This window comes from Paroedura picta, chromosome 5, assembly GCF_049243985.1.
Source record: "Paroedura picta isolate Pp20150507F chromosome 5, Ppicta_v3.0, whole genome shotgun sequence".
In the NCBI taxonomy this organism is placed as follows: domain Eukaryota; kingdom Metazoa; phylum Chordata; class Lepidosauria; order Squamata; family Gekkonidae; genus Paroedura; species Paroedura picta.
Window position 1 is genome coordinate 109159682 of NC_135373.1, and position 492155 is coordinate 109651836.

Consider the following 492155-nt stretch of genomic DNA (forward strand, 5'->3'; position numbering starts at 1 on the left):
CAGTGCAGAGGAAACGGAATGCAACACAAAGACAATCTATATTCAGCGAACATCGCCAGCATCTTGGACTTGGCTCTGCTGCTGCACCTTTCTAAGTCATTCGATCTGCGGTCCTTAAAGATGAAGGATTTTGCATTATGGAGATATAAGCGTCATAATATCTACTGCTTCAAAGCAAACTGTTGTTTTTTTTGGGGGGGGGAACAGTTCCAGAGGGCATTTGAAGAGGTCCACAATCCCTGGCTTGGATCCTTCCCCCCTTCCAAAAAAGTTACTGCTCTACCTCCAGCTTAAGAAGCCTTCCTCCTGTGTAAGTGGGGCTTCTGCTGGAGCTGAGCCGAGTGGCCAGAAACACAGCCCAGCGTCCAAATCACTTATTATCCCTATCGTGGTTATCTAAAAAACACTTAATTGCCCATTTGCTATGACTGTATCTACTGCATTAGAGACATAAAATAGGTTTAACAGCCAATGGAGCTGGATCCGGCGATCGCAGATACTGCCTGCACTGTCCCCCCTGCCCACCCCCCCCAGCAGTCCCTTTAAAGTCATTGGCTTGAAAAGGGGGTCAGAGAGATTCATGGAGGAGGGGCACATCAATAGTTGCTAGCCATTGGGAGTAAAGAGAATGTCTGTGTACAGATTCAGAGGCTAGATGTGTTTGTCTGTGGTAGAACGGCTAGATTTGAGTCCAGGAACACCTTAGAGCAGGGGTAGTCAACCTGTGGTCCTCCAGATGTGCATGGACTATAATTCCCATGAGCCCCTGCCAGCGTTTTCTGGCAGGAACTCATGGGAATTGTAGTCCATGCACATCTGGAGGACCACAGGTTGACTACCCCTGCCTTAGAGGCCAACAAGATTTGGGGTGGGGTGGGGTTATGAGCTTTCAAGAGTCAAAGCTCCCTTCATCAGATACTAGGGAGAATGGAGGCCCCCGCAGGTCCTTCTATCCCAGTTTGAAAGTGTCAGGGGTGTTGCAAAGATGATTAATTAATTTGTATATTTATAAACTTTGACCATATATGGTCATGTCAACCTGTTTCCCACCCCCTCCCCACATGGCCAATGATGGGCCTGGAGAGGGTGGACCCGGGTAGGTGTGTCCACAGCTTTGCTTCCCAGCCATATTCTGCAGGCTCACACCTCTTCTGGGGTTTCTTGAAGCTTGAAGAATGTTTCAGGGGTTTCTCAACGGGGAAAAAGTAGAGTATAAGGTATAATAGAGAGTCTAAGGTATAACTGGCCTTGCATCTTGCTGTTCCATATACAGAGTCAGTCGCCCTCTGGAGCACAGTGCTAGAAGGCAACATCATCCATCTTTGGAAATTTTTAAACAGAGGCGGGATAGCCATCTGACGGAGAGGCTGATTCTGTGAAGGCAAAGGGGTGGCAGGTTACAGTAGATGAGCGATTGGGATGTGAGTGTCCTGCATAGTGCAGGGGGTTGGACTAGATGACCCATGAGGTCCCTTCCAACTCTATCATTCTGTGATCAGGGGGAGGTCTTGGCCCTTCTGCTCTGGAACTTGTGGCTGTCATTTGGGCTCAGCCACTGTGTAAAGCAGTGCTGGGCTAGATTAACCACTGATCTGAGCCAGCAGGGAGGTTCCTACACTATTACGTCCTTTTAGACCCCAAGACTTGTTTCTGAGGCCCAGAGACCCACATGAACTAATAGAGTTTGATGTACAGTCTCTCTTTTTTCAGGTCTCCCTCCCTTTATTCTTCTGAACTAGTTTCTCAGCCCCTTTGGGAGCCAGCTTGGTGTAGTGGTTATAAGCAGGGGTAGTCAACCTGTGGTCCTCCAGATGTCCATGGACTACAATACCCATGAGCCCCTGCCAGCATTTCCTTATAAGCACTGACTACTAATCTGGCAAGCTGGGTTTGATTCCCCACTCCTCCTCCTCCACATGCAGCCAGCTGGGTGATCTTGGGCACATCACAGCACTGATAAAGCTGTTCTGGCCAAGCAGTAATACCTGGGCTCTCTCAGCCTCACCTCCCTCACAGGGTGTCTGTTGTGGGGAGAGGAAACTGTAAGCCCCTTTGAGACTCCTTTGGGTAGAGAAAAGTGGCATAGAAGATCCTCTTCCTTCTCCTTCACTGCTGCCCCATCTGTCCTTCCATTAGACCACCTACTCTCTTTATGATCTAAGACAACCTTTTTCAAGTTTTTTACTGTTGAGACACTCCTGAAACATTCTTTGGACTTCCAGAACCCCTGCAAGTGGTGCAGAATATGGTTGGGAAGCATAGCAATGTACATGCCCGCCCGGGGCCCATTACCTCCCCACTCACTCCAGGCCCATCATTGGCCATTTGGGGAGGGGGGCAGGTAGACATGATCATATTATGTCATACCACCTGATAAATGTTTAGCCATTTTTTAAAAATATATATAAAATTAACTCCCACCCATTCTGGAAACCTTCCCAGGGCCATCAAGAAACCCCAGGGTTTCATGAAACCCTGCTTGAGAAAGCCTGGTTTAAGCATTCCAGCCAGTGAATGCTCAAATAGAGTTAGGTCAGTCTAGCCATTCACTGCTCAGTGCATCACAATCGCCACAAAAGTGCCTCAGATAGCTGGTGGGTTCCAGTAGGAACTTCGTAGGAGAGATACATTCCTGCAGTCTTGGGGCCACAGCTTGCCGTCCCATACAAATAACCACCCTAGTTCTTTATTGTGGTTCTCAGTTCAAGATTTAGTGGCTATATCAGACCTGTCATATCTACTGTGAAGTTCTGGCTTAAAGAATCAATAGGGAGGAGGTATGTGATGGCAGACTACCTCTGTCTCCAGTCCTTTTCTGTTAACCCAACAGAAGCGGGAGGATAAATACTGAAAGCCAGCCAGGCTCTAATCTGAAGAACCTGGTTCGATTCCCCAGGAAGCCCGCTGGGTGACCTTGGGCTGGTCACAGTTCTCTCAGAGCTCTCTCAGTCTCACTCCCTCACAGGGTGTCCGTTGTGGGCAGGGGAAGGTTAGGCAATTGTAAGTTGCTTTGAGTAGTGAAAAGCGGGGTACAAAAGTCGAGCTCTTCTTGAGGCAAATCTGTTTGAGCCAGGACTTCTGACCAGAATCCTGCAACGATGGTTGTGTTTCCCTAAGAACAGGCATCAGAAGACCATGCAAAACAAGCCAGCTTCTTGGGGTGTATTATCCAGATCCTATCACAATTTCCCCTTATTATGGTGGAAAGTGCCATCAAGGGAAAGCCAATTTATGGTGACCTCCTAGACCAGTGGTTCTCAACCTTCCTAATGCCACAACCCTTTAATACAGTTCCTCATGTTGTGGTGACCCCCAGCCATAAAATGATGCAAGTGTTCTTTCACAGAAATTAAACCAAAACTGACCAATGGCATGAAGATCCATTGTTCATGATTGTATATAAATTGTTTTTTTCCTGAGGTTTATCAGTTCAGTTCTGCCTCTTGTCCCACCATGCCAATCTCACACTTTTCTGCTGCTCCAGACAGACGAAAGCTCTATCTCACCCCCCAGCCAAACTGCTCACCCTGCCGTGACCCCCTCTGAAAGGGTCGATCGACCCCCCCAAAGGGGTCACTGTCCTAGAGCTTCCAAGTCAAGGGACATTCATAGCGGATTTGCCATTCCCTCCCTCTGTAGAAGGGCCTTCCTTAATGGTCTCCTACCCAAGCAATCACCAGGGCTGACCCTGCTTAACTTCTGAGATCAGACATGACCGGGCCAGCTTGGGCCCTCCTTGTGATCGACAGGCTTTAACACAGAGTGATCTTCTTTAAATATAAAGAACTTTATTGGAAGCACAGGCTTTCTGGCAGCCCTCGTTTGTTCACATACGTGCCTGGAAAATGTTTAGGTAGCAGTAGCTAGCATCAATAATGCAGACAGCACTTTTACTGTACACAATGCTTCACAAGGCATATCTCATTAATTCTCCTAAGAGCACCGTGAGGGGCAGGTGATTAATTTTCAGCTGGGAATCTGAGCCAGAGAGTTAGGGGTGTATCCAAGATGACTCAGACATGGCAAAGGTTTGGACGCTTTGCATATATGCAGAACATAAAGAGAAACAACACAGATCTGGCCATTTGGCGCTTGGGGTAAGGGCGGGATCCGGTCAAGGGATGTGTATTTGCATACTTCAGAGTAATCCACATCCTTATCTTTCTTGGCGTAGATGTACTTGTCGTGGTTCATTTAGGGAGGCTTTCAAATTGTCTTTTTTGGTATAAATAGATTTGGGGGAGGGGCAGGGCATCTCCCCCCCCCAATGTTGTTTTCATTCTGCCCCCTTGGAAGAAAGGAAGAATCAAGGCATCTCTCTCTCTCTCTCTCTCTCTCTCTGTGAAGGAGTGCAGTTTATCTTTAAGGAGGCTCGAGAAATAAGAAATGAGGCTCACGTTGCCCGGGTGACATCACAGGCTCCTGGCTGGGCTCTCTGTATTCTCTGGCGGTCGGCTTCAGCCAAGGCTGCGGAGTGGCGTGTTTGAAGAAGGCAAGGCTCCCAGGTGGGCAGAAGGCTCGGAGCTGCTGTATTTGGGTTGCTAAGGGCGGCCGGGTTGGGGTTTGGGGGGGAAAAAAAGAGAAAAGAACAAAAGCACACCGTCCTCCAGGCAGGGCCATGCCGTTCCTAAAGCCCCGGGACGTTCCGGATCGCCTCCGTCGGCTTCCGCTCGGTCGGCGAGATGGGTGAGTGACTCCCCTCCGCGAGCCCAAGGGGAAGGCGAGACCGACGCCAGTAAAATGCCTGAATCTCCCGTGCCGCGGTCGGTGGCGGGGCCGGGCCTCGGCGGCAGCGTTTGAGGGCTGGAAGAGCTCGGCGCCGGGGGGATCGGGCCGTGTGGCGGGGAAATGGTGCAGGAGGCCGTCAGCTATTGACAAGCGCCCCCCCCCCCGCCCCTTGCCTTGAATCGGCGCCCTTGATGCCTTCCCTCCCCGCCCCTCCCGACTCAGCATCCCCCCGACGAGCCCAGAGGAAGAAAAGCGCGTGCCTGTAAAGAGAGCCACCTTTGGGGAGCCAAATCTGCTCCTCCTGGGCGTCGGAGGAGCGCAGGGCAGGCGGCGTCCTAGCGGCCGCAGGAGCAGGAGGAGGGCGAACAAAAGATCCCGGGGGCTGGGTCTAGCGAGAGGAAGCTGGCGCTGTCCGTGGTGCTGAATCGCGCCGCGCCTCCAGCCCCCGCAGTCCCCGGGCGCCGCTCTCGCTCCAGCCGTCTGCCGCACGCAGCTCCCGGGGAAGAAGAGGCGGAAGAGCCTGCCCGCAGAGGGGCTGCCGGCCACGCTGGGCCGTCGAGGAGCCGCTCTCCCCTTCGCGCCCGGGCGTTCTCCGGCGCCAGACGTCCTTCCCTCGCCGTTGCCTGGATCCCGGGAACCCACAACACAACACGCCGCCGCCGCCGCCCGCTGGCGAGGTGGACTCTCCGAACCGCGATGGCAGCCCGTGACGGCTGAACCCCCGGAGCTCCGGAGCTGGGAAGGCGCTCGGAGGGAGCCCGGCCTTAGGAAAGGAGGCAGCCAGTTTGCCTAAGCTCGGGATCGAACCTCCGCCAAGCCGGGCGGCTCCCCCACCCCCTCTCTCCGCCCTTCGGAAACCTCCCAAGGCTGGCCCGAGATCCTCGCCAAAATAAGCGCGCTTGGTTGGAATCAAGGGAACTGGCGGCCGGGAAGCGGGAGGTGGCCAGCGGTTTTCAGGCGGCGGGGGAGGCTTGGATCTCCAGTCTTATTTGCCCCTGCAGATGTGCTCCCGAAAGGGACGATCCTGATCTGAAAAGCCACTCCTCTCGCGTCCCTGAGTGGGCCAGGCTGGAAGAGCTCAGCGGACCGATCCAGATGGCCAGACGCAAGGAGCGGATGCTTGACTCCCGCTGAGTGCTGTTTGTGGCCAATGACTGACACCTCGCCTTTGCTTGGTACCACATTGACTGAAGGGGAAGCTTGACAATTGCTGGCTGTTTTGCCTCCCTCTGGTGCACAGGAGAAGTGGATGAGCGCTCAGGATCCTTTCCTTCTGGGGCAGAAGTTTCCCCGCCTGGAGTCGGATGCATCTCCCCCGGCTCGTAGGTGATCCCTGAAGGAAGCCCCTGTGCTGTGCTCCTTGTCCGGGGGCTGGGCTCCTTGGGTACCCGGTTGGACAAGGCTTTGCCTCTGGCGGAAGATGCCCATGGTGTACCTGTGAAGCTAAGGTATGGCTGCCGGAAGGTTACTGCTCTATGCTGGTCTCTCCTTAGCGTTGTGTGCTTTAGGCATGCTGGCCGTGGCCATCTGCTCAGACCACTGGTACGAAACGGATGCCAGGAAGCACAGGGAGCGGTGCAAAAGCTTCACCACTCGAAGGAACGACCCAGGCTTCATTTACAATTCTAACAATAACCTGCCCCTCAGGGCCAGCAGGTCTAGGCTGGACCGCTGGGAAGGGAAACTTCTCTTGGCCAGAAACAGGAGGCAGCTCTTTGCCATGAGTGCCGTTGACGAATGCAACAGACAGTACAACTCGACTAACATGGGCCTCTGGAGAAAATGCCACCGTCTGGGATTTGACCCGGACCTGGAGGAGCTCATTGCTAAAGGTAGGGTCTTCTTTGGGGAGTGGAACCGCCTTGTCCAAAGTGTTTAGACCAGGGGTAGTCAAACTGCGGCCCTCCAGGACTACAGTTCCCAGGAGCCCCTGCCAGCGAATGCTGGCAGGGGATCCTGGGAATTGTAGTCCATGGACATCTGGAGGGCCGCAGTTTGACTACCCCTGGTTTAGACCAAATGCTAACCTCTGCTTTCTTACTTACCCCCTTCATTGTCTCCCCTAGATTGTCTCCTTGGTTTCACAATTGTGGATGAGGTAGTTCTTCTAGAGTTCAGGAATTAGGAGGGGGTTGGGGACGGGGCTGGGAATAGCTTGGTTAGGATGTTAGTAAAGGGCGAGGACATTCTGCGCTTCTAGGCCTTAACAGGGACAGGTTTGGAAGGTCATGGAACCTACCTCCTAATTCATGTGTTGACAATTTTTCTATGAGGTCACCCACCCATCGCATTGAGGACTCAATGCATAAACAACACGGAGAAACCACAGAGCCCAAGATTTCGAATCTCATTGTGCTTCACTGGATCTGGCTAATCTGTTTATGCTTGTCAGTAATTCTGATTCGGGAACTAGATTATTTCATGAACGGAATGAGGAACAGGCTTCTTTTAACATTGACTGGAGAACAAAACAAAGAGCAATGCCAAAGGGATGAGGGCACACACAGACACACAAAGACAGACACAGAGCTCTTACTGGTTATAGGTTATTTCCGAACAGATCCTTGAATCCTTTCAGTTGTCAAAAATCATATCACAGGGAAACAGTGAGAAAGCTCTAAACCGTTTCTTCAGATTCTGCCCCACCACTTCTACAAGGAATACGGCTCGATACATTAGCATTGTGTCATAGTACACAAAAGGGATGTGATGTCGTTACCTTTGTTAAAATGCTTATTTGAGGACAGTATATGAATCTGTGAGATGGGTGGGTGTTATCAGCAAGGAAATCTGCACCATTCCTCCCCACTATACTGTATCCAAATGCTACAACAAACAGGAACAGAATTTCCTTCAGTGGCTGTTAGAATGCATAGCAAAGATCACCTTGCACACAGAGAACAGGCTGGTCCCCTCTCTCTTTTGCAGGGCTTGTGCTTCAGAAATGTGGAAGAGCTACAATGCTTCCTTTAGCTACGTTTCCCTTATTTTTGCTCTGGCTCCTCTTCTGCTTGGATTCCAAGGGCATTTGTCTACACCAATAACTTTGCTCCCGTTGGCTTCACCCAAGGCTTCCAAAGGTTGACATTGTGACACCAGCCAACCTTAGCCAAATCCGATTGGAAGCCTGGCCGGCTCTTTGTTATGACTTCAAAGGCCACCTTGAGTTTAATGGCCTGAAGGCGTTGGGGGGGGGGGTGGAGCGGCTGTTTGGTGACTTCATGAAATGCACTGTTGGCTCCGTTCCATTTCATAATGGGCAACCGTCCATAATCAAAAACTGTCATCGCAGTTGGCACCCTGGTTGGCAAGCTCAGCGGGGAAACCAAGGATGTTTTCGGGTCAGGCTTCAGGTCGATAGCTCTGAAAAGGATTAGAATAAAATGGAGGGGGGGGGGAACGAGGCGGGGAGCAGAATTCCAAACTGGTAAACAGAAAAGGAAATTTATGGGCCAGTCTCCTTTTACTCTTGGCAACTCGAGCAATTTGTTTCTTTCCCTCGTAAAGCCTGCATATTATTTATACAATGCTTGAACTGGGCCAAGGGCTTTGCCTTTTAAGGAGTTTGCCCTTGCTCGGATCGGTATAATTTTCATTTGAACAGGTGCAGGGAGGCAGCGGTTTGGGGAATCGGGAGTGGGGGTGGGGGGGGGACGGGGTCAATAGTTTGTTGGGACTGACATGGGAAACCCAGATGCAAACCCCAGTTGGGCTAGGGGCCTCCATGGGGCTAGTCCTTGGCTCACTAGCAGGGCATAAGCATAATCTTTGTGTGCAGAAGGGCCCATGTTCAATCCCTGGCTTCTCATCTGAAGGAATTCCAGGCTGGAGAGCTGCCGTCAGGGTAGGCAGCACTGCTGAGTGAGAGGAACCAATCATCCAGTTCCTTCAAAGAGTCTTTCAGGGTGCCTATGTCAATCTGGGGGGAGTCTGTCTGTCTGTCTCTCTCTGCAATCTTCTACACAACATGAGCATCAGTGTGGTGTCCTGGTGAAGAGCAACGGCCTCTGATCTGGAGAACTGGGTTTGATTCCCCTCCTCCACATGCAGCCAGCTGGGTGACCTTGGGCCATCTACAGTTCTCTCAGAGCTCTCTCAGCCCCACCTACCTCGCAAGGTGTCTGTTATGGGGAGAGGAAAGCAAGGCGATTGTAAGCCGCTTTGAGACCCCTTCTGGTAGTGAAACGTGAGGTACACAAAAAAACCCAACCTTCTTCCTCCTCCTCCCTCTCCTCCTCCTCCTCCTGGCTCCCCGAAGGAAGGACTAAGTACACAAGAAACAAAGATTAGCAGGAAATGCAGTTGGAATTCTTGCCCCATCTGTGTTCCAGGACCTGGGCCATTTTGGATCAAGTGGATGGAAATAATTCACCATTCCAGCCAAACCACAGACAGTCCCAAGCAGGAAGGTCCAAATGTTTAAAAATCTTTGCCAACAGCTGTCTTGGATGGAAATTGCAAGTCCTGAGAAAGAACATTAAAATTCTAGTGGAGATTTCAAAATACTTGCGATTGTCAGTGTGCTTGTGGCCGGGATGAAATTCTAACTGCAGGAGAAGGGAGGACCCCTCAGACCAGGGGTAGTCAAACTGCGGCCCTCCAGATGTCCATGGACTACAATTCCCAGAAGCCCCTGCCAGCATTCGCTGGCAGAGGCTTCTGGGAATTGTGGTCCATGGATATCTGGAGGGCCGCAGTTTGACTACCCCTGCCTCAGACGATATGAAGCCCCAGCTGTCAGCCTGTCATAATCCACAGGGCAGGATGAGCACAAAATAAGAACTAGAGATATGTGCAGAGTAATAAAAAAAGATCTGTAATTTCATAGAGTCGTTCAGCAGTGGAATAGGCTGCCTAAGGAGGTGGTGAGCTCCCCCTCACTGGCAGTCTTCAAGCAAAGGTTGGATACACACTTTTCTTGGATGCTTTAGGATGCTTAGGGCTGATCCTGCGTTGAGCAGGGGGTTGGACTAGATGGCCTGTGTGGCCCCTTCCAACTCTGTGAATCTATGATTCTATTCTATAGTTTAATTTTGATTAAAATATAATAAAGATCCCGGTTTAATTTTCTAAACTAGCCTGTCCTTTTCTGCTAACCTGACGCAAGCAGGAGGATAAATCCTGTTAATCAAACACAAAAGCCAAAATAAGCCCCTGAGATATTAACAACTGGATAGATTGCTTCCATCATTAAAAATAGCTGGGGAGGCCAGACCTGTCCTGAAGGCCATGCCTCCCAGTGGGAGTGAGGGTTGGATCCCACCCATATCCTACCACCCCACTGAGCAAGGTTTATTTATTAATTCAAGTATTTATACCCCACTTTCCCTGCTGGCTCAAGAGTGATGCTCTAGTCCTAGGAGCCCTTATCTTAAGAGAGCCTTTCTTCATTTAATTTGGAGGAAGACCTCTTAGGCTGGAGAGAGGCTACAGGGAGGATGGCAGGATCCATCCCAATGTGTGGGTCATGATGATGCAGCCATATAGGATCCCCCAGTGCTTCAATACTGACATTTTGCCTTGGTATCTTGAAATAGGTGAGACAGGATCACATGAGCATGTTCCAAAGTGAAGAACAGGAAGAGAAAGAGCAAATGAGACAAGAGCCTTGCTGCTGGGATTGTAATGCTTGTTTTTTTTGGGGGGGGGGAGGGGTGGAGGAGGGGGAGGATATACACCTTGTAGTAGGCCAGTGTCTCAGATGCCTACAAGTTACCACCGAGGAGGACAAAGGGTGTGCAAGCACTCTGTGAAATGCCAGTAGTAGTTCCAAGCTGCTGTTATGAACGGTGTTTCTTTTTTGAGCTCTTTCCTTTCTTGCTTCCAAGCTTATGGTTGCTGCTGTTGGAAAAGCTGATGTTTGGAAGTGTCTTGGGAAGCTTCTTTGAGACCGGACACACACCTGCAAGAACCACTCAGCAGGGTGCTTTTTGGGGGGGAGAGAGGGAGGGTGTCTCCAGTCCTCACTTGTTTGCTTGAAGACGGTAGGCAAGCAGGTGCTCTGTATGGTTCATTGGCAAAGTGGGTATGCTATATGCGGTAGACCCCCAGGTTCAGCCGCTGGCATCTCAGCTGAAAAGATCAGTTAGTCAGTGTTGGGGAATATCTTTCTCTGCCTGAATCCCTGGACAGCCCCTGCCAGACAGAACAGAGAATACTCACCTTGATGGACCACCAGTCTGACGCAAAGTTCCAGATGCTCCTGGCCATGTCCTCCACCCCTCCCCACACATACCTCTGGCCTGCCTTTCAGAAATTATATCCGAGGATAGGAAGACAAAAAGTACTTCTTGTTTGAAGGACTACAACAGCCTTTCTCAACTTTTTCACCATTGGGAACCCCCTGAAACAAACCCCGGAAGTGGCACAATCATGCAAAATATGGTTGGGAAGCATAGCTGTGTACATGCCCACCCGGGGCCCCTCTCCTTACCATTCCTCCAAGCCCATCATTGGCTATTTTGGGAAGGGCGGGGTGGGTCGACATGACCGTATATAGTGATAATCTGTAAACAGCCCGTGGCGCCACGGGCGCCACGGACTGTATAAAGGAGTAAGGGGTAGTGGGGAGGAGTTAGGGCGGGACCGGTCCGGGATAAAAACTTGGGGGGGGGCCAATCAGGAGCCGCGAAGCGGCTCCTGATTGGCCCCTCCGAGTGTCAATCCCGCCCCAAGCAGACAATGGGGAGCCGCGCGAAGCGCGGCTCCCCATTGCCTGCTTCACTCGCTCGGAAAATGGCGGCCCGCCTGGTGAGAGCCTCGGCTGGGGGGTGGGCCAGGAAGCCTTCTCTCGGCCGGCGGAGCGGCCTCGCAGCGTTGTGGACGCTGCGAGCCCGCTCCGCCGGCCGAGAGAAGGCTCCAGAGAGCCTCGGGGGGGTGGATGGGTGGCGGGGGGGGGGGGAAGGGAAGCCTTCTGCCGCCGGCCGCAGCGGGCTCACAGCGTCGTAGACGCTGTGAGCCCGCTGCGGCCGGCGGCAGAAGGCTCCAGAGAGCCTCGGGGGGGTGGATGGGTGGGTGGGTGGGGGAAGGGAACCCTCCGATTCCCAGCCCCAGCAACTGCGAGCCGCGCGCAGCGCGGCTCGCAGTTGCTCCCGGCCTGACGAGACTCCAGCCGGCGAGAAGCTGAAGAGAAAAAAAAAACACCCCTGTAGGAGCCTTTCGCAGCTCCAAGCCGGCACGCCCACGAGAGCCAGCAGAAAAACATTAACCCTGTAGGAGCCTTTCGCAGCCCCAAGCCGAGAGCCAGCAGAGAAAAAAACCCTGTAGGAGCCTTTCGCAGCCCCAAGCCGAGAGCCAGCAGAGAAAAAAACCCTGTAGGAGCCTTTCGCAGCCCCAAGCCGAGAGCCAGCAGAGAAAAAAACCCTGTAGGAGCCTTTCGCAGCCCCAAGCCGAGAGCCAGCAGAAAAAAAACCCTGTAGGAGCCTTTCGCAGCTCCAAGCCGAGAGCCAGCAGAAAAAAAAACCCTGTAGGAGCCTTTCGCAGCCCCAAGCCGAGAGCCAGCAGAGAAAAAAACCCTGTAGGAGCCTTTCGCAGCTCCAAGCCGAGAGCCAGCAGAAAAAAAAACCCTGTAGGAGCCTTTCGCAGCCCCAAGCCGAGAGCCAGCAGAGAAAAAAACCCTGTTGGAGCCTTTCGCAGCCCCAAGCCGAGAGCCAGCAGAGAAAAAAACCCTGTAGGAGCCTTTCGCAGCCCCAAGCCGAGAGCCAGCAGAAAAAAAACCCTGTAGGAGCCTTTAGCAGCTCCAAGCCGGCACGCCCACGAGAGCCAGCAGAAAAACATTAACCCTGTAGGAGCCTTTCGCAGCCCCAAGCCGAGAGCCAGCAGAAAAACATTAACCCTGTAGGAGCCTTTCGCAGCCCCAAGCCGAGAGCCAGCAGAAAAAAAACCCTGTAGGAGCCTTTCGCAGCCCCAAGCCGGCACGCCCACGAGAGCCAGCAGAAAAACATTAACCCTGTAGGAGCCTTTCGCAGCCCCAAGCCGAGAGCCAGCAGAAAAAAAAACCCTGTAGGAGCCTTTCGCAGCCCCAAGCCGAGAGCCAGCAGAAAAAAAAACCCTGTAGGAGCCTTTCGCAGCTCCAAGCCGAGAGCCAGCAGAAAAACATTAACCCTGTAGGAGCCTTTCGCAGCCCCAGGCCGAGAGCCAGCAGAAAAAAAACCCTGTAGGAGCCTTTCGTAGCTCCAAGCCGAGAGCCAGCAGAAAAAAAACCCTGTAGGAGCCTTTCGTAGCTCCAAGCCGAGAGCCAGCAGAAAAAAAACCCTGTAGGAGCCTTTTGCAGCCCCAAGCCGAGAGCCAGCAGAAAAAAAACCGTGTAGGAGCCTTTCGTAGCTCCAAGCCGAGAGCCAGCAGAAAAAAAACCCTGTAGGAGCCTTTCGCAGCCCCAAGCCGAGAGCCAGCAGAAAAAAAACCCTGTAGGAGCCTTTTGCAGCCCCAAGCCGAGAGCCAGCAGAAAAAAAAAACCCTGTAGGAGCCTTTCGCAGCCCCAAGCCGAGAGCCAGCAGAAAAAAAAACCCTGTAGGAGCCTTTCGCAGCCCCAAGCCGAGAGCCAGCAGAAAAAAAACCCTGTAGGAGCCTTTCGCAGCCCCAAGCCGAGAGCCAGCAGAAAAAAAAACCCTGTAGGAGCCTTTCGCAGCCCCAAGCCGAGAGCCAGCAGAAAAAAAAACCCTGTAGGAGCCTTTCGCAGCCCCAAGCCGAGAGCCAGCAGAAAAAAAAATCCTGTAGGAGCCTTTCGCAGCTCCAAGCCGAGAGCCAGCAGAAAAAAAACCCTGTAGGAGCCTTTCGCAGCCCCAAGCCCACGAGAGCCAGCAGAAAAACATTAACCCTGTAGGAGCCTTTCGCAGCTCCAAGCCCAGAGCCAGCAGAAAAAAAACCCTGTAGGAGCCTTTCGCAGCCCCAAGCCGAGAGCCAGCAGAAAAAAAAACCCTGTAGGAGCCTTTCGCAGCCCCAACCCGAGAGCCAGCAGAAAAAAAAACCCTGTAGGAGCCTTTCGCAGCTCCAAGCCGAGAGCCAGCAGGAAAAAAACCCTGTAGGAGCCTTTCGCCGCTTCAAGCCGGCGCCCTGGGAGCCCCGGCAGCCGCCCACAGCACAGCTGCTGGGTGCTCCCTGCCCTCATGGCCCCAGAACACAATGGAGCCGCCGGGAAAGCCGCAGAAGAACAAAAAAATGCAGAGGAGCCGCCACAGCCCAGCGCACCACACCTGGGACTCCCGCCTCCTCTTTCAGGTAGCCTGTCCCTCGCTCTGTCCCTCGCCTGCCGCTCGCTCTGGTCCCCACCTGCTAGCGCCCATTGTCTTCTTCATACAATGGACTTTTTTACTAGTCACCCAATAAATGTTTAACAAATTAAAAAGTAATTAACTCCCACCCATTCGGGAAACCCTTCCACGGCTGTCAAGAAACCCAAGGATCTCACGAAATCCTGGTTGAGAAAGCTTGGACTAGAGGATGGCACTGGGGATCTGTACAAGTGGTGGTTTCCACAGGATCTCTTAGGGGTAGTGGTTCAACAATATGCAGCGTAGGCCCTTTAACATGTATTTTTATATATCACATGTATGTAAATATGCTCTGAGTTAGATGGCCCAGGCTGGCTCAGTTTTGCAAGATCCCAGAAGCTAAGCAGGGTCAGCCCAAGTCAGTGCTTGGATGGGAGACCACCAAGGAAGTCAAGGGGCACAGCACAGTTAGGTTTTGCCTCCATGGTTTGCCTCTTGCCTTGTAAACCCCACCGGGTCACCATAAATCAGCAAAAAATGCAATAAGGATGGAAACAGGGACTGGCTAAGCAAGCGCTGGAGTATGATCTTTCTGCGGAGATGCACAACTTACTGCGAAAAATGCGGCTGATTTAATATTGGTTTCCAACTAGGAGCCACAGAAGAAGTGGATGACTTTCTTGGGCTGAAAATTCATGGAGCAGTAGGGGAAGCGATGCTCACATCAGCTCATAGCAGCAACAGGGAAAGGTCAACTTGAACTGAATTCCAACCATGTCTGGCCATGCTGAGCTCTACAGCAGGGTTAGTCAACCTGGGGTCCTCCAGATGTCCATGGACTACAATTCCCATGAGCCCCTGCCAGTGTTTGCTGGCAGGGGCTCATGGGATTTGTAGTCCACGAACATCTGGAGGACCACAGGTTGACTACCTCTGCTCTACAGGCCTGCACTCCGACTCATCTGTGCCTTGGTCGGTTTTACGTGGAAGGTCTCACTGGAGGCCGGTGTCCATGTTTCAGACTTAAACGAAACACGATGATGTCCGATTCTGAGACTTGATTAATCGTGGTGTTGGAAATATATGTATGTTGACTATCAGCTTTGTATATGCTGTGTACTTTAACAGTTTGGATTCACTGTATACATCTCAAGTCAGAGCAAAGCGATACAAACAGTTGAGTTAGAATCATAGAATCATAGAATCATAGAGTTGGAAGAGGCCATACAGGCCATCTAGTCCAATCCCCTGCTCAACGCAGGATCAGCCCAAAGCATCCTAAAGCAAGTTCCCCCCAAAGTTGTGATACTCCATCGGGACTGAAAAAGGTCAAGCCTAGCCATTTCATAGTAACCTTATAATTATTTCTCCATAGTAACTATTAAAACAACACCCATCAGTGACATTTAATGGCTTACAATGTGGATGGAATTAGAGGGGGTGTATCTTCCTTGGTAATTTGGATGTTGATGGCTTTTAATTGTTAGCATTTGGGTATTTTAAGCTTGTTATGTGTCAATTAAGAAAAATGCAGTTACTCCTTCTGGTCCTAAGAGATAAGGCAGGCAACAGTCTAAATCAGGCTTTCTCAATCACGGTTTCCCTAATGGGTGGGAATGAATTAATTTTAAATATTTTTTTTTAAATGCGTTAAACATTTATTGGGTGATATGACCATATACAGTCATGTTGACCCCCCCCCCCGCCACCCAAAATGGCCAATGCTAGGCCTGGAGGGAATGGGAAGGGGAGGGGCCCAGGTGGGCGTGGACACAGCTCTGCTTCCCAACCACATTCTGCACAATCGCAGCACTCCTGTGGTTTCTCAAACCTTGAAGAACGTTTCAGGGGTTTCTCAACAGTAAACAAATTGAGAAAGGCTGATCTAATTAGTAGGAGACTTGTCCTGGATACTGACTTAGCACGACTTGCTGAGCATTTAGCCGCTTTCCACCAACCAGTTGTTCCTACAGTCTTACTTGGAAAGACCAAGATACTTTATGGAGCCACCCTCTGCCTTGGAAGTTTGACACTGTGAGTAGCATGTGGCATGGTGAAGACAGACCTTGTCTACCTAGTTTGGAAAACCCCAGCTTTTTTGAGCCTGCAGGCACCTGTGGAATTCTGACATGAGGTGATGGGTCACCACCAAAGAGCACAGCGAGAGGCAAAGGAGCATGCAAAGAAAACCCAAGTGCAGGGTACATGAGGAGCAATTGCGGTAGCTGCTACTGAAATGATATTTCAGTTTGCAAAGCCAATGAGATCCCAATCTATTATTATTATTATTATTATTATTATTATTATTATTATTATTATTATTATTATTATTATTATTATTATACCATCTTTCTCCCATAATGGGCTCAAGGTGACTTACAACATAGTTAAAAGTAGCTAAACAGGCTACCGACCATCTGTTGATCCCTGGTCCTAAGGAGGTTCATCTGACCTCAACCAGGGCCAGGACATTTTCCGTCCTGGCTGCCACATGGTGGAATGAGCTTCCGGAACATATCCGGGCCCTGCCGGAACTAGCATCGTTCCACAGGGCTTGCAAGATGGAGCTCTTCCATTAGGCTTTGGGTTGGGGCCAGTGAAGCCATAACATTTACTGAGCCCTCCCTAGCAAACAGAGGCCCCCAGGCCACTATCTAGCTCCAAAAAAATCAGAAGATAAATTAAGACTGTTGATGCTGTTATTCTGTTTTTGATACCAGATGCCACATTACATTTTAAACATATCTATTTGAGATTTTAAACTAATTTATTGAATTATTTAATTATTATTGATGTTGATAATATGATGTACACCGCCTTGAACTGGTTCACTGTGTAAGTAAAGGTAAAGGTATCCCCTGTGCAAGCACTGAGTCATGTCCGACCCTTGGGGTGACGCCCTCCAGCGTTTTCATGGCAGACTCAATACGGGGTGGTTTGCCAGTGCCTTCCCCAGTCATTACCGTTTTACCCCCCAGCAAGCTGGGTACTCATTTTACCGACCTCGGAAGGATGGAAGGCTGAGCCGGCTGCTGGGATCGAACTCCCAGCCTCATGGGCAGAGCTTTCAGACAACATTTCTGCTGCCTTACCACTCTGCGCCACAAGAGGCTCACGGTTCACTGTGTAGGGTGGCAGATAAATACATTTATTTAAGTTAAAATTAAGATCTAAAATTTAAGAAGAGAAGAAGAGTTGGTTCTTATATGCCGCTTTTCCCTACCCGAAGGAGGCTCAAAGCGGCTTACAATCGCCTTCCCATTCCTCTCCCCACAACAGACACCCTGTGGGGTGGGTGAGGCTGAGAGAGCGCTGATATCACTGCCCAGTCAGAACAGTTTTATCAGTGCCGTGGCGAGCCCAAGGTCACCCAGCTGGCTGCATGTGGGGGAGCGCAGAATCGAACCCGGCATGCCAGATTAGAAGTCCGCACTCCTAACCACTACACCAAACTGGCTCTCTTAGTTAAGATACTAAACAACTATTTCCCCCATCCCAGCCACCATTTATCATTACCTGCCCATTCACTAAGGCAGGTGGCCACCATCAGTGGTCCAGAAAGAAAGAGAGGGGAACCTGAGAGGGAGCAGAAGGAGGGGCCTTAATGGCTCTGGAATGGATCAGCCAAGTCCTTTTGTCTATCTATCTGTTTATATACCCCCTACCAGGGACCCTTGGGAGTTCTGAAGAGGGTCTATGGGAGCTCTGAAGTGGTCTGGGCTGTCTTCTCAGCTCCTACTCTTCAGTCACCATAGTAATAGTAAAGGTAGAGAGAGGGGGCGAAAAGAGGGCTAAAGGTATGGGTAGTGATGTCACTTCCAGGGGCATGACAGGGGGGGTGTCCAGCTGACCACGTCTGGGGTGCCTCGAAATTTGAAAAATTGTTTCAGGGGCTCTTCCATAGTCAAAAGATTGAAAAAGGCTGGTCCATACTAATTTGCCAGCCAACCAAGGGTTTAAAAATTGGGGCATGAGAAAAGAGTAAAACATTACCAGAATTAGCTTTATTGGCACACGATGATTGGGGGTGGGGGAACGACCATAACTAGATAGCTTCAGGAAATATCTAAGCCTTATATTTATTGCCATTTCTGGGGGAAGGTACTGAAAATAATGCACACCTGAACTGGCTACTGTCAGGTACTCGACTGAATACTTCTAGGAATGCTTGGTCAAACGTTGAAACCAGCATTTTCTGTGTTTTGCTGCCTGTATTTGTGGTCATTGTCATGCGTCTAGATAGACCAAAAGTTCAAACATCTCCATAACATACAACTAAACAGAACAGCTTTACCCCTGATATAATAGCTATACCCCTGTGTGTAGAGTCAAGTTGCAGACGACTTACGGTGATCTTGAGAGTTTTCAGAGCAAGTCATGCTTATAAGTAGTTTGCCATTGACTGCCTTTTTAAAGCAGCCCTTGACATTTTTGTAATTCTCCCAATCAAATACTAACCAGGGCTGTCTGTCCTTAGCTTCTGAGATCTGATGAGATGGGGCTAGCCTGGGCCTTCCAGATCAGAGCATATAAACCAGCCTTTCTCAACTTCTGTGCTGTTGGGAAACCCCTGAAACATTCTTCAGGTTCCAAGAAACCCCAGAAGTGATGCAATCATGCAGAATATGGTTGGGAAGCATAGAAGTGTACATGCTCACCTGGGGCCCCTCCCCTTCCCACCCCCTCCAGGTCCATCATTGGCCATTTTTATTGGGGGAGCAAGTCAACATGACCATGTATGGTGATATCACTCAATAAATTTTTAACAAATTTTTTAAAAAATTAAAAATTAGTTAACTCCCACTCATTCAGGAAATCCTTCCAAAGCCATCAAGAAACCCCAGGGTTTCATCTGTAGTCATTATAGTCAATTGGATAAATTTGCTGAAATCCATCCCAAACCCAGTACTGCTGGCTGTTTCCCCAAAGTGGCCTTTGCATTTTCCCTAGATCCAAATCCATGGAAAAAATGAAATAGATTAGAATATATGCTAGGTGTCAAAATGGCCTTCTTGAGTTTTCATGGATGGTTTTGATTTCAGGGCCTTACAATGGCCCTTCAATGTCAGCTGATTTGCCAGAGCCTCAGTCTTCCAAGGAGACACTTATTTGCTTAAGTACTTTTGCTTGCTTAAGTATTTTCTCTAGGAAAACCTTTCTAGGTCTTTTCCTAGGTGTAAACTGCACAGAGCTTTTATTCCAATCCCATATCGATTCAGTCCCTGCCCTCTACACAGAAAGCGATTTCTGTTTGGATTTTGGGTGATTTAAATTTTCCTTTAGGAAGGAAGGATTGATCCGGAGTGTCCCTACCTTTATTGTGCGATATCTTAGAGTGCTTTTAATGCTCAATATTTTTCAAATCCGGATTGGGAAACCAAGCTCCATGGTAGAGAACCACTGATAGGCCACACCTGGCCATGTGCCAAGCTTGCCTTAAAGGAGAAGCCCCTAATTTCTCTCAACTTCTGTCGGTCCTGGATTTTTCCTCCCTCCTCTGCCTTTTTCAATCCTCTCCACCTCCCCTCAAGAAAAGAAAGAGGCTCCCTGCCGGGCTTCTCTCCCCCCCTTCAAGACAAGAAAGAAAGAGGCTTGGCTCCCCCCCCCCTTCTGAACTACCCTAACCACGTGCAGAACACTTTCCTATTTCAATGGGGAGGGGCGGGGAAGAGGAAGATCCGAGTTCAAAGCAATCTGAATTCAACAGGATTGACAATGGAATAAAGAAAGTAAGTGCAGACTCTGCCCTAGGGAGGAGGGAAGTGAAGCCCTTGTTGAAGTAATAGCCAAATGGCCTAATTAGGGTACTTTTGCCTAGCCCCCAATTCATCACACTGAGAGAAAAACCTTTTATATACTTTTTTACTGCAGAAGAAATATAAACACAGGGGAGTTCCCAAATCTGTGCCGAGAACAATAATTCATCCATAGCTATTGGAGGTTGGGAAAGATGATGCCCTTGCAGGATGAGCCAATAGCCCGGGGTCTCTACCTCCCCACTACACCTCCTGGGAACACCCTACAGCCGATATACTGCTGACAGGTCCAAAAAGCTGCTCACATGCTTTCCCCCCAACCCCCAATCATTTACATAAACAGTAGTGACACAGTCTTCTTCCATCTCTCTAGCCTCGAGATAAGATCTTGGCTATAACATAAACTTTGGTTTTGTGAGAGAGCTTATCAAAAACTACATTCCAGAGAGGAACAGGCTGTTTCCTCTGCCTGGCAAGAACCAAAGACTTGAACCAGGACAGACCAGGGTGTAGAATTATAGCCAATCCCTAATAACTGTATGATCAATCCGAAGGTTGCAGTCCTTTTCTTTACCACCAGGCCATCAGAAGGAGGAAAACTACAAGGAAAGATTCAGGTAGTTTTCTACCCACACAAGACTGCAACAGGTACTTTACAGAGCTAATTGAACACTTAATTTCAATCCTCTTTCAATGCTCCTATTTCAATTATGACATGGCCTTGGTTTATGTATGCTGTTTCCCCCTTACATTGGATAAGCCAAGTCTGCCTCAGTGGCTGTTGTATGACATGGAATTGGAGCGAATAAGACTGACTTACAGAGAATCCTAAAGATGTACAATGTAGCCGTGTGGATATCCTTGGAGGGAGGTCCTGCTGAATTCAAGGGCATCGAATCCAAGTAATGGGATTGCACACTTCCTTACCGATAAGACCCACTGGCCCTGAAATGGATAAGCCAGACTACCCCAAATTCATCCAGTCTTGGGAGCTAAGCAGTGTCAATCCTACTTAGTACTTGGATGGGAGGCAGCCAAAGAAGCAGAGACAGGCAATAGTAAACAACCTCTGAAGGTCTCCGGCCTTGAAAAACCTACAGGTCAGCTGTGACTTGAGAGCCCTTTCCACCACCGTCACCATGACTAAGACTTGTTCTGAGTAATTAACTAGGCTTGGAGTACTAGGGATCTAGTTCCTTTTAGCTACAGATGTAATTCCACAACCTTTACCTGTGGAAGTATTTCCCCGGCTTTCTTTCAAAGGTCTCAAGGCAGGGTACATGGGAATACCCCACTGCAGCCATTCTGTGAGTAGGTTACCGCAAGGTCACTCACTGAACATGATGCGTGGAGGTTTAAATCAGGCCTCTTCAGCTCTGATCATCCTGCTGTCCACCATAGCAACACTAGTTTGAATTCCTTAATAATACAATGACATTTCAACGGATTGTCTAAAGCAGGGATAGTCAACCTGTGGTCCTCCAGATGTCCATGGACTACAATACCCATGAGCCCCCTGACAGCGTTTTCTGGCAGGAACTCATGGGAATTGTAGTCCAGGAACATCTGGAGGACCACAGGTTGACTATCCCTGGAAAAGGACAGGACAACTAGCTTTTATCTGTTTAGCATAGGATAGCATTAATAGCCATGAAATGTATCAGCTATGTTTACCTAGCTACACATTTGATGGATGGATTAAGAAGAGTTGATTTGTATACCCCACTTTTCAATGCTTGAAGGAGTCTCAAAGTATGTGAGTTGGTGAAGCTCAGAGAGCCCTGATATTATTGCTTGGTCAGAACAGCACTATCAGGGCTGTGACTAACCCAAGATTCCCCAGCTGGCTGCATGTGGAAGAGCAGGGAATCAAATCCAGCTCACCAGATTCGAAGCCGCTACTCTGAACCATTATACTATGCAGGTTTACACCCCTCTAAGTCCATTGATGTCTGCAACTCTGTTTAAGATTGTACTATTTGCTTATTTTTATTATATTATTTGCATTGTTTATAGTCCACTTTTCTCACTGGAAGGTGGCTTACACAAGTCATTCCACACACACTGGGTCATGCACTTTCCATGTGCTTTTGCAGCTGTATTTTCCTGTGCGTCACAGGAAAATCTGCTTCTGAAATGCATTATCTGACGTGTGCTCAATTAACCACCAATAGCCAACTCAACAGGGTTTGACTTGCAGAAATCTGGATGCAACCAAAGGAGGAGCATGGCAGGAGTATTAACACAGCCCATGTAATGAAAACAAAGTTTATGTAGCAGGAGCCTCTCTGCAGCATCAGATGGAATAAATAAATACAGCTGACAATTCCTAACCCTTCACCCGAGTTTCTTTCTCTGCCACATGGTTATAGTCAAGCCCCATTTCCTGTGCAAAAGGTCCTTGCGAATAATCCAGTTTTGCACGGCTTGCAAAAAGCCCGGAGTGTGGGCGTCTGCTTTATTTATTTATTCCGTTTATATTCACTTTATAGTCTACCTTGTCAAAGTAGCGGCTCTGCAGAGGTTCCTAGGTGTCCCTTGAATCATTTAATATAAGCATTTTATTTGTAGACCTCTTTAGCTTCATAGCTTGGATTGCATCAAAATTCCTTTCGACCATTCTCTAGACATGCCCTTATAGGGTTTGAGTGTCTTTTGCCTCAGATCTAAGTATCTTGGTTTGCAGATGGGCCATTTTGTTTGCTTACCCTTTACTCCTTCAATGTGGAAGTGTCTTCTTTTCAAACAAATGGGACTTCTTTCCATGTCAAGTGTAGTTCAAGCCTTTGATCAGTGATTGCAGGAATGCCAGCCTCCAGGTGGGACCCGGGGACCCCCTGAAATTGCAACTTAGCTCTAGACTACAGAGATCAGAAGAGCCTCTTGTGGCGCAGAGGGGTAAGGCAGCAGACATGCAGTCTGAAAGTTCTGCCCATGAGGCTGGGAGTTCAATCCCAGCAGTCGGCTCAAGGTTGACTCAGCCTTCCATCCTTCCGAGGTCGGTAAAATGAGTACCCAGCTTGCTGGGGGGTAAACGGTAATGACTGGGGAAGGCACTGGCAAACCACCCCGTATTGAGTCTGCCATGAAAATGCTAGAGGGCGTCACCCCAAGGGGGTGCTTGCACAGGGGATACCTTTACTTTTACAGAGATCAGTGCCTTGGGAAAAATGGATTCCTTGGAAATTGGGCTTTTTGGCATTATACTCACTGAGGTCTCTGCCCCCCCTTGGGCTCCCCCCCCCCCAATCTCCCAGAGCTTCCCAGCCTGGATCTGGCAACGCGATCAGTGCCTAACTTCCAGCCTGCAGGCTTAGAGTGTGCGATGTTCGTTCCCAACGGAGGTGTTGCCGAGGCGTGACATTTTGAAATGTAGCATTTCAAGATCGGAGAAGGTGGTTTGATCATGCTGATTTTAAACAATTAATTTGTGAAAAGAATGACAAAATGTTTACAAAACCATATTTTGTCTAGGTCTATCATTAAATTAAGAGCCTCTTGTGGCGCAGAGTGGTAAGGCAGCAGTCATGCAGTCTGAAAGCTCTGCCCATGAGGCTGGGAGTTCGATCCCAGCAGCCGGCTCAAGGTTGACTCAGCCTTCCATCCTTCCGAGGTCGGTCAAATGAGTACCCAGCTTGCTGGGGGGCAAACGGTCATGACTGGGGAAGGCACTGGCAAACCACCCCGTATTGAGTCTGCCATGAAAACACTGAAGGGCGTCACCCCAAGGGTCAGACATGACTCGGTGCTTGCACAGGGGATACCTTTACCTTTACCTTTACCTTATCATTACAAAAATCATGAATTGCAATACGAGTCTCCCATCTAAGATAGAAAGGGGGGGGGGGGAGAGAGAGAGAGACTTCGTTCTTTTTTTTTTTACTGCTGCAGGGAAAAATGGTTCTGGGGCTTGGGGATTTTTCATGTTTTTACTGGCAAATGCTATGTGTGTCGAGGACCTATTGGCAAGTTCCTGTGAGGTCACCAGCCCAAGTTCTCCCACAGCCCAAGGAATCCAAGAGAATGTTTAAAACTTTTAGCAATGTGATTTTTTAAAATAAAGGGGAAGGATGACTATACAGCTGCACAAACACACATATCCCTATTGAAAAACAAAAAGCCAGCAGCCTGCTTGACCTACGAAACACGACTAAGGTCTGATCAAGTTTTCAGTTTGCTAGTAATATTTTTGTGTGTATGGCAACCAGAGTATTCTAAGCTAGGCAGAGTCTGCACTTACTTTCTTTATTCCATTGTCAATCCTGTTGAATTCAGATCGCTTTGAACTCGGGTCTTCCTCTTCCCCCCTCCTCTTCATTGAAACAGGAAAGTCTTCTGCACGTGGTTAGGGAGGCTCAGAAGGTGAGGGGGGGGGCTCTTTTTTTTCTTCTTGAAGGGGGCGGGGGAGAAGCCAAGCAGGGAGCCTCTTTCTTTTCTTGGAGGGGTGGGGGAGAGGCTCGAAAAAGGCAGAGGAGGGAGGAAAAATCCAGGACCGACAGAATGTTGCCTTTAAGGCAAGCGTGTCACATGACCAGGTTTAGCCTATCATTCTCTACCACAGAGCTTTCTTTATTCAGGGCCATTTCGCACGGCTTCAAAGTAGCAGAATGGTTGCTATTTGGAAACGCTACTAATTTGACATAACCCACGACGTCGTAGACAATCTGCAACAATCCTGAAACCAATCAGCAAAAAGCGCTTCGTTGTGGCGCTTTCAGGGGAATCCAGAAAAGTGGATTCACCCTCCGGATAGCGATACACTCCTGCAACCAATCTGCAACAGTAGCGCTAAAGATCTGTGCGTTACCATTGTTGCTGGTTCTTCAAAGTCCCTCCCCCTGGCTCTCTCCTCCAAACTTCCGGCGAAGCGATCGCCATTTTTTTTTCTCCGAGCGAGCGGGGATAAACGCACCGGCGAGCCTCTTTCTGTTTAGAGGCTTCCCTGGCTTCAGTCCTTCACCTTTAGTCACTAAGCACAAACAACTGAAAAGCCCGTTTGCTGAAATAAAGTCCCTTTATTTTTTACAAATAAATTCAGCCGAAAATCGTGCCCGTGAGGGGGGGGGGATTTTTTTTTTTTATCACTCGAGGCAGCGTGCAAATGATCATACAATCAAACGACAGCTCACATTAGGCAGCGGGATGGGTCTCTCCGTAGCAACGAATCTACCTAGATTCATTGCTATGGGTCGTTTTTTTTTTTTTTAAAACCTTTCTTAAAGGGAAAGGGGCTGTTTGGGAGCATGCTAACGGCTGCCCATTGGCTGCTTGACGGCCAGGGGCGGGACGAGCTTGGCAATAGCGCTTCCTTTCTAGCGATTTCTGCCGAGACCGGAAGCCTGTGGGAAACGCTAAAAAACGCAACTGATTCCACTACAAAGGCAGGTATGCATAACGACGAATTCCACTATTTTAAATGGCGATTTTTCATTCCGCAAACAATTTGCAACAAAGATCCCTGTGCGAAAAGGCCCTCAGGATTTTCAGCACTCCAAGATATTGCACAATAAAGGTAGGGTCACTCCGGATCAATCCTTCTTGCTGCAGAAGTAAAATTAAAATCACCACAAATCCAAACTGAAATCGAATTCTGTGTAGAGGGCAGGGACTGAATCGATCTGGGGTTGGAATAAAAGCTCTGTGCAGTTTACACCCTAGGTTTAAGGAAGCGAGGACCTCAGAAGGGTATAGACATCAGTTTCCTCAGCACATTTCCCTCCTGGCCAACTGGAGTTGCCAACCTCCTGATGGGGGCTGGAGATCAGCCGGAATTATAATTGTTCTCCAGATTATGGAGATCAGCTCCCCTGGAGAAAGTGGCTGCTTCAGAGGGTGGATTCTGTGGCATTGTACCCTGCTGAGATTGTTTCCCTCGCCAAACCCTGCCCTTCCAAGCCTCTACCCACTAACCTTCAGAGATTTCCCAGCTTGGAGCTGGCAACCCCAAGAGGAATTTATTTGTTTTGGGGAGATCAGTTGTGATTCCAAGAAACTGCTAGGTTGGCAAAACTTAAAGAAGATCATTTGGGGATCATTTGGGCATGAAATTGGGGTCACTGTGAGTAGGCAGGTAGTTATGAGTTCCTGCATTGTGCAGGGGGTTGGACTAGATGACTCTGGAGGTCCCTTTCCAATGATTCTATAGTTTTAAGAAAAGAAAGAAAAATGAGAGAAAACAGGGAGAGGCAATAGGACTTTCAGGAAAGAGAAAGAGGAAATAGAATGAGAATCAGAATCACACAGAGCTGGGAGAGACCACCAAGGGCCATCCAGTCCAGCTCCCCACCTTCTTGGAACTTAAAATTAACACACTCATGGCAGGTCCTCTTCCAATTTCATCCTCAAAACTTCCAACGAAGAAGAACCCAGCCCCCCTCTGAAGCAGCATATTCCATCTATGAACAGCCCTTGCCGTGAGAAAATGATTTCTAATATTTAAGTAGAACCCCCTTTCCCGTAATTGGAACCCACGCCTCCTAGTCCTTGTCTCTGCAGCTGCAGTAAACAAGTTGGCCTCCTCTTCAAGATGTCTACCTTGTATGAAGCTAAATGCAGCTATCACTCTTTGCCCTCCTTTTCTCCAAGCAACACATATTAACTCTCTCAACCTTTCCTCGTAAGGTAAGGCTTCCAACCCCTTAACCATCCTCATCGGCCTTCTCTGAACACATTCCGATTTGTCAATATCCTTCTTGAACTGCAGCACCTAGAACGAGACACGATATTCCAAGTGAGGTCTAACCAATGTGGTAGCATTGTAACTTCCCTTGTTATTCTCTGCTTTTAGCAATGCAGCCTAATATCACAGCCTTCTTAGCTGCCATATTGCACTGTTGGCTCATATTCAGCATTGTCCAGCAGAACTCCCTTTCCCATGTATGACTATCAAACCAGGTATCTTCCATCTTATATTTATGCATGACATTATTATCACCCAAATGTAACACTTTACATAGTGGGGGGAGGGGGGAGTGAGATACCTCCCGCAAGTCCATGCAGGTTCGTGTTTGCATAATGTAACAGTGAATCTAGAATCTGCAGCAGACCTCAGTATTCTAGGATCAGAATCCCACAGGCCCTATGAGAAGTTGGTGGCATACAGCACGGTCCCAAGAAGAGTTATGCTCTCAACTTCAAGGGACTGACAGCATGATCCTATGTAGAGTTACTCTACTCTATGCTGGTTGAAATCAAGAGTAATAGATCTTTATAGGATTGCACTGCTTAAGACGTCTAATGAGGCCCCTGCACGGGCTCTGACTCTTTGAGCAGGAAGCATTCCTCGGATGGGCCCTTATGGCTTTTCCAGATTAGTAGAAGTAGAGTTGGTTCTTATATGCCGCTTTTCTCTACCTGAACGAGTCTCAAAGAGGCTTACAGTTGCCTTCCCTTTCCTCTCCCCACCACAGACACCCTGTGAGTTAGGTGAGGCTGAGAGAGCCCTGATATCACTGCTCGGTCAGGACAGCTTTATCAGTGCTGTGGCGAGCCCAGGCTGCATGTGAGGGAGCAGGGAATCAAACCCATCTCACCAGATTAGAAGTCCGCACTCCTTACACCAAGCAGGCTCTCCTCTCTAGACGGCACCACTTACACCTTTGCTCTTAAAACAACCAGGCTGTCTAGACTGGGAAAGAATCAAATGTCTTCAATGGCCACATGTGTTACAACCTCCAGTGGTCCTCGAGAAGTCCCCAAGAAAGGGGGAACTGAACTGGATGTCCCTTTGTGGTCTCTTCCAGCTCAGTGTGATTCTGAATAAAAACAGCTGCCCACGGAAAGCAGCATAAATTAATGAGATAATGAAGATGCACTAAACCAAATGAAGTAGGCATGTGACAATTAAAAACCTTTGCTTACGGGGGAACCTCCTAAGAAGGCCTTTTTCCTTCCCGTTTGGAAGCCTGCCACTGGAAATGTTCTGATCTGATCAAGCTTGGCTTCTGCTAGAGTCTGATTATATTTTTTGAAAAGAAGAATGGATATATCTGCATTTCTGCCCCCAGCAGAGCCATTGCATCCAGATTACAGTTTGCTTTGTGGATATATTTAGCCACAGACACTCGAGGGAAGAAAACCCCAAACCTGTCGACAGTGCATAGCTCAACCTCCAAACCAGGTCAAATCCGGGGTACCTGAGGATCCTAGACTATTAGGATCAATGGAAACGGAAGATGTCGTCACAAGAAACTTCTTTCCAAGCAACGTGAAGAGATAGAAACTCGTGATTCCTCTCCCATGAGTGCCAGTTCCAAGGACTATTTGCTCACGTGGGTCATCAAGAAGAAAATCACAGTCATGGCAGTTCTTCTTTGTGAGCGATGGCCATATAGCCAAATTAGGGTACCTTTTGCCCATCCCAAAGAATCACAAGGAGAGAAAAACCTTTTAAATATTTTTACTGCAGAGGAAATATAGAATCATAGAATCATGGAGTTGGAAGGGGCCATACAGGCCATCTAGTCCAACCCCTTGCTCAACGCAGGATCAGCCCTAAGCATCCTAAAGCATCCATGAGAAGTGTGTATCCAACCTTTGCTTGAAGACTGCCAGTGAGGGCAGTGATATAGACACAGAGTTCCCAAATCTGTGCGAAGAGCAAAAGGTTACATGGGACTTTATAACATTCCATTGGAGGCGGGGAAAGATGATGCCCTTTCAGGTCAAACCAACAATCTGGGGGTCTCCACCCCTTGCACACCCCACTGGGCCACCCTGATTATGCCAGGTCACTGGAAAAGGTCACAAAAGGCGACTTTTGTCTCTTCCCCACTCCGTGTTAATATAAACAATTGCTCTTCTTCCTCTGGCCTTGAGAACAGTTCAGTTTGATATATCAACATTGGCAATATTTCAAGTACAAGCTGCGCCTTCGGATTACAAAACAGTTACCAAAAATGTTTCTCTGTACTGAACAAAAGTTAAAGGAGTTATTTCATTCCTCACCCCATCAAGAGGAATCGAAGAAGAAGAAGAGTTGGGTCTTATAGGCTGCTTTTCTCTACCCAAAGAAGTCTCAAGGCAGCTTACAGTCGCCATCTCCCCACAACAGACACCCTGTGGGGTGGGTGAGGCTGAGAGAGCCCTGATATCACTGCTCAGTCAGAACAGCCTTATCAGTGCCGTGACGAGCCCAAGGTCACCCAGCTGGCTGCATGTGGGAGAACAGGGAATCAAACCTGGTTTGCCAGATTAGAAGTCCGTACTCCTAACCACTACACCAAGCTGGCTTCTCCTTCTTGCTCTGATAGCCCAGAATTAAGCACAACAGGGAGATGTTTGCCAGGTTTCATTGGCCCCGGTCAAGAATAAGCAGAATGAGTCAGATGCTTGGTTGGTCAATGACCCTTACCTAAAGGTTGATTGGGCCTGTGGTTCCATCCATGTGATCATTTTGGCATCGTCCCTCCTATTGGCCTTGTACATCATTTCTCCCAACTCTGCTGCCTGTTATGACTTTCTTCTCAGAGTGGTGGGTATGTGCCTGCCATTTTTGGGTCTTCTTGGGTATCCTTGCATGAGAACATATGATAAACCTTGCTGAATTGGAGCAGAGGTCCATTGAGTCTAGCATCCCATGTCCTTCAGGGGCCAATCAGGTGCTCTGGAAGGCACAGGGCACAAGCAGGCCCCAAAGCCTTATCTCTTGTGCACAAATCTAAGCTTCCAAAGTTTATCTAACCTACTTTCCAGGCTGTCTAAATTAGTGACACCCTCTTGCTGTGAGTTCTGCAAGTCTGTTAATGTGTATGAAATATAACAGCCTCAATTTATTTTTGCAGCCATGGCTATGAAGGCTACGATGTTAATGGTCCTGTATTTGATCTAGAAACTGGAGGACGTGACAGGAAGCCTTGACAAGGTCAATGGCAAGGTCAGGCTATTTTCACTACAGTCTCCAGGTAGCTTCAGTACAAGGAAGACCCTCCAAGCTGGCTGGTCAACAGCTCCCAATCCCATGGCTATGCCTTGTCTTTGCTTTCTGATTGTGTTGCTTGTCTGCCAGTTCCACTCTCTTTGTTTGCCTATTCCGTGTCTGTCTGTTTTCCTTGTCACCCCGCTAGGACACCTGAGTCCTAGCTTTTCCCTTGACATCTGTAGCTCTCGGCTGATAGAGGAGCACCGGTTACTGGAATTAGGACTGCGGTGGATAGTACTTCTGGAGAATGAGTCACCCTCCTTGTGTGAAATAGCTCCGTTTCCCCACTTCACTGCAAGCCTCTTCATTGTGAGCTGAGTGGCACATAAATGTGGGTCTTAGGCTCATGGGAAACAATTCAGAATGAGCAGGGGGACAGCCTTTGCCAGCAGAAGGAGGAAAGCAAAGGTCATGAGCAAGATGGTTGTCTGCACTGACCTAAAGAGTGTTATCAAAGATGCCACACTTCCCAAAACCCTGGTGAATAACCATAACATTCATTAAGAGGAGACCGGTGTTAAACTCCTAACTCTTGGGAGAGACAGGCCTCTGTTTGTCTCTGTCTCTCTATCTCTCTATCTCTCTATATACCTACCTACCAGCTGTCGGATTCGCTTAGATTCAGTTAGGCTTAGACTGTGGGACGGGTTGTCAGTGAACTCACAGAGCCCCAGGTGCATGAGAAGGTGAAATTAAGAATTATACTAGTTACTTTTAAAGATGGACATGAATTGCATTTTTGTCATTTGGTTCATGGTTTGTGGCTGAGCCATGAGCCCATAGGAACCATGAAGTTGGTTTGTGAACTGACTTGGCTCCTATGGTTTGTGAGCCATGTTAAACCCCTGCTTTCTGCTCCCTGTGACTTTTTATGGAGAGCAGGAACTAGAGGTTTTCCAAACAGCTAAGCAGTAGGCTGCTTGGTTTAATTGGCTTCAAGCCATTTAAACCCCTGTTTTCTGTTCCCTGCTGAAAGGAATGAAGAGAAAGCAGAGGTTTAAATAGCTCTGAGCTTTTGCACTCCCCAGCTTTGTGCTCCCCACTCCTTTTGGTGGGGAGCTGCAAGCAGGGTTTTAAATGTCTTGGGGCTATATAAACCTCTGCTTTTGCACCCCACAACTTTTTGCAGGGAGCAATCCCCCGATTTTTTGCTCCCCACCACATTTTGCTAGGAGCAGAAAGAAGGGGTTTGCCCACAAAAAATCAGCCGAGTTGTGGGAGAGCTTTCTAGTTCTGCTGCTCAGATGGCTTTTTTTTTAAAGAGCAGAGAGCAGCATTCTGTCCTTCCTGAACCTGCACAGGCCACTATGAACGTCCTTAAAGTTTGCAGTGGCTCTTATGTTAGCAAATTTCACTTCACAAACCAGAGACTGGCCAAAATTCATGACAAACTTCCATTTGTGAGCTGGCTTGTGTCGTTCCCCACTTACGTGCCATTATGTGAAATACCGTAGGGCTACTAAGAAAATGTGCTACAAGAGTGCAGGATTCCAAGACATGGCGAGGGGAATCTTCTTTGTCCTAAATCCAATTTCTGGCCCGCTTTGTGTGGGAGCTGGCCATAGTCTTGGCTCTGTCCAACTTCCTGCTCTGTGGAATCATCACCAGCTTCTCCTGGCATCACCCGTTATTTCCGGCGTCTTCCCATTTCATGTTGTTGGCTCCACCTGCCCCCTAAACCTCAGTTGTTTAAGACAAGAATGGCCCGTGATTTGGAATGTATTCCCTTATGCCATAGGTCCCCAGCCTAGTGCCTGTGGGTGACAAGGTGCACACCAATACCTTTTCTGGCTTTCACTCAGAATTCAGAGATGGGAATGGGATGGCTGGCCAACCAGCTGCCCTGCAGGCTGGACTGGGGAATCCACAATGCAGCCTTACTTCTGTGGAATGATACCCCCCCCCCCGAGCTTTGCTAGAGAGCAGTGCCAAAGAGGTCCCCACCACTTTGCAGGCTGCGTCCATCACAGCGATTCTGAGAGCCATCCAAGGCCCACTCAGAATTCGGCTTGTGTCTGTTGAATAGCAGCATCCCAGGAAAGCACACTTAGATTGGACTCTTAGCTTTCCAAGGTGTCCTTTTTGCCCCCGCTTGCAGTTTGGGCAACACGCTGCATTGGGTGACTGTGCATCTAGCTCTACGAGAAGATGGATTTAGTCAGCCCCCCGTTGGCCTGAATTCTGGCAGGAGCCCATGACAAGACATTAAACAGCTCCCTTCCCAATTGCATCAAGCAGTGATTAAGGGACAGCCGTTCCTCTCTTGGAGAAGTGCAAACTCGCAAGGGCCCGTGTCAAGCGTCTCCCTCCTGTTTCTGACAGCCTTCCCGCTGTGGGGTGACTCGGTTGACATTTGAAGGTAACGGGGTAAGGAACATGGATACATTTCCCTGTGGTTTTCGTAGGAGACACGCAGGAGCCAATGCGGGCCTGCCACTTTTTTGTTGTTGTTCTTGTTGCCAGCCCGGTTGCAGAGAGCCTGGGGAGATGATACCCTCCGGCAAGCATCTGCTTGATGTTCTTGATTGCTGGTATTCATCCTGAGTGACCTTTCCATTTGCTGATGTGTGTGTCGCTGTACGCACCGGTCCCTTTCATCCAAGGCTGCCATTTCGCAGCAGTTAACTATCTTTAGGGGAGTGATTTTCCTTGAACGCTTCATTTGCCAATTTTGTGGGGGACAGAGAGGGGAAGCAGAAGATGGAAGTCAAGTGACCACCGCAACCTATATTCTTTGGTCTTCTTTTAGGCTTAAAAGAACCAGCGTGGGGGAGTGGTTAAAGACTGGCAGACTCTAATCTGGAGAACTGAGTTTGATTCCCCAATCCTCCACAAGCAGCCAGCTGGGTGACCTTGGGCTAGTCACATTCCTGTTAGAGCTGTTCTCTCAGAGTAGTTTCTCTCAGAGCTTCTGCCCCTACCTACCTCACTGAGTGTCTGTCGTGGGGAGAGGAAAGGAAAGTCGATTGTAAGCCACTTTGAGACTCCTTCCAGTAGTATAAAAAAACAGCTCTTCTTAAAAAACAATACTGGGATCACACATAGAAATATGGCTGAAGAGACTCTTAACTCTAAGGCAGGTCCTGTTTCCCATCATCACCCAGTGCAAAAGGATTCAAAAGATTCAGCTCCAAGAAGAGTTCATAGGAGGCATCCCAAAGGCTGTCTCTCTAGAGCAGGGGTAGTCAACCTGTGGTCCTCGAGATGTCCATGGACTACATTTCCCATGAGCCCATGCCAGTGTTTGCTGGCAGGGGCTCATGGGAATTGTAGTCTATGGACATCTGGAGGACCACAGGTTGACTACCCCTGTTGTAGACAACCAACCCCAGATGCCTTGAGGTTCAGGGGCATACTGATGATGTTACTGGCACTGTCCAGGGTCTAGAGATCTCTGAGAGCTCCACTATTGACTAAATGGGTTTGCAGGATAGAAAAGGCCAAAGTAGATGAAGTACTGGGATGTCTGTGATCTGACCTTCCGAGCATTTTTAGAAGGCAAACAGCAGCCACAAGACTGCCCTGATTTGGACAGCAGCCAGGACATGGGAGAAGACACAACTGAATATTTCTTCCCTTGCATGCTTTTGTCATGCTGACCTTCCCATGCCATAGTCTGGGAAAAAATGGCATGGCCCACTCTTCTTCACCTGTGCCCACGCTTTCTCAAGCCATTAACAGCAAGAGGGTCAGTTTGGACAGGGCGAAGCAATGAAAGAGCGGCAGGGTTACCTTCCCCAGGCCCTGATTGCCCTAGCTTCTTTCTAGTTAGACCCTGCTTTGACAATATCTAGCCCCTGAACTCCTTGGCAGAATGGAAACCCCCTCCCCCACATAAATTGAATCCGTTTTTTTAAAATATTATTTTCCTATTATTAATATGGCAAAATCCTGCCATAGGATGATAGAATCATAGAGTTGGAGTGACCTCCAGGGTCATCTAGTCCAACACCCGGAAGAATGCAGGAAATTCACAACTACTTGCCCAACCCAGTGACCCCAATTTCATGGCCAGATGGTTCTGTAAAAACCAGTGAGGTTGTGCCTTGAGACAAAGTTCAGGTTGAACCCAACTCAAGCGGAACTCTAAGGTTCTTGTGTGGGAGAGGGAGGAGAGAGAGGGAGAGAGAGAGAGAGAGAGAGAGAGACTGAAATATCCTTGACTTCATAATGCAAGAAAGGAACTAGAGCAAATTCAGAAGCCCTACATATAAATATCTTGTTTAGTTAGTCTCAGGAAGGTATTACTAACAGCCTCGCTTTAAGGGTTTATTGGGGGATTTTGGTAAGATTGTGTTAGCAGAGGAATTACAGCCGTACCCGGGTAAGACTTTGTCGGTACAGGAGAAAATAATGTTGATCCAATCAGAGATATTTTACAGGATCAATATAATATTCTCCAGTATAATCCCAACCAAGGAGATTACAGCCTCAGCAACAGGAATGGCAAAGGATTACTTGACGGATCCCAGTCTCATTCCTTCTCGCTGTTTTAACTTTTCAAACGGAAGAACACCCTTCTTTCATCTGGAAAACAAGCAATGCGTGTTTTACGTTTCCGAAAATGTCTCAGGGCAAGCCGAAATCTTCAGAACAATAGTTTTAAGTGATGCTCACAACCACATGAGCTCTCCATTAGCAGTGGAGCAGGTGATGTGTAGGTTACATGACCTTGAGAGATTACTTTCCCCCACCTTAGTCACCAAGCTCCAGAAGAATGTTTTTGTGACTCAGAAGAGACCAGGGACCAGATCGATCGACAACCCACGTCCTACAGTCCGGACATAAGAGGAAAACATTGCATAGGCCTGGTTTCACCAGTGCCTCGGATCCTTGAAGATTTTGCCAGAAATGGAGGGGTGTGGGGGAAGGGAATATTTTTGGTCTTCAGAAATTCCTTCCAGGAAAAAAATTATAATTGGTGAAATTTCCCAATTGGTTACTCCCCATTTTAGGTTCTTCTTGTGGAGGAGGCTTATTGTGCTTTGCTCTGATAGTCACATAAAGATAAAGATAAAGGTAAAGGTATCCCCTGTGCAAGCACCGAGTCATGTCTGACCCTTGGGGTGACGCCCTCTAGCGTTTTCATGGCAGACTCAATACGGGGTGGTTTGCCAGTGCCTTCCCCAGTCATTACCGTTTACCCCCCAGCAAGAGCAAGCTGGGTACTCATTTGACCGACCTCGGAAGGATGGAAGGCTGAGTCAACCTTGAGCCGGCTGCTGGGATTGAACTCCCAACCTCATGGGCAAAGCTTTCAGGCGGCTGCCTTACCACTCTGCACCACAAGAGGCTCTGATAGTCACATACTCAACCGAAAAGTGTCAGATGAAAGCAGATGCATTAGTGGCATGTTACCGGGCAGGAGAGTCGGTTCTTACAGGACTGGTGTGTTGTAATGGTGGTCAGGACAGTGGGGAAGTGCCCAAAGGGTGGCACACTACATCCCTTCAACAAGCATTGCCCTCTAGTCTATGATGGTCCTTTTCCACTTTATAACACTATGTTGATTCTCGTTTGAGTTGGGCTACCGCAAGGATCCCTGACCTTTTTGAGCCTGTGAGCAACTTTGGACCCAGAGTGCTGGGCACAACTACGCTACGGCTGCAAGGGGAGGAGAAGCCAATGACAAAAGTGACTGCCCCAGGAAGTAGAGGCACACGCACAGAGAAAGCCCAAGGGGAGAGGAGAAGGGGAATTAAAAGAAATCCATCAGGAAAGCGGGATGAGAGAGAATGAAATGTTGTGGGGACAGCTGCCATGGAAGAAATGGTATTTTAATCTGCCTAACCCATAAACTCTTCAGTGGCCAATTGAGAACCCTGTTGAACACAAGCCATGTTGGGGATCCCTGGGCCAAATCCAGTGCCTAATGTAGACCATTCCTTTGCTAGCAGTTGTTGGTTCCCTTATGCAGAGTGAAAGTGATTAAAGAATGCCTTGACATTGGGATCATGAGGCAGACCAGTTGAGGTTCCCATGATTTTGGCTCTGGTTAGGTGTCAAGCCTGGAGAAAGGGATGCTGGTAAAACAATAGAAGTGTGAAGCTGGACAGGATGTGAAGTGTTAGCAAAACACTGCAGGGAACAACTGGCCACTCACCGAGGTGGCTTCGATCATGCCCGGCCGTGCATGTTATAGACTTTTGCCCTTGTTTTTCCCCGCTCCCTACCTCATTTGCTGTTTTGCACTGGCTTCCCTTCCCCAAATGAGTTTAATTAAACACCATTTTAGTTTGGAAGTGTTGGCACTCATGGATTCTTTCTCTCTTCTCTCTGGACAAAGTTGAGCGGGTACAGAAGAAAGTGACAAGGATGATCTGGGGCCTGGGGACCAAGCTCTACAAGAAAAGGCTGAGGGACTTGGGGATGTTCAGCCTGGAGAAGAGGAGGTTGAGATGGTACAGGATTGCTTTCTTCAAGTATTTGTATGGTTGTCATTGGGAGAAGGGCAGGGAGCGATTCCTGTTGGCAGCAGAGGACACGCAATAATGGCTAATTACATGTAGAATGGTACCTCTGAGATATCAGGAAAAATTTATAGTCAGAGCAGTTCAGCAGTGGAATAGGATACCTAAAGAGGTGGTGAGCTCCTCCTTACTGGCGGTCTTCAAACAGCAGCTGGACAGATACTTTACATGGATGCTTTAGGCTGGTCCTGCATTGAGCAGGGGGTTGGACTAGATAACCTGTTTGGTCCCTTCCAACACTCTGATTCCTTTTACCCGATCTGCCCCCACCACATTCACTTCAGCTTTCTATTAGTCTTTCTAAGATTTTTTTTTGTTCAGCTTCTTATTCAACTTTTTATTTTTTTTGAGTTATTTGTGAAAAATAGAAAAATAAATAAACTCCCTATGAATCATCCTTCCCTATTGATGTTCATATAGGTTAGGGGGGCCTGAAACCCTTTAACATACTTAGCTGCCTTCCATTCAGTCAAAGCATTGACCTTTCTGACCCAGGTAAAGACCATATGAGGAGACTCACCCTTTCCGCACCAACCTTCTTTTAGCTGGAAATGCATGCATTTCCCCCCCTTTTTTTGGTCCCTGGAAAATCTGTGTATCTGTATTTATGCCTCTTCCTGACCTTATGTTATGCTGGGTAGAATCCCGTGGTCAGAAAAACTGAAGGAGATGGAAGTCCAAGAAGGTTGGGAATTTCTCAAAAGTGAAATACTCAAGGCACAATCACAGACAATTCCCTTCAGAAGGAAAACTGGGAGGAACCTAAAGAAACCAGGATGGCTCCATGAACAGCTTTCAAAAGTATTGAGTAATAAAAAAGACTCATTTAGGAAACGGAAGGAGGACCTTACAACCAAAAAGGAATATAAACAAATCACCAATGCTTGTAGGGAGAGTGTTAGAAAAGCTAAAGCTCAGTGTGAACTTAGGCAAGGAATAAATGCTAAAGGCAACAAAAAAAGGGTTCTTTAGTTATATTCAAAGTAAGAAAAAGCATAGAGACATTGTAGGACCATTGCCGGAAAAGGAAAGTGACATTGTAGCAGGTGATAAAGATAGGGCTGGACTGCTCAATTCCTACTTTTCAGTCTTCTCTAGTGAGGGGAATCATGCTCAATGTGTCAAGATCATTTCACGTGACGAGGAATGGGAATAGTGGCCTAGGATCGCTGTAGGTGTAGTCCATAAACACCTAGATTCTTTAAACGAAACCAAATCCTCTGGGCCAGATGAAATGCATCCAAGGGTACTAAAAGTAGTTGCAGATGTAATTTCTGAGCCTCTCTCCATCATTTTTGATAATTCTTGGAGAACACGTGGAGGATCCAAGTAACTACTGACCCGTCAGTTTGACGTCTATAGCTGGCAAAATTTTAGAACAAATCATCAAACAGTCGGTCCTTGAGCAGCTAGGGTGGATGGCTGTAATTACTAAGAGTCAACATGGCTTTCTCAAGAACACAAGTCTTGTCTCTTTTTTTGAGGCAATTAATACATTGCTAGATCAGGGGAATGCTGTGGACATAGTTTACTCTTGATTTCAGCAAGGCTTTTGATAAGATTCCATATGAAATTCTTATTGACAAGTTGGTAAAATGCAGTATGGATCCTATTATTATCATGTGGATCGAGAACTGGTTGACAGATCACACCCAAAGGATGCTTGTAAATGGTTCGTAATCATCTTGGAGAGGACTGACAAGTGGAGTGCCTCAGGGATCTGCTCTGGGCTCTGTGTTGTTCATCATATTTATAAATGATTTGGATGAAGGAATAGAGGGTGTACTTATTAAATTTGCAGATGACACTAAACTGGGAGAGCTAGCAAACACACCAAAAAACAGAATCAGAATAAAGGATAATCTTGACAGGCTAGAAAACTGGGCTAAAATGAATTTCAGTAGTGATAAATATAAAGTTCTGCACTTAAGTAGGAAAAATCATATGCATCCCTACAGGACGGGCGAGACTTGTCTTGGTAGTAGTACGTGTGAAAAGGATCTGGGGGTCTTAGTAGACCAGACACACTGAACTTGAGTTAGCAGTGTGGCTTGGTGGCTAAAAAAGCAAATGGGATTTTGGCCTGTATTAAAAGAAGTTTAGTGTCCAGATCACATGAGGTGATGTTACCACTTTTCTCCGCTATGGTAAGACCTCATTTGGAGTACTGGGTTCAGTTTTGGGCACCACAAGTGAAGAAAGATATAGAGAAAATGGAGCATATCCAGAGGAGGGCTATGAAGATGGTGAGGGGTTTGGAGATCAGGTCGTATGAGGAAAGATTGATGGTCTACTTAGCCTGGAGAGATGATAACCATCTTCAAATACTTGAAGGGATATCATATAGAAGATAGCGGAGAGTTGTTTTTTGTTGCCCCAGAGTGTTGGACTAGAACCAGTGGTTTGAAATTAATTTAAAAGAATTTTCGGCTATACCAAAGAAGTTCCTGAGAGTTAGAGCAGTTCTTCAGTGGAACAGGCTTCCTCCGGAGCTGGTGAGTTCTCCTTCAGAAGTTTTTAAGCAGAAGCTCAATAGTCATCTGACAGAAATGCTGATTTTATGAACTTAGGCAGACTGTGAGTGGGTGGGCAGGAAGGGATGTGCCAGTGTTTGTCTCTTGTGGCCCTTCTTTGCATACCCAAGGAATTGCTAATCACCACTATGGGATGGTGGGTGAATTTCCTCCAGGCCAGGGTGGATTCTGGAGATTTTTGGGGGAGGGATCAGCTGGGCTTGAAATTGGGGTCACCATGGATGGGCAGATAGTTGTGAGTTCCTGCATTGTGCAGGGGGTTGGACTAGATGACTCTGAAGGTCCCTTCCAAATCTATGATTCTATGAGAGCAATCATGTCCCCTCTCAACCTCCTCATCTCCAGGCTGAGCATTCCCAAGTCCCTCAGCCTTTCCCCATAGGGCTTGGTCTCCAGGCCCCGGATCTTCCTTGTTACTCTCCTCTGAACTCTCTCAATTTTGTCCACATCCTTTTTGAAATGAGGCACCTCTGTCTGTCTGTCTGTCTGTCTATCTTCTGCATAATCAATCAATCAATCAATCAATCAAATATTTCTGTGGTGGAATCAGCTGCTTAAGGAAGTGGTGAGCTTCCCTCACTGGCAGTCTTCAAGCAGCGGCTGACAGATACTTATCCTGGACTCTCTAAGCTGATCCTGCATTGAGCAGGGGGTTGGACTAGATGGCCTGCATGGCCCCTTCCAACTCTCAGTCTTCATCCTTTATCTCAGGGACTCAAGGTGGGCCATACCAAGTGAGTCAGTCGAATAAACAAAATGGGACCTTAAATAACCAGAGCATCTGGAAGCACCAGAGCGCCACTGAAGCGCATAGCACAATGAGTATTCACAAGATGCTACAGATCTTTCTTGTTCCAAAACTCCCTGGGGACTCTGGCTAGGCAGATTAATGGACTGACTCAGCACATGGCAGCTTCCATCATTCTCTCTTTGCTCCGTGTTACTCTTGGTTAGTTTAGGCCGTGATTAGGGCTGAGCGTGCTGCCCCGGTATTTGTCCATACAGCCCAGAAAGGCTTGTCATTGTTGGATCTCAAGGAACAGAACCGGCTTTCTAAAGCGGGTCTCCTGCCATAGGGGACACAAAGGGAGCCATTGTCTGGATGGCAAATATCAGCATCTCATATTGAGTCAGGAGGCAAACAATAGGTCTTTCGAAGAGCTGACGCTGGTTGGCGAGAGAGATTACCATTCAGGGAGCATTCACCCTCGTCCTGGTTCCGTCCCCCGGTAAATAAGATTTGCGAGTGGGTGTATTGTTTGAGCAGAAGCAATAAGCGGGTGGGGTGGGTGAACTGCGCATCGGCACCAGGAGAAGCATTGGATCTCTCCATCCTCTATTTATGCTCTTAGCAACAATTGTCTGTCTCCAGCCTTCCAGGATGAGATGAGCAGAATGGCCCGGAAACCCCCCTCCCCCCAGTAAACATCTCTTTCCTCCCCGTTTTAAAACCAGAGTCCAGGAGCACCTTTAAGACCAACAAAGATTTATTCAAGGCGTGAGCTTTCGTGTGCTTGCACGGCTACCCTTTTGAATCTCCCCATTTTGGTCAGATGTGAGTGGAGCTCAACATTTTTTTAAAAGGAAAAAAGTAATGCTGAGGATTAATCTTTTGGGGGAATCACTAGGCAGACCGGCAGAGCCCTGGCTGCTGCTGCTGCTGCAGAACTCCCGAGGTGTTTATAGCCCCAGAACTGATGGTATCCTATCAGGTATTCTGCTGGGGAGGTAGTAGAAAATCCACATTCAAAGGACACGAAGGGTTCAGGCTTCAGACCCACCAGAGCAAAGCAAATCCGTACAAATCCATGCTGATGCACTCGACCTTTCTTGCATAAGGCCACAATTAGCTTTTGTCTTTGATTTCTCTCCCCTACTCTTGACATCCAGTTTTCAGGCTCTTTAATGTTTATTCAGCTCTTGACATTCTAGGAAGATAATTCATTTGCTGGGAGGAGGGGAAAATCTGAGGACAAATTTTCATCAAACATTTTGAGAAGGAAGCTTTGAGCGGTGAAGTCAGGGTTGTGTGATGGTTAGACCATGAAGACATGGGGTTAAATCCTCCCTGGATGCCACAGTCTACCTTGCAGGGTTGCTGGGAAGGTAAAGTGGAAGAGGGGTAAATTATGTAGACTGCCTTGAGCTGCTTGAAGTGAAAAGAGGATTTAAAAGATGGTGTATCGATAGATAACATGAAGGGGCAACACCCTTGTATTAATTCATGGTAGAGAAGCAGGGGTAGTCAACCTGTGGTCCTCCAGATGTCCATGGACTACAATTCCCATGATCCCCTGCCAGCAAACGCTGGCAGGGGCTCATGGGAATTGTAGTCCATGGACATCTGGAGGACCATAAGTTGACTACCCCTGATGTAGAGGTTAAAGTGGATTGGGGGAACCCAGGTTCAGATCTGCACTTTGCTATGGAAGCTTGCTGGGTGACCTTGGGCCATTATCATCTTCTCAGCCTAACCAAACTCACAGGCAGAGTTGCAGGCTCTGGGTTGGGAAATTCCTGGAGATACAGGGCAAGGCCAGGTTTGGAATATATACTACCAGAGAGATCACCTCCAATATGGCCATTCTCTCTGGGGAAGCTGACCCCTGTCATCTGGAGACCTGTTGTAATTTCTGGAGGTCTCCGTTGTAATTTCTGGAGACTCGGAGGTTGACTGTCCTCCTCACAGGGGTAAGGATAAAACAGAGGCGAGGAGAACCATGTAAGCCACTTGGGATCCCTAGTGGGGAGAAAAGCGGGATATAAATAAAATTAAAAAGAAGAGGAGTTGGTTTTTATACCTTGCTTTTCTCTACTTGAAGGAGTTTGAAAGCAGTTTACAATCTCTTTCCCTTCCCCTCCCTATAACAGGCTCCCTTGAGGGAGCTCTGACAGAACTGTCCTGCAAAAACAGCTCTAACATGACTGTGACTAGCCCAAGCTGGCTGCATGTGGAGGATCAGGGAATCCAACCCGGCTAGCCAGATTTTGAAGCCACCGCTTTTAACCTACCCAAAGAACTCTCCATCTTCAAATACCAGCCAATTGGTGATCCCTAGCCCCAAGGAAGTACGTCTGGCCTTAACCAGGGTCAGGGCACTTTCATCCCTGGACCCCACCTGGTAGAAAGAGCTCCCAGAACACATCTGGGCCCTGAAAATCCAGTGCAGTTCCGTAGGGCCTGTAAGACGGAGCTCTTCCACCAGGCTTTTGGTTGGGGCCAGTGAATCTGATAACATCTACTGCCCTGCCCATCAAAGCCCCCTCTGGTCATCAATGTAGTTCTAAGAGAGTTGAGCAATATAATATGTGTCTGTTTGATGTTGACACTGTTTGAACAATTTAGTTTTCACCTTATTCTGCAGTATATTTTTATTTAGTTTGTTATATTTACATGTTGTACATTGCCCTAAGCCGGTCGGTTGGGAGGGCAGTATAGAAATCATATCAAATCAATAATAATATAATATAAAAAGATAAAAACTGCAAATGGAAAGATCTCATGAAAGACCCCTCCCACTGCTCACAGACTTGTCTTAAGGATCCTTCATTTTCAAGTTTCAGGGTACTCAGGAGTCTAAGAGAAGTCTAAACATCTGGACTAACCCTAGAAGCAATGAGCTTACAGAGTTGCATGTAGGCAAAGTGAGTTTACAGACCAGTTAGCAAACTGCAGAGTGAATCCAGCAGACTGCTGACTGCTTAGAACTGTAATGAACTCTCTTCCTCTGTCTCTCTCAAGAGAAAGAGCGGAAGAGCTTGGAAACAGCTGGAGCATTTGAATGGCAAGGGCTGATGCACACAGAATGGCCACAACACAGAGGACCATTCAGAATCCATCTCCGGGGGTGGGGAGCTCCTATGCGGCAAAGGGCTTGCTTTTGGCCGTTCCCCGTGTACTTTTGGTGGAAAGAGAAGGCACAGAGGCAAAGTCTCCAGGACAGATGTTGGCAGGGTGGGGAGTAAACACGCCGGATCCGCATGGCAAGCTGCATAAGGGGAGCTGCTGCAGTGGCAGGGAAGAAAGCGAAGGAGGCCCTTCTGCTTTGTACGCATCTCCTTTTGCCACAGTTTAGAAAAAAAGTGGGTTTCATCAGATCGTGGAAGCTAAGCCAGGTCAGCTCCGATCAGTATCTGGACAAGAGACCAGAAAGGAATATTAGGATCACTACACAGAGGCAGGCAATGGCAAATGCCTTGAAACCCTAAGCCAGGGGTAGTCAAACTGCAGCCCTCCAGATGTCCATGGACTACAATTCCCAGGAGCCCCTGCCAGCAAATGCTGGCAGGGGCTCCTGGGAATTGTAGTCCATGGACATCTGGAGGGCCACAGTTTGACTACCCCTGCCCTAAGCTGTCTGAGTCTCAATAGCTAATAGTCATATTTTAAAAATCAAGCAGATGCCAGCTTGGTTAAATAATACCATAAGGGAAAGAGAGCAAGATAATGTCTTGAGGTATAAATGCTTGATGGAGCTAGGAAAGTTACAGAAAACGGCACATTAAAAAAATCAACTTAAGAAATTGAAATACTTTATTGTTGTTGTTGTTGTTAGATTTATTTCCCGCCACTCCCCGTAGGCTCGTGACGGGTAACAGTAGTCTTCAACCCATTAAAATACCCATTAAAAGACTTTAAAAACAATCCCGACATGGCAGGAAAAAAATGAACTTTTCATTTCAGGAAAGGGTAATGAATTAAGACAGGGGTAGTCAACCTGTGGTCCTCCAGATGTCCATGGACTACAATCCCCATGAGCCCCTGCCAGATCTTTGTACTTTCTTCCTCTCCTTCCTGGAACTGAAATTTGGCGGTTACCAGCTGTGTGTGTGTATATGTCTGTGTGTAATTTATATATAGGGGACCTCCCCCGCCCCTTTTAGGGTGAGACTGCGCGTTCCAATTTTGTGATGAAAAAAAAATGTTTTAAATATATCATGTCGCAGCTCACCTCCTTTTTATTATGCAGAGCCTCGATTTGGTAAGACCAACCATCTATGCCAGGGGTAATCAAACTGCAGCCCTCCAGATGTCCATGGACTACAAATCCCATGAACCCCTGCCAGCAAATGTAGTCCATGGACATCATGGGAATTGTAGTCCATGGACATCTGGAGGACCACAGGTTGACTACCCCTGCCTTAGATGGCTTTGAAAGAGAGCTGTACAAATTCATAGAGGTTACGTCTACCAGAAATGATTATCCTGGATAATTAAATGAAACCTCTCTGTGTATTTGTCATGAGCCCTGATGTAAAGAGAGCATGAGACCACAGAGCATTAGCAGGATATCACAGGAAGGCATTTGGAAGGAGTTCCAACTCCGTGAAAGCGGACATATTTTACCATTTTGCCACTCGCATTTTGAATTCAGGTTTGGGAAAGGGACATTTCCCCCTGAAGTCCAAGCCCTGTTGCTGTTGGTTCCTAGACTGCATCGGCTGTCATCATACATAACTCCTCCTGAGTTGTCAGTTATTAAAGACCATTGGATTCCATCTGCTCGGTATTGTCAAATTCCGTATAGCCTGCCTTGCATTATTAAATGTGGTTAAATACCATTGCTATGATAGCTATTAATACCCAGCGTGATATTGACAGGGTCAAATACCCTGCATGACAGCTTTTAAATGCTAATAGGCCAACTATCAGATACTGAAGTCGTGGGATGTCAAACGCAAACGAGAAATTGTCAGGGCGTAATTGGCAAATATTCAGACATGCAAAGAACATCTGGAGAGTATTTAGTATCAAAGTCTATGGAGAAGAATGTGAGAATCATTTTAGGAAATGTCAGCTATCCAAACAGGGTTTTCTCTTATGCAGGACCAATTGGATTCAGACAGCGCTTTGGGGTTCCAGGTAGGGATGTGCGATTCACCTTCAGAAACATCCGAATTGGCCGAATCACTGCTGATTCGAACGTTTCCGAAGCTGAAATGGTCAAAGTGCATTGGCGGGACTCTTTCCTTGAGGGGGTTGAATGGCTCACTGCTACCCACTCATTTGCCCCACTGCCACAGCACTGCCCCAAGAGTGGTGGTAAGGTGACTTTTGCTGGCAGGCTTTGAATATGCAGAGGGCAAAGCACCAGGCTGCTTAAAGAATAGAACAGAATTTATTCAGTAGAGAAACAACTATGTATCAATAGAGCTAGAGAGAGAGGTACAGTCTTGTCTGCACTCATTTGGTTGTCTGCACTCATTCGGTTGTCTGCAGTCATTCTTCTGTTCAACTGTTCTGGTGGGAAGCAGGGAGGAAGCATGCTTGGAAAAAAGGACACCGGAGAAGATAATGTGAAAGTCATCAGGAAGTTCCTCTTCTATCTATGCCCCCTGCTGGACACACTCTTTATTCTGCTCAGCTATGCACAGTATTCTAACGGCTGGCACAAGCATCTCCTTCTGCTGTTTTAGCAGTGTGGTGACCAGGGCAGATGCTGTGCTCCCACCATGCTGCAGCCATGCCTAGAAGCCTCTGAGGCTTGGGTAGAGGGGATCAGCTGATCAGCCCCACAGCTGACCCCCATGCTGCCAGAGACTTGGACCATCTTGGGTGCCGAGTGATCAGGTGCAGGCTGGCGATGCCACCCCATTGCTCGACATCTTATTACCTCCCCCCCCTATGCTGCCTTAGAGATTTAGGGGCCTCATCCATGACTTTTGCCTGAGCCCCCTGAATAACGAAAGCCACCTCTGAGAAAGACAACCAAGCAGACAGTTGCAGCTCAGGCAGGGTCTCCTCTAAGACCGTTTATGCACTGGAGGTTTCATGCCAGGCTGCAGGCTGTAGTTTCAGTCGTGGCAGGTTGTCCCACCTCTTTTTGCACGCACATGGGGGAGCATTTGGCCCAGCGCACATCATCCACTCCCGATTTGTGCTCCTGCATGGGAGCTGAGGCAGTGAAGTCCCCAGTGCATAAACGGTTTAAGCCATGCATGTGAGTGGCCGCTCATTGACATAGGAAGCCCAGCTCAGCAGCAGTCTGGACCCACATAGGGTCTTGCACTGCCCAGTGCCCATTTTAAGGTTGCAGCAGTTCTATTGTGCTCAGTAGGGGGAAAAACAAGGAGAGGGAACATGATTGCCAACTCTGGGTTTGAACGTTCCTGGGGATTCTAGGAGTGGGGCTCGGGGAGGAACGGGTTCAGACTCAATAGGATATAATGCAGTGGTTCTCAACCTTCCTATTGCCGCGGCCCTTTAATACAGTTCCTCATGTTGTGGTGACCCCCAACCATAAAATTATGCTAGGGTTTTGTCCCAGAAATTAAACCAAAACTTGTTCATGATTGCATATAAATTGTTTCCCCCCGGGATTTCTCAGTTCAGTTCTGCCTTTCGTCCCGCCATGCCGGTCTCGCTCTTTCCCGCTGCTCCAGACAGACAAATGCCCAATCTCCAGCCAATCTGCTTCTCCTGCTGTGACTCCTGTGATAGGAATCATTCGACCCCCAAAGGGGTCCTGACCCCCATGTTCAGAACCACAGATATAATGCTATAGAGTTTACTCTCCAAAGCCTCCATTTTCTCCAGGGGAATGGATCTCTGCTGTCTGGAGATCAGTTGAAATTCTGGGGATCTCTAGGCCCCAGCTGGAGGTTGGCGATTCTAAACCCAGACTAGTGGCAGCAGGGACTGAAGTATCCAGGGATTAGGCATGCCCCCCCCCCCACCTCTGGTTTGGCTGTCCACAGATACCCAGCAGAACTAACCCCTGACATGGGCTTCGTATTCAGGAAAATAGTTTAATGGTAACTAGGTTGGGGGCCTCCTCCCCTGATTTCTTATTATTTTATAAGCTGAAGTGTTCACTTTCTTAGGAGTTCTCTAATCTCCTGAGCAAAGTTAAGAAACACTAAATGAAGACATATCACCTGGCACATTTGTTCTAGCGTTATATGTGAACCTTTGCTCAAGTGATAAGTCTCAGCGGCAGCTGTTCACAGAGTCAGTTCCCTGAGAAGAAAACAATTAGGGTTGTCGAGTCCCCCGTGGGGGGATTGGATAGCCAGATCCAGGTTGGGAAACTCCTAGGGCATTTCTGCACATTGAAAAAAATGGACAGCAACCATATTATTGAGTAACCATGGCAGCCATGTGGACCACACCCCCAAAGAGTACAGTGGAGTTGCCATGGAGGATGCTTATCAAAGATGGACCAGAGAATGTATTAGGGGGTAGTTTTTATTGGGGTTTTTATATGTGTTGTAACCCATCATGAGGCTCTTGGGAGTGGCGGGTTATAAATATAAATATAAATATAAATATAAATATAAATATAAATATAAATATAAATATAAATATAAATATAAATATAAATATAAATATAAATATAAATATTAATAATATTAATAATATTAATAATAATATTAATAATAATATTAACATTAATATTAACATTAATATTAATAATAATATTAATATTAACAATAATATTAACAATAATATTAACAATAATATTAATATTAATATTAATAATAATAATAATAATAATAATAATATGGCAGGAAGTGTGAAAAACTCCCACCTGTGGAAACACCCACACCTTTGAGCATGTCTCTGCATCCACAGGTGATAGTGAAAGCCCCCCAGGGAGAAGCTCCCCCAGAGTGCAAGCAGAAGATTGTGATCAAAATGTGGGACTAAGTTTTAGGAGAGCTGGGTCCAACTTGACAATGGGCCACAAAGCTCACTGGTAATCCTAGGCCATCCACAATCTTTTAGCCAGGGCAAAAGGCAAGAAGAGAAAACAACAACATCTCTGAGCATCTTTGAGCAACAGTGGGATAAAAATGTAGTAGGTGTTCTATCTATTTAGAAATTTATACCCTGCTTTCCTTCCCAGTGAGAACCCAAGGCAATGTACAACACTGTTTTCTTCTCCATCTCCTCCTCCCAACAATGACTCCTAGAGGCAAATTAAGCGGAGGGAAAGTGAGTGGTCTGAAATCACCCAGCGAGTCTTCATGGTAGACAAGGATTTGAACTGGTTCTCCCAGATATGACTCCAACACTCTAGCCACCCCATCCCACCCCAGCTCTCTGTTGCGTGCAGGCTTCGTGTGGCCGATGGAGGCCCTGTGTTGGTGGGAAGTGCCACCCAGTCTCCAGCCAACATATGGCAACCCCGTAGGGCAGGGGTAGTCAACCTATGGCCCTCCAGATGTCCATGGACTACAATTCCCAGGAGCCCCTGCCAGCATTCACATTTGCTGGCAGGGGCTCATGGGAATTGTAGTCCATGGACATCTGGAGGGCCGCAATTTGACTACTCCTGCCATAGGGTTTTCAAGGGAAGTGATGTTAAACCCTTTGATACTCACCGTTTTTGGAAATGGCTTTCCCAGTAACTACAATTAAATCTGACTTCTTTTTTGGAAAAAAAAATTGCTAGTTTGTAAACCTCACCAGCCCTGGCTTGCCATTGTGTGTTTTCTTTCCCTGGGCAATTCTGACACATTCCTGAAATGAGCAATTTATGGCTGTCACTTTCCTTCCTTTCATCTCTCCAGCGTCCTTCTTTTTTGCTTTGTTGGCTCGGGTTTGGGGTGGACACCGTGTTAAAGGTCACTTGACATTTTTAGAATGGATTTTTTAAAAAGAACATAAAAGCTATTCAAAGGGGTGCCCTTTTTTTTGTTCCTGCTCATACTGTGCAGAGTGTGATTTTTTAATAAGCATCTTTTGCCTTCCTATTAAAATCAGTTGGGGTACTTTCCCCTTAAGCTCGTATTATTTATATTTAAAAAATTCTACTCAGTGTATTCAGGTTGGTTTGTTTTTTTTTAATCGACTCAATGTATTCTGTCAAATCCTGGTAGGCACACATTTCCCCCATCTCCTTCTGTAAAACAGAATATAAACTTTGTCTTCAAATGAAGTTGGGTTCACTGCAGATCATCACATCGCTTGAGAAATTGGGATTATCAGCCCTAGACAGGGAAAGCCTAGGGAAGGGGGGGTCAGGAGTGGATGGGACCTCAGCAGGATGTAATGCCATAGAACAGGGATGGCCAACCTAGGTGGCTGTCCAGATGTCCATGGACTACAACTACCATGAGCCCCTGCCAGAAGTCCATGGACATCTGGACAGCCACCTAGGTTGGCCATCCCTGCCATAGAGTCTACCCTACAAAGCAGCCATTTTCTCCAGGAAAACTATAGTTCAGAAACCAGTTGTAATTCCTGGGGGTCATTAGGCATAACTGGGCAGACTTACGAGGCTTGTAGGCTGTGTCCACTACCACTCATTCCCCCGATAAATATTGAGGCAAAAGCACACTGAAAACAATCAGTTTGACATTGATTTGTGGTATTGCACTGTTGCATCGTTATACTATTTTATTATATTGTTATACTGTTATAGTATTCTGTTATATTGTTACAACCACTGTTATTAATTACTGTATGTTTTTAATGAAGACTGTTTCATGTATTGTTGACTAGTTTTAATGTAAACCGCCCTGAGCCTTCGGGGAGGGGGTATATAAATCTAAATAAATAAAATAAATAAAATAAAAATAAATTTCAGAAGACATCGCAAATACGAATAAACCAATGAGATACATCATTCTGTTTTTGTATAACCATTTAATATAATTAATGCCACTGAGGAAATTATATTGAAAACATGTCATTAACTGGTCCACGTTTTGGCATTGACAATCTTTAAAGATTTTTAAAGAGAGGCTGTATAGTCATCTGACAGAGAGGCTGATTCTGTGAAGGTTCAAAGGGGTGGCAGGTGACAGTGTTTGAGCGATAGGGTTGTGAGTGTCCTGCATAGTGCAGGGGGTTGGACTAGATGACCCAGGAGGTACCTTCCAACTCTATGATTCTATGACTCTATATCCTGCACGGAATAAAGAAAAAAATTGTTTCATTACAACACAGTAGCTGGGCTATCTGTCTTCTGTCGAGAGCCAGTTTGGTGTAGTGGTTAGGAGTGCGGACTTCTAATCTGGCATGCCAGGTTCGATTCTGCGCTCCCCCACATGCAGCCAGCTGGCTGACCTTGGGCTCGCCACGGCACTGATAAAACTGTTCTGACCGAGCAGTGATATCAGGGCTCTCTCAGCTTCACGTATCCCACAGGGTGTCTGTTGTGGGGAGAGGAATGGGAAGGCGACTGTAAGCCACTTTGAGCCTCCTTCGGGTAGGGAAAAGCGGCATATAAGAACCAATTCTTCTTCTTCTTCTTCTCTGATTTTCTGCCCTCTACAATTGCGGACAGATCGCCTTCTTCATCATCCCACCTGGGTGGGGGCTAGTGGCAACCCTACGGCAGACACATGGCTGCTCTAACAGCAAGAACTCTTGGGACTGTCCCCACCCCACCCGTAATAGTCAGGTAGACCCTGTGGCAGATTCTAGTTCTCCATAAAGTATCAGGCTCAGAATTCCACCTTGGGAGGAATTTGCTGGCAAATCTATTAATGTCCACTGAAGGCAAGAGAAGATGGGCCCAATTTAAAGGGATTATTTTAGAAGAGCAAAAGCTACGCTGGCTCTTGGTCATTCTGCGATGGAAATGCTGGCTAGAGAGGATGTAGAATCTCTTTCTCTGGAGCACTTCCAGGCAAGGCTGGGCTAGCATTTCTTGGAATGTGTTAAGTATAATGCAAAGAGGAAGGGCCATGAGTGGCATTTTTGCAAAACAGAGAAGCCAGCATGATTTTCCTGACTCTCAGCTTGGGGACAAGATTTTGGCCTGGCCTAGATGTAGAGCAGAATGAGGTAGAAGTGTGGCAGTACAGTGTTGAGATGATTGGCTGCTCCATACAAACAGCATGATGAATATTGAAGTCAGCATGCCTAGAGAGAATAGGCATGACACCACTGGCTCTGATCCCTACCAGTGTGGGGGAGGGTCTGTGGCTTAGTGGTGGGGCATCTGCTTGCCATGCAGAAGGTCCCAGGTTCAATCCCCAGTGCCTCCGTTTCAAGCAGCCTGTCTCAGCTTTTTTTTTTTACCATTGAGAACCCCCTGAAACGTTCTTGAGGCTTTGAGAAACCCCAGAAGTGGCATGATCATGCAGAATAAGGTTGGGAAGCATTGCTGTGTACATGAGCATTCCCATTCCCACTCCCTCCAGGCCCACCACTGGCTGTTTCTGGAGGGGGAGCAGGCCGACATGACTGTATCTCACCAGATAAATGTTTAACTAATTTTTTAAAATTTACAAAAAATTAATGAACTCTCACCCATTCAGGAAACCCTTCCAGGGCCGTCAAGAAGCCCCAGTGAAAAGGAGAGGTGGTTTGCTATGGTCGCCCTTCTGCGGGGTCTCCCTGGGTGATCTCCCTTCCAAGTACGGAACCTGTTTAACTTCTGAGTTCTGCCAAGGTTTAGTTAAACTGTGCTACCTTCCCTCAACCTAGAGAAGAGAGCAGCTGTTTTTTTTTTGTACCACGCTTTTTCCTACCCAAAGAAGTCTCAAAGTGGCTTACAATTGCCTTCCCTTTCTCTCCCCCCCCCAACAGACACCCTGTGAAGTAGGTGAGGATGAGAGAGCTCTGAGAGAACTGTGACAGGCCCAAGGTCACCCAGCTGGCTGCATGTGGAGGAGTGGGGAATTGAACCCAGCTCTCCAGATTAAAGGCCCCTGCTCTTTAATCATCACACCACTCTGGCCTAGGCACCGTATCTCTGCCCATTTGAAGTCCACAGATGCACACCATTGTTGTTCCTGTGAGAGGAGAAGGGTGCCTTTGCCCCGTTGCATGACTTTATTTTTAAAAAAATGTATAAATACCTTTTTCTTTTTTCTGAAAGCAGGCTTAAAAACATCGCCCAACTTTTAGAAAATCTTTACCGTTCAGTTATTCCACGAGCGGGAAATTCCCCGTCTCTTTGTAACACGCACAGTTTGAGAGGTTTTTTCCCCCTTAGGCCCAAAGTTATTCACCACAAAAGAAATTATGAATCATTTAGAATACTGAATACATTTGGAGACTTCATGCAATCTGTTAGAAGACAATAAAGGAACAGGGGGAAAGGGCAAAATGTGTTGAATGAGTTGTGCTCTGAATTATTCAATCCGTTCTCTGACGTGGGAGGTGCAGCCTGGCAATCCGAAGAAGAGATACGTCCTTTCCCAATCGTTGAGTCTGCAGGGTCTGCATGCTGCTTGGCCCCTGCACCAAAATCACTTGGACGGCAGTCCCAAAGACAGCTTGGACTAAGTCCCATTGGATAACAGGCAACACTTCTGAGTAGGCTTGCTTAGGATTGTTCCTTCCAAGATCACCAGCATAACCTCTTTCATAGTTCCAGTGCAAACCTGCCACGGATTTGCTGGCTTTTGGGATGGGAAGTAAGTGGAACTTGGTTGCATGCTGGGGAGAGGAGGCGGTATTGTTGGCCCCCTAAGCCCCTCGGACCTGGCCCTGCTCCTGGACTAGCATTGCAGCAGCAGAAATGCTCTCTGAAGTCTGTTGAGTTCGGAATGAGTCGAAAACTAAATAAAGCGATAAGGCCTTGGGGGGAGGAGTCAGGGCGGGCTCCGTCCGGGATGAGGAAGGGTGCCGATTGGCCCCTTCATCCGGACTGACAATCGGAGGGCCCAAACGGCAGATCAGTTGGAAAATCCAGCTTCAGAGTGATCAGAATTTGGCAGGATCAAGAAGGGGGGGGGGATATAAGTGCAGATAAGACCCAGGTCTAAGGCTGAGGCCAGGGAATAAGATCAACCATTGCTGGCCTCCCTACTGACCTGAACATTTGATGAGGAAACCACCCATCAAAAAAGGAAAATGAGAGCCAGCTTGGTGTAGTGGTTAAGAGCAGCAGCTTCTAATCTGGCGAGCCAACTATGATTCCCGACTCCTCTACATGCAGCCAGCTGAGTGACCTTGGGGTCATCATAGCTTTGTTAGAAACTGTTCTCACAGAGCAGCCCTGTCTAAGGACAAAATGATCTCATTTACCAGAGAACAGGTGGGGTCCACAAGAATCAGATCATTAGATGTACTGCTTGTGGACAGCGTGGACCTCCATGCAGTTTTTCCCTTCCGTGTGCCTGCAGAGTCAGCCATACAATTGGAATGAGCAACACAGGTTTCTTCCTCACTGGCAGTCTTTAAGCAGCGGCTGGACAGATACTTATCCTGGTTGTTTTAGGCTGATCCTGCACTGAGCAGAGGGCTGGACTAGATGGCCTTAGGCAAGCGACCCAAGCCAAACTGGTGGGTATAACTGATTCTTCCTTCTCCTATTTTACCATCACAGTAACCCCGAAAAGTAGGTGAGTTTGAGAATGAGTGGTCCAAGATAGTCCAGTAAACGTCCGCATGAAGTTGGACTATGATTCCAGGTGTTACATTTTCTACTCATGACACCACGCTGGTTCTTGAGGTCAGCACTATTGTGCCAGGGGGAAGGACAGGGGCCTGTGGGTCCACTGTTCCCCTGATCACGACTGGCATGTTTATTTATTGTTTTTATAATCCACCTTTTTAACTGCGACGCAAGGCGGATGGCCCCATAATTGATGCAATCCAAAGGAGGAGACATCTAATAAGTAACACACCAGGACTAGGATTGCAGAAAATTGAATAAGCATAGCATGTCAAGCCTCCTAGAAGAAGATACCCTGCTTTTCACTAACCGAAGGAGTCTCAAAGCAGCTTACAATCGCCTTCCTTTCCTCTCCCCACAACAACCACCCTGTGAGGTAGGTGGAGCTGAGTGAGCTTTGAGAGAACTGTGACTCACCCAAGGTCACCCAGCTGGTTGCATGGGGAGCGAGGAATCAAACCTGGCTCTCCAGATGAGAGGCCACCTATCTGAACCCTATGCTGGCTCTCACCTGGTAGCAGGTATGCTGCAAACAGATAATGCATCTTTTGTTGTTGTTATCAAGCCAGTTTTGGGTGACCCCTATGGAGTTTTCCAGACAAGAAGATGTTCAGAGGCGCTTTGCCGCCATCTGTCTCTGCGTGGCCCCCCTAGACTGCCTTGGAGGTCTCCCATCCAAATTCTAGCCAGGGCTGACCCTGCTTAGCTTCCGGGATCTGACGAGCTGCAGCTATCCAGGTCATGGCTACTGCCTCGCATGCACGGCGCTCGAGTCCCTTTCCCTTTATAAAGCCTCTTCCGAGATCATTCTGCTGGAGCGGAGCTCTTTCACGGTTACCGAAATGCCCTCCTGATCGGTTTGACCTAGTTTGCAGCATGACAGCAGTGTGGGAGCTCTCCTGACCCGAGCCTTGCATGATACCTGACAGAGAGGAGAGATGGAGGGCGAAGGTCGCTGGGACAAAGGGGATGTGGGAAGCGCCGGCACATGGCAGCTCTTCCGATCGTGCCCCGCGTACGTGGGAAAGATGCCTTCCTCCGAACTAGCGGGCAAGCTTTCAAAAACAACATATGGAAATTACACACAGGCAGCATCCGTCGGTGCAATTAATGGTCTTCCCTGTATAGTCTAACAGCGACATTTGGGAAACATACGGCTGACCTGGCAGAGAAATGGCCTCTCCCTCTGCAGCAGATAGGGGAGCTTCCGACGTTAGTAAATACGAGCGTGCTAGCAAAGTGCTGCTCGGTGCGTCGAAGGGCATGGCGGGGGCCTTTTGGGCAGAACGAAGCTGCCAGATGGGGGTTTCCGGGTCCAGTGACTTCCACGGCAAGCTGCTGGGCAGATATCGAGCCCCTGCAACTGACCTCATTGTTTTCTGTGCTAGGAAAAGTTTTGCCGGCTTCAACAGACCGGTGCCTGTCCTGCAGGCAAGGAAGACGATGGTTTCGTTCCCTTTCCTTGTTGTGATGCAGTCACCACAGTATAAAACTCAGGGGCCTGGCTCTGGATTGAGGAATTCCTGGAGCTTTGGAGGGGAAGACCTGAGCAGGGTGTAATGCCCATAGAGTCCACCTTTCAAAGCATCCACTTTCTCCTCCACATGGCTGCCTCTCACAGTTCTTTCAGAGCTCTCTCAGCCTCACCTACCTGTTGGGGGAAGAGGAAGGGTAGGCAACTGTAAACTGCTTTGAGATGCTTTCAGATAGTGAAAAGCAGAGTATTAGAAACTCCTCTTCTTCATTCAATAGGCTTGTAGGCCAGGCCTGCCCAGGTGTCATGTCGCCTCATGGTATCTCACATGGTTCTTAGGGTAAGCGAGACAAGTCCTAGGAGTCACTGGGCTATTTTCCTTTCCCCCTATTTCCCCTCCTCCCCTTTCCTTCTCATGTTCTCAGCATGCACACGCATATGTGTGCATACACACACACACACACACACGTCTGTTCCCAGGCAGTAGAGTTTCTTCCACAATGCTACCTCCCATTTTACATGTTATAGCTGTTGCAAGTAGTTCCGGCCACCTTTTGGCCACTACATCTCAAAATGTAGATTTTGCTTTGTTCTAGCTGTCCTTTGAAGATAAACGCCCTTCTGCCACGGGAATGGCTTATGGTGGGAAGAAGGTGCATTGGTGAGGGAGGGGCTTTGTCTATATACTCTTTAAGTATCTGAAAGGTTGTCACTTGGAGGAGGGCAGGATGCAGTTTCCGTTGGCTGCAGAGGAGAGGACACGCAGTAATGGGTTTAAACTTCAAGTACAACAATATAGGCTAGATATCAGGGGAAAATTTTTTCACAGTCAGAGTAGTTCAGCAGTGGAATAGGCTGTCTAAGGAGGTGGTGATCTCCCCCTCACTGGCAGTCTTCAAGCAAAGGTTGGATGCACATCTAGTCACTGGCAGTCTTCAAGCAAAGGTTGGAGACACACTTTTCTTGGATGCTTTAGGATGCTTAGGGCTGATCCTGCGTTGAGCAGGGGGTTGGACTAGATGGCCTGTATGGCCCCTTCCAACTCTGTGATTCTCTGATTCTATGTTTCTATATGTACCCTAAGACTGGCCAGGCTGGTTGTTCTTAGGAATATTGTTGTTCATGGTACTCCAGATGTTCCCTCTTGGACCTCACAAACCACTCTGAGCTCTGTTCTAGGAAGGATGTCTCAGTTCTCTTGTCTCCTTCAGGACCATTTACGCACTGGGAACTTCACTGCCCCAGCTCCCATGCGGGAGCACAAATCAGGGGTGGACGAGGTGCACCGGGTCAAGTACTCCCCCATGTGAGTGCAGGAAGAGGTGGGGCAAGCTGCCATGACTAAAACTCCAGCCTGCAGCCCAGCATGAAACCTCCAGTGCGTAAACGGTCCATGAGAGTAGCCTTGGATTGTGACACCAGGCCCTATTGGTGGGTATCTTTTCCCCTTAGGGCAGGAGCTCTGCTTGGCAGCTGTTTACCAAAAGGTATGCAGCAGAATGGAAACCTCGTTCGCTTGGTAGTGTCTCTGTTTGCTGGATAAGAAGTTCAAGTCTAGCAGGCAAAGTTTAGAGAATGAGGAATGTGTGTGTTTCTTCCCCTGTTCTGGCCCCTTTGCGGTTCCTCCTTAATTTAAAACTGCGAGCATTTCTCAAATTGAGTCTTGGAATGGAGCCGGCACAGTTTGCTACATTTGTGTGTTTCTTGAGGTTATTTGCACTCCCCCCACCCCCCCAACTTTACTGAAACACACTGATAACCAACCCTGATAAAACAATCTGGACACAACAGCATGCATTATTGCTTCAAGAAGCTTTGTGTTCAGTGGCTGGGCAATTTGCACACGCATTCCTAGCGTGGCTCGAACACAACACAAAAGATGTCTTGATGGATGACTGCTGTTTTTGGCAGAGCTTTATCGGTTCACATGTATACATTGGCAAGGCCACCTGTGTATTGTAAATTTAACATCTGGGGTTTTTTGGTTTTTTAAAGGAGCCACAGAACATTTCTCACACATGAATTCCAGTTTGGAAAGCAGCCTGGGAAATTTAGAAGTTGAGGCAGCAGAGCAAGGTAGCTATGGGCCAAGAAGGTGCAGGACGTGTGGCATCATGAGGAGCCAGCATGGTGTAGTGGTGACCTTGGGCTAGTCACGGACCTGTTAGAGCTGTTTTCACAGAGCAGTTCTCTCAGGGCTCTCCCAGCCCCACCGACCACGCAAGGTGTCTGTTATGGGGAGAGGAAAGCAGGGCGATTGTGAGCTGAGTTGAAACTCCTTCGGGTAGGGAAAAGCAGTATAGAAAAACCAACTCGTCTTCATGAAGGACAAACGGAGCCACAGAGAGCCATGAAGGGACCTCGTCTCATTGACTGGCTGGAGCAGAGCGCTGACATTCTCTGAGCATGTGTGCTAGCCAGAGGTGCTTCTAAAAGGCAGCAGAACCATGGTAGTTCTATTGGGATTCAGCAAGTGAGATTTCATGCCCCTCCTAAGTATCTCAACTTAAAGACCACTGCCCTCGAACATACTCAGCCCTCCCTGGCAGCTGTGCACAATTGGCCAACCTGCACTTGAAATCTCCCCATTCAGGAATCCCTGAAAAGTCCCAAAGGAACTCCAGAGCTGAATGCTGGCTTCCAGGCTCCCTTTTCCACGCTTGCCCTGCAGTCTCTTCCATCGGCCACTTGGGACAGGCACAGGATCACCCCATTCTGATCCCCCCGCCCAGAACAAGTCAGCTGAAGCACCAAGCTGCAGGGAAAGCCCCGCCATATTCCTCCCTCTTCTCTCCATACGATGAGGCAAGCCTCTGGCAGTGACGATTCGGGGCACATGGAAGAGAGCATTTTGCCGTATGGCGCATAACTGACTTAAGGAATTAGCTGCCGTATGACATGTGTCCAGGGGCTTTTGATAGGTTTCAAAAGGGATTAGACAAGCTCACAGGGGATCGGTCCATCTATAGCGATCGCTATTAGCTTGGGTAGCCACGTGCAAGCATCTTGCCTTGGAAAACCAGTTGCTGGTGGGAGGAGGATAGGAAAGGAGCATCGGCTTCACCGCTGGTTGATGGGCCCCTTAGGGGCCTTGAGCTGGCTCTTATGGGAAAGAGGGTTCAGGATTTGATGGGCCAGCTGAGCTCACAGGGTCTCCTATAATCCTTCCTTGCAAATAGAGGAGGCATCTCCTCCTGCCCCGGAGGGACGGACCAGAACTATTGGGATGAAATTAATTCAAAAGAAATTCCGTCTCAACATCCGGAAGAAGTTCCGTACAGTTAGAGCAGTTCCTCAGTGGAACAGGCTTCCTCGGGAGGTGGTGGGTTCTCCATCTTTGGAGATTTTTAAACAGAGGCTGGATAGCCATCTGACGGAGAGGCTGATTATGTGAAGGCTCAAGGGAGTGGCAGGTGACAGTGGATGAGCGATAGGGTTGTGAGTGTCCTGCATAGTGCAGGGGGTTGGACTAGATGACTCAGGAGGTCCCTTCCAACTCTATGATTCTATGATTTTATCTCCCCCATTCGCCAAATGAGCATCCACTAGCCCATTTGTGATGGCTCCATTGCACTTCAAAACCAGGTCCGCAAAAGCATCAAATTGTCTCTGCGCATCTTTCCCTTTCCCCTCTTGTTGCTCACTCGCTTTCATCCTGACTAATTTTCCATAGCTCTGATCAAGGAGGTCTCAATTTCCCTCTCGGCTGGAGCTCCCTTTCGCCCTCCTCATGGCATTATGCTATTTGTCTGGCTCTCGGCATCAAACGGGATAACAAATTTGTTGCGTGTCTGTGTGTGTGTGTGTGTGTGTATGGGAAATGGCTGCACTAAATTGATTCCCCTGCACAGACCGAGAGCAACCATTTCGAACCCTTAATGAATTGCAATTTCCCTTCATTACGGGGGGAAGGTGTGCTAGTTTATGGCAGTAAGCATACCCCATGCTTTGGTGCAAATCTCTTTCTTCGATAGGCCAGCTCCAGCTTAGTGAAACTAGCCCCATATCTCTTTCCAAGCAGGAATGTGCAAAATGCTGGGGTGAATTATTTTCCCCTTGTCCCCTTCTCTTGCACCGTTGGCTGTGGGCAACAGCAGCCTTTTTGCATACAATCCCCAGAAAGGATTAGGACAGTAGATCAATATTATTTCTAGTGGGATGTGAATGCATGGCCCTGTCAAGAGCCTGAAAATCCGTTGACACAGCCCCTGGTTGCCTACCCACTTGCTCTCCTCCTGCCTCTTACCCAGATCAATGTCCTTCTTCATAGAATCAGAATCATAGAATAACAGAGTTGGAAGGGACCTCCTGGGTCATCTAGTCCAACCCCCTGCAGTATGCAGGAAACTCACAACCCTCTCGTTCATCCACTGTCACCTGACACCCCCTTGAGCCTTCACAGAATCAACCTCTCCATCAGATGGCTATCCAGCCTCTGCTGAAAAATGTCCAAAGATGGAGAACTCCAGACCTTATCTGTCTGATCTGTTGCTTCAGTATGTAGCTGGCTGAAAAGAAGCCCGTATCTTGGCCTGGGAGAGTTGGCTTCAGCCATGCATTTGGGGGTGGCTTCCTTCCTTGTAGTTGTCACTGGTGTTCCCACATGGATACAAAGGATCAGCCTGGAGAAAAGGAGGTTGAGAGGGGACATGATAGCCCTCTTTAAGTATTTGAAAGGTTGTCACTTGGAGGAGGGCAGGATGCTGTTTCTGCTGGCTGCAGAGGAGAGGACACGCAGTGATGGGTTTAAACTTCAAGTACAACAATATAGGCTAGATATCGGGAAAAAGTTTTTCACAGTCAGAGTAGTTCAGCAGTGGAATAGGCTGCCTAAGGAGGTGGTGAGCTCCCCCTCACTGGAAGTCTTCAAGCAAAGGTTGGATACACACTTTTCTTGGATGCTTTAGGATGCTTAGGGCTAGTCCTGCGTTGAGCAGGGGGTTGGACTAGATGGCCTGTATGACCCCTTCCAACTCTATGATTCTATGATTCTATGATTCTATGATCAAGTCAATGCACCAGTGGGGACCCCCTGCCACTTGCCAGCATGCCACGGACTGCCTAAGGCAGGGGTAGTCAAACTGCGGCCCTCCAGATGTCTGTGGACTACAATTCCCAGGAGCCCCTGGGAATTGTAGTCCACGGACATCCGGAGGGCCGCAGTTTGACTACCCCTGACCTAAGGAATCCCACCAAGCTCGCTGCAAGGAACCTGGTGAGCTGGACATGTTGCTCCCCCTTTGCTTAGCAGAGGGAAGCACATTGGCTGGTGGCAGAGCCCAACCTTTGCCTGCGTATGTCTCAGGGATGGTGGGAAGTGCCGTCGACTGTCCACTCAGGCCAAGCCTGTTGGGCTTTCAAGGCAAAAAAAAGAACCCAGGTGGTCTCCCATCCAAATGCTAACCCGTTCCCACCCTGCTTAGCTTTTGAGATCTGACAAGTTTGGGCCATCCTGGGCTACCCTGATCAAGCTCAGCAGCTGCAAGGAAAAGGATTTCAGGTCACAGTGCAGGGCAAGGCCCTTGCTTGAGATCCCGGAGGATTGCTAGCTGCACCAATGGTCTCCTTCAGCATGAGAGCCTGGGCAGTCCCCAGAGTAAGAGAGAGTGAACTGGCCCTTTAAAAGGATGAGAGAGGGAGGGAAGGAGGGAGCATGTGTGTGCCTTTCATTGCTAAAGATGACATTCCCCCATTGCTCACTCAGGGTTGTCCCTGCCAGCTGACTGCCTCACTGCCTCCAGCTGTGTTTTTGCTCCTGTGGACCAGAATCTTTAAGCAGTCCTGAAGTAAAAAAAAATAAAAAGCCCGAAAGATTAAGCAACCAGCTAATGTCCAGAATGAAAAAGGGCCTGCAAAAGAGATGGGTGGGGAAGGATTAAAGTTTTATGAACTTGGGCAGATGAAATGCTGATTTTATGCAGATTGTGAGTGGGTGGGCAGGAAGGGATATGTCGGTGTTCGTCTCTTGTGGCCCTTCCTTGCATACCCAGGGAATTGCTGATCGCCACTGAGGGATGGCAGGTGAATTTCCTTCAGGCCAGGCTGGATTCTGGAGATTTTTGGTGGTGGGAACACTTGGACATGGAATTGGGGTCATTGTGGGTGGGCAGGTAGTTGTGAGTTCCTGCACTGTGCAGGGGGTTGGACTAGATGACCCTGGAGGTCCTTTCCAACTCTATGATTCTATGATTCAAGTCTTCACGAGCCCCAAAAGTGCAGCATGCAAGGGAAGCGAGGCAGGGGCCAATTGGCCACTTCTGAAACCTGGGTCTGATTTTGTACCAAAATACCATCAGGAATGCGAACTGGAGAAGCCGATTTCTGTTCTCCTTCCCCCAAATCACGTAGCTATGGTTTGCTAAGCATGAGTGCAATATTTCTGCCATCGCACAGGTGATTTGGGGAGATTGTAGCTTTGCGCAGAGACCAGGGTCTATTTTCCTTGGGGGCGATGCTACACACATGCTGGCTGTCCAGAGTTGCTCTGCTTGGGACGGGCACTGTTTTTCTTGCAGCCGATGGAAAGCTGAAGAGGAAGGAGGCTGGGGAAGGAGGAAAAAGGACAGGAGAGACCCCTCGGTCGCTGCTGCTCTCCCCCCTTCTTTGAAACACCACCCTCTGTGTTTGAGGCAAAGCAAGCAGTGTGACCCTTCATGTGGATTCACGTGGCTTGCTCATAAAACAATCCCCTCTCTTTTGGCTAAGGACATCAGCTCAGCAGCATTAGCAGAGTTTGGAAGGAATTTCGTTTTCACAGTCATTTCTGGAGTCAATTCATTTTTCTTTCCTTTTTTTAAAAAAAGGAGATTTGGTAGATTCAGTTAATTGCCGATTTTCTTTGGGGTGCGATAATGCCACTCCTGGGTTGACGAAGATGGCCGACCTGGTCTGAGCTAAAAGAGACCTTTCTGTGCCTGCTAATTCCCCTGCTATATCCATTGCAGGTAGGAGAAAGGGTTCTCGTTACTGAAAGATGGCAGACGTTGGAGAAGAACTGCAGAGGGGAAGGTTCCTCAGTGCGTCAGCTCAGCACAACGCACATGGGTGTCGGGCTTGTCAGGGTGCTGCCATGTTTCTCCATCTCATTGCTCGTTGGTAAAGTGCTGGCAGAGGCCGCAGAACAGGTGTGGCCCTCCTAGCCGTGCACCACCACTTCCTTTCTAAGACTGTTTCCACATGGGAAACTTCGCTGCCCCAGCTCCCATGTGGGAGCAGAAATCCGGGGCGGACTCGTGCGAGAGCAGGAAGAGGCCCCAGTGCCAACTTCAGCCTGCAGCCCAGTGCAAAGCCTCCAGTGTGGAAACGGTCCAAGCCTCTGATCCTGAGCTTCGTTTTATTCTCCTTGGCCTTCCTGGGCTCCACCCCTTTGTGAACTCAACCTCCTTCCCACCATGCCCCACCTCTAACCCCTTCTACACCTGAAGCCAGGGGCTCGTATCCTGTGTCAGGCTCACCCCTCTGGCTGTTCCAGTCTTGTTTCCTCACAGCTCTACCACTGTATCTCCAGTTCTGGCATGTCTAGACCCATGGTTGATGAGGCAGGACGTGGCATGGTGCCCATTGTTCCCAGCCCAGAAGTTGGGGCATGGCTTCACCTTGTGTGTGCTCATTGGGCCTGGGCTGATATGCAGCAGCTGTTCCCTGCCAGCCCAGAGAGCCTGGTTCATGCGGCTGTCTTGGGGTTGAGGTGGCATCGTCTACAGCTATCCTCCCTCCTTGGGCTATTCTTCTTTCTTCCTTTTTTGGCCTATTCTTCAGTGTAAACTGCACGGAGCTTTTATTCCAATCCCAGGTCAATTCAGTCCCTGCCGTCTACACAGAATGAGATTTCCATTTTGAATGATTGATCCGGAGTGACCCTACCTTTATTGTGCGATATCTTAGAGTGCCTTTAACCCTCAATATTTTAAAAATTGTATTGAGAAAGCAGGCTGTTTTGAATCTGGGCTTTGCTCCATGGTAGAGAACCCCTGATTGGCCAAAGCTGGTCATGTGACAAGCTTGCCTTAAAGGAGAAACCCCTAATTTCTTTCAACTTCCTTTGGTCTTGGATTTTTTCTCCTTCCTCTGCCCTCTTCGATCATCTCCCCCCAACTCCAAGAAAAGAAAGAGGCTCCCTGATTGGCTCCTCTCCCCAACCTTCTGAACTACCCTAACCACGTGCAGAACACGTTCCTGTTTCAATGGGGGGGGGGGGGGAAGAGGAAGGCCCGAGTTCAAATCGATCTGAATTCAACAGGATTGACAATGAAATAAGCAAAGTAAGTGCAGACTCTGCTGAGTCTCTGGGGAAGTCAGGATCCCTGGGTCCTGACAAATGGATCTGTTAGGCAGCCTCCACCAAGAATCCAGTAGTCTTTGCATCAGATATGTCTCCTTGTCCTGGACATCTTATTAGCTTGCAAGGGCACAGATCCCCGGGACCTTTAATCTCGGCAGGAATGGAAGATCAGTGACGATGGCCACTCTCCTCTTCCCTCCTGTGCTGCATATCATCCCTTCGCCAGAACTCTCTTAGATGTCCACGCATGGAACACCCACGGAGTCATGTTATACTTAATCAGACCATTGGCACATCAAAGGCAGTGCTGTCTACTCAGACTGGCAGCAGCTCTCCAGGGTCTCCGGCAGAACTCTTTCATATCCCCTGCTGCCTGGTCCTTTTAACGTGAGATGCTGAGCATTGAACCTGGTCCCTTCTGCACGCCAAACAGAGAATCTTCCTGCCATTGCTAATCTTCCGGTTGAGGATTGGGTTGCCTTCTGGAATGTGGACATCGCATGGGCCCCTGACCTGCTGACTCCCAGGCAACCTCTCTTGCATCTACGGTGGGATTCACTACCTTAAAAGACTTTAAAAGGGGATGTGGCAAATTCATGGAGAGTAGCCCTATTAATGGCTATTAGCCAAGATGGCCAGTGGGATCTCTGTGTTCTGAGTAGCTCTGAAGATCAGTTCTTATAGACTGTCCAGGGTATTTGGCTTGTTCCTGTGGGAAGTCGGATGTTGAAGGCACCCCAGGTGAGATCCAGCAGGACACTGCGGAGCTCTCGGTGTTCCGCAGGGCCTGCAAAATGGAGCACTTCCGCCAGGTCTGTGGTTGCGGCCAGGGTGTGAGAAAGATCTGATTGGGGCTCCCCTGGTGCTATGCAGCATTGGGCCATTTGTCATCAGTGGCCACCTCTTCCTGTTCCCTTATTTGGATATGTGTCTGGGGGGATCGGAGAATTGAGTAATACTGCCATGTTTTTGCCTGTTGGGTTTTATTGTACTTATGTCCCATATTATACTTATGTCCCATAAAACCATAGGGTTTTATTGGGGTTTTAGTGGAGACAATTTGTAAACCACCACGAGCCATTCTTGGGAGTGTTGGGAAATAATTTTTAATAATAATAATAATAAACCTCTGTGAAGCTATTCGAATTAGTGAGGGAAGATATCCGACCAGTTTGGTGTAGTGGTTAGGAGTGCGGGCTTCTAATCTGGCATGCCAGGTCCGATTCTGCGCTCCCCCACATGCAGCCAGCTGGGTGACCTTGGGCTCGCCACAGCACTGATAAAACTGTTCTGACCGAGCAGTGATGTCAGCGCTCTCTCAGCCTCACCCACCCCACAGGGTGTCTGTTGTGGGGAGAGGAATGGGAAGGCGACTGTAAGCCGCTTTGAGCCTCCTTCGGGTAGGGAAAAGCGGCATATAAGAACCAACTCTTCTTCTTCTTCTTCTTCTTCTTATTGCCCACTCTTATGAATAATCATGACCCTTCCATGAGCCGTTTTGTAGATAGGAACTGCTCACATCTGTTGCAACTGAGATATTAGTATTAAAGCAGGCTCCAATCCAGTAGTCTCCTTAACACTGGTGTGTCCCATTTTCTTCAGTTCCTTTGTGGTCCAAGGATGGCTAGGGTGTCCTGAGAGAGAGATGCCTATCAAAAGGACCCTTGGTTATGGAAATGATTTCTCAAAGAAGCTATTCTCAGGATTCTGTACTGGAGGGTGTACTTGGCAAGAAGATATGGCCTTGACCGTGTATTTTCATAGGTTAAGGGTAGAGTCTTGAATAAATTTACTGACTACTGAGTTTGGTGTAATTCTGGTATGTTCAGAGGCACCACAGCCCTGGGATTCACCAGCATATGGTCCCTACTGGGAGGTATTGGTGGAGTCTCCACTATAAGAAAACTACTAGACATCCTTATAGCAGGTGAATCGGAATGTCTGAACATGGAGAGGGTGTAGATAATGTTCCAAAAAGTGAAGAGATTTTTAAAAATTGCATATCCTGAAGAATACATTAAAATAACTCCTATCATTGAGAAAAACCAAACAAAGGAGGAAATAATCAATTAGGCATGAATATTTTAGAACTTAAATAGCAGCATGTCTTGGAAAACCTCAAAGTACTGGGTAGCAGACGGCCGCACATAACTTAATGAGTGTTCGAAGCAGTAATGACGGTCAAGAGAACGCTGTGGAAGGCTGGTATTTTTTTTGTCATTGCTAAAGACTTTTTTTCCTTTTCCTTTTTCTGAACTTGAGTCATATTCACTCACTCACTCACTCACTCACTCACTCCTTTCTCCCCAATGGGGACCCAGGGCAGCTGGCATCTTTCCTCCATTTCATCTGCACAACAACCTTGTGAGGTAGGTTAGGAAGAGAGAGTGTGCCCAGCAAACGTCCATGGCATGAGTGGGGATGTGAGCCCAGATCTCCCAGGCATTGTTCCAGCACACTTAACCATACCACTATCTCTTTCCAAGATGTGTCCATAGACCATTCTGCAAAGAAATAATTTTTTGTACCCCAGCTAAGGATAAGGTAGAATGCAATTGACTAAAAACAGGTCAATGACCGCCCTTAGTGTATGTCAGCTGTTCGACCCAAAGAGAGGCAACTTGGTGTAGTGGTTAAGAGCAGCAGTCTGTAATCTGGAGAACTGGGTTCGATACCTTCATTCCACCACATGCAACCAGTTGGGTAACCTTGGGCCAGTCACAGCTCTCTCAGAGCTCTCTCAGCCTCATCTACTTCACAAGGTGTCTGTTGTGTGGAGAGGAAGGGAAAGATCTTTGTAAGCCACTTTGGGACTCCTTCGGGTAGTGAAAAGCGGGGTACAAAACACCAGCTAATTTTCTGTTCTCTTCAATGGCTCCATTTCCCAAGACAGTGGGTTGTTCAAGTCCCATTAAAAGCAGGGGGCTTGAAATGGAACTCACTTTGAATGACCTCCAAATTTCCCAAAGCCTGATTCTTGTTGAGTTTGAATGTGGCATTTCTTTTGTTGGTATGGAGGAACATTGAATTCTGAACATATAAAGCCAAATTTATGCTTACTTAGGTCACTGGATCATTACAGGACCCTCTACTTACCAACTCCCCATGGTCTCAGGCAGAAAACATTGTCTTTCCCAGCATCATCTCCTGCTCCTGGATATACCAAGGATTGAGAGCCAGTTTGGTGTAGTGGTTAGGAGTGCGGACTTCTAATCTGCATGCCAGGTTCGATTCTGTGCTCCCCCACATGCAACCAGCTGGGTGGCCTCGGGCTCGCCATGGCACTGATAAAACTGTTCTGACTGGGCAGTGATATCAGGGCTCTCCCAGCCTGACCCATCCCACAGGGTGTCTGTTGTGGGGAGAGGAATGGGAAGGCGACTGTAAGCCGCTTTGAGCCTCCTTCGGGTAGGGAAAAGTGGCATATAAGAACCAACTCTTCTTCTTCTTCTTCTTCTTCTTCTTCTTCTTCTTCTTCTTCTTCTTCTTCTTCTTCTTCTTCTTCTTCTTCTGAACTAGGGACCTTCTGTATACAAAGCGCATGCCCTGCTACTAACCCTGGACTCTACCTAAGATCCTGGACTCTACCTATAGTTAGAAGCAGTACAGACCACTTGCCTGTTTACCACTTCAATGAGAACTAGACCCAAGATCCTCTAAAACTTTATAAAGCTGAAAAAGCATATTGTATTAATGCTGGTAGACTGTGTTGTTGAGTGATTGATCTGCCACAGAGCAGTCTTTTACCTTTAATCAATGTCTTATAGGCTTCCTATACATTTTCCAAAAAACCTATGTCCAGTTTTAAGACCAGTTTATATGATTGGTGTCTTAGTTATGTTTGACTTTCAGTAGACTCACATAGCAATGGCCTCTTTCTGGACCACACCTCTTCAGGTTGCAGAATTGTGCATTTGAAAGCCCCCCCCATGCCAAAACTTTATTGACTTGCACATAGAAAGATAGAATGTCATGGGGATGAAAAAGCTGTAGAGGTAGCTTTCTCCATGCAAGGAGTTTTTTTTTTTTACTTGTGGGCAAGCATCCAAACATGTGAGCACCCTATCTTGAACTTGTACAAAAAACTTTTGATGTGGCTGATTGCATAAACTGGTTCTTAAAACACTCTCTGTGCGTGGATCCCAGCCTTGCTCCCATGATCTTTTTTAAAATCCTTTGCAGAAAACAAAACTCTCAAGAAAAACCTTAAGAGTTCTGCTTGGAATGTTCTTTATCTGGTTATTGAATGTCCTCTTTCCTGACCTTTCTCCACTTCCTGTCGTGTTTGCTCACTCATTCATATTGGGGTTTCATATTGCTGAGGCTTCTTCTTTTTTAATTTAATGCATTATGAAGAGCTGACCTCTCTGCAGGTTCCTTCTGGGACAATCATTACTGTGCGCAACTTGTGCTTGTGTGCAGAAGGATTGCGCTGAAGGAGCCAGATCTTGACAGACTGTTCCCATCTCTCAAATAAGGGAAATCAAATATGCTGCTAACATGTGCACATTCTTGTTGGAATCCTTTTTATTGACAGTCCCGCATTAACCGTATAAGCAATGCTGGGTGGTATTTTTGAGAGTGAGCCCCCTCTGCTTTCTTCATCAGGTGATGAAAATAGCTGAATTTGCAAACTATAGACAATGGAAGCAGATGCCGGAAAAATTACACGAGGGATTTCAAATGTTTGTTCAGACATCATGTTGGAAGTACACTTGAGTATTTCAACAACCTTGGAAGGAATGTTTATCTAACTAATTATTCCTGCTGCGTATGAATTTGATTTCTGCTAAACAGGAGAGCTAGTCAGCAATGAACTGCTCTGTGCTAATCATCACAATGCAATCTCCCTTCCCTGGGGCTATCTTCCCCCCACTGTGGGTGGGGGAATGCAGAAATGTACAGAAGAAGTTGGTTCACTGGTTATTTGGACCATATCTGAGTGGAGTTGGGTGAAGTTGAGCAGCTTGTCTTTCTTCTCCAATCTTACTCTGTGTAACCCTTGTAGCCTTAAGTGGGTTGGGTTAGTGGTCATGGTGTTATGGATGTCCCATTAAAAACCAGCACGGTGCTTAAACCAAGAGCTTTTCTTTGACCGTGAGAAGAACAAGGGGTATAGAACATGGAGTTGCCCTCTTGGAATCACCCCCTTCTCCTGTCCAGCTGGCCAAGCTGCCAACCCCAGCCTGTGTTGCAACCACCACCCTCTAGAGGGCAGTGTTTCCAGCCCAGGACCCGCCCAACAGGAAAAATCAGGTCATAAAACATTCTAATAGAATCATAGAATCATAGAGTTGGAAGGGGCCATACAAGCCATCTAGTCCAACCCCCTGCTCAATGCAGGATCAGCCCTAAGCATCCTAAAGCATCCAAGAATAATAATAATAAAATATCTTTTAAAAGGCTCATGGCAGTATGACACCCAGGGCTGAGCAGATGCCCAAAGACCCTGTTCACCATGATTTTACAATATTCTGTTTACTGATAGATCGCTGTCACCATATTTATATACATTCACAGACCCAATTTTGAGGAGATCCTTTATGCTGGCCTGGATGAATTTATTACCAACAGCATGGTCAAGAGGTAGATGTAGCCATGCTCCTTACAATGAACGACTCTGGTCTTGTCAAGCTAATTCAGTGAGTTGAAAACTCCTGTTCTGCTCTGTTGCTCTAAACACCCTTATGCCGTTACTGAAGCCAAGATCTTGGTACTTTGATGATAACCCACTACCTGCTGGATGGTAAAGATTCTCTAAGTTCAGCCGTTGTCGCTCATTTTATATGTAAAGCTTTTTACTCTTAAAATATGGATTAATTATATTTGCTTTGCTGGGAACTACTTCCTTTAAATTGTTTTTATGATGCCATTAAAGGTACTTTGAAATTTGAGTTTTACATGTGACTGACAAAATGATAGAGGACAGCTATGTCTATGTTTATAGAATACGGTTATATGCCTCTGGAGACCGGATGCTGGGAGACAAGAGGAAAAGTTGGATTTTTATTCTCTGCTTTTCACTACCCAAAGGAGTCTCAAAGTGGCTTACGATCGTATTTTCTTTCTCATCCCCACCACAGGTGATTTGGGAGGCAGGTGGGGCTGAGATAGCTCTGAGAGAACTGACTGGGTCAAGGTCACCCAGCTGGTTGCATGTGGAGGAGTGGGGAATCAAACCTGGTTCTCCAGATTAGAGCCTGCCACTTTAGAGCCAGTTTGGTGTAGTGTTTACGAGTGCAGACTTCTAATCTGGCATGCCGGGTTTGATTCTGCACCCCCCCCCCACATGCAGCCAGCTGGGTGACCTTGGGCTCACCATGGCACTGATAAAGCTGTTCTGACCGAGCAGTGATATCAGGGCTCTCTCAGCCTCACCCACCCCACAGGGTGTCTGTTGTGGGGAGAGGAATGGGAAGGCGACTGTAAGCCGCTTTGAGCCTCCTTCGGGTAGGGAAAAGCGGCATATAAGAACCAACTCTTCTTCTTCTTCTTCTTCTTCTTCTTCTTCTTCTTCTTCTTCTTCTTCTTCTTCTTCTTCTTCTTCTTCTTCTTCTTCTTCTTCTTCTTCTTCTATACCACACTGAGTCTTGAAGGACAGAAACTCTTGCTTTCTTGCTCTCATTGGCCCATTATGCACGGAGGGGGAGGTCCGCATTCGGGGTGGAATGGCGTCACCTAAAATAACCGATAACGCACAGCGCTGGCTGCAACCGGCCGCAGATTCGGTGCATGCCACTGAAAAAGCCGCATTAGCGAAACACAGAAGTGGAGCTTCCGGGCGACCGGGGCTCAACCAGAAGCGGTGCCAGGGTCGCCGCGTGCATAACCAGTTATTCTGGGTTTTGCCGCCGTTGCGTCCCGTCCCGTGTGTAAGCGGTTTGCTTCGCGTCTTCCCCCTCCGCATTTTCCATGTGACCCGAAATTGCCGTTTCGGTGGCCGTTCATAATAGGCCATTGTGAGACTTCTAGAAGCATCTGACTGACCACATTTGGAAATGGAATAACATTGACTTTTGGTCTGGATTGGTTGGCCTCTTCTTCTGTTATCCTACCAGGAGTATGTTTGGACATTGTTGTGCCCATACCAATGATGAATCTACCCCTTGGTGATTGTCTCATCCTAGTCACCTTTTTCATCTTGCCAAATGACAAGGAGACTTTTGATGCACGTACCAACATGAAGCAAATGGCTGTCTGAATGGACTTTTCCATGTTATCGACATTATTTCTTTTAGAGTATAAATTAGGACTGTTTTTAATTCAAAGCTTAAAAAAAATGCTTATACCTATTCTGCTGCTGCTCAACCTTTTAGGTTCCTAACATGTGCACACAGATTGGATTACTTTGTTCCCTCTTTTGATGTTTCATGATTTTTAATGCAACATATCTTGACCAGCTTGGTGTAGTGGCTAGGAGTGCAGACTTCTAATCTGGTGAGCCAGGTTTGATTCCTGTAGCCAGCTGGGTGATCTTGGGCTCACCACAGTAATGATAAAGCTGTTCTGACCAAGCAGTAATATCAGGGCTCTCTCAGCCTCACCCACCTCACAGGGTGTCTGTTGTGGGAAGAGAAAAGGGAAGGCTATTAAGAGAAAAGCGGCATATAAGAACCAACTCTTTTACTAAACTTACACCACTGTACTTGTATTACATTATAAGGCAAGAACTCAGCTTCTCTGCTGAGCTCATGCTCTCCCTCTCCCTCTCACACTCACCATGAATGCATCCTGGTTTGGGAAGCCTCAGTATATGTAATTCTGAACAGTAGTAGTAGTTGTTGTTGTTAGGTGCGAAGTCATGCCCAACCCATCACGACCCCATGGACAATGATCCTCCAGGCCCTCCTGTCCTCTACCATTCCTCAAAGTCCATTAAGCTCACAGTGACTGCTTCAGTGACTCCATCCAGCCACCTCATTCTCTGTCGTCCCATTCTTCTTTTGCCCTCGATCGCTCCCAGCATTAGGCTCTTCTCCAGGGAGTCCTTCCTTCTCATGAGGTGGCCAAAGTATTTGAGTTTCATCTTCAGGATCTGGCCTTCTAAGGAGCAGGCAGGGCTGATCTCCTCTAGGACTGACCAGTTTGTTTGCCTTGCAGTCCAAGAGACTCGCAAGAGTCTTCTCTAGCACCAGAGTTCCCAACAGTAGATACTTGAGTCCAAAGATGGTGGCTACGAACAAACAAGAAAACAAACTCATTTGCATGCAGCTGTTGCAATGGTCCTAAGGGTCCTAAACCAGAAATCCCACTCTGTATAGGATGGAAAGATGAAGGGGGAGAAAGAGGTGTGTGTGCCTGAGCATGGGGAATAAGCCCTACCTGTGCCTGTCATAGGTAAAGAATGGTCTGTCAGGTTGTCTGAATATGGCAGCTGAGAGTTTTCCTCCGATGTCTGAATCCTCATAGCTGACAGAAAATGTGTTGATTGACCGGGCTGTAAGCCTGCAGGCAGGACTGGTCCTTTTAAACTTTAACAATAGTCCCGCACCCATTGTCTGAGGGACTTTATAAATAATAAATTTTCCCATTATTAGTCTGGTTAGGAGAGGAGCCCTTATGTCAAGTGAGTGGGAGGAAGTTTTTCGCCTCACAATTCCCTGATACGCTTTGACACAGCGGGAGAGGGAAAGGGGTGGATGAGACTTATCGTAAGTGACAGAAGTCACTGCTTTTGCCATCTGTGAGGTAAAAGGATTGCTTTCCAGGATTAAAAAACAAAACACCCCCCCCCCCCAACCACACCCCGATTCCTAGTAGGTTCTTGGCACAGGCCTTCTGGATTAGGAAAGATTTCCGGCCTCAGTGGCAGACTTGAAATCCATTTAAATAAACAAAGGCCTCGCGCTTTAATCGGTTTTAGTAAGTAGGTTAAACAAGTCCAAATTTAATCACAGATTAAAAGTTGACCCTCCCCCCCCCATTAACCGAGGGAATGACTGCAAGCCAATTGCTTGTGAGGAGACGGTGGTTTCATCCGTTGTCTCTTTCCTGATCAGGCCTGTTAATGACCGGTTGTCCTGAGACTACAGAAGAGAAGGGAAGGGTGCTCTGACCTCGGTTATTGCTCAGAGGGTCAAGAGCCACTGAGAGATGGCATCACACCCCCTTGGGTGACCCCATGGCAAAGGGGAGACTGCTAAGACTGGCCTCACCCCCCAGCCAGAGAACTGCTGCTCGAAGAAGAGTAGGGTTTTATATCCCTGTTTTTCACTACCCAAAGGTGTCTCAAAGTCTCCTCACAACAGGCACCCTGTGAGGTAGGTGGGGCTGAAAGAGTTCTGATAAAACTGCTGTGTGGACTGTGACTGGCTCAAGATCACCCAGCTGGCTGCAGGTGGAGAAGCAGGGAATCAAATCTGGCAATCCAGATTAGAAGCTGCCACTCTTAATCACTACACCAAGCTTGCTGCCCCCTTCCCTGTTTGAAACAGGTATGCTAATTTCCAGATTAGGATTGAAGATCTTCGAGAATTATTGCTGATCTACAGAGATAATTTCCTCTGGAGAAAATGGCTGCTTTGGAGGGTGGACTCTACTGAGACCCATCCCCATTGCAAAGCTTGTCCTCTCTTATAGGGTTACAGGCACAACCTGGCAACCAGTAGGAGACTGAGGAATAGGGATCTGCGGCAGGAGCTGTTTGAGATGGCATGACATCACTTCCTGGGAAATGTGGAAGTTATGTCACACATCTCTAGGAAGATTGACGTCACTTCCAGATTTCCCCTAGAAATGATGGTATGCCATTGCCCTGATGGCCTTTAAAAAACATTGATTCTCATTGCCACTCTGAGTAGCAACAGGAAATGGAAGGCTGGGGTGGGGGGTGACCAACCTACACTGGGGTCTTGGCAGCCGTCGTTCACAATCAGAATGAATCAGAATCACACAGAGCTGGAATTGACCACAAAAGGCCATCTAGTCGACTCGAGGACTTAATAATCACATATTCTTGACAAGTGCTCACCTATTCTCCTTCTAAAAACTTCCAACAAAGGAGGCTTCCCCTGAGGCAGCATATTCCATCTACAAACAGCCCTAATTGTCAGAAAATGTTTTCTAATAATATTTAAATGGAACCTCCTTTCCCGTCATTTGAACCCATGGCTCCTAGTCCTTGGCCCATTCCGCACACATAGGATAATGCACTTTCAATGTGCTTTGGCAGCTGGATTTTCCTGTGCAGAACAGAAAAATCTACTTCTAAAGTGCATTGAAAGTGCATTATCTATTGTGTGCTGCAGTATTTCCCTGGCTCTTTTCCTGAATCCTCAGAAATTTCCCAGCTCTGGTCTGAAAAAACACTGCCCTACCTATTGAGTCTGTAGGAAGAAAAGGAAACGCACTCCAATTTCTTTTCACTAGCCAGGTGACTCGGGATCCCTTTCCGAGGAGTAAAAGCAGCAGCAGATAGTTGGGACTCGACTTTGTTAGATCGTTTCCCGTCTCTGTCTTGTTCCTCCATTTCCTCTTCCCTTTGCCTCTAGTTTGTAAACGGGAGGATGGGGGCATTGATCTGTATATTGATCCAAACTGCTTGAGGAGACAATTTTCTGAGAAACAGGCTTTAAATATCACAAATTAATACATCTCTTTGGAACTTAGGCTGAGAGCCAGTGTGGTGTAGAGGTCAAAGTGCAAGGCAGGCAATTTTGTGTTGCTTCCGATGGTGGGCAGGATGGATCCCGGATGGCTGCTCAGATGTTCTTATGAGCCACTGCTTTCTCAGTGGTAATGAACAGCCACACACCTGGGTCAACAGGACTGGAAGTTCAGTGGCAGGGCCAATGTTTTTCAGACACAAAGCCCTATTTCTGATCCTGGGCATCGCCCTTTGGGGAAGATCTCATAGGAATGTTTTGAAAGACCCCTGGTGGCCTGCTGCTGGAGAAGGCCATCCAGAGTTAAGCTGGACCAGTGCTTCGATTCTGCACAAGGCAGACCACTTCCGCACCTCCGTTCTGGTGCTCTTGTGCCACACTGCAAACAGCTCATGAAGTGGCCAGACTCCCTTAAAATGCAGACTCGTTCCAACAAGCTGCTGGATCATTTGTGCATCTTTACCAGTAATCGATGTCTCAGTGATTCTTTATTGATCGTTTCACTTCTGTCGCCAAACAAACAGGGAATAAAGACTTTCCAGCTTTTTAAACCTCATGGCCCATGAAAATAGACATACAAGGAACTGGAACAATAGCCAACTAACAACGACTGTCTCCCCCCTTCCGATCTGTAGCCTGCCCTGGGGACTGTTAACAGAGAGGCTCAAACTGTGTTTTGTAGTTGTCCTCTATGCCTCTTTGGTGGAGGGCCTCTTTGCCTGGCTGTGAAAAAGAAATTGCGAGCACAATTCCCTGCTTGGGAGACTTCAGAGCTGGAATATGTATTTATTTATCCTTCCCACCAGCTGCTCCGTTTAGCCAGCTGTGTTCATCTGGTGCAGCCTCATTCGTATCCCTCATGTTAAAATTTTACTCTTGGTTGAAGGTGTAATGAGATGGTACCATCAGGCGGCTGCTTCTAGAGGTATATCAGGTTCTGGTAGTGGAGGCAGTAGGGGTCTGATATTAGGGTTCAAGAAGGCAAGCTCAAAGATAGTGGGCTGGATCCCATGATTGACCAACAGAGTTGCTGCTGTCCTCTCATCTTCTTGTCCCCTCCCAGCAGTCATTTCCAACAGGGTTTCCAATTCCTGGGGAGGGGGGGACGGAGTGGAGTACTCCCAGAACTACGAGTGATGTCCAGATTGCATTAATCATTTCTCCTGGATTTCGCAACTTTGGATGCTGGAGTTCATGGAATTATATAATGGTTGAACTCCCTCCGCACCCAAATTCTTCCTTTCCCAAGCACCGCTCCCAAATTTCCAGGAATTTTGAGCTGACCACTCTAATTACAATTCTCGGAACGTCCACAAGACCTGCCCAGCGTCATAGGGAATGTATTAGAACAACAAAACCAGGCCTCCCTTCTTCCCCCCCGCAACCACCACCACTTAATTGTAATACTGACAAGCCAGAACATATCACAATTGAAGCTGAGTAGTGGCAATTACCACAACTTTAAAACATTTTATATTACTATGGTTTAAATTACATTGCTCTGGTTTTATTGTTTTATTATTATGTATTGACTGTGGAAATTGGATTTTTTTTTGTTCAATGTCCCAAGAGAGTGACCCTGAGAAGGGGTGGTGTATAAATCAAACAACAAACAAACAAACAAATAGCCATGTGGAATGGAAGATTGTAGGCTGATCTTCCATTGAGCAGGAGGTTGGATTAGATAGCCTTGATGGCCCCTTCCAGCTCTATGATTCTATGATTCTATGACTTCACTGGGAAGGTCTCTTGCATGAGCAGAGCTCTGCTGAGAGAAGAAGGAGAAGGGAACAATTGCATCCCTTCCCTCCCCCCTCTGCAGCCTCCTGACCCTGGAAATAAAATTCTTGTGTTGGATCCAATTTAATATCCAGGAGCAAAATTGTAAAGAAAGCTGCAAAATTGTAAAGAAAGCTCCCTGTATTTCCAGGACAGATCTGTCAACATTCTGTCATTGGACTTTTCTGCTGTAAATGAAAACAACTGTAACTTTCTGAGTGATACAAACCCTCAACCAAAAATTTCATAAAATCGTAGCCAGAATGAAGTTATAGTTACAGTGACCACAATATGCAATTTATTGATCAGGAAGTCTTCAAGTACTCAATCGAACGGAAGTTTCCAAACCAGATTGGACCATAGTATGTGTTGGGCTTTCGTTGTTTGGAAGAATTACCTGTCCTAGCAAAAGCAGAACCCACATGCTGTAAGTTCTCAGCAGAGGAGTCCTTGGGGTTTCTTGGAAGCCACTGGCAGGTATCCTCAAAGTCAGAAGTGGCTTGCTCGGTGGGCATGTGGTTGGAGTCAGGGTCATAGGGTCACAGGGTCATAGGATCACAGGGAGCTGAAGGGGACCTTAGAGGGCCATCCAGAGGAGGATCCTTCTTGGTGGTCAACTGGCACCTTCAACCCACCTTTTGTACTCTGAAGAAGACATTAGAAAAGATAGGTCTTGTCAGGGTCGAACAGCTCCTTCAGGGGTGGACTAGCCCCTCAAATTACTAGGAACCTCCATCAGCCTAAGGTAGGATACCATTCATTGTCCATTCATCTGGTCTTGCCCTGAGAAATATATGGACATTCTCATACTTTATGGGAACCCAGCTAACTGGCATTGAACTATGAGAATCCACAACCAGCCAAAGTTCTCACAAGAGAAATCACAAGACGTCACTGCAGAATTTCTAAACAAGCTGAAGCTTGACATTTTTGTTCATATTTAAATCATTATCAAGTGAGTTGAAATAATATGTTTCTAAATATCAAAGCCAGCATGAAGAACAACATTTGAATTAATTGTCTATGAACAGCTTGATGAAAAGGAGAGATGCTAGGTGGGTGACAAAGACAGAAACTTCACTGAAGACACCCAAGGCATTGCATCTATACAAGTCATTTCAAGGATCTTAAGTGTTGATTTGAATAGCCCTGGCTAGCCTGATCTTATCAGTACTCAAAAGCTAAGCAGGCTCAGTATTGGTTAGATTTTGGATGGGAGACCACCAGGGTTGCTGTGTTGATGTAGGCAATGGCAAGCCACCTCTGAAGTCTCTTGCACTGAAAGCCATATGGAGTGACTTGATAGCACTTCCGCATATATCTATATCAATTCAAGTACAAGTAAATGGGGAAATTGGGGAGGGGGAGCAGGGAAAGCTGGCCAGATGTAGGGCTGGAGGGGCAGCAGTCCCCGGAAGGCGTGGGGCCTTGTGATTATGGTTCTGAATGTGTACGATTTACACACAGAAGTTCACACTGTGTTGGGATTAATAATATAAAATAATAATACACTTTTTCTTCCTTGACCCTCCCACAAGGCTCAGGACAGTTAACATCAGTCATAAAACATTAACCCTCCTGCTGCTCGAGAAATATTGCCTCTCAAGTAGCTACATCAGTGTTAATATTGTTATTGGAGGGTATCCTTATGTGGGAAAGGCCTCTTCCCATGGTGTTCTGATGGATTATAGTTCTTCCTGGTTCTTCTAGAGTTCTTCTGGGGATGCGGGCCCAAACACCCCCATTCCTTGCCAAAGGCAGAATCACAGAATCATAGAGTTGGAAGGGGCCATACAGGCCATCTAGTCCAACCCCCTGCTCAACGCAGGATCAGCCCAAAGCATCCTTAAGCATCCAAGAAAAGTGTGTATCCAACCTTTGCTTGAAGACTGCCAGTGAGGGGGAGCTCACCACCTCCTTAGGCAGCCTATTCCACTGCTGAACTACTCTGACTGTGAAATTTTTCCCCTGATATCTAGCCTATATCGTTGTAAAGGTAAAATGTAAAGGTATCCCCTGTGCAAGCACCGGGTCATGTCTGACCCTTGGGGTGACGCCCTCTAGCGTTTTCATGGCAGACTCAATTTCCCCCCTGATATCTAGCCTATATCATTGTACTTGTAGTTTAAACCCATTACTGCGCATCCTTTCCTCTGCAGGCTTAGAGTTTCTTGGTAGGCACTGGGAGATTTCATATTTTTCTGCAAACTTAAGGCCTTTTTACTTTTGTTGGTAATCTCTAAAGGTGTTGTGGTATTTTACTTGTTTGGTAAATAATACATTGAGTTTGTAGAAAGATCTGTCTTGTCCATTCATAGCTTCAGTCACTGGATTTCCATATCCAGAGATTTGGTGACTTGGCTATTAGAATATGAGGTCGTCAAATTTTCATCTTGTACATGAAGAAATGCATGTACAGGATTTGGGCTGTAGGCTCAAATAAATTCAATTTAAATAGTTTAAACTGTGTTATTGCAAAATCATTAGCAACAAGATCATCTTAACAATGTATCTGTGAAAAGTATTGTATACCTAAACGGATAGTGAATTTGACAGTGTTTTATCTCACCATTTCTTGCTAAAGACTGGAAATCAGATAAATGTGTCTTTAAAACCTAGCTGTTGGCAAAATATGAGCACTTGATAGTCATGAGCAATAGTCTTTCCATTTTTCATTGGTCCACTTTGGTTTCTTGGGGTGTCATTGGTCCCAAAATCCCATTGATTTCAAAGGAGAGGGTTCAGGATGGTTGCCATGTTGGGCAAATGGCTACATGCTACTGCTGATTCTTCACACTTTCGCTCCCTTATATATTTGGGAAACAGTCTTCTGGGAGGAGACTGTTCAGGGCCCTTTCCATCCAGGTCCACCCTGATTGGCCCTCCCCCTCCCTCCTTGCCTGCTAGAAGCCTTGTGGCTGCGGCCTCCATTGTTGCCCATAAGGAGAGAGGCAGCGACAGGGCTTTGCGGCCCACAGGTATGCTCCTGTTGGGAGGGAGCCGGGGGGGGGGGGAGAGTTTGCAGGCTGCAAAGCTCTGTCACTGCCGGCAGGAGGGGACTTTCCATTCCATGTATCCCACTTTGCGGGCCAAAGGAAGCTGCGGCCAACCTCTCACGCCCTCCTGTCTGCCGCCCCTTTTAAAGCCCATTTTTAAAATGGGCTTTGATACTAGTGCTTTTTTTTTAAACGAACCAGATAATTGCCCTCTTTCCCCCCTGCAAACCCTGATTTGTGTCCTGCAGTCCAGAGGAGAGCTCCCACTGGAAGGGTCTCGGATAACGTAAGGCTGAATTCCAGCCACAGAAGCATTTTACTGGTGCTGGAGCACATATTTTGCAGGCAGAAAGTCCCAGATTAAATGCTTGACATTACTGATTAAAGGCTATCAAGGGACAGAAACTGGGAAAGGCCTTTGATTGCCTGATGCTCTGGAGAGCAACTACACATGATTTGCATGTAGATGACCCCTGACAGCTCCAGTGAAAGGCTCTCAGGTAACAGGTGCTGGGGAAAAACCTTAGTGAGCCACTGTCGTCCAAGGAGGCAACACAAGAAGGAGCATAACCACAGCTGGTTTGGTATACAGCAGGACAGAGCCAGTGTGGTGCAGTGGTTAGAGGATATCAGAGAACCAAATTAAAACCACCCCTCTGCCATAGAAGTTTGTGATGTGACTTTGGGCTGGTCACACACTTTCAGACTAACCTACCTCACAGGGTTGTTGTGAGGACAGAGGAGAAGCGAACAATGCAAACCACTTTGTGTCCCCATTGGGGAGAAAAGCATGCTATCAATGAAGGAAGGAAGCAAATAAATTGATGCGTATTGTCCATTGTGCATGCCAGTATTCATGCCTCCACTCCTAAGGGTGCAGCATGCACCACCGGTCAGAGCTGTTCCCCACTCTTCTTTTGGGGAAGGATGCTACCTCTTTGTGCTCAGAGCACAGTTGATTTCACCCAGCAGACTGTTCAGTCAGAATCCAATGGATTTCCCAAATCAAAATGGAAACGAAAGAACATGTGTTAGTCTATTACAGAGATCCCCAAGATGGTGCCATGACACCTCTCTTCATTCCTGACAAGTGTTTGTAGGAATTGGATGTGGCCAGGCGTGGCTTTTGCTCAGCAAGCCTTATGTCTGGCCATTGAGATTTGATTTGCTGTGCAGATTTTAAAAAAACGTTGCTTTGGCAGCAGATACCACCATAGCACAATGGCCTTCACAGTATAACTGAAGGTAAGCAACAGCAGCCATTTTGTCTTGCCTCCACCTTCTGTGGCAGCCATTTTGTTGCAGCCATTATGTGACTGTGCCCACCATGCTGTTTCAGAGTTCCGATTCTGCATCCCCAAACCCTGCCGGGAGCCTGAGTGCCATCTCTCAAGGATGGTAGCTAAGTTTGTAAGCATGGACTCCTTGACTCCTTCACTTCCTCAGAAAGAAAAACGTGCCCCAGGTTTTTAGCCCCGATTTCAGGGAAAGATTTCAGGAGCACCCCAGCTTAAGTAGTCACCCTGTCACCATGACACAGAAGTCCTCATGAGTTTTTTTCATATAGATCCATTCCAAACTTTGAAGGTTGTTACCCATATAATTATTTCATTGGACAGAGAGTGAGAGCTGGGGCATTTTTTAAAAAAAGACCACTGTAGTTTTCCTTTTAAGTGCAGCTCTTCGTTGGGGAACTTTTCATTCCGGGTGTGCATTTGGTGCCCAGATGGCAAAGGCACACGCCGGAGCCCATCACGCTGTCAGGGCAGACGGGTACTTATGTAAATATTTTGCTTTCTCCCCTATAATATTTGACTTTGTCTAATCTAATTGCTGTCAGAGGCAGAACGTCTAGGAGAGCCCGCAGAAAGCAAAACAATGAACACCTCCAGTAACTTTGGAAGATGCTCGCCCGCCTCTGTCGTAACTAGCAATTTGGTTGCATAATGCTTGACTCACCCTCTGATCCTGTGGCATATCGCTGCAGTTCATGCCAGATGTAATTTCACGACCGAAGGTAGCTTGAAAGCTCCTTTTATGAAGGTAAGTGGTAGGAGAGATCTAAACCGGAGGATACCAAACAGCATCAGGTTGTAGGTCTGGCTGCAGATGGCAAAGGGGTTGGTTGTCTCGTCCAACCAAAAAGCACTTAATCAAAGAGATGGACAGATTTTTGACTTAACCCACCCCTCCGATTTTTATTCCAACCTAAAAGGGAGCCTAGAAATACCCCAAGTCTCTCTCTGTGAAACCAGCAATGTAAATCACTTTTCACTGTTGAGAAAGGCTGGCTTATATTGTCGCTCCCAATAAAATATGAAAAACCCCTTGCAACATCCATGCTTTTGAAAGCAAGGGAAACGGATGTGTGTCGCATCATTTTGTGACCACATTTACAAAAATGGTTTCTCGTACCTCTGGATGCTTACCCCGATTTCACTGAAATCTGTTCCTGTGCAACTAACTCTGTTTCTGCAATGTCTTCTTGCCTTTCCCAGGAGCCATTGACCAGTGTTCATACATCAAGTACCACTACTCCTCAGCAACCATTCCCAAGAACCTCACCTACAATCTCACCAAGACCATCCGGCAGGATGAGTGGCACGCCCTACGTAAGTCTCTCCTTTCTTTCCATATTTCTTTGTGTTGGGCAGCCAACCAGCATTCTTTGGGTTCTGCGAAGGGATGGAAGAGAATCAGAAATCGTATGTGATGTCAGTATTACTCTTCTCTGTAAATATCTGGCTCATGCCAGGAACATGGCACTGGTCCACGTTGGTGACAAGCACAGGGATGCTGGGGATGCTGCCGAATTAGATCTGGAAAAGACAAACCAAACGGATACCGTGATGGTGAATTCAGTCGCCACCGCTTTGGCATGCTAATAGTTTTGTTTGCGATGTGAGTGCCAGTGTGCAATTTCCTGCTGATCTTGGAGCCCTGGGAGCCAAAGGCAACCTTCTAGATGATTCGGAAGGCATATGTAATTTGTTGAGGCTGACATAGATTGATGTCCCCCCCTCCCCCCGCCTCAGTGCTTTCTGGCATGTTAAGATGGTCTTTTAAGTATGTCGGCAAGAACGCAGATGATGTATGAATGGTCAGCAGAACTCTGCGGCCAAATATGCAGTCCTGGCTTTCCCTCCCTTGACTTTCAGAGATGGGCTGAGAAGTGCTTGGCTTTCTCTTGGAATTATGCTTTGGCGTGGGTGGTCATATTTATGTTGGCTCATCAATTTCCCCTTGGACTATTGCACCTCCTAGACCTCTCCAACCAGTGCTTATTCAGCCAGAGTCCTTTCCTCTTGCATTATAAGCCACATTCTGATCAGCCCTTCCCATCTCTTTGCCTAGGGCAATACACCGAAGGCCACCAGAAAACTGGCTGGTTGTCATTATTGCCAATGGGCATCACGTTGTAACAACAACGGGTCATCACGGGAGAAGAGTCCCCTTGGGATATGTGGCTGACATTAGGCATTCCTGTTCCCCCTTGACAAGGGGGGATATGGCAGAAGGGCTTTCATGCCCAAAGGGAAGAAATGTATTTTCTTATGATGACATGTGAGCACAAGCCGTAGAAGATCCATGTCTATAACAAACAGAATATCTAGAGAGGCGGGTGATGGCATAATCAATTCAAGAGGTAATCTTGGAATCATTCAGTGGAAAAATAAACAAACCCCATTTTGGTAGCTCTGAGTAAACACAAGGGGAAAAAGAAGAACCATTGGAAATGTCAGAATATTCAGGGAGCAAGGACTGATGAATTCACCATGCAAACTTATTTGATTTCGGTGGGCTCAGGGAGGGGTAATTCTGCATAAATTGTTCTGCAAGTGTCTGATGGATTTTGAACTGGTACTTTTTCTCTGGAGCACAATCTTTCCATAAGATAAAATGCATCCTGTGGCCCCCCGTTTCTCATTTCTTAAAAGAGAAGGCAATTGGCCCTGAGTGGGGGTATTCTGCCAATGAGAAAACGGCAGACCAAGGGATCTGTCCAGCAACCGCTGATGAGACCAGACTACCTTTTTCTTATTGGTAGAATATGCCTCATTTGGACCTATGATGCATGGAAGAGATAAACTGGGCCGGTGCTCACAGAGTAGTGGAGCAAATTCCCACTGATGCACAACGTTGCCATGAGCCGGGCTTCCTCCTGGCCCTGGCCTTGGCCCTGGCCCTGGCGTACTTTGGGGCCTCCGATGCCCTGTGTTAAGGGAACACTGATTTTTCCCTTTTGTAACATGGGTGCCATCAGTGGCCATGCCAAGCCGGGCCAGTACATATAGAGAAGGGCCAGGCCTTCCAGGACTGGCTTCTCCCCTGCCTACGGTGTCCCAGCAGGGTCACACAGTATCCCATTCAGCGTCATAGTGCTTTGCGGTGCTACGGAAGCAATTGGGGCATTTGTTTCACTCCCATGATGGTGGGATAGCATTGTGACCCTATTCCACCTTCGTGAAGTGAAACACCCCCCACTGCCCCTCCCACCACCGCTGTGAGGCATGGCACAGTGCAACCTTTCTTCCCTGGCTTCGTGTGCGCACACCAAAAGCTGGGGTGAACTTTGTCCGGCGAGGGAAGTCTTCCCCCGTCGGTACACAAGATGTGGCAGAAACTGGAGGCAGCCTGGCGTGGCCACAATAATTGGTCTCATGGAGCAACTGCTTCCTTCCCGCCTGGAGTTTCTCCATTGCTGCACCCGGAGGGGGTGATGAAATCCATTCAATGCTTCTCCTGGTAAAGGACCATTGGTTGGGATTGGTTGTGGCCACACTGCCTGCCAAGGGCTGTTCGGCCATGAGGTGGCCACAGCCCCTGCATACCTGCCCAGGGGTTGCCAGTTCCAGAATTCAGCTCTGCCTCTGTTGAGCACCCCGGCCCTTCCGTTCTTCTGTGCCTGCTCCCCCTGCATGCTGGCAGAGTGTGTGGGGCAGCTGGGGGGCGCACTTGCCTACCCCACCAGCCCCACCAGCTGCCCACCTGTGCTGCCTTACCAGGCACCCAGGCCTGGACAGAGCCAAGCCAAGACTCTAGAGGCCCAGAGGCAAGGGTGACTGCTTTGGCATGTCCACCGACCCCTTCTGCCAACCTCAATGGGCATGATTACTAGATAATGGCCTAATTACAACTTTAAAATAACTCTGGGGAAACTTCCTGTCCCAAGAAAATAGTTCCCAGCAGGTAGGCGTGTTGGTCTGCTGAGGAAGAAGAAGCCTGGAGGCCAGTAACACCTGAAAGGTCAACCAGTTCTTCAGGTAGATTCAGGTGGGGAGTCATGTTGGTCTGAAGCAGCAGAACAGAGTTTGAGTCCAGGGGCACCTTTAAGACCAACCAAGTTTTATTCAGGGTATGATGTTTTGAATGTACAGCACACTTCCTTGGATACCAGAGTTTTAGGGCATAAGCTTTTGAGAGTCAAAACAAAGTGAACATGGACTATTGAGAGCTCAAACCTTGGAAACCTGGGCTTTGGTCTTTCTGCTACCGGACCAAACATTGTTTTTCTCTCCCAAATGTAGAAGCAGCCCGAAGATATCCTTGTCCTAACTGTACATGATTCCCCCCCACTTTAGCTTCCCCATAGAGCACAAAGTGCAATGTATCTGCATTTTAGTTATTACCTGGCAATACAGGATTCTGATTGAAAGCATTTATTCCTTCCCATTTTATTCTGCCCTTGAGGAAGAATGCAAACTTAAAACATGCACAGCACCAGTAGTAATTCACTGAAAAATATGTGCATACCTGGTCTTGCAACCATCATTTCTGGTTTATAAACCGGTTACAGACTAACCAAAATCCATCCTTAAGAATCAAGCAATAGGATATGATTGAAAACAACAGAGATCAAAACCAAAAGCACCATCAGCATCTCACTCGTGGCCATCGAAAGCACAAAGAGCACCGGGGAAACAGCAAGAGTGAGATCCTTGCATCATGGAGATGAATCTCTTATTCTTCTCTTAGGAACTGGGCAGGCTGAAGTGGGCGGCCTTCATAGTCTCTGTTCATACCTTTAGAGCAGGGGTAGTCAAACTGCAGCCCTCCAGATGTCCATGGACTACAAGTCCTGTAAGCCCCTGCCAGCGAATGCTGGCAGGGGCTTATGGGAATTGTAGTCCATGGACATCTGGAGGGCCGCAGTTTGACCACCCCTGGTTTAGAGTCTATGTTTTTTCTTTTTTCAGGTACTCCAAAATGACCTCTAGTGAAATAACACAATGGTGACGTAATCCTCAGTTCAGGCCATGAATGGGGTTGATTGTCTAGTTTTAGGGAAGTTTTAAAGTTCAGATTTTACCCGCCCTTTAGTTTTAGTCCCCTCTCCCCCAAATCGTACAGAGTTAAACATTCTTATGGGATGGTTTGTTTGCCAAGGATAACAAACAATGTATTTCTGGCTCCATCAGGGAGAGTTTCTAATATGCAAAAGTGTGAATTTGCAGGGTGGGGAGATATTCTGGTTGTTTGGGGGGGGGGAAGGATCCATTGCTGCAGTCACCCATAAAAGGGGACAAGCGTGTGCATCAATTTGATGGGACGTTTGTGTGCTTTTTGGTAGACAAGAGAGCTGCCTGCAAGTGATATGTCTGAAGCCAATAATAAATCTATAAAGTACATAAAATCTGAAAAGCAAATAAAATATTCCAGATTTATATTTCTTGTGAACTTGGAAGTGCAATTTTTAATTCACGCTTTGCATTGCAAATGCCTTGTCTTCCCTTCCTCACGATAATTCACAAGTGGCTTTGATGTGCAGGGCTGGTTTCCTGTTTGTACTTCATTTGCCCCCAGTTCTGTCAGTTACAGCTGACTTGGAAAGTCCCCCTGGAATACAAGCAAAGTTCTAAAATGCATCTAATAACTTGATATGTACAAAAGTTAATGTTTAGGCTCCTTTCCTTTCTTTCACCTCAAGGAAAACCAGTGCTAAAAACCAGTCCAGCATTGATGGAACTCGTGCATATGTCAGGGTAATTATGGAAATCCAAAGGAAAATCCAAAAAACAAAAACCGTGTAATAGGTTTTATCAAAACAAAAGATGATGAAATCATGCAGAAGCTCCAAAACTCTTTACAGATCCTAGCCTGATGAAGAATTCTGGAGCACCTAAAAACTGGAATACCATTTTATGATTTCTTTGGTTTATCCTAATAAAAAGGGGCTAGATTGCTGCTTTGGGGAAGGGTATTTTTTGTAGCCCCTATTCTGCACACAATAGATAATACACTTTCAATGCACTTTAGAAGTAGATTTTCCTGTGCACTAGTTGGTCTGGATAGCCTTTTGTCATGTTGGTGATAAATATCAAGGTGGTTTGCTGACGTACCATCTGATCCTTGGCATATTTGCAAAGAATTATGTCTGAGTCTAGTGGCGTTTCTTCCCAAGTAAATGCCTCATGGGACTGTAGCATGGCAGCATGATTATTTCCATGTGTACTAATTATTGTCCTACTGAGCCCACTGGGATTTACTCCCAAGTAAGAGGGCAGACTTAAGTAACATTGCTCTGGGAAATGAGCCCTTCCAAGCCAAATGGAACCTGCTCAATTTCTGACCTCTGAGGGTCAGCAATGGAGAGTACAGGAAGTATGCAGGTTGCATACTTAAACAGGTATGGGAGTACTTCCATCTTTGCAGAGAACTGTGGAAATTGTAGTACTGCGAGAAGTTCTGGGGGATGCAGAATAGTGTAGTATAGCCTGAGCTTGTCAAAACTTGGAAACTAAGCAGGGTCAGTACTTTATTACTTTTTAATTTATTTATAAATGGACATTTAGAACTACCCCTCTCAGACCAGTTGGGGCATAGAATCATAGAATTGGAAGAGACTCATAGAGAATCATAGAGTTGGAAGAATTGGGTCATCTAGTCCAGTGGTTCCCAACCTTTTTTGGGATGGGGACCGGGGGGGGGGAGGTGTGGGCTCGGGTGTTCTAGTATGCGTAAATGCGCAGGCACAGCAGCCCATGACTGCACATTTGTGCCTCCCCCCGCAGCACGGCACTTGCTGCACCGGGGCCCAGGAGTGATCGGCCACCAAAGTGGGCGATCACCCCTGGTGCAGCGAGCACCATGCCGCGGGGGGGGGGGGGGAGGCACAGGCACCAGTGCACTGGCGGGCTCCAAACATCTAGAGTTCTGACTCCAGACTGATAGCCCTTCTGGACAGTACTTGGGTTTTGGCCACTGTGTGATGTAGAGTGTTGAACTGGATGGGCCTTTGGCCTGATCCAACATGGCCTCCCTTTTGTTCTTATGATATGAACCTGTGTTTCTTGGGTCCTAGGTGTAAATTGCACGGAGCTTTTATTCCAACCCCAGATCGATTCAGTCCCTGCCCTCTACACAGAATGCGATTTCCGTTTGGATTTGGGGCGATTTAAAATTTCCTTCTGCAGCAAGAAGGACTGATCCGGTGTGACCCTACCTTTATAGTGCGATATCTCAGACTGCTTTTAATCCTCAATATCCATTTGGGAAAGAAAGCTCCGTGGTAGAGAATCTCTGATAGGCTACACCTGGTCATGTGACACGCTTGGCTTAAAGGAGAAGCCCCTAATTTCTCTCAATTTCTGTCGGTCCTGGATTTTTCCTCCCTCCTCTGCCTTTTTCGATCCTCTCCCCCACCCCTCCAAGAAAAGAAAGAGGCTCCCTGCTTGGCTCCTCTCCTCCCCCCCCCTTCAAGAAAAGAAAGAAAGAGTTTTAATCTAACTGTTTTAATCCCTTAAGGCTTTTTTCTAAACTCACATTTTCTTGCCAAGTTGCAGTTCCGAATTCCCACACTGACCTTAATGTATGGCTTTTGGCTGATGTCCTTTCATTGCATCCATATGTTATGGCTAGTTTGAAAACTGGAGCTCAGTAAGAAGATCAAGCTCTGTCACTCTATGCCGTAGGAATAAGGGGAGCTAAACATGGAGATGACTTTAAAAAAACCACTAAACCCTCAGGCAGTAGAAGAGTTGAACCTTCGATCAATATGGGCCTGTCTACCCTTTTCTTGCTGTTGAACACAAACCTGAATTGAAGTCCTCGGGGAAGTCTCCTTTGCAAGCCAGTGTATCCAATTGCCTGAGGTAGAGATGAGATTAGACTCTGGAGAGGACCGACTTTTCTGCAGGAAAAGAGAGAAAGATATTAGATGAAGACTAAAAAAGGATCCTAGAAACAAGCACATTCCTGCCAGATGTTCCTGGCTAATAAAAATTTCGTTTCTTCCCGAAAGCAAGACCAAATCTCCAGTGATGCAAAGATCCACAGGCAGGCCGTACACGAAGCCCTGGCTGTTTGTGATTCCAAGCACTGCCGTGTTTTGCTTCAGGGGCTCCCATTCTGTCATCCTCAGACCTACAAAACGAAAGGAGAGAGGGGTACGTTCTTCTTTGGCTTTTGCCAAAAGACAGCATACATCACGTCCCCCCTCCCTCCCCCTGCTGGTGGCTGCCTTGCCAAAAGAAGAACCTGGAAGCCCACAAGCTGGTTTGAAGAATAGTCGATTCTCTGATTTGATAAAGGTTGACTCTGATGGGAAGATTCTCTGGTTGGATGAAATGCAGACTCTCTGAGTTGAAGACCCTGTGGTTTCAAAAGAAGCATGCCACTCACCTAGGGCTGAACTCCAGATGATATTTCCACGCACAGAAGCCCGACTGCTATGGCCCCTCTCATGAAGACCAAAATGTCTCTCATTGACCTTTTACGCACTAGAGCAGGGATAGTCAACCTGTGGTCTTCCAGATGTTCATGGACTACAATTCCCACGAGCCCCTGCCAGCGTTTGCTGGCAGGGGCTCATGGGAATTGTAGTCCATGAACATCTGCAGGACCACAGGTTGACTACCCCTGCGCTAGAGGTTTCATGCTGGGCTGCAGGCTGGAGTTTTAGTCATGGCAGGTTGTCCCACCTCTTCCTGCATCCACATGGAGCATTTGGCTGTATGAGCCTCATCCGCCCCCAATTTGTGCTCCTGCATGGGAGCTGGGACAGTGAACTTCCCAGTGTGTAAATGGTCATTTGGTTGCTCCTGGGGAATGGGGTACTCCAGGAGCTGCATGGAAGGCTGCATGGGACAGGAGCCTAGTTACTGATTTCCCTGCTTTTCATCCCTTCTTTTTGTTGCAAAATTTGCTCATTTTATCCTTTTTGTTCCCTCTTATTTTTTGGCCTGGGTTCGGGGAAGGAAGCCTGACTTCAAAGACAGTTTAATAGATTCACTTTGTAAACATAAGACAAGAGTTTCAGGTCTCAGGGAGAGACATGGCATGCGATGCCCGCTGTCCTATCCAGGGGGCGGGGGGCTTGCCCTTCTTCCCACAAGCATCAGTGCCACTCTTTCGGCTCTCTGATAAGACCTCTGCCTTTGGTTTTTGCTTTGTTCCATAGCCTAAATGGGACTAGGGCTGAAAACGAGCCTTCCTCCTTGAGGAATCACATCTGCTATCTCAGCTTTTCCTGTCAAGAATGACAGATGAGCAGCTGGGCTTTATGTCCCAAAATTCAGGGCACATGCTACATCTGGCCATGGAACAACTGGGGGATTGCTATGGAAACTGAGCATCCTTTTCTGCTCATAGCTTGTTTAGAAACTGTGTCATTGGAAAGCACACATTTATAAACCGGTCGCTGATGCTTCCTGGAAATCAGAGAATATATTTGTGTGTATGTGTGTGTGTGTGTGTCCCTGTTTATTTGGAAACATTTCTGACTCTGATTCATCCCATGTTTACATGCTCCTTCTCTTTGCCTGATAGCTGTTATTGATGACCCGCTGGCAGAATGAGCACAGCATGTTTGGTTGTGGCCAATTCTATTGTTGGAGCCAAAGGAGTTGATCTGTTTCAGTACATTTTTGGAAGGCCGGCTGCTTCCATTTCACATCAGTGTCTCCTTTTTACGGCGTTCTTAAAACAATCTGCATCTCCGAAAGGAAAGGGCGTTGAGACCCAGGCATGAAAAATGACAGGGCGGTTCTAAAAAGGTAACGCAGCTTGAAGACAAAGGGGTAGCCGACATTCTACACTGAGACAATTTTATTTAATTTAGGTTCTCCCCCTTCCCCGCTAAACATCCAAGCACTTTCTGGACCAATGAAATCCACAACAACAGAAGTTCAAAGGAAAACTCTCACCGTGTTGACAATTGGTGCAGTGGTTAAGAGTGATGGCTTCTAATCTGGCGACTCCTCTGCATGCAGCCAGCTGGGTGACCTTGGGTTAGTCACAGCTCTGATAGTGCTGTTCTCACAGAGCAGGCCTGTCAGAACTTTCTCAGCCCCACCTACCACACAGGATGTCTGAGGTGGAGGGAGGAAGGGAAGGCGATTGTATGTTACTTTGAGACTACTTTGGGTAGAGAAAAGTGGGCTGCTTGTATATTGTTTTAGTAGGATTTTTACTGGGTTTTTTTATTGTACTCGAGGACCGATGTTGTAACCCGCCGAGCCGCTTGTCTGGATTGTCAGGAAACCAACCAACCAACCAACCAACCAACCAACCAACCAACCAACCAACCAACCAACCAACCAACCAATCAATCAATCAATCAATCAATCAAATAAACAAACCCCTCCTCTTTCTTGCAGTACATTTCTAGTGCTCCTTTCATGCATATTAGGGGACTACAATGTATGTCACTTATCTCAGTATGTGTAGTCACCATTTTTTGATAGATGCTTTCACACAGGGGCTGAATAATGCACTTTCAATCCTCTTTCAATGCACTTTAGGGATTATTTGCAAGTTCATTTTACCATCTCACAACGTCAAATCCAGTGGCAAAGCTCAATGGGTAATGGATCGATACATAATTTGTCAAGGTGTACAAGAGAACCCTAGTTGCTCAACACAACGCTTTTTAGGTTGGTGAATCCACTTTTGGGGATTCACCAACTCACACTTTAAAATGGCGGATATAGGAAGCAGTTTGCTGGCTGGATGCGGAAGATTGGTGAAATCATGCAGAGTGGCTGGAACATAGCGTCCTCAGAGGGTAAGTATGACACTAAATTTATGGAGTGCAGAAAAGCCCTGTAGGAAAAGCTCTTAGGACATAATGTGTTTTGGAGTATCGAGCCTAGAGATACCTTCCCAGCTATGAGCTCTCCCTGCAGTGTTAGGACTCCTGTGTCTTCCTCAACCGGAGCACTTAGAGAACAAACCTTAAAACGGTTTCATGGCCATTTGCCCTTCTCAGTGAATCCTGGGAACTGAACAGGACCGTCTAGGGATCTTGTTAGAGAATTCTTACCAGTTAAATTTGTAGGAATCTTTAGGGGACACCATGACTGTTAACAAGGTATGAAGCTGATCACACTTTGCAGCTCAGCTCCTCCCAGTGTTACAGAAGATGCTTCATCCTGGGATCTATTAGTGAGAATTTTGATCTGTTGAAATGTCTGGTCCCAAAAATTATTTTTCTTCTTCCTTTCTACTTGTCAGGGGCACAAATGGCCTTTCTTCCTCATTTATCTATCCGAACACTTGTATTCCACCCTTCCTCCAAAGAGATTAGGAGCAGGGTATTTGGTTCCCATGCCTCAATTTTATTCGTTGTAGAGTAGGTTAGATTGACACAGTGGGGCTAAGGAAGGCTGCCTAGTGAGCTTTCACAGCAGACTAGGGGGGGCTGAACCTGGATCAGTCCTTTAACCACCACACCATATTATCTCTACCTCAAAGTGGTTTCCAATCACCGTCCCTTCCTTTTCCCACAACAGGCACTTTGTGAGATAGGAGGGGCTTAGAGCGTTCCAGGGAACTCTGACTGGCCCAAGATCACCCAGCAGGCTCCCCATTGAAGAGAAGTGGGGGAATCAAACAGTCCCATGCTCCTTAACCGCTACCCCACACTGCCTCTCATATAAAAGGATACCCAGATTTCTGGGGGATTTAAAGGGGTAGAACAGGGGTAGTCAAACTGCGGCCCTCCAGATATCCATGGACTATGCCAGCAAATGCTGGCAGGGGCTCATGGGAATTGTAGTCCATGGACATCTGGAGGGCCGCAGTTTGACTACCCCTGGGGTAGAGGATTCAAAAGCTCCCAGGTTCTTCCTTTGATATTCCATAGAGAAATAGCTGAGATTTTTTTTGCATGTGGCAGTGTTGACAGGTAAAACACACCAGTGCTAATCACTTCAAATCACTCAGCCAGTCAAAATATAGCTTTATTAATATGCATGTGGGACAGTATCTGTCTCTCTTGCTCACTCTCTGGGGAGAGACGCGGAGAGAAAGATGGGCGTACCTCTGTGTCTCTTGACTAATCAAGAAAGATAAGCGCATTCTTAGGGTGAGTGTACTGCAATGTGTGTGCGTGTGCGTGTGTGTTTTTAAAACCCTGTATGGTATAAAATGTCCCTCTTCCATCATGAGCTCCTACCATTTTTGAATTATATATCAATTTAATGACCGCTTCATAATGATTTATCATTTTATTTATGCATTGGCCTATCACCATGCCCTAGCCTACTCCACAGTGTGACATCTGACCAGCAAAATATTTCAAGGTGATTAACTTATTCAGCCCCCTACAGAAACATAAAAAGGCAGGGCTTTAAATACTGAGAAAATATTTCCTTTCTTCTGCATGGGCAGAAAGAGTTCCAGGCTAGTGAAGGGCTTTTGCACAACTTGTTAGGAAAATGGAGCATAGTTAAGAGAAGAATTGTATCACCATGTTTGTCTGTAGATGGTACACACTGGCAGGATATCTATGGGCACATCTGCTGGAGATGGATTGAATTTTTTGCCAGTTTGACTTCTATTGTTTCTTCCAAAGTATCCTCGCTACGGTAATTTGGTGAGGGTGTGAATAACACTGTGTTGGACTTGGACAATAAAATCAGAGTCCAGTAGCACCTTTTAAGACCAACAAAGTTTTACTCAAGGTGCAAGGTTTCGAGCGCAAGCACTCTTAGTCAGACAGTCTCGAAAGCTCACACCTTGAATAAATCTTTGTTGGTCTTAAAGGAGCTACTGGACTCTGATTTTATTGTGCTACTTCAGACCAACACGGCTGCCCACTTGAATTTAACTCTGTGTTGGGTTCCTGTTGAGCCCCTCAGAGAACGACACTTCACAATTTTCCACAGGGAGAGTGGATGACTATCAAATTAGTTCTGAAGTAAGTTTAACTTCCCTACTCCCTAGGCCAGTTTCTTACCTTGTAGAATGTCTATAAATATGAGCCTTCAAATCTATACACTGGGATATGGTCGCCAGCTCCGGGTTGGGAAAGATCTGTAGATTTTGGGGGTGGAGCCTGGGGAGGGGCGGGACTTCGATGGGCTATGGCGCCATAGAGACCACTTTCCAAAGTGGTCATTTTTTCCAGGGGAGCTGATCTCAGTCACCTGGAGATCAGCTGTAATCTCAGGAGATCTCCAGCCACGCCTATCTGAACTGGAAAAACCAACTTGTTTCAAGTACTGTCTATGCCTGTAGCTGCCTTCACTTCTTGCAGCAGTGAAATCCATATGTTAATTACTTTTGGGGGTGAAGAAGTACTTTTATCTGTTCTGGATCTTCTGCTCATTTAATTTCGTTGAGCGCCCCTGAGTTCTTGTAATGTTAGAAAGGGCGGAAAGGACGTCTTTCTCTACCGTCTCTGTCCCATGCATAATTTTGTAAACCTCTGCCCTCAATTGACATTTTGCCAAGCTAAAGAGCCCAAACTACTTTAACCTTTCTTCATATGGAGAGCGCTCCATCTTCTTAATCATTTTAGTTGTCCTTTTCTTTCCTTTTTCCTATGCTATACTGTCTTTTTTGAGGTGCGGTGACCAGATTTATACGCAACATTCCAAATGAGACCACACTAGAGATTTGAACAGGGGCATTATGATACTGGCTGATTTGTCTTCAGTTCCCTTCTGAACAATGAGTTTTTTGCCATGACTCCAAGATAGAATCATAGAATCACAGAATCATAGAGATGAAGAATTAGCATGGACTCAGTAAGGGAAGAAATTGTCTCACGAACCTTTTAGAGTTCTTTGAGTGGTGGAACAAATGTAGACAAGGGTGACCTAGTAGATGTTAGAATCATAAAATCATAGAATCATAGAATCATAGAGTTGGAAGGGGCCACACAGGCCATCTAGTTCAACCCCCTGCTCAACGCAGGATCAGCCCTAAGCATCCTAAAGCATGTTGTTTACCTAGACTTCTAGAAAGCATTAGATAAAGTTCCTGATCAAAGGTTCCTAAGTAAATTCGGCAGTCCTGGGATAAGAGGACACGTCCTTGTGGATTAGAAACTGGTTAATTAACAGGAAACGGAGCATGAGTATAAATGGGCAGTTTTCACAGTGGAAGGTGGAAAGCAGTGGGGCACTGCAAGGCTTGGTTCAAGGTCCAGTGCTTTTTAACTTGTTCATTAATGATTTGGAATTGGGAGTAAGCAGGGAAGAGGCTAAGTTTGTGGGTGACGTTAAGTTGCTCAGGCCAGTGAGAAACAGGAGGAACTGTAAAGTGTGCCAGAGGGATTGGCTGAGGCTGGGCGAGTGGGTGTGAATGTGGGAAATGAGGTTCAGCATGAGAAAGTACAAAGTAATGCAAACTGGAGCAAAAAAATCTTAAATTGATGGGGTCCAAACCAGCAGTAACGGACCAGGGACCAAGCCCTATGAAGATACGTTGAGGGACTTGGGAATGTTCAGCCTGGAGAAAAGGAGGTTGAGAGGGGACATGATAGCCCTCTTTAAGTATTTGAAAGGTTGTCATTTGGAGGAGGGCAGGATGCTGTTCCCATTGGCTGCAGAGGAAAGGACACGCAGTAATGGGTTTAAACTACAAGTACAACGATATAGGCTAGATATCAGGGGGGGAAAATTCACAGTCAGAGTAGTTCAGCAGTGGAATAGGCTGCCTAAGGAGGTGGTGAGCTCCCCCTCACTGGCAGTCTTCAAGCAAAGGTTGGATGCACACTTTTCTTGGATGCTTTAGGATGCTTTGGGCTGATCCTGCGTTGAGCAGGGGGTTGGACTAGATGGCCTGTATGGCCCCTTCCAACTCTATGATTCTATGATTTTATTATTCTAACATCTACTAGGTCACCCTTGTCCACATTTGTTCCACCACTCAAAGAACTCTAAAAGGTTCATGAGACAATTTCTTCCCTTACTGAGTCCATGCTAATTCTTCATCAATAGCTTTTGTTCATCAGTGTGCCTACTAATTCTGTCTTTAGAAACAGATCCCACCAATTTACCCAGTATCAAAATTAGAATGACTGACCTGTAAATCCCCAAATATCCTCTGGAACTTTTTTTTTTTTTTTTAAAGATAGGAGTTACATTAGCTACCCACCAGACCTCACACTTGAGTACTTTCAGAACTCTTGGATGTATGCCACCTGCACCTGGTGATTTGTGGAGGACCCCTTGACATATTTATTTGTACCTATCCTATCTTGCAGAGCCTCTTGTGGCGTAGGGTGGTAAGGCAGCCAACCTGCTGTCTGAAGCTCTGCCCATGAGGCTGGGAGTTCGATCCCAGGAGCCGGCTCAAGGTTGACTCAGCCTTCCATCCTTCTGAGGTCGGTAAAATGAGTACCCAGCTTGCTGGGGGGTAAACGGTAATGACTGGGGAAGGGAATGGCAAAGAAGAAGAAGAAGAGTTGGTTCTTATATGCCGCTTTTCCCACCCGAAGGAGGCTCAAAGCGGCTTACAGTCGCCTTCCCATTCCTCTCCCCACAACAGACACCCTGTGAGGTGGGTGAGGCTGAGAGAGCCCTGATATCACTGCCCGGTCAGAACAGTTTTATCAGTGCTGTGTCAAGCCCAAGGTCACCCAGCTGGCTGCATGTGGGGAAGTGCAGAATCGAACCCGGCATGCCAGATTAGAAGTCCGCACTCCTAACCACTACACCAAACTGGCTCAAACCACCCCGTATTGAGTCTGCCATGACTCGGTGCTTGCACAGGGGATACCTTTACTTATCCTATCTTGCAATGTACATTTTATAAATGAAATTCCAGGATTGCAGTTTTAAATAGTCTTTCGTGATGGGAGAAGCTATTTTCAAATAGGCACTCCCTGCAGACACAAGGGTGGGATCTTTGAAATCACCGTATTGCTCCAGCAAGGTAGAAGAAAGCTCGGATTGACTCTGTGCTTTGGGAAATACGAGTTTTGGGAAAGAACTAAATAGCACAAGGAAATACCTTGGTGAGCACTGCAGTGTTTATCACTGGGGTAGAATATTGCTGCAGAATGTAATAATGTTCTTGAATGCACTTCAATAGCTTTATTCATTTTTTGTTATAATTTCCATTATTTGTTTTCGCTACTGCATTAATTTCATTCCCATTGTGGGTATTGACCTCCTCCCAATTTACATTATCTCATCCTTTGTGGTCAACCTCGAGTACCATTTTGAACCAAGACTTCTGTTTCTTAATTGCCTGGCAGAACTCTAGCAAACATGGTCTGCATCACAGCTCAAGAGATGTTTTTTTCCCCTTTACACCAACCTCCTCCATGAGTGATCCCACCTTGTGACACCTGCATTTATAAAAATAACTATAAACCAACCTCAAGAAAAAAAATCATATTTGAAACAATAATGAAATATAGCCAACAACAACCAACGAGTAACAAACCAAGGCCTCAGACTTTCTACTTCTGTCTGGGCTGTCCCTTGAAGATGCACCAACCTCAGAAAAAAATCATATTTGAAGAAGAGATGGTTCTTATATGCCGCTTTTCTCTACCTGAAGGAGGCTCAAAGCGGCTTACAGTCCTCTCCCCACAACAGACATTCTGTGGGGTGGGTGAGGCCGAGAGAGCCCTGATATCACTGCTCGGTCAGAACAGTTTTATCAGTGCTGTGAGGATCTCAGGGTCACCCACCTGGCTGCATGTGGGGGAGTGCAGAATCAAACCTGGCATGCCAGATTAGAAGTCTGCGCTCCTAACCACTATACCAAAACTGGCTCTTGAAACAATAATGAAACATAGCCAACGACAACCAATGAGTAACAAACCAGGGCCTCAGACTTTCTACTTGTGTCTGGGCTGTCCCTTGAAGATGCACCAATGGGCAGCTGTGCTCTGTGTTGGGAGGGCGTTCTGTTCTTCACTGAAGTTTTTGGTATTTTTGAATGATCAAGATGGATGGCATTGGGATGCAGATAACAATACAATTCTTCACCTAAAAAGTTAATATATATAGTTTTGTTATACTAAGGAGTGCTTCTGAGGTGAGAGGGCTTGTCCCTGTAGCTTCAGGCCCTCCAATCCATCTGGGGAAATTGCACCTTTTCTTCTTTATAAAGAGTACCCCAACTCTTTCACTCCTTCTAGTGGACTCCTCAACTACCACTGCCCTCCCATTCTTAATGCTGGCCCTGAAAAGAAATCTATGGAGGAGTAACTTCTGTTGGATTTCAGTGTAGGGGCCTCTTTGGTTAGCCTGGATGGATGTTTAATTTAGTGGCCATCCATAATGGAGGATGACCAAGCCTGTGATTGCTGGCCTGCCAGCTCAACGGGATCTTTGCTTCATCATTTGTGCAGTACAGCTAATGCATCACTTTCATGCACGTGTACATGCGCAAGCATCCACGAACATGCATAAAGGGATAGAAAACTTGTATCATTTCGCCATGATCACTGCCGCCTTTGCTTGGATTGCCCTCCACTGTCTCTGTTTACTATTGGAAACTTAAACTTAATTCTCATCGAGGGACTGTGAGGAGGAGGGAATCAATGGGAGCCTATCACTTACTGACATGAGAGGGACTCTTCTGCCGTACACAACAAAGGCCGTGAATTATTCAGAAGGGTCTCAGTCTCTTATTCCCTCTCTCAAGGTTGGGCTTATTAAAATTGCATAGGAGGGCTCAATGGGGGTCAAGGATCCATTTGGCTATCTATCACCGGGCGGAAATGTATGCTTTTTCGGGATGAGATGATAAGACCAATTTTGTTTCCTGTTTCGATAGTTTCACCCAGCTTTTCCTTTACCCCTCTGGGAACCCAAAGCAATGTGCAAATATGTAATCTAAATTATCAGAAAAAAAACAGAGGACAGTGCACCATGCCTTTGGCTGCTCTTGAATGCAGTGGACTGGTCCACTCAAGGCCGTAGGTTGTGAATGGAGGTCCAACAGTCAAGGGCCTAGAGCCCTTTGGCTCCTGCCATTCTGCTCACCCTTGTGCCTCTGGCCATGTCCAGGCTTTAAGGCCTGCATCAGGAAGGAAAACAGAAGTACGGCAGAGATCTCACTAACCAACAAGCATGTCTCCCAAATCTGCCTCCCCTGTTGCATATGTAAGGTTCTCCAGCATTTTTTGCGCCTGCTGGCATATTTAGAATACTGTAATGGTGGGCACAGCAACAAAATGGCTTCCATGGGAGGCACAGCAAGCCACAAAACTATTGCCACAGCTTAATTTTGGCAACACAATGAAGATCCTTGTGTTGTGAGGGTAGCTGTTGCCAAAGCAATGTTTTTTTTTAGAAAATCTGTACAGTCAATCAAATTTCCAGTAGTCATTCAGAGGCCTTGATGGGCAGTAGCTGTTCCTACCTCTAGACACTTCCTAACACACCTGGCAGCCCCAGAAAAGGTGTTGGCAGATACAATAGTACCAATGGCCGCCATCTTGAGGACCACAGGTGAATTTGGTTTGTACTAGATTTGCGTCCAGTAGCATTTTGGTGGCGATGGGAAATGCCATCAGGTCATACCTGAATTATGACAGCTCTGTAGGGTTTTCAAGGTAAGAGACAATGAGAGGGGGTTTGCTATGGCCTGCCTTCACATCCTGACTGTGGTATCCCTTGGAAGTCTCCCATCCAATCACTAGTCAAGGCCAACCCTGCTTAGCTCCCTTTGATTCTCGAAAGTTTATGCCCTGAAATTTCTGTAGTACCTTCGAGACCAAAGAAATGTCCATAGTATAAGCTTTTGAGAATCAAAGCTATCTTCATCAGGTCTTTTTAAAAAACAGTGACTCTTTTCTAGTTTGCACATCATTTTAAATTATTTACAGGTGGTTGGCACAATAGGAACATTGAAAAAGGGAATAATCTTAACAAGGAAAAAAAACCCTGACCCAAGAATGGGAAACTGGTGAGAAAGTAAACGCTCAATGTCTGTTTCTCATAAGAAAGAAGCAAGACCTAAATAGGGAATCCAAATTGCCATCTTTCAAAATTCTATCTCATCCCATAATTTTCCCCATCACATCCTTTTAAGCTCTTATTGACGCCCCCCTCCAAGGGTCTTTCCCATTCTCTCATACAGAAGTGTGAATTGCTGACACCTGAAGCCTTGTCTATGTTTTTAAATAGTTCATCTTTATGGCTTTCAACAAGTTAAATTGGCTCTCCAGAACACACCAAATTGTGGAGCAGCAGCCCAAGCTTTCCCATCACCCATTTGCTAGCTTGCGGTGTCCAAAAACGAGTGAATGATAACTGAGGCTGGACACGCTCTGGCAAGCAGGCTGATAGCTCAAGAGGCTAGGAAGAGCCCTTCAATAATAGCTTGGCCTTTACAATACGCTCGAACGCTTGGAATGAAGAACCAGGCCTTTAAAAGTCCGATTAAAATCCCATTGGCTCTTTGTATCACCTGACGGCTCCTGAATCAGTAGCTTTAAGTACGTCCTTCTGCTTAAGCCTGCGCTGATGGCATTCACATTCAGCAGATCCCTTTTCTGGTGAGCCGGCGGTTAGACACTAGAGTTGACTCCTGCCATCCTGCCCACTGCTTAGAAGTTCTCAGCATCTTTGCAGAACCAAGGAATGGGGTTAGCGCACAAGGGGGCTGCATTAGGGATCTATTATGCTGGATGCATTTAATATTTCTGCCTTCAAGAGTCTGATTTGTTGATAATTCAAAACATGGAGTTTGAGCTGGTAGACCTTCAGCTGGAAGATACCCTTGATAAAGCGAATGCCAAGAATTTTCCTTGATGGCTTTTGAGAGATTTGGTGGAAATGTTCTTCCTTCAGAAGGCTTTTAGGCTGCCGGATGAAATTGGTTTTAGACCCGCTCTTTAGATAGTGTAAAATTCTTGCTAGGCGGTTTGGGAGTTTGCATCGTGGTTTTAATGTGTTTTTTTAAAAACTTGCTTTGGATCCATTTGTGGATAAGGACAAACGGCAACGTTTTAGATAAAGTGTAAATGGAATAAATAGCTTGGTTTAAACGGGTTAGTCTTGAGTGTTGCAAACGCCTGCTTATTTTTTTGTGTGCATTTTATTTACAGGCCTCGCAGTTTGTATATGAGCTTGTCCCCTTTTAGCTGACGCTTCTGTTTGCGAACATGTCTCAACTTCCTCCTTTCCTCCCAGTGTCATCTGAAGAAGTTAGGTGTGTTCAACTTATTAGGTGGTGGTGATCTATGGTAGCCATCTCTGGCCATTTTTTTTCTATGGGAACTGATCTTGATCAACTGTAATATTGGTGTCAACTAGAGCATGGGTAGTCAACCTGTGGTCCTCCAGATGTTCATGGACTACAATTCCCATGGGTTGACTACCCCTAACCTAGAATTTGGCAACCCTATGCGTTCACATGATTGCCTTTTATTTTCACAGATGGTGGATAGCAAAGCTTCTCTAAGGCTGGCCTCTTGTAAGTGGAACAGCCTGTGTGGTTCCTGGTTAGTGTCAGTCTGGGTCCCAAGAGACTCAGGTTCAAATCCTCCCTTGGCCATGAAATTCACTGAGTTAGCAGGGGCCAGCCAAATGCTCTCAGCCTAAAACTGGAATTCTGTTGTTGAGAAGAAGGGTGTGGCAGGTTACAGTGGATGAGCGGGACGGTGGTGACTGTCCTGCATAGTGCAGAGGGTTGGATTAGATGACCCAGGAGGTCCCTTCCAACTCTATGATTCTAAGATGAGATGAGAGATGAGAGAGAACCAAGGATACTCTTCATAGCTCCTTGGAGGATGGGAGGGGTTAAACAGTTCAAGTTAAGTAAATAAAACCTACAACCTTGCCTTAGCCACCTGGGTATGCAAACGAGCGATAAAGGAGTATGAAACCTACGCACTGTTTAGTGAGCAACTTGAGTACCTGCTCATCATGTCACAAGAGGACACATACCCCCCGTGAGTACAAAATTAGGAGATACGTTTCCGCTCTGAAACATGAAATATAAAGGTAGATTGAAGTACGGGAGTCCATGTTTTCGGTGCAAAATTTTATGCAACTCTGAAGAATAATAGCCGGAGCGTGAGTAGAACTGGCAAGCTCTGGGCAGCCGTTGCCTCAACCACAAGACAACACTGTCTTTGTGAACGGTCCAGAATTTACAGCATATGTCTTTGGAAAAAGCCATTATTTAGCGACTGTGTCAAGGTGAGCAGGTTTGTTGGAGATATTCTGAAGTAGCCGTCAATTGCACGTGAAAGATTGCTGGTCCACAGTCCATATATTATAGGTGGTTTCATCGGAGAGAGATTAAACACCAAGGGCTTTCTGAAAAGTCTGCTATTCAAAGCACTTCAATTTTGGGCGACAGAGACATCTCCTCGGAGAGGGAAGTAGCTGTACCTGGCTAGGTCCGCTGATAAATACTGAGGTTGCCTGATGTTGCAGATGTGTTTGAAATCTGGATGAATGCCCTTCCTCTCTCTTAGAGTGTCTCTGTATGAGTTACTGGTCTGGATGCATGGTGGAGGGGACTTCCTTTCATCTCAGGTGGATTGGGGGTTGTTTCCTTCCTCTGTCAGTGGAATGGGAGAGGCTGTGTTTCTTTCTTACCCCTCCTCCTCTTTTTTGGGCAAGAAAGCAGATGGTACAAAAATAAAGAAGCAGAAAAGGAGAGCTCTTCACCTCCCTTGACTTCCCACTCCTCCTACAGTTTAAGATAAATTCTCTTAGCAAAACTGAAGAATTTTTGCGATTCTGAGATGTAGATTGCAAAACTCATAATCTGATGATACGGCAAATCAGGAAACCAGAAGGCTGAGAAACCGTATCAAGCATCCCCTCGCCTAAACAAGGTCCAGTTATGTCCCATGTGTATTTCTCTACTTTTTTTGACTGGGCTTTTCACCACACACTTCTTCTGTGTGGTCTTTTGAATGGGTTTGGGTTGCTACCAGATTTAAGAACAGCAGGAAAGTTCTGCAGTATCATTCCAGATGTCCACCAAGGTCTCTAACAGGGCTGACGCAGGTGTCTATGAAGGCCTGCTGAGAGTTATTAGATTTATATTCATCATAGAGAAAATGGCCTGACCTGGATAGCCCGGGCAAGCCTGATCCCATCAGATTTTGAACGCTAAGCATCAGCACTGGCTACTATTTGGATGGGAGACCGCCAAGGATTTGGGTAGTAGAACATGAGGCATCTTGATGCAGAACCAGGAAATGGTAAACCACCTCCCAAAGTCTCTCCCCTGCCTGTCCCCATGGCAACACAATATTGATCATACGGGAAATAAATGAATGATAATACTTATAATTGGAAACCTTTTCTTTCTTAGTTTTCTTTATCTATCTTTTCTTTTTCTTCTCACTTCTAATATCTATATTTTTAATGTTCTAAAATACTTAACAAAATTTAGAAGATTTACAAGCAAATACTATAAATAGTTGTCCTGCCCCATAATATTATTACACTGAACCTGAAGATTCTACATCGTAGCCACTTCTAGGCATTAATAGGGAGTGAGCACAAAATGGCTCCCATGGAGGAGCTATGACCAAGCACAAAATGGCTGCCCTGTAGCATTCTAAACCAAGCATCCTATTCCAAAGGAGGTAGTGGTTTCCAGATAGGTGTTCTAGGCAAACACAAAGGCGAAGTCACTTGGGCTCGTCTCCTGCTCTAGTGAGGCAGAACAAAGTCAGGACTGGCTCTTTGCTTTGGGGAAGACAGATATGCATGGCCAGAAATACATTGACTATCATTGTGGTGACTACATGCGTGTTTGTTGGTCTAAACCAGTGGTCCCCAACCACCGGTTCGGGGACCAGTACCGGTCCGTGGATCAGTCCGTACTGGACAGGAGCTCCTCCTTGTCCTCCTCTCCGGCTGCTGCCTCGGTGGCTGCCCTGCCACTCTGCTGCCAGCTCACCTTGGGTGCTCTCCAGCCACTGCCATGGCTGGGGCTCCTCCTTGGTGTGGCACTGCACAGCTGCTGCTGGCACTGCCCCCCAGCAGGCAGCGGGAAGTCAGGGATGCCGGCGGGAAAGCAAGTGGAGCAGGGGCTCAGGCGGCGGTGATGTCCTTCGGCAAAAGACTATCCCCCCTCCCGGGCTTCAGTAAAACTGTCAAGCGTTGACTGGTCCCTGGTAATAAAAAGGTTGGGGAACACTAGTAAACTGAGTGCGTGTGTCAAGTGCCATCAAATTGTTTCTGACTTATGGTGGCCCTATGAATTAATGTGCTTCCAAATGTCCTGTGGTTAACAGCTTTGCTCAGGTCTTGCAAACTGAGGCTTTCTTGATTGAGTCCATCCATGTCACATTGAGCCTCCCTCTTTTCTTGCTGCCTTCCACTTTTCCTAGCGTTATTGTCTTTTCCAGTGATGTGACCACAGTACTCATCATGTAGAATCATAGAATCATGGAAGGGGCCATACAGGCCATCTAGTCCAACCCCCTGCTCAACACAGGATCAGCCCTAAGCATCCTAAAGCAGGATGTGACTAGACTCAAGAGGAGCATCCAGTATTTCAGTCAAAAGTTGCCATGTGATGAAGACAGAGTCTGGCCAAAGTTTCCACCTGACTCATACATCCGCCCTCGTCCAGCTTTAGCTTTGGACCTCAGGGACCCCCGCTTGGAGAACATCTTTAATTGGCTTTTTCAGCCAACATCTGTCAATGTTGTGGCGTAGGAAAGATAAATGGCAGGAAAGATTGAGCAAAACAAACCCGGCTTTTTTCCTCTCCCTCCAAGACTAACAGAAATCAATCTTTTCATTTTGTCTGAATGACAAAACAATAACAGCTGTTAAAAATACATCTGATTCCTCTGGCTAGTCGAAAGGCCCAGAGTGTGGGGGGCACCAGTAGCTACCCAACACTCTGGAGAGAGCCTGTGCTACACCTCAAGCCTGGCCAGGCCTTATGCTTGCCATAAAGCTACTGACTGATTCATCTTTCTTTCACTCCTCACTGTTGTAGGGGAGCTTTACAAAATAATAAATTAACAAAGGAAGCAGAAGCAGAAAAGGTTTTTATTCCCTGCTTTTCTCTACCTGAAGGAGTCTCAAAGTGGCTTACAATCGCCTACCCTTCAACTCCCCACAACAGACACCTGATTGGCCCAAAGTCACCCAGCGGGCCTTAGGTGGAGGAGGTGTGGTGAATCAAACCCAGTTATCCAGATTAGAGTCCTCCACTCTTAACCACTGTAACATGCTGGCTCTCAGGAGAAGCATTTACATGCCAGCTTGGTGTAATGGTTAGGAGTGCAGACTTCTAATCTGGCGAGCGTGGTTTGATTCCACGCTCCTGTACATGCAGCCAGCTGGGTGACCTTGGGCTCACCACAGCACTGAGACAGCTGTTCTGACTGAGCAGGAATATCAGGGCTCTCTCAGCCTCACCCACCTCACAGGAGTCAGTTGTGGGGAGAGGAAAGGGAAGGCGACTGTAAGCTGCTTTGAGACTCCTTCGGGTAGGGAAAAGCGACATATAAGAACCAACTCTTCTTCTTCAGTAATATCAGGGCTCTCTCAGCCTCACCCACCTCACAGGGCATCTGTTGTGGGGAGAGGAAAGGGAAGCCGACTGTAAGCCGTTTGGAGACTCCTTCGGGTAGAGAAAAGTGGCATATAAGAACCAACTCTTCTTCATCTGGTAAGAATTGTTATTAGTAATAACATTGTCAATTATTTGGTTCTGACAGAAATAAAACCTAAAAGAAGTTGAGGGCACCCCCCATCTAGACTTTTGCCAAAGGAACTTTGAGCAGCCCCCCCCCCCCCCCCGCACATACATTCATGGAGTTGCAGTGGAAAGTTGCATCCCCAGAAGCAGGATTGGGGTATGTGCATTTTGCTCTGTTTCTTTCCTGGTCTTTGCAGGGTCTGGAATTCCCCTGGAAAGTGGGCCGTGAAAACAATCAGAAGGGCAATTTTGGAAGGCTCTGCACAATTCAATCCTAGTCTGTTAAGAATATGATTGGCTGGATTTCAGAATGAGCCCTGGGAGAGCTTCCTGGCGCCTTCTTGGCTGTTTTAGTTACCTCCTTGGCAGCTGAAGTGATGCTAACAGCCTCCACGGCATGTATTCAAGTCTGAGGACCCAGCTCACTGGAAAGGGAAGTGGTTTCATTTCTTGTGGTTCCTAGCATAGAGATACAATTCTTATCGCTATTGTTGTTGAGCTCAGGAACACAAAAGGGCAAAAGCACTTCCATTGTCATGACAGATGACTTCCAGATGGCTACAAAGATGGCGCCTTTGGATGGTGGACTCTATGTTACATCACAAAATCTAGGAGAAATGGAATTCCTAGAATGACATTACATCCCTGCCAGGCTTCCTCCCCAAACTTTGTGCTCTTTTAGCACTGCCCCCGAATATCCATGAATTTCCCAGGCAGCAGTTGGCATCCAAAGAAGAAACAGCTGGATGGCTTCCATCATCTTTGGATCCTGGTCTGGCTGATATCATTGATTCAACTTCCGTTCTTGGGGCTGGATGAAGAGGGGAGAAGGGCCACTCCATTCTGTGAAACCCACTAAGAATTGCTTCCCTGAATACCTTTTAGTATATTAGTGGGTACCTGCAAGGCCTTGCAGGAGGCATCTCCCCTCTCCCACGATTATGCCTTTCCCTTTCCTGAAAACCCACAGAGCCTTCCCCCTCTCCCCGTTTTCTTATTACCTTCTAGAGTCGCCAACCTTCAGGTAGGATCTGGAGACCTCTTGGAATCACAACAAATCTCTCAACTGCTTCCCTAAAGCCAGCATAATATATTTAAAAGTATAGTACTTCAGAGCCTATCCAAGTTCCCTCTTGTGTCACCTTTACAACATTCCTGTGAAGTAGGAAACAGGGACTGGGACAGAGAGAGGCAGCTGTTCCCAATGACCAAAGAGCCACTGCAAACCTCTCAGAGGATTAATTTACAGGTACAAGGGAGGGAGGTATGGGGGCCCAGTTGATGATGTTTGGCTTTGGACAACCTTATCATTATTATTTCTGCTACTGCTGGTAGTCTGAGACTTCATTTTTAGGTTTCCAAATCTGCAGTTGAAAATTATCTTCAAATTCATCTAGTACATTTTCTCTAAAAAGACTCCTAGCTGGGGGAGCACATGCTATCGTAATTCTGTGATACCTGCTCTCGTCCACATGAAGAAACAAAGAATAAAGCACATAGACGGCTGTCCCCTTCTCCTTCCAAGTCGGCGGGCAAACCTCAGCATTTCATTCTGCTAGCCTCCTCCTCTGCCTGGCTCCCTGGGGAAGTCCTAGTCATGGTGAAGAGAGATCTTCTTCACCACTTTCTTCTCCAGCACTTGCCCAAGAGCTTCCAGGTGCAGGAAAGGGAGTTATTTTCTCAACAGATTGTTCATGTTACAGTGACGGGATGGGTGATTAATATTCCAAACGCACTGCAGCCACGTTGCATATTAATGTCAATTCAGCATCTTAATTCCAACGTGCTGGCGGAAAGCTGATAAATCATCCAGCCGAATCCCAGGAAAGGGGGCGCACAATTTCATTGGCACCCTGCTGCGGCTCTTTGCAGATTCTTTGATCCATCGTGATGCTGTTAGGAGCCTTGGCTTCCATCCTCTCTGGAGTGACATCATTTTTCATAGAAAGCCGGAGCTGGAAAGGATCCAGCCCCTAAAGTGAGTTCGAAGGCAAGACCTCCCCGCTTGCTAAAGCCTCCCTGACAGAAACACATCTGGCACTGCCTTGGAAACCTTCTGGGAAGACAACAAAAACGCTTTCCTGGAAAACATCACCTTTAAAAATAGCTTGGAGGTTTCTTTCTTCATAAGCAGGGATGTCAACTGGCTGGTATTTTGCCGATCTGACTATTATAAGCCTGTTATGTCTCAGTGCTGCCAGGCTTTTATGATAATCACTCTGCCACCTACTGAGTTAGAATTCTGGTTTATCAAGCCAAAATTGTCTGCCATAATTACTAGTGGGTATCTCAGGAGTGAGGCAGGAATCTTTCCCAGGTCTGCTGCTTCTCCAAGGAACAGAGATTTAGGTCAGGGATGGCCGAACTGTGGCTCTCCAGAAGTCACAGACTGCAATTCCCATGAGCCCTTGGGAGCAAGTCCTGGCAGGAGCTCATGGGACTTGTGGTCTGTAGAGAGCCACAGTTTGGACACCCCTGCTTTAGACCATCTCCGTACAAAGCCATCGATGTACTTCTCCCTGATATTGGCTCATGCCTTTTTAATAGTGTCCTGTTCTAGTGACAATGGCTAATTGCTCTCCCGGGTAGAAAGCCAAGTATGCCACTGGTGCTCCTTTGAGGAAGGGTGGGATAAAAGTATATCTCTTCCACTTAATATTTTTGGTAAGGCCTTGGAGGAGGAGCATGTCTCATGGTTTAAGTGTCACTCGGTGCTTAATACCCACTCAGGGCGGCTGACCTGCTCCTGAGTGTCTCCTCCTCCAACCGGCTTGCCTGTTTATCCAGCAGCTAGCCAATCGTCTTCTGTCACCCATCCCCGACCACCCCCTCCTCCTTCCACTTCCCTCCAAGGCTCGGAGGCTGCAGATCCCTGCCAAATGAGACCTACCCCTGCCGGTGAGTTCCCTAACAGCTCCCTGCAGCTTTTCTAGGTCTTGGGGGCAGGGGGAAGCCGTCCGCAGATTTCTTGCTCTCCACCCCCATAATCTAGCACCCGTTGTATTCCTGAATGCAATGGGCTTGGCCCCAAGTACAATAAATAAGAATAAATATTTGGGCCCACTTCCTGTTGTTCTGTGCCCCTCCAGAGACTGAAGTGACCACAGAGAAGGGTCTTTGCGACAACCACTGCCACAGATATGTCCCTGCAAGCACCAGGAATCTGATGGTATAAAAGGGAAGCTCTCTCTCTTCTTTTTGCTAAGACGACTTCTGTCTGGCAGGGTGTCCCTGAGCCAGCCGGCAAAGTGTGGCTCCCTCCTTCAGGCAGCAGCTGTCACTGTAAAGACCCTGACATGCCTGAGACAGAATGATCCATTTCCACTTTGGATTACAACAATCTTTTGGCAGACAGAAGTTCCAATGACAAAGAGAGGAAAACTGATCCTGGAGGCCGAACCAGGGAGATGGCACCCTAACTGACAGAGCTGCCTCTGAGCCCCCAGCTAGATTTACAGAAAGTCCCTGTATTCCTTAAGCAGGAGACTCCTTGTAAGAGTGTGCCTTTTGGAAGAGAATGCAGGGTTGCCAGATCTTGCTAGGCATCTGGAGCAGGGGTGGGCAAACTGCGACCCTCCAGGGGCTCATGGGAATTTAGTCCATGGACATCTGGAGGGCTACAGTTTGCCCACCCCTGGTGTGGAGGGTGAAGAGGGAAGGGAGCACTGGGGGATGTAATTCCATATAGTCCATCTTTTCATGCTGCCGATTCCTCCTGGGGAACTGATCTAGAGGAGAGCGGTAATAATTCCGGTGGAATTCCAGGTCCCACCTGGAGGTTGGTAACCTCACCAAGTATGCTGAAAAAGGTATCTCCTAGGCAACCTGCCACCCAGGCCTAACGTGTAAGCCTTTAAGAAAACAAATAGTTCTGCTAGAAAAATCATCATCATCTTTAATCTTAGAACCTGCCCTTCCTTGGTAGGCTCAGGGTCAGGAACAACAATCAGGCATTCAACGGCAATCCCAGTAAATAAATAGACATGAAAACATCAATTCAATAAGTCAACGACTGCAGCCTCCTTACCGTTCTGCGGAGTCTCTGCGCCAGATCAGAAGAGACAAAGAGAAAAGTAAACAAGCTGGCAGGCATGTTCTTTGGGGTCCCTCAGGAGCTTCTCCAGATTATTTTGTACTGGTTTCATGTTAGGGCAGCTCCTTTTGGATTCAGTCCACAAAACCAAACGTTTTAACCAAACCATCCATTTAACGATTTCTTTAAAAAGAAAAGGAAACTCAGCTCTTGCATGGTGAGACATCCTGCCATGGTTGACATTTGAAGCATGGCGATTGATCTTGTGGCCACATCATCATGAGAACATGGCACATCTGGAGCACCTTTAAAAGATGGGTCATATGTCAAGGGCACCAGCAGAAATAACTGGGCGTTGGGGAAGGCTAAAGATCCCTGTAGACTTTTTTGTTGGTTAACTGGAAGTGTGTATGTGTCAGAGTACATTAGAATTCCTTGGGGGGGGGAGTACCCCCTTGCTTCTGGGGGGCATCACATTGATGTGTCTTGGGGAGTTAATAAAACACACGTCCAAGATGACACCAGCTCTTGCTAGAAGCATTTGAGAAATGTTCCAATGAATATGCCTAGTAGTTGCCTAGAACAGGTTTTTACATAAATGTCCCCAATGGTTTTACTACAGTCTTACTCTCTTGGAGAGCCAGTTTGGTGTAGTGGTTGAGAGCAAGGGTATCTAATCTGGAGAACCAGGTTTGATTCTCCACTCTTCCATATACAGCCAGCTGGATGACCTTGGGCTGTCATAGTTCTCTCAGCCTCACCTCACTGGGTGTCTGTTGTGGGGCAAGGAAGGGAAGGTGATTGCAAGCCGCTTTGAGACTCCTTCAGGTAGAAAGAAGCAGGGTACAACACACACACTTCAGCTCTGGCTGGCCATGGTCCACTCATGTCTGCCCAGAGAGCGATTCTCATTTTTGTACAAGTGTCCATCTAGCTGTTCTGGAACGGAGCCAAATTGACTGACTCTCCACCCAGAGTTCTGTTTAAAGAGTTTCCGAACTTCAGAGCAATACCAGTTGATCTTGACTCTGCCTCAAACTGAGGATGTCCCAAATTTTTCAGCAAACCTGTTTGGCCATTGAACACCCTGCAATCCACACTCACAATCACACTGCAAGCTGGCCAAGGAGGTTTTACTGACTCCTTTATTGTTTGGTTGATTGAAACATCCCCGCCCTGCCTTTCCTTTCGGCTCAAGGGGCTTGCAAAAAAAAAAAGATTTAAAAATTACAAATTAAAACCAAATGGAATTATCCGCCCTCCCCCGAATTGCCCCCCTCCTAAGCCATCTGCTCATACTCCTTGGAAAACAGGCCAGGCTTGAGGGAGGTCCTGAAAACTTTCAGTGGTGTGGCTCCCCACATCTTCTCAGGGAGTCCATTTTCCATGAAGGAAAAGGCCTGGACCCCGGCTGATGCTGGATGGGTACAACCAGAGGAACAACCAGCATGTGCCAGCTGGCCAGCAGTTGACTCACAGCAGACTGAGGGATCGCCCTGGGGTCAGGTTCAAATCTCACAGCACTTCTGTGTGCCCTAGCCATGTTGTGCTGGGACACAGCTGCATGGTTGCTGTGAGGAATAAAACTCTGGGCAGGACGCACTACTGGTCTGATCCGACAGGGATCTTCTATGTTCTCTGCTCTTACTTGCTTCCGTCTCAACATATGTGGGAGGCTGTGTCCAAGTCAGTGAACACTGGGGAAGGGAATAAAGGCAAAGAGATCTAAAGCCTGAGTGAATCAGGAGGCAGACCCTGTGTCCTTCAGTGTCCCCACTTAGTTTAAAATAAGCCCTTCCCGCTACTTCCCTCTCCCCCCCTCCACAGAACGTGGGAAAGCACTGGCACATAAGGAGATTTTGCTATCTCTTCTCTTCATGGTTGCAAAGATTCTGTTTCTAGGATGTTTGAGGCTGTGCAGTTTTGGGCACAGGGAAGTGACACCTGTTCCTATACCTTGCATTAAGCCCCAAAAGGATGAAAGGCGAACCAAAATTAGATGCTCAACCCTCTGCCTCCTTGAAAAGTAAGATGATTGTTTAAAATGCTCGCAACAATGTAAAAGTTGTGCAATGAATAAGCAGCCAGAGAGGTGACCCAGTCTTTCTAACACACAGCCTGAGCAATGATTATCCCTATTTGTGGGTGGAAAGTCACTGGAAGGGTGAACCTGCATCCCTTTGTATTTTGATCTTAAACCCGATTGGCTGAAATACACAATGGGAGGCTGCCGTCCTGTTAAAAGCAGCCTTAAATCATGAGCCCAGATGAGCACAAAGAGCCCCAGTGGTCCCATAGAGAAGAAAATAGTCCGAGGCAGAATAATCCACCCTCGGCAGATGCCCCTGAAGGTACCATAACCCTCCTGACATCCCCAGATGCGTCTTCCTGAACGACACGTCTTCCCATTAGCGGTGATTATCGCATTTATAAATAAAACTCGCAATCTCGGAAAGCCGCAGGAAAGTGATTAATGCATATCCTAAACTAGAGAAATGCAAAATGTGTGCAGGAGGGGGCCCAGAGCATGGACGCTTTCTGCTTGTAGTGTGCAAGGTGCACATTGAGGGCTGAGGGTCGCCATCTGTTCTGAGACAAAAGAGGGATCCTCGGGCTCATGTGCAGAGCCACCTTTCACCTGGCATTACCAAACGTTGAACACTCTACAGAAGCCATTCTCAACTTTTAAACTCTTGGAAACACCCCCTCCCCCATCTGCGAGAAACCCCAGAAGTGGTCCAATTGTGCAGGTTATGGTTGGGAAGCATAGCTGGGTACATGCTCACCCATGGCCCCTCCCTCTCTAACCTCCTTCAGGCTCATCATTGGCCATTTTGGGAAGGGTAGGTGGATTGAAAAAGAAGAAGAAGATGAAGAGTTGGTTCTTATATGGTGCACATATGGTCATATCATCCAATAAACATTTAACAAATAAAAATATATATTAAAAATGAATTAACTCACACCCATTCAGGAAACTCTTCCAGGGCTGTCATGAAACCCTGGTTGAGCAATCCGGATCTACAGCATTCAATTTTGTTATTTTTCTTATCAATTCCCCAAACCTAGAATCATAGTTGGGAGGGAACTCCAGGGTCATCTAGTCCAGTGGTCCCCAACCTGCGGGCCGCGGCCCGGTGCCGGGCCGCGAAGGCCATGGCGCCGGGCCGCGGCTCCCTCTCCCCGCCCACCCCCACAGTAAAAAATTTCCCAGGCCGCAAGCTTGCGGCCTGGGAAGCTTCTTACTGCGGGAGGGCGGGGAGAGGGAATCAGGGCCGGGCCGCGCATCGCACATGCGCGGGCCGTGCGGGCGCAGCCCGCAGGCATGGCCCGATGCGCGGGCATGGTCCGCGCGGGCGCAGCCCGATGCCCTGCCGGTCCCCAGCCTCAGAAAGGTTGGGGACCACTGATCTAGTCCACCCCCCTGCACAATGCAGGAACTCACAAATACCTGCCCACCCACAGTGTTCCCTATTCCATGTGCAGATGATGCCCCCCACCCAAAAGAAACAGAATCCCTGGTCAGTCTGGTCTGGAGGAAATTCATCTTATGATCCCAGAGTGGCGATCAGCAAGGAAGAGCCACAAGAACCAAGCTCCGACACAGTCCCTTCTGCCCACCCACTCACAACCTGCCTAAGTTCACAGAATCCGCCTCTCCATCAGATGGCTATCTAGTCTCTGCTTAAAAACTTCCAAAGAAGGAGAACCCACCACCTCCCGAGGAAGCCTGTTCTACTCAGGAAGCGCTCTAACTGTCAGGAACTTCTTCTGGATGTTAAGCTGAAAACACTGCTGATTCTGATTCTGTGAAGGCTCAAGGGGGTGGCAGGTGACAGTGGATGAGCGATAGGGTTGTGAGTGTCCTGCATAGTGCAGGGGGTTGGACTAGATGACCCAGGAGGTCCCTTCTAACTCTATGATTCTATGATTCTATGAATTAATTTCATCCCATTAAAATTATATAAATTAAAAATCGATACAAATTAAGAAATAAATTAACAAAATAATATTTGAAAACCCCCAGCGGCAGTCCTTCCTCCAATGGCTGACACTACCGTGTAGAGCAGGGGTAGTCAAACTGCGGCCCTCCAGATGTCCATGGACTACAATTCCCAGAAGCCCCTGCCAGCATTCGCTGGCAGGGGCTCCTGGGAATTGTAGTCCATGGACATCTGGAGGGCCGCAGTTTGACTACCCCTGGTGTAGAGGTAGGGCCGATTGCGAACCCATTATTGGACTGCAAGATGAATGAGAATCATACCCTTATAACTAGGGAGAGAGGAATGGCTTCTCTGCAGAGGCAGAACAGCACTAAAGGAAGCAACTCTGACATTTGAACAATAGCTGGCAAGGGAGGCAAAGGGGAATTGTTTGCGTACTGCCTGTGGAACTTGAGCAGAGCGCAAGAATAACATTGGGACGGCAAGTTTCTTTGTAAGGAGGATGCAGTTCCATTCCGAGCAGCTGAATGTGGTGCCTTCCATCAAGATACATTCAAGTGTTGCTCTGCAGCAGCACAACAAAAATTGAGTCCAATAGCACCTTGAAGACCAACAAATATTCAAGGCGTGAGCTTTCATGTGCAGGCACACTTCCACAGAGGGAATGAGCACACAAAAGCTCATGCCTTGAATAAATCTTTGTTGGTCGTCAAGGTGCTAGTGGACTCAATTTTTGTTGGGACGGCAGGCACTGATCAGGGGAGACCCTTTTGAGGGAGCACATGCTGTATGGAGGATCGTTGTGTTTGCTGGTTGCTGGTCCAGACTTTTGATCATGTTGAGGGCTCGATCCCATAGTCTACTGTTCAGTTGTCTCAAAGGCTACGCTTCGGTTGGTACAGAAATGAGCAAAAAGAGAAAGTCTCCTTTTCCAGCTGACTTGAACTTGGGTGAATTCTCACTGTCTGGTTCAAACATCTGACGAACTCAAATCCGGAAGCGCATTTGTTTTCAAGAGTGACAGAGCAACTGGTATCTTGTTTGAACATTTTCATCTTCGTTTAAAATGCTGGACTAGGACTGGGGAAAGTTTCATATTGCCAAGAAGTTCATGGGGGAACCTTAAGTCAGTCATACTCTCTCATTCTAACCTACCTCACAGAGTTTTTAAGAGGATAAAATGAGCCTTTTTCATCAGGGGCTCCATGGCATGGGCTGACATCTTTCCAGGTGTCCAATAAGTATTTCTAGAAAGTGGGCAGAGTCAAGGGAGCTTTCGCCCAGCAGGGCTTCTGGTTGGTCGCTGGATCTTAACATGCTGTTTTGGCAGCAGCTTGCCACCACAGCACAAGAATCTTCACCATGTGGCTGAAGATAAGCTGTGTGTACACAAGAAAATATTTTAAAACAGTGTGTTTATTTTTAAAGGCTTCCTCATATATGCAGATTTTCCATGAAATGTTGGAACTGTTAGAATTATGGACATGACATCTCCCCTTTACATTTTCTGGTTGGCCGTGCCTCTTGTGGCAGCCATTTTATGGTTGGCTCCACCTCCCACAGCAGCCATTTTGCAGTTGTGCCCACGACCCTTTGTCAGAATCCCAGGAATGCCCGAAGGTTCAAATAGGCTGAGGATCCCTGATGGACACCATCCTAACCTTCTCGGAGAAAGGGCAGGATAAAAAATGTGATAGACCATGCGGCGAAATCTTAGAGCCACAACTTCACTTATCTAAGTGAAACCTTAACACAAATGTTCTTTTAGCTGGGCTATTGGCAGGGATACTGATCTGCTGCCAGCTGCAACACGCAGGGGAATCTCACATAGAGCACCTAGCAGGGTCCTTTGCAGCAGGGGTTGGACTGTGAAGAAAGCCACCCGCCTCCTTGCTGGCGAATCTTAGCAAGCCAGATTGTATCTCGGCTGAAGAGTACAGAAGGCGAGAAGCTTCCATGGCTGATTTAATTTCCATGGTAATTAGTTTCCCTCTCTACCATCTAAACGGACTATCTCCTGCCAGCGAAGAGAACAGTTTGTACTTTTCCTTGGTTTTAAAGAACTTTCGGCCTCGCTCAGCGTTGCTGAGATTGCTTCGGAGGGAAAGGAGAACAAACAAAGGCCCGTGTGATTTGGCCTCCAGGCCTGTGCGGCTTCTTCTGACCCACCAAGCTGGACGAAGCCCATCAGCCATATGTGGAGGGGCCACCAGAGGTTCATGAGGCCAGTTCCTGAAGTCAGCCTGTGAAGACCAAGATAGGGACGGGAGGCGGCCAAGCCCTTTCCACGCCACCATACGTGGCTGGTTTGTGGGCTGTTTTCAACACAGCTGGTTATGGGACACACCGGCCTCGGTCTGTTCCCTTCTTAGTCTGGCCATTTCTAGTTTTGAGAGGGCCATGTTGGTTTACTACAACTCATTCTGCTTACAAGGGAGGTTTTCTGAAAGGAGGTGGCAATACTATCCAGCTCACGATCCATCCTGTCCTTTATTCTGGCTTTCCAGATGTCTCAGTCAAGAACCAAAGGCAGGCATTTTCTGAATCCATTGGGGGTTGAGGGGCTGACTTTCTAGCTGGCCTGTTATGGCTTCAGGCTGGATGGACCACTGGGGTGTTGGGTCTTCCCCTTGAATTGGAGGCCTCCTGGTTTTGGTTCCTGGACCTTCCGACTGGTTCATAGTCTGGGGGCAGGGGGGGGAGTGGGGGAGGATGGCTGTCTGGCACTGTGCCAGTGCAAGGTGCCACTTTCAGTGAAAAAACTGAAAGTGATGCCATTGTTTTACCCATCACCACAACACTATGGCATCACTTCCGGCTTTGCACAAGAAAGGTCTTGGAATTATGCTGGCAAGTTTGTCCATAAGGTGGCCAGCTTGGAAATACCTGGAGGCTTTGGGGTTGGAGCTGAGAGTGGGTGGGATTGAGGGCAGGAAGGGACATCTGTGGAGTATAATACTATGGAGTCCACCAACCAAAGCAGCCAGTTTCTCCAGGGTAAGTGATATCTGTTGCCTGCAAATGCTAGGGATTGGCAATCCTGCCCAATTTACCTAGGGCTACAACTAGTTCTCTTTTATCAAAGAAACCGCTGTGATGCTGACTCAAAGCAATATGGATTCCACTTCTAGATCTGAGATTACCAATGCAGGGTCCAGTGTGGTGGTAATTACTCCGTGGGTCACAGAAAGCTACATTCACAATGACCATCAACTAAAAGAGCCACATGACTACCAGATTCCCTGTGCACCCCCAACACAAGCAATAATTATATAACTATAATAAAACCCTTTGGATTAACACACACAAAAATCATAGAATCAAAGAGTTGGAAGGGACCTTCAGGGTCATCTAGTCGAACTCCCTTCACAATGCAGGAACTTACAACGACCTGCCTACCCACAGTGACCCCAATTTCATGCCCACATTTCATGCCCACACACACCAGATATCTCCAGAACTCAGCCTGGCCTGGAGGAAATTCACCTACCATCCCACAGTGGTAATCAGCAGTTCCCTGGGTACACAAGAAAGGGCCACAAGAGGGAAAAACTGGCACATCCACTCACAATCTACCTAAGTTCATAAAATCAGCCTTTCTGTCAGGTGACTTTCTAGCCTCTGCTTAAAAACTTCCAAAGAAGGAGAGCCCACCACCTCCTGAGGAAGCCTGTTCCACTGAGGAACCGCTCTGTCAGGAATTTCTTCTGGATGTTGAGCCAAAATTTCTTTTGAATTAATTTCAACCCACTGGTTCTGGTCTGACCCTCTGGGGCAACAAAAACCAACACTGCTCCATCTTCTATATCGGCGGCGGGGAGGGTGATCACCCAGCCGCGCATGCCGCGCATGGAAGGCCAAGTCACGCATGTGCGTTTGCCATGCGAGGCTGCAAATGCACATGCGCAGCACTCCCCCCTCTCCCCCCCCTCCCACAAAAAGAAGCTTGCCGGGCCGCAAGCTAATCGGCAGCTTTTGTGGCCGATTTCCTTGCGGCCTGGGAAGTTTCTTTCTGGGGGGGGGGGCAGGGAGAGGGAGCCGCAGCCCGATGACAGGGTGCCGGGCCATGGCCCGGTGGCTGGGGACCACCGTTCTATATGACAGCCCTTCAAGTAGTTGAAGATGGTTATCATATCACCTCTTAGTCGTCTCCTCTCCAGGCTAAACAGACCAAGCTCCCTCAACCTTTCCTCATAAGTCTTGGTCTCCAAACCCCTCACCATCTTTGTATCCCTGTTCTGGACATGCTCCAGTTTCTCTACATCTTTCTTCTGTTGTGGTGCCCAAAACTGAACATGGTACTCCAAGTGAGGTCTAACCAGAGTGGAGTAAAGTGGTACTATCACCTTGCATGATCTGGACACTAAACTTCTTTTAATAAAGCCCCAAATCCCGTTTGCCTTTTTAGCCACTGAGTCCCACTGCTGACTCATGTTCAGTGCCTGCTCTACTAGGACCCCCAGATCCTTTATCACAAGTCTCACCCATCCTGTAGTGATGCATTTGATTTATCCTACCTAAATGCAGAACTTAACATTTCTCACTATTAAAATTCATTTTATTCATTTTAGTCCAGTTTTCCAGCCTGTCAAGATCATCCTGTATTCTGATTCTGTCTTCTGTCGTGTTTGCTACCCCTCCCAGTTTAGTATCATCTGCAAATTTCTCTCTATTCCTTCAACCAAATCATTTATGAATACGTTGAATAACACACAGCCCAGGGCAGATCCCTGAGGCACTTCACTTATCACTCCAAGATGATGAACCATTTACAAGCACCCTTTGGGTGCAGTCTGTCAAGCAGTACGCATAACTGTGTCCATAGATGGTGCAGGAAGTGAGGAGATTGTCTCTCCCCTCTATTGTTGAACCTTTGCCAGTTTTTGTGAATCTGAAGTGAAGGAAAGAGCTTGGATGTCAAATCGAGGATACAAAACAGTGTGCAAGCTTTTGTGTTTTCCGGAACTGGATGTTTAAAAAATGATGCTGAAAGGTCTTTCACATTTTTGTGGGAGAAGGGGTGGTCCAGAGGGCCACTTTAAAATTAAAGCTGTTTGTTTAAACTTGGTGATGATGAAATGTTCCCAGTTTCCAAGAAATTGTCCCACTTTCCTGCAACATGGGATGCGTGCCATTGGTAACATTTCAAATAGCCCCAAGCAGCTTCTGAGTAACTGAGAAATAGCACTAGGTCAAGGTCTGTAAAGCATGACAGCCCTGGTATTCTGCAACCCATTTGGGGGACTGTAAATTGAACAAACATGTGGCAGTCAGGTTTGTCATTGCAATTTTTATCCCCTCTCTCTCTCTCTCTTTTTTTTTGCAGCAAATATATGAGAGAGACAGAGAGCTATATTTTTTGTACCCTGTTTTGTACTACCTGAAGGAGTCTCAAAGCGGCCTACAATTGCCTTCCCTTGTCTCTCCGTGAGATAGGTGAGGCTGAGAGAGCTCTGAGAGAACTGTGACTGGCCCAAGCTCACCCAGCTGGCTACATGTGGAGGAGGAGTGGGGAATTAAACCCTGTTTCCCCGATTGAAAGCCGACGGTGTGTGAAGTCACAAGACTGGCCATTTGGTGTACTATGAATCTGTGGAACTGCAGTTGAGCATTCTCTGGATCGTATTTCATCCCGAAAGAGAAACAGATTTGATATTTACCAGGCTGTACACTAGGAAGGGAGCTTGTTATTGCTGTTAATTTTATTATTGGTGTGTTCTCCTCGATGGTGGTAGACATCCCTTCTCTTTTGGAATTTGTGTGCAGTGACAGGGCTTACCTCAAGGCCAACAGAGGTCCCAGAAAGAGTTCAGTGGTGGCTGGGGAGCTCCTCTGGAATTCTTTACTTCCAGCATTCTGGAGTCTTCTGGAGTTCTTTATTTCCAGTTCTTTACTTCCAGCTCCTCTGGAATTCTTTACTTCCAGCATTCTGGAGTCCTCTGGAGTTCTTTATTTCCAGCTCCTCTGGAGTTCTTTACTTCCAGTCTGCCTGTGCACAGTGCCAAGGGGATTGTCTCTGGTGTCACAGCTAATCAGCTGGGGATAAATTAAGCAATCGCTTTGTTGGAAGGGAAGGAGCACGAATGTTTCCCACAGGATTTTGGATCCCACACAGCCCTCCTTTCTATCGACTGACATAACTTGACTTAATCAGCGGCTACCTGGAAGCACCCCAATAAATGGCCAGTGACTGATTCGGCCCCTTGAGTGGGGTATCACGGCTCATTGTAACGGGGGGGGGGGGGGGTTACTTGCTCATTTTCATCACTCTCTCTCTCTCTCTCTCTCTGGACACCCTCCCTTGCTTGCGACTTTCCCTCTGGGAGAAGAATCCCCCTTTGAGGTGGGCAGCTACCTTTGGCTTCATGAAGTGACCAGGGCTCCAGGTTTCAGATATATCTACTTAGCAAATGATCAGCTTTGTATGCCTTCCCATGATATGCTGAAGAAAGGGCCAACTGGTTTACTGCTGCTTTAGAGATAAGGACTAGTGGGTTCAAATTACGGGAAAGGAGGTTCCACTTAAATATTCTGCAGGGCCTGTAAAACGGAGCTCTTCTGGCAGGTCTTTGGTTGAGGCCAGGGAGCAAAAGATCAAAGGGCCACTTCTCAGATTAGAAGGGTAGTCCGCACCCCTGAGAGAGTGGAGGAGGACTGGGGAGGGGAGGGTGGATATAGGGTGAGCTTGATTTCTTTTGCTGCTGGAGCTTGTTATCTATGTTTAACATTAATGTTTTTAATGTTTTAGTGGATGTGGGGGTTTATTTTGTAATTTGCCGTAAGATGTTTTACGAGAGCGGCAGGTAAGAAATCTAACTACTACTACTACTACTACTACTACTACTACTACTACTTTCTGGTGGTGAGGGCTGTTTGCAGATGGAATAGGCTGCCTTGGAGGGTGGCAGAGTCTCCTTTTGTAAGTTTTTAGGAGATTGGATGAGCACCTGTCAAGAGTGTGTGCTTTTTAAGTCCCCAAGAAGGCGGGGGTCTGGACTGGATGGCCCTTTGTGATATCTTCAAGCTCTGTGTGATTCTGATTCCCTCTGGGGAGGAAAAACTCCCTTTTGAGGCGGGCAGTTGCTCCCCTGGCCACTGACAGGTGTCTCTGTTTGATCCACCTTCCTCCCCAACCCCCAAATAAAAAAAAAATACAGACCCAAGCTTTCAATCACTCTTTTTTGCTAGAACTTCCAAGTGTGGCTTCTTAGATTAAGTTAATGTGCTCTGTTTTTACAACAATGATTTATCGATGCGTGTGTGCATCTTGGTGAATGCATCCATAGGAAGAATGAACTTTGGGGGGGGGGGGGGGAATGAGAAGAAAATTGGTTTTGATCTATTGGGCAAATGTTCACATCCCACCAGGGAAGCTCAGTAGTCAGCGGCCACCTGACCACCATCCCTCCCCCCCTTTCCTTCTCTTCCAAGCCTCTTCCAAGGCTTTCTTCTTTGAAACATGCTGCCTGGTGGTTTTGTTCCAGGAGAGATAATCAACTTGGTGATTCTGTTGCTACATCTCTCTGGAGGTGCCCATTAAAATGGGAAGCTTGCAAGTCCAGTCGTTCATACAGATCATGGAAACAAATGCAAGAGCAGGCTTCAGGTCTCAGGAGTGTAGCCGGGTTCTCCGGCCTGGGGTGGCACCAACAAGCAATCTGTCGGTCACTTCATGCAGCCACATTCTTTTGGTGACCATTCCCTACATCTACCCAACTGCCAACAACTTGGCAATGCACCCAAAGGAGAAGAGTGATAAAAGGCATCTCTGTTGCAAAGCTTCAGTCCTGCAGATAGAAAGAGTCTGCCTTCACCCTGCCAGTCGACCACCTCGTAGTAGCTGCAGTAAGTTGCTTAATGGTAGGTAGGAGTATCTGCTTTATTGCAGAAGGTCCCAGGTTCCCATCTAGGAATCTCCATGCAAAGAAGGTTTTAGGAATCTCATTTTGCCATGAAGCTCATGGGGGGACCTGGGCCCGTCATTCCCAACACTTTTGTGAAGGTAAGTTGGAAGTGGGGGGGGGGGGGGAGAGGGCTCACTTTTCAGAGGTCCTCAGAAGTAGGACAGAGTATTCAAGCAGGTGGCCTGATCCTTCTGAGGAACCATATTGCCAAGTACTCCTTCAGGTGGAGCCTTCAGGACTTGCCCCATTGCATAGCGGTTCACAATTTCGTTTTGGAGGTTGCTGGGGAGCCCGGTAGGGGTCCATACAGTATTCCATATTTCAGGCTGACTTGCTGCCTTGCTGGTTGCTTTACCTGTCCGATGCTCATTGGATGTAGCACCTAGATGAGCCAATCATGCCTACCCCCTCCAGCCCCAAATGGCCAATAATGGGGCTGGAGGGGGTGGGAAGGGGAGGGACCCCAGGGGGGACGTGTCTACAGCTCTGCTTCCCAACCATGTTCTGCACAATTGCACCACTTCTGGGGTTTCTTGAAGCCTGAAGAATGTTCCAGGGGCTTCTCAAAGGTAAAAAGGTTGAGAAAGGCTACCCTAGGTATCCTGCACCTTCCCAGCTTGTGTCCTTGTCCCCTGAACAGTAGATAACAAATATTACAACTGTTCTTCTCCTGGGTTAATTTTTTGTAAAAAATATGTGCATTTTATTTTTCCTATGATTTTGATTCTACATCAGTGCGACACATGTGCACACAAGCAATGCATGCAGAACACTTATTTATTTGTTTAATTTGTTTAATTAACTAATTCAATTATTCAATTATTTATTTAGTTGTCACAGTGTGTGTGTGTGGTGGAGCCAGGAGATCCAAATATTGTCTGGCAGCCAAGCAAAGGCCTTCGGAGGTAGTTTGCCCTTGTCTGCCTCCAAGTCATGACCCCGTCATTTGTTAGACTTATAGCCTGCCACTCCTAGAGAGGCTTATGGCCAGTAACAAATGTCATATAAAATCCCCCATAAAACCCAGCATATCAAAGCCACAAGATTGGTGGCGAATTAACCTTCCCCTCACCCCAGTCCGGCAGCCTATCCTGGGGAAGGAGTGGCAACTCACCTGATGGACTGGCGTAGTCATGGCCCCTTGGAGGAACTAGTCCCAAATCCTTGGAGGTCTTCCATCCACATACTAGCCAGAGTCGGCCTTGCTTAGAAGAAGAAGAAGAAGAAGAGTTGGTTCTTATATGCCGCTTTCCCCTACCCGAAGGAGGCTCAAAGTGGCTTACAGTCGCCTTCCCATTCCTCTCCCCACAACAGACACCCTGTGGGGTGGGTGAGGCTGAGAGAGCCCTGATATCACTGCCCGGTCAGAACAGTTTTATCAGTGCCGTGGCGAGCCCAAGGTCACCCAGCTGGCTGCATGATGGGGAGCGCAGAATCGAACCCGGCTCGCTAGATTAGAAATCCACACTCCTAACCACTGCACCAAACTTAGCTTCTGAGATCTGATGCGATTGGTCTTGCCTGGGCGATCCAGGTCAGATGGCAAGACATTGATGTGGTGCAGGAGGAAGGACTCAACAAGTAAAGTTTTCGGCAAATAAAATGCCTATAGAAAGTTCTAGTCTCCTTTCCTAGTTTCCACACTGAAACGTATTTAGTCTAAAAATGTAATTCCCCCCCCCTAATTGCCAACTCTTCAAATGCAAATTTGAGTCCTCTCTGCTTCATACATCATCTCTGGGAAGAAAGAGCCTCCAATTATAGCTTTGCTGACAATTTCATTGGTGATGAATGAGGCCAAACACAATTCAGCTGGCTCCTCAATAGCTAGATTTTGCTTGTTAGAACCTCAGAGCAAAAACTTCATGTCAATAAAGGAAGTGGATACGACGGTTAGAGACACAAGCAGTGTGAGGCTGTGGGCTCGCTGCACGGACAGCACCTGTCACTCACGCGACGAGTGGGGTGCGGAATAATAACGCCATGACTAATTTGGAAACCATCAATTTCCATTTCAAGTTATGATGTCTGAAGAGGCCTTTTAATAGCATCTCACTCTGAACTATTCTGCTCTTCCCCACCCCAGTATACTGTAACCATGTTCAAGAAAAAGCCATGCGCTGTAAGCAGAAGCTGGGAGAAGATTTCTGCTTGGTCTGCAACCCTTGTACATAGGGGAGCGTACTAACAAGACTGTGCAGGGGTGGCCAGACCGGCTCTCCAGTTGTTATGGACTACAATTCCCATGAGCCCATGAACTGGAGATGCTGGGGATTGAACGTGGGACCTTCTGCATGCACATTGTGTAAGTAGGAATTAGGATCGACGTGTATGGGAGTCTTATCTAACGCCGTGTTATGTCTAGGCAGAACTGCACTAAATACGTCTCCATTTCCAGCCATGCATGGTGGGATCCAGCCCTTTAGTATCTTCAGTGGAACGTGCCTGCTAAGCTCGTCTCCAGTTTGTTCTGGGTTTAAACAAATTCAGCATTGGGGCACAGCTCCTGGAAGAACGGAAAGAGCAAAAGCTGTGAAGATTTCAGTTGCCCCTAGAATGTGAAGCTTGGTTAGATTTGGGGGAGGGCCCCAGACACAAATGATCACTTGGCATTGTCAAGGACCTCGTGCATGAGTCACGCCCACCTGCAGACAGTTGCAACGGCCTTTGGGAGATGATTCAGAGTGAAGAACCAGGGCGGGGGTGGGGGAATTAATGCCGATGTGAATCTGGTACAGTTGGAGTTATCAACCCAGGCCTGGGGATTTTTATTATTTTTCACATTTATATGCCGCCCTTCCCCAAAGGCTCAGGGCGACTGACAACAATATATGATTTACAACAGGTTAAAACAATTCCGGCATTGTAAACCAATAATTTACTTTTAAAACGACCCAAAGTTCACTGCTTTTTCTCTCTCAGAGAGTAAAGTGCTTTCTGAGTGCAATCAGCCAGTACGTATTCAGTTGTTTCCAATTATATCCAGGCGTTCTTTGTTTAAGTAGGGAGCTTGTTGGTGGTATATAGGGAGGCCTCAGCCATAGGCAGCCTCTTGTGGCGCAGAGCGGTAAGGCAGCAGACATGCAGTCTGAAGCTCTGCCCATGAGGCTGGGAGTTCAATCCCAGCAGCCAGCTCAAGGTTGACTCAGCCTTCCACCCTTCCGAGGTCGGTAAAATGAGTACCCAGCTTGCTGCTGGGGGGTAAACTGTAATGACTGGGGAAGGCACTGGCAAACCACCCCGCATTGAATCTGCCATGAAAACGCTAGAGGGTGTCACCCCAAGGGTCAGACATGACTCGGTGCTTGCACAGGGGATACTTTTACCTTTACCTTATATATTATTTGGTCATGATGTTTACCCTTCTGCTATGGATTGGGTCTCAAAGCAGCTGAGCTCGCTCGGAAGAGTGTTCCACCAGGCTCGATCCAGGGCTCAGAATGCCCTGCCTCTGGCTGAGGCCAATTTTATTTCTCTGAAGCCCCTGAGCAGATTTCGTGTGCTTGATCATAGTTGTCTTTGACGGGCATAATGGAAAAAGCAGTCCCACCTTTTCTGAAAGATTTGAGGATGGCGTTTGGCAGGCGGAGTTTGGGGAGGGGAGGGACAGGGACATGCTGTCATAGCTTCTGACCTCTGTAGTAACCACTTCCTTCAGGGAAGCTGGTTCCTATTGTCTGGAGGTCAATTAATTCTGGGAAAACTCTGGTCCCTCCCCTGAGGGCTTTAATTAGGGTTGCCAGCCTCCGGGTGGGACCCCAGGATCCCCTGGAATTACAGCTCATCTCCAGCTTACAGAGATCAGTTTTCCTGGGGAAAATGGATGTTTTGAAGGGTGGAGTCTATTGCATTGTACCTCCCTGAGGTTTCTAATTTCTCAGGCTCCACCTAGCCTTCCCTCTCCCCAGCTGGTAGTAAGGGGGAACCTGACAAGCCTAGTGGTAACCCCAGGTTAGGGATGTTAGTCCCCCAATTTTATAGCACTTTTCAAGGCAACCAAGATCAGAAAATGGCTGCTTTGGAGGGTGGACTCCATAGCATTATACTTCACTGAGGTCCTTCCCTGCCCCAAATCCTGCCCACTCCTGGCTCCACCCTCAAAATCTGCAGCTATTTCCTAAGCCAGAGCTGACAAGCCTATAGTGATAGTCGGAGCATCTGGCAAAATTTGACAGGTTTGGCTTCTGTTGTCCTGGTGCCGACACAATCAGGGAAGGACCTCTGGTCAATTCTGCCTCCTTTGCCACTCTGAAAGATGCCGGAACCCTAGCATAAGCACCGCTCTGACAGTTCTGTGTTTCTGACCAACTGCACGTTGTGTCAGAACCTCGGAATTCCAGTTCTTCAGACACTCAAGTCCTTCTTAACACTAAACTGACCATCCCATGACTACCAAGACATCAGATGTGACAGCAGAGTAGCCAAAAGATCTGTGAAACCTTTGCCTGACCAGTCCTGATGGGACGTCACCAAAGACCAGTCAACAACACCGAGAAAGATGGGATTGAGAACGAGATGGCAACAGTGAAGAAGCCAGAGATCTAAAGTACAAATCATTCTATCCAAGAAAGACAGGTTTGCCCAGAAGAAGATAGGAAATATTGAAGTGGATGAAGACATGTTGCTTAGCATATTATGACCCACTGGTCTTTATAAGAAGGACTACCTGCTCCCAACCTACTTGAGCACTACTGTCATCTTTCGAGTCCCTTCTTCAGGAGCCCCCCGGCCTTTGAAATTAGCTTGGTAGCAACCCAAGGAAGGGGCTTATGGGTCATGGCACCAAAACCGTGGAACTCTCCCCCCAAGGATATTGTTGGTCCCCTTTTCTCTCTGTCTTCCATCAGCTGGCATTCCCCTCCATGATCATTCAACCTTCCCTGTGTTTGTCTGCACTTTTAAATATGTGCTCATTTTGTTAATCACCTTGGTGGCCCTGATGGGGCAGGAAGGGAAGGTACATGTTTTGTAAATACCTGAAATATGTATTTTTGGCAAGCCTCCTTTAAGATCTCTCACCCGAATAAACCAGTATTCTTGCCTTCTTTCAGACAAGTTTGGAGGCGACCGAGATATCTGATGAGCTTTCTGCCTGTTGACTGTCAGCCAGACACAGGCAATAAATTTATTTCCTTTTCTCAATGATGTTCAGCCTGTCATCGACTCCTTCCATTGCTCCTGTTACATATGAGGGGGTGTATTTACTTGAAGTATTTCCCAGTCCATAAATTTCTACTTTTACAGACACAGGAGGAAAATAAGACTGTTAGAAGAAGGCAGAGAGATTTAATTCTGAATTTTTTTTGGTAATCCTCATGCCTTCTGAATTTATGGCTGGGGAGAAGAAAATCTTGACATTTCTCTCACACAAACAAACACATGTTTGTGCGTGTGCACACATCCCTGAGTGCAAGCCATAGTCCTAAAGGGAAAATAGCTATAAGATTTGTAAATATATTTATTCTGCAACAACCAATAAGAAGCAGATTACAAACTGCATCTTAGCAATGTTCAGATGGCAACACATTTCAAAATAGCTCAGCCCCACAGATCTTCCAATAGAGCTGGGCATCCTTTAGAATCTCTGCAGATGGCACCTTCTTTTTGCTCAAGAATAAGGATGACAAGATGAACATCCCTTTTTGTGTGTGCAGGTTTATAAGGCAATTTTTTGCTCTACGGGCTAAACGGATTGCTGTCATAGCATTATGGATGGTTATAGCTGGCCTTTTAAAAAGGGATTAAACACATTCATGGAGGATTAACAGGAATTATTCACAGGGGTGAGAAACAAAGCACCCATATTTAAATGTAGCATTTATCTGATGGCCAGATACTAGGGTGGAAAAAACAGGTAATGGCTGTCCCCCTTGCACTCTGCTTATTGGCTTCTCAAGGGTATCTGGATGACCTTCCTTAAACATAATGCTGGAGAAGGCTCAATGGAAGAGCCCCTTCTTTACTTCCAGAAGAAACATAGAATCCTAGAGTTGGAAGGGGCCATACAGGCCATCTAGTTCACCCCCTGCTCAATGCAAGATCAACCTAAAGCATCTAGGATAAGGATCTGCCCAGCTGCTTCTTATGCATGGGGGGAATAGCGCACATTCGGGGTGGAATGGCAGCAACTAAAATCACCGATAATGCACGGTGCCGGCTGCAACCGGCCGCAGATTTGGTGCACGCCACCGAAAAAGCAGCGCAGCTTCCGGGTGACCGGGGCGCAACCAGAAGTGGCGCTGGGGTCGCCGCGTGCATAATCGGTTACTCTGGGTTTTGCCGCTGTTGCGTCCCGTCCCGTGCATAAGTGGTTTGCTTCACTTCTTCCCCCTCTGCGTTTTCCATGTGACCCGAAATCACCGTTTTGGCGGCCGTGCATAATGGGCCATGGCCTGCTACTGAGGGGGAGATTACCACCTCTCAGTTTCAGTCCTTGGCAGCTCCAGTTGAAAAGGACCAGGCAGTAAGTGATGTGAAAGAGCTTTTCTTGTGACCATGGAGAGAACGGCTCCCCGGAATAGACATACCAACCTTGATGGATGAATGGTTTGAATCAGCCTAAGGTAGCTTTCTGATTGTTCATTCAAAACAGTCCTTGGTCTGATCCAACAAGGCAAATTCTTATGAGGCAGTAGGAAACCAACAGGGAATGATGTCATGCATGAACACAGACTTTGGGATGGCAGGATCTGACATCCATGCTTCTTCAAACCTGCACCTCGGATGAAACCTCAAACCCAGACGTGATGTCACCAAAGAGCAGCCAACGACATCCAGAAAGACATGGGCACAGTGAAGAGGCCAGAAACCTAAAGTACAAATCATTATGTCCAAAAAAGAAAGATTTGCCCAGAGGAAGATAGGAAAATGGAGGAAGAGATGTTGTTTAACATATTATGAGCCATGGTTCTTTATTTGGAGGACTACCTACTCCCAACCTGCTTGAGCTCTACTGTCATCTTCCAAGACTCCACTTTTGGGAGCCCCCAGCCGTTCCCACTGATTTATAATGCTCTTGCGATGTCTTCTGCTTCAAGCATACACTTGAAAGCGGGCAAAGGGAGTATTCGATTACTTAGAAAGGATCAAAAATCTGACCTCTCCTCTGCTTACCTTAGCACACAGTTGCAAGAGTTTGCCAGCAGATGGGGCTATTCTAACTCCACGGCAGCCAGCGCACGTCAACAAACTTCATTTGAAGGCAAAATAAATCCTTCCGTGGTCTTCTTCTGGGAACAGCGGCCTTTATTGTTTGTGAGCGACCCATTCTGAGGGTATCAGGAGATGCAGGAAGCATCTCTGCTATATCTCTAGGACAGGGGTAGTCCAACTGTGGCCCTCCAGATGTCCATGGACTACAATTCCCATGAGCCCCTGCCAGCAAACGCGTTTGCTGACAGGGGCTCATGGGAATTGTAGTTCCATGGACATCTGGAGGGCTGCAGTTTGACTACCCCTGCTCTAGGACATTTTGGGGATGGGAGGGGGGGGTAATGGAAGCCATGGTTACAATTTGATGAATAGGCAGGCATACCTGAATAGGCAGGCATACCTGAATTGCCTGTATCAAAGGCAGGCATACCTGTCCTGGGATATGTGGATGTGATTAATAGCCCATTGACCAGAGAACTGAATATTGGGATTCTCTATGAGATGCATATATTCTGTTTATGCCGGAGCCTGTTTCATCTCCCAGATGCCTCCTGCATCCTGGAAAGTGTTGCAGATTGACATAAGGAGGGGATCAAAGGGTCATAGCTTTGGGTGTTAGGAGCTCTCTGGTATGCTTTTAAGGGGAACTTAGATCTCAAGCAGCCTGAATAGATCTGCTTAGCCTGGGCTTGCCAGAGCTTGGGAGCTAAGCCGGGTGGGCCATGCTGAGCATTTGGATAGGAGCCCACCAAGGAAGATCAGGATTGCCATGTGGAGCAAGCCCCTTCTTTCCTCTTCTAATATCTCAGGTCTCCTGCAGAATTTCCTTTAAAGACCTAAGGGGGAGGTATCTGTAGCTGCTTTGAGACCCAATCCGTAGCAGAAGGGTAAACATGACTAGATAATATATAAGGTAAAGGTAAAGGTATCCCCTGTGCAAGCACTGGGTTATGTCTGACCCTTGGGGTGATGCCCTCCAGTGTTTTCATGGCAGACTCAATACGGGGTGGTTTGCCAGTGCCTTCCCCAGTCATGACCGTTTACCCCCCAGCAGCAAGCTGGGTACTCATTTTACCAACCTCGGAAGGATGGAAGGCTGAGTCAACCTTGAGCCGGCTGCTGGGATCGAATTTCCAGCCTCATGGACAGAGCTTTCAGACTGCATGTCTGCTGCCTTACCACTCTGCGCCACAAGAGGCTCTTAGATAATATATAGACATGGGCAAATCAGATCTGAGGATCCTGATGTGGATATCTTCTGTCCAGAGACACCAGAGCTGGACCCCGGAGCCATTGTATGTGGATGTGCTATCCTTTTTGGTGACAAAACAAAGATGAGAAAGGAGATGCTCACTTATGGACTCTAACCCAAAAGGTTAGACAGCCCCCTGTGGGATTAATTATTTAAGGACAAACTTGGAACAATCAATGTTTATAATGTGGAAGGACTTAAGGCACTAGATGATTAAAAGGAATAAAAGACTGTGCTACAAAGTCATAAAATGTCCCAAATAAAAATCCCTGGTTAATTGGACAAATTGCCAGCTGTTGGATTCTGGAAGTCTACTCAATTCGACAAGGATCAGACTTAATGATGGCTAATGGTCAATTCATCTCCAAGATCATTTCCACAGAACCTCGGAGGACCGAATTCGAAGCCAAACAAGGTCAGTTCAGGGGAACGGTTGAAAGAGCTGGACTGTGGAGACCCAGACCGATATCTGTTGTGAAGCTCACTGAGTAACAGGGCTGGTACAAGGTTTTCGTAGGCCCAGGGCAAGGGAGTTTAACTGGGGGGCCTTTCCCTGCTGGGCAGAAAGACAGGGAACAAATAGCATCAATAAAGATCTCAAAAGAGCCCAGAAAGATAGGTTTAAAAAAAACTATAGTGACTTGGTCAACATTGCACAGTGAGCCTTAGGACTGCCATTTCTGATTTGGGAAATACCTGGAGACTTTGGGGTGAGAAGGGACCCCAACAAAGTACAAGGGGATGGAGTCCCCCCCTCCAATACAGCCATTTCCTCCAGGGAGGCTGATCTCTTTAGCCTGGAGATGAGCTATAATTCCAGCAGATCCCCAGGTCTTGCTGGCAGCTCTCATTGGTCAGCAAGTGCCTACCTATGATGTCAGCTCTGCTGGATAATCTTGGACCAGTCAGCTCTCCCTGCCTACCTTACAGCACTACTTTGAGAATAAAAATGTGAGATGGTCATCCTGAGCTGCTTACAGATAAGCTAGTCAAAAGGAGAGGGAAAGATAGGAATCGGTGGAGAATTGACATGCACAACTCATCACCAGAGTCTTCAGAGCCCTTTATTAGCGAAGGGATGTCTTCTGTGCTATAAATATCAAGAGACCATAAATTTGGCATTTGCTTGGGAGTTGACTGAGCAATTCCCACCTTCCCTGCCAATAATTGTTGATATTTTGGATAATGTTCTCTTAATGTTTTAATGGGATTTTATGGGTTATTCTGAGTTATGGTTTTTATTCTGTGGGTTGCCTCGAGGTGACAGTTGTCAAGAGAGGCAGGATACAAATCTCAGAAATGAATGAATGAATGAATGAATGAATGAATGAATGAATGAATGAATGAATGCTAAGACTTCAAAGTTCATCTCTGGGAGGTATTAGGCAACCTAGGACAGTGGAAAAACAGATGGCCCGACATCTTGGGGTTTTTGCTTTCACTGAACTGTGGTGGGCGTGCCATTCTTCTCGGGCATGACTTGTGTTGCAAGATCTTCAGTGTGCATGATTGAGCAGAATATGAAAAGTGTCCTGCAGGGGGCTTTGGAGGAAATGTGTCTTTAGCATAGTTAGAATAGGAACTTCCTGATATTTTTCAAGCAACCTCCTCCAGTGTCCTGACTGGTTTCTTTGGGGACTTCCTGCTCCTTTGAACACACTTCCTCCCTGCTTGCCAATAGTTAGACTGTTAGGAACCCCTCTCTGTATAGAAAGTCACTTCTCTTCATAATAAGACTACTTCCTTCTTTTAAACTGCCCGGTGCTCTACTCTCTTGAATACTTAAACTCTGCCGACAACACAACCACCTTGTCCTGAGACAACCTTTCCTTTTCGGCATCCCCCTTGCTTTAAAAAGGAGGGAAAAAAGGTGATGGCACATCGCGACCCTTCACAGATGTGAGATGAATTATTGAAAAATCATGACTGTAGCTTTTTCCATTTTTCCACAAGACTAAGTGGAATGTGGGATTTTCTATGGCTTCGGTGTAAGAGCTTAGCCCTAGAGGATTGGATCAGGAGCCCTCTAGTCTGGCGCCCTGTTTCCACCCTGGCCAATCAGATGCCCCAGAAAAATTCATAAGCACAGCCACCAAAGCCAATGCCCCTCCCCCAATGGGACACGGCCTCAGAACGTGAAGATTTCATTTAGCCACTGAAATTCACTCATATCCTTTGTAGCGTATTTATTTGGCATACAGCAATGGCAAGTATTACTTATTGTACTAACAGCCTGCTTTTCTTCCATAATGAAACCCAAGGTGGCATGCAAGAGACTCCTGGGAGTTCTCTCTAGCCAGATCTAGACCCACTCAGCACTGCAGATGCTAAGAACTTTGTGGCATACATAGAATCATAGAATAATAGAGTTGGAAGGGACCTCAGGGGTCATCTAGCCCAACCCCCTGCACTATGCAGGACACTCACAACTCTATCGCTCATCCACGGTCACCTGCCACCCCCCTTAAGCCTTCACAGAATCAGCCTCTCCGTCATATGGCTATCCAGCCTCTGTTTTAAAATTTCCAAAGATGGAGAACCCACCACCTCCCAAGGAAGCCTGTTCCACTGAGAAACCGCTCTAACTGTCAGGAACTTCTTCCGAATGTTGAGACGGAATTTCTTTTGAATTAATTTCATCCCATTGGTTCTGGTCCGTCCCTCTGGGGCAAGAGAGAACAACTCTGCTCCATCCTCTATATGGCAGCCTTTTAAGTACTTGAAGATGGTTATCAGATCCCCTCTCAGTCATCTCCTCTCTAGGCTAAACAGACCAAGCTCCCCCAACCCTTCTTCATGTGTCTTGGTCTCCGAACCCCTCACCATCTTTGTTGCCCTTCATGTTCAGAAGGCAAGGGTAGTCCCATTTTTGTCGGTGGCGATCCCATGTGGGCCAAGCATCAGATTCAAACAGTGTGCCAAAGAGCAGTAGAAGAGCTGTGTTTGTGGAATTTCATCTCCTTCACCTTGGTGTAAGAGAGCCAGCTTCGTGTAGCAGTTGCAAGTGGCAGCCTCTAATTCCCTCCTCCACGTGCAGCCAACTGGGTGATCTTGGGCCAGTCACAGCTCTCTCAGAGCTCTCTCAGCCTCACCTACCTTATATGGTGTCTGTGGTGTGGAGAGGAAGCATAGGTGATTATGAGTCACTTGGAGACTCCTCCAGGTTGTGAAAAGCAGGGTACAAAAACCCAGCTCTTCTTCTGTCTTGCTATTACTTTTGCCCTTGTACTCTAGGTGAAATTGATTCTTCCCCATGACCATGGATGAATGGGGCAGATAACAAAATGACCCAGAGGCATGCATGGCAGAACTAAAACTCCCATAAGACTTGTAAAAATATGCATGCATGGAAATATGTTGATTTAGATGAACACCAGATGGTAAGATTTTTTGAAAAACAGGTGTTTATTTATACATTTTATTTATTTTGCATAATTTCCCCCTTCCCTTTCTGTCCTCGCAAGGACCAGTAAGACAGCTAACAAATTTAAACATGTATAATTAAGGCCACATTTTAAAACCCATTAAAAAAGCCCCCTCCCCAACACATGATTGAAACTATTAAAGCCAGAATTAAAATATGTAAGGAAACAGGGTGAAAAGCCCCCCTTTCCACTGGCAAAAGCAGGGTGGGAGTGAATGAATTATTTTTAAAGTGAGTCCCCCAATATACATTGTGTCTGGTTGCACATGTCAGAGATTACCTTTACTCTCAAGGTGACCTGTAATTCCAGGGAATCCTTAGGTCCCACAGAATCACACAGAGCTGGAAGAGACCACCAAGGGCCATCTAGATCAGCCTCCCACCTTCTTGGGGACTTAAAAAATCACACACCCCTGGCAGGTGCTCATCCAGTCTCCTCCTAAAAACTTCCACCACCCTCCAAGGCAGCATACTCCACAGGCCTCACCTTCAGAAAATGCTTTCTAATATAGAACCTCCTTTCCCGTAATTGGAACCCGTGGCTCCTAGTCCTTGTCTCTAAAGCAGCAGTCAACAAGTTGGCCCCCCTGTTCAACATGCCTGCCTTGTAGGTGGTTAAACGCAGCTCTCCTACCACCCCTTGCCCTCCTCCTCTCCAAGCTGCACACACGCAACTCGGCCTCTCCTCGTAAGGCCGGGATCCCAGCCCCTCAGCCGTCCTGGTTGCCCTTCTCCGAAAACCTTCCAGCTTGTCTATATCCTTCTCGGACTGCGGCTCCCAGAACTAGACACAATATTCCATGAGAGATCTAACCAATGCATGATAAGGTGGCATTAGAACTAGGTTCCTAGCAATGCAGCCTAATAGCACATTAGGCCTCTTAGCTGCCATATTGCAATGTGGGCTCAGATTCACCTGGGGACTGGCATCCCTTCTTTGAAGGGAAAAGGTGAAACACATTTTACATTGAGTTTGTGGTGAAATTGCGGGCAAACGTTTGAAGAAGAGTTCGATCTTATATGCTGCTTTACTCTACCCTAAGGAGTCTCAAAGTTGTTTACATTCTCCTTCCCTTTCCTCTCCCCACAACAGACACCCTGTGAGGTGGGTGAGGCTGAGAGAGCCCTGATATCACTGCTCAGTCAGAACAGCTTTAGCAGTGCCGTGGCGAGCCCAAAGTCACCCAGGTGGCTGCGTGTGGGGGAGCGGGGAATCAAACTCAGCTCGCCGGATTAGAAGCCATCCCTCCTAACCACGACCTCGAGCTGGCTCTCTACACCAAGCTGGCTCTCTTGCTGCTCTTGCTGGTTTGCTTGCCACTCCCTGGCTGCCCCTCAGTGGCTGCGGGAACATCTCCCCTATTTTTTGATATTGCTGGAGGGTGGGAGGAAGACCAATTTTTCTCTCCCCTCCAGCCCTCCTCATTATCGCCCTGGAGCAGCCACAAAACATTTCCCCTCTGCTTGTGCCAGATTGAGCAACCCAGTCACATCCGTGGCCTTCCACGTAGCTTCCCAGGCAGAGGGCTGCAGTCAGGTGGCAAGACCATGTCCTTGAGGAGCTCCAGGTGACCTTTCACCCAGACAGCCATTAAACTCCCAGACCTGGCTGGGAGGCCTCTGCGGCTAGTCTCAGCACAGCAGATCTGCCTTTGAAAAATCCCGACTGGTATGGGGAGCGCGAGCTTCTCTTCTGGATTTGTGCGTGATGTTGCTTGTGTAGTGGCCAGAAAAGCCTGCCGCGAATGGCCCATCATTCCTTCCCCCAATGCATCAGGCATCCATGGTTCTGCCCATGAACTGGCGGCAGGCAGCAGCTGAAAAGCATCAAGGAAAGTCAGCAAAGGAAGTCAGGCCACCCCCGCTGTCTGCACTAGAGTGGCCAGCTCTGGCTTGATTAATTCTGGGAGGTTTTGGAGCTGATCCTGGGAAGGGCTTTGTTTGGGGAGGGGAGGGTCCTCAGTGGGTAAAAGGCAGCAGAGGCTACCTTCCGATGCAGCCATTTTTCTCTGGCGGAACGGATCCCTGTTGTCTGGAGATCAGATGGAATTCTGGGGGTCTTCAGGCCCCACCTGAGGACTGACAACCCTCTTCCGTGCCGGGGTGGGGGGCAGTGCTTTTGGCACTCCACTCCTTGCAATCCCGGCCACTGCAGCCCCTCCGGGTTACCACCCAATTGGCAGCTTCCCTCCAGTTTATCCGCTCATTAGCTCTTGTTTCCAGCCCTGCTGCCCTGTCTCCTGGATCAGGCTGGCAAATTCATTTTGGCGCAGTTAAAAGCTTCCAAAAACCTTACATAAGTGAGCGTAATCAATGCATGCGCATTGCTCTTATCAGGCACCGAGAAATGCATTCAATCACAGCAAGGCAGCCCTGAAGGTGACTTGCAAAGGGTAACGGAGTTGTGCCCGCCCCCTTTCTCCCCTGTTTCATTGTCATACAATTAGTGTCGCTGCAGAATCTCAGGAAAGGGGGGTGGTCAGGTTCTTCCCTAGGCACGTTATGACTCTAGGAATCTGCCTAAATTTGGAATAAGTTCAGTTCACCAGCAGTTCTGCCCGTCCCTTTTTTCACTTTCACAACCAAACTCAGTCAGAAATGATAGTGGTCAGCTCCCAGCAGGGCCTCTCTCGGGTTGCCAGCCGCCAGATGTGGCCTGAAGTTCCCTCGGAATTACCAAAGATCTCCAGACGACACAGATCAATTCCCCCAAAGCTATGTAGGGTAGCCTCGATGGTCTCCCAGGCCTGCTGAACTTTGTCCTTTCCCCAGATAACAGGCAATCCATATAGGTGCCGAGGAAGTTGGATCTATACTGCAGAAAGGAAACACACCCTACGGCAGGGGTAGTCAAACTGCGGCCCTCCAGATGTCCATGGACCACAATTCCCAGAAGCCCCTGCCAGCGAATGCTGGCAGGGGCTTCTGGGAATTGTAGTCCATGGACATCTGGAGGGCCACAGTTTGACTACCCCTGCCCTACGGGGTTTGGTGGAGCATCTGGGCAAGATAAATATTGCTTTGACATGGCTTTGTGTCAACTGAATGTCACACACTGGGGGACTTGGGCATCTAGCAGCTTTTGACCCTTTATCCATAAGAACAAAAAAAGAGACCTCTTGGATCAGGCAGGAAACTTAGTGGGATACAGTTCATAGAGGGCATTTGTTTGCACTGGTCCTTTTCTCCAGGGGAACTGCTCTCTGTAGTCTGAAGATGAGCTGTAATTCCCGGAGATCCTGACGCCTTTCAATAAAATTGGCATCCCTAAACAGAAGCTGAACAGTTGCCTTGGAGAGCCAATACATAAGGCATACAGAATAAGGCTTTTCCCTCCTGTTGCTTCCCAACACGGGTGTTTGGACCAAGCCATTTTGGCTAGCAACTGCAGCAAGCAAAGGCCACCACGAATTTAGTGTCTGCTGCACTGCAGCACCCCCGTGCCAGATGGTCAGAAGGTGCAATTGCAACATCTAGCCCAGCATGACCAGATGGCCTGAAGAGCCTCAAGGGTCCCATCTGGCCTGATAGAGCCTCTTTCTCTGACCTGGCTCCTCTGAAGTCCGGCACGGAACTCTATTGCGAAACCTAATGGACTGCTTCCTGGGCCACCAGACTTGCTGAGTATCCAAGTCCAACCCTCCTGGTTCTTGAGAGCTAACAGAAAATGAAAAGGGCACAACTTTAGCTCGGAGCCTTGCACTCATGGTGACCTTCAGAGCATATTTACTGGCTCTTTTTTGGTTTTTTTGCAGGAAGCTTCCCTGAGAGTGAGCTCTTGGTGAAGTGGCAGAGCTCTCAATGACCGCTGCCTTTTCTGCTCTGCACAGGAACTTCCAGGATGCAGGGCTCTTTCATGTGACCAGGACTATAGCCAAAGGACACTCTGGGTTTGCCACTCATGATACCATGGAGGCCTTTCAATGGTATCCCAGCATGGCTTTCCCCCCCAAAATGGCGCCTGGGGAGAGCCCTCCCACCCTGTGCCTGTTGTTTCTGGCTCTGAGCAAAGAGGAAAGAAAAAGGGTTTTAAAAAAATTGTACCTTTATTTCGGCAGCTAGACCCGCCCCCTCACAAAGTGGCCAATGAGGGGCCGGGAGGGGGTAGAAAGGGGAGGAGCCCCAGCCATTTAACCCTTTGCAAGCAGAAGCTCCTCTCATTTCCTGGGGGTGTGGCAGGGAGGCGTGGCCAGCTGAAATCACTTCCTGGTATCTCAAAGCCTGGAAAATATTTAACCAGCCGTGGCAAGCGGGTGGTAGAGTTGCGCTTCACACCATCTTTCGCTGGTCTATCATTTCTCTGTTTCCTGTGTCAGCAGCTGACCCAGGACTGTTCTGTATGGATGGAACAGATCCCAGCAATTATTTAATTTAAGACATGTAGCATTCTAGTTAAACCAATAAGCGCTGGAAACCAACATCAATATTCCTGTAGCACTAGCTTAGCAATTTTTATGAGAAGGAGGGTGGGGGGGGGAGAGGAAAATCCTCCGCTTTGTCACGGACCATGCATCACTTACAAATGTTTCATGAGTCCAGTGTTTTTGCTGTAGTCAGTCTGAGAAGTTGCTGATGAAGAGGTCTTGCCTCTCAGTATATGTCATGCTGTTACCCCCTGCTTCCACCGTCCACCGTCGGTTCCTCAAGATTCCTAATGGAGCTTCTCCTTCTGGCTTATTGTTCAATGGTCTTCTGTAAGAATTATGTTCTAGAACAGGGGTAGTCAAACTGCGGCCCTCCAGATGTCCATGGACTACAATTCCCAGGAGCCCCTGCCAGCATTTGCTGGCAGGGGCTCCTGGGAATTGTAGTCCATGGACATCTGGAGGGCCACAGTTTGACTACCCCTGGGCTTAAACCAGCATTTGCTGGCAGGGGCTCCTGGGAATTGTAGTCCATGGACATCTGGAGGGCCGCAGTTTGACTACCCCTGTTCTAGAACCTTTGTAAGAAGAGTATGGCTGGGCTGTGACTTTAAGGGCCAGTTGTTTTGGTACGTTGAGATTTTCCAGGCAGCAACTTTGTGGACCGCTAATTAATTATACCTTGTGGGTGTGACTCACACAAATAACATGACCATGTGAATTATTTAGTCCAGGCGATCAATGATATTCCCACAATTCCCTAAGGGCAAGAATATCATTCTTTAAACATCTTCAAACAATAACATCATCCGTGCTGAAGATTTGCAACTTCCATTCATTTTGGATCATTTTGCAGCGCAAACGTAGAGTCTAAATAGCAGGTTATTACCGAGACCAGTGGGAGAGATTAGCATGTTGTTTTATATCCATATTTCAGTATTCTTGTGATATGAGAGAGAGTTTCTTTGAATGGAAAGGGTTGATGAACGTGCAATAGGTTGATTCACTTTCACGTCACTGGGACTGAACTCTCTGGAGGCTGGTGTGGGCATTGTTGGGGGGCTGCTTGAGATGTTGTGGATGACATTGTTCTTCCTTGGACTGCCCTTTATCCTCCTCTAACAACGCCTTCTCATCAGGTCGCTAGAGGAGGATCAATGAATGGGAGGGCAGGAGGCCGTCTGGATCCCCGGTTCCCACATGGCATTGCCTGAGATGATGAAGTGGACTCCGGGTTCATATTAAGGTGTTGCTAATCCCTCTTTCCCATTAAGAATCTGCCACCGAAGAGAGAACTTATTTCCTAGTGTTTTGACAGAAGATGAACAATTGCATTTGCTAAAGCAATTTGAAAGATCATAAAAACTGTCAGCGCAAAGGCAGCTAGCTCTCTGTGTGCGTGCCTTGGGTGTATTTAAGAGACAAAGACACAGTATGTGTGTGTGGGGGGCAGGCTTTCTCAACCAGGGGGTCATGAAACCCTGGGGTTTCTCGGCAGCTCTAGAAGGGTTCCCCAAATGAGGGGGAGTTAATTAATGTTTAGTATATTTTTAAAATGTGTTAAACACTGATCAGGTGATATGACCATATATGGTCATGTTGACCCACTCTCCCCTCCCGAAATGGCCAATGATAGGTCTGGGGGTGGTGGATGGGGAGGGGCCTCCAGGTGGGGCATGCACACAGCTCTGCTTCCCAACCATATTCTGCATGATCACGCCACTTTTGGGGTTATTTGAAGCCAGAAGAATATTTCAGGGGTTTCTCAGCAGTAAAAAAAAAGTCGAGAAAAGCCAGACTGGGGATACACAACACTCGGAGGAGGAATTCCATTAACGCCACTCAGAGCGACAGATTTCTATGGCAAATAGAACAGTTCTTCCAGAATTCATAGGAACTCTGTTGTGCTGGCTAATAGCATTCTCCCCCCTCCCTTTTGGCATTTGCAATTTGCATCTTCTAAGTAGATTTTTGCATTTATTATTATTAGATTCATTTTTAATCCCACCTTTCTCCCAAATCCCACCTTTCTCAAGGCAACTTAAAATTTCCCCATTCCTGCGTTTCCTTGTCACAAAACCCCTGTGAGGTCTGTAAGGCCGAGAGTGACAGGCCCAAGGTCACCACTCAGCAAGCGTCCGTGGCAAGAGTGGGGATTCAAACCTAGTCCAATGACTTAGACGACTACACCATGCTGCATGTTTCAGTTAGAGTGGCACTGCAATATGGGTTCTGTAGTCTTCAAAATAAATAGGCTTAGGCCTTATTTTTTGTTTGTTTATGGTTTGACTTCTGTCCCACCAGCCTCACATAGTGGCTTGTGGCATGTCACAGTCATCTTAAAAATCCCATAAAACATCAAAACTCAACCCCATTAAAACCTCATTGCCCCCCCCCCTCCTTTGACGGCGACTAACTCCCCTGCTCACAGACTTATTAAACCTCCTCAGGAGGGCTGCTAAACAGCCTGGATATTCCGAATAGTTCAGGGTAATTCAGAGAGAGTGCCATATCTTATTTGCCCTGGCCTCAACCAAAGACCTGGTGGAAGAGCTCAATTTTACAGGCCCCGAGGAATTGGGACAGAGCCTGCAACTCACCCAGGAGCTCATTCCACCAGGTTGGGTCCAGGACCAGAAAGGTCCTAGCCCAGATTGAGGCCAGGTATCCCTCTCTAGAGCCAGGGACCTCCAACAGATTTGCACCCTGCCTCTGAGCATAAAGCCAGGTGAGGGGCCTGAAGAGACGTACATGCATATTTCAAACTTTAAAAATATGGACACAATCAATTCATGGAGGGTAGATTTCCTGCATGCCTGTTACTTTACTCTGACCTCCATGTGTTGCTCAAATCAATGCAAAGCTCTTCTGCATGGAGAAACATTGCTCATACAGAACTCATGCATCTATTTATTTATTTTTGGCAGTTTACAGAGCCCGCCTTCGGAACCTCCATAAATAAAGCACACATGCAGGCAGCCTCTGTGCACCAGCTCTGTAGCATGTGTAAACCGGGTGTCCCCTTCGCATGTTGATTAAACCTGCTTTTAAAAATCTGCAAAAGCTTTGAGAATTGAACCAGCAAGCCAGGGAAACTATAGTTCCCAACTGGCAGGAAGCCATATAATGAAAGAGGCCAGTCAGGGCCCACCTCCTGTTTAAGGAGATACCTCCTGTGTAAGGATGCTAGTCCCCAGATGGGAACTGGGGATCCCCTGGTTTTACAGCTCATCTCCAGGTGACAGAGATTAGTTCCCTGGAGAAAGTGGCTGCTTTGGAGGGTGGACTTCAAAACATTATACTCCACTGAGATCCCCCCCACACCCCAAATCTTGCCTACCACTGCTCTACCCCCAAAGTCTCCATGTATTTTCCAACCCAGAGCTGGCAACACTACTCCTGTGGTTGCTCCCCCACATTTTGAAAAGTTATCCTTTGTGACTTAGGGGAGGGGGTCGGGAAGCCTGCTGGATAATAGTGGGCACTTTGTGAGCCATTTGGACTCACCTCCAGTGTTGAAAGAGTCTGTCCTAGCCTTGGAAACGGGGCGTTTTCGTCAACACTGCTAAACTGCTTCGCTCCAAAGATTTCTGCGTCACTAAAGGATGAATGTAAGCGGGGAGAAATGCAAAATATGATCAAAGGTAGGAAGCCTCTGTGTGAAATAAGGCTGTGGGACCTGCCTGGCCTAGCAAAATATATTAGGCTTTGCAAATAAATCAGAGAGCTTAATCTGGGAGAGAAGGAGATAGTCAGGTTAAAGGGGAACATGCGTACAGAAACAAGTGGATTATTAACTGCCCGTGAATAAATTTAAATTACAAATCAAACTGACAAAGAGGGGAGGTTCTGCCTCCACAGAACCTGTAAAAGAGATTGTGATGGTGGTGTAGGGTTGCGAGGTCCCTCCTGGCCACTGGCAGAGCACGGGAGTGCACGTTTGCCATATCCAGGCTGGGGAACTCCTGTAGATTTGGGGCAGAGCACAGGGAGGCACAATGCCATAGATTCTGCCCTCCAAACCATCTGTTTTCTCCAGGAGAACTAATCTCTGTAGTCTGGGGATGCACTGTAATTCCAGGGGGTCCTGGAGGCTGGTATCCCTATTGCAGCCAGGTTTAATACGAAGAATTCCCCGCCATGATTTGGCTTCCGAGCTGGCCACAGCTGAGAAAAGGAGATTACACTTTGCAAAGACCCATCAGGCATCTCTGAAATACCAGATTCTGATGGTTGGTCACACTGGATCAAGTGGTGCCTCTCAGCTCCATTGCCCCAACTGAGCGAGTTCAGCAGATCTGAGAGCTTTCTGTCAGACTGTGACGTGAGATTGGTCTTCTGGTGTCACAAGAGTGATCTGTGGCCAAGGGACAAAGCCCTGTGAAGATAGGTTGAGGGACTTGGGAATGTTCAGCCTGGAAAAAAGAAGGCTGAGAGGGGACATGATAGCCCTCTTTAAGTATTTGAAAGGTTGTCGGAGGAGGGCAGGATGCTGTTTCCGTTGGCTGCAGAGGAGAGGACACGCAGTAATGGGTTTAAACTACAAGTACAGCGATATAGGCTAGATATCAGGGGAAAAAATTTCACAGTCAGAATAGTTCAGCAGTGGAATAGGCTGCCTAAGGAGGTGATGAGCTCCCCTTCACTGGCAGTCTTCGAGCAAAGGTTGGATACACACTTTTCTTGGATGCTTTGGGCTGATCCTGCATTGAGCAGGGGGTTGGACTAGATGGCCTGTATGGCCCCTTCCAACTCTATGATTCTATGATTTTAAGGTTCCCCAGGCCAGGAGGATTCTTGGCTGTTGTTTAAGTGTCCCAGTTGCTGCCAACACCGAAAGCAAATGGACAGGGAACCAAATTTATTTGGGACACCCTTTCTCCATGTATAACCTTGGTTAGGAATTCCCCCCATCTTCTTCCTTGAACCTTTCAAAAACAGAAATCAGGGTTTAAAATATTTTTAAATACATGAACAACAAATCACTCCCTTCAGACCTCAGAGTCTCAGTCTACTTGATGGGGGAAATGTTCAATCCTATTGCAACTGCTCCATGAAACCCAGTTTCTTAGCACTTCTGAGATCTTGGACTGATAGTCTGTGAGGGGGGAAATAGGAGATATAGGATATATATATATTTGGTGTCTGGTGAGCGGTTTCCCCCTGTGACTCAAAATAAAGATTACAGCTTTTCACATTGGTCTGAAAGAGGCAATCAGGGACCGCCAGAAAGGAAAAGCAGCCGAGGAAATTCAGGTGTAAACATTCCCAGAGCCTTTCTCCCCCCCACCCCCCATCCCTTTGGCTCAGAAAGGATTTTCTGATGATATCCCAATTGCAGAGCAGCTGCTAGGAGAAATTAACCGCTCCATCACAGACAGACAGACACACACTCCCCCGTAGCTCCAGCATCACCTGCAAGAACTCCCATACAGCATTGGCTTCTCAAAGCAACCATGTTCCTTGGAGAATATTTGTTCACCCTTTCCATTGAGGCTGGTGCAGGAAGGAATGGTCCAGCCCAGGGGTAGTCAAACTGCAGCCCTCCAGATGTCCATGAACTACAATTCCCAGAAGCCCCTGCCAACGAATGCTGGCAGGGGCTCCTGGGAATTGTAGTTCATGGACATCTGGAGGGCCGCAGTTTGACTACCCCTGGTCCAGCCCAATCTACCAAAGCTATTGAAACTGAAACTGCAATACGTAAGGCAAGGTTCATCCCCCACTGGCGGTCCAATAAGAAAAAGAGGAAGTTGTCTTATATTTGCATACAAATTATTATTATGTCAATAATAATGATGATGATGCTTGGATGCATGGGGGGGTGGGGGTGGCCCCGCTCCTGCCTCCCCAGAGGAGAAAGGGAGAGCCTGCCGAGCCAGCCCTGAGTGGGAGACTTCTGGCTGAGCTGCCCAGCAGGGCAAGGTTGAGGCAGTTCCACCAAGGTGAACAGAGGACACATTCTTGCCCCAGCAGTTGTCAATCTCACCTTCTTCGAGGAGGAAAAGGAGAGCCAGGCTTGCAGTGAGGATTTTAAGGTCCATCCGGGCTCGTACCGGGAGGGGACGGCTCTTCAAGTGTGGGGGATTCAGATTGTAAAGTCAGTGGGCATCACAGCAACCAGCAGCAGTGAGTTCCACAGTTCAACGGTGTGTTGCAATTAAATTAAACGGTGACTCTCCTCTTTGACTTGTCTTTTGGATCAGTGGTCCCCAACCTGCGGGCCGCGGCCCGGCGCCGGGCCGCGAAGGCCATGGCGCCGGGCCGCAGCTCCCTCTCCCCGCCCCCCCCCCCGCAGTAAAAAACTTCCCAGGCCGCAAGCTTGCGGCCCGGGAAGCTACTTACTGCGGGAGGGCGGGGAGAAGGAATCGGGGCCGGGCTGCGCCCGTGCAGGCCACGCCCGCGCGGCCCGATCCGCAGGCGCGGACCGCGGGTGCGACCCGATCCGCGGGTGTGGCTCGCGGGCGCAGCCCGATCCGCGGGCGTGGCTTCCGGGCGCGGCCGGGCGCGGGTCGATGCGCGGGCGCGGCCCGAGGGCGCGGCCAGAAGCATGGGCGTGGCCCGCGCGGGCGCGGTCCCCGCGGGCGCGGCCCGATGCCGTGCCGGTCCCCAGCCTAATAAAGGTTGGGGACCACTGTTTTGGATGATATGGAGGGCCAAATCTGAGGCCATCTCTTTCTTTCACCCTGACCGTGGCCCATTCCGCACACACTGGATAACGCACTTCCAATGCACTTCAGAAGTAGATTTTCTTGTTTTGCACAGGAAAATCCAGCTGCAAAAGCACATTGAAGGTGCATGGTCCAACATGTGCGGAATGAGCTCTTGATAGCCCATGCTAGCCTGACCTCATTAGGTCTTGGAAGCTAAGCAGGGCTGGTCCTCGTTAGCAACCGAAGGGGAGACCCAAACACAGCAACCAGGCAGAGGCATGCCACCTTTGAACATGTCTCCCCTTGAAAACCCTATGGGGTCACCAGAAGTCGACCACAGATGATCGCAAAAGATTTCCGAAGATTTCTTCCCTGCTACAATTTGGGGAGGAAGCCTGGGATCTGCCTCGTCCCCAGACCAGCCTAAAGAGGCTCCGAGTCACAGTGTTCGAGAGCCACTGGTATACCTTCATGGATGAGCGGCAGGAGAGAGACATTTTGTGAAAGCTCGTTGCGTAAACAATGCCTGCTGGAATCTGCATAGGGGAACATTAATAACTGCTGATGTTGCTTTGTAGCCTGGGGGTAAATACGCCATGCAGAGATCCCAGGAACAACTCCAGCAAGGAAGGCGGGGCGGAAGGAACGGGGAGCGACACGGCTCCGATAATAACAAAGAGAGACTTCGCTGTTATCCATGTCATGCAGCTTCCCTTTTTCACACCGATGCGGAATGAATGAAGAACCCCTGCGCCCCTCAGGTTGGCTTCTGTTGCCAGCATGGCCTGAACTTAGCATGAAAAAATATACATGGCTGTGCTGTATCTTGCCTGTATTGTACACTAAGGCAGTGGTCCCCAGCCTTTTTATCACTGGGGACTGGTCAATGCTTGACAATTTTACTGAGGCCCAGGGGGGGGTAGTCTTTTGCTGAGGGACGTCATCGCCTCCTGAGCCCCTGCTCTACTTGCTTTCCCACTGGCACCCCTGACTTCCCGCCGCCCATTGGGGACTCTGCCAGCAGCAGCTGCACAGTGCTACACCGAGGGGGAGCCCCAGCCATGGCGGCCACTGGAGAGCACCAAAGGTGAGCCAGCAGCAGAGTGGCAGGGCAGCCCCTGAGGCAGCAGCTGGGGAGGAGGACGAGGAGCCGCGGCCTGGTACCGACTGATCCATAGACCGGTACCGGTCTCCGGACCAGGGGTTGGGGATCACTGCACTAAGGAATGGAAAATGAGCAAAGCTGGGCTAGCGAGATTGGCGCTGCTCTCTCCCCTACCCACCTTGAACTCAAGGAAACCAAACCTCTGCTAGCTGGCTTGCATATTGGGCTGTGTGGTGGAACCTCAGGAACAAGTCAGCATGCATTTATTGGTTAGGGCAGAAGCTCACACCAAGGGCAGCCTATCCTGCAGAATGCTACTGACCAGACATCAGGCTTAAGCCATCCAATCAGTGATTTTTCCCTGACCCAAATCACCCCTCTTCCTCTGGCTGCTATTAGCCTCCATAGGAAGAAAGGCACCCTGACTGTACCTGTCATTTTTCTTGCAGTTCAGGGAGGGGGGTTCCTACTTGAGAAAGAGTGTAGGGGGAGGGGACACACCCCAGTACAACAGCCCTGATCCTAATCTGCCCTCCCCCCACCCCAATGGCATTTTTTTTGGGGGGGGGATCCTGTCCTGGAATCCTATTGATGTTTAGCCTTTACAAATATAGCCCCATGCCTATTTCCATGGCAAGGAATTCCAGAGCAAGGTCTGGGTTCTTCCTGGATCACTCCTTCCCTCTCATTCTTACTGTATAAGGTGGCAAATCTACCCATTCCCCTCCCCCCAAATATTTACAAGCTAATCTCTCTGTTGGATCTAAAAAAAAAAGGAAAAGGAAAGGAAAAACTAATCCTTCAATCTAATCTTTCTAACCTATATTCTGCCATTGCTATAATTTTGAGTTTTGCATCCTCCTTTATCTAATCTCCCTCTGCTTGATGTTCCCAGTCTGTCCATTTCCATAATCTCTGTGTAATATTACTAATTTAGTTAATATCAGGGTTTCTAAAGCACCTCTTATGTGTCTGCAAGAGATTCCAGAGCAGGGGTAGTCAAACTGCGGCCCTCCAGATGTCCGTGGACTACCATTCCCAGGAGCCCCTGCCAGCATTCACTGGCAGGGGCTCCTGGGAATGGTAGCCCACGGACATCTGGAGGGCCGCAGTTTGACTACCCCTGTTCCAGAGTCTCTTCTCAGGGAGTTACGCAATCCATGTTTTACCTTCATTGGAATAGAATCCGTAAGCCTGGCTTCTAGCAAAGCAGCAATTTGCCCTATGAAACCCAGAAGAGAAGAAAGGTCATTGACCATGTCTGTGTTCATTAGGTTGCTAATGGACCACTCCTAGCCCCAGCCACAACTTTGATGCGGAGGTGCCTTAGAAAATGCAGGACTGTTCTGCCACTGTCCCAGGATGGTGTACAGCAATGCTTCTCCGAAGATTCTCTTAGCACCAACATGATGTCCGGGTGGGAAAGATGGTAGCAAGGAAGGCAGACTATTTCTCCTGTGAACAAATTGTTTGTGGAATGTGATCTCATCTCCTCCATCCTGGATTTGCCTCTTCCAAAGAGCTCGGGGCAGCTGACTTGGTTTTGCTCTTGGTAAAGTGGAGGAGATGAGACTGTTATGTTGTCTTGGGGGAGAAAGGAGGTATATAAGTGAATTAAGTAAATAAGAGGCTGTATGTTAGGGATTCCCAACCAGGAGTCCATGGACCCCCGAGGGTCCACGGGAGCTCCAGAGGGGGTCCACGGCCTTTCCCCTCCTGCCTTAATGGACTTGGCCACAAGCTAGGGAACTGGCTGCCTCCAGCTGGAGGACTTGGTGGGTAGGCAGAGGGTGCCAAAATGAGAGGAGGAGTCAGTTGTGGCATGGTATGGGTGGGGGCAGGCTGTCTTCTCAGCTCTTGCCCTTCTTTCCAGTCAACATGAGGCAAAGTAACCTTCGTAGTAGTAAAGGTGGGGGGAGGGAATGAAAGAAGTATGTGGATGGTTATGCCACTTGTGGGGGTGTGGCCAGGAGGCATGGCCAGCTGACATACTTGCAGGTATCCTCAAAGCCTGAATATTTATTTCAGGGGCTCCTCCACAGTCAAAAGGTTGAAAAAGGCTGCTGTATGCAATTGAAGTGGGGAGCATATGGTGCCCATTGCTCCTCCAGTGCTGATGATCATCATTGCTACTGAACGCACATGAAGTTGCCTTGTAGACCCATTATGCACGGGGGTTTTAGCGCACATTCGGGGTGGAATGGCGGCGACTAAAATCACGGATAACGCACGGAGCCGGCTGCAACCGGCTGCAGCTTCGGTGCATGCCGCCGAAAAAGCCGCGTCAGTGAAACGCGGAAGAAAGCGCAGCTTCCGGGTGAGCGGGGCGCAACCAGAAGCGGCGCCGGGGTCGCCGCGTGCATAATCGGTTACTCTGGGTTTTGCCGCCGTTGCGCTCCGCCCCGTGTATAACCGGTATGCGTCGCGTCTTCCCCCTCCGTGTTTTCCATGTGACCCGAAATCGCCGTTTCGGCGGCCGTGCATAATGGGCCGTACAGAGTCAGATGACTGGCCCATTAAGGTCAATATTGTCTATGCTGATTGGCAGCAGCTCTCCAAGGACTTTGTCGGAGGTTTTTCTCATCATTTTATCCTTTTAAACTGGAGGGATCGGGTTTGATCTAGGTAGGGTTGGCAGGTCCCTCCAGGCAGTCATTGGGGAGGGGGACTTACCGGGAACAGCAGGGAGGCCCCTCTGATGTAGAGCAGCCTGTTTGATCACTGCATGTGTGATCCAGAAGTGATGTCTTCATGTCCAGGACATTGGAGAGACGCTCTAGTATTTGGGCAAAAGCTCTATGGTGAATTTGGCTTCAGTCTGGTTTGAGGATTGGCGGGGCCTGCAGCACCAGAGCCAGAGAGGGCCCTTGTTAGCTGTTGCTGTTCGTTCCTGTCAAATCATTTCTGACTCATGGAGACTGTATGAACAAAGGCTCTCCATCCAGCTCTGTCTGCAGTTGTTTCTTTGTGTTTGTATGAGGTCAATCCAGTTAAGTCCTTAACACCAATAATCCTCCCCACACCAACCTGGCAGTAGGCACCACCTTTAAGATGAACAAAATCTTATTTATGCGCTCGCACAGTTTTGTTACTTACAGGGGGGAAAAAAAGGATTCGTTTTGAAATTTACCATTGAATTTGTCATGCATGAAGTTAAACCCTTCCATTCCTTTGCTGCTTCAGAAGGAAGCAAAAACACCCTTTAAGGAAATCCTTCAACACAAACAGTGATCCTGTAAACAAGTGCCCGAGGGGGGGGGCATTTGTCCTATACTCTCCCCAGCACTTGAGCATACTACATGTGTTCAGCCCCTACTCCCTAGATGCAACGTAGCCATTATTTACTGCTGAATGGAGAGCAGAGCAGGGAAGCAAAATGAGACAGCATCACCCGACGGGAGAAACTTGTTTATGAGGAGACCTCCAGGCTGCTTGCTTCCCAAAACCAAAGGAACAAACTTGTTCATGAGGAGACTTCCATGCCCCTTGCTTCCTAAGTTTCTAGCAGCAAGGAAGGCATCTGGCATGGAGTAGCCAATTTGCGGCTCTTGTCATTTCTCTCCAGGACAGCACAAATCATAAATATGTGTGTATGTGTATATGCTGCACAGTCTCCAAACAGGCAGGAGCTGGGGAGACGAAGAGTATCATCAGAGGAAGTGAAATCTGTTCACAGCAACAAGGAGGCCAAGAATCCCCACGCCTTCCAGCTAATACAGCCAATAAGAAGCTAAAGGTAGTAGGGCCGGACAGGTGGTCTTTTTGTATTGTCCTATATCAGCCACCATAGAAATTCATTAGGAGAGGGCTGCAGCCTGGCCGGTTTCTTTTACCTTCCTCCTCTCAGCACTAGAAAGCACATGGTCAAGGGGTGGGGGAGGAGGCACCGCATGGGCCGCCTGAAAGCACGGGGATTACAACCACCAGGTGACAGAGATTAGTTCCCCTAAAGAAAATGGCTACTTGGGAAGGTGGGCCTTCCCTTCCCCAAATCCTGCTGCCCCCGACTATACCCCTCCCCAAATCTCCAGGAATTTTGCAACCTGGAGCTGGCAACCCAATGCAGTGCAAGGGTTCCGTCACTCATACTCCAGTTTAAACGTGCTGCCCAGCACTGGCATGGAAGGGTATGCCGGTGTCCACAGAGCCAGCAGTTCCAACCACACCTACCACCCAGCACTGATAGGGAAAGGGCCTTTGGACCACATGAGTGGTGGTGAATGCAGGCAGTGAGAGAGCTCACAGCCAGGCTGGAGAAGGATGCTGAGGCAGGTAGGGGAGAGATGGTTGATGGGGAAGCCCTGGGCACTGTCCCAAACCATGCAGAAGCAGACCTTCTGCATGCAAAGCAGAGGCTCTACCGCTGAACCCTAAGTGCTTTTGGCACTGGGTTTTCAACATCCCGGACTCAGGGACTACCTCCTCTGGCATTTTTGGTTTAGGAAACTCCATTAAGAGCCATGTAAATAAGTAAAACGAGGCATAACAACCACAATAGACAATAGCAATATTTGCCCACATGAGTAGCTTGGTTCCCGCCTCCCCATTCTGTATTTAATAATTAAAAGCAGATAAAACCGCACGACTATAAGGAACTATAAAAGCACACGACTATAAAACCATAAGGAAGGCCGAGCGTCAAAGAATTGAGGCTTTTGAACTCTGCTGCTGGAGAAGACTCTTGCGAGTCCCTTGGACTGCAAGGCGAACAAACCGATCAGTCCTAGAGGAGGTCAGCCCTGCCTGCTCCTTAGAAGGCCAGATCCTGAAGATGAAACTCAAATACTCTGGCCACCTCATGAGAAGGAAGGACTTCCTGGAGAAGAGAATAATGCTGAGAGGGCAAAAGAAGAAGGGGACGACAGAGAATGAGGTGGCTGGATGGAGTCACTGAAGCAGTCGGTGCAAACTTAAATGGACTCCGGAGAATTGCAGAGCACAGGAAGGCCTGGAGGATCATTGTCCATGGGTCGCGATGGGTCAGACACGACTTCGCACCTAACAACCTAACAAAACCACACGACTAGACACCCACAACGTTGCCTTGACCACAATGCTCTCCTGCTTATTTCTCCACCCAGCAGCGCTGATTAACTTCAATGTTCATAAGAGTGTGTCAGGCTCCCAGGTGTGAGAAGGTCTTCAGTTGCTGTCTTAGTAATCACTTAGTAATCAGACAGGCCCTAGTGACACAGAACATGGCTGGGCAGAAACAGCCGCTGTTTAAAATGGGAACAGAGTCCTTCTTGGTTGATGTAAGCAACCGGAAGATCCATGCTGCCTTGCAAACGCTCAAGGACCGGGAGTCTATTTCTGTTCATTCCACAAAATGGCCTTCATAATTTTCTCTGTTTCACAACCCTGATTTAGCAAGGCTGGCTTTTGCTGAAACAGCGGGAATTCGAACGATCCAATTCTATATGGAAATCGTCTTGGCTCAGGAGGAGAAGGGCTTGGCCGACTTCCAGGGGGAAACGGCCTTTCCCTGCAAGCCATTTCGCATACATATACCTGAGCGCTGTCATGATTGTGGTGGGGCTCATTAATTGACGGCCTGGAATCAAGCGTGCTGTGCCAACCTGCCCCCGGATCTCGGTATCCCCTAAATCAGGGGTAGTCGAACTGCGGCCCTCCAGATGTCCATGGACTCCAATTCCCAGGAGCCCCTGCCAGCATTCGCTGGCAGGGGCTCCTGGGAATTGGAGTCCATGGACATCTGGAGGGCCGCAGTTTGACTACCCCTGCCCTAAATGTTTCCGTCTCCCCTGAAGGGGTGCTTTCTACTCTGAATGCAATTTTGTTGTTTCTGAAAGGTGGCTTAGATGGGTACGGTCAATGATGCTGAGGTCTGGACAGCGTTTACAAAGCTAGTTGCCCTTTCCAGATTCTCTGAGCAGTGATAATAAAGTGCTGACCTCTTTTCTTTTGCCAGTGGTACCTGCCAGAAAAAGCTGCTTAATAAGGGGGTGGGCGGCGGCGGCGGGGATGGGGGTGGGTTGTGTTGAGATCTGTGTGTAAAAGCAAACTTTAAAGCTTAGCACTGCAAAAGACAGCTGATTCAGCCATCGGTACTTCTCCTTTCTCCAAGGTGTGGTCACCCCTAGGAAACAGTGACTAGATGACTGGCTAAGGGGCCCTTGTCCATCCTGCCCTTGTCCCTAGCCCTGACTCACTGCCACCTGAATCCCTGCCCTTAGAGATGTAGCCAAATGTTGAAGAAATGCTCAGCGTGTCTTTGGCCTGATCTACAATTCATGATGTGGGGGCAATATCCTTTCCCCCTCGCCCTTCCCCACAAAGCTCGAGAAAGGCTGCACAGGGGGGAGCTGTTTGCATCCCCCTCCCCGTATTATTTCCTGCTCTTGGCTGGTTTCTGAGGATACATCGTCGGAGTGGGGCCAGTCCTCCAGCAGGATTAGACCCAACGCTCAGGAGGCCCCGCAAGCCGTCTGTGGGAGGCAGGAGCGATGAGCAGGATAATGACTTCGGCTGGGCTAATAGATCTTGGCAGCGTAATTTCCCTCGGTGAAAATAAAAGGGAATAAATCTTTAAAATATTGCTAAATCAATAGCCACTGGCAAAGGGGCTGCCGGAAGATCCACCGAGTCCTCTTATTTTTCGAGCTGTGTGCTTAGAGTTTGGAGAGGGGCCCTCGGTGAACCCGTTTCCCCGCCGTCCCACAGCCCCCGTTCAAAAAATGTCGGACAAATTCCTCCCGCTTAACTTCTAAACTAAAAAAAAAGGCTCAAAGGCTCAGTTTTGTCTGAACATCTTTGCTTTGATCTGGATTGCTACAAAGCCTTGTCCCGAATACAAGATGTAGGGTTCGGTTACTGGCAAGAGCACCGTTTCATTGACGTCCTGTGTGGATCAGGAGAATGGAATGTCCCGCAAAAATAGCTAGATAAGAACGTGCCAGGCATGCCGCAGGAAACAAAGCACTGATCTCTGACTACTCCCTGTTAGAGGGCTTGCATTGGATCTATCTGACTTTGCTCCCTGGAGTGAATTGTGCAAGGCAGATGGTTAGGGATTCTTGCTGGCTCGTGGAGTTGCCAACTCTGAGTTGGGAAATTCCTGGAGGTTGGTGAGTAGACTCTGAGGAGGGTGAGGTATGGGAAGGGGAAAGGCATCATCAGCAGGGTATAATGCCATAAAGCCTAATCTCCGAAGCAGCCATTTTTTAAAATAGGGGGACTTGATCACAGTCACCTGGGCATGAGAGGTAATTCTGGGAGTTCCCCAGGCCCCACTTGGAGGCTGGGAGTCCAGTTGCCACGCAATGCAACACCAAAAAGGGAAACCAAAGCCCAACGTAACCAGAAAAGTTAGGGACCCAAAGGTTGAGCTGGAATATTTTTTACAATTTTCGAATATTTGTTACATAAAATGTACTAGTTCAACATATTAAAAACGTAGTCGTCATAATTTTAAAACATCACATTCATAACTACACATGGAATAGACCCACCTAGAATGGACCAAATGCGTTTTGACCTTGAGGAGTCTTCCTCAGTGGTCAAATGTATTGTGAGAAATGCACTCATGTATAAAGTCAAAGGGCTTGCTGGGTCGCAAAGAGAAATCTGTCTGGTGCTGTTCCAACTAGGCTTTTTGATATAAAGGTATCTGATTTGGAGCCCACCCTCTAAAATATGTGCTTCCAGAGGCCACCAGTCTCTGCTTCTTCTCAGCTCTCTGTCACCACTGTATTCCCACGTGTGTCAGAAAAAGCTCTCAAAGCGTATTGTTGTATACTGTTTTAATGGGGGTTTTATTGGGATTTTATTGTATTTGGGGATTGATGTTGTACCCCACCACAAAGTGCTTGTTGGGAGTGGTGGGAAATCAATCAATCAATCAACCAACCAATCAATCAATCAATCAATATATTGAAAATTCAAGAGAGCTGTCAACCTCCAGTTGAGACCAGGGTATCTTTTGGAATTACAGCTGATCTTCTGATAACAAAATGGCTTTTTAAGAGGTGGACTCCATGGCCTAACACCCTACTGAGGTCTCTCCCCTCCCTAACCATCCTCAGGATCAACCCTCAAATATCCAGAAATTCAGTAATGCAAAGTTGGCACCCCAAATTCAAGACTGAGAATACATTTCCACAATTTTTAGAAAAGGATTCTTACCCCTTCTTTTGTTGCTTATTAAATGCTTGCCTCTCCATCGGTAGGAAATGGGAAGGTTTCTGGCCATGCTTACATACAAAATCTATACGGAACTGTGCTACAGAATTTTCTTTCAGAGGTTACTCAGGCTCCCTTCCCCTAAATTATTTGTGTATTCCCATTATACTTTCCTTTGTAGTGCTAATATAATCTATACAAGATTTTCTCACCATACAAACGAGAAAAAAAAAAAGGCGAGCGAGAGAGGAAGGTTTTACAGCTAAAGAACAGCGGCCACGATTTAAGAAGCAGAAGCATAATGCTAATTATTACAATCATCAATATTTAAAGAGAGGTTAGAATTCATTTCAGCCTGGTAGGAGGCTGGCTTGTCCACAAAAAGTCTTTCTCTCTTTTGTTTTGTTTTTTTTCGTTTTGGTGTTTTTTGAAAGAAGAGAAAATTTCTGCCCTGCAAGCACAATTCCAGCAGCAGAATTAATGAAAGCGACCAAACCAAGTTAGTGCATGTACATATAAACAAACTCAATTTAAATAGCAAATGGGATGGATGGTTTATTGCGCCTTCCGGAGCAGGAAAAAAAAATATGGAAAACGAATACATGACAATTGTACCACTCCAGCATAAGAGGGGAACATGAACTAGGTTGCTGTGGTCAAACCTCATCTCGTGAGGACAAAGGCAGGTCAAATGAAGAATGCCTGAGGGTCAATATGCTGTAGGGCCAGTTGAAAGGACCAGTAGTGATTAGAGCAGGGGTAGTCAAACTGTGGCCCTCCAGATGTCCATTGACTACAATTCCCATGAGCCCCTGCCAGCATGGACACCTGGAGGGCCACAGTTTGACCACCCCTGGACTAGAGTATCAGACACATCAGGGAGGTGGTAGTTAGGGATGGGCACAAACTGGGAAAATCTGGTCCTGTTCATGAGCACACCCAGTCTGTGAGCCACGAACTATCATAAACTTTTAGGTGTGAAATGAACTGGTTTTGTTTTTGAGATTTATGACACAGTAGAACACACCCCGGAGATATGAAGAGAACGTTTCATGCAAAGATGGGTATGATAAGGGACCAAAATGGTAGGGACCTCACAGAAGCAGAAGAGATCAAACAAAGGTGGCAAAATTATACAGAAGAACTATACAAGAGCGAGCTTAACATCCCTGATGACCACAATGGGGTAGTTACTGACCTGGAGCCAGACATCCTGGAATGTGAAGTCAAATGGGCCTTAGGAAGTCTGAGCAACAATAAAGCTAGTGGTAGTGACAGCATTCCAGTTGAACTATTCAAAATCTTAAAGGACGATGCAGTAAAAGTGCTACACTCAATATGCCAGCAAATTTGGAAAACTCAACAATGGCCACAGGATTGGAAAAGGTCAGTTTACATTCCAATCCCAAAGAAGGGCAATGCCAAAGAATGTTCAAACTACCGCACCATCGCACTAATTTCTCATGCTAGCAAAGTTATGCTCAAAATCCCACAAGCTAGGCTCCAGCAATATGTGGACCGAGAACTTCCAGAAGTACAGGCAGGATTTCGAAGAGGCAGAGGAACTAGAGATCAAATTGCCAACATACGCTGGATCATGGAGAAAGCTAGGGAGTACCAGAAGAACGTCTACTTCTGCTTCATTGACTATGCTAAAGCCTTTGATTGTGTGGAGCACAACAAATTGTGGCAATTTCTTAAAGAGATGGGAATACCAGAGCATCTTATTTGTCTCTTGAGAAATTTATATGCAGATCAAGAAGCAACAGTGAGAACTGAACATGGAATCACTGACTGGTTCAAAATTGAGAAAGGAGTTCGGCAAGGCTGTATACTGTCGCCTTGCCTATTTAACTTGTATGCAGAGCACATCATGAGAAATGCGGGATTAGAGGAGTCACAAATTGGGATCAAGATTGCAGGGAGAAATATCAACAACCTCAGATATGCAGATGATACCACTCTAATGGCAGAAAGTGAAGAGGAACTAAAGAGCCTGTTGATGCGGGTGAAGGAGGAGAGTGCCAAAGTTGGCTTGAAACTCAACATCAAGAAAACAAAGATCATGGCATCCGGCCCTCTCAATTCCTGGCAAATAGAAGGGGAAGAAATGGAGATAGTTACAGATTTTATTTTCCTGGGCTCCAAGATCACTGCAGATGGGGACTGCAGCAAAGAAATTAAAAGACGCTTGCTCCTGGGGAGGAAAGCTATGGCAAATCTAGACAGCATCCTAAAAAGCAGAGACATCACCCTGCCAACAAAAGTGCGTTTAGTCAAGGCTATGGTCTTCCCAGTTGCAATGTATGGCTGCGAAAGTTGGACCATAAGGAAGGCCGAGCGTCAAAGAATTGAGGCTTTTGAACTCTGGTGCTGGAGAAGACTCTTGCGAGTCCCTTGGACTGCAAGGCGAACAAACCAGTCAGTCCTAGAGGAGATCAGCCCTGACTGCTCTTTAGAAGGCCAGATCCTGAAGTTGAAACTCAAATATTTTGGCCACCTCATGAGAAGGAAGGACTCCCTGGAGAAGAGCCTAATGCTGGGAGAGATCGAGGGCAAAAGAAGAAGGGGACGACAGAGAATGAGATGGATGGATGGAGTCACTGAAGCAGTAGGTGCAAACTTAAATGGACTCCGGGGAATGGTAGAGGACAGGAAGGCCTGGAGGATCATTGTCCATGGGGTCGCGATGGGTCGGACACGACTTCGCACATAACAACAACAGAACACACCCCGCCCCAGCACAGGGGATCTCCCGCTCACTCCCCTCTACCTGCCCTCCAAGTTATGTGCAGGTTGGATTTAAGGGTCCAAGTCAAGCCTCACTCTGAAGAAGACGCCCCCCAGGAATTTGCTATAGGGGAAATGTCAAGGGCAAGTTCAAAAATGCAAGCGACATACACCAAATGCTCAGGGAACCTCACCCTGCTGCCCTCCCCTCTACAAACTCTTCACTTTGAAGTTGGTAGACTTTTTTATTGAATGGAGACTCTCGGCCTGGAAATGTATCCACCCATGAACTGCTTGAAAGTTCACGGAAAGTTTGTACTGGTTGACCTGGCACAAACTTCAGTTTGTGAACCGGCCACAAACTTCAGTTTGTCAAGTTGCAGCTGACTTTTGGCAATCAGACAGAGTTTTCAGGGCAGGAGACATTCAGAGGTGATCGGCCATTTCCTGTCTGCATCGTGATCCTTGGTGGGCTCCCATCTAAACAAGAACCACAGCCAGTATTATAGATCTAACAAGATCAGGCTAGTCTGGCCTATCCAGGTTAGGGCATTGCAGTGGGGAGACCCAGTTAGAAATTCCAGGCTGCCACAGAAGTTCATTGGGTCATCCTGGGCCAACCATTCTCTCTCAATCCAACCTACAACTAGTTGGTTGTAAGCATAAAATGGAGGAGGGAAGAAATATAACCACCCTCCAGCACTTTGGAAAGAGAGCAAGGTAAGTATACTCTCAGTAAATAAATATGCTCAATTTGATTTCCTTGGAAAACCTGTGCAATGAGCTAACTTGCATTTGTAAGACATCATGCATATCCTGTGAACAATCCAAACACACTGTGTTTTTTAGGTCATCTTAATTCACATTAGTCGTCTTCAGCTGCAGCAGAGAAACAGAAAAGTCTGTTCGAGTCACTGTCAGCCATCCAGAGGGAATTGAAACCATAGTCTTCAATGGGTTTCATAGCTAGTCCAGCTTCCTGGGGATCTGCAGTTCACTAGACCCAGGAGAGCGACACCCGGGGTAAGGGTTGGCAGCACCATAATACTTCTCTTCAGTGGGACACTTGCAGCCGCGGGACATGGTGCTGGCTAAGTGTCTCTGATTTCCAAAGGGTGATTACACAGATTCATAGAGCATAAGTTCACTAGTGGCTATTAACCATAATGAAATGAAAGCCCCATGTTCATAGTAAGTAATCCTCTAGCACAGGGGTGGCCAAATTGCGGCTCTCCAGATGCACATGCTGGCAGGGGCTCATGAAAATTGTAGTCCATGGACATAGGAGGGGCCACAGTTTGGCCACCCTTGCTACTAGTACCAGTTCTGGGAGGCACTGTGCAAAACAGGAGACTGGATCATTGGCCTGCTCCAGCAGAGATGCTCTTATGCTCCAGTACTAATAGGGTGCTGATGACAGTACTTTTGAATTGATCTCTAGAAAGAAGAAGAAGAGTCGGTTTTTATATCCTGCTTTTCACTACCAGGAGTCTCAAAGCAACTTACAATCACCTTCCCTTCCTCTCCCCACAATAGACAGCTTGTGAGGTAGGCTGGGCTGAGAGAGCTCTGAAAGGACTGCTCTGTGAGAACCGCTCTATCAGGACTGTGACTAGCCTAAGGTTACCCAGTTGGCTACCCAGTTGGGAGGAGAGGGAATCGAACTCAGCTCGCTAGATTAGAAGCCACTATTGTTAACCATCACACCAAGCTGACTTTCCAGTACATGGGAATGATCTGTCAAGATTCCTGGTGGGACCCTCATTCGGGGGGAGGCGGGATATAAATAAAATTATAATAATAAAATAATAATAATAATTTCTCCTTATTCTTTTCTCCAGTCATTTTTTAAAAAACCAGACAACAAACTCATTCATTCATTCATTCATTCATTCATTCATTCATTCATTCATTCATTCATTCATTCAATATACCACCCTCCCGAGAGGCTCAGGGTGGTTTACATAAAATGCAGAAGACAATACAAGGAACTTAGTTTTTCCATAACATATAGATAACCATAACATTAATGCTTCCCCCTCCTAGCTAAACACTCCGGTGCCTCTCACCCTGAGTGTTGCAGCAGGCAGAGCTGAATCCCCAGGAGCCATTTCCTACGCCACAGAGTTGCAGTTTCCAAGGTGACCTTCATCTTTTAAGAGAACATAATCAAGGCACATTAGCAGTTTATTTAATTTATTCATTCATTTATGTAGGCCTTGTCAGGCAAGGCAACTGTATAGTGTGCTTTGGTAAATATACGAGGCAAGGTCACTGCCTCCCCCTCCCCCCTCCAGCCCCATTCAGGCTTTGCAGGATTCTTCTGGTGGAGACGTTATGCCACAGAAATAACTATGAATAACAATGCAGCAGCTGCAGAAAGTCGGGAAGTCAGGGCTGGAAGCTGCTGCGTGAACTTTGAATGTAGACCTTTCCACCCCTTTCTTACTGGCAGGATTGCCAGCTCTGGGTTAGGAAATACTTGATTTTGGGGGTGGATCCTGGGAAGGTGAGAGACCTCTGTAGGGTATAAAGCTGTAGATCCTACTTTCCAAACACCCATTCTCTCGGAGGGAACTGATCCTGGTCATCAGTTTTAATAGCAGATCTCCAGCCATCACTTGGAGGGTGACGGCCCCAGTTACCGGTAGAATGGGAATTGCTGCAGTGTGGGATAATGTGGGAAAGTCTTCTCTGTATGGGAGTAAGGATATCAGGCTTAATACAAAGTGCCGGCTAGTCAATGCCGTTGTTTTCCCCATAACAACCTATGGATGCAAAAGCTGGACCCTGAAGATGGAAGACAGGAGGAAAATAGATGCTTTCGAATTATGGTGTTGGAGACGAATGCTGCGAATACCATGGACAGCCAAAGTTACCAGAAAGCTAGTTTTAGAGAGGAGCAAACCAACTATGTCATTAGAAGACAAGATATTATGGCTAAAGCTCACTTACTTTGGACACATCATGTGATCAAACTCGCTAGAAAAATCATTAATGCTCAGCCTGGTCAGTGACAAAAGGAAACGTGGTCGCCAAAGGATTCACAGGCTTGACATGATCAAAGCCGATACAGGGATGACCAAGAACCAACTTAAAGAAGCAGTCAGAGACAGGGACGCATGGCTAATACTTTCCAATAGAATAACTGAGGGTCGGACACAACTGAACGGATAACATCATCAGTTCACTCTGTGGAGAGTACGGGAGTTCTAGAGTAGGGAGGAGCTCCTGGTTGGCTCCTCCCACTGGCTGCATGTGTTATCCAGGGGGTGCAGGAGGGATCTGTGCCTGATCAGTTCTCATGACCCCAGTGTAATGTAAGGAGCGGGCTTTTCTACACAGGCCACTGAGTTCCCCTGCGCCGAATGATTCACAAAGTTACTCTGAGAAATTGTTAGAGACTGTGGAAACTAGGATCCTATTGTGGAACTTTGCATCCTTCAAAGCGTCACATTAATGCTTATGCTTTGCTTCATGTCTGTCTTTAGAGTTCTGGTGGGTTCCAGGATTCTGATCCTGTTGCATTGTTTATTGAGCACGCCGTTTGTAGATTATATTGTGTCATCCACCTTGAACACGTGACAGAGGCGGACAATAGATAATGCAGACAAGTAAAGAAATGAATGGAGGGGCCTTTCCGTGTCATCAGACAGCCAAGGGCGTATGTATCAGAAATGGGCAGCTGCATGAAGTTGGCTGCGGTGCTTTAATTGTATGTTTTCCACTCTCGCCTTCTAACAGTGCCCTCCCAAGCAGAGTCACACCATTCTAAATCCATCGATTTCTAACCCTGCCCCCTAATTCCTTGAAATCTAGGTGCTTCTGAGGAATAATCACCTATAATCTTAAAAAAAAAATACATAGAATACGGCAGGGGTAGTCAACCTGTGGTCCTCTAGATCAGTGGTCCCCAACCTTTTTATCACCAGGGACCACTCAACGTTTGACAATTTTACTGAGGCCCGGTGTGGGGGGGGGGTAGTTTACTCCTCTACTCTCAACCACTGCCCTAAAGCTCTCTGATCGCTATGGTAATGTTTAAATATCCCTTCAAAATAAGATACAGACACGCCACAACAATGAACATAAGGAACATTTTATTTTCATGGAAATTTTAACTCATGACAATGACAAATCAATGGGAACCCTGAGCTTGTTTCTCTGCAACGAGATAGTCCCATCTGGGAGTGATGGGAGACAATGGCACCCGAAGTGTGTTGTAAAGGGCCGGGGGGGGGGAAGGCGTCCGCAGCCCACCTTCAATTAGTCGACGGACCACATGTGGTCTGCAGCCCACAGGTTGGGGATCGCTACTCTAGATGTCCATGGACTACAGTTCCCATGAGCCCCTGCCAGCATTTGCTGGCAGGGGCTCATGAGAATTGTAGTCCATGGACATCTAAAGGACCACAGGTTGACTACCCCTGGAATACGGGATGCTTCCCTCACCCGACTCTTTGGAAACAGTGACCGTGGCATGAAAGAAGATGTTTTCATCCTGTTCTGCTTCTTCTTTCATTTCAAACGTCCCTTCCTCTTCCTTTGACGTTCTGTCTCTCCTATTGAAAAGCACCTCAGAGCACAACGTGAAACTTTTACAAAGCAAGCAGCAGCGGGGCAGGAGGGAGCAGGGGGAGGGGAGTTGTACGGTTCCCACGCTGATTTCTTCTTTTTTTGGCATCCGAGAAAGAAAAGTCAGTCATCGGCACAAACTGTGGTGATCCAGCTGGGGAATGTAGCATTTTCCTGTTGCTCAGTGGGCTGAGCATTAAGCCAAAGCCCCGCCTTCCAGACTCCCCTGCCAGGCCAGCTGCTCTGATGGGAATGGCAGGTCTGAGGACACACCGGCAGAAAACTAGCCCATGATCTGGAGACTGAGGGCCGTCCCTCCATCTCCTCACACATTTAGGCTCTGCTCCCGCTGGGCTGTTAGAAAGTGTTGATAACATATCCCTTGGCATGGTCATTTTCGGCTCTTTCACAGTTTGTTCTGTCATAGGCATCATTTCTTGACCTGACAGAGAGAGGCCTCTCCCTGGCTTCTCGGTGGGATTCTTCACACATGCTCAGAGCTGTTATTTGTCTTTTCTGTCGGAACCCTTCCCTGTTTCTGCTTGAAACTGATATGCATTTTCCTGAAGACAGGTTCGTTTCCTGTTGTTTAGCATCCCTGCAGTATCTGTATTAAGCAGAAAGACCCCCCTTGGTGCAGAAAAGAACAGCCCATATGATCAAGGGCTTAGGATATCTTCCCTGACAAAAAAGTCTAAAGGGCATGGGGCTTTGAGTAGTAGGAAACAGTGGATTGACATGATAGATGTTGGCACTTCAGTGGGGGCAAAAATCGGGAGATTGAAAGCAATGGCAGAGATTGTACCTCTATGGGTCTTACCACAGAGCCTGGATAATTCTTAGAGGCTCATGATGTCACTTCCGGGTACAACTGGAAGTGACATCACACCGTTGTGCAACATTGCAACACCCCCCCCCCCCGCTCCTGCTGGAGTGAAGAGGCTGCCTGGCAACTGTCTCTACTACTTCTCTGTTGGCTAGAGAGTACTAGACAAGACAGACCTTTTGATCTATTCCAGCCAAGCTTGTTCACCTGCACAAATGCCATAAAATCCAATTTCTTTCTATCTGTTAGGCCTGGTTTCAATCAGACAAATAACTGGAGCTTTATAAGCTCCCCCGTTCGCAGGATTCTGTTGCTGAGTTTGCAATGGTTAGTGTATTAAATATTCATGTTTACCTTAATATACATTACATGGAACATTCCCATTTCATTTCAGTTCTCTCTCTCCGGCAGGTGAGTCATGTTAGATGTAATTGACATTTAGGGCTATCAAACAACGTGTCGTTTAGTTCCCCAGGAGGGCCACTGTGCTGGGGGAGGGGGGCAATGGCAGGAAAATGTGCAGCACAGCACACCATGCCCTGGAAGCCCCACAGTGATGGTTCACCCCCCCCCCAAAGGATTGATTGGGCTTTAACTATCGGGGTTTTAAAAATGGTTGACCTTTGTGGATTTTATCATTGTGGGTTTTTTTAATTTTTTAAAAATTTATACTGTAAGCATGCATATGAACACACACACACAAACACAATATGTTTTTAGGGGAGTCTGAGAAGAATGAGCAGTGGGAGGTGATTAAACTTTATGGCTTAGCACCTCAGCTCCATCAACGGAGATCCAGTTGCTATTGAAAGTTTCGACTCTCAGTACTGGTTAGAAGAAGAAGAAAAGTTGGTTCTTATATGCTGCTTTTCTCTACCCGAAGCAGTCTCAAAGCGGCTTACAATTGCCTTCCCTTTCCTCTCCCCACAACGGACACCCTGTGAGGTGGGTGAGGCTGAGAGAGCCCTGATATCACTGCTCGGTCAGGACAGCTTTATCAGTGCTGTGGTGAGCCCAAGGTCACCCAGGTGGCTGCATGTGGGGGAGCAGGGAATCAAACCTGGCTCACCAGATTAGAAGTCCACACTCCTATCTACTACACCAAGCTGGCTCTTAGTGGATAGTGCACAGTTTCATGGGCTTTAAATAAGTGTTGTCATGTCACAAACAACTTGCGGTGACCCCCCCCCCTGAAAGTTTTCAAGGCAAGAGATGAGCAGAGTTAGTTTGCCATTGTCTTCCTCGGCTTAGCAACTCTAGTCTTCCTTAGTAGCCTCCAAGTACTAAATATTGCTTTAGGATGCTTTGAGCTGATCCTGCGTTGAGCAGGGGGTTGGACTAGATGGCCTGTATGACCCCTTCCAACTCTATGATTCTATGATTCTATGAATGGCTGAAAGCACTTTGCTTCCTAGATCTGGTAAGCTTGGGTTAGTCTAGGGAAGCCAATCTCCAGGTAGGACCTGGGGATCACTGCTTTTACAGCTCATCTCCAGGTGACAGAGATCAGTTCCCCTGGAGAAAATGGCTGCTTTGGTTGGTGGACTCCATAGTATTCTACTCCCTTGAAGTCCCTCTCAGCCCCAAATCCCACCCACTTCCAGCTCCATCTCTAGGTATTTCCCGGTCCAGAGCTGGCAACCCTAGGCTGGCCTGGGCTACAGATGATTTAAATACTGTCAATTCACCCATCCTTTTCTGAATGGGATGAAGAAGAGTTGGTTTTTATACTCCACGTTTCACTACCCGAAGGAGACTCAAAGTGGCTTACAATCACCTTCCCTTCGTCTCCCTACAACAAATAGGTCATGCGTCCCATTTTCCATTGTGTTTTAATCATGAGTTGCACTAGGCATTTTAACTGTTTCATTCATTTGATAAAATGCTGTGGAATTCCAAAATTACGGAAACATTTTGATGTCTGTAGAGTTGATTTTTGGGAATAGGGATTGTATACTTGTTAAATTGCTTTTGGGGCATGACTTCATTGGAAAGCGCCATAAACATTTTAGAAACGCCAGTAAACTAGTAAGATCAAAGGCAGGAGGACCGTGTTTTCAGATCTATCTCTAGGCAGTATATAGAAATGATCAAAACAGAAGTTCTGGATTTGCTTTGTCTCCTGTTCCTTGGGCTTGATTTGTCTCTACCACAGGTAGGAACCAACTTTGTCTCTCTAATAAAAGAGCCTTGACTTTGGGAAAGGCATTTGTATTTGAAAAAGAGCAGGAGCTTTCCTGCTGCGTTTGTCTGTTTTCTCCCCACACATTTCCAGCATCCATCACTGAAAGGGGACATCTCGATTCTTTGATGACAGCTCAAGGAAGGAAAGAGATAAGGGAAGGCGGAACTTTGAAGTGGCTTTGAAAAATTAGTTGGCAGCAGCTTTGAGAAGGTTCAAGGATTCTTCTCACTGGAGTTTCCCTTATACTTGTCCAGGTATTTCAAAGCTGAACTAGAGGAATGGGAAGAAATCCTCCAAAACAGTGAAGGGCAGGAAATGCTCCTTATTCCATTCAAATTTCTCACATGGCAGAGCTGCACATACACAATTGTTAGCCTGTAGTAGATACAGGGTTCCCTGAATGGGTGGGAGTTAATTCATTGTTTATAGGTATATATTAAATTCATTAAACATTTATTGGATGAATATGACCATGTATGGTCATGTTGACCTGCCCACCCCCAAAATGACTAAAGATGGACCTGGAGGGGGCGGGAAGGGGCCCCGGGTGGGCATGTGCACAGCCATGCTTCCCACCCCAAATCTGCACAATCGTGCAACTTCTGGGGTTTCTTGAAGCCTGAAGGATGTTGCAGAGGTTTCTCAATGGTCAAAATGTTGAGAAAGGCTGCTCCATGCCAAGACGAGGCTTCTTGATCTCAGCTTTGACTTTATTTTGAAGGGATGATTCATTACCGCTGAGATTCCGGCCTGCTGGCCCATCCATGACCAAGAGCTTGATCAGCGTCCAAACGGAAAGGCCTCCATCTTGTTTAGGGAGCTGGTGGATGCTGGATCCCTTGAAGCAGAGTGAGGAGCTTTTTAAGGGGTTAGTAGGAAGCCGTGCGGGTTTTGTATCCTACAAATGTAGGTTTGCCCTGAGAACCTGTCACAGGAAGCAGTGACAGGAGCAGCAATAATTTCCCCTCGAGGCTTTCTGCAGGACAAAAGGAGGGGGAGAGAGGGGGGAAATTAAAGTGTAGAAGGTTAGTCAAAAAGCTAACCCACATTTTTTTCCAGCAGCCAGAATTAGCTGTTCTGACAGATGAAATGTGGCTCTTAACCTTCTCTTCTCCTCCTTGCCAGCATCTCCCTTAATTCTGATCACATTTGAAGCCTGCCATTGACATAGCCTGTGTCTTTTCTGTCACGCTCTCTTTTCGAGACCCAGGAAATGTAATATGAATATCCCTGCATGCAGCTTTTCCTGGACTGCACCCACAGGGGAAAATGGCTCCCATCAGGGCCTGTCCTTGGTGCTCCAAAGGGCACGATCATCACTGGTATCCTCTTAGGTCTTTCTCTGCCCCCCGGAGGCAGTTTTGCTTCTGATGCTAACTGGTCCTGATTACTGCCTGGATTGGAGACTTCCCAGGAACAGGAACCAAAAGCAAACTGCACCGTGTTGCACCGTGCTAAACACACAGCGAATGCTTCAAAACAGCCGTTCCTTTCTCCCCATTTGTACAGCCTATGAGAACTTACTAGGTGGTGTATGTTGACATGATGACATTGTGTATTCCCTTGCCCCACATGTTTGGCTGCTGGTGGAGAGGGGGATGTGGAATATCATGATGTCGTCATAAAAGTTTTGTTGGGATGTATGGTTATGTTTGATTGAAAGGCATTGCATTCCAGCTGTTTGGCTAGGCTCAGAGTGGAGCGCAGAGTGGAAAGAAGGCAATACTGGGCTGCCTTCTTTCTTTCTTTTTTTACATCTGGTTAAGTGGAACACGATAGGCTTTAATAAAACCAAATCACCAGCTGCAAAGGATGATGAGTTACCTTGAGGAGCAACACCTGAAACAATTCCATCCTTTCCAAGGGGAAATGCAGACATGGGTTGGAAGAATTGTCACCTGTGACATTGTCAGAAGCCTCGGCTTAGCTTGGCATTTACAGTGATTGTTTACTAAAGTGGACGTTGGACTCTTCAAATGTAGCTGACTATCCAGTTCTTGCAGGTTTGTCCTTTGAGAGCCAGCTTTTCTGTTTCTCAAGGGATCTATTCCATCCATCCATCCATCCATCAAAAAGCAGAAAAACCAAGCGATCTCTCAACTCACCAATTCACCAACTCACCAAATCGTGATCTGTCAACTCACCATTCACCAATTTCCCATGCAATCTTAGGCATTGCGTGCCACTTTCTAAGCTTACTGTAAGTGGGCTTTAAATGGTGTAACTCTGTTTAGGACTGTGCCGTTATCTCAGTAAAGAAGTAGACAAGTATAACTCACCAAGTATTGATGGCTTCGATGAGGACTTGTTCCTTCAGTAGGGTAGTTCTGTCAGTATAAAGTAACTTGCTGGAAGAAATGTGACAGTAGCTTCCCTTTTATCATACTAATGGACTAGTCACAAGCACTGTTCTTCCAAAGGACCTTTTGGCTTTTAAAAACTAGTTAATGGATGGGATGTGGCCCTAGGTTCAACCCCCAGCATCCCCAGTTAATAGGATCACGTAGGAGCTGTTGTGAAAGACCTCAGCCTGAGACCTTGGAGAGCTGCTGCCAGTCTGAGTAGGCAATTTTGATGGATCAAGGGTCTGATTCAGTAGAAAGCAGCTTCATGGGTTCATACGCTTGGATATGAGACGAGCTTCTTACATTAAGGCTGTCTCTGTGGGGCATTTAATACAGGTTTAGGGTTTATTGCAGGTTGGATTATTGTTGTTCATTGGTTTTTTGCCTTTTAACTGATGTCTATCATTGGTCACTTGAACTAGATTTATAGTGCAAGCGTTGCTTCAGTATAAACACATTGGAATCTGTAGAGAGACTAGACTAACCTTATCTAGGGTTCTGCTTTTCGAAAAGCAGGCTGAGAGCAAGTGTGTGAGAGAAACACCCAAAGAAATGGCAGTCTTCAAACAAAGGCTGGATACACACTTTTCTTGGATGCTTTAGGATGCTTTGGGCTGATCCTGCGTTGAGCAGGGGGTTGGGCTAGATGGCCTGTGTGGCCCCTTCCAACTCTATGATTCTATGATTCTATGAAATGCAACAACCTGCAAGTTATCCAAGAGAGCTAATAAAGATATGCCACTGAAACATCCAGACATCATCTTTTGTTTTAGACAGGCTGGTTATCCTATATCTGAGTTTCAACTAGTCTTGTTCAAACACAACATGGCACTCTTTCAATATGGTTTTAAGAAAAGCATGGGCCTCCTGTGTCACCTGCCAGCATGTCATAGCCTAGCCAGCAGCTATGAGAAGAAATCCTTCCATAATCTGGTGACATCAAGACTATGCAATACCAGCCCTACCAAAGAAGATCGAGGTATTTGCTTCAGCGATTGCAGTTTGTTTGCTCTGAGACTCTTTCCAGATAGGACCCCTTGATCAACGTTTTACACTTGGCAACTGCATTATAATAATGCCACTCAGGATACAATCAAAACACAAACAATTATTGTAGAATAGCTGTACCCTGCAATCTGGAAGCACTGAGCAGAGGAAAGAGATTCATACCAGTCCACAATATAATTTCCTTGAGGAGTGGATTGTCCCCTAGCCAGACTGGGAGGTTGACCAAGGGATCAAGCTTCCCTGCTGTTAGATGCTGTGAGTTCAAATCCTGTTGGGGCATTTTAAGAGGTTTTTTTGGTGAAAAAGTATTCTTTCTCCCTCGATGGGTGGGGGAGGGAGGAAAGGGTGAAAAAAGAGAAGAAAACCCAAATCCTCTGCATGCAGTCATTCTTATCAGCCAAAAACATGCTGCCAAGGACTCAAACATTTGAACAGTTCTTTGTACTCAGGAAGCAAACCGTAATAAGCTAAAGTCTGATTCCACAGAAACATTGCATCTGCACGGAGGACTTTACTCTGTATGAAGTCGAAGGATGTCCTTTGAACCGTCTGTTCTTTCATTTCCAAATTTCTCTTTCCCCCATCCATTCCCTTCTGCCTATAATCCTGCTGCCGCCTTCTTTGTTTGTTTTTTTATCCGAGAGAGGCTTTTCTAACTCAATCGACAGAACCAAGAGACTTGCCCATGTGTGCATACTGAGCCTGTGGATAGTACTCAGCCTGTGGATAGATGGAGAGATCTGATGAGGAATTTGCAGAAGAGCAGTTAATTAGGTGGGTTTTATGCCAATATCAATATGTTTATTACGACAATCTCGGGGGCCATGTTGGTACCCACAGGTGGAGATTGGCATGGGAGATCTCATGTGCATCAAGCTTTTGATGATGGCTTCAAATAGCCTGCTGGAATTGATTGTTGGCTGCCTCGTCTATAAAGGACTGGAGATTAACCACCAAAGCGGCAACCCCCACGAACAAAGCATGCTTTCATTTCTCTCTTTGTGAATGGATACTTTTAAAAATATAGTTAGCAGGACTGTTGCTATTGCTGTGGTTAGACTATGAAAAGGCAAAACATCTGAGTTGTGCTTAACCAAGAAATGCTAAAGGATCACGCACACCATACAGTCCACCCTGTCCACTCAAACTTTATATCCTTATGGAAGTCCAAAACAGAACAAAAGAAGCCATGTCGCTGACAGGCAGTAGTTCTAGGGATTGCCAGAAACTATATGGTTTAACTATAAAGTTTCTGGGGATTCCTAGAGCGACCCTTTGTCACTTCTGTCTAAAGTCCAGAAATGAGTAGCCACACAGTTGAAGTTACTGCTTATCACTGACCCCATGTCTCTGCTCCCAATCTCCTCCAGTCTGGTCTCGTGAGTGCTCCTCTTTGTTCATTCTCCAGCTTTTCCTCCACCTTTTGAACTCTCTCCCCTTAATCCCTCTAGATCAGGGGTAGTCAACCTGTGGTCCTCCAGATATCCATTGACTACAATTCCCATGAGCCCCTGCCAGCGTTTGCTGGCAGGGGCTCATGGGAATTGTAGTCCATCAACATCTGGAGGACCACAGGTTGACTACCCCTGATCTAGATCACTCTATCCTCACCCATCCTTGTGCTTCCTTTAGCTCACTTCCTTCTATGCCCATATTTTGCCTTCCCCTGTCTAGGCCTTCTCCTCACCTGGCTGGACTTTGTTAGATCTAAACAAGCTAAATGGGGTTGGTCCTAGGTAGGGTTTGGAGGGGAGACCACCAAGAAAGCCCATGGTTGCTATGCAGGGGCAGGTAATGGCAAACTGCCCCAGAACATCGCTTGCCTTGAAACTCCCAAGGGTCATGAGTCAGCTGTGCCTTGAGTGCACATCCTACCACCACCTAGGCCCTGGCACACGAACAATGGCAGCTGCAGACTCTGTGGCGCCCAAGGCCAAGGGTTCCACCACAGCTACCACCGTCACTCAAGGCCTTGCTGCATTACGAAACAGATCAACCAGAAAATGTCACAGAGGCAAAAGAGCATTTTAATGCCAGGCGCAAAAGCGGCCCCCGAGACGTCCCAAGGCACTGGTGTTTTATTATCGGATTCAAGAGTTTCTTCGAAAAGTGCTGAATCCAGGCATAAGGTCAAGGAACGGCGAGATGAATGGCCTCTTATGAGTCTTTCTAGACGGCTGCTTGCAGATGTCCTCTCCACGCACACACACACCCCCTCCACCCCCACAGTCTTTTTTTCACCTGACCTTCAGAGAGCAGAAGCGGGAGGGAAGAAAGCTCAGCCTAGCAGTTCCCCGGTTCCCCCCGGCTTCAGCCGGAAACCCTCTCTGTAAGATTACAGGAAAGAGGGGAGAGAGATCTGCTTCTCTTGCTGAGTGCCTGTCAGATGCAGGAGCGCAGGCCAACCATTTCCTCTTAAGGAAAGGCTGGGGGATGAGGGGATGCAGACAGGATCCCACTGGGAGAGACACAGAAGGTGATACTTCCTGACAATGCAGCCGCCGTGGTGTTGACAGATTGGTGGCGGAAAGGAAATCATCCTTAAAACGGTGGAGAAGAGGCCTGGTACTAATAGGGACACCCCTGATGCTTGTAAATGAATATTTTAAACAATTTACTTCTAGTTTACTTTTGGCTGTTTATGCAGCTGACTGCTTGGTGCGTCTCCAGGTTCAGCCCAGGAAGGGGGGAAAAAAAAGACGACCATGTCAGCTCCAGAGTCATTTTCCAGTCAATTTCCCTCTGAAGTCCTCCCTAATGCAGAGATAGCAGTTGCTGCAGCCCAATTACTAATTTGTGCTTTCAATGTTTCTAGTGTATATTTCTCCCAGCAGCTTCCTTGGGGTTTTGTAATTTCCTCGGAACATCCCTCTTGGTCTGGTGTTTACGGAAAGTTTTCCCATACTGAAAGTTTTATTTCAATTTGTAACTTCGTGTTTAATGAGATAGGACAACAATTTGTTTAGCCTAGGCAGGACCCAAGCGTTACTTTTTTTTTTTCCTGGGTCCAATAGGAACTTATCACTCACGCCCAAGGGTCATGTCTGCTACATGCAATTTCATGAGTCTGTTTTTTAAAAGACAGCAGCAATGTAATTAGACCATGACAGCGTCGTAGACCATGGCTTTTGCAATACCCACCTCTGCACTCCCATGCTCTGACACTGAATGCAAGGATTAGGCGTTTGCAACCAAACCGCTGGCTGGCTAGTTCAATCCCACCTTGCAGGGTGTCTGCTGTGGGGAGAGGAAAGGGAAGGCGATTGTAAGCCGCTTTGACCCTCCTTTGGGTAGAGAAAAGCAGCATATGAGAACCAACTCCTCCTCCTCTTCCTCTTCCTCTTCCTCTTCCTCTTCCTCTTCCTCTTCCTCTTCCTCTTCCTCTTCCTCTTCCTCTTCCTCTTCCTCTTCCTCTTCCTCTTCCTCTTCCTCTTCCTCCTCCTCCTCCTCCTCCTCCTCCTCCTCCTCCTCCTCCCCCTCTTTCTTCTTCTTCAATTTTTGTGACTCCCATTGGAAAATTTATGATCAAAACAATGGCTTGACAGGAGATACTGATACTTATGAATTCCCCTGTCTGAGTCTTGACTTGAAGGTGTAGCACCCATTACTTTTAGCCCATCTACCTCTTGACCAGTTTCTCGAGCACTCTTGGTCCTTCACTCTTCATGGCATGTGTCCCCTCTTTGATATACTGCAGAAACCCACAATCTTGCCTTGCTGTAAGAATAATCTAGAATGAACTAGTGTCAAGGCATCAGACTCTGTTCTGCTTTCAATGAATGGTAGATGAGCTATCTGGACCCAAGACAGAGACTGGGAATTGCACAGAGAGAAGACAGAGAAGGATTTAAGAGAGGACTTATGTTTTGCATTGAATGGCAACAGCTGGCTGGGATAGCAGCCTTACTTTCCTAATGAATTCCATCGGTAATGAATTCCATTGGTTCCTCAAATGAGAAGAAATGATGCATACGTCCAAAGCTACACTCATTGCCACCAATACCACAAGAGCAAAATCTTCCCAATAGTGTGATACTGCAGGCATCTGTGTTGGAACAGCTTTGGAGGAATCAGAAGGCAGCGGCATAATGTAGCTCGCTCTCATCAGATCTCAGAAGCTAGGCAAGGTTGATACTTGGAAAGGAGACCAACATCTCCTCAATTCACATTAGTCTTTTCTGTTTGTGAAATGTTGTCGTATATGGCCTAGCATTGTATGGACATGTAGTACTGTTGGCTGACCTGGACCATTGTATGAAGGCTACTTTCTTTTTAGGCTTCAGACAGTTTCCAAATTAGCTTTTGCTAATAATGGCCATTTTTGCATCCTTGGCTGTATCTTCTTTTAAAATCGGGATACTTCTGAAATTCTTATTCAGGTTTCTCCCTATCCTGCTCTGATCAAAGGAGGGAATTACAATGGAATAGCCACCTGTATGAAAGCCACTTTATACCAATAAGCCAGAACATCTCAGGTTCTGCTCCCTGATTCCTTGTAGCCTTCTGGTTTAGCTTTTCTTGCTAGTCTGAACGATAGGCGGCTAGTGACTATGGCTTGTCACATGGAATAAAAGCATACGTGGGAGGAGGGGAATGTGGTTATGACACAGAGTACATGTTTTGTATACAGATTGTCTCAGTTTTATCCCCATCTTCAGTTCAAGAGCACTGAGTTAGAAGTGGCAGTTCTTTCACTGACTGAGATCCTTGACAACCACTGGCAGCAGAGCAGATGATAATAAACCAGGTGGAACAACATGGGTTGGTCTAAAGCAGCTCAATTATGCTTATTGGTTTAGTTGCAGAGCACACGGTTTGCATGCAGAACGTCGTGGGTTCAGTTTAGGGATCTTGAGTAGCAAGGCCTTGTAAAGACCACTAAATCAGGACCTTGGAGAGCTCTCAATAGAAAATATCAAAATAGATTGAGCATTCATCAGATTTGGCATAAAGTAACTTCATTGGTTCTGGTGAACTAGAACTGATGGTAATAGGGCAGCCTTTTGACCATGGAGGAGCCACTGAAAAAAATTCTCAGGCTTTGAAGATCCCCAGAAGTGATGTCAGCTGGTCACACCTCCCTGCCAGACACCCAGAACTGACATAATCACTTGCACCCTTTGAATCACAGAATTGGAAGGGGCCATACAGGCCATCTAGTCCAACCCCCTGCTCAACGCAGGATCAGCCCTCCTTTTGTTCCCTCTCCCCACTTTACTCCCTCCAACTTTGATTTTTACAACCATAGTGCATCCACTGAGCCCTCTAAGCCAAGGGGACCCATTCCCTAGCTTGTGAAGCTGGTGAAGAAAGACTGTGGATCCCCACTGGAGCTCCTGCAGACCCCCAGGGGCATTGCTGAACCCCATTAGGGATGTGCATTCAAATATACAGGAGTGAAATTGTCTCCAAAATTAGCAGGTTGGGGTTGGCTCAAAGACACCTAAAATAATGCAAAACATTCCTGAAATTCTAGACTTAATGAAAATTTATCTCCTGCAATTTTGGGAGGGTTTCTGAGTTTTGGGGGAGGCACAAGCATGGGGAGAGACAGAGAGGAGGCTGGCCCAGGAAACAACAACTGAAGCAAGCCCTTAACTCTTTCAATTGCAGAGACATACCTTTGTCAGGTACCCGATGAAGGGAGCCTTGATTCTCAAAAGCTGATATCCTGAAAATTTTGCTCGTCCCAAAGGTGCTCCTGGACTCATATGTATTATTATTATTGTCGTTGTTGTTGTCGTCATCATCATCATCATGATTATTATTATTATTATCATCCTTTAATTTATATCCCGCCTCCCCCCGGAGGCTTGAGGCGGGTTAGGGTAACCTGTATCATTGTATCTTGGCAATGGGGAGAGCTAAAGATTTATGTTCAGAAAATGAAGGCTGGGAATTCAGAGAACCTGCCACACGTATCACTATACTGTTGTGTCGATAGACCACTAAGCAGTTGTTAATCTTATAAAAGCACCCAATGGCCAGGAAGGAAACGGCTGCTGCAACAGCCTGCTGGTCTGCCATTTTCAGTCCACAGGGCAGCCATCTGCTGCCACGGAGGCTGGTGACAGTGGGGGCAATGCCAGGACAGTATCTCCATGGATGCTCCTGTTGTGGGGGGAGAGGGAGGATGACAAAAATCACGGCTCCAAATTTTCCAGAACCCCCTGCTGCAAAATCCCAGAAGAAAATCCCAAGCCCTAATAACACTTCCGAAAAATAATCACATTGACGAAAACGGTGCTCTACCCAAAATCTAGATCCAGAATTATTGCAAAAATTATTGAACTACACATTCCCGTTCTCCATGCTTATTCAGCGGACAAACTAGATGCTTTTGCCCACAAGTTGACTATCAAACCTGCGGAGGGGTTTAGACAGCCCCTGGATTAGGGACGGGAGAGCTGCTAATTCTCTCCATTTGCTGCCTCGCCAAACGGTTTTCAAAAGGAAGAGGCTTGTGTGTGTTTTCCTTCCTGCTTCCATTTGGGGATGCATTTGTGCTTAAATTATGCTTGTGAGCTTGATTGTGTGTGAGTGGCAGCTGAGGACACTAACAAGATGCCTACTTCCCAATACAATTGCTTCATCAGGAGGATGGGGAAAGGAGATAATGAAGGTGGTTAAACAGGGGACAGCTCTGCCAAACTTACTTGCTCCGTAAATATTCATGCTCTCCCCCCTCCCATCTCCTTGCCCTTGGGCTGGTTCTATTAATGGGGAAGCATTAACTGAAGATCGAGGCCAAACCCTTAAAAAGGGGATCCTATTTGGTTCATACCTGGTGCTTTCTCTGCAGTAGCTGGAGGCATGGACTTGACTTGAACATTTTGGTGGGATAATTCTTAGCGCAGAGAGAGAGCTGTTTATGGAGTCATTCAGAGAACAAGGGGGAAAACACCCCCTCCCCATTCATCCATAGTTGTTTGGCAAAACAGGAGGTGAATATTTATCTCGTGTAAAGGGATGCATATATCTATTCATTGGAATGAAAGTGTTGGCTTCTCTTTGGGAACATTACGATATTCACTTTACATTTTATGGATTCCCACCTCACACTAGTCAGATTTGTAGACTGGGGAGAGTTTAGAATTGTCAGCCAGAGGTTCCTAGCCCCTTTCGCAGCACCACAACTCCCAGGATACTCTAGGAAGAGGAGTGATCATTGAACAAGTAAGAAAATGGCAAAGGGATCCATCAAATAATATTTTGGCATGACAAAAACCAAACAGAACACAGAGCAAGGCCAGGAGGAGGGAAGGGCAAACCTAGTTTTCCATCCCACTGAGCTTAAGAATGAAATTTTGATGCCCCCCACGTGCAGTTTAAGAAAGAGGGTATGCAAAGGGGTCCAAAATTTTTCATGAGGACTGGGAGAAAGAGAATGTATTGGCCCATTGACTTAGATTGTCATGTCTTGTTCGGTTGGGCAATGGACATGTCTTGGGTCCACTGGGGGGGGGGGGAGTGCAGTAGACTGACACATTCCTTATCTCCTTCCCAGATGTGACATCAATGTGAGCACTTTTCTTTCCTTCAGTGTTCTTGCCATATAGCCAAATCTTTTTCTGCTGCTGGGCTCTGTGGCATCATTTTGCTTGCAGTGTGAACCCCGATTGGCTTGGATCACATGATCAACATGAAGAACATTTTGAAAACATAAGTGGCAGAGGCACAGGCAATGTACAGAGTCAAAAGGATACAAAGATCTAAGTTTGATGAAGATTTCAGTCCTCCAGGTCTTTTGCCGTGGTGAAACTCTTTGCCTCTGAAACATTTGGCTCCCCACCAATTCAGTGGCCAAATCAACTGAGAAGACTGGAGAAATACTGACTAGGGACCTTGGCTGGCTACTACTGTAAATCCCAGGTATAGGAAAAACAGGATGCTCCTGTTTCCATCTCAATAACAGTCTTGCCAACTGTGAACCGAATATCTACCTGAATGGCATCTAGCAACCATACACCTAACTACCTGGACAGGACCTTGAGCTATAGACACCATCTTATCAATGTAGCAGCAAAAATATGCACACAAAACAACATTTTCTAGAATTATGTGCGATAAAATCAGAGTCTAGTAGCACCTTTAAGACCAACAAAGATTTATTCAGGGTGTGAGCTTTCCTCAGACCCTTCGTCAGAGTGCTTGCTTTTTACAGACCTGTTGCTTAAACGGAGCAAAATTCCAGGTCCAAATGTAACTGGTGCAGCCTGACAAACTATTTTCCATCTGTCACAGGAATGTGAGTGTTGTGCTTCCCAGGGAGATGGGGCAGAGCTCTTTGTACGCTCCCCAGCTGCGGTTGAGTGGATTCAATATTTAGATATTAATATTTAGATATTAGTATTGCCCCATCTGTCTGCACAACCATTGTACCTAATTGGCTACATATTTTACATTAATATATGCTTTCCGCGTGCAACTCTGCCATGTGATAAATAAGTAAAGAGTGGCCTTAGTTGACTTTATTGAGAGCAAAGAAAAGCAGCTGTGATCTGGGACACAGTGGGAAGCAAATCAGACCATGGATTTACCAGGCACTACCCCAGGCAACAGAGAGAACTGACAAAGTGTGCATGCACATGGAAATTCATACTTTGAACAAAGCTTGGTTGGTTTTAAATGTACCACTGGACTCAAACGTTGTTCTGCTGCTTCAGACCAACATAGCTACACTCCTGAGTTCAATAGAGAGATCAGTTTCTGCTTCCATTGGGGAGTTCCAAAGTAGTGACACAGTCAGGGGTGAGCAAATTATGGCCTCCAGATGTCAATGGACTACAATTCCCATGAGCCCCTGACAGCAGTCTCTGGTAGAGGATCATGAGAATTATAGTCCATGGACATCTGGAGGGCCATAGTTTGCCCAACCCTGGTCATGAGCATCACATGGATCTGCTCCTCTCCAGTGGGCCATAGTCTACAATGACTAATCTTTCCAAATGATTATTCCAGTAATGGATCATATGTGGAGAAGGGTAGGGAGAGCACTCCATACTTGGGGATCTAGTAAATAAAAGACATCCATCCTGTCAAGTCCTCATAGTCTAAGGAGAATGGACCACATAGCATAGAAAATGTCACCGTCACACATTGTTATTGAATCATAAAATCGTAGAGTTGGAAGGGGCCATACAGGCCATCTAGTCCAACCCCCTGCTCAACACAAGATCAGCCCAAAGCATCCTAAAGCATCCATGAAAAGTGTGTATTCAACCTTTGCTTGAAGACTGCCAGTGAGGGGGAACTCACCACCTCCTTAGGCAGCCTATTCCACTGCTGAATCACTCCAGTCCATCTGGATTTAGGTGAAAATGCCTTCCTACTCCCAGATCTGTGGAAGTCATAATAATCCCATCTTTGAAGACCAAATGTCTTTGGCAGTGGCAAGAAGGGAAAGGACAGAAAAAAGGACTTTTCCTCCTCCAAGAAGTCATCACTGATGCACAAAGCAAAACTGCTCATTCGAAATATGTGTGGTTGTAGAATGTCCTTACCTACAATGCATGTCCTTAGAGAAAACATTTTCATAATTTAATTGTTATGCATCACGTTTGTGCCTTCCAGGGCACTCAGAATGGTCTATGCAGGTGATTCTCACCAGACAATATGGGCAGCCGTGTTAGTCTGTTTGTAGCAGTAGAAAAGAACAGGAGCCCAGTATCTCCAGAAAGTCTAAAAAAAATTATGGCAGGGCCGCAAAAGCTCATCCCCTGCCACACATTTTGTTAGTCTTTAAGGCGTAACCAGATTCGTGCTCTTTTCCATTGCTGAAGTTAGGCTGAGAGAGAGAGAGAAGAGTTGGCTCAAGATTACCCGCTGAGCTTCCAACAGAACTCTGATTTCAAATCTTTGCTGTCTAAGTCCAGCAAAGCAGGCATCCCACCAGACTGACTGTCATGCTTGTATTGGGTAGCCTCCTCTAGTGTAAATTTAAGTGTAATGAATGGTAACAGCTAAGGTCAGAGGAGAAAGCCCCCTGCAGATAGATTCACAGGGAGAATCAATGCACATCACACTTATTCACTAGCATAACTGTTTTTGTGACTGTTATTAATAGGTTGGCTCCAGAGACATTATGTGCATTGATGGAAGCAATAATAATAGCAGAAACAACACTACCATGTGCATTCCCCCCCCTTTTTGGTTGGCTAGAAAACAGCTTGCTTAGCTTCCTGATAGCTTAATACCATAAGGCTGCCTTTCTCAACTTTTTTACCATTGAAACATTCTTCTGGTTTCCAGACTCCACAGAAGTGGTGCAATTGTGCAGAATAGGGTTGGGAGGCATAGCTGTGTATACGCCCACCCAGGGCCCCTTCCCCTTCCCACCCCCTCTAGGCCCATTATTGACCATTGGGGGGGGCAGGCAGTCAACACAACCATATATGGTCATATCGCCTATATATAAAATTAATTAACTCCCACCCATTCTGGAAACCCTTCCAGGGTTGTCAAGAAACCCCAGGGCTTCATGAACCCCTGGCTGAGAAACCTGGTGTCAGATATTATTCCCTTTGCATGAGATGAAACCCAATAGAATTTTAAATTTTAAAAATACCATATATACACTGATTGGATAAATAATAACAATAACAATACTAGCCACCACTACAACACAACGTTGGATCAGAAAGTGTTTCCGCTCATGGAAACAATCTATCCTATGAGCAAAAGTCTTGCCGTTGAATGGAAGAATGGAAGAGCACCTTTGGGTATGAATGATCCCTCCACGGATATCTATGATGCTTTAGAGCAGTGGTCCCCAAACTTTTTATCACCAGGGACCGGTCAATGCTTGACAATTTTACTGAGGCCCGGGGGGGGTAGTCTTTTGCCGAGGGATGTCACCGCTGCCTGAGCCCCTGCTCCACTTGCTTTCCCGCTGGCACCTCTGATTTCCCGCCACCCAGTGGGGGGTGCTGCCAGCAGCAACTGTGCACTGCCACGCAGTGCAATGCCAAGGGGGAGCCCCAGCCATGGCAGCCGCCGGAGAGCACCAAAGGTGAGCCAGCAGCAGAGTTGCAGGGCAGCCCCTGAGGCAGCAGCCAGGGAGGAGGATGAGGAGGAGCTGCGTCCCAGTACCGACTGATCCACAGACCGGTCCCGGTCCCTGGACCGGGGGTTGGGGACTACTGCTTTAGAAAGCAAGCCAAAAAGACTAGCCCCCCATGAAAGGAGGTTACATGCTAAATTAGGCAGCTATGTGGACTTCATTTCAGGCCAGGAATGAAGTGTTAAGCCTAAAGTCTCATGGCAGAGGGGAGTTTTGAGCTAAGGTTTGAAAGACAAGGGGTAAAACTGATCACACAATTAATTGTGGTCTCAATTATGAGAACACATAATTTTGACTTTTTCATGAGAGAAGGCGATCCAGCCATAAGGAGCAGCAAAAGAGAACATGCCTAGTTTGAGGAAGCAGAAGATGTTCATGGCAGATGAACCCCCTCAAGCTAATAAGGCTAGCAGAGTCCCCAAGAACCTTTAACATACATGAAACTCATAATTTTCTCAATAGCTCGCAGTACCTTTTGGCCTGAGTAATCAGAGAAATGTCTTTTTTGGAAGGAGACCGGAATTGTTTATTAAGGCCATCTGCCCTGCGTTTGGCAGACACAGAGTGGCCAGAGATAGGCCTCAGGCTCTCCTTAAGACAAAAAATTTCCCAGGCGCGGCGTCTCCTGTGTCATCCCACCACTCGGACAGGGAAAGTCACACCTGGTGGAATCTTTCCTTCCCATGCAATGCTTTCAGATCTAAGTGCCTCTAATTGCAGCAATTGTTGCGATAGTCAATTTGAGCCGGAAAAGCTAACTGCGAGAGTTTTCGATCTGAAGGGGATGTTAATCTCAGGTAAGGCGCTTGTTCCTTGGGTAGGTACTAAAGACAGCTATTAAAAGTCTGTTTCGGCGAGCTGTTATGGTGCTTTTGTTCTTGTAGCTCTCAGGGTGTCTGGTCATCGTCTCATTTAAATTCTGGGTCAGGTGTGCAGGATTTTTCTTGAAACAAAAGTGCAAGGTTACAGACGGAAGGAGGCGGAGACCGAAGGAGTCAACGTTAACGGCTCTCTGGCGTCTCATCACAAAATGATGTCTAATTAGATTCTGCACTACAGTTTCAGCCATTTTCATACCCCACGTTGTTTCTCCAAGGGAAATTTCCATTAGAAACAAAGTCAACTATTTTTTTTTTTTTGCCGCTGTCTGTTCTTCTCCATCCGAAATCCTAAGCCTTTGTGAACACAGACACAATTAATCGCCGTGGCAATGGTGGCGATGTCACCGCGAAAGGATTATGATTTTTTAAATGAGAAAATGAGCGACCATTGTGTAGTTCCTTTTCAACCAAGAATTACTTTCAATGTGAATGCTGGGAAGAAAAGCAGCATGGCCATGCAGATATGTAAAGGTGGGAGGCCGGAATGGTTAGGGCTACAGAGGTGGTCTGTGTAGTCCAGTAGCTGAGATCTAGAGTGGGGGTGGCCAAACTGTGGCTCTCCAGATGTGCATGGACCTCAATTACCATGAGCCTTTGCCAGTTATGATCTAGAATATCTGAGATATTCTGGTTTCAACCGTTGCTATTTCTCACTTGATGAGTAAGTCACTGATTCTCAAAGGCCACTGCAACGTCTGCAAAGCACAATACTTTTGGAGTTCCCCTTTTCTACCATTTATAAGCAATGACAGCAATCCCAGGAAGGGACCATTCCCTGGTAAGCAGCATGCTGTAATGGTTAGAGTGCCTTACTAGGATCTGGGGAACCCAGATTCCAATCCCCAATCTGCCATGGAAGCTCTCTGGAGGACCTTGGGCCAAGCCCTCTCTTTCCACCTCCTGGGGGTTGTCATAAGGAGAAAATGAAGGAGGAGGGAACGTTGTGGCAGGCTGCTTTGGGGTCCCCATTGGGGAGAAAGTCAGGATAAGAGTGGAGCGAAGAAATCAGTCAGCTGTTCTCCTAGGTATAAGAGGGCATCGACAGAAAAGAAGTACAAAGCATTTTAGGGATGAAGACCCCCATGTGAAGCAAGCTCTGCTGTTCTGCTCACGCAACCAACATAGCTGCCTCCACTTTGACACTGCATTCGTTGAGGTTCCCCAGTGGGCCCCCAGAACAAAGTGAAGGAGCTGCAGTGAGAAGGGAAAATGGGAAGCAATTACCCTCCCCTTTCCCCATGAGCGGAAGTGCTTACCGTGAGTGAAAAGGCAGCTTTGGATCTAAGCCATTGTTTCCACCATTGTTTGAACAGCTGAAATAGCAGCCTTTTTTTACACGGTGGGATGCACAGTTCATGTAAGAAGAGTTGACTGTTTGAGCACCAAACCTGTTTGGTAGTGGTTGTTCCATAGGAGTTTTCTCTGCGCAGCTATTTCCTGCGTGGATTTGGCCACAGGTCTGCTCCTTCTCCAGTCTGAATCAACATATTCATCGGTTATGAAGAAGAAGCAGAAGAAGAAGAGCTGGTTCTTTTATGCTGCTTTTCTCTGCCAGAAGGAGGCTCAAAACAGCTTATATTCGCCTTCTATTTCCTCTCCCCACAACAGACACCCTGTGAGGTGGGTGAGGCTTAGAGAGCCCTGATATTACTGCTCATCAAAACAGCTTTATCAGGGCTGTGGCAAACCCAAGGTCACCCAGCTGGCTGCATGTGGGGGAGTGCAGAATCGAACCCAGCTCACCAGATTAGAAGTCCGCACTCCTAACCACTACACCAAACTGGCACCAACTGACATTGAAACACTGCAGTACAGGGATTAAAATTCCAGCTAGGTCCATATTCCTGCCGAGCTATTATTGGGCTGACTCTCCAGGCTCTACCGTACTTTTAATTTTATAACTCCTAATCATATTCTCCCAGGTATTAACGGCACACATGGCTTTGTAAAATAATCACAGAATATGCATCTTGATACCAGATGTTCAATAGTGCATCCGTATTATTTCAGCACTGGGCTCGGGCAGTTCTGGGAAACAATAGCTGAGCATCTGGCATGCGGTAGTCATTGAGCAATGAGGTTTTATCGCCATCTTGTTTGGTGTCATAATTCTATCCAATTTGCCACCCCATTGAAGTGAATCTGTTACTAATGGGCAGGGGAGATGTTTTTTTTTTCCCCATCACGGGCCATGCTTTCCAGTTGCATCTGCCTCAGCAGATGATTCTGTGAAGGCTCAAGGGAGTTCAAGGGGGTGGTAGGTTACAGTGGATGAGCGGTAGGGATGTGAGTGTCCTGCATAGTGCAGGGGGTTGGACTAGATGACCCATGAGATACCTTCCAACTCTATGATTCTATGATTCCATGATTCTAGGATTCTGTGAGCAAAGGTAACCACAGAACATCCATTTGGTTATACTTTACACAAAGCCCAACACTGTCGTAACACAGCCTCGTAGTACAGCCTTCTGAACAGCCTACTGGAACAACAGAAGTTTCTTGGGATGATATGGGTGGTCTCCCTGAAGTCCCCTCCTTTGGCCAGATCTGAATGTCTGCCTTATATCCCTGAGGTAATTTGTTCAAGACCTGTGGTGGGTAGTGTTCACATGACTTGGTTTCATGTGTCTGTAGTTTTATATCATTTCTGAAAAAAACACTTCTAAGACTATTTCTGATATTGAGCCATGTTATCTGCATCTTTTCTCGTTTCCTGAAAACCGCCCTGAGCCCTCGGGGAGGGTGGTATATGAATGAATGAATGAATGAATGAATGAATGAATGAATGAATGAATGAATGAATGAATGAATGAATGAATGAATGAATGTTGGTCTGCAGTAGCTCCTTCAGGGAGCTCTGACTCTCGAAAGCATATCCCTGGGAATCTTATTGGTCTTTCAAGGTGCTAATGGGCATGAATCTTGCTCTTCTAAGTGTATGAGAGCCAGTGTGATACAGTGGTGAAGAGCATTGTACTAGCATTGGTAAGTCCTGGGAAAAATCCTCACATTGCTAAGAAGCCTACCTTAGGCTAGTCACTTTTACCTTAAACTATCTGCCCGGGTCATTGTAGGGATGAATACTGGAGGGTAAGATAAATGGTTGAGAGATGAACTTTATTCTACTAATTATTCTACCAGTCTCCACATTTCTGCCACCAAACAGCTGGCTAATGAGGAGAGAGAGAGAGAGAGGAAGGCCTAAGTGATGTTGTTGGCAACATCACTTCCAGTGTGTACAGGAAGTGATGTCATCACACAGGCAATGACTGGATGACACTGATATTTGTATAAAAACTCTATTGTAGAAGCCTGTTTTATCATAGACTTCTTGCCTAAATACCAGAGCATTGCAAAGATATCACAGCTTGATGACATCCCTTCCTGTGCATGCTGAAAGGGATGTCTCCACATTGCCTGGGTCTTCCTCTCTCTCCTGGTAAATCCCCCTATGACCGTTTATGCACTGGAGGTTTCATGCCGGGCTGCAGGCTGGAGTTTTAGTCGCATGGTGCACCTCATCCACCTCCAATTTATGCTCCTACATGGGAGCTGGGGCACTGAAGTTCCCAGTGCGTAAATGGTCTATCTCTAGCCGGATGCCCGGAGGGACCTGGCAACCCAATAGCCAAATCACGATCCTGGGGAATAGCATGGAAATCTGAAACCATATCGATCTCTACTGAAGTAAGATTGTCTTTTTTAGATTTGGGAATTGAAAGAAAAGAACCAGCTCCATATCAAAACACATTATAAATAAATAGATGGATAGATACACACATATGTATATACTAGTAATTAAGCCCGCTGTATGCCGAATACAGCGGGCGCTAGAAACTGACCTTGTCGGGCGGCGGCTCTCTGCCTAAGTAGTGGTCCCCAACCTTTCTGAGGCTGGGGACCGGCACGGGCCGCGCCCGGGCCGCGCCCGCGAGCCGCGCCCGGGCCGCGCCCGCGAGCCGCACCCGCGAGGCGCGCCCGCGAGGCGCGCCCGGGCCGCGCCCGCGAGCCGCGCCCGCGAGCCGCGCCCGCACATCGGGCCGCTTGCTGGCAGGGCCGCTGGTGGACTGTTTCTTCCTGGAACCGGGAGCGGCTGCGAGGACGGCGGAGACCATTGTAAGTTGGGGGCGAGGGGGTGGTGCGCGGGGGCTGCGGCCTGCGTGGGTTCCCTCGGGCGTCAGGCCAGGAGCAACTGCGAGCCGCGCTGCGCGCGGCTCGCAGTTGCTGGGGCTGGGAATCAGAGGGAGCAATCGGCAGGCGCTTTGCGCCTGCCGATTGTTCCCTCCGATTGTCTGTCATGAGGAAGGGTCCAATCCGGACCCTTCCTCATCCCGGACACATCCCGCCCCAGAACGCCTTACTCTTTTATTTAGTCCGTGGCGCCCGTGGCGCCACGGGCGGTGTTCAGATTTAATGCTTTGTAGTACTAATTTGTGTTCTCGTTTGGGGAAGAAGATGTTATTTAAAGACTGCTGATTCACAGGCTCCCTTAAGAAATTTTATTCCATTTCCCCCCACCCCCAACCCTCATATTTTATAAAGCAAAAACTGCAAATTGCAGGATGTCTAATTAGGAAGCTTTGAGGAAAAGATGACAAAGCACCGGTTGCCATGGAAATGGAAGTCGATAGCTGGTTTACAGCCAGCAGCCAGACAAAGCAAGAGACTCTGATGAGCTATTCTTGGGGTCAGTGGGAGGTAGCCAGTGAGAACGAAAGGGAGGTGTGTGGGCCCAGGCATGCAGTGCTGCATGGAGCGCCACATTCCTGGGCGTCGGTAAAAGGAAAAAAGGGAAATGTGTCAAGCCCGTTTACAGTGTTCTGTCACTGCAGCACTCCCAACCAGCCTGGATCTATGGCTAGGTTCAGAATCCAGAAGTACAGGCTGGGCTATAGCTAATCTTATGAGGTGGGGCTGTCACATTTCCAGGTGGGATTCATAAGAAATGAAAAGGAGACCAGGAAGGACCTTCCATTGGGCACATCTAGGCAACTGTCTAGGGCAGGGGTAGTCAACCTGTGGTCCTCCAGATGTTCATGGACTATAATTCCCATGAGGCCCTGCCAGCAAATGCTGGCAGGGCCTTCATGGGAATTGTAGTCCATGGACATCTGGAGGACCACAGGTTGACTACCCTTTGCCTAGGGCACTGTAATAGCTGGCCAGTGCCGAGGCTGGGTCGCAGAGTCCTTATCAGTCTTTCAAGCAAACAAAAACAGAAGGAATAGTCCTACCAAATCTTCAGGAGTCCAGAATCAGTCAAGTGCAGGTCCAGTCCAGAAGATCAAAGTTTACAGGCAAAAGAGTGTTAGCATGTGGAGACATTTACTTTCACACCACACAGAGGTCTCTCAAGGCGTTTTATAGTTACAGGCCACCTGCCCAGCTTTAAACCTGCAGTGACTCAGCTTCACTTTCAGCAGGTAGCAGACTTGTAGCCATGAGGCAAGCACTTTTCCTTTTAGTCTTTAGCTCTGCCTTAATTCTGTGTCTTCACTTCCCTAATGGCACAGGTGATACCGGAGGGCAGAAAACAGGCAGCTGATCTTTATCAGCCAGATCAGAGTGTGTGTGTGTGTGAGAGAGTGATTCTGTGCAAGTTCTTAGCTGTAAAACTTGGCATACTTACATCTCCTCCTCCTGTCTCTTGGCTTCTGCTGCCTCTGCTCTAGCTATACTGGCCCTTATTCAGTGTGGGCAACTGAGAGCAGGAGTGGAGTCCTTTTCAAGGGCTGTTTTTGCACCCCAGTCTTCCCTGCTGGAAGCTGTGGTGCCACACAAATCCCCAGCCCCAATCATAGGGGCCGGAGCAGGGACGGGAATACAGCGGAAGGGAGGGTGGCAGCAGCCTTCCCACGGTGTGGGAGGGGGTGGTGAAATGATTCCTGGTAAACTTACCCCTTCCGTGATATTTTAGCACTCCTGAATGTTGTATTAAGCATTTCGGTACATTTGCAATAGGTCCATAGTGATTCTTTTTCTTTGTTCCAAGCTTTCAGGGTTTTGAGCCAGCTTGGTGTCATGGTTAATAGGGGCGGCCTCTAATCTGGAGAACTGTGTTTGATTCCCCACTCCTCCTCCACATGCAGCCAGCTGGGTGACCTTGGGGCGTTCACAATTCTCCTAGAGCTCTTTCAGCACCCTACCTTACAGGGTGTTTGTTGTAGGGAGAGGAAGGAAAGGCAATTGTAAGCTGCTTTGAGACTCCATTGAGTAGTAAAAAGAGGGGCTTAAAACCCAGCTCTTCTTTCTCACGCAGAGTTATGTCTTCCCCCACATCCCCATTTTTGGTTGTTTAACATAGAATGAACCAGAGGATGGTTGTTTTAAAATATTTTAGGTTGTTTGAATGTATTATTAAATTATATACAATATTTTTAATTTTATAATTTTGCACTGTACATAGTTATATTTTACTCTCTCCCCCCCCCTTTGTTCTAACCATTTTGGTAACCTTACTGACTCACTTACTCTTCTATGTTGATCCTAGTGGCTAAGCTGTATTGGGGTGAATGGGAACAAAGTGGGTTATCCTGTAGTTGTGAATTTACGGCCATCTTGGTTTTGTATGAGTATTATTTTATGGGGTTTTTTTTTTAGATCTTATGTAAACCACCATGAGCCAGTTGAGTCTGGGAGTGGTGGTCTAAAAATTTAAATATAAATATACAAAAATAAAGGATCACATTTGGAGATCATCTAGGTAGGATAAGGGCAGTAGTGCAAAGCTGGGCAGACTTTCTCAACCTTTTTACCACTGAGAACCCCCTGAGATATTCTTCAGGCTTCGAGAAACCCCAGAAGTGGTGCAATCATGCAGTATATGGTGGGGAAGCAGAGCTATGTAAACGCCCACCAGGGGCCCTCCCCTTCCCACCCCCTCCAGGCCCATCACTGGCCACTGGAAGAGTAGGTTGACATGACCATATGTGGTCATATCACCCAATAAATGTTTAACAATTTTTTTTCAAATATATTAAAAATAATGAACTCTCACCCATTTGGGAAACCCTTCCAGGGCTGTCAGGAAACCCCAAGGTTTCACGAAGCCCTGGTTGAGAAATTCTGGCTTAGGTGGACATTAGGGTATGACTACTTTGGGATTTTTATCAGCTGCTTTTTAAAAGCATTTCTGAGAAACTTTCATTCTTTAACTGTAAGTCCCATAAATATATCAAACTGTACCATAGAGAGCACTAAATTAAACACCCTTCCTCCAAAGCTTTGCTCAAGCTGATTCTGTGAAGGCTTAAGGGGGTGGCAGGTTACAGTGGACAAGGAGGGAGCAGGGGCCTTTCAGTCGCTGTTGATTGCGTCTGGTCTCAACCAAATGTCTGGCGGAAGAGCTACTTTTTGCAGGCCCTGAGTAACTGTTTAAGCTCCGTCAGGGCCTTGATCTCCCCCAGGAACTCGTTCCACCAGGTGGGGGCCAGAACAGAGAATGCTCTGGTCCTGGTCAAGACCAGACGGACTTCTTTAGGGCCAGGGATCCTTAGCTGGTTGGTGGCGGTAGAGCGCAGAGTACTTTTGGGGGCATAGGCGGGGAGGCGATCCCTCAGGTACACTGGGCCCTGACCGTGTATGGCCTTGAAGGAAATTACCAGAACCTTTAGTCTGATCCGGAATTCAACTGGCAGCCATTGCAGCTGGTCGAGAATAGGTTATCCAATATGTTATCCAAGCAGTGCTGGTCAGAGTTCTGGTGGTCCTTGGTTTCACAGGAGGCTTTTTTCTTTCAATAGCAAAGCTAGAAAATAAAACATTAACAGTGCTAACCCCTGGTTATAAATCCCAATTCCCCAAAAGGGGCAAAAGGGGTGGGGGAAAACACAAAAGGTGACCAAACTGAGGTATTTCCCGCCAATAGTGCATCTGTCTGATATTGTTTTCATGTGCTCCTGTATTATTCCTATTACCCCTCTTTTAAGAAGCATTCAGAACTAGGTCAGCAACGGGGTGGAATAGATAAGGTTCAAAATGGTGTGATGCTGAGACCTATAATTGTTTTGCATGATAATTTGGGGGAGCTTTGATACTGCACAAGGGAGTTAGAATTCAAAATGTCAACGAAGACGGGTCTTGAAGTTTTATTGAGCACCCTGATAAAGGGTGAAGGGCTGGTGGGGGGGGACGATTCTGCCTTTTCTGGGGTAAAGTTGGACATTTCTGCGGTTTTAGCCGATGTGTTGCTCAGAGCAGCAGGGAGGTTCTCAGAGCTTCCACTCAACATTATTATTTTGAATGCTCTTCTAAAATAATTGTTTGGAATAGATGCTCCAGGGCAGATTCATTCACCTGCAAGCCATCCTCTGTGCCCATATCAATTTATGAGATCCCAGAGGCACAGTTTTCATTATAGATTACATGATGTCATCATTTCAGTATCTCATCCCCAGCTGCACCTCCCGGCAGCATTTCATGCACCGATGCCAACTACAATGGAAATATTATCCACTTACTTCTGATTAATAGTCTTGGCCTGCAACCGGCTGCCTGGTTCCATTCGTGGAGTGTCGTGTTTCAGGGCAAGAGGTGTGCATTCAAATCCAATCTCCGCTATTAATCTACCGCTTCATACGAGTCATTGGATCGAGCCGGTCTTTTCACTCCATGTAGCTGAGTTCTGCTCTTTCCTTTACGACGGAACTCATCCCACATGGTTTTTGCCCCTGCAGGTTCCACAATCCCCAGAATGCCCCTCTCCTCTCTTTTTCCCTAGTGGAAAAGTTGGTTGGATCCAGCACACTAATGGCCTATTTCCCAAACAGAGCGGCATGGGGGCTGAATGAGATAAGGCAGGACTCTGTGTACTTAGCAATTCTGTGGGAACATTGGAAGCACAATACTGGTTGTCAAATCGAGCTTTTTGAGAATCACAGAAAGAAACAGTTTGCTAATCTCTGTGACTGAGGGAAACAGCTTGATGGATGAGCAATCCCTGCCAGTGAAGCCAGAGGTAAGCACATGAAGCTGCCTTATACCACTGGCCCATCCAGGTTAGTATTGCCTATTCAGACTGGAAGCAGCTGTTTCAGGCAGAGGCCTTTCCCATCACCTGCCAGATGATCCTTTAAATGGAGATGCCAAGAATTGAACTTGGGACCTTCTGCATGCCAGGTAGATGATCTACCACTGAGCCATAGCCAAAGGTGCTGCAGAATATGCTTTCCAGTGATTGGGGGTAGAGCCTTTGCATCCTGTACGGCTCCTTTTCATTGCCTCTGAGTAGCGGAATTTAAATAATTCATGCACAATAGTAAGAAACGACAGAATAAATTATGCAAAAAAGTGAAATTAAGCACATGTGCTCAGTTTCTACAATTTATGTCAGTCCCAGGATTTGCTTTATCTTGCGGCAGAACTTGGACTGCCTGGGTACAGAACTGTAATATTTCCAGTGCAGGGTGCTGTTAAAAAAATGTTCCAGTCCTGGAAATAAGATTCGTACAGCGACAGGTTCAGTGATGCTTGGGGATTTCTCTGACCCAAACCGAAGAAGAGACACTGCAGAAGAAGAAACCAAGAAAGATTTTGGGGGGATTTGCTGGTCAAGCCAAGAAAACAAGTAGAGCTACTGCTTTGATAACAGCTTTGTGATGAAATGCGAACATATGTTAACAGAGTAAAAACATTCCTCTCTTGACCTGTTTTGGGAGATTCCATCAGAGGGGGGAGCAATCCCTCCCCCTTTAGAAAACCGCATGCATTGTGGCCTCTGCCACACATTATGTCAAAAGAGAGCACTGAAGTCAGGTAATTAAAAGTGTCAGCTCTTTATCAGGAGAGGAGGATATTAAATTATGTACAGTAAATATTTTTGGGGAGGTAGAACTGGAAAGAGAACTTATTGATTCGTGGCCGACTGCCAGGCTGCTCCAAGAGGCCAAGACTCAGTCATGCTCAGAATCTAGTTTAAACTTGGGTGAAATACATATATTTAAGGGGAAGACAGGATATATCGGAGGAAGAGGGTTATGGAGTACCCATAATTTTCCAGTCACCAGCCTCATTTGTAATTGAGCACAGCACTGGGGAAAAGCTGAGCCCTCATCCATCCAAACACACAGCCTGGTTTCCCATATAGTTGTCAAATCGATTGCGGGCGCTGCAGAAAAGTTCGCTCAGCATTCGCTCTTTGACTGTTCTTGCGACTGGCCATAATAGCAAGGCCGTTGAGCCATAGCAGGCCAAACGGGGAGTGAAGCCAAAATGGACACGTTTGTCGCAAATGCAGATAAGTAAGCGAGGCTGGGAAAAAAGACAGCTGGCATTAGCTGAAAACTAGGCACCTCAGCAAGAGTTCTGCAAGACTGGGGTGGGAAGTTCACTGTCATTCCAATATTTCTGAATCTCCAGGGAAGGGAGCCAGGGAACGCTTAGCCAAGAAGAAGGATAGGCAGATGTGCACTGGTACAGATTACTTTCATATGCAGCCCTTGATTGAATGCTGGAGCCCCAGATGCTTCTCTCTGAGCATCCCTCAGAGTGCTTTGTGAGGGAGATACAAATGTAATACGAATGTGAGCTAGTCCACAGTAGCCTGGCTAAGGTCAGTGCACACGCCGATGGGACCAAGGGTAAATCAATCGAGAGTAGGAGGCAGGATTCTGATTGGCCGTCTGCTCTGCCGATTTTTAAAAACATTGCTTTGCCAGCACATGCCATGGCAGCACCAAGAGCTTCATGGTGGCAGCCATTTTGTGCCTGGATTCACTTCCAGCAGCTGCCATTTTGTGGCTGTGCCAAGCACATTGTGTCGAAAGGGTCCAGAGGCTCAAGAAGGCTGGGGACTCCCAGAGTAGATGTTAGATCTCTAATCTGGAGATATCTGAATAGCTGACCTTTGATGCGGTGAGCGTAAGACAAGTGGTTATGTAGTGTACGGTAGTTATTTGATTAGTTATTTGCTAGTTTGTTTGTTTATCTGATTTATATACCACCACTCCCATACAATGGCTTATGGCGGGTCACAAGGCCCTCATTAAAAATCCCATTAAACCCCCCATTAAAATGACATACCAATACAATATAAGAATACGCATTGAACAGGCAAAATATCACCAGCCCCATGCCCAAGACTAATACTCACTATCACAGAGGGGAGGGAACCTGGCTGGCAATGCCCAAGTGCTAACACCAGCACTTGGGGGGGGGGCATGATCTTCCAGTGATCTTCCTCACTGCCCTGGCAGAAGATCTCCATTTTGCAGGCCCTGCAGAACACAGAAAGCTCCCACAGGGCCCGCAGCTCACCCAGGAGCTCATTCCACCAGGTCGGGGCTGGGACCGAAAAGGCCCTGGCCCTGGTCAAGGCCAGGCGTGCCTCTATTGGGCTGGGAATCACCAACAAGCCAGTGCCTGCAGAGCATAAAGCCATTGTGTCTGTGTACTTACGTGCCTGTTTCTTACAGGCATATTTGATCCCTATTGGCCACCCCTGGAAGCATATCAGACATGCACCTGTCTTTATATTGCAGGAATGCATGGCTCTACTCACTTGAGCGCTACTCATTCTCCCTCTCCCTTTTTGCCAGGGAAGTTAACAGTTTTACTGAGACCTTGTCCACAGAAGCAGAAAGATCAGGCAAGGTGCAAAGTGTAGCATTATGTTCTCTGCAGGGAACCATCGCTTTGCTATTTGAAGACAACTCTTCGTTTTGCAGCGGAAGGTCATTCCTTGCCTGAGTGATGAAACGTCTACTCTCAGCCACAAAGATTTAATTTTGAAGTGGCCATTGCCTCTCTTTGACTGGAAAAGTGCTCCCCTTACTTCTCGTGTCACTGTTATCCCAGGCAACAAGGAAACCAAGAGACGCAAGCCCCGTATCATTGGCAGTTTTTCAAAGGCCGTGTTAGAGCAATCACTGGCGGAACATCCACTTAAAAAAAAATCTCATTTGTCGTCTGCGATCAAACATGTTTGGGAGGTTTTTGAAGTGATCCTGGCAGCCGCTGAAAAATTATCACTCGTATATCCTCATTTTGTTGACGCTCTTGGGTGGTCAATGCTCCCAGTACAAAACCTGGCATGCCAAGCTATCCGCAGCTTCGTTTTGCAATAAGTCCCACCGAATCCGCTTACAAACACATAAAGATGGCTTATGTTGAGTCAGCTCAGTATCACCTGGCTGTGGGTCTGCCAACCTAGGGTAGAGGTCTTTTACACCACCTGGTCCCTGCTCCTTTTAAGTGGAGACACTGGGGACTGGTGGGGGGGATTTCTGTGCCACTTTAGGGTACTGAATCTTAATGTGTTCATGTATTATTTTTATTGCTTTGAAGGTGGCTCTCAGCCAGCTTGGTGTAGTGGTTAGGAGTGCGGACTTCTAATCTGGCGAGCCAGGTTTGATTCTGCACTCCCCCACATGCAGCCAGCTGGGTGATGTCACCACGGCATTGATAACACTGTTCTGACCAAGCAGTGATATCAGCGCTCTCTCAGCCTCACCCACCCCAGAGGGTGTCTGTTGTGGGGAGAGGAATGGGAAGGTGACTGTAAGCCGCTTTGAGCCTCCTTCGGGTAGGGAAAAGCAGCATATAAGAACCAACTCTTCTTCTTCTTCAATTGTTATAAATAGCATTGTTAATTCCTCTTTACTCACTTTCCCTCTGAAATCTAGGGCAATTCCACAAGCAATAAATATAGTGTTGTTGCTGTTGTTGTTGCTGTTGTTGTTGTTGTCCGCCACTCTCATTTCTGGCTCATGGTGGGTTACAAATTTGTCCGCAATAAAAACTCCGTTAAAACCCCATTAAAAACCATACCGGATATACAATATACAATACATGTCGGACTCCAACAATAAAAACTGTAACAGAGGAACCCCTCTAACCCCACCGGAACAAATATAGGAGTGCGAGGAGGGACACAGATCTCAATGAATGTATGCTCTTAATACTAGGGGGGGAGGGGAGCCCGACAGATCTTCCTTAGCATCCTGGCCTCAACCATAGACCTAGCAGAAGAGCTCTGTTTTGCAAGCCCTGCAGAAAGCCGGAAGCTCCCGCAGGGCCCTTAGCTCCTTAGGTAGTCGTTATATTCCAGACACTCTGCATGACGTCACCAGCATCCAGCATCCAAGCAGCAAACTGCTTGCTACATCTGCCATTTTAAAGCAGTAGCTGGGGAATTGCATAAAATGGATTCCCCAACCAATTTACTGCGACCTACAAGAGAGTAACCAGCAGGCCAAATGCTAAAGAAATGTATGGAGGCGAAGAAGCACTATCTCCACCTCCAATGTTCTGCCCTTGCACCTGCCTCCCTCTCCCTTCTCCCAGGGATGGGAGTTCATTTTTTTAAGTGACCTGCCTGGAGCAACAAATAGACATACAAGCATGCAGCCAAAGCCAAAAATATTTTTTCCACAAAAAACATGCCTCTCTAAAGCCCCCTCCCCCCGCCCAATTTAGGAACAAGATTATTTTTTCTTAAATTTCAAGACTCATGATTCCATAATGGGTGGCATTCAAAAAGCACTTTGCATCTATGATTAGTTGCATAGACATTTCAGTGGAGAAGGTTTGAATTAAAAAAAAAATAGCAGGCATCGCAGGCCCTTTAAAACATTGAGAAAGGGGATTGGTTGCCTGGCTTGATTGACAGGTGGAAAAGTGTTGTGTGTAAAGTGCATTGCTCTCTTCCAACATTTCAAGCAGGCATGTGGAGTGTAAGAAGGACAAAAAGGCAGCAAATGAAAGCAAGACAGGAAGACGGCGAGGAATGGACGGAGGCGTGATAATTATTAGTTGTGCGGAAATGCCTCCAACATTCTCCTTCTTAAATTAAAAGAGAGAAGGTGCAGGAAGTTCAGCAAAATATCAGAATTTGGTTTTGCAGATTTTTGGAGGCAGGCCATGTTTTCCCAAACTTTCTCTCCTCCTGTCGCAATACCACTTTATGCCGCGTAACATCAAAACAAAACAAAAACCTGGCAGGGACGAACGTTCAAAAAGCATGCATGGTGGTGTCACAGAAATCTGTAAAAGAGAAATCCCTCTTTTGAAAGAGGAAAAGAGAAGAAGAGGAATCAATGGTTATGTCTCCAAAAGGGAATTTCCAGAAAAAGAAATTCTTCTCCCTGCCACACTAGCTATGAATGCACAATGCAGTACAAATATAATGATCAACAATAAGACCAATGATTTATTTTAAAGATTTAAAACCAAATAAAACGAATACTAGTCATGCATTTTTCAAGTAGAAGCAGCAGATAAAATACAGGAGATGGGAGAACGGGAGGACAGAAATGGATTTTTTGCCTGGCACCTAGAACTCCACAAATGTGGCACCAGGCAACCCATTCTGATGAAAGGACCACCAGAGTAAGGTGCCACAGCTGAAACGGCCCCGTGCCTGCCAATCAGCCACCTTGCCTATGCAGGTAAAGGCAGGCGAAGAGAAGACCTTGAGCAGAAGAACTTTCCTGATAGTTGGGCTCTTAGGAATTTTTCAAGGATCTCTGCCCCCAGTCTGTTTGTAGGTAATAACTAGCATTTCACGTTGTGCCCAGAAGGAAATAGGTAGCCATTATTTTAAGCTTCAGTTTACTCCCAAAGCTCCCTCCTTTTCAACAGCTTACTTAGGGTATCTGTCCTATTAAGTAGGAGTCTAGAATAATACCACACTCTCCTTAGGCTATTTTCAAGAGGGGGACATGGACCCACTGGCCATGGGCTAATCCAGGGGTAGTCAAACTGCGGCCCTCCAGATGTCCATGGACTACAATTCCCAGAAGCGCCTGCCAGCATTTGCTGGCAGGGGCTCCTGGGAATTGTAGTCCATGGACATCTGGAGGGCCGCAGTTTGACTACCCCTGGGCTAATCCTTCTTTCCCACCACAATAGTGCATTACCGCTCGAGCAGGGACACGTCAACCGATACAAGATAGTTCAAGTGTTTTGCTTTAGGCATCCCTTCCTTCTCAGTTGAATATTCTCTGGTATTCATTGACTAGCTACATATTCTCGCATTGGTAATCAGGCATTCTGCTGTACAAGAATATCTCCTTCTCCCCGCCCCCCCTCCAAGAATTGCTGGAACACTTCGCTCACCGACAGAAGATAAGGCTGACGGACTGAGCGTTCCTGAATGCTATATAAATAGCAAACGTTGCTAACCTAGCAGAGGCGACAACAAGATCGCAAATTAAATGTACATTTGCACATTCACACACACACACACACAGAGTGTGCCTCCCAGACTTGCAGCAGTCGAGTCCAGGGGCCAAATTAATCTGCTGACGTCACTACAGCGGTGCCGGCGCAGGCCGGCTATATATTTATCCCCAGGTCACTAATGAGAGATCAATCCCACACGCTCTAACTTCTCAGAGGGCTCCGCAGGCACAATTCTGGCTCCACCAATGGGAGACCGGCGTTTATTTCTCCCCACCCCCACCTCCACCCCCAGTTACAATGCGACCAAACTGTATTTAATTTTAAAGTGATTATAATCAGTGGAGAAAAATCCTGTAAATTAGGTAATTATATACTCCGCTTTCTTTTGAGGGGCTCCACTCCCCATCTTGTTTTTCTGCCGTGGGAATTGGGAGGGGAAAGACGGCGAGAATGGCCCAGGTGTTCTTCCTTCTAATCAACTCACGTCACCACTCTCCGATCCGGAGGAAACGTTCTCCCGTGGATCCATTCCCTCCCCCTGATTTAAAAGGTTTTTTTCGGGGGTGGTGTATATGAACTGTGCTGCCATTATCTGTGCCGTGAGTGATCTGAAGAAGAAGAAGAAGAAGAAGAAGAAGAAGAAGAAGAAGTAGAAGAAGAAGAAGAAGAAGAGTTGGTTCTTATATGCCACTTTTCTCTACCCAAAGAAGTCTCAAAGTGGCTTACAATCACCTTCCCTTTCCTCTCCCCACAACAGACACCCTGTGGGGTGGGTGAGGCTGAGAGAGCCCTGATATTACTGAAAAAGAAGAAGAGTTGGTTCTTATATGCCGCTTTTCTCTACCCGAAGAAGTCTCAAAGTGGCTTACAGTTGCCTTCCCTTTCCTCTCCCCACAACAGACACCCTGTGAGGGAGGTGGGGCTGAGAGAGCCCTGATATCACTGCTTAGTCAGAACAGTTTTATCAGTGCTGTGATGAGCCCAAGGTCACCCAGCTGGCTGCATGTGTGGGAGTGCAGAATCAAACGGCTCGCCAGATTAGAAGTCCACACTCCTAACTACTACACCAAACGGGCCCTGCAGCTCCAGGTCTTTCTCCAGAGGGGCATCTCCTCTCCTGAGGTCCATTCCTCTGGCCATCTCTCATGCCGACAAGAACACACTTATCTTCATAGAAGGGAGCAGCTGGACTGGCAGCTGGACTGTGACGTTTTCTATGTTGTTCTGTCAGGTGGATTATCTTCATGTGTGAGATAGAGCATGATATTTCAATAGATCTAAGCCATTTTGTCTGTTTGCCATCAAATCACACCTGACTCATGGTGACTCCAAAGGGTTTCCAAAGCAGGAGATGTTCAGAGATGGTTTGCCATTGCCTGATTCTGCATCATAGCCCTATAGACCAAGCCCTATGAAGATAGGTTGAGGGACTTGGGAATGTTCAGCCTGGAGAAAAGGAGGTTGAGAGGGGACATGATAGCCCTCTTTAAGTATTTGAAAGGTTGTCATTTGGAGGAGGGCAGGAAGCTGCAGAGGAAAGGACATTGGCTGCAGAGGAAAGGACACGCAGTAATGGGTTTAAACTTCAAGTACAACAATATAGGCTAGATATCAGGAAAATAAATTTTCACAGTCAGAGTAGTTCAGCAGTGGAATAGGCTGCCTAAGGAGGTGGTGAGCTCCCCCTCACTGGCAGTCTTCAAGCAAAGGTCGGATACACACTTTTTTTGGATGCTTTAGGATGCTTTGGGCTGATCCTGCGTTGAGCAGGGGGTTGGACTAGATGGCCTGTATGGCCCCTTCCAACTCTATGATTCTATGATTCTATGATTCTATCATGACCCTGGTGTTCCTTGGAGGTCTCCTGTCCAAATACTGATAAAGGCTGATCCTGCTTTAGGAAAACCAGGTTCCAGGTGGCACCTGGGGATCCCCCAAAATTGCAACTTGTCTCCAGACATCTATTCCCCTGGAGGAAATGGATGCCTTGGATGGTGAACTATAGGGTATTGCACCCCACTGAGACCCCTGTCCTCTCCAGGCTCCATCCCCACATTTCCAGGGCTTTCCCAACCTGGATCAGGCAATCCTATCCTTGTATCCACCACTGCTGGCCAAGAGGGGCCTAGCAATCCTACTCTGCTTAGCTTCCAAGATCTGATGAGATCAGGTTAGCCTGGGCTATCTAGGGACAGGTAAATGGGATAGTAATTATAAATAAATACAGCCAAGCATTTCCAGTTACTTTTATAACGTCAGGGCAGCTCAGCTGATGCTATTCTTGTTTACTTATATCACCATAACGCTAATTACTTTGACAGCCATGATTTGTAGAGATGTGTAGAGTCTCAAGATGCTATCCTTCAGGTGGGATCTGGCGATCTCTCAAAATGAAAACTGATCTCCAGATGACAGAGATCAGTTTCACTGGAAACCTTTGGCTTCTTTGGAGGATGGACTATCTGGTGTTATAATCTGATGAGTTCCCTCCCAAAACCCTGCCCTCTTTTTCCATGTATAGGAATCTTCCCCATCCTAATAGAATCTTTGGTAAAAATGTCATGGGAACTATTGTACCCACAAGCTTTGTTTAATTAGATTTATTTCCTAAGAAAGAAAGTGTTCTTAGGATTACATCCACAACCTATCACTATTAATGGTAGACGTCTATCAGCTGTCATGGGATGATGCAAATTCCGCATGTTGGGAGTACTTGCTTAGCTTTACACAATGATCAAAGTTCACATACACACCAGGGTTCCTTTTACAACTTTTCAAGGCCAGCTGAAATATGAAGGAATCACGCCATCTCACAGTGCCCGAGATTTTTGCTGGACCCTTGAATGAATTTTCTGGATAACGACATGTAAAGTATGAGATACTAACTCACCACTATGACTCAGTAATAGACCTTCAGAGATAAGTTTGCTGGATCTCAAGGACTCAGAATAGGTTGCGGTTCCTTCAGCTGGTCATCTGTATCCACTGAGCATATATTTTTTAAATTTTGTAGCACAGCCTTCAGTGCCTATTCTGAGTTTTGGGAGTCAAGATATCCTCAGCGGGACTCTCTTGTCTGAAGGCCCCCATCTACCCACCTACCCACCCATCCATCATCTATATACCTACCAACCTATTATCCATCCATCCATCTATCCATCCCATTACATTACATTACATTTTTTATCCCATCCTTCCCTTTAGGCTCTCCCTTCCCATTTGTCCCAGAGTTTCCAGCAGACCTGGAGAAAAATGTCCAATCTGAAAATTACCAACTCCATCTTGGGAAATTCCTGGTGATTTGGGGAGGGGAAGCTGGAGAAGGCTGAGGCTGTGAATGGGAGGGAGCTCATCAGCATGTGATGCCAGCTCCAAATCAGCCATTTTTTCCACTGGGACTAATATCTGTAGTCTGGTGATCTGCTGTAATCCTGGGAGAATTCCTTCCCCCCAACAGGAGGTTGAAAACCCTTTCCTGTCCCTGTAATGTAGAAATTATGTAGAACTGGCCAGTTGAATCTTTTCCTAGCATGGTGGTAAATGACAGAACGTTTCCCCCCTCCAGATTAGTTGGCTATCCTATTGGTCCTGTGAGTAGGTCAAGCTGAGGGAAAGTGACTTGCCCAAGGTCACCAGGTCAAGGTCATTGCAAAGGGATGATGGTATCAGCTGTCTAACCACTATGCCACATTTTCTCAACTGTCTAATCACTATACCACATTGGCTGCCTTATATACAATTGCCCTTTCTTCTTGTTTGCTGAGCCCAATGGCCAGAAAGAATACATACAAAACTGTCAAGCTATAGATTGAACAAGCTATAAATAATTATACTGTGTCCTTTTTCTAATACAGTTCCTCAAAAACTGTTTAAATAGATGTGGCTCTGCTACTCTAAGGAGCCATTTCATCGGGTATTTCCGCACATCATTAAAAATAGCATTATCCCAGCTGTGTGGCGTAACGCTAGATATAATCGTGCCTCCCGGCCCCTTTTCACGTTTTTTGATGTTTTGCTCTTCTCTGCCACCATTTCACACTTTACCCCCTCCACAAGTGCTGCTGGAAATGGTGGAAGAGAGCAACGTGATTTATATGCAACTCTCTTCTGCCTGTCAATCAAGCCAGGCAGCCAATCCCCTTTATGCTTTAAAGGGCCCGCGATGCCCGCTAATTTTTTTTTTAATCAATAGTTCTCCATGGAAACTCCTACGCATCTAATCATAGATGCATAGTTCCTATGTATACCATCATAGATGCATAGTACTTCTTTATTGCCAGCGCTCATGAGTCTTGCTTCTTTTAAAAATAAATCTCGTTCCTGATTGGGGAAGGGGAGCTTAGAGAGACATGCTTTGTGCTACAACTTTGGGGGGAAAATTTTTTGCCTTTGCCTTCACTTAAAAAAAAACAACAACTCCTGTTCCTGGGAAAAGGGAGAGGGAGGCCGGACATTGGAGACAGAGATAGCGCTTCTTCATCTCCATTCTTCTTATTTATTTATTTATTTATTTTGCTGGTGGCCTTCTGGTTGTTCTCCAGTAGGTAGCACTACATATGTTGGTGAATCCACTTTTGGGGATTCATCAACTAGCATTTAAAAATGTTGGATGTAGCCGGCTGTTTACTGCTCAGATGCGGCATGTTGGCGATGTCATGTGGAAGACCCGGAATATAACGACAACAAAAGGTAAGTATCTCCAATAGAAATAGGTAATAGGAAACACATAGCCCCCCCCCCCCCAAAGCTGGTCCATAAACAGGATCTGAAAAGTATCTAGGGTAGTTTGCTCTTGAAGCCATCCTTGAAATTCCTTGCACAGCACATTCTGATCTAAGGCTTTGACCCGTATGTACTTGCAAGATAGCTTCAAAAAAATGAACCATTAATCTTTTGACCTTTGGCTGGGATTAACATCCTGTGATGGGACCTCTGGTGGGAGGAACCTCTCAGGAGGAGAGAACAGAACAAAGGGCAGCAATCAGCCATATGTGGCAGGGCATCGCTTTATGCAAAGCAGGATTTAAAGATAGAAATCCAAGGCCCACAGTAGGGAATGGCGATGTCATCAGATATCCCACTGCTCTGGAAACTGCATATTGCAGGACTGTATGTGGTCACAATATTGCAAGTTTTCCTGGGGCACAGTTTCAGTTTAAGGGTGGAAAAGAGACTTGCTCTGGTTTGCTTCTGTGGTTTAACTTTGATTTGATTTTAATGTTGCTTTAGAACCTGTTAGGGATGCCAGCCTCTAGGTGGGATCTGAGGACCCCTTAGAATGACAGCTAATCCACAGACGACAGAGATCAGTTCCCCTGGAGAAAATGGACGTGTTTAGGGTGAAATTCACTGACATTGTACCCCACTGAGGTCACTTTACTCCCCAGGCTCCATCCCCAAATCTCCAGTTTCACAACCTGGAGTTGGCATCCCTACCCCTCATCTGGTAACCATAGATCATGTCACTGTCACACATCCCTGACCACATGAACATGTTGGTCTGAAGCAACAGAACTAATTTTGAGTCCGATGGCAACTTTAAGAGTATCAAAGTATAATTCTGTTCATCCACACTTCTTGAGATATGAATTATATCAAATGGAAAGAATGCCTAATTTGCAGCAGGATAAGACACTAAAAACATTCCCTATTCCACATTTAAATTAATTTCAGACCTGGGTCTGAAGTCTTGAGTCCCAACCAAGGAACCCTCCACCCACCCCCACCCCCCGGCCAGGGATTGTCTCACAAAACTACAGTTCAGGTACCATGCAAAACCATAGTTTAATTCAACTAACTACAGTCAGCGTGGTCACCTAAATGGGGAGCACTCCACGACTATGTCAAACCAGGACCTGAAAGTGTGGCCTGGAGTTGGTTCTTAAACATAGATAGTCTTTTGTGTGACATACAAGTGTTGATGTCCTGGCTTATTTATTTATATATTTATTATAGGGGTTTTGAACCAACCTACTCTCCAAAGGGCTCAGGGCTTGTTCCGTGCTGCCTTTTCTTCTAGTTTGTAGTCAGTGGTGATTTCAGGAAACATCCATGCCCCACCTGGAGGATGGGCACCATACTTTTCATATTAGGATGCTTGGAATACTCTGTGTGTGTATGTGTGTGTGTGGGGGGGGGGGGACCAAACCAGCAGAACATTCTGGAAATGGAGTATCTGTGGGCTTTCCTTTTTTCCTGCGAAAAGTTTGAAAGGATGCCTTGCCAGTCTGGATTCTGAAACATAAAGTAGCAGGAAAAATAAGAGGCATGAAAACATGATCGCTTCTGGAATTTGTTGCCTGAAGCAACTACTTCATTTTTTTTTCATGTGGGCCCTGATGAATTTCTCTCAGGATAGGATTACTCAGGATCTTGACTTTAAAGAACGTTTGTCATTCCACACCTCTTCAAGCAGCAACTAAGAATGTAAGGAGGGCCCTGCTGGATCAGACCATGGCTAGCTCTGGATTGGGAGACACCTGGAGATTTTGGGGTACAGCCTGAGGATGGCAGGGTTTGGGGGGGGGGAGGAAGGGCTTCAATTGGATTCTCCAAAGCAGCCATTTTCTCCGGGGGAATTGATCTCTATCGCCTGGAGATGAGCTGTAAAACCAGGGATCCCCAGGTCCCACCTGGGGACTGGCATCCCTAGAGGTCACTATAAGTTGGCTGCAACTTGATGGCACTTTACACACAGAGAGAGAGAGAGAGACAGAGACAGAGAGAGAGACAGAGACAGAGACAGGTTTAAATCCCTACTCAGTCATGAAATTCAATGGGTATCTTTAGGTTCTTTGTCCTCTCCTTCCTTCCCTCCCTCCCTCTTTCCCATTCGCTGCCTAACCTACCTGAAAAGGTTGTGGTGAGAAGTATCTCTATTTTAATGTAACTTAACTGTATTTTATGGTTTTAGTGTCTGTAAACCGCCCGAGTCGGCTAGTTCAAGAGTGGCAGTGAACAAATTGAACAAATAAATAAATAAGAAGAAGGCTCATGGCCTTGAAGGAAAAGTGAGATAATAAATGAGATACATTTTCTGTTACACAAAATCCTACCCAGTAAAGCCATTTCAGAAGTTCGGGGTGGGAAGAGCTTTTTATTTCTGAAATGACATCCATAAAACAGATAGGCTCTTGTGGATGGACCCCGGTCAAGTGACACTCCGCCCCTCCCTCACCACGCTTTGCTGGCCGAGTTCAATTGCCACTTTTCTTCCCACGTTGGCTTAAAGCAGCGTGATGGCCAGAGCTTCTGAAACAATTGAGAAAATGCTCGCCAGCCACGCGGAGAAAACACAGGAGCATGGGCACGACCCACCTGCACACGCATCCCCCCATGCGCAGTGAATCGGAGGAGGACAGTGGAAGAGAAAGACATTTTGTTTTGTTTTTTCTCCTAACCTGCCCCTCCCCAGACTCCGCCAGTCGCTTTGACCAATTGTTGAATCACCTACATCCAAACCAGAGGCAGAGAGAGAGAGAAAAAAAGAGAGAGATGGATTGGGGTTGGGGGGGGGCTGCTTGCGAGCTGCTGTTGCTATGGAAACCCGAGGAGAGACAGAGGGAAGCAAAAGACGGGAGGAGAGGACCACTTGAGCATAGAAATCAGTGCCTCTCTTCTCCTCCCTCCCCTATTTTCACTCGCCAGTCTATATTTCAGACATGAGCTATACAATTTATTTGTTAAAACCAGAACGGGAGCAAAGCTTTCATTCCTCGGCCGATTTCTCCACCTCGCCCCACGTTGCATTTCCTTGGGCGCCACCTCCTTTCCAAGCAGCCTATCACTGGTTGTCCCCCACATTTAGATTTTTATTTTTTTTTAAACCCCACTATGACTGCATCATAAATGTCTCTCACGATTCTCCAACCTTCCTTCACTCTGGGGGCTGAGGGGAAGTCTAATCATTTTTAATTTGAACTCTCACTAGCAGCCCTCCAGGGGAGAGGAGGGAGGACAGAGGGTGGGGTGCAGGAAATGGAATCTTCTCCCGCTTCTGTCAGGGGGGTGGGGGGGACACTGCCGATTTCAAGCCGACTTCAACACTACGTGGCACCCGACTCTTTTTCTTCCCTCCCCCTGCCCTTTGTTTGCAGACCCAGTCTTGATTATTTTAGAGTTTCCAGAGAGAGTCTTGATGCTCATCTTTTCCTATTCATAGAATCACAGAATCATAGAGTTGGAAGGGGCCACACAGGCCATCTAGTCCAACCCCCTGCTCAACGCAGGATCAGCCCAAAGCATCCTAAAGCAAATGCTATAATTCAAATGCTATAATTGCAAAAGGGAGTGGTGGTGCTGAGATGGGCCACCAACTTGCAGCCAACTTAAGGCAACCTATGCAGTTTTCAAGGCAAGAGACATTCCCAGGTGGCTTGCCATTGCCTGCCTCTGCCACGTCATGACCCTGGACATCCTTGGAGGTCTCCCATTCAAACATCAACCAGGGCTGACCCTGCTTTACTTGAGACCGAGTGACCTTGGCTATCCAGGTCAGGAAGTAACTTCATCCATTTTCAAATCCAGCATAATATATATACATATTTTTTAAGAAGAAGACTTGGTTCTTATATGCCGCTCTTCTCTACCCGAAGGAGGCTCAAAGCAGCTTGCAATCGCCTTCCCTTTCCTCTACCTACAACAGACACCCTGTGAGGTAGGTGAGGCTGAGAGAGCCATGATATCACTTCTCGGTCAGAAGAGCTTCATCAGTGCTGTAGCCAGCCCAAGGTCACCCTGCTGGCTGCATGTGGGGGAGCGGGGGATCAAACCCAGCTTGCCAGATTAAAAGTCCACACTCCTAACCACTACACCACACTGGGCTCTGTGACTCACAATTAGGCTAGAAGCTCCTGAAAGAAACTTCTGCAGCTGCTGATTTAAACATATCTCATCCTAATCTGGAGGGCAGGGAACACGATTTATACAAATCAGAAGAACTAGAACAGGCTTGCTCAATGAGGGTTTCGTGAAACCTTGGCATTTCTTGACAGCCCTGGAAGAGTTTCTTGAATGGGTGGGAATTGATGATATGACTATATATGGTCATGTCAATTCCTCCAAAATGGCCAATGATGGGCTGGAGAGGGTGGGAAGGGGCGGGGCCTCAGGAAGGCATGTCCACAGCTATGCTTCCCAACCATATTCTGCCACTTCTGGTATTTCTCAAAGACTGAAGAATATTTCAGGGGGTTCTCAATGGTGAAAAAAAGTCGTGAAATGCTGCACCAGAGCAAAGAAGCTAGTAGCGGGTTCGAATCATCATGTGTTTGGGATGCAGAGACAAACATACTCCATACTGTTTGATTTCACCAGGTCAAAGTGGTTCAGTGACGTTAAATATACACATGGCAGAATTTCTGTCAAGGCCTGTCCATGAGACCTTGTAAATCATGGCTGGGTGGACCACGATTTCCAGCTGTCTAAGCTCCCCTTGCCTCCCCCACTCCTCCCTGCCAAGGCAGTGCAAACCCAGTCCTACTTTCTATTAAAATAAAGAAAAGGTTCCGTGGCACCTTGAAGGCTGACAACCTTTATTTTAATATGAGCTTTCATGAGTCACCACTCATTTCCCCAGATATGTATGGAAATCCGAGAATCCTTCTTAGAGGCTGGTTAGGGGTGGTGGTGGATTTAACTCAGAGGGTTAATTCCATCAAGGGTAGAAGTGGACCTGTGCTTCAAAAATGCATGATGGATTCAACACCCTGCCAGCTCCAGAGGGTTGCAGCTGACATATGGTTTCCATCTCTCTCTCTCTCTCTCTGTCTGTCTCTCTGTCTCTCTCTGTCTCTCTCTGTCTCTCTCTCTCTGTCTCTCTCCCTCTGCATTCCTGAGCCTTTAAACTGCAGCAATGACATTAAACAGGTACAGCTTGTTTTGGCCGCTTATATCTCCATCCCAAGAAAAGTTTCACCCTCTCTGTGTCTGCATGGTGGTTCTTCAAGGCAGAGAAACCAGGCTATTAAAAGAGAGCAATATTAGTCACTAACACCTGGTCCCCAAATAAATGTAAAATAAAGCATTGTTTTCTCCCCTTCTCTTTTGAAAACATAAAAGTATTTTCAGCACGTTAATTAAGCTCATTTTGTTAGGGCTGTTGTTCCCCAATCGTCTTTAATTCTTGAATTCCAGGTTGGGGGTGGGAGGGGGTAACTGACTCAGTGTGGTGGGCTGTGATTAGATGCATCCCAAATACACTGGTTAGTAATTATCTCATTAATATGCAGCCTCGTCTTAGGAAGAATTCATAATGAGAGCTTCCAACCTTCCAAGCACTGTTCTTTCAGCAAGCAGTTGAATTGTTGTTCTCAAGAGCTGTGTTGCAGTACTGGTAGGATCTACTCAAATTAGCCCAGCACCCACCTCTTCCAAATAAATTCCTGACAAATAACTGATACCCCCCCTTCCCAAATTTATGCTCTTATAACGTTAAGATTTCCAACAAGGAAAAAGAAGAGGAGCTGGCTTTTATACCCTGCTCTTTGCTGCCTGAAGGAGTCTCAAACCAGCTTACAATCACCTTTCCTTCCACTCCTCATACAGACACCCTGTGAGGTAGGTGGGGCTGAGAGAACTCTGAGAGGAACTGCTCTGTGAGAACAATTCTATCAGGACTGTGACTGTCCCAAGGTTACCCTGCTGGCTGTATGTGGAGGAGCAGGGAATCAAACCCGGATCGCCAGTTTAGAAGCTCTTAACCACTACACCATATTGACCTGACCTGCTACTGTAGCTTTAACCACTGATTGATGTAAATTGCTAGACGCCATGTTCCAAAGCATGAAAAGCAATAATATCACTTAAAATCTTCAGTCAAGCAGCTGTTAAGGGCAGAGATACCAAGGTAAAAATTGGTAAACCTGTGTAAGCTCTGACTGGGATGGCTGGCCGGATCTCTCCAGATCTCAGAAGCTAATCAGGGCAGGCTGTGGTTAGTTGTTGAACAGGAGACCATTATGCATAGGCAGGCAATGGCAAGCTACCTCTGCTCTTGAAAACCGCACAGGGTTGCCATAATCCACCTGCAACTTGATGGTACTTTCCTCCACCACCACCAAGCCTGTGTAAAGGCTGGGGTTTTGAAAGCGAGAATCTCTGTGACTTCCAGGGATGATCAACAGAGGAACGGGTTAGAATCTCCCATGCAGAAGCGATCTCTGTTGTTCCATCTTCACAAAATGAGACTGTGAACATAAAGACGCTGCCACCACTTAAGCATGAAATGTGCCTTTTATTTAACTCGATACCTGGCAATTGAGTGAAATACGTATTGATGCTGCAGAAGAAAGGAGAAGTGAAGGGGAAATGGTGGCGTTAGGAACAAGGCGGGCATAGGCCAGCATATGGGTCAAGACAAAGAATGGCTGATTTGGGCCACCTAGATGCTTTCTAATTTGAACAGGATCTTATAGCTCAGGCACGGATTATTTATCCTGTTGCCTCTAGTGGCTTCTCCTGCTTCCTGTTTTTCCCCTCTCCTGATCTTGCCTCAAGTGATTCTTAAAACTGTACCCCTTTCCTCCAATTTCTCCAACTTTGACTTCAAACCAATCTGAAGTCTGTAGCCTTCAGCATCCTGGTATGAACTTTTGCAATGGTTGTTCCATTCCCAGAAGAGCCACAGACCACCAGCTGAAAGGCTAAAACTGTGGCTTAGTTCAAAACCTCTGCAAATGACATGCGCAACTTACCCTCAACATGTTCATCTGGAATTGAAACTTCTTGAAGCTGCAGGGATGCTTGGATCTTTTTTCCTGTGGCTGTCCTCTGGGTTGTCTTGAGAAGGGCCTTCTTCAGAAGATCATCTGCCCAGTTTACATGGGAGAATTATATGAGACTAGGCCTAATCTGTTTTTGCAGCTATCTGTCTATCACATTGCTATGCGACCCTTTCTCAAAGGATCTCAGAGCAACATACTAGGTTGTCCATTTTACCCTCAGGATAACTGTGTAAGTCTAGGCAAAACAAGAGTAACTAGCTTAAGGCCAGTGAGATTCATGATTCATACATAAATCTAAATACAATGAATCTTTATTTTTATAACACACTCTTCCTAAATGCTCAGGGCAGGCAACCACGTGGAATAACATTAATGAAGTATAAAACTAAATATACACAATAAAATATTTTATGAATCAGTGTGCCCCCAACTGGTTTAAACCGCAGGGGTCAGATCCTTAGAGGGCAGCTCTTCCCTCCGTTTCCAGTGGTGATTAAAGTCCCTCTTTCTTGGAAGTATTCCACCAGGCTGGGGCCAAGACCAAATAGGCTCTGGCCCTGGTTCAGGCCAGACTCACCGCCTTGGGGCCAGGGATGCAAGAGCTGGGATTTTGAACCCAGCTCTTCTCAGTCCAACACCCCATTTGCTACATCTCACTGGATCTTGAGATATTTGCTTGGAGATCAAGCATTCAGCATCGATTTTCAGCAGTTCCTCAAAAATTTGAATGGAGGGCTGAACTGCAGCCACCGTTTCCTTACATTCTTGGTGGCTAGAACAGCTGAGATAGAACGCTTCCTGATGAACTATAATAATTTAAGGCGTGGGGGAAGATTTCCTTGTGACAAGGGCCATTTGCGTATATGCTTGGAAGAAGCCACATTTCTCCTCGAGGTCACCTAGCCATTGTCACCTGTAGTTATGATCCTCCACGACATCTCCATAGGAACCCACAGCAAGGTCACGAACAAAGGACAAGCCTCGTCAAGCAAGGGACTTCGGCAATTGGACTTCAGGGAAGCCAGCAGTGTTCCGCACCCGGCATGATCAAGCCAAAAACCAAGGATGCTGCAGAAGTGCACTGAAGCCTCTGAGATATGAAGAAGGGTGTTGTCCACCACCACCACCACCACCACCACCACCCCTTGTATGAATAGCACAATGCAACGGAAGCAGGCAAGCAGGTTTGCCTCGAAATAGCAACCTCTTTAAAAGTTTTCCAAAAGGCCCTGCCGGGTCTTTTAAAAAACAAAGGCAAAACATTTACACACCCGTAAAAATCAAACGAGCAATTAACCCTTGTGCCCGCGCCTCTCCTGCCACCCCTTTTGTGCTAAGGTTGATCAATAACCCTCTCCAACGAAATAAGCAGTTTTCTTCTTCTATGAATCACAGCTGCAATTTCCGCTTCTTGGCTCATCTGTTTCCCTCTGAAGTCAAAGTCTTTTTTTTTTTTTAATGGTTTCAAGGAGGGTCTTTTGATAACTGTTTTTTCATCTGTGATAAAACAAACAATGGCTGAAGAGAGAGAGAGAGACTGATGATGAATGTGATAATTCAATCACAGGTTTTTGATGATCTATTAAATTACTCCTTGATGCCTCCAGATGCCCCTCCAACTGGGAAGGGACTTTTGCAGCTCTGTACAATCTTGCTTTCCCTGAGCCTGTAAATAACTCCTAAGCCATTAGGAGGTCAGATTGAAGGGTTGCCAACTGGGAGGGAGCCACTTATGTGCCTTTAAAAGTAGCTCTGTGTGCAAAGATCAGCAGACAAAGGTAGTAAAGCAAGATCAACTTCTATTGAGATGCTTTTAAAGGCGCAAGAAGAGTGTGCGGTTTTTAATGGTCATTCTATAACCATTTCCACATGGGAAATCTGCCCCTGGACAGCCTTCAAATGTTGGTGGCTTTTAGAGCCCCCTCCACATAACGTTGCCTGCATCCCGAGGCTGTCCAGAATCTGGGTTGAATTTTGGCCATCTTTAACTCACAATGAGGGAAATCATCAAAACTGGATTCACCACCCTAAATCACATGTCCCATCGGTGAGCAACCAGTAAGCAACCAGGGATAAGACCGTATGGAGCGGAAAATACAAGATAGTCTTGGCAGCTTTGTCCAGCCTTGCACCTGCCCTCCCCTCTCCAGTTTGTGTTCCAAAATTTTTTTTTTCAATGGCACAGTCCGCCATTTTTAAGTGCCCATGGTCTTTTTGGGATCAGGCATGCAAAAACCCTGTTTCTATTTTCTGGAGGTGGGGGTTGAGGGCAGGCACAGGAGTGGAGCACAAAGTTTGTAGGTCAAGCTAAAGGTCCATCAGTGGGAATCCTATTAGAACAGCATCATGCAAGGCCTAAACAGGGATTACCTTTTCTTCTATAAGAGTTGAGTACAGCTTTCTTTTTTTGCACCCTCAATGCATATGCTTTATTGATGAATCTCTCTTGCAGGGGTCTTGAGCCAACAATTTGCTAATTCATTTTCCTAGCTTGTGGCTCATGGTCCCACCAGTATCTGATGAAGCAGGTAATATCACACACAAGCTGATTCTCCATGAATTTTTAAAAGAAGGAATTAGTCTTCAAGATGCCACTGGATTTTCCTAATATTCAGACTTTCCTTTCAGGCTTATTCCCTTAGAGTTCACTTTCTGTGCCAACTTGTCTTCCAGGGGATTTGGGAGGGGCCCTGGAAGGGTCACATCATGGGTAGGCTCCCAACCTTATGTTGTGCAATGGAACTGGGCATCCTTACTAGAAAGCTTCCAGAGGGCGTGAAAGCATGAGAGCAGCAAGTTCACATGCCCAGCAGTTGAATGGATAACAGCATCCAGCATGGAAACATATGTAGCTCATATCAGGCTCTGCTGTCCTCTGGCAGCCATGTATGTGCATGGTGATGAATATAGGGATGCCATCCTCCAGGTGGGACCTGGGGATCCCCTGGAATTACAGCTCAACTCCAGACTTTAGAGGTCAGTTTGCCTGGAGAAAATGGATACTTAGAAGGATGTGACATTGTATCCCACTGTCCTCTTCAGGCTCCATCCTCAAATCTCAACCTAGATCTGGAAACCCTACCCCCCCCCCCATGTCCCCTCCACCCCTGCCAAGGTCATTGCGGAGAGCTGCCACTGTGGCACAGTCTGTCTTCAGTCTATGGCCTCACTGTACTCCCTCATGATAATAAGCATGATTGGCCTCCCTTCTTCAGCCACGCTGCAGGGAGGAATTGCTAGTGGTTGTCCTTGTTATGGGGGAATCCCGCCTCCCCCAGTGAGTTTCCAGAGGTTCCCCAGAACATTACTACAGCGATGGTTGGGAGCAGGTGGAAGATAGGATGGACAAGCCAGGAAATAGCAGAGCTTATAGTAAATAAGTATTAGGTGAAAGGTTGCAGCATTGAATGGAAAGCCAAGAAAGATGTCTGGAAAGCAAAGGGGAGTTTAGCAAGAAGTTCTGGAACTTGGTCTAGCAGCTCCTATCAGATCCTCACTGAACTGATCCAGGATATTTACAAGGAGCAGTGCTGTGTTCTTGGAGACATCTCATTTTCTCATTTGATAAGTCAACATCTTTACCTCCAGATGCAATTTCTGGTTATGTCAAAATCCCAGCGGTTCCCTTCTGCAGCCAGCTGTCAAAAAAGCCCAAGGGAAAGGATCTAGTACAGGGGTAGTCAAACTGCGGCCCTCCAGATGTCCATGGACTACAATTCGCTGGCATTCGCTGGCAGGGGCTCCTGGGAATTGTAGTCCATGGACATCTGGAGGGCCGCAGTTTGACTACCCCTGATCTAGTACTTGTCCTTCCCCCCCACATCTTTCTGGGGGCAGAACCCCACCTTGAAAGTATCACCTGCACCTGTCAAGTACATAATCCAAAGTGGAAGTGAAGGAAAAGAACCTTTTGCAGCTTGAGCTGAAGCATTCAGGGTCACGAAAAAGTTCCTGGTGACCTCCGACAGATGACAGAGCGGTGCACGAAAATGCTTTGGAACATGCTGCTCATGTAAACACGGTTGTTGATTCCAGAAGCAAAGGCAACTTTGGGTGTCCTTTTGTCGTGTCTCACAACGTGCTCGGCAGGCTGGCCTCTGAATCCCTGACCCACCTCCGACTGCAGTTTCCTCTGTGTGAGTGAGCATGTGTTGTGCAGTGGGGTGTATCAGCGGTGCAGAGCATGGCGTTCCTTGTTCTCCGCCATGAGATGAATGCCCTTGGGGAAGATCCCGGGAGCAGGTAGCTGTGTGCTGCCAAGTGATCGAATTGACAGCAGGAACAGCCAGTACCTCTTTCTCCAAAGGGGAAAAATTCTGCCTTCGCTTCACTCACCTCCATTTCCAAACTAAGGTCAGGTACAGGACACGGGAGGAAAGGTGAAGTCAGGTAACTCTGGTATCACCGGGCGACAGAGAAAACTGTCCAAATGCCTGTGTCTTCCTTCGCTGCTTTGAAGCATTTGGCGGCTGTGGGCCGTGGTTAATGACTACATACACCCAGTCCCCTGGGGTGACAGCCGATGCTTTTCAGACCTGAGACGTTTCCTGTGCCAGAAGTCCATGGTTCGGGCTTTGTTGTGAAAGCAGCAGAGGCAGTCTTAGATATCTGGAAGATCCGAGGCAAAACTGAGGCTAGGACTAGCAGCAGGCAAACATTCATCTGATTATCCTTTCCCTTTGGGCCCAACTACCTACCATTTAGATAAGAAGCAGCTACTTGAAAGCTGCTTGAACCTTGCTGACTCAGAGGACTGGAAAGCCCTTAGGAAGCACACTGCTGCAGAGGGCCATGAAACGTGGTCCTTCTTGCACTCCCATGAGATGGACTGGCCTTTCTGCTCATAGGGACCTGGGGATCTCTTGGCACTCCAGACTACAGAGATTAAATCCCCTGGAGAAACTAGATGCTTTGGAGGGTGGACCCGACGAGCGTTTCTTCATCTTGTTTTAGCCCTGCTTTGGATTTCCTTTGGAAACTGTGAGTCAACACTAGCCTTTCCCCATTTGGGCTTTCCTCCCCTTATTTTCCAGTCTGAAATTCGCAACATGCTTTCCGCACTGAGTCCGACAGAGGCAGCCTCCCATCACGCTTTGCTCCCTTCCCCTTTATGGCAAAAGGGTGCCTGTCCGCACCTTTGTTTTCATTGCACCCCTTAATCCCAACATTCAGCACCCTTCATTGCCTCCCCCCTTTCCCCAAGTATCTTGAATGAATTTGTAATTCCAGAAGATCTCACAGAATACCGCACAAAACAGCTGCAAACATGTCCTACTCCTGTCCATGTTTTAGGATGTACTCCTAAAATATTTTAAGATAATATTCAAGATAATATTTGATTTGTTTATATCCGGGAGCCTGGACCACAGGCAATATCCTACTATTCTTCTGTCATGGTCTAGAGATATTCTAGCCAGGCACTGACCAGATGAAAATCCACTCAGTTTTAGCATGGCAGGTTGTCTTCCGAATTAGGCTTCTATGTGCTGCAGCAGGGTCACCTCTCTTGCAGCGAAAATGTGCAGTCAATTGAAAATTTCTCACTCCCCTTGTCTTTTCATAAAAAGCACTTCTCAGACATGGACTGAAATGTGTAACTTGTCAAGTAAATAAGGTATATTGAATGGAAAATTGCTTCGTGTTACAGTTTCGCGATTATTCCATGCCATGCAAAATAATTTATTAGCTAGATGCAATTTCTCTGAAAGGGGAAAAATTCCTTTCGGCTCCTCCTTGGAGAATGGAAGGTATTTTCATTGAAAAAGGTAAAATGGCATTTAGGGACAATTTTTGTGTGATTTTTTTTCTCTCTGAGGGGGAGGAGCATTATGCTCAGATAATTATGCCAAACTTTCTCCAGCTCCCAGGATGACGTTCTACTAACTGTTGAAAGAAAGAGAGATTTCAGATAAAACATCAAAGCAAATGTGTGAAACTTTGGTACCTCCATTTATATAGGACTCTCACAGTCCAATCTCAAACAGAGTTACAGCCTTCTGAATTAGGGTTCAAAGGCCACCAGCAGGGGATGTTTGTGTGTTTGTGTGTGTGTGGGGGGGGGCGAGTTTGTCAGGTTTGTGAATATGCTGGAATATGCAAGATCTGCCTTGTGCATGACTCAAAAGCATACAACGAATATCCTACAGGGGGCATACTAGGAGATCTGTATTTAGCATAATTAGAAGAGGAACTTCCTGGGGTTGTTTTCAAATGATCTCCACCAGCATCCTGATTTGGAGACATCTTGCTCCAATGACATGTATGGGACCAGGAAGCTTAGATGATTGGAAGCTTAGATGATTATAGGACCAGGAAGCTTAGAAGGCTAGATATCAGGGAAAAAATTTTCACAGTCAGAGTAGTTCAGCAGTGGAATAGGCTGCTTAAGGAGGAGGTGAGCTCCCCCTCACTGGAAGTCTTCAAGCAAAGGTTGGATACACACTTTTCTTGGATGCTTTAGGATGCTTTGGGTTGATCCTGCGTTGAGCAGGGGGTTGGGCTAGATTATTATTATTATTATTATTATTATTATTATTATTATTATTCGATTTATAGCCCGCCACTCCCTTGCGGCTCGTGGCGGGTAACAATATCACAAATCCCCATTAGAACCCCATAAAAACAATAACAACATTGCCAATATTGCCGGCATGGCAAGAACGGCAGCTCAACTTCCCCCCCCCTCCCTCCCACTACTAGCGGGTGGAGAGGAGGTCCTGATGATGTTTTGCTTCGGGTCCAGAACCCGAGTCCCCGGGGGGGCATAGATTTATTATCAGCCCCAGCCTCAACCATAAACCGATAGCCTGTGTGGCCCCTTCCAACTCTATGATTCTATTTCTATGGAATGAGATTTTTTAATGTCTGTTAGCTAGCACTTTTCGATATATTTATTGAAGAAGAAGAAACCCAAGCATCTGTGTCTATCCATCCATTCTCTGAATGAGACACAGGAAGAGAGCATCAGTGACACTTCAGGGTACCAACAGGCCTGGAAATGTTCTCTAGTGGAGGCTCAGTGAGTAGAAATGAGCCACTGGAGCTTTTTATGGCATGGAGGTAAATCACGTTACCTGGTTCACCCCCATCCCATCCCAGTAAGTCTAAACTCAAGGGGCAGAACATTTTTATCCAGGCCTTTCGGTGACCCTAACTCAGGCTTTCTCAACCAGGGTTTTGTGAAACTCTGGGGTTTCTTGACGGCCCTGGAAGGGTTTCCCGAATGGGTGGGAGCTAATTCATTTTTAAAATATTTTTAAAAATATGTTAAACATCTATCAGGTGATATATGACCACATATGACTCCTTCGGGTAGAGAAAAGTAGCATATAAGAACCAACTCTTCTTCATCATCTCTGGCTTGAACCCCATGGATCACCTGGTGGCCTTGGCCAGGGACTGCTACTGCTGCACAGACTTATTGGAATGTACTTGGCCTGGATTACGCCATGCATGCATGAGGGTGTGTGGGTGAGTGAATTTCTCAGTCCCTTTCCATTGTGGTTCAGGGGCAGTGGGGATCTTGCCACACAGCTGCTTCTTGGTTTTATCCTGGGGTCCAGGCTCACAGCATTCTGGGTGGGAGTGATTTGGGAAGGGGGTTGCCCCCCCCCCTCCAGGCAGTGCCCCTCTGGCCTTGCAGTGAAAACACACCGACTCAGAGCTTACCAGCTGCTGTCCTTTATAATGTTTCTATCTCCAGTACTTAGCAAGACCTTTTATGGCCCACACGGCCCAGCCAACAAAGTCACATTAATGTCAGAGCCGGCCCTGGTAACAAATGAGTTTGACACCTCTTTTCTGATAGGTTCTGCCGGCAGGCTACAGAGGCCCCTGCTCTTGTATCACGCACACTTCCCATTCCTCAGTAAGGTCTTCAATTCCCCCATCAAAACAACAGTGAGAGATGCCTTTGAAGGAAGCCGGCCTGAATTCTGCTAAACTGAAAAGAATGCCTGGTGGTTGACCATAATGACCCTCCCGAGGAAGGCCTGAAGATTTAGGTCAAAATGCAGCCAAGCTCCAATTACTACCAAACAGGTGGGAACTGCTTAATAGTTAAGGTGAGATGAGGTGAGGTGCTCCACTGCCAAATCCCAAGCCCGTTCTGTATGTTTGGGTGCAGCTATGAATGTTAAAAAGCTTCTGGCAAGATAAGGGCTGCTTGTGCTGTGACTTATAAGGCACAGGTGCGCACACAGATGCCTTCAGATGAATACAAATGTTAAGTAAGAATCATCTTAGGCTTGATTCCCCTCCCCCACTAAAGCAGGGAGCCCTGGCTTCTGGTTATTTGGAGGTCAATGGAACTGTGAGCAATTTCTGGTAGGAAAAGTTGAGAACTGTTAAGCCCCACGCCCCTTTTCCGGCTACAGGGAAATTGGGGCATGTGTGCTTAATGTTGTGCATTAAAGCAATAAGCCCGAGCTTGTACTCGTGGGCCTCTCCTTCATGGCTAGAGCGATTTACATGCCACAAGTGAATGCATGTGCATCTGTTTGTAAGAAAGAACCAACATGCGTTCAATTGACAAATGAATCTGAGTACGAATATCAGGAGAAATGGGGGTTAAGTCATAGGCTGAGCTTTACATGGGTTTAATGTATGAGAATGGGCTACTCACAGAGCAGTTCTCCTAGAGCACTCTCAAATGCATATACCTCACAGGGTGTCTGTTGTGGGGAGAGGAAAGGAAATGTATTTGTAAGCCACTTTGGGACTCCTTTGAGTAGTGAAAAGCAGGGTATAAAAAAACAGCACTTCTTCACCACACATATAGAGAAAATTCAATACACTGGACACTGATTCCATGTGTGTTCAATGTAACTTGTGAACAGCACTTCTGTAATTTTGGGGCAGGGGACAGAAACCAGTGTTTAAGTGGTGTTGTGCCTGGCGTGAAGTGTGATGTCACTTTTGGGGAAAACCCTGATGTGATATTGCATACCATAGAGCAGTGGTCCCCAACCTTTGTATCACCTGGGGCCGGTCAACGCTTGATAATTTTACTGAGGCCACGGGGGGGGGGGGGTAGTCTTTTGCCGAAGGACATCACCGCCACCTGAGCCCCTGCTCCACTTGCTTTCCTGCCGGCGCCCCTGATTTCCCGCCGCCTGCTGGGGGGCACTGCCAGCAGCAGCTGCGCAGTCCCACGCCAAGGGGGAGCCCCAGCCATGTCAGCCACTGAAGAGCACCAAAGGTGAGCCAGTGGCAGAACGGCAGGGCAGCCCCCAAGGCAGCGGCCGGGGAAGAGGATGAGGAGGAGCCGCAGCCCAGTACCGACTGATCCACGGTCCAGGACTGGTCCCCGGACCGGAGGTTGGGGACCACTGCCATAGAGTTTCTGGCAATTCCTAGAGTGACATATCATGTCTGGTTTTTCCCAGAAGTGATGTTATGTTGTGTGCAAAGCCAGCCCCCTCGCAGATCCCTTACCCCGGAGTTTCCGCCAGTTGCCAGGCAACCCTAGCACTTCATCTTTCATAGAGCTAAATAGCTCATCCTGCTACTTTTTAAATATATATTTCTCGGAGAGACAATGGACATTTTCCTGTTCCGCTTTTTAAAGTTTCATTGAAATTGAGCCATGTAATACACCTAAGGTTGCCAGCTCTAGGTTGGGAAATAGCTGGAGATTTGGGGGGCGGAGCTCGAGGGAGGTGGGGAGGGACATCAGTGGGGTATGTCATAGAATCCACCTTCCAAAGGCCCTTTTATTCCTGGGAAGCTGATCTTTGTTGCCTGGAGATCCATTGCAATCCCAGGAGATCTCCAGTTGCCACCTGGAGCTGGCAGCACTAAATACTCCAGTATCCATTGGACAGCCAAGCCAGGCAAAGAGAAGCTTGTCTCGTTGTGTTAGGGGAAAGGGGCTGATCAAGGTAGAGAAAGATAAGGTTGTAACCTCATGTTGTGCAGCAATAAGTTTTACGTTCTTCGGAGGGCTTGTGTAGAGTAAGTCACTAAGAGTACAAGGCGTGATTTGCGAGGTCCAGGTTTCAGATCGCTCCTCTGTTATAAACTTCTGTAGCTGTCATTAGGTAAGGCAACCTTACCCAGCTTCAGTCCCCTGCTTAGCATACGAGGCTGAAGGAATGGCCTTCTTTAGAGGGCTGAGGAACACATTGCAAGATAATGCATTCTGAGCGCACTGAACGCCGGAAGTATTATGCATATATTATGTATTTTGAAGAGTAGGTTCTTATACCCTGCTTTTCTCTACTGTAAGGAGCCTTAAAGCGTCTAGCCTTTCCCTTTTCCACAACTGGCACCTTGGGAGGGAGGTTGGGCCAAGAGAGCTCTGAGAGAAGTGTGACTGGCCCAAGGGCAAGCTTCCTCTGGAGGAGGAGGGAAATTAAACCCAGTTCTCCAGATGAGAGTCCACTACTCTCGTGACCACTACGCCCTTTTTGGCGTTCTTAACCACTACAGTATGCCGGCTGTATTTATATTCTCGGTGCAATCCGCCATTTTGAAGGGAGTGAAAATGTCTATGACCCACACGCACACCCCATTTCCTCTGGTTCTAGCACCAAATAATGAAATAAAGTGACAGAGGGATGCTAATGTGAAGAAATTCTAACTGTTGCAGCCTCTCTGAGAGAAACAGAAGTGGGTTTTTGTCCTTCTTCCTGGCCTTGTCCTCCATTTTCTCTTCTTTCCCCTCTCCCTGGTGTTCCTTTCTTGGCTTAAGCTTTGATCCGCCTCCATCCTTCTCCAGAGGTCGAGCTGAGGGCCGGTTTTAGTGTGAGGCTAGTTGACGCAACAACTCCACCCTGCTCACGCGCAGCATCTCCTCCACACGGGGCTGCTACTGGTGTTTGGCGCATAGTTCTTTTGCCAGAGCAGCCCAGTTTAAAGGAGAGCTCACATAAGTGCAAATCTCAGGGTAGTCCCTAGAATGTCTCAGTCTGGCCTGGGAACGTACATTGCTTCCCTCCCCTAGGAGTTTCCAACCCATGCAGTTTTTTTTGATACCTTCGAAATTCAATCCCTTCACATTTCAGGATCTTCTAAGGAAGGTGTAATCTGACTCTAGGAAGGGCAGGGATAGCTCAGTGCTGTGAGTCTAGAGTTGCCAGTCTACAGGTGGGAGATTCTCCCCCTGTTGTTTCCTGTTGCTGCACTGAGAGGCAGAGAAAAGCAAAATGGCTGGCGGGATGTCACTTTCGGAAAAAAACTAGAAGTAATGACGTGCCTCTCTAGGAATCACTCTATGGTTTTGCCTTAGACTTTCCAGAGATTCCTAGAGAGGTGTGACTTCGGGAGGGGGGTGGGAATCAGAAGTGACATCACATTGTAGCTTACAGCTGCCCCCACGTCCTTGCCTGCTTCCCAGCTCTAGCTGTCACTCTGCACTAGTAAATCATTTTTCTCCCACAAAATGGCTGCGGGTACAGTTGTCTTCTTTTACATTTGACCCATCTGGGAAGGTGTCACCAAACAGTGTTCTCGCTATGGGGGCATCGTGTATAGTCATAGGAACCCCAGGAGACCAACTTTGTAAACACAGTTCAGGAGGAATCCAGAAGTTTCTAGAAAGGGCTTCCAGCACTGTGAGAGAGAAGTACTGGCAGTCCAAAAGTATTTTGGATAGCAGTGCACACGACTTGTAAGTAGTACTGACAACAGTATGGTATCCAAGCCATTCAGTTTCATAGGGCACGCAACAGTTCCTTCAGTGCTGCCATTGGCATCGCTGTGATTTCTGGAGCACAGAAATTAGCTCCTCTCCCCAGTGTCTTCAGGCAGTGCTGAACGGCCTTGGTGTGCAGTCAGAGGATAGTGGTAACTGTGCAGCCCTAAGGCCATTTCCCACAAGTGACACTTAAGAAGTCGGTGTTTGCTTCTCTAATTCCTGTGTCTGCAGTTGAAGTTCAGTTACGCAACCCGCAGTGGCTAGACTAGAAATCTGATTAAAAATGGCTCTCTTCTATTTCGGGGCCTGTTCTCAAGTAATGCACTTCACACAAAAGGGTACTTGTGAAAAGGCTCCATACAGTTTTGCTTACAAGATCCTTTCCCTTCCCCTCCTTTCTCCCCCGCCCAGTTCGTGGAGCTGCGTGTCATCTGAGTCTAGTAATCCCTCTCTCACAGGTTCTTGCCAGTCAGCTGGAACCTTGGGGAAGGGTTCTAAAATACCTGCAGAGAAGACGGGAGCGTTTGCCCCACAGCTATGGATTCTTTCTCTTGGGAAGCGGTATGGGGCAGGAGGCAGGGTTCGTTCCTGTCTTGCGAGCCGGTGCTATTCGAGGTCAAATGAGCTGTCAAAAAGTACAGAAAGTGGAGATCGCAGGGGTGGCCAAATTTGTGGGTGTCCAGATGTCCAAAAAAAAAATAAAAACAAGACCAGGAGCTGATTGTGGTTCAGATCATGAGCTTCTTGTTGCAAAATTTAGGCTTAAATTGAAGAAAGTAGGGAAAAGCACTAGGCCACTCAGGTATGAACTAAATCATATCCCTGACGAATACACAGTGGAGGTGACAAATAGATTTAAGGAATTAGATCTGATAGACAGAGTGCCTGAAGAACTATGGACGGAGGTTCGCAACATTGTACAAGAGGTAGCAACTAAAACCATCCCAAAGAAAAAGAAATGCAAGAAATCAAAATGGCTGTCTGAGGAAGCTTTACAAATAGCTAAGGAGAGAAGGGAAGTGAAAGGCAAGGGAGAAAGAGAAAGATACACCCAATTGAATGCAGAATTCCAGAGAAAAGCTAGAAGAGATAAGAATGCCTTCTTAAATGAACAGTGCAAACAAATAGAAGAAAACAATAGAATGGGGAGGACCAGAGATCTTTTCAAGAAAATTGGAGATATGAAGAGAACGTTTCATGCAAAGATGGGTATGATAAGGGACCAAAATGGTAGGGACCTCACAGAAGCAGAAGAGATCAAACAAAGGTGGCAAAATTATACAGAAGAACTATACAAGAGCGAGCTTTACATCCCTGATGACCACAATGGGGTAGTTACTGACCTGGAGCCAGACATCCTGGAATGTGAAGTCAAATGGGCCTTAGGAAGTCTGAGCAACAATAAAGCTAGTGGTAGTGACAGCATTCCAGTTGAACTATTCAAAATCTTAAAGGACAATGCAGTAAAAGTGCTACACTCAATATGCCAGCAAATTTGGAAAACTCAACAATGGCCACAGGATTGGAAAAGGTCAGTTTACATTCCAATCCCAAAGAAGGGCAATGCCAAAGAATGTTCAAACTACCGCACCATCGCACTAATTTCTCATGCTAGCAAAGTTATGCTCAAAATCCTACAAGCTAGGCTCCAGCAATATGTGGACCGAGAACTTCCAGAAGTACAGGCAGGATTTCGAAGAGGCAGAGGAACTAGAGATCAAATTGCCAACATACGCTGGATCATGGAGAAAGCTAGGGAGTACCAGAAGAACGTCTACTTCTGCTTCATTGACTATGCTAAAGCCTTTGATTGTGTGGAGCACAACAAATTGTGGCAAGTTCTTAAAGAGATGGGAATATCAGAGCATCTTATTTGTCTCTTGAGAAATTTATATGCAGGTCAAGAAGCAACAGTGAGAACTGAACATGGAATCACTGACTGGTTCAAAATTGAGAAAGGAGTTCGGCAAGGCTGTATACTGTCGCCTTGCCTATTTAACTTGTATGCAGAGCACATCATGAGAAATGCGGGATTAGAGGAGTCACAAATTGGGATCAAGATTGCAGGGAGAAATATCAACAACCTCAGATATGCAGATGATACCACTCTAATGGCAGAAAGTGAAGAGGAACTAAAGAGCCTGTTGATGCGGGTGAAGGAGGAGAGTGCCAAAGTTGGCTTGAAACTCAACATCAAGAAAACAAAGATCATGGCATCCGGCCCTCTCAATTCCTGGCAAATAGAAGGGGAAGAAATGGAGATAGTGACAGATTTTATTTTCCTGGGCTCCAAGATCACTGCAGATGGGGACTGCAGCAAAGAAATTAAAAGACGCTTGCTCCTGGGGAGGAAAGCTATGGCAAATCTAGACAGCATCCTAAAAAGCAGAGACATCACCCTGCCAACAAAAGTGCGTTTAGTCAAGGCTATGGTCTTCCCAGTTGCAATGTATGGCTGCGAAAGTTGGACCATAAGGAAGGCCGAGCGTCAAAGAATTGAGGCTTTTGAACTCTGGTGCTGGAGAAGACTCTTGCGAGTCCCTTGGACTGCAAGGCGAACAAACCAGTCAGTCCTAGAGGAGATCAGCCCTGACTGCTCTTTAGAAGGCCAGATCCTGAAGATGAAACTCAAATATTTTGGCCACCTCATGAGAAGGAAGGACTCCCTGGAGAAGAGCCTAATGCTGGGAGAGATCGAGGGCAAAAGAAGAAGGGGACGACAGAGAATGAGGTGGATGGATGGAGTCACTGAAGCAGTAGGTGCAAACTTAAATGGACTCCGGGGAATGGTAGAGGACAGGAAGGCCTGGAGGATCATTGTCCATGGGGTCGCGATGGGTCGGACACGACTTCGCACATAACAACAACAACAACAAGATGTCCATGGACAAATGGGAATTGTAGTCCGGGGATATCTGGAGAGCCACAGTTCGGCCACCCCTGTAACAAGGGGGAGGGCAAAGGGGTTAGCATTCCTGCTAAAATAAACTTTGATTGATCCGAGACCCCAGAAAGCTACTGCTAGCCTGACAATACTAACTTTGATAGACCTACAGTCTTATTCACTATAAGGCAGTTCAAGTGTTTTTAGGGTTGCCAGGTCTGAGTTGTGAGACACCTCGAGATTTGGGGGTAGAGGCCAAGGAGGAGTGGTGGGGTGTAACACTATGAAGCCAACCCTCCAAAGCAGCCGTTTTCTCCCGGGGAACTGATCTTTGTCACCTGGGGATCAGTTTGGATTCTGGAAAATCTTCAGGCTCCACCTGGAGGTTGGCAACCCTGGTGCACACTATTTGCCCCAGTCCAGACTTTTGCACACACAAACCGTTGCCCTCAGTGAGAAACTCCAAGCAGATGGTTGGCCTGGGTTTGGTGTCAAGGTAGGGGCCCGGGATACATGACTTGTAGGAACTGGCCGGCTGTGTTTTCTGTGAGTTCCTACCTCCTCTTACCCACCCCCACCCCCCTCTCCTCATCCAAAATAAACCTTCAGTAATTTCCTTCTATCTAATTTTTCTCAGGGCAATTTGCATTTCAAATCCATGTTTATTCTTTGCCTTGATTACCTTTTGCCCTGGAGTTGTTGAATTGGATGATTTTTTTTTTAAGTTTTGTATTTAACGGCATCATGGTCTTAATTCTTTAAACCACCCATTCAATTAACTCTTCGTCGTCTAGCTAAGAATATATGCGCCTCATGCTAGGCCTGGCTTCCTGCAGGTTTGCATAGGGTTGTCAGATCTGGGTTGGGAAATACCTGGTGACTTTGGGGGTGGAGCCAAGAGTGGGTGAGACTTGGGGGGGACTTCAGTAGAGTGTAACACTATGGCGACCACCCCCCAAGGCAGCCATTTTCTTCAGGGAAATTGATCTCTTTAGTGTGCAGATGAGTTGTAATTCCAGGGGATCACAGGTACCACCTGTAGACTGGTATCCCTAGGTATGTGGGAAGAATGGTCAGGAAGCTTTTGGCTTATTTTCAGTTTGACGATATATGGCATTGCTCCTGAGTGATTCTTTATAATCGAATATCATGCCATTCTCTCCTCTTTCTTCTCTGTGAGAGGCACTGAACTCAATTTTATACAAAGGCATTGCATGACTGGGACCCATGCCATGTCCATCTTTGCTGATTCATTATGTTTAGTAGTTTGTTTACCATAGCAACAGCTACCCCTGACATTAAACTAGGGTTGCCAACCTTCAGGCAGGACCTGGACAACCCGTGGAATTACAGCTGACCTCCAGCTGAGAGAGGTCAGGTCCTTGGAGAAAAGGGACTCTACAGCAGGGGTAGTCAACCTGTGGTCCTCCAGATGTTTATGGACTACAATTCCCATGAGCCCCCTGCCAGCAAATGAGCCGCCTGCCAGCATCTGGATGACCACAGGTTGACTACCCCTGCTCTACAGCATTATAGCTTGCATTTGTCGACAAACCCTGCCCTCCCCAGGTTCCACTCTGAAATCTCCAGGAAAGTCTCAGACTTATGTTGGCAACCCTATACTAAGCGAGGTTAATCTAGCCCGGTACTGTCTGTTCTGGCTCATAATGGAGGTCCCTGGCAGAGGCCTTTAGTGCCATTTATTTTGTGTCCAAATGCTTCAGAGACAGTGCAAGCAATATGGTCATGCCCACAGGCTTTCACACAGATTTGTATGGGAGAAGGAAAGCCTTCAGCTGTCATGTTCGCCTCTGGCTCATGCCATGGCGGCTTGACCAATGTCCCGAGATGCTCCTCAGGCAGTTGGTCGGCTCTGCTCCTCGAGATCCCCCCTCCCGTTTTCTCAAGCTCTCTCAGGCCCTGGGCCATCTGGTTCCTTATCACGCTTTGTGTGTTATAGTTGTTTATTCCAGCCTCTAGGTGCTAAGTTGTAAATTGAACTTATTCTTTGAAGATAAGGGGATACATTCTGTAAGATCACAAGCAGTGGGAAAATAACTGGCACAGAGAGGGGCAAGTCAGGCTCTATATCTGTCTCTGTATGTGGTCAGTTTCAGGAAAAAAGTGTTCTAAGTAGCCGTTAGTATTCTCTCCAATAAACTACTGAAAGTTCTTTCTAAGACTCAGAGTTTGCCTTCTTAGGGAGAATGGCCTGGCACATGACATCAGTGTCTGCAGACTTTTTCAGGAGGGAGTACAGCCTCTTTGCTTCCCATCTCATTGCCTGCTGCCATTTCAGATGCCAGAGGGAAGACATGGGGAGGAAAGAATCCATGTTGGCATTGCACCAGTGGGCTTATATCACTTCTAGTGAATACAGGAAGTGACTTGTTGGACGCTGAAGCATTTTGCAAAAACTCTTTGTTTTGCCACCAATGCCATAGAGTAAAACAATAGAGTTCTTGAGCAGCCACCATGTCACTGCCAAGTTTCAGTGGAAATGATGCAAGGACAATGTTGGAGTGCCAGGGTTCACTCCCCATTTCCTCTGAGGGGGTTGCCCGCTTGAAAGGTGAGCTCTGCAAAGTGCCTTACATGAATGGCTAAATCATCATCATCATCATTTCAACTTGTATACTGCCCCTCTCCGTGAATGGGTTCAGGGCAGTTCATATCAGTAGGGTAGAACAAGCAATAAAGCAATTTAAACAGCATAAAGCCACTAAAAGCAACAACTATGGAGTCACATAAGTAGTAATGAAATGATTACCAAAAGGTGTATGCTAGGAGTGATTTACTCATGGTAAGAGCAGCTGAACAATGGCAGCAATGTGTGGGGGTGGGGGACTCTTCTTTGCTTCATGTCTTCAAGCAGAGACTGGACAGCCATCTGTCAGGATTACAAAAATGTTCATTCCTACATTTAATGGCAGGTTGTGTGGACAAGACATGGATCATCGTTATAACACAACAATAGCAGAATAGCTGATTATAGGCTTATGCTCCGCAGACTGCTTGTGGTGTGATCCCATGCAGCTGAAGCACATGCATAAATGTTGTTAGTGGCCTTTGTGCAGGTCCTTCTTCCCTAATTATTGCTTGGAGTGGAGAGCCAGTTTGGTGTAGTGGTTAGGGGTGCTGACTTCTAATCTGGCAAGCCGGGTTCGATTCTGCGCTCCCCCACATGCAGCCAAGCTGGGTGACCTTGGGCTTGCCACGGCACTGATAAAGCTGTTCTGACTGATCAGTAATATCAGGGCTCTCTCAGCCTCCCCTCCCTCACAAGGTGTCTGTTGTGGGGAGAGGAAAGGGAAGGCAAATGTCAGCCGCTTTGAGACTCCTTCGGGTAGAGAAAAGTGGCATATAAGAACCAACTCTTCTTCTTCTTCTTTTTCTTCTTCTTCTTCTTCTACAAAGAAACATGTGATTGTGTCATTTGAATGGTCGCACAAGACTGAATCACTGTGGGATAGCTCCTGTCACATCACTGTGGTTTTTGTGGAAAGGGGGAGCATGTTGCCCCAATAAATAATATCTGACCTTAGCCCCCTAACTTAACAACAAGGTTAGTACTGAATTTTGTTTAAAAAGCACGAAGATAGAGATGGTGATAGAATGTTAGGGACTGAAAGAAGTATTCGGTGGTTTTAAGGTAGAGAGAGGCAGCAGAAGAAGAAACAAGTACATCTCCTGGTTGAATAGAACCAGTGAATAAATAACCAAAAAGGGAAACTAACACCAATCAGACAAGATGTTAGGAACCGAATGGCTGGACTACATTTTTTTTTTAATTTAACATACAAATACTTATAACGATGTGCACATAATAAAAGTTTTAAAAAGATCTGTTATATACAGTGTGTAATACAGCAAATGCAAAATCAACTATAACACATGGAACATATACGGATTTCATCAGCCCTGCAAAAGTTATGTGTTATGTGTGTTATGACAATGCTTTTTCCTCCTTAACACATGAGAACACCATGGTAGTCTTTGAGCAATATTTCAGAATCTGGACTCCATATGAGACCATCTTCTATACAACACATCATTTTCTAGATTTTTTTTTTACCACCTAGCAAGTCCTAATACTATATACATCTATACTGCACATTTTAACTTACTTAATCACTGAGGAAGACCCCTTAGGGGTAGAAAGGGGTCTGGTCTTTGTTCCTTATATTTTCGTGTGTTATTGTTAATGTTGTATTTGCTGCATTACACTATACTAGATTTTAAGCCCATTTTATATTAGAATAAAATGGGCGCTAGCTACTGTCCCTGGGGACAGCGCTTGGTGGCTGGCAAGGGTGGGAGAAGATGGCAAAGGCTCCTGCGCGCCCTGCCCGGGCGCGCAGAAGCCATTCTCCCCTCCCCAGCCCCCAACTGCAAAGGCTTCTGAGCGCCCGGGCAGGGCGCAGGGCGGCTCGGCCGCCCTGCGCCCTGCCCGGGCGCGCAGAAGCCATTCTCCCCTCCCCAGCCCCCAACTGCAAAGGCTTCTGCGCGCCCGGGAAGGGCGCAGGGCGGCTCGGCCGCCCTGCGCCCTGCCCGGGCGCGCAGAAGCCATTCTCCCCTCCCCAGCCCCCAACTGCAAAGGCTTCTGAGCGCCCGGGAAGGGCGCAGGGCGGCTCGGCCGCCCTGCGCCCTGCCCGGGCGCGCAGAAGCCATTCTCCCCTCCCCAGCCCCCAACTGCAAAGGCTTCTGAGCGCCCGGGAAGGGCTCAGGGTGGCTCGGCCGCCCTGCGCTCTCCCCGGGCGCGCAGAAGCCATTCTCCCCTCCCCAGCCCCCAACTGCAAAGGCTTCTGAGCGCCCGGGAAGGGCTCAGGGTGGCTCGGCCGCCCTGCGCTCTCCCCGGGCGCGCAGAAGCCATTCTCCCCTCCCCAGCCCCCAACTGCAAAGGCTTCTGAGCGCCCGGGAAGGGCTCAGGGCGGCTCGGCCGCCCTGCGCTCTCCCCGGGCGCGCAGAAGCCATTCTCCCCTCCCCAGCCCCCAACTGCAAAGGCTTCTGAGCGCCCGGGAAGGGATCAGGGTGGCTCGGCCGCCCTGCGCTCTCCCCGGGCGCGCAGAAGCCATTCTCCCCTCCCCAGCCCCCAACTGCAAAGGCTTCTGAGCGCCCGGGAAGGGCTCAGGGCGGCTCGGCCGCCCTGCGCTCTCCCCGGGCGCGCAGAAGCCATTCTCCCCTCCCCAGCCCCCAACTGCAAAGGCTTCTGAGCGCCCGGGAAGGGCGCAGGGCGGCTCGGCCGCCCTGCGCTCTCCCCGGGGGCGCAGAAGCCATTCTCCCCTCCCCAGCCCCCAACTGCAAAGGCTTCTGAGCGCCCGGGAAGGGTGCAGGGCGGCTCGGCCGCCCTGCGCTCTCCCCGGGCGCGCAGAAGCCATTCTCCCCTCCCCAGCCCCCAACTGCAAAGGCTTCTGAGCGCCCGGGAAGGGCGCAGGGCGGCTCGGCCGCCCTGCGCTCTCCCCGGGCGCGCAGAAGCCATTCTCCCCTCCCCAGCCCCCAACTGCAAAGGCTTCTGAGCGCCCGGGAAGGGCGCAGGGCGGCTCGGCCGCCCTGCGCTCTCCCCGGGCGCGCAGAAGCCATTCTCCCCTCCCCAGCCCCCAACTGCAAAGGCTTCTGAGCGCCCGGGAAGGGCTCAGGGCGGCTCGGCCGCCCTGCGCTCTCCCCGGGCGCGCAGAAGCCATTCTCCCCTCCCCAGCCCCCAACTGCAAAGGCTTCTGAGCGCCCGGGAAGGGCTCAGGGCGGCTCGGCCGCCCTGCGCTCTCCCCGGGCGCGCAGAAGCCATTCTCCCCTCCCCAGCCCCCAACTGCAAAGGCTTCTGAGCGCCCGGGAAGGGCTCAGGGCGGCTCGGCCGCCCTGCGCTCTCCCCGGGCGCGCAGAAGCCATTCTCCCCTCCCCAGCCCCCAACTGCAAAGGCTTCTGAGCGCCCGGGAAGGGCGCAGGGCGGCTCGGCCGCCCTGCGCTCTCCCCGGGGGCGCAGAAGCCATTCTCCCCTCCCCAGCCCCCAACTGCAAAGGCTTCTGAGCGCCCGGGAAGGGTGCAGGGCGGCTCGGCCGCCCTGCCCCGGGCGCGCAGAAGCCATTCTCCCCTCCCCAGCCCCCAACTGCAAAGGCTTCTGAGCGCCCGGGAAGGGCGCAGGGCGGCTCGGCCGCCCTGCGCTCTCCCCGGGCGCGCAGAAGCCATTCTCCCCTCCCCAGCCCCCAACTGCAAAGGCTTCTGAGCGCCCGGGAAGGGCGCAGGGCGGCTCGGACGCCCTGCGCTCTCCCCGGGCGCGCAGAAGCCATTCTCCCCTCCCCAGCCCCCAACTGCAAAGGCTTCTGAGCGCCCGGGAAGGGCGCAGGGCGGCTCGGCCGCCCTGCGCTCTCCCCGGGCGCGCAGAAGCCATTCTCCCCTCCCCAGCCCCCAACTGCAAAGGCTTCTGAGCGCCCGGGCAGGGCGCAGGGCGGCTCGGCCGCCCTGCGCCCTGCCCGGGCGCGCAGAAGCCATTCTCCCCTCCCCAGCCCCCAACTGCAAAGGCTTCTGAGCGCCCGGGAAGGGCGCAGGGCGGCTCGGCCGCCCTGCGCCCTGCCCGGGCGCGCAGAAGCCATTCTCCCCTCCCCAGCCCCCAACTGCAAAGGCTTCTGAGCGCCCGGGAAGGGCGCAGGGCGGCTCGGCCGCCCTGCGCCCTGCCCGGGCGCTCAGAAGCCATTCTCCCCTCCCCAGCCCCCAACTGCAAAGGCTTCTGAGCGCCCGGGAAGGGCGCAGGGCGGCTCGGCCGCCCTGCGCCCTGCCCGGGCGCGCAGAAGCCATTCTCCCCTCCCCAGCCCCCAACTGCAAAGGCTTCTGAGCGCCCGGGAAGGGCGCAGGGCGGCTCGGCCGCCCTGCGCCCTGCCCGGGCGCGCAGAAGCCATTCTCCCCTCCCCAGCCCCCAACTGCAAAGGCTGGGGACAGCGCTATGGGCGCTAGCTACTGGGCGCTAGCTACTGTCCCTGGGGACAGCGCTTGGTGGCTGGCAAGGGTGGGAGAAGATGGCAAAGGCTCCTGCGCGCCCTGCCCGGGCGCGCAGAAGCCATTCTCCCCTCCCCAGCCCCCAACTGCAAAGGCTTCTGAGCGCCCGGGCAGGGCGCAGGGCGGCTCGGCCGCCCTGCGCCCTGCCCGGGCGCGCAGAAGCCATTCTCCCCTCCCCAGCCCCCAACTGCAAAGGCTTCTGCGTGCCCGGGAAGGGCGCAGGGCGGCTCGGCCGCCCTGCGCCCTGCCCGGGCGCGCAGAAGCCATTCTCCCCTCCCCAGCCCCCAACTGCAAAATCCTTTGTACTCCCCCAGTTGGGGGAAGGCACAGGGAGCCGCAGGCCTACCTTCCCTTTCGGCGGCCAGCAGAGTAATGGCCGCCGTGCAGGGAAGGGTAGCCCTCGTCGGGGATGGGGCGGGTTGGGAGGCGCTTCGCGCCTCCCTATTGGCTGTAGTCCAGGCAAACAGCCAATCAGCAGCCGCGTTGTGCGCGGCTGCTGATTGACAGTTTGGGGCTGGACTGACAAGCGGAGGGCCCAATCGGGAGGCGCTTCGCGCCTCCCGATTGGGCCCTCCGCCTGTCAGTCCATGGGAAGGGGCCTATTGGCACCCTTCCTCATCCCGGACAGGGCCCGCCCTCGGGGCCCTTACTGTTTTATTTCTTCCGCTCCGCTAGGAGCGGTTAAAGATAATTGAGATTTTATCAAGACTGTTAACTTTTATTACCGATCCAGTGAGACCAGCATAGTTGACAAATGACTTTGTGATTCACGAGGAGAAACTAGTAAGAGGAGAGGTTATCTGGTATCATTCTACTGATGGATATCAGTTTTGAAAGTTGAAAATGGAGCCTACGCAGTCATGGACAGTCTATCTTTGATTCTCACATGTTGGCGCCAAATAAACAGCAAGGGATAGCTCTCCTAACCTTTCCCTGAAGAACATTTAGCCAGCTGTGTGCTGCCAGAGTAATGTAACTCATGGAAGGTCAGCATGGGTGGTCCTCACTGCATCATTCCAGTTTTCTTGAAGATTAAGTGGGGATGCTAGAACAGACAGGTACTTTCCCTAGCGTGATTTCTCCTTTTCTGATCTTCCTCTCCTTATTCTTTTAAAACAAACTCTTTAAAAAGGCATGTTTGTTGACTGAAAAGGAGTTCTCTCTGTGTTAAGTGCCCTTAAGTTGCTACAGAGTTATGATGACCCTATCAGTAAATGTCCTCTCAAACTTCCTACTGTTAACAGCCTTAGAAGGATTTCTAAATCATCACAACTGTCTCTAGTGGCCTTCCAGAGAATAGCAGCTGTTGCTATTATGCTGTCTTTGTTACTCTCCCATCCTTAACACTATTTCACTCTCTTATATATTTGGGAAACAGCCTTCTGGGAGGAGCCCTGGGCCATGTCCATCCAGGTCCATCCTGATTGGCCCTCCCTCTCCAGCTCCCACCCTCCCTCCTTGCCTGCTAGAAGCCTTGTGGCTGCGGTCTCCATTGTTGCCCATTTCCTAGCCTGCTCAACGGACATCTGAAACCTGTTTGCTTTCTTCTGCCTAACTGAAAGTTCTGTGTAGTTCAAAAGCTTGCATGCTCATCAGTCATTTTACCTTCTCTGCATTTTAAACAGATTAACACTTGTAAGTGACCACAGCTAAATGCTGAGCCTAAGAGGGCCTAAGAATCCATTACACCGTCCTCAGGTTATATCTGGGCTGAGCACTATCCTCGTTGAGGGAAAGTGAGGGCTACTGAAAGCCAGGGCAAGTGAGGACACTGTTAATGAACAAGTGAATATCTTTGCAAAGATGTTGATAAATTGCTGGAAATGTCCGCAACTATGAGTAACCACTCCGGCTCGACTTTAATTTTTAGCCTCATTTCACATTAAAATATGTAAGTCGCTAAGCAAGGATAATTCGCAAATCCTCTTAATAGCTGCATGCCCTCCCGTTTCTGCCGAGATGCACTCCTCAAAATGAAACCTTCTTACACCCTTGCCCTTGTTGCAGAAGTTCCAGGATTCCTTCAGGAAAGGAACTGAGTCTTAAACCAGTTTAAATGTATGCCCAGAAGGCCAAATCCACTCGGGGGGATTTGGCCTTAGGGAGGGAGCGTGGCTCAGTGGTAGAGCATCTGCTTTCGATCCCTGGTATCTCTGATTGAAAGGCTCAGGGAGTAAGTGACATGAACAATCTCTGCCTGACAACCAGGAAACAAGCCACCAGTCTGAAAAAAACAATTCTGACCCTGATGGACTGGTGGTTCTGATTCGGTATACGGCAGGCTCGTGTGTTTAGTGGTGTTAAAGGTTACAAAGCTCTGCCCCCTCCCCTCTCAGACGAAAAGGTGTGGGTGTCATTTGGCTCAACATGTTTTTATACGTAAGGCTGAAAAGAGAGCTGGTGCATTCATTTGCCTGGATAACTTAGGCTGATCTCCCAGCAAGGCTAGAAAAAGAAAATGGATTCTTTCTCTTGCACCACACCCAGAACTTCATGTATTCAGGTCCTTCTCATTCTCCTCTTCTCTCCTCCTCTCCCCCCCCCCCCCCCGCTTAGCACTCTCAGGCTGTATTCATTTTCATGTCAGATTGCATCGTCTTGCCAAAAATCCCATCTGCTCATCATCAGTGGCATTCTACTACAGAAGATCCTCCGGGGAGCTGATGCTGATGAATAGTGTCTGACTCCCCAAGCTCCGTGATAAAGAAAGCGGGGAGGGGAAGGTTCTGTGCCAGTCTAAGGTGTAAAAGAGAGAGGTCAGGAAAACTGTTCCCAAGGGGGCTCACCATCTCCAAAAGATAGGCAAATGAAATCCCTTCTAGGGCCCATTCTGCACACAAAGGATAATGCACTTTCAAAGTGCTTTGGCAGCTGGATTCTCCTGTGCAGAACAGGATAATCTACTTCTAAAGTGCATTGAAAGTGCATTATTTATTGTGTGCAGAATAGGCCTAGGTGCTGTCAGTAGGGTCATGGCAGGAGATCTGCTGATCTCCAGGTGACACACGTGAGCTCCCCTGGAGAAAATGGTCACTTTGGAAGGTGGACACTATGGTATTATACCCCACTGAAGTCCTCAAGCCCCACCTTCCTTGGGCTCCACTCCCCAAATCTCCAGGTATTTCCCAACTTGGAGCCGGCACCTCTACCTGTCAGTCATCTTCAGGCAGGAGCAGTTATGGGAGAAACATCCAGATTTCTTTCTTTGTCCAGATCACAAAGCAAATGGCATCTAACAGTTTTCTTTTTCTGTCCTTTTCTTTTTTGCTATCAAGTTGCAGTGAACTTAGGGCAACTTCATAGGGTTTTTAAGGCGATAGACCAGGGATGGTCAAACTGTGGCCCTCCAGATGTCCATGGACTACAATTCCCAGGAGCCCCTGCCAGCATTTGCAAATGCTGACAGAGGCTCATGGGAATTGTAGTCCATGGACATCTGGAGGGCTGCAGTTTGCCCACCCCTGCAAAGAGTCAATCCTCACATTTATCCTGACATGATTCTTCTTTCTTTGAAATGTGATGCCTGCTCTGAGCTTCCTCCCCTCCCCCCCGCCTCTGCAACAAGTTTATTCCCCCCCCCCCCACAAACATAACATAAAGGAGCTGAATACTGAGGGAGTCCTAAGTAGGAGGAAAGTCAGAGGAAAACACTCATAATCATTAAGCGTATTTATAAAAGGACATCTGTTTACTGCACATATTCATCAGCGAGAACACAGAAAGGAAATCACAGCTCAAATGCTTTGCTATTACCTAGACGCCGTATTTATCTCATGGAGTAGGCCTTTTGCCAGGACTGAGGCAAGCAAGGCCTGCTAGGTGGAAAATGCAAGAGGCTAGCATTCATAACGGAGGAAGAACGCGAGGCCTGGTTGAACTTGTGTTCCTTTGGGGTTGCTAGCAGTCCTGGTAACTGTTGCCATGACTACTAGATGAGCATCAGTTGCCTTCTTCCTCTCCCCCCCCCCAACCCTCCCCCCCTTGAGGCAGCAAGAAAACACAGCAGTAGCCAAATGCGGTTCGTGAGCAGAAATGGTTTGGGGGGGGGGGGAAACAAACCTGTGGGTTGCCAAGGCACATGCACCCATTTTGCCACCGTCTCCTGGAAAGCGTCAAGCATTCAGTCTCCCTTTCTCTCTCTCTCTCCATCTTGTTTGCTGAGTCTGCTGTCAGATTTACTGAGAGACAGAGGAGGATGGGAAGGACATGGAGAAATCTTTTATAGGAAAAGCCTGCCGTTTCCACAAATCACTTTCTCCAGATACAAACTAGTCTTCTCCTAATTCTGCTGAAGAGATGCTCACGGAGCCATTTCAAGTGATTAATTGTTGTCATTTCGGTGAGGAGTTCTGTGTGCAAAAAATGCTCTCTATGCTGTATTCTCTTGCATTCATGTAGTGGAGTAATTAGTACACCCTTCAGCAACGCCAAGATCTGCTTGTGAATGGGAACAGCAAATTTGGTAAGGTAAAAATTTATCGTATATGGCCGAGGGCCATCACAGTATAACAGAAACAAGTGTCCAAGCAGTGATAAATAAAACAACAATAAAAGCCCAATAAAACTGAAAGCGGTGTTAACATTTCCAGCACCACAATATCACATAAATTGAAGCACATTAAATGTCGAGCAAAAATTTCGCGCAGCTTGTCTTAGAGGCTAGAGCGTACAGAGATACGATATAAGAAACACGATGTCGTTGTCAGAAAGAGAATAAATTATTTTGTCTTCCGTTGAGTGTGAAGCCAGCCTGGCTTAAATGTCTCCAAGGAATTTGGGCTTGGGAATTGAGTAAAAACAGCAAAACAGGACATAGTTTGGAAGGTCCTCCAGTTTGGACTTCTGCAAATACACACTCTCTGGAGCAAATCTGATATTTTGTCAAGCTGGAATTATTTATTCTATCCTCTTTTAGCATTGTGAGGTTGTGGAGTTATATGACTGGAAGAAAGCTGCCTTAAGGGCCAATTCCTCTAACCTATGGTAGGACGTTGTATTCAAAGAACCACATAAGTGGCCGCTAGATGACTCAAGGAAGTGAGCCAAGTTATACAATACAGGAGAAAGCTTTTTAATTGTTTTTATTAGTCCTTTTCAATTGTTGTAAACTGCCTTCAGGTCCCTTAGGGTCCTTATCACCATCTGGTCTAATCAACCCTAAATGAGAAAATTACTTAAATCTCATTGATTAAATCATAAACCATGTAAAAACCTCAGCCAACAAATTCATCTGGAACACAAACCTGCTGACCTTGTTCAACATCTTGCATCTCTCTCTGCTTAGTCCTTTAGGGCTGAAGTGTATGATGGGGGGAAATCTAGTTTTAGGAATGGCAAAAGTTATCAGTTACTGAAATGGAGCACCATTGAAGCACCAGAATTAATTAAAACTTTAAATAACTTCAGAAACTTGTCCAACCCAAAGTGAAGGATGGAAATACAATAAAAACCCATAGCTTTCATAGATGGTAAAGGTAAAGGTAAAGGTATACCCTGTGCAAGCACCGGGTCATGTCTGACCCTTGGGGTGACGCCCTCTAGCGTTTTCATGGCAGACTCAATACGGGGTGGTTTGCCAGTGCCTTCCCCAGTCATTACCATTTACCCTCATTTTACCGACCTCAGAAGGATGGAAGGCTGAGTCAACCTTGAGCCGGCTGCTGGGATCAAACTCCCAACCTCATGGACAGACAGCTTCAGACAGCACTTCTGACTATGAATGAGCCACAAGAGGCTCATTCATAGATGGAGTCACACCTAAATCTAGAAATGTGCATTTTTTTAAACTCAATATTTGGGGATTTTGATTTTGGAAAAGGCCTACTAATATCAGGGAATATTCAGGCTGCTGATGCAGTTTTGGGATTTGGATACAGTTTGAGAGAAAGGGATCCCAAAATTATTCAGTTTCCATTATTCCCCATAGGAAACATTTTTCATGGGGCTGGAGTAGCTGTCAACCAAATGACACCCAAATTTCAAACAAATTGGACTATGGGGTCTAATTTTATGGTTCCTGAACAAGGCTCCTCCACCCATTCTACGTGTCTTTGTTGTTTCCTATGGGGTAGGACAATCAAAGGAACCAAAGCGACCACTGGCCAAAAGCCTCCAAATGCTAACAGAACCAACAATCCCAACAGAACCAACATCTAATTACAGAATCTCAGAGGAACCAACTTAAGCAAGAGACAATGTTGCAAGTCCAACATAACCAATGTCAAACCAGAGAACCCCAGCAGACACCAGGGCTGATGTGACAAGCCAACAGCCTGAACTGCTCTTCAGCAATGGAAACCCCATTCTATCCCACCCCTGTAAAGAAAAAAACACAGCAGCAATACAGCATGCATGAACTTCAGTTTAGGTGCCCTGTTTTAAATTGAGACATTCATCTACTTTCCTAAAATCTCTTGTTCCGCTTATATGTGTTGGCTTTCTTTCCTTTATGAGAGTGGGAAGAACATTTTGGGTAAACATATATTTGTTTTCTGCACAGATTCTGTCTCTCCCTAACATTGGATCCCATGCCTGAGAGAGCTGAATCTCTCTTTCATCCCTTTTGCTTGGAAAACTTGTACATTGATAAGAAACATGGCTGAGAGCTTTAAAATGCCAGTCCCTGATTATATTTGGAATTGTTAAGGAATTGATATTTGGTATCCTAAATATCATCCAGATACCTCAATATACCCAAAAATACTGTTAAGGTATAATGAGGAAAACATACCTATAATGGCTTTACCCTAATTTCTACCACTGAGCTGTGAACTTCCAGAGTGCCAGGAATTTAAGGAACAGGGTGCAAAGAGAGAGGGAAAGAGGTCAATGGAACAAGAATTTCACATTAAGAATTAACTTTCCTTCCTTCCCAGAAGGAAACAGACCATTAAGACAAATCGCTCATTTAATAGACAGTACATCAGCTGAAACAAAATGTGTACATTAATATTACAATGTGAACTAGCATCGACAGTTCTATTCCTGGTCTATATTTCAGGGTGAAAATCAACTCTTCCGCTCCCACCGTGGAACTGCCATGCTTTGTTTTTAGTGCCATCTGCATTTGGTTATTATTTACAGATTGCCAGGAATTCAGATGGAGACATGAAAGGTTGATTTTACCATTTGCTATCACACCTAGGTACCAAGCAAAGGGAAGCACATGCCTAGTCCAATCTTCAGGCCTTTGGAAAACCGAAGGAGCCAGATGGGAAGGGACTGAGAGGGAAAGTCTGTTGCCCTGCCTGCACTTGCTGTTTAGGGCTTTAGCCTTCAGAGAATAAGACTGGAGAGACCCTGTCTTAGAGACTGGTTGTGTGTGAGCAGGCTATCACAGTAAACAATTTGAATCCAACTGAGAGTGAGATGAGGTTCCTGTCTCAGAAGACTTTATAGGACACGGAGCCTGATTTGGGGGGAGAAACCAGGCTACTTTCAGTGAATACTTTAAACAGTAGACCTCTGTCTCCAAGCCTAGATCCCAGAGAAAACTAGCAAAAGAACTGGAATTTCCAGAAGGAGTTTGTTGTGTATGCAGATCTGTGGAGGACCAAGCTTGAGGTCTGAGGCAGGATCCAACCAGGAGCAAAACCAACCAATGCGCTGCGCGGTTCCCCAATGCGGGAGCCAATGCTTTAAAATCAATCAAGCGCATCTAACCAATTGGCTCATCCACAGTAGATTACTTTGTTTGCAGTATGTAAATAAGTTGGGACTTTCTTGGGGGGTTTAGTCTTGTTGCTTCCTTCAACATGTACTCACTGCTGAGATCACCAATAAGAGCTGTTTGTTTGCCAAGTAGTTTGTTTGCTGGCGTTCTCCTTACGAAGCCATATATTTCCCAGAGTTCACAGTTATCCTGAAGCTGAATAAAGGCCAGAATCACCTCAGGAATAAAAGCCTGACTGATAACTGTTCTCTGCACCCAAGAATTGACCACTGAAAAGTGATAACTGTATGAGCCCAGCAAATGCTGCGTGTTACACTCGTATATGGTTTCAAGCCTAGTTATAGAACTACTTTATTATGCCCAAGAAAGGCGATCAAGGTTATGCTCTCCCCCCTCCACACACACACATACCCTCAACTCCTCATTTACCTCAAGCCTCATCCCAAATAGATGTGTTTAGAAGCTACTAGGGTTTGGTCTATCAGGTGGAAGTTAGAGGTAGAGACCACACTGTACAAACAATTATGCTACCTCTATTCAATTGTCATTCAAGAACCCCTACCTTCACAGTGGTGTGGGCCAGGTAGAGCTCAGTTGAGCCAAGTCCCACCCATCCCACCCTCACTGGCAGTCTTCAAGCAAAGGTTGGATACACACTTTTCTCAGATGCTTTAGGATGCTTAGGGCTGATCCTGCGTCGAGCAGGGGGTTGGACTAGATGGCCTGTATGGCCCCTTCCAACTCTATGATTCTATGATTCTATCCAGGACCACAGAGGTTAAGGGATGGAGTCCAGAGAGGTCATGGAATAGATTATATGTTCAAGGTAGAGCTGAAATGCCTGCCTCCCTTCTTGTCTCCTTGAGAAATGATTTCAAGCATTAGGAGAATTCTCCCTCTCTAAGGAATGCCAGCTTCTCCTTAAAGGCTATGCAGGCAATAAACTTTTTGTGTTTTCACATAGCATGTTCCATGTCTGACAGGTACATATTCATCGATGGGCATCCTTCCAAATGATCTCCCACGGAGAGCAATATTCTGCCTTGAGATAAGTGGAGGCACAGTAATGCAGAAGGCAAATAAAGCACTATGTCGGCCAACTGCACTTGCCTCCCCATTAAGAAACAAACCGTCGCTGCTCTCCGCATGCTAGAAACCACCATTGATCAACGGACGATTAAGATAATGGGCCAAATTTAAGTCTCTGAGAACGCCGTCGTCAGATGCACTCAGCGCTTTACAACAGGCTCAGAAGAGGTTGAGAGTTTTGGGATTTCAAAATGCAATCCACGCTACCCTAGGTTTGAGATCCAGATCTCAAGTGAGCTGTTCCCTGGTCCCACTGAACAAGAGTGAATACATACAGTAATTTTAGTGTAGCTTGGCAAACAAGAAGATAAGACTGAACAGTAGCAGGGGTAGTCAAACTGCGGCCCTCCAGATGTCCATGGACTACAATTCCCAGGAGCACCCTGCCAGCATTCGCTGGCAGGGTGCTCCTGGGAATTGTAGTCCATGGACATCTGGAGGGCCACAGTTTGACTACCCCTGAGTCAGTGTAATTTCAGTGCCGCTAAGCAAATGGTGTACATCGTCAACCCAATCCGCCTGATGGGAAAGCTTCCTGTGTATGGATTGCCATTTCAGAAAGGCCATTTCTTCTGCCATTTCTTCTACGAGGTATCATTCATATGAGACCTGAGGCTCAGAAACTAGCATCTCTCCCTCCATTTGGGGCCAAAGGCTTCTTTTGTTTGCTTTGGAGTTCAGGGGGGTAGGTGTTTCCTTATCCCCTCCCCAAGCTACAGCTCTTGGCTTGGCCTGCCCAGACATACAGGGCACATGAGAAGACAGATTTCAAGCACCTGCTTCCATCCCTCCTCCACAATAGATCTCACAGCACGGACCATCTGCTCAACACAGGAAATCCTCACAGGTAGTAGGATGCAGGCAGCCCACTTGTTGTGTACAAGAATGTCTGGATGATCGCCACTGTGCAGGAATAAAGGTAGAAGCTGTTAAATAGGTTCAGATGGAAAGATAAAATCCATGCCTGCTTCTGAATGACATTAAACATTCAGGGGGGGGGGTCCTTCCCTTTTTTCTCATCTTTTTTTGTTAAGAAAATAATTGGAAATGGTTGCCAATCAGGATATGATCAATTTGTGGGTTCTGACAACTGAAGACTATGGTTGTTTCTATGCTCACAATTGTCAGGAATTCCACATTAACTAGTCCACTAAAACTAGTCCTAGCTACATTAGGGAGGCACATTTTCCATCCTGAGGTCCACCTCTCAAGTCTCCATCCACTTGGGAGAGCTCCAGGTTGAACACTTTCTCTTTCTGCAATGCCAGCAAAGGAAAATAAGATGGGGGAGACTTGTCTTGGCAGTAGCATGTGCGAAAAAGATCTAGGAGTCTTAGCAGACCATACATTGAACATGAGTCAGCAGTGTGACTTGGTGGCTAAGAAGGCAAATGGGGTTTGGGGCTGTATCAAACGGAGTATCATGTCCAGATCACGGGAGGTAATAGTACTGCTTTACTCTGCTCTGGCTCGGCCTCACTTGTAGTACTGTGTTCAGTTTTGGGCACCCCAGTTGAAGAGGAGGTGACTGAGAGGGGATCTGGTAACCATCTTCAAGTATTTAAAAGGGTGCCATATGGAGGATGGAGCAGAATTGTTCTCTCTTGCCCCAGAGGGACAGACCAGAATGAATGAGATGAAATTAATTAAAAAGAAATTGCATCTAAACATCCGGAAGAAGTTCCTGACAGTTCGAGCGGTTTCTCAGTGGAACAGGCTTCCTTGGGAGATGGTGGGTTCTCCATCTTTGGAGATTTTTAAACAGAGGCTAGATAGCCATCTGACGGAAAGGCTGATTCTATGAAGGCAAAGGGGTGGCAGATTACAGTAGATGAGTGATTGGGATGTGAGTTTACTGCCATGTCCTTCCGAAACTCCACTCTCCTTAGGCACCTACTCTGCGTAGGATATCAGCTCAGCCTAGTAGCCCTAACTGCACAAATACAAGCAGACCCAGAGATGTATGTAACTCTCCTATAATTGTACATTTCAAGGGAAGGGAGTAAAGGTGGACAAGTCACTCTCCTCTTACCACAGAACCTCAGGAAAGCTGCTGAGAGCCCCGTCACACAATCTGAAAATCATCGGAGCTGAACATGAAGGGAGGGGGGGAAAGTGGTGAAGTGAAAAGAAACATCCCCTGGAGTATCTCCCTTTTGTTTTCGGCCGCCATCCGATCCAGCAAGCTGATGGAATGTACATCGGTCTTGATTAGGCTCAAGCTAATAAGCATATCCATCACTTGTGTTTGCCAGGTCTGCTGGAACCTCAGGTCTCCTAATGGCAGAGGGTGGCAGGGGCTTCAGCAGTGTGGAATTTACTGCAGCGGAGAGCCGGAACACAATCATAATAATCCAGTAATAAACACATTGGTGCTCCAGCAGCGAAAGCCAAGCTTCCAGGCCTGTAAACAGTCTGGCAGTTGGAGGAGGCAGCCGTGGGAGATCAGAAGAACGATGGGGGAAGAAGGAGGAAAGAGCCGCAGGAAACCCGAGCATCACTTAGAAGCTGGCAGCGGGGGGATGGTCCAGGAGATTGGGAAGTGAAGCAAGAGAAGCAAAGAACACAAATTCAGGACTCCGCGCAGGCACCGCATGAATTCTTTTAAAACCACTCCTTTTTTTTTTTGATAACCGGGTTATAATTTGATCTTGTGTTTTTCATAATCAGATGAAGCACTCTCCTTCTCAGTGGGTCTCATGAGATTATGGTCCTTAAAATCCTTGCCTTCCCATGTGGTACTCTTAAGGCAGAATTTATACATAATGGACATGGTGGAGAGGGGAGGGGGGTCTATCTCTTATGGGCTTAGGAGGTTCTTTTTGCGGTTGTGCTAGGGGCGCTTGGTTTCCTGGCAGGTTTCGTTCAGAATGTTTGAGGCCCACGAGCCTGCTCCATCCCTCACAGAGATGCCGCTCTTTCATCCAGTCCCAGTTTTAAGAGAAGGACATGCAAGTACTGGCAGCAGGAGGCTGGCAATAGAGAGATGATGCTCTGGCCCTCGGTCCCCGACTTCTTTCACGTAGCAGTCATCCAAGAAGTTCAAAGGCTGACTAACCAAATACATTCAAATGGGTTGGCCGTATTGGTCTAAAGTAGCACAATAAAATCAGAGCTCAGTAGCATCTTTAAAAGCAACAAAGATTTGAGCCAAGTTGTTTCCAGTTTATGAATCAATGACCTCCAGACATTCTACCATTAACATCTTGCCAACTGAGGTCTATGGTTTCCTTTATTGAGTCAGCCCATCTCAGGTTGGGCCTTCCTCTTTCCTTGCTGCTTTCCACTTGTCCTAGAGTTGTTTTCCAGTGACTCTTTGTCTTCTCATAATGCAGCAAAAGTATGATAGCCTCGTTTTAGTCGCTTTAGTTCAGGACTGATTTGATCTATTGCTATTGTGCCGTGGCTGATTATTTCCGTAGGTTTCATCCAAGTCATTTGATCTTCCAGGGCAGCCATTCTCTACTATTTGAGCATTGAGAACCCCCTGGAACGTTCTTCAGGCTTTGAAAAAACCCAGAAATGGTGTGATCGTGCAGAATATGGCTGGAAAGAATAGCTGTAGACATGCCCACCGGGGGGCCCTCCCCTTCAGGCCCATCATTGGCCATGGGGAGTTTTTGACAGGACCATATATGGTCATAAAGGTAAAGGTATCCCCTGTGCAAGCACCAGGTCATGTCTGACCCTTGGGGTGATGCCCTCTAGCGTTTTCATGGCAGACTCAATACAGGGTGGTTTGCCATTCCCTTCCCCAGTCTATGGTCATATCACCCGATACATTTTTAACAAATTTTCAAAAATATATACAAATTCATTAACTCCCACCCGTTCATGAAACCCTTCCAGGGCCATCACGAAACCCTGGTTGAGAAAGCCTGTTCTAGGGAGAATTCAGGCTCAATCTGTTTGATAGCCCATTTATTTGTCCTTTTACTATTTAGTCCAGAATAATTTTCATTGAGCTCCATGGGACTAACTGCCCCACCGAGTGTCTTTTGTAATGTTATTTTGTTCACTGCTGGAGACCTTGCATGGCCACTGATCCTGGTTTGTAAGGAAGGAGCCAAAAGGGTGGAAAGCCAACCCCATTTCCTGCAAGGCTGCCCTTTGCACCTCCATCTTGCTTCCCGGTCCTCCCTCCCCCCCTCCCCAGGAGTGCTGTTCTGGTTGTTGGGGGCTCTTTGGTACTTGGCATGTCTGACAGGAAGAATAATCAAAATAATTCTGTGTGAGAGGTAATCTCCTTTTTGGTGGAGACTTTCCCTCTAATCTGTGCAAAGCCCACCTGACAGTCGGAGAAAGGAAAGAGGAGAAGACATTGTGACAGCTGAATCCCATCAGCATTTTTAGGAAGAAAAGTTTAAAAGGCAGAAAAAAAGGGGAAAGAGGGGGAAAACAAAATAAAGGAACACTATATACATGCATGCATATGTGATAAACATTTCCCTCTGCACACAAGCACCCGGTGGCATTCATTTAACCTTCAGCAGGACTGAAAATTCCACTGGCAGGTGAACAGAATTATTGATGTTTGAAGTAATTACTTCAGCAGGCACTGCTATCAAAATTCATAGTGATTGATTTCCCACTAGTCGGCTTATCTCTTCCAGAACGAGTACCCTAGAAAGCAGCTTGTAACCCCTTCCTAATAAGCCGTGGCACATTATTGAACAAAATGGCTTTTGGCTCACTTTCTCTGTTTTGTTATATTTTGCATTTTCCTGCTGCTGCAAGAAGCTGAATCGTGGAGAATGTTTCAACAACTCACTTCCTTCTCAGCACTCCGTTCCAAGGCCACTTTCAGAATGGTTAGTTGTCCGCTGTTTGTCTCCTGGGTGCCCTCTTCTAGCCAGGCTGAGTGCCTGCAAGGCATTGCGCAAAATCTGGAAAGACCTGACCTGGAACAGAGGGGAACTGGCAGCAGGATGCTGAGTAAGGAACGAGCAGCAGATCTTCAATAAGAGGGAGCAATTCAAAGGCAGCTGATCAGAATCTGATGCTGCAGGACCTTGGAGAGCTCCCAGGGACTGCAGGAGTGGCTCTAACCAAGTCCAGCAGTCCACACAGAATACCTAGAGATCCAAGCATGATCTTTAGTGGGAAGGCCTTAACCCTGTTCATATTTTACAATGAATACACATACGTGTTGTATCTGTTTGTAAGAAAGGGTCACCGTGTGTTCACTTTGCAGTTGAAACTGGAGACCAGTGCCTGGATAAATGTGGGGCTTAAAGAACATGCGCTGAATGTAACATGAGAATTACTAAAAAAAAAAATTCTCAAGAGTACACTGTGCATTGTGTAAGTGATGAATAGGGCTCCTGTCACACAGTTGAAAGGGCAAGGATTCAAAGGGATCCACTGGATGGACTCAGAACATGCCCTCTGTATCCAAAGGAGATCTCAGGAAAAGCAAATGCATTGGGTAGTTGGTGGACCATTGATCTTTCATCTAGTTATTCTGAGTTGCTAGGCCCAGTTTCACATTTTTTGGTAACATTTCTTCCTCATCATTACCACCCTCCTCCTCTTCTTCCCCATTATGCTAATGGAAATTTCCCTATTTTTGCTGAATTCAGGATCCATGCAACATCAGGTAATTACATCAGGTCATCATGGGAAGGGCCACTATGCAGAATTGGAGTGGTGAAGCCTGTATGCGCTGAGTTTTTAAAAACTTGGTCAGCTAACAGGACCAAACGCCATTTTGTTTTGCAGAGGAAAGCGTCTACATTTCCAGCAGTGCAGCTCTGAAGCGTGTGCATGTGAAACTTTATTTCTTTCTCCCTGTGCAACTAAAGACTCTTTCCTTGTTTAATTGAAATGAGAGCTGAAAGTGCCCGTTTCTCTTCCAAATTATTCCATTGTTGTGAACCTATTTATTTTATTTATTTATTTATTTATTTATTTATTTATTTAGATTTATATACCGCCCTCCCCGAAGGCCCGTTAGTCATTCATCCCAATATCGTAGGGAGCTTGTTTCAAAATCATCTTCATTTACATCAGGTTTCCAAGCCTGATTTGAATTCTTCTTGTGGTTAATAGTCTTTGACCCTTTATCTTTTGGGGAAGGGACTGGATTTCTCAGCATTCTAACTTCTGTGAGAGCTTTATTCTCAGCTGCTTTGAGAATATGTTCTAGCTCAACCAAGAAGCCATGACCTCCTTATTAGTACAAATATTCAGCCAACATCATTTTGAAATAGCTTAAACAAAGGATTGTAACTCAGAATAAGGGTGTTAATATCTAGAGCCTTTTAAGGTATGAAGCTTTTAGTCTATTACTTTAGAATGCTTTTTGCATTTTGTAGACATTTTCTAATGCCACCCCTGCAAATGCTTTGCAAATTATGATATATCTTTTGTATTAAATTCATTAAAACATTTTTATCTCAGTAGTTTCACATTTACTTGCCCATGTCACCCACTGGTTATGCTATAAGGAGACAAACCCAACATGGTGTTTCTTATGTTCTTATGATAACCACAGATAATACTGGGGCTCCTTCTTTTAAAAAATGGGCAAATTAGAACAAGATGCAATTTAATAAATATAAGTGTAAAGTTCTGCATCTGGGTCAGAAAAATGAAAAGTATGCCTACTGGATGGGGGATACGCTTCTAGGTAACACTGTGTGTGAATGAGACCTTGGGGTACTTGTGGATTGTAAACTAAACATGAGCAGGCAGTGTGATGCAGCGGTAAAAAAGGCAAATGCCATTTTGGGCTGTATGTACAGGGGTATTGCAACAGGGCCAAGGGACCAAGCCCTATGAAGATAGGTTGAGGGACTTGGGAATGTTCAGCCTGGAGAAAAGGAGGTTGAGAGGGGACATGATAGCCCTCTTTAAGTATTTGAAAGGTTGTCACTTGGAGGAGGGCAGGAAGCTGTTCCCGTTGGCTGCAGAGGAAAGGACGCACAGTAATGGGTTTAAACTTCAAGTACAACGATATAGGCTAGATATCAGGGAAAAAATGTTCACAGTCAGAGTAGTTCAGCAGTGGAATAGGCTGCCTAAGGAGGTGGTGAACTCCCCCTCACTGGCAGTCTTCAAACACTTTTCTTGGATGCTTTAGGATGCTCTGGGCAGAACCTGCGTTGAGCGGGGGGTTGGATTAGATGGACCCCTGTATGGCCCCTTCCAACTCTATGATTCCATGATACTATGATTATGCAACGTCTCCAGGTTCAGATAGGCCCTGCTTTGGGAAGGCTGTAGGTTGATGCACTTTGCAGCCCTAAAGCACAACAAACAGGCACATTTCACTCTCCCGGCCATGAATTTTACATCTTGATAAAACTGGGTCCGTAGCATTTAATGTCAGAGACAAACTCACCGACTGCTATCAAGGCCCTGAAGATTTAGTTTATTGATCTTATCCTCGCTGCAGACGCCACACACAGCTGTAACCAAATCTCCCAAGTCTTGTGACCAGCCTATACTAGGCCATTGGGGTAGTCTTTATTGGTTGTTCCAGAATCCGAGCGAGATGACCCAGGCCATTAGAGTTAACTGGAGCAATGAAGGATGGCGGCGCTGGGATGGGAATACAATTGAGCCCTTTTCATGCTTCAGGTGCCCTGAAGTACCTGACAAAGCAATAGAGCGGTGTCACATGGCTCTGCAGCAAGTCTGCAGCCAAACACTCATTTACTGATTGCCTTGGTGGGGAAGTGTTGGGATGTCACCCTCTGATTTACTGAAATTAGCAATATGTAGGATTCGGATCGCTTATAAGCTCGTAAGGTATCCACGGCTTGTATCAGATGTAACGTGCAGTAGAAAGTGGGGAACAGAGGCACAGGCAGAAGAAGATACAGGGGGGGGAACCATTTGCAGCTAGGAAGAGTAGGTCTCCTTGTTGCTTGAGAAGAACAAGCAAGCCTAAATTGGAAGCCTACATAGGCAGTGATCCCCAACATGGTTCCCGTGAGCACCATAGCACCCACTGGTGTGTCTGTTGCTCATTCCCCAAAACGTGTCCTCATGAAAGCAGACAGTTTGGTCTTTCATCTACTCATCTGGCATCGGAGATGCTTCAGAAGAGCCCAGGAGGCATCACTCTTGTCTCTAAATGAAGGACCCATTTGGAAACAGCCTTGATGATCAGAAGATACTTGTCTTGGGACTTACTAACATGTTGTGGGACCTTGCAACACTTTGAGCTTGAGAATAGCCCAGGAAGCAGACATTTTGTGATCGCTCTCACCCATCCCTGGCTTGGCCTACCTGCTCTCACATTTTCAAATATGGCTACAGGGTCAACAATGTTGGAGGCCTCTGATTGTTGGAGATCCCAGGCCAGCAGTTCAAGACATGCTATAGGATCATCCCATCATACAGATTTAGACCCACAAGCCACAGTCAGACATCCATAATTTTCGAAGAAATGATAATATAAGAAGGCGAAAATCACGGCTGCTTTCTTGGGCTCCTAGCACTTTCCCCTTCAAAGGACTAATGCAAAGACGAGGCTAGATTAAGGTGACTAGATTGTCCCACTTTTGGAGGGACATCTGGGGGCACCTGGCAAAATGTACTTATGTACATATGTCGACATTAAAAAATATATATTACAATACTATTTTTGCGTTCTATGTGTTCTATGAAAATTTCTGTTGCTCCATATAGACCAAATTTTTAATCAAGAACCCCAGTGGTCAATAGTGTCCCACTTTACCAATGTTAAAATCTGGTCACCTTAGGCTAGATGGAGTGTTTGGGGCTTTGGGAGATTATCAATAGATGGGCTACTCTGAGTTTGATGGTCCAAACTAGCTTGGCAGCTAAGCACGGTCATACAAGAATATAACAAGGACGGTCTAATAATTAAAGCAAACAGAGAGAAACAGACCTATCCACTGGCAATATGATAAATAAAGAAAAATGTCCTATTTTTGTGGTTTTCCTTGTTTTGTTATTCTTTAGGACTTCTGTCAAAACGGAATCCAGGTAATCTCCGTTTTCAGTTCTTTCGTCAGTGATAAGTCCTTATATGTTAATAGTATAATACTGGCCACAGGCTCACATAGGCTCACATAGGTATGGGATACCCATCTGTATTAACACGTTCCCAGCATGGTCAGCCTGATTAGAATTTGGGTGGGAGACCAGCAAGGGATTCTTTGCAGAGGAAGGCAACAGCAAAGCACTTTTGTTATTCTCTTGCTTTGAAAGCCCCATGGAGTCACCATAAGTCATCTGAGACTTGACACACACATGCATGCACGCATACACGCACACACAGAGATAACCTGGTTGACCCAACTAGCTGGAATGGGAAACAACTGATTTTTGAGACTAATTGCCCTAACCTCCCTTCTAGCTTGAAATCTCATCTTTAAATTTAGTTCTTATCCATTCCGCCTTCCCTGAGGCTTCTTGAACTGTGATATGCAATTAAGTTGTTTGCAGCTTTCCAAGAGCTGACCTGGCTAAGCAAAGCACTTCACAAGGCAGTGCCAAACTAATTGAAACAAATATTGCCAGACTCCAAGCTGCTAGATCAAAGCGGAGCTCCCTGCAGGACTTCAGTTCCTTTGCATGCTAGTTCACATGACATCTTTTTTTTTTTTACTCCGAAGCCACCTCATGCCGAGGGTCTGGAAAGGTATCATACAAGTTCCTTAAATAAACTAGTTAAGTTTGTTAGTTATTTAGCTAGTTAAGGGGGAAAGTTATGTAAAGTTAGTTGAAGCTGGAGTGCTACGCAGGTTAGAATTTTCATTATGAAACAACGCCTCTTTCACATGTTTAGGGTTGCTAGGTAACTCAGAACTCCGACAGCTCCATCAGGGCCCTCAGCTCTCCCGGGAGCTCATTCCACCATGTCAGGGCCAGGATCAAAAAGGCCCTGGCCCAGGTTGAGGTCAGGGATCACCAGCAGATTAGTACCTGCAGAGCGAAGAGTCCTGTGGGTGGGGGGCACAAGCAGATAAGCAGTCATTCATTCAGACAGGCTTTTTTCATGTGGTTTGATTCATGGTTCATGGTGTGTATTAGGGGGTTTGGTGACTCTAGTTTGCAGAGGATCTATTCTATACATTCCTGAACTTGCACCTGCCAAAATGGCCATTTTAACAGGCATAGGTTCAGGACATTCAGGAATGTGAGGAACAATCCTCTGCCGGCTGGAGACTTCAACGTTGACTTGCATTGGATGCCCCTCTACATGCCCTCCAATTCTGACTCCGCCCCCGCCCAGTGCTTTAAAGTGTTGTAAACATTTAGTTTGAGTGGACACTGTCTGAAAGTGCATCCATTCACCAACCACACAAACCTCCATGGACAGATTGAAAGTTCGTGGAAAGTTTATGCTGCCATAAACTTGACTCCGCGAATCACGAACCGGCAAAAATTCAACACGAACTTTCCTTCATGAGCTGGTATATGCCCATCCTTACCTCTGAAGCCTAGGAGGCAATATCAGGGAAGGCCTAAGCCCTTCTGTGCCATGTTGTTGGCCTTGCAGGTAAATTTGCCAACTCTTGGCTGGCAAATTCCTGGAGACTTGGAGATGGAGAGGGACCTCAGAAAGATATAATGGATATTGACTGTATTTCCATACTACCCATAGCTTAGCAGCCCTCCATCTAGTTGACTGCTGTGTGGAACAGGATGCTGGACTAGATGGACCATGGGTTTAATCTAACAGGATCATGAACCTTGACATTCATCTAAGTAGGACCTAGTGATGCGAACAGCTGCCAGTTGCTTTGATTTACCAGTCTTGGTGCATGCACTGTTTTGTAAAACCTGAAACAAGCCTGTTTGGCAGGCCTTAATGGCCGGTTGGCATGAACTGAATGGGCCAGGGGATCAGAATGCACCTCTCCAACACCTTCACACTTGGTTGAAGGCATTTGTGGTGAAATATGCAGCATCTCTTGTTGTAAACAGGTCCTGTGATTCGCAGGGCTGTTGCAGCCACGTCGATGCCTCAGCTTGTAAGGAGCCTGCACTGCATCCCATTTCACCAAAGCCCAGAAGTGAGCTGAGATGCAAGTCCGAAGATATTGCTCTGTGAATCCCTAAACTATCTGTAATTTGTATGTGCCGCAGAGGAGCCTCGCTTGAAAGTACATTTTCCTCCGTTCATTGGCTTCTCTTGTGTGGAGAGCCAGAATGCTCTCTCGTTCAAGGATGGCGCTTTCACCCCGCCATCTGCTGTGAGCGCAGGAAGCAAATTATACTGTTTAGCAGGAAGTGAAAAGATAATTTGCTGGAAATGGTTTGGTGAAAGGAGGGCATAAAATCTGCTGAATGAGAGCATTTAACATGGTGAAAGAGGGATCTTAACGTTTGCAAGCGCAGCGACGAGGTGCTTGCTCTGATACCTCTCCACTGACCAAACAGGATGATGGAAATCTAATGACTATGGCTACCCAATTTTAAAATGGTTGAAAATAGCAACACACCGAGGAAGGGCATTATGGGTGGAAAGAAGAGAGCCTCAGCTGTGATTCCAGCACAGCTGTTCTAGCTTTTGATGCATATCTCCTGCCCCAACAGAAGGAACCAGTTCAGGAAAATTGTGGTGGGGATCAGACAGTTATATCGTGTTTTTGGAACTAGGTTCAGCCCCAGAAAGGGGTACATCTTGGTGGTGGAAGTGCTGTCAAGTCACAGCCAGTTTATGGTGACCCCGTAGATTCAGCTTGTTTCAGCTTGTTCACCTTCATCCAGCCCCTCACCGACTCCACGCATTGGCTAGAATATCAGCAGCATCCTTGGAAATAGGTTGGGAAAGTAGACCTGGGTGCCATCCACATACTTGTGACACCACAGTCCAAACTTCTTCATGTCCTCTCCCAGCGGCTTCATATAGATATTAAATAGCACGGGGAAGAAGATGGAAGTGGAGATGAGATGGATTTCTGGGGGATTCCCAGATTTCATACAAGAATATAACAAGGACGGTCTAATAATAATAATGTGGAGGAGTGGGGAATCAAACTCAGTTCTTCAGATGAGAGGCCACTGCTCTTAACCACTACACCGCAGTGGCTCCTTATACTGCCTGCCCCCCAAGAGCTGTACTTTATGGTTCCCTTCACATCTTTTTAGGTACATATCTGGACGTTGGTTCTCTTGCTGGTCCTTGCATGCTTGGAAGCGTGATTACAGAATATAGACTGGATAGTTTCCTCGTAACCTGTCGTTGCCTGTAATTGTTTCTGCCATTTCACCCGTTACACTGGGAGCATTTTTTTTCTGGGGTGAGGTGAAGGAAATGAAATGTGTGGATGTCTGCATGTGAAGTTGGCACATTGTGTTCCCTGCTGACATGAGATTAAATATGTCAAGACTCCTGAGGAAAAAGACAATCGTGAGAGAAGGGAAAGGAAAGAAAGGGAGGAGTGTTAGACACCTAAATATGGATTAACAGGTGACTGGTAATCCAGAAAAAATAGTGTTGGATAATGATGATTCAGGTATTAAGACCAAGCTAGTTTTTAGCAGCATAAAACGACGGTGTGGTTAAACAAGTATTTGTGCTAGTTGAGATCTGGGAATAAGCTATCGCACAGGCCTACTTGGAGAGATTTCCTTCTCACTTTCTGGAAACTAAGACCAATTTGAAGGGATTTTTAATGTAAATTTCGTGCACATCTCCATTCCACCTTATTTATGAGTACTAACTGTAACCTGGCATGGAACTATACTTAATTATATAGCCCAGATTCTGAGAAGCACATAAGGGCTGCTGGTGTTACTCAGGGTGTCATTAGGATATAAGAAGAGCCCTGCTGGATCAAACCAATAGTCCATCTTAATCCAACATCCTGTCTCACACAGTAGCCAACCAGTTCCTGGAGAGCCAGTCACAGGGCTTAGAATCTGAGGCCTTTCCCTGATGTTGCCTCTTGGTTCTGGATTCAGAGATTTGGTGCCTCTGAATATGGAGGTTCTCCTCAGTCACCATGGCTAGTAGCCTTTGATAGACCTATCTTCCATAAATCGATTTTATCCTCTTTTGAAGCTCCATTATATCCCTTCTTAGTCATCTCTTTTCTAAACTATATAGTCCTAGACTCCTCAGCTTTTCCTCATAGAGAGGGCGTGCCAACCCCCTAATCCTCTTGGATATCCTCCTCTGTGCTTTTCCAAATTCTGCAATAGCCTTCTTGAGATATGATGACTAGAATTGTATGCAGTATTTCCAGTGTGGCCTCACCATAGATCTTGGCCATTTTATTCTCAATCCCATTCCTGATAATCCCTAAGAGTTTGCATTTTTCCCCACTGCAGCTCACAGGGTTGGCAGTTCCATTGAGATATCCACTATGACCCCGAGATCTTTTTTTCCGTCTCAGTCTGAGTCAGTTCAGACTCCACTCGCCTCTTCTTGAAGTTGGGATTTTTGGTCCCAGTTTGCATCACTTTACACTTACTAACACTGAACTTCACTTTCCACATTGTTTCCCTCACTCAATTTGTGGTCCTCTCAGAACTCTTCATGGTCAGCCTTGGTTTTCACCGTCCTGAATAATTTTGGGTCATTTACAAATTTGACCACTACACTACTCACTCTTATCTCCAGATTATTTATGCATAAATTTAATAGTACAGTCCCAATACTGATCCTTGTGGGACCCCACTGCTTACTTCTCTCCATTGTGAGAACTGTCCATTTATTTCTACTCTTTGCTTCCTGTCATTTAACCGCTTTTTAATCCATAAGAGAACTGGTCCTCTTATCCCATGACTGCTAATTTTACTCAGAAATCTTTGATGGATTACCTTGTCAGAAACCTTTGGAAAGTCCACATATATAATGTCTGCCAGGTCACCATTGTCTACCTGCTTGTTCATTGAATCAAAGGACTCCAAAAAGTAGGTGAGGCAGGACTTCCCTTTGCAGAAGCCATGCTGATTTTTCCCCTCAGCAGGCTTTGTTCCTCTGCCTTTGATAATGGTTTCTACTAATTTACCTGGAATAAATGTTAGGCTGACTGGCCTGTAGTTTCTTGGTTTCCATCCGGATCACTTTTTATAAATTGGTGTATCATTTGCTACTCTCCAGTCTTCTTCTACAGCAGCTGCACTTAGTGATAGGTTATGCACACAGGTCAGTAGATCAACTATCTCACACCTGAATTCCTGAAGAAGTCTTGGATGTATGCCATCAGGACCTGGAGACTCATCCATTTTTATCGGGCAGGTCTGGAGGCAAGCAGATATTTACCAGGTCAGTTGTCAAAGCACTAATGTGAAGCACTAATGGTAAAATGTCAGCTCCTATTAAGTGGGGTTGGGAAGGGTGAGAACAACTCAGTCTGTATCTGATGACTATCTGTCCCTCTAATACAGCCTTTCTCAACTTTTTTACCATTGAGAAACCCCTAAAACATTCTTCAGACTTCAAGAAACCCCAGAAGTGGTACAACCATACAGAATATGGTTGGGAAGCATTGCTATGTACATGCCCACTCAGGGCTCCTCCTATCGTTGGCCATTTTGGGAGGGGCGGCAGGTTGACATGATCATATATGGTCATATCACCCAATAAATCTTTAAATTTTTTAATATATATGCAATATTAACTCTCACCCATTCAGGAAACCCTTGCAGGGTCGTCAAGAAACCCTAGGGTATCCTGAAAGTCTGGTTGAGAAAGCCTGTTCTAATAGAAGTTTTATAGGTGGGAATGGACAACTGAAGCTTTTCATGGCATGGGAATAAGTAATTATTATTAAGTTTATTAAGTTTCTGTTAAAGGACAGGATATATTTTCTGCCAGACCATATCACAGTGTTAGAGCCCAAAGAGAGAAGTGGCAGAAAACAGACAATGGGGGAGACCACAAAATGTCCATGGTGGACATTCACAAGATGGAAGCCACTCGCTCACTGTGGTGCTCTGTTTGCTAGTCTGTGCTCAAGTTATTGATAAATCACATCATTTCAGCCTTAATTAACAGGACATATTCTTTACTGACTGACACCTGTCCCCCGTAGGCATACACAGGGAAGCTGCCTGAGGCGATTCAGAAAACAGCTCCAGACTTGGGTAGAGTCTTTTGACCCGCCCAAGCTCTTGTGCTGAAGAGTTGCCATACAGTCACAAAGTACTTTGGTTGCATTTTAAATGTCGTGGCTCAAAACTGGTAATGTGCCCTAGGTTACAATTGCCTTAAGAGCCTGTTTATGAGGCAGAGAGAGATTTTCTGCAAGAGGATTTCACAGCGGAGCCCTCGGGCGAAGTGTACCACTGCCGACTTAGCCTCGGGGTAAAGGGAGATGGCGGGTCTGAATTAACTGTTATGCTATGTAAGCAAAACCAAAAAGGTACTTTTCTTAGATGTCAGTCTACAGGCAAATCTGGGTGACCTTTCACTCTGACATTCTTACAACAACCCAGGGATGATTTTTCTGAAACATTCATGAATGAAACCAAATTTTACTCTGGGGTTCACTTTCAATAGTTACTGTTCCCCCAGTCCTGCTGTCTCTCTCTCTCTCTTTTAACCCAGATACTGGTGGTAGTCAGACTGCACTTTTTAAAGCTTAGAAGTGCTGTACAAATAGCTGAAGAACTGTGAAGGGCTAATTCTTCACAGAAACAGAGAGCTTTGAGTTCCAGGCTGTTCCAAGCAATCTGATTCATTAGCAGCTAAGCAGAGAGAAACCTCAGAACTGAATACCAAGGAGTGGCATTCAGTCCTATTTCAGCCCTAGATGAGAACAGTCGAGTACTGACAGTTCATCTCTGACTGAGAGCAGTTTAACACAGACAGGAGAACTGAGTAAAGTTGCCAAAGAGGAGCAGGTAGTTAAAGACTCCCATTCAAACCAAAGAAAGGGTATAGATCGTCTCATGAGAGAAGAATTTCTCTACCTAGTCAAACAAGGAGGTTAGCTCTGAAGAGTGCAGAAAATGCTGGTCTGGTATGGATAGAAACTGCCTTTAGAGACCTTAAGGGTCAGTTAAAAACTTGAGGTTTCAAGACAGGTGGGGTTGGGTACTGGAAAAAGTATTCCAGCATTCTGGAAGCCAAAAATGTTAGGGGATACTCAAAGAAAGTATACTGAAGTGTTTTGGGAAAAGACTGGGATAAAAGTCTTTCAACATACAAATTTAAGTCACTGTGAAAATCTTAAGAAACTCTCATTAGTCTGAATCATAAGTATTCAAGTCTGTACATGTACTGGTTTTACCTCATAAATTTTCAACTCCTGGTTTTGCCTGACCTTTCCCCCTTTATGTTAAATAAAACATTTTTTATTTTTTTAATTTTAAAATGCCTCAAGTGGCATTTAAGTTGTTTAAGTGAAGGACTCTCGATCCTTCCCTCAGGTTCCTCGGCTGAGCCAACAGCCAAAAAAAAAATCATTCTGTGATAGGTTGGGACAGCCAGAGTTCTTCAGCAAAGAAGAAAACATGTTACTATGGCGGTTCAGTCAGTAAATTGAAAGAAGAACAGGGGAAATCTTTCTTCAAAGGGATTCTGCAGTCATATCAGGCATCTCTGAAGATCTGCAGATTATCAGCACCTTAGCTCAGGGTAGTCAAACTGCGGCCCTCCAGGTGTCCATGGGCTACAATTCCCAGGAGCCCCTGCCAGCGAATGCTGGCAGGGGCTTCTGGGAATTGTAGCCCATGGACATCTGGAGGGCTGCAGTTTGACTACCCCTGCCTTAGCTGAAGAACATCTAAAGATGTCTTCCTTATTTAATTCAGTTGGAATTACAAGGTAGAAGGCATGAACAAACAAGCTGTCTTATGCTGAGTTGGACCATTGGACTATCAAGACCAATGTTTTCTACTCGGACTGGCAGAGGCCCCCAAGGATTTTAGATCAAGGTCTTTTGCATCCTGTGCTACCTGCTCATTTTAACTGAAGGTGCCAGGAATTGAACCTTCTGCATGCCAAGCAGATGCTCTGCCATTGAGCCAGGGCCCTGCCTACTTTGCCTGTCTCTCAGAGAGAAAAAGGGTTAAACAAAAATGAGATGTAAGTAAGACATTCTAATTTCAGGAGTATCTAAAGAAACATAGATGAGCAATTTATTAATTCTCTCGCCTAGCGTGCAGATTACGTTGTCTGCTCTCCACATCCCCCTTTGATAAACTGATCCATCCGTCCTTCTTCTTGCAGCCTTCCTTCTTCCTTCCCTTCTCGCAGGATATCACGGCTCATAATCAATATCCTTTACTTCGCGCAGCTGTGTGACTGGAGATGTAACATCTGCAGCTGTCTTTTATTTTTGAAAATTTCATCTGGCAGCTCTGCATGGATGCAACTGCCTGATCTTTGTTTAAGAGCTGCCCCCATTGAGTAAATGGAGAGCAGAATTAGAAAGTGGGAGGGGAATTATGAATCAAGCAGCTCTTTTGTGGAGCCAGATTGTGAGGGTTTTTTTTTTTTTTAAACAAAACCCTGACTGTGTCTCTTCCAAGAAATATCAAACATATTAAATAAGATGAATAAAGCTCGGTGGGAGTAGGCATGGGAACAGGAAAGAAACACCTCGTGTGCCAGAATCTGCCTAAATATAATCCCATTCAGTTGTACAAAGTACATACCACTCAACAAATGGAGAGGGGTAGTCAAACTGCGGCCCTCCAGATGTCCGTGGACTACAATTCCCATGAGCCCCTGCCAGCGAACGCTGGCAGGGGCTCATGGGAATTGTAGTCCATGGCCATCTGGAGGGCCGCAGTTTGACTACCTCTGCCAGCCCATGCATCCATACAAACATGTTGAGGGAGCTTGGTCTGTTTAGCCTGGAGAGAAGGCAATTAAGAGGTGATATGATAACCATCTTCGAATATTTTTAAAATGGACAGTTCGTCTGTTCATTGACCTGTTTATGGCAGTTCAGCATGCCGTTTCACTGCGTCCCTTCCAAACAGAATAGCTCAATGGTCTTTTCACACATGTGCAGGCTCTTTCAAGCACAGGTCATTGCGATCAGTCACAAATAAATCCTGCATATAAGCCCCCGCACCCCCCCCCCAAAAAAAAACTATCTATAATGAGCCTTTGGCAACGTTAACAGCTGTGAAGCTGCTTGACTCAGCAGAGTTTTGAAGCATGCCCAGTTCTGCAAACACTGTAAATGGACCTCATTGGTCAGTTCAGTGATTGTTACTGCCATGATAAGTTCTACTATTGAACCTGATCCCTGAGAAATTTGCAGCACGTTCAGTTGTGTGCCAGTAGAGATCCCCACAGATATTTCTCTGCACACCAGAGCAGCCAGGGCGGGTCTGGAGAGCACAAACCCGCTTCCCTTTCCCCACGTGGAACCAACACCGATCTCGGCTCAAGCACTTGGCAATTTTAGGTATATGCTTAATTTCTTTATTAGGATTAGTATTATATGACAGATAAATGTTTTTAAGTAAAGTCTATAATAAATAATTAAAAGGGTTAACAGCTGAAACAGCTCTGCCCTCCCGTGCATTATTTCTAATCTTCTAGTGGCAGGAGGGGAAGAGCAGAGAAATGTTATTCGCCCCAGGTGCAGTGAATGAGGTTTCGATAGAGATGCTGGTTTTGTTCATTGGTGTTTATTGGACCTTTCCATAGGCCTGGTGGAACAGCTCTGGAATCCTACAGTCCTAGAGTTGGAAGGGACCTCCTGGGTCATCTAGTCCAACCCCCTGCATTATGCAAGACACTCACAACCCTATCACTCGTCCACTGCAACCTGCCACCCCTTTGCCTTCACAGAATCGGCCTCTCCTTCAGATGGCTACGCAGCCTCTGTTTAACAATTTCCAAAGATGGAGAACCCACCACCTCCCAAGGAAGCCTGTTCCACTGAGAAACCGCTCTGTTTTATAAGACCTACAGAACCATTTGAGGGCTCTGGTCCATCAGGCTGGGGCCACGTCCAAAAAGGCCCTGGCTCTGGTTGAGGCCAGTTTAATTTCCCTGGAGCCGGTAACCCTAAGCAAATTCTCCTGGCTTAATCTTAATAGACTTTGGGGGTTATATGGGAAAGACACTTAAATGTCCACCTCAAAACATAATGTCTGAAAGTGCCCTTTAACCATCTTCTCTTTGCAACCTAGTTTGTGCATTAAAAGGGGGGGGGTGGAATACTCACATGCTGCAAATGGCCCAGAATGGAAACTTTTCTCCGCTGACTCAACCATTCCCTATTTCTGCTGAGATTTTTTTTTCTTAAGAACTAGATGCAGTAATACAAAACAACATAAATATGATGACATTCCGCAGCTGGCTTGAACCAGATTTGTGTGTTTTGTTTCACACTGTGACTTTTAAAAGTCTCGGAGGCCTTCCGTGCCGCACGCCGTTAGCTATGCTTGAAAGCCGTATCAATTTCTGTACGGTTTGGGGGCCTTCTTCCCCCCTTATTTGGCGCACTGCTTTCCGTAAATGGGGCTTGGAATTCAAATGTTTGTCTGTTTGTTTATTTTCTATTTCATGCACCAGCTTCCAGGATGGATGATGTCAATAAAAAATGGAATCTGACTTGCTTGGCACGCATTGTTGCTAAGCTACTGGAAGAAGACCGTTCTAGAGGGGGAAGAGCAGAGCCAAGTGGGGATCTCATGTTAAATGTGGAAGGCCATCAAGCAGGCGGCTTTCCTTTGGCGTGGTAGGAAGCAAAGGGGGTCAAGAGAATGCTTTCAGCATTCCGCAGGGCCTGCAAAACAGAGCTCTTCCGCCAGGTCTATGGTTGAGGCTGGGCAGCAAGGTCGATCATGGCCCGCCTATAGGAGCGGCAGCCTGTGGGTTCCATCTGTCCCTTCCTCACCCTTCTCTTCCCCCTCCAGAGGTATTACTGGGAATGTTAGGGATGGGACGATGTTTCCGCCATATCTTTATTCTATACAGTTGATATTTTATGGTATTAATATCAGGGGATTTAATGGGTTTTTAAAATATTTTATCTGACACTTGTAACCCACCACGAGTCTTTGGGGAGTGGCGGGAAATGAATGAATGAATGAATGAATGAATGAATGAATGAATGAATGAATGAATGAGAAAGAGGGCAGGGAAGATACAGATGGGATAAATCGTTTGGATTAAGGGAAGGTTTAAGCAACTGGTTCCAGGTCGAGGGGGAGGGGAAGTATCATGATGTATCCCAATCTCATCAGCTCTCAGAAACTCAGCAGATGGGATGGGAAATCACCAAGGAAGCCTCTGTAGAGGAAGAGCAGCAAACCACCTCTGCTTCTCACTTATTTTGAAAGCCCTTTGCTGGGATTGCCCTAAATTGGTTGTGATTTTGGGCATTGATGTAAGCATGTCCACGTTGAGGACTAGATTAAAAAAGTAAATATGATATGGCAGTGCCATCCTAGGCAGAGTTAGATCCTTCTAAGGCCATCAAGAAAACAAAGATCATGGCATCCGGCCCTCTCAATTCCTGGCAAATAGAAGGGGAAGAAATGGAGATAGTGACAGATTTTATTTTCCTGGGCTCCAAGATCACTGCAGATGGGGACTGCAGCAAAGAAATTAAAAGACGCTTGCTCCTGGGGAGGAAAGCTATGGCAAATCTAGACAGTATCCTAAAAAGCAGAGACATTACCCTGCCAACAAAAGTGCGTTTAGTCAAGGCTATGGTCTTCCCAGTTGCAATGTATGGCTGCGAAAGTTGGACCATAAGGAAGGCCGAGCGTCAAAGAATTGAGGCTTTTGAACTCTGGTGCTGGAGAAGACTCTTGCGAGTCCCTTGGACTGCAAGGCGAACAAACCGGTCAGTCCTCGAGGAGATCAGCCCTGACTGCTCTTTAGAAGGCCAGATCCTGAAGATGAAACTCAAATATTTTGGCCACCTCATGAGAAGGAAGGACTCCCTGGAGAAGAGCCTAATGCTGGGAGAGATCGAGGGCAAAAGAAGAAGGGGACGACAGAGAATGAGGTGGATGGATGGAGTCACTGAAGCAGTAGGTGCAAACTTAAATGGACTCCGGGGAATGGTAGAGGACAGGAAGGCCTGGAGGATCATTGTCCATGGGGTCGCGATGGGTCGGACACGACTTCGCACATAACAACAACAATAAGGCCATTGACTTCTGCTTACTACAATGGCACTGAATGAACCCTACTATATCAGACCAATGGTCCATCTAGTCCAGCATCTTGTTTCCTCCAGTGGTCTATCAAATGACTCCCCAAAGTGCACATGTAGAACATGGAAGCCAAACCCACATCTCCAGAATTGCTCCCGAAAATTCGTATTCAGAGGAATGATGCCTATGAGCAATACTGCCATCATAGTCAAAGAGTCATTGAACTATTTATCTTCCATGAATGTGTCTGATCTTCTTTTAAAACTTGTAAACTACTGGCTATCGATACATTCTTCTTATCTTGCTGTTCTTTTCACTCAACGATCTTGAACAGATTAAAATCCAACCCTATTGGAGGCAATGGCCACAGCTAAATATTTAGCAACTGGTAAGGAAGTTTTCCGATCCTCGTCTACAATGAAAGAGACAATTTTTTTTGGAGAGGATCAATTCAAGTAACCTCTTAAGAAGGAGGACAAATATCTTCTCAAATCAGGCCAACTTTCATACTCCAATGGATGTGTTCTAAAGAATCAAGTTGACCAGATCCACACTGACAAACTTCAAATACACTATGCCTGAAAATTGGCCTTCCAGTACTGCTGAGGAGAAAGAATTTAACCGGGCGAGTGTAAATGCTCTTTTGAGGGATCGTTAGGTATTCTAAATAGCTCAGAATAGCATAAGAGTAGGGAACTCTAAAGAATGCTGGTGAGCATGCATGCCGTGCCCTCAATGAGGTATTTGTTCAATCCCATTAGGCCATCGATACATCCTATGGTAGAGAGTTCCATGAGTTACTTATGCATTATATACATGCACCATCTGAAGAGTTTTTGACCAGCTGATGCAGCAGATTTTGGGTGAGCCCTGCAATTATTGTCATGTGGACAGTCATGACCAGATCAGTTGCATCCAGAAAGAGGAACAGATGGCAGTAGAAGCAGCTAGGGGGAGCATACATTTATTTGTGTGTGTGTATTAAGTGCAATCAAGTTGACTTATGGCAACTCTATGAATTAGTCCTCCAAAACATCCTATCATTAACAGCCTTGGTCAGATCTTCCCTGTGACCTCTTTGATCAAGTCAACCCATCTAATGTTGGATCGTCCTTTTCCCCCGCTGCCTTCCTTTCCCCCAGGCCTTATTAACTTTGCCAGTCTTTTCATAAAGTACCCAAATAACGATAGCTTCAGTTTAGTCAATTTAGTTTCTAGGGAGAGTTCAGGTTTGATTCGATCTAGAACACTGGCTTTGTTGCTCGGGTTTTGGAGACAGCATCTCATTGAGAATTCTGAGAAAAACCAGAACATCTCAAGGTTGCAGCCCAAACAGTCTGGCAAGATTCCCACCCTGCATAAAATGAAGTTTTATTTCTGTGTACAGAATCCATTCAGTGCCATCTGAAAAATAATCTTACACTTCCTGGGGAAGCCATGGCTCAGAGAAGAAGAAGAAGAAGAAGAAGAAGAAGAAGAAGAAGAAGAAGAAGAAGAAGAAGAAGAAGAAGAAGAAGAAGAAGAAGAAGAGCATCAGCAGCAGCAGACCACTTTTGTTCTACCTCACTTTTCACTGCCCAAAGAAATCTCAGTCCTACAATTACAATAGCCTACCCTTCCTCTCCCCACAACAGACCCCTGATGAGGTAGGTGGGGTGGAGCTGAGAGAGTTCTGAGAGAACTGTGACTGGCCCAAGATCACCCAACTGGCTGCATGTAGAGGAGTGGGGAATCAAACCCAACTCTCCAAATTAGAGACCACCCCTCTACACCAAGCTGGCTCTCCATGCAATGCAGAAGGTCCCAGGTTCAATCCTTTACATCTCCAGTTAAAGGATCTGGCAGCAGATAATGCAAAAGACCTCTAAGACTTTGGAGGGCTGTTGCCAGTCCGAGGAGACACTGCTGACCCTGATGGAGCATCGGTCTGACTCAGCATAAGACACCTTCATAGGTTCAAAGCCCATGGACGCCAATGGGGCAAAAAGGGTGTGACTCTGCTTAGGGGGGCAGAGCCCGTCAGCCTCCTTCCCGTTATTCTCAAGGACAGGAGTAAGGATGCTTCATATTCATGAGGTGAGGTGTTGATGAGTCCCATCTCAGCTCCAGCAATCTTTTGAGGCCAACACACACACGCAAACACACACACACGCAAACACACACTGCAGTTGTATTCCAAGGAGGCTGTTCCCAGGCGTGCTTCCCTCTCCATCATTGTGCTGTGCGTTCTTTTCTTTTTCCCTCTCTCCTCTCTCTCTCTCTCTCTCTTTTTGAAAAGCAATTTCATGGCTCGTGCACTTAAGATCCCATCAGAAAGTTGAGCCTTTGATCGGGCTGTGAGATGCCCTGCTGTGCTTTCATTGGCAAATCACAAGTCCCTTAATTAACACTCTGCATTTTTATGTCGCTAAACTGGGCCCTGGCTCATTTTGCATCCACTGGTTTATCCGTGTTGCGCGGCCCCCCACCCCTGCAAAGGACACAGGGGTGTCAGTCGGAGGAGCGCTTTCCCCAGCTAGTCCTGTGGCGCTCATTTCACCCTCGTCCACCTGCATCGGAGCGCTCAGGGCGCATAGGTAGGAGCATGGGATGTCAACTGCCAGTCTTGCCCTCAGAAAGGAATTGGGAAGTACAGCAAACAGGACTCGTGCTGCTTCTCCACGTGATTATGCCCAACAGAGAACAGTGGCCAGTCCAGGCTCCCTAATGCCCTTTTTTATGATGTCCCACATGCTCGGCTGTAGCTTCAGTGGCTGCTTTATGACAGCTTTGCAGCACTGTGACACCGCTCATGCAGACGGCCTTGAATCTGGCACTGGTCTGCCCAGGTAGCGGTCTTCACTTAGGTTGCCAGCCCATGGCTAGCAGCCAGCAGGAGATTGTGTGGGGTAGTGGTTGCCTCAAGAGGCAGCATTGTGTAGTGGCAGAGAATGGCAGCCTGTAATCTGGAGAACCAGGATTGATTCCCCAGCCCTCCACCTGCAGCCAGCTGGGCTGGTCAGAGTTCTCTCAGAACGCCCTTTGTCCCACTTCACAGGGTGTCTGTTGTGGGGAGAGGAAAGGAAAGGTGTTTGTAAGCGGCTTTGAGACTCCTTCTGGTAGAGGAAAGTGGGGGCCAATTTGTAGGCAGTAGCTGCTGGCTCCTGAATCACATTGAAGGTGTTAACGCATACATGGATTGGATATTTGTAGACTCATTCTTCTGGCTATTCTAGATTAGAAAAAAACACACATGCAGAGTCACGGATAAATTTCAATAGCGAGCAATCTGCCTCAGGGCTTGTTTTGTGACAGAGATGGTATGGAATAAACGTCCTTTATTTGATGCCGCCATCAGCTTGAATCCGTCTTCGTCTCACTGGTTTTCTGGCTGACAGGTCTTCTACGTTCCTCCATACCTCACAGGGTGTCTGTTGTGGGGAGAGGAAGGGAAAGGCGTTTGTACGCTCCTTTGGGTCTCCTTCAGGGAGTGAGAAGCAGGGCATAAAACACAGTTCCTCTTCTTCTCAATGTTGTGCAAATCCCATGATGTCACTTCAGCTCCCCTTCCCTCACCTCACCATGCTTGTGGCTTGCATAGGCTGTGGCTGTGAGGGTTCCCAGACCAGTCTGCTGCCAGGGGCCCCTCCCCCATGTCGTGTGGACCACAGGGAGCTGAGAACATCCAATGTGGCACTAAACCTGGGGAGGGGGGGTGTCAGTTGTTCAGATGAATGGCATGTCCATGTTGGCTGGCTTCATTCCTCCTGGTTGGGGATCTTCAGGGTGAACTCCAATGGGGTGCGGCTTGGGCTCTAAGCTCTGGCTTGGGTTGCCAGTCATGAGTTGGGATGTACCTGGTGATTTGGGGGATGGAGCCTAGGGATGGCAGAGTTTGTGTAAGGGTCATAGTGTCCACCATACAGTCTGCCACTTCCTTCAAGGGGACTGATCTCTCTAGATTGTGGAGATCAATTATACTACCAGGAGATCTCCATGTCCCTTATGGAGCTTGGAAACCCTTGATGGGGCTGCTTCCCAAGGGATTCCTTGCTTCTCCGGGTAAGTGCAGAGTCAGGCATGCGGACCCAGGGCACAGATGCTCCGGACTCTCAGGCTTAAGACTGTTTTATCCTGAGTCAGATGGACATTCCATGGAGCTCAGAGGTTCTCAGAGGTATTCTACAGCCCTGCTCCTAAGACCTTTCAAATGGAGATGCCAGGAACCAAACCTGGGGCCTTCAGCATGCAAAGTCTGTGTGCTCTGCTAACTGCAGTGCCTTTTCCTTGATGAGATTTTTCTCTGCTAATCCCTCGTCGAGCAATCTGAATGCAAAACTGGTTAAGCGCATTTCTCCACCGGCAATCATAAGCTAGTTTTCGTCACAGTGGGGCTGCGTTTATCCATCATTGTTCTTTGCCACAACAATTTCGTTCAAGCATAATGTTCCGTCCTGAGTTCCCTTTCCAAGCGGGGCTATGCAGATTCAGATCCGGATGCAGCTGAGAATTGAAACCCCCTCAGCCAATTGAAACTCCCTCAGGCAGAGCACCATCAGTCTGAGGGTCTAATTGCCTGAGGTGAAGCCGGAGAATCTACTTCAAGGGTACGATCATTGACCAACTGTGGAGTTGGACTAATTTGTGCAGGACAGATCCAGCTTCACTTGTTAGCCATGGTGACTAAATGCAACCTGTGTTCTAAGAAGAGTAGCACTCTCAATGTCAGGGCTGGGGGGGGGGGTGGAAGAATTGCCAGGATCTTCACTGGTGGCCATTGACCAATCCATTGTCCATGGATTAATTTAAATCTTGAGTTGACCTGGCCTTGTGCTATATTTGGTCTTAGGCCTAATTAAGACATGATTTACTGGCAGAAGAATTAGGCTCACCTTTTAGAATGCTCTCTTCTATTAAAAACTCCCTGTGCAAATGAGACTAGTAAACTTAGCAAAGGAAGGGGGGGGGGTAGAATCATTCCTTCCTGCTGTGCTAGATAGCTATTTGGAAGAGGGGTTGTTGTTTCTTTTCCTGTGAAGGATTATTTAAGATCCTAAGAACGGGCCTTGAAAGGGTCCCCTACCCTGGCCTCAAGCCAGGCAGATTAAGGTGGCTTTGGGCCGCAGCTCGCAGCCAGATCAAATGGGGCGGGTGGGGGCTGGCCAGCTCATTAGCAGGCCCAGGACAGAGCTCCTTAGCGGGCAGTCAGCAGGCCAGGAGACCCTCGTTAGCAGGCTCTGCTTAGCAGGCCCAGAGATCCTCATTAGCAAGTCCTCCACCACGACCCTTTGCCCAGGGCCCTCTCCCCTTACCTGGAGCTGGCTCCAGGCACTGGAGCGTATCTGAGAGCAAAGATGCTAGAGTCCAGGGATGGAGGGCGGGAGCTGCAGGGGCAGGGCCAATCCAACTTGGACAGCGGACATGTCCCACCCACCAAGCTGTTTCACAAATATATAGAGGAACCATGGATAAGGATGGAACCCACCACATACAATCTGTAGTGGTGTACTCTGTTCTGCCACTCCAAGATATTTACCACTTCCTTCTCCGGCACGTGCAAATATTGTCTCAGTTACTTCTATGGAGCCTCCATATCCAGATGCAGTTAACCTCAGAACTCTAATGCTGAGAGGAAACATCGGGGGAGGCCTTGGTTTTGGAGCTTTTTTTGTTGGTCCTCCGGGACAGTTGGTTGGCCATTGTGCAATACAAGACAGTGGACCAGTTGAACCACAGATCTGATCCAGCAGCATCTGTCTTTTGATACTGAATTGTAGTTGTGATTGTTTCCTTTAAAGAATGTCAGCATGCAGTGCTGGGTAGAAGTGATGATTTCCAGAGCTGTGGGACACAACAGAAGAGGGCATGGCAGGTGAGAGAGTGACTGAGGCCCAGCTTGCACATAATGTAGAAAGGAGAAAGTCGTGCATGCTTCTCACATTTCACTGCTTTAGATGTAATGTAGGAAGTACTCATTGAACCGAGAACTGCTAGAATCAATGTGCCACCCATCGGCTTTACACGGGGAAAACCCTGTGATCATCTGGGCGAAACGAATGCACATCCGTGATCCTCATGATAGTGAGTGCTTCCTTGAAGCGGCTGTCTTGGCAAAGGTGGCCACAGCTAGCCTCAGAATTGCCTTTTTAAATCTTACACAGTTTTTGTTGATGTTTCCTGAATGGGTGCAAAACTTGGTTCTCAGATTGAGCCTATACCTTTATATCTAATTCTGGACAAGGGCCCAGAGTATAGGTCAAAAAAATCAGTGCAATGGGGCCATGTACAGATAAGGGCAATTTTCTTATAATGAGATCTTAAGAATGCTGCAAGATCTCAATCACAACCTGGCAGGAACTGGTCAGTGGTGAGTAGGAGCAGGTGGTTTGGAGTAGACACTGGGTCTTATGAACTTCCTGTTCCAGACCTCTCATCCTCAAGCTGGGTGATGGGGGGAGGTCCTGGATTTGGAGCAGAAAGCATGCTAAACATGTGTCCCTGCCATCTACACTCCACCAGCCCCCTTCCGCCTGATCATCCAGCTGGCAGTGATGAGGAGGCTAAGAGCAGAAAGCACTCAGGATATGGTTTAAGGTCTAAGCCTTCTGCTGCCCCGCCACTGTTATTCAGCTAATGGGCTGGGGGGGGCTGTTTTCTGAAGTGGAAAGAACGCCTGGTGTGAGTTCTGCTCCAACTCTAGCCTTGTATCACTTGGCCTGTGAGAGAGAGGATTCTCACAGTGGAGGCTACAGGTACCAGCAGAGGAGAGGAGAATGGGACATCCCTCATGGGTGTGTCAGGTCCACTCTTTCTGGAAGCAGAGCTGAGAATCTATGCCACTCCTCTTGCAAACTAGAGATGCATGGACCTGGCAGCTTCACATTCTGTGCATCTTGGGACATGAGAATGTCCAAAAGTGTACCCTTGTCTTTTTAAAGTAAAGCGGGAAGCATCTTTGTGGTTCATCTTCTTCCTCCTTTTTTGTCACTTCTAAAGCTAAGCTTGGGAGGCAGCCTGGTGTGTCCTACGCAATGACGTTTGGGTTCTGCATGGGGACACTACCTGCTCGGTGCCACCTTGCTTAGCTTCCGAGATCAGTTAAAACCGCATGCCAAGTCAGATCCCATCATTTTGTTTTCGGAAGGAAGCAAGTGTCTCAACGCATCAGAGAAAGCCAGAGTGATGCAGGCACAATGAAAACATGATTGTAAGATGGATTTGCTCGGGTGGAGACATTTGCCTATCGTGTACTGCGTAATGAAGAAGCCCAGACAAAAACAACTCTAAGAATTCAAACTAAGTCTGAGTCCAATGGCACCTTTAAGAGCAACAAAGTTTAATTCTGGGTTTTGTGTGCCTGCACACTCCTTCCAAAGAGGAATGCATCTGAAAAAGTGTGTGTCCTCAAAAAAGTTTATACCCAGAATTAAACTTTGTTGGGCTTAAAAGTCCCGGCGGACTCAGACTTTGTCCTAATGCTTCAGACCAACACAACCACCAGGTTGTAGTCTGCATGGGGCTTTTTACCCACGCCCAGCTCAAATAAATCACTGCTATCTACACGAAATTCAATTTCCACTTTGATTTTAGGCACTTTAAATTTCCCCTCTGCAACATGCATGATTGATCTGGAGTGACTCTACCTTTCCCCCGCAATATCCAGAAATGGATATAACCTTCAATATTTGAAAAATCAACATCCGTAAATGTGCAGATCTCTACTTTTTGCGAATTAACTTCCTGCCTCGTGCCTCCAACGCTGTAGCAAAGCAGTCTTCCCTGATTGGCCAGGGTGTCAGTTCAAAGACTTCCAGGTTCCCGGTTGCAAGGCTTGTCTTAAAGTGACTGCGCTCCAGAAGCCTTAACTTCTTTCAGCAGAGATTTGCCTCTTGGATTTATTTTCCCTCCTCTGCTATCTCCAATCCTCTCCCCCTCCCCCCCACTTCAAGAAAGGAAAGACACTCCTACTGTGCTTGGCCCCCCTCCCAGCTCTGAGCTTTCCCAATCAAGTGCAACAATTTCTATTTCAATTTGGGGAGGGGGGATAGGAAGGAGGAAGGCCCGGGTTCAAATTGATCTAAATTCAGCAGGATCCACAATGAAAAAAACAAAGTAAGTGCAGAATCAGTCCAGAATCCATGCAAAGAGTTATTTTAATGTGTCCACCAGTTCCACGGAACCACTCTTTGGCCATGGGCCATGGGTTTCAACATGGAAAGATGGCTCCAAGCCCGTTTGGGCTTCCCCATTCCTGATGCATGTCTGTGGGGCACACAAGCGGGGTCCAGGGACCCTTGGGCATTTGATGAGCAGCACCACAAGAAGTCTGAACGACTCTGAAGCAGACATTTAAGGGCAGTTTTCAGACTCAGATGGGGCTGCCAATCTCCAAGTGACCTCCTGGAATTCCAGCCCGTCTCCAAGCTACATCAACCACTTATTGTTTGCTTGTTCAAAACATGGATTCCACTTCTCCTAGAGAAAATGGCTGTTTTTAGAAGAACAAGGAGAGTTGGTTCTTATATGCCGCTTTTCTCTACCCGAAGGAGTCTCAAAGCGGCTTACATTCGCCTTCCCTTTCCTCTCCCCACAACAGACACCCTGTGAGGTGGGTGAGGCTGAGACAGAAGATGGGCTGGATGGCATTCTACCCCATCAATGTCCTTCCCATCCCTAGATCCCGCTTGTCCATGCTCTATCCTCAGATCTCCTCGTATTTCCAAGCCCAGAGTTGGTAACCAACCTTAAGCTCACCGGTGCCCTTTTATCCTCATGAGTGGGGTCCACAGGCAGAAACGGCAGCTGCCTTCTCCTCCTTAAGGTGCCCTGCAGAGCTGCCCCGGGGTGGCTGTGTTGCAAAACTTGCATGAAGTCGCATCAACAAGGCGATTTTGCAAACAGAGCTAATAGCAACTTATTGCGATGCTGCAAGGAAAAGGGGGGGGGGATGCAAAGGAGAAGGCATCCATTGATCCTGCCAGCGCACCCCCTTTGCAAGGAGAAAAGGCTCACATGGGAGTCTGGGAGGTAAAAAAAAAATCCCATTCAGTCTCTGCTTCAAAGGCCCTTGTCACTGCTCAACAAACACAAGGCATTCGGAACATGTAAAGAGGCCGTTCAAGAGCTACAAAGATGGGAAGACTAGAATTCAGATATGGGGTTTAAATAACCTGTGGGATGGCTGGTTGTCAGCCTCCAGTTTACTTTGAATGTCTGCTCTGAGCTGTAGTTTCTTAAAAGGTAGTACCTGTAGATCACAGGGTAAAGAACTCAAAGTTGCCTTACCTGTGATCTTCGAGTTGCATTACCAGCAGGTAGCAGTAGGGAAATGCTGCGCTTACATGCTAAGAGTTTTGTTCCAGAAAAAATGATCTTGAAATTCTTGAAGCCTGGAGAATTTTCCTTGAGACCTCCGGACACCAATCCTATGCCCGTGGAGGAAGTGGCAGTTTTGGAGTGCCAACTGTATTATGGCCCCATGCTGTTCCCCGCCCTCCCCAGGCACCCCCTCCAAATCTCCAGAAATGACTTAAGCCAAGCTGGCAACCCCACCTCTGTTTGAGAGGAGAATTATACATTCAGGTTTTGGAGAGGTGTCCTTTAGTGGGAATATTTGGCCATGCAGCAATGAATCTGTGTTGTCCTTGGAGAGGAATAGATACACAGTTTGATGCTCAGTGCATGACTCCAAAGCAAAGGGTTGCATGGGTTGTGTGCATGCTACCCCCCCCCCACACCCCATTCTTGTAAAAATTCCAGAGGGACTGTCTGATGCCATGTATAGGAGTCACATGAGACTTTAGCCAATTTTTTGTGTCAACCAACAAAATCGATTTATAAAGTTCTAGCATGTATTTATAATATGCACGTGTATGTATGTGAGATTATAAGCAGAACGCTTGAAGCTATATTATATTGGCCCAACAAGATCAATATTGACCACTCAGACTAGCAGCATTTCTCCAGGGCTTCAGGCAGAGATCCTTTTAAGTGGAGATGCCACGGACTGAACCTGGGACTTTCTGCAAGCAAAGCAAACGCTCTACCACTGAGCCATGGCCCCTCCCCGAAAAGCAAAGCGAGACAGCCAAGTCAAAGGTCATGGGACCATACCAATTACAGCTTTTGGTGCAATTATTTAACATTTCAGACAAGGTGTTTGCATGCATGCATGTGTGTGTATTTGTGTGCGTGTGTGTATGTGCCAGGCAAAAATCCGTCTTGTGGATAAGACGAAGTGGACTCAAAGTCACAGAAGTCCGTGCTAGAATAAAACGTTGCTAGTTTTTAAGGTACTGTCAAAGGTCCTGCTTCTTTTCCCCCAAATAGATTTGCTGCCCCCGCACTACTATATACGTGGGAAGAGCATCTCAGGCTAGACTAATCGGCAGCCGAGGGCGTTTGCTGAGGCTCCTCTGGCAGTGTAGGATAAGCCATTATTTTCAGCTTTCCCCACCTGCAACATCTGTGCTGCGAGTCTCTGCTCCCCCCCCCCCCCACACACACACTGTTGGTTTGGGTGGTTGTGTCTCTCCTCCTGACTCCCTTCCCCCATCACTGCTTTGGCTGTCATCCCAGCATTTATCAAGCTACAGTTTTTATGTTCCTTCTGCTTTTTGGCAGCCCCTGACTTGGAATGATCAAAATGGCATTGACATTTGATTGCAAAAAGGTGAGCGTCATGCGGTGCTCCGGGGGTTTATTAACAGGGAAATGATTGGGTTTTGGAGATAGGGAGTGGCGGAGGGCAAAGGGAAATCCATTTCCTTGGCACCTGTTTCTCCCCGTGTTTCTTTTCTTGACACCTATACATTCAGGGAAGGCTGCCGTTTGCATAGCAACCAGCCGGCCCCCAAGTGAAAGACGGTATAGAAGAGGCGAGTGACGTTTCCTCCCGTAATCCTGCATGCCTGCATGCAGAAAGGGAAAGGAGCTGCTCTATCAGCAAGAGGAACTGATGTGCAGAAAGCAGAAATAAATGGGCTCAAATTGGTCAATTTCCATCTTCCTCACTAAGGAAGGTCTGTTTACTGACATTAAGGGGACCATTCTGGGCCATTCTGTTGGCGGCTTACAATTGTTTCCCCATGTCCCCCCCTAGAGGGGGGATAATAGGGATTTTTATGATTTTTTCACCGCAGTATGTCTTGAATTATGGTTAATGCGGTTTTAGTTCTTAGTTTTAAGGGTGATTTTATTGGGGGATTTTATGTATTGTACTGTGTATTGTACATTGGATTTGTGACCGCCACGAGCCTCCGGGGAGTGGCGGGATATAAATTGAATAAATAATAAATAATAATAATAAAAAGAGAGAGGGTGGCCGGTGCTACAGTTCTTCGGGCACAGGGTTCCTAAAAGAACAGCACCTCCATTGGGCGGTTCTGGGTAATTAAGATGTTAAATCCATGGGTTCGGGAGAACCCAGATACAAGAAACAATTTATTTATTTAAATTTTTAATTTTTGTACTGCTGCTCTCCATTATTATTTCTTCTTCACCATCTTCCTAGTTGATCAGCTCTTTCAGTGCATTTGACTTGCCCACATTTTAAGTGCATTTGACTTGCGCCACATTCACGGCGGTTCACAACAATGATAAAATACAATAAAATACCATAAAACCCCCTAAAACACCCCTTAAAAGGTAAAGGTATCCCCTGTGCAAGCACCGAGTCCTGTCTGACCCTTGGGGTGACGCCCTCTAGCGTTTTCATGGCAGACTCAATACGGGGTGGTTTGCCAGTGCCTTCCCCGGTCATTACCGGGTACTCATTTTACCGACCTCGGGTCGGCAATCTGGGTACTCATTTTACCGACCTCGGAAGGATGGAAGGCTGAGTCAACTTTGAGCCAGCTGCTGAGATCGAACTCCCAGCCTCATGGTCAGAGATTCAGACAGCATGTCTGCTGCCTTACCACCCTGGGCCACAAGAGGCTCTTAAATTAACCCCTTACATTACGGTTAATCAGATGGCGATTTATCCCTATAAAGAATTCTAATCTCCCACCCCCCACCCCCACCCCCCACCCCAGTCAGCCCATGAGTCAAGTTCTCTTCCGCTCTTTATTAATCTCTTTATTAGGACTCCAGCATCATACAAGAGAGAGCAAACTGAACCAAAGAACTCCCACCAGATCCCCAACTTGTAGACATGCACAAACAAAGGGATCTTCCTGCCAGTGCATGCTATAGTTTCGGTTTAGACTGATTGGATCCTGCAGTAGGGCTCTAGCTGTGTATTGGCTACCGCGATTGCAGAGTTCCGATCCTGCCTTGGACCGCAAGCCAAGTCCTCAGCAGGTCTACAGACACAACAAAGAATCCACTGCTGGAAGGACTGTAACAATCTTAAAAATGTGGGCAAGTCAAATGCACTGAAAGAGCTGATCAACTAGGAAGATGGTGAAGAAGAAATAATAATGCCCCAGCTGCAGTAAGCAAAGGGACAGTGGTTTGAGAAGGCCACCTGTGTGGTGTGGTGGTTCGTGTTAGATTCAAGCTATGGAGAGCATGGTTCAAATCCTCCCTCAGCTGGGAATTCACTGTGTGACTCCTATCCAATTACACTTTTTTAGAAGGAGGAGAAGAGCTGGTTTTTGAAACCCTACTTCTTGCTACCCAAAAGAGTCTCAGAGAGGCTTACGATCACCTGTTCTTCGACTCCTCACAACAGATACCCTGTGAAGTAGGTGAGACGGAGGGAGCTCTGGAAGAACGCTGACTGGCCCAAGGTCACCTATCTGGTTGCATGGAGGAGAGGAGTGGGGAATCAAACCCAGCTCACCAGATTAGAAGTCACCGCTCATAACCATTACACCAAGCTGACTGTCCTACACCAAGCTCTGCTCTCGTTCGGCCTCACTTGGAGTACTGTGTTCAGTTTTGGGCACCACAGTTTAAGAGGGATGTAGACAAGCTCGAGCACAACAAAGATGGTGAGGGGTTTGGAGACCAAGACGTATGAAGAAGGGTTGGGGGAGCTTGGTCTGTTTAGCCTGGAGAGGAGATGACTAAGAGGGGATCTGATAACCATCTTCAAGTACTTAAAAGGCTGCCATATAGAGGATGGAGCAGAGTCATTCTCTCTTGCACCAGAGGGACGGACCAGAACCAATGGGGTGAAATTAATTCAAAAGAAATTCCATCTAAACATCCGGAAGAAGTTCCTGATAGAGCGGTTTCTCAGTGGAACAGACTTCCTCGGGAGGTGGTGGGTTCTCCATCTTTGGAAATGTTTAAACACAGGCTGGATAGCCATCTGACGGAGAGGCTGATTCTGTGAAGGTTCAAGGGGGTGGCAGGTTACAGTGGATGAGCGATAGGGTTGCGAGTGTCCTGCATAGTTGTTATGATCATGTTAAGTTATTGTTGTTATAATATATTATCTGTATCTTTTTCTGTTCCCTGTAAAACACACTGAGCCTTCGGGGAGGGCGGTATATAAGTATAATAAATAAATAAATAGTGCAGGGGGTTGGACTAGATGACCCAGGAGGTCCCTTCCAGCTCTATGATTCTATGACTCTATGATTCTAAGCTGGCTAGAAGTGACCCCATCACCTTTGCAAGTTGAGGGAAAGGGCAGGTACATGTGTGTGTGTCAACAAAGTAACAACAGCTTTGAGTTTCCTGGTGGGACAGTATTATTATTATTGGCAGACTCTGGAGATCAGTTCCCCTGGAGAAAGGGCTGTTTTTGAGGGTGAATGGGGCATTACACCCTGCTGAGATCTCTCCACTCCTCAGTTCTTCAGGAATTTCCCAACCCAGAGTTGGCAGCTCTTGCTGGAGCCCCTTGCTGTGCAGGACGTTTCTCTCCGAAGATCTACTGCAGCGCAGGAGCTGCTGTGCTGCCCTGCAGGAGAGTTTCTTTGCTTCCAGCTGTGCTCGTCCTGGATCTTTGCAACTGAAGCAAACAATACTGGAGTGCCTTGAAATCTCCAGGGCTTTTTCTCCTCCCATCTCATGCTGTCTTTAGAACGTCTTGCCACTCGAAGAAATGGGGAGCGCGTAAGGATAGTTAGGGATAGCTTTGCATGACAGGAGCTGTTGTTTCCTGTAAAAAATCCCCCATTACAGGATGCTACTCACCCCCACACACACCAAACACCAACCACAAAATCAGCCAGTCCGAAAGGGCAGAACTCACCATGGCAAAGATAACCAATTAGACTGTGCACCGCTCTCCCGTCCCTACCCACTTTTATTGGCAGTGATGCGAGGCAAGAGTGCAGAAATGTGCAGCTAGAAATGCCAGTCCCCCAGCAGGGACCTGGGTTCTCCCCTGCCAGTTCCAGCTCACCTTCAGACTACAAAGATCAGCTCCACTGGAGAAAATGGATGCTTGGGAGGGTGAACTCTACAGCAGGGTGTTTGCTGGCAGGGGCTCATGGGAATTGTAGTCCATGAACATCTGGAGGCCCACAGGTTGACTAGCCCTGCTCTACAGGAGGCATTCTCATCCAGGGCTTGTGAAGCCCTGGAGTTTCTTGATGATCCTGGGAGGGTTTCCCAAAAGGGTGGGAGATAATTAATTTTAATATATATTTTCAATTTGTTAAACATTTATTGGGTGATTTACCATATATGGTCATGTTGACCCATTCCCCCTCCCAAAATGACCAATGATGGGCTTGGAGGGAGTGAGAAGGAGAGGGACGCCAGGTAGGCATGGACACAGGTATGCTTCCCAACCATATTCTGCAGAATCGTACCATTTCTGGGATTTCTTGAAGACTGAAGAAGGTTTCAGGGCTTTCTCAATGGTAAAAAAAGTTAAGAAAGGTTGCTCTACAACACTGTACCCCACTGAGGTCTCTCTCCTCCCCAGGCTCCATCCTCAAATCTCCAGGAGTTGCCCAACCTGGATCTTTCCCTCTCCCCCACCCCCGAAGTCCCCAGTGATTGGTAAGGGGGATATGGCAACCCTATGCACAGCATAATGACAGCACATTTATAGACTGTATCTGCTTCATTTCTACCCCAGTTTTCTCTCCAATGGGAACCCAAGGCAACTAACAGCATCCTCCTCTCCTGCATTTTATCCACTCTGCCTCTCTCATACCCTCTTGTTCTGCCCTCAAGGTACCACAGAGACCCTATTCTCTGTGCAGTTCCTCCCTTCGGAGCCTGTCCAACCCTGGATTCAGCTGTTGTTAAATTAAGAGCTCTACAGTGATCCCAGAGGCAAAAACCGTTCAGTCTGACCTACATTCTAATCATTGACCTAGAGGTGGAAGACACCAGAGTCCATTACTAGCTCCCCTGAGGGACCCCGTTCCCCGGGATCTATTTCCTGAAATGGCATCCAAAGCTCTCTACGTTGTGAGTAATTTGATGCTTGGCGGCAAATTGTGTGTATCCTTTTTCTTTCCCCCTCATAAGAATGATATTGAAAAATCAGACAGCAGGGGCCGGAGAAAGGAAATGTCTATTAATACATGGAGTTCCCTGGGGGATTTTCCAACAGAGATGAAGCCCATTGTGTGGTGGAATTAGAGCGGGTGCCACACACAGGTGTCCTTTTGTTAACCCGGTATGGCTTTCACAGGAGACAATTTCACCATTCGGAACCACAAATATCTGAGGGGATTCTAAGGCTGAGGAAAATGTAGGTGGGAAATGCCACCTCTCAAAGGAAGCCGGAACTCTGTCATTGTACTTCCCTTTTTAAACACAGATGATGTAAGCAAACAAAGCCTCTCAGATGCCAGTGAGGAAATCCCATGTGGGTCATATGTACAGCCAGGCCGAAAGCTGACTGAGTTAGGAAGGTGGCAAACAGCGGTAGACACATACAAGGTGGAGGACTTGCCTGTTAACTCAACCACTTCTTTCAAACTCTTGGCTTCAGTACGCCAAGTCTCATGATTGTGGGGGAACAACTGGAAACCACAGACCTTGCAGGACAAGAAACCTTCAGAACTTTTTAGGATTAGAAGTGGCTGCCTAGATTTTTCCAAATCTATTTCTATGTTGTATACTTTCTGTCCCCACACCACAGCCTTACTCCAACTACTGATAGAGGAGCATGCTGCACAGAAAACCCCAGTCAAGAAGAAGAAGAAGAAGAAGAAGAAGAAGAAGAAGAAGAAGAAGAAGAAGAAGAAGAAGAAGAAGAAGAAGAAGAGTTGGTTCTTATATGCCGCTTTTCTCTACCCGAAGGAGGCTCAAAGCAGCTTCCCATTCCTCTCCCCACAACAGACACCCTGTGAGGTAGGTGAGGCTGAGAGAGCCCTGATATCACTGCTCAGTCAGAACAGTTTTATCAGTGCTGTGGCGAGCCCAAGGTCACCCAGCTGGCTGCATGTGGGGGAGCGCAGAATCGAACCCGGCATGCCAGATTAGAAGTCCGCACTCCTAACCACTATACCAAACTGGCTCTCATGAAGTGATCATAGTTCATGGGTTTCCATCAGAGCAGCAACAAGATCACCAGAGAGCAGATAGGAAGCTTCATGATCACATGGTTCAAACATCCTTCTTCATCTCTAAAAAATAAGCTTAGGACCATGTTCCACTTGGATGAAAACCCTACCCACCATCATTCATAAGGTGTTTTGGAAGCATTTCAGAAGAAATTCTATTAGGTGGAACCTGATATGGTTGCCCGTAGAGAACGTCTTGTACTGGTGGTCATCGTTCCGGCAATACGTTCTCGGTAGTCCTCGATAGCAGCTCTCCTATGCCGCACGGTGGTATGGATACGCTGGACCACCGCAAGCATCTGAGCCAACAATTGAAAAATAATCCTCTCCATTGCAACGTTAACCTGTGCTGCGGGCAGTAGGCTACGCAAACGAAGAGTGAGGCCGACCGCGTGTCTGCCCAGGTGCATATAAGCAGGTAACCTGTGGGCGTGTACTGTGGGCGGGGATTAACCAATCAAACATATCAATGCATCAACCTCTGGTTTATAGAAAACAATAGAAAACACGTTCCAAGGGCGCCAATGATTGGACGATAACGCGTTGCTACGGGGTTTCCTGGGTTTTTTTTAAAAAAAGGGAACCCCGACGAGTCCGGCTTTAGGGTCGAGGTCAAAGGTGTGCCTGCAGTTTGATTGATGGGCACGGGAGGCCAGAAGCGCTAAAAAGGGACCTCCTTTGTAGTGAAAAGACGGAGAACCGGAAGCCTGTGGGTTACGAAAGTGACGAGAAGTGAAAGTGCTAAATTCCGCAAAAACCGCAGCTGTGCGTTACGGGCACAGCTAGTTACATTTCGCTAGTTGAAGTAGCGATTTCGCAAACAGCAACCAAATAGCAACTTTGAGCTCTGTGCGAAATGGCCCTGAGTATCTCCTGGAATTATAGCTTATTTCCAGATGACATAAATCAGTTCCCCTGGCTACTTTGGATAGTATTATAGTCCACTAAGGTCCCTTGACTCTGTATGGCTTAGGGCCAGCATGCCTTCAAAGGACAGCCTTCTATATGAATGTACCCATCAGTTCTGACCATTTTTGGAGATTCTCCCTCTGATCCCCCTGGCTTACTGAGACTAGATGGGTGGTAACGCAAGAAAGGCCCTTCTTGATCATGGCACCAAATTTTGAAACTGTGCGCCAGCAGTGATGTCAACATTGAGGGAATAACCAGAGGTATATTTCTGAATATATTATGGGGGGAGGCTACAGAGGCCCTGTGCATATATTTTCAGAGGCAGTCCATGTCTGCATATATTACTTGTGCAGGGATGGGGGTAGAGCATATGGAGACTTTGGCCTCTGCTCAGGTGCTTCCCTCAGTCATCTTAATTAATCATTCTGATCCTCTATTGCCCTGAAGTCTCAGGAGGGTTGCCAGCTCTGGGCTGGGGAACACCTGGGGACTATGGGGATTGAGCCAGCAGTGGGCAGGATTTGGGGGCAGAGAGGGACTTCAGTGGAGTGTGATGCTATGGAGTCCACTCTCCAGAGAATCTCTATGGTCTGGAAAGCTGTAATTCCAGGGGATCCACAGGTCCCACCTGGGGACTGGCATTCCTATGTGTCAGGGCTTTCCTTATGTTTTTGTTGCATACTATTTATCACAATACGCATCAGCAGGACAGTGCTCTTCGGTTCATCTCTAATTCAACACACACTATTGCTTCCTTTAGAGGAACAGCAAAGGCTTCATTCCCAGGATAATGCTGTCTTCAAATATCAACACTTAAGTCCCTGGCAATTAAATGATCTCCTGTAATTCCTTTCCTTAAATGCTATTCCACATTGATTTTAATATACTTCTAACTCCATCTCTCTTTTATGAACAAAAAAAAATCCAATCATTGATTGGATGAGTCCTTTTCAAAGCAAATGGAGATGCCTTCCATATTGCTTTACGTTTCCTCTCGCTTTTCAATGGCATCTATTTAAATACAAATTTCTCACGTGGAGCTTGGAAGCCAGGGCTTTCAATTTAAATGTTAATAGAAGAGTAAACTTCAAAATGTTTTTTTTTAATCTCTATGAAAAAAGATCACTTCCTGTAGTTAATATCTTTCTATATTTTCCCTCCCCTTTTTTCTCCTGATGTGGGCTTACCTGATTAATATATGTTCTTCAGCAAAGAGAGAGAGAGAGAATTGGAATAACACTATGTCATTGAAAATGCTTAATTTAAAGTATTTAATACCACAGTCTGCAGGAGGTTTGAGCAGAGCCTGGTGATAACATGGAGATCTCATATTTCCATCTTTAGCATTTCCTCAGCAGCCCATTCATCAAACTAACTAATCTGAATGCTTTATATGATTATTTTCAGGTTGGTCCAGCATGATATTCTGTGGGAGGAGGAAGGACATGCCAAGAACATCAGTTTTGAATCTTTGTCTGTTTATCTTCTCCTCTTCCTTCCTCCTCCCTTTGCTGTAACCCATATTTCAACTTTTTAATTGTATGCTGTTTGGGACAGAGACCTGAATTTCTGTGTATGTACCTTGTAGAGTGCCTGCAAACTGTGGACACCACGTGTATAAATTCCTATTTGCCTGCATATATCCAGAGTCCTCTGTTAATCAGTCTTTATTTGTCACAAACTGATCAGCCAGAAGTGACACACAAAGAGAATCATCAGCACATATACAGTAGGCTGATTTCAATAGTCCAGACCTAATTAATAAAAAAACTTAACCACCTGCTTTCTTGTTGAATGTGCAAAGGCACAAAATTTGGTCACCTTAAAGATATCATGTTATGTCGGCCATTTTGGGAGAAATTAAAGAAAGGATTGCTGTATGAAGGAGTCCATGTATACTCATGTTCATTTCTCAGATGTTGTGCCTTTGCTTTTTTGTGTTCTTTCTCCATGGTCAGTCTTTAGAGAAAAACTTTTTTTGAGGTAGAACTTTTTGTGTGTTTGTTGAATAACCACAGGAATGTATGTGTGTGTGCCTCATTCTTTACCCTTGCCTTATCTTTGTCCATGGCTGCCAGATATGCCCTCATTGTTTCTAGACTATTGGGCAGCTTTGTAATCCTTTATATCATCTATTTGGCTTTCTCCCCCTCAGTGTTCTCCCCAGGTCTTCCTTGACCCTCCATTTTGTTTCTCACTTTACCCTTGTTTCCATGGAAACTCTAGGCAGCCATTTTGTTGGCTGGGGAAATGAAGACATCATTAAGCTTCTTGTAGTTGCAAGGAAAAGAGCCTCCTGTGGCGCAGAGTGGTAAGGCAGCCGTCTGAAAGCTTTGCCCACGAGGCTGGGAGTTCGATCCCAGCAGCCGGCTCAAGGTTGACTCAGCCTTCCATCCTTCCGAGGTCGGTAAAATGAGTACCCAGCTTGTTTGCTGGGGGGTAAACGGTCATGACTGGGGAAGGCACTGGCAAACCACCCCGTATTGAGTCTGCCATGAAAACGCTGGAGGGCGTCACCTCAAGGGTCAGACATGACTCGGTGCTTGCACAGGGGATACCTTTACCTTTACCTTTTTAGTTGCAAGGAAAGGATACTTTACTGCCCCCCCCTTTATTTTTCCTTCAGAAAGCAAAATGTCCACCAGTGAAGATACACATGGGAATGTCACGGCATTTGTTGCCGATTGTTTGGGGATAACAATATACCCTCAAACCTGTTGGAAATCAGATGGCTGAACCAAGAGCGATTTGCTTCCTTCTCCCATTACAAAGCTTCCATGTGAGTGACTGGGCCATGGCATAGACCTGCTCTGTCTCTGCATTCCTATGAGGGCAGTGTCCTTTCCCCCTGGCTTCAGTTTCCCCTAAATGGCTGTCTTTAGTTAGAATTGAGAAATGCTGATCAAACTGCATTGGGATTGTGACTAGTTAGGCTAGATCACCTGCAGGAGTTCTTCCAACTCCAAGGCAATGTGTGCAGAGGCAGTCTTCTCTGACCTCATTCTTCATAAATAGCTGTAGGGTGCTGATTCAGCGATGTGCTGCTGCGCACATAATAATTTCCCAATTGGAAGAATCACTCTGAATAGACTTACCCTTAGTACTACCATTTCTGTGTAAGTTGTAATGGGAGAAATTCCTGGAAGATAGCAGCAGACCAGCGAGAGATGTTCAGACATCTAGGGCAGGGTAGTCTAGTCAACCTGCGGTCCTCCAGATGTCCATGGACTACAATTCCCATGAGCCCCTGCCAGACGAAAGCTCACACCTTGAATAAATCTTTGTTGATCTTAAAGGTGCTATTGGATTCAATTTTTGTGGTGCTACTTCAGACCAACACAGCTACCCACTGGAATCTATCTGTGAAACAGTTACCATTGTAGAAGAAATCCAGTTGGAACTGTTATTTTATTTTGCTAAGTAACAGCCGCCTTTTTAATTCCCCCTTCTGATAAAGATCTCTGTCTAACTAGAAACTTAGAGGACATCCCATCAGATTTGGGATTTTAACTTCTATTCTTCCGAACCAACAGCCACAGACTGGTATATGAATCTTGGAATATCATGTGTGATTTTTCTGTTCCGTAAGTTGCTCGACCACTAACACAGAACGTGCATCTTGTTCTTTCTTTTTTACAGACTTGCGCAGAATGACAGCGGGTTTCATGGGCATGGCTGTAGCCATCATTCTCTTTGGATGGATTATTGGGGTGCTGGGCTGCTGCTGGGACCGAGGCCTTATGCAGTATGTGGCAGGACTTCTCTTCCTCATGGGAGGTAAGAGGGAAGGACCTTGTAAACGAAAGTCATTTTCTTTCTCTCAGTCATCTTTTTGTCCTGCTGGTTTCAAAGTGCTACACAATTTAATTGAATTCTGCCATTTCATTAAGGTAAGTTTGAAATCTGATGCTACAACCACACACACAGTATGGATGGTTGAGGGGTTGGAATTCATGCATTAGGAGGAGAAGCTGAGAGAGTTGGGCATGCGTTGCTTGGAGAAGAACAGGGCAAGGGGTGATACAATAGCTGTGTTTAACTACGTACATGGTAGGCATGTTGAACAGGGGTGCCAACTTGTTTACTGCAGCTTTAGAGACAAGGACTAGGAGCCATGGGTTCAAATTATGGGAAAGAAGGTTCCACTTCTATATTAGAAAGCATTTCCTGATGGTGAAGGCCGTTTGTAGATGGAATAGACTGCCTTGGTGGTGGTCTCCTTCATTGGAGGTTTTTAGGAGGAGATTGGATGAGCACCTGTCAGGAGTGAGTGATTTTTAACTTCCCTAGAAGGTGTGGGGGGGGGGGAGGGCTTGACTGGATGACCTTTTATGCTGTCTTCCAGCTCTGTGTGATTCTGTGTGATATTATAAATAACCTTGAATATCCTGCATTCTGCAGGGGGCTGGATGACCCAGGAGGTCCCTTCCAACTCTATGGTTCTACAATTCTATGATTCTAGTCTGCAGTAAAACAGCTAGATTGGAGTCCAGAAATAGCTTAGCTTTTGAGAGTCCAAACTTCCTTTGTCAGATATGGAACTCTGATGAAGAGATCTTTGACTTTTCAGAGCTTATTTCCCCCCTCCCATCATGCTGACCTCTAAGGGGCTATTGGACTCAAACCTAGTTATTAGGGAACACTTCCCTTGCTTGCAGAACTTTCCCAATATTTCTTATAATGTCAGCTAAAATACTTTGAAACAATTTTACCGATCCAGCAGATAGGAAGATTGAAAATGGCAAGTCTAAGACTGTCTGGTAAATGCAGCTTTGTGATTTGAACAAGGAACTATCAGTTCACATTTATGCTAAAAACTATTGGACTTTTACACTTCTAAAAGGTCTGTTATTTTAATAATCTCTTTAAAATGCAATTATCTAAGCTCTGTATGAAAGTCATGACAGTTTGGTGTCTTTAGAACCTGTTTTAAGTTGGTGGGGAGCTGGAGACCCAAATGAGAGCCTATTGGTGTTAAGTTTGAAGAAAGCACCATTGATTTCCATGGAGCCTTGTGTCAAGTAGGGGTGGATAGCATTGCAGCTTGCATGATTAACGATGGGTTTGAAATGCATTTCCTCCATAAGATGCTCAGACCTTTAAACTGTTGGCCACTTTGTGGTGGAGGAACACAAGCACAGGGACCTTATTTAGGAGGCTCTTTCTCTGTCTCTTGTTCTGAATTTTAATATAATTATAGGGCCCTCACCTGGGAAAGATTGTTGCTGATGCATGCTCAAAATTATCTCGTTCCACAAGGAATTTGTGATTAAAACACTGGTGGACTGACTGTGCTAAGTCGTACGTTATCAAATAATCTGACTGCGGGGTCATTTATATGGAGACGATCCACATGGTCTGCTTGAATGAGCCAGTGCTACATTTTTAATAAATTGCAGCAGAGTTTTGTTAGGAAAATTTGGAATTGTACAGGGGCAGTTGGGGAATTTTGGAGCCAGCAGGACTCCTGTGGCAGAGTATGCATGTGACTCATGTGCTTCTAATTGGGGCACATTATGCACTCTGGTTTAGCACACTTTTGTGTTCTCTTTATATGTGTGTGTAATACTGGAAGATTCCCCTCTCCTTCCTCCCCGTGAAATATCACGGCCACCCTTGTGCCCAAAGTCTTAAACACTAGCTCACATTCTCTTGCCTAAGCCACACAGCACAGGTGTAGAGTGTTCCAATAACATTCTGTGGGCATGCCTGGTCATGCAATATTCTTTGGGCATGTCTAGTCATGCAATGAGGATTTTTTTTTTACCAACACTGTGCCTTTATACATGTGGGATCCTAGGCCAGTGGTTCTCCCTTGGGTCAACAAACAATCTTATTAGGGTTGCCAGCTCTAGACTGGGAAATACCTGGAGATTTGAGGGGTGGAGCCAGGAGTGGGTGGGATTTTGGGTGGGGAGGGACGTCAGTGGAGTATAATACTGTAATTTTTTATCCTCCAAACACCCATTTTCTCCAGGGAAACTGATCTCTGTAGCCTGAAGATGAGCTATAATTCCAGGGGAACCATAAGTCCCACCTGGGGACTGGCATCTTATTGAGTAACCAGCTAGCCAAAATCCAACAAGTACCTCATATTTCCGAGGTGGTTTTAAGGTGACTTTTAGAGACTGAGCTCAATTCCTGCATATGATAAGAGTCCTGATAACAGTTTTGAACAAATACATTTGTTTCCCACCTTGTATTCTTTGGCTACTGATTCAGAACTGCACACATTTCTTGTCGCAACTGAACAAAATCTGGTTTAGAACTGTGCAATGGGAGAGAACAACATATTAGGACAACCTTTAGGGTCCAGATTGCCAGATGGGATGCTGAGTTTAACTTTTTGAGATTCTGGGCTTGCAGGCTTTGCCACTGAGGGCCTAACAAAATGTTGTTGTTGTTGTTAGGGTCCACCAGGCTGGTTGTCAGAGTGACTGGTTTAAGGTCAACTAGTAAATGTAGAGATCTGAACCCTGATCTCTCCAGTCTGAACCAAAGTACTGACATGCCTGCACCACATGGGTTCCAACATGGAGACTACTTGCATGACCAGTCTGAGATCATGGGTGTTGTCTGGTCAAATGGGTCAGAAAAGAGATCATTCAAATCAGTTCTCAGTTTAAACACTGTTGATCTTATTGATCTTAGTGACTCACTTTCTTTTAGTCTCTAGGTTATTCCCAGTTGCCTTGAGCAACTTGATTTAGAAGGGTCGTATATTTGTCTCTCTCTCTCTCTCTCCCCCTCTCTCTGTTTACATTCCACCCTTCTGCTACTGCATCTAAGGTGATTTACAATTCAAAATAATTACCTGCAGTGTTAGACACATGAAGAAAAGACTGGGGGAGGGGGGGGGGAGAGGAGATAAGGAAAACCAAGCAAATTCCAGAATCACCTTTCAGATTGCCCATATAAGAAGGTGGGACTCCCAAGGAATTATGGGGTAAGGAATAAGTATAAAAAGGTAAAGGTATCCCCTGTGCAAGCACCGAGTCATGTCTGACCCTTGGGGTGACGCCCTCTAGCGTTTTCATGGCAGACTCAATACGGGGTGGTTTGCCAGTGCCTTCCCCAGTCATTACCGTTTACCCCCCAGCAGCAAGCTGGGTACTCATTTTACCGACCTCGGAAGGATGGAAGGCTGAGTCAACCTTGAGCCGGCTGCTGGGATCGAACTCCCAGCCTCGTGGGCAGAGCTTTCAGACAGCTGCCTTACCACTCTGCGCCACAAGAGGCTCATAGGAATAAGTATAGGAAGTCCAAATATTCCCCCCTAGCATTCAAGAATTCTCACTGGAATTAGGACATGTTCTCATAAATATTTGTATTCTTTTTCTTTTAGATAGTGCTTAAAGATGCCCCTCCCCTTACATATAGCTGGTCTGATTTTGCAGCATTTGTGATTGGACAAGCCACACAGTTTACTGTTAGACGTTAGGCTGTTTATACAATGACCAGCTGGAATAACTATTAGAGATATTTCTGAGAGATGAAGAGCCAAACCACAGTTAGTTCCTGATCTCTCTGATCTCTCTTTCTCTCCAATGCAGCCACTGGGAACTAATTTATAGTACAGAATTTAATATGTACAAAAATCTTGCCCACAGGATCTTGACAGGTGAACTGACCATAGTCTTTATTACAGTGCTAGACCAGTAATCTAATTACAATGTACATAAAGAATTCATTGGTAATTAAAATTCATTGGTAATCACAAGATGTCATAGTCCCATTGTATACGGCACTGGTCAGACCACACTTGGAGTACTGTGTGCAGTTCTGGAGGCCTCACTTCAAGAAGGACATAGATAAAATTGAAAGGGTACAGAGGAGAGCGATGAGGATGATCTGGGGCCAAGGGACCAAGCCCTATGAAGATAGGTTGAGGGACTTGGGAATGTTCAGCCTGGAGAAAAGGAGGTTGAGAGGGGACATGATAGCCCTCCTTAAGTATTTGAAAGGTTGTCACTTGGAGGAGGGCAGGATGCTGCTTCTGTTGGCTGCAGAGGAAAGGACGTGCAGTAATGGATTTAAACTACAAGTACAATGATATAGACTAGATATCAGGAAAAAAATGTTCACAGTCAGAGTAGTTCAGCAGTGGAATAGGTTGCCTAAGGAGGTGGTGAACTCCCCCTCACTGGCAGTCTTCAAGCAAAGGTTGGATACACACTTTTCTTGGATGCTTTAGGATGCTCAGGGCTGATCCTGCGTTGAGCAGGGGGTTGGACTAGATGGCCTGTATGGCCCCTTCCAACTCTATGATTCTATGATTCTAAAATAGTATAAAATTTAAACATTCCAGCTAAAAGAATCAACAAAATTGCATTTTAAAATTCACAAACATTATCTCAAGCAATGGAGACTCGCTCTATCTCTATCTAAGTTGCTCCAAATTCGCCCAGCTCTTCCTTGTTTCGATTGCCCTCCATGCAAATCTGGCAACAACAAAAGCTATTTCAGGGCGTTGATCTGACAACATGTCTTTAATCGCCACCAAATTGGACCTATTCTGTGGGGATGGCAAAGTAAGTTCTCCCCTGATCTGCTCGTATAACCTAAATTGGAGTAATACATGTTCTGATGTCTCAATACTCCCATCCTGACAGATGGATACACGATTAATCTTAACAGGTGTATAAACAATGGATAGTGGTAGGGGAGAAGCCATGGCTCAGTGATAGAACATCCATGGAGTAGGTCCCAGGTTCAGTCACCAGCATCTCCCCTTAAAAAGGTCAGGAAGTAGATGTGCGAGATCGCCACCTGAACCCCTGGACAGCTGCTGCCTATCAGAGCAAAGAATACGGACCTTGATAAACCAAGGGTCTGCCTCAGTACTATAAGATAGCCTCATCTGCTTACAACAGAGTAACACCAAATGTGTAGAAGGGATGCCACTAATGAAAAGGTACCTATTTGGGCTAAACCAAATTCAGACAATGACAAGTGTTCCTATGAAAGCAGCTTTTATTGACATCAAATGCTTAAGGTTTCTTTGAGAAATTTGATTTAGTACATGGGGGCAGGGGAGGGGGGACCTGGAACTGCACAAAGATCAATAAGAACACAAGTCAAATGAATTAGAAATTGGGCAACTGGTTCCCAAATGTAATTGTTAACAGGAAAAATCATCATTAAATGGAAATGTTGCACGAGCATCAATTCTTGACCCAATGCTATTCGATATCTTTGCCAACCATCTGGAAGGAAATAGGAAATCACTGCCGATGATAAACACAAGGACTGATGGGATGGCAAAAAGGGACAACATCGTCAATGCTACCAAGTGAACCGAATCGTTCAGTAAGCTTCTCAAATCCGAGGTCCCGGCATTGAAACACACGGCCCAAAGATTGAGCTAATTGTCTGAGTGTATGTGTGGGTGGTGGGTGGGTGGGTGAATTAATAGCCACCCTGGATCATCAGCATATCTTCATTCATTCATTCATTCATTCATTCATTTATTCATTCGTTCATTCTGCTGCCCTTCCCTGAAGTTTCAGGGCAGCTCACAGATTAAAACTGTAAAATGCATCTACGTTCATAAAATTATTAAAAACATTAAAATTACAAAAAATAACCCTCAATTGCTGCATGCTTCATCCTTCCAGGGGCGTCAAGAGGGCTAATATCATTCCAATGATATTCTGATTGGTAGGGTTCTTGGTTAGGGAGGCCAGCAGTTTGGATAGTCCCTTCCCATCTCAGCCATAGGCCTGGTGGTTTAGCTCTGTCTTGCAAGGGCTGGGGGACAACTTGAGGTCTCTCAAGGTTCTGATGTCATTCGGCAAAGCATTCCACCAGGCTGGGGCCAAAGCTGAAAAGGCCCTGGCCCTTTGTTGAGGTGAGTTTTAATTCTTTAGGGACAGGGACCGTAAGCAGATTCTGGTTACTAGTCCATAATGCTCTTAGGTGGGAGAGACCACAGTCCCAAAGCAAAACATGTTTTCATATGTTACACTTACTCTGTCCCATCACTTCCATGTGACGAAATAATCCGGAACGCCTGACAAATCTGGCCCCATGTGGTAGAAAGGATCATCTGTTTTCCTTCACTACTTCTTATAACCATGAATGTAAACTGAGGCCTAAAGGATTATGCGTCTACCCTAATGTTGCAAATTGCTTATTCATTCTTTTCTCATAATTAAGGTCCAAATGAGTGAAACCTATATTTGTAGGTCACGTGTATGGAACATGCTATATGGAGAGGTGATACAGTCTAATTATTGGGCTCTAATGGTTAGCGTGCTGGATTAAGGAGTGCCATCTCTGTGTTGGGACATTTCTGGGGTTTTGGGAAGGGGTCCGACCTCAGTGAGGTATAATACCATACAGTCCACCTTCCAACACCTCCATTTTGGATAGGGACAGCTGGTATCATATCTCACAGGTCTCAGCCATCCAAACTTCTATTAGAGCTGGTTCCTTAAGAAAAGCTCCTCATGTAGGTCTGTGGAGCCCAGGTTTCCTGCTGCAGTGTGGAGTGTTGCTGAGAGGTCCACGAGGGCCAACAAGGGCACAAGACTCCTTTTGTCCTTCAAATTGTGTAGGACATCTAAAAAGGCGACTGAGGCAGCTTTCATGATGTAGCCAGATCTGAATTCTGATTCAAAAGGATATTACATTGGCCATTTGGGGAGATGGTAAACAAAAAAGGGTTGCCATGTAATAATGATCTTGTATTCACACATTCATTGCTCAGTACTTTCTGTTTGGTGTAGTGGTGTAGAGCCAGTTTGGTGTAGTGGTTAGGAGTGCGGACTTCTAATCTGGCATGCCGGGTTCGATTCTGTACTCCCCCACATGCATCCAGCTGGGTGACCTTGGGCTCGCCACGGCACTGATAAAACTGTTCTGACCAAGCAGTGATATCAGGGCTCTCTCAGCCTCACCCACCTCACAGGGCGTCTGTTGTGGGGAGAGGAATGGGAAGGCGACTGTAAGCCGCTTTGAGCCTCCTTCGGGTAGAGAAAAGCGGCATATAAGAACCAACTCTTCTTCTTCTTCTTCTTCTTTTCTTCGCAATTAGATTTCTGGTTTTTGTTTATGTTGAATGACAACAGAAGTACGCATGATTAAAACTGTCCCTAAACACTCATTCTTTATCCATGCCTTCTATTTCAGCTACCTTCATTAAACCTTTCATGGCTGTCAGGCATCCATCCTGGCCAGGTGACCCAAAAGTAGCAGTTTCTAGCCTGTGTTATCCTTCATATAATTTTTTTGGCTCATCAGACTTCTCCCCAGGTCTCCTTTGACCCTCCATTTTGTCTTCCACTTCAGCCCTGTTGTTGCTTTTGTTGCCATAGAAACTCTAGGCAGCCATTTTGTTGACTGGGAGTATGTTATTAAGCATCATTGAGGTGCAATGAAGGGACTTAACTACCTTTTTTTTCCTTTCAGGAAGCAAAATGGCCACCAGTCATTTTTACAGTGATATAAGTCAATGGTAGCAGAGTGAACAATGGTTGGGACTCCCCTGCCTCCCTTGTAAGCCTGGCACCAAGATCAATTATTATTATTATTATTATTATTATTATTATTATTATTATTATTATTATTATTATTATTATTATTATTTCGATTTATTTCCCGCCACTCCCAAATGGCTCGCGGCGGGTTACAATATCTTAAAAAAACCATTAAAACTCCCATTAAAAGACTTTAAAATGTCACAACATGGCAGCACAATAATAAGATCCCCTTCCTACCCCCATTCCTAAAAAAGGGGGGGGTGGAGGAGAAGGAGGTCAACGATGTTCAAGAAGCCCGGGGGAGAGCAGTCGATGTACCCCGGCAGCCCCAGCCTCAACCATAGACCTGGCGGAAGAGCTCCGTCTTGCAGGCCCTGCGGAATGTTAAAGGGTCCCGCAGGGCCCGCAGCTCACCCGGGAGCTCATTCCACCAGGTGGGGGCCAGGACCGAAAAGGCCCTGGCCCTGGTCGAGGCTAGGCGTGCTTCCCTAGGGCCGGGAACGACCAGAAGATTCTCACTCGCAGAGCGCAGAGCCCTGCGGGGGGCATATTGCCCATTAGACCTGGGAATCAGTCAGTTCCTCCTTGTTTTAATATACTTGATCCTGACCCGTTTAAAGACCTCTGATGCCATCCGTGCTCGGTTAGTTCTTGGTTGCCAGCTTCTTTGACATGATTCATTTTGTTGAGCTGATAGATTTGTGATACATTCTTGTCTCACCTGCTGATGTCGGCCCTAGCAGCACAGCAGACTGCTGACTATACTAACTTGCCCTTGATGGGATTCTGGAAATCCCATTACGATGAAGTATAAAGCCGTGTCCAGTTTCCTGCAGGCTTGCTTGTCTGTGTTCAGATTGGTTGTCCTGATAGTCCCATACATTTTTTAAAAACCCTGCTCCCTCTTTGTGAAAGATATTTTACTCCCTGGAACTGTTACTGGAGCCAGTCCTGATCTCACTGTGCCTTGGTCTAGTAAGTAGGATTTGGCAAAGAAATGAATATTTGGAAGCCATTTGTATGAAACTTTTGGACAGGACCAAGGTATGGAGATCAAATTCCAAAAAGTGGGAGCAGCTGCCTGTTTTGCAGAGATTGGCAGATAATCATGCTCATTATGTTGTAGAAAGCTTTAACGGTTGATTTCTGAATGGTGTGATGGGGAAGAAAAAACAAGGTATATCAACCAGCCGATCAATAGAATAAAGTTCTTTTTTGTAAAACTGAGTTGGCCCTCTTAACCAGTGGTATACCTAGCCCATTTGGTGCCTGGGAGAGGTGGGTAGGTGGGGTTTGGTGACATAGGCGTGTGCCCAGGCTGGCTCTGCAGCTAGCAGAGCACACATCTGGCTGCCTCCCCATGAGTTTCTGGCTGGAAAAGGGATGCAACAGGTACAAGGGGTGGGGGACAGCCAGTGGCAGGTGGGTCACAGTTTCAGGGAAGTACAGCTTGGGGACATCCCCACACACACACACACACACACACACACCATAGGCATCTAGGAATAGGTGATTCCCTGCTTGCGTTTCAGGGGACTAGAAGCAAAGCCTGTTGTACCCAGGGAAACACTGGGTACCTTCCCGGGGGCTGGGTACATGGCAAAAGCTCCTGCCCACCCCTGGACTCTTGAGGCCTCACCTCCAAACCTCAAGGAACATTCCTGACCCAGGGGTCATCAACCTCTAGGGGCAGCCTGGAAACCTCCTGGAATTGGAAGTCATCTGCAGACTCAAATTTGCTTTGTTGTGATGGTCATGGAAGAATTGCAGCAAGACCAAGGTGGTCTCCATATGGAAAGGGAAAGTCTGCATCTTCCCAGTCCCACCTACATCAGCATTCTTTTCCCTGCTGCAATTGCCTGTGATGGTTACTCCCAAAGCATCCCTCCCATCTCAGATTGGAAACTGCAAACCTTGCATGACTTACTCATGAGCAAACATTCCCAGGTCAGAGGCTTTTCCTTGTTGCCCTGGGTCCCAGAGGGCTGGCAGGGGTCCATTTCTGGGCCTCTCACAGCCCTTCTCCTCCAAAAGGCATGCAGAGTCTGCACAGGAGGCAGCTCGCCCCCCCCCCCACCCCGCATGTCCTCCAAATTGAAAGAGATGAGGAGGCCAGGGCAACTTACTGGCAGCAAGGCATGCTCTGAGGCCAGCTCCCCTTCCAGCAAACTTCCAAAACCATCAAGAAGTTGGAGGCAGAGAGCTGATTCCTTATTAATCTTTCCTAGCCAAGAACTCCCTTTTGATTTGGGCTAAACTAGCAGGGTGGGCCATTCCTGGCTGAGGGCCATGGATTACTCATGAGTAAATGTTCCCAGGGTAGGGGCTTTTCCTGGCTGCCTTGGGTCCCAGACAGCCATGGGGGGGGGCTTTTCTGGGTCCCTCGCAGCTCTTCTCCCCCCACCAGAAGGGACTCAGGGGGCAACTTGCTCCCGCCCATCTCCTCTGAGTCGGAAGAGGCTAGGAAGCCAGGGCAACTTACTGGCATCAGGGCATGCTCTGAGGTTGCTTCCTCTTCTACCCAGCAAACCTCTGAAACATGCAAGAAGTTGGAGGTGGGGAGCTCATCCCCTTATTAGCCCTTCCTGGCTGAGGGCTCCCTTCTGATTGAGGTTAAACTACCAGGGCGAGCCATTCCTGGCTGAGGGCCATCTCCTATTGGGGGAATATTTCAGAGGTAGGAAGTGAGTTGCCAGCATGCTATTTGAACTGGTTGGCCCTTATTGACAGAGTACTCTCTCTCTCTTTCTTTCTGTCTCTGTGTGTGCTAGTGGTATACCTCCAGGAAGGGCCAATCAAGTAGGGAGTGAGTTGCCTGCATGCAATTTGAGCTGATTGGCCTTCACTGGCAGAGTGCAATTTGAACTGATTGGCCTTCATTGGCAGAGTGCAATTTGAACTAATTGGCCCTCAATGGCAGAGTTCTCTCTCTCTCTCCCACACACACACTCACTCGCAGGGAGGGCCAATCAGATCAGGAGTAAGTTGTCAACTTGAGCTTTATCATGTTTAGTGGTATTTTCCACATTTCTGCTGAAAATACCACTCTGAAGTACAGGCATGCCCATGCTCAGTTAGTATACTAGCATGATGTTTTGTTACCATCAAAACCAGCCATTTAAGAGAGTAAAACAAACATTTCCAAACAAAAATAACAAAGCTAGAATAATAATCATCAGCAGAAGGGGAGGAGCCTGTTTCCCTTGACTAAAAGCACAAGTAAGCAAGATGGATTTTGCCCTCTGTGTAAAAGAGACAGAATGTTATAGTGCTTGGGACACAGTCAGACTACAGTCCGGAAGACCAGGTTCAATACCTCCTCAGCCATGGAAGCCTACCAGATGACTTTGGGCCATTCATGCTCTCTCGGCTGACCCTACCCCACAGGGTTGTTGTGAAGATAAAACGTAGGGGGAGAGAACAATGATGTAAGCAAGTGGGGAGAAAAGGAGGCCATACATAACTCAATCAGTTGATCAAAAAGTGCTCGTAAGGGCCAAAGAGAGGCAGATCCACTCTGGTCCGGCAGCCTCCTGGACAGTACACCTTCCAAGGCTGAAGAGCGGGAAAGCCAGCCTTAGGTTTTACGAGGTGCAATTCTTTATCCCCCTTGAGGCTTTTTAATTTCCCTGCCAGCTCCCATTACTGAGCATAACAAGGCACTGAACCGAGTGCTGAATCTGATTATACCAACGGATTTGTCAGGATGAGTCATTGGTGGGCTGTTATCTCATATGCTCCCATCTAGAATCCCACCGTGAGGAAACACGCATTGTATGCTGTTATTCAAGCCTGTGCTGGTAATGAGGTTCAAAATAAAACCAAGTTCTTTTTCTTCCATAACACAAATTACAGAGTCGGACAACAAGCGGACCAGTCTCTCCGATATTTTCCACCAATCCTTTACGTTCTTTGTGTTGTTGGCAATGTAAGACTCCTATGTGTTTAACATGGCTCCCCCTCACAAGGGGAGCCTAACTCTGGGTTGAGAGATTTGGGGAGATTTGGGGGGAAGCCTAGAGGGGAGGGCCCCAGCAGAGATGTGATGCTGTTGAAAGCAGCCATTTCACAGGGGGGAACTGACTGCTGGAATCTAGAGATTGGTTGTAATAATAGGAGATCTCCAGGCCCCACCTGGAGGTTGGCAACTATGCACATCTCTTTATCAACTTTGACGGAAGTGGGTAGGCACATGATGTTTATGCCCAATCCCCATTCAGTTCAGTGCAGCTTAGGTGGCAGATGCAGCTGTGGAGGACCATCCCCCATATTCTAAGCCATCTCCAGATGTTTGGAAATGGGTAGAATTTACATGCACGGGGAGAATGCAAGATTCTGATTGCAAACTCTGCCCTCAGGCTACACACCATTCATTTCAGCCTAGGCATTGATTAAGGGTTATAGATGTGGCTAAATTCTTGGGGGAAGGGATAAAACATCTGCACTGCATGTAGAAGGTCCCTGCTTCAACCTCCAGCAAAGAGGATCAGAAAGTCAATGGGGCTTTCCTCCCTCATCATTTCTGAGCTGAAGCAGCCCCAGGGGCATTGCTTGCCCCATTAGAGAGTTGCATGGGCACTGTTCCAAACAGAATCAGGCCCTTGCAGTTCTTTAAAAGGCCGTTCCCGGTGCTCCTGGGTGACCCAGATCTGACTCATTAAAAGCTGGAACATCCAGAATGAACCTCAGTTAAGACTCTCTCGTGCCCCCAAAGAAACGGTAATTTCCTGGGAAGAAGCGTTTGGAAGCTGCAGTGTGGAAGTGCCCAGGGATGAGTGTGTGGACTCCCGCTGCTTGTCCACAGCCCCCTATCTCATCGCTTACCATTTTCAGACTGTGTGTTTTGATTAACAACTAGGGATGCTGAAGTATCCACCGTTTCAGCCTGCAGCCTGCTCGCAATGCCGTTCAGCAGTCTGCGTGGCTTGCAAGCAGCTCCAGGTTACCTTCAATGCACCCCCACCAATTCTGTCAGTCAGACATGAACAAAAAACAGTCTATAGACACACGCAAGCACTGTTTTAAAACAAACGCCCCACCAGTTGGGGTTCACCTGCCTCTGATCAAGACGAATGGCTGCTGACCTGTCCAAATCTGCAGCGCTTTGTGCATGTGCAGTTTTGCACAGCCCCATGGGAGTTGTAGTTTCAGAGATGCTCAGCATGGAATTTCATTGCCTCCAGTTCATGGAATCAGTTAATTACCTGACCCAATCCACCATGAACTGGAGGTAAATTCAATGGCTGCCATCGTGTCATGTAAAAACAGCCACAAGGCAGAAGGCAATGAAACTCCACCATCACCACCAGTTCCTGCACATCTACCAAACTGATTAGCATGCCTTCCAGGTCGGGTGGCTTTAAGGCGAGGCAGTCCAAGGCACATGAATGACAGCAGCGGACAAAATGGTTTGTTCACCTGCAGAACATAGTCATTGTAAAGTTCTCAGGGTCCCTCTTTACAACCCACCACGTCCCTTGCCTTCCCCATAACAACCTATGGAAGCAAAAGCTGGACCCTGAAGAAGGAAGACGGGAGGAGAATAGATGCTTTCGAATTATGGTGTTGGAGACGAATGCTGTGAAGACCATGGACAGCCAAAGTTGCCAACAGTTTTAGAGAGGAGCAAACCAACTATGTCATTAGAAGGGAAGATATTACAGCTAAAGCTCACTTACTGTGGACACATCATGCGATCAAACTCACTAGAAAAATCACTATTGCTCGGCATGGTTAGCAGCAAAAGGAAACGTGGTCGCCAAAGGATCCGCTGGCTCAACATGATCAACGCCGATACAGGGATGACCAGGAACCATCTAAAAGAAGCAGTCAGAGACAGGGGCACATGGTGAAGACTTTCCTATAGAATCGCTGAGGGTCGGACATGACTGAACGAATGACATCATCATCATCATCATCATCATCATGATGTCCCTTGCGGTGTTTAAAATAAGTATACAATACAGAGAGCTGAAACAGGCTTCTGTTTACCTCTTGCTCGGAATGCCTGATCAAATGGGGAAAAGGGGACCGTCCATCATGCCTACACAAAAAGTTCAAGCTGTGCTACTGGGCAGCATCCAGGGGCTTTGCTCAATACAACACAGCAGAACTGCGTTTTTCAAATCGTGGCTTGTCTGGTCATGGGAGCGACGTTGCCCTCCTCCCCACTGCATCCACCCGACGGTATCTCAAGTGGCGACTGAGCTAGCTGTGAAGTTGGCTCAGTCAATCCGCCGCGGCATCCCGTCCCAAGCCCTTATCTGAAGATGCAGCAGTTCATTGCATTTGGCTGCTGGTGATTCTCCAGATACGACGCGCCCTCCTTCGTGCGACGCGGACAGCAGCCAAGAGGAAATTGTCTTCCGGCTTCCTATCGGCAAATTAGACCTCGTTCCCTTTTCAGTGAGACGCGTCCCTGTTGTCAGTGCTGGATCTAGATAAGGTCAGTTCTCACTCACCTGACGGATCCTGCCCTTCTTTGCAACCCGGCTCTCTTGTTAACTTCAGTTCTTTATCCCGGCGATCAGAGGCATTTCCGTCTTTGAGGATCCAAGCTGGCGCAAGGTTCCTTTTCGTCTTCAGTCCTGCGGCACAGCAAACCTGATCGGCGGGCTTGTCTCTTGGAGGAGATGCTCCCGGCCAGCTGATAAGCTTATTGGGCCTGTAGAAGGATTGTGCCGATCAGCTTCATGTTATTCCACAGTGCCAGATTTTCTGACTACATCAGGGGTAGTCAAACTGCGGCCCTCCAGATGTCCATGGACTTCAATTCCCAGGAGCCCCTGCCAGCGAATGCTGGCAGGGGCTCCTTGGAATTGTAGTCCATGGACATCTGGAGGGCCGCAGTTTGACTACCCCTGGTCTACATTCTAACTTGATCAATGTAAATTAGGGCTACCAGTTCTGGGTTGGGAAATACCTGGAGATTAGGGGGTGGAGGTGGACATGGATGGGATTTGTTGCAAGGAGGGACCTTAGTAGGATTTGCAAATGACACCCAATTGGGAGGAGTAGCGAACACCCCAGAAGACAGAGATAGAGCAAATGAGAACAAGATGCAATTCAGTAAGGAGAAGTGCAGAGTTCTGCATCTGGGCCACGAAAATGAGAAGCATGGATATTCAATGGGAAATACACTTCTGGGGAGCAGTGTGTGAATGTGATCTTGGGGTACTTGTGGACTGTAAGCTAAATATGAGCAGACAGCGTGATGCGGTGGTAAAGAAGGCAAATGAAGCCTTGGCCTATATTAATAGAGACATCACATCAAAACTGCAAGATGTCATAGTCCCACTGTATGCCGCATGGGTCAGACCCCACCTGGAGTACTGGGTGCAGTTCTGGAGGCCTCACTTCAAAAAGGACATAGACAAAATTGAGAGGGTGCAGAGGAGAGCTAGACAAATTATTTAAGGCCTGGGCACTATGCCCTATGAGGAAAGGCTAAGAGACTTGCAAATGTTCAGCCTGTAGAAGAGGAGGTTGAGAGGAGACAAGATGGCTCTTTAAGTATTTAGAAGGAGGGCAGGGAAAGGTTCCTGTTAATAACAGAGGAGAGGGCCCACATTAATGGACTTAAACTACAATGATATCAGCTAGATATCAGGAAAAAAATTCACAGTCAGAGTAGTTCAGCAGTGGAATTGACTGCCAAAAGAGGTGGTGAGTTTCCCCTCACTGGCAGTCTTCAAGCAGTGGCCGGGCAGATGCTTATCCTGAATGTCCTACATTGAGCAGGGGGTTGGACTGGATGGCCTGGATGGCTCCTTCCAACTCTATGATTCTATGATTCTCCAAAGTATCCATTTTCTCCAGGGGAACTGATCTCTGTCGCCTGGAGATGAGTGATGGCGCTTCTTCCCTGCCACATCCCATGCCACCCATCTAGTCATTTATTTATTTATGTACTTCATAAATAAAGGTACTTTTGTACCCTGCCTGACATCATTCTTCTCTTGTCCATTTTATCTTCACAACAACACTGCGAGGTAGGTTAGGCGGAGAGAGTGTGATTAGCCTGAGGTCATCCAATAAGTTGCCATGGTACAAAATGAAGATTTGAAACTGGGTCTCCAGATTCTAGCTTGGCACTCAGAACCATTACAACAGCTGTTCCTTACTTCAGGGAAATGTTCCTTATCTAGAGGATACTTTTATATTACCAAGCTGAGGAGTCACAAGGCATCATGGAGGCAGGGAGGTAAATTTTTTGGAAATCCAGCCTTGCCCTTCAAAATCTTTCCCTTTAGTGTAGAGGTTAAGAGTAGCAGCCTCTGAGTTTGATTCCCCATTCCTCCACACCAGGGGTAGTCAAACTGCGGCCCTCCAGATGTCCGTGGACTACCATTCCCAGGAGCCTGGGAATGGTAGTCCACGGACATCTGGAGGGCCACAGTTTGACTACCCCTGCTCCACACGCTGCCAGTGGGCTGACCTTGGGCCAGTGACAGATCTCTCAGAGCTCTCTCAGCCCCACCTCCCTCACAGGATGTCTGTTGTGGGGAGAGGAAGGGAAGGTTACTGTAAGCCACCTTGAGACTCCTTTGGGTAATAAAAAGAAGGGTACCAAACAATAAAGTTCTTCTTCTATTTCTTAACATCTAGTCTTAGGGCACATGACACAACAACCTTGCACACATAGCAAGTTCTGGTCTATGGTCGAGCTACGGATGGGAGACCACTGAGAAATGCTGTAACTCTGCCTCGAGTTCGATGTTGTAATTTAAAATTTTGTTAGCTGCCCTGGGACCCAAGTGAGGGGAGGGGTATAAATCAAATAATAACGAAATGAAATAAAGAAAGAAATGGAGGGAAGGCAGAATGTAACTGTAATAATACATTAACTTGAAGGGACATGTGAAAAAAGAGGGAGAAATTAGTGTCGCTAATTCATGAAACGGGGATTTTTCGGAGAAAGGGAATAATTAACTTAACGGCGCAACATCGGAAATTCTCCTCACGCCTGATTTATGACATTCCAGGAGCCAGAAGAATAAGTAGATAATCCTTTAGGATGATTTTCTCATTCCTGTCCACGCTAAAACAAAAGGGCTTGTCCCTGATGGACCGGGGGAGAATCCTGTCAACAGCAAACTTAATGGGGACTCAAGACAGATAAAAATGGATTATCAATGGGGGGTGGGGGGTGTTAAGTTTGCCATGGTAAAGGTAAAGGTAAAGGTATCCCCTGTGCAAGCACCAGGTCATGTCTGACCCTTGGGGTGATGCCCTCCAGCGTTTTCATGGCAGACTCAATACGGGGTGGTTTGCCAGTGCCTTCCCCAGTCATTACCGTTTACCCCCCAGCAGCAAGCTGGGTACTCATTTTACCAACCTCGGAAGGATGGAAGGCTGAGTCAACCTTGAGCCGGCTGCTGGGATTGAACTCCCAGCCTCATGGGCAGAGCTTTCAGACAGCATATCTGCTGCCTTACCACTCTGCGCCACAAGAGGCTCTTAAGTTTGCCATGACAAACAAACAAATGCATAAACAGGGGTGGGGTCCTGTTGTCACAAAATGCTAGAATTTGCTCTTGTTATCATAGAATACTAAAGCCGAATCCATGCAGAGCTGCCAACAGGAGCATCCCTGTCTATTTTGGCCCTGGCATCCTCCCCTTCTGGGATGGTGGCTTGGCTGTCAGCTCCCTTGTGGCACCTGCCCACCACTTGCATTAGGACAACCACCTTGTTTCACTCCCCTTTCTGGTATGTAAGAGCAGGTGCGAAACAGCATCACACAAAGACTCTCCTTATCTTAGCAAAATTAAGATGAGAGAGATGGCTGGGATGTAAGAGGTATGTCCTGCCCTTTCTGACCTGCTACAGTCCCTTCTGAAGTCTGGGATGAAGCGCCTGTACCGAGTCCTTTACATCAGGGGTAGTCAACCTGTGGTCCTCCAGATGTCCATGGACTACAATTCCCATGAGCCCCTGCCAGCATTTGCTGGCAGGGGCTCATGGGAATTGTAGTCCACGGACATCTGGAGGACCACAGGTTGACTACCCCTGCTTTACATCCAATAAATGTTATGAGACCCACGTGGAAACGAAAGAGGCCACACTTGGGCTTCTCTCTGCGTGACCCTACTTTACCTTTCACGTGTACCTTTGCTGTGGTTTCTACATGGAAAGGCCTGCCGCGCAGGAACTCTGTAACGTGCAAAGGAGCCCAGATTCGTCGCCATTTCTCTGCGATGTGCCTTACGGAGATTCGTCCCAAAGGAAGCAAGCCTGCACAACCAGATTGCCCCTATGCTGGAGATGAGGACGCATGCAATTAAGTGGCAAATGGAGTGTCTGAACAGAGGAAGCCATGAATAACTACCTCGTGCTGAATCATCTGGGCCTCTAAGTTAACGTACCTTGAATGCGCCATATGCTGGTGAGAAACAAGGCCTCGTTATGTGGAGAACTCAACCAAGAGAGCCCTTCGAAAACGACAACAAAAAAGATGTGAGCCACGATCCTGCACGCAGCTAGCCGTTCAGAAGTTCTTGGATGCTTTCCCCCCATTGTGGAGGAAGGCAGGCATTAGACATTTCCAACTGTGTGATCCAGTGTCTGGAAAGGTTCGGACTGTCCCACATTCAATAATATGCTTGAGGTAACAGCTTTGTTCCTTGGAGCATTTTGCCCCTTCTTGGTTATTTTGATGGCCATGTTCATGTTCTAAGCTTGCCTTGGGTTTGCAAGCCTGATCCCATCCAATCTCAGAAGCTAAGCAAGGCCGACCCTGGCTAGAATTTGGATGGGAGACCTCTAAGGATTTGGATGGCAGTTCCTCCAAGGAACACTAAGGGTCATGGTGCAGAAGAAGTCAATGGCAAGAAGGAGAGTTGAGTTTTTTTATACCCTACTTTTCACTACCCAAAGGTCTTCCCTTTCTCTCCTCCCAACTGACAACTTCTGAGGTAGGGGGGACTGAGAGAGCTCTGACAGAACTGCTCTGTGAGAACAGCTCTAACAGGGCTGTGACTAACCCAGCTGGCTGCATGTGGAGGAGTGGGGAATAAAACCCAGCTCTCCAGACTGGAAGCTGCCACAAACTACCTCTGAACATCTCCTGCCTGGCTGCCAGACAGTCCTTGGATCTCCTAGCTACACCACACACACCATACAATAAATAAATAGTCCTATTTAAAAAGATAGGATTGCTTCCAATAGACATTATTTATCCTTTTCTATCCCAGTTTATTCAAGAGAAGTCAGATGCTTTGAATCAGATGGAAGATCTCTAATGTTAAATCCGTGGGTTCAGGAAGCATGGACACTGTCAGTATATTTCAACTTGTTATTGACCACAGCTCAAAAACACAGCTGGCTAACCCCCCAAAAACTCCCCAATATATTCAACTCAGAACAACAGAAAGTTCCCAGTACTGCACACTATTGGTCGCTTTCACTTTAAACTGATTGGATCTGGGGCAGGTACCCAACCTTTTTCACCCTTCAGGGACCTTTGGAAGTCTGACACAGCACGATGGGCACAGCCACAAAATGGCTGCCATGAAATCACTGCTGCAGGAGGGAGAGTCAGCCACAAAATGGCTTCCCCAACTTACCATCGGTTACACCGTGAAGCGCTTTGTGTTGCAGTGGCAACTGCTGTCAAAGCAATCTTAAAAAAAAAATCTGCCAATCAAATCTCCAATGGCCTATCAGAAGCCTTGCTGGGCAAAAGCCCTTCCTGGCTCTGCCCACGTTCTAACAAACACTCAGTGGGCACTAGGATAGATTTTTGTGGTCACCATGGGACTCATGAGCACCATGTTGGGGAGCCCTGATATTGAGGTTACATAGGCCAGCAGAAAGTTGCAACGAGTGGGGAAGGTTGTACCTGTTGAATTTTCAGCCATTGTGCAGCTGATAATAGCATTGGGAAAGTGGCAATCCTAAACAGGGTTCACTTGCAGTGCTTTAGCATCTTATTGCCATGGAAACATTTGCATCCCACTTCAGAAGGAAGCTTCAACGGTTCTTTTCTTCTTCATGGCTCTTCATGCCATCTCTGGAGAGATGCACACCAACTGGGAATTAAGACATCTCACACAGTTCTGGACCCTTTATGCAGCCAGTCAGTCAGAGCTTGAAGGAGCAGAAGTCAAGCCCTTCTCCAGAGATCTGGGTGTCTGAACAAACCATGCTATTGACCAAAGCTTATTCAAACTTTGCCCAAGTCACAGCAAGAAGTCAGCTAACCCTGATTTTGCAGTTATTAACCATTTTTACACTAACTTCATTTTCCACTTTAACAAAAGTTAAAAGGAAGGCTGGAGAGGGTTGAGGGCATGCAGAAAATGGGCATGCAGAAAAACCACATACGATGATCCTACAGTTGTGTTTCTCACTGTGTGCACACAGGATGGTCACATTGTACAACCTGCCTGCTGTTCCTTATACAGAATTGTGTTCTGGATTGGAAATTTTCAAGCTCTCCATTCCATCTCCTTGCAAAGTTTCCATAATTTAGTACACAGTAGTCCTGGTACAGAAGATGGAATGCCACCATAAGTTCACCATCTTCTCCTTCCCCAGGTCCTGCTCCTCCGGTGTCATTTGCCAGGCGGACATTACCGGCCCCAGGAAAGATGCTTTACACGTTATTATGTTGGCATAGCCGGCCACAGCTTTAATAAAACCTGGAGTGTTGGTTTGACATAGGGTCAGCAGATCACACCGCAACCTGAATTTTAACCCTAGTGGCCCCACCAGGGATCCCTCCCCATCTCCCAGCCGGAAGCAGAGGTTCCTTAGCCACTAGGGTCCCTAACTGGGAAGTGTCCCAGCTGATGTACCACAGGGGGCACACACCATTGGTCCAACCTCGGGCCACCTGGCTACATGAACCCCAAGCCTTTCCCCGAAGGTCAGGATGTTTACGCCCAGCCACCTCTTAGGAGGCCCTAACCTGGGAGTCGGAACACAGGCCATACTCCCCCAAAACTCAGGCTCTCCCTATGCCATCACTCAAGCTGTGACAAAAGATTAACATATAACATAATACCATATGATCAAATATCAACAAACATAACAGTAAACATATAACTTTTACAACCATAAACATAGCGAGGGTGGGAGAGGAACCTTCCGTCGTCGGCAGCATCCTGGGGCAACTGAGGCTGCGCTAGTGCATGTGGCGCTATTTATAGCCCGTCTCATTTCCCGCATGCCTAATGCACCAGTGTCACACCGTCCCTGATGTGCCAGCTGGCATGTCATATCTTAGCGCCTCTTCTTTGGTGCCTGGGCGGCTCCAGTAAGTCGATGCCTGCTTTTCTTTGCACACCCCTTTGTCTGTCTCCTAGTTGGCATGGTGACCATTTCATCCTTTGGATGGCATTGCATCATCTAGGACAAGAGTAGCTGATATGAGCACAAGAGTAGTTGATAGAAAAATTCCCACTAGGCAGCAGATCTGCTTCCTCGTGTGAACTTGCTAGAGAGACACTCTCTACCGTAGAAAGTTTTGCCTTCTGATACCTTACAGTGAACAAATGGAACATCTGCATGGATGGGATGGTGGCACCGAAGGAGGCTGATTCTGTGAAGGCTCAAGGGGGTGGCAGGTTACAGTGGATGAGCAATAGGGTTGTGAGTGTCCTGCATAGTGCAGGGGGTTGGACTAGATGACCCAGGAGGTCCCTTCCAGCTCTATGATTCTATGATTCTATGTGAGTGGAGATTAAGCCATTCCAGACCTGAAATGGTCCCTGGAAGCCACTATGTGTCCCACAGGGGAAACTTTGTGCTGACATATACATGTCCCCAGCATGGCAAATAGCAGCTCTCAGGCTGAGATAACATTGCAGTGGGGAGACTGCGGGACTGCTTAAAATCAAGCCCCTGTGCATCGAGCCACTGAATTCTGACCGCACAGGAGATGTGGTTGCTGTATTTTATGTTTATTTTAATTGTACTTGGAGTTTTAACTGTATTTTGGGATTTTAATCTGTAAACCGCCACGAGCCAACATCGCCGAGACCGGCAGGAAATAAATCCAAAAAATTAAAACATTAAAAATGGGGAAAATGTAATTGCATTTAGCTTCTCCGATCTGCAGGTGAATTGCCTCATCAAGAGACCATCCCCACATGTGTTAATGCTACCAGACTTTGCAATAGTTGCTATAAGCAACAAATAGGATCATTAAAGCTAGAGAGGGTTAGTCAAAGACATGCTCAGCAAGTTGGCATCACCAAGCAGTGACCTTAAAGAAGTGCCACAAGGGAACTCTATTCAAAGCACGGGAATTTCAGAATAAAGGACCATTGCGCACACACATCTTACTACAGATTTTCAGAGCCATAAGCCTTTAATTTTGACTTTGGATTCTGAAGCCACCTTACACACCATTCTTTTTCATCTGGGGTATTTGTTCCACAGCTACAATGAAAAATGCACTTTTCAAAATCAGGATGGAATGGCATTGGTGACATGTGTGTGGGGGAGAGACAGTTTGGTGTAGTGGTTAGGAGTGTGGACTTCTAATCTGGTGAGCTGGGTTCAATTCTCACTCCCCCACATGCAGCCAGCTGGGTGACCTTGGGCTCGCCACAGCACTGATAAAACTGTTCTGACCAAGCAGTAATATCAGGGCTCTCTCAGCCTCACCCACCTCACAGGGTGTCTGTTGTGGGGAGAGGAAAGGGAAGGGTATTGGAAGCCGCTTTGAGACTCCTTCGGGTAGAGAAAAGCGGCACATAAGAACCAACTCTTCTTCTTCTAAAGTTCTTTTTAAATTTACGCACTTGCCTTATCGCAGCTGCGCAATAGCATCCAGCAAATGCCTTCCATTTAAATCCTTGTTGTTCAGGTTCTGACCGTGCAATTTAGCATTAGTTCACTGAATGAAAGGGAATAGAAAGGAATGCAGGCAAAGGGGGGAACTGAATGTTGAAATTGACAAGGATTAAAAAAACAACAACCCTAAGAAGCAGCTGCAAAACCCCATTTTCCACACTGTGGAGCAGTAGGGGATTCTCTGTTGTATGGTTTTCCATCCCAATCTGTCTGTCTGCCTGCCTCTCTGTCTGTTTCTCTCCCCATCTCATATCAATTTCATTCTGCACTGTTCCTCTGCCTTATTTTCTTTGCATGCAGCACTAAAATCTTTTTTTTTTTTTGTATGGAGGGATATTTGCATTGGGGATATTGTTGTGGGCCTCTTCTATCTCCCTTTCTAGTCAGTATCAGTAGGGAACCAAACCTTGTTCATTCCTTTTCCTGGCTTACCTGAAGTAGTCACGTGCATATCTCCTTTTAGTCATTGTTAATTTTGTCTATTCTGCGATCCAAGATTAGTGATAGTCCCTATTGTTAGACTCATGCCGCTTGTAATAATTTTTTGAAGTTTTAAAATGTGGGGAAAGTGGAGCCTGTCCCCTGAAGAAGTGGGGAATGGTGGAAGGTGCAGAGTGGGTGGAACAGCCTTGATGTGGGTGGAATGATCTGGCTGGGAAGTAACCTTTGAGGAGTAGCAAAAGGACGGGGAGAAATCTGAGAGTATTTATATGCTTTTGAATCACGTTTGGCCTGGAAATGAATCAAGAGGGAAATCACGGGAAAGGGGCAGGACTTAATGATGCAGGGAGTAGGGGACCCAACCCCTGTAGCCACTACAGAGAGCCCACCCACAACCTGGACCACCCTATTGCACAATGTCCCTTTTCCCCCAAGGACAGCAACAGAGGGGGTGGCTGCTGCTTCACATGCAGTGGCAGGCACTGGGGGTGCAGGCACCCTGGGTCACCCCATTTAGATAGGTGACATACTTCTGTCCTCCTCCCACAATGGCAGACACTGCCATCCTCTGCCTGCAGAGTGGATATCAGTGGTGCAGGTGAGGGGGGTGCCTGGGCCTGCTAGTGGGCCTGCTACATGCATCATTAGTGGGCAGGGCACAGATCAGTTGCTCCCTCCCACACACCCCATGTGCTGCCTGGGGCATGTGCACCAGCTGCCACACCCTAGCTATGCCTCTGGCCATAGCCATATCTTAGTAGTACTTCAATAGTTGCAGCTGTATAAGTGTATATGACTTACAGCAGTAGGAGCAGTGGAAGTGATATTTAATGCCTACAATGTGTTTGATGCAAGAAAGTTCATGGATGTGTCAGTATACCTGACTGGAGGGATTTTAATGTATTTAGACATTAATTTTGCATTATGCACAAATTCAGGTATGACAGCCTAAGATTTGAATAGCTGCTATTTTTTTTCAAGGGAAGTGGGAATTAATGGAACTGGTGTCAAGGAGTCATCCAAGAGGAACATTCACTTTCTTTGCGTTACATTCAAACCCCCCCCCCCACACACAGACACACACACACTGCAATTTCCTGGACAAGTAGTTGTCCCGTGTTAGGTTTTCCACATAGCATGATCAATTATATGTTTCCAATGGTGTTCTTCCTTTATTTATTTATATTTATTATGTTTGACTTATATACTGCCACTCTTGGCCTGGCTGGCACTTGGCAGTTTACATTAAAAACACCCACATTAAAACTAACCCATACAATTTCCCAAAATACAATTTGCAATTTAAAATGACTTAAAACAGCATTGATGGCAGTAAACATATGCCCTACTACCCCGTACCCCAGTGCCTCAACTCTCCCGTTCTCAGTTTCCTGTCCAGTATTTGATATCAGACGATATTAGGCCCGGGGGGGGGGGGACTGATAACGAAAGAAAATAGGGTGGGGACCTGATCTTATTACCATGGTCTGAGCCCAGCCTCGACCAAATGCTTGGGTGAAGAGCTCTGTCTTGCAGGCCCTGTGAAACTCAGAGGGCCCTCAGCTCTTCCGGGAGTTCATTCCACCAAGTGGGGGCCAGGACCGAAAAGGCCCTGGCCCTGGTCAAGGCCAGACGTATTTCTTGGGGCCCCAGGATAACCAGCAGATTCATACCCACAGAGCTAAGAGCCTTAAAGGTAAAGGTAAAGGTATCCCCTCTGCAAGCACCGAGTCATGTCTGACCCTTGGGGTGACGCCCTCCAGCGTTTTCATGGCAGACTCAATACGGGGTGGTTTGCCAGTGCCTTCCCCAGTCATTACCGTTTTACCCCCCAGCAGCAAGCTGGGTACTCATTTTACCGACCTCGGAAGGATGGAAGGCTAAGTCAACCTTGAGCCGGCTGCTGGGATCGAACTCCCAGCCTCATGGGCAGAGCTTTCAGACAGCTGCCTTACCACTCTGCACCACAAGAGGCTCTTCTAAGAGCCTTACAGGGGGCATAAAGATATATTTATCACATATTCACACTATAAAGTTGTAAACCACAACAAGCACTAAGGTAAATAGCTAGAGCCTGGAAGAGCCAGGTTCAGATCCTCACTCTGGCATAAAGTTTGCTGGGTGTCCTCGGGACAGTTATTGCCTCGCACTTTTGCTCAGCCTAACCTATCTCACAGGGTTGTTGTGATAATAAAATATAGAACTTATAGTTCTATATATATAGTTGCAATGGCTCAGTGTTCCACAAAGACAGGAAGAGACAGCAGTGCTTGTGTGAAGCCTGGCTTGTTTGCTGCCTTCCACCCACATGTGGGAGCCTTCCCCACATACGTGCTCCCTACTTGAGAGAGGGGGCAAAACAGCTCTGCCTTGGTAGAACAGGCCCTCATTCACCCTGTTTAGGGTTGCCAGCTCTGGGCTGGAGAAAACCTGGAGATCCTGGAGTGGAGGCTCCAGAGGGCAGGACTTGGGGAACAGAGGGACTTCCATGGGGTATAAGGCCATACAGTCTACCTTCTAAGCGGCCATTTCCTGCAGGGGAACTGATCTCTGTCGCCTGGGGATGGGCTGTAATACTAGGGGATCCCAGGTCCCACCTCCGGGCTGGCATTCCTATAAATCCCCACATCTTGAAGGTGAGGGCAAAATAGCTCTGCCTTGGAAGAACTGGCCCCCATTCACCCTGTTAAAGGACTTGGTGGGGGGGGGGGCTCATCTGTTGGGATTTTCATGTTTTTAAAACGTTCCCGTCTGGTCCAGGAGGATTTATGACCTCACGGGGCATGCGCTCGGAGCCAGCCAATGGGGTTGTTTGCTCTTTTCCACGGCATTTCGATAAATAAATAAATCGGCCCAGATTTAAACTAAACCTTATCTGTCACGCACCCGTCTGCTATCCGATGATGAAGCCGTGGTGTGTAATTAAACAATCATTTATATTCTGTGCGAGTGTGCGCCGAACAATGAAGCACTCTCCAGAGCCTTGTGGTGCGTGCTGAGGCGTTTAATCCATGCACAGAAGGGGTGTGCTGCAAAGCTGCTCCGGCAGAGTGCGGCTCGTCACCGTGGAGCAGGGCATGAGGGGAGTTTTGTTCCTCCCTGATTTGATAAGGCTGCGCAATAATTGAAAATGCTAATCAGGCGCTGCATTCCTCCGGCTGGGCCCCTGTTTTCAGTAACTTGCTCCACACACTTCCTTAGTGTATACCTAAGGACATTTTGAATGGATGCGCATGTCCACATACACACAGATTGGGAATGTTCTCTGTGCATTTGGGGAGGGTGTTGGTTAGAGGAGCCAGGATCAGGGCTGGTGTCAGCATACCCTGAGGTGAGGTAGCTGGCCGTGGCGCAGGGCTTCCAGCAGGGCTCACTGCTGTTGATTCCACCCTGCTCACTCTTTTGCTCGTGACCCATGTTCCCAGTCGCACACCGTGCCATTGCTACTGGGGAAAGAACTGCAGGGGGCTAGGCAGTGGGAGCATCATCTTTCTAGTGGGAAGGGGAAGAAGATCTCAGCAGGTGAGGGACACACAGTTTGGTGGGAGAGAAGAAGGAGGAGGAGTAGAAGTTGGTTCTTATGTGCCACTTTTCTCTACCAGGACAAGTCTCAAAGCGGCCTTCCCTTTCCTTTCCCCACAACAGACACCCTATGAGGTCCCTTCCAACTTTGTGATTCTATGTGGTAGGCGAGGCTGAGAAAGCCCTGGTATTACTGCTGTGTCAGAACAGCTTCTAACAGGGCCGTGGTGAGCCCAAAGTCACCCAGCTGGCACCATGTGAAGATTAGAAGTCAACACTCCTAACCACTATACTGAAGGAGGGCAAGAGCTGCAGGGAGATAGGTGGTGGAAGTGAGGGGGACCCTAGGAACTATCTGCCCAGGCCCCACCACCCAAACCAGGAACCAGACCTGGGGCGGATGCCCCTGTTTGAGTATAATTCTTTCAAAGGCACCAGCATCTATGGTCCTCAAAGCCATGTGAGCTCATGCAAGGGATCTGGAAAGAACCAGCACTAGAGACAAGCACCTACTGGACTAGTCACCACTAGGGCCTTGGTTCAATGCTCCGCTGGGCTGAAGACCTTTTGCCTCAGATGAAGGAACAAGTCCACCATGTTCCCTCCACCCATGACCCTATGTTTTTAGGGTTGCCAATCTCCAGGAAGTGGCTGGAGCTCTCCCACTATTAAAATTGATCTCCAGGCAACAGCGATCAGTTCACCAGGAAAAAAATGGCCGTTCTGGAAGGGGGAGTCTATGGCATTATGCCCCACTGAAGTACCTCTCCTCCCCAAATTTCACACTTTTCAGGCTCCACCCTTAAAATCTCCAGGTATTTCCCAAACCAGACTTGTCAACACTATATCTGACAGAAAGGTTCCATGTGCATACCTGGACCTGTGGTCCTAGGGACATGAATGAAGGGGAGCAATTGCACAATGTGCATTTGTGAGGAATGTCTGCATCATGTGAGCATATCGGAAAGGGGGCTTTTGGGGTTAGATAAATAGGACTGGGGTTTTGTATCCCAGTGTTTACTATCTGAAGGAATCTCAAGGTGGCTTACAATCACCTTCCCTTTCCTCTCCCCACAACAGGCACCCTGTAAGGTAGGTGAGGCTGAGAGAGAACTGTGATTGGCCCAAGGTCATCTTGGGGAATCAAACCCTGTTCTCCAGGTCAGAAGCAGCCGCTCTTAACCATTGCACCAAACTGGCGTTTAAATCCAACCCATTTCTGCAAAAGCCAAGGGAAGCAGAATCTACTCCGAAATATGTTTATCCTTCCAAATCCACGGCCAGGCTGGCAAGCCCTTTGATCCTGCTTCTGCTCTCTGAATGATGCCCTTCTCTCCCATACCTAGGCATGGGCACCTGTCCTTTCCAACGTGGGGGACTAGTCGCAGGCTGTGGTGGTTGCCTGGGTCACGGCGATGTGTCAGCAGTCCACCAGGTCAAGCCTGTGTTTTGCTGAGTCATCCGGGGCTCAGGCTGTTTAAAAACTCGATCTGCCACTCCCCCTACCATCAGCTCTTTTGGCAGTCCCCAGGAGCTGTGGATATCCAGCTTAATGGCTCCCTCTTCTGGCCAACGGCTTCAGCAGCCAGGTGGGAAAGAGCTGGCCTGCTCGGTTGCCAAAGACCCCATGCGGTCTGAATCCACAAAGCAAGGACGCCCAACGATATTAGCAACGATCGACATTTTCTTCTTGTCATCGGCAACCACATGCCTGGTCTCTTGCAGATATGAACATTCCACAGTACAAAATTTCTTGTCAGGAGCTGTCTGATTTTCCCGTTCCATTTGTCGGGGGAAGCGGGATGTTCAATACAGTTGTCAACTCCAGGAAGGGAAATTCCCAGAGATTTGAGGGCTTAGGGATGGCTGGGCCCGTGAAGTGGAGGCACAGCCGTTTTCTCTGGGGGAACCGATCCCTGTAGTCTGGAGGTCGGTTAAAAATCCTGGGAGATCTCCAGGCCCCACCTGGAGGTTGGCTGCTCTAGTTTTTAAGCTCTGCACCTCTGAGGCAGAACAGTAGGCCCTCTAGTTGCCATGGCGACATGGGCTGTGGGGTACACAGGAAGGGCCGTGAACAGTGTAAGGCAGCTTCATGCGCCTTTTCAGCAGTGAGATGGCTGTTAATGCAAAACTGGAAATAAGAAACGTTCCAAGCTTCAAGTTGAGGTAGCATTTAGATGCTTATCAACTTCAAGCTGAAGTTTGGTTGTGCAAAAAACGGCATGGCATGATCATGGGGGACAGCAGAGATAGACAGGAAGGGAGCAGCTGAAGAGAAATTTGTTAATAGCAATATGGTATTGGAATAAGACTAAAGATAACAAGATTGTTAGGGAGGAAATGTTGTACATAATCAATTGGGAAGACATACTTATATGATTTCTAACAAAACACTGTAATCTAAGCATGACGTATATCTCGTACTGCTGCTTTTGTCCGTCTCTCTTTCACGTGGTACTTTGCATATTATTTATTCTGTATAAGTTAAATAAGATGAACCAATCCTTCAAGGCCATAGACCAGGGATAACCAAACTGTGGCTCTCCCGATGCCAGAGGCTCATGGGGATTGTAGTCCATGAACATCTGGAGAGCCATAATTTCGCCACCCCTGCCATAAACTCTAGAAGTAAACAAACATACATATAGCCTGGTACAGGAATGGCCTTTATTTTCACACCCTGTTCTGTTATCTTGCATCCTGTATTCCCCATTAAACTTTAGACAACATTCAGTGTCACGTTTGCACTTACTGCATCTAAATGTCATTAGAATGGCCTGAAATGTTGTTAACAGAAACAAACTGAGAACAACAGCCGCAAGGAATGAAATGTGAGGCACGGAAAAGCTCACAAGACCACGCAGGAAACCAGAAAGGAACGAAAAGAGGCATATTCACACAACCCTAGCCAGCCTAATGCATACACTTTGGGCTCCCTCCCCATGAGCCAGAGCTCTGCTTCCCCAATCTCTGTATCCTCATTCAGCTCTGTTGGTGTAGATCAGGGCTTCAGTTTCTACCAGCAGGTAGAATTGCACTGCCCTGATTTGCCACCACTGAAATCCGAAGGGTAATTTGCAAAATCCCTGGATGAAATGCCATTAGGGTAGGGTAGGGTGAGTATTTTCCTCATCCCAAAACAGAATTGCAGACAAGCAGACTCATTGCAGTTCAACTGATTTAGATAGGCCCTTCTGGTAGATTTAAATGGCCGCCCCCAGAGCATTGGGTCAAAACTTTAAACTACTAATCACATCGCCTTTCCTAATGAAGTCCGAATCGTACATTTCTGTTGGCTAACGGTTCATTTCCCAGAGTGGATCACCAGGAAATATTATGGTTGTCTTGAAAAAATTGTATTTTCGGAATGCTGGGTCCATCAGATACTGGGAGACAAACCAGGTCCTCCGTAGCCATGAATTGGGGCTAGGGGTGCCAACCTTCCAGTAGGGCATGGAGATGTCCTGGAATTACAATACATCTCCAGAGATATACTCCCCTGGGGAAAATGATTGCTTTAAAAAGTAATTTCTAGGGCATTATACCTCCCGGAGGTCTTCTCCTTTCCAAGTCAAAACCCATGTGACCAACCCCTAAAGTCAGCACTGATGATTCAGCTCTTCAGAAAGAGATTCAGCTCTTCACTCTAACATCTGTATCCCATGTCTGACCCTTTAAGAGAAATCTTGCCATTCCTAGGCTCCATTTCCCATTCTTCCCTCCAGTGCCGAGAATGTAGCAGTAAGGAGATGCTTCCTTGCTTTATTTTTGTCTCCAACCTAGCTATGTTTAGAACCTCACAAATAGATAAATGGGTGGATCTCAAAGGGCAGGGTTTGTTGATTTCCCTAGGATCTCCTATCTTCCCTCCCATAACTCTCCCAGAAGTTATCCCATATTAATTTAGAGGACAAAATGAGAGTCCTTCTGGGGAGAGGGGAGGGGTGGCAGATACCAGAGCTATGAATTATCTTACTTTAAAACAGCTCTCTGGATTGTGACCAGGCAACTCTACAGGCAACCCTTCAAGGAGCTGCAGGCATAGCTGTCTCCATCTTGTCTGCTTTTTGTTATAAAAATGGTTTGCCCTAGCATGTCCTTGCTAAAGTTAGAGGGGGAGAAAGTGATCTCTGGCCTTCTTTTGCCTAATTTTTTTTTTACTTGTACGCAAGTAATAGGATGAGGCCACGTGCTGTTTGCTTCTGGTTTACATTGTCAAACATCAAGGAACCGTTGCTGAAAATGCTGACAGAAATGGGTTGTAGTGATCACATTGCTCCAGTCTTGTTCACCTACCCTGGCTTCAATTAGCTTCTGAGATGCCTTCAAGGTGCTGGTATTGACCTTTAAAATTTGCTATAGCTTGGGACCAACATACCATAAGGACTGCCTACTCCTATATTAACCTACCTGACCACAACAGTCATCTTCGTGGGCCTTTCTTTGGATGTTCTGTCCATCTGAGGCAAAAAGATTGCCAACCAAAAGCAAAGTCTTCTTGATCACGTCTTCAAGTTCTGGAATTCTCTTCCCAGGGAAATCCACCAGTTCCCTTCTATCATTGTCTTCTGCCAATAGTTGAAGACTTACCTATTTTGTCCTGTGCTTCCTCACTGACCCTTCTTCCTTTATCTGTGTGTGTGTGTTGTTTAAGTAACGTTTTAACATTGTTTTTATACTAGTTATTTATTAAGGGACCAAGCCCTATGAAGATAGGTTGAGGGACTTGGGAATGTTCAGCCTGGAGAAAAGGAGGTTGAGAGGGGACATGATAGCCCTCTTTAAGTATTTGAAAGGTTGTCATTTGGAGGAGGGCAGGATGCTGTTCCCATTGGCTGCAAAGGACACGCAGTAATGGGTTTAAACTACAAGTACAACGATACAGGCTAGATATCAGGAAAAAAATTTTCACAGTCAGAGTAGTTCAGCAGTGGAATAGGCTGCCTAAGGAGGTGGTGAGCTCCCCCTCACTGGCAGTCTTTAAGCAAAGGTTGGATACACACTTTTCTTGGATGCTTTAGGATGCTTAGGGCTGATCCTGCGTTGAGCAGGGGGTTGGACTAGATTCTGTGATTCTATGATTATTTATTTATTTGTTTTGCTGTCAAGTCACAGCCAACTTATGGCAACCTCCTGTTCAGAGGAGGTTTGCCATTGCTTCTCTCTGTCTAGTGAAGCTGGACTTCCTTAGTGGTCTCCTATCTGAATGCCAATCAGAGCCCACCCTGCTTAGCTTCTGAGCTCTGACAATATCTAGGTCAGGACCTGTTTTTTGAAAGCTCATTTTAATGTTTTTCATCATCTAACACTTTGAGGACCCTAAACTAGGTGGAAAGGTGGCATAGAAATGTGGGAGAGAAGGGAAAGAGATTGGGGTTTCTCCTTTTGCTTTTTTCTCTTTACCCCTGCCAATTGTGTTTGGGTTTTTAATTTTAAACTTTTAATCTTTGTGGGGTTTTATATTTCAGAATTGTCACCTGCCGCAAGACAAACCTCAATAACAGCGGGATATAAATCTAAATAATATATAATAAATGACTAGTTGGTGATCTGATAACGATTAAAATTGTGGGGCGTTCACCGACCTTTTATTGCTCTAACTTAGTTATGTTCCCACTGTCATGATGGTCAGTTCATAGTCTGAGGAAGAGTGCTTGCACTTGAAAGCTCACACCTTGAATAAATCTTTGTAGGTCTTAAAGGTGCTACTGGCCTCTGATTCTTCTTTTTTGTGCAGTGGGAAAGCAAAGACTTGTGTGATTCTAATGTCTCTCCATTTCCCCCCCCCCTCCTTTGCTCTTCTCTTGCAGGAACCTTCTGCATCATCTCACTGTGCACGTGCGTGGCTGGAATCAACTTCGAGCTCTCCCGATATCCCCGATACCTATACGGACTTCCCGACGACATCAGCCATGGCTATGGCTGGTCCATGTTTTGTGCGTGGGGGGGCCTGGGTCTCACTCTGATCTCTGGCTTCTTCTGCACCTTGGCCCCTTCCGTCCAACCTGTCCCCAGGACCAACTGCCCCAAATCAAGACCTGAGAATGGGACAGTGTGCTAAAAACAGACACAAACACATCTCTAAATATACATATATAAATATATATATATACATAAACAAATATTCTATATATAGGTCTCAAAACGGATGCCAGTGCCAAGGCAGAGTGGAGTCTCCAATACGGCGCCTGTAGCTCCACGGACTTCATGTCGCTCTCGCTCTTTCTCCCGAAGGTGGGAATAGCTTTTTCGGCAACACCGCTCTTCCATCTAGTTCTTAACAATCTTCAGCATCCCGATCCAAAAGGTCAAGTGAACATATTGTTGCATCTGTCTACTGCCAGTTGGGTGGGGATGGGGTAGGGTGGGAGGGAAAGGAGGTCTTGGTGTATGTGGTACTGAGTCTGTACAGGAAGCTTTAAAAAAAACTTGTCTGTTGCAAATTGGGGAAATACAAGCAAAGGGGGGGAAAAATCAAGCATTCTTGAGTTACCTCTCTAAACATAATCTCCTTGAGGCCATCTTCAGGCTCCCTCCTATTGTACGCTCTCTTCCTGTGTGGGTTTGTTTTTGGTTTTTTGCCTGTTATTTTCCTCTGCCCCATCAACAAGAAGGAACAAAATAGTGCGTTTCGGAAGATTCCCCTCCTTTCCTTACTAAACTTTAAATGACAACAACAACAACAACAAAATCAAGAATCTTACAGAACAAAAACGGACCCTTCAGTGGACGATCCAGGGATGCTCTGTTCGACTTCCAGCTGCCTTACATCCAGGCTTGAAGAGGAGGCTGAACTTCTAGCCAAAACGCAGGAGGAAGCCTCGTTACAATGCTGCGATGCCCATGTGCGCCACCCTCCCGCCCTTGGTCTTTTTAAACAAACAAGTCCGGTCTTTGCAGATCATCTACCCCCAAACCGTCCTCGCCGTGTTTGTGACCCAAAACTATCAAGACTGTGGATATACGAGCGAGGGGAGGCATCTGATTGGAGATGGCTGGATGGGGCCGAGCGTATTCCCGCCTCCCGTAAATCGACAGGAAATCCCACACGCTGGGCAGAAGGCATTCTGGGTAGAGGGGCTGCAGAGGGAGAGAGCCCTTGTGGGTTGGTTCTGTTATTCAGCAGGATTCTGGTAGGGCCCTGCTTCTGTTGTCGCTTTGTCAGTTCAAGACATGGCAAAAGCCCCAGGCTGAGGAGGGATGAAGAATTCTGAATGGACGTCATGAGTGAAAGATACTAAGAGGTGCCACTTTGTTATGTCCATGTCCATGTATAAGATGTTTCTCATGCTTTGTCATCAGAAGGTACCAGGGTTCACTGCATATCTCCTTGGGTTTGGAAGAAAACCATCCATATGTACAGAGCAGGATTGGAGGCAGAGAATGACAACCCATTCCTCAGTCATCAACTCAAAGCTTGTATGCCGTGGTGTCTGTGACTCTCTCTTTCACTCTCTCCTGATGTCTTTTTTCTTTCCCCTTTCTTTGGAATCCTTCCCCTTCCTCCTTAATGCCCCTCTTTCCCCTTCTTTCTCCTTCATGCCAGGTTCCTCTCATTCTTCATACCAAAGATCTCTTAGGATAGCTAATTTTTCTGAATGATCATCAGACACATCATGTAAGGAGCAGTATGTCAAACCAGGGGGGGGGAAGGTGATCCGAGGCTGGAAGGGTTCTTTTTAAGGACAGCACCTTTGTTTAAGAGAATAACAAAAGTGCCAAAAGACTGGGTATGCACAAGGGCAGTCACTAAATGATGGGTCTCAGAGACCACCATCAGTGTACTATTTACAAATGGATTTTTAAGTAGTGTGGCGAAAATATACATGTATATATAGGTCATTTCCATAATCCTTGTTCATTTTAAGTAAGAGGGATAGCCATCAGAGTACCTCCTTCTGACTCAATAGCAAAGATGGGTGATATAGAAGCCAGTCTCCCCCCCCCCCATTTTTTAAAATCAATCAATACAACATCTTCCTGTTGTCAGCTTCAAGTTTGTCTAGATATGCAAGAAGATCACACACTGCGGAATTTATAGGACTGCACCAGTTCAAACTGGAGGTGGAAGGATTCCATTATTTGCTTGGTTTCAGAGAGCCACCTAAAATTGCCTGTCACTTAGCTTATTTTTTTCACAAGAAAAACTGGGCATGCCATTGAATATGCTCCCCCCTCTTCCCCAAATAGTCACTGAATGCATTTGAGCTGACCCATATCTTTCCCAAGGGAAGGCAATTACAATCACCAGATGAACTAGTGATAAAAGAAGGTTATAGGACAGCAGTGTTTCCATTATGTCCTTTTAGGATGATGCAAAGATGAGAGACAGCCCCCTGCATGATTCAGCTAGTGGTGGTGGGGAACACAGTTACAGGCATAAAAGGCAAGGATGGAGAGTTTAGTTCCATCTCCTTCCTGGTATAGCTACAGGAAGGCTGTCCACAGGGATGCTTTGCCCAGAGCCACTCCACGGTTTCTCTTCTGTGCTGGAGCAAAAGGGTTTGCTTGGTTTTGGGTCTGGCTCAAAGGAGCAAAGGATGGGAGTCCATGATATGATATGATATGATGGGAGTCCATGAGTCATGTTCCAAATGAGCACAACATCTTATAGAAGATCCCTCCCGAAGCTGTGGCATCCAGCAGGCTGCACAAGGCAAAATCTTCGTGTGGAAGCAAGCGTGAACAAGGAAGGTGAGGGAGAGAGGGAAGTAAAATGTACATGATCTCAAATGCATTCTTAATGCTGCTCTGTAGAAAATGAGGTGGTGGACTGCTGAGATGGGAGCATGAGGTAGAACACCAGACTAAAGGTGAATGAACAGCATTATTTAAAATTCTCCCACATTTTTGTGTAAGTGGAAAACTAGCCACGGGAAGACTTGGCATAGAACATTCCTCTCAGGTGTTTTAAAATTTTATTGGCAATGCCTCCAGCTGACTCTCACAGCTCAGAGCAATTGTGGGAGAATAAGAAAATTTTAAAAATGGCCAATGGCAGGACACCACCTCTCTACATATTGGCTGAAACTCTATGGTAAAACCACAACATTTTTTGACAATTCCTGGAAAGTTTTTCCTTGGAAGTAATGTGATTCCTCTCCAGGAATCACCAGAAACTCTGTGATTTTACCATAAAGTTTCAGCCAGTACCGAGAGACTTGTGATTTCACATTGTTGGTTGATCGCCAGCATCTCAAAGGCCACATTACTTGGATTCATGATGCAACAACAATGGCTGAGCCCATGGTCATCATCGCTGCAACCTGGGGATGAGTCAAGGATGCTTTGTAGAACCACGAGCACAACAGGGGAAAGTTGGTTTCATTTCTTTCTGGGCAGGATAAACCTCCAGCATCTGCCATGGTATGGAATTCCCTACCCCAGCCACAATTTCTGCCACTGAAGAATGGGAGGAAAAATGGCCTCTACATGTGACACTGGGGATTTCCTCTACTCTGTGTGGTAAAGACCAAAAGGGACTAGGGTAGACAGCCTAGATCAGGGGTAGTCAAACTGCGGCCCTCCAGATGTCCATGGACTACAATTCCCATGAGCCCCTGCCAGCAAATGCTGGAAGGGGGCTCCTGGGAATTGTAGTCCATGGACATCTTGAGGGCCGCAGTTTGACTACCCCTGGCCTAGATTGTCACCCAGAAGGAACAGCTGATCTTCCTCAGGCTCCACCCTCCCCAGGCATCTCCCAGCATTTGTCAAATAAATGTTGGGAACCTTAAGACAGTGTCCCACTGAGAACGTACCCAGTAAGCTAAAGAACCTTTCAACAAAGTCCCAGTAATGTGTGTCCCTTTTTCTTGTCAACTGGATGGAGTCACCTCTTAAGTTCTGATGGGCTCTTCTTCTGAACTGAGGGACCACCTCATAGTGATTGGTGTCCATTAGGAACATATTTGTAACCATTAAGCAATACAGCCATCCTCTGAACATAAATTCTTGGCCTCTCGCAAAATACCACTTCAAACTCACCCCTTGTGCCCATTCACCGTAAGCTAGTCCCGCAGCTCATAATGGGAAGGGAAAAGATTGGAGTCATCAACTACAGCATCAGTGTGCAGCCTTAGAATATCTTCAGTTTGAATGTGCTGAATTATTTTATAGCTTTTTGGAAGTTAGAGGATTCTCAGCCACCTAATTTGATCCATTACTATTTTTACAGAGCAATTTCCAGCGCTTTAGTGCCTTCCTTTGCGGATTTGCTATCTGATCATCTACAAATTTCCTTCTCTCTGTTCTGATATGAAATAGTAAAACTGGGGGGCTTTTGAGGATTTCTTCTGCTGCAGTGACTTAAATTACTCTCAAACATTATAAGGTCTGAATGCGGCATCTGAAATGCGTGTGTATATACCTATAGATAGCATTTAATTTGGCAGTTCATGTTATACAATAAAAATCAGCACTTGTGACACTCTCCTGGAATGAGCCTGACATTTCACAGATCGGGCAAAACTCTATTTGGTTTCCAACTGGTAAAAGCAACATATATATATATATATATATATATATATATATATATATATATATATATATATATATATATATATATATATATATATATATATATATATATATATATATATATATATATATATATATATATATATATATATATATATATATATATATATATATATATATATATATATATATATATATATTTGCCTATGGTATCTGAAGAAGTGAACAGTGACTCTTGAAAGTTCAAACCCCACCACAAATGTTGTTAGTCTTTAAGGTACTACTGGGCTTTTTGTCTCTCTTTTTGCCTAAATAATGCAAAATAATGCAAAAGAATTGCATTTGTATGCCATCTGGGTCCTGATATATACTTGACCCATCAGTGGATTAATCCCATTTAATGCTCATAAAAGCCATAGGCAGTCAACAGTTAACGATGGTTATTCATTTGGGTACTAAAAGTGCGACACTAAAAGTGCAACACCGAAATACTCCCCCCACCCACCCACCCCATTTGAAATGCTGGATTTTCTAGAAACTTTGGTTCCTCCCTTATCATGAACTCTGGTGATGCCTGTCCTGTTGCCCCCATGGGGCCCAAATGGCACCTCTGACATTCCTTCCTGACTCCTCCCCTTCCTGTTCTCCTTGTAAACATTCGCTCTCCAATCCCATCTGTTCCTGCCTATGCAGATAAGCCATGCACCTTTTCTTAGGCCCACATTCATCTTGTTCCTTCACTCCCTGAAGCTGCTCAAGGATGGGTACCAAAGTATTACTGGGAAAGTAATTTCCCTTTGATTTGTTTATTCAAATATTTCTACCCCAAGGCAGCATACAAAAAAGCTGAGACTAAGTGGGTGCCACCCCTTTAAAAAGTATTGCTCTAGGCCTCCACTTATCATTGCTGGCTGATAAGAACAGCCCCAATGAATACATGTTACATTGGGAATATCGCAAAGGCAAATCCAGCTTGCAGGTGTGCGTGTATATGTATATATTTGTACATAGGTGTATATATGTAGATTTCTAAAGAATGCTAATGGGTTTGTGATTTCCGAGAATAGTAGGGAATGGATGTACAGTGCGCCTGACAAAGGGTTGCTGGGACTCCGCAAGCTGGAAAATGTGTTTTGTCGTGAACCTTTGATTCTCTTTCTCTCAAAATGAATCCACTGGGACAGTATCCTGCCTTGGTCCAAATGATCCCTCTGTCTAATTCAGGATGGTCGGAAGAATGATTTATTCCAGTTTTATCTTGGCAGAATGTCTGCAATAACACTACAGAAGCATCTGAAGATTTGCACACCAGGCCTGAGTCTCCCCTACAGATTTGTACGCTATTTTATCAACAACAACAACAAGCCTTTAATAGCATATAAAAGTACAATATAAGGAGGGAAAGTGCAAAAGGATCCACTACTATGCAGAGTAAACAAAGGCAGAAATCATGCTTTAGAGTAGGACAAAATACATTCATGATCTCTCATGGCAAAATGTAAAAACTTTGCAACTGGTTCAATTATATCAGGGTTCTGGGATGTCAAAAGAAACTATTTTATCATGGTGTATCTCAAAGCATCCTGGGAACTGTAGTTTAGTGTGGGTGCTGAGACTAGTCTTCCTCAATGAACTACAGTTTCCAATATTCCTGGAGGAAAGGAATGGTTATAAAAGCAAGGCTAACTTTGATATAGTTTTGTGTTGCTGTTGGTCCTTGATTTTAAATTCTAAAACAGCCGTATCTCCCCGCTCTCCCCAGATTCGAAGCTAACCATTAGACATTTTCAAATTAATTCAAAATTTGGGATCCCTTCTGATCAGGAGTTGTGATTCCAGACTATTGGTGAGTACAAGAACACACGGGTCCTTTTCCACAGCGTGTACATAACCGACTTGGTTCAAGGCCAGTGTGAAAGTTCATCACAGTTGGGCATCAACCCAGGCCCACAACCTGGCAAACCGGTAGGGATAATTTTACTACACTTTCTGGACCAGAAGCACTGTGGCTTGGCAAAAGTTTCCTTGCTGCCTCAGCAGGAGTGCACAGAGGGACTCATTTATGAATGAGGTGATGCGCCCACACCATGAAACAGCTTCCATTACATAAATGGATCTGGCTTGACCGCCAATGAAAGGATATCTTAGTTGGTCTGGCTTTTAATGGATGCGCTGGGTCGATAGAGTAGCACTTCAGAACAGGTGGGTGTGCATCGGTGTCCATGAGCGAATGAGTGTGAGCTTCTTTAATGAAGATAACAGAATCCCTGGACAATGCAGCATGATTTATCCTTCGGAAAGTGCTTGCATTACGGTGCGCAGTTGTTTTGAGCCAAGCCATCACCTCGGAAAGCCCATTTCAAAGGGCATGACTCTAACGTTAAAAATGAACAATCTAAACATGATTGATGCATTCCATGTTGTCTGTCTGGTGACTGCTTTATGGAAGAAATCAAATCCAACCATACTTTCAGTGGCAGAAAATTCCTACTCGCTCAGCCAGTCTCAGGATAATGCCCTCATTGTTGTTCCTGCAGACTGGTAAGACACCAGTATTTTGTACAAGGTACAATGCTAGAATGAGCCTCTTGTGGCACAGAGTGGTAAGGCAGCAGACATGCAGTCTGAAAGCTCTGCCCATGGGGCTGGGAGTTCAATCCCAACAGCCGGCTCAAGGTTGACTCAGCCTTCCATCCTTCCGAGGTTGGTAAAATGAGTACCCAGCTTGCTGGGGGGTAAACGGTAATGACTGGGGAAGGCCCTGGCAAACCACCCCGTATTGAGTCTGCCATGAAAACGCTAGAGGGCGTCACCCCAAGGGTCAGACATGACCCGGTGCTTGCACAGGGGATACCTTTACCTTTACCTTACAATGCTAGAAAACAATTAAGTGGGCAAATGCCTCTCTTTCCTCTCAGGCCCATGGGTCTCATGTGCTTTTCCTGTTCCCTAGCATTACCTTTGGGCTAGAGGAACTCTCTGCCATTTGACAAACTTAACTGGCCACCTTGTTATTATCACACCGTGCAAAATGTCTGAACGCTTAAAAAAAAAAGAAGATAATAGGCCGCTTGATGATAAGAGTTTGGTGGATTTCTACGTTGCAATCCTCTTCCTTAGACGAAACCCCAATACATAATGTGAAACTTCTGAGTAGACCTGCTTCACCTGGCTCCCCTCACCTCGGAGAGGAGCATGAATAGCTTGTCCAGGTGGCAAACTGAAGATCCATGCAGATGGTCGAGGCGAGAGTAGCTTCTCTCTCTGGGTTTACCCCATGGCTTTAAACCAGGGGTAGTCAAACTGCGGCCCTCCAGATGTCCATGGACCACAATTCCCAGAAGCCCCTGCCAGCGAATGCTGGCAGGGGCTCCTGGGAATTGTGGTCCATGGACATCTGGAGGGCCGCAGTTTGACTACCCCTGCTTTAAACTGTCCCTGATCCTCAGCCTCCCCTCCAGTGCTCTTCTTGTGCATTGGATAGCAGGGAGGGAAAATTATATTTGAAAGGACCAAGAAGGAAAGAGGCACAGCTCTCATGGAATAGGGAAATGTAAAGATACAGTGCAACTGTCTGTGAACTGCAACCCCAAACTTGTTTTGTGATCTTTTGGAACACAGTCCAAAAACAGGATCACACAATCTTGGAGGGAGGGTGTACATTTTCAAAGTTCCTGCCTATACCAGCACCATTTTCCTTGAATTGGCCCCTCATGGTTGCCGTATTTCTCTCCAGGCCACCAGAGGGATTTTCCTTAAGCCAGTGCTATAACCACTCTAGCACTATGCCGCTGATTTATTTTAAGGCCTCTGAAAGCCCTTGGGTGGCATGGCAGGGGGAAATGGGTGGCAAACAGCGACTGACAGAGAAGGTCGTGTAAAAAAATCCCCACCCAGAACCTCATCTTGCGGATGCGGCCTGTAAACCTGGTGCTCCCATTTGTCTGAGTACTGGATTTTCACTCTTTACGATTTCTTTACCCTGGTTTATATGAACTATATGCTTTTTTTCACATATACTATAGTTTTGAAAAACATTCTTGGAGACATTACTTCTTTTTGAGCGGGCACCTTTTTTTTTTGTTTGGTTTTTCCCTGAAATGGGGCGAGCTGGGCTGAGAAGCAGCAACCACAGAATCATAGAGTTGGAAGGGGCCACACAGGCCATCTAGTCCAACCCCCTGCTCAACAAGAAGAAATCAAGTCCTGCAGAAATGGAAATGGAAGACATTGCCATGTGGTAGTTGGAGCACCCCTGTCTTCACAGCTGAAGGGATTTTCCCATCCTTTAATAATGGGATTGACAGAAGTTCCACACCAGACAAGCTCCTGTCAGGCTGGCAGTCTTGGTGTAGTGGTTAAGAGGGGTGGATTCCAGTCTGGCAAGCTGGGTTTGATTCCCCACTCCTCCTCCACATGCAGCCAGCTGGGTGACCTTGGGCTCATCACAGTCCCGTTAGAGCTGTACTCAAAGAGTAGTCCTGTCAGAGCTCTCTCAGCCTCACCTACCTCACAGGGTGCCTGTTATGGGGAGAGGAAGGGAAGGCGATTGTAAGCCGCTTTGAGACTCCTTCGGGCAGTGAAAAGGGGAGTATTAAAACCAAGTATTGTTTTTGTTGTTGTTATACACAGGGTGAGGGACAAGGCAGCATGAAGGATGGGTGTCACAAAATTAGGACCAGGTAAAGAAAGGGAGTACTGCAGGGAAGGTGAGAGAACCACGAGGAAGAAGAGCAGTGGCAAGCAGAGCTGTGTGGTTGTCAAGATCAAACAGCAAGTTTTTGTTGCGTTTCAGTCTGGATACTTGGCCAGACTTGTAAGGCTCTGAGGTGGTTCTGAAGGGGCTGGGAGTTCTCCTTGCAGTCTATCCCCCTTCCTCCATGGAGCTCCTCTAGTGATGTTGTGGCTGAGTCTCATGTTTGGGGCCTCCTGCAGGCCTGAATCCTGATGTCTGAAGCTTCACAGAGACCATAGCATACTCACGTGCAACAAAGCAGCTTCTGCTGAGATGGTCCCTGCACTGGGGAAGGAGACGGTGGGAGGAGTTCATGCAGCGACTTGTCTTTTATCTTGTGGAATACAGTCCCCAAACTCATCTTGTGGCTTCCTCCCCTTCTATAACCCAAACAGGTGTGAGAACAGGAGTGGTAAGTGGCTTGCAGCACCAAGGCACTGCAACGTTACCCCCAGATGGACTCTCTTTAAGATTAAATCAGTAGTTCCCAGCTAGGTCTTAGGCCATTCCCTCCTTCCCCATGATCTGTCCCCATGATTCTCTCTTCACCTTTCTCTCTCACACTCTCTCTCCCCGTCTCTCTCCCAAAAACAGTTTATATAAATAGAAGAGCTTCTCTTCCATGAGCTCCATTTGCATATCAGCATTTCCCATGCGTGACTGTTTTCCAATCCAGATGCCTGTAAAAAAAAAAAGAAAGAAAAAAAACAATGTACAAACTGAAATTGTGAACTGGAGGGTGGGGAGGGATTCGATATTAAAGTGAATTCAAAGCTGCAGCATCCGTTTTTCTAAGGAATTTTTCGAGACCGCCCTTGAAATCGCCTCACTGGCTCTCCCTCTTCGTAAGAGGATGTGGGGGAGACCCAGAGGACCAGAGCCTCCGTCGTCGTTCCTTTTTCCTGTAGAAGTCACTGGTTTTAAGCAAACTGTTTGCATGTATTGCTGTCAAAGGAAAAAAAAACATGTCTCTGAAAGGCTTGTAAGGTCTCTGTGTCCTAATAAAGTCAATGTCATAAAAGTTTATTGGGGAGAAAGCGAGGAAAGACAAAGTGGTTCCTTCTAACAACTCGTTTTACTCTCTGGTTCCTGGCCACAGTCCCAAACATCTACTCCTCTTGGTTTAGATTTCCTCCACTGTCTTGACCTTGGCCAAGAAGGCTAGAACACCATCTGTTCCCTCAGCCAATGACCCTACGTGGCTGCCTCAGAAACAAAGTCTCTCTTACGTTTGAACTGGTTTGTTTGTCCCTTTGCTCCTTTGTGCAGTCACAGGACACAATCCAGCACTTAGCAGCTATTCAAAGCCAGTGCTTTTGTCAAAGTTGCTTGTTCAGTGGTAGAGCCTCTGCTCGCCATGCACATAGCCCCAGGTTCAATCCTCTCCTATGGAAAGGACTAGGTGGTAGGTAATGTGACAGACCTCTCCATGTGACCTTGGAGAGTTAATGCCTCTCATGGTTGACAATGTTGACCTCGATAGATCAAGGGTCTGACTCAGTAGAAGGCAGCTTTATGTATTCAGGTTTCCAGTAAAGATTAAAATTATGAGCTGTTCCTCACTGAAGGTCTTCAAGCAGAGAGTGAATAACCATCTGCCAGAGATGCTCAGTGTTGGACATCCTTCACTAAGGAGGTGGTTGGACGAGATGGCATTAGGATTTGCTGGTCCTCATCTAAGTATTAGGACCATGAACAGTGCAATCCTAAGAAGACCCTTCAAAAATCATTGACTGAAATGGACTTAGAAGGCCTGCTTAGAATTGCACTGCAATTTTTTAAAATGTAAAATCTACGTCAAGCCTGACTAAATAAGCACTTGGTGTCTACAGATAGTAATGCAAGATACTAGAGACACCGCTATGAGGAGTCTGGAAGTCTTCACCATAGATGACCATTAATAGTTTTTCAACCCCAAAGGCTCCACCAGCTGTATTTTAAAGTTTTCGAAATAAGTCCCTGAGTTTATGATATAATGACAAGGTGAAATGAAGCTGTTGATCTCACCATCTAAATTTGTATAAGATATTATGAAGGCAAGCTTCTCACAGAAGTTGGTTTTCTTATCGACGGAATTTAACACAAAACTGTCACGGGGTGTACAATGATATGAACAGCTCGATGCAGTTTCTGCATTCTTAAGGTGATGGCAGCTGGATCCAGTGGAAAATATCTCTCTGTCTTAATGTCCTTGCATGTGTTAATGTCCTTGCACAAGCAAACAGAACAAATGGATTCTGCAGTCCACTTGTGCTAACTGAGGGTTATTGTACACTACAATTTCCCCTGTGTACACAAGCCCTGGTGCAAGGTACTTTATCCTATATAAGATCAGAGGAATCTTTCCGAAATAATGTGAGCATCATTTGTATCACATGCCACTTCTGTTTGTCATTTATTTTTTAATAAGCTGCAGATGCAATACTGGAAATCAAGTGACAGGTGTTGAAGCGTCTCTCACATGATCACTGGCACAAATGGAATGTGCTGTATCCAGTCGCATTTCTATCCAAGCCTTGCTGGATCCAATCCATCCTCCCATGATAGCTGTTTCCTACAACAAACATAAAAATCATCCAAATACTATTGCAAGCCATCATCTCTTGGGTGGTATCCAAGGACTGTAAGCCATTGATGATGTACCTGAACCAATAGATGGGGAAGGGATGCAGGCAATTCTGAAACTGGTTAGATGTGGGATAATATATTCCAAACTTGACAGAGCAAACAATACGCCCCATCTTTGTTGTGTAAACATCATGTGTTAAACTCAAATATCAGCTGTGAATTTGTGCACCTGATTCAGGTTGTATGGAAATGTTTTTACTCTGAAAAGTCAATTAAAATACCACATCAGATGTATCCAAGCATGAATGGGGAGCAGCAAGAAAAGTGGAATTTGATGTAGATTACCAAGTCCACACGCACCAGATTTGTACAAGGTCTTTCTGTAACAAACATTCCCCCCCCCAAAAAAATGTTAATTTAAGGTAGTTCACACTAAAGAAAAATCACAAGGGTCCTCTATGCATTGGGAAATGTAAACAAAGAGCTAAAATTATTATCAATTGGTCTGATATTGATACAGATACAACATTTCTGTTTTTATGACCTACTCACCAAAAATACAGTCATTTTCTCGTCTGAGCAACCCATGGCCGTGAATGCCAACCTGAGAGTCCACTATGCTAAGTATAACTATTCCTTTGAATAGAGTAGCTGAACGAAAATGCTATAAACTTCCTGCCCAGAACTGGGAGGGTGAAATGTACCTAGCAAATCGCCATACATGTTATTTTCCAATTTATATGCTGCCATTCTCTAGCAGGGGTAGTCAAACTGCGGCCCTCCAGATGTCCGTGAACTACAATTCCCATGAGCCTCTGCCAGCATTTGCTAACTGCGGGTTGCTAGCAAATGCTGGCAGGGGCTCATGGGAATTGTAGTTCATGGACATCTGGTGGGCCGCAGTTTGACTACCCCTGCAAGGCTCAGGTAGAGCCACATGTTCATAGAATGCATTTGGCTTGGGGAGGTACAAATTGATGCAATGAATTAAATCAGCTAGGAAACTTTGTTCTAAATGGGTGGAATCCAGAGTTCTTTCTGAATATAGTAGAAGTAAAAGTGTAAATTCTGACCCATGACGTATCTTCCATCAAGACACAAGAAATGCATGACTCTGGTTAAAAGCTTTTGAGATGACCTCTTATCAAAATTGATATTTTCTGTAGTCTTACTCGTCACAGTCTTCTCCTTTGTCTTGTTTTACTAAGACACCTTCAGCCCACCTTTTAATCATCGTAAACTTTTTATCAGGGCAATTGTAAGAATCCTCCTCTGTGCTCACTTTCAACAGACTTAGAAGGGTCTAACTGTTTAGGATGCCACTAGAAGATACAGGCAAGTTCCCTCATATTCCCTTCTATTTTCTAAACAAGTCTATACAAACATGCAAGTACTTCTGAGAAGAATCTCAGAATAACATTTTTGGTAATGCCCATATCTTTCTTGGAGGAAGGCTAGTGCATAAACCAATGGCCTAAGAGGAGCATGCATGGAAAAGTGAATCACTCCATAGTAAGGTTACCAGACCTCCTGGTGGAGATGGGAGTTCCTCACCCCCAGGCCCTGCTCCCTAGCCTCCCATCAGCTGGCTAGTGGGAGGACTTACCAGTAACAAGAGAAAGGCCCAGAACATATTACCAGCATCACACAGGAAGTGACACAATCACTCCAGCAATTTCCAAGTGATGCTCTGGTATTTGGGCAAAAGCTCTATAGGAAGAGCCAGTTTTACCATAGAGCTTTTGCCCAAATACCAGAGCATCACCTAGAAGTCACTGGTGTGATGATACCACTTTCTATGTGATACCGACAACATGGCCTGGTCCTTTCTCTTTCTTCCGTTGACTGTCCCCCATTCCCCCACTGGTTGCTTGGATGGATCTGGTGAGCCTACTCCATACTGTTGACGGATGTTCACATACCTGAATGCTTTCCTTGTAGGGAAAAATACCGGCCTATAACAAGCTAGCATATCAGGGAGAAACATTAGATGTCTCCTTTCTGCATCATCTATCTTTACAGTAATATTGGTGACAGAAAGAGAATGCAGCTAACTTTTCTTCCTGGCATGTTAGCTTGATACAGGCGGACAGTTTTACCACAAGGGTCTTTCAATACTGACAAGTATTCAAATTGCCATTCCCCACCTACCATCGGATGCATCCCGAGGGCTGCCAGGGTTCAGCTGGGGCCAGGGGATTTCCCAGAATTACTACCGATCTCCATGCAACAGAGGTTAGTACTCCTGGAGAAAATGGCAGCTTCTGTGGGCGGACTCTATGGTATCATATACCAATGGCATTCCTCCCTCCTGAGGCTCCACCCCCTACATCTCCAGGGATTTTGCAACCCAGAGCTGGCAAACCCAAAGTGGTGCCATCCTGGGATACTTTTCCCACTTCACCTGGGTAAATTAGGCCAATGGTTTCTAGGAGGGATGTCAGTCTCCAGGTGGGACAGAGATCAGTTCCCCTGGAGCGAATGGCTGCTTTGGAACATGGACTCCATAGCATTATATTTCATTGAGGTCCCTCCCTGCCCCAAATCCTGCCCACTCCTGGCTCCACCTCCAAAGTCTTCAGGTATTTCCCAACCCCAAAGTTGGCAACCCTATTTCCTAGGCAAAAAGCTATTAAACAGCTAACAGGAAACCATGAGATCCCACCTCTAGGAAAGTCCAGAGACACAGGTGAGGGGCTGTTAAGCATTCCAGAGTAACTTGATTTACATTTTGAGAAGACCCTGAGATAAATAAGTAAATAAATAAATGTGATGAGTATAGATATTTCGCCTGTGATTATGGAGGGCAGCAGATGAGGGCTGAGAATCCTGTCAGAACCTTGGTCAACAAAGAAGTCAAATTGCACATTGAGTTTTGAAAGGGTTAATGGAATAACTTTGAACCATTGGCCTATTTCACACAGAGGAGGAAGTATTGTCCTAGGACTCTATCCCTTCAGATGGTAGGTGGGATGCAGAGTTACAACTTGAACATTCTTTCATGGTAAAAACAAACAAACAAACAAAAAAGCCTCTGCCTGTATCAAGCTAGCATGTCAGGGGAAATGTTAGATGTCTTCACTTTGTGTATCATATTAAGAAATGTCCCAATTTGCACGTTGTAGAAGTTAGAGGTGGGTCAGCCTCTTTGCAGGAGGGAAGATGATGAATTATTGGATGTGAGCTGGAATTCTGGACAGCATCTGCTGGAAAAAAGTAATGAGGAAACACAGAAGCAATTTAGAATTGGTAGCCTTTATCATGGGAAGGGGGCTGTGTTATGACGATACAGGTACTAGCCAACAGGTGCTTATCATTTTAGCAGTGTTAGCAACATCTGCTGCTGGTACCATTCATCACAACATGGCAACCTTGCAGATTACTAACACTGTACTATTATGAATCCTGGGAAACAGATTCTTTCACAGTGGAAGCACCTTCTGGCAAAGTACACCTGGATGGATCATTTACAACTGCACAATCCCCATGATTAAACCACAATATCTTGACAGGCTCTTAGTGAAGCAAAGCACTTCGGATATACGTGACATTGGCAACTGAGTCAGAAACATGTTTCTTTTAGACAAACGGAACTCATTTCTAAGTATTTGTGCTAAGAATTACAACTTGAGGTCCAATAATTCAGACCTGAACATCTTGGAACCCACCAAGCCAAGTACAATTTATCAGCCACCGATGGTTACCCATCTAGAGGTCAATGTTCTTCTACCCAGATGTCTGCAAAATCAAGAGGCTGGGGAGCTGGATTTGACACTCCAAATAATTAGTTCTGCAATAGAATACTCCCACCCCCCACCCCAAATGCTGCCATTTGCTGAAAGGGCATGGGTGTGTATTTGCGTGGGTAGGTGCGTGTACGTGCTGGGTTAGCAAATGCTAAATTGTATAATATCATATCAAGATGCATCATTTCTCAGTCTTTTAAAATGTTGGGTTAGCCAAACCATTTGAGACATCTTGCATGGGATCAAAGTCCTTGGGCTGGGTGCAAAGGTATCCTTCCACTCATGGAAAGTCTGCTTCTGCTGACAGAAGAAAACCTCAGCCTCAACCCCATTACTTGAATCCATCTCAGTATTTCCAGCTATTTCCCTTTTCAACTACCCATTTAAAGTAGTGATCAGAGCCACCTTTCTCCTGATCCAACCCAATGGATAAACGTGAATTGGGACTGCATGTAGCATATGGTCTTTCGCTTCTGGGCTGCCACCAGATACGAACAGCCAAAGTGGCTTTTGGTGCTAAAACATCTAATAACATAAACTCGTATATTTTGATTCTTGTTCTGATATGATGTGGGTAAATGTGGTGTTTGTTCTTTTTACAGATATCACTTCTGTATCTTCTCATAACTGGTTCTGACACAGGTGAGCAAAGGTAGCTGACCAGGACAGGGACATCATTGCTCTCCTGTTTCAGGGTACCAGTTCTGTACAATTGCATCCCTACAGGTACCTAGAATGGCCAGTGCCTCTTTCTTTAGTGCGAAATAGTTAAGAGGTATTTGGGGATGAAAAGGGAACGTGGGTTGAATTCGCGTCCAATTTTGGAACTGTGAAGGACACTGGACATTTCAAGATTTTCCTGGCATTTAATAAAAGGGAGTCAAACACCATTGTGAAGAACAATAAATATTGCAGGCCATTCCTGGAACAATCAAAGTGAAATCTAAACTAGCTGCCTCTTAATACTTCTTTTTTTTTTCAATTGGCAGACGACGTTGTATTTCCATCAATTTACAATCTCATCCGGTAAATGAAACAATTTGTTAATGAAAAATGACAAGTTAACTGTCGATTGTGGAATGTAAACAATTAAATAAAAGGAAATCATGTTGTGTGTTTTAAAAGACCGTGTCTGCTTATTTCTCAGTCAATTTATCCCGTCCATAGATTCGTAGCTGCGTTTGATTTGATCCTGACAATCCAGAGAGAGATTTTGAGGGGGCGGGAATCAGAACTAAAGGACTTGCTTTCCCGGATTCACACACCAGATATAGGAAAAGGATTTTTTTTAATCCACAGGGCCTGATTTAGGATGGAATGACTACACAGGGGAATGGAGGCTCTTCCCACCCACCCACACCCTTTCCTGAGCCCCATTGGGCCCATGTGGATTTGAAGAACAAGAGTTGGTTCTTATATGCTGCTTTTATGTACCCAAAGGAGTCTCAGAGCGGCTTATATTCGCCTTCCCTTTCCTCTCCCCACAACAGACACCCTGTGAGGGAGGTGACGCTGAGAGAGCCCTGAGATTACTGAAGAAGGAGAGTTGGTTCTTATATGTCACTTTTCTCTACCCGAAGGAGTCTCAAAGCGGCTTACAGTCGCCTTCCCTTTCCTCTCCCCACAACAGGCACCCTGTGACGGAGGTGAGGCTGAGAGAACCCTGATATTACTGCTCAGTCAGAACAGCTTTATCAGTGATGTGGCGAGCCCAAGGTCACCCAGCTGGCTGCATGTGGAGGAGCGTGGAATCAAACCCTAATCCAGCTCGCCAGATTAGAAGTCCATACTCCTAACCACAACACCACTCTTTTCCCTACTGCTGCTGTGTGGTTAGTACTGTCAACTATTATAACTGGTCTATTACAGCAGAGATCAGTTCACCTGGAGAAAATGGCTGGTTCGGCAGATGGAATTTATGGTATTATACCCCATTGAAGTCCCTCCCAATTGCCCACATCCTCAGGCTACACCAATCTGGAGCTGGCAATCCTATATGTGGTTCAGGGACAGCAAGTTGGATTCATGGAAGCAGGGACCCTGGCCCCAACTCACCATATTTATAACATGAAAGTTTGGCCCAAGTTTGGGAAACGCTGGCAGGGGCTCATGGGAATTGTAGTCCATGAACAACTGGAGGGCCACAGGTTGACTACTCCTGACCCAAGGAACTGAGGCGCTGGCTGCACTGCTGAGGCTACTCGTATGGTGGAAGTCTTCTGCATGGCATCACTTCCCGGATCGTCCCAAGGCCGATCTGTGTGGTGCTGGGAATGCCACTGGGGCTTGCCTTGCTCCAAGTGAATCTGGCCAAGCACAACCCGCAGCCCACCAGTGTTGTGCTTTCCAGCGTTTTCCTTGATCGACGCTGGATTTTTCAACATCTGGGCCAAAAAGGTTGCCTTGCCTACCTTGTTCTGTACTGAGAGACATCCCCTTAGGCAGAGAATGATATCTGAAAGATGTATGATGGGGTTCACACTGAACTCCTTGTTCTGAAACCGGATGCTCACCTTCCTGTATCTCCTTGTTAATCAATTTATTGCTGTTTTGAGCACTCCTCCCCCTATGATGGACCCGTCAGTCAGAACCTGAACGAATACTCTAATCCAGATTTACAAGCAACAGGGAACTTTACATTGGAATGTTTAACATCTCCGAGATGCCCACGGCTTCTCTTACAAGCATCTTTGCCTCAAAATGCATCAAAAAAACCCCGTGTTATTCTTTCAAAGCTGTCTTTTCCTCCCAAGGAACTGACCTACATATCAGGATCATTAATACCCACTACCCCAAGCTCTGCCTTCCCCCTGACCATACATCAAACGCTTGTCAGTAGTCAAGCGTTTAATGACAGGAGCGAGGAGGTAAATGACAGAGATCAAAACCCAGACACCCTTGTCAGGATGGAGGGCTTCCTGTGGCAGCCGAACCGGCACTGGGGCTTAAATTAAAAACGAGGAAGATGTACAAATCAACATCAGAGGGCCGTCAGTTCTCAGATGCATAATTTACATGAACTGGCATGGTATCGACCCTCCTGTCTTGGCAGGCGGATGGGGAAGCGAGAGGCCTGTTTGGTGGTCTTCAGCAAACGTAAATGCAAAACAAAAGAGGCGTTGAGCACCAGGGGAAGCGCTTAACTCAGTGCCCGGCAGGTATGGAGATCAGGATGGTTCACTCTCTTTCTCCATTTGTGAGAGAATGGAAGGAGAACACAATTGCTTTCACTCTCAGCAATACCTGCATAGGGGCAGGACTGCTAGGCCTATGACCTGGAGGTGCGCTTTTGTTAGTGGCCAGACCCCTCTTCACCTCGAGGGGTAGATTATTGCTAGCACCACCATAAACACCCTTCTTCAATACAGAGATGGTGAAAATATTGCAAGTGACTTTGTGTGTGTGTGATATTTCCACAGATGGGAGTGAATACCTTGTAGTCTGAAAGCCATTACTCAAGGAGTAAAAGAAAAGTGTTATAGAATCAAAGAATCATAGAGTTGGAAGGGGCCATACAGACCATCTAGTCTAACCACCTGCTCAGTGCAGAATCAGCCTAAAGCATCCAAGATAAGTAGAATAGTTGGTTCTTATATGCCGCCTTTCTCTACCCAAAGGAGTCTCAAAGTGGCTTACAGTCGCCTTCCCTTTCCTCTCCCCACAACAGACACCCTGTGAGGGAGGTGAGGCTGAGAGAGCCCTGATATTACTGTTCAGTCAGACAGCTTTATCAGTGCTGTGGCGACCCACAGACTGTCACTGAAGGGGAGCTCACCACCTTCTTAGGCAGCCAATTCCAGTGCTGAACTACTCTGACTGTGAAAATCCCCCCCCCCTTCAGATATCTAGCCGGTACCATTCTACCCATAGTTTAAACCCATTACTTAGGGTCCTATCCTCTACTGCCCTCCTCCAAGTGGCAACCTTTCAGATAAAAAGAGCAATTCTGTGCCCTTTCAACCTCCTCTTCTCCAGGTTGAACATTCCCAGGTCCTTCAGCCTTTTCTCACAGGGCTTGGTCCCCAGGCCCCGGATCATTCTCATCACCCACCCAATTTTGTCCATGTCCTTTTTGAAGTGAGGCCTTCAGAACTGCACACAGTACTCCAGGGTGGAGTTGTATAAAATAAGACAGACCATTTCAGTCAACACGTTTACCAAAAGATCACAAAGATGGGACATGAAGACTAGTGCCCTGCCTTTCCAGCCACATACCAACCATCTGTAAAGTGGGTAGCAGTTTGGTGGTGAAGGAATGTGCCATGATACATACATGTCTAATTTAGGGTGCCATCGCCCCCACTTTGGGATTCTTTGGGGCAGTGAAAAGTGGGGTAGCAAATTGCAGCTCCTCCTTTTCTTCATTTATTTCTTCCTCAAACCATTAGTCTATCAAGATCAGCACTAAACTCTGACCAGGAGGTGCTCTCCTGGTTGAATATTACCAGGTCCTTTTAACTAGAAATGGGACTTGGGCCTTTTTGCACGTCAAACTGGCGCTCTGCCAAAAACCACTTCTCTGTACCCTCTGTGAAAAGGTTCACAAATTCAGAATACAAATAAAATACCCCATGAAAACCACAAATACAAAAAATTCCCAAACCCCAAAACAGTAAAAAAAAAAAAAAAGGGGGGGGGATATAGAGAAAGCTCTGGCCCTGGTTGAGGTTAAGCAGGCTTCCTTGGAGCAAGGGACCACCAGGAGGTTGGAGGTGGTGGAGCGCAAAGCTCTTGAGAGGTGTTGGAAGATCAGCAATACGCAGGTATACTAGGCACAGACCGTATGTGGCCCTAAACGTGATAATCAAAAGCCCCACCTGGGGGAACGAACACCCAGAGATTAGGGCCCTGACGAAACTCGAACAGTTCTGCAGGGCCTGCAAAAAGGAGCTCCTCCGCTTCCAAGCCTCCTTCCACTACAATCACTACAGATCCGCCCAACTCGCTGTGCCTTCAGTACAAGTTCTCCCCAGTATTCTACCATTCTACCATGTTGTTTATTGTTATCACTATATTGTTTATTGTTATCACCACATTATTATTACAAACTGAATAATCTGTATCCTTCCTGTTTCAATAAATATTCACAAAAGAGTGTGAACCTGCCCTGAACTAGACATCCTTAAGGTGGAATCCTTGGCCTTAAAAAAGCGGGAGGCGAGGGGGAAGCACTGTTGCTATCTTTCTGAGGACCCCCAGCAGCAGGGGACCGGCCCATACACTCCTCCCTCCCAAGCAGCCCTTTTCTCCAGGGGAGCTGATCTGCAGAGCAGCCGCAACAGAGGGAGACCCCCCCCCCCGGGTGCCACCGGGAGGCTGGGAATCCCAGTCCAAGCCCATGTCTCAGTTTTCGTGGCGCAGGTCAGGCCGCAGCCCTTGGGTGGGATGCTTTGCTTGGAAAGCAGCCGATCGCGGCACACAGGGAAAGCTCGCCGCGTTCCCAGCGCTCGGCGCCGACAGCCCCCGGGACGCATGCGCGGCGGCGGCTCCCAGCTGAACGCGGCGAGCTGCGGGGCGAAAACGGGCCCGCCCCTCTGCCGCTGACGCCACCCGGCTGTCGGCCACGGGAGGAGGCGAAGGCGCCGGGGAGGAGTCTTCCGCGGGCCCAGGGGGAGAGCCGGCGCGCCGCGGACGGCCAATGAAATCGCTGTGAGCGGGTAGTAACAGCCAAATCCCTCGCGGAGAGCCTGGCCAATCCCGTCGGTCGCTGGCTCTCTTGCGCGCACTTTCAGGGGCTTCTGCAGGTGCTCCCAGCGCAGGACGATGTGGCCAGTGCCGGATGCGGGGGAAATGAGGGCGTGCAGCCACGGTCCGGTCTTCCATTGGCAACTCCCCCCCCCCTCTCCATGCGCCCTTTGCAACCAGGCGCCCCAAGGTGGTCCCTGCACAGCTGGCTGGCTTCGTCCAGGGCGGGCAGCGTGCCTGGGGTGTCCCTGGGCCTCCTCCCCACCCCACCAGTGTCTGGTTTGTCCGGGAGAGCGGCTGGAAGAGGCGCAACCGGCCCCCGGCCTCGCTGTAGAAGGGCAGCTGCTTGGTCTTTTGCTTCTCAAAACAGGCTCCAGGATTTTCCGTTTCGGGCATCCTCCACATGTTTAGGGGTTGATGTATTCTCCCCCCCCCCCCTGTTATTTAAACATGAGCTGAAGCAGCTTTTGACAAGAGTGAGGTCTAGGCTGACAGCAGGAACACAAAGGTAGAGCCTGTTCTATTGTCTTGGGCCCATTCTGCACACATTGGATAATGCCTTGATTCTATCTAACCACCTACGCCCATTCCGCATACATAGGATGATGCACTTTCTATTTGCTTTGGCAGCTGGATTTTCCTGTGCGGAACAGGAAAATCTTCATCTAAAGTGCATTGAAAGTGCATTATCTATTGTGTGCAGAATAGGCCCTAGTGTCCAGGAGGGGCTTCTGGAGATTCTTCTCAGCCTTGCTGCCTGAATTCCTTTGAACTAGAGGGGCCAGGGGTTAAACCTGGGCTCTTTTGTCCTTTGAAATGTGCCACTGAGCTGTGGGTCCTTGTGAGAGTCCCCAGGGAGCAAGGTTTTGCTCAGGAATGACATACGTCTTGCCTAGAAGGCTTGCAGACATGATTAGACAAATCAAGGGGTCACCAGGGAGAGGTCAGGGGCTGGCTACAGGAAGTGGCTAGCCAGATGACTAATGGTGCTTAGAGAATGTCCATTAGCCATCTGGTTCTTGGCAGTTGTTGTTTTGCAACTCGCTATAAGCCTTTCTCAACATTTTTACCAGTGAGAAACCCCTGAAACATTGTTCAGGCTTCAAGAAACTCCAGAAATGGCACGATTGTGCAGAATATGGTTGAGAAGTATTGCTGTGCACACGCCCACCAGGGTTCCTCCCCTTCCCACCCCCCCTCCAGGCCGATCATTGGCCATTTTGGGAGGGAAGGGCGAGTTGACATGACCATATGTAGTCATATCACCCAATAGACGTTTAACAATAATAACAGAGTCTGCTTGGCAAGGGTGCTGCTTCAAGTATAATACTATGGAGTCCACACTCCAAAGCAGCCATTTTCTCCAGGGGAATTGAGATTTGTCACCTGAAGACAAGCTATAATTTCAGGGGTTTCCCAGGTCTCACCTGGGGACTGGCATTCCTGTTTTAGGCGCCAGGAAACATTTCTTTTTTAAAAGCTAGTCTTTTGCCTTATTTCATTGGCCTGTTCTATTTCTGAATGTTTCTGCCCTCCTTCTTCTCCCTCTTGGGAAGTGGATTTTGGTCTTTGTTCTGTTCCATTGATTTCTGCGGCTGCTAGCACATCTTCCTCTTGGGTTTGAAGCAGCTTTGTGATGTTAAGATTATTTTTTTACATGGGTTAGATTTTATGTGGGTGTTCACTCCACTGGGAGACTGCCGTTTCAGGTCTGGCATGTAACGGGATGGCTGATTCATCACACGTAATGTCACATATCCTAAAGTGGGAAGAAGTTTTAAATATTGACAGGATATTTTGCTTGAGGACTAGCCGTTCTTTCTATCGAGTCCTAGATTTGGCATGTGGGATTGGAAGGGTAGGAGAAGGAGTACCTACCTTTCTGTGTGGTGGACTATTTTTCGGCTTAAGTGAGCGTGGGCAGAAGATACGTTCCCCCAATACTAATCCAGTCTTGCTTCAAAGCTCCTTATTAACAATACATTTTAATTAACTTTCCCCACACAATCCATGATGACGCATCCGCCATATGGCAAAGACATGATTTGTCAGTGCTGACAAGCCCAACAAACTACAGCAAGGAACGGCACCGGTTCTCCTGGAAAATGGGCAGCTCCAGGTACTTGCCGGAGACTGAGTGCCCATCTCATAGGAAAAAGTCAATCGTGTGCCCTTCCAACTCTGGCCCAAAAATGCCGTGTTAAAAAATCAGCCGGTTGGCCAGTAAGGATTAAAACTCCAGTGCTATTAGACACATTTCTGGACGGAAAGTCTACAGGTGTATGAACAAAGTGAGTTTAAGCTTTTGTGTGCATGCACAGTTCCTCAGACACAATGGAATAGGTATTTACCAGTCCACACCCATAGGCAGAAGGTGAGCAATAAATTGGTACACAGAAGTAAGTTTATGCTGCTAATTAAAAAACAACATTTTTAAATCCTCATATATCCCCCCCCCCCAAAAAAAACAAGGAGAGTAGAAAGTTAAAGAGAAGTAATATAGAACTCTATGGTAAATCCATAGACCTTAATACAAATGCTAGACATCCAGCAATGTGGTGACACACTGCTCTGCCCCCCATGTTTAAGCCCTTGCTGCCCACCAGGGTAAGGACAGGCAAGACAGGTAGGGGGTTGCAGTACCTCTACCTTGGAAATGACAACTAGCTAAGCCCAGCTGACACTGATACCTAATCTTGCTAATTGGAGTAGAGGACGTCTCACCTCAGTATCTGTCCTCTAAATTGGTACTCAGTGATTAACCAATATGCCTTTAACTGCAGAAGATACCTGCCTCAGGAGTCTTTGCCAAAGAATTTTCCCCACATTATTCCTCAAAGAAATGTATTCGGGTCCACCTGGCCCAAGCTTGATGGAATGGGCTACGAGAAGAGCTAAGGGCCCTGACGGAACTCTCCAGGTTCCGCAGGGCCTGCAAGACAGAACTCTTCCACCAGGCATTTGGTTGAGGCCAGAGTAGAGACTGGAGGTACCAATCTGTGGATCCATCCCGGCCTTCTACGATTTGCCCCCCCCCCCAAGACTAACACCACGTAGGGTCATTGAAGAAACCAAAGACTGGCAGAGCAGTGGGTCCACTAGGGCAGGGGTAATCAACCTGTAGTCCTCCAGATGTTCATGGACTACAATTCCCATGAGCCCCTATCTGCCGTTGCTGGCAGGGGCTCATGGGAACTGTAGTCCATTAACATTTGGAGGACCACAGGTTGACTACCCCTGCACTAGGGAGTAGGAGATCGACTATGCCGCCATTGATTGTAAAGGGGTTTTTATTTGTTTTATATTTTGTGAGTTTTACTGATATCTATATTTTGTAAACCACCACTAGACAGCTGGGCGGAGAATGGTGCTCTATATATCAAAAAATAAATAAAAATAAATACTATCCCCTCTTTTACAATTTTTTGGGATAGATCTTCCAAGTCATGGGAATAGAGTTTATATTCATGGAGCCTAGGAGCGTCCAAACTGCAGGTCTCCAGATGACCAAAGACTACAATTGCCATGATCCCTGGCCAACAAGCTTGAATATATGTAAAGGTTGTGCCCACCCATTATAAATATATATAGGAAAGGGTGGCGCCAATGAACTTGGTCCAACATCCCCACTGTTTGCATGAAGCCCTGAGCCTTCGGGGAGGGCGGTATATAAATCTAAATAAATAAAATAAAATAAAAAGTAAAATCCTGCACACTACTATGTCTTGAGTACAGGTCTAGTGTACAGTTGCCAACCTTCAGGTGGTAGCTGACAATTTTCTGGGATTACAAGTGATCACCGACAGACACTTGGGAAAAATGGCCACTTTGGAAGGTAGACTCGATGGCATTATGCCCCACCGAGGTCCCTCCCCCTCTCTAAACTCCACCGTCCTCAGGCTCCGCCCCCAACCTCTCCAGGCATTTCTCCACCCAGAACTGTGTCAACCCTGGCCTAGTATCTTCAGCAGACAGTGAAAAAGACGTGGAAGGAAATGAAAAACTGTTCAGGGACTTGGCTGTTAACAGCTATTGAAAACAAGTTGTCAAAGTCTCTTCATCTGCAGAGAGTTATAAGACAATCTGTTGGTTCTCCCAAGAGAAGCATCCAGCTTTATTGAGAAATGATTAACGCATGATTTATCTCCATTCTCTAAAGGACGTATTTAACATGCATCGCAAAACTTTTTCTCCCCTTTGCCACCCATTTGTCAACCCCTGGGGCGGACAACTCCAGGCTGGGAAATCCCTGCAGATTTGGGAGTGCAACGAAGTGACGGCAGGGTCTGGGGTATGGGAGGGGACGCCATAGGGTGTAATACCATAGACCCCGCCCTTTAAAGCAGCCATTTTCTGCACGGAAACTGATCTCTGTAGCCTGGAAATGAGCTTTCGTTCCAGGCTCTGCTAGGGTTGCCAACCTCGGAGGGGGGGGGTGGAGACCCCCCCCCAATTACAACTGATTTCCCGGCTACATAAGTCATTTATTTATTAGTTATTTATCTAAAACAGCCTTTCTCAACTTTTTTGCAATTGGGAACCCCCTGAAACATTCCTCAGGCTTTGAGAACCCCCAGAAGTGGTGTGATTGTACAGAATATGGTTGGGAGGCATAGCTGTGTACATGCCCACCTGGGGCCCCTCCCCTTCGATTCTCCTCCAGGCCCATCATTGGCCATTTGGGGAAAGGTGTGGCAGGTGAACAGGACCATGTGTGGTCGTATCTCCCAATAAATGTGTAACAAATAATTAAATAATTAGCTCCCACCCATTCAGGAAACCCAGGGCTGTCAAGAAACCCCAGGGATGTAAAACATTTATTCCACTTCTCTAAATGAACACGGCTGCTTCGGAAAGTGAAGTGCATGGCATTCTACCCCACCAAGACCCTTCCTCCATAAATCTTACCCTCAAATCTCCAGGTATTTCTACCTCTCCTGAAAAGGTTGTCCTAGGGAAATCCATGATGGAAATCCTCTCAAACCAATGAAAGCAGGAAAATGCCAGACCAGTGCCCAGAACTGCACTGCATGCAGAGTTCAAGGGAAAACTCATGTCTTTGCAGCCTCCGATGATTTGTACACACAGAGAACCGCACTTCTTGCTCAAGGAGGGGGCCCAGCCCACTTAGAACGTTCTCATGAAAAGAGCAGACGCATTACCCCTCCCGCAGCCAAATTAAACTAAGGTGAAGAATTTATAAATGAATCCAGGGAAAAGAGTGGGGATGGTGGGCAATCTTTCCTGGAAACAGCAATGAATGCAATGCAAACTCAACTTGATTAAAAAAAAAGAAAGATTGATCAGAAAATGTCTCCCACACACAAAACTGATAAGAGCAATAAATGTTACATGGCACGGTGCAAAACCTTCTCTCTCTCTCTCTCTTTTTAAAAAATACATCCTTTTCAAATACTCTATATGAAATTAATGTATTTTAGGCAGTTTTCATTTGGAAGAAATATTGCTGTCTGCCAACATTTCATTTACTACTGAGATACAGAATATTGCTTTCTTAGAATACTTAGTGGGGGTTAATATTAATGCTGCTCGGTTTTGATATAAATACATGAAATCTGAGCACTGCATCAAGTTATAATCCTTCTCTCTCTCTCTTCCCCTCCCCCCTTTTGAATAGCTCCTTTTACAAGCAGAACTGCCTGTTCAATTTATAAAGCACATGGAAGCTTAGGCAGAGAACACCCCATTTTGGTGAATGGGTTGCAGATGTTACTTGAAAGTTTGGCTCATACATGTTAATAAGAATTATTTTTAACTAAGGCCTCTTGACTTTGAATCACGTGGCGATAAGAACACCGAAATAAGAAAAGCCTTAATTGTAGAGAAAACAACTAACCATCCCTTGCTTAGGAAAAAAATAATCAGTACAAAGCCTGATAACTCTGCCCCAAGAATTCTGGATCTTATGGGCACCTTGCAAATGTGCTTTGATGGGGTTTATCTTGCATGCATAAGAGCTTCTTGTGGTGCAGAGTGGTAAGGCAGCATACATGCAGTCTGAAAGCTTTGCCCATGAGGCTGGGAGTTCGATCCCTGCAGCCAGCTCAAGGTTGACTCAGCCTTCCATCCTTCCGAGGTCGGTAAAATGAGGATCCAGCTTGCTGGGGGGTAAACGGTAATGACTGGGGAAGGCACTGGCAAACCACCCCGTACTGAGTCTGCCATGAAAATGCTGGAGGGCGTCACCCCAAGGGTCAGACATGACCTGGTGCTTGTACAGGGGATACCTTTACCTTTTTATCTTGCATGCATTTATGTGCTTTGATGGGGTTTATCTTGCATGCATTTAGGGTTGCCAATCTCCAGGTAGGGCCTGGAGTTCTCTTAAAACTTCTCTCCAGGCAACAAAGATCAGTTCCTCTGGAGAAAATGACTGCTTTGGAGGATGAACTTTGTGGCGTTATGATCCAGTCAGGTCCTTCCCCAAACTCATTCCTCAGGTTCCCCTCCACTCCTCTGCAATCTCTAGTTATTTCCCGTTCCAGAGTTAGTAACCCTATATGCATTCTACATCCTGAACATGTGTGTGCTGGGCAGTCCTTGGGATAGAACGTGAAATTGGGATTGCAAAGTAAAAATTGGTAGGGAAAAACAGCTCAGAAATGCCAGCTAAGAGCAATGGAAAGATGCAATGGAGAGATAGGCTGGCCTAATGAAAAAAGCTCCACATCTCTGCATCTGAGAGCCAGCTTGGTGTGGCGGTTCATGAGTGGCAGCCTCTAATCTGGAAAAGTGAGTTTGATTCCACACTCCTCCACTTGCAGCCAGCTGGGTGACCTTGGGCTAATCACAGTTCTATTAAGGTTGCTCTCTCAGCTCCACCTCCCTCATAGGGTGTGTGTTGTGGGAAGAGGAAGGGAGAGGTGTTTGTTAACTGCTTTGCGACTCCTTCAGGTAGTGAAAAGTCAGGTATAAAAGACCAGTTTTTCTTCATCGTCTTTTTGAGGAACGGGCTTAGATCTCAGACTCCCATCTGCAGCTGTAATATTCCCAAGTGTATCGATTGTATCGATTACAGTCCAATTGCCACTGGGGTCCCAGTTTTTCAGAGGAGTCATTGACAGTTTCTGCGACAAAAAGAAAGCCTCCTCTCGGATCGTCCATTAGGCCTTGTGAATCCGATTTGCTGTCTATTTTGGTTATTGTGCTTTGTTCGCCTAATGGATGTCACAGTTGTAGTTCATACCAGTATGAGCGGGGAGAAACGGAGCTGCAGACGGATTGGTAATTAGGTGCCCCCTTAAGGGAACTTTCTGTTTCAGAGACACCATGCGCTGTCCTTGAGTCAATAAAGGCAGAACAAGGAGACACTGACGGTCATGGCTAGAAGTTAGGGTAGGTCTGTAATGAGGAAAGCTTGCCCCTTTCTAACCCTGTGGATGTTGACGCCGCTGGCACTTACGGGTCTGATTCCAAGCCATTAACTCACCTCTGATCCAGCAGGACCTATTATATTTGGCATTGTGGAACCACAAAAAAGGAAGCACAACATGATCTCATTGGACTGCAGAAAAGTAAGCAGGCCAAAGTGGCTGTGCAAAGCAGAGGCAAGAGAGGCCCGCAGGCTGGGACAGAATCTTTGCGATTGCTTTTCAGACTCAGTTCTCAACAAGTTTTGAACATCCCTAATATAAAAGTGACTTACAAAAGTTTTTCGTCTCATGTTCTTCTCGTTTCATTCTTGGCTTCCTAACCTTCAACAAGAGCCAGCCTGGTGTAGTGGTTAGGAGTGAGGACTTCTAATGTGGTGAGCTGGGATTGATTCCCCACTCCACCATATACAGCCAGCTGGGTGACGTTGGGCTCACCGCAGGACTGATAAAGCTATTCTGATTGAGCAGTGATATCAGGGCTCTCTCAGCCTCACCCACCTCACAGGGTGTCTGTTGTGGGGAGAGGAAAGGGAAGGCAACTGTAAGCCGCTTTGAGACTCCTTCAGGTAGAGAAAAGTGGCATATAAGAACCAACTCTCCTTCTTCTTCAGTAATATCAGGGCTCTCTCTGGCCTATTATGCACGGCCGCTGAAACGGCGGCATGGAGAACGAGGAGGAGGAAGAAGCAAAGCAAACCGATTACGCACGGGACGGAACCCAACGGCGGCAAAACCCAGAGTATCTGATTATGCATGCGGATACTCTGGAGCCGCTTCTGGTTGCACCCTGGTCCCGGGAAGCTCCACTTTCTTCTGCATCTCGCTAACGTGGCTTTTTCGGCGGCATACACTGACTCTGCACTCGGTTGCCGCCTGCAGCGTGCATAATTGGTGATTTTAGCCGCTGCCATTCCACCCTGAATGCAGACTTTCTACTCCGTGCATAATGGGCCTCAGCGTCACCTCCCTCACAGGGTGTCTGTTGTGGGGAGAGGAAAGGGAAGGTGAATATAAGCCGCTCTGAGACTCCTTTGGGTAGAGAAAAGCAGCATATAAGAACCAACCCTCCTTCTCAGCAGGGTATAATGCTGTAGAAATGTTGTTGTCTCCTGGGTATGGATCTCTGTGGTCCAGAAGCCAGTTGTTATCCCAAGGGCACTCAAAGCCCCACTGGGAGGTTGGCAACCCTAGTAGAAGTGTTTGTTCCAAACAGGCAAAGGCTATAGCAATTTAAAACTAATCCATAATGAATGAAATGCAAAAGGTAACAAAGCTGTGAAAAAGGGAACAGTAAAGAACCAGCATATATGAGGGACCGCCTTTTGCCCTATATCCCCCGCAGGGCTTTACGCTCTGCGGGGGCTAACCTACTGGTCGTTCCCGGCCCCAAGGAAGCCCGCCTGGCCTCGACTAGGGCCAGGGCCTTTTCGGTCCTGGCCCCAACCTGGTGGAATGAGCTCCCGGAAGAGCTGAGGGCCCTGCGGGAATTACCAGCATTCCGCAGGGCCTGTAAGACGGAGCTCTTCCGCCAGGCTTATAACTGAGGCCGGGCGGAAAGAAGATCAGCCCCCCCCCTCACAAACTGGCGGTAGAGAGCGTCACTCCCCACCGTAGATGAGAATGCGGAGAGCAAATGAGTAGGCTACGCCATCGCTGTTACAATTATTGTAAATCATTGGTTTTTATTGTCATTTTATGGTTTTAGGGGACGGGTTTATGTAAGCCGCCTCGAGCCTTCGGGGGGAGGCGGGGTATAAATATAAATATTATAATTATAATAATAATAATAATAATAATAATAATAATAATAATAATAATAATAATAATAATAGTTAAAATGGATGCCGTTCCAAACTCTGTATGCCGATGAACGTAACAACAGATTAAACTTTAGCAGTTTTTATTGGTGGCCAGTGTGTGCACTTATCGCATGAGTGATGTGCTGTATTGTTAGTTTATAACGGGAAGGAGGCCAATTTTATTTCAACTTCGACTGGAGGTTGAGTCTGTTCTTCATTACGCATGTAAATATTTGGCCCGTCGTATCCTTGCATCTCACGGAGAAAGAAAAATAACATTACGCTGGGCTATTTTATGACTGCTCTGCTCTCCGCTTTCGTGTTTGTTTAATTGTATTTTAAATGTGTTTTGTTGATTTCATTCTACATCTCTTTAGGCAGGATTCTGCCACAGGAAGATGACTAATATGCTTTAAAGTAAACATGATAATGGAGACGCAGCCTCTCAGGTATGCTCACCCATAAAAGCAGTCAGAGTTTTATGGATTACAATGGGCACCTAGAGTTATGCATAGAAGCAGTTGCAGTGCTGGAAACTGGGCCCTAATTGGAGTCCCACTGACAGAACCACCGGCATGGGACAGAAAAGGACCGCTACACTAAACCGGCCTCAAAACTCTGATATACGTTCCTGATAAATATAAACATCTCTTCCTTGGTCTTTAAGACACAGTATTGGCTTATGTTTCAATAGGTGTGGCAGAAGAAGAAGAGTTGGTTCTTATATGCCACTTTTCTCTACCAGAAGTAGTCTCAAAGTGGCTTACAGTCGCCTTCCCTTTCCTCTCCCCACAACAGACACCCTGTGAGGTAGGTGAGGCTGACAGAGCCCTGATATTACTGAAGAAGAAGAGTTGGTTCTTCTGTGCTGCTTTTCTCTACCCGAAGGAGTCTTAAAGCGGCTTACAATCTCCTTCCCTTTTCTCTCCCCACAACAGATGCCCTGTGAGGTGGGTGAGGCTGAGAGAGCCCTGATATTACAGAATCCAGTTAGTGACCAGGGTGGCTATCCATTGCAAACTAGTGGCCATGACATCAGTTTTGGCAGTCAACTCACCTGCATCCTTTATACACATTGCCTGAAAATGCCAAAGCCATGTATTCATTCTGCCGCTACTGACAATTCAATCCTATGCAGAGTTAGTCCGATCTAGGCCTAATGAAATTAGTGCATGGGTGGCCATACTGTGGCTCTCCAGAAGTCCATGAACTACAATTCCCATGAGCCCCTGCAGATAGGGGCTCATGGGAATTATCACCCATGGACTTCTGGAGAGCCATAATTTTGCCACCCCTAAATGAGTGGGTTTAGGCTGGGGTAACTCTGCAATGGGTTGGGCTGTGAATCTCTAAAGCTATTAAACTCGTTGGTAGGGAAAGCAGCACTAGCCCTGCTGCTGTGTAAACATCCTGGGGCTGTTATAGAATTAAGTCCATAATGAGGGCTCTGAGGACCATCTCTTCCACCTTCAGTAGCTGCACATGCATAAAGTACCTCCTTTGGGGATTTCTTTGCTTGGAAAGGGAGAAAGAGTCACAACTAGCAAACAACCTTGGGCTGACAGAACAATTTACAGGAAACTCATCACGGCAGGTCGCTCGATGCAAATGGGTATGTAGGATTTGCTTCAGAATTAAATAGGGAGCGCTCTCATGATGCCTTACAGACGAATGGATATGCTGTGACACGCCACAGTATTTGTAAGTGTTTAAGGCACCCCAAGACTCTTCCTTATTTTGGTTGCAGCAGCCTGCTAGCAGTTCTGTCCGAAGAAGAGTGTGGTTTTCCAAGTCCACTGAAATAAAGTTGCCCCTCCCACTGCAATCCAAAATGCCGTCAGAAATAGTGTTCTTGGGGGACAGCCCCTCCCAAAAATCATGAGGGGAGAGCCAGAATTCTGCTGCAATGGGGAGGCATAAATCAGAGGAAATTGTCCTCCCTCCCATTTGTGGAAAAATTCTGCAAGCAAATTCCGGGGCCATTCCTTCACAGGGGAAGGTTCTCCAAGGAAACAGACCCCTGTGCTTGAGAGGACGAAGTGGCCGAGGTACCACTAAAAGGCAGCAGACTGCAAATTGCTTATCTCATGATTAAATATATTTTTAACATCAGAGTATGTCTGGGAGGGCATTATCTGGTTTTCCTGGCTCAGGCCCAAAAATGCATTGAATGGTCTCTGGTTGTGCAATACATAGAATGTATTCTAGGATGGTAGGTCTCTGTCTTTGTCCCTCTTTCATCTTTCTTTCTAAAGCAGATGCCCCCCCCCCCCACACACACACATACAAACACACTACATAGATCACATGTGATTTTCATCATTCTGATAGGTGGCTTCAATTGCCCTTATTTTGGGGAACATGACCAGGGATCATTGAAGGAACTTCTCTTTGCATGTCTTTGGAGGCCTACTTAAGAGAGCAATCCAACACAGGTATAGACCTAGAAACAAGTTTCATTTTATTCAGTGGAATTGACACAGATTTCTTAGGATTTCCAGCCTAGGTCAAGGCATTCAGAACAGGTTCTAGGGAAAAATTTCTGTTACAAAGTCTACTCTATCAAAGTATAATCAGAATGCCCAGCTCCAGGTTGGGAACTACCCAGATATTTTGGGGGTGGAACAGGATTCGGGAAGGGGAGGGACCTCTATGAGGACTTCAAAGAGGTTGAGAGGGGATATGATTGCTGCCTTTAAGTATTTGAATGGTTGTCACTTGTAGGAGGGCAGGAAGTGGTTCCTCTTGGCAGCAGAGGATAGGACCCACAGTAATGGGTTTAAATTACATGTAGAATGGTACCAGCTAGATATTAGGGGAGGAAATTTCACAGCCAGAGTTGTTCAACAGTGGAAACAGCTGCCTAAGGAGGTGATGAGCTCCCCCTCACTGGCAGTCTTCAAGCAGTGGCTGGACAGATCCTTATCCTGGATGCTAGGCTGATCCTGCATGGGGCAACAGGTTGGATTAGATGGCCTGCATAGCCCCTTCCAACTCTATGATTCTATAATAACATAGAGACCACCTTCCAAAGCAGCCACTTTCTCCAAGTGAACTCACCTGTGTCACCTGGAGGTCAGTTATAATTCCAGGAGCTCTCCAGCCATTGGGTTGGCAACCCTAGAGTAGGATTATTTCCTCCTTCCATTTGCTACATGTTGATACCAGTCTAGAGATGTCCCTCAGATATGTGGGGAGGGGACATTTACCTGTTCAGATAATAAAGTAAGTAACAGAAGAAGCAGTAAGCACAGCTCTCTCAGCAGATTTTTATCCACTTTAACCAACCCAACAGCAGCCACCTAACCTAGGTGTAAACTGCACGGAGCTTTTATTCCAACCCCAGATCAATTCAGTCCGTGCCCTCTACACAGAATGCGATTTCCGTTTGGATTTTGGGTGATTTAAATTTTCCTTCTGCAGCAAGGAGGATTGATCCGGAGTGACCCTACCTTTATTGTGCAATATCTTGGAGTGCTTTTAGTGCTCAATATCCAGATTGGGAAAGAAAGCTCCGTGGTAGAGAACCTCTGATAGCCTACACCTGGTCATGTGACATGCTTGCCTTAAAGCAGAAGCCCCTAATTTCTCTCAATTTCTGTGGGTCCTGGATTTTTCCTCCCTCCTCTGCCTTTTTCGATCCTCTCACCCACCCCTCCAAGAAAAGAAAGAGGCTCCCTGCCTGGCTCCTCCCCCCCCCCCTTCAAGAAAAGAAAGAAAGAGGCTTGGCTCCCCCCACCTTCTGAACTACCCTAACCACCTGCAGAAGACTTTCCTGTTTCAATGGGGGGGGAGGGGGGGAGAAGAAGACCCGAGTTCAAAGCGATCTGAATTCAACAGGATTGACAATGGAATAAAGAAAGTAAGTGCAGACTCTGCCCTAGTCTCCCCATCAATGGAGCAGGAATTAAGAGAACTGATATAAATTGCCAGGCAGTGCCAGACATGAAGCAAGCAAGTCTTTCATTAACCTTTCTCTTCAGTAGCTCACAAAACCTCTTCGCTGGACTGTGCTGACTAATCCCATCTCTCCTCCATTTTGGTCTGAGAATTCTACCGCTATACAGGGATTTAGAAATAAGCACAGCAGGGAATGACAAAGCGGAATGTTCAAAAACACGTGTATTAAGATAGATCCTTCCTGACATTCTGCAGGGCTTTCAACACTGCCCTGTTTCTCAGGGCTAGTGTTGCCAACAGGCCTGGAGGAAAAGGTCCTATCCTGGAAATATATACCACTATCTGATACGTAAATTAAGCCACTATTAAAGGAACAGGATATTTTTTCCCATAGGCTTGCTGGCTACCCTAAAGGGCCTTTGCTTGACTTCAAGTGCTTTATTTTAAAAAAATAAATGCAAATGCTGGCAGGGGTTCATGGGAATTGTGGTCCATGGACATCTGGAGGGCTGCAGTTTGATTTGTGCAAGTGACCAGCCTACTGCAGGGGCCCTGGCTGTGGCCAAAGAAAGGTTAAGAATGGCTGATGTATTCTAGACTAGAGTAGAGTATTCCTTGCCAGGCCTGCCAAACAGGTCAGCCCAGCACCAGGCCTCTCTTCCCTAGCAGCCTGGATCTAGAGAGCCACCTTGTGGCATATTTCCCCCCTCCCTCTGCCTGGAAGGAGGCCTCACCAAATCAAAGGGTCGGTCAACACTTTCTTGTCAGAATTAAAATGCCAAGCGAAATACCCCTCTCATCACGTAGGCCAAACGGACATTACTGAAGCACTTGGGCTGTAAGCTTTAAATCAGCTTAATTAGTAGATCAGTCAGCTTTAGGTGATTAATGGCTGGGAGCCGCTGAAATTGATGGGAGTACATTTTAATCATTAAGGAAAAAAAAAGAAACAGGAGTCCAGTAGCATCTTAAAGACAAACAAAAGGTATTACAGTATAAATTAGACCAAACAAAAGGTAAATTTTTGTTATGTTCCCAGTGCTCCTGTACGCCTGATTAATATTTTGTACATATTTTATTGGTTTGTAACGTATCTATTATGGTGTTGTTGTTAGTCGCTGCAAGACACTTCAGGTGAGAGGCAACTAAAAAATCCCCTAATAAAATAAATAAATAAAATTGCCAGCACAAACTGTTCCCCTGCAAGCTTTGGGAAGTTATTCTAGTTCTGCATGCCCCAGCGTTCCTCGCCTTCAAGGAAGCTGATTGCCGTGTGGCGCTTCGTGATGCGACATAAAGATTTTTGTACATTTGCATTGTATACTTCTGATGGTGGAATGGTGATTTTTACCGTCACACTGAATGGGAAAGAAACATACCATGTGAGATGGACAAAATTCTATTTCCTTCCACTGTGTCTTTATTGCCGATATATTCCTTGACATCCACAGGGAAATACTTAAGAAAATGTGAGTTCCTCCTTCTCCCCCTTGGCAGGTGCTGCCACTCAGGTTTTTATAAATTCAAAAGACTTACTTTGGGATGTATTTCTGCCCCTCACTGGGTCAGGAGCACACCTTTTTTTGTTCTGGAAGGGGCGAGGCTGCACCTAGCAAATGTTGATGCCGCCCCCATTCTTCATGGCATAACAAGCTTGAGGTATACTGAGAATTTAGGAATGGTTGTGTGCTATTTTTTTGGTCCTCAATTGATGACACACAAGAAAGAAGACAGTAAAAGTGACTTATCTGCAGCAGATGCCTGTCTGCTTGGTCAGCGGCCAGGATTTTGGCCTTCAGGGCTTGAAGATCACCATAATCTCCATCCCCAATCCCACTGAGAAAATGAGGGGCTGAGCAGATAAAAGTGAAGAAAGGGCTGGACTCTGTCAATGCCTACAGGAGAGGACTCTAAAAACTCCTTACTTTTTAGGACAATTTGGGATGAGGGACAGGGAAACAGGCAACCAACTGTCTGAGTAGTCTGTGGCCATTGGAGTACAGGATCCTTCTCTTTGGACATCCGATGTGGGGCAAGGGATCTGTGCCCTGACCTGAATGGCCTAGGCTAGCCTGATCTCATTAGATCTTGGAAGGTCAGTAGGATCAGCTCTGATTGGTATTTGGATGGGTCCAGGGTTCAGACAACAAGGCAGGCAATGGCAAACCACCTTTGAACATCTCTTGCCCTGAAAACCATAAATTGGCTGCAACATGATGGCCCTTTCCGTCACTAGAGGAATCTGTTGACATCTAGGAGTGCCTTCATCCAGTACCTGTATAGTAACTGTAAATAAAGCAAATGTGATGGCACCGCTACAAGTCTCCATCACACTCTTCTGTAAAGGAAGCAGCCCAGGCCAGGAATGGGCCACTGGAGCCTTGCAGCAGCACTCAGGAAAATAGAGCAAATATTAATAATATATATCTACTGTCAAATATGAGTTATTGGCTTAAATGCAAGAGGTTTTGGTCTTGACGTATAAAGTTCTATGCAGTCTGGGCCCTGTGTATCTGAGGGACTGCCTCCCCCAATATGTACTCTGGAAAGCATTCTGCTCTGCCAACACCAGTTTGTTGGTAATCCCTGGCCCTAAAGATGTTCGTCTGGTCCAGACCAGAGCCAGGGCCTTTTCGGCTCTGGCCCCAATCTGGTGGAATGAGTTGCCAGCCAAGACCCAGGCCCTGATAGAGCTATTCAAGTTCCACAGGGCCGGCAAACCGGCATTCTTTCACCAGGCATATGGCCAAGACCAGGGCAAAATAAACAAAGGTGGGACTGGGTTTTAAATTGTGTTTTTAAACTATTTATTATTGTATTTTATTGTTGTGAACAAGCTTAAATTGTTTTATTACTGTATTTTATGTGTGAACCTCCCCAATGAATAAATAAACAAAAAGATTGTGAGAAAGTATTTCCCCTCCTTTCTGGAAAGCTAGACGTAGCCCCCCCCCCCCAAAAAAAAATGAGCGGGATTAGGGAGGAGAAGCCTTCCCCGTCAAATGGGGCAGGAGATGAATAGAAATATACATAGAATGTTGTTCTACAGGGTTTTAAAATCTGCAGGATAAATTTTGGGGATACATCCATGGTCTTTGGGGGAGATCAGCACTGCATTTTGCAAACTATCCTTCTGCCAACTACTCAACCCTTAATGAATGACAATTGAAGCAGGGTTTTTCTGTCACCTCCCAACAACATTCTGCAAATAGGAACAAGAGTTGGGTTGCTTCCTTTGGCTTTTCAATAAGACTGCAGTATACACACCAAAGGACAACGCTCAGCTCTCTAGTTGTACCCGCGTCTGCTAAGAGCTTCCATTAAGAGTCTGAAACAGAACCACAGAAAAGATCGAAAGAAGTGTCTAGTACTTGAGAGTAAAAAATAACATACAGCAGGTAGGCTATGCCCTTAAGGGCACCAGCTGTCCAGAGCCAACAAAATAGGACAAGCATATTTGCCAGGAGGGATTCCAATAGAAATGTTGCATCAGGTCATAAGCCTGGATGGGTAATAAGGCAATAATAAAGTCGGTTGCAGCTGTTCCTTATTTCTACGGCAGATAACACCTGGTAGGTTTGGGCTCATCCATTATTCTGGTATAATAGGCAACCCATGAGTAGAATTAACTGAGCTACATATGGGGAAAATAGATCTTCCATGTTCTACGTCTCCCTTTTCTTCCTTAATCGTTATACTGAATATTAGCAAAAATCCGAAAAGTCCCTTGCTGGTTCCTTCTCATAATCTGTATTTTGCAGCCACAAAGTAGAGCAGGTGAGACACAGCTGTACAGAGGCAAGAGAGGCAGTCCTGAGCTGTGATATTTGGAAGGCCTAGAGATCCACAAATGATCACTCCCCAGAAGTCTCCTAGCAACGAGGCCAGACCATGTAAAACTGACTTCAGCTATAAATCCTAGGAGCATGAAGTTTTTCGATGCCTCTGCAATGGAGAACGAGCCGCTGTACAAGAAAGGGAACCTGGCTTGTGAGGCTTTCTCTTTCCCTTTTTGAAAGTCTCTTATATATTGTCTGTTCCCAGTTCACAGAAGATTGTTTTCTAGGTATGAGATTGAATCATGTAGCAATGTATTACAAACCATGAGTTTTGCTGCCACTGAAATGGAGAACAGGTAGGACTGGTGTTCAGGTAGGAGATCCTGCAAGTCAGATTGCTTTTGAAAAACCAGCCATTGCCACATCAAGGCCTGAAAGGCAAACAGCATTCCAAATAGGGCATATGGCTCTGTTTGACAAATTGTTTAGTACAACCACATCCTGCCTCCCCTGGCCTCTTCTGAAATGAACGTTAAGCTACTTTGTTGTTGTTGTTAGGTGCAAAGTCGTGTCCGACCCATTGCGAACCCATGGACAATGATCCTCCAGGCCTTCCTGTCCTCTACCATTCCTCAGTCCATTTAAGCTCGCACCGACTGCTTCAGTGACTCCATCCAGCCACCTCGTTCTCTGTCGCCCCTTCTTCTTTTGCCCTCAGTCGCTCCCAGCATTAGGCTCTTCTCCAGGGAGGCCTTCCTTCTCATGAAGTGGCCAAAGTATTTGAGTGTCATCTTCCGGATCTGGCCTTCTAAAGAGCAGTCAGGGCTGATCTCTTCTAGGACTGACCGGTTTGTTCGCCTTGCAGTCCAAGGGACTCGCAAGAGTCTTCTCCAGCACCAGAGTTCAAAAGCCTCAATTCTTTGACGCTCGGCCTTCCTTATGGTCGAACTTTCGCAGCCATACATTGCAACTGGGAAGACCATAGCCTTGACTAGACGCACTTTTGTTGGCAGGGTGATGTCTCTGCTTTTTAGGATGCTGTCTAGATTTGCCATAGCTTTCCTCCCCAGGAGCAAGCGTCTTTTAATTTCTTTGCTGCAGTCCCCATCTGCAGTGATCTTGGAGCCCAGGAAAATAAAATCTGTCACTACCTCCATTTCTTCCCCATCTATTTGCCAGGAATTGAGAGGGCCAGATGCCATGATCTAAGAATGATGGCTGCCCCCAAACACCTGCAATGCAGAGCCCGTAATTTAAACTAGAGGTCATAGGAATTAAACCTGGGATATTTTGCATGCAAAGCTAATATATCAGAGAACCAAATTACTTGCTTTCAAATCACCCTTTCCTGTGAGCTGCTCCTGACCATCTAGTTCAAAAGATTATTTTGGGACGTGAAAGCCCTTTCATGCAAGGTTCATACTGGAATATGCTGCTGAGTGGCAGCCCTGAACAGCCTGGGCCCGCATTATATTGTTGTGACACTTTAATATGTGATTTTAGTATTTTAATAACATTTGATTAAGCTTCAAAAAAGCTGGCCAAAAGTGGCAGACACCAAATTACCAAGTATTTTTCTGCATCACCCAGAAAAACTGTCGGAGAAAATTTCTAATGAAAGCAGCATCTCCCCTAGTAGCTGCCTGAGAAAGGATTAGAAAGAGGCTTAGCTCCTCAATTTATTTCCAGTTTCATATTCCATCCCCACCAGCCTGTGAAACCCTATAAGATTGTATACCTGCAGAGCTATTCTATGCTGCAAGCCTTGGAGCAGGCTTTCTCAACCAAGGGTTCATGAATCCCTGGGGCTTCTTGGCTGCCCTGGAGGGGTTTCCCAAATGGGTGAGAGTTAATTAATATTTAATATATATATTTAAATTTGTTAAAACATTTATTGAGTGGTCTGACCATATAAATGGCCAGTGATGGGCCTAGAGGGGGTGGAAGGGGAGGGGCCCCACATGCACATGTCCACAGCTAGGCTTCCCAACCATATTCTGCACAATTTCACCACTGCTGGGGTTTCTCGAAGCCTGAAGAATGTTTCAGGGGTTTCACAACAGTAAAAACGTTGACTGCCTTAGATATTAAGTGTATGGGGAAAGAGCTCACTAATACAACACATTTAGTGCCCCAGAACTGTGACTGGTGTCTCTCTACTACCACCTGTTTGGAGAAATCTTCCTGACCTTGAACAGCCAGTAAGGTTGTAGGGATGTGCACCTCGGCTCAGCTGCCTCAGGGTTCACCGAAGCTCAACGTGGCACGTAAGTCAGCGCCACGGCACTGAGAGCAGGGGCAGTGGTGCCACCTCAGGCTTCTGTGATTGCCAAGGCGGCCATGGTGCACATTCGTAGTTTAGGGTGTCCTTTGGGCTGATCCTGCATTGAGCAGGGGGTTGGACTAGATGGCCTGTATGGCCCCTTCCAACTCTATGATTCTGTGATTCTTTAATTCTGTGATTCTGTGTCAGAATGGGATTTGGCAGACCTGCTATGTTTAAATCCCCTCTGATATGAAGCTTGCTGTGTAATCTTAGGCTAGTCACATTCTCCCTGCCTAGTTTACATCACAGGGTTGTTTTATGGACAAAATGGGGAAGGGAGCACTGTGTATGCTGCCCTTGGAGGAAGTTGGGACAAAAATTCACTAGGTAGATAGCAGGATTCCTCTTCCCTTCAAGCTTCTACGAAGTTACACAAGTAGAATTTGTACCTTTTCCAGGAGCTGAATGGTTCTGAAACACAAGAGATAAAGGTGCCCTTTTCACCATTCTGGCAAGCCATTTCAAAATATCAGCTCCACACCAGAGACCATCCTAAGATGAAATGCTGTTTTCTGTGTGACACTTTAAAAAGATCCTGCCCTTTCTACAAGGAGCTCAGTTTAGTGAACCTGATTCTTCCTTCCTGTTTTATCCTCATAACAACCCTGAGAGGTAGATTAGGCTGACAGAAAAGGGAGAATGAGCCAAATAAACACAAGTCCAAAATGAGCTGAATAAAGCAAAAGCACGTGTGGAAATAAATTCATTTTATTCTAGTGAAAACATTGCTATGCCACGTTTCCACCTGGTTGGGGTTACCAAGATGGCAAACACAAAACATCCGATTGTTAAAACTGTTGGCAGAGTTTAAATGTGCAAGGAGGGATAAAGTACCAGGCTACTTAAAATAGTTTTGTTATGAAGAGAAACCACTTTGTATAGAAAGAGCAGAGAGAAAATTCATCTGAACAGACGGTCTATTCTGTTATTTGTTCTGGAGGCAAGCAGGGAGGAACTGTACTCAAAGGACTAGGAAGTCCCCAATCAGCCAACTGGAGGATTATGAACAAATTCCAGGAAGTTCCCAATCTAACTATGCCAAATACTCATCTCATCCAATGCCCCCTGTAGGACACTCTTCATGTTCTGTTCAATCATGCACACTACGGATCTTGTGTAGTCCAACAAAAACAGCATTAAAAATATCAAATAATTCAATAAAGACACAAACATATACAAGACCAAAGTCAGGGAGGGTCAACAAGTACAGTTGCCAACCTCCAGGTGACTGGAGGTTTCCTATGATTGCAACTGATCTTCAGGTGACAGAGATCAGTTCACCGTTAGGAAATGGCTGCTTCAGAAAGCAGTTTCTATGATACTATACCACATTGAAGTCCCCCCTCCTCAAATCCTGGCCTTCTCAGGCTGCACCCTCAAATCTCCAGGTATTGCCCAACCCGGAGGTGGCAACCCAACCAATATTACATAGGATTAACAAGTCACTTTGGGATCTGCCTTTAAGCTGCCCCTGGGCTTTTATTTTTCTGCAACAGGCTAACAAAGACTACCCCTTTGCAGTTTATAGTGATCAGATGTCCTCTTTCTTTGGTCTCTCTCCCCTTTTAGGCCCTTTTAAAGAAAAACTAATGAAAGTTTGGAAAGTCAGGCATATTCCTAGATAGTAGCAGTTACAACAGTTTAAATAGTAGCGGTATTCAAATGAGATTTGCCTTGTTTAAGTCACTGGTTCAGCGATCACTGATCTGAAGTCACCAGCAAAGAAATATGTCCTTTTTTTGCTTCTCAAAATATGGTAACCCTAGCTGAGTGCTAATATACATGCATGCCTGTCCTGTAAACGCCACACCCCATGGTTTCAATCTTCCACATGATTATCAGAATAAAGTTGGAATCCAGTGGCCCCTTAAAAGTTTTAGCTAAGGTGTGAGGGTTTGTGTGCATGCACAAACCCTGTTAGGGTTTGTGTACGTGCACACGAACACTCCTACCTTTGAATGACCTTAAAGGTGCCACTGAACTCCAACTTGGTCCTCCTGCTCCAGACCGACAAGGCTACCCACCTCGATGTCATGCCGTGCCTGAGGAAGTGCGCATGCACATGAAAGCTGACACCTTGAATAAAACTTCGTTGGCCTTAAAGGTACCACTGGACTCCAAATTTCGTCCTGCTGCTTCAGACCAACCTGGCCCCCCACCTACATGCATGCCAGTCTGTGAACCACACAAAAATGCCTCTTTAGCACCGAACCACATTGTTATACTGTCCCCCTCCCCTCCTCAAGAGATTTGAGGGGGGGGGGTTGTAATGCCAGGAGGGGGCTGAACCTCTTGCCCCCTTCCTCACAGCCTCTGGAGGAGGCTCAAGTCCTGGGGGGGGGGGTGTCTCTCCTCGCCCACCACGATGCGTTTTCCCCTGAGGCAGACGGCCTGCGCGGAACTCAGGCGAGGCGGCTGCGTGTTTCCACGGGAGGCCGGGCCAGCACGGCGGCGGCCCAGGAAGCGGCGCTCTGCAGAGGCCGGCGGCGGCGCGGGAAGGAGCCTGGAGGGCGCAGCGCGCAGAAGGAGGCTCAAGGGCTCCGCGGGCCCTGGGAAGAGCGCTGCAGGTCGGCCGCCTCGGTAGCGCGGAGGGCGCCGCAGTCCTCCGCACCCGCTTCCGCTTGAGGGGCAGGCCTCTGCCCAGCGTCCACGTGGGGCGAGATGCACGCCTGCCCGTCCCCGCCCTGGGAGAGCGGCAGCCCGGTGAGGGGCGCTGGTAGGGTTGCCAGCTCTGGGGCGGGAGGGGCCGGGAGGCTTTGCGAGTGGGGGAGGGACCTCAGGGGAGCGTGATGCTCCGGAGTCCGCCCTAGGCAGCATGCAGCGGAAGTGATCTCTCCCGCCGGGAGATGAGCTGTGAAACCGGGGGATCCCCAGGTCCCACCTGGAGAGTGGCAGTCGTAGACCGGGTGTCCTTAGGTAGCAACCGAGGGGAGGATTTAACCTGTGTTAGGGTTGCTGCTCTTTGGTTTTGAAAACCCCAAGAGATTTGGGGATTGTTTCTTGGGGAGGGTGGAATTTAGGGAGGGGGAAACATGGTGGGGATACGTTGGTGTTAAAACGGCTCTCCGAAGCTGCCATGTTCTCCAGGGCAGGGGTAGTCAACCTGTGGCCCTCCAGATGTCCATGGACTACAATTCCCATGAGCTCCTGTCAGCAAACGCTGGCAGGGACTCATGGGAATTGTAGTTCATGGACATCTGGAGGACCACAGGTTGACTACCCCTGCTCCAGGGAACTGGAGAGCTGCTCTGATTCCAGGAGACCTCCAGGCCCCACCTGTAGGTTGACAACCCCACCTGTGACTAGGTGTATGGTGGAGTACAGTGGGCAGAGAAAGGAGAGAGACAGGGGCTCACTGTTAGGCCTAGCAACCATTTCCATTTGAAAAATCTGAGACCCTGGGGAGCCACTTCTAACTCAGAGTTAGAAGAAGATGAGTTGGTTTTTATATCTGGCTTTTCACTAGCTGAAGGCATCTCAGAGTGGCTTACACATCCCTTCCTCTCCAGCAACAGACATTCTGTGAGGAAATGGGGACGAGAGAGGTCGGTGAGAACAATTCTTAACAGGACTATGACTAGCCCAAGGTCACCCAGCCAGCTGCATGTGGAAGAGTGGGGGATCAAACCATATATGGGCATATCCCATCCCACCCAGTACATATTTAACAATTTTAAATACATATAAATAATTCCCAGCCATTTGGGAAACCCAGGACCATAAGAAACCCCAGGGTTTCACAGCACCCTAGTCTAGACTAATGGTGGAACTCAGCAGAAGGCGGCTTGAAGAGGCAGGAGGGACGTTGCCACCTGGTCAGGATTTTATTCCCCTGGGCTGAGTGCTGTAGATTGGCCTAGACTTGCAGTCTAACGAGTTGGTTGACTGGGTTGTACCTTTTTAGAAGATGTTGATCTTCATATAGACAGTTTCCTGCCCTGAAAAATGGCACAGAGTGGTTTTAACCCAGCTTTCTGTTTCCTAAGCTAATTTCCTCTTTGCAGTGGAGTCTTTGAGGTTGGGGAGCGTTGAGAGATTTCATATCCGGCCTGTGGTCTAAAGTTGCATAGATCATGCTACCTCTTTGCTGCAGCTTGTGTAAAGGAAGGCTAAGCCATGTAATAAATTTTGTAAATAAATATAACCAGGCAGCAAGAATCTATACTTCTACAGCAGAGTGAGGTAGTTGAATGAATTGTCGCACCTCAGCATAGAGTTATATGTCTGTATTGATGGTGTGTGTGTTTTTGACTGCACTCTTTATAAAACTCCCAGTGAGAAGAAAGCTAGCACCGAGGATAACAGGGTGAACTAATCTGAATTGAGATTCAAGTAGGTAGCTGTGTTGGTCTGAAGCAGCATAACAAAACAAAATCAGAGTCCAGCAAAGATTTATTTAATGCGTGAGCTTTCGAGTGCAAGCACTCTTCCTCAGACTATGAGCTGACCATCATGACAGTGGGAATATATAAGCAAAAGTTGTGCAGTCTACTCATTTACTTCATTTATTTATTTCTATTTAAACTTATAGGCCACCCCTCCCCAAATGGTCTCGGGGTAACCCAAAACAGCTTGAAAACTCGTAAAACAGTCAAAAACCCATACAAAGTAAATATCTACGTTTTAAGCATTTAATCATCTAAGAAATATTACAACTAACAGTTAGAATATGCTCCATCAAACATTCCCTATAGTGCTTGGGAACCAAGTAGGTGGAATACCGGTTTTCAGCCAGGCGCAAGATGGCGGAAGGGGGAGTCCAGCTGGGGGCCCCATTCAGATGGTCCCTGTGATTCTTGGCCTCAGTCAAATGCCTGCACCATTTACAGGCCCTTTGGAATTTAGGAAGCTCCATGAGGGCTCTATCAGGCCTTTCTCCCCAGTGGGGGTCAAAGATGTTTACACTGTAAGAATTTTATTCCTGCAAGCTAGATATCAGGAAAAAAATTTTCACAGTCAGAGTAGTTCAGCAGTGGAATAGGCTGCCTAAGGAGGTGGTGAGCTCCCCCTCACTGGCAGTCTTCAAGCAAAGGTTGGATACACACTTTTCTTGGATGATTTAGGATGCTCAGGGCTGATCCTGCGTTGAGCAGGGGTTTGGACTAGATGGCTTGTACGGCCCCTTCCAACTCTATGATTCTAACCCTGTGAGATAGATCAGGCCAAGAGTGTTTGTGACTAACTCAAGGTCACCCTGTGAGACTCCATGGCCAAGTGGAAGTCAAACTTGGGACGCCCAGATCCTAGCGCACATATTTCAGTTGGGTAGCCATGTTGGTCTGCAATAGAAGGGAAATCTTCCAGGCCAGTAGCATGTTCAAGACCAACAAGATTTCCACCTGGCATCACTGACTTTCTAAAAATACTTGGTGGGCATCACAGAAGTTGTCGGTGTGCCCATGGAAGATCTCTGTATACCTGAGCACCTACTCTGAGGCATTGGGCTGGAAGAGGTCCATCTAGTTGTGGGGTATTCTAAGAACTATACAGTACTTGCTTTCTGCCATCTCATTCTGCAGTGGCAGGACGGTTACCTTGGATAGTGGATTTCATAATGGGCAAACGGACTGGTGCATTCATGCAGCATGTTGTGCTTCACTGGCCTGGATGAACATGCTAAGGCCAGTTCACATGCTATGGAAGCACAAAGCCCCATGGGTGAATTATTTTGCCTTGCTAACGTTGTGTTTGAAGCTCGATTTAAATTCACTGCTGGTGAATTACACATTCCAGTTGTTCAACCTATACATAGCTACTCATATAAAATGATACACCCCTGCAGAATTACATAAGACATATCTGTGCCTCATGTTTAAATCAGGCTTAAGGCATGACTAAAATGTGATATTGGATAGGTTAAAGCATTTACAAATGGGACCTTGTACACAGCATCCTATTTAAACTGGGCCGCTACCTGTATAAAGAAGCTGTCTGGAACAGAAGCAGGTGATTTAGGATAGCAGTCCGCAACCTTTCGGCTGCCACGGACCGCTGCTCCGGAGTGGGGGGAGAGGGTGGCCCGGGGGCCCGCGCACTCGCGGCAGCCCCAGCGCAAACGCGCATGCGCGGACTGCCTGCAGGGGCGCAAACGCGCATGCGCAGCAGTCTGCGGACGTGCGTTTGCGCCGCTGCCATGCCGGCGGCCGCGGCTCCCCCTCCCAGCCCCTCTGGGCCGCCAGCAAATCGGCCTTCAAAGCGGCCGATTAGCTTGCGGCTCGGCAAGCTTCTCTTTCTCCCCCCCCCCCTTCCCGAAACAAGAAGCTTGCCAGGCTGCGAGCTAATCGGCCGCTTTGAAGGCCAATTTGCTCGCGGCCTGGCGAGCTTCTCGCTTCGGGGGGGAGGGAAGAAGGAGCCGCGGCCCGGCGACAAGGCCTTTGCGGCCCGGCACCGGGCCGCAGCCCGCGGGTTGGGGACCACTGATTTAGGATAAGCTGAGGTTTAGGCATTTCAGTGACTGTGTTAATCTTATTATTTGTAGTTGGTCACATGGATGTTCTAGAGTGCCGTGTCTTCACATCGCAATCCCGGTAAGGTGTGCTGTGGAGCGAAACGAAACATGGCCAAGGTGATCAAGATGTTTCAAACCCTTAGAAATCATTGGAAGAAGACTACCGTTGGGATCGGCCTGCTCACCTGGGGAGGACACTGGCTGTATGGCAAACACTGGTAATTATCGATTACTCTTTCATGTACTTCTTGATTACTGTTTTCACTACCGGAATCATAAACAGCAAACTCTCACCTTCCCCCCCCAGAAGGAGACCCAAAAAGTTACTACAAAAGTTTTCTAACTTAACTACAGCTGCCAGAAATTTCACTGCACACAAAGTAGTTTGTTTAGCTTTATGTCTGAATAAGCAAGAAGATTTCGCTTTTGGAAGGACGAAGTCCTGATTAAAAGATGGAGAGATCAGGAAAACTTGGGGCAGTAAAAAAAAAAAAAGTGATCCACAGAATCGATTCTGTTGTTGCCACAGTTACAGACTCTGTCTGGATATGGAATTCCATTGAATCTTCCTAAGGTCTGTTAGCCTTCACTCCAAGTCAGGCTAAGCCCTTTCCCCAGGTAACTACGTTGCTTGACCTCGCTATGAGAAATCTCTCCCTGAGACATAATGAAGAAACCATCAAGACATGAATAAATGAAATTTTTTATTGCCACCTTGGGGTCAGAAGGCAAATTTCCTCCCGACGAAACTGACCAGGGATTCTGGGTCCTATAAAACTAAGAAATATGTGACCAAAGTTCCCCCTATAGTTCCAACTAGACCCCATCCAGAGTGCTTACTGCTTCGTTTCATGCATAACACTCCAGACCCAACTTGGCCTAATTTATTGGTGAACGTAGGGCATTCAGGTGCACAAGTATGAACGCCCTTTGAAAGAGCTATACTTTGGAGGAATTGGCTTGACTAGATAGTTTTGCCTTTTTGTTGGATGGAGAAAGTTGAACCCACTCTGCGGGGGCTGATCAACATACTGTCATAATCAAAGTCCCTCAGATGTCTCTTAATAAACTGGGTCAGTTCTTGTTTACTCCTTGTTTCTGTCACATCATGGGTAATGCCCAAACGTGATAATTTACGATCCTGTAATCTGTCCAGTCTAGAGGTGACTGCCGCATGGATCGCTGTGGCTAGGTGTTCTGGGGCCAAGTAGGGCGCTAGTGGCTTGGCATATGTGGTAGAAGGCCTGCCACGCTATGCTTGTGACCTGTGCCTCCATAGAGAGGGAGGCATCGAGGATCACACCCAAATTTCTAGTGGAGTGGCCTATTGCTAGATATACTCCATCCAAGTTGGGTAGGCACGCTTCCTTGCTTGGTCCCTTCATACCCAGCCACAGGACCTCCATCTTTGAAGGGTTGAGCGTCAGATAACTCTGCTTGTGCCACCTCGTCACTGCTTCCAGGCATCTGGCTAAGGATTCTGGGGGACAATCAGGGTGGTCATCCATCAGGAGGAAGAGCTGGGTGTCATCTGTGTATTGGTGGCAATCCAGCCTAAACTTCCACACCAGCTGAGCAAGAGAGAACATGAGGATGTTAAATAAAATAGGAGAGAGGACTGCTCCCTGTGGGACTTAACATGTGAACTGATGACGGCTGGATACTCTCTCTCCTATTGCAAACCTCTGTCCACAACCCCAAAGGAAGGAGATCAGCCATTTGAGGGCTGTCTCCCATATTTTTATGGGTTTTATGCTCTGTGGGTACAAATTTGTTGGTTGTGCCTGGCCCCCGACAAGCATGTGTGGCCTCAATGAGGGCCAGGGCCTTTTTCAGTCCTGGCCCCCACCTGGTGGAATGAGCTCCCGGAAGAGCTACAGGTCCTGCGGGAGCTTTCATCCTTCCTCAGGGCTTGCAGGACGGAGCTCTTCCACCAGATTTACGATTGTGGCCAGTGTGCCAAGGAAGAGCTGGACCCCCCTTGGGTTACTCTTGGCGGGTGACTGATCAGTCGACCACTTCTCTGCCCCTTGGCTGTAGGTGGGCCGTGTTTAGGTTTGTCGTTTCCCCCCCCGCTTCTTGGTTACTCTGTGTATGGGTTTTTAGTTATTGAGAATTTCTTGAAGTTTTAAGGGGTGTTTTTATTGGGGGTTTTATGTATGTTGTAACCCGCCATGAGCCTTTTGGGAGTGGTGGGCTAGAAATCAAATAGTAGTAGTAGTAGTAGTAGTAGTAGTAGTAGTAGTAGTAGTAGTAGTAGTAGTAGTAATATCCCAATGTCAGCGTAGCAGTGAGCTAGGAGCTTGTGATTGACTGTGTCAAACACTAATGACAAATCTAGCAGTACAAGCAGCGCAAACCTGCCTCAGTCCATTTCCTTCAATTCTGCAAGGCCTGCAAAAGGGAGCTCCTCCACCAGGCATTAACTTAAGGCTGACTGACCCAACAACATCTGCTCCCCCACCCCCACCTGGTCCCCTTTTTTTCCTTCAAAAAATTGGAGCATAACTATTGTTGCAAGGGAAATCCCGCCCCCCCATGCAGATTAACTCTATTGTTCTCCATATGCTGTTAGAAGTTTTTGCTTTCTTTGATTGAAATAAATATTGTGCTAATTATACATTGCCCTAAGCCCCTGTTTGTGTGTGTGTGTGGATATATATATATGAGTTTAATTGGTTCCTCTGTGGATCTCTTGTTGTTGTTTTTTCAATTAGCTGTCTCCACACAGTGTGTAGTTGTACTGCCCTAAATTTGGCTCTCACTTCAGTAGATTTGGCAGGCTGGGAATAGCTTGTGTTTGTGTTGTTGTTGCTTTCCCCCAGAAAATAATTTGGATAACCTCGCACTGATTCTGATTTCATAGGTTATGGTGATAAATAGAGGAACAAAACAATGGCTGGGGGTGGGTGGGAGGACACACTCTTGAAAATCCCAAGTGATGAGGAGCAAAAGGCTCTTAAAATGCAAGAGTGTTGATAAATATGCTACATTCTTTGTTGAAAGCAGTCTGAGGACATTAAAGCAGGGGTAGTCAACCTGTGGTCCTCCAGATGTCCATGGACTACAATTCCCATGAGCCCCTGCCAGCAAATGCTGGCAGGGGCTCATGGGAATTGTAGTCCATGGAAATCTGGAGGACCACAGGTTGACTACCCCTGCATTAAAGGAGCTTGCCTGTGCAGGTCTACTCAGATGTAAGTCCCACATTGTTCAGTGAAGTGAATGGGCATAGACTGGAGTAACTCTGCATAGCATGGTAGTGTAAGATTGCTTCATTCTTCAGAACTTAATCTGAACCTATTTCTGACAGAATGTACAATATTTCCATTTTTGCACATGGTCAGGCTTTTGAGTTGACGCTGCATAATTAGCAGCCCACTTTTTGACTACTTTTACATTATCACATTGGATGCTCCAGGAGAGGGGGGGGGGTTTCAGATATTTAGATAAAGACACATGGAGTGCCCAGCAGCTTTGGTATGGATGCAGGCCCGGTTTAGGGCCTTAGCAGAGCACATCTGGCACTGTTACTTGGGCTATACAATAAAATCAGAGTCCAGTAGCACCTTTAAGACCAAGAAAGATTTATTCAAGTGACAGTAGGGCCCCCTTCTCAGGGATAGTTGGAACTTCGGAAGCAACTGACAGCTTCACTTTGCTGAAAATATTTATTGAACCTTGGCGGGACACACAAGCACAGTGGCCCAGTATCTAAGGTGACATTCACACTTACGCAGCTTGTGGTCCATGTGCAATGAGCCCTGAGCATGCTCAGTGACTAACAGAGCATGCATATAGCCCTTTTTTTGTTCTTGTAGTCTGCAAGCAGCATAAGTAAGAAGACCCCCCCCCCCCATAACAATCACAGTGTAAAGGCCCTCTAGCCATACAGCACTGTGGAGCCGTTGGAATCGTGGGGCCTGTAGCACATGCTACATGTGCAACTAGGGTAAATTTTGCATGGATGAATAAAAAACCATACTGTAACGTGATCCCCACTTTCATGAGTGGTGAGACGTTCCAGCAGCCAGGCAGCCGGCTTGGGTTTCACTCGGAAGAAGGAACACTGGATACCGATGGCATGTTTGTAGTTCAGATTCAAAAACAGCCTGCCAATGGAGGCAAAAAAGCCATTCCTGCAGGGCAGCAGATCTACGGGTTTGCTTCAGCTCCCCAGAGAGATCTGGCATCCCAAAACATTTCACTTTCCAACCAACTTTCAGTCACTTGGTAGTTGTTGACATCTGTGGCTCAATTATTATGCTCGAGGTGTGCTTTTGAGTAGACTTATATTGTGCCCTTTTATAACAGATTAAAAGCTTAGCCAGATCTTGTGCCTCGGTGTCTAGCATCATTGGGGCTTCTAATGGAACGGATGCTGCTTTAGCTCAACATTGCTTTAGCTTAGCCTTTGACTCCCTGGAATTAGGTGTCTTAAGCGTTGCTTTTCCTTTTGCAGATAAAGGAGGGCTTCTTCCCTGGATGGGGCTCAACCTTTCTCCATTTTCCTCTAGGTTGCAATATCTGAGGGATATAGCTCTCGAGTTTGATGGATGTATTCTTTAGAGGGAATTCCAAGGAGACAGCTCTAACCCTGTTTCAGTAAAGCTCCCGTGGAGTCTAAAACACTACCTGATTTATTGAATTGCAAGTTTTTAGGGGGCTAGAGCAATGGTCTGTAATGTTCCTAAACAGCAGTTCGCTAAATGATAATTTAGGAGGTGGGAGGCAGAAACGGAGTACACACAGTTGGTAAGTTTTATTGCTTTGGAACTTAATAAAAATGGTAAACTTTGGAACATCCCAAGAAGAAAATGGTGATGTTCCCTAAGGCAGGCATTACGATGGACACGTGGTGTAAACTTGTTTTGCGATAGTTGGGTTATGGTCTGTCATGTAAAAAGAGCAATAATATTATAATGATGTTATAATGTTATTACTGTTATCACCTGTTACTATATGTTATCTGTATCTTTTCCTGTTTCCTGTAAACTGCCTTGAGCCCTCGGGGAGGGCGGTATATAAATATAATAATAAATAATAATAAATAAATAAAACAAGTATTAGATCAGCAAATGACCTCTAGTTTCTGGTATTTGTCTGTTGAATACATTTTCACCCTGGAGGGTATTTCAGAGCTTCTCAAAATGTTAAAAGAACAGCAGGAGTGTTGTAGCATATAAATAAATATTGCAGTTATTTATTTGCTTCATTTCTACCCATTTTTCCATGACGCAAGCCCAAAATTGCTGACACCATTTTATCCTCTCGACAAGTCTGTGAGGGAGGTTAGGTTGAATGGATGTAAGTGGCCCAAGGTCACCTAGCAAGTTTCTGTCACAGAGTGGGGATTCGAACCTGGGTCCCCAGATGCTAATCAATGCACTGTGGTGGAGTCAAGCCTGGTTGTCATCATCACAACCAAAAAAACCCCCAATCTTTAACCCAATTTTACTTCTCTGCAGATAGATAAGCCATGTTGGTCTGTAGCAACAGAACAAATTCTGAATCTAGTGGCACCTTTAAGGCCAACACAGTTGGATTCTGGATATAAGCTTTTGTTTGCAATGCGTGCTTTGTCTGAGATCTGGTATTTGATGAAGTGAGCATGTGCACAAAAGCTTATCCCCAGGATTCAACTTTTTTGGTTTGTTCTATTACTTCTCTGCAGTTCCTTATAATTGCATTATTGTCAAAACCTCAGTTAAATGGAATGTTGGAACTAGGGGTCCCCTGAAACCTTTTCAAGCTTTGAGAAACCCCAGAGGTAGCGGGATCCTGCAGCATAGAGTTGGGAAGCATAGCTGTGTATCCCCCCCCAGGGCCCTCCCCTTCCTCCAGCCCTTCCAGGCCCATCATTGGCCATTGAGGGGGTAGGTCGACATGGCCATATAGGGTCATATCACCCAATAAATGTTTAACAGATTAAAAATATATGTATTAAAAAATTAACTCCCACCCATTCAAGAAACCCTTCCAGGGCTATCAAGAAACCCCAGGGTTTCACGAAATCCAGGTTGAGAAAGCCTGCTGTAAGACAACAAAGCCAAAGCTTGAAAGAATAACCAAGCAATTTGGCTTGAAAAAAGCTCTTTTTCTGTCTCCTGCCCTCCCCCAAATCCCCTCCCTGAGGCCCTCTAAGCCTCCCTATATGTTTATGCAAAGTGTCTGTCCTTTGGCTTTGATCATTGATGGGTGGGATAGTGAATGCTAATAGGCAATTGGCTGCTGGCTAGGGAGGAAATCTGCTTTCTTTTGCCGGGAGGGGGGTGGGTTTTTTAGGAGGAGCAAATGATGTTTAGATTCTGAGTGTTGATTTCAACCTTGATGTCGGCTTTCACCTTAGCACTGCTTGCCTTCAGGCATGCATCCGAACCTCCTGCAAGCCCTCCTAAACCTGTATGTTTGCAAATGAAAGCGAGTATTTCGAGTATTTTGTAGTGCCAGAGGTCTCCTGTTCTCTTCCCCCTCCGCCCCAAAGCAAACTTAACCATATAAAGAGGATTTGTGGGACCTCCAAAGCAAACTGTTTCTTTTGGCATCAGATACATGCAGTGTGCGGCTTCAATCTATTCCATTCTGTTCATTCATTTTATCCCATCGTGCTTCTAGGAGATCAGCGATCTCAAATATATGTGATTCTTTCTGTATTTTCTCATCTCAGTAGCCCTGCAAGGAAGGGGCAGAGTTACGCATTGTAGACTAGGGCTGCCAACCTCATGGTGGTAGCAGGAGACCTGGAATTCCAAGTGATCTTCAGACAACAGGGATCAGTTCACCTGGAGAAAATGGCCACTTTGGAAGGTGGACTTTACGGCATTATATCCCATTGAAGTCTCTCTCCCTCACCAAACCCTGCCCTTTGCAGGCTCCCCCCCCCCTAAAAAAAAAATCTCTGGGTATTTTTCAACCTGGAACTGGCAGCCCTAACTACCCAGTGTGCTTAAAGGACCCCATTCTCCCCCATTGTAGTCTGGTAATCAACATCCCATAGCCTCTGTGCAAATGCCCACAGAAGCCTAGAGCAGCCTTTTCCAACTATGTGACCATGGAGGAGCCCCTGAAATAATTTTTCAGGCTTCAAGGAGCCCCGGAAGTGATGTCAGCTGGCCACGCCTCCCTGTCATGCTCCCTGGAAGGGGTATATTGCCAGAAGTGACATTACCACCTGTATTAATAGGCAGACTCAAGTAGGCCAGAGGGGATGAGAGGCAGGAGGTGGTTTAAGGTAGGAGTAGGCAGGCAGACTTCACCCTCTCGCAGGTGCAGAAACCACGATAGAATTCATTCATGTTTGCAAGGTGGAGCAATGGAAGCGCCTGGGTCCCTGGCTTGTAGCTGAGTCCATTAAGGCAGGAGGGGAAAGGCTGTGGACCCCCTTGGGAGCCCTCGTTGACCCCTGGTTGGGAATCCCTGGCCTAGAGGAAAAAACTAACATTTCATCAGCTTTTCTTTCTTCTGTTAGTTGTTCCTTGTTCTGTGTATGGGTGTGCACATATCTGCCACATTTCAAGCTTCTAATGAAGTAAATTCTAATTCACAAATGCTTAAGCCACACCAAACATTTTAGTATTTAAGGTGCCTCCAGATTCCTTCCTGTCTTTGCTACAATGAGACTAAACAGCTCACCTGCTGGAATATCTTGGAACACAAAGGTTTGCCCTGCACCTTCCAGCCATCTGGGGACGGGAAGCTTTGGAATCGACAGCAATTAGAATACTCTTTTTGTCCTAATGACCTGCCACCTGTGCTGCCAGTGTGCTTTCCCTCCAATGGAACAAAAGGCCACGATGGCAGATGCAGCTCTTGGTTTATAACATATTTAGATCCTGTTCGTCTTACCCAGAGACCGACTGGAACTCTTTGTCGAAGTTGGCAGCTTTGCTCTCTGCGGATAAACACAGATGAACGGATCTACCAAAGAGAGCCAGTTTAGTGGTTAGGAGTGCGGCCTTCTAATCTGGCATGCCGGGTTCGATTCTTCGCTCCTCCACATGCAGCCAGCTGGGTGATCTCGGGCTCCTCACGGCACTGGTAGAACTGTTCTGACTGAGCAGTGATATCAGGGCTCTCTCACCCACCTCACAGCGTGTCTGTTGTGGGGAGAGGAAAGGGAAGGTGACTATAAGCCGCTTTGAGCCTCCTTCGGGTAGAGGAAAGCGGCATATAAGAACCAACTCTTCTTCAAAGCAACCTTGGATTTTACTTACAAAAACATTGCAGAGAAGGTTTGCCTCTCTGATCGGTGTTGTTGGTGAGCTTTCTTGAGAAGCCGAATTGGTTCAGTATTGATTCTGATTCAGTAACCTATGTTACTGAAGTATGATCTCGGTATTCTCCCCCCCCCCCTGCTTTTCTGACCTGCCAGACAGTTCCAGTTACTTGGAAAGTAATTGTTAAATTGGATAGCAGCAGAGCAGTACTTAATTAACCAGAAATTGCTGAGCTTTGGAGTACTTTTTTGCCAGAAGGCAGAAGGGGTTGCAAGCCACAAACAAAAGGGGGGGGGGGTTAAAGTGACTTCATATTTTCCCTCTGGGCATTGCCAAGGTGATAACAGGAGTCCATTCACTTTCTCCGGCAAAGATCACTTAGGCAAATATATATTTGCTTTCCCTACCTCCTGCTACTTGTTGGAATCTTATTGTGTTAAGTGAGTCATTGCTTTGATTGCACAATAGTAAATAGTAAACTAGAAGGCAGTCGAAAATAGAAAATTAGGTGGAGGGACAGCCTGCAGCAGAGATGAGTGAGAACGAGTTGTCTTTTATTTATTATAGTATTTATATACCGCCCTCCTTGAAGGTTCAGGGCAGTTTACACAAAACAGGAACGAAACAAGTAGCTCAGTTTGTAAAAATGTGGTGATAACAATAAACAACAATATAGTGATAACAATAAACGACACTGTAGAATGGTAGAATACCGGGGAGAACTGGTACTGAAGGCCCAGGGGGTTGGGCGGATCTGTAGTGACTGTCATCGGAGGGAGGCGTGGGGGCCAATGGGAAGCAGGGGTTCAGGTTGACCTCAGCCAAGTGCCGGGCGGAGGAGCTCCCTTTTGCAGGCCCTGCGGAACCGTTCAAGTTTTCCGGGTTCTCTGACGGCTCCGGGCCAAGCTGCAGGTGACAGGATCCCCGGGCCCTACTCATGGGTGGCAAGGCCATTTTAAAGCGGTTTAAAAATGCCCTGAAGACATCCTGGGGAGTGAATGCAGCTATTTCAGCACTTGAAAGCGTGCAGGGTGGAGTGAGTGACTCAGCGGTGGGGGGTGTTCACGGACAACCTGTGGGGGCCGTTACGTCTGCTGTGACTCTTAGTGACAGGGCAGTGGGGGTTGAAGGTGCTGTCAAGCTAACATGAACTTTCAGCAACCCTAGAGTTTTCAAGACAATCAGCAGTGGCTTGCTATTGCCTGCCTCTCCATAGGGAACCTGGACTTCCTTGGCGGTTTCCCATCCAGATACTAACCATGGCCAACTCTGCTTAGCTTCCCAGATTTGGTGAGAGGAGGTGTGCCTGGGCCATCCAAGTCAAGGCGACAGGGCAGTGGGCAGTCCCATTCATAAGAACAAGGTCTGGATTGGCCCTTTACCCAGAAATGGTCACATGGTGGGCAAAATTCACATTTCCCCCCGTTCATACCACATAGTGTGCAGGGGTGTCCAATCCATTTCAGCGCTACAGTTGGCTTTTAACTAGTATTTAGTAAAATTACTGCAATTAATCAATGGTCGGCTGTTCGTTTCACCCCCCCCCCCAAAAAAAATGTTCCTCCTTCTTAGCACACAAGACTTATTCCTTTGAATGTGAAGAGCAAACATTATGTTAAGGGGAGCACTAATGCCTCCAAGGAAAACTTTGATAAATATTCCAATTAGGCATGAATCGGGGGTAATACATTATTTATACGTTCTCTCACTTAGAAGGCTTGTTTCTGTTTGTCCCATTATTTTCCCTAAAGGTTTTCCTATTGACTGAGTTTCTCTTGTTGTTGAGCTTGAATTTCTCCCAATTGATTTTTCATCTGAAATCAATACTTTTATAGCACTTTGGAAAGCTACTTTTGCAATGGTATTAGGAAGGCAGAACAAGTTATGCCGCCCCAACAGAGAGGGGTTAGGATGAAGTTTTAGGTCTGTAATAAGCCAGATAATTTGCTTCCTATTAGCAGAAATCTTTTTGAGTTGAATTGAAAAGGCAGTTCAGTGACCCTTGAGCACAGAGCTCAGGTGAATCCATCCCGTCTCTAAACAAAGCTAGCCTTCACTCATCTCCCAGCCACCAGGACTCTGATCCCAGCCACCCTGAGGCATCTGGAAGTACCTCTGAAGTTTTAGCCACCATGCCCTTTGACTGCTTGTTGGACAAACTCGTGCCAAATCCAGAGCATTTCAGCTTCAGCAAGAAAAGTAATGACAAAGATGCTGCTTCCATAGAGAACAGATTGTCTAGATCAGGGGTAGTCAAACTGTGGCCCTCCAGATGTCCATGGACTACAATTCCCAGGAGCCCCCTGCCAGCATTTGCTGGCAGGGGGCTCCTGGGAATTGTAGTCCATGGACATCTGCAGGGCCGCAGTTTGACTACCCCTGGTCTAGATTGATAAAAGTACTTTGGTTCTTCACCCCCTTAACTTGAGCCAGCATGGTGTAGTAGTTAAGAGTGACGGATCTGGAGATCTGGGTTTGATTCCCCACTCCTCCCCATGCAGCCCTGAGCCATTCACAGTTCTCTCAGAGCTCTCTCAGCTCCACCTACCTCACAGAGGTGTCTGTTGTGGGGAGGGGAAGGGTAGGCGATTATAAGCCGCTTTGATATTCCTTCAGGTGATAAGAAGTGGGGCACAAAAAAAAATAGCTCTTCAAACTGCACAGCACTTCAAGCTAAATGTTCATGAATCCACAGGGTGTTGATTGGGAAAAGATAGTTTTGTGGAATAAAGGCAAGTATAAAGATAAAAGCAAATTAAAAAACGTAACAACTGCATGAATTTCCACTGCTAGAGAAACCGGTGTCTCCCTAGTATGGCCACCGCTGCATCTATGTCGATGGTGGAGGAAAAGGCCCAAAAGACGAGAACTTTAAAATACATTAAATTAAGTTTAAAACATTTCACAATTCGCAACATGCATCTGCCCATTAAGTTTCACCTCGGTGGGGGTGGGGGATTCATTTCCTGAATAGATGGATCTTCGTTTCAGCAGGTGTTTCCCCAGAGAGGCCTGCCAATATGAAGTTCGAGCCCTCTTTAAGTATTTGAAAGGTTGTCACTTGGAGGAGGGCAGGATGCTGTTTCTGCTGGCTGCAGAGGAGAGGACACGCAGTAATGGGTTTAAACTTCAAGTACAACGATATAGGCTAGATATCAGGAAAAAAATGTTCACAGTCAGAGTAGTTCAGCAGTGGAATAGGCTGCCTAAGGAGGTGGTGAGCTCCCCCTCACCGGCAGTCTTCGAGCAAAGGTTGGATACACACTTTTCTTGGATGCTTTAGGATGCTTAGGGCTAATCCTGCGTTGAGCAGGGGGTTGGACTAGATGGCCTGTATGGCCCCTTCCAACTCTATGATTCTAAGTTATTAGGTGTTGTGCTCCTGGCCTTAACTATAGTCCGGGCAAAACGGCTCCGTCTTATGAGCCCTGAGGTCCTGCAGGGCCCTGACCTTGGTTGGCAGATCATTTTACCAGCCCGGGCCCAGGGCCTCACCTCAATTATACAACCGCATGAAGTTAATACAATGCATCCTGCTTCCATCAGACATCAGAATGGTTTGTCCGCTTGGTTTGTTCGGCCGGGCAACTGGGTGATGCAACTCTTGTGTGGATGGAGGAAGAGATCTCAGTTAATCACAAGAGCTCCGGGTCAAGAGGATGAGGGTGCTGTGGATGAGACATTAATCTCATCACGCGGGGGTTGCGTTTGCAGATGCCAAAGAGGCCCGTAGGGAGGTAAATGAAGAAAGGGAAAGTGGCTTCAAAATTAAATAATTCGTTAAGCGGTAGGATTCCCATCCGCCATCTCCCCAAGACGTTTCTTTAAAAAAGATACAGTCTCTGGGCTTTGTGTGCCAAAGCGCAGTCGTACTAGTTTTTGTTTTAAATGCACGCGTCCACCTGTTTCCTTTCCCCCAAATTCCCCTATCTAACATCAGTTCTTTTCTCTCTCTTTTCCCCCCAATAGCGATAACCTGCTAAGGAGAGCCGCATGCCAAGAAGCCCAGGTAATGCCATTTAACAAGATCAAATTAGATTAAAATCCCCTTCTTATCTCACTTGCGCAGGATTCTGGAGATTCTCCCAGCAGGTCCCTGGGACGTGACTCGCCTGACAACGGTGGCTGTTGGTATTCTTTTGCTGAACAGCAGACCATAAGGCGTGCGCGCTTCTTCCTGCAGGGGCTGTGCTTTGCACCTAATTATACTTCAAACTCCGTGCCATTGCGAATTATTCAGGAGCGTCACAAAGATAATGCTTTTATTATTACTCTTGTCAGACAGTGCTGGAAGTTTAGTTACATGCGTGGCTTGCGTTAGGTAAAGTTTTAGGCAGAAGTGATGGGACTGGCAGCTAGGGTTACCAATCGCCAGGTGGCACCTAGAGATCTCCTGTTATTACAACGGATCTCCAGACAACCATGACTGGATCTCCTGGAGAAAATGGCTGCTCTGGAGGTAGATTCCACGGCATGGTACCTGGTGGAGGTCATTCATCTCCCCAAATCCCGTCCTTGGTGTGCAAATGGGTATATAAGTGAGCGAGAGGTCACTTCTGGGGGGCAAGGCAGGGAGGCGTGGCCAGATGACATCACTTCCTGATGCTTCAAAGCCTGAAAAATATTTCAGTGGCACCACCAGGGTCAAAAGATTGAAAAGGCTGTCCCAGAATTTTCAGGGCAAGTGAAAAGCAATGGTGGTTTGCCATTGCCGGCCTCTATGTAGCAACGCTGGTGGTCTCCCATCCAAGTATTAAGCAGCACCTAACCTCCTTAGCTTCCAAGATCTGATGACGTTGGGCTAGCCTGGGCCATCCAGGTCAGGGCTTTGTGTTACAGGGGAGGAATTATTGTAGGAGGAAGTAATGGTCAACCACGAAATATATTTTAAAAGGTGCTCATGAGGTTTTTTGTTCTTGTTTAGGGTTAGTCCGTGATTGCAAAGGCTCACAATGTTTTCCTCCCCCCTCCAAAGATGGTCTATATGAGAATAAAGCTCTCTCCCCCCCCCCTCAAAATATCTCTGTTCTACTGAAAGTTTAATTAGTAGGACAGCCAGTTTTTTGTTTGAAGCAAACAAATATATTGCTCCCCCTACCAAGTAAATAATTGGATGTATCTAGCAGCTGTTAACAGATCAGAGAATTATAAATGCAGAGGCTCTTTCCCCCTGATTTCCCTCAAGAATGCAAAAGTAATAGAATTAATCACTGACTTTTCCCATCTGCTCTTCAAATAATATGTCTGTTTGATTTCCTCTGTCCTTTGCCCCCCTGGATTACCGTCTCACCTACCTTCTGCTGCCTTTTCCCTGACGCGGTACAATAAATAGAATTTAATGTTCAACTTTGTTCTGATGTATTTTAAATTCTGTTCTCTAATAATCTCAGTGATGTCGATAATTGCCGAGAATTTGGAAAAGCTGCAAAGCTCTCTTAACACGATTGTTTCAGCTGCTTCATTCCAACCTCATCACCAAATGCTCTAAGAATAAGATTCGTTTATTACTATTAATAGTCGTGTTTGTATGAGGTTTGCCTTTCCTACTTGGTTTGTATCAGCATGAAGCAGATCTTTGTTGATGGGTCACAGCGGAGCAAACTACAAATGAGGAGGGGTTGCATTATTTGCTGTGAAATTGCATGTGCGTGAGGTCCGTACATGGTTCTTGTGCAATTTAATGTGCAGATGTTCGCTACAATGTGCCTGCACTTTTGAGGCTGGCGGCCCTCATGTGCAGCAGAAAGCTCAGCTGGGCATCTTTTTAAGACCAGGGATCCCCAATGTGATTTCTTTGGGCACCAGAGCGCCTGCCAGCACTTTCCTGCCTCCTGCCAAGTATTTATAGGGAGTGGCTGGGGCTTTTGCCTAGCAAGGCCATTGGAGATTTGATTGGCTGTGCAGATTTTTTCAAAATATTGCTTTGGCAACAGCTGCCACCGCAGCACTAGAATATTTACTGAGAGTAGGCCATGGCGGCCATTTTGTGGCTGCGCCAACCACACGGTGTCAGGATTCCAAAGGAGCCCTCAGGCTCGAAAAGGCTGATGTTCAAGACCTTAAAAGATGGAGAAGGCCTTGGTGGCTATGGCTAGTGACATCCATAGACTTTATGGAGCAGGACTTTCTTCTTTCCTCTCCTCCTACAGGCCACTGGGCCCCCGGAGATTTTGTTCCTGAGAGTCAGCAGACCCTCAGAAATGACACAAGGCGCCACACAGCGATCTTCCACAAGCATGAATCACAAAGTGAGGGAGACCATAGTTCAGTGGTGGAACATCTGCTTGGCATGCAGTTGGTCCCTAGTTCAGTCCGGTTAAAAGGTCCAGGTTGTAGTTTAGGGGAAAGCCTGAGACCCCGGAGAGCTACTGCCAGTCTGAGTAGACAGTTCTGATCTAGAAGAAGAAGGTTGGTTCTTATATGCCACTTTTCTCTACCCGAAGGAGTTTCAAAGCGGCTTACAATCTCCTTCCCATTCCTCTCCCCACAACAGACACCCTTTGAGGTGGGTGAGGCAGAGAGAGCCCTGATATTCCTGCTCTGTTAGAGCAATTTTCTCAGTGCTGTGGCGAGTCCAAGGTCACCCAGCTGGCTGCATGTGGGGGAGCACAGATTCAAACCCGGCTCGCCAGATTAGAAGTCCACACTCCTAACCACTACACCAAGCTGGCTCCCCAGCTTGTTGGACTGATGATCTGATTGAGTATAAGGCAGCTGCAGGTGTTACTGTGTGCACTGAGGGATGGAATTAGTGAGTGTAAATTGCCACTTCCCCCTACCCTCCCACAAACCAAAATGCCATTTAAGTGGCAGATGCACTAACCTGAGAAGGGGCAGAGTAAAGCAAGCTTTGTTCCCCCATGATTCAGCCCACTTCTATTCATGGGGGAGAAAGGATGAGGGACTCAGTAACTATCAAAAGACTCAAGCAGGGGGGTCCCCAACGTAGGGGCCTGCCAATTTGTTCCGTGGTGCCCAAGTGCTTTTAGAAATTGGGAGGGGCTGGGGGGCACCTGCTCATCCGGGCTTCTGATGGACAAAGCATTCTCTTAAACAGAGCGTCTGCTTCAAATATTGAAGTGTTACTATTACCTCACTCAACGGGCTTTTGTGTTTGGCTCCACCTCCTGTGTCAGCCATTTTGTAGCTGTGCCCATCTTCCTGTGTCAGAATTCCAGAAGTGCCCGCGGGTTCAACAAGGCTGGGGACACTGGGATTAAAAGCACAGTTGTTGTCGTATATCAATAGAAAAAAATCCAGAAATGCCATAACAGAATTTTAAAACCCCTCCTTTTCTTTGCGTTATTAGGTGTTTGGCGACCAGATTATTCTTCCGAATGAGCAGCTAAAGAAAGCAATGGTATTTCTTAACCCTGCAGCTTGTAAAGGGTAAGATTCCCTGCCACAGTCCTTTTTCCAGCCCCCTTGCTTCTTTTCTTCGTAGTTTTGGTGGTGTGGGGGCAGTTGCTCGTGTGGATTGAAGTCCTTGCTGCCTGTCCTCTCCAAATCTAGTATTTAAGAATGCTCGTTCTGGAGAATGTAGGCCATGAAACTTTGACGCATGGACCTGATGGCCTTGCGCATACATTTTTTTAAAGTTGCGTGCTTCCTGGGTAAGAAACCATTTTAAAAAGTGTGCAATGTTTGCATTTATTACATGAGGCCCAAATTATGGTTCCCCTTTTGGGGCAAGATTCCACCATAAGATTTTCAGTGCTTCCAAATGGAGGCTTTTGCATCTCACGTAAGCTGATGAATCTCGAGCCCTAGAGGAGTCTGCTGATCCCCTCTAGCCCAAAACAAGGAGCCACATAGTTGAAATAAGGATTTTCTGAACAGAATTCCATGCAAACATTTGCTTCTCTTTTCCAGATATGAGTTCGGTGCTCAGTCATGCAGTAAGCAGGACCAAAATGGTTATCAGAACATAGCTTTTACCTTGTCTTTGTATTCTGCTTTCCATCCTCATGTCAAACAGCAGCTTTTTCACAAATTGGCCATTATGAGATCAAATATTTAGTTTAAACAGCACTCATTTCAAAGTATATTGGGGCATTTTATGTGTAGCCCAAGTTTAACATTCTGAGTTTAATATGCCCCACCCCCACCCCGGGCTTGCCCCATTGCCTTGAGCCAAAAGTTGTGTCGTCTCTCCATAACATCATAGTCCTGCATGGCGGTAAGGGAAATCTTTAAGTGCTTTGGCAGCTGTCGTTTCAGATGTCCCTCCCGATGTGGCTTCATATCCCATAAGTTACCTCTGGCCAGAGCATTTTTGTCATGCTCTTCCATCATCTAGCTCACATTAACACTACTAGGTCTGTGTTCATAGCAATTTCGTAAGCGTGTGTCTTTGGGTAAGGGATTATGTGGTGGAATGCTCCTCCATTGGGGCAGAAAGAAGCAATTGCTTCACATAGAACCTAAATGTCAGAACAAAGAGCCCACCGACCTTCTGCCTGGTACATTAGTTTTCTAAGTGAATGGACCCCCCCACACACACACACAGCTGTCTGAAATGGTATCAACCCCAAACAGGTTTACCATCTCTTCTGTTCTTGGTGAGACTAAAGAAACAGGACTTGAGTTTTATAACTAGGAGGAAAAGGGCTAGCTGTATTTCCAGTGGCTCTCTTTCAAACCGGGAGATGACTGCTATGAACCCCCATGAAGATAAGGGCAGCATTATACACAATAAGGCTTTACAATGCCCCTTAGTGATTTCTTCTCCTCTTTTTCAGGCGCTATGTGTGTCCTAGTGGCCAGCATTGATTATTTAGTAAGCCTGCATTGAAAGCTGCGCATCAAACTCTTTTTTTAATACAGACAACGTCCAACAAACGACCCATCTTTGGGAATTCTTTTATTTAAAGCCTGTTTCCTGTTCTTTGGGTGCCATAAATTATTTTTTACAGAATAATTTATAATTAATAGCATGGCTGTTTATTATGCAGTAAAGGCATAAAAATGTATGAGACCATTACCAAAACAAGGTCAGGTAAAGTTTTTTTGTTGTAACTTTTACTGAATAATAAATCCTGTAATATATATTTCCCCTTTAAAAGGCGGACGAAGGGCTGGTATTCCATATTGCATTAGCTGGGAAATCGCGCGTAATTCGCTCGGAGGCTCATTTGGGGTTCTTGCAGGGAAGGGGGTTCGTGAAACTTCTGACGGCTGATGAAGGAAAGCCCTGTGATAAAGGATGGGGTAGTCAAACTGCGGGCCTCCAGATGTCCATGGACTACAATTCCCATGGACTACAATTCCCAGAAACTGCTGGCAGGGGCTCATGGGAATTGTAGTCAATGGACATCTGGAGGCCCGCAGTTTGACTAGTAGAAGAAGAAGAAGAGTTGGTTCTTATATGCCGCTTTTCCCTACCCAAAGGAGGCTCAAAGCGGCTTACAATCGCCTTCCCATTCCTCTCCCCACAACAGACACCCTGTGGGGTGGGTGAGGCTGAGAGAGCCCTGATATCACTGCTTGGTCAGAACAGTTTTATCAGTGCTGTGGCGAGCTCAAGGTCACCCAGCTGGTTGCATGTGGGGGAGCGCAGAATCGAACCTGGCATGCCAGATTAGAAGGCCGCACTCCTAACCACTACACCAAACTGGCTCTCAGACTACCCCTGGCCTAAGAGCTTGGTAATGCTCCAGAAAACCAAACGTCTAGTGGTAGCTGCAAGGTGGAAACAGAACTCAAAACTCAAAATTAGATGTCTCAGGAGAGAAGCCTTGTTAAACCCAGCGTGAGTAAACTTGCCTCAAAATTGTAATGTTAAAAACATTGACTTCAGGATCTGTGGTCTGATTGTAACAACATAAAAGAAACAGAGGTATGGATATAGTTCCTTTGCTATATTGAGAGCATTTTCCTCTCTGTTTCTCCCTCCCCCATGTCCTTGGAGGGTAGGCCTACCCATCACAGTGTTGTTCCCCAGATCAAACCAAAGGCTCTGTGGACAATGCCTGGTAAGATGCCCTGTGTATGTAAGTTTGTTAGAATCATAAGAGTTGGAAGGGGCCATGCAGACCACCTGGTCCCCTGCTCAATGCAGGATCAGCCTAAAGCATCCAGGATAAGTCTCCGTCCAGCCGCTGCTTGAAGACTGCCAGTGAGGGAGAACTCCTTAGGCAGCCGATTCCACTGCTGGACTACTCTGACTGGAATTTTTCCCTTCATATCTAGCCAATATCATTCTAGTAAAGGTAAAGGTATCCCCTGTGCAAGCACAGGGTCATGTCTGACCCTTGGGATGATGCCCTCTAGCGTTTTCATGGCAGACTCAACACGGGGTGGTTTGCCAGTGCCTTCCCCAGTCATTACCGTTTACCTCCCCAGCAAGCTGGGTACTCATTTTACCAACCTCGGAAGGATGGTAGGCTGAGTCAACCTTGAGCCGGCTGCTGGGATCGAACTCCCAGCCTCATGGGCAGAGCTTTCAGACTGCATGTCTGCTGCCTTACCACTCTGCGCCACAAGAGGCTCTCTTTCTACATGTAGATTAAACCCATTACTGTGAGTCCTGTCCTCTGTTGCCAACAGGAACCACTCCCTGCCTTCCTCCAAGTGACAGCCTTTCAAAGAGAGTAGTCATGTCCCCTCTCCACCTCCTCTTCTCCAGGCTGAACATTCCCAAGTCCCTCAGCCTTTCCTCAGAGGACTTGGTCCCTAGGCCCCAGATCATCCATGTCACTCTCCTCTGCCCTCTCAGTTTTGTCCACATGCTCAGCCACATTGAAGCAGCCTTTGCTCAGGTTAGTTGTTCTCCCCTCACCCCGCCCAATAGTTCAGAGGAGTCCCTTCCTACATCCTTCGGGACCTGTCCAAGTACACTTCTGCATGGACCTCTTTATGGGAACCAAATCCATGCTCATCCAGTTCATGTGATTCTTTGAAGCTGCGTTTCCCCTCTCCAACTGCATGGCATAACCAACATCTCTTGGCACAACCCAGTATATGATAGTTACACGTATTTTTTGCTTTATTGTCACATAGTCCTGAGATTCCTTAGGACCTTCCGAACTTCCAGTTCACCGCTCCAAAAGCGGAACAGAGAACAGGAGGAATTTCAGGGTGGGTGGTCTCTAAAATGAACCCTGAGCCTCGAGTCTACGGCAACTGAAGGTGATAGCAATGAGCTGTATTTGGCTTTCTTAGGAGCCATGGGAAGACAACTGCATGGCCTCACAACAGCGCTCTTAGGGGCATCTCAGTTTTGCGATTGAGCCTTAACTTAGATGCTCAGTGTGCCTTCTGCCCCTACATGACGCAGATTTGCTTCAGCCACGATCTGGGCAGGCTTCATCTCTTACCACTCAGACCTGGATACCAATGACTCATTCTGCACACACAGCTACGTGCCACCCAAATAGCAACCTTAATTCCAGTAAGTCGATAGCTCTTTGCTTTAGAATCATAGAATCATAGAGTTGGAAGGGGCCATAGACGCCATCTAGTCCAACCCCCTGCTCAACACAGGATCAGCCCTAAGCATCCTAAAGCATCCAGGAAAAGTGTGTATCCAACCTTTGCTTGAAGACTGCCAGTGAGGGGGAGCTCACCACCTCCTTAGGCAGCCTATTCCACTGCTGAACTACTCTCTGTGAAATTTTTTTTCCTGATATCGAGCCTATATCGTTGTACTTGTAGTTTAAACCCATTACTGCGTGTCCTCTCCTCTGCAGCCAGCAGAAACAGCATCCTGCCCTCCTCCAAGTGACAACCTCTCAAATACTTAAAGAGGGCTATCATGTCCCCTCTCAACCTCCTTTTCTCCAGGCTGAACATTCCCAAGTCCCTCAACCTGTCTTCATAGGGCTTGGTCCCTTGGCCCCAGATCATCCTGGTCGCTCTCCTTTAGTTCCCACTCCTGGTAGAAATTGTAGCGTTGCCATAGGCAGGCACCCTGAGCAGCTTGGTTTTAATTATGAACATAGTTTCAGGTCGTGTGTGTGTGTGGAGGGTTCCTTTTGTCTTTTAAATTGCTGTGTGTTAGCCCATTAAAAAAACAACTCAAGTGATTATTTTAATTTCTAGCAAAGCCCGAAGCCTTTTTGAAAAGAACGCAGCCCCGATCCTACACTTGTCAGGGCTGGATGTGACAATTGTAAAGGTAAGCTACTGAGTAATGGGCTTCCTTCCCCTAGCTAACGTTTTCCCTCTCCCACTAATGTTGGTCAGGAGCATTAAGGCCACAGGCTCATATTTATTTCAGATAAATGCCAAGGCCAAGAGTTGGTATTTACTTCACATATTTATTTTAATGACAGCTTCACTTTTATAAGTCGGTTTCATGACATCCCCTTGTTGGTTTCCCCCCAGCAAGGTGATGTGAGGATCGTGGGCTTCAGCACGGCGCAAAATGTATGGCTGCTGGAGCATCGGGCGCTAATGCATTTAAGCAGTCAATGGGGATGCTCGCTGTGCTGGAGAAAGTTACATTCTCATGCATGAGAAATCGCCAAATGCCACAGAGCGCTGGAGATTAATTAAGAGCAGCTTTGCACACCTTAATGGCTCCTCAGATAGGAAAAGGCTCTGCTTGACTGGTGGGAATATTAACGTAAAGATAGACGGGACAGAGGGAGAATGCATTTGAGCGGGTCATGCTGACTGAGATTACATTGTATTAGCTGTCCAGCATGCATTGTGATGTCTTTCGGCAATAACAGATTGCCCTGGCCGTCTCCCCTTGTAGCAAAGGAGACATTCAGCTCCAGTGGTGGTGCTGGTGGAAATCATCGAGTCACGGCTGACTTACAGTGATCCTGTAGGGTTTGAATGAGCCTCTTGTGGCGCAGAGTGGTAAGGCAGCCGTCTGAAAGCTTTGCCCATGAGGCTGGGAGTTCAATCCCAGCAGCCGGCTCAAGGTTGACTCAGCCTTCCATCCTTCCGAGGTCGGTAAAATGTGTACCCAGCTTGCTGCTGGGGGGTAAACGGTAATGACTGGGGAAGGCACTGGCAAACCACCCCATATTGAGTCTGCCATGAAAACGCTAGAGGGCGTCACCCCAAGGGTCAGACATGACCCAGTGCTTGCACAGGGGATACCTTTACCTTTAGGGTTTGCAAGGCAAGAGACGTTCAGAGGTGATTTGCCATTGCCTGCTTCTGTGTGACAATCCCGACTTCCTTGATGGTCTCCCATCCAGGTACTAACCAGAGCTGACCCTGCTTAGCTTCTGAGATCTAACCAGAGCGGGCTGGCTAGCCTGGGGCTGTCCAGGTGAGCTGAGTTAATGTTTCCTGAGGACTCTTTCTGGACCGCCAGCCATCTTCCCATCTTGTTTAAGGGAAGGCAGGGCCTGTTCATAGTCCCTTTAAGAAACTGAAAATGAGTCCAAGAAACAAGCAGAAGATTATGAGACCAGAAGGGTTTCAAAGTCCACTAGACAGGTAGCTGGAGGCTGTCTCTTTTCCCATGCATCCGGCCTTATTTATGAAGATTGAGGTGATGACCGCTGAGTATTGCCGACAGGGAACCCCCAAACCCCTCAGTCTTGCTTCAGCCCTGGGGCACTTAGCCTTTCAACAATCACCAGTCTTTACAGAAATAGGGGCAGGAGGCCTGGCAGAGCTCTCAGCCTCAGTTCCTGTCTTCCAGCTTGGGGACTGCGCAGCTAGAAAGGGCCACGATGACTTCACTTGAGTATTGATGGCCCTCCAAAGTTGCCTAGAAGACTCTGCATTTTAGGGATGCTAGTTTTTAACCAGTGGAAAGGGGAGAGACTCCCTTAGCCCTGAGAGCTCTCAAGGGAGTGTGGGATTTGCTGTCGGATCTGCAACTGCTCCCCTGATTATGGAAGCTGTGATAACCCTTGGAAGAAAGCCTGCCTCCTAGGCATTGAACAAAAGCACCTGCCATTGCAGCAAAGCCACGGCCTTCTCTAGTCTATATTTCACTTTGTCTATTCAAGAGGTCATAATTTCTGTAAGCTGCATGGTGCCCTGACACGGATAGCCCAGGTTAGGCCACTCTCTTGGAAGCTAGGGTTGGCCCTGGCTAGTGTTTGGGTGGGAGACTTCCAAGGAATATCAGGGCCATGAAGCAGAGGCAGGCAATGGTAAACCAAGTCTGAACATATTTTGTGTATAAAATCCTATAGGGTCACCATAAGTCAGCCGTGACTTGACCACACTTTCCACCGCCAAGGCCAGTGGTATGGTGCTTCTCCCAACGCTTAGATCAAGCAGCCATTCTCAACCTTCTTTTGTCCACGGCCCTTTAAGGAGCTCTTTTCATGTTCCTGGGCCCTGCAGTAGGCTGATCACTTGCACCATGAGCTAGGCTAAAAAAGGCCTAAGCAAAGAGTGAACTAATCATACTCGGAGTACCTTGTCTTATATGCAAGACAGATTTCGAGAACATTCGACCAAGAGAAGCATGTGCGTTCATTTTTTTTTCCTTGAATGCATTCATTCAAGCACGCACAGAGGAACGGATTACGTGATTTCTTTTTCTTTCCCTTGAGGAAGGTCCAACTTTCTAGCAATTAATAACATTGTATGTGACAAAAAGGGGATGGGATCGGTTCAGTTATTGGACCCCCAATAAACCCTTGGGGCTCCCCAAGTCACATTTTCCAGTCTGTGGACCCCTTCCAATGTGCAGGGGGGGGGGCAGATGGTCCCCATTGAGAATGGCCCAGATAGGAGACAATTGCACATCCCTCCTTCAGGCCAAAATGGTCCTATAGGTGGCGCTGTTCCCTTTCAGTAGTACTGAAATGAATGTCTGTGAAGGGCTTTGAAGAATACACATTCTTTGAAAAGGCTCCAGCTGTCCATTAACCCAGCCACCTATTTTACCCAAAGAAATGCTGTATGCACTCCTTTTGTTTTACGAGTTTAAAAACTATTTTACAGCTTCATGCCACTTAAAGGTAAAGGTAAAGGTATCCCCTGTGCGAGCACCGAGTCATGTCTGACCCTTGGGGTGATGCCCTCTAGCGTTTTCATGACAGACTCAATACGGGGCGGTTTACCAGTGCCTTCCCCAGTCATTACCGTTTACCCCCCCAGCAGCAAGCTGGGTACTCATTTTACCGACCTCGGAAGGATGGAAGGCTGAGTCAACCTTGAGCCGGCTGCTGGGATTGAACTCCCAACCTCATGGGCAGAGCTTTCAGACTGCTGCCTTACCACTCTGCGCCACAAGTGACTGCACACCTACACAACATTTAAGTATACAGAAGATGGCAGCACTTTTCTAAGCATGCATATCAGTAATGTGTTGTTGAGCAGGTATATATTGTAAGGATCCCAGTGCTTGGTATTCACTGCTGCGTTTTTGTATACTTGAATGCTTGTGTGTGTAGGGAGACCAGAGCTTGAAACATTTCCCTTTAACTAGGCATTCTTGTGCAAGAGATTTCTGTTGGTCGTGGAGGTCAATAGACTGTTTTAAGCGGGACAGAAATCCAGAAGTCACAACTTAATTGTATTAATTCCAAGACATCAAGGTATTACCCACAAAATGTGTTCCCTGCCCCTGGGTTGGGGGCAGATAGAAGTCTGGTGTGAATTCTGTCATAAATCTTTCAGGTGTAATTTCTTGTGTGAGGGACTAGAACAAATGGTATCGTTCCCTGGAGTGGATGATGGAAGAGGTCAAGCTGAAGCAACCAGACTGCTGCTTTCTCTGTTAGTTGTTGGCGTTTATCCTACTTAATTACACATTTGTTCATCTGCACCCATGAGAGAGAAAGTCCTGAACCTCTGACCTTCCTTCTCATTCATACTGTACTTGTACGAATTGGTTCCTGTCCCTTGGATGAGGATTCATAACAGAAAGATGTACGGTGGGATTCACACCAAGCTCCTCTCTGCTCCAGCTCCTCCATTTTTCTTCCTGCTCCTTTGGGAATCTTCCCTAGAAAAATGTGGACTATGATCAGCTTTTTGTAACTTCTGAAGAAGTCAGGTTTGATCTTCAGAAATTCTTGCTGGGATAAATGTCAGCCTCTCAGGAGTCACAGGCATTCTCTTGATAAAATGGACTAGCCCTCTGGAATTCTCGTGTGGGTACTGTGGACGGTCTGCCAACCAAGGTGAACAGCACCAGAAGTTCAACAACCCCTGTAGAACAGTGGTCCCCAACCGCCTGAGCCCCTGTTCCACTTGCTTTCCCGCCGGTGCCCCTGACTTCCCACTGCCCACTGGGGGGCGCTGCCAGCAGCAGCTGCGCAGTCCCACACCAAGGGGGAGCCCCAGCCATGGCAGCCGCCGGAGAGCACCAAAGGTGAGCCAGTGGCAGAGTGGCAGGGCAGCCCCCGAGGCAGCAGCCGGGGAAGAGGACGAGGAGGAGCCGTGGCCCGGTACCGATTGATCCACAGACCGGGACCGGTCTCCGGACTGGGGGTTGGGGACCGCTGCTGTAAAGCATGCCCCACTTTAGTAGGCAGGAGCTTTTTGTACAAATGCTTCTCCACAAACCTGGGCCTAGAGCAATAGTATGTGCTGAAATGCTCCCGCAAGCAGACCTTCTGTAGCTAACACGCTGTTTCTGGTCTCCACTTAATGTTTCAGACAGATTATGAAGGACAAGCAAAGAAACTGCTGGAGCTGCTGGAAAACACAGACATGATCATTATTGCTGGAGGGGATGGGACCGTACAGGAGGTACTGTAAGGATACTGATTATGGATGTGTAATATCTCCCCACCACCATGCCTAAGTCCCACGGGCAGCAAATAAATAATACCTGGCTGTTGTTATGAAGAAGCTTTTCAGGGACCTTTTGTGATAACTGTATCGTTGGAGGAGGGATGTTTGCGATGATCTTAAAGATTTGGCTGGGGCAGATAGTTTCAGGGCATAGGCTATGCATTTGGAGAGAGAGCGTCTCAGGTAGGCAGAGCGAGCTCGGTGGGGATCCTGTCATCTGGCCGTGCTTCATAATACATTCCTTTCAGCCTTCTCACATTTTATCCGTGCCGACTTTTGACGATGCTGCTGTCTGCCATACGTTGTCCCAAAACTGAGCAGCTGTCACATTCTCTCTACTGCATGTTACCAGCAGAAGGCATGCCTCTGTGCTTGGCAAACGTTTAGGAATGTATGTTTTCAGATCCCTTTCTGCTGTCGCTCCAGCTATTTTGCTTGCTGTGTCTCCTTGAGCATAATGAGCTTTTGCCACTCGAAACATGAGTTTTGCATAGGAAACAACATTTGAAAATGAGTGCACAGCAAGTTCGCCTTTCCAAAAGCACATCCACGTGGAACCCGGCTTCCTCTTAATAGCACAGAGCATCTTCCCAGGGGAAAGACTACACCTGTCTTTGCAAGGAGCATTTCCATTTTGCACTTGTAGTTGTGTACAGAAGAAGAAGAAGAAGAGAATTGGTTCTTATATGCCACTTTTCCCTACCTGGAGTCCCAAAGTGGCTTACAGTCACCTTCCCTTTCCCCACAACAGACACCCTGTGAGGCAGGTGAGGCTGAGAGAGCCCTGAGATTACTTCTCAAGTGAGCCCAAGGTCACCCAGCTGGCTGCATGTGGGGGAGCAGGGAATCAAACCTGGCTCTCCAGATTGGAATTCTGCACTCCTAACCACTGCGCCAATCAGTCGTTGCACCAAGACTTCCACTCATGCACAGACCATCCTCTCAAGCCTTGCTGTTTCTCCTGGGATGTACCCTCTGCCTATTGATTCTGGTCTCTGGAAACTGCATTATGTGTTGCATGAAGACTCCCCAGGGTATTAGACTGGAGGATGCATGGTACAGCAACCTTGCGGAAGCTGGTCTGGGTCTCCTTGAGGCTTGCATGGAAAGTCCCCTGAAACCCTGTGTAAGCTGTCTTGTGTTCATGGTGCAAGAAGGCTGGGCTGTAAAAGCAGTATATATATAATTTTTACCATAGATGCTTGTACAAAACATGCTGTTAACAGCAAAGCTAATAGTGACAACAAGTTGGAAGTAGAAAACCTAACCAGTTGTAGACTCCCGTCTCAGGAAATTCCGGTTTGACCATATTGAAGGATAAGATTATAACTTACAACCATCTAGGTCAGGCTTTCTCAACCAGGGTTTCAGCTTGAGTCCTACCAAAGCATCCAAAAATCTTAAGATTGTTTTCTATTGGAGGTAGGCAATCCAATGCAAAAAGGGAAACGACATATTTTATATTAAACCCTGTTTGTTTTAGGAGTGAATCCTTTCTCAAGTTTTATTCTTCTCCCCCCTTTCCAGGTAATAACTGGACTTCTCCGAAGAGCGGATGAGGTGAGTTTTTTAAAATTTCTGCTGCCTTCTAAGTGGAAGGTTATATGACTGAATGGTCCTCCTTCTTGTAACAGAGCTTCAGAGAGAATGGCTCTAGTCGTTTTCTTTTAGCAGGGATTTGTTGTATTTATGTAGTTAGTTTATTCATTTATGCCCACCTTTCTCCCCAGTGAGGGGAGCCAAAGCAGCTTACATAATTCTCCTCTCCTCCATTTTAGCCTCACAACAACCTTGTGAGGGAGTACAGTTTGAAGTGGTTCAGCCCGGATATGAGTTGATCATGTAGTTGAGAAAGTAGGCCTTTGCCGTGGAATCTGTTTATTCATTTAAGTCCTGCCTTTCTGCCCAGTGAGGGGACCCAAAGCACCTTACATAATTCTCCCCCATTTTAGCCTCACACCAACCCTGTGAGGGAGCAAAGGAGCACACGGGAACTCCTAAGTATAGCTCAGGCTGGATATGAGTTGATCACCTCAGCTGAGAAAGGGGTAGTCAAACTGTGGCCCTCTAGATGTCCGTGGACTACAATTCGCTGGCAGGGGCTCCTGGGAATTGTTGTCCACGGACATCTGGAGGGCCGCAGTTTGACTACCCCTGAAGTAGGCCTTTGCCCTGGAACCTTTCCCATTCCAGCTGCAGAGAGTGGCTGCAATAGAAAAGCTTGATTCAAGTCCATTGATACCTTAAAGAGCAATTAAGATTTTGGGGATAGGAGCTTCTGAAAGTCAAAGGTCTCTGAAAGTTTATACCCCTCAAAATCTCGTTGATCTCTAAGATGCTACTGAACTCGAGCTGTTTCCTATTATGATTTTTGAGAATCCGGGTACACTTGATGGGGTATCTAAGTGCAAAAGGCCTGTGAACAATGTGATAGTTATAATAATATAATAAAATTTTATTTTAATGCCGCCCTTCCAGAATTGCTCAGAATTTCTATATAGAAAAAATTTAAAATGTTGTAAATCCACTAAAACCCCAACTAAAAATTCTGGACAGGAGAGTTTCAGCAACTGGAGCCACTCTCTCCGTGTAGGGGTTAGGAGCGTGCCAGGTTATGGGGCTTGCCAGGTTATGGGGCTTGCCACAGCCCTGATGAAGCTATTCTGACCAAGCAGTAATATCAGGGCTCTCTCAGCCTCACCCTCCCTCACAGGGTGCCTGTTGCAGAGAGAGGAAAAGGAAGGCGATTGTCAGCCGCTTTGAGACTCCTCCTGGTAGAGAAAAGCAGCATATAAGAACCAACTCTTCTTCTTTTAGTGGCTTAGCTCTGTCTTGCAAGTTCTATGGAACTGATTGAGGTCCCACAGGGCCTTGATCCCTCCTGGGAGTGCATTCCACCAAGCTGGGGCCAGGATAGATAACTGAATAATAGAAACTGACCCCCCCCCCTCCCATTTGCATAGACCTAAAACGGCACCCGTTAGGGCTGTGTGCACATTCCTGCTCTTAAGCAAACTTTAGGGGAGCTTAATGTATGCATTGCCTGGGATGCGTTTCATCAAGCACACAAGGGCTGCTTGTTAAATGGAACTGTATTCCAACATGTCTTATCAGGAACTGGCAACGGCAACAAAAAAAGGCAATGTAATGATTCATTCGAAGATCTGAGGAGGCTGTTACTGGCCAGAATTGTGCTTTGCTGTACAGAACGACTTTGCCTTCTTACGGAAAGACAAAATTGTGTTTCGGCATCAGTGTAAAGAAATTACATTTCCGTCTGAACATTTTAAGCCTTCAGAACCTCTGTAGTTTGAAAGGAGGCTGGGGGGGGGGAGGAAGAACACGCTGGGACAGCATCGCTATTGAATGGAGCCCATTCCACAACCTCCCCCCCGCCCCCCTCCCCATTGCAGTCACTTTGGAATGAACCGGAAATGGGCAAGGGCTGTAGAGATTTTTCGGCTGACCTCTTGGTCCCCACTCCAGTCGAATATATTTTTTCCCTAGCTGGGTTACCGCAGGAGCAGAGTTGCTTGCTTGCTTCCACTTCTCACACATGGGGTCCAGCATCAGGCTCTTTGGATAGCAGCTGTTGGTCAGCGACACTGGAAAATGGTACAACAGAATGTGAGCCCAATAGCACCTTTAAGACCAAGAAAGATTCGTTCAAAGCGTGAGCTTTCAAGTGCATGCCCTCTTCCTCAGACAAAAGGGAACAAGGGTCATAAGAGTACAGATATAAAGAAAAGGTAAATTAGAGGCAAATGAGTAAACTATGTCATGCTATCCAAATTCTGCAGCATAATAATTCTTTGCTTAAAAAGGTAACCAGTCCTTTTGAGTTCGGTTGCAGTTCACAAAAACATTGGGGAAATAAAAATGTCAAGGTTAGTAATTAATGGCAGACACTTTCCCAATTGTGAAAAGAAATAATTAAAGGAGACTAGTTGCTTGCCCCGTCCATCTCCCCCCCCCCAAAGCATGGAAGCATCCCCACAAGTGACAAGGTGCTCAGTTTGTTATTTTGTCCTGAGACCAGAGCGTTAGAGTCTGAATTACATGGGCTACCTTCACTTCTGTGCTCTCACACACTTATACTCACAAGGTATTATGGTTAAAAAAAATCATGGTGATTTGCTGGAACACTTTGAGGGGCCCTCCGGAGGGTGGGGGTGGGTGGGAGATGGGAGTTCATAGAATCATAGAGTTGGAAGGGGCCATAAAGGTAAAGGTATCCCCTTTGCAAGCACCGGGTCATGTCTGACCCTTGGGGTGACGCCCTCTAGCGTTTTCATGGCAGACTCAATACGGGGTGGTTTGCCAGTGCCTTCCCCAGTCATTCCCGTTTACCCCCCAGCAAGCTGGGTACTCATTTTACCGACCTCGGAAGGATGGAAGGCTGAGTCAACCTTGAGCCGGCTGCTGGGATTGAACTCCCAGCCTCATGGGCAGAGCTTCAGACTGCATGTCTGCTGCCTTACCACGCTGCACCACAAGAGGCTCTATGGAAGGGGCCATACAGGCCATCTAATCCAAGCCCCTGATCAATGCAGGATCAATCTTGATAAGTACCTGTCCAGCCACTGCTTGAAGACTGAAGGTGGCCTATGCTGTGCCCCGTGAAGGAGAACAAATTCCAGCCCACAGCTCATGGCAGGCCACATCTCCAGAGAAAGGCAGATCTGTGGTGCAGATCCCCGAAAGCTTTTCCTTGCATCTGGAGACTTGTTGCAGAGGCAAAGATGAAAAATTGTCTGTTTTATCAAGGGTTCTTTAATTGGTACCGAATAGCGATTTACAGGGTTGCTTTTTGAACGTCGTTCTTGTTGCCTAGTTAAAGGAAGGGCGATCGGAGTCATTCGTTGCCTAATTGTGTGCTTTCGCTTGGCGATCCGCTCGGGCGGAGCACAGCTGCGCTTCGGCTGATTTCCGCTCTTTGGAAGGTGGCAGGTCGCGGGAGAGAATCCACGCGTCGCTTGGAGAGGATGTGCCAGCCTCTGTGTGTGCAACAGGGAACCTAATGCCTACAGAAGGCTGCTTTGTGGCCACTTGGCACCCTGGCCAAAGAGCCTGACGCTCCGAGTCCTTATTCATCACGGCCTCTGAGGAAGTGCCTGTCCCTGCATGCCAAGGGGGGCTTGGTGGGAGGGGTGATCTCAGGCACAGCTGTGTTCTGCAGAAAGGAAGCCTCATTCCGCCAATGCTGATGCCGTTTCTTTCCCCTGTGTTCCTTTCCAGGCATCCTTCAGTAAGATCCCTATAGGATTCATCCCCCTTGGGAAAAGGAGCACCTTGAGTCACACACTGTATCCTGAGAGTGCAAACCAAGTCCAGTGAGTTTGTGTGCCGTTCTAGAAGCTGTGCGAGCCGGTTAGCGGGGTGAGGCTGTGTTACCGGATAGAGTGTTGGGCTAGGCTCTGGAAGACCCAGGTTAGAATCTGCTTTTCCCCCCTGGAATCTTGCTGGGCAGCCTTGGGCACAGTTGCCCATTCTCGGCCTGCTCTACCTCATAGGGCTGTTTTGAGGCTGAAACGTAGGAGAGGAGAACCAGGGAAGCTGCTTTGGGTCCCCGATGGGAAGAGAAGCGGAGTGTAAATGAAACCTCTTCAATAGGTTAGCAGAAAGGGAGGGAGAAGCAGGTGTGGATGGTGGATAGAGACGCTGTTGGGTATCCAAAGTGGATCTGCCATCCCCAGTTGGGCTGACAGGTCCAGAATGAAGATAATTCGGCATGTTTTGCCCAGCAGGGTTATTTAGAAATCTCCACTGTCAGGAGATTGGGTCTTGAGCAACGTGGCCTCCACGACAAAGGAAATATAATACCAGTTTGACACCACCAGTTGCCATTTTAAAGGGGCAACTTTAACACCTCCCATTTGGAACTCTGATAGTTCATCATAAGAGCAATATTAATCTTACGGGTCTAATACAGGCCAGCTTGACACAGCTAGTTTCCATTTTAAGAGGGGGAATCTTAATTTTAAGACTTCCATTTCACTAGTCTTTAAAATATATATCTAGTATTAGACCCGTAAGATTAATATTGCCCTTAAGATAAGCTATCTGAGTTCCAAATGAGAGGTGTTGTGCCAGCTGGCCTGGAAGAAAACCTTATCCAAAGGATGCCAGCCAAGTTTCTGACAAACAGAATGTGAAGGAGTTGCCATCAGCAAGCAGTCCTCTGTGTGGACAAAAGGAATCCACTAGCAGCCACGGAAGGCCCGGGCCAAAGGCAAATGATAACACTGCAACCTGGATTCAGTGATGCTTAAGCAGGAGTAGCCCGCCGGACCCTTGCTGGGTGCTCAGGGCCAGCTCTCTGCCCAGGCAGCCAAAGCACTGGCGCTACCACATTGGCCAGCGGTGCGGAAGAAGGCAATAAGCGTGGCTGATGCCCATGATCGATTGCGCAGCCACCAGCTGAGCCCAAGGCTAATCTGCGAGATCCTGGCAGTGCCTTTGGGAGTTGGCGTGCTCCGAGCATGTCTAACCAAGCACGACTCTCTCCGCCACCCGCAGCCTTTTGTCTGCCAACTCATCAGCAGCTTCACAGATAGGCACTGCGTTCCCCGGTTCTCGCAAACTTCTGTGGATTAGAGGCTGGCTCCATCCAGTGTGCGTGAACTGGTAGCCCAGTCTGAAGAAGACCCTCCGTTGGGCTTTGCCCAGGCTAACGCTTGAACTCCACCCAGTCACTGATCCTTGTAGGGTTATAATGGTGCCATTGAGGAAGTGTTACCCTTGGATGGGATTCCTGAACTGGCAAGCCCGATCTCGGAAGCTAAGCAGGGTAGACCCCAGCTACTGTTTAGATGGGAGACCACCAAGGGACGCTAGGACCATGACACAGAGGCAGGCAATAGCAGACCACCTTCGGACATCCCTTGCCTGGCTGCCAGACAGTCCTAGGAGCTCCTGGCTACATTACACTTGTGCCATATGCTGAATACATGATTAAACAAAACTCAGGCAGGAGATCTTCAAGGAATACCAGGACTGGTGTGCAGAGGGAGGCAACAGCAAACCACCTCTGCTCAGCTCTTGGCTTGAGGGGAGTCACTATAACTCAATTGCAACTTGGCAGTGCTTCATTCTTATTGTATTGGTCTTGACATTTCCTACCTGGGGTGGGCAGGGCGAGTTAGAAGTTTTAAACCCTACAGGTGCATGAAAACCACAGTCCGCACATGGAGACCCTGTAGGGTTTTCACGGCAGAGGTGGTTTGCCATGGTCTGCATTTGCCTATTGACCCTGGACTTCCTGGGTGGCCTCCCATCCCAAGATGAGCCAGGGATCTAATGAGATGGGTTGGGCCTGGGCTATCCAGGTCAGGGCAGATGTGGTGTTTTCAGCCATTCAGCCTAGTGCCCTCATAATTCCTTCAGGGCCTCCCTCAGGACTCTTTCCCAGCCTTGCTGCCCGAGTGCCTCCTTACCTGGTCAAGTTGATGTTTGCACGCAAGACCTTCCGCCCCTGAGCTGTGTGCTTTTCTTTCTCAGACACATCACTGAGGCGACACTGTCCATTTTGAAAGGAGAGATGATGCCTGTTGATGTTTTACAGATCAAGGTATCAGTACTTTCTTAGCTACTCCTTTTGTCCTGTGTTGAGGGAGCGGGGCATTGTTACACGGACGGCTTTGTGCCTGCACCTTCTGCGTGTTTCTACAGAATCCATAGCTTACCCAAAGAATTCTTGAAAAGCACCCCTAATCTGGGGAGGAAGAAGTAAGGGAAGAGTGGTGTCCGTCTAGCTGGACAATGAGTTTGCTGGCAATCCAGAATAAGGGTCGTGTGCACGTCAGCAGTGTGGGAGCATCTGCTAGGGTAGCGGTCCCCAAACTTTTTAAGGTTGAGGACTGCCTCCGGAGGTGGTGAAGAGCCGGTGGCCCAGGTGCTGTGCATGCGCGTTAGCGCCCCCTGGTGCTCCGCACGTGCGCATTTTCACCACCAGGGAGCGCTAACGCGCATGCGCGGGAGCTCCACACCTGCGCGTTTGTGCCCGCCGGCGTGCCGACAGCTGTGCCTGCATCTTCCCCCCCCCCCCCCCAGCTCTCACAGCAGAAAACTAGCTGGGCCGCGAGTGAAGCAGCCTGGTGAGCTTCTCTCTGCGGGGGGGGGGAGGGGGGAAGGCAGGTGTGGCAGCCCGTCACTGAGGGCCACGCACCGGGGGTTGACAACCCCTGTGCTAGGGGATGTGCCTTTTGTTCTCTTTGCATATAATAGGTATGGCCCTTGGGAAGTCCTACTGGGGGTAATTCAGAGGTCTTGGCCCATCTTCTTCCCAAGCTACAAGTAGCCACGCTGTGAATGAAATCAGAGACTTGTCATCTTCCTGTAAAAACTTCCCTTTTCATCAGTTTTATGTAGTGGCTGTTACTTTAACTAGATAGTAAAGTTTTGTTTTGAGGAATTAGGCATATGAGAGAGGGGTAGCTTCGGGATCTTTTCACCAATTGATGCTCTGGGGCCCTTCCCTGTGAGTAGTCCAAACGGGAGGAAAAAATGAAAATGATTTTTTAAAATTGAAAAACGGAATTTCAAACTAACATACACGCACCTTCATGCAATCCACACACCTTTTATGCAGTTTAAACCAAACACCAGAGTTGAAAGTAAAGGGATGGAGGGAGGATTTTGGAGGCAGAGAAAGTTTTATAGCTACCTGTCTGGCACAGATGAAACCATAAGAAAAACACAGGGCGTCGAGCACCCTGGACGCATGCAGAAGATATCCTGGAGGCTGGCAAGCGAAGCACACTGAAGTGTTCCAGCGCTCATGTAAATATCCAGTTTTGCCTTTGAAGATTGAGGAGGGTACTTTGTAGTTCCTAAACCCACCAAATGGAGATGTTTTGATGTGGGGTGTAAAAATCAGAAATATCCGAGATGGGCTGAATAAAAGACAAAATGTGTTTTTTCCCCAGGCTTAAGATCTCTATATCGCTGTTTCTCAGAAAGAGGGGTCCAAAGATGTGTTTGTAGCCCCCTGAAATAAACAAAATGATGAGGGTGGGAGGAGGTCCTGTTAGGTCAGTTAAAGGAAGGAAGCTGGGATGCTTGGAGGTAAAGGAAGGAAAAGGTGCTAGCAAGCATTCCCATTGTCCTGCAGATTCCAGGAGAGGAAGGCGGAGGAGAATGTCAGCACTCCTCAACCCTCTGAGCTGCCTTGTGGATTGGGACTAAAACTGAAAGACTCCTGGAGACCTGGCACTGGTCTAAACTCTACATTTCCCCCTCTTTCTTCAGTGTATGTTTACTGTGTCATAGTAACATGGGTGCTACTCTGTATTCCAGCTACAGATGCCTAAAGGTAAAGGTATCCCCTGTGCAAGCACCGAGTCATGTCTGACCCTTGGGGTGACGCCCTCCAGCGTTTTCATGACAGACTCAGTACGGAGTGGTTTGCCAGTGCCTTCCCCAGTCATTACCGTTTACCCCCCAGCTAACTGGGTACTCATTTTACCGACCTCGGAAGAATGGAAGGCTAAGTCAACCATGAGCCGGCTGCTGGGATTGAACTCCCAGCTTCATGGGCAGACAGCTTCAGACAGCATTTCTGCCGCTTACCACTCTGCACCACAAGAGGCTCATAACAGATGCCTATACACACACACAAACACACACACAGCCTATGGCTGAAGAGGTACAGTCAAACTTACTCCATGAAGCATTTATCTGTTCTTTCTGTTTCAGTATGAGCCGTTTATTTAGTGGTTGCTGTTTTGTTCAGCCCCATTTTAGGAGATCGGAGGTTAGTGTAACTAATGGACTGCTTACAATAATATGCTGCTTGTTTTCTTTTTTTTCCTCTACAGGGAAACAAAGACCAGCCGGTGTTTGCTGTAACGGGGTTGAGATGGGGCTCTTACAGAGACGCAGGGGCAAAAGTCAGCAAGTAAAGGCATCCAGGGTTGCTTTCCTTCTGAGTTCTCTCTTCCTCCTGTGCTGGCACCGGCTGCTGTTCTTATCTCTCTCTGCCTCAAACAGTAGCTTGCAGTTTTCCCTGTTTGGCATCAGGCTTAGCGGGGGATTCTCTCTAAAGTCCGGAAGGAGCTGGCTGATAGAACAGCAACCAATAGGCTGGGCGTTATTCCCATAATAGCACCGATTTGGGTTTGGCACCGCAGCAAGCAGCTTCTCTCCTCCTTGGGCTGCTTATGTGCAAACGTGAGCATAGGCTTGCAAAACCATATGGTCCACTGTGTTGTAGAACAAAACATGTGTTCCCAGTGTATTGCCTGTGGGTTCCTAACACGTTCCAGGCATTCATCAAGCGCCTTTAGAATGTGGGTGGGGCTACGAGGGGCTTTTCCCCGACAAGCCTTCTGGCTGAATAGACTGAAAGGCATCCCATTAAACAGAGCTTCTGCCTGAAATGTTGACCAGTTACAGTTCGAGTTACAGAAAAACTTGATTCCTGATCATTTGTGGTTGGTTCAACTTCCTCCAGCAACCATTTTATGACTCCACCCACTGTGGCAGCCATTTTGTGGTTGCGCCTGCCATCTTCTGTCAGAATTCCAAAAGTGCCCATAGGTGTCAAACCCAGAATAAATTTTATCTCCCTCCTAAATTGACCCAAAGCACAAAGAGTTACTTAGAGTCTGGATTAGATCTCTGGTTCATGTGCATTGACGACAGTTGAAGACACTCCTGCATTTGGAGCCTGCTGAAGTCTCCAGTTTCATGGAGAAAGTCTACATTTCCACCAGATGCAACTGTCAGTAGCGTGGAATTTTCTATTTCAGACATTTTTATGCCGTCTTTCCACCAATCATAAGTTCCTTAAGGCAGCAAACAATAAAAGGCATGCAAACAAGATTTAAAACACAAATAAATTCATCAAAAATTAAAAACCATTAAAACAAAACTCATAAATTGGTAAGAATCAGTGAAGAAACACCAGACAAAATGCTTAAAAACTCTCACCTACTGGCAGAAGGCAATGATAGAAAGAGACAGACAAAAATTATGGAATTTTTGTGCCACAACCAGAAAGGTTTTTTGTCTTGTTGCCACCCATGTAAATGGATAGTGGGAATGCTTGAAGCAGTGGCCCCCAAGATGACCCTAGTAGCCACATAAGTTCATACAGAAGGAGGTGATCTTGCTCCATGTGTCATGAGCACTTCAAGGAGTGGCCACCATAAAACTTGTGAGTTTTGTGATGCATTTGCTAATCTCCATTCACTGTCATAGACCCTCTGCAAGGTCTGTGGAAGGCATTTATGGAGGTAGATCTTTTTCACACTCTCCATTCCCAACCCAGTGCAAAGATGAGGCTGCAAGAAAAACCTTTTAGTAAAAACTGCATCAAGAATTTATGGTGGTTTTTCTTTCTTTTTCTTTCCCAGGTATTGGTACCTTGGCCCTCTGAAAACTAAAGCAGCCCACTTTTTCAATACGTTAAAGGTAAAAGTGCTTCCCAGGGCCGGTTGTTTTGATGTTGTGGTATTGGGAGGAAGGTGAATTGCCATGCCCACTAAGTATATGTAGCACCGTTCAGTTACAGTGTCCAAAGCTGTGTCTGTGTGAAGTCCCAGGTCAGTGTCCTCACACAACCCAACCCTTGCAGGTTGGTGGCGGCCATCACACTGTGAGGAAACTCGGGAACCTTCTTAAATGCAGTTTATTTTTCATTCATATGCGTGCTCATGACCAAAAAAAGAGAGAGAGAAGTTTTGAGAGAAAAAAAGTCTTCTCAGCCTTCAGAATGAGGTGACGGGGAAAGACAGAACAGCGAACTGAGGGAGTAGCACCTCTCCTCCTGGTCTTGTGATTCTTTTGGCGGGAAGATGCCAGAGGGAGGGAGGGCAGTCCTAAACTTTGGAAATCTCTGCAGCTTCTGTGCACAGAAGAAGAGTTGGTGTTTATACCCCACTTTTCACTGCCTGAAGGAGTCTCAAATTGACTTACAATTGTCTTCTCTTCCTCTCCCCACAACAGACGCCTTGTGAGGTAGGTGAGGCTGAGAGAGCCCTGAGAGAAACTGTTCTGTGAGAACAGCACTATCAGGGCTGTGACAAGCCCAAGGTCCCCCACCTGGCTGCATGTGGACGAGGAACGGGGAATCAAACCCGGCTCACCAGATTAGAAGCTGCCACTCTTAACCACGACACCACGCTGGCACAGAAGACTACATGATGAACAACAGTTACAGGCAAGGGCAGCCTCGTTTTCAGCTCTTCACATTTCCACGCAATAGGCTTGTCTTCTTTGGAAGGCCACTACTAATCAGTAGAGATGACTGTAGGCTGCAGGCACTAGAGACCTGCCCCGACACAATGGCAGTCTCATGCCTTTCTGTCATGTTCAAGCGGTGCTAGAATTTGTGTTATTTGCAGAAGGGAGCGTAGCCCTGATCGATCCAAAAATTGGTCCTCAGTACTGGGCTGATTTGAAGCCCCTTTAGCACTGACTGCCATTGGACGGCAGAAACCGCACGGCTTGAAGCGCATCGTGCCAGATCGCAACTGAAATAGGAGTGCCAGGGCACAAGCTGCTGGAACGTAGCGGAAGGGCGAAGAAAGATGCTACGTGCCACGGAGACCCACCAGAAGCGGCTCCCGACTCCCGGCTGCCTTCCTCCTGAGCAGCATTCTCCGGTGGTTTTGTTATGCTAATGCTGCGTCCTGAGGTTTATTGCATTGACGTAAGCAGCGCCTATAAATAGAGCCTCCAGGACTGTTGATAATCTGCCTCTTCCAGCCAGCCTGCCTTCTGTCGCTAAATGAGCAGAAAGGTTAATTGCTCTAGTTTTAAAGTTCTCCAGCACTGAAGGGTTTGACATACCCGTTGAAGGGGCCACGTTTACCGCCCCCCCCCCCCATTCACACCTCTCTCCTGATTCCCCAGACAGATAATGCTCCACGTCGCCTTCCCTTGAAATGCTGCAGCATCAATCACTAAGGACGGGCTTTATTAGACCGATGAGAGCGACTTGCGTGAGAAGCTTTGAGGGGAGAATGTCAAGGGGAGCTCCTGTCCTCTGCTTCTCTCCTCCCACCCGTTCCCCCAGCAACTCACAATCCTGATCAAACCTTATGTACTTTGTGACGTAGAGTCAGTTGCTTGTACCTTTGGCTCTATATGTCCAGCCTTTGTGGAGTTCTTATTTTCCACCTTGTCCTCGCAACAACCGTACGGAGCAAGGATCGGACGCAGAGGGACTGGACCACAATCAGCTGAGGGGCGATCAGATCCCTGTGGGATCTTTCTTGACCAGGGTTTCGTGAAACCCTGGGGTTTCTTGACAGTTCTGGAAGGGTTTCCTGAATGGGTGGGAGTTATTTTATTTATAATATATTTTAAAGATTTGTCTGAAACGACCCGTGATATGATATGTATATATGGTCATGTTGACCCACCCACCCCCTTCCCAAAATGGCCAGTGATGGGCCTGGAGGAGGTGGGAAGGGAAGGGGTCACGGATGGACGTGTACCCAGCTATGCTTCCCAACCATATTCTGCATGATCACACCACTTTGGGGGTTTCTTGAGGCCTGAAGGATGTTTCCGGGGTTTCTCAATGGTAAATAAGTTGAGAAAGGCTGTTCTAGTCTAACACTGTAGCCACAAAGCAACACACGCTTTCAGTCTGTGTCAGCTACAGCAGCCAGTTATTACTTAGCAATGTATAATGACAGCACTTGTATTTACCAAGCTGGGAAATCTGTCCGCTGCCTCTCCAGAAACCCATTGGACTCGTGTCTTGTGGCACTGAATTCCGCAGGAGGGCTGTGCGAAGTTTGGCAATGAAAGGGCTGGTTGTTTATCCCTTTGAGTGCCAGTTTGGTGTAGTGGTTAGGAGTGTGGACTTCTAATCTGGCATGCCGAGTTTGATTCTGCGCTCCTCCACATGCAGCCAGCTGGGTGACCTTTGGCTCACCACGGCACTGATAAAACTGTTCTGGCAGAGCAGGAATATCAAGGCTCTCTCAGCCTCACCCACCTCACACGGTGTCTGTTGTGGGGAGAGGAAAGGGAAGGTGAATGTAAGCCACTTTGAGACTCCTTCGGGTAGAGGAAAGCAGCATATAAGAACCAACTCTTCTTCGTCAGTAATATCAGGGTGATTCTCAACCAACTCACAGGTGCCTGTAATGGGGAGAGGAAAGGGAAGGCAACTGTAATCCACTTTGAGCCTCCTTCAGGTAGGGAAAAGCGGCATATAAGAACCAACTCTTCTTCTTGCATGCTTTAGGATGCTTTGGGCTGATCCTGCATTGACCCGGGAGTTGGACTAGATAGCCTGTATGGCCCCTTCCAACTCTGTGATTCTGTGATTCTTCTTTTACTGATTGACCTTCCTCCGTGCATCACTGAAGCAAGCAGTGACGGTGACCCTCGTGACCTGCCCTGAAACCTAGACAATGTCACATCTCATGTTCCCTGGCAGGGATACCATATCCTTGCCTAGGGGCCGTGTTTTGTCTTGGCTTTATTGTCCCGACTGATCCGTTAGACGCCCTGTCCAATGGAAATTGTGTTTTCTTTCCCCCCTCAAACGTCAAGGGCTGGCCTCAGAAGCATCCAGTCTCCCTCACCTATTTGGGCCCAACTCCAAGGCCTCCAGAAGAGCCAGAACGGAAGACTCAGAGACCTCCTTTACATGTCAGGCTATACAAGAGGCTCGCACAATACTGGGCACCGACTGTAAAAGGTAAGCCGATGTGTGGAAGTTTCTGCTCCCTCTCAGAAGGCTGCGTTGCTGGGAGCGTAGAATCTAGAGCAGTGGTCCCCAACCTGTGGGCTTCGGCCCAGTGCCGGGCCGCGAAGGCCATGACGCCGGGCCGCGGCTCCCTCTCCCCGCCCCCCCCGCAGTAAAAAACTTCCCAGGCCGCAAGCTTGCGGCCCGGGAAGCTTCTTACTGCGGGAGGGCGGGGAGAGGGAATCAGGGCCGGGCTGCGCATCGTGCAGGCGCGGCCCGTGCAGGCCCGATGCGCGGGCGCGGCCCGATGCGCAGGCCCGATGCGCGGGCGCGGCCCGATGCACGGGCATGGTCCGTGCGGGCGCGGCCCGATGCCCTGCCAGTCCCCAGCCTCAGAAAGATTGGGGACCACTGATCTAGAGCAAGGGGAGTTGTAATACCACCTTATCATGCATTGGTTAGATCTCTCATGGAATATTGTGTCTAGTTCTGGGAGCCGCAGTCTGAGAAGAATATAGACAAGCTGGAAGGTTTTCGGAGAAGGGCAACCAGGACGGCTGAGGGGCTGGGATCCAGGCCTTACGAGGGGAGGCCGAGCTTGGAGAGGAGGAGGGCAAGAGGTGGTAGGAGAGCTGCGTTTAACCTGATTCCCTGCTAGGCCAATACGACATGACCTTGTCAGATCCATCAGCTACTTCAGTGAATTTTACAAGTTACTCTGCTTTGTTGGAGGAGGGCAGGATGCTGTTTCTGTTGGTTGCAGAGGAGAGGACACGCAGTAATGGGTTTAAACTTCAAGTACAACGATATAGGCTAGATATCAGGAAAAAAAATTTCACAGTCAGAGTAGTTCAGCAGTGGAATAGGCTGCCTAAGGAGGTGGTGAGCTCCCCCTCACTGGCAGTCTTCAAGCAAAGGTTGGATGCACACTTTTCTTGGATGCTTTAGGATGCTTTGGGCTGATCCTGCGTTGAGCAGGGGGTTGGACTAGATGGCCTGTGTGGCCCCTTCCAACTCTATGAATCTATGATTCTGTGATTTGTTGGCTACGAATGGCCCAGTCCAGTCCAGTTGGGTCACAGGAACTTCAAGTGTTTTTGCAGTATTCCCAGGTATAGTTATAATGCCCTGACCTGGATCGGCAAGGCTAGCTGTGTCTCATGCGGTCTTGGAAGCTCAGCAAGGTCCACCTTAATCAGTATTTGGATGGGAGACCACCAAGGAATATCAGGCTTGCCAAGCAGAGGCAGACAATGGCAAATCACCTCTGGACGTCTCTTGCCTTGAAAACAGTACAGGGTAGCTTATAAGTCAGCTGGGACTCAACGGCAGTTTCCACCACCTGTCTGCTTTGCTTTCTTGCATCTCTGAGCCTTAAATCTGGATGAAATTAAGTCTTGTGGGGTAGCTGAAAAGAGAATGGCCTTGACCTTTGCTAGCATTAATGCAATATTACCTTGTTGTCACTCTCTGCTTAACAATGTTCCCTCTTGGGCTTCAGAAATCCCCAAGGAGGTGACCCCTGAGGCCTGGCAGGAAACGCAGCTGTCAGCAATTGAATTCTCCATCACCACTCAAAACAGAAGCCTTGACCTGAAAGTAAGAGCACAGATGTATGAAAATCAATCCTGCACTTTCTTTCTCATTCAGAAAAGCTTCTGCTTTTTAGGACTCTTTTCAGTTTTATTGGACGGAGGGAGGTGAACCATTGGGCCAAGAAGAAATGTCTTCTGTCAGGCATGCTGTAAATATCATTGGCCTAGTACCTCTGGCCTTGAATGAAAATGACAACCATGTGTGCGCTTGTCTGTGTTTTCCTTTAAAACGCACTGGGTGACAGTTGTGGGCATTTCAGAATGTGAGCCAGGGAAGGAAGGAAACAAGCAAGCACTGATGTGTTTGTGATACTTGATCAGGAATACCTGATGAGTGTGTTTTGTCCCCAAGGATTTGTGCATTTTGCTATTCTATGAGACACGGCAGTGCATTCTGTCTGTGGTTGTGAGCTGGCCTGGTAACTTGGAGCTTTAAAGAGGATTCACCACAAAACCAGTACATAAATCTATCTTTGTTGCTCTTTCATTAAAGCTCCGGCATCTCCATACTCTTCGGGCTGAGTGTAGAACGTCCCTCACAGCAGTGACCCAGAACCTTTAGTCTGGCTGCCCTGAGAGCAATTTTGAGTGAAGGGAAGGTTCTCCGGAATCATAAGAGAGATGATGCTGGTAAACCCCCCACCCCAATTTCAAGAACAAGCTTGTCACACTTTCTTTCTCAAAATATGAAGCTAAAACAGTTACACAGGTTGTGCCAAAGGGAGCTCTTCCTTCAGGCATTTGGTTGAGGCCAACCGAAATCTAGAACACTGCTGGACCCCTGACAAACCCCCCCCCCGCCAGCAATCCATATCCCTGAATTCAACCATGGACCTGTTGATCGTTACTTTGATAAACAGTTATCTGTTATTGTTCTTACCACGATGGTACTGTATATTTTTTCTGATGTAGAACAAGTTCAGTGTATTGTTTATGTTCTACATTAGCGGTCCCCAACCTTTTTCCCGTTGAGGACCACCTCCGGGGTTGAGGGAAAGCTGCCGGCCCGGCCGCGCGCATGCGCATTTTCGCCAGCAGGTGGCGCTAACGCGCACATGCGACAGCTCCGCGCGCGTGCGTTAGCGTCCGCTGGCATGCCGGAGGCCGCGCCAGCCTCTTCCCCCCACTCTCACAGCAAGAAGCTTGCCAGGCCGCGAGTGAAGCTAGGCCTGGTGAGCTTCTCGCAGCACGGGGTGGGGGGAAGAGGCAGGTACGGTTGCTGGCGGCCCGGCACCAAGGTCTTTGCGGCCCGGCACCACTGCGACCCCTGTTCTACATGAACCGCCCTGAGCCTAAGGGGGGAGGGAGATATACAAATAGAATGAATGAATGAACGAACGGCCAGGGTGGGGGTTAACTTGATCATTTGATACTAGCCATGCCCTGCCCCCACAGAAGTCAACTGAGCATTCTGTCAAAGAAGCAAAGAGGCTTTAAGTCCCCCCTCCCCTCTTGCCCTCCCCCCTTTGGAAACATTCAGCCTCCTGAAAAATTCCAGAGAAGTCAAAAACTTGCACGGCCTGTTGATATTTCAGTCGCTTTTCATCAGATGGTATTGCATAGTGCCGGGGTTTGGAAGACGTAATATACTCTTCCTTGGCATAGTACGTTTTCTCCCAAATAAACTGCTTGGTAAAAGGTTTTAATAGGAATAAGCCAATCCACCCCCCCACCCCCCGCTTCAGAACGAGTGATATTCTTGCTTTGAGCGTTTTGTTGTAGTTCCTAAAGAGCTGGGGCCTTGATTGCTTTCACTGTGGAATAGGAGAGTAAAAAGACAGCCTGAATGTGAATGCAAAAAAACAATTTAATCTTCTGAGTTGGTCTTTGGCATACAGAGATAAAGATAAGGGATTTGTGTGTGCCTGGGAGAATGTGCTTGGGTGTATTGACTCTAACGCGACAGTCACCATTTAAAAGCACACACAGGCACTGTTCTCTTTATAGCTCTCTTGTCAGCAAACATTATTTTTTCCCCAGGAACGGGAGAAACTGATCTTTGTTGTTGTTCAGAGGCACAAGGTTGGGCATGTAAATATTTCTTTGAAAGGCAAATGAGACAGTGTGGATAGAAGCCTTGATTTATTCCCTTTCTAAAAATTTCTTTCAGCGCACAGAAGACTTCATGAATATTTGCATCGAGCCGGATACGATCAGTAAGGGAGAATACATAAAAAGAGGGTGAGTGCGGGGGCTTCTTCTCCCTCATCATAGTTCTAACTCAAAAATTTAGGAGTGAAATGCATTTTTCAGCTTTCAAGGATTTGTGTTTTAGCGGCCGTATTTTCTAGGTATCGATGCCATAAAAATCTAATCCCAAACTCATCACGGTGCTTCATTATCATCCAGGCAACATGGCTAACCTTGAATGCTAACTTAACTTCTCCATAATTTCATTATTGATCCATTTAATTGCATGTTGGTTTCAGTATAGAAAGCGACTAGTTAAGAAGTGAATGCATCTGCCACCACTGAGGGTGAAGAATTAAAAGAGAAGCAAGCCACAGCATGTACCTTTTCGTGTCTCACAACAAAGCGTATTCTTACGTGAAACTATAGATTAGCTGTGTATTTCTACGGAGGATTGCTGAGAAGACTTTGCAGTAAAAGCATTGCTGACAACACTGAGTGGTACAATGAAATTTCTATCGCGACCAGGCGCCTGGGATTTCTTGAACCCTAAATTATACCTTTAAAAAAAAAAAAAGTTAATAAGTACTTAAGGCAGCCTTTTTCAACTTGTTTAACATTGTTTGGGCTTTGAGAAACCCCAGAAGTAGCACGACTGTCTAGAATATGGCTGGGATTTGGGAAGCATAGCTGTGTACACACTTACCCAGGGCCCCTCCCCTTTCCACCCCCTCCGGGCCCATCATTGGCCATTTTGGGAGGGGGGAGGGGAATGACATGACCATATTGTAATCTATTTTTTTAAATTTGTTAAACATTTATGACCATATATGGTCATGTCATTCCGCTGCCCAAGGGAGCCCCCGGCAGCCTTGCTCCGCGCGACTGCCGGGGGCTCCCATGTCTAGCGCCCACTGTATTTTAGGTACAGCGGGCTTGATTACTAGTATGGTCATAAATGTTTAACAAATTAAAAAAATAGATTACAATTAATTAACTCCCACCCATTCAGGGGACCCAGGGCTGTCAAGAAAAGCCAGGGTTTATACCCAATCGGCACATTGATCTATCATGGACAGTATTGTCTACTCAGACTGCTAGTGGCTCTCCAGGATCTTAGAGGGTTCTTTTTGACTGGAGATGGTAGGGATTGGATGTGGGAGCTTCTGATTCACAGCCCTCCCCCCTGTTGAGCCAACCTTGGTTTGGGTCTGCCATCGAACAGGATTCACGTCCCTCTCTCTGTTTATTTATTTTTTGTATTTATTCATAGTAATATACCACCCTGAAAAAATTATACAGGAAACATTACATATAACACATAACTAACCAGCCAACCTTGGTTTGGATCTGCAATCAAACAGGAGCCTGGGCAGGCTGCAGGCGTTTAAAGCACCATGCCATGCCGGCCCACTGAAATCAATAGGCTGAAATTGGAATAGCTCTGCACAGGATCACATTGTCAGCCTCTCGTTTCCTGAGCATAATGAGATCTTTGCATCCTCAGATAGGTGAGGGGATGAATGACCAAGTGTTAAAGCCCAGTAGCTTGAAAGTAAGTTGCATTGATCTCAGCAAAACGGGCTTTTGAACTAGTACACATCGCATTCCTTATTAAGCCTGCAACCTTAAGTGTTAAAAGAACTAGGCAGCTCGAGGGATTTGTAATCCATTTTAATTTAGACTGAATTTGCTTCACAGTCCAAGTCAGATCCCAGAATCTGTCCTGGTTCCTCCCCACAGCACTCGATCCATAGCTTTCTCTTCTCATTTGTTTACTGCTAATACACTTGACTTTTTGGCAGAGTTTTGTACTTTGGGCACCAGTTTGGACTGTTCAGGGTTGGGAGTAGAATGAGAGCATTCATTGCCAGCATTTCTTTACTCTCTTGGGCATCCAAACTTTTGCAACCTCTAGGCTATGGATAGTGTTGTTTTGATTGCAACTAGGTAACCCTGCTGATCCTTGCTTCTTTCTGGTGCTCCATGTTAGGGATGGGCACAAACTGGCAGTTTATGAAAAAAACGCTCATCTGTTTGGTTTCAATGGCTCGTAGCCACTGAAACCAAACAACTGAATGGCGGTCCCTGGTGCTCAGCTGTTTGGAAGCCCCTGCTTTCTGCTCCCATTGGGTTTTCATGGGGAACAAAGAACAAGTGTTTAAATGGCTTGGAACCATTGAAATCAAAGGGCGGAGCAACTGCCGCTCAGCTGTTTGGAAATGTCTGCTTTCTGCTCCCGGCAAAAAAGCCCTAGAAGAACCTCTGCTCTGCATACAGACCAGGTTCAGTCCCAGCCTACAAAGCGTTGTGAAGGCAGAAGATTGGTGTCGGTTGTTGTGATTTCTTCTCCAATGCCCTAGTGAACTCTCTTTGCCTCTGTGTTTTGAACAGAAGCCAAAAGCTGCAGGATCCTCACTTATGTCCAGAAGGAAGCCAGTGTCTTCAGGCCAGCAGGTGTATCTTGCAGCTTCCAGAGGTGAGATTACATCACAGTAATAAATTATTATATTTTAGAACTTTACAATTCTCCTAATGCCCCCAGGCATTTCCCAGACAGGGGTTTTGTAAGGTTTTGTTATTATCTTCCACATCTGCTCCAGCATTCTTGATAGATGTTATTTTATTTTAGGCCTCGCCTGCAAGCCCTGTGGAACTGATTCCAGTCCCACCGAGCCCTGCTCTCTCTGGGGAGCGCATCCCATCTAGCCTTGGTTGAAGCCAACTTCACCTCTTTTGGGCTGGGGACCCTGAGCAGATGTTGGTCTGAAGAATGTAGTGCTCTTGGGGAAAAGGGAAAAGGCAGTCCTGTAGGTACGCTGATCCCAGACAGTTTAGGGCTTTAAAGATTAAGACCAACATCTTGATTCTGCAGTGGAAAGCAGAAAAAAAGCTTAGCTTCTGTTTATTACAGGTAATAGAAGACTTGATGTTCACAGAGTTGGGTCATGTCATCAACCTTCATAAGGACAGCTGGTCTTCCTGAAAGGCTTCTTTCAGTGTAAAGGGAAAGTTTCTGTCTCCAAGGGACCCAGTTGAACAGCCAGTTCAGTGTACTGGCTAGGGCGTTGGACACTAGGATCTGGGAGATGCAGATTCAAATCCCCGCTCTGCCATAGATGCAGTCTTGCACTCTCAGCCTAACCTTCCTCACAGGGTGGTTGGGAGAATAAAGTGGAGAACAATCGCGAGCCACTTTCAGTCCCCACTGGGGAAGAAGTAAATAATGAAACAAATAAGCCACCGTATTAACAGCAGATGGCAACCCGAGATCCGATTGAGATGGAATGTGCTGGTGGGGCAAGAGACGCTCAGAGGAGCTTTGCCATTGCCTGCCTCTGAGTAGGGACTCAGGACTTCTTTCATGGTCTCCCAGGCTGACCCTGCTTAGCTTGAGAGATCTGATTGAACTAGTCTGGCCATCCAGGGCAGGGCTCCCATAGGTCTGTTGGGCAGGAGAGCCATGAAAGCTGTTGTGCTGTTGTGCCAAATCCCATTCCGATGCCAGGAACCTGCTATTTGTTGCAGCTTCCTCACTGCATTTTCATACTGAAATAGGCGCCTTCATCAACAGCTCCCAGCATGCGTGGCATTTTCTTTCCGTGCAGAAAATGCATGAGGTTAGAACCATACTAGGAACCTCATACTGAAAAAAACTGCTCCTAAATTCCTCAGGCGTCCACTGTCTTTTTGTAAATATTTATTTATTTATTTTGATTGATTAATTGATTGTATTTGTTGACCACCACTCCCGGGCCATGCTGGCTCATGGCGGTTTACAATAAAACGATAAAATCACATAGAACAGAAGAAAAAATATACAATCCTGCACCCTGGCGATAGAACTAATATAATCCCCTCCTCCCTTCTTTGCACACCCAACTGCAGCCACCTGCAGTCCCCAACCACTGTCTCGGGAGGTAATTTCTGCCCAGCTGACCGGCAAATAGGGCCTATAATAGGATCTATATAGGGAGGGACCCGATCTTCTTAGGCTGATCTCAACCAAATGCCTGGCGAAAGAGCTCTGTCTTACAGGCCCTGCGGAACTGAGATAGTTCCATCAGGGCTCTTAGCTCTTCTGGGAGTTCATTCCATCAGGTTGGGGCCAGAACAATGCTAATTTAATTCTTCTTATAGCATACTTTTAAATAGGAGATGGGGGGGCATTATTACTGCAGAGATGTACTTTGTGGCTTGCAAGGAAGGCTGGATGTGCTGGTTTTTATTCATGGAGATATCAGTGGCTTTGTCCCTGATGGCCAAATAGAATGCCTATGGGCAAAGGCAGATGGAAATGGAAGCTGTCATTAGAGGCTGTTGTTATTTTGACCTGCTTTTTTGAGCTTCCCCTGAATATCTGGCTGGTCCTTGTAAGAAAGATGATGCTGAATTCCGAGGTTTCTTGGTCTAAACTAGACTCTTCCTAAACATGTAACGCTCAAAGAGAGGGGAGCTCCATCTGTTTCCGCCATATATGCAAAAACAAAACTAAGTATGAGGCCAAATCAACTCCATGCTTTTGAATGATGCGATTTCCCCCCACAGTTATAAGTAAAGTTTAGCCCAACCACAGCAGTCCTCGGCTTGAAGGTCACGTTCCATCATGCCGGGGAGAGACTATGCCATGGCACCACTGAGAAGGCGAAAAAGCGGTCCATGCTTGAGGAATGAAGCACTTGATAAAAGAGGGCCTTGAGCAGCAACATTACCCAGAATGAGGAGTGTGACCCTATTTCTTGGCTTGTCCTGGAATATACCCATAGGGGGCAGGGCAGCTGCTCAGACCTGTCCTCAGGCAACATATCTGGTTAGTTCTCCTGTTTGGAAGTGGTGATGGCAACTCTGCATTCTCTTTGCAGGATACAGAAGGCTCCTTGGCTATAGACAACGAGGAATACGAAGCCATGCCCGTGGAAGTCACCCTGTTACCCAGGAAGCTCCGTTTCTTCTGTGACTCCCAGAAAAAAGAGCAAATGCTTCAAGGCGCGTCGTAGACAAAGCAGATGTCACTTCTTATTGCAAGTGGGTTTTTTTTTAAAAGATGAAAGTACTCAAAGCCATGCTAAACAGCAGCGGAAAAATTTACATGCTCTTTGCAAAGCAGCGAACACGGCTGAAGTCTGTTTGTGCACAAGCAGCTGTCAGACTTCTAGGTTGTCTTCTTAAAAAACGGCTGAAGTTACAGAGACTGCAGCAGATCACATGGCAGATGCACGAACCTTTTTTGAAACACGACTGTCCGGTGCTGTGTAAAGGAAGGAGTGTTTCCTCAATGAAAGTGCTATTTGGATTTTTTTCAGTATTACAAAGTGTGTTTCCTTTGGATATCTGAAATGCACACGCCCCCAGCCTAGAACGCCTGGAATCTGCCCCTGTTCCTGGGGCTATGCTGCAGTGATGCATACTTTTGTCTAGACTAAGTGAGATTCCAAAGCCTGTTACCCTGATAAAGAGTTGTCTGTCTCATGAGTTCTTGCTGGCTGCATCTGGCTGTGCAGGCAGAGGCCTCTTGTAATAACTCTGCCCTCCAAGATGGCTTTAATGTTGAAACAAACTTAGGACTTTAGCCAGACCCAAGCAGTGGGGGAATTGGAACCCAGGCCCTCATCGTAAAGGGAATTATAGCTGAAATCTTGCAACATGCCTTCCAGGAAGGCTCTTGAAGACTACAGTCATTCATGCCACTGTTCCCATACCCGAAGAAGCACCAAAAAGTTACCACAGGAAAAATTCCTAGCTGATCCACCCTTAAGATCACTTTTAAAAGCGATGCATGGCACTCTAGGATATCAAATTGCATCTTTCTCCCGTAAAGGTAAAAAAAGGAGGCTCAGAATAATTGGCAAAACACAGGCAGGTGTGTTAAAAGTGAATTTTATTAGGGTAAAAAAAGACCACTATTTACATAAAAGTTTTCTTCAGGATCCACACAGGCCTGCACACATTTAGCGCCTTTCCTCTATCTGACAACCAAAGCATGTCACAGAAATTGCTTGTATTAATAAAGGAAAGTACTCGGTCACAGTTTAGAGAGGAGAGTCTGGCTGCTGGTCAGATAGTATTTATCCTTACTGGTAAAAGGTATCCCCTGTGCAAGCACCGAGTCATGTCTGACCCTTGGGGTGACGTCCTCCAGCGTTTTCTTGGCAGACTCAATACGGGGTGGTTTGCCAGTGCCTTCCCCAGTCATTACCATTTACCCCCCAGCAAGCTGGGTACTCATTTTACCAACCTCGGAAGGATGGAAGGCTGAGTTAGCCTTGAGCCGGCTGCTGGGATTGAACTCCCAGCCTCATGGGCAGAGCTTTCAGACTGCATGTCTGCTGCCTTACCAGTCTGTGCCACAAGAGGCTCCCCTTACTGGGGACATGGTCTTAAGCAGCTGAACACCACAGCTCCAACTAGGAAATGGTCACCCTTGACTTACATAGCAAGTGCAAGTCCCTCTCTGTCAAGCAACGTGGGGGAGGGGGTCTTTCCAGTCTTGCACTCAATATATGAATGCAGCTTCCTTTATTTGTTCTCACAGCCCTCATCCAGAGCGAGAGAGGACCACTGTAGTGATAGCTGACTAGTCAGATGTATTTACTAGTTCTGTAAAAAAAAAAACTGCTCCATGTGCTCTCCTAAGAGTCAAGCTGCTGACTTTCCAGAGATGGCACCATCTCCAGAGTGGAGGCTATTGCTTTGTATGTTTGGGGGTTTTTTGGGTTCCTTCCTGTGCATCCATCACTTGATGGCTTGCACGTGGGACCACACACGGCCATTATTGCCTTGAAGCTGCTATTCACAGATTCAAGTGGGCAGCCGTGTCGGTCTGAGGTAGCACAATGAAATTTGAGTCCAGTAGCACCTTTAAGGCCAAGAAAGATTTATTCAAGGCGTGAGCTCTGAGGAAGTGTACCTGCACACAAACACTCACGCCTTGAATACATCTTTGTTGGTCTTAAAGGTCCCATTGGACTCAAATTTTGATGTGCTATTCACAGGAGAAGATTCCGTGCGTTCGGCTGCCAATAATCAAGTGATTGCCATGCAGTGCGGGAACCTTCCCGCTGCTGCAAATCATGCTTGCTGAAAGAAATGCACTGTGCAGTAGTCATTTTTTAGGGCTTGAAGGAACCGAGGGAGACTTTTACGTTTCTAGTGTTCCTAGAGGGAACAGGAGGGAACGTAGGCGGCCAAGGTGAGAGCTCATCTTGACTTGGGCAAGCCAGGGGTTTTTTTGTTTTTGTTTTTTTAATAAAATGCAGAGCAACACATTATTTTGCTTTCATGGTTTACTTCTCAGACTAATGCGCAGGAATGGGAACATCTCTGATTCATCACAGACTTCCCATGCAGTTGTGGCTTCTCCAGTGGTCCTGCAGCAGGCACTCGGATTTCATAGAATCATAGAGTTAGAAGGGACCTCCTGGGTCATCTAGTCCAACCCCCTGTATTATGCATGACACAACTCTATTGTTCATCCACTGTCACCTGCCACCCCCTTGAGCCTTCACAGAATCAGCCTCTCCGTCAGATGACTGTCCAGCCTCTGTTTAAAAATTTCCAAAGATGGAGAACCCACCACCTCCTGAGGAAGTCTGTTCCACTGAGAAACTGCTCTGTCAGTAACTTCTTCCAGATCTTTAGATGGAATTTCTTTTGAATTAATTTCATCCCATTGGATCTGGTCCGTCCCTCTGGGGCAAGAGAGCTCTCCTCCATCTTCTATATGGCACCCTTTCAACAATGCTCTAACAATTTGAAGCAAAGAAAATAGAAACACCCACCCCTGACATTTCAGGAAAGTTATAGCATCTCCTTTTCAAATGGAATCAAGGTAGCCCTGGGCCAAGTGGCGGACTGCATGGGTCTATCCCAGGGGTAGTCAAACTGCGGCCCTCCAGATGTCCATGGACTACAATTCCCAGAAGCCCCTGCCAGCAAATGCTGGCAGGGGCTTCTGGGAATTGTAGTCCATGGACATCTGGAGGGCCGCAGTTTGACTACCCCTGGTCTATCCCAAGAGACCTGTCTAATTGTGTCAGAGTGGTTTGAGCCTCCCTAACATCTTTAAGGGAAGGCAGCACCGTATAGCCTGACCTTTTTAGATCTTGGCAGCAAAGCAGGGTCTGTATTTGGAAGGGAGACCTCCAAGGACGGCTCTGCAGAGGAAGGCCATGGCAACCCACCTCTGCTTCTCGCTTGCCGTGAAAGCCCCTTGCTGGGGTCACCATAAGTCAGCTGTGCCTGGAGGGGCATACGTACCTGTGTAACTCACTGCAGGGCAAGGCATCGGAGAATAACAAGCAGCAGCTGCTGCTGCCTTTTTTGATTTAGGGGAGGAGGGAATGGACATCATATTGGTACAAACTGAATTGTAAAAAGAACTGAAGGCCACAAATCTATGGTGTTTCTTAAAATAGGGGGAGAAGGGCTCTCGTGGCCCGATGTAAACAAACTGCTCAGAATCGGAGGCCTTCTTTGCCTGAGCGTTATAACTTAATTTTAAAAACCGCTTGGACCTTCAGAGACGACTCTCAAGCATGAAGCTCCCTGGGTCACCTGGGGTCGGCCGTCCCCCCACTAGCATAGTTGTGAGGGCAAAAGGTAAGGCAACCTTGTATGGTGTCGCTCTGAAGGAGAACAATGCAAGAGAGACGTTTCAAGACTTCCTGGTCTCGGAACTGCAACTCAGTAATTTGCCCGATAATAAACGGAACACAGGCAGAAATACAAATCAGAGGCCTGACTCTTTCAGGAAGCTGCCGTGGCAGACAGCAAGAGAAGTGACCATTGCTGAGGTTTCGCTTTCTTAATTATTGGCTTCCTGATATGAAGGAAGTTCTCATTGCGTGAGGGTGAATCCTCCCTGCAGGACACCTAGAAATGAGGCAAGAGGGAAGGGTTATAGAGGCGGAAGGGACGGACCTCTCCCAGTCAAATAGGAACGCCATCAGATATTATGGCCCACAAACGGATTCTTTAATTGCATCCACCCCGTTCTTTATATATACATATATAGATTTAAAAAAATGCTTAGTACTCTGCAAAGGGTAAGAGTGCAACACAGCAGAAGGCCAGGAGAAGGTTGCCTATATTCAAAGCACTAAAAGCAGGACAGGAAAAAGGGGAATCTTCCCTGCGAGGGCTGCAGTGAACAGCAGTCGGGGACTGCAGTGCTACGCGGCCCAAGGAGCATGTTCCAGTATGGACTGGCCTCTGTCGAACCGCCTGTTCTCAGGGGGGTGGCTGAGAGGTGCCTGATGGACCCCAGATACCCACGAACTGAAGGGAAAGCAAGGAGAGGACAGCATCTGGCCCACGCTGCTTGGTAACAAACTACCCAGAGGAGCCCTTGTTCGAACTTTAGCAAGGGCTAGCGGTGCTCTCTCTGCCTGCTGGCTCACTCCCCTTCTCCATAAGCATCACCAGAGGGCGTGGCAAGAGCTTAATCACTCCAGCTGCTAAAAATGCCACAGTCTGTGGGATTCAATCTGTTTCCCTTGTGTATCCCCCAGATCTGCAAGATCCCATGAGCACGGAGAGTTACCTAGCTGCCCAGGGCCACTAGGTGGTGGTGGTGCGGTGCTTAAGCATCCTCTCGCTGCACGCCATGGTTCCAGCCTGAACTGGGTCACACGCACTTGGGAATTCCTGGCACGGAACTCGCAGCGCACGCCTGACAGTGCAGATCCAGGGAGGCCACAAGGAAAGCAGCTCAATACTGTCTGTGTCAGGGGAAGGGAAGTAGATGGTTTGTGTCTCCAGTCTTGGAGAAGACTCTACACCAGGGGTAGTCAAACTGCGGCCCTCCAGATGTCCATGGACTACAATTCCCATGAGCCCCTGCCAGCAACGCTGGCAGGGTCTCATGGGAATTGTAGTCCATGGGCATCTGGAGGGCCGCAGTTTGACTACCCCTGCTCTACACCGACGCGTGCACTGGCAGTTCATTACGGGGATCAGGAGTCATGTCATGGGGAGGGGAGACCAAGCATCCTAGCTGCCTTGCTGGCATTAACTGAATTGCATTTCACGCAGCAATGAGGACACGCCTGCAGCAGCCAGCCGGGGGTAAAAAACCAAACAGGCTAAACTCTCCATGGTGTTAATGAAACCTGCAGCTAGATCCTGGTGCGCTTGACAGCAAGCAGAAGACAGCGAACCTGCCATGCAGAACAAGTCACCAAGAAGCGGCCCAGATGGACGCAAACCACAGCCGAAACCTCTGCAAATCCGGATTCTAGACCTTGCAGGCTCTTTTGCCCGAGGCAGAACTTTGCAGGCCCAGTGGCTCCTGCAAGCAGCACTTCTGTGGGAGAAGTGCAAAGGCCTCACTGCTGCCTAGACCTCTTTCTAAAGCCAGACTGCACCCAGAACATTGGCAGGGGGAGAAGATCCCCCTGCATTTTGCTACAACTGCAGCACAGCCCCATTGTCACCTCTTCAGCCGCTGAGCCAAAAAGGGGCTTCATGGGGAGATGTGTTTCTGATGCTGTTCCCTGCAAGAGAACAATGTTTGCCCTCATGCAGAAGGAACCACAGGAAGCTGCCTTATCCTGAGCCAGACCATTCTCTACCAAGGTCAGTGCAGTTTACTCTGACCAGCAGCTGCTCTCCAAGGTCTCAGGCAGAGGCCCTCCCTAACATAGGGCCTGATTCTGTTAAGAAACTAGGGGTTCTCCGTGCAAAGGTTCCGACACTGAGCCACAGCCGGAGCAAAAGAACAGAGGCGTGATGGTAACTGGGCCCATCACCCGTGCAGCTACCTCTAAGCTGAAACACCCGTTAGGCAAAGGTGGAGAAGAGTCCAATTCTATAGCTGCTGGTGCCACAGATTCTGCACAAAACAGCATGAGGGGCAAGGTTAATATCGCTGGCTGGAAATGGGATCACGTGTCATTGGTCCTTCCCCCCTTTTTTGGATGTAGTTATGAGAGGTCCACAGGAGCTAACACCAAGTAGGATCTGCCAAGATGTAATAAACATGGTGGCATGGAATAGGACGGGACTATGACGTTGATTCCCACTGTTCAGGCACAAAAAGAAGGAGGGCTACCCAAGGCCTATTGCTTTAGTAATTCCGGACACAGGAGAATCAACCACCCTCCCCTTTTACCTCCTGCCACCGTCGGGGGCGGAGGGGGGCACTGGATTCAACAGCACAATATGAACCCTGCAGCTAAGCCAGAATTCAGGAGGAAATTCCCTATGTTGTAGAGGCACGGCTGTCCAAGCATGCATAAACTACAACTCGAGTTGTGGGATGCAAAATCCAAGGAGGTTGCTTCTACCTGTGTGGAAGGGGGTGTTGCCTGCAGACAAGACAAAGGCTCAAAAGCAGCATAATGTTTCACGTTGGTCCCCAAGAGAGAAAAGTGCTTTGCTCCTCTACCACCGTTCCCAGCCAACAGGGCCCTGGTTAGGACCGCAGAGCCCCTCGTGCTGAGTCCTTTTGAGAGTACAGAAGGGAAGGAAACACACCAACAGCCCCCCAGGTCTCAAAAGGCAAGAGGGGAGCCTGGGCAGTCTATCCTGGAAAAGAGAAGTCACCATCTTGGTTAGGACGCCTGAATTTCTTTTTTTAAGTTAACTGGATGAAAATGATAAATAATGCTTTCTGGAAAGTGTTCTCTTAAATAAAAGGCAATCCTTCAAGGCGTCGGTCCTGGTGGGTTCCAGGAAGTCTGCACGGGGTCACTGCCATCCCATCGCCCTTGTGAACGTCCTTTCCTTCTCCTTTAGGTGCAGCAAGGGTTATCGATGACCAGCATGACGTCAATGCCGTAGACTTCCAGCAGGTCCATGAGGAAGCTACGGTCTCCCTGGGGGTCCAAGCCCATCCCTCGGGCATGGTCAGCTGTCAAGGTCTTGTCCTGGCTGGCTGAAACCTCCATCAGGGTCTGAAATATTCGGTTGTTCTGCTCCATGAAAAACCTGTAGATAGAACGGGAAGTGGAAGTATGTGAGGCCCAACCGAATATCTCCTGCGGAAGCCACCAATGTAGCATTGGCATCTTTTACTTGGAAGGGTAACCTACAGCCCAGGAGCTGAGCCTGCGACTGTCTAAAAATGAACCGCACAGCAACGGTACTATAAGGGGAAGCAGCTCTCTGCAGCCTTTCTAGCAAACCTCATGTCTGGAGGAAGATTGTACTGATTCACACGTGGTGCTGCAACACAACGAGATGCTCAAAAGGTCCCTCCTCCGAATTCTAGTTCGTTCATGCAATCGATACATTCTCCCTCGAGAATTTATTTTGGGCTCACCTTTCCGCTTTGCTATTCTCAAAGGGCTTTGATTCTCGTGCCTCCAGCTTCCTGGTACGTGGATAAATCCACTCCTACGGTTCCTAGATCTTTGGAAGGCCATGGAAGAGTTACGTCAATGAATCAAAGACCTTGGAACTCGATCACTATTCGCAAGCATGGCATATGGATGGCAACTGGACTTATTTTTAGATCTTTGGAAACTGCTATGTAGATCCGCCATCATCACTGTGATATTTTTGTCTTCATGCATATTGTTTTTAGAAGTTATCTGTTGGCCATAGAATCATAGAATTGGAAGGGACCTCATGAGTCATCCAGCCCAACCCCCTGCACTATGCAAGACACTCACATCCCTATCGCTCGTCTACTGTAACCTGCGACCCCCTTGTGCCTTCACAGAATCAGCCTCTCAGAATCTGCAGTTAGACTCCTAGGCAGCCCATTGACCCAAAGGTCCCCGGCACCATACAGTCTACAATCATCTGGGGAAGACACTACAGGGACTTTCGCCTGCAAGCCCCTTTTGCTGCCCTTCTGTCTTGAGAAGCCGACATGCATCTTATCTGAATCATAGAGTTGGAAGGGGCCATACAGGCCATCTAGTCCAACCCCCTGCTCAACCTAAGCCATGATCCAAATCCTCCCCACCATCACCCTCCCTGGTAGTGGAACTTTAAAGACTCCCTCGCACACAACTCACAGGATGAAGAGGTCCTCTTCACAAGAGCTGCAGTCCCCGTCCACTTCCTGGGAGTACATCAGCATCTGCCTGAAAGAACGACACCTCCATGGCTTTGGTGTTCAATGTTCAGGAACAGCCCTCCTTGCGCTTTTCAGAAGCTATTTTGCGTGTGGCCTTCACCACGGGAGCCCCCTGACTGCCCTTACGTCTCAACTCTCCATCTGGTGGACCATCCAGCACAGCACAGAAGTATCACTTTGACAAACAGGGACCTGGTGGCTGCCTACAGCAGGGGTAGTCAAACTGTGGCCCTCCAGATGTCCATGGCAGGGGCTCATGGGAATTGTAGTCCATGGACATCTGGAGGGCCGCAGTTTGACTACCCCTGGCCTAAAGGTAAAGGTAAAGGTATCCCCTGTGCAAGCACCGAGTCATGTCTGACCCTTGGGGTGATGCCCTCTGGCGTTTTCTTGGCAGACTCAATACAGGGTGGTTTGCCAGTGCCTTCCCCAGTCATTACCTTGTTTACCCCCCAGCAAGCTGGGTACTCATTTTACCGACCTCGGAAGGATGGAAGGCTGAGTCAACCTTGAGCCGGCTGCTGGGATCGAACTTCCAGCTTCATACAGTTACAGAATTCTTGTCCACATTTGCAAAATGCCCAGGAGGCATTCAGGTGGTACTTGTGAGGGCAGAATAAAGGGACTGGGAGACAGAGGGGGGGAAATGCTTCGGTTAACCATACGCAGAGCTACTGGGGGAGTTTTTGGTGCTACCTCTGATCGTTGAGCCTCCTGTACTTTTCCTTGTCTGCACCGTTGATCTTCAGGAGCGGCTGCAGATGCTCGTGGTGTGTCTTCACATTCTGGTTGTCCACGTAGACATCATAGAGATCCTTCTTCTCCTCAAAGATCTTCTCTGTTGTACCTACAGCAGAGGAGAAGGCAGCTTGTTTGCAGGCCAATTCTAAGCATGACTCAGAAGTCAAACCCAATGGGACTTAAAAGGTAAAGGTATCACCTGTGCAAGCACCAGGTCATGTCTGAACCTTGGGGTGACGCCCTCTAGCGTTTTCATGGCAGACTCAATACGGGGTGGTTTGCCAGTGCCTTCCCCAGTCATTACCGTTTACCCCCCAGCAAGCTGGGTACTCATTTTACCGACCTCGGAAGGATGGAAGGCTGAGTCGACCTTGAGCCGGCTGCTGGGATTGAACTCCCAGCCTCATGGGCAGAGCTTCAGACTGCATGTCTACTGCCCTACCATCCTGCGCCACAAGAGGCTCTTGGGACTTACTCCCATGTAATTATCCCATGTACAGGGATACAGCCTGAATTGGGGCAGCCCTGCCTTTTAAGCTTTCATGCAGATAAACCAGAAGTCCTCATCCAAAAGTAAGGCCGCAGGGTTGCTTGTTGTCGGGCCTGCGGTGGGCTAACACAGCCGCCCCTCCGGGATTAGCTAGCAGGGAGTCTGTGAGCAGCAGACAAACATTTGCAAGAGCAGAGCTGCAGAATGCCTGAGATCCCAAAGCAAGCAAATGCACGTCAGCCCTTTCCTACTTACAGGCCACGTATGACATTTCCGTCTCCAGCATCTCGATATCTGCCACGTTGACGTAGAAGAAAGGCTTGGACTCTGGGACGGTCCCACCAATGCCGGGCAGGGAAACATTGGCTAGGCAGCAGCAGCAATAAACTTCAGACAAGGACAAAAAAGATGAGGAAGCTACATAAGGACATTGTTGAAAATCCCAGGACCGCTGAAAACCTGGGCCTGAAGAGCAGCTAGGTTTGCAGTCCTGTAGCACTTTAGAGACCAACAACATTGTTTGATTATAAGCTTATGAGAGTCAGAGTTCCCTTCGACAGATACGAGTCAGAACTGAAACATCTGTGACATTATATCCCAGTAAGAAAGTGTGTGTGTGTGGGTGGGGGGGGGGGGTTTGCAAAGAAGAAACTCATATGCAAAGGTACAGTGCATTTAGTGATTAGGTTGACTGGAACAGAAAAGAAATGCCTGGGGCAGAAAATCAGTATCTGTAGTGCAATAAGAATCTTATGTCCCTATTTAGCACCTTTCCCGGGGGAGGGGGGTATTTCTTGTTCTGAACTTGTGAATGAACTCAAATCCAGCAATTTCATATTGTAATCTTCGCTTGAAGCTTCTCTGTTTAAGGATTGCTACTCTGAGATCCACAATCCAATACCTATACATTTCTTCGAATAATAACCAAGTCGTATTTTGAAAGAGGAATGAAAATCGCTTTTCTTGTGTTTACATCACTTATATTTTTATTATTATTTCCACTGCCCCTCCTTCTCTGGCACCCTCCCTGTCCCCCCCCCCCCCCCATTCTGTTCCATACCTCTATAGCAGACCACACCGACCGGAGGAGGTGAGAATATCAAAATCCGTTTGCGAAGGAGAGCGAACTTCCAGAGGGTGAGGATCTGCTCACCAAAGAACTTGATGAACTGAGACATGCAGCCTGCAGGATGTGTGATCTGCATCCAGAGGGGCAATAAAATTGGGAAGTGGGAATTAGCGACAAGACAGGAACAAGATGGATCCAACTGAGGGCAGGGGGCATGGGAATACAACTCTGGTGCCAAAACAGTACCTCCAAGAAGGGAAGGGGCAGTGCACTCGAGCCGAACTCGACCTTGTGAGGGAAATTGTTGACAAAGAGAAATTTGTGGGGTTCTTTGGCAGGCCTTGAAAAATTCGATGCAGGGTTTTTATTTATTTATTTAAGTTTATATTCCACCCTTTCTCGAGTGACTCAGCGCGAAAGCAAGAGAGAAGTAAACAGAAGATTACTGGAATTTTATTTCGCAGTGTGCGTAAATTATTGGTCTCTTTCACAGTTTTATTATTTTATGAGAGGGAACTTTACTTTCTGGAATGCAAAATGGACACCTCCCCCCCCCCCATGAGCTTGGACCTCGTTCTTCTCATGAAGGAAATTTACCTCACAAAGCATCTAAAATTTGCATGGACTGTGCTCTATAGAAGACGATCATATTACCTCTCTTATCAACTCTGAGCACCTTATTATTTACCTACTTATGTTTATTTTATAATTAAATACATTTGCTTGGTGATAGGCAATCTATGTTGGATATTTGTGTGTAAAGGTCAGCCTGCTTATTAAAGATTCCTTGATGTGAGTCCCTAAGTTTGCCTGACAACAGACATATACTGCAAAAGTCCCTTTTCCAGTCCCTACAATGCTTCATGGTTGGACCATAAGGAAGGCCGAGCGTCAAAGAATTGAGGCTTTTGAACTCTGGTGCTGGAGAAGACTCTTGCGAGTCCCTTGGACTGCAAGGTGAACAAACCGGTCAGTCCTAGAGGAGATCAGCCCTGACTGCTCTTTAGAAGGCCAGATCCTGAAGATGAAACTCAAATACTTTGGCCACCTCATGAGAAGGAAGGACTCCCTGGAGAAGAGCCTAATGCTGGGAGCGATCGAGGGCAAAAGAAGGGGAGGACAGAGAATGAGGTGGCTGGATGGAGTCACTGAAGCAGTAGGTACAAACTTAAATGGACTCCGGGGAATGGTAGAGGACAGGAAGGCCTGGAGGATCATTGTCCATGGGGTCGCGATGGGTCGGACACGACTTCGCACATAACAACAACAACAATGCTTCAGCCTGTCCTTGTCTCCCATTGATCCATACAGCTGATAGGAACTGGTGGAAGACCAGCCTGAGCTGTGCAGCTCCACACATCTGGCTTTCCTTAGTGAGTTGTCTAAAAGCACCTGTTATCATTTCACCTATGAAGTTAGCCAAGCTTAGATAGTCCCTGGACCGCTCTAAATTTCTTGGAAGGAAGCCAATGTACAAATGTAACAAATTAAATACAGGGATATATTGGAAAGGGCACCTATTTTTCTGTGATGCCTTACTTCTGGCTGTAGCTGACAGCAATTTACAAGGAGCTACTACCATCGGGATACAAGAGACTTTGGGAACTCTGACCTGGCCAAAAATTAAGCCTGGTCAACACAAGTTTGACCAACATGCAGCACCAATTCACTATGCAAGCGAAGTCTAGTAAGGGGTGCCCTTCCCAGCAGGGAGAACCCCTTTCCGGTCATTATAAAATGCTTCCAGGTGAGGGTAGTGTCCTGGCACCTCTACCTGGTGTCTAGACTAAAACTATTACTGGCATGCAACACCAATGCACTATATAGCCAAGCAAAGTCTAGTAAGCCCCCTGTGTTCTATATCTAGAAGAAAAGTTGGTTCTTATATGCCACTTTTCCATACCCGAAGGAGGCTCAAAGCGGCCTTCCCTCTCCCCACGACAGACACCCTGTGGGGTGGGTGAGGCTGAGAGAGCCCTGATATCACTGCCCGGTCAGAACAATTCTATCAGTGCCGTGGCGAGCCCAAGGTCACCCAGATGGCTGCATGTGGGGGAGTGCAGAATCAAACCCGGCATGCCAGATTAGAAGTCTGCAGTCCTAACCACTACACCAAACTGGCTCTCTAATTCTTACCTTCATCTCAGGGTACATGTATCTGTGAATGGAAGGCAGCCAGTGGATGGGTTGCTGAGAACAAGGGGTGCCCTTCCCAGCAGGGAGAATCCCTTTCTTGTCATCATAAAATGCTTCTAGGTGAGAGTAGTGTCCTGGCATCTCTAGCTGGTGTCTGGAACACAGGCAGATACAGAAAAAGGCACATTAGCAACATATCCGTGGAGCGTGTCGATCCTTCAGCCAGCAGACTGGCAATTCTCGGCCTGCAATGGCAGCAAACAATTCCTCTCTGGGGCCAGGAGACTTTCCTACCATCCCCGCAAGATAAAGAGCGCAACAATACAGGTACTCTTATGTGTCAGCCTATGCGATATTTTCTCAGGCATTTTCTGCACAAATTATTCCTGGCAGATGCACAATAAGACCATAATACAAGATAATTTCACCCTGGGATGTTACCAATAGTCTGACAAAGGTAGCACCTGTTTGTACGTTTACAGTTCCTCAATCAAGCGGAGAAAGCCATGCACCTATGCAGAGAAATCTGCTTCATCCTTGACTTGTCAGTACAAACATTTTTGTCATGAACTGAACCTTCACACATAGGTGGGTTGTGGGGGAGTTCCTGTGTCCTGAATAGCTGGATCCAACCCCTGAAATAATGTTTCACTTGGATGTTTCACTGTACACAACAGGGGAGTATCCATTCTTGAGTAATGTGCTTCCAAATTACCTGATAACTAATAAAGGTTAAAACTCATTGCACATCAAGAAAAACCAATACAGTTCCCCCAAACAGACTGGAAACTGGAGTCCAACCATTCGGAGTACAAAAAAACCCTCCCTCCCAGTTCTTCCCCTTTTCCAGCAACGTACCTGACCTGGTTCTCCAGGAAGTGCATGTATCTATATAACAGGGTGTAGGAAGGAGAAAGAATCCCCACAGACTTCATGCGGGCGCCTCTTTCGACCTCGCTTTCGACGGGCATGTTGGCAAAACAGGCCAAGCCAAAGCAAAGGCCCTTCCGGAAGTAACTACAAAGGAAGACCATACGACACACAAGTAGGTTAGAAGGCAAAGGGAAGAAGTACGGCTACAGCAGGACAGGGCAGAAAGGCCCATGCAAAGACAGTGGGTGTCATGGCAACAACTAAACCATTGGTCTGCAACTGGTAGGATGTGTCCTGACCACCATTTTCCTTTGACATGTGTTTCCTTAATTTGGAGCAACTTGGATAGTGATAGAGATAGTCTCAATTGCTTGAGATAATGTTTGTGAATTTTAAAATGTAATTTTGTTGATTCTTTTAGCTGGAATGTTTTAAATGTTATACTATTTTAATTACCAATGAATACTTTATGTACACTGTAATTTGGTTATTGGTCTAGCACCGTAATAAAGACTATGATGATGATGACATGTGTTTCCTTTACTATTTGTCAGGATTTAAAACCACCAGTTAATGTTTTGGGGGTGGAACCCTAGTTAGCAAGAGATGTTGCCAGTCCCTTCCTCACAGTTAAAGGAGATTGATATGTCCACAATGGTAGAAACTATTTTTTAATGTTGCATCATGAAGATTTTTTAGTAGTTAGTTAGTTTTATTATTACGGTCGTAAGATCAGCACAAGATGATACAAAAACATCCATTTAGATTTTTTAGTATTTTTTTAGTATTCTCTTCTTCCTTTTAACTTTCTAAACTCTAAAATGGCTTACAATATAAAACAGAAGCTAAGCAGGGTCAACGCTGATTTTTACTTCGAGGAGTACAGGGTTGCTTTGTTGAGGCAGACACTGGCAAACCGCCTCTGGGAGTCTCTATCTTATAGGGTTGCCCTAAGTTGGCTGAAACTGGACAGCATTTTCTACCACCATCTACCCAACAATACTGCCATCGGGAACCCACCAGCATCATGCAAGAGGTGCAATTTCCCTCTACACACAGATCACTCCCAAATGGTCTCGCGATACACAGGCCTCCCTTCCCCCTGCACACATCATAACACTGGACATTTTGCTAGTCTACTGAAAAGATAACCCCCTGTACTTAACCAGTGATGGCTGGCTTGCAATTTCTGGCCAAAACAATGACAGATGCAATGAAGCAGAACTCCGGGATGCCAATGAGCAGCTCACTCACATGAAATCCGACTGAATTTTATGGGACCCACTGGCCATGGACTTGAACTCAACGCCTTCCAAGTCAATGTCTTGCGGCAAGCACCATTCAACCATGTTACCTGGAATTTCAGGGGAGGAGAGAGAGAGAGAGAGATGCAGTGTGAGTGCAGACCCCGGAAGAAACATCAAAACCACCAGCAAAACAGGACACATGTTCTACAAATGAAAATATGTTGGTTTATAGCAAAACAGCAACATGGAATAATGCAGCAATTGCACCCTGCCCCTCTGCCAGCTTGGTGTAGTGGTTAGGAGTGTGGACTTCTAATCTGGCAAGCTGGGTTTGATTCCATGCTCCCAAACATGCAATCAGCTGGGCGACCTTGGGCCCGCCGTGGCACTGGTAAAACTGTTCTGACTGAGCAGTGATATCAGGGCTCTCTCAACTTCACCTCCCTCACAGGGTGTCTCTTCGTCTTCGTCGTCGTCTTCTTCTCTGGAAAACCAACTCACTCTGCCTGAGATATGATCATTTGTTTTAAATTCTCTCACCTTGGCTAGAATTGCTAGAACAAGCATCTGATTATGTCAAGCTGCCCTTGGTCAATCATGCTTAGAGTTGGGAGGGAGCAGCAATTCAAAGGCAGAGAATTCTCTTCCAACACCAGCTAGCTGGAACCCAAGACCTTGTGCACACACCAGGCATGTTCTACAACCCCATCACCAAATATACCTTTCTAAAGTTGCCAGCCAAAGTTACTGCCTTACCAAGCAGGCCACATATATCTACAGGTACAACTAACCTGAATGGTTTTTCTAGACTCAATCTGGAATCACTGGAATCACATCTGGAATTAACATCAGCATATGTTGGATAATAATAATGTATTATCATGAAATATAGCATAAGGATGGTTGCCAAAATCAACACCCATTAAAACAATAAATATATTATTTAAAATGCTTTGTATACGTCTACAGCAGTGGTTCTCAACCTGGGGGTCGGGACCCCTTTGGGGGTCGAGCGACCCTTTCACAGGGGTCGTGGCAGGGCGAGCCGCCGGGATAGATTGAGATAGAGCGTTTGGCTGTGTGGAGCAGCGGAAAAGAGCGAGGTAGGACAAGAGGCAGAACTGAACTGAGAAATCCTGGAAAAAAAAACAAATTATATACAATCATGAACAATGGATCTTCACACCATTGGTCAGTTTTGATTTAATTTCTGGGAAAGAACACTTGCATAATTTCATGGTTGGGGGTCACCACAACATGAGGAACGGTATTAAAGGGTCACGGCATCAGGAAGGTTGAGAACCACTGGGCTAGTAAATCTCAAAACTGTGAGGGTAAAATGGTTGGGGGTCACCACAACACGAGGAACTATATTAAAGGGTTGTGGGACTAGGAAGGTTGAGAACCACTGGTCTACAACATACACAGAACTTATTATTTACCAGCAAAAGTTTGTCTTATATAAATATCATCTGGCTCAGTTCTGCAAGGCCTATAAGATGGAGCTCTTCTGCCAAGTGTTTGGTTGAGAACAGGGTAGTGACAAATGGCATCTAGGGTCCCTCCTTGAAACCATGACCTCTCATGCTGTCAGAAGATCTCAGCTAGAACTACAATTAATATTGTATTTTAATTCTGTATGATGATGATGCATGTTATTTTATGGGTTGTTTTAATGTTACTGATTTCATTGTATATTTTTTTATTTAAATGTTGTAAAGCCACCAAGAGCCAGTGACCGCGGGAATGGTGGCATAGAAATCTAAAGTATAAATAAAAATAAATACATTTTTCATGCTATACATTTGAATTAGTAAAACCTTGCCTTATAATCATGTCAATTGTTCCAAGAGAGAAAATATTTCACAGTAGGATCTGCCCGCCAATATTCACAAATTTCCTCAGAAACTCCTTCCCCCCATCAAAAAAGAAAAACGTTTTTCAAATTCTTCAAATTTTTTTTTTGCTGGACTTTTACATCTCTACATGTGTGAAGAAGAACATTATTTTGTCTGTCCTGATTTTACTGCCCTGAAGCACTCTAGTCATAAAGATTCTGGCTGACATTTGGCCTTAGGCACATTCTCAAATTGTAAAAGGGCTGCAATGTTAACTGCCAGTAAAAACTGTATCCCCCTCTCCCATCATATAACATTTATTAGATGCAGTAGACTGTCTTTATTTCACTGAGGAATCCGGTTTGTTGGACATATTATACAGGTTTTTTTTTACTTCAGTTGCCCTTTTTGTGAGCCAGTTTTAATGCAGTGTTTATTGTACATATTTCACCAGTATCTCTCTACGGCAGCCTTTCTCAACTTTTTTACTGCTGAGAAACCCCTGAAACATTCTTCAAGCTTCAAGAAGCCCTGGAAGGGACATGATCTGTGCAGAATACGGTTGGGAAGCAAAGCTGTGTACATGTCCGCCTGGAGCCCCTCCCCTTCCCACCCCATCTAGGCCCATCATTGGCTATGGGGAGGGGAGCAGTCCAATATGACCGTATATGGTCAATATCGCCCAATTCATGTTTAACAAATTTTAAAAATATATTAAGGTGACCAGATTTTAACATTGGTAGTGCGGGACACAACTGACTGGGGGGGGGGGGATTCCTGATTTAAAATCTGGTCTATATGGAGCAACAAAAATTATCATAGAACAAATAGAACGCAAAAATAGTATTGTAATATATATATTTTAAATTTCAACAGAAGTACAATTTGTCAAGTACCCCCAGATGTCCCTCCAAAAGTGGGACAATCTGGTCATCTTAAAATATATACAACATTAATTAATTCCCACCCATTCAGGAAAATGCTCCAGGACCCTCACCAAGCCCTGGCTGAGAACGCCTGATCTACTGCATTGTCTTTACAATTCTGTCGCTCGCCCTGAGTCTCCACCAGAAAGGTGATTCTCAGACTGAAATCAGACTTCAACTAAACCCCAGGAAAGTTAAAATGCCAACCCTTCTGCTAACAAATCAATTCAGAAACCCGGGGAAAAGATTTAAAACTGCGCCATCCACACAACAGTCTGGAGCAGCGGAAAAGAGCAAGATCAGCATGGTGGGACAAGAGTCAGAACTTCTGAGAAACCCCGGGAAAAAACCAATTTATATACAATCATGAACAATGGATCTTCACGCCATTGGTCAGTTTCGGTTTAATTTCTGTGAAAGAACACTTGCATAATTTCATGGTTGGGGGTCACCACAACATGAGGAACGGTATTAAAGGGTCGCGGCATCAGGAAGGTTGAGGACCACTGGGCTAGTAAATCTCAAAACTGTGAGGATAAAATGGGAGGGGGGAGCCATTTAATGCCACCCTGAGCTCTTTGGAGGAAGGGTAGGATCACAATAAACCAAAATGAAAACAAAGTATACAACTGAGTTATCAAGAGCCATTTCTTTAAAATGTGTATGGCATGTACTTCTCACCTGAGAACACTTTCAATGGGCTCATAACAGATCCTGATAGAAAACCAATCCATAAAAACTTTTTGGATGATCACCATTTATGGCTGTTATATTAACCATGATGGAGGATTATTAGGTGTATTTGGTTTCCTATTTTCCACAGCTGTAAAGAATCCGGGGGGGGGGGAGGGGGTCTGTTAGTAAACCGTAAGATAGCTGGTTCTCTCCCCACCGTTTGCATGGTAGGATTTCTAATAGAGCGTTGGAGATTTGACTGTCTGTGTGGTTTTTTCTTTTAAAGCTGCTTCATTAGCGACTAACACCACAACACATGGATTTTGACAGCGTGACTGAAGATAAACTGCATGTATGCAAGCAAATATTTTAAAACATGCTCGTTTTAAAAGGCATCACCATTTCAGCTTCTGCCTGAAATGCTGAAGAGCTACCATTAGAGTTATAAACTTACTCTCTGACATTTTGTGGTCTGGCTCTACCTCCTTGGCAGTCATTTTGTGGCTGCACCCGCACCCTCTGAAAAAATTTCAGAGGTGTCCACAAGCTCAAAAAGGCTGGAGATCTTGTATTAGGACATCTCTTACTGAAATAACCTCAAATGAATGGTCAAGTTATTTAGATATTTATATCCTGCTTGTTCCAGCAATGGGAAACCAAAGCGGCTTACAACAGTGTCCTCCCATCTTCCATGTTATCCTCCCCACCCTTTGAGGAAGGTTAGGCAGAGTGGGCATTCAGATCTGAACCTCCTGTATCCTAGTTTGGCACTGTAGCCACTGCATCAATATGGCGGCTACAGACCTGGGCAAACATGTCTTGGGGCAACCACTGAAAAGGCTCTGCTCTCAGTAACTGTCAATCTTGTTTGAGGCCTCATCTATCCCTGCTTGAAAATAGTAATTCCTGGAGAATAATAACTGCTCCAAGGTGGCTAGGCAGGAATATTTCTGGAAACTAGTTCTTAGCTATGTGCAGGCGGACAGGTTGGAGTCTTGTTTCTGGGCAACTAAGCAGTTTTTGACAGCTTGTTTATGAGACTGACTTGAGTTGCCTGTTATAAACCCAGCCTAGCAAAAAGTCAGTGCTGAAGAAGAAACACATGAAGCAGTCTTCTGTTGAGTCAGACTATTGGGCTGTTAACATCTGTTCTGATTGGCAGCAGCTCTCCTGGGTCTCATGCCGAATTTCACAACCAGCTGATGCTTTAAACTGGAGTTACAGGGACTGAAAATGGGACCTTGGAGAATTCCGGAAGTGACAGCACGAATTTGATCACCCTTCTAAGCATCTTGTTTGATTATACATGGCAGTGCAATCAAACGAGATGCCCAAAAGAGTGATGCTCAAATCTCTGCTGTCACTTCTAGCATTCCCCAGGGTTCAACCCAATCGATGAAAAAAGGGAAAGGGAGAATCACAGATCAAAAATCCTGCATCTTTTTCACACTGGAAATATTCTGTTGTCAATCATGATATTACTGTTGATGCTTGCTGACTTTATATCTCAGACTGGGCACAGGGGAAGTGGGAGAACAACCCTGATTTTATATCTCCCAAATTGACAAGCTTTCCTTTTTCCAAAACCTGCCTCCTAAAGCCAGTACATTGGAAAAAGACACCCAGATCATATAGACGTCTATAGTGTCACTGTCAAATTGCTGCCAATTCAGCTATGTTTTATTTAGAAAATGCTTGCAGCAAGAATGTAAATCAATGCATTTATATTTAGCTGCCAGGACCAAGAATTGTCTTTCAATTTCTTCAGGACATATGTTGTTGTTGTTGTCGTCAGCCATTCAGTTGTGTTGTTGATCCCATGGCTTCCCTCAGCTGTGCAGTATTCTGGCCGGTGTCTAGCTTGATTGCGTCCAACCACCGTACCATTTGTCGGCCTGGTTTCCTTTCTTCCTTTCTGCTTTCTCCATTGAGTTAAATCACATGATATGGCCAAAGTAAGTGAGCCAGAGTTTTGTGATTTTGCCTACTAAAGATATATCAGACTTTATGTGCTGTAGTATTTCCTTGTTTGTGGCTTTTGCTGTCCATGGAACCTGCAGAAGCCTTCTCCAACGCCAGAGTTCAAACGAACTGATTCTTCTCTTGTCCGATTTAAGGTTCTGTGGGGCTGATCTCATTTGGCAAAGAGTTCCACCAGACTGGAGACAGGGTTGAAATGGCCCTGGCTTTGGTTGAAGCCAATTTGATATCTTTACAGTTAGGGATCCGAAGAAGATTATTGTCACTAGACCTGAACGCTCTTTAGGGGACATAATGGAAGAGGTGATCCTGAAGATATTGGGTTGCCCAAGAAAACCTAGCAGGGGTAGCCAAATTGTGGATCTCCAGGTGTCCATAAAGCACAGTTCTAATGAGGCCCTGCCAGCATATGTTAGCAAGGGCCCATGGGAATTGTAGTCCATGGACATCTGAAGAGCCACCATTTGGCCACCCCTAATATAGAGTGAGGATCTGAAGCTGGGCCTCCTTGTCTAACCACTATACCACACTGGCTTTCACATTGGATACTGGATCACAGTGATGCTGGAATAACCAAGGAGTTGTGGCTGAGGCAACACAAAGTGCTTTGCTGTTGAAAAACAGCTATCCCAGAATCGTTGTTATGATAACTTGCAAACTTAATCCATACATGTGCTCCTTCTCTCTGGTAGTATCCCATCATCCCTCAACTTGACTTAATTGTGTACGTTGGGGGCATTAGGGACTTCCCCACTTCTTGCCTCCAGGAAACTACCCCAGGGGGAGTAGGCTAAAAGCACCATATGGGTTCTTGCGGCTTTGCTGACTTTCTTTCCCATCTGTTGTAGGCATGGGGCCAAAGAAGATCAGCGTAAGCACTGGCAATCTATCAGTCATCTCGCCTTTCTCCGATGTTTACAATGGGGCGGAGAAAACCACTTTGTTTGATCTGAAGAAGCTGGCTTTGTCTGAAGTCTGAGAACTTTAACCAGCCCTGCCATCACCAGCCGTTTCCCAAAGCTTCCAAAAGCAGCAGGATATGTACAAGGTTACAGTGGCAGCTTACAGTGGATGAGCGATAGGGTTGTGAGTGTCCTGCATAGTGCAGGGGATTGCACTGGATGATCTAGAGCAGCGGTCCGCAACCTTTCGGCCGCTGCGGACTGCTGCTATGGAGTGAGGGGAGAGGGCGGCCCAGGGGCCCGCGCGGCAGCCCCAGCACAAACGTGCATGCACGGACTGCCGCGCATGCGCGTTTGTGCCCAGCAGGGGCGGCCTTTGGCGGCCGATCTGTTTGCGGCCTGGCGAGCTTCTCGCTTCAGGGGGGGAGGGAATAAGGAGCCGCAGCCCGGCACCGGGCTGTGGCCCGCGGGTTGGGGACCACTGATCCAGAGGGTCCCTTCCAACTCTGTTATTCTATGATTCTAAGGAATGAAAATGACAAGCTCACCCCATTCACCAGTATGGTGATGGGGTGAGAAACCTGGACTTCTAGAAAGAGAACTGGGCTCAAATCAGCATTCAGCAGCGATGCTCACTAGTAGGTATCCTTGGGCCTGTCACAGCTGATGCAGCTGAGGTGAGGACAAAATGGAAGGAACCCTATGTATGGTACCCAAAGCTCTTCAGAGAAATCATTTTTTAAATGTGATAAATCAGGGGTAGTCAAACTGCGGCCCTCCAGATGTCCATGGACATCTGGAGGGCTGCAGTTTGACTACCCCTGTGATAAATGATCATAATCTGCTTTTCAGCTTTCTTGATGATGATAAGAGGGAAGGGGGGAAGGAGTTGGGTCTTGGGAAGAACCATACCTTTATGCACCCCTGACCAGGCACCTATTCAGGTTTTTGGCCTTCAAAGCCCGCTTTATTTTAAGTCATTTGGAAAAGGTCCTTCATGTTGACTCGCACAGCATGGGTTTTCAGGAGTAAAAACCTCGAGAGGGTTCTGATCAAAGTTCAATAACATTACTCTCACAGAGAGCCAGAATCAGAAGTGAAATGAAACATGCCGTTTCTCTGTTCCAGCGGTGCGTGGCTGATATTTGCAAGCCAACCTCCATTAAAACAGCTGTAAAGTTCATACCAACTGAGCCTTTTGTACCACCGTATTCATTAATGGATCTCTTAGAACTACCCTGATTGGAAAACAGCATCTTTGTTCGGTCATCTCTGTGCCTCCAATACAACTTTTGGCAGGATGCTTTTCCCATGGTGCATTTGTATCTGTAGGCTACAGCAGGGGTAGTCAACCTGTGGTCCTCCAGATGTCCATGGACTACAATTCCCATGAGTCCCTGCCAGCAAACGCTGGCAGGGGCTCATAAGAATTGTAGACCATGGACATCTGGAGGTCCACAGGTTGACTACCCCTGGGCTACAGTCACGGAAGTCTCTTGGAGGGGATCACCTTTCCCCATGCTGTGTAGCCCACACACCAAGACCATCCTCATGAGCTCCTTTCTCCATAACCTCACCATCGGAGCTGAGGAAGGCATCTACCAGAATCAGGGCTCTTTCAGTAGTGGTTCCTTGCCTGTTCTCACATACGGATCCCTCTTCTTGGAGGACAGCCAAAGTTACCAACAAGATAGTTTTGGAGAGGAGCAAACCAACTATGTCATTAGAAGGCAAGATATTACGGCTAAAGCTCACTTACTTTAGACCCATCATGAGATCAAAATCGTCAGAAAAATCATTAATGCTCGGCATGGTCAGCGGCAAAAGGAAACGTGGTCGCCAAAGGATCCGCTGGCTCGACACGATCAAAGCCGATACAGGGATGACCAAGAACCAGCTAAAAGAAGCAAGCAGCCATTGACAGAAACGTATGGTGAAAACTTTCCTATAGAATCTCTGAGGGTTGGACATGGCTGAACGGAAAACAGCATCAATCATCATCATCATCATCATCATCATCATCATCATCATCATCATCATCATCTTGGAAGACACCCATGCAATACCTGCCTTACTGTCGCTTCCTAGCACTGAAACTGGGAGGTTTACAACCTTTAAATATGGACATTATTCCCCAGTAGAGATTGATTGACCTGCCCTCCATTACTCTGTCATCATTCTTCCCTAAATAAATAAAACATTCAATGGTCTCGCCAAGGTTTACGCCCTGCATTTTTGAGGCCCTCTTTATCTGAAGCCCAAATCCCCCAGATGATGAATTTCCCCACCACCACCACGAATAAGGAAAATTTCTGCTGATTTATGGAGAATGCTAAAGTTACTTAATGAGCCCCCTGACAGGCAGAACTGCTCAGACAAACAAATGCCTATCTTGGATGTAAGGCAGCATAACCGAGGTGTAGGAATCGTGGAGCAAGACCTGCTGCAGAGGCCGGAGAGAAGAAACTCCCAGCTCAGCAACTTATAGGCAAAGCAGCTCAAAGGCCATCATTTACACGAATACAAGTGGTACACATCGTAGGCTGGTCCACATAGAGTCCTTGGAATAATACTGAAAAGTAATGGGAAGAGGCACTGCATTTGCAATATTTGGAAAACCAACAGAGTCTTCATTTAATGCTCCACATAAGCGTATTGCTTGCTAAAAAGAGATATGTTCTCTCTTTCTTCCTTGTATTTCTATAGCGCCCTCATACAGGTGTGATTTTCCAGCAGGGATGCTCCTTTAACTAATTCCATGTTTGTTGAGTTTCTTATGAGGTTGTGCTGTTCACTGGGAAATAGTCATTAAATAAGGGATTCATTATGGATTTTAATGTTATACTGTTTCATTGAATTATTTTATTGCTTTAAATATGTCGTTCCCCGCCCTGAGCCCCCGGGGAAGGGCAGGCTATAAATAAAATTTCATCATTATTATGTTACTTTATCCATCTGATCTGTCCAGCAAGGATTTCACACACATTGCACAGCTTGTGCCCAAAGAGCCAGCATGGTGCAGTGGTTGGGAGTGTCAGACTAGGACCCAGGAGAACTGGGTATGAATCCCCAGCTCTGTCCTGGAGGCTTGCTGAGTGATCTTGTGCCTACCTCACAGGGTTGTTATGAGGATGCAATGGAAGAAGGGAAACTCTGTTGTGAGCAGCTCTGGTGCTCCTTTGGGAAGAAACATGGGGAATAAACATTCAAACAGATGACCAAAGAGAGAAATGTACAGCACATCTCTAGGTTCCTAAGGCTTTTCACTTTCAGATATTAGCATGCATGCTCCACGTCCTGATTAGCAAGCAGAGAGTTCAGCAAGCAATGCTTTCTCCCTTTCTTCCTCTTTTTCGTTTAAAGTGGTTTCCACCCTCGTAAAACAGGAAGGGGCCTGCTGAACTTAAGATCACAATTGTCTCCTTCAAAGAGCGTCCAATGGAACAACACAGCGTAGAAGGAGCAGAACACATTTAAACACCAATGCTGGGTAAGGTTCTTGAGAAAGAAACTCCAGTAAGGAGATATTATTTGCTCTGCATGGTACTTTCAGGCTGCCCTGCGGCAAGTCACCTGAAATAGTCTGCCTTATGTAAAAATGAACAAAAAGGAAGGGGCACACCAAAAAAGAATATTGCAGATGTCATAGAAGGGTCAAAGTTTCTAATCATTCTCATTTTAGATACTAGCTTTAATTAAGCTTGGTTATGGAACTTAAGTCATGCATCCTAAATAATCTCTTCTTCTATGAACCTTCCTGGATGCTGAAGTGAGAGAAATCGTTTCAATTTACTGCGTAGTTGTAAGCATATTTGGTATCCCATTCCCCCACGCCCACTTAAGTATATTTATAGTTAGCTGACTCAGAAAGATTTAGGTGGGCAGCTATGCTGGCCTGAAGCAGTAGAACAGAGTTCAAATCCAGTGGACTCCTTTAAGACCAACAAAGTTTTATTCAAGGTATCATCAGATGCATTGAAATGTAAGTTACCGGTCTATACAAATTGGTAGAGGTGAGCAGCCGATTACCATAATAAGCATAATAAAAATGTAACAGATGCAAAGATCAAGATGGAATACCAAGCTTAGTTTATATGGTTACAATTGTCTTGGGTTTAATTCTAGGGGTAAACACAGTGAAGGAAATTAATATAGCAAAATTGGAGATTGGTGGGCAGATGTACCCTTCTTAACTATGGAATGCTGAGGGTAACTGAGACCCCGCCATGGCGTCCCCACTTTCCTCTCTCAAGTGCGGAGGGAAAAAGTACAACACCCTCTTCTTTGAGGTGGGGCGACTGGCTGGTGACACATACAGTCCAACTGTTTTAATACACTGATGTAATGAACAAGATCAAGCACATAAAGCCATGCTCAGGAAGTAGTTCCATATTTGGACTACCAAAAAAAACTAAGAGAACCAAGCACCAGTCATACTACTTTAACAAACATTGTAACAGCTGGAGGGTGGGGAAGCTCTCAAGTACCTCATATCAAGGCAAAAAGATTACAATCAAATTTACATGCTCTCAGACCCTTAAGGGCCAGGTAGGCTAAAAAATTCAAAACCTGTTCTCTAGTAGAAGTTTACCAGGCGCTAGAATCATCCAGCACCTGGTAAACTTTTGGTTTTGAATTCTCCCCCCCCCCCCCCAGTTCTATCCGGAAAAGGGCAGCTTGCCGCCCCCCTCCATTAAGTCCCCTCTCCCTCTCGTCCTCCGCCTTTGTACTCCCAGCCTGCATGAAGTCACTCCTTTGTTTGCAGCTGCTTTTGCCTGACTGATCCTTATCTCTCCCCCTGCTGACTCTCTGGCCACGTCACCCATTTCATGCTCAAAGAGCAACGTGGAGCGGCAGCTTGCCAGGCGACGCGGGTGATTTTGGCAAATGGGTTTTAACAGACGGGCTGCCTCCTTGAGGGAGGCGTTGCGCCTTGCCAAACCCAGCCACACAGAGCAAGCCAAATAGGTAAGCCTGTGGTCAAACCAGATGCTCCCTAGGCCTCAAGTTCTGTTTGCTTTGATGTTGACTCACTCGGGTGAAGCTGGACTAATTTTCTCGGTTATCCTCTTCAAGAATGTGCTGTGCTAATCATCAACTGGGCCTTCTCATCCCCTCCCCCTCTCGAGCACTTCATCGAAATAAGGGTGAACGAAACAGAATTTCTTCAGAAGAAGGGTTATCATCCATACTATGCACTCCGGAGATTCACAGACCGGAGACTGCAGGCCTCATGACATCTGCTGACATCATTCCAAAAGCATCACAAAGGTCTATCATGTCTTTCTTCCACTTCAGTGAAGCGGGAAGTGGTTTGGAAGAGCCCAGGGGGCAGAGATGGGAACTCCCATTTAAAAACAGCAGCCTCCATCAGAGGATGATGTTTGGCTCAGAACTAGCCAGCATTTGGCCCTGCCCCATGGTTGGCTGGATCCACACCCCCTCCCTGTCCTACCAGTAGCCATTTTGTGGGGGTACCCACTCTGAGTTCCCACATTTCCAATAGCGGTTGTTGGCCCAATAGGATTGCGGATTCCTGTCACAAATATATTCATAATTCATTCCTAACAGAATGGTTAGGCAACAGGTATGAAGACACAGGGACATAGATGGGGGGGGGGCAGAAGGACAGAGTCTGAGGAGGGTCTCAGCAGGAATATGATCCCACCCAGCCTGCCTTCTGAAGCTGTCCTTTTCTTCAGGAAGCTAAGCAGGGTTGGCCCTGGTCAGCACTGGGATGGGAGACCACTGAGGAACTCCAGGGCCGCTACTACCCAGAAGAAGGCAATGGAACATCTCTCTCTAGGAAAATGCAGCTGTAGCAGGAAGAGTCAGACTGGCACCCTGCTACTGCCCCCAAAATTCCTCACCACCCCCCTGAATCCTTCCACCACTCCCAGGGGCCTACTGCCCACTTTGGGAATCCAATGAACTCTTCAACAGGTTGCATGGCAAAATAGAAGAATGTTCAAGCCCTGGTTTTAAGGATCCTCAGCACATCCCCTACCACATAATTTCTCTAAGGAAAAGGAACCATGATTTCCACCATTGCACTACAGGTCCCACTATTTGCCTCCTCTTTAGCATTTGCTCAGAGCCTTTTGTGGCGCAGAGTGATAAGCAGCAAACATGCAGTCTGAAAGCTCTGCCCATGAGGCTGGGAGTTCAATCCCAGTAGCCGGCTCAAGGTTGACTCAGCCTTCCATCCTTCCGAGGTCGGTAAAATGAGTACCCACCTTGCTGGGGGGTAAACGGTAATGACTGGGGAAGGCACTGGCAAACCACCCCGTATTCAGTCTGCCAAGAAAATGCTAGAGGGCGTCACCCCAAGGGTCAGACATGACTCGGTGCTTGCATAGGGGATATCTTTACATTTAGCATTTGCTCAGACCCGTGGAACAAAATTTCAGGGGTCTCCTGCATGTGGTAGCTGGAGGGAAGTATGGAAATCCCCAATCTGAACAGTATTAACATGATTAGGTATACGTCCTCATCTGTATCTAGGATACAAGGACAGGCAGGCTTGGATAGAATACAAAAGTGTGTTGCTGGAGTCAGGTTGCAAGTCTAGGAAGAAGAGACTAAGACAGTCTCCAATTGCATATATACAGCCCAATAATTAATTAAATGACTCTGAGCACCAAACAGGACATTCTGGTCCCTTAAAAGGCTGAGAGCAAAAGTCTTATATTAACAGCAATGAGAGCCAGCTTGGTGTTGTGGTTAGGAGTGTAGACTTCTAATCTGGCGAGCTGGGTTTGATTCTGCACTCCCCCACATGCAGCCAGCTGGGTGACCTTGGGCTGTATAAACTGATAAAGCTATTCTGACCGGGAAATAATATCAGGGCTCTCTCAGCCTCACCTCCCTCACAGGGTGTCTTTTGTGGGGAGAGGAAAGGGAAGGCAACTGTAAGCTGCTTTGAGACTCCTTCGGTAGAGAAAAGCGGCATATAAGAACCAACTCTTCTTCTTCTATTAATTTTGGATGATAAACTAGATAAAGAGATGGCAGAAAACAGCAGTAGAAAACAGCAAGAGGTCAGAAGCACCTTCAAGACTAATAAAATTTGTGGCAGGCGATGAGCTTTTGTAAGTCATTGCTCACCTGACAGACTAACCTATCTTGATATATCAACAGAAATTAGATTCTTTTTATCATATTGTTACTTGGCATTAGTTTGAAGCAGATTACTAAAATATAAAGAATGAGACCACATTTAAATGGTTGCAAAAATCAATCACACCAACACCTAAATTCTGCAACTGAAAGAGTGATCGAAATCAGACTGGGAAATATTTCCTACGGGGGGGGGGGTTGAAGCCCATAAATATAACCTCTTCTGAAATAATTTTCTTCCAGTTAAAGAATCCATTAAATTCACATATTACTAGACCAGACAGAAACTGCAGTTGTGTTAGGCCAACACATAATCCAAAACCCAAAGTAAGAAAATTTTATCAAAACAAACTAAAACAATACAACAGTGTGTAACATGCAGGAGGGATGGGTGGGCAAGGTGGGAGGGGAAAAAGCCTTGTCAGGGCCATGAGCTAAATCCTCTTGTATGTATTCAAGTGGTCTACCTTGAAAGACTATTGTAAGAAGAGTAAATCAGAATCAACTGACTACCTAGTATCATTTACCTAGATATTGGGGGGCAGGGGCATGCAGGCTGTTATATTTTTATCCCACATCTCCCATGTAGCTCTGGGCATCATACCTAAGGTGACCAGACTGTCCCACTTTTGGAAGGACATCTAGGGGTACCTGGCAAATTGTACTTATGTTGAAATTAAAATATATATATTACCATACTATTTTACGTTCTATGCGTTCTATGAAACTTTTTGTTGCTCCATGTAGACCAAATTTTTAATCAAGAACCCCTCCCCCAGTCAATGGTGTCCCACTTTACCAATGTTAAAATTTGGTCACCTTAATTATACCTCTTTCTGCCCCTTCCTTTCTATTTTATCCTGACAATAACCCTGTGAGTGACGTTAGACTGAGAGAGAAATAACAGTCCAAAATCGCCCACTGAGTTTCATGGCGAACAGTAATTTGAACCTGGGTCTCTCCAGCCCTAATTCTACACATCAACCTGGGTTGGGGGGAGGGGAAGATGGAAGATTACATCTTCTCTGCACTTTTAACTAAGTGAACGCCTTGTATTTAATATGGCTGTGTTGTCCATCTTCCCCCGGGCTAATCATGCATCCCTGAGAAATGGGACTGATTTACATGGCAGGAATTAAGGCCTGCAGGGCAATGGAATAGTCCTGGAGGACAATCAAGTAAAGAATTTTAACCTCTGCAGTAGACTACACTGACCATGTGGAATACAACAGGATTATGTCTCCACTTACCTATTTAGGGACAGCTCCTAGAGTCTAATTAGCCATTCAGTAGCATTCTTTTTTATATTCTTCAGAAGCAAGTCCAACATCTGTGTGTGTATGACTCTGTGTGTGTTTGTGTGTGGGAGAGAGAACCTACACAACAGCATTCCATCCTACAGAGCACTAAACAGATGGGAAAAAACACTACATTTTTCCACAATAAGATATGGCAATGTCGGACTGGGGAAAATGGAACATATATGCAATATTTCTGTATAACACATGGAGCATTTTCAGAGCATGCAAACATAATGTGCAGGATCTTCCCCTCTCCCAGTCCACAAATGACATGGAAGGGCCCAGTATGTTTCCAAGGTGACTGACTGAGACATCAAAGCTGGACTTTCAATTAAACCCAAAAAGGGGAACTTGAACAACCACACATGCACATACATGGATAGCCAGGGTTTATGAGCAGAAGAAACAATTCACTTTCCTAAATTCTTCAGTCTTGGAAGGGGCCAGGAGAAAGCATGTGTGGGCTGCTTTGTTGGTTTGTTTGTTAGATAACCTCCCACCATCTTACCTAAAAAATTGCACTGTATGGGGCCACAGGAGAAAACAGTGCAAGGCATTTTTAATTAGTGGAAGGGTGTTTGCCATCTTTTATGGAGTAGGTTTTGTGCCTGATATTTTAGCAGTCCTTAGAGCCAGAAATTCATTACAACTTCTATTTTTGGAAGCATTTGGAGCTCTTTATAGCTCAGCATGTAGATTTTTTTGGTACTATTGGGCAGGCCAGAGTCTGAAAATTGTAATATAAGCTTTTCACTGTTGTATGCCCATGGATATTAAACCCTACACAGCACATCCATTATTGAGAAGTTCTCAAATGTTTGTTCTTCGAAGGACTCTCGTAGTTCTGCGGGCCTGGAAAAAAATCATGGAATGTGTAGGATAGTTCTATAATATAAAACCTCATTAGCTGCAGATTCCGTCTGACATTTGGAATTTGATCTGGAGAGACCCGGGTTCAAATGTGTACCTGTCAGGAGTCAGTGGGTGACCTTGGGCCAGGTACCTCACAGTAGAGATGTAAGGGCTTAAAACAGCCTTTCTCGGCTTTTTTACCATTGAGAAACCCCTGAAACATTCTTCAGGCTTCAAGAAACCCCAGAAATGGTGGGATTATGCAGAATATGAGTAGGCATAGCTGTGTACATGCCCACTCATGGCCCCTTCCTTTCTCATCCATCAGTGGCCATTTTGGGAGGGGAGCAGGTCCACATGACCATAAATGGTGATATTACCTAATAAATATTTAACAATTTTTACAAATAAAAATTATTAAACTCCCATCCATTCGGGAAACCCTTCTAACGCTTTCAAGAAACCCCAGGGTTTCATGAAACCCTGGCCTAGAAAGAAAACAGGGAAGGGGGAAGCAGGGCTGAAGTTTATTTGTGCAACCTTACCCATTAATTTTGGAGAGCATTAAAAACAAATGCCAAGATGTTTTATTCACTTAAAATGAAATGCAACATAGTTCTAAGATCAGGTTTATTGTTCAGGTGTTAATAATTTTGGCAACAATTAACCTGAAAAAAATTGCCTTATCCTCATCGGTTACTGGAGAAGTCAGTATTTTCAATGCTTATAAAGTCTGACTTGATATCCAAATATTTGGTAATGTTCTAATCTCCACTGTTCTATTTTAAGACCTCTAAAATGGCAAAGATATGCCAAGGTTGTATAGAACGCCACACTTTGCAGCTGTCTCAACAACTGTGAATTCCGCTTGTAGAAAACAAAAACGATTGAATTAAATATTGAATTAAATATATATAAAATGCCTTAAATATGGTAAATGTTAAAGGCTAAGGTATCAATAATATGATTTATGTTGTTAAAGCACTAAAATCAATTTAGATTTGATAGGAAAAGTATTACATATATTTTCCCACAATATTTTTGTTGTTTTCCTAAAATAAAATCTGTTGGGGGGAAATATACCTTTGCACTGTCATGGCTCCAAGAGTTATCGGGGGTGGGATATTTTACTTTTATGCCTCAGAATGTTGTTGGGAGGAGGAAGGGAGGGAGAGAGACAAAATACTCAGCCTCAAGTTTCCTGGAGGAAAGTTAAGATAAAAACAAAATAAACTGATATAAAATGTGTCTGGGAATTTTTAATTAGGAAGAGGCAATAAAGAACTAGTCACCAGTGGCAGGTAAGAGAACCAGCCTCAGCTAAGCATTTGTGAGTTGCAAACATTTCGGTTTTTTAAAATAGAATTTCTTTAAAGGTTCCTGTCAACATACACAAGAGAATGACAAGCAGGGTCCCAGGGTGGTCAGCTACCACCTGAAGAGGTTCATTCCAAACTGAGGGAATTCCACTTTGAATGCTCTCCAAAGCCAGTACATGGCAAAGCCCTTCACCTGTCGTCATTTAAAATCAACAAATATTTTATTTGTATACTGCCCCATCCCTATTAGCTCAGGGCCGTTAGCATCATTTTAAAACAATACATAACAAGCAATAAAACAGCAAATCCTTCATAAAAACTGTCTCCTGTTATTTGTCTCCTGCGGGGATTGATTGGAGTTTGGAAGGGTTGATGGCCAAGACCATACAAAATAAAACATGCAATACTAATAAGCATAAAAACAACAACCTCCCAATCCCCTTAAAAATCCCCCTCCAGGCTGCCAAACCATCTCCCCAGGAAGATGTAGCTGGATATGGTTGGGGAGGTATCAGAGGAGGGACCCAAGAGCTCCTCCTTAACCAGAAGCCTGGTGGAAGAGTTCTGACTTGCAGGCCCTACAAGAAGTTATACTGTAGGGCAGGGGTAGTCAACCTGTGGTCCTCCAGATGTTCATGAACTACAATTCCCATGAGCCCCTGCCAGCATTTGCTCCTGGGAATTGTAGTTCATGAACATCTGGAGGACCACAGGTTGACTACCCCTGCTGTAGGGAGCATTAAAAAATGTGATGTCCCTCTCTCTACCATCCTCTACCCTGAAGGAAAAAATGCAGCATTTCTAAAATATAAACAACCCAAATGTCCCACGGTAGAAACCCACAAAACGGCATAACCTGGTCGCCGCTATCAGCTGAAACAACCCCAAAATTCTCCCATATAGTTAGAGAACTTAGTGGATGGAAGAGAGAGGCTACATGGTTTCTGGAGGTTTTTCAGCTGAGCCGTAATTTATGGAACCCTCAATAAGGGTGAAATTATATCTATTTCCACAAAGTTGTGTATGCCGCCAAGTAATTACAAAATCTGACAGTAAATCTTCCAGTACTTTCAGAAGAGACAAACAAGTGTCAGGCTGAATTAACAGCTTCTTCACAGAACAGAAAGTTCAGCATTTCCTTTTCCTCCTGAAAGGACCTGTGCCCAACCCCAGCACCACCTCTACAATCACATCTGGGGAAAAAATAGAAATACATTTCCAAATAATCACTCCATGTCTGCTCAACTGGGAAGACACGAGCAATCCAGGCAGGTTTTGAGCCACGTGAAACCGGCTAGAGAAGCCGTGCAAGGTATAAGAACCCGAGATGATGTGCTGTCGAAGCAAAAACTTTGGAAGGCCAGGAAGCCATACAAATGCCCGCAATTAAGCCAAATGCATGCAGGTTGTCTTGGTACCTCTCAGCAGGGAAACAAGCCGTTACAGCAGCAGAATCCAAGATTAGGCCCAGGCAAGAAATAAGGTATTTGCAGGGGAAGTCATGAGGGAATGCAAGCAGGTGAGACGCAAAATGCCTCTGCACAAATTTGAAAGCAGTGAGAGCACAGGACCTCCCAACTCTATTATATTCGGTGGTACATCTCTACAGAAGTGTGTGTAAGACTGTCCCTTGGGTAACCAGCTTATTTCAGATGAAGGGAGCTTTGTCTCTCGAAATCTTAAACACAAAAAATCTCAAGTCTCTAAGGAGCTACTGAACTCAAGTCTTGCTATTTATTTCAAATATATGTTCAGTGGTATCACTGGCCACACACATATTTCGAAAGAGCAGGGTGCAACAGACAAATGAAGACCAAACTCTGATGAAAGTCTCTCACATATAAAAGCATCTGGCTTGGAAGGAGGGGGGGAGGATACAAATTGCAAAGGAAACCACACAAGGGAAGTAGGGAGATGTCTTCATTAAGTTAAACAACTTACTGTGGTGGGAAGATTGCATTCAGGCCCTTCCTCACTGGCAACATTCACTCTGTAGTTACTCCACAGGGTGCCGTGGAAGGAAGGTGGAGAAACATGTTTTCCTGGGATGGTTCCAGGTCGTTTAGGGCCTCGACAACTCATCACTGAACAAGCCGGTGAGATCACAGTAAGGCCTGGAAGGAACCTGCATGGCCTTTGTCTTCCTCCTCTGAAGGAACATTGGCATGCTCAAGAGAACACACTTCTCCTTTGAACTGCACAGCCACACTAAGTCAAGGAGCCATGAGTCTACCAACACCTCAGAGTTTGTGGAAAGAGGAATGCCAAGTCCCTTCCCACAAAACTTTGCTTAGAAGAGAGTTTGTTTCATGGAAAATATTTATACCCCAGACCAGGGGTAGTCAAACTGTGGCCCTCCAGATGTCCATGGACTACAATTCCCATGAGCCCCTGCCAGCCTTTGCTGGCAGGGGCTCATGGGAATTGTAGTCCATGGACATCTGGAGGGCCGCAGTTTGACTACCCCTGCCCCAGACAGTCCGGACAGTAGCTACCAAAGTAGGTTCCTGATGAAAACAATGATCATTAAACTCCAAGGTGTTACTATCATTCTAGGACACCCAACATTATACTTCTCTTTTTACACCTCCCAACCTGTCATCATTGAAGCATTCTCAGGAATTCTGGGGGAATTTCTCGGAGGGTAGAAGCAGTAACCCGTTTTTCCTCTAAGATTTGCACCTGAGCAGCTGCGCATTAACACAGGAAGCTCCACTCAGCAGCAATCTGGAACCATACAGGGCTTTGCACTGCCCACTGTCCATTTTAAGATCACAGGAATTATATTCTGCTTCACCAGATTCTGAATCACAGGAGGACAATGCCAGCAAGCGGGACTGTGGCACCCCAGACTATTTCGTCCAGGGTACAAGGCCAGTTCCCTGCCTGAGAGAGAGAGCCTCTTGTGGTGTTGGCCCTGCCACTAGGCCTCAGCTCACTTGTGATGACTCTGGCTAAGAACCCTCTTTTAAACACACATCGCATTACTGAAAGAAATGCCAGTATCTTCAGAAGACAGTGAGGTATTTTTGGTATTCAGACCAGTAACTAGGGGTTCCCAAAGTGGGCAGTATGCCCCCCAGAGGGCGGTGAAAGGATTCAGGGGGGCAGCAGACTGACTTTTCCTGCTCTAGCTGCATTTTCCGAGCAGATGTTCCAAGGTGGCCTGCCATTGCCTGTTTCTGGATAGTAGCAGCCGTGGACTTCCTTAGTGCCCTCCCATCCCAGTGTTAACCAGGGTCAACCCTGCTTAGCATCCTGAAGAAAACGACAGCTTCAGAAGGTTGGGCTGGATGGGATCATCTTCCTGCTGAGCTCCTTCCCCTCCTCAGACTCTGCCCTTCCCAGGCTCCACTCCAAATCTCCAGGGATTTCTTAACCCAGGGTTGGCAGACCTTCCCCCAAAGTCTCCATCTTTGGGAGGCTGGAAATGGCTTTTCCCGCTTGCTCCTGGCTAAGGGATTGTCTATTATTCACTTCTCTCTCTGTCTCTCTTTTCCCATCTGTCTGTCTCCCCAATGAGGACTCAAGTTGGCTTTTACAAATGACTTTTACAAAGACCTCACATTTTTTTTCCCCCAGACTAAAATATGGCTGCAGCTCAACAACCAAAAAAGAAGTGTCGGCAATATAGCGTGTTTAGAATTTGTAGTAGTCCAAACTCCAGGAAAGAGGTGCGTGTACATATGTATGTGTTTGGGGGAGGGGGGCACTAGGGATGTGGCCTGGGAGCCAGCAGCCCGAAAAAGTTAGGGAACCTCTGATCTAAACTAAACTCAAGGATACATTCCCATAAATGCCATGGGAGCAGAAGTAGCTTTAGTATGAGATAGGGTAATGGAGCGGGACTGCTTGGCATGCAGAAGAAAGCACCTGCTTGGCATGCAGAAGATCCAAGATTCATCCCCCAGCCCCTCCAGCTAAATAGTAGCTGCTGGCGAGAGAGACCTCTACCTGAGGCCCTGAAGAGTCACTGCCGGTCAGAAGAGACTGTGACCTTGATAGACCAAGAATCCAATTCAGTAGAAAGCAGCTTCATGTGCGATTAATGTGTGACCAACTCAGGTGAGAAATGCTAGCTCCCATTAAGTGGCCACAGACTTAATACTTGTTTATTATATTCCTATATACTGCCCTTCTCCAAGGCCTCATGACAATTTACGACATGTAGGGTACATCCGATAAAACAGTCATATGATTCAATTATTACTATTTAAAATTATTAGACTAAAAAAACGGGCATTAATTCACCAAGAATTGTCTCACAAGTAGCCCCCTTGGAATGAGAACAGAGGCTCATGCATGTCCTAAGGCCTGCCCCATAGAATGACCCACTGGATGGTACCCCACTTTTTCGGCATGGCAAGCAGCACTTTCTTATCTTCCTCCTCAGCCACCAAAATGCCCACCAGGTCTTCCTCAGTTGCGGGAGTATTTGAACAGACAGGAGGCTATTATTCAGGGCCATAGTAGAAGACCGACAGGGAGGGGAAGAAAAAACTACACACAGGTAATAAAACTGCCTGACTTCTCAGGGATGGTACCCACAGGCCTGGGCAATGCAAGGCAAGCGTAGTGGCATCGAACCATGAATTCCTCTGGATGGAGGAGGTGGTCAACATTCACACACACACACACACACACACACTGGATCTAGGAGAAACCACCTCCGGAGAAGAAAGAGGCCTTTGTTTGTCCCCCAGGAAAGTTTGCACCTGGGCATCAGGAGGCAGGTGCAGGCTAACCTCCTAAACCTGCCGTTCAGGTAAAGGCAGGGCAGTCGCACCGCCCGACCTGGGAGCTCACCCCGTGGCTCTGAAGTGTGGGGAGGCCGCGGCCGCGAACGGGCCGGGAAGCGCACTCCGCACATGGCCAGAGAACGCTCGCCGCTTCCCGGAGAGAAGCCGTGGCTGTCACCGACCCCTCGAAAAAGACTCTTTGCTCCTGGCGGCCAAGGGGCGAGATCTCCCGCCGAGGAAGGCAGGGGAGAGGGGCAGCATCGCGTCCCGGGGAAGGGAAGGGAGGCGGGCAGGGCAGGGCAGGAAGGCGCCGGCGGAGCCCTTACCCGTGCGGGGGTCGAAGGTGACCACGAACACCGCCACGATCTGGTCCTCTTCCACCTGCGCCGAGTCCGGCTCCTGGAGGCGCCCGCCGGGCCCGGCCAGCGCAGCAGCCCCCGCCGCCCCCGAGTCCCTCTGGCCGCCGCCGCTGCCCCATGGCGAGCCTTTCCAGCCGCCGGGCTCCGGCCGCTCCGGCGCGGACACGGCTGGGCCCTCGGCCCAGAAGAGCAGCGGCGCGTCGTCGGCTTGCTCCACCATGGCCCAGCCAGCCAGCCAGCCAGCTGCGGCGGCGGCGGCGGCGGCCGAGGGGAGGGGAAGGCGGCGCTTGCCCGGCCACGGAGACGCCCCCGTCTCCGCCCCGGCCGAGCCTCGCGGGGAAGGCGAGCAGGAGCGGGCGGCCTTGGCCGGGCCGGGTGTCAGGAGGCGACTTCTCCGGCGCTGCCCCGCCCGCAGGCTCGAGGAGGCGGAGGGCAAGAGCCGCTGGGGGCAAGATCGCCCGCGGAAGGGAGAGCGGGGAAAGCAGAGGCTACCGGGAGGTGCCGCGTTGCTTTCTAGTGGCTCAGGTGTCAGGCGACGGTCTGGAGAACCCAGGTGTGCGTCCCCGCTCTGCCCCGGACGCCTGGTGCAGGAGGGTAGGCCAGCCACAGGTACACTCAGCGGCTGGGGATGCCAACCCCCAGGGGGCATCTGGGCACCGCGCCTCAGCCCAGGCATGGCCAGGCGACAGAGACCACTTCCCCTGCAGAAAATGGGCAGCTTCGGAGGGTGGATTCCAGAGCATCATACTCCACTGCGTTCCCTCCAAAGGTCGCCCCCCCCCCAAGGCCCCAGGTATTTCACAATCCAGACCTGGCAAGCCTAACTCAGTGTTACCTACCTCGCAGGGTTGTTGTGGGGATGAAACGGGAGCAGCTTTGGAACCCCGCTGGGGAGAAAGAACATAAATAAATAACATCCGTTTATCCAGCAGGTATGCTTCACACTGATAAACGATATTATGTGAAGGGAGGGGGAGCTTTTTCGCCAATAGAATCAAACAGAATCTGGAAAATGGTTGCCTACTTTTAAGTACATTACAGTGTGCACACTCCTACTAGTTTGAAGCACCATCTCATCCCAAAGACGGGATCTCTTCCCACACAATAAAACACAATAAAATGGACAGCAGCTAAAAGATCATGAAAATCAGTATTGAATCCACAGTACAATGAATATATTAATTTCATCCAAGGGTGTGTGTGTGTTGATACAAAGCGCTCTGCCTCCAACCCTGTGACTGGGTCTGCCTGGCTTCTGTAGGGTCAATTTAAGGGGGTCGCTGTATTGGTCTGAAGCAGCAGAACGAACTTTGAGTCCGGTGGTCCCTTTAAGACCAACATTTTTATTTGAGGTATAAACTTTTGTGTGGCGATCTGAAGTGTGGGTGCACACGAGAGCTTACACCTTGAATAAAACATAAAACATGGTCTTAAAAGGGGCCGCTGGGCACAAACTTGGCTCCTTAGGGTAGGAATACAGAAACGAAGGTCTCGTTACCAAGACAAGCTTTCTCCTTTTGTATCGACTAGCTTAACTTCAGAAAGCCATGATCACTGGCCCATTGTAGGAATAATAATTTTGTTCATCATGTACAACTTTTCTTTTTCCTGATAGAGCTCTCCTTAGCGCTACTCGACAATAGGAAGAAGTTTAACCGATCCAGTTTTCCCATACCCAGAAGAGAAAAACTGCATTGCAGTGCAGTCCTAAATAAGTCTCTGTCCATCCTACAGATTTAGAAGGGTGTAACCTTTACTTCATTTATTTATTTATCTGTTATTAAATTTATGTCCCGCCCCCCCCTAACAAGTTGTCTCGGGGCAGCTTACAGAATAAAATGGGCTCAGTAGTCCCAATACAATAAAACAATAAAATCAACATGCTCCCCCCTAATAGATGAACAATAAAACAGTATAACAGCAACAAGATGGCAGGCAAAAATCAAAATCCCTCCCAGTGACTCCCCCCGCTGCCCATATCCCACCAACAGAGTGGCATACGATGTTAAATACAGGTGGTCAGATTTGCGTCCCACTCCTATCGCTCTTCACAACAGAGACCCAAGTTAGGTTACATAATTCTCTATTTTATCCTCACATCAGCCCCCCTGTGAGGTAGGCTAGGCTGGGAATATGTGATTGGCCCAAGATCACCCAGCAAGCTTCTATGGCATAGTGGAGATTTCAACAAAATTCTCCTTAATCTTGGCATGGCACTTCTAACCACTACCCCCTCCCCCCAATAAAGAGGAGAAAATACTTCCTAAAAATGCTGAGTTGAGTTGCGATTAGCAAATAATTTAATAAGAAATGTGTTCTGTTTTGAAGTATCATAGAAGCTTTTAATACGAAGACTCAAGCCATCAATTCTCTTCTCATTTACGGGGGAGGATTTTAGTCTGCTTCTAACTAGAGAGAGTTGAAAGAAGAGCTGGTTCTTCGTACGCCACTTTTTACTACCCAAAAGCATCTCAAAACAGCGTACTATACACACTTTTCTTCGATGTTTTAGGATGCTTTGGGCTGATCCTGCTTTGAGTAGGGGGTTGGACTAGATGGCCTGTATGGCCCCTTCCAACTCTATGATTCTATGATTCTCCTATTCTTCCTCTCCCCACAACAGGTACCCTGTGAGGTAGGTGGAGCTGAGAGAGCTCTGAGAGAATTATGACTGCCCCAAGGTCACCCAACAGGCCTCTTGAGTTTCAAAGCAGCTTACAGTTGCCTGCCGTTCCTCTCCTCACAGCAGATACCCTGCGAGGTTGGCAGGGCTGAGAGAGCTCTGAGAGAACTGTGACTGCCCCAAGGTCACCCAGCTGGCTGCATGTGGGGGATCAGAGAATCAAGTTGGTTCTCCAGATTAGAGGCTGCCGCTTGTAACCACTATACCTAACGTGTCTTGATCTCATGCCTAAAAATGGGGAAAGATGAACGTACAGGAATATTAGATAACAGTTATATACCTCACTTGTAAGATCTGCCATCTATGTATACACATCTATGCCTAACCACGGAAAAAGACTGTCGCACCAAAATGCGTCTGGTCTAGGCCACTGGGTCTCTGTTTATAGTTGAATTGATTCTACATTATGACTATTATATCATAACCACTTTGTTCCTTCTATTTGTTATAAAAACTGAGTTCAGTGTGGAGTTCCTTTACGTTTCATGTGAACTACCCTGGGCCTCAAGGGGAGGGCAGGATACAAATGTAATAAATAAATAATAATTACATGTGAGGCTAATATCGAGGCCTTTTATTTTTTATTTTATTTAGATATTTATATAGTACATTTATACCCTCCCCTCCCCTACGGCTCAGGTTTCTTTTAACCTCCTTTAACAAGAACTGCATGCATTTTCATATATTAGAATGTTATTTTTTTCTGCTCCCAATACTTATCTGGCTTCACATTTGTATGCCTTTAACTTTTTGACTCCTAGCTGCTGCACAGCTCTGTTTAGGGCTGCACTGTTAATTTCTCCCCGTTAGGGGTCTGCTGGTATAAAGGCAGCACGCTCTTGAAAGCAGCAGGTCCCAGTCTCTGAGCATCTGCAACAGCGACCATGTGACTGGAAAACTCCCCTGAGGATCATGTTAGAAGAGGAGGCAAAGGTACTTAGGCACGGAAGTGTCTGGTTTTCCTTTCTGTCCCCCTCAGTCGCAAGAGTAAACAACTGACTGTTTGAAGAAGGGGGGAAGGGGGAGAGAGAGAGACAACCTATCTTTCGGGAAAGGATTAGCAAACAACAAAGAGAAGTGCATTGGCTGCATGAGTTGAGTGTTTGCAGGATGGACAAGGAGTCTGTGCAGGAAGTTGCTGTTTCAGGGCCCTTGCAGACTCTCCGGCCCAGCAAGAAGGAGGAAATGGTTAGGGGTAATCATGAGAAGATAGATCACAAAGGGTGTTTTTTCCTCCCCTTTAATTTTGAAGTTTTTCAGGGGTTGTACGGTGGCTATAAATTCTGTGAGCATGTAAGAAGGGGCTGGTTTTATTTCTCCCCCTCCCCCCCCCCTTAGTTAGAATGCGTGGCGTTAGAAAGGGCTGGCGGTTTGGCTGAGTGCCATCACATCTGTGGGCATTTGAGGGTCTCTCCTTTTTGTTTCGTGGGGTCGGGCATTGAAGCGGACAAGGAGCCACTATGCGGGATCTCTCTGTGTGTAGTTTGTGTGTGTACTGTGGGAAACAGCACTGTTATCTGTTGACTGGGTAAACTTCTGTGTGTGTGTGTGTGGGGGGGGAAACAGCTGTAGGGAGAATAATTGTTCCTCATGAATAGGAACATGGTGCAGCCACATCTGGCTCAGGGTTACTCAGAAGTAATTTCCGCAAAATTCCATAGAGCTTGATGCCAAGTAAAGCTGCAAATTATTTGAGAGCTTTGCTTGATTTGGGGTAACAGTTGGGATGGTTGGAAGGACATATGGGGCTGGAGAGGGATATATTTTTAAGGACGGTGGTTATAAAATCTAGGGCTGTTGCCAGCTCTGGGCTGGGAAAGACCTGGAGATTTGGGGGGGGGTGGAGCTTAGAGAGGGCAGGACTCGGGGGGGGGGGCGGAGGGGAGAGGCCTCAACAGAGTATAGCATCACGGAATCCATCTTCCAAAGCAGCCATTTTTTTCTCCAGAAGAATGCATCATGGTAGTCTGGAGATCTGGAGGTTGATAAACGTGACATTGCCAGAGCGTTTCTGCCCCACGTAAGATTTTTTGAGAGAGTGAGAGTCGAGCCTTGACTTTGAGTCTGAAGCTGGGCGGTTTCCATGCCATAAACTTGTTTTTAGAACAGGAGACACCCTGATTGAAAGCAGCTCTCTTTCTTTCACCGCTGGCCTGTTCTTTGAGAACCAGTTTGGTGTAGTGGTTAGGAGTGTGGACTTCTAATCTGGCAGCCAGTTCAATTCTGCACTCCCCACATGCAGCCAGCTGGGTGACCTTGGGCTCAACACAGCACTGATAAAGCTGTTCTGACCATGCAGTGATATTAGGGCTCTCTCAGCCTCACCCACCTCACAGGGTGTCTGTTGTGGAAAGAGGAAAGGGAAGGTGACTGTGAGGCGCTTTGAGACTCCTTTGGGTAGAGAAAAGTGGCATATAAGTACCAACTCTTCTGCTTGACTGAGTTTGGTAGGGTTATCAGGGGTGGCGTGGGAACGTCCTGGAGATTTGGGGGTGACACTTAGAAGGGGGAGATTTGAAATCTGCTGCTTTCTTCAGGGGAACTGATCTCTGTAGCCTGGAGGTCAGCTGAGATTTCCAATGAACTCCAGGTTTTATTTATTATTTATTTATGGTTTAATGTGTGTACCGCCCCTTTTGGAATCACCATCCCGGAGCGGTGAACATCAGTGAAAATACAAATGTTTAAATTAAACAATACGTGGTTCATCATTATAAAAATTAGAAGATAATTAAATTAAAACTTGCTGGCTGCTGCTGGGCTATTGTTGTTATGCAAAGCAACCAATTTGGAAGGTGCTAGGAGGAGGGAAGAAAGGAGGAGGGGGGGAGGCCCAAATAAAATGTGATGCAGTTTTTGATTTTTTTTAAATTGGCCTCAACCATAACTCTGGCAGAAGACCTTGTGGAACTTAGAATGTTTCATCCAGGCCCTGATGTCCTCAGAGAGCTCATTCTACCAGGCAGTAGCCAGGGCCAAGCAGATCTCTTTAGGACCAGGGATCCTCAAACAGTCCTCTTTGACAGTGCTCTCTGGGGAACATTTTACCCAGAGGGTGGCAGTCCTAGCATGGTAAGGTACTTCCAAGAGGTAAGGCGTCAGTTCAGATAGAGAAGGCCCACTTCTTCACCCTGGGTCAGATCCTGTTTGGCCATGACCTCATCATTTTCCATGCAAACTGGTGAAGGAGGGTCCAGTTGTCCTTACAGGCACCCAAGGTCATAACAATGATTGATGAGCTTGTTGCAAAAGGTGGCTTCTAAGGTGTGTTATCTTGTTTTCCCTTTACCACAGCAATGGAAGACTGGGAGAGCAGCGGCACGTTTATCCAGAGGCTGGATTTTTCCAGCTGTGGAGAAGACAATGAGCTGGAAGAAGACGCTAGCATTCGAGAGGAAGAGCTCAGAAATGTCACCCCTCAGAAGCACTGGGATTCCCAGGGCTGGAGGACTAACTGCCCTGTCCCGGTTACCCCTCAGAGACCGCTAAATGATTTCTCTCGGGCTCGCCTGAAGTCCCAGGCCAGTCCTTTAAGGGAATGCAAGAGATCTCTGAGAAAGAACGCTGCCCTTTCAGAAGACTATCCTGGCACTCCGCTGCATTACGTCACTTGGCAAAAGCTGCAGCTCTGTGACACGCCACATACCCCAAAGGTAAGGTGCGCATGCACAGAATTAGGTCCCGGACATTGCTTTGGGGTTGTTGTTAGTTGCGAAGTCATGCCCGACCCATTGCGATGCCATGGACTATGATCCTCCAGGCCTTCCTGTCCTCTACCATTCCCCGGAGTCCATTTAAGTTTGCACCGACTGCTTCAGTGACTCCATCCAGCCACCTCATTCTCTGTCGTCCCCTTCTTCTTTTGCCCTCGATCGCTCCCAGCATTAGGCTCTTCTCCAGGGAGGCCTTCCTTCTCATGAGGTGGCCAAAGTATTTGAGTTTCATCTTCAGGATCTGGCCTTCTAGGGAGCAGGCAGGGCTGATCTCCTCTAGGACTGACCGGTTTGTTCGCCTTGCAGTCCAAGGGACTCGCAAGAGTCTTCTCCAGCACCAGAGTTCAAAGGCCTCAATTCTTTGATGCTCGTCATTCCTCATGGTCCAACTCACAGCTATACATGGCAACTGGGAAGTCCATAGCTTTGGGGTAATGCCCTGCAAAACCGAGCTGCAAGTTCTCTCACTTTGTTGCTGCATCTGGCTCTAGCTGTAGTCCTCATATCTCTGAGATCTCTGGTAGAGACTGTTAAAATTATCTGCTCAGGAAAGCCTTGCTTTTGAACTCTCAGAGGAGTTTTATTAGTATCCAGTACTGGAGATTGCACTGGCAAACCACCCCGTATTGAGTCTGCCATGAAAACGCTAGAGGGCGTCACCCCAAGGGTCAGACATGACTCGGTGCTTGCACAGGGGATACCTTTACCTTTACCTTTACTGGAGATTGACAAGGGGGAGGCTAATGCCGTGCTTTTGATTTGCCAAAGGCATCTAGGGGAAGCTGGCTGCTGAAGGCAGCAGGCCTCCGTCTAAGCCAGAAAGATGAACTTTCCGCCCCTAAGAAATACACACCTGTGCACCTAAAAGGGAAGGGGGTGCTGAACATAGGGCCCATGGTCCTAATCCTGAGCCATCCTGTTCCATTGAAGTTGGGGGAAACTCTTCAGACCTCCACAAAGGGTTGCAAACAGTGTTGTAACAGTGAATTTCATCTCCCTGCTCAAGGGATGATCTCCAGTAATGACACCAGTAATGGCTTTTCTAGCACTTCTGAGCAGACCTCCATTTGACTCTGATGGAGCAAGGGAATTTGCTTACCTTTCCTGAACTTACCGTCAGAGATGCTTTTATCCTCCAAAAAGGGACTCGGTGTCGTAGGAGCATCTTTACTTCAAAGGAGCTTCTGTCACTTCCTAGTCCTGTGCTTGGATGTGGAATCTCTGCAGGCTATAAAAAAACACCATTTTGACTGATTCTCTAATAGTGGTTTGTACTTTTAAAATATGGCATAGAGCAATTTAGAAATCCCCTTCATCTTTCTGCTTGTGGAGACGGGTGTCTGAAGAATCTATTAGCGTGCATCGCTCCATAGCTTGCTCTGCTGCCAAAAATATCATACGGTGATGGCAACGTTACTTAAAAGAGACTTCTTAAGGTTTAAATTAAAAACACAAGGATGGCCCCTCTGGATTGGACCCATCTCATCCAGCATGCTGGTGAGCCTGACACCCTAGTAATATCTATTAAGGGCATGGAGACCAAGTAAGATCTATTGAGGGCATGGGTACCATTCCTTGGTGCTAAGATTCAGAGGCTTAACATGGAAGCTCAACTTCATCTTCATGACGAATGGCCATCAGTGGGCATATCCAGTGTGTTTGTTTTTAAGAACAAGAGCTGGTTTTTCCTTACTCCACTTTTACTCAAAGAAGTCCCAAAGCAGCTTTCAATTCGCCCTTCCTCTCCCCGAAACAGACACCCTTTGAGGTAGGGGAGGCTCAGAAAGCTCTGAGAGAACTGTGACTGTCACCCAGCTGACTGCAGCAAGCTAAAACCAGTGCCAATGGATTCTACAGGTTAATGTATTCATTGAGTGAAAAAACTCCTCCTCTTGTCTATAGCAAACCTCCTGCCCACCAATTTTATTGGGTCCCCACATTCTAGCATTAGGGGAGATAAAAGCTTGATCTCTACTTCCAATCAGTTTTGCTGACACAGATTCTTGATAAGACTGCAACTATCAACCAAGCAATGTGCCTGGCGTTTTACAGAGTGCAAGAAGAGGCTTGCATCTCTGTCCCCCAAAACTTCTGCTCTGCTTAATTTCAGAAAGAGGTGGAAGTAAGCATAAACCATAAACACAGTATGTCTGTTGCAGGGCTCTGCATGCAGCATTGCAAGATAGAGAACGAAGTAGCTCTCTTACTGCTGTTAGGCTGAGCACGGCTTGGATGGCAGAGGAGAAGGGAAGAAATGGGGGAACTACTATATCAAGAAAGGGAGTTCTCTTACGTCCATGTGCAAGAGTCTCATATCTGAAATTTGTGTGTGTGTGAATGCATACCTTCAGAGTCATCTTCCTTTTGAGTTAGTATGATATTCCTGCAATCTGGTGGTGAAAGATGAATACATCTAAAGTGGCTGGAAAAACTAGGCTGTTTTGAAACGACTGGGTAGCAAGGAGACCCAAATGCAGGCTGGATTGGTCTATCCAAGTTAGATTGGGGGGGGGGGTGCTGATATATGTCACCTTAAGACGGGTAGTTCCCACCTGCATGCTTCCTTCTGCAAAACAGCGTATGTTCAACCTGTGCATCAGTAATCTTGAAGAGCCAGCAGAGATCAATGCTTACGACTCCTCCTGATAAGTGTTAGGTCCCTGTTCTCACCACATAAAGAAACTGGAGCACACAGCAGCGTTTTGCCCAAGGGTCTGGTGAATTTGTGACTTGGCAGTAACATTTTAGTAGAGATGCTATGGAAACATCCTGTGTTAAGCAGGTCACTGGCCATATCCCAGGATTAGAACATAGGAAGAGCCCCACTGGATCTGACCAATATTCTATTTAGTCCAGCATCCTGTCTCACACAGTGGCCAATCAGTTCTTCTGGACAGCCAACACCAGGGCGTGGAGGCTGAGGCCTTCCCCTGATGTTTCCTCCTGGTCTTGGAATTCCAAACATTACGGATCCTCCACTGATCCTTCATGAATCTATCTCATCTCCTTTTAAAGCTGTTCATTCCTGTGGCCATCACTATATCCTTTGCCAACTTCCACACTTGAATCACTCTGTGTGTAAGGTACTATTTCCTTTTTCCATCCTGAACAGTTTCATTGGATGCCCTGGGGTTCTAGTATTTTGGGAGAGGGAGAAAAATTTCTCTTTGTCCACTGTGTCCACCCTTATGCATCATTTTATAAGCCTCTACCATGTCTCACCCCCTTAGCCATCTCTTTTTTTAAAATGAAAAGATAATCTTTCACCAAGAGATTATTAACCATTTTATCTGCTCAAAACCAAAAAGAAGATCACACTTCAGCAACAGGATATTTTTCATGGTGGCCTAGCAGTTTCTCTCCTGCATTACAATGAAATAGCCGTCCATGTTTAGGCATATGATGCCTTCCAGCTGGGGTGGACTGGGGAAATGTTCTGGGGCAGATGTGATGTCTCAGTCATAAAAGAACCAAATTCCATGTTTTGGAGGTACAAATGAGCTTGGGCGGGAGTGGGGACTTTCTCAGTGTTAACAGATAAGCTGCCTTTGGGAGTGTCAGTTTCCACTATGTTCTGCCTGCAAAATAAAGTACATTTTATTAGGACATTTGCACTCTGCTTGCCTGTTGAAATTCTTATTGATAGCAGAATCAAGGCACACAAAACCATGTTAAACAAAGGGTTCATCAGGTTGAATAGTGCCAGGTCCTGGTATCTTGTTAGGATGAGCAAGATTCCTTGTTTTACAGTAGGGTTGCCAGGTTCTTTGGGGGTGCTGGGAGGGGATGGGGAGGGGAGCTTCCTGGGAGCAGGGAAGAGCTCTGCAACATTCTGACGTCACCCAGAAGTGACACTAACACGTTGGAGATGATGGAGGGCAACGCTCTGGCTTTTGGACTCTATGGTAGAATTTGCTTCAAACAATAGAGTTTTGCCCCCAAAACTGAGCACCCCCCCCCTCCATGACCCCAACAGGCTAACATCACTTCTGGTGACATCAGCACATGGTGTTTACTTCCTGGTTGTTCCATCCCCGGGCATGTTAAATTTCCCCAGTTTCTTAAACCCCAGAAGCAGGGGGAGAGGCACCAAACCCTGGGTCCCAGTGGAGTGTCTGGCAGCCCTGTGTTATAACGATCCTAAAGATTCTGCTGATCCACATGAAGTTGATTGGTAGTAGCAGATTTGGGATAGACAAGATTAATCTGTTTATCATTACTGTATTTATCTAGTTATTTTTAGATTTCTATACCGCCGTGCTCCAATGGTCTTGCGATGGTTTCCAAAATCCATAAATACAATAAAACTCATAAACATCCCATAAAAGCAATTGCAAATTACAAATGGTGTTCATTATCATGCCACAGTGGTTGACAGCTCTCAGGAAGAATTAGTAAAATGTCTGGAAGATAATTCTGACCAATGGTTGTTTGGCTCTAATACTTAAACAAGATCCTTCTACTCAAAAAACAGGGGATTGTCCCCTGGGGGTAATATTGGTTGATTACCAATCCCCCACAAACATTTGCAGAGTTCTCAAACTGTTGGGACATGATTGTGGGTTGTGTGGTTCTTGGCGTGATCCTGGGAAACGAGGTCTTTATCCTTGTAATGTATTCTGCATTTGGAGGGTTTGCAAAAAGCTTGCTTCATGCGGCCTGTAAAGTGTTCCCACAGTAGACTTCCACAATGATGAACATCATTATGCTCATTAAGGTTTTTGTAAGTGGCACGCTTGGCGTGCGCCAGTTGGTCTACTACAGCCTTCTCCCCTGACTCTGTTTGTTTTCCATCTAGAGTCTCCTAAGCAAGACGGCTTTCCCTTCACCAGTGGGGAAGTTCCCTGCCAAAGGAATGAGAAACTTGCGGTTCACTTGTGCCGAGCCAGAGGAACCTGTCCCAGCCTCTTTGGTTAATATCAACCCATTTACCCCAGAATCGTATCGGCAGATGGTCTTCCATCCCAGCAGCAAGAGGAAAGCCAGAGGGGAGCTGTGAGTGCTTCGTTAAAAGAGTTTTCAATAAAATTATTCTTGCTGCGCGATATTGTCAGGATAGTAGGATTTCATAATCCAGTGGCTTTTTTCTAAGACCTTTAGCTGCAGGAATTATATCCTAAAGCTGTTGCAGGGGGCAAGGCATCTAGAAGAAGAAGAAGAGTTGGTTTTTATATGCTGTTTTTTTCTGCCAGAAGGAGTCTCAAAGCGGCTTCCATTCGCCTTCCCTTTCCTCTCCCCACAACAGACACCCTGTGAGGGAGGTGAGGCTGAAGAGCCCTGATATTACTGAAGAAGAAGAGTTGGTTCTTATATGTCACTTCTCTCTACCTGGGCAGAGTCTGCACACATAGGATAATTCACTTTCAATGTGCTTTGGCAGCTGGATTTTCCTATGCAGAACAGAAAAAAACTACTTCTAAAGTGCATTGAAAGTGCATTATCTGTTGTGTGCAGAATCTACCCAGGAGTCTCAGAGTGGCTTACAATCACCTTCTTTCCTCTCCCCACAACAGACACCCTGTGAGGTGGGTGAGGCTGAGAGAGCTCTGATATTACTGAAGAAGAAGAAGAGCTGGTTATTATATGCCACTTTTCTCTACCCGAAGGAGTCTCAAAGTGGCTTACAGTCGCCTTCCCTTTCCTCTCCCCACAAAAGACACCCTGTGAGGGAGGTGAGGCTGAGAGAGCCCCGATATTATTTCTCGGTCAGAGCAGCTTTATCAGTGCCATGGCGAGACCAAGGTCACCCAGCTGGCTGCATGTGGGGGAGCGGGGAATCGAACCCAGCTTGCCAGATTAGAAGTCCGCACTCCTAACCACTACACCAAGCCGGCTCTCTAATACTTAAAGAAGTGATCCCCCTATTGTGTTTTGGGGGAACCCTGTTCAAAAGAGAGGGAAGGGTGGTATACATAAATAAATAAACCCTGCTTAGCTTCCAGGGACTGAGGAGATTGGACTATCCCGTCAAGGCACCTGTTTCCGCTTTTCTTTTTAAGCATCACTGTTTGTCCTGAATTGCAGTTGAGAAGTTATTTTCCCAGTGGCCAGACTGTCTGCATCTACTGGAGAAAAAGGTGCTGTACCCATCAGTGATGTAGGCCTGTTTGAGTCATGAAAGGCCCCATTGCATTCTAATTTAGCAGTCTTGGATTAAAATGTTACATTTTGGCTCTCCTGAAGGGAGAAATTGTGAATAAATTCGAGACAAATAATGTCTCCAGGCTAGAATGTGGCTTTTGAAACTCAGGATGGCATTCTCTGTGGCCTTGGAACAGAATTTTCCTCTGTTCCGCCTACTGTCGGATGTACAAGCCTCTGTATGAATACTTCATAAGGTGCGAGCGCTTCCTGAAGTTGGTGTTTAAAAATTTAAACGGTGAAACTGAAGTCTGGGGACTGGGCTAATGTTTGATTTTAGGTGATTAACTGTATTCCTTTTAGGGAGGATCCCGCCCAGAGAGGGAGCCAAGAGGAGCAGGGGGTGCCGGCCAAGGTAAGGGTACTGAAGGCAGGAGGAAATGTGCAAAAGCCCCCTAATTCCCACTGGCCTCCCAGTAGTATGGAGCCCTTTCTCTTGAGGGGCTTCTCCCCCCATTGGGCAGAAAGAGGAGGCATAGATTAAGTCAATAAATAAATATGACACCCTTCTTAGGCAGGCTGGTATGGTTTCTTTCAAATATTTATTGCCCTGCCTTGGCTCTTCTGAATCAAGGCAGCTAACAAAACAGCGAAATCTGCAAGGACACCAAAAGCTTCAGCCTCCAGCAACAAGTTAAAATCAATGCATGGTTAAAACAGATATAAACCAATACCCACAGTCTACCTCCTAGCAAATGCCCTCTGGAACAAAACACTCTTAGACGCTTTCCTGAACACGGCAAGTGACGGCACCCCTCCCCACGCCCACTCAGGTAGGCCCCTCCAGAGGAATGAACCTATCCTAGACAATAAGGCCTGTGACCTGGCTTGCTCAACTGACGATCCGCCTGGTCCTGGAGGAGGCAATCTGCTTAGTGTCACTTGTGCTAGAGAGGTGAGTCAAAAGATATGAAGGTAGGACCCAATAATGTCTTGGCATAGGGTTACCAACCTCCAGGTGGGGCCTGGAGACCTTACAGAATTATAGCTGATCTCCCAATGACTGGATTCCATTCCCCTGGAGAAAATGGCGGCCTTGGAGGGTGGGCTCTGTTGCCTTGTACTCTGTTGAGGGCCCTCCCAAGGCTCCACCTCCAAGGAGGTCCAACCTGAGTCAGGCTGTTGGTCTATCAAGGTCAATATGGTTCACCCTGACTGGCAGCTGCTCTCTAGAATCTCTAATGGAAGTGGGGACTGTACCACTTCAGAGTGCCCGTAGAAGACCGTACGTTTGAATGTTTCTTGCCATTTATAAAACCTGTGCTATGTGAAGGAAGATACTTTGGAGCAAGGTAAAATGAAGCTAGGGCAGAATACGCCACCTAAACCTGCTAGGCTTTCAAATGGATTTTTTAATGTGGAAAGGGGACAATTCAGACAGGAGCATCCCTGCCACTCTTTTGCCATGGCACAATCCTAGGTGGGCCTATACCATTTAGCTCCCCCCCTAACTAAATGCTATTGTCCTTTGCTGCATTTTGATTGTATTGTAGTTACTGAAGATTAGATAAGGAAAAAAGGTTCTAACTAAATGTCTACTGAAGACGAAGCTCTCTGTAAAGTTTCTTGCGGGGGAGAAAGTGAGGGACTTCACGGAGCATTAGGCATAGATCCCCTGCTGTCTGTCCGTGTGTTTTGGTGGATTATTTTCCCTCCATCTTCATGAATCTGAGCACGACCAGTAGTGTTTACGAAATGGATCTTTCATCTTCCGTAGTCATTTCTAAGGAAATGAAACGGCATCTCCCTCTCCTGGCAGGAAACAAAACTGGTACCAAAGCGTAACTTGTCTTGGGGATGGCTTTCACGTGAGAACTAGCTAGTAGCTGCAGGAAAGTTAATATGGGGAAAGAGGCCGAGGAGCAATAGGACACTAGGGAGGCCACGGAAGAGGTGGCAGCACCAGTGTCGGTGGCATACAACGAGTTCCCAAACCAACTTTCTGTCCCTTGTGGAAATGGAATAGAACTTCGGGTTCGTCTGGGTGCCTTAGTGCAGGGGTAGTCAACCTGTGGTCCCACAGATGTTCATGGACTACAATTCCCATGAGCCCATGACAGCTTTTGCTCGCAGGGGCTCATGGGAATTGTAGTCCATGAACACCTGGAGGACAACAGGTTGACTACCCCTGCCTTAGTGTGAATCCTCACATAGAAGTTTGGATTCTGCTGTGAGCATCTGAAACGGCACGTCAAACCAGACTAGATTTGGGATCGTATCTTGTGAGCATTTTGGTATTTTTCAGTAACAGCTCCTCACTTCTTTAGACCAGGCTGTTTTCTAGGCCCCAGATCTCCCCTGCACGCAGTTGCTGTTTGTTATTTTGTAGGGAAACATATCGGCCGCTTGTACGTTTGTCCCCAAGTTACTGGGGCCCAATTTGAATTCTAGGAAATGGTGCTGTGAGAAAAGGGTTAAAACCCCACCACTCATTACAGTGTAGGCCTGATATGAGTTGTGAGCTCCTGTATTGTGCAGGGGGTTGGACTAGATGATCCCGGAGGTCCCTTCCAATTCTATGGTTCTATCAACTGGATGGAGAAGTGGGAAAAGATTCCCCAAGAAGACACTCTGCTGTGAACAACAGCCCCTCCCCTAAAATCAAAGCCGATGTGGCTTTTGTTTGTGTGCCTGTCAAAATAGCAAGCCTAAGTACAAAGGATTCGGGATTTGTCATTTGAGGCCGCCCCAAGCTCTCCTCCATCCTCAGTCCACCATCTCTTCTCCAGCTTGTGTGGCTTTTTCTCACCTGCTCTCTAGAGGTTTCTATTGCGTGACAGCAACATGGTGTCCCGCTACAAGAAGGAGTTCCTAGAGCTGGAAAAAATTGGCGTGGGGGAGTTTGGCTCGGTCTACAAGTGCATCAAAAGGTTGGATGGTTGCGTCTACGCCATCAAGCGCTCCAAGAGACCTCTCGCTGGATCCTCGGATGAGTAAGTGAACCGTCAAGGAAGACATCAGACTTTTATATGACAATTTTTTAAAAATTATTTATAGCCTGCCCTTTCCGTAGAACTCAGGGTGGGTAACAACATTTCAAAAAACAATAGAACAATATTATAATACTTTATATATTAAAAACAAAATAGTTCAAACCGCTTCTGTTCTTGTAGTGGGGTTTTTGATACAGATCTCATATTCAGGCTCAGATATAATTTGGCTGGTGTTTTGAACAGGGAGGCCTGGATTTGCTGGCAGGGGCTCATGGGAATTGTAGTCCATGAACATCTGGAGGACCACAGGTTGACTACCCCTGCTTTAAACCATTAGGAATCTGTTAATGATGTTTTTTTTAGGACTGCATGTGGTTAGGTTTATTAGCAGTCCTTGAGTTTTTAAACTTTTGGTGTTTATGCTTTTAATGAGTTACCTGTCTCATCTTTAGGATGCTTTGCTTTAGGATGCTTTGGGCTGATCCTGCGTAGAGCAGGGGGTTGGACTAGATGGCCTGTATGGCCCCTTCCAACTCTATGATTCTATGATTCTATCTTTGCTGTAAGCTGCCTTGAGTTCTGTAAGGAAGAAATGTGGCTAATAAAGGGTTTAAATAGAATATTGCCCTTCTGCCTGGGTCTCCCAAAGAACTCACAGCTTATCCCTTGGCTCTCAAATCTGGCCTCTCTGTATCTCCTGCTTAGATCTAGAACCAAAATGATGTGTTCCTTAATATCGTAATTACAACAGCGGGCTTCTTCTTTCTCCAGGCAAATGGCTTTGCGGGAAGTCTATGCCCATGCAGTGCTTGGTCATCACCCCCACGTGGTACGCTACTATTCTGCCTGGGCCGAAGATGATCACATGATCATTCAGAATGAACACTGCAATGGTGAGAAGAAGTGGGTTCCAGAGAGCTTTGATGCTCAGTAACTGAAACTTTAAATCTGTGAAATTTTCTAATTCCCTCTTGTGTGTTTGTTGCCTGCCAGGAGTGTGACATTCCTGAAGACCAGGTTTAATTCTGCACATGGAAGATAATACACTTTCACTGTGCTTTTGCTGCTGGATTTTCCTGTGCAGAACAGGAAACTGTACTTCTAAGGTGCATTGAAGGTGTATTAACTCTTGGGTGCAGATTGGGCCTAGGTTTAGTCACCATTTTGTTGCTAACTACTCTTTTAAATCTCTGAACTGCCATAATTCATGGGAACAAGAATAGGCAGGATGTTGAGGCCATGTCTCAGTGGCCACGCTTCAGACCAGTTCCTCAGGTTCTCACAGGATACGGAGTCTGTGCAATATCTACATGTACTCATTATACATGGGCAGGGATCATTCATGTCTTCCCAGAGGTTTTACACATCAATTTTCTTGTCATTGAAGGTCCTTTTTAGCTCCCTTGAACTTTCTATATGATCTGGGTATTGGCCAGAAATGGAGCCACCTATTGGTGATAGCTCATTTCTGGGCTGTCAGGGCTGTGAAGGAGCCCAATGCAGCCAGCTGAGTGACCTTGGGCTCATCACAGTCCTGATAGTGCTGTTCTGGCTGAGCAGTCCTGTCAAAGCTTTCCCAGCTTCACCGACCTCACAGGGTGTCTTTTGTAAAGAGAGGAAGGGAAAGTGGTTGTAAGCTGCTTTGAGACTCCTTCAGGCAGTGAAAAGCAGGACATACAAACCAACTCTTCTTCTTCTAGAACATCTTCCACAGAGATGTTATCATGTAGGGACCAGGGCAAAACTGTTTTCTCCTGGCCTTGGTTTGAATTCTTCGGAAACCCGGTTTTGCTCTATTTTCCTTACAATGAAACTCTTCCAATGTGCTGTTCCTGTCTGCTTTTGGATCACTTGAACCTTCGGGTGGTTAGAGCAAATAATTGTGGAATAGCACATGTTGATATTTTAAATGAAATAAAATGACTTGCACCCCACGTAGCAGCTCACACTTGCCTACACAAGTGACTTCCACATTGGGAATTTTAACAGAAGGGTCTAGAGTCCATATGTTGAGTAGCAAGTATTCTGGGCCCATTCTGCACCCAAGAGTTGATGCACCTTCAATGCACCTTAGAAGTAGAGTTTCCTGTTCTGCACAGGAAAATCCAGCTGCCAAAGCACATTGAAAGTGAATTATCTTCCATGTGCAGAATTAGCCCTGGACTGAGTGATGGTTTCTTCCCTCCAGGAGGTCCCCCAGGCTTTCTTAGCAGTCTAATTTATTTTTCCTTATGTTACTATAATTATTTATTAATTTATTATTTATTCGATTTGTATGACCGCCGCTCTCGGAGAACCGGCTCGCAGCAGTTTACAGTATTTCAGATACAAATCAATGTATTAAAACCATTCCTCATTAAAATCCCCATAAAATAACTCACTTACAATGATGGCAATATAATAAATAACAGCTGTTCGCACACAGGCCCACTGGATGGGCAAAAAGGCAAGCAGGTGGATAATTGGGCATAGGATGGAACAATCTGGGGAACTGGGCCAGTCTAATACTGGCCTCTGTCCCCAGGAGAGAGGGGCCAGATCTTAGCCTCCGGGCCACCATCCAGCCTCAGACAAACGCTTGGCAGGAGCTGTATTTTGCAGGCTCCGCGGAACTCAGAGAGCTTTGACAGGGCCCGCAGCTCTTCAGGGAGCTCTTTCCACCAGGTGGTATAGTTGTATATAATCCGCCTTTCCCACTCGGAGTCAAGGTGGATTACACAGAGTCAATACAATTGGCAGATGGGACATCCAAGAAACAATGCAATAGAATTAGGGCTGCAGAGCCAACCAGGTCTAACCAGGTACTGAAGCAAAGCATAAGTATTAACACAACATCTTTCAGGACACAAAATTCCATAATAGGATCCTAGTTATACACCAGTCCTTGATCATTTTTCTAAGTAACTTTGTGAATCATTTAGTACAGGGCAAGTCTTTTGCCTGCATAGAAAACCCCTTTTGAATAATTCAGGTTTACTTAGAGCGCAGGCTTTTATCTTTGGGAGAAATGGAACAGGGAGAAACTTAAGTCTGCCCATCTGATCCACATGGGGTTGCCTGCCTGCTGGAGGAGAACATCTGGGGTGTTCCTTCATGGGGCTCGCAGCCTTGTGTATAGTGGCTCTGTTAAAGAGGACCATGCAATGAGAGAGGAAGAAAGGAAGGGAATGAATGGGTATGCAAGAAACTCCTTTTGTGCTCTGTTCTTCTTCCCATCTCCCCTTCCAGGTGGGAGCCTTCAGGATGTGCTTTTAGAAAAGGCCAAGACTACTGATTACTTCAAAGAACCAGAGCTGAAGGAGATCTTGCTGCAGGTGTCCATGGGACTGAAATATATCCACACCTCTGGCCTGGTCCACTTGGACATCAAGCCCAGTGAGTTATTGTCTGTGCACTAATACTTAGACGGATATACAACTGTGTTACTGTACCGCTGTGTGAAAGGCAAGTTGAACACACTTAAATCATAAAATCAGAGTCCAGTAGCACCTTTAAGACCAACAAAGATTTATTCAAGGCATGAGCTTTCAAGTGCAAGCACTCTTCCTCAGACTATGATCTTCTTACATAATCTGACAAAGGGTGCTTGCATTCAAAAGCTCACGCCTTGAATAAATCTTTGTTGGTCTTAAAGGGGCTACTGGACTCTGATTTCATTGTGCTCCTTCAGACCAACACGGCTACCCATTTGAATCTGACTTCTTCCATAAAATCATCCTGCGCTCTCCAGCCAAAATCCGGTTTCACCTGTGCGTGTGTGGAATGGAGGTCTGTAGGAGTTCTCCGGCACTGAGTAGCATTTCCAGTGTCTGCGAAGAACATATTTATGTGCACAGAGCACAAGCCGTGTTCCTGGTGTTGGCTATACTGTGCCAGCATAGATATTGCAAACTTATTTCTCGTTCATTACAGGCAATATTTTTATCTGTCACAAGTTGTCTGGACCTGCTGGTGAGGAAGAGAGTGACAGTGAGGAGGATGGGTGTGCCTCTTCTAACGTGGTGTATAAAATTGGTGGGTATCCTCAGGTTTTTCCTGTGCCTCGGAATGGCTTAGTGTAAAGATCTCAAGAGCCTGTTCCCTCCAAAGGGCCCATGAAGTGGGTATCGTGATCTCTTCTCCTTCCTCCATCTCTCCTCTCCACAGAAAATCTGCACACGCAAGACTGGGATGCTCCCAATAAACATCTCTGTGCATGGCACCCACTGGCAGATGGCCATAAGCTGCCTCAGAAGGCTCTATGTGACATTCCTGTACTCAGCTGGGGGGTGCAGCTGTCCAGGATGACAACACAAATACTTGTTGGTGGGGGGGGGAGTGTGTCTAGGACTTGGTTCAGCACAAATTGCTGCACGCCAAAGTCCTAGAATGCAGCAAGTCCCTTGTCTGTGCAATTCTTCTGCATGCACAGAGCACATTCATTTGGGGGGGCAGAACCTTGCTTCCATGCATAGCTGTAGACTTGGTCCTGGCCTTCTAGGAGACCAGGCCTACATTTAACGCAAGGGTGCTGCGTTATTCTATCCTCTAGCATGGAGTGATGCACAAGTGACCCATGTGATGCCCAAAGGTCAGGTCTAGACCTGCCTGTGAACTGCCATCTTTGCCTAGAACATAGCCCCAGAACACGGAAAGCTTCCCCAGCTGAAGTACGGGACTGTTCTCACTGTGGCTTCTTGAAGGGTTTTCGAAGGTTCCGTGGCTCACATTTTCTCTTTCTTAGGGGACCTGGGACATGTGACATCGGTGACCAATCCTCAAGTGGAAGAGGGGGATAGTCGCTTTTTGGCCAATGAAGTCTTGCAAGAGGTACAACTGCATTCTCGGTTAGGCATGTGTGTGCGGGTAGAACTTCCAGCAATGCTGTTGACCAGTACAATTCATTTTTTGTATGCTCATGTTTAGTTGATATTCTGATGCCACACACTTTGTGGGCAGTAGCTGATTAAGGGTTAAGAGCCACCATAGAGGGTCTTTAGAGGAGGCGTCCAAAATTTGGAAATCCGCATATCAAAATCTGTTTTTTGTAAAAGAGAGATTAAATGCCTAAAAGATGTGACTGCAGGTCTAAAATGTTGTAGGAGGATTTCTGAAGCCAGTGAAAACCAGTTTGGTGCATAGCCAACTTTCCTCACCACGGACATCTTTAGTAAACGGCGAAAGATTTATACGATCTGGAGAGAAACCAGAGTTTGGTGCACAGCCAACTTTGATTGTACCTTCCAACATCTGGTTTTCTTTTCTGCTCTCACCGTAGCAATACTGCCACCTGCCTAAGGCAGACATCTTTGCCCTTTCATTAACAATCGCGCGAGCTGCAGGCTGTGGACCACTGCCCCACAACGATACCATGTGGCACCATATCCGCAAAGGCAACCTGCCCTTCATCCCACAACAGCTTTCGCACGGCTTCACTGACCTGCTCAAGGTGAGCTTTACTGCCGTTGGGAGAGTGAGAGGAGTATGGGCAGCTCAGTGCTTTATTAACTGGGAATCTATTTTGTTGTTTTGAAACCCCCTTCCCCACCCCTCATTTTAGCTTATGATTCATCCTGATCCGGTAGCTAGGCCTTCAGCGACGGCATTAACCAAACACCCTGTCCTACGACCTTCTCTCAGCAAAGCTGCCCAACTGCAGAAGCAGCTAAATGTGGAGAAATCAAAAACAGCCATGCTAGAAAGGTAAGGTCTTCTACTGGCAAAGGAGACTGAGGAGGGAGTGATCTGGAAAAGGGGCTGACTTGGTCTGATCACAGAAGGGGAGGACTTGGAATCTCCTTTGTAGGAGCCCAGTGGTAGAAGGTAGAATTGGTTGGCTTTTGACTGGACTTTCTGACCTTGCCCTTTCCCCCATCCTAGAATCCTTGCCTTCACAGCCATGTGATAACAACTGTTCAACCAATAGAGGAACCGCTGAAGGTTATCCCAAGGGCACTTGCATACACTGCTTTAGTAGACCAACCTGAGCGTACCTTGTAAATGGGAGGGAGCCTGCAGTTTTAAAGTGAGGGGTCTGAAACTCACATTAATCTTGCAGAAGGAGGCGTTAATCAGCAGTTGCTGCCCTGAGGCCAAAGGATAGAATCATAGTTGGAAGGAGCCCCACAGACCATCCTGCTCAGTGCAGGATCAGCCTAAAGCATCCAGGATAGGTATCCAGGATGAAGAACAAAGTCCCCAACCCTTAAGGGGCACAGGTGATTGTGGACTGGCAACAGATGATCTGCTTGCTTGCCTTTACCCCAAGTCACCGTTCTGCAACTTCCCATTCTCCTGCTGAGGCAGGTCTGTGGCTAGCACACACAGGCACTGAGGTTTCACCTGGATTCTAGGAGCAACCTGTTCTGAAAAAAGAGGGATGCTGTTCCCTTGACCTCTCTAATGAGGTCCTCCCGTGTTCCCTGCTGCCCTCAACACACCTCCTGTTCCCCCATTTGTGTTTTCAGTCCATCCCCTTAGTGTCTAGGAAAAGGCCTTGCAGCCTAGCAAAGTTTGAGTCCAGTGGCAGGCCCAGAATAAAACTTTGTGGGTCTTGACGAAGAATGCTCGCACTCGAAAGCTCACGCCTTGAATAAATTTTTATTGGTCTTAAAGGTGCTCCTGGACTCTGATTTTATTGTGAGTCTTGAAGGTCCTGCTGTCTCAGACTAGCACAGCTACCTACTTGAATCTACCTTGCGGCCTAGCAGAGCTCTGATGGGCGGGTGTGTGTGTTTGTTTATAACTGGATTTATAGGACCGCCACACTGAGCCTAGCCATCTCAGGGTGGTGTACATCAGATAAAATCAACATTGTTAAAACAACTCTATAAATTCTGTAGGAAGGCCTGGAGGATCATTGTCCATGGGGCCGCGATGAGTCGTACACGACTTTGCATCTAACAACAACATAAATTCTGTATAAATCTCTAAAAATCAGAGTCCCAACCATTTCAATATCACCCATATTGCTCTCCCCATTAGTAGCCAGAATTAGATGGGGCAGGAGAGTGTTTTGAAGGGGGGGGGGTTAGAATCATATAATAGAATTATAGAGTTCTCCCAGCCTCCAGGGTCATCTAGTCCAATCCCCTGCAGAATACAGGAAATTCACAGCTACCTGCCCACCCACAGTGACCCCAATTCCATGCTCAGATGGTGCCTTCCCCCCTCCCCTCAAGAATCCCTGGCTAGTGTGGCCTGGTGGAAATTCACCTCCTGACTCCAAAGTGAGGATTGGCATTTCCCTGGGCATGCAAGAAAGGGCCACAAGAGCCAAGCATGGGCACAATCCCTTCGTTCTGAGATTTTGGGTTCAGTGGCCTCCTGGCTTTCTTTTCTCAGGGAGCTGAGAGCCATCCGCCTCGCGACGACCTTCAGAAAGGACCCATCTTTGGACCGTGACACGGCCGGAGCTTCTGGAGCCCATTCAAAGCAACAGAGCAGCAAGAAACGACTGGTGGGAGGGAAGAGTGGCCGATCATTCAGCTATACTTGCGGTGGCTACTGAAGTGAAAGCAGCCTATCCTATAGGGCGTTTGGCCACTACAGTCCCAATACTTCAGATTGATCTTTCTGATAAATTAGTATGAAATCAACTGTCCATACAACAGCCTGGAAATTTATCCTAGGACACTAAAATGTATATGCTCCACCCACCCCTACCCCGAATTATGAAAAAGAACCTATTTTCTTTCTCTAGCTTTCAGTGTAATGTGTTTTAAGGATCTTTCTATTTAATACTCTATGTTGGGATTTGCCAGTAATTATGGGTAGAGGGGATGTATGTTGGTCTATAGGCGGTTTGTTCCTCTCGCAGGTGAGAAAGAGAAGACACAAGAGAAGAGACAACGAGGTTAGGCTACCCGACTATAGACTAGCCATGCCTCGAGAGCCAAAGGAAATAAATGAGACCACATATTTAATATGGAAGTGCCAATGAACAAGGATCATCTGCAACAAATGACATCACCCTGGGGCCGACAGGGAAACCTAACCTGACTGGGGGAAGAAGCTGTTTCCATTTGTATTTTTTTTTCCTTTTTCATCTTAATTCTAATATTGGGGAAATACTGGGCAATCTGGGCCTTCAAAGCATTTTTTTTGTTCAGAGCTGAACATGTGTTTCATTCCTGAGGTAGCAGCTGGGGGTAGGCACAGTCTACTTGCCTGGCTCTTGGGAGGTATGAGTGTGTATGTATTTATGTGTGAGGCAGACAAACTCTTTTAGAACTCCTCAATTTCCAATTATGTAATTGTTCATAATAATAAAATAAACATGAAGCCCCCTCTGCAGTGTAACTCCTGATATTGTCTCATGAATCCCCCTTACTGCTCCATGAACTAGGCTGGACTTGAAGATTTTAGATTTGGAGTAGTGTCTTCAGAAATGTTTTAAGTCTCCCGAAACATGTTAGCTCCCCATCAACATGGTTGGACATGGTTTTACTTTCAGCTGCTGGACAGCACAAGGTCTTTAGTCCTGAAGGACGTTCTCCCTTTTTAAAAAGAAAATTATGCTTGTGCAAATAAAGTATTTTATGATCTCGTTTATCTAAAAGTCTTTGTGTGGAGAATTTTGTGGGAAACTCACACGAGGGAAGGCTTGACTGTGCTTCATTTAGTGTCACTTGTTCCTGCCCCATAGAGATAACAGCCAACAGCGTCTCCTACTGGAATGGTGACCCCCATGTCTAAATTTACTTACTATGTTGACCAATTCAGGTCTGCCCACGGCTTTTTTGGCATCCAAGGCCAACCTTTCTCACCTTTTTTACTGAGAACCCCCTGAAACATTCTTCAGGCTTTGAGAAATTCCAGAAGTGGTATGACCATGCAGAATATGGTTGGGAAGCATAGTTGTGGACATGCCCACCTGGGGTGCCTCTTCTTCCCACCCCATCCAGGCCCATCATTGGCCCCATAATTGTTTAACAAATTTCAAAACTATATTAAAAATTAATTCCCACCTATTTGGGATACCCTTCCAGGGCCAGGGCTTTTTCAGTCCTGGCCCCTACCTGGTGGAATGAGCTCCCGGGTGATCTGCGGGCCCTGTGGGATTTGTCAGCTTTCCGCAGGGCCTGTAAAACGGAGCTCTTCCACCAGGTCTATGGTTGAGGCTGGGGTCAGCAAATCAGGGACATCGCTTCCCCCCTAGGAGTTGGAGTGTACGCTACTCCCCTATCCTTTCCTCTTCACCTCTTAATAATTGGGGGAGGGATGGGATTTTTAGCCGCCATGTTAGTAGACTGATGTTTTAATGGGAATTTTAATGGGATTAGTTGTTGTGACCCGCCTCGAGCCTATCGGGAGAGGCGGGAAATAAATCTAATAATAATAATAATCAACCCCCCCCCCCCCAGGTCACGATACCCTGGTTGAGAAAGCCTGCCCTAGGCAAACTAGGACCTTGGCACTGAGTTCAATATTCCATTTTCTACAATGGCTAACCAGATGTTTTTGAGAAACTAACATGCTGCCTGAACTGCAACCCCCCAAACAGTGAGCACCCATGATCACATATTCTGCGGGTGGATTCCATGTCCACTGTGTGTTAATGTCTGCCTTGCATTTACAGCCCATTTTCTACAATAGGTGTCCCAGAATTCTAAGGACATGGGATGATAAAAGCTCTAAAGACTTCCTTCACACTCTGCATAGTGTTATAAACCTCTACTATGGCTCTTCTCCCACCCCTTTACTTTCCAACAAGGGTGGTCAGATGAGGTAGATTTCAACAGAACACAGCTTATGCTAAAGGCAGTACATCAAGAGTTGGCTTTTATACCCCGCTTTTCACTTCCTGAAGGATCCAAAAGTGGCTTACAATCGTCTTCCCTTCCTCCCCCAGCAACAGACACCGTATGAGGTAGATGCGTCTGAACTAGCTCTGAAAGAACTGACTGCCTTAAGGTTACCCAGCTGGCTGCATGGGGGGGGGGGGGGGGAGCAGGGAACCAAACCCGGTTCTCCAGGTCAGAGGCTGCTGCTCTCAACCGCCACGCCCCATGGGCATGGGTGAAAGCAAAGAACATCCATCAGTTTTCATAGGTTGCAAGCCGGATTGTGGGGAAAAGCCTTCCGTGGATGACTGCAGCGGCTGATCACGCTCCTCAGACCGTTCCTTGCCAAGGCCAAGCCGCTTCTCCGCCTGACATCCCTTTTTCTGGTCCGTCGCGGAACCACTCCGGAGGAAAGGTGTTTCCGGCGGAACATTCTGCCTGGGCACCCAGCATGGACCCCAGCGCTGCTTCAACTGCGGGCGGAAATTCCGCCCGCTTTTCCCGCCGGGCCAAGTGACAGGCAGCTCGTCCTCTCCCTGGGCGCCAATGGAACCCTGCAGCCCCTGTAGCGCGGCTCGGATTTCACCGCGGCGGCTCAGCGCAGTCGGTGCTCCTCGGCTGGGAAAAGGTGCTCAGCGAGAGGCCTCTAGCGAGCTTCCCTTTCCAAAGCGTGCCGGGCGGCCCCGCAGGCGCTTGTCTCCGCTGCCGACGGAGAACTCCTGAGCAGCCATCCGACGGGCAGCTGCAAGCGGGAGCGAGAAGGGCGCCGCCGGAGTGGAGGGGCAGGGCTCCCCACGCAGTCCCTCTGGGGCGGCTGCAGCGCCGGGGGCGGGAGGAGCTGGAAAAGGAAGTGAGGCTGCCCGGCTTTGTGTCTCGCCCTCTCCCTGCCCCTCTCCCCGCCCGGTCTCTATGGTTCCTGATCGGCCACGCGCGGCAGGGGTCGGCGATCGGGCGAGGAGACACGCGGGGGAGGGAGAGAGGGAGCGCGTGCACGGTCCGAGCCGGCTCCCAGGTAAGCGCGCACGAGGGCAGGGGACAGAGGCGAGGGCGGCCTGGATCTCTGTGCCTGGCGGGGGTTTCTCGCTGCAAACGCGCCCCGGGATCTCCGATTGCGCCCGAGGGATTCGCCGCCCTTGCTTTGCCGCCGGGGATCGGGGGCTTCCGCTCCGTGCGCGCTCGGCACCACCTGGCCGACTGCGATGCGCCCTTCCCGCGCTTCCTGCAGTCCGCGGGCCGTGCAGGCGCTTGCCTTCTTAGTACACGCGGCCCGGGCCCCACGCGCTGCTCAGTCAGACGTCTCCATTCCTACGATTCGCTGCGACCGCTCGATTTCCTGCAGGCGTGCAGTGATCCAGCGCAGGGGTAGTCAACCTGTGATCCTCCAGCTGTCCATGGACTACAATTCCCATGAGCCCCTGCCAGCATTTGCTGGTAGGGGCTCATGGGAATTGTAGTCCATGGACATCTGGAAGACCACAGGTTGACTACCCCTGCCCCAGGGCACCTCTTGATTCCTGATGGGATCATTCGGTGACCCCGATCTGCTCCTGACAATCCCTCCCTCCACTCTATGGTTCCCTTTTATAATGCTTTCCTCCACTCCGCCCCAGTTGCTCTTCTGTGTTTACACCAGAAACGAAAGTGAAAGTCGGGTGAGTGATTGCAGGGTTCAGTTTGCAGGGTTTAGTTCTTCACTCTTGAGCAGGGGTAGTCGAACTGGGGCCCTTCAGATGTCCGTGGACTACAATTCCCATGAGCCCCTGCCACAACGCTGGCAGGCGCTCATGGGAATTGTAGTCCACTGACATCTGGAGGGCCCCAGTTCGACTTCCCCTGTTCTGGAGGGATTGCCCCCTGCTGATCACCTCAGTGAGTCTCGGCTGCACCAGGAGCATCTGAAATGGGTTCAGAGGTGAACTGAGTGAGCCTTTGAGTGGAGGGAGTGTGGTGTAGTGGTTAGAGTGATATATTATGTTCTGGGAGATCGTGGGTCACATCCTCACTGGGCTGTGAAAGATGTGATTCTGTGCCTGTGGCTTTCTTTTAGTCCAGGGGTGGCCAAACTGTGGCTCTCCAGATTTCCATGGACCATGAGCCCCTGCCAGCACTTGCAGGGGCTCACGGTACTCATGAACATCTGCAGAGCCACAGTTTGGCCACCCTTATGAATCTAGCCCAATCAACGACATCTGTTCCTGCAGTAGAAGCCATGGTGATATAATAATGGTTAGTGTGTGGGCCCAGGTGCCACAGGGCACCTAAAATACCTACAAATTCCCCCAATAAATGAAATAAATGTGGTGCCCTAAAGCAGTAGTCTTCAACTCTTCCAAGATTTGAGGCTTGCTCTTAACATCTCGGGTGCTGAAATTTCATAGGTAGTCTTAATGAAAGTTCTTAATTTCATGGGTGCTGAAAGCATGTGACCCAAGGTCACCTGACAGGGAAAACAAGGAGCTGGTATTAAGGCATCCAAAGGGCAGGGGTATTCCAGAGCACAAATGTGTGTGGAGCACTGATTTGGGGGTTTGTTTGTGGGGGGGATGATCAGTGAGGCAAGGGGAAGCTTTGGGGAGGGGGTTGGCTGAACCTGTTTGAAAGCAAAGGCCTCTCTGAGGTTTCTGATTTTGTCTCCTGTTTCTCTTGTGTACGCAAGCAGTGGTGCTAGCAGTGGGGTTTGTGTGGGGCTGTTCTCAAGGAGCAAAACTGGATGGCTTTGTTAGGAGTTGAACCCTGCAAGTGATCAGCAGAGGGGTCTTTCCCAGAAGCTGATGTCCATTATCCTAAAAGGACGTGTGATAATAGTTTGCTGACTCCAGAACCAAATACATAAACCGCTTGAGAACTGGAAATAGGGTGCTGAATTGCTGTTTTCTTTTCCAGAGCAACTATCAGAATGTCTTCTATGAGACTAAAAACAATGGCAGGAATGCTAAGGAGGCCGCTGCAGCAGGTAACAAATCCGTTTGCTTGAGCTACAGTTTTTGAGTGATCTTGAAATGATGTTTAGCGGTGTCAAGAGGACTGAAATTTGCTTGGACCTCATGCTTTGGCTAGGGGCTTTCCTTCTGGGTGGTCAGCGGGGAGATACTTAGTAGTCTATTATTTAAAGTCTTTGTTAAGGCCATGGGGCTGACAGAGAAGAAAAACAGGAGAAAGAGAGAGGAAACAAAGAGCAGAGCTCATGCAAGTTGAAAGGACTTGCTTAAAATTGGAGGTGACTTTTCAGTATTATGGGTTGTCTGTGTTGCAAAGTTATGGTGGCCACCTGTTCTACCCCCTTAAAGCCAGCGCGGTGTAGTGGTTAAGCATGGTGGCCTCTAATCTGGAGAGCTGGGTTTGATTCCTCACTCTTCCACATTCAGCCAGATGGATGACCTTGGGCCAGTCACAGTTCTCACAGAGCTGTTCTCTCAGAGCAGTTCTCTCAGAGCTCTCTCAGCCCCACCTACTGCGCAGGGTGTCTGTTGTGGGGAGAGGAAGGCAAAGGTGTTTGCAAGTCACTTTAGGACTCCTTCAGGTAGTGAAAAGCGGGGTACAAAAAACAGCTTTTTTTCCTGACAGGCATAGGCTGTCCCTTCTGATGACAGCAGTTAACAGGTGAAGATTGTTCTATCAAATGCTTCACCTTTCAATTTATATATTGTGTGTAGCTGTTTAAAGATATGAAGCCTTTGTCTGTATACATTTTCTAAATAAATCGTGTTTGCCTTTTGTTTACTTCGTCTAGGTGTTTCATCAGCTTGTAAGACACGAGTCTGAGCTTGCGATGTCTGTAGTCCTCGAAAGGTGTAAGTACCTTGACTTGAAGAGAATGGCTGCTTTCTATGGGCCTTTTGGCCTTGGTGAGGGGGGCAGTGTGGACAGCTGGGATTTCCCCATATAAAGTTAAATTTTTAATGTTATTTGTAGTTTCCCTTCCTCAGTGGGACTCAAAGCAGCTGACATAATGTAAGCCGGCACAATCCATGGGGTGTGGAGGTGTTCCTTACGTAAAACTAGATAGCCCCACTGCCCCAAACTCATGGCCGCCTCCTTCTCAATGGTTGCAGTTGCTCATGCTTCTAAGTTGCTTTGCTGCCTATTGACTCAAGACATCATAGTGAGGAGCAGTGTATAACTTGAATAAATAAATATAACACAGTGAGAATGAGATTAGAAACATACAGCATCAGATAGTACTTGTTTGGTAATATAGTGACCTAACCCAGGTAAAAGGTATCCCCTGTGCAAGCACCAAGTCAGTTTGGTGTAGTGGTTAGGAGTGCGGACTTCTAATCTGGCATGCCGGGTTCGATTCTGCGCTCCCTCACATGCAGCCAGCTGGGTGACCTTGGGCTCGCCTGGGCACTGATAAAGCTGTCCTGACCGAGCAGTTGATATCAGGGCTCTCTCAGCCTCACCTACCCCACAGGGTGTCTGTTGTGGGGAGAGGATGGGAAGGCGACTGTAAGCCGCTTTGAGCCTCCTTCAGGTAGGGAAAAGCGGCATATAAGAACCAACTCTTCTTCTTCTTCATGTCTGATCCTTGGGGGGACGCCCTCTAGCATTTTCATGGCAGACTCAATACGGGGTGGTTTGCCAGTGTCTTCCTCAGTCATTACCGTTTACCCCCCCCCCCAGCAAGCTGGGTACTCATTTTAACGACCTCAGACATCCTGTGAGACAGGTAATGCTGAGGGAGCTCTGAGAGAACTGGGATTAGCCCAAGGTCACCCAGCTGGCTGCATGTGGGGGACTGGGGCATAAAACCCAGTTTTCCAGATTAGAGGCTGCTGCTCTTAACCACAACACCCTGCTGGCTCTCCACACAGCAGGAGTCAGCAAGGAGGAATTGACTGCAGAAATAATTCAAGCCTTCCGACCTCTCTGGGAGCACTTGCTGCGACTAGTTCAGCTCTAACCTAAGTTATCATTCCAGCCTTTTAACTCTTAGAAAGTAGACTTTTCCCACCCCATCCACCCCAAAAGAAACCCGGAACCAGTGTGGTTGTCGTGGCTGGATCGTCAGGCTAGGATCTGGGGGAGCAAGTCTTGAATCTTTGCTCTGCCATGCAAGTTCGAACGTGGGCCTGTTGCTCCCACTGTCTGCCTAACCTCCCCCCTGGGAAGTCTTTGGGAGAGAAGGAGGGAAAAGCCACCTTGGGTCCCCAGTGAGTGGGACATAAATGAAGGAGGCGTAAGGAGGGGAAGGTACTACCTGTGGTAGCCAGCTATCTCCCCCTGGTCCCCCAAATGGGGGGCTCGTTGCCATCGTCTTCTTTTGCCAGATTGTATTTTAATAACGACGGTGTTTTAGGGTTTTTTTTAGGGGATTGTATTTATTTATTTATTTAACCCGCCACGAGCCAGCTTTGCTGAGAGTGGCAGGCAATAAATTCAGATGATGTTGATGAGGAGGAGAAGAAGGAGTAGTAGTAGTAGTAGCAGTAGCAGTAGTAGTAACTAAATAAGATTTTGGACATTTGTGTTGCCTTAAAAGAGGCAACATTCATGAGTGGGGGGAACACTTTCACCCACTGGAGCAGTGTGGATTCTTACTAGAGACATCTGCCAACCAGAGACCTGCTTAACTATGCTGGTTAGAACATAACATTACAAACTTGGGATCAGACAATGATCTCTTTGTTCAAATGCTCTGTTCTGACCAGCACCTAGTGAGGTGACTTTGGATCCTCCCCAGCAGGGCTTGAATTATCCTGCCCTCCCCAGTATCTGATATTCAGGTACATACAATTTCTCCTTTATATTATGTATTAAAAGCATTTTCTTGGTGGCTTTCCTACCAATTTAGAGTCCCTGTGGAGGCGAACAATAAGAAGTGCTAAAAACAAACATGAAAAATACATAATAGCGAAGCAGTTAAAACAGTTACACAGTTTCTATCCATGAGGGTTTCACCAAGCTATCATGACTCCTTCAGGGACTTAGAGGCTGTGAATTTCTTGACTAATTTACTTATACTCTACTTTTCTTCCCTGTGGAGCCTTAAAGCAGTTTACGTCATTCCCTTTATCTCTGCGTTATACAACTGAATTCGAGGGGTCTGATTGGCTGGTTTAGCAAAGAATTATCATGTGGCTGTATTTAGATTCTGTGACACAGTTTACTAATGTAACAGGATTAACTTTTGCTTATATATTCCCACTGTCATGATGGCCAGTTCATAGTCTGACAAAGAGTGCTTGCACTCGAAAGCTCACGTCTTGAATAAATCTTTGTTGGTCTTAAAGGTGCTACTGGACTCGGATTTTATTGTGCTACTTCAGACCAACACGGCTACTCATTTGAATCTAAGAATAATCCTTGATAGTGGTGGGAGGTTTATGGCCACTTCATTGAGTTTTCAGAGCAGGAGAGCAACGGGAGTGGTTTGCCATGGATGCCTCCATACCATATCCTTTCCGAATCTGATATTAATTTAACCATGAGTGGTTCCGATCCCTGAAAGTTCTTGCATGCAAAAGCTGTCTTTTCTGTGGATAAACTGGATTATTCTTCTAGTCCGTTAATTCCTGGTCAATCTGGCCCAGCCAGTTTCCCTGTCAGCCATCTTGACTGCCTTCCCCGTTTCTTTGCCCTGTCTTTAGCCCTGAACCGCATCCAGCTGCTCGGCCGCGTCGGACAGGATCCCGTCATGAGGCAAGTGGAAGGGAAAAACCCCGTCACGATTTTCAGCCTTGCTACCAATGAGATGTGGCGATCGGGAGAGAGGGAAGTACTCCAAGAAAGTGAGTGGTGGGGCGCCTTGGGAAGTGGGGCGGGGGTAATACACAACCTGTTGAGGCCCGCTTCGGCCTGACAATTAAATTGGGAACGTGCCCCCCAGTCCTACTGAAGTCTTAACTGGCTGCTGTTCTTTGCTTCAGAGAGAAGCCCTGTTTATTTGCAGTTGGACAGCTAGGCATGAATCCAAAGGCACCTTAAGAGACCATCAAGATATTCAGGGTATGAGCTTTCAGGAGTCCAGGCTTCCTTTGTCAGAGACCTGATGAAGGGAGCTTTGAGGCCTTTCAAGAACAATGGGGCCCTTATCTGAATTATTTAAGAAAATAATTTAAAAGGGGATTGAAACGGGGAATCAAGTGTATCAAATGAAGAGCATAACCTTCCTTTTTCTGTATTAATAATGTAGATTACTTGTATTGTATCATCTTTAATCTTGGAAAATAAAATAAAAATCTTGCTAAAAAAAAAAAGGAGCTTTGACACTCCCTGACCATCTTGGTAGTCTCTGTAGTGTTGCTAGTCTTGCATCTCACAGTCCTTGGACTGTCTCTTTCCTCTTCTTCCCCACATATTTTCTTGCTGTTTGCTCCGTGGCATCTCTGGTCCCTTTCTCTTGGGGTGCTGCCCGTGCTTGGAACAGCTGTTGAGGCCCTAGCTCAAGATTCTTTGCCTTTCCTTTGCTGCCCTTCTACTAGCGTCTGGTCCCCTCCCACCCACCGTCTTCTGTTCACTTGTTCATCAGAGGCAACAGAAGGTCTGGATTTCTAACCAGGAACTAAGTCTCTTCTGTGCTATCTGCCATGCTGTTGATCCAGGAGGGCTGTGCTCATAGGCCATGTTAAACCCTACGTGTTATTTATTGATTTATTCATCCAGTTAATTGCCACCCTTCCCCAAGGTCTCAGAGCAGCTTACAGCATTCATAATGAACAAAGTTAAAATATTTTCACATTAAAATGATGAAGAATCTAACATAAAAAAAAGTTAGCGGTCGGATTTTAGAAGTTTGTCAAATTCATTTTTTGTACCAGTGGGGCAGGGGAGTAAAATGCTGCGTGGTTGTCCCTAAGTGGCATCTTCCTCATATTCCTATCTTTGTTTGTTTGTAGGGTGGCCAGTAGTCAATGGTCTTCTGTAGGCCTCAACCGTAGGCCCGGTGGAATAGCTCTGTTTTACAGGCCCTGCAGAACTGTTTTAAGCCCTGCAGGGCCTTGATCTTGCTTAGATCATTCCTCTTGGCTGGTACCAGGCCTCACAAAGCAGTGGCTCAGGTTGAGGCCAATTTAACTACTCTGTGGTCTTGAGCAGATTTTGTGTGCTGGATTTGCATAGAATCATAGAATCATAGAGTTGGAAGGGACCATACAGGCCATCTAGTCCAACCCCCTGCTCAACGCAGGATCAGCCCTAAGCATCCTAAAGCATCCAAGAAAAGTGTGTATCCAACCTTTGCTTGAAGACTGCCAGTGAGGGGGAGCTCACCACCTCCTTAGGCAGCCTATTCCACTGCTGAACTACTCTGACTGTGAAAATATTTCCCCTGATATCTAGCCTATATCGTTGTAACTGGCTGTTGTTCTTTGCTTCAGAGAGTAGCCCTGTTCATTTGCAGTTGGACAGCTAGGCATGAATCCAAAGGCACCTTAAGAACATTTAGGGCCTTAAAGGTCAGCACCAGCACCCAGACTAGCACATGCAGGCTATATGCCTTCCCCTTCCCCAGCTAGAAGTTTAATGCTGGCCAATGGATAAACATGGAACAGAGATCCATCATAAACGTATGACTCGGGTCCATCAGCAGCTATTAGCCACAAGGTATAGATGGAACACTATGACTGGGCCTGTGATACTCTGTATTCTTGGTGCTTGAGGTGTAACAGTGGGAGGGCTTCTGGAGGTCTGGCCCCTCTAGTGGACCTCCTGATGGCAGCTAGGTTTTAGCCACTGTGTGAAACACAGTGTTCAACTGGACAGGTCATTGGCCTGATCCAGTATGGTTTTTCCTGTTTTATGTACCGGTGACATACCAGTGCTGATTCCTCAAGCCTTCGAGGAGAGGCAGGCAATACATTTAAATAATAAATAAATAAACTGGAAGCGTAAGCCCAGATAAAGCCCTGTTTTAGAATCTCAGCTTGTGGAGGCAATGTTAATTCCTCTTAACCCTATGGGGAAGGGCTAAAGAGACTTTTTTTCCTAAAGATGGACGAGGTGGGGGGACATAATCGAGATTTATGATATTATACGTGAAGTGGAGAAAGAGTACAGAGTGTTTTCTCTCTCTGACCCAAAATCCTAGGGGCTAGGGAGCACCCAATGGAGCTGATGAACAATAGGTTCAGGAAAGGCAAAGGAAATTGGTCTTTATTCAATAAGTAATTAAATTCCCTGCTAGTGGAGGTCATGAAAGCCATGCGCTGCTTTCAAAGGGGGTTCAGTAGAGCCATAATGAGTAATGGGAACCTCCACAGCAGCAGTGAACTTCTGCATTTCAGTGCTAAAAGGCAACATGAGAGGCGGGCTTTGGTTCCTGCGCCCTGTTTGGCCCTGCAGAACGGTTCTCTAGTTGGCCACCATTTGAAATAGGAAACTAGACTAGATGGACCGCTGATCCCGCAGGGCTCATCTTACAGTCTTTACCCTTCACATGCTGAAAGTACCCAGAGATGATTTCTAACTGGTATTTACTGTACAAGAAGGAAGGCAGAAATGACCCCACAAGCATGGCAGTCCGCTGTTTTCATGCAAATGTCATTTTAATGCAGCAACATGTTGTGTGAGTGCAGCATAGATGTCTGCCTCCCGAAACAAGGGAGGCTCATGACTTGAAGCTGTAACTTCAGCTCTGGGCATTTGTGCTTTCTTTGACTCAGGTGATGTTACCCAGAAAACTACGTGGCACAGGATCTCCGTGTTCAGGCCGGGTTTGAGAGATGTGGCTTATCAGTACGTCAAGAAGGGGTGAGTAGAATTGGATCGTGCCCATATGCAGAAAAAAAAGAGCAGGAATCCAGTGTTCCAGGAGACACAGACTCCTCAAAAGACTAATTCCCGTTCTCGTATGGTCTTGGACAGAGTGGCCTCTACTGAAATCTAGGCTGTTCTTTCCTCCATTATATGACAAGGCATAAGAAGGCCAACATTAGGGGGATTTTGCATCTGCCGTGAGCGGCTACTGGAAGTAGATTTGTCCAATTGCTGGGTGAAGTAACTTATGGATGGTTGAACTCCTGTGTGACCTTTACGGGATGAGTGCTTTGAGGCCTAGCGATATACAGCCAGTGTCTCATGCCTGTGACATGTTTGGGGGGTTGAAATCCATATTAAATACTTTCATTAAAAAGTGTAGGGAATTTTTTTTTTTTTTAGTTTTATAGAATAGTGACTGCAGTGAATAGGCAGTCATTGAACTGGGGAAATTGTGTGGGGTCTCAGCTCCAAACTGGTGCCAGTGATAATAGATCATGATTTTGTGGTATGATAAGGGGAAAAATAGAAGATTTGGAGTTGTAGCTATGAGCCCACTAGTCCTCTGTTCAGAACTTTCCTCTCCTTGCTCAGGGACAGGGCGATGCTGCATTTCAGTGGACTTTGGCTGGAGGAATTATGTGTAGAGCCCTTCAGGCTGTTTTAAGGCCCAGTCACACATTACGAAGTCCAGTGGAGGATCTGTGTCTTCACCATGGATTAAGAGTCAGATGTGCTGTGTGTGGGCTGTGTGAGACACTTATTTCGAAGGCACACTTGGCATGATTTAGATTGAGGCCATGGCACTCCGGGAGAAGGGAATTTAGCTGTCTCCAGCACTTTGTTAGACTGCTCTTTCTCACAGGAAAACATAGTTTCGTGGGTTGTTGGGAGGACCAAATGAAGGAGGGAAGAATGTTGTAAGCTGCTTTGAATCCTTACTGGGGAGAAAGCGGGGTATAAATGGAAAAAATAAACGGAGGTGTCTGCATTCGCTTCTTATAGTGCTCGAATCTTTGTGGAAGGGAAGATAGACTACGGGGAATACACAGACAAAAACAACGTGAGACGGCAAGCCACGACAGTCATTGCAGGTATCAACATCATGTGTCAAAACCTGGAGGGGGTTGTTGCACAGGGAACACCGTTACTGATGCCCAGATAATTCCAACTGTGTTATCCTTCCTCTTTTCATGCCTGGTTGTTGCTTTTTGAAAACAGACCAATAGAATGTGGGTGGGTGTGTCATGCTGTTCACCACTAGGTGTCGCTGTTGGGCGCCGAGAACTAGCTTGAAGCCAGGAGGGCGTTTAGCGCAGGCTTCCTAATACCAGCCGAGGAAATTGAGCTAGCTTGGTATTGTTAATATGTGCTTTGCCTCCTCTGGCAGAGGGCAGGCAGCCCACGTTGGCTCTCTGAATGAAAGCAGGCCTTGTCTGAAAGTTCAGCTTCAAGAATTTAGCCGGAAATACTTGTCTGTCTGGCTGCTGCCCCGATGGCGGGTCTCCTCTCGGCTTCCTGCCTGCTCCTGACGGGCAACAGGAAGGCTTTGAATGCCTTCTGGGGAGGAGGGGAGGGAGGGAGGGAGGGAGGGAGAACACGCCATCTGTGCCAGTGAATGGGGACCTTGACGCCCGCATTCTTGACACATTCCACACCCCTTGCAGTCTCGGCCTCCGACATGCACCTCAGACCGAATGAGCCTCGCACGATTGTTGATTGTTCCTAGCAAGAGGAGACCAGCTCAGGCCTGTGAGGAGTGAGGCGGGCCCAGGCCCAGTGAGGTCAGCACGCTGAAGCTCTTGCCGAATCTCAAGTGTCCGGCAGAGAGACGTGTGGATTTATTCCAATTTTACCCTGCTGGACCTCCTCAGAGCCCTAAACCATACCCCTCATCACTGCAACTGTCATGGGAAATTACGGTGGAATGAGGCAGAAGGAATTAGTAGCCTGGATTTAGATGAGAGAGAGAGAGTTTGATACATTAGTTCAGGGGTAGTCAACCTGTGGTCCTCCAGATGTTCATGGACTACAATTCCCATGAGCCCCTGCCAGCAAATGCTGGCAGGGGCTCATGGGAATTGTAGTCCATGAACATCTGGAGGACCACAGGTTGACTACCCCTGAATTAGTTGACCTGTTGGGCTTATATGCAAAGGAATGCTCACACACACACACACACACACACACACGCAGAAACTGATTGTAGTTGTCACCTGTAGGGTATGACTGCATAAAAGGCAGGAAATCCCTGGCCAGATCTTCTGGTGTTTCTGATATTTATTTTATATCAAGGGGTTTTTTTGGGGGGGGGGGAGTGTTGGATCAGGATTATGTCAGGGGGCGGAGTTTAATACCCTGCACTGTTTCCTGGATGGAAATTCCACCCCCGCAGACCCCCCCACACACACACACACTGCAAGCTGTTAATGGCCCTGGCCCATAACCCAGAGTTTGAGGCCTTCCTCCAGCAGAAGAACCCCTCTGATTTAAGGCTGGAAGAACTCCTCCATCCTAAGGCTGGGTGCACACCGCTGGCGAGTGGGTGGACAGGATGCCCGTCTTTCTATTGCCTTGGCAATGCAAAGTGCCATCAAGTCACAGCTGACGTTTGGCGACCCCTGTAGGTTTTTCGAGGCAAGAGATATTCAGAGGTCTGTTGCCATTGGCTGCCTCTGCAGATAGTGACCCTGGTATACCCTGGAGGGCTCCCATCCTGACCTCATCCAGAGCCTACCCTGTTCCACAGTCTATTGAGATCAAGCTAGCCTGGGCCTTCTAGCTCAGGGCTCTGTCTTGCCTTATTGGCCAGCTTGGTATAGTGGTTAGGAATGCGGACTACTAATCTGGCATGCCAGGTTCGATTCTGCACTCCCCCACATGCAGCCAGCTGGGTGACCTTGGGCTCGCCACGGCACTGATAAAACTGTTCTGACCAGGCAGTGATATCAGGGCTCTCTCAGCCTCACCTCCCTCACAGGGTGTCTGTTGTGGGGAGAGGAAAGGGAAGGCGACTGTAAGCCGCTTTGAGCCTCCTTTGGGTAGGGAAAAGCGGCATATAAGAACCAACTCTTCTTCTTCTTGAGGCTGATCTTGGGGAGGGGAGGGAGTTCGATCCAGGAAATGGGGAGTGGGCCAGATAATCCCCCATAGGTGCTTTTAACCAAAATTCAAGACGCTGAGACATCTAACTGCAAAATCTCTACAGAGCAATCCAGAGCTTGTGTTCGCTGAAAGCTGAGTTCGCCAGCATCCCATGGCCCTTCCTCTCTAGGTCAGTATGCTTAGGATCGCAACCTTCAAAGGTGAAGGCATCCAGAGCCGTCCCTAGTCATTGAGACTTAATATTTATTTTATAGTTCAATTCATAGGCCGGTTCTCCCCAAGTGATGCGTTTGTATGCATTTACAACTATAAAAACAGTATGAAGCACAATGTTTCCATAGCTGCCACCAGTTAACTGGCTAATTCAGTGAGTATGATAGAAACAAGCCCCCCGTAGAGGGGAAGTGTCATATAGCGGGGAAAGCACAGAGAGGAGTGGTGGGAGGGCCACAGTATTTCTAGGCTGGCCTGGCCTCAACCCTAGGCCTGGTGGAAGAGAGCTGTTTTGCAGGCCCTGCACATCTTTGACAGCTCCATCGGGGCCCAAATCTCCACCAGCAACTCGTTCCACCAGGGCCGGAAAGGTCAGCTGGATGTCTCTGGGGCCAGGGATCAGCAAAAAGTTGGTATTTGTGGAATGCAGTGTTCTTGGGGGAACATATTGACAGAGATGGTCCCTCCGATCTGGGGTGGGGGAGAGTCATATGAGATGTTCAGCCATTCGATGTTATGTTTATGCTGTCTTCACAGAGTCTTGATGCCTTTTATGCCAGAAGAGTTGAGCATCACTCTGTGCTGGAGCCCTTGTTTTGCCTCTTGTTTTAGTCCTGGACATCTCCAGTTTCAGAGCTGGGAAAGCGTCCGTGCTTGAAACCCTGGTGGTCAGAGGAGACAGTCGTGAGCTTAGGCTGTCTCTAAAGCTGATGAATGCATTCAAATGTGTGACGCATCTCTCTTTTATTTCCTCCCCCTTCCAGATAACATCATTTTCCTGAGTGACCACTTGAAAGAAAAGGAATGAGCTGATTACTTCCCTGGACTTCGGCTTGAGCAGTTTTCCTTTCTATTTTTGTAGCATTTCCTAATTTTGCAATCATGTCACTTCCTGTAGGGGATTTTTGTTTCGTTTCCTTGTTTTTTTGGTGTGTGTCTATAATTAATATAACCTTTTGTACGAATTAGCAGAACCATAGGAGCGTGTGGTTGTTCTTTTCTGGCTTTCTTCATCTGGATTTATGACATCTAGTGTCGTGAAGAGGTGAGAGTCTTAATCTGGGAGGCTCCTGGTTCTAATCTCTTTCCCCCACCCTCATTGCCATGGAAGCTTGCTGGGTGACCTTGGTCCTATCACACAATCTCAGCCTAACTTACTTCTCAGGGTTGTTGTGGAGATAAAATGAAGGACAGGAGAATGACATATGCTACTTTGGGTCCCCTCTGGGCAGGAAGGCAGGTTATGTCAAGTACAGTGCAGTGCGTCCAAATGAAAGCCAGATATCTTTAAATCAAACTAAATGTTGAATGACAAGTCCATTGAATGACAACAAGCCTGGGGACCAAGCCCTATGAGGAGTGGCTGAGGGACGTTCAGCCTGAAGAAGAGGAGGTTGAAAGACATGATTGCTGTCTTTAAGTATTTGGAAAGTTGTCACTTGGAGGTGGGCAGGGAGCGGTTCCTGTTTGTGGCAGAGGATAGGACCTGCAGTGATGAGTTTAAACTACCTGTAGGACAAATATTGAGTAAAAAAATGTTCACAGTCTAAGTAGTTTAGCAGTAGAGTAGGCTGCCCGAGGAGGTGGTGAGCTCCCCCTCACAGGTGGTGTTTAAGCATCAGCTGGACAGATACCATGGATGCTCTAAGCCAGGGGTAGTCAAACTGCGGCCCTCCAGATGTCCATGGACTACAATTCCCAGGAGCCCCCTGCCAGCATTTGCTGGCAAGGGCTCCTGGGAATTGTAGTCCATGGACATCTGGAGAGCCGCAGTTTGACTACCCCTGCTCTAAGCTGATCCTGCATTGAACAGGAAGTTGGACTAGATGGCCTGTATGGCCCCTTCCAGCACTATGATTCCAAGTATTATAATGACATTTGCTCTGCTGAGTAATAGAACATATCCTAAAGTTAATTTTACATACAGATCCAAATTCCACTTTGACATAAGGGCCCCTTTGTCACTAGGAAGATACCTAGTTGATACTGCGAGGTCTCCAACCTTTTTGAGCTTGGGTGCACCTTTGGAATTCTGACCCGGCAGCAACAAAATGGCTGCCGCAGGAGACAGAGCCGGACACAAAATGACTGCCGCAGCTTTACTTCAGTCACAGTGACTTTCTTCAAAAGTGGTGGCAGCTGCTGCCAAAGCAACATTTAAACCCCCCTGTACAGCCAATCAAGTCTCCAGTAGCCATTCAGAAGCTTTGCTGGAAAGAAGCCATCCCTGAGCCCACCTATCCACTTCCTAAAAACGCCTGGTGGGTCCCATGGGCACCATTTTGAGGACCTCTGATTCTTTCCAGGGCCCAGGTCTCGGCTGGCAACTCATTCCACCAGATTGAGGCCAGGGACCATCAACATGTTAGTATTTGAAGACCATTACCTTCTTTTAGGAGCATATTGGGAAAGGCATTCCAGCAGATATGCCAGGTCCAGACCACGTTAGACCTTGTAGGTTAGAACCAGGCCTCTCAATCCTACTGGTAGCCAATGCAGCTGTTAGAGGGTGGGCCCTTGTATTTGATGGACAAAGGGTCTCCCAGCATAAGGCAACTTCTTGTGTGCTACTGATCAGGTGCCTCTTTGGTCCACAGCTCTGGCCCTGATACACCCTGTCCAGACCACTTTTTGAAACAGAGCCAAGTGCTGGTACCAGGACCTCTATATCTAGACTTTCTTGGATTTAGCAAGGGGACTTCTGCTTCAAAGCACGTGCTAAACTGCTAAGCCTGCCCCCACTGGGAGATTTTACACAAATTGCAGCCAGCAGTTGTGAAACTTGCCGCCTTCCAGAAATGTGTGCAGTTTCCTGTCATGTCCATGTCCAATATTTGCTGAAGTAGGAGTCATGTCACCTTTCCTGCAGGGACACCTCCCCTGTCCTCGGGTTCCACCAGCAGAAGGGCAACGTGAACTTTAAACGTAGCCGATAAGCCACAGAGCAGTGACACAAAAGGGACGGGGAGGGGACTGAAGAGGTGTTACTCCTGAGCCATTTGATGCCATTGGTGGGCCAGGGGACTGAAAAGGGCAGTTCCCCTGGGACAATAGATGCTGTGGGAGGTTGGCCTCTATAGTATTGTTCCTCGCTGAGGTCCCTGTCCTCTCCAGGCTCCATCCCTAAATTTCCAGGATCTCGTAACCATGTCCCCCCATTCCCCTGCATGTTCATGGAGGACTTGGCAACCCAATTCTGGGGTACAAAGACTGGTGTTGCTGGAGAAGTGTAGCTAAAAGAGAACTGGGGCATTTTAAAAGAAAAGGTACAAAGAAAGAATTCTGCCCCCCCCCCAATTCCCCCAGACCTTTGTGCCTCTGAGTTAAACAAGAGCTGCAATCCCATGGCCAAGTCCATTTATTTATTTATTTATCATACTTCTATACCGCCCTCCCCGGAGGCTCAGGGCGGTTTACATTATAACAGAGAACCATACATAAAACAGTCTGTAGAACATGTACATCAATAACCAACAATTGCAACCAAACACAACACAGTATAACAATAAACAATCATAATACAAACAGGTCCAGGGCTTGTTGATGGGATTCTGAGGGGGGTGGCTTATTGATTGAATTCTGAGGGGTGGGGGGGGGGGGAAGCAGGGGCCCTTGGTCGCTGTAGATTACGTCTGGTCTCGGCCAAATGCCTGGTGGAGGAGCTCCTTTTTGCAGGCCCTGCGGAACTGTTTAAGCTCCGTCAGGGCCCTGATCTCCTCTGGGAGCTCGTTCCACCAGGTAGGGGCCAGAACAGAGAATGCTCTGGCCCTGGTCGAGACCAGACGGACTTCTTTAGGGCCAGGGATCCTTAGCTGATTGGAGGCAGTAGAGCGCAGAGCTCTTTTGGGGGCATAGGCGGGGAGGCGGTCCCTCAGGTACACTGGGCCCTGACCACGTATGGCCTTGAACACTGAGCCCTGACCGCGTATGGCCATGCTCCTCAGGCCACCTGCAGCCATGGGAGTGTGTGCAGGTCTCTGAGCGCACAAGGAAACTTAAGCCTGATAAGACGAGAAAATCAGCAGGTACATGTGATCTTCTCCCACTGTCCTTTATTGCTGTGCTGTTCCAGTTCCGTTACAAGCAAGAACAGAGTCATAGATGTTGATCTCTGTTAAGAGATTTCCCTCCCCCCGTTGTTATCTTTCAGAAGAGGGAATTCAAAAGTCATAGTCTGGCCCACGCTTGTTTCAGGCGAGCTGGGATCTTTGACATAATGGTGACCGGGAAGTGATGGGTAAGCTGCAAACCTGCAATTACGATTTGTCCAGATCTCGCTGTTTTCAGCTGGGTGAAATGAAAGCAGCCAGCGGTCTGTCCGTGGGTTCAGATCTTAATCGTCTTGAATGAATTTAAGGTAGTGAGACTGGGACCTCTGAACCATTCATTCAGCTTGCTCTAGATCTCTGGTTTCACAAACGTCATAGTACATGGGTCACTTCACAGCTTTTTTTTTTTTTCCTCGCAAGGGAAGCCTTCCTATATCGAAAGGAAAGTACATTATGCTCGGAGCATGTGCAGTTGATCGCAGCGATTTAGCAAAATAGCAGCCTGAATAGCCCTGGCTGGCTCCGATCATCTGAGAGCTTCTTGTAGGCTAAGCAAGGTCAACCATAGTCAATACTTCAGTGGGCAGCCAAGAAGGAAAACGGGTTGCCTTACAGAGGAATGCGAGGGCAAACTACTTCTGTTCACCTCTTGTCTTGACATACCATGGTCTTGTGGCCGCCATGCTTGCAATTACTATCATTATTTTAGCAAAATGCGCGTGCGTGTCATTGTCAGCTTGGTGTAGTGGTTAAGATCACGGACTTCTGATCAGGCGAGCCTGGTGTGATTCCCCACTCCTCCCCCACATGCAGCCAGCTGGGTGACCTTGGGCTCACCACAGCATTGATAAGGCTGTTCTGACCGAGCAGTGATATCAGGGCTCTCTCAGCCTCACCCACCTCACAGGGTGTCTGTTGTGGGGAGAGGAAAGGGAAGGCGACTGTAAGCCGCTTTGAGACTATTTCGGGTAGAGAATAGTGGCATATAAGAACCAACTCTTCTTCTTCTTCTTCTTCTTCAGTAATATCAGGGCTATCTCAGCCTCACCCACCTCACAGGGTGTCTGTTGTGGGGAGAGGAAAGGGAAGGCAACTGTAAGCCGCTTTGAGACTATTTCGGGTAGAGAAAAGTGGCATATAAAGAACCAACTCTTCTTCTTCTTCAGTAATCTCAGGGCTCTCTCAGCCTCACCCACCTCACAGGGTGTCTGTTGTGGGGAGAGGAAAGGGAAGGCGACTGTAAGCCGCTTTGAGACTATTTCGGGTAGAGAAAAGTGGCATATAAGAACCAACTCTTTTTCTAACAGCAAAGTGCTTCCCATATAAGGAACACATCATGTGCGTAATAGCTTTTAGCTCTCAGTAGTAAACAAAGTTACCTCCCCTTGCTTTACCTGAGCTAGGTAAATATAAAATATTTAATGGAATTTGTCACTGTAGGAGAAGCTCCATTGGCAGTCTGAGTGGGGAGGCCCAAACAATTAGATCTCCCATTATTACAACAGATCTCTAGGTGACAGAGATCAGTTCACCTGTAGAAAATGGTATTTGTGGTCTCTCTCCAAACCCTGACCTGAACAGACTCCCCTCAGCATCTCCAGGCGTTTCCCAACCCGGAGCCGGCAACGTGACTGGGGCCACCAGAAACCATGTTCTGTTGGCATAAGAAAAACTTCATACATGTAAAAGGGAAGAAACCCGCAATTATTCTTCTTGTCCTGTTTTAGCCTTGTCCTGCTTTAGACACTTTAGTAATGGGCTTCCTACTGTGTCCACAAGCAACAGTCAGAGGCCCTCATCCAGAAATATTGTCCTGAGATATATAAATGTAAACAGCACAGAACTTGGGGCTTTGTGCTTTCCTGGCTATCTTGGGGACATTCATAGCCGTATTTCTTCCCTGAATTCTACGAGAACATGACAGCTGAGAGAAGAAAGCTGGTTTTATGTTTCCCTCTTTTTTCTACCTGAAGGAGTCTACCCTTCCTCTCCCCACAACAGACACCCTGTGAGGTAAGTGTGGCTGTGTGAGAGAACTGCGATTGGCCCAAGGTCCCCCAGCTGGCTGCATGTGGAGGAGGAGTGGGGAATCAAACCCGGCTTCCCAGCTTAGAGTCCACCCACTGTTCTTCACCATTACACCAAGCTGGCATGACCACTTATCTGCAGATCTTATCAAGGATTGTCAATTACTATATTAAAAATGACTGGAACACATTCAGGAATGGTAACTGCCAAACTGTATGTCTGTAATACCCCAACCCACGGAATCTTGTGGCACAAAATGCCTGTTATCCTTTCATGGGTGACAAGGTTTTTGTTGTTGTTGCTCGGATGTGTCCCAGAATTGATCCTGGAACAAAATCTGAGTCCTGTGGCACCTTTGAGGCCAACAAAATTTTATGCAAGTTATAAGCTTCCAGGGGGAAGTAAATTCAGTCCATTGTGAGTTTGTGAGTAAGTGGTAAAGATGGTCACAAGGGGTGTTGAACTCAACGCAAGACAAGGCACCCTCATTGACTGGAAAGGAAGACAACTGGAATATTAGAAGACAACCAGAATGTCAGAAGACAACCAGAACATTACAGATTTCTATAAACACAAAATTAGTATTGAACATAACTATAACATGCATACAGATGTGAGGTGACACTGTTTTGTGTTTTTTTATTTTTATTTTTATGGCATACCTGTAGGGAAAAATCCCTTGTCTGGCCTCTGAGTGAATACTATAAAGTCAAATGTTAATCCCGTGATTTCTGACGTTCCTAGCATTCTTGGCCGGAACAATATTCTTTGCACCGACAGGCCTTTCACTGTTGCTCTCCTGGCTTCAAAGACTGTGAGCCTTTGAGCCGATCCCAAGGGGACAGCATGACCCCCACCATAAAGTGGAGGAGAGGAGAACAATGTCAGCCACTTGGGTCCCCTTACAGTGAGTACACAACCCTGAAAACAGCTTTCATTTAGCTATTCCATTTCAACTTCACAACAGTCCTCTGCAGTAGATTAAGCTGAACAAGAATGACTCATCCTGCCAGAGATTTGGACCCCGATCTCACTCATCCTAGCCTTCCGCCATCTTTCTTCTGCCAGTCAATGTATAGATTGTTGGATATTAAAGACTGGTAAAGTCTTAATATCCTTAAAATTAGCAGAGTGCCTTGATGCAGCAAGTAATGCAGCGGCTGGTGGAGTGCACGTGGAGTGAAAATAACGAAGAAACACGTTCACAAACGTGGTACTTAACAAATATAACTACTGTTTAATAAAGAACTTAATACTACATACTTAAAATATAAGGTTCCTATTCTATTTTAAATAGCTGGATGGAGAGAGATGCTTGGGGCACCTCCCTGCCATCATGTTTCTTGCTGGAGAGATGGAGGAGAAAGAGGATGGGGACTGTGGAAACAGGAAATTACCCTCTAGGGACAGGCCAGTGAGATCAAAGGTGAGAGCAGTCAGTGTCCTATCTATCTCACTAACTATGGCAAGAGAGTCCTGTTTACACCCCCACAAGTCAGGAGGCATCGCACAGAGAGCTGTTTTCCAACATAGATGACCCCAGCGACTATACCACTAAGAGACTGCCCAGTAGACCACTTGAGATCTTTTGGCACTGCAGACTCCAATGCAAACAACAAAAAGAAACAAAATTAAACCGCATTGGTAAATCGCATTGGTCAGACCACACCGGGAGTACTGTATGTCAGGGGTAGTCAACCTGTGGTCCTCCAGATGTTCATGAACTACAATTCCCACGAGCCCCTGCCAGCAAATGCTGGCAGGGGCTCATGGGAACTGTAGTCCATGAACATCTGGAGGACCACAGGTTTGACTACCCCTGCTCTATGTAGTTCTGGAGACCTTATTTCAAAATGGGTGTGGACAAAATTGAGAAGGTACAGGGGAGAGCAACAAGGATGGCCAGGGGCCTGAGGACCAAGCCCTACGAGGAAAGGCTGAGGGACTTGGCAATGTTCAGCCTGGAGAGGAGGAGGTGGAGAGGAAACATGATTGCTTTCTTTAGGTTTTTGAAAGCTTGTCACTTAGAAGAGGGCAGAGAAAAGTTCCTACTGGCAGCAGAGGACAGGACCTGCAGTAATGAGTTTCAACTACATGTAGAACGATATTGGCTAGATATCAGGGGGGAAAAAAGAAATGATTTGTCTCCGCAATGTTTTGATGCTAGAACTTTTCCTATGCGCAGGGAGAACCCACTATGGAGGCCATGCAGCCTGAGACTTTCTGTATGGAATTTTGTTGAGTTTCATCTCGGATGGCCAGAGATAGGAACGCAGTAATACAAAGGTCAGGATGATCTTTGCGCATAACACGGTGCATTGTTGTGGCTGCTCTGTATCGTTCCCAAGATGAACACTGCAGTTCAGGGCAAAGGCTAGCAGACTACTGCTGCTTTATTTTTCTTTTTAAGCTTCCCTTCCTAAAATTCTCATTAGCTCCTGTTAATCATGGGGGAAAAAAGGCAAGTCTGCTTGTGAGATAAGCGCTTTCCCTAAAACGGCCTTTTGTTTGCACAGCGATGTCTGGTTCCTAGAGGAACGGTGGGCCATTGAAGCACTTGAGGCATTGCCAACCGCAGAGTGCATTTCACAAGCCTTTTTTATTATTGAGAAACAGCTGGGCGAATTCTAGGCAAGTGGAAGCCACGGCCCCAGTCCAAAAAAGTCTCTGCATTTTCCAGTATGAAAGATAGGGCACCGCTTGCCTCTTGCCTTTCTATTTGATGCAATGCATAAAGCCAACGGCAGGAACAGTGCCCTGGGTAACCTTTGTCCATGGAGACTTTGGATAGCTGTTGTTCTCCAATACACTGTAGTGAAGCCTTCATAATTAGATCACGGGGGCAGATGGGAAATAGCTAGTAGCAACAGGGTGTTTCTTTTTTTAAAGCCCCATGTTTAAGTTCTGCTTTTTGCTTCATCATTTTAGAGACTGGATTCAGACAGAGGCTGGGGGAGCTCTGCTTGGCTAAAGGGCAAGGCGCTTTTCCTAATTCTCTGCTCCGTTGTTCCTACACCTGTTTATGGGCAGTTTTATTTTTTTTTCCTCCTGTGTGCCTAGTTGCCGGCTTCCAGGTGGTAGCTGGAGATCTTGGGATAGGATTGATCTCTAGGCAACAGAGATCAGTTCCCCTAGAGAAAAATGGCTGCTTTGGAGGGTGGAATCTATGACATTATACCAGAGGTGGCCAAATGGTGGCTCTCCAAATGTCCATGGACTACAATTCCCAGGAGTTTGTTGCAGGGGCTCATGGGTATTGTAGTCCACAGACATCTTGACAGGGGCATGAGCTCATGGGTATTGTAGTCCATGGACAATCTGGAAAGCTCCATGGACAGAGGCAGGGGCTCATGGGTACTGTAGTCCATGGACATCTGGAAAGCCACCATTTGGCCACACTTGCATTATACCCATTGAGGTTCTGCTCCTCTCCAAACCCTGCCCTCCCCAACACTACTCCCAAAAGCTCCAGATGTTTCCCAAACTTTGTGTGCCATAGGGTGGAGTTCGTATCCTACAAACGGCAGCAGTGTCAGACCTGCCACTGGTACAAATGGTGGCCAAGACCTGGTAAGCCCATAGTTCAGACCAGGTTCACACCTGCAGGAGAGTGATGTCATGGCATTGCCAAGTCTGGGCTGGAAAATTCCAGGAGATTTGGAGGGAAAGGCTGGAGAGGTTGGGGATTGAGGGGGGACCTCAATGGAGTATAATGCCATGGGATCCACTCCCAAAGCAGCCATTTACCCCAGGGAAACTGATTTCTGTAGTCTGGAGATCAATCTGTGGAAGATTGGCAATCCAAGGAAACTGGGTTGGCTAAAAAGCAGAGCTGCCAGGATCTGGTTTTGTAGGCTTCATGACTCACTTCTGAATCAAGAGCCATAGGCTGGGAAATGGGGTTCTGCAATATCTAATTGGGCGATGTATAATAATATAGGTGTGTTGTAAGATGGATAGGATGGTAATTTAAGGGCTGGATCAAGACTCAGCACTCCATTAATAGAAGGTAATTCGCCCTTCTGGATGCAGACTCCGTGATTTGCCCCACATGCTGTTCCTGGGTGGGGAGTGGGGGCTGGCAAACAAGCATAGCATAGTGGTGGAGATCAGTGGGCAGCAGAAAGAGGGGAAGACATGGAAACTATTTATTATTTATTATTATTGCATTTTTGCCCACCCTTCCCCACAGGCTGAGGACGTGCCATAGCAGAATGTAAATATATAATTCAACATTCCATAGAATTTAAAGCCCAAAATCTAAGCCTAAAATTAACTTAGAATACAATCCTAAAAATATAACTCGTAAAATTACAGTGCATACAAAACATAGCCCTGTTTGCCCAGTGTGGCAACCTGTCTAAAAAGAGGAGTAATGTAAGAAATATGAATACATCACAATAAAGTTAAATGGACTGAGGGGGGGGGAGGTCAGTACAAATTCAGATGTAACTGGCGGAACAACTCCATCTCCCTCCTCAATAGGCCTGGTGGAACAACCTTTTCTTACAGACTTCTTAAGGCAGGGGTAGTCAACCTGTGGTCCTCCAGATGTTCATGGACTACAATTCCCATGAGCACCTGCCAACATTTGCTGGCAGGGGCTCATGGGAATTGTAGTCCATGAACATCTGGAGGACCACAGGTTGACTACCCCTGCCTTAAGGTCCTGTAGGACTGGGGTAGTCAACCTGTGGTCCTCCAGATGTTCATGGACTACTATTCCCATGAGCCCCTGCCAGCGTTTTCTGGCAGGGGCTCATGGGAATTGTAGTCCATGGACATCTGGAGGACCACAGATTGTAGGTCCAACCTGCTGTAGGACACTGATCTCCTCAGGTAAAGTATTCCACGAGGCTAAAATAGCATTCCATGGATGAAAACCTCTATCTGAATCCAACCCTAAATCTTCAAGATCTAGAACATATTTATATTACTATCCTGAATTTCATCCATGGACGATAGAAACTAATCTTGGTTCCAAAGTGTGCCTTTTCTGCTCATGGTAGGCCCTGCTATAATATCTGAACACTGCTAGGATAAAGATAATCGTAAAAATGTATTGCATTTGCACTCTGCCTTTCTTCCACTGCTGAATCTAAGAAAGTATGCATGGGCCTTCAATGTTGCCCATCCAGACAAATAGATTCAATCCAGCAGCACTTTAATAGATCAATACGATTTTGGGAGTATACATTTTTGAGAGTCAAGCTTCCTTGGTCAGATATCAGTGCTAATCCTCAAAAGCTTATATCTTTTTATTCTCTAAAAAGCTACTGGCCTTGAATTTTGTTGCTCTACCATAGACTGACCAGTCACCCTGTGAAACCATCCATGCGAGTCTGTGGCATCATGTTCTTTTGGACCACAACCTGAGATGGCTTTAGAAATATTTTTACTTGTACAGCTGGAAAAATTCTAAGTAAATTATTCTGCGAACCTAATTTTCTGGAAGTGATTTTACTATGGGAGCACAGAAGAACCTTTGGGGATGTACACTTCTTCAAGCAGAGAGCAGCCCAGGAAGAGAACGTTCTCAAATTGATGCCAAGGAGACAAACTCTTCTCCAGTCTGTTTCAAGGCTTTATGAACCAAGTCCCCTTTATGTTCATGAAACTCTTCCAGACATACCCAGAGCTGCAGCATTTTCAATTGAGCAGGATTTATATGCGCTGCAGGATTTCAAAGCAAACACTATTTACGTTTGCAGAAGTCTTTGAAGCTCTCTTCTTTTGGACACAGCATTCTGTGACCCGCTCTAAAGGATTTGTCAGGCAGCGAGTCACTGGAAAGGGATTTTTTTTATTTCAGTGGGAAAGGATGTGATTTTATTTCTTTCTGAAGAACAGAGCCTCAAAGGCACTGGAAAGTGGAGGTTTTTATGCAATCCAACCCACTGTGCATATGCTCAGAAGTAGGCATGCACATGGCTGAATTGCTGACTTAAGTGAATGCTTTACAGATACTCCAACCATCAACGCTTCACAGAGACAACAGAGACATGTTTCCAATGCTCCAATTCTCATGCCAAATAGGATTGGTTGCCCACATCCAGGTGGGACCTGGAAACCTGCTATCACAATTGATCTCCAGATGACCAAGATTGGCTGCCCTGGAGAAAACAGCCACTCTGGAGGCTGGACTCAGTGCTCTTATACCCGGTTGGGATCCCGCCCCTTCCCAAACTCCACCCTCCACTTCCCAAATCTCCAGGTATTTGCTGAGCTGGCCACCCTACCCCCAAAAGCTATTTTCTCCATGTCTGAGATGAAGAATCCAAAGGGCAGGGGCCCCCAAGTCCCTCGGGCCATGCTGCCACTCACTCTCAGGCAAGCAAGTCAGCTCAGTTGTTTTGGCCTTCAAGTTGCAGGCAAATTATGGCAGCCTCACAGGGGTTTTCAGAGGTGGCTTGCCATTGCCTGCCTCTGCATAGCAAACCCTGGGCTTCCTTGGTGGTCTCTCGTCCATCCACTAACCAGGGCTGGCCTTGCTTAACCAATAAGGTCAAGCTAGCCGGGACTATCCATAGGGTGAGAAATCCCCGGAGATCTGGGGCAGTATTTGAACCTGGGGGAGAGGTTGGGATTTGGGGAGGGGAGTTCGCACAGTGGTTCATCAGGCCAAGGAATCCACCTGGAATCAGCCATTTCCTCCAGTAGAAATGCTCCACCGCCAGGCATTAGGTTGAGGTTGACCCGAACCATCGCTTCCAATTGGCCCCCAAGCCTCCCCCGCCCTCCTACTACCACTGCTACTAATCTGCCCAACCCACTGGGTCTCAGTAAGAGTTGAGCTGAGGCTCTTTACAGTTTCCACCATTCTTCAGTGTTATTGTAATATGTTAATGTAATTTTGTTGTTATCACCTTGTTACTATAAATCAGGGGTTGTCAAACTGCGGCCCTCCAAATGTCCATGGACTACAATTCCCACGAGCCCCTGCCAGCAAAT

The 492155-nt window shown here is 47.0% G+C and overlaps 5 protein-coding genes and 1 pseudogene across 17 annotated transcripts; 4 read left to right on the forward strand and 2 right to left on the reverse strand.

Moving 5' to 3' along the window:
• The first annotated feature begins 5447 nt into the window (after positions 1–5447).
• On the forward strand, positions 5448–309640 carry TMEM178B (transmembrane protein 178B). The gene is made up of 4 exons (XM_077339863.1): positions 5448–6560; positions 80552–80665; positions 276551–276688; positions 308973–309640. Exons 1-4 carry the CDS (start codon positions 6179–6181, stop codon positions 309221–309223), a joined length of 885 nt encoding a protein of 294 aa, XP_077195978.1. The 5' UTR covers positions 5448–6178; the 3' UTR covers positions 309224–309640.
• A 42355-nt stretch (positions 309641–351995) lies between these two features.
• On the forward strand, positions 351996–414833 carry AGK (acylglycerol kinase). 5 transcript variants are annotated; one of them, XM_077339867.1, is made up of 17 exons: positions 351996–352276; positions 356052–356239; positions 368207–368246; positions 371547–371626; positions 376280–376355; positions 380771–380863; positions 382436–382468; positions 386147–386241; positions 388409–388478; positions 390727–390806; positions 392266–392323; positions 395426–395573; positions 397063–397160; positions 399267–399337; positions 401681–401765; positions 404149–404311; positions 414613–414833. In XM_077339867.1, exons 2-16 carry the CDS (start codon positions 356130–356132, stop codon positions 404281–404283), a joined length of 1272 nt encoding a protein of 423 aa, XP_077195982.1. In that variant the 5' UTR covers positions 351996–352276; positions 356052–356129; the 3' UTR covers positions 404284–404311; positions 414613–414833. The 5 variants fall into 5 exon arrangements, with proteins under 5 accessions (XP_077195982.1, XP_077195983.1, XP_077195981.1 ...); XM_077339868.1 differs by lacking the exon at positions 414613–414833 and having other exon boundaries at positions 351996–352289; positions 404149–404321; XM_077339866.1 differs by lacking the exon at positions 414613–414833 and having other exon boundaries at positions 351997–352276; positions 404149–404321.
• On the reverse strand, positions 405148–441212 carry DENND11 (DENN domain containing 11). The gene is made up of 9 exons (XM_077339865.1): positions 440847–441212; positions 418877–418976; positions 417608–417766; positions 416750–416903; positions 414605–414743; positions 413800–413931; positions 413010–413160; positions 412252–412320; positions 405148–411214 (listed from the first exon to the last, which is right to left on the reverse strand). The coding sequence occupies exons 1-9, from the start codon at positions 441097–441099 to the stop codon at positions 411019–411021; spliced, it is 1353 nt and encodes a 450-aa protein (XP_077195980.1). The 5' UTR covers positions 441100–441212; the 3' UTR covers positions 405148–411018.
• A 3127-nt stretch (positions 441213–444339) lies between these two features.
• Positions 444340–464875, forward strand: WEE2 (WEE2 oocyte meiosis inhibiting kinase). 7 transcript variants are annotated; one of them, XM_077339885.1, is made up of 13 exons: positions 444938–445037; positions 445511–445582; positions 446857–447215; positions 452074–452270; positions 453720–453771; positions 456177–456349; positions 457121–457242; positions 459578–459724; positions 460262–460363; positions 461073–461158; positions 461607–461777; positions 461889–462031; positions 463673–464875. In XM_077339885.1, exons 3-13 carry the CDS (start codon positions 446859–446861, stop codon positions 463836–463838), a joined length of 1716 nt encoding a protein of 571 aa, XP_077196000.1. In that variant the 5' UTR covers positions 444938–445037; positions 445511–445582; positions 446857–446858; the 3' UTR covers positions 463839–464875. The 7 variants fall into 7 exon arrangements, with proteins under 7 accessions (XP_077195996.1, XP_077195995.1, XP_077195998.1 ...); XM_077339881.1 differs by lacking the exons at positions 444938–445037; positions 445511–445582 and adding an exon at positions 444340–444495; XM_077339880.1 differs by lacking the exons at positions 444938–445037; positions 445511–445582 and adding an exon at positions 444638–444656.
• Positions 461477–461534, reverse strand: LOC143839191 (U5 spliceosomal RNA; annotated as a pseudogene).
• Positions 464876–466590: 1715 nt separating the features above from the next.
• On the forward strand, positions 466591–480101 carry SSBP1 (single stranded DNA binding protein 1). 3 transcript variants are annotated; one of them, XM_077339889.1, is made up of 8 exons: positions 466892–467125; positions 468997–469066; positions 469844–469904; positions 472704–472844; positions 475716–475803; positions 476815–476903; positions 479018–479083; positions 479892–480101. In XM_077339889.1, the coding sequence occupies exons 2-7, from the start codon at positions 469010–469012 to the stop codon at positions 479041–479043; spliced, it is 462 nt and encodes a 153-aa protein (XP_077196004.1). In that variant the 5' UTR covers positions 466892–467125; positions 468997–469009; the 3' UTR covers positions 479044–479083; positions 479892–480101. The 3 variants fall into 3 exon arrangements, with proteins under 3 accessions (XP_077196003.1, XP_077196004.1, XP_077196002.1); XM_077339888.1 differs by lacking the exons at positions 466892–467125; positions 479018–479083 and adding an exon at positions 466591–466741; XM_077339887.1 differs by lacking the exon at positions 479018–479083.
• The last annotated feature ends 12054 nt before the right edge of the window (positions 480102–492155 follow it).

Coding starts and splice junctions, on each gene's coding strand:
- SSBP1 (XM_077339888.1), top strand. CDS start 469,010: ATGTCTTCTATGAGACTAAAAACAATGGCAGGAATGCTAAGGAGGCCG. Junction 469,067..469,843: donor TAAGGAGGCCGCTGCAGCAG/GTAACAAATCCG, acceptor TACTTCGTCTAG/GTGTTTCATCAGCTTGTAAG. Junction 475,804..476,814: donor TATCAGTACGTCAAGAAGGG/GTGAGTAGAATT, acceptor CGCTTCTTATAG/TGCTCGAATCTTTGTGGAAG.
- AGK (XM_077339867.1), top strand. CDS start 356,130: ATGGCCAAGGTGATCAAGATGTTTCAAACCCTTAGAAATCATTGGAAG. Junction 380,864..382,435: donor GGGATGGGACCGTACAGGAG/GTACTGTAAGGA, acceptor CCCCCTTTCCAG/GTAATAACTGGACTTCTCCG. Junction 399,338..401,680: donor GGAGAATACATAAAAAGAGG/GTGAGTGCGGGG, acceptor TGTTTTGAACAG/AAGCCAAAAGCTGCAGGATC.
- TMEM178B (XM_077339863.1), top strand. CDS start 6,179: ATGGCTGCCGGAAGGTTACTGCTCTATGCTGGTCTCTCCTTAGCGTTG. Junction 80,666..276,550: donor GGATGAGTGGCACGCCCTAC/GTAAGTCTCTCC, acceptor TCTTTTTTACAG/ACTTGCGCAGAATGACAGCG. Junction 276,689..308,972: donor ACTTCTCTTCCTCATGGGAG/GTAAGAGGGAAG, acceptor CTTCTCTTGCAG/GAACCTTCTGCATCATCTCA.
- DENND11 (XM_077339865.1), bottom strand. CDS start 441,099: ATGGTGGAGCAAGCCGACGACGCGCCGCTGCTCTTCTGGGCCGAGGGC. Junction 414,744..416,749: donor ACATGTACCCTGAGATGAAG/GTAAGAATTAGA, acceptor CTCTGGATGCAG/ATCACACATCCTGCAGGCTG. Junction 412,321..413,009: donor AGGAGGCTCAACGATCAGAG/GTAGCACCAAAA, acceptor TCGTTCTTTCAG/GCAGATGCTGATGTACTCCC.
- WEE2 (XM_077339879.1), top strand. CDS start 444,673: ATGGACAAGGAGTCTGTGCAGGAAGTTGCTGTTTCAGGGCCCTTGCAG. Junction 447,216..452,073: donor ACACGCCACATACCCCAAAG/GTAAGGTGCGCA, acceptor TTTTCCATCTAG/AGTCTCCTAAGCAAGACGGC. Junction 461,778..461,888: donor GCTTCACTGACCTGCTCAAG/GTGAGCTTTACT, acceptor CCCTCATTTTAG/CTTATGATTCATCCTGATCC.